A 576,716-nucleotide genomic window follows, 5' to 3' on the forward strand; every position below is an offset into this window, starting at 1 on the left:
GACTGAAAAATGGCAGGGAATCTTAAAATATACCATAATTAATACGCAACAGACTAGATTTCCTCTGTGAAGAAAGACTAGAAGAAATGGGTATAAGCCAATATGGCTTCATGAGGGACAGCTCAAAGATCAGAAGTTAAAAACAAATTTGTACTGGAAAAAGTAAGAAGCAACAGAATAAGAATACACAGAGAAAAGGGAAAAGATAAGCAAAAACTCAGAATAACCTCCCTAATCCTGCTTTAGGATCCACAAATCTTTGTAGCATCCTAGTGAAGTAATGCAGAATTGAGCACTAAATTGATGCTAGCCAAAGGGGTAGCTGGAATAAGAAGGGTTTTTACAAATATATCAAAGGAAAAAAGAAGTGCTAAAGCAATATTAGATACATTAATAAGTAATGACAGAGATATAATTAACAATGAGTTTTAAAAAAGGTGAGATGTTGAACTCTGTTTTAAAATCTGTCTTCAACAAGAAAAATAAAGAAAATAAGCTTGGATAAATAGGAAGTAAAAGCAGCTATCAGGAAACAGCTGGTAAAGGAATACACAGATATAAGTAATCTTGCCAATATGATATGCATATTAAGATATTAAGGGAATTAGCTGTTGAATTTTCCAATTATTTTGAAAAAAGTCATAGAAAGCTGGGAAAACACTGGAAGACTAAAGAAAAGCAAATGTAGCACTAATCATAAAAAGAAAGAATAATGAAGCTGGTAGTTACTGGGTGTAATTCTAATTTCTATCTGAAGGTGCTCTAATTACAGTATCTAATTCTATCTATCTAGTAAAAATGTTGTGGATTTTTTTTTTACTGTTTTTAAACACGTCCAAATTTTGAAATTATGATGAAGTCAAAAAACCTGAAAAATGTTGGTGAAAGTTTTCATCAAAAAATTATTTGGTTCAAAAATGGATTTAAAAAATTGTAAAAAACCTTAAAATTTGGAAAACTTCCAGCAACTCTACTTCTGTCGCTAGTAAAATAACAGAACAAATATTAAGATCAAATAATCACTGCCAAGGAAAGGGAACCAATAATGAATTTTGCAAACAAGCTTAATGATTTTATTTTATATAAAATAAACAAAATGGATAAATAAGACATAGTAGATGCAATATTTATGGATTATAGTGAAGTATTTGAGACAGTACCTCATTAACACTGCTCATAAAATTAATTCAGATTAGTGTGGAAGAGAACAATGTTATACAGAATGAAAGTTTATAATGGAAAAATGAATAATGTACCAACTTAGTGTCTAATAGTGTACTCTAAGGGATTGATGTTGGGTGTGGTAATATTTAAAATATTCATTAATGATCTAGCAGATGGAGTAAAAGGTATGCTAATTAAATATGCATATGATATTTAAACTACGAGATGTTCCAAATACTAGCAATGACAGAAAAAATATAGCAACTAGAAATATGAACAGATAACAAAATTATCTGTGGGGAAATAATCCAAACCATAGATATCCAATGGAAGGGAACAAAATGGGAAAGCAGTAATGCTAAGAGAGAGCTAGGAATCCTATTGGACAGCAAATTAGAAAGGAGCTAACTCTGCAATATGGAGGCAATCAAGTCCAGTGCTATTTTGTCCCATGTATTTTGAACAATCCATTATGGATCAGAGTAAAAGCTGTTCATTTGACTGCACGTGGGATATTGTGATTATTTCTGGGTAACCCACATGTATAGGATAGTTAGTGACTAAACGTTTGAACTAAATTCCATTGCAGCCAATGGAAAGATCCCCCTTCATTTCAATGGGATTTTGTATCAACCCCTAATTGAGAAGAATACATGCTTTCAAAGAGGTTTCAGAGTGGCAGCCATATTAGTCTGTATTCGCAAAAAGAAAAGGAGTACTTGTGGCACCTTAGAGACTAACCAATTTATTTGAGCATAAGCTTTCATGAGCTACAGCATCCGATGAAGTGAGCTGTAGCTCACGAAAGCTTATGCTCAAATAAATTGGTTAGTCTCTAAGGTGCCACAAGTACTCCTTTTCTTTTAAAGAGAAGATCAAGTATGCAGATACCTTGAAACAATAGCTGAGAGGTGTAAAGTGCTTCCAATCATCTGAGGGTATGTCTACACTACGAAATCAGGTCGAATTTATAGAAGTCGGTTTTTTAGAAATTGGTTTTATATATTCGAATGTGTGTGTGTGTCCACAGAAATTGCTCTAAGTGCATTAAGTGCATTAACTCGGCGGAGTGCTTCCACAGTACCGAGGCTAGCGTCGACTTCTGGAGTGTTGCACTGTGGGTGGCTATCCCACAGTTCCCGCAGTCTCCGCTGCCCATTGGAATTCTGGGTTGAGATCCCAATGCCTGATGGGGCTAAAACATTGTCGCGGGTGGTTCTGGGTACGTATCGTCAGGCCCCCGTTCCCTCCCTCCCTCCGTGAAAGCAAGGGCAGACAATCGTTTCGCGCCTTTTTTCCTGAGTTACCTGTGCAGACGCCATACCACAGCAAGCATGGAGCCCGCTCAGGTAACCGTCACCCTATGTCTCCTGGGTGCTGGCAGACGCGGTACTGCATTGCTACACAGTAGCAGCAACCCATTGCCTTGTGGCAGCAGACAGTACAGTACGACTGGTAGCCGTCCTCGTCATGTCCGAGGTGCTCCTGGCCACGTCGGCTGGGAGCGCCTGGGCAGATATGGGTGCAGGGACTAAATTTGGAGTGACTCGACCAGGTCATTCTTTTTAGTCCTGCAGTCAGTCCTATTGAACCGTCTTATGGTGAGCAGGCAGGCAATACGGACTGCTAGCAGTCCTATTGCATCATCTTCTGCCGGGCAGCCATGAGATGTGGATGGCATGCAGTCCTTCTGCACCGTCTGCTGCCAGCCAAAGATGTAAAAGATAGATGGAGTGGATCAAAACAAGAAATAGACCAGATTTGTTTTGTACTCATTTGCTTCCCCCTCCCCCGTCTAGGGGACTCATTCCTCTAGGTCACACTGCAGTCACTCACAGAGAAGGTGCAGCAAGGTAAATCTAGCCATGTATCAATCAGAGGCCAGGCTAACCTCATTGTTCCAATAAGAACAATAACTTAGGTGCACTGGGTTCTTACTGGAACCCTCTGTGAAGTCCTGCCTGAAATACTCCTTCATGTAAAGCCACCCCCTTTGTTGATTTTAGCTCCCTGAAGCCAACCCTGTAAGCCATGTCGTGAGTTGCCCCTCCCTCCGTCAGAGCAACGGCAGACAATCGTTCCGCGCCTTTTTTCTGTGCGGATGCCATACCAAGGCAAGTATGGAGGCCGCTCAGCTCACTTTGGCAATTAGGAGCACATTAAACACCACACGCATTATCCAGCAGTATATGCAGCACCAGAACCTGGCAAAGCGATACCGGGCGAGGAGGCGACGTCAGCGCGGTCACGTGAGTGATCAGGACATGGACACAGATTTCTCTGAAAGCATGGGCCCTGCCAATGCATGCATCATGGTGCTAATAGGGCAGGTTCATGCTGTGGAATGCCGATTCTGGGCTCGGGAAACAAGCACAGACTGGTGGGACCGCATAGTGTTGCAGGTCTGGGACGATTCCCACTGGCTGCGAAACTTTCGCATGCGCACGGGTACTTTCATGGAACTTTGTGACTTGCTTTCCCCTGCCCTGAAGCGCATGAATACCAAGATGAGAGCAGCCCTCACAGTTAAGAAGCGAGTGACGATAGCCCTGTGGAAGCTTGCAACGCCAGACAGCTACTGGTCAGTTGGGAATCAATTTGGAGTGGGCAAATCTACTGTTGGAGCTGCTGTTATGCAAGTAGCCCACGCAATCAAAGATCTGCTATCAAGGGTAGTGACCCTGGGAAATGTGCAGGTCATAGTGGATGGCTTTGCTGCAATGGGATTCCCTAACTGTGGTGGGGCTATAGACGGAACCCATAACCCTATCTTGGCACCGGAGCACCAAGCCGCTGAGTACATAAACTGCAAGGGGTACTTTTCAATAGTTCTGCAAGCTCTGGTGGATCACAAGGGACGTTTCACCAACATCAACGTGGGATGGCCGGGAAAGGTACATGACGCTCGCATCTTCAGGAACTCTGGTCTGTTTCAAAAGCTGCAGGAAGGAACTTTATTCCCAGACCAGAAAATAACTGTTGGGGATGTTGAAATGCCTATATGTATTCTTGGGGACCCAGCCTACCCCTTAATGCCATGGCTCATGAAGCCGTACACAGGCAGCCTGGACAGTAGTCAGAGAGCTGTTCAACTACAGGCTGAGCAAGTGCAGAATGGTGGTAGAATGTGCATTTGGACATTTAAAGGCGCGCTGGCGCAGTTTACTGACTCGCTTAGACCTCAGTGAAACCAATATTCCCACTGTTATTACTGCTTGCTGTGTGCTCCACAATATCTGTGAGAGTAAGGGGGAGACGTTTATGGCAGGGTGGGAGGTTGAGGCAAATCGCCTGGCTGCTGGTTACGCGCAGCCAGACACCAGGGCAGTTAAAAGAGCACAGGAGGGCGCGGTATGCATCAGAGAAGCTTTGAAAACCAGTTTCATGACTGGCCAGGCTACGGTGTGAAAGTTCTGTTTGTTTCTCCTTGATGAAACCCCCCGCCCCTTGGTTCACTCTACTTCCCTGCAAGCTAACCACCCTCTCCTCCTCCCTTTAATCATTGCTTGCAGAGGCAATAAAGTCATTGTTGCTTCACATTCATGCATTCTTTATTCATTCATCACACAAATAGGGGGATGATTACCAAGGTAGCCCAGGAGCGGTGGTGGAGGAGGGAAGGAAAATGCCACACAGCACTTTAAGCACAGCACTTTAAAAGTTTACAACTTTAAAATTTATTGAATGACAGCCTTCTTTTTTTTGGGCAATCCTCTGTGGCGGAATGGCTGGTTGGCCGGTGGCTCCCATGCCACATTCTTGGGCGTCTGGGTGTGGAGGCTATGGAACTTGAGGAGGAGAGCGGTTGGTTACACAGGTGCTGCAGTGGCAGTCTGTGCTCCAGCTGCCTTTGCTGCAGCTCAACCATACACTGGAGCATACTGGTTTGGTCCTCCAGCAGCCTCAGCATTGAATCCTGCCTCCTCTCATCACACTGCCGCCACATTTGAGCTTCAGCCCTGTCTTCAGCCCGCCACTTACTCTCTTCAGCCCGCCACCTCTCCTCCCGGTCATTTTGTGCTTTCCTGCACTCTGACATTATTTGCCTCCACACATTCGTCTGTGCTCTGTCAGTGTGGGAGGACAGCATGGGCTCAGAGAACATTTCATCACGAGTGCATTTTTTTTTCTTTCTAATCTTCACTAGCGTCTGGGAAGGAGAAGATCCTGTGATCATTGAAACACATGCAGCTGGTGGGGAAAAAAAAAAGGAACAGCGGTATTTAAAAAGACACATTTTATAAAACAGTGGCTACACTCTTTCAGGGTAAACCTTGCTGTTAACATTACATACATAGTACATGTGCTTTCGTTACAAGGTCGCATTTTGCCTCCCCCTACCGCGTGGCTACCCCCTCAATCCTCTCCCCTCCCCGTGGCTAACAGCAGGGAACATTTCTGTTCAGCCACAGGTAAACAGCCTAGCAGGAACGGGCTCCTCTGAGTGTCCCCTGAAGAAAAGCACCCTATTTCAACCAGGTGACCATGAATGACATCTCACTCTCCTGAGAATAACACAGAGATAAAGAACGGATGTTGTTTGAACGCCAGCAAACATACACTGCAATGCTTTGTTGTACAATGATTCCCGAGTAAGTGTTACTGGCATGGAGTGGTAAATGTCCTACCATGGAGGACGCAATAAGGCTCCCCTCCCCAGAAACCTTTTGCAAAGGCTTTGGGAGTACATCCAGGAGAGCCGCGAATGCCAGGGCAAAGTAATCCTTTCACATGCTTGCTTTTAAACCATGTATAGTATTTAAAAAGGTACACTCACCAGAGGTCCCTTCTCCGCCTGCCGGGTCCAGGAAGCAGCCTTGGATGGGTTCGGGGGGTACTTGCTCCAGGTCCAGGGTGAGAAACAGTTCCTGGCTGTCGGGAAAACCAGTTTCTCAGCTCATAGCAAGCAAGCGATCTACAACCTCCTCCTCATCATCATCATCTTCTTCTTCGTCCCCAAAACCTGCTTCCGTGTTCCCTCCATCTCCACTGAAGGAGTCAAACAACACGGTTGGGGTAGTGGTGGCTGAACCCCCTAAAATGGCATGCAGCTCATCATAGAAGCAGCATGTTTGGGGCTCTGACCCGGAGCGGCTGTTCGCCTCTCTGGTTTTCTGGTAGGCTTGCCTCAGCTCCTTAAGTTTCACGCGGCACTGCTTTGGGTCCCTGTTATGGCCTCTGTCCTTCATGCCCTGGGAGATTTTGACAAAGGTTTTGGCATTTCGAAAACTGGAACGGAGTTCTGATAGCACGGATTCCTCTCCCCATACAGCGATCAGATCCCATACCTCCCGTTCGGTCCATGCTGGAGCTCTTTTGCGATTCTGGGACTCCATCATGATCACCTGTGCTGATGGGCTCTGCATGGTCACCTGCAGCTTGCCAAACAGGAAATGAGATTAAAAAGTTCGCGGTTCTTTTCCTGTCTACCTGGCCAGTGCATCTGAGTTGAGAGTGCTGTCCAGAGCGGTCACAATGGAGCACTCTGGGATAGCTCCCAGAGGCCAATACCATCGAATTGTGTCCATAGTACCCCAAATTCGACCCGGCAAGGCCGATTTAAGCGCTAATCCACTTGTCAGGGGTGGAGTAAGGAAATCGATTTTAAGAGCCCTTTAAGTCAAAATAAAGGGCTTCATCGTGTGGACGGGTGCAGGTTTACATTGATTTAACACTACTAAATTCGACCTAAAGTCCTAGTGTAGACCAGGGCTCAGTTATTACCTGTAAAACCCACTAAAACTTTCTCAACGAAGGCCTTTGTGGCTATACGTAGAGTTGTGATCCCGTCTGAACACAGACAGGGTTTGCCCAGGCTTGAATTTACAAGTGTGTTAGTTAACTCAAATTAATTGACAATCAATGATTGAAGGCTGGATCACCAGCTCTGGTCTAGACAGACAGCGGGGGGAGCCGCAGGGACGTGTGCCTTCGCTGCCACTCCATCGTGAGTGACTCTTTTACTGTGGTATTAATAAGTAACAAAGCCCTCTCCAAGCCAAACAGAGTCCTTTGCCCGGATGGTGGGGGCAGAGTCCACCCTCTGGACCCACCTGCCTAAACATACAGGGGGCAGGAGAGGGAATGTGGCCAAATCTTGCCATTTTAACACTACAGTATTTAGTACATTTTTAGTCACAAGTACTAACCACGCATGCGCTGCTCCCCCGCCGATCGACCCTCCCGTCAGGCGCTCTCCGGTTGAGGCGGGACACGACTTTTTAATTGGTTTGGCGCGTTATACGTCACTCCCCTGCTCTTCCAATCGGCGTCAGGGTGCTTTGCACTCCCCTCCTCGCCCCGGTCGCGAAGACCGCGTCTTCCTCACCTGCGGGGCGCGCCGGAGGTCGCTGTGGTTGTTGACGATCCGGGCTGTTGAGACGCGCTCCCCTCGCGCCGCCGGCTCTCGGGCGCGCGCCGCCAAACCACCTAAGAAGTCACGCGCCAGCCGGGGAGCATTGGAAGAAAGTTACCTGCCAAGGGCGGAGCCGGAGCGGAGTCGCGGCCGGGCCGGGCCGGGAGAAACGGGTGCTGCGTGCGGGGCCGTCCGGGGCTGGAGGTGAGACCGCTGGAGCCGCGGGTCTGCAGCCGGAGCGTGGGCGAGCGGCAACTCCGCCGCTCCAGGCGGGGGGTCCCGGGGCCAGGCTGCGGCTCCCGGAGCTGCGGGGTGGGGCAGCGCGGCGGAAGGACGGGGCGGCGGCGGCGGCAGGGATCAGCCCTGGCGCGGGGGGTCGGTCCGCCTGCCCCGGGGACTCGCCCTGTGGCTTTGCGCGCCCGCCCGCGGGGAGAGGGGACCTGCCGAGCGCAGCCGCCTGCCCCCGCTCTGCCCTGCGGTGGGGGCTGTGTCGGGGTGGGGGGACTTTACAGTGACATGGCCCTGGCTGTCTTGGTGCTCACCAGCCTCGCGGAGCCTGAGCGCACCTCCCCACCTGTTTCCTAACCCCCTTTGGCTTCAGGCTTCCTCCCACCCGTCCCCTTCTCCCAGCGCGGCGTGATCAGTTGTTAAAATGCCTTTTACTAAAGTCGGTAGTGCCACCCTGGCTCTAAAGAGATGCGAACGTCTCGGGGTAACTATTTGCCTCTCTCCTCCGGGCGATGCTTCTGCTTATTATTTGGTTTTCAAGTGGCCGTTTTGTTAAACGGCATATATGGCGGAAGGGGGGGGGGGGATAGTGTGGTTACATTGGTGGTGCAACGAGGGATTAAATGCTACTCTGCCCTCTAAATTGAGAACAGTGGTGTGTTTACATTAAAACGTATTTCAAAAAAGATATTAATACTTTACATGTTACTACAACTCCTATAAACAAACTTATTGATTTAGTCCCTTCCTAATCGACTGTAGTATTAAATCAATGCAAGCTCATATTTATGTATAATGCAAAGGTTTTATCGAGGCATGTGACAGCTGGGTTAAACATTAAGTAGTATCTTATGGACCTGTTGTAAACATTCTTTGAAAACAGGAAATGCAAGTACAGGTATAATGGAGTGGATTTCCATTGCTTGAAATTTGATCACTTGTAGCATAATATACAGCTCCTAGATAGATAGCTTCTGAAACATTCTTCATATAAAATATCTATGTGTGAACTGCACACTCAGGGCCTGAAATGTAGAAGTTATGTAAATTTATTCCTTAATTGGACATATTTGGTTTTCTGTGCACTTTCATTGTCTGACAAGCTTTTCAGACCTTTAAGAACAAACATGGAGAAATGTAGTTGTATTGTCCATTCTCTCTGTAAACCATCTTTTTCCTGGTGTGCTTCATAAAAGAAAACATGCAGCATCTGCTAAATATATTTACTTGCATCCTAATCCTATAAAGACTTACGCATTTACTTAACTTTGAAGTCAATGGGACCATTCAGAGTGCCAAAAATTAAGCATAAATCTTTTCCATGATTAGGTCCCCAGAGGCTACTTTGGATTATGTATTGAAATTACTGTACATTTGTGAATCTAAACATGGTTGACTCATTTCTGTTTTACTATCCTATTCTTATGGAATGAAGGCATAATTTGAGGTATTAAGAGGGTGAGAGTTCATACTATATTTTGAAAAGTAGAGTTTTGCAGCTTGATTAACCAAAGTGGTGCTGTTTGTTACCAATAAAGGTTTTTATAACAAAAGTAAACAATATTATTATTAAAGTCACAACATTTGTATCAACTATTTTTGTTTATAAATGTGTATTGTAGATAATAAAAACCCTTCTAAGGATATACTTCACTGAATCAGAGTCATACACAGTTTTTCAACATGTATGAAATATATCAACATTTTTAACAGAATTCTGTAGAAAGCCTCCTCAGAAGGGGGGTGGGTGGGTGTGTACGTATAGAAACACACACAGTGTATGTGTGTGTATATATATAAAGTCAGTATTAATAAATACAAAGACTGCATTAGTATTCATATAAAGCATCTCAAGCTTCACAACAACTGATGATACCTGCTGCAGAAGAATCTTTTGCAATGTTACTTATGGAAATGATAAATTGTTTGTACTAATGTCTGATTGAGGAAAACGTAGTTCAACTAATCTTGCAAAAATCTCTTTTTCCCCTTAGAATCTCAAAATACATTACAAAGTACATATCACAGTGAAATATACAAATCTCTGTGGCTTGGAGAATAGTAGCTGAACAACTAGTACATAATAGTATGGGGAGTGGAACTTTTAGCCTTAGACACTGAAGCCTGTTCTTACAGATATTTGTCAATGTGCCCTCTATTTTTTTATGTATAGTAAATGTATTAACTAATGATGCTTTAACAGAAATTGTTAAGGTATAGCTAAGTAGCACCTGCCTTCTAAAGGTTGTATGGCACCATGAGCAGATAACACATTTCTCAAGAGTCCTCCTACTAAACATGATTAAACAGCTTCATTTGATTAAATATTTAGCAACTTTTACATAAAAGTAATGTTTTAAAAATATCTCTTCAGAGAGGAAATGGATCATGCATCTGTGCATGTACAGTAGAGGTCAGTGATTTCCATCCAAATATATTAGAGCAAACTTCATTTATAGATATGAGATCAATAATGTCACTTTAAATTAGATTGTGTTGATAGTGCAGCATTGTTCCAGTGATGCCATCTCAGTCTAAGAAACTCTTGATGTACTCATTTCAGGGTTATTTTATTACTTGTAGTAGTGCCTAGAGGGTCCTAGATCGGGATTTCATTGAGCAAGGCATTGTACAAACATGTAATAAAAAGAGGATTCCCTGCTCCAAAGAATATGATGACAGACAACAGGTGGATATCACAAACAGCCAGGGGTACCACAAAATAACAGTGACGCTATCCTGATTAGTGTAATAAGCAGCAAACTGGTTAGTCATGCCAAATGTTTGTGAGCATAAGTGAGTTTTAAGGAGGCTACGGCAGTGGCTTTGAGGATTACTACAGGGAACTGCCTGTGTATATGGGGTGGCATGGGAGAATGCAGAAGGTGCTTGTTGGAAAACTTCACTAAAGGAGAACAAAGGCTGGTATTGTGGAACAGAGGGCTGTTTTGGTGGCTCTGTACAATATAAATAATATGTACAGCAGGGAAAAGCGATGTATGGTTTTACAGTGAAGACAAGTAGTTTGTACTTGATGTAGTAGAGATGGGGATTCAGTGGAAATGCATGAAGTGTGTGGGGGGGGTGCAATTTTTTGCAGCTGTTTGAATGGATGGGGAGCAAGGTGGCATTTGTGAGGATCAAAAGGGGGATGTTATAGTACTGAAGCTGTAAAATGAGAATCTGGACCAGAGTTCTAGCTGTATGGACAGAGAGGAAAGGCTGCATCTTAAATATGTTGTGCAGGAAGAAGTGGCAAGACTTAGATACCTTCCACATGTTGAGAAAATGGTCCGAGTCAAAGATGGATTCCCAGATTACAGACTTGAGGGATGATGATGGTGTAAGTGGGGAGTGCTTGTAGGGGGAAGATAAAGAGCTCCGTTTTGGTTGTGTTGAGTGTAATCTGATGGCCTGTGACATACCCTTGTGGATGCCCAACCAATATTTTAGATAAGCTTGTGAATCATTTAGTGTAAAGATTATAGTTATAAAGGCATGTCTTCGAATGAGATCTGCAAAAGAGGTTGTGGTATGAAAAGAGGAGGGGGCCAAGAATTGAGCCTGTTAAACCTGCACTGAAAGCTGGAATGGGGATGAGAAGGATCCTGAAACCAAAATGCTGAATGATTAGAGAGGCAGGAAGATAGAATAAGAGCCCAGGCAGGAAAAAATTTCAAATGGGAGCATGATTAACTGTGTTGAATACACAAGGAAGGCAAAGAATACCAGTTCTGAGACTTGAACAGAAAGAGGTTGTTAAGAGACTTTGGTGAAAGCTGTTGTACTAAACTGTATGCTGATACTTTTATTTAAGTGGAAATTTGTCTCTTTATGACAAAATCCAAAGATGACCTGTTGCTTTGGGGAAATTTTGCTCAGCATTGCAATGATGGGTATTTCTAAAGTGGAGTCCTCATGAAATGTGTTAGGCTACTTTTGGCACCTTAGAGACTAACCAATTTATTTGAGCATGAGCTTTCGTGAGCTACAGCTCACTTCATCAGATGTTTACCGTGGAAACTGCAGCAGACTTTATATACACACAGAAATCATGAAACAATACCTCCTCCCACCCCACTGTCCTGCTGGTAATAGCTTATCTAAAGTGATCAACAGGTGGGACATTTCCAGCACAAATCCAGGTTTTCTCACCCTCCACCCCCCCACACAAATTCACTCTCCTGCTGGTGCTAGCCCATCCAAAGTGACAACTCTTTACATAATCAAGTCGGGCTATTTCCTGCATAGATCAAGGTTTTCTCACATCCCCCCCACCCCCATACACACACAAACTCACTCTCCTGCTGGTAATAGCTCATCTAAACTGACCATTCTCCAGGTTTAAATCCAAGTTAAACCAGAACATCTGGGGGGGGGGGGTAGGAAAAAACAAGAGGAAACAGGCTACCTTGCATAATGACTTAGCCACTCCCAGTCTCTATTTAAGCCTAAATTAATAGTATCCAATTTGCAAATGAATTCCAATTCAGCAGTTTCTCGCTGGAGTCTGGATTTGAAGTTTTTTTGTTTTAAGATAGCGACCTTCATGTCTGTGATTGCGTGACCAGAGAGATTGAAGTGTTCTCCGACTGGTTTATGAATGTTATAATTCTTGACATCTGATTTGTGTCCATTTATTCTTTTACGTAGAGACTGTCCAGTTTGACCAATGTACATGGCAGAGGGGCATTGCTGGCACATGATGGCATAGATCACATTGGTGGATGTGCAGGTGAACGAGCCTCTGATAGTGTGGCTGATGTTATTAGGCCCTGTGATGGTGTCCCCTGAATAGATATGTGGGCACAATTGGCAACGGGCTTTGTTGCAAGGATAAGTTCCTGGGTTAGTGGTTCTGTTGTGTGGTATGTGGTTGTTGGTGAGTATTTGCTTCAGGTTGCGGGGCTGTCTGTAGGCAAGGACTGGCCTGTCTCCCAAGACTTGTGAGAGTGTTGGGTCATCCTTTAGGATAGGTTGTAGATCCTTAATAATGCGTTGGAGGGGTTTTAGTTGGGGGCTGAAGGTGACGGCTAGTGGCGTTCTGTTATTTTCTTTGTTAGGCCTGTCCTGTAGTAGGTAACTTCTGGGAACTCTTCTGGCTCTATCAATCTGTTTCTTTACTTCTGCAGGTGGGTATTGTAGTTGTAAGAAAGCTTGACAGAGATCTTGTAGGTGTTTGTCTCTGTCTGAGGGGTTGGAGCAAATGCGGTTGTATCGCAGAGCTTGGCTGTAGACGATGGATCGTGTGGTGTGGTCAGGGTGAAAGCTGGAGGCATGCAGGTAGGAATAGCGGTCAGTAGGTTTACGGTATAGGGTGGTGTTTATGTGGCCATTGTTTATTAGCACTGTAGTGTCCAGGAAGTGGATCTCTTGTGTGGACTGGACCAGGCTGAGGTTGGTGGTGGGATGGAAATTGTTGAAATCATGGTGGAATTCCTCAAGGGCTTCTTTTCCATGGGTCCAGATGATGAAGATGTCATCAATATAGCGCAAGTAGAGTAGGGGCTTTAGGGGACGAGAGCTGAGGAAGCGTTGTTCTAAATCAGCCATAAAAATGTTGGCATACTGTGGGGCCATGCGGGTACCCATAGCAGTGCCGCTGATCTGAAGGTATACATTGTCCCCAAATGTGAAATAGTTATGGGTAAGGACAAAGTCACAAAGTTCAGCCATGGCCCCACAGTATGCCAACATTTTTATGGCTGATTTAGAACAACGCTTCCTCAGCTCTCGTCCCCTAAAGCCCCTACTCTACTTGCGCTATATTGATGACATCTTCATCATCTGGACCCATGGAAAAGAAGCCCTTGAGGAATTCCACCATGATTTCAACAATTTCCATCCCACCACCAACCTCAGCCTGGTCCAGTCCACACAAGAGATCCACTTCCTGGACACTACAGTGCTAATAAACAATGGCCACATAAACACCACCCTATACCGTAAACCTACTGACCGCTATTCCTACCTGCATGCCTCCAGCTTTCACCCTGACCACACCACACGATCCATCGTCTACAGCCAAGCTCTGCGATACAACCGCATTTGCTCCAACCCCTCAGACAGAGACAAACACCTACAAGATCTCTGTCAAGCTTTCTTACAACTACAATACCCACCTGCAGAAGTAAAGAAACAGATTGATAGAGCCAGAAGAGTTCCCAGAAGTTACCTACTACAGGACAGGCCTAACAAAGAAAATAACAGAACGCCACTAGCCGTCACCTTCAGCCCCCAACTAAAACCCCTCCAACGCATTATTAAGGATCTACAACCTATCCTAAAGGATGACCCAACACTCTCACAAGTCTTGGGAGACAGGCCAGTCCTTGCCTACAGACAGCCCCGCAACCTGAAGCAAATACTCACCAACAACCACATACCACACAACAGAACCACTAACCCAGGAACTTATCCTTGCAACAAAGCCCGTTGCCAATTGTGCCCACATATCTATTCAGGGGACACCATCACAGGGCCTAATAACATCAGCCACACTATCAGAGGCTCGTTCACCTGCACATCCACCAATGTGATCTATGCCATCATGTGCCAGCAATGCCCCTCTGCCATGTACATTGGTCAAACTGGACAGTCTCTACGTAAAAGAATAAATGGACACAAATCAGATGTCAAGAATTATAACATTCATAAACCAGTCGGAGAACACTTCAATCTCTCTGGTCACGCAATCACAGACATGAAGGTCGCTATCTTAAAACAAAAAAACTTCAAATCCAGACTCCAGCGAGAAACTGCTGAATTGGAATTCATTTGCAAATTGGATACTATTAATTTAGGCTTAAATAGAGACTGGGAGTGGCTAAGTCATTATGCAAGGTAGCCTGTTTCCTCTTGTTTTTTCCTACCCCCCCCCCCCCAGATGTTCTGGTTTAACTTGGATTTAAACCTGGAGAATGGTCAGTTTAGATGAGCTATTACCAGCAGGAGAGTGAGTTTGTGTGTGTATGGGGGTGGGGGGGATGTGAGAAAACCTTGATCTATGCAGGAAATAGCCCGACTTGATTATGTAAAGAGTTGTCACTTTGGATGGGCTAGCACCAGCAGGAGAGTGAATTTGTGTGGGGGGGTGGAGGGTGAGAAAACCTGGATTTGTGCTGGAAATGTCCCACCTGTTGATCACTTTAGATAAGCTATTACCAGCAGGACAGTGGGGTGGGAGGAGGTATTGTTTCATGATTTCTGTGTGTATATAAAGTCTGCTGCAGTTTCCACGGTAAACATCTGATGAAGTGAGCTGTAGCTCACGAAAGCTCATGCTCAAATAAATTGGTTAGTCTCTAAGGTGCCACAAGTACTCCTTTTCTTTTTGCGAATACAGACTAACACGGCTGTTCCTCTGAAACCTGTCATTATGCAAGGCACTGCATTTAGCCGTATGGAGTGGAAATCTATCAACTGCATGAAGAAACTTGTACAGATACAGACAGACATCATCTTCCTTTCCAAATGCAAACAGATGGACATCGTACCAAAAGGACTGAAGGTCAAAAATCCATTACAATCTACATACCACACAGACTATGCTGACAGCTTGTGCCTCACGCTCTCAAAGAAACTGCGGAATCACCTGATCAAGATCCTCTACAGCAAACAGGGAAAGATTAAGAATGAGCTCTCAAAAATGGATACTCTCATAAAGAACCAACCTTCCACACAAACTTCCTCGTGGCTGGATTTTACTAAAACTAGACAAGCCATTTACAACGCACACTTTGCTTCTCTACAAAAGAAAAAAGACACTAAACTTTCTAAACTACTACATGCTACAAGGGGCCACAGCAATGGTTCCCTCACCCCACCTAGCAATATTGTTAACCTATCCAACTATACTCTCAGCCCAGCAGAAGCAGCTGTTCTATCTCGGGGCCTCTCCTTCTGCCCCTCCACCCCCACGAACATGATACAGTTCTGTGGTGACCTAGAATCCTATTTTCGACGTCTCCGTCTCAAGGAATATTTCCAAAATACCTCTGAACAACATACTAATCCACAGAGGTCTCCCTGCCAACACTACAGAAAGAGGGATTCTAGATGGACTCCTCCTGAAGGTCGAAACAGCAGACTGGACTTCTACATAGAGTGCTTCCGCCGACGTGCACGGGCTGAAATTGTGGAAAAGCAGCATCACTTGCCCCATAACCTCAGCCATGCGGAACGCAATGCCATCCACAGCCTCAGAAACAACTCTGACATCATAATCAAAAAGGCTGACAAAGGAGGTGCTGTTGTCATCATGAATAGGTCGGAATATGAACAAGAGGCTGCTCGGCAGCTCTCCAACACGAGTTTCTACAAGCCATTACCCTATGATCCCACTGAGAGTTACCAAAAGCAACTACAGCATTTGCTCAAGAAACTTCCTGAAAAAGCACAAGATCAAATCCGCACAGACACACCCCTGGAACCCCGACCTGGGATATTCTATCTACTACCCAAGATCCATAAACCTGGAAATCCTGGGCGCCCCATCATCTCAGGCATTGGCACCCTGACAGCAGGATTGTCTGGCTATGTAGACTCCCTCCTCAGGCCCTACGCTACCAGCACTCCCAGCTACCTTCGAGACACCACTGACTTCCTGAGGAAACTTCAATCCATCGGTGATCTTCCTGATAACACCATCCTGGCTACTATGGATGTAGAAGCCCTCTACACCAACATTCCACACAAAGATGGACTACAAGCCGTCAAGAACACTATCCCCGATAATGTCACGGCTAACCTGGTGGCTGAACTTTGTGACTTTGTCCTTACCCATAACTATTTCACATTTGGGGACAATGTATACCTTCAGATCAGCGGCACTGCTATGGGTACCCGCATGGCCCCACAGTATGCCAACATTTTTATGGCTGATTTAGAACAACGCTTCCTCAGCTCTCGTCCCCTAAAGCCCCTACTCTACTTGCGCTATATTGATGACATCTTCATCATCTGGACCCATGGAAAAGAAGCCCTTGAGGAATTCCACCATGATTTCAACAATTTCCATCCCACCACCAACCTCAGCCTGGTCCAGTCCACACAAGAGATCCACTTCCTGGACACTACAGTGCTAATAAACAATGGCCACATAAACACCACCCTATACCGTAAACCTACTGACCGCTATTCCTACCTGCATGCCTCCAGCTTTCACCCTGACCACACCACACGATCCATCGTCTACAGCCAAGCTCTGCGATACAACCGCATTTGCTCCAACCCCTCAGACAGAGACAAACACCTACAAGATCTCTGTCAAGCTTTCTTACAACTACAATACCCACCTGCAGAAGTAAAGAAACAGATTGATAGAGCCAGAAGAGTTCCCAGAAGTTACCTACTACAGGACAGGCCTAACAAAGAAAATAACAGAACGCCACTAGCCGTCACCTTCAGCCCCCAACTAAAACCCCTCCAACGCATTATTAAGGATCTACAACCTATCCTAAAGGATGACCCAACACTCTCACAAGTCTTGGGAGACAGGCCAGTCCTTGCCTACAGACAGCCCCGCAACCTGAAGCAAATACTCACCAACAACCACATACCACACAACAGAACCACTAACCCAGGAACTTATCCTTGCAACAAAGCCCGTTGCCAATTGTGCCCACATATCTATTCAGGGGACACCATCACAGGGCCTAATAACATCAGCCACACTATCAGAGGCTCGTTCACCTGCACATCCACCAATGTGATCTATGCCATCATGTGCCAGCAATGCCCCTCTGCCATGTACATTGGTCAAACTGGACAGTCTCTACGTAAAAGAATAAATGGACACAAATCAGATGTCAAGAATTATAACATTCATAAACCAGTCGGAGAACACTTCAATCTCTCTGGTCACGCAATCACAGACATGAAGGTCGCTATCTTAAAACAAAAAAACTTCAAATCCAGACTCCAGCGAGAAACTGCTGAATTGGAATTCATTTGCAAATTGGATACTATTAATTTAGGCTTAAATAGAGACTGGGAGTGGCTAAGTCATTATGCAAGGTAGCCTGTTTCCTCTTGTTTTTTCCTACCCCCCCCCCCCCAGATGTTCTGGTTTAACTTGGATTTAAACCTGGAGAATGGTCAGTTTAGATGAGCTATTACCAGCAGGAGAGTGAGTTTGTGTGTGTATGGGGGTGGGGGGGATGTGAGAAAACCTTGATCTATGCAGGAAATAGCCCGACTTGATTATGTAAAGAGTTGTCACTTTGGATGGGCTAGCACCAGCAGGAGAGTGAATTTGTGTGGGGGGGTGGAGGGTGAGAAAACCTGGATTTGTGCTGGAAATGTCCCACCTGTTGATCACTTTAGATAAGCTATTACCAGCAGGACAGTGGGGTGGGAGGAGGTATTGTTTCATGATTTCTGTGTGTATATAAAGTCTGCTGCAGTTTCCACGGTAAACATCTGATGAAGTGAGCTGTAGCTCACGAAAGCTCATGCTCAAATAAATTGGTTAGTCTCTAAGGTGCCACAAGTACTCCTTTTCTTTTTGCGAATACAGACTAACACGGCTGTTCCTCTGAAACCTGTCATTAGGCTACTTTGTAAACCAAAAACTTATTCTTCATTTCTGTTCAAAGTAAACAAATGGAAAATTGGTGTTACATTATCAGTTTAGGGTAGAACATTGGAACTTCTATGGGAGAATAACTGTACTTTAAATAGATTAAATATGCTATTGATTTCCTATTTCAGTGGTAGTTTTGTTTTGCATAGGCAGGGACTTGGGGAACGGAATTGGTATTCTAAGCCAATATTTTGCTCAAAAGCTTAAAAGTATGTGGTTTCCTATTCAAAGCTAACATAAGAGTGACAACTTTTGTAGGGTATGTCTATACAGCAGCTGGGAGATGGGATTCGCAACTCAGGTACGTATACATGCACTAACTGTTTGAGCTAGTGCTTAAGAATAGTTGTGTGGTGGCAGCAGCAAGGGCGGGAGCTTGGATTAGCCGCCAGTATACAATCAATCATCCCACCTGACCCCCAGGGTATACACTCAGGTGGCTAGCCAAGCTACCATCCATGCTGCCTCAGCCACACCATTATTCTTAGGTGCTAGTTTGAGCCAAGTTAGTAAGCGTATGTCTACTTGAGTTGGAAAACCCATCTCCCTGCTCTAGACATACCCTTAGGCCTGGGCTACACTGGGGGTGGGTTTTGAACTAAGATACGCAACTTCAGCTACACTATTCGCATAGCTGAAGTCAAAGTATATTAGACTTACCTGGCCGTCCTCACAGCGGCAAGTTGACTGCGGCGGCTCCCCTGTCGACTCCACTTACACCTCCTGCCATGGTGGAGTACAGGCGTCGATTCGGGGATGGATTTATCATGTCTAGACGAGGTCCGGCAGGTGACTGCACTAAAGTAGAATATTTGGATATTATTACTGTTACAAAACAGACCAGTTGTTATGACAAACTTAATGTAGTTCAGAGCAGACTGGATCTGCACTTGAAATGAAACTTAAATCTTTTGGTCACTGTTCTCAATTGACTTTTGAGTTACGATCCTATTGAGATGAATGAGGTTCACACCTCCAGAGTAAATGGTTTGTCTCATTCTGTAGTTTCAAGAAGAGGCATCACTCAGTTCTTTCACATTTGGAAAGAGATTAGATTGGGGCCTTGAGACACTACACTACAGTAGGAAGACCAAATAACCAGGACTAGAATTTATTTATTTATTTATTTATTTATTTAAATATCCACTTAAATGCTGCAGAGAACACTGAAATTCAGCCTGTCTTGATTGCAGGATTTGTCATTTGCTTCTAGCAGAAAAAGTGACCATATCTGTAATGACAGGTTTCAGAGTAACAGCCGTGTTAGTCTGTATTCGCAAAAAGAAAAGAAGTACTTGGGGCACCTTAGAGACTAACCAATTTATCTGAGCATAAGCTTTTGTGATCTACAGCTCACTTCATATCTGTAATGATCTCATTAAATCACTAGCCAAAATTCCAGTCTGATTTCCCCACTCCAAATTAAACCCATTTAATTTCTTTCCTCTTCTGCTCTTTCCCTAACAATGCATTTGGTTATTGCCGCTTCTTATTTCTTCTCATTTTAGATCTTAAAACATGGACTTATTGAACTGAATCAGTTTAGCAGCTGATATAGTGCACCCTCTTGTGTTGACACTCATTTTTTTTCTGTCTTTTCTATTTAGCTTAAGTTGATAAAAGTTAAATTGATACTAGTCACTGTTAAACTGAAATGAGTGCACAAGTGGGTGTATTGAATTAATGAAATCTGTTTCTAAATTAATTTAGTTAGTGGCACAACTTTTCTGTTATAGACAAGAGGCTTCATTGTGACCTCATCACAAGCTTCCTCCACCTATGCTCACCTGCATTTCTGGAGTGCAGTGCATTGATGCATCACAAAATTCTGGACACTGCAAAGGAAAGTGCTAGCACTAATCAGATGACTTACCCTTTGCTATGTGTGACCGTAGCACTACCACTAGGATGGTCCAGTGCTTGGAAAAGATTAGCTTGTGGATGAAGAATAGTTAATAGAAGCTGAACCCAAGCAACATACAGGGTATTCTCTAAAAAGGTGATTAATGTTTAACTCAATTAATGCTTAACACAATATTAACAAGGGTGAAGGCTCTTGGGCCAGAATAGGGGAACAGGTTAAAGAATATGTAAATTAGATTAGATTGACCCTAGAGTATTTAAGGAACTAGACAAAGCAACCATTAGTGTTTATCTTCTAGAACTCGTGGAGGATAGGTGAGGTTCCAGAGGACTGGAGTGAGCAAAAAGCATAGCTCTTAGTCCTCTTCAAGAAGAGGACTAAAAAGGAACTGGGCAATTATAGACCAGTTAGACTAACTTTGATTCCCGGAGAAATACTGGAACAAAATTATAAAAGTTTGTTCAAACCTGGATGATGATAAGGTCATAAGTATTAGCCAGCATTGATTTGGTCGGGAACAAATCCTGCCAAAGCATCCTATAGTGCATTTGCAGGTGGGGGCGGAGCAGTAAACATGACCTATCTGGTCTTTAGTAAAGCTTTTGACACAGTCCCATAAGCAGACTAGGGAAATACCTCATTTACACCATTACTATAAAGTGGGTACACAACTGATTGAAAGACTATACACAAAGAGTAGTTATTAATATTTCTCTTTCAAACTCTGAGGGCATGTCAACTGAGGTCCCAGAGCGGCCTGCCTTGGGTCTGGTACTATTTGGGTGATGGAGTGGAGAGTATGCATATAAAATTTGCAGGGGACACCGATGTGGGAGGGGTTGAATGCTGTTTGGAGGACAGGATTAGAATTCAAAATGGTCTTGATAAATTGGAGAATTGGCCTGAAATAAATAAGATTAAATTCAGTAGACCAAGTGCAAAGTACTACACTTAAGAAGGAAAAATCAAACGCACAATTACAAAATGAGAAATACCTGGCTGGACAGTACTACTGCTGAAAAAAATCAGGAGGTTGTAGTGGAATGTTCTGTTGTGCCGAGAAAAAAAGAGAGAGAAAGAAAGAGGACCAATGTTATTCTGTATTCACAGGAATGTTGCATGTAAAACACAGGGAGATACATTGCTGTTGTCTACTGAGCATTGCTGAGGCTTCAGATGGAGACGGTTTTTAAGAACAGGTTAAACTAATACCTGTCAGGAATGGTCTAGGTATACTTAACTCTGCCTGCTCAAGGGGAGATGGATTAGAACAGTAGTTCCCAACCAGGGATGTGGGGCCCCCTAGGGGGCCTCAAAGTTTCAGGGAGGCCTCCAAGCAGGGCCAGCATTAGACTTGCTGGGGCCCAGGGCAGAAAGCTGAAGCCCCACCGCATGAGGCTGAAGCCCAGGTCCCTGAGTGCTACATTGCTGCTATTCTATTCTAATGGGATAAGAAAAGCATTCTGAAGAGTTTGCAGCTGCAATGCAGTCTCCATTGGTTGAAGGTACTTGCTCACAATTTGTCAAATTAGTTTGTAGTTCAGGAGTACTCCTGGATTCCTCACTGATGCAAAGCTGTCACCTAGCAACATCCTACCACCTTTGGTTGGCTAGAAGATTCCATCCCTTCCTGGAGAACGATGACCTGGCCTCAGTTGTTCATGCCTTCATCATCTTGACTGTAGTACAGCAATGTAGCATATCTTTGCATGGACCTTTCAGTGCTTAGGAAACTCAGCTGGTACAGAATGCTGCAGCATTGTCTCCTCAGGATTACTGGCTTACTGCAAACACATCAGTCCGGTTCTCCAATCCAAACACTGGCTTACTGTAGAATATCAGGTCAAGTACAAGGTTTTGGTCCTTTTTCTTTAAGGTGCTCAGTTACATGGGCTCAGGGTATCTGAAAGACTGCCAAAAGCTCTGGAATGAAGACTGTGGTTGACAACTTTGCTCCTCTGGCATAGTGCAACTTTCTACAGTAAGAGTGAACTCATCTCTGCAGGAGACAGAGCTTTCTCAGAGGCTGGCCAATGACTCTGGAATCAATGCCCGCAGGAATTAAGAACCATCACAGACTACACCACCTTCGGAAGTGCAAGGCTCTTTTCCTTGACCTTGCCTTCTCTAACAAGCATAGTAACATGTCTTTCTCTCTCTTTCTCTCTGTCTCTCTATATAAATAAAATCCCCCCACCCCCTACTTCACTGCGTGTATGCTGTGGAAAGGATGAGAGAACAAATGTGACAGATGGTAGTCATGTTGCTTAATGTCTTCCTCACAATAGTGGTTGCACACAGTATAAGATTTATAGATTCTAAGAGCAGAAAGAACTGCTGTGATCATCTAGTCTGACCCCCTGTATAACAGAAGTCATAGAGCTTCCCCAAAATAATTCCTAAAGGGTATCTTTCAGGAAAACATATAATCTTGATTTAAAAATTCAGTGATGGAGAATTCACCATGTCCCTAGGTAGATTGTTCCAGCAACTAATTACCTTCTCTGTCAAAAGTGTATACCATATTTCCAGTCTGAATTTGTCTGACTTTAACTTCCAGTTGTTGGAGTGTGGTGTTCAGTCTAGCAGAGACAGGAAGAGCACATTATTAAATATCTGTTCTCGTATAGATTCTTAGACTATCATCAAGTCACCCTTAACCTCTTGGATACCCAAAGAGCACAGTCTGTTCAGTTTATGTGTACATTGCAATAAAACATGTAGCTGACCCATGTCCGCTGACTTAGACATGTGGGGCTATAAAATTGCAGTGTAGATGTCTGGGCTCTAGCCCACACCTCAATGTCTAAACTGAAATGTTATAGCCCCGCAAGTCTGAGTCAGATGACATGACCAACCACAGGTGTTTCATTGCAGAGTAGACATACCCTTTGAGGCATGTTTTCTGAACCTCATCAACATCCTTCTTGAATTGGAACGTGGTATTCTAGCAGTGGGCACACCAGTGCCAAATACAGAGGTAAATCTCTCTACTCCAATTCGAGATTCCCCTGTTTATGCATACTAGGATCACATTAGCTGTTTTGTCCACAGAATAACATTGGGAGCTCATGTTCAGCTGATTATCCACCATGACCCCCAAATTTTTGTCAGTCACTGCTTTCTGGGATAGAGCCTCCCATACTATAAGTTATGGCCTACATTCTTTGTTCGTAGCTATATCCATTTAGCCATATTAAAATGCATATTGTTTGCTTCTGACAAGTTTACCAAGTGATGTCACTGATTCAGAACGATCTGCTTGTTCCCTCTCTTATTTACTGTTCCCTTAATGGTTATCATATGCAGACCTTATTAGTGATGATTTTGTTTTCTTCTAGGTCATTGATAAAAATGTGAAACTGCATAGGGCCAAGAACGGATCCATGTGGGACCCCATTGGAAACGCACCTATTCAATGACTGTCCCTATTTAGTTACATTTTGAGGCCTATCTGATAGCCAGTTTTTAATCTATTAGTGTGTGCCATGTTAATTTTATGTTCTAGTTTTTTAATCAAAATGTTGTGTAGTACCAAGTCGAATGCCTTACAGAAGTCTGTGAGTTAATACTGTTACCTTTATCAACCAAATTTGTAATCTCATCAACAGACAATATCAAGTTAGTTTGACATCTGTTTTCCTAAACCCCATGTTGATTGCCATTAATTATTTGTCCCTTCTTTAATTCTTTATTAATAGAGTCCATATCAGCTGCTCCGTTAACTCGCTCAATCAATGGTCAAGCTGGTATGGTCGTCCTTTTTTATTCTTTTAAAAAATTGGCATAACAATAGCTTTCTTCCCATCTTGGAATTTTACCAGGGCTCCAAGAGTTATTGAAAATCAACATTGATAGTCCAGGGAGCTTCTGAGCCAGCTCTTCAAAAACTCTTGGATGCAAGTTTTTTGGACCTGCTGATTTAAAAATGTCTGACTTTAGTGGTTTCTGTTGTGTTTAACATATTCTTTTCATTCCACTGGTATCTCTGGATTGTCACCATACGATACTGTCATCTGTCTTCCCTCAAATACAGAATGAAAATATTTTATTGAATACTTCTGTATTTTTATTTTATTTATTATTAATTGTACCATTTTCCATCTAGTAATGAACAATTATCGTTGTCCGAATCTTTTTTGTTCCTAATATATTTTTAAAATTGCTTTTTAGTGTCCTTTATCTCTGCTAGCCATAGATTTTTCTGTCCCTTTGCTTCGCTTACCGGTTTTCTTCAGTTCCTAACTTCTGATTTATATTCACTAATATAAATTTCCCCTTTCTTCCATTTGTTATACTTACTTGTTTTTTTACAGCTGCCTTTACTTCCCTCTAAACCAAGTCCTGTGTAACCAGAATTTATATAATATAGAATAATAACAATGGGGTGTTATTGTGGACAGGAAAGAGGTGACTCTAGCCGCTCCACACCACTGATGACTGGTGTCATTGGTCAGATTGTTAAGTGGGAATAGAACTAAGGCTTCCTTCTCAGGGCATTCAAGTTCTTCCTGTCACTTGTGTTGAGCTGGTTCTCGGTGACTCTAGCATGCTAGCGAAGGTGAGAGAGGTAGGGTAATAGATTCAAAATTCTACTAGACCTCTATCTAGCTGGTGATGGGCTTGTATGCTCAATTGGAGGGAGGTGCAGCTCCAAGTGAACAGACTTTTTTGCCTGGGGAAGAATTGTGGGAGCATCTTTTAAGGTGCATGATCGTGAGGATTGCACAGTCAGTTAAGTCTTATGGCATTCTGTTCTTGGACCTCTAAAATGTTTGATATGCAGTTAAATATCAACTTGTTTGGCTTCTTTCTTAGGTTGACACAAACAACTTAAAGAATTAATATAACAGATGCCAATTTGCCATTTGTATTCGGAGAAACAGTAATTTGAGCATATTGTTATATAAATGTGGTGGTTTAAGAGACAGTTCTCCAGATTTATCATTGCAGTGTTACAGTTACAGGTTTATAAATTTTGTGTGACCTAGGAATCTTATTTAGATTCCCTCTTGGAGGTAGTAGTACTAGTAATTTAGATGTGAACATAGTATCACTATGTCTCATGGGTCAATCCCTGACTTTGCAGAAAAAACTTACTGAAACAGGACAGTAAATTTACTTTGGAATTTCATTAGAGCATTGTGAAATGTAACATGCATCTCATTGATGTGATTATTTTGGTCAAATTCATTTTATTTCTGTGGAGTCTTAGATAAAAGAGTGAGAATTGTGAATTGCCATGACAGTGAGTGTAGAATTTGTTTTGATGCAGCTCTTGCAGTGAGTCTTTGTAGTTGTTGGATCAAATTTAGGGAAAAGGAATACATACATCGTGGAAGATTTTTGTTTCTAGGCTATCTGTAAAACGCTATACACAAATCTATAAGGTTTTCGGAATTAAACACTCCTTTATTTTGAAAATTCTTTGGCATAACTTTGTTTTAGAAACAATGTATGTACTTGTTTCATTCCAGTCCAATCACAAGCTAGGTATATTTTTCTAGTATGCACACACAAATCTTATACCCAGAAATATTCAAAGACTTTTGATAGTTGTGAGGGGGAAAAGGAAGAATGTTGTTTAGATTTACACTAACTGAAAAGACTGTAGTTTTATTTCAGCTTTTCCTTCAATAAGGGTAGTTCTGGATTCTGATCTGAATTCCCTGGCACTGTTGCATCAGCTCTCTACCGTACAGAGGCAGCAGTGCTATGGGAATAGTGTCAGTCTCTCTCTCTCTCTCTGGGCTGAGGTATTGGTGCGCCACGGGTCTTCTGTAGCACTGCTGCTTCAGTATGCTAGGAAAGCCCTTGAAGTGCTGATTCCTTGAGTAGTGACATTGGCCTCTGCAGCACTGCTCTCCTTGCATCCTCTCTGAACTCCTCCTTAGTGCAGTGTTCCATTATTATCTATTTATGTTTCACAGTAAAGCTTCCAACTGTAACAACAATACTTTGCATATCTGTTGTCACTTCTGCTTGCCTTGACTTCAGAAGTCCTTTTTCATGTTGATCAGTACTATGCAGTTACCTTCACCTCTGTCTTCCTTTGCTTAAATTGCATTTGCTCCTTTTTGGAAGAATGGCAGTTACGTAACGAAGGACACTTTCGCTATAAGACTCTCCCCTTAGAATTTTCTCACGTTCAGGTGTTTTGTTTTAATAATTTTAAGGTTCTATAAGATGTTTTCTTAAACTGGTTTGCATTCACAATTTTTATTAAATTGGAGCTTTTTTTCTTCTGGGTATATTTAAATAATCTTAAGGAAAATGAAATCATCACATTTTGGTAATAACCTATTGCCATGGACTTTGAGGTCATTTTTAAATAGAGATTTAAATTTTATATTGAAATCTCTTAAATTCTTTGCTCAATGCAGTTGTAGATCATGCTTCTTGTTTCCTGCATTTTTAAGATACAGTAAAATCAGTAAACCAAAATCATGGGGTTATGCACTAGTCAACACAGACTTTTGGTGAAGTTCCAGTTATTGATTCTTACTAACACGGAGTTCCAATATGCCCTTTAAAGATGAGGCATCCAGATGAGAGGAAATCTAGGAATAAAAAGGGAGATAATTTTAGGGGTGCAAAGTTTTTTCTCATTAGGGATGTTTTTGAAAGGCAAATATTTTTGGTTCTATATGCAGTCTCGTTTTCTTTACAGTTTAAAAGATGTTGAATTGTTTAGCCATAAAAATGTTTGTTGGGACTACATAGTTGGATGAAACAATTATCTGTTCTTTACAGCATTCTAAACAAAAATTGTAATCCTTAATTGGCACTTAAATGACGTTTAAGGTTGCCACAGTATGGGGGAAAAGATGATTATAGGGATGAAGTTGCGCTTTCAAAACCGTTAGTATATTATTTTTAGTAGCTTATTTATGTGCACTTTAAGATCTGGGGTGAAATTCTGGCTTCCTGGCCTCACTGCCATCAAGAACTTTTATCCCTGGTTCCTTTTCTCTTTTCTATACACATGACTTTTAATTCTTCTTGCCTAGCAGCTAATCCTTGGGTTTGTTTTGGGCTGTTCTCTGAAATAAGTTATAGTATGCCAGTGACTTTTGTGATGCAGACCTAAATGGATAATCCAGTATTTTGAGTTTAAAATGTTGGCTCTGAATATGTAACGATGATAACCTTCTTGCTGTCATATAATGCATATACAAGAGTAACAACTTCGTGGCTGTACGTTGAGAAGCCAGAACTGATGCAAAGATTCACGAGGTGTGACAACAGAGTACTCAGGTGGCCAGTTCAGTTGATACTGGTACAAAATGTAGGAGAATTCAGCTAACCCAATTGCCATATTATTAAAGAAATGTTTTTCAAAACATTCATAGACAATTCTATGAAATAATGAGAATACAGTATAACCTGGTATCAAGTAAATCCATCCCTATCATCTGTTTCGATTTTTTAAAAAAAAAAACAAATATTTATCAGTAGATATTTCACACAAAGAAACATTAGGATTATCAAATCAAAACCTTTACTGAGTAGTGATGTCAGGGTTCCCTCCCCACTCTGAACTCTAGGGTACAGATGTGGGGACCCACATGAAAGACCCCCTCAGCTTATTTCTATCAGCTTAGGTTAAAAACTTCCCCCAAGGCACAAATTCTTCCTTGTCCGTGGACGGTATCACTGCCACCACAAAGATTTAGGAAAAGGACCACTTGGAGTTCCTGTTTCCCAAAAATATCCCCCCAAACTCCTTCACTCCCTTTCCTGGGGAGGCTTGAGAGTAAACAAGGTGAGCACAGACTAGACCCTTGAGTTTTTAGGACAGTAAAAACCCCAATCAGATTCTTAAAAACAGAACTTTATAATAAAGAAAAAAAGTAAAAGAATCACCTCTGTAAAATTAGGGTGGAAGGTAATTTTACAGGGTAATAAGATTTAAAACACAGAGGATTCCCCTCTTAGCATAAGGGAAATTCCTCTTAGCATAGGGGAAATTCACAAGCTAAAACAAAAGATACTCTAATGCATTTCCTTGCTATTACTTACAGAAATAGTATCATTCAGTAGGAGCTGGATTACTTGCTTGGTCTCTCTCTTTGTCTTGGAGAGAACAACAAAGAGCACAAAAAAATTTCCCCTTCCCCGATTTGAAAGTATCTTCTTTTCCCATTGGTCCTTCTGGTCAGGTGCCAACTAGGTTAATGGAACTGATTTAACCCTTCACAGGTAAAGGAGGGATTTTATGCTACCCTTAGCTGTATGCTTATGACAGCCCCCCCGCCCCACCCAAATCATAGATGGTGTTGGACACCCTGCTCCACACTGGCTGTGACTTCTTCCTGGAGCTCTAGGAGAAAACAGAATTAGTAAGACACATGCACCTCTAGATATACTACTGATTATATAAAAACTAACAATATTTTCCACATTTCAAGGACGATTTTAACCAGTTGATTCTGGGAAACTGTCACGGGAGAGGGCATCAGCCACTTTGTTAGACGCTCCTGAAATGTCTTGTATTTCAAAATCAAAATTTTGGAGAGCTAAACTCCACCGAAGAAGTTTTTTGTTACTCTCCTTGACGGAATGAAGCCACTTTAGTGCAGCATGGTCGGTTTGCAGGTGGAAACACTGTCCCCAAACGTACGGGCGTAGCTTTTCCAGCGTGTACACAATGGCGTAACATTCCTTTTCACTGATTGACCAGTGGCTTTCCTTCTCAGACAGTTTTTTGCTGAGAAACGCGACAGGATGGAATTCTTGATCCGGTCCTTCCTGCATTAAAACTGCTCCCACACCATGCTCGGACGCATCTGTGGTTACTAGGAAAAGTTTGTCAAAGTCTGGGGCCCTTAGCACAGGGTCAGACATGAGTGTCGCTTTAAGCTGGTTCAAGGCCTTCTGACACTCTTCAGTCCACTGAACTGCATTTGGCTGTTTCTTTTTGGTTAGGTCTGTCAGTGGGGCAGCGATTTGGCTGTATTGCGGTACAAATCGCCTATAATAACCAGCCAAGCCTAAGAAGGATTGGACCTGTTTCTTTGACTTTAGGACAGGCCACTTTTGGATAGCATTCACTTTAGCCAGTAGGGGGTTGATAATTCCTTGACCCACCTGGTGTTCGAGATAAGTCACTCTGTTTAGGCCTATTTGACACTTCTTAGCCTTAACAGTTAGTCCTGCCTCTCTTATGCGCTCAAAGACTTTTTGTAGATGCTCCAGGTGTTCTGCCCATGAATCAAAATAGATGGCCACATCAAGGTAGGCGACTGCAGATTCTCCCAATCCTGCTAGGAGACCATCTACAAATTTTTGGAAGGTGGCGAGTGCATTTCGTAGCCTGAAAGGGAGCACATTAAATTCATACAGCCCTACATGGGTGATGAAGGCTGACCTTTCCTTGGAGGATTCATCCAGTGGTACTTTCCAGTACCTCTTGGTTAAGTCTAAGATAGAGATGAACTGGGCACATCCCCATTTCTCCAATAGCTTATTTGTGCGTGGCATTGGATAGTTGTCTGGGCGAGTTACAGCATTTAGCTTACGGTAGTCCACGCAAAAGCGTATCTCCCCATCTGGTTTGGGAACTAGAACCACTGGAGATGCCCATGCACTTCCAGAGGGGTGGATTACACCCATCTGTAACATATCCTGGATCTCCCGTTCTACAGCAGCTTTGGCTTGAGGAGACACCCGGTAAGGTTGGGCTCTAATTGGGCAAGTATTACCTGTGTCAATGGAGTGGTATGCCCGTTTGGTCTGTCCTAGGATGGCTGAGAACACTGGCACGAAGCTAGTGCACAGCTCCTTGATCTGCTGTCGCTCCATATGTCAGAGGGTCATTGAGAGGTTCAACTCTTCCATGCCACCGTCACTTTTTCCTATGTAGTAGACGCCTTCAGATCACTCAGCGTCCTCACCTCCCTGGGCTGTAAACTGACAAACCTTTAATTCTCTGGAATAAGAGGGCTTTAGAGAATTAACATGGTACACTTCAGGCTTTAGGTTTGAGGTGGGGGATGCTATGAGAGAGTTAACAGCACGCAGGCGCTCTTGGACCGTGAATGGCCTTTCCCACAATGCTTCCATCGTATTGGCCTGGAGTGCCTTCAAGACCATGACCTGGTCCGTACTTTGAAGGAATGTTCTCTGGCATGTTTATCATACTAGGCTTTTTGCTCTTCCTGGGCATGATTTAGGTTTTTCTCTAGCAAGGGCTAAAGAGGTTCGGAGGGTGCTTTGTAGGTTGTTTACAAAGTTCAGAATGTTAGTTCCTGGAGAAGGCGTAAACCCCTCCCATTGCTGCTTCACCAACTGTAATGGCCCCTTAACCTTGCGGCCATACACAAGTTCAAATGGTGCAAACCCTAAACTGGGATGTGGTACAGCTCTGTAGGCAAAGAGCAACTGCTGCAACACTAGGTCCCAATCACTGGAGTGCTCACTTACGTGTTATGACCCCCCATGATCCATTAAACTTTTCCACCAGGCCATTTGTTTGATGGTGGTAAGGAGTAACAACAAGTGGTTCACCCCATGAGCTTCCCAAAGGCTTTTCATGGTTCCTGCCAGGAAATTAGTTCCCAAATCCGTAAGGATGTTGGAGGGCCAACATACCCTGGCAAAAATGTCTGTTGTTGCCTGGCACACACTTTTAGTCCTGGTGTTGCTTAGAGCTACTGCTTCCGGCCATCGAGTGGCAAAATCCATGAAAGTCAGTATGTACTGCTTTTCTCTGGGTGTCTTTTTTGGAAAAGGACCCAGAGTATCCACAGCTACTTGCTGAAATGGAACCTCAATTATGGGGAGTGTCTGGAGAGGGGCTTTGACTTGGTCTCGGGGTTTTCCCACATTTTGGCACACCTCACCAGACTGGACATAGGTAGAAACGTCCTTGCCCATTCCCTCCCAGTGAAAGGATTTCCCCAAACAGTCTTTGGTCCTGTTCACCCCAGCATGGCCACTAGGATGATCGTGGGCTAAGCTCAAGAGCTTTACTTAGTACTTAGTTGGAACTACCAACTGTCTTTGAGGATGCCAGTCTTCCTGGTGCCCACCAGAAAGAGTTTCCTTGTATAAAAGTCCTCTTTCTATAACAAACTGCGATTGATTAGACGAGCTGAGAGGCAGTGGGTTGTTCCGTGCTGCCATCCAAGCTCCCTGGAGGCTTTCATCTGCTTCCTGCTCGGCTTCCTCACTGGATTGAGGATTTGGGCTTGGTCCCTCTGAAAGCAATGTAGGTGATGGGACAGTTTCTGTTGACTGTGAACCACTGTCCGCTGGTGCACTATGTTGTGTTTCAGGCTCCGGTTGAGCCTCTTGCGCAGGTTTAGCTGCTGCTGCCAGTGCGGTCTTGGTGGTGCCCTCTGGTATTGGAGTTGCCGATGGGGTTGCAAGCGCTGGATTCAGTGCTGGCAATGGTTCTGCTGCTGGTTGCTCTGCCAGTTCCAGTTCTGGGACTGGCTCTGGCTGGGTCTATGCGACTGGATCCACTACTGCTGTTGCAGACGTTGGCATGGGGTCCGGTTCCAACACCTCAGTCTGGGTTTGTGGTAACACAGACTGGGCCCTTGTAGAAGGCTCAGGAACAGAGCGAGGTGTGAAGGTTTGCTTAGCCTGGCTGAGAGTGACCATTCCCACCCTCTTGGCTAGCTTCACATGGTTGGCCAACTCTTCCCCCAGCAGCATGGGAATGGGATAATCATCATAAACTGCAAAAGTCCACATTCCTGACCCGCCCTTGTACTGGACAGGCAACTTGGCTATAGGCAAGTCAAAAGAGGTTGACTTGAAGGGTTGAATCGTCACTTGGGCCTCTGGGTTGATTAATTTGGGGTCCACTAGGGATTGGTGGATAGCTGACACCTGTGCTCCAGTGTCCCTCCACGCGATAACCACCTTCCCGCCCACACTCAGTTTCCCTTCACTCTGAGGATATCTGGGAGGCATCTGGGTCTGAGGACCTTTGGTGTGACCCCGGTGCAATGAACTGCAATCCATTGGGGTTCTTGGGGCAGTTGGCCTTTACATGCCCCAGCTCGTTACATTTAAAACATCGCCCAGCTGACTGGTCACTGGGGCGAGGTGGGTTGCTGGAGAATGGTGTGGTGGGATGATAAGGTATCTGAGGTTTTCCTTGGGGTGTAGGTGGGGCCTGGGGCTGCCCCCGGTAGTATGGGGTGGTCTTGGGGTGCCCCTTCTGCTATCCCCGCGAACTGCGACCAGGGTTGTTCCTCTCTGCTACCTCCATCCGTTTTGTTCCCATTTGCCCTGCCTCTCTGGCAGTCTGGGACTGCTCGTATCGATCAGCATAAGAAGCAAGACTTTCTGCTGAGTCCATTTTCTTATCCCATAAACACTGTTTTACATCATCATTGGTCATAGTCAGGAACTGCTCATGGACAACCAAATCCCACATTCCTTCAAAGCTAGTTACACCCCTTCCTTTGACCCATTTATCTAACAAATCCTTCATCTGGTTTACATAAGCCACATTACTTAGTCCAGCCCCTCTCTTAAGGGCTCTAAATTTTACTCTGTAAGTTTCAGGTGTAATTTGAAATTGCTTCAAAACCAAATCCTTAAATTTACCATAGTCAGAAGCATCCTCAATAGGCATCTTGTTGAATATGTCCAGAGCTCTTCCAGTCAATTTTGCTACCAATGTGGTCATCTTGTGATCTTCAGGAATTGCATGGAGGGTACACAGCCTCTCAAAGGTGATGAAATATTCAGCACTATCACTGGATTCATCATACTGTGGACATAGTCGCTCCCATGTGTGGATTTTTGGGGAGGTGGAGCCAGCGGCTGAAGGGTTCTGTCATTTCCACGCCATCACCTCCAGTTCATGTTTCCTCTCTTTTTCTCTCTCCTTCTCAGCATGCTGCCTCTCTCTTTCCCTCTCCTCCGTAGCAGCTTTTCTCTGGCCACTTGTGCATCAATCACCATCTGTTCTAATTCCAGTTGTCTTTCATGTACATTCTTTCTTCCTTCAGCTTCCAATTTGGCTAAATCTAGTTTCTTTTGGACATCACTTTCTGTCATCCTAGCCTCCCTGCGCTTAATCTAGCCTAACCTGAGAGCTGGAAAGAAAAAGAGAAGAAAAAAACCAAAACAAAACCCAGCTTGTGAATTATCTTGCTGTAGCTTAACTACTTCGCCCTGAGGTACAGAAGAAGAAGGAAAAAAAAAAAAAAAAAACCTCCAGCTGCTCTCAGCTAAAAACAAAAGTGTCCTTTAAAAACAAAACAAAAAAACCTCCCTGACTTCAAGCATCCAAAAGAAAAAATATTTTCTTTTTAAAATCCTAAGGTCTGTGCTTCTGGTTCAAAATGATCCCACTGTGCTGCCACCATGTCAGGGTCCCCATGTCTGTACCCTAGAGTTCAGAGTGGGGAGGGAACCCTGACATGATGATGTACAGCTTATCAAAGGCAACCCAATATTAATTCAACTTTGAGGTCCTAAGTGAGAAAAAACAGATTTCATGCAACTGTGCTGTATGGTTTCAGAAGTCAACACCCAAACTAATCTGATTATGGTCTTAATAGAACAAACAATATCTGGACTATGATGAATACCGAACCACATCAAATTGACCTTTTCCATCTTAACACTTTTTCCATTTAATAGTGTTTAACTCCTCTCTCTATGAAACTCCATTTACCTTTAATTGTTACCTGGTTTTATTCTCTTAACATACTGTTCTAAAGGATGTACTTTAAAACTTTTTTTTTCTCTGTTACAGATTTACTGGGAAAATAACGAAATAAAATACGGAGTTTTCTCTACTGGAATATATTTCATGGACCAGTGGGGAGAGACCCTATGCTGTTAGAAGGAAAAGGAAGACTTAAGGAAATGAGAGAACAGCAATATAAAACCAGACAAGAATTTTCTATTTTTGTAATATATTAAGGCCATAGTGTTTAAGAATTCTCTTCCAACTCGTGTTTTCCAGTAATACTTTGAAACAAAGACATCCCTAGAAGGAAAGGTCAGATACTGCGTGGCATGCTCAGCAAGAACTTTCATTCTAACAAAGGTGGACCTTCAAAATATTTTAATCTTAACAGGACATCATCAGTTTTATGGATTTTTCATTCTTTTTTAGTCTCCAAAGCTCCAAAACTTTTTGTGGGATTACAAGTTCAGTTGACAGACTGTTCCTGATAAATAGCCAATAGCTGCAGAAGACAAACTCTTTACGTGGATGCCATTGTGCTATCTGAACAGAATGCCATGACTTTAAGGCACTTCTCATAAGTCGTCCTTCTTTGCCTTGCACTCATCATATCCTTAAAAATATTAAAAGTGCAACTAGCTTGATTTTATATACATTTTAAAAAAATAATGGCGTGGGCGAAGTTCTTGCGGAAACCTGCGGGTAACCTTGGAAAAGTGTATCAGCCTGGAAGTATGTTGTCCTTGGCCCCTACCAAAGGCTTGTTAAATGAGCCAGGACAAAACAGTTGCTTTCTTAACAGTGCTGTACAGGTAAGAAAAGATTGTCACCACTTTTACACGTGTTTTTTTTTTTTTTGGTAAACAAGTTGATGTTTACAGAAAATTGTATTATGAATACATATCTGTTCTTTTTGAAAGGCTCTTAAAGCTTTTATGTAATGTATATGTTTCTTGCACTGTAGAAGTACAGTAAGTTTTTCATTTATGGTTTTGACTGTGATCATGCTTTTCTTAATCTGTTGATAATGATCCATACTGAATTTATGTTGGGCAGGATATGTTTGTAGTCATATTAATTCACAAAGTGTACCAGACAACTTTCTTAATTGGACCAGGGTTTTTCTTTTTTACCTAAACTACTGTCACTTGAGAATTTAGTGTATAAATCTATGCTGCTTAATCCAAATTGTTTTTGTTGGTACCTTGGAATGAATTCTGTTTTATCCTTTTTTTGGTCAAAGACCTGATTCTAATCTCAGGCATGTGTATATAGCAACAAATCTATGTAGTATCTATGATCAGAAACTTGTTCCATGTTCCCTTCTTATCAAGGAAATAAAACATAGATTTGCTTTTGCTGTATAAAAGCATATATATTAAAAATATATTTAAAAATTTTCTTACATGTGTATGTCTTGCTACATACTGCATGTTTTTTAGAACTGTAGTTCATCTATCAACATGTTCTAAATACCATCGTAGGTTTCAAAATTTACCATAAATAAAGCTTAAAGGCATTCTCCTGGTGATAAACTTCCTTTCAGAGGGCAGCTATTTTGTGCCTAAATATAGAGCTATTTTTTATGTTCTGTAGGTCAGTCCCACAAATGCATATTATTCTCCTAACTGTGATGCCAGCCCAATAAAAAGCCCTTGTTAGCGTGGGAGAAAACCTAGTTCCACAATATATGATAATCTTTCCCATGTTGCCAGTGGGCAGAATACCAACAAAAATCAGTCTGAGTAGTGTTGGATCTCAAAAGGTTTTGATGTCAAACAAAATTTTTAGTGAAATTCAATTTTTAACATGCATATTGCTGTGTTTTCTGTTTGTCCTTCGTTATCCTGCTGTAGGGCATCTTTCCTATTCTTGATATTTACGCTATCTTTAAAAAGGATGAAAGGGAACATCGGTCTCTTGTTGTACTACACTTTAGTGAGATCTATTGTAAAACAGTTTTATGTAAAAAGCTAAACAATACAAACAATGTGTAGCCTTCTAGATCATACCAGCGTAACTACATTGCAGTACTCTTTAGATTATGGTGGCAATTTTGTCCTTTGACAAAGAGTTTGCAGCATCAATGGATCTATGCCAGCTGTCAAAATGTTACTATTTTTAAATTGTCTGGCTGTATTTTTATTTAAACCAACATGGAATGATATGGATACAGCAGAATGAATATGCTGCTTTACATTCATTTTAACGGGAACAACCTGACCTGTGTTCAGTTTAGTTTTGCTTTTCCCTTAGGGTGCCCTAAAATTAAACCCAAAGTCCATTTTTAGTTATAGTTTTAGACAGTCCTACCACCCACCAATCAACAGATGTTAACAGAGGATTTGGAGGAGAGATAATAGACAACAATGTCCTTTTATAAGGAGGAGTGTGTTGTTTTTTCTGTCCCTTTCCCCTTCCTCCCACCTATAAAAGTATTTTGTACTCTGACTTTTTCAAATGTACTTTATTCATTTTAGCATCTATCTTTATTTCTTGTAGTAATTATTATGCTAATATTGTACATGCCACATAAAGTTAAAAAAAATAGTCTAATAAATATGGTTAAATGAATCTTACATTTTTAGGTAAGAAGTCCTTGGACTAGGATCCTTATTTTCTGTTCCACTTTATTTTTCTTGTAGGTTTTATGGCAGCTTGACATATTCCGACGGAGTTTAAGAGGCCTAACTGGACATATCTGTCAGGGAGATGCTTGCATATTTTGTGCTTTAAAGGTAAATACTGAATATTTCAAATGGAAGTTAAATCAAATTGTACTTCCAGTTTTTCTATCTATTTCATGAAATGAGGAGACTAATTTTCATCAGAATAAAGTAGTACTTTTCAGACACTAACCATTGGTACACGTGTTCAGTCTGCTGTGGAGAGAGACCTTACTAATGAGGAGTTGATCTCTAGATGTATGTAAATTGCAGCCAATGTTTCAAAATTTTGTTCACATCTATGTAGCAGAGGCACATTTATATTTTAAACAAAATGTGAATTCCAACTTTGTCCCTTGCATAGATGACTTAAACTGTTTGAAAGTTAATAATTAGCATGATACAGTTTGCCGTTTTGGAATCTTGTGCTTTAAGTTTTAAGTTGACCATATCTTATCAAAAGGTAACCCTGTTTTATAAGTTCTAAGACGTTTGTAACTGAATAATTGACTTTAAGTGTATTTGGGTTATTTTTCCCCGTTTGAAAGCAGTGAGCAGTTATCGTAGTTACTGGATAATTAAAATAAAGCTCGTAAGTGCTATATGTTTGTACATCAGCATCAAATCTAAATATTTCAACTATTGTCTGACACATTTACATCTAAAACTGCATCAAAATTTCCTTGAAGTTCATAAACAAATGTTCTGTTCTAGTCCATGTTTTTATGCTGCCTTCTTTATTGTAGTATTTGATTGCCTATGTTTAACATTGGGGGAAATAGCCAAATAAGTAAGATTAAGGGGAAACCTCACACGCTTTGCGTGTATTTTTATTCCTGTGTGTGTTCTTGGCTAACTGAAATTCCACAGTAAACACGTTTGAGATTCTAATATGATCATGTGGAATGGGTAGTGATATGTAGAATTTAAGAGTAGCTGATACAACATGGAATATGGGGAAAAATACATTCAATGAAGAGATACTTTTCTGCCTGTGGTACATTTACTTTGTATGTAAGTACAGCCCTGCTTTTTGGGAGTACATCTATCTGTTGTACTGCCTGAATTTGTGGTCCGAGGTGTGTGTACAGCACACAGATAAGGAGCAGAACAGCTTGGTTGTCAGCTGCATTTCCTTTGGGCTGTGTGGGTTTCAAAGTGCCTCTGAACAAGTAGTATTACATGCTGTGCAGCACAACTGGACTAGAATGGTGCAAGTGAAGACTGAATGAAAGGGAGTTGAAAGGAAATCGGGCAACAAGATTTGGATTTTGAGGTACAGGGGGTGATTAAAATAAAATAAAATGGGAGGGTTAAAAATAAGAGAATAGGAAGAACACTTTGTCCTACATGTGGGGGTTTGGGGAGAAATTCCCAAAGGTTTTCTGTATTTCTTCTGTTCAGAATTTATTCAGTTGTTCTTTTGTAAAGGCTTGAAGGTAGACCTAAAAATCTTTGTTTTGGTTCATGAGTGTGACTGTCTATACAACCCTGCCTACTGCTTGTGTTTCTTGGAAGTGGCAAGGCATTTAAATTATTAAAAGTCCTGTTCTCATACAGGATCTCAAGATTCTTAAGTTTAATACTCTGATGAATCCAAAAACTGAACCAGCGGGCAGAGCAGAGAGGTGGCACATGATAAATATTTACAAATCAAAGTGAACTGAATGTTTGATTTTATAAATGTTAACCTCCATTTTCTGGAGGCCTTGCTTGTAATTTTTATCAAAGTAATAACATCGTAACTGGTGTTTTGGGGGGCAGGGGAGAAGTTAAATATTGTACTGCCATTTTGATATTAACTGGAATATGGTTTGTAGCATCACCTTTTTTCATGAACATCCAAGACTAGCTTAACTGTTGTATCTGAAGATCTGTTGGACAGAGCATCCAAAGAAGTGGAGAATTTAGAGTTGATATGACTTTCCTTATAAGACTAAGAATTTGAAACCTAAAACTAATTCCTAGAAATGGACTTCACCTACCACCTTAGTTTTTGCCTGTTGTTTAATGTCTCAAATTATTTCAACTACTTAACTTCATGTCCCCTCAATTTTTTAGCTTTGAATAACTAGACCAGTACATACAAATACCTCTGCTGGGCTAAAGTTATTTGGTCTTTATGTAACCTTCAATAAGTTGTTCCATAGTTATTTCAAGCACGCACCCACAGTATACTTAACTCTAGCGTCAGCTGACCCAGCTTCTTATAACTTTCACTGGTTCTGCAGTTAACTGACATAATTATAGTATTTTTTAGTATCCCTATACAAACTTCTTGTTAAAAAAACAAAACAAATGGGGTGCTGATCGTAGCCATCCCTAACGGAGGAAGTGTATAATTTCTAAACAAGTATTTTGCATATTTCTTTACCATTTTAGAGAGAGGTGTATCTTTATAATCTACCTATTTACATTATTTTTTACAAAATCAGTCATTCATTAAATAATGCTCAGGTTACTCTAACATTTCATCCATGTGGAATGCACACCAGCTGTAAAGCTAAACTGATAGATAACGCATGGCTTGCTAACTATTTTAGTGACTAAGATATAAAGTAAGCTTATAAATATGGACACTATAAAAGCCGTGAATAAGTATTAATCACAGTTCTATACATTTTTATGATTTTAATAGGCCAAGTGTAAAATCTGCTTGCCTGCTCTATAATGATATGGCTCAGCTTAGTCAGAGTAAAGTGTATAATAGACCACATCTCAGCAAAAACACAGAAATGAGATTGATTTGGAAGGAAACGATTGATCAATTTCAAAATGTACAATTACTACATTGTATGTTTTTATATCCATTTAACATTGGATAGGTAAAGAAAGCTAATGGGATTTTTTTACTTAAACAGAATTTTGTATTAAATGCAGTGGCATAATTTCCTTTCAGCAGTAACATTTATTTATGAATTGTTGGCCTGTGCTGATATAATATGAAAAAGAAATGTCAGTGAAGTTATCAATCATTTCACTTACTTCCAGACAATATTTGCACAGTTTCAACACAGTCGAGAAAAGGCACTACCATCAGATAATATGAGGCATGCCTTGGCTGAAAGCTTTAAAGATGAACAGCGTTTTCAGCTTGGCTTAATGGATGATGCAGCGGAATGCTTTGTAAGTATTTACAATGGTGTTAATTTGTTTCTTGTTAAGAGTTTTTCTTGGGGTTTTTTTGTGTTTTGTTACGTTGCCAAATTGGCTCCTTGCATTAAACTCTGACAGTTTACTCTTGCAGAGTAGTGGAATAGGTCCTGAAGGATTTATTATATTTATTAAGGCCCTTGTACAACACAGTGTTTCATTATTTTTTACCAAGTGGATATTATGCATTTACCAGTGATTTTTTCTCCTCTCCAGTTGAAAGTACCATCTTGTACAAAAATTTTCAAAATAAGCTGTTCAGTACAGAAAGAGCATTGAACCCAGTCAGCAGTTCTAAGACTTGAACTGTGCTCTTCAGATTACCCAACTGAGTTGCTATTTTAATGTAATGAAATACAGTATACTCTTGATCAATGAGATGTGCTTAACACAGTGAAAGAAACTCACATTTTCATTAGATTAAATAAGTGTGACATAGCCATTTCTGTTTGTATTTCATGTACTAAAACATAGCTCACACATCTAAGAAATATTTCGCTGGACATGTAGACTAGTCAGTTGCCTGGTGTTTAGCTCATTTAATGTGAGGGTTGTCCACAAAAGGTAATTGCTTCAAATATTATATAACATGAAATGGTGCCTGCTGATCATAGATTTGAGGTATGATTTGAGGTATGTCTGTCTTAAATGCTCATGTAGGCAAATCTTATCTGAAATCCTCCTATTGTTTAGCACCAGAGTGTTACTAGAACCAATGGTGGGAATGCTAATGTAGACAAAGATAGACTTCTTTTACCATGCTGTCATGTAAAGTTGCTCATTGCATTGGTGGGAGATCCCTGAAAAAATGTTAATGTAGAGAGAGTCTTAAATTTTCATACAGATCCTGTCATCCCTGATGGGGCACACTATTGTACCAGTAGCTTCAAATTGTTTCTAATGGCTTGTAGACTCCAATGAATAACTTGTATCTTTATTGTATTTCAACTCTTGTTTTCCATGCACAAATTTGGGATGGCTGACACACTTTCTCTCCTTTTTTTGTAAATTGATCTAGATTGTAAGCTCCTTAGTGAAAATAAATCACCTTGTGTCCATGTAGTGCTACATGACTGTTAAGTAAACATTCCGTCTGTCCCAATATGGTTAAGATTTTCAGAGCAGCTTTATAAAAAATTACTGCTTGCTTCATTTAAGTTATTACTACTCTCCTTCATATTTCATAATGAAACTGATGGGACAAGACCTTTTGAAACGTAAGCCAAGTTCTTTACTGGTGTAAATTGGCACATCTCCATTGAATTCTGAGGACTTGGCCCTGTTTCTCATACTCTGAAAAGCAATGAAAAGATTGCTTAGAAAAACTTGCTTGTTTGTAATGCACCGATTTGATACCTGATTGCATGGAAGTGATCTAGTAACTAATTACAGTAATTGGTTACTGAGGTGCTGTTTGTATCGATTAACAAGATTGATATCAAGCTTAATAGTATTTCATTTTGATTCATGTTATAGCCTACTATAATTAGATTAATTTTCTGCAAGGAGCAGTCCCAGTCTGCAACTGGGCCACTGTTCCTCTTGGTTCTTCTAGCTTGATTAGCTCCACCCGCTAGCTGTTCGACAACTTGTGCCGACCTAGCACTGACCCTTCTTGCTGCAGTTTGTGGTGTATCCTCAGTTTTTAGATCGGGATGGGCAAACTTTTTGGCCCAAGGGCCAAACTGTAAAACTGTATGGAGGGCCTCTGCAGCCTGGACCCCACCCCTGTCCGCCCTCTCCCACTTCCCGCCGGCTGACTGCGTCCCCTCAGAACCCGTGACCCATCCAAACCCTCCCCCCCCCGTCCCCTGACTGCCCCGACCCCTATCCACACCTCCACCCCCTGACAGGCCCCCCGGGACTCCCATGCCTATCCAACCCCCCAGTTCCCCATACCCTGACTGCCCCCGACCAATCCAACCCCCCTGCTCCCTGTCCCGATTGCCCCCTGGGACCTCCTGCCCCTTATCTATCCCCTGCTCCCCGCCACCTTACCATGCTGCTCACAGCAGCAGTACTGGCTTATTGGAAAGCCTGGGAGGTGGGTGGGAGGGCGCAAGCTGCGCCGCTCGCACGGCGGCGTGGCTGTGGGGGAGGAGGGACAGCAGGGGAGGAACTGGGGGCTAGCCTCCCTGGCCGGGAGCTCAAGGGCCAGGCAGGACAGTCCCATGGGCCGAATGTGGCCCTTGGACCGTAGTTTGCCCACCTCTGTTCTAGATACTCTGGACAGCTTCAGTACCACAAACAGCAGAGTACGTTTCTATGTGGTTCCAGTAGGGTTCCCCCCCTCCACGGTCACCATAGTGTCTGAGCACAAAGTGTTTCTGCTCCTGGATTTGCACTACTATTTTCATGTACAGGGAACGGGTACAAAGCCTTGCCTACAGCCTCAGTCTTTTCTGGGCAGAAGGAGATGGGTGAATAGATTAATTTGCAAGTTTTTAGGAGAGAAGCCAAGTCCACAAAGTTTCCTGATCACACCACACAGGGAATCCAGTGTCTCTTGGATGTGTACCAGTGCTGCTAGAAGAATTCACACCTGCCACCCAAGATAGGAAAGGGGAGACTTAACACTATCATCATCTAGCTTGGCACACTATACTGGCTTACTTTTGTTTCTGGGAGCCTTTGTTTGGATCTTTGGAAGAGAAACTTATAACAGGATCTCTTGGGAAGTCAACAGGGACCAGCAAAAGCCTGGTGAGGGAAGGAGCAAGAGGTAGATTTCTTCAGTTCCAGAGGCCAGTTCTCAGTATGAATGTGCCACAGAGCTCCTTCCTATGTTCAGAACCAGAGTTCTTTTGCCAGCAATATTACTTGGAGGAAGCCAGAGCACTAGACTTTCAACTCTTCCATAGAGCATTTCCAGGTCTTTAACCTCAACACCCTTCTTTGCTCTTGAATCAGGGAAGGGACTTCTCTTCAAGAAAACATTCAGCGTCTTCCATCCACTGTCTCAAAGTCCTTGAATGAACTGCCCTCCATCAGAGTAAAGACGGGAATACCTGGCAGGCACACCCAGTACAAAGCCCCTTGGTAGCGCTTCCCTCAGGATGATGACCGCTCCTAACAGTGCTCGGCGGGGGGGTGGGGGGAAGAGACTTAAATGATACCCTGTGATGCAGACACTTCAAGCAGAGGAAAATACAGAGCTCTCCCCTCCATCCTGTAAACAGAGTAAAAGAGGGAAAAAATATGATGTGAGGCCACTCTGACCCCACTACACACTTCTCCAGGTCTCTGCCTCAGTTCTAGCTCCTCCCATGCTGGATGAGGCCATGCATTCAAAGGGACGGGGTCATGTTTCTTGGGGTTTCCCTGGCTTCTCACGGCAGGGTGAAGGTCCCACACAGGACCTGAGCTTAGTTTTTAGATCTGACATAGATTAACTCCTTTCTTTCTCACAAGACTATCTGGACTGTCATAGCAGTGGTGGAGACAAGAAACTTCTTTGCATTCATAGACATCAGCTATCATCTGTCATTGCGTCTCTGTTCCATCTTTGTATTTCTCACTGATCCATGATGATTATGCCATTGAGCCTTGCTTCAACTACCGAGTAGGTGACAATGGTTTAAATGCAGATTCACCAAACTGGTGAACTACATTAGTAGGGGGTTGCTTTCATTTCTCTGGAGTCAATTGGAAATTCTTGGGATAGAGAAGACAAAGGCAGTTGGCCCAAGGGATTATAAAGGGGATGGTAATCAGTTGTTTTCCATGTCCACTGAAGGTAGGACAAGAAGTCATGGGCTTAATCTGCAGCAAGGGAGATTTAGATTAGCTATTAGGAAAAGTTTTCTAACTACAGTATAAGGGTAGTTAAGCTCTGGAATAGGCTTCCAGGGATAGAGATGGAGTCCCCATTGTTCAATGCTTTTAGAAACAAGTTGGACAAACACCAATCAGGGTGGTTTAGGTTTACTTGGTCCTTGTCACAGCTGACTTGATGATTTCTCAAGGTCCCTTCCAGTCCTACATTTCTATGATTGTGGGACACTTTTGGTGGACTTCTGGGACCCCAGTCGAGGGGGCTTCATCTACACTGCATAGCAATAGAGTTTGAATCCCGGATCCCAGCTTGACTCTGGCTCAGACCTACCACCTCTGCAGGGCCCTAGGACTCTTGAGCTGAGTCTGAGCAATTTGTGTGTAGATGGAATGGAGGTTTGGGCTCAAGCCTGAGTCTGAGCCCGGGCTTATGTTGCAGTGTAGGCATACCCTTAAGGTACTTCTTGCAGAAAGGAGAACTTTGGTCCCAGCTTATAAATTGACTTTTTACAAAGGAGACCAAAGTCTGGAAGGCCACTCAGGTAACACTAATTTTATTTTGCAGTTCTGTTTTCTTAATGCTAGAAACTTTGATTGGGTATAGGCTGTCATGAACCAGGATAGTGATCAATGCAAATTGCCTGCCAACATTTAGGAGGTAAATTTGCTGGAGCTAACAGGAGCGGTGGCCGGAATAATACACTACTGGTAATGTTCACAGAAAGTGAATTGATAAGAGATAAAAATCCAGCTATTTACAACGTCGTCATTTCATTTAGGAAAATATACTTGAGAGAATTCATTTCCACCTTGTGCCAAGCTGTGAAACAGACATGTGCACTTCTAAATCTTGCATCACTCATCAGAAGTTTGCTATGACACTATATGAACAGGTAAGATCTTTGTGTTACAACTTTATCTGTTTTATTTCCAATTTTATGAATTTGTGAAAATAAAAACATCCTCTTTACTTGTAGTGTGTATGCCGAAGTTGTGGGGCATCATCAGATCCCTTGCCTTTTACAGAATTTGTGCGCTACATTTCTACAACAGCCCTGTGGTAAGTTCCTTTTCTCCTCATTCCCCTGTCCAACTCCTCCCTCCCCTGCAAAATTCAAAATTCCATGCAAATTAGTCCTATAAATGTTCATATTTTGTATGTTTTTTCTTTGCTGAAATTGACATATGATAAATGATCCAAAAAAAAAAATGTTAAATAGCAAATAAGAGGGTGGAGAGGACTTGATCGAGGTATTCAGAATCAAGGATATGGTGCAAAACTAGCTTTCCCTTCTGTTTAACCTGTCACTGAACAAGGAAGTGCTCTAAATTGACTGCTCTTTAATTTGAAGTAATAAAAAAATACTTCATGCAGTGCTTATTTCACCTGTGTCATTGACTGCTGCAGGAGGATCAAACACCTACTGGAGCTAGCCTTCTGAGAAGGATGGAAAATTTATGGTCACTAAAATACGAGTAGTAATGCAAAAAATCCCTCTCCCCTACTGCCCACTACTGTATCTTTTTCAGATTCCTTATTTATATTTGTATAAACACTTCTGTATATTTCTTGGAACAGCAGACAAGCTGGTCTACTACTGGCAGTAATATGGATATATGCTGGGGTAAAAGGCAGGAAGGTGGCATGAGAGAAATATGTTTCAATAGTTGAAGAGTGAGATGAGCAGTGACCAGACAAGGTTTTAGTTGTGATAATGGAGAGGAAATGATGGATTTTTGAGAAGTTATAGATTGGAAAAGTAACAGGATTTAGTAGTGTGAAAGAAAAGAGTGAAAAATGACAAGGTTATGAGCCCAGGTGACAAGAAAGATGGTGGAATCTTAAATTAAATTGTGATTTTTTTTTTTTATGGTTTGCATGCCAATTCAAATGCTTGTCTTAAATTTTCTCTTATTAGAAAAACTCTTGAATATTCCTAAAATAGTTAAAGGTGACATGCAAAGGATTCTTAATTTTTGTTGTTGCTTTTCCTTGAGGTATGAGAGGTTTTTTTAATCTAATGTCATCAGGTCCGGTCTCCTCTGGTTTTGCAGGAGTATCTCCAGTGTGTCTGTGTGTTTTGTGAACTTTGTGCGTTACCTGAAAGTGGAGCTGTTTATATAGAGAGGGTCATGTGGAGGTTTTTATAATATAAGAAATCCCTCCACAAACACTGGAAATAAACTCTTCAGGCCTTCTTTATATATCCATAAAACAGCATAGAGAAGGGCACATAATATTTTTTTAAAATGTTCTCTTGGTGTACTGGGAACTCTTGTATGGAAGTGAGATGAAAACTGATGGGCAAACTCCCTGCCTGATGGACTTTATCTTCCTTTCATGGTTTTTGAAGGCATCCTTCAAAAAGTGGAAGTTTAAATCCTAGTGAGGAAAACAGAAAGAAGCATAAACTCTCTCTGACAAATGAAGAGTAAAACTATAACTAGGAAGGCCAAAAAAGAATTTGAAGAACAGGTAGCCAAAGACTCAAAGTAATAACAAAACATTTTTTTGAGTACATCAGAAGCAGGAAGCCTGCTAAACAACCAGTGGGGATGATCAAAAGAGCATTCAAGGACGATAAGGGCATTGCAGAGAAAGTAAATGAATTCTTTGCATTGGTCTTCATGGTTGAGGATGTGAGGGAGAGTCACAAACCTGAGCCATTCTTTTTAGGTAACACATCTGAGGAACTGTCCCAGATTGAGGTGTCATTAGATGAGATTTTGGAACAAATTGATAAACTAAACAGTAATAAGTCACAAGGACCAGATGGTATGCACTCGAGATCTGAAGGAACTCAAATGTGAAATTGCAGGACTACTAACTGTAGTTTGTAGCCTATCATTTAAATCAGCTTCTGTATCAAATGACTGGAGGATAGTTTACGTGACACCAATTTTTATAAAGGGCTCCAGAGGTGACCCCAGCAATTACAGGCCAGTAAGCCTGACTTAAGTACCAGGCAAATGGTTGAAACTATAATAAAGAACAAAATTGTCAGACCCATAGATGAACATAATTTGTTGGGGAAGAGTCAACATGGTTTTTGTAAAGGGAACTCATGCCTCACCAATCTACTAGAATTGTTTGAGGGGGGGGTCAACAAGCATGTGGACAAGGGGGACCCAGTGGATATAGTGTATTTAGATTTTCAGAAAGCCTTTGACAGGGTCCCTGACCAAAGGCTCTTAAGCAAAGTAAGCAGTCATTGGATAAGAGGGAAGGTCCTCTTATGGATTGGTAACTGGTTAAAAGATAGGAAACAAAGGGTTAGAAATAAATGGTCAGTTTTCAGAATGGAGAGAGGTAAATAGCAGTGTTCCCACAGTGGCAATCAAAAAAGCTAACACAGAATGTTGGGAGTCATTAAGAAAGGGATAGATAATAAGACAGAAAATATATTGCCTCTATATAAATTCTATATAAATTCATCTTTAATATTGATTGCAGATGTGGTCGCCCCATCTCAAAGATATATTGGAATTGGAAAAGGTTCGGAAAAGGGCAACAAAAATGATTGGGGGTATGGAATGGCTGCCATATGAGGAGAAATTAATAAGACTGGGACGTTTCAGCTTGGATAGATATGATGTCTATAAAATCATGACGGGTGTGGAAAAAGTAAATAAGGAAGTTTTTTTTACTCCTCATAAAACAAACTAGGGGTCACCAAATGAAATTAATAGGCAGCAGTTTAAAACAAACAAAAGGAAGTATTTTTTCACACAACACAGTCAATCTGTGGAACTCCTTGCCAGAGGATGTTGTGAAGGCCAAGATTATAACGGTTCAAAAAAGAACTAGATAAGCCATTGGTGGACCTATCCTCCATGAATTTATTAGCCAGGATGGGCAGGGATGGTGTCCCTAGCCTCTGTTTGCTAGAAGCTGGGAATGGGTGACAGGGTATGGATCACTTGATGAGTACCTGTTCTGTTTGTTCCCTCTGAAGCACCTGGCATTGGCCACTGTCAGATGACATTTGGTCTGACCCAGTATTTCTGTTCCTATGGTTGAAAACAATTACTATACATTAGAGTTAACCTCTAATGAGTCACCTCTTGCTTCCATCAATTGTAAACTTTTTCAAGCTGATTATTTCAGTAAGAGGTTAAAGTTAACTTATTCCATACAAAAATTCTGCTGTTCAGCAGACTCTTTACTAAGATCAACTAATTTTATGGCATAGTTCCTAGTGGACTACCCTCTCACTTGAAACATAATCGGGTCAGGTTTAAGACACACTGCAGTGCAATTGTAGGGAAACGTGTGCTTGTCTGCAGTCCACATTATAACCCTCCTATCTTGACAGAGGGCTTCGGGGCTGATTAATCTACAATTTCAGGAGAAATAAATTCACTAAAGAAAAAATATTGGCAAATAATTGCATTAATTCTTAGGTATACGTTGCCACACTAAATTTTTGAAGCATTACTGAGGTAGTTTAAATCTGTTTACTATTAAGGTGAATGATTTCTAATGAAATGTGTTTTTATTTCATGTTTACAGCAATGAAGTTGACAGAATGATGGAAAGGCATGAGCGTCTCAAGCCAGAAATGTTTGCAGAATTGCTACAGGCAGCAAATACTACTGATGACTTCAGGAAGTGCCCTGTAAGTAGACAGAATAAACAATTCTTACATTTCTGTGGTTTAGACACAGGAAATAATTTCCTAGGATTCAGATTCAGTAATATTTTGAACTGCATTTGAGTGCAGCTCAACTTTAAACATGCAAACGCTTTATCTACTCTTTGAGCGACAGTTTCAGTACTTACCTATGCATGCAGCTATCATCTGTGTATGAGGGTTTGCACATACAAAATTGTTGACACACAAATGGCCATTGTGAAAATGAGGTACTTAAGTCCATGTTTTGTTAGTTGAAGCTCTTCACTTACTTACATGGCTGTACTTGATGAACCTGAATGATAAATGCTGACTAAATGCAGTTTCCTTTAGGCTGGTTTTTGGTAGTGGTATGGCTTGATAAAACAGACTGTCTTCCATTTGGTTCATCTCAAGTCTCCTCTTTCTTGCTTATGCCTGCCTTCCTCTCACTCTGTCTCTCTCTCTCATATAATTGTCTGCCTTTGTGTTCTAGTACTGTTTGTTTCAGGGCCATAGAGAAATATTCCAGAAAAATACTAAACAGTGATCAAAGAGAAGAAAATAATAATAAAGTCAGTGTCCTCCATCTCATAAGTTTGCCATAAGCGGTTGGGGGGAATGAAGCCTAGCTAACATTGAAGATGACATGATCAGGATGTGTGTCCAATATTTTATAACAGTATGCGATTACATGTCTTCATGGTTGCTACTGACAATTTAGAGGTAATAAATTTAAACTTGAGGCTAGGAAAGAAGTGTGGAACTTCTTTATTTTTACTCTGGTCATCCAATAACTTTCTCATTTTCTAAGTTGTTGGCATGTTCACTCTTTTGTGTGTCACTTTTTTTTCTTCTAGAGTAACTGTGGTCAAAAAATAAAAATCCGTCGTGTTCTCATGAACTGCCCTGAGATTGTGACAATTGGTTTAGTCTGGGATTCGGAACATTCTGACCTGACAGAAGATGTCATGCGGAATCTGGCAACACAACTTTATCTTCCTGGGGTATCTGAATTAAAACTAATCTATCTTGTTTTTAAAATTTCAGTCCCAACAGCTGATGCATCATGTTCATGCCTTTCCTCGTATCTTTTTTTTTTCCTCTTAAAATAAGTTGATATATACCTAACTTCGGAATTACAATTAACATTTTAAAAAATAGATCAGGGAGTATATTTTGTGTGAACTAATATTATATTAATCTTCACAACACATCTGTGGTAAAGTGATGATAACCCCATTTTATGGTTGGGGAACTGAAGCATCGAGAGTAATGGCAAAATTGTCAAGTGTCTGCTAACTTGAGATGGCTAGGGCCTGATTTTCAGACTTCATAGCATTTTTATAGTGTTTTATATGTTCAAGGCACAGGTCTAATCGACATTGAGTACCCAGAAAATGAACACCTAGTGAGTGGCCACTTGTAGAAAACTTGGTTTAAGTGATTCCAAAGTATCAGTTCTCTATGGTGACATTCAACTGCTTTAACCATGAGACCATCCTTTCTTTTCCTGCAGTCCTCACCTCATTCACTGTATACCTTCAAATTTCTGCAGCAAATGAAGCAAAAGTCCTAAAAACATACTTGTCCATCACACAATGGATTAGTTCTCTGAGCATCAGTCATCTTGTACACAGAATGAGGCAGGGATACTTTAGAAATTACATGCTCATGTAACTCCTGTCATAATGCAGATAGACACACAAGAAGACATGCATGCAGCCTTGACTTAATCTAACTTTACAATCTCAGACATGCTTTTTCTTTAATCTATACATAATCATTTTTACAGCTGTTCTATAGGGTTACAGATGAACAGGCCAAAAATAGTGAACTTTTTCTTGTGGGTATGATTTGCTACACGAGTCGACATTACTGTGCCTTTGCCTTTCATACGAAGAGTTGCAAGTGGGTGCTGTTCGATGATGCAAATGTGAAAGAGGTAGGCTTTGTATTATTGCTGCTAGATTTAATGACCTTTATTTTTTTAATGGTACGTTGCGCCCCAAATATTTTTTCTGCATTAAAACAGAACTTAGTCTTTTGACACCAGACTTAAAATGCAAACAAATGTCCTCATTTTCATGAAAAGTAGTTTGACAAGTCAGTTTTAAGTGTTATAAAAAAAAATGAACTTCACTGTTCTTAAAATGTGCAATAATTGGATAGTAGATGTTAGTGCGATTTTTCTTAAAAATATAGGTTTAATAAGTAATGAATATGATAAACTCTGGCTGGTATCTGTAATGTGTTGATGTTTACTATGCTGACTCATATGCAAATGTTTGCTTTTCTGCCCTAACTTGCATACATTTAAAATGAATAGTACAGCTGCAGTTGTTCTGTGTTTTCAGGATCAGACATTCAATTCATGTAAAATGTCTTTGTTTTATAAAGATATGCTGAAATTTGGGTTTAAGTACCAATTAGTTTTATATTTGCAAAAATATGGGCATTTTCTTATTAGGTTGGAACAAAATGGAAAGATGTGGTCTCCAAGTGCATTCGATGTCACTTTCAGCCATTGCTGCTATTTTATGCTAACCCAGATGGTACAGCTGTATCAACGGAAGATGCTCCTAAGCATATCATTCACTGGTCTCATTACAAAGCAGCTGCAGGACATGGAGATGACTTGGGTAATAAAAGTTTTGACTAATACCATTTTTAATAGAATATGACCAATATCTGGGGGGTAATTGATTAGCTGTCCTGATCTTAAGTGCCTTTATCAATAATTATCTAAATGTCCTGATAGCATTTGGTGTGTGTATACTTAACATTAGAACTATCAAAAATAATGTTTTGTTGCAAATGTAAAAATGTAGATTGACACACAGTTAAAGGATTCCTAACTAGAAACGTTCTTTAACTGTAAAAATTCACATGGCTAAAAAACTAAAATTACACATTGGAAGAATATAGTAAAACTTACTTCTCTAAGTTGGTACAGTCAACCTGCAGAACTCCTTGCTGGAGGATGTTGTGAAGGCCAAGACTATAATGGGGTTTAAAAAAGAACTAGATAACCTCATGGAGGATAGGTCCATCAATGGCTATCATCCAGGATGGGCAGGGATGTAAAACCATGCTCTGAAGTGTCCCTAGCCTTTGTATGGCAGAAGCTGGGAATGGGCGACAGGGGATGGATCACTTGATGATTACCTGTTCTGTTCATTCCCTCTGAAGCACCTGGCATTGGCCACTGTCGGAAGACAGGATACTAGTCTAGATGGCCATTGGTCTGACCCAGTATGGCTGCTGTTATGGTCTTACGTTGACCTAAGTGATCTCACTTAACCGAGAAAGAGAGAACTTTGATTTTTCTATTGTGTGGGGTTCTGTTTTGTTTGTGACTAAATAGTATAACTAATTGTATTTATTTGGTAAACAGTATTGAATATGTAGTCATGGCATGTTTGTCTGCATGAGAGTAGATGGGTGACGGTATATTTGTATTGGTTTTTTTGATACCCCCAAAATAGGATAAAACTGAAAAAATGTTTTGAGGAAAAACTGTGAGCAAGTGATAACAGTTCATAACCTTGAAGCCTTGAGGTTGCAGGAAACATCTTATTTAGGGATTCATTATGGAAGGGCAGTGTAGTCTCTGTGCCTGGTCAGAATCTAGCCCTTCAACTCTGTAGTGTTTGGCTGTTGTTTTCTAGTGGTCCTATCTGTGTTATAAAATTTGAAAGTGATGACGAAAGGAAAATTGGATTTGGCCTGTTCCCATTCACTTTGTGCACTGTTGCCTGATGGTGGCCATCTCAAGGAAGAAAATCAGAATTGAATGCCATCCCCATATTTATTTTTGGCAAATTGCATAATATGTAACATATTACAAAAATCTTCTTGTATGCCACAAACTATTAAGTAAACTATTAAGTAAAACTTAGTGATCCAAAACTAAACTTTCTAATTCTTGGAATTAAAAATAAATGTGGTAAAGATCTAAATGAGCAAGAATTTCATTTCTGAAGATTAATTATGTTTAATGTTGTAGGATTTGAGAAGTCATCCGTTCCAAAGTCAGATCTCACAAAAGAGAATGGATTTGGAGAATGTGCTAGTCAGAAGGGCATTAAAAAATTTCAGACAGACAATTCAGCATTCAGTAGAAGCCCTATTCAAGCAAGTGGTGGTAGGGGGCCAGGTAAGTACCTTCTTAAATATGTAGTTTGCTAACTTTTGTCACAGCACTGTTACTTTAGATCCATTTTCTTAAGCTGCAAAGCTTGTTCTGAAATAGTTACATCATTGATACTGAACTTTCAGTCCACCTACCATGGAGAATGATTAAATGACGTGAAAAACTATATTTGAACTTAGCCACCATATGACTATACATACACATAAGTCTCCACTGCCCTCCTGCCCCACTAAAAATCCACTATTGTAATAATATTGGGATGTAGTTATTTAATATAATTCTTTGCTTTTTATTTGATCTTTCCTTGTCATATGTTTGGAAAGCATAAGTGGCAATAGTCACTTCCTTTTTATGGTGGGTTTCTGCTATATTTGTTAAAACATCAGTCCATTTTTGTGTAAATCAGATTTTCAAGTTGACAAACTACAAAATACTCCTATCAGGATATCACAGTTGAGTGATGCTGATGCAGGAAGGGCACAACTTGCCCTCACTTCCACACCCCCGCCCCCCTTTATTGGGTTGCCAATGTGGTTTACACCTTAAAGACCAGTAAGAGAGAAGGAATGAAGGACCTAACCAAGAGAAACTGGTTCTGCTTAATTAAGAGATTTATTTCTTTTCTCTGTTAATTACCCCACCTGTCTCCTAGTGTCTAGATGTTAGCTAAAATTACTTTTTTCTTACGATTTGAAACCAGACTTGATGGCTAAAGTACTTTTTTCTTTCATTGTAAATTTTTAAGACGTTCAACTTGCTATTAACTCACTTGGAACCCAGGGTGACCCAAAATTGGAGACTGCTCACTGACTGGGAAATATCAATTTAAATAAAACAGATTCAAGATTATTTACTTGAAACTCTACTATATTCTCAAAAACAAAGCTTTGCTTTTGATGCAGTAATAAGTATTAACTCTCTGCTTTGTTTTAGTATGAGCCCTAAAGGTTGATTTTCATTCAGATCAAATACAGTAACTTCTCTCTTAACGTTGTAGTTATATTCCTGAAAAATGCAACTTAAAGCAAAACGATGTTAAGCGAATCCAATTTCCCCATAAGAATTAATGTAAATAGGCAGGGTTAGGTTCCAGGGAAATTTTTTTTCACCAGACAAAGGCTATATTATACTCTGTGTGTATGTGTATATTGTATATAATATAAAGTTTTAAACAAACTATTTAATACTGGTACACAGCAATGATGATTCTGAAGCTTGGTTGAGGTGGTGAAGTCAGAGGGTGGGATATTTCCCAGGGAATGCCTTACTGCTAAATGATAAACTAGCAATCAGCTGAGCCCTCAAGGGTTAACTCGTTAAGGAAGCCTCACACTCTACAAGGCAGCATGAATGGAGGAAGGGGAGGCAGCATGGCAGACAAAGACAGAGAGACACACTGTGAGAGAGAGAGATGGATGTGCATTGCCCCTTTAAGTATGCTGACCCCACTCTAAATAGATCAGCAAGTTGAGACAGAAGCTGTTGCCAGGAAGCTACCACCGTCCTGAGCCCTGTCGTATCTTCTCACCCCCCCCAACCCCGCTCTATGGAAATGGGGTAAACGTGGCGCAGGGGGGAGAGGGACTCCCTGACATTAGCCCCCACCTTCCCCCCTGCACAGCAAGCAGGAGGCTCCGGGGAGCAGCTCCAAGGCAGAGGGCAGGAGCAGCACATGGCAGTCGGGGGAGGGACAGCTGAACCGCTGGCAATAGATAGCCTGCTGGGTGGCTGCCGCACAGGGAACTTAAGGGAGCTGATAGGGGGCTGCCGGTCCACCCTGGTTCCAAGCCCCCACCAGCTAGCTCCAACGGGCTTCTCTTCCTGCAAGCAGTGGACAAAGCAAGTGGCTGTCAAACGACATTATAAGGGAGCGTTGCACAACTTTAAACAAGCATGTTCTCTGATCAGCAAAGTAACAATGAAACAACGTTAATCAGGACGACTTTAAGTGAGGAGTTACTGTATGTTCAATAGCTAAAATTAAATCTTGATTATATGAAGCGCAGTTAATGTACCTATTTTGTCAAATTTATAACTTTATATTTGTAAGGATCCCTTTAAGGTAAGTTTTATATATTATTGTATTAACCTTAATGGATTTTGCTATGTGCAGACTGTCTGGGATTTTTAAAATCTGAGGTAGATAAAAGGTGGTTATGTGGTCTTTTTTTTTTAAGTAATTCTATTAACATTAACTTGAAAGTGAAGGTATAGTAAGCATAATTATACATGCTTTTTGCCATGGCTATTTAGATAAGATGCAATAATATTTTTGCAGTTAAGTTAGGGCACAGTGATCAGAAGGACAAATTAAAGGACATCTCCAAAGAGTGTGCCCAGAAGGCAGTTGATATGAGAAACTTTTCATCCTACCTAAGAAAAGCTGCAGATAGAGGACCAAGAAGAGACTCTGGGAGACAAAGAGGTACATTTAAAAATCAAACTTTAGAAACAAATGGCTAAAATAACATTTTTAATCTAGACAAATTGATATGTGCTAAATTTGCTACTTGAGTTAAAGAAAAAAAATCCCAAGATTAAAGTCTCCACTCTTACAGATGTTTTTAAAATTTGTGCCATTCGAGGTGGTTTTGTTTTTTTCTTTAAATTGTGATGGCATAGCAGGAATAAATAGCTGTCTTATGCACAACGTCAGACAGGGAAGATTTTTATTAAAAGAATGTACTTGAAGGAGAACTTCAATACAGCTCTTTCTCTCTCTTTCTCTCTTTCATTTTACAAGATCTAATAGGGGAAGACCGCTCTCATTTTAAGTCCGGATCACCTCCTGCTGGAAATGGATTTACACACTACACTGATCAGCGCCTATATGGTAGCCAGGGAAGAAGACCTTACAACCATGAAAGAGTACCAAACCAACCCAGGCCTGCTGCCCAGGTCTTAGGGTCAAATAAAAGAGACATTTTTCCTGCTGGGGAGAAAATGATGAGCAGGGCTAGAGCTGACAGTGCCACTGGCTATGATACAGACAGCAGCCAAGATTCTAGGGACAAAGGAAGTATCAGCAGAAGCAGAAACAGAGGTTGGAAACCTATGCGAGAGACACTAAATGTGGACAGCATTTTCCGTGAGACTGAGAAGAAGCAGCATAGCCCACAGCATAAGGCAAGTCCAAGCAGTAAACCTAAACATGAAAAGGAGCAGAGCTTTAACAATTGGCCAAAAGAGAACCAAACCCAGAAAGGGTTAATGACTATTTATGAAGACGAAACAAAACAGGAGACAGGAAGTCGGAGTTCCTTGGATTCAGAAGGAAAAGGAAATACTGAGAAAATTAAAGGATTTACAGAGAGAAAAATCCATGCTGACAGTTGGCAGATGCAAAGGACTGAGTCTGGATATGAAAGTAGTGATCATATCAGCAATGAATCTGCCAATCTGGATTCGCCTATTGTTGAAGGAACTAGCCCACTGGACATCAAGGGTATTAAAGAAACTCTTTCCTGCAGGTAATGCTAACAAATACTCTAAATAAGAGTCTTAACCAAGTGTGAATTGTTTTAGTGCCATATGGTGTTTTCTGGATTGTGGGTAAAGTTAACTGTCTGAAACGTTCCATCTTTTATTGTAGGAAACAGTTGTGGAAAACTAGGAAAGGCTGGAATTGGGCCCTAGAGAATGGGGGAGGTTGTGTAGGAAACCAGTGCAAAGTCAAATAAACTCTTAGACTAATTATGAATTCTGTATAATCACCATGGCCCAACATTTTCACCATTCAAAACTCTCATTAATTCTTATGAGACTTGGACCAATTCTGCAGCCCTTACATGTACCTTAGCGAGTAGAATTTATGAGAAGGCTGATGGACAAATCGGTGAGAATGGTGTGAAAGCACTGTTGCATGTAATCTAGAATGAAACATTTAATTTATATAGAACTTTAGATGTACATCTTGCAGTTCAGTGGGTAAAGTGCGCCAAATAAATCTGTGCCTCAAAGAGCTTATAACACACCAGTTCAACAAATCCTAAGCACTGTTTGTTAAACTTCTTGCAAACTGTAATATACTGAAACAATGAACATTAGATGATATAAACCTTCAACAGCTTATTTTCATGGCTCTCTAATACTGAAGACCTTGAGTAGTGGGTTCTACCTGCTAGGAATCCAAATTTTCTCTTCCTCTGAACCATGGTGGGGTTTTTTAAAAGCACCAAGCTCTGCCACTTAAAATGGTCCTTACTTTCCTAGCCAATGACTATTTTTGGTAGTAGAAATACTGCAGATAAATAACTGAATTTCAGTGGCAAGTTGCTTATACCATTTTTTATATGTACTTTTCCAATGCTATGTCTACACTGTGTGCCTTACAGTGGCACAGCTGTGCTGTTAGAGCAGTGCCGCTGTAAGATACGCTGTATAGCCACTCTTTGTTGGCAGGAGAGAGCTCTCCTGCCAACAAAATAAAACCACCCCCAATGAGGGGCGGTAACTTTGTTGGTGGGAAAGTGTTTCCTGCTGACAAAGCACTGCCCACAACGGTGCTTTTTATTGGTAAAACTTCTGTCAGTCGGAAGTGTTTTTTCACACCCCGACAGACACAAGTTTTACTTTTATGACCCATTACACAAAGTAAAACTATTTCCCCATGCTTATTTTTCCCCCTACTGTTACTCACACCTTCTTGTCAACTGTTGGAAATGGGCAATCCTGATTATCACTACAAAACGTTTTTTTCTCTCCTACTGATCACTCTTGTTATAGTGGGTATGGCAACACCCATTTTTTCATGGTGTGTGTGTGTAGGTGTGTATATATATCTTCCTACTGTATTTTCCACTGCATGCATCTGATGAAGTGGGTTTTAGCCCACAAAAGCTTATGCTCAAATTAATGTTAGTCTCTAAGATGCCACAAGTACTCCTCGTTCAGTTTTAATATTGATACAAACAAGATGTTAATGAGTAAATGCATGTCTAGACTAGGAAAATAGGTTGTGTTTAAAATGTGTTATGCCTAGTGTAAACAGGTTTTATGCTTTTAAAAAATATTTTAGCTGGTTAGTGGTCAGCACAAGGCTCTGCTGTGTTAACCCCCAAACATTTTAGGGTTTAAACTTGTAACACTTTGATATATTTTCAGTTGTTTGTATCTAGGTGGATGTGATGGTAAATATCTGTCAAAATATAACTCTTTTGGAATGAAAAATCATAAAATCCATTTCTCCTGTGTCAAGAATGACAAAAATTAAGCCATACTTATTTTAATGGTTTTTCTGGAATAGTTTTATGTAAAAGTGACATGGAACATTCACTTGGGCCCATATTTCATTCAAGGAAAATGACATGCAATATTTCCCCAGATTATGGTCCCATTAATTGTTCACTCTGCACAATCAACCCCCTTCTTCCCCAAGAGGTAAACAGATGGGTCTTACAGCATGACCTGAAAATTTCCATATTCTGAAATAAGGAAGGAAGCAAATTCCAAAGCCAAGTACCCTTGCTGAAAATTTCTGCCAGAAGTAGTATTTTGAGGATGAGTTTTACCAAAGTTTTTGTGTGGCAACTGCCATGGTAAATCTATCCATTGTTTACCACAGCATAAGCACAGATCTAATAATGTAAATCTGAAAAGTGCATAATAAAACAGTCTATAGCCCAACATAAGACCATTCTTCTCTTCACTGAGATCTCTCTTCAAAACAGACTTTTTCTTTAAAGATTTCTAAAGAAGAACATTACAGTAGGTGGTAATATTTAAACATAAATTAAGCAAACTTCCAGTTTAATTGCTTTGAGTTTTGATGTTATCTGGTCCACAGATTCTGTCTGATCCATTATTTTCCCTTATATTGGTTAAAAGTCCTTTGGGGCAGAGCTGTTTTTTCCTTCTATAGCTTGTACAGCGCTGAAAAGAGTTTTAGATTATTAGTCTGTTGAGCAATTGACAATTGTGGGAGAGAGGGAGGAAGAGTAACTCTTCTACTCTTTGTAGCTGGATGTTCATGTACTTTTACAAGATTCATCTTTGAAGCTGAATCAATAGTATGTATTATTGCAATCTTTCAGGATGCTCAAATCAAAATGAAGTGCTATTTTTCCATTAAGGCTTACATAGGGGAAGGGGGTGGGAATGTAATTCTGGCTCTGTAACACCACATTTGATTGTATTTGACCAATTTGCTTGTTTCAGACAATCTAACTTTGACATGGTAATGTTTTTCTGCCTTGAAGGTATTAAACTAAGTTTTAGTGCATAAGGAAGGTTCTAACTGCATGGTAAAATTAAAAAAACTTTGAAGAAAATGGCAATAACATAAAATTGTGTAAATACAATGAGTCATCCTTGTGGCACCTTAGAGATCAACACATTTATTTGGGCATAAGCTTTCGTGGGCTAAAACCCACCGGACTCCTCGCTTTTGCTGATACAGACTAACACAGCTACTACTCTATAAAATTTTGTGTGTCTGTGTGCTTGTGTATGTATGTTTGTATATAATATAAAAACTTTCTGGAGAGGAGGAATTGAAAAGTTAAATATTTAAAACCACATTTTTTTGCATGTGCCCATTTGGAAATTTCATCAATATTTGGAGTTGAGAGCTTGTCCTTTCTTTAAAAGGTGTCTTTTTCTCACTCTGGTAACTGAGAGGAAGATTTTTAAAGGCAAAATGGGAATTGGGCACCTAACTCCCATTTATGCTTTGGAATATTTATCATTTAAGGGGGAAATTTTCAAAACTATATCCTGCCTTTTCCCAGGCCTTCATTAAGGACAAGTTTCAAGTAATTTTTGTTCCCAACTAATGTAAGTTGTCAGTCACCTTTCACATCCAGCACATCGTTTTTCAATCACTGATAACTTTGAGAACCAACTATAGATATTCTGCTCACCTGCAGAGTATACTGCTTAAACCGTAAGACTTGTAAATTTTGTAAGGAGAGGATTAGGTCCTAAATTAATGTTTTTATAGCCAAATTAATGTTTTATACTATAATACATGCACTTCTTTGTGTGTACACTTACATATACGGGCAACTGTAATTGTGCACTAATATTTAAATTTTAAACTACAAGGTCTGTTTTATTTTTCAGTGACCAGAATCTGTCGATCAAATATGCTGAAAGTGTGTTGCAGTCTACCTCCCAGCAGAACAGAAATTATTTTGATGGTGAGAATTTTAACTTGCATATTTACTACAAAGTTTTCTAAAGAAACTCTAGATGTGCTGTTGTCCAAAATTGCTATTTTAACAATTACTAAATTTTAATACTGTGTAAAAAGTTGAAAGGTTCCAGATAGACTTTGCATAGTTACTGATAGTTCAAATTTGCAGAGTTGACAACCCAATAAAAGTGAACTTCTCCTTCTCTTACTATGCCAACTGTTGCTGCTTAATATTAGATGACCAAGTCTTAGATTTGCATTGGCAAAATGGGCAAGTTCACGTGAAGTTAATTTGTATTGGGGTGAATCTGAACAGAATCTATATAGTACTGGGAATATGTCCCACTGGGCCACCATTTTCCCATGGAGAGATGCATTGCTTCCATTCTGTACATATCCTATGTGTTTGTAGCCTTCTCCTGTCTTCCTGGTGGCAAGCTGGCTCTCTTTCTCCACAATGAATACTGATATTTTGATTTATTCTTCAAATACTGTTCCATTACTCAGTGTTCTGACTAATCTTAATAATTTTGAGTTTTTCACATCACAACTTGGTAACCCAGGCTAAACTGATGCTGTTTGGTATTTCGGTAACCATGTTACATGTTCTAGGAACACTTACAACTTTTAATAAATCTGTATGAGAGAGCTCCTTTATTAGGCAGCCTCATTTGTTAAGAAACCACACCAAGTGATTTTAAAAACAACCAACCAACCACTCAAGTGTGTTGGAACAGTAGTTCTTGTCTTCTCCATACTGTTTACCCTTTGCTGCAACAGAGAAAAGCTTGGGAGACCCTATGACCCCAATCTGGTCATGAGGCTCATCAGACTGTCACGTACCCATGTATTAGAAGATCCTCTCTGTTAGTTAACTGATATTTGTTGAATCCTTGAATTATCACTTAAATCATGTTTCATTGTAAAGCTGAGTTGACTGTTACCTAATTCAGATTGCAGTGCGCTAGTGCAATTTTTTGGTTACCCATGTCTTTCAGCATGCTGAATTAGACTGCCTTTGTTTCTACAGTTTACTTAGCTCTCATACAGTGCTTTCCATTGGTAGATCTCCAAGCACTTTTTTTATAGATGGGGGAAACTGAGGTACAGAGAGTGGAAGTGACTTGTAGAAGGTCACCCTGCAGACCAGTGGCAGAGCTGGAAATAGATCCCAGGTCTCCTGAGTCTCAGTGCAGTGCTCTAAGCACTAGGTCACACAAACAACTTATCCTTCCTTATGTATGCTATACATAGGCATGGCAGAATTCAACTTTTTTTAATAATTTTGAGCTTTTCACTTTTTATAGATTTAAATGTTCATAATTTTGGGAAATCATGCGGTGGGAGGGAGGGGAGACAATGTGGAGGTTGAACAGTAATTATCCAATGACATTAGACATAGAGATTCAAAAAGTTAAAGCTTCATAGCTGTTAGAACAAATTGTCAACATCACATATCAAAATATTCAAACGAAATATCCTTAAATCAAACTCTTACGTTCTCAAACAGCGTCTTTCTTTCTTTGCCTAGCTGTAAATTTCAGTTATTATTGATGGAAATATTTGGCAGGGGGGGGAGAGGGGTTATGTTTCCTGGGGTTACCCAGGGTTGTGAGGAACCTTGCTACTGCCTGCCCTTAGCAAGACGACACCTTGTCTGTGCCTGCTGTGGATCAGTTTCCCAATACCACCAGCCTCTGGCAATACAAGAACTGCTTTCCAGGCCTTACTCTTTCTTTACAGGTTAATGATAGGCACAGTCCAACCCACAAGTCTTCCAAGTATCTGCCTGGAGTGCCTAGCCCCTGATCCACTGGACGCTCACAGAATTCCCAGACCCAAAGGAACAGTACATCACAGTTTACCAGTGATATCATAGAAGACAGCTCCACTTAACACACAGCACTTTGCTTTGTTTGTAAAGAAAGCAAGTTTATGCAACATAGAACTGAGTCAAATGATAGCATGCAGAAACACTGGAAGTCAAGGATTACATATAAAGTAAAATCATAACATGCATAGTAGAGGCTAAACTTAACTAAAAAGATATATTCATAAGACAAAACAAAAGCTCACCTAAAATCCTTCCATGGTATTACAGCCAGGCTTGGCTGTGATCTTCCTTTACGAAACAAGCATGCTGTTGTGCCTTCTCAGTGGAAAAATTCAGAGGGGTGTTTTTCCTGTCCCTAAAGTTATAGTTCATTGTCTGCACTTGCAGACAGGATAACCTTCATTGCATGTACTTTTTTTTTTCTCCTCTGGAACCTTCGCAATCACTTGATTAGCATTCTGCTCAGATTGTAAGTGGGTTGTCCATTGTGAACCTTACGTTACGCAATTTATGTGTAGACAGATGGATAAACATAAACCTCTCTCACCCCTTTACTGGTGACCAGCCCCAAATCAGAGAACTTAAGAACATAATTTTCAGTATCATATATGCATAACTCCTTGCATGCTATCCATGTACATGCTGTCCATCATTTCACAATCATTGAGGACTCGTAGGACACTAGCTTTCATTAGAAACTTTACATAATATACTTTGGTGAACTAGCAAAGTAAATGCCAGAGCCAAGGGATCCCTGTAGCCCTTATGCACTCCTGTTGTCCCTGCCAGTTGGCACCAAGAGTTCTCTGGGTCACAAAGGTGAAATCAACATTTACCAATAAAAATTTAGTCCTTCCAAACCTAGCCTATATACCCTTATTTGAAATAGTCCCAGAGTTCCATCTCCTCTGTCTGCCTTTCAAAACTTTTTCTCTACCACTTGTTAAATTGAAATCTCCATTTTTACTGCTCGCCAACAATCGACAGCCATTATAAGTATCTTTCTATTATGAGGATGAGAATGTATAACATTTTTTTTGTTAAGCCTTTTTAAATTCCTTGGGTGCCCTTCAGGAATTTTCTTCTCCAGAACTATAGATCTTCTGCTGGGTATAAACTCAGTACTAAGTCAGATCTTAAATAGCTGTACACGTCAGTCAGAAGCTTTTCGTTTTCATCCTATATGTAGCAATATTAGGAGGAAATACTTACAATAAGGAAATCAACTTCCTTTACATATTAAAATGTCTGGATTTTTATAAGGTTGGTAAGTGCCTCAGCATATAAATATTACAGGAAATAGTATGAGGTCAGCCAAAATCATGACCTCATGTCTGTGAAAGTTACATTTTCTGTAATTGTACAAAGCAATCTGTCAGCTGTTGGCAATGAACATTAGGCCACTTGCTAAGAAGACATTTGATTTTATAATTACCTAACTTTTTTTTACTCCTCTGTTGGACTCATGTAGTTTGGTTTTTTGGGGTTTTTTTTAACCTTAAATCCAAATCTACAGTATATTTTCTCTGCCATTATTCTAATTCTTTATTGGATATACAGGACTACTTTTTCAATCTGGTTTCCTTGTCACATGAAGTGAATAACTTAAATTGCCAGATATTGTGTGGATTACCTAGAATATATTTGCCCTTTACGTTTATGCTACTACAAATTGTTGTTGTTTTGTCTTTGTGTATCAGTGGGAGAATGGACACTGGTCTTCACCGGCAGTAGGAATAAGTTAGTGGCAATGTATCAAAGGATACCTTCAGTACCTAATGCAAATTAGATATAACCAAACAATATTTGAAATTTTCAGTTGCTGAGGTATTCAGAGGTTACTGAATAAACTGTTCAAATACTACATTTAAAAATATTATTTGTATGGCAAATATTTCCTCAAAAATGCATAAGTTCCAAATGATGCTGATGTTTTGTATACAGAATCCTAAATATTCCACTTCAGTAACTAAATATTTACTGTTAAACTATTCAGAATCTATGTACTCTTCCAGATCAAAATGGGTATTTACAAGTTGCAACAAATTTTTTTCCTTTTTAAAGCAAGTGTAATTAGTGTAAATTGTAAGTAATGGGTATAGTGCATTCTAACAGTTCACTTGGGGGAGTAATGTTGGGATAAAGGGCAGTTAAAGGAACAAATCAGGTTGGCATATGCTCAGATACATAGGTGTAACCACAAACCTTATTGGAGGCAGAGGGAAATAGAGATGCTTTTGTCTGTTTAAAGAAACTTGTAAATTTTAAGTTTGCATTGGGCCAAAGATTCTATTTTGATTTGTCTAAAATATACAAAAAAGATGTCTGTCTGGCACTTCATGTGCCTTTCAATTAAGTTAAGGAAATAAGTAGTCAAACTAAACCAACCAAAGTCCCCGACCAGCTATTGTACTAACCTCTTAGGGATGGGGTGTACAAGAAATATTACTGTAGAAAGTTACACATACCCCGAACAGAAAAACGGAATTCAATCTAGTTCAGATTCCAGCTCTCACTGGCTACTTGTTTGATTAGGTTTTGTCTTGTTTCCCCTTTCCCCTCCTCTCCATCTTTATCATGGAATTAACTTTGTTTTAATTCTGCTATCAATTACTGTACAGTTAGAAAGTGCTGAGTACTTTTGAAAATCCCACCCTTGACTCAGCTGTTCACTCTGATCAGTTTTGATACAACACTTGCATAGTCATTCATATTTATTAGTGAATTTAGTGTTCAAGAAAGCTGCCAGCTTGACTGCACAAGAGACTGAACTCCTTTTATTTTAGAAGGGAGAGATGGCATAAGCAGTGGCAATGCAAGCTTTCCAGCTGTCCCTGCCAGTGTTTCTCAAACTTCTAAGCTGAAGAGACCTCCTTCGTGGGTGAGAGGAAAGTTTACTTTCATCTCCCATCTTTTTGCCTACAGACAGCCTGTTACTTAAGCCTATTTAATGGAATTTCTTGCAATGTGGACACCTGTCCATGCTAATTAATGGAGAGAGCACTTATTAATTGATTCATGATGACTCCCTCTCTGACATAATGCGGTAGGTCTACATATTGTATTGGGATTTTTCTCTGCCTGCTTTATCACATTTTTGTTGAATCATATGTTATCATAATAATTTATTTCCAAACTGAATATGGTTATTCTCCATTGACCTTAGATCCATTCTGTATCTTCTGACAGAGGCAGTAAAATTTCAATAAATGTGTCTCAAACTTCATACTTATCTACTAAGCAAGAGGATTATAAGCAAAATTTATAAATATCAATTACAGTATTTCAATCAAATAATTTATTTTGCCATGGTCATGTATGAATGACTCATTAAAACAACTCTTGTTATATATCTTTTCACCCTGATGAATGGGATGGAAAAGGTGAACTGGAAATCAGTCTCTATATATAAAGTTAACTATCCATTTAAATGCAGTGATGTGGAAATATTCAGACACTTCTCTCTTTGGCCTTTGTTAGTCATCAATATGTAGAGATTTTAGGACTTTAGAGAATTGATAAAGGGTTATGGAATATTTTGTGAGTATTGTGGATGTTTGTAGCTAGTGAAGCTCCATAATAACTAAAGCCTTTCTCATCATAAAGGTTTTAGTGACGTGTAGAAGGAGTTGAGTCTTCACCTGAATCCTGGTGGCTAAGTGTTCACAAAACAACTGCAGATGCTAGGGACTGAAGGAGAGTGGAATTACCCTGTCACCCTTTAGGCTGCTCTCCTTAGAATGGGGTTTTGAGGCTGTAACAGGGTTCACTACTCTCTGCTGGCGTGCCTCCTCATGGCTCACCTGGGGAATAGCTCACCACTGGTTACCAATAGCTCCCCTTCCTGCGGTCACTCAGCTGTTGTCGCAGTCTTACAGGACTCAGGGTAGCCGTTGTCTTTGGGACTCTGGCTGCTCCCTCTTCATGACTTGGCCCTCTAACTGGATCACAATACCTTCTCTTCTGAGGTCTGTCAAAATCCCTCCAGACTAACTGTCGCCCTGCCCTTCCTGGCAGTCCTCCATTCTATGTCTAAGGCGGTGCAGCTTCCCCAGTAGCTGGTAGGAGAATCCAGGCCCACCCTGTACTCCATGTTCCCACACAGGGACCCTGTGCTCTGCAGCTATGGTCTACTTACTCCAAGACCTGATTGCTATTTTCCTGGGCTCTGTCCTACTTCCTCCTCCTATTCTTTGGCACCTCTGGGCATCTGAGCTTCCTCTGCTCCCCATGGCTACTTCCCCATCTACATAGCACCTTCTTATTCAAGGATCTTGAAGGGAAATGCTGCACATTCTGCAAATGAGTGAAGTGAGTTAAGGGTAAAACTGATAATACAGATCTTTAGTCCTCGGCTCCCAGTTCTCTTCTCTTTAGGAATTAACAACTAATTCCTTGCATTACTAAAGCCTGCAGTGCTTTTTAAATAAAATGTTAGCTCTGTCATACTGCTAATACAGTGTCTCATCTGTTGTAAACACAATTGTTTTAACAGCATCAGACAACCAACTGTTCGTTTGAAATCTTTTTGAATTAATAACGGGGGAAAAAAACAATGAATTCAAACACAAGGCTCAAATTGTTTCAGTTCATTTGAGGATAGGTGTCACGTCACATCTCTACCTGAGTAAAAACGGGGGAAGAAAGAGACGTAGTGTAAGGATACTTTTTACTCAGGAGAAATGTGATGTCTCATTCCCCTAGTGAAAATTCAAAGCATAAATTTACAAAGGAAAAAATAGGAATATGTCTTTTAAATTTTGTCCAAATGAACTTCACATATTATTCTTTGCTTCTTTAACAAAATCCAGTCACTGCCTTTAAAGGCACAGTAAACGTATATGACAGTCTCTCTTGTTTTATATTCACAGATCTGTGTACTGAAGTGTACAGCTATTTAATTTGCATAATGTGAACCATGAACTATAACAAGAATATTTGTTTAGAGTGGCTTTAGTTGTGACTTACTCCATATTTAATTGTCTAAAGTCTTCCTTCTAGTCAAATATAGTTAGAGGATAAAATGTCTTGTGATGACAAATGTGATTCTTTTAAAAGCCTGTTTTTATAACAATTACATCAGTGCAAGTAAGTGTGAAATGACATCCCAGTCTCTAATTTTAAATAACAAGAACACAAGATTTTAATCTATCCCTTAAACTAAATCTTTCTCCCCACGCCCCACACAAAAAAAATCTGGTAATATTTACAAGAAACACCAATTTAAATCCAGTTTTTAAAGTTATTGCAAGACACCCCTTCACACACATCTGATCCATTGTTCTGTCTACATGTGTGCTTTAATTTCTTATTTTGGTCTTGACCCTTCTTTCAGCCAGGTTGCTATTTGAAACCCACGCGCAAAGTTTGCATGAACCCTAGGGACAAAACCTAGGGCCCGCTGCCACATACTGGACTTTCCTTGAAAAGGAGGAGATTAAACCATTCAGGAGTATGTAAATCGGGATGTAAAGAAGCAATGTAGTCTTCCTCTGTAGGGAGGAAAAGCTGGATGGAGTGAGGCCCAGTTCTCCCCTTTCTTCCTTCTCCTATGGGAGGCGGAGAAAAGTGGAACATGATGCTTGCCCCAGGAGAGAGAAGTGATAGAGCCTACCTCTCCTCCATCTCTTCCCCTGCCCTCCCCCAAATGAAGAGGAACTATTTTAATCTAATATGGGAAAGTTCTGGATTGTAATTATTTAGGGGGCTTTTAAAATCGCACTCTCAATAGCCAGTTTAAAACTCAGGCCCTCCATTTTTTAAAGATCTTTTTTGATTCTTTTTAACTTGGAAGGAACAATTAATAAATACCCAAATAAAATTTGTGCTTAATTTTGTAGCATGGAGGGAGAAGCTGCCCACTAGTTGGTGCCCACTGGAGAAAGTGGTGTAGGAGGGTAGAAATCATTGCTGGCAATTCTAGTTATTAAATCAATGTGTATATGCAGTGGAGGTAAGGAAATGTTTAATTTGCAGGTTTCTGAGAAGTCATGAAATGTGTGCAGATGGATTACTTGTAAAATTAAGAATACTATGCGCTTTTTAATTGGGGGTTGAGTAGAGTGAAAGCACCGTGAAACCTAACATGGATCAAGATGAAACTAATTCTGACAATCAGATTAAGCCTTATCAGATCTTTTTTTAAACAATGATTTCTGAAAGTACATAAGCAAGTGCGATGTGCATGTCCAAGTGAAGGGAGGGTATATAACAAGAGTGGATGTCTGTTAATTACAAAGGTCCTTCATTTCATTTCTGTTAAAACATCCATGACAGTAATACTATAGTCTAGTTTTTCCAAGGTTCAGTCCCAAATTTAAATCCCTCTGTAAATTCTTCAAATATAACCTTAAAAAAAAAAAAACATTTGTCACACAGAAAATACTGTCAGTCATTATACTTTGGCTTCTTACTAATAGTTCTACATTTATTCTAAAATATATATAATCAAATCTGAACTGCTGGACACATTCATTCATAAAGGAGTGAAGTTCCTTTTGTTTACTAAAATTGGGTATTGTATATTTTATTTGCAATATTTCGACAATACAATAGAAAATATTTTCTAAAGCATGTGGAAATACAATCTTCACCTTTTTGGGGTGGCGTGGTGGTGGTGGAGTTAGATTACTCGGTGGATAGAAGAATGGCTGTTGTCTTTTAAAAACAAGGCTATCTATTCAGATATTTAAGTGAGAAGGTAAATCCCAAAAATCTGACTGGCTTGTATTTGAGAAATGCCAAAATTATCTTTAATTTATTGTTTGAGTTTTTTATGATGGTGTTGAGGCTTCTGCTGTGCAGTATGGTAACATCTGCCATACTGTATTTAGGTTTGCAAAGAACCTGGAGCCAAAATTCCCTATAGATTCCCCCCCCCTCACCCCCAGCCTTTTAACCATGCATGGATCTCCATGTCAGCAGAAGAGAAAAATAGCACAGCTATTTTTAAATTAGCTGGAATTCCAAGTGCACAACCTCCCGGTGTCTGAGAGCGGCTGTGATTGAACGCCTGCCCCAGTGACATTCTAGTGATTGCTTGCAAATCGCTGCTGCCTCCTTGTGCCCAACCGAGGGACTTCACAGCTCCTGAAACAAAATTCAGTAAAATCATTAACTGAATTGTTTAGCTAGGAACCGCAGTTCACATTTGTCATTTTATGGGGAGTAAGGAGCAATTTTGTGTGTAAAACATATCTAGATAAAAATAAAAACCAAATGATTTATATGTAAGATATAAATTTAGAGTTTGCATGTTAAAAGCTTAAGTATAATTACAGAAAACCTAGTAGCAACTGTTAGGCTAAAATGTATTTGTTAGCTTATTTTTTTTACTTTAAAAAGTTAAACTTCTTCCATGCCCACATTCTAATTTTGGATCTAAACTTATTATATTTTCAGGTCAATATATTATGGGGGGGAGGAGGAATTCAAGACAAAATGTCTACTTTTTTTCTATTGAACAACATTTTAAGACATTTTTCGCAGAATGTCTTTGAGTATGAGGTTCTTAAGATAAAGCAACCTTTTTTCCTGACTTCTGCTCTTTGGACCCATGGTTCCTCCTTCAAGAAAAAAGTGCAAATGCCAGTAGCCATCTTTCAGACAGCACTCCTCTGCCAAGTATTACTATCGGACAAAAGAGGACCTCAGATCAGCTGAAGGAGAGAGAGATTCCACCATAGGCAATCCTATTCTGTTTCCTCTTCAGTCTGGGGCTTTCACCAGACAACAAATTTGATGCCACTGTCAAAAGCCTGAGAAATATTTTTAATGTCTTGGCCTCCTGATGGCAACCACCTCTTATTTTAAGAAATCTTGGCAGAAGGCTTGCTGTGGAGTCAGTGGGGATCCTGGCCGCAACACACTGACATAAACTCTGGCAGTGCTGCAGCCAGAATAGGGTTGGCTGCCCCCGGGCTACTTCCGAACTCTCCCTCTGGAGATACCTGGGTCCGGTGCGTGTCCTCTGTGAGGTCAAGCACCATGGGGTCCTCTGGGTAACTGGCAAGGAGCAGGCTGGGCAGCTCCTCCAGGCTCTGGTCGGTGTCAAGCATTGGCAGGTCAGGCCAGTCCTCAGGTCCGCCGTAGGTCACCGGGGTCTCCCAACTGGGAGCTAGGCCGGCGGTGTCTGGCCTCTCCAGCAGCTGCTTCCTGAGTGAGCTCTGGGGTTGGGCTTTTATACTTCCTGTCCTGTGCCTTGACCTCTGGGGGGCGGGCATGGGACTCGCTGGCTGTGCTCTCTCTGGTGTGGAGAAGGGCTCATCCCACTCTGGGGCGGCAGGGAACCACTCTGCCTCGCTACACTACCAATACAGGGTCCTGCCTTTTAGTCTTTCCACACCACCAAGGGTGTTCATCAAGTGCTTGGCAATTGTGGCAGCTCATCTAAAAAAGGCAGGAATCCAGTTCTGTCCATACTTTAACTAATTCAAGGAAGATGACCCCAACCAGGTGAACAACTGAATTCAGGTAACCCTAAAGCTTTTTGCCTTCCTGGATCTCAGTCAACAGAGAGAAATCCACTATGGTGAGAGTATAGCTTTCATTGGAGCAGGAGCAGTGGTCTCTAGGTCAACAGTTTACCTTCCAAAGGAAAGATTCCAAATAATAATAGATCTTACCAACCAACTTCAAGATCACCCAAGAAAATCAGTGAAAACATGCTGGACTTCTTGGACACATGGCTTCAAGCTCCTGTATGACATAGTTTGCCAGATTTCACCCATACTCTATTCAAGTGTTCAAATCAGTATATCTACAGTAGACACCATGTGCATGTGATGATCATGGTCCCACAAGAAGTAATCTCATTAAACTGGTGGAAAGACTGATCCTCTTCAGGTCTGCAAGAAAGTACTTTTCTCTACCCTCTGCTTACCAAGACTTGGGTGACATTCCTCTATTCACTAACAAATTTATTTGAGCATAAGCTTTCGTGAGCTACAGCTCACTTCATTGGATGCATTCCGATAAAGTGAGCTGTAGCTCACGAAAGCTTATGCTCAAATAAATTTGTTAGTCTCTAGGGTGCCACAAGTACTCCTTTTCTTTTTGCGAATACAGACTAATACGGCTGCTTCTCTGAGTCCTCTATTCAGTAGCCTCTTCCTCATCTTCTCGATCACCTTTGGATTTAGGGCTTTATGGTCTCCTCAAGAAGCCTGTCTCCATATAAATGTCCTAGAGCTCAGAGCCATCTGCCTGGCATGCAAATATTCCTGCCTCTTCAGGATTCGACAGTACAAGTGCCAACGGACAACTTCATACCTGTGCATGTCAACTGGCAGGGAAGAACAAGATCATCTCCATTCTGTTGGGAGGCTATGCAGCTTTGGAATTGTAGGATCTTATTCAGAATACACCTAGTGGATCAGCACCTTCCCAGCCTTTAGAACACCTTAGCTGATCAACTCAGCTGGAAGTTCTCAGACAACCAAGAGTGGTCTGTTTTAAATATTCAGTACTACAGAATAACTTTTGCAAGTGAGGATTCCTAGAAACATATGTATGCCACAGACCAGGCCAACAAGTGTCAGATATTTTGTTTCAGGGGGCGTTTCGAGCCCAGGCCCCTTGACAGATGCCCTTCTCATCTCCTGGATGCCAGGACTGATGTATGCCTTTCTGCTGATTCATTGTGATACCAAGGGTTCTGAGGAGGGCGAATCAAGACATAGGACAGAGCATTTATGATAGCCCTAGCATAGGATAGGCAGTTCCTGTATTCACAACTGATGAACCTTTCAACACAGCCTGTCCTCCCCCCTTCCCCCCCATTGGTCTACGGGCCCTGCTCAGTATTGTTGTTCAGAACAATGCTTAATCCTATACCTGAACACTGCTTCATTACATCTGACAGCTTGGATACGGCTGGCTGACATCTACCAAAAAAAGCTGTTCAACTGAAGTTCAGAACATTCTGTTCCAAAGAAGGAAACCTTCAACCAGACTACAAAGCAAAATTATTACAAGCAAAATGGAAGAGGGTTTCCATTAGGGCATCTCAGCACCAGCTGCCTCTCTTGACATCCCCAGTTTCAGCAGTATTAGATGGTTAGCTGTGAAACAATCTGAACTTTATCAGGTCCATAAGGGTCAGGGTCCGGGTCCATTTAGGAGCAATATCTGGGCATTACCCTCCTATGCAGGGCCATACTACATTTTCTCTCACTACTGTGCCAAGATTCCTTAAAGGCGTCAATACGGTATTAGCAGGATTGATTTTTCGCACCCTAACCTTTGGTACAGGGAATAGGTTGCTATTTTTCAGTTGCTTTTTTAGTGGCTGGTACATTAACTAGAAGGGTAGGGGAAACTTATGCTTTCATGTCAGGTTCCCCTTATACAGGGTTTCATAAATACAAGGTCTCTCTTAGGCATCACTGAAGTTTCAAGGTGGTCTGAGTTCCATATGACCCAATCGATTTGCTTCCTAGTTTTCTGTCTCAAACCTCATTCAACCCTGGGAGAAGCTAAACTTCACACGCAATTAGTGTAGTAAGGATAACTGTCTTCCTACATCAACAAGGCAAAATCATTCAAGAACATGCTCAATCTAGTCATGGCCTTTGCTGATAGTTAAGGGGCAATGTATACCATCACAGAGGTTATGTAAGTGGGTCTCCAGCTATATAAGAACATGTTACGGGTTAACCAAGTTAAATTCACCTTGCTACATTAGAGCTCATTCTACTGGAAATCATGCATCCTCTGTTGTCTTTTTGAAGAATGTCCCTCTTCCTGCAATCTGTGGTGCAGGTGTGGGGAGTTTGGCCTACCCTTTAGAAGACACTGCGCCTTGGTGTAGAGACTTCCAGATGGGATGCCCATTTTGGTAGGGCTGTCCTGCAGTCATTGTTTAAGTAGGAACTCTAGTATCTACCTCCAAGCAAACAGGCAACTGCTGGTTAGTTACCCAGAGTGGAATCCATGTAAACAATTGCTCAGAAGAATGGTTACTTAAAGTAATTGTGATTCTTCAAAATGTGTTGTCCATGTGGATTCAATGACTCTTCTTTCTCTGCTGCTATGGTGTCCACCTTTCTGTGATTCTATATTGGTGAAGTAACTAAGGGTAATTGGGCCTGTTCTGCCCCTTTATGCACTTGGATGGTGGGGACATGAGAACATCTAGGGCACAGGCATGGTCCCAGTGGACATTGCTGGTGAAAAGAATCTGACCTTATGCACATGGGGGACATGGATACCAGTAGCATATATAGTAAATATATCTTGAACACAGATACTGCACGATTAAATACCTGTTCTATATACTTTTCTGGGAGTTGAAGTTAACCTTTAACCTTGTGCCTCCATGGACCCACAGCATTTAGAAATCTTAGAAATGAACTGTGTCCATCACTTGCTAGGTGTTTAAGCATGTGATATTAACAGAGAAATCAGAGGTATATTTTTAGTAATTAAGCTCTTCAGTATGTAGATATTTTATTAGGTCTTTCTTATTAAAAAGCCCCTTTTTGAAGTGTAACAAATCGAACTTGTGAAAAACAGTGTAGAAGGTTTTTTACTGGAAGTGGTTTTGTTGATCCATATTCTTTTCATTGTAATGTTGAAAATAATGAACAGTATCCTGTTTAGTGGAGGTTTGTTTTGTTAGTGTAAGTAACTTGTAATGAACCCTTAAGAAAGAGGAAGCATTTTACTTATTGTAAAGTAAAACTGGGCTATTTTTTTCCAGACTTGAGGAAAAACCAAATGACTATGGAAGCTAATTACAGACCACACACTAACTTTCCTTCAGAATCTCAATTGCAGATGCACAGTCCTCCACTGAAGAGGTAATTAACTTTTGTGTTTCTTACTGTGAAACTTTTCTCTCTGAAATAGTGTCCATGTGGAGCTCCATTTGTTGACTGAAAGAGAACCTATAATGTATCCAAATGCATTTCAAACCTAGTCTTCAGACATTATTTTAATATTGTACCTAGTGTGTCAAAAATGACTTGGCTGACAAATTTGCCTTTTGAAAACGCAAGGAAACCTGACTGATGTTTATAAGGATCAGCCAACAGAGAACCAAATTTTAGGCCAGATTTTTAAAGGGATTTAGGCATCTAACAGTCTGGCCCTTTATCTGATATTTAATCATCTTAACTAGATCAGGAGTTTAAAGTGATGTCTTTTGTACATTCATACAACAAATAATGATTGGTCAAACTGTCTTCTGAAAACTGTAGTTAAAAATGGGGTAGCCAGTTACCTATCACCTAGATCTGCCTTTCTGAAGTGATGTGTACTCACAGCTCCAACTGAAGTCAGTGGGAGCTGCAGGTGCCTAGCCTCTCTGAAAATCAGGACCTGGAGTGTAAAATTGGGCAACCAAAAGTGGTGGACATTTTTTCAAATTTTTGACATACCTGACTTGTCCAAAAGTCAGTGTGGTAGGATCAGGAAAAGAATCCAGACCTGACTCCATTCCGTGCTTTAGCAAGATTCCTCTTTCCTTATTGGAGGTGAATCTATGAATCTTTTGCAGAACTTTGTTAATCCTTCAAATTTCTTATGAAAGAAAATCTGCAATGATTTGATATACCTTGGAGCTAAATGAATATTTGTTAAATAAGTCTCTGAATCCTCCAGTCAGATCAGGGTAAAGGATATTTAAATGTCTCCAAGAACACCATTATAAAAAAGATACATTCACAGTACTTAGGATTTATGGGTGTGGGGTATGCTTTAAAAAAAAAAACTGCATGTGTAAATGTTTGTGAAGAAATCTCTTGTGACTGGTTCCAAAATACCTGTGCACATTTATATTTTAGAGTAGAGATGCCACACAGGAAAATATTCCCTTCATCGACTCTACAGCCAAATTTTAAGGACCACGTTAATAGAGAAACCAAGATCGGCAAGTTAAATGAACAGAGCTCTTCAGAGTGGCTTAATCCAGGTAAACTTGAGACAATCAGTATGCCAGTTTACAGTGCTGAGAGCTCAGCCCACCCTTGTAACACTGAACTCTTAGTTGTGTGTGGAAAGAGAATGAAAAACAATGAATTTCTCTCATCTCAGCTGCAGTCTCCTCATACAAGAACTCTTGGATCAAAGTCAGAGCTCGCATCGTTAGTACAACAGAATCTGTTAGAACAGTCCCACACAGAGCTGTCTTTATCTGGTGAATGTGCTGTTCAGTCATTTGGTAGGACTAATAATCTTCAGAGTCCAGAAGTAATTTACCAAAATCTTCCACCTCCTTTACCTCCAAAGAAATATACTCTGAATGTTTTGCTGGGATCAAAAAATGAATCCACAGCTGATTTAAAATTGCCAGAAGTGTTGCAGAGTAACCCTTCAAATTTTGGAAGGCAAACAGCTATTGCTTCAAAAACTGCATCAGAAGGTGCATTTACAAATGAAGAAAGATTTAAAGAAACATTTCAAGGGAATGAGCACACCATTCACAAACTGGATTCCGCACCTAGCTCATCAGTTAATGACTGTCAGATTGTATCTGGCAGTATTTTTAATAAAGGATCTCAGCACACAGGACCAAGGGCTAGCTCTCCTGATGCAAATGATAGTGTATGTCTAACAACCTATTTTTCAGTAGATAGTTGCATGACAGATACATACAGGATGAAATACCATCAGAGACCCAAGCTGTATTTTGCCAACAGTGGTGGCTTCCACAAAGATAAGCATCTACCACCAACTGGACTAGATCTGGGCATTGTATACCATGGTACTCTTGATTCCAGTCATCCCACATCTGAACAGAGATACAAACCTAGCATAGAAGGCATACACTGCAACAGGTAAATTGTCAAATCTATGTCCTCCTTATGCATTTTGCATGGACTTCTCAATGTTTGGTGACAGGTATCCAGAGCTCAAAAGCTTGTCTCTTACCAACAGGAGTTGGTCCAATAAAAGATATTACCTCACCCACTTTGTGTCTCTAATATCCTAGGATGGACACAACTACAACACTGCATACTTAGGTGTCCTGTCAGCCATGCTTTTAAGAGAGATGACTGTTTCAATGATTCTGCAAATCTGGGTGAGCAGGGGAAAAGGTGCTAAAGTTTTGGCCCTATGTTCATGGATTTGTCTTTTTCTTTCTTGCCTTAACTATGTTTACCTCCATGTAATGATGCTGAATAAGTTTGTAAGTCTCTTACAAATGGTCCCCTTAAAAGTGTGTGCTTTTAATTAATACCAAGGTAGATCAGTCACATACAAGATTAACTTAAAATTGTTCATTTTACTGAAGAACTTAATACACTTGTGGCTTAGTGCCACAGACTGAGAAGGTGTAAATTAACCTGTAATCCTTTAAACTAGCTAGTGATATGCTAATAAGTACAGTACCATACATAGCATGGTACATACAGAACATCTGCTTTATGGAACCATTTTTCCTAATGAGTAACAATGTTCCCTATTTCTTCATCTGACTTCTGTGAAAGTCTAACTTAATTTCCTTTATCCTTAAGTGTCTTTTTTAATGCAAGTTTACCCAGAGAATTGGATTTTTAGTACTCAGAATGCTGCCTTAATGAGTGATTTTACAAATTGGTCTAGTCTACATGGACAGAAGAAAGGAATTTACAAGGGAATTAGAATTTTTTAATTATCCTAAAACTCTAGTTCCATATTTGTACACTTTTTTACCCAACTGTTTGCTCCTTTAATTTAAATTCTACTCAGTGTTCCACAAGCAAAGCTGTGATACCTTAACTTATTACTGAAATTTAATTTAGCTATGTAAGCTACAAATTAATATAGTCTGCAATGTGCTGTAGAAACAAATATATTTTAGGATATGAAGTTGTCACATGTACCTACACCAGATTAATTTAAGAAGCAGTACATTTACATTCAAGACCTTAGTCTTCAGGTCAGATTGATTTAGCAGCTGTATGCAAACTCATCCCTACTGTGTACCTACCTGTCTGTCTTTTTCCCGTTCCCTATTGAAAATACATCACTATGGTTCACATAAACCTGAGCAAATTTATGGGATCAGTCAGTCAGACTTACTGTTACAGAACTTTTTGTCCCCAGCTAGCAGTCTCCCACTCCAAAACACTTCTAGATTGTATTTTCAATGAATGGCTAAACAAATCTACATCCCCTTTGGATAAGCTTTTAATTGAATCTGCACCCTTTAGGGAGGCTCATAATTCAGCTTCACGGTAATCCATTCATGCTTTGTACCATTTGTTAGCCACTGAAATAACTAATGTAACTTGTAATGAATACTATCAAATCAGGACTGTGTAAAATGAGTAGTTGAAGCTCATGGCTTGCATAACTAATCAGTACCACCCAATTTTAAAAATAAGTGTAAAATGCCTTTTAGTTCTGAGCTTAATGCTACATATGTATGTTATACTTGTTCTATGGTCAGACAGGTTTAAATGTTTTTGTACATTATGTGAATTAGTGCTTCAGCCAAATGGTGACAATCATGTGTATTTTAAGTTATCCAAAATATAAAACAGAAGCTGTGCTTACTTTGCCAATATCCTACCATGAACTCAATATAAGATTTGTCATTTTTAATATGCTACCATGATATGCTCAAGACTAAATATCTCAAGCCAGCCTCTTTACACTTTTCAATCACCCAGTAGCATTTGAAACAATGAATTCTGGAATTGATATTGTTATATATAAAGCAAATATTTTCAACATGTATAGATATGAATGCAAATGAAATTGAACTTACTGTAAATCCTTACATTCTGGATAAGACTGGGTGGGGAGAAAGAACTTGATTTAAGAACACTTGGATGTGTGAAAGCATGGAAGATTCCCACCATTGTTGTTTTTGTTCAAAATAGCTGACATTTTTAACCCATATCAGATAGGCATTACTTAATGTACACAGCTACTTAATTAAAATGTCATCTTTTAAATACATAGTATTAGAACTTGTCAAGCTTTTCCAGAAATCTTTTATTTGAAATTGCAGTAATTTAACATATGAACAGAACAACACTGAATACTATATAAGAGCAAACTTAATATTCTTAAATGTGCATAGCAAACATTCATACTTATATACAAAGGAACAAAGTGAATTCCTAACACAAGTGAATTTGGTTTCTGGAAAGCTAGTGAGCATATTCAAGAATAGCTTCTTAAGTTCTTCTGAAATGCAACAATCTTCATTGAAGTCATTTAGATGAATTAGTCTTTCCTTGAAGCAGTCTTCCCAGGCAAAATCTTTTGTATATGACCTGTTTACCAGATAAGTTTTATGTGCACTATTTTATTGACACCTTCAGTTTTTATATTTACTCTACAGGTCCTATGTTTATTTAATATTTGTTAACTGTGTGATCTGACATTGATTTAGCTAGAGTGCCTATTTATTTTTTTATAAGTGTCCTGGTTATAGATTTGTATAAGAACAGACATTTTGTAATGTGTTAATGCATTTAACAGGTATTGTAACTAATATTTTTCAGTCTTTAGAATTTTATTTTCATGCCAAGTTACATTTTTCTGCTTGTTCAGACTATTAGATAAAAATCTAACTACTATGGTGGCTGCTACCTCTAGTCTCTGTATTATTTTAAACAGGTGATTTAAAAGTGGTGAAACAAAATGCTGGAACACCTATCTAATTTGATCAGTGATGATACATCTTCACTGAAACATATTAGCCACGAACAGTGTTTTAAAAAAAGAAGGCTTGTGTCAAGGTTCCTTCCCCACTCTGAACTCTAGGGTACAGACCTGGGGGGGGGGGGGGGGGGGGGGGCGGGACCTAAGCTTACTTTTACCAGCTTAGGTTAAAACTTCCAAGGTACAAACTATTTTACTCTTTGCCCTTGGACTTTCGCTACTAACCACCAAACATTTAACCGGTTACTGAGAGAGTTGTTTGGAAATGTCTTTCCCCCCAAAATCCTCCCAACCCTTGCACCCCACTTCCTGAGGAAGGTTTGGTAAACATCCTCACCAATTTGTATAGGTGACCACAGACCCAAACCATTGGCTCTTAACAATGAAAAAGCATTGTTTCTGAAAAGAAGAATTTTAATAGTAAAAAGAATCACCTCCATAAAATCAGGATGGTAAATACCTTACAGGGTATTCAAAATATAGAGAATCCCTCAAGTTACAAAAAGACAAAGACAGGAATATTTATTCCTTTCAGCACAGCTTATTTCCTCAGCCATTTAAAGAAATCATAATCTAATGCATATCTAGCTAGATTACTTACTGAGTTCTAAGACTCCATTCCTGTTCTGTCCCCAGCAAAATCATCATCCAGACAGACCAAGACCCTTTGTTTCTCCCTCCCCCCAGCTTTTGAAAGTATCTTGTCTCCTCATTGGTCATTTTGGTCAGGTGCCAGTGAGGTTACCCTAACTTCTTAACCCTTTATAGGTGAAAGGGTTTTTCCTCTGGCCAGGAAGGATTTTAAAGGTTTACCCTTCCCTTTATATTTGACAGCTTGCTTAACATTGCAGAGCATAAATACTGAAGTTGACCAGATCTCTCATGTTTGAACCATCTGTTTTGCTGGAGGTGCAAAAAAAAATGTTTATCTTCTGCTAGTTGCATTCAGGATCTCGCCACGTACCAGGCAACCTCCATTCTTCTAAGATTTTTATCAATGGTCCACCTTCTGCCATAAACATAGCCTCTCAAGAAGGTGGAGTACCTATGCCAACAGGAAAAGCCCCCCCAGTGGTGTAGGTGACATCTTTACCAGGGCAGCCCTTTAAATGTAGGAAAGCTTTAAGCAGCCAGGCTTGCCTTTTTACACTCCTTACTTAATTACAATGGGATTCTGATGTCGAAACCTGCATGATCTTCCAGAGGAGATTTAGTGGTTAGCACAGAGGAAGACCCCTTTAGAAAGGAACAGGACCCTGTGTACTTACAGCACTACAGGTTATTCCTCTAGGAAAGGATAGTGGTTATAATCAACCAGCACAGTAACCAGAGTCATGTTGGGTAATTTAAGACACCAATAAAACCTTACTATTATGGCCATTACCTGTCTCTGGACAGAGCTCCTATAAAAAGCCTTAGAGGGATAGAGCTGCATGGAAGTGCTGCAAAGAGGGAATTGATCTTGCCAGGCCAGAAAAGGAGGTCATACCCAATTAAACAAACAAGGAGTACTTGTAGCACCTTAGAGACTAAACAAATTTAGGCATAACCTATAAAACCTGAAACCTATAACTAATAAACTAACCCAGGAGAAACCAGGCAACATCTTCCTACACAATTCTATTTCAATCCATCTCTTCTACAGATGGGGCTATTCAGCCAGTCTGAAGTTCCATTTTTTCAATTGATCTTTATTCAAACACTAAACATTATGTAAAAGACATGAGCAATCCATCTTACTGCCATGGAAACTAGAATATCCTCAAACTTTTCAAGTAATTTAACTTGAACAATTTACATTACTTCAAGGGCAAACAGGCTATAGATGAACTGGACCCCCTCAAATCCGTACATCCATGAATGGATCAATGTGTATCACTAGCACTCAATGGCTCAACAGTTTTGAGAGTCATTTCTCATTGTCCTGTTGCATGCATCATCTTCTTCTTCCAAAGAATGTTTTCATAAATAAGGATCATCATCTTGAACAGGAGCTGCCACTATAAGGAACAGAAAAGGCAGGTTACATTTTCAGTGGTATAAGGTCAGTAGGAGGGGAAGGAAGGAAATAAGCATACGTCTACACTTAAAAAAATAGATCAACCTCACTTCATCACTCAAGGCTATGAAAAATTTTGCATCCCTGAGCACCATTGATCAGTAGGTCAACCTAATCTGTTGTGTAGATAGGGTTAGAACTATGGCCTCTTGGAGAGGTGGATTAACTACACAGAGGGAAAAACCCCTTCCCTCAATGTAGGAAGCATCTATACCCATACATTAGGTGCTGTTTTCTTCAATATACTAAAGGGAACATCAGACTTTAATTACCTTTATACCAGGACAGTGCTGTTTGAGCTATAAACTTATCAAAAAGTTTATCTACTTAAGACTTTATATTTAATACTAATATCTGTTACCAACCAGAGCAGGATCTGTCAATAGTATCACTATTTGAAATTTAAACATCTGAAATTTGCTGTGTTACCAGTGATAGCACTGTGGCTGTTTGACATGTTTGTTATAGATTTTTCCTCCTAATCTCTGCTTGGAAGTTCAAGTTTCAGAGTTAATTTCTGTCACAAATGAAGCACAACAGAAACAGAACTAGAATAGGGAGAAAAAAGTAAATGGGAAAACTGCATGGACAGAACTTTCTTTAAATTCAAAAGCTTTTAGATCTATTTTTGGTAGAAAGATTGTTTGTCAGAACTTTGGCTTATTCACCATACTTTATCTAATCAGAGCTCTAGTTGCAGATTTCCACTTTAAGACACCCAACTGAGCTTAGTCACCTCCAGTCTTACATGTGCCAGCACTCTGCTCAACACAACAATTCTCTTCGAGAAAGGGAAGACTGCTTTTAAACCATTGTGCTTCCTTGTACCTTAAGGCTACAGGAGCAGATTAGGCCCTTGGAACAAGTTAGAATAGATTCAGGACTGCTCCAACTTGTACTACTTCTAACAGTTCCTGAAGGAGCATTACCCCAAGCAGGCTGCAAACCACAGCACACTTCACCCACATCTCATTCTGTCCTACCACATTCTAGAAAAAGGGTGGGGAAGGGAAGGTAGCACAGAGCCAGGAATATACCAATGAGATCACAGGCACGAACTTTGGCCCTGTGTGTGCCAGCATTCCTTTTGCAAAGGGAGTAATGTTTTTCTATGCTTGCACATTTGGATGCCATTTGAAAAAGCCCTCCAAGGTGTATAAAATACTGCAATTATCATTCACAGAGATGCAAGATGTGACAGGACGTTCTTTTAGTCAGCAACACTGTTAAATAAGGCTTATTTGTCGTCATTTCCCACCCACAGAAATGGAGACAGAACTGACATTTCTGATCTGAACTTATACCTTCTAATGCAAGATGCAAACCATGATCAGAAGCTCTGTACTCATTTTGGATATCTTGGGCTTATGCATTTCTACATGATTCCTAAACCTAAAATAGAAATATTCAAGCAAGACACAACCACTCAGGAAAAGTATATTGGCAACGGACAGCTTTACTGTTAGTGATATTCATTATAGTGCCATTACTGATAGTTAACTTCTGCACTTACCCTTTATTGACAAAGCCACAGATATAAAGATGCTTTGTAGTTTAGCTAAGCATCCTGTCACAGATATACACAGTCAAGTCTGGAAATCTCATGAGTAATTGGTGGAAACTGCAAGGTGTTTTATTTGGAAAGAAGGGATGGATGATCGTGGGTATATGTACATACACAACCAAAAATCTATGTTAGAAGAACATAAAGGTTGAAAAGTCAAGCAGTCTAGTTAGGAAATGCCAGAATTAAGACAACTTTAATTCAGAACCCTTGTGCCTATGAATCGTATTTCTTCCCACTGAATTCCTGGCTCATTCAGTGCACAGGATGGACAGTGCTCACTTAATGAGCAACTATTTAATATTACATTCCCATTGTTCAGTGTGCAGCCCTATGCCTTATTTCCTGCACCTTAATCAAACCCTCCTCATGGGCTTTTCTTTGGCACTCCTTACAACTGGGTGGGCATTCTGGCATTTCCTAACTAGCTTGACTTTACATCCTCAATAATACTCTTAATATAGAGTGTGTCATTTCCAAGATTTTATTTAAAAAAAGCAAACAAAAATTAGTTTCCATCATGTGGCTTCACACTGACACTCAAATGGGTCATCAACAGGGTTGGGACATTTAGATTCACAGCACAGACCTCTGTCACTTGAGCTAACAGAGTAACTGACAGACTGTCATCCTCTACTTCTAAAAGCAACAGACTTTACCACTTGCATAGACGCTGACAGCAGAAGAAGGGTGACTCCACTGCAGATTTTGGAGGGGAGTGTGATCTAGTAAGCACAGACTTTTCCTTCCTTCCCCCTCATACCCAAGCTTGACCCCTTCCTGCCCTGTTCCCCTCCAACCTCTCAACCCTAGTCCCACCTGTTCCCCACCCTGGTTCTTAGTCCCATTCTCTTCACTTAGGCCCAGTCACCACTGCTCACGCCTCTCATACTGGTTACCGTGTCCAGCCACTCAATTTGACACTCCCACCAAATCCTAGCCTATGTTCCCTAATCCGTCCCCCACTGGCTCCTACCCCCGCAATTCTGGCGCATGTTCCCAAATCAGGTAGCACCCAGCTATCTGGGCACAGCGGGAGGGCACTGAGAGCCCCACAAAGAGGCAGTCTCCCAGCTCTCGGTTCTGGTGTCTGGACCCAGACCCACAACAGCGCGAGGCAGCCCAAAACTACAAGTGCAAGGAAACTCCTGTTCGGCACCAGGGTGTGGCATGCTCAGAACCTTCCCCGTCCTAAGCTGCTAACAAGCCCCTGCTAAGCGCGTACAAACTGCAGCGTTTCAGAAGTTTACAAGGCGGGTGAATTTTTACAGGAACAGCAAAAGGCAGATCCAGACACCAGGCTGCCCCGTGCTAACGTTTAAGTCCCTGCTCCAAAGCATGGCCACACCTGGGCTGCTCCAAGAACGAGCAGCCAGCACGTTCTCTAACCTGGGCAAAGCAGTCTACGGTCCCCTCGCCCAACTTACACGCGACGGCCAAGAGCGCGGGGCAACACCCGGGCCGGGCCCTGCTTCCCACACGTAAATGAAGCCCCCTGAACAATAACCACCCGGGGCTGCCCAGAAGAGCAGGGCTGCGCAGGAGGCGGGGGTGCAGCGGAGAGCCGGGGGGGGCGGGGCTACCGCAAGACACCGACGGGGGGGCCGGGGCCGGTGAGGAAGCAGGGCCGGGGGAAGAGCAGGGCCGGGTCTCGCTCACCCGCGGGCTCAGGGCAGCAGATAGACGACGACGAGCAGCGCCAGGTCGAAGAGGACGAAGAGCCACACGTCGAGCCAGTAGGACTGTCCGGAGAGCGACAGGGGGCGGCTGCAGTCGCCATTCGCCGCGGTCCGCTCCGGCTCCGCGGCCTCCATCGCTCCCCGTCCGCAGTAGCTCCGCCTCCCAGAGCGGGGCGGTGGGCGTGGCCCCACCGCTCATGCGCACCTGTTCGCTCCGGGGCAGGGGCGGCGGCTCTTTGCACCAATGAAAGCAGCCGGCGGCCGCCTGCGGGGCTGGTCACGTGACAGCGCTACAGCTGGGCCGGGGGCGAGCTGCCTCCGCATGTGACTTACGCAACCTATCTGCCCAGCCGGCTGCGCTCGCGGCCGGAACTGCCAGCGCCGTGGCCGTGGCCGGGGGAGGGGCGCTGCAGGCAGCCCGTGCGTCAGAGCTCCCCCTCGCGCGCCCTGCCGCGCCCCGCTGTAGGGGCGAAGTACACAAAGAAAGAACGCTAGGGGCAGGTCTCAGAGTAGCCGCCCTGTTAGTCTGTATTCGCAAAAAGAAAAGGAGTACTTGGGGCACCTTAGAGACTAACCCATTTATTTGAGCATGAGCTTTCCTGAGCTACAGCTCACTTCATGGGATGCATTCAGTGAAAAATACAGTGGGGATTTATAGACCTAGAAAGAAAAGGAGTTTGCTTAGGGCACCTTGGAGACTAACAAACACATTTATTTCAGCATAAACAGGGAAAGATTAAGAATGAGCTCTCAGTTAAAACCTGACTTTGTATCCATAGAGAACATGAAAGAATGGGTGTTACCATACACACTGTAAGGAGACTGGTCAGGTGAGGTGAGCTATTACCAGCAGGAGTGGGTGGAGGGGGAACTGTTGTAGGGATAATCAAGGTGGGCCATTTCCAGCAGCTGACAAGAATGTCTGAGGAACTGGGGGGAGAAATAAACATGGAGAAATAGTTTCACTTTGTGTAATGACCCATCCACTCCCAGTCTTTATTCAAGCCTAAATTAATTGTATCCAGTTTGCAAATTAATTCCAATTCAGCAGTCTCTTGGTGGAGTCTGTTTTTGAAGTTTTTTTGTTGAAGAATTGCCACTTATGGGGCAAGTGATGCTGCTTTTCCACTATTTTAGCCCATGCATGGCGGCGGAAGCACTCTATGTAGAAGTCCAGTCTGTTGTTTCAACCTTCAGGAGGAGTCTATCCAGAATCCTTCTTTTTGTAGTCTTGGTAGGAAGGTCTCTGTGGGTTAGTATGTTGTTCAGAGGTGTGTTGGAAATATTCCTTGAGGTGGAGACATCGAAAATAGGATTCTAGGTCACCACAGAACTGTATCATGTTCGTGGGGGTGGAGGGGCAGAAGGAGAGGCTCCGAGATAGCCCAGCAGAAGAATCTGTCGTAAGAGTATAGTTGGATAGATTAACAATATTGCTGGGTGGGTTAAGGGAACCACTGTTGTGGCCCCTTGTGGCAAAGTAGACAGTCTCTACATAAAAGAATAAATGGACACAAATCGGACGTCAAGAATTGTAACATTCAAAAACCAGTCAGAGACCACTTCAATCTCTTTGGTCACTCGACTACAGACCTAAAAGTGGCAATTCTTCAACAAAAAAAACTTCAAAAACAGACTCCAACAAGAGACTGCTGAATTGGAATTAATTTGCAAACTAGATACAATTAACTTAGGCTTGAATAAAGACTGGGAGTGGATGGGTCATTACACAAAGTGAAACTATTTCTCCATGTTTATTGCTCCCCCACCACCACTGTTCCTCACACGTTCTTGTCAACTGCTGGAAATGGCCCTCCTTGATTATCACGACAAAAGGTCCCTCCCTGCCCCCCCGGCTCTCCTGCTGGTAATAGCTCACCGGAAGTGATCATCACTCTCGTTACAGTGTGTATGGTAACACCCATTGTTTCATGTTCTCTATGTATATAAATCTCCCCACTGTATTTTCCACTGAATGCATCTGATGAAGCGAGCTGTAGCTCACAAAAGCTTATGCTCAAATAAATTTGTTAGTCTCTAATGTGCCACAAGTACTCCTTTTCTTTTTGCTATAGACAGGGTAAGTCAAACTCCTACACGAGCTTCCGAAAACGTCCACCCAAACAGAAACCCACAGGGCATAATGCATCCACTAGCAAGTTCTCCTATAGGAGCATGTGATTTCACAGTTGCCCGTTACGGTTGATTTTGCATGTCCCTCTGGCCACTGCCACACAGGCGAGTTGACTAGATGGATCACAGCTGTTATCTGATAAACACATTATGTTTCTATCATTATTTTTAAAATAAATTACTGCCTAAAATATGTAACATCGGTGAAACATTCCTTCTTTTGTTCCATCCATCCCAGCCTTCCAAAGGTGGCTTTAAGAACAAGGATTCCCGGCCCGTGCTTAGTTCCCATTTACACTAAATGGAAACGGTTAGCCCAAAATGTTTTTAAACATGATTTAGTTTTGTTCTAGTCTAGCCCAGGAAACTGTACAAGCACCTTTCTGGGAAGAGCCATATTATAAACAGTTGTGGCTAACAGTTTTCCTCTAGCATAAATGGAACTCTAGAGAAACAAACTTGCATAATATTTCAACTATCATACACATGTTTGTATCAACAGAGGTTCATGGAATCTGAGATGGTTTCCAATTGTCCTCATGTGGCTGAAACTCTGTGGGTCTTCAACACCATAAAGAAACCATTAGATATCTACACCTCTCCAATAAGACTACTACTCAAACTATTTGATGGCTGTAATCCAACCTATTCTACTATATGGGAATGAAGTCGGGTTCAGTTTAAAACTAGACATAAACCCTGGTTGTCACCTAGCAAACTACCCCACCACTTGGAGTGAAATATCCAAGCCTGAGGTACACTCTCACTAGATATAGACTCAGTGACCACAGATTAGAGGTTGTAAAGAGGCAGAGATGAAGCACAATAAACCCAGAGAGGAGAGCCTATGCAGCCAATGCAAGAGAGGAATTCTGAGATAAAGAAATACTTTCTACTAGAATGAAAAAGAGAATATATTCAAAATGTCAGGCATCAGAAGACTTCTAACCAAAAAGTGACAAAGAAAAATGGTGCCTGATCTTCAAAGAAAGGAGCAAGAGATGGCAGAAATGGCATCATGCTGTTTAGCAACCTGCCACCGGATTAGGAATTAGTATTGTTCTAACTCTAAAGAGTTAAGGCAACTCAGATTTACCAGAGACAGAAGGCTCAAAGTGACCTTCCCCAAATTGTGCTGAAAGCCTTTCAGAGAAATGTGCCAATAAATTTCTGAATAGTAATACTGGAACCCTCAGCAGAGAGAACTCTCAGCAATGGACCTGGAAGGCAGGTTAAATCAGTTTTGGCAGAGGCTTATAGGTGGTGTTGCTTTTTTGGGGCAAGCAGTTAGTCAATATTGGAGCCTTAATGGTTGATTCCACTGGGAGGAGAAATTGGCTACATCAGTAAGAACATAAGAACAGCCATACTGGGTCAGGCCAAAGGTCCATCCAGCCCAGTATCCTGTCTACAGACCATGGCCAATGCCAGGTGCCCCAGAGGGAGTGAACCTAACAGGTAATGATCAAGTGATCTCTCTCCTGCCATCCATCTCCACCCTCTGACAAACAGAGGCTAGGCACACCATTCCTTACCCATCCTGGCTAATAGCCATTAATGGACTTAAACAAAAACTAGATAAATTCATGGAGGTTAAATCCTGTTATAGTCCTAGCCTTCACAACCTCCTCAGGCAAGGAGTTCCACAGGTTGATTGTGCACGTAGTGAAGAAGAACTTCCTTTTATTTGTTTTAAACCTGCTGCCCCTTAATTTAATTTGGTGGCCCCTAGTTCTTATATTATGGGAACAAGTAAATAACTTTTCCTTATTCACTTTCTCCACACCACTCATGATTTTATATACCTCTATCATATCCCCCCTTAGTCTCCTCTTTTCCAAGCTGAAAAGTCCTAGCCTTTAATCTCTCCTCATATGGGACCCGTTTCAAACCCCTAATCATTTTAGTTGCCCTTCTCTGAACCTTTTCTAATCCCAGTATATCTTTTTTGAGATGAGGAGACCACATCTGTACGCATTATTCAAGATGTGGGCATACCATGGGTTTATATGAGGGCAATAAGATATTCGCCATCTTATTCTCTATGCCTTTTTTAATTATTCCTAACATCCCGTTTGCTTTTTTGACTGCCGCTGTACACTGTGTGGACGTCTTCAGAGACCTATCCACGATGACTCCAAGATCTCTCTCCTGATTAGTTTTAGCTAAATTAGCCCCCCATCATATTGTATGTATAGTTTGGGTTATTTTTTCCAATGTGCATTACTTTACATTTATCCACATGAAATTTCAGTTGCCATTTTGTTGCCCAATCACTTAGTTTTGTGAGATCTTTCTGAAGTTCTTCACAGTCTGCTTTGGTCTTAACTATCTTGAGCAGTTTAGTATCATCTGCAAACTTTGCCCCTTCACTGTTTACCCCTTTCTCCAGATCCTATTTAACTTATTCATAAATGATTGGTGCTAGGACTGACTCTTGGGGAACACCACTACTTACCCCTCTGCATTTTGAAAATTTACAATTTATTCCTACGCTTTGGTCCCTGTCTTTTAACCAGTTCTCAATCCATAAAAGGATCTTCCTTCTTATCCCATGACAACTTAATTTATGTAAGAACCTTTGGTGAGGGACCTTGTCAAAGGCTTTCTGGAAATTGAAGTACACTATGTCCACTGGATCCCCCTTGTCCACATGTTTGTTGGTTATGGGGCAACTCTGACATCATAATGAAAAAGGCTGACAAAGGAAGTGCTGTCGTCATCATGAATAGGTCGGAATATGAACAAGAGGCTGCTAGGCAGCTCTCTAACACCACTTTCTACAAGCCATTACCCTCTGATCCCACTGAGGGTTACCAAAAGAAAACTACACCATCTGCTCAAGAAACTCCCTGAAAAAGCATAAGAACAAATCTGTACAGACCCACCCCTAGAATACCCCTGGTCGGGGTTCTATCTGCTACTCAAGATCCATAAACCTGGAAATCTTGGATGCCCCATCATCTCAGGCATTGGCACCCTGACAGCAGGATTGTCTGGTTATGTAGACTCCCTCCTCAGACCCTAGGCTACCAGCACTCCCAGCTATCTTCGAGACACCACTGACTTCCTGAGGAAGCTACAATCCATCGGTGATCTTCCTGAAAACACCATCCTAGCCACTATGGATGTAGAAGCCCTCTACACCAACATTCCTCAAAAAGATGGACTACAAGCCGTCAGGAACAGTATCCCCGATAATGTCACGGCAAACCTGGTGGTTGACCTTTGTGACTTTGTCCTCATCCATAACTATTTCACATTTGGGGACAATGTATATCTTCAAATCAGCGGCACTGCTATGGGTACCCGCATGGCCGCACAGTATGCCAACATTTTTATGGATGACTTAGAACAACGCTTTCCAGCTCTCGTCCCCTAATGCCCTTACTCTACTTGCGCTACATTGATGACATCTTCATCATCTGGACCCATGGAAAAGAAGCCCTCAAGGAACTCTACCATGATTTCAATTTCCATCCCACCATCAACCTCAGCCTGGACCAGTCCACACAAGAGATCCACTTCCTGGACACTACTGTGCTAATAAGCAATGGTCACAAATACCACCCTGTACCGGAAACCTACTGACCGCTATGCCTACCTACATGCCTCCAGCTTTCATCCAGACCACACCACACGATCCGTTGTCTACAGCCAAGCTCTACGATACAACCACATTTGCTCCAACCCCTCAGACAGAGACAAACACCTACAAGATCTCTATCAAGCAGTCTTACAACTACAATACTCACCTGCTGAAGTGAAGAAACAGATTGATAGAGCCAGAAGAGTACCCAGAAGTTACCTACTACAGGACAGGCCCAACAAAGAAAATAACAGAACGCCACTAGCCATCACCTTCAGCTCCCAACTAAAGCCTCCTCTCCAACGCATCATCAAGGATCTACAACCTATCCTGAAGGACGACCCATCACTCTCACAGATCTTGGGAGACAGGCCAGTCCTTGCTTACAGACAGCCCCCCAACCTGAAGCTAATACTCACCAGCAACTACATACCACACAAAACCACTAACCCAGGAACCTATCCTTGCAACAAAGCCCGTTGCCAACTGTGATCACATATCTATTCAGCGGACACCATCATAGGGCCTAATCGCATCAGCCACGCTATCAGAGGCTCGTTCACCTGCACATCTACCAATGTGATATATGTCATCATGTGCCAGAAATGCCCCTCTTGCATGTACATTGGCCAAAATGGACACAGTCTCTACGTAAAAGAATAAATGGACACAAATCAGAAGTTAAGAATTATAACATTCAAAAACCAGTTGGAGAACACTTCAATCTCTTTGGTCACTCGATTACAGACCTAAAAGTGGCAATTCTTCAACAAAAAAACTTCAAAAACAGACTCCATCGAGAGACTGTGAATTGGAATTAATTTGCAAACTTAATTAACAAGCTTAATGGTTAAGCTTGAATTAACTTAAGCTTGAATAAAGACTGGGAATGGATGGGTCATTACACAAAGTAAAACAATTTCTCCATGTTTGTTGCCCCCCTCACTGTTCCTCAGATGTTCTTGTCAACTGCTGGAAATGGCCCACCTTGATTGTCACTACAAAAGGTTCTCCCCGACCCGCACCCCCGCTGGTAATAGCTCACCTTACCTGATCACTCTTTTTACAGTCTGTATGGTAACAGTGTTTCATGTTCTCTGTGTATATAAAATCTCCCCACTGTATTTACTACTGCATGCATCTGATGAAGTGAGCTGTAGCTCATGACAGCTTATGCTCAAATAAATTTGTTAGTCTAAGGTGCCACAAGTCCTCCTTTTCTTTTTGTATCTTGATCGTCCAGGGCCCCACTGTTTGTTTAGCATGCTTCCTGCTTCTGATATACTTAAAAAACATTTTGTTATTACCCTTTGAGTTTTTGGCTAGCTGTTCTTCAAACTCCTTTTTGGCTTTTCTTATTACATTTTGACACTTAATGTAGTGTTTATGCTCCTTTCTATTTACCTCACTAGGATTTGACTTCCACTTTTTAAAGGATACCTTTTTATCTCTTTCACTGCTTCTTTTACATGGTTATTAAGCCACGGTGGCTCTTTTTTAGTTCTTTTACTGTGTTTTTTTAATTTGGGGTATACATTTAAGTTGGGTCTCTATTATGGTGTCTTTGAAAAGTGTCCATGCAGCTGGCAGGATTTCACTCTAGTCACTGTACCTTTTAATTTCTGTTTAATTTCAGTCAGGTATTTCTTAAGTGCAAATCCATCTATTTACAAGGAATGTACACAAAAGTCCGTTTCCCTGAACACACTAGAAAACACCACAACAACAAGCAGCAGTTTCCTCACTCAGTTTGCAAGTCTGCCCCTCCAGTCATTTCTGTGCCCCATGGAGCTCTGTCTCTGTTCTTTCTCAGAGCTGTGCTCACAACTGCTTCTCTCCCTGTCCACTGGCTTTCTCCTTTAACACACACACACAGCTTGCCAAAACAAAACCCTAGCCCCTGTGTCTGCAAGCAGGGAACTTTGGAGCCCACAGGGCTGGCTTCTCTTCAGGCCTTTCCCTGTGACTTGTCACATTAGGTGGTGGCTTGTACAGTTTCCAGCTATCTTACTACCTAAAGCCACTTAATTAGTCCTTAAAACACGCGAGTGACAACTTTTGCTGGCATAAGTGCTCATGTGCACAGCACTATGTCACTTATTGAGCTGGTTTTATTATGTCAACGGGAGAGCTCTCTGCTATCAGCATAACACGGCTACATGAGCTCTCATACAGATATCCCACTGTAAGCTTGTAAGTGTAGACATGGCCTTAATAAAATTCCAGTTAAGTATGTGGAATTAATTAAGTAAAATGTGTTCTTAAACTGCAGTATCAACATGAGTAACTAAAAATTAATCTGTAGATCTACATACATAGTCTAGTTGTGGATAACACCTTTCCTGAGGTAAATCATTTTCTGAATGGGTTTTGAAATTATGGCACTCTGCTTTATTCTGCATAGCACTCCAGAACGAAACAAAGTTTCTTAGCACAACAGCTGATGTTACTTATTCTTTTGAAATTATTATTTCATGTATTGGCTTAAGTGTGTGATCAGGTTGTCCATGGCTTACAAAGGGCATAAACACCTTTCTGTGCTAATGGGGAGTCTGATTTAGAGACTGCTAGAGATTTGGGTTTTTGAAGCTGAAGGATGTGCGGTTTTTATTTGACACCACAAACATATAGCTGATGAGCAGTCCAATGGACATGCTTTACTAGAGGTGTTACATAGTCTCCAGTGAGTATTTATGATAATACCTCATATTTTGTGTCACTTACCTGAGGATTTCATGTATAAATCCACTGATACACAGTCTCCTTTCTCTGGTATTCAGTAGCAATAAAGTAGTGTCCCTAGCAATCACACCTTCACATGACAACACTTGTAGAAACACATTCCAAACAAACAAGTCAAAACAGATCCTGTAGCCTAGTGGTAGCCATGTGTCAGATACTTATGTTACAGTGCTGGGTGTGGTACAGATGCCGAAGATCAGTAGGAGAGCTCTGTGTAGCTCAGAAGTTAGTCTCTTTCACAGACAGCAGTTGGTCCAATAAAAGATATTACCTCACCTCCCTTGGGTTTCTAGATCAGTAGACTATGTGGGTTGGAGTTCTATTGCTTTTCTCCCACTTCCTTAGCCAGAAAGATCTAGGGTTGCAGAGGCAGCATGCTTAATTCAAGGGGAAAGGAAAAGGCATATCATGAGACTCAATATTTCTCTTAGTCAATGAAGCGTGTGTTCATGGGCTCAAAAAACATTTCGTTTGAATCCTTGAAAATTTGGAAGCTGCCTCATCGGTTTTGTCCTTTATAGTATAGTAGTAATATTGACAGCATGCCATGCATCACAGGTTCAGTTCCGCAACATGTTTTTTGTTATTAGGATTCCAATCCTGAAATTGGTAGGTAGGCCCCCATACCTGCATGGAGCCCCGTTGAAGTTAATAGGGTTCATACAGGCACAGGGGTCAATCTACTCACCTGAAGCTCATTGCAAGGTCAATTCTTTACCCATTCTCTCATTTTTCTTTAAAGGCCATTATCTTTCCCCAATGAGCATACAAAATTCCATCACATTCAGTTTTGGTCTTGTAGTTGGATTTGAACCAGGGGTGAAAGTTATTTACTTCTACTTACATTCAGTATCCAGCCTTACACATCTTTATTCATGTGATTAGTCCCATTTAAGTTAACATTGCCATCTTCATAATGTATGCTAGCTCCAGAAATATGTTATTGTCTGATGGGTCTGTCCACCAGCTTGGGGACAAAACAGTCAGCCAAGCCCAACTCTGTGTTAGCCTTCTACAGAGACTCTTTTATTCCTCTGCCACACAAATGTAAGAAATATGAAAAAGTAACAAAAGTGATAGTCCTGACCTGGTCCTTCACTCCCTAGTTGCTTAAGTTTTACAGTTCTTCTTTAGCCTCAGAGCAGACTAACCCTCTGTTACTGCTTAGAAAAATTCTCACTCTCTGTTGGAGAGCTGGGATCTCATTTATATCTTCCAGCTGGGAATCAGAGCCAATCACTAGCTGCTGCTTAGCTGGATCAGCTGATTTCCAACACCTATCTGCTGGGGCTTTGTGATGGGTTGGATCACGGAAACCCCCATGGGGCTGCCAACTGATGTGCCAAGACTACTTCTGCCTCTGCTAGCTTGGGACTCCAGAGCCCTGCCTGGCTGTGCCAGACATGCTTGCTGGCCACAAACACAGACCCAGGTCTGAAGCACGTCCCACAAACTGCAAGCTAAACTGAAAGCAGCGTAAGAAGTGTTCCCCTCTCTAACACTCAGATGCCCAACTCCCAGTGGGGTCAAAACCCCAAATAAATCCAGTTTACCCTGTATAAAGCTTATACAGGGTAAACTCAAATTGTTCACCCTTATAACACTAATAGAGAGATATGCACAGCTGTTCCCCCTCCCAGTATTAATACATACTCTGGGTTAAATAATAAGTAAAAAGTGATTTTATTAAATAAAGTAAGTAGGATTTAATGGTTCCAAATAGTAACAGAACAAAGTGAATTACCAAGCAAAATAAAATAGAACACTCAAGTCTATGCCTAATACGGTAAGAAAACCGAATACAGATAAAACCTTACCCTCAGAAGAGTTCCAGTAAGCTTCCTTATACAGACTAATCTCCTTCTAGTCTGGGTCCAGGAATCATTCACACCCCCTGTGGTTACAGTCCTTTGTTCCAGTTTCTTTCAGGTATCCTTTGGGGTGGAGAGGCTATCTCTTGAGCCAGCTGAAGACAAAATAGAGTGGTCTCCCAGGGGTTTAAATAGAGTTTTGGAATCACATGGGCAAGTCACATGTTCATGCATGACTCAGTTTTTACAGGCAGCAGCCATTGCCCACATGCTATCTTGAATGTCTCTGGGAAGACTTCTTATGTGGATTGGAGCCTTCCAAGAGCCATTGTTTGTTAAGTAAAAAGAAAAGGAGTACTTGTGGCACCTTAGAGACTAACCAATTTATTAGAGCATAAGCTTTCGTGAGCTACAGCTCACTTCATCAGATGCATATCGTGGAAACTGCAGCAGACTTTATATATACACAGAGAATATGAACCAATACCTCCTCCCACCCCACTGTCCTGCTGGTAATAGCTTATCTAAAGTGATCATCAGGTGGGCCATTTCCAGCACAAATCCAGGTTTTCTCACTCTCCACCCCCCCACACAAATTCACTCTCCTGCTGGTGATAGCCCATGAAGTGATCTGATGAAGTGAGCTGTAGCTCACGAAAGCTTATGCTCTAATAAATTGGTTAGTTAAAGTCTGCTGCAGTTTCCATGATATGCATCTGATGAAGTGAGCTGTAGCTCACGAAAGCTTATGCTCTAATAAATTGGTTAGTTGGATGGGCTATCACCAGCAGGAGAGTGAATTTGTGTGGGGGGGTGGAGGGTGAGAAAACCTGGATTTGTGCTGGAAATGGCCCACCTGATGATCACTTTAGATAAGCTATTACCAGCAGGACAGTGGGGTGGGAGGAGGTATTGTTTCATATTCTCTGTGTATATATAAAGTCTGCTGCAGTTTCCACGATATGCATCTGATGAAGTGAGCTGTAGCTCACGAAAGCTTATGCTCTAATAAATTGGTTAGTCTCTAAGGTGCCACAAGTACTCCTTTTCTTTTTGCGAATACAGACTAACACGGCTGTTACTCTGAAACCTGTTTGTTAAGTGTTTCTTGATTGGGCACTTAATTTGCACCTTCCTTTCTCAAGAAGCTGTCCAAATGCTTTACTAAGGCTACTTAAAAATCAAGCAAGTACACAGTCAATATTCATAACTTCGAATACAAAAATGATACATGCATACAAATAGGATGAATAGATTCAATAGATCATAACCTTTACAGAGATATATTACGTGGCATATGTAGCATAAAACATATTTCAGTTATGTCATATATACATTCATAAGTATATTTCCATAAAGCCTTATGCGGTGCAATGTCACAGGCTCTCCTTAGGCCAACGCTTGCTGTTCACTGGTTCCACAGGCCCTTAAAGAGGCAGGCTGCCCTGCTACATATATATATATATATATATATATATATATATATATATATATATTTGTATGATAAAATAAATTGATATACATAAGTATATTAAAATAAATGATATATGTAATTTTTTGAAAACAAATTTAGTTAATCCTTAATGTAGGATTGGGTGCCCCGTTCTTTATGGCACATTCAACTGGAATATTAGTTGGTGAATCAGGCTATTACTGTTTTTAAAAGTGTTTCATGATAGCATCTAACCAGTAGATGGAGCTCTTAGACTCTGTGGAAAATAATAGCTCTGGTCGGTGAAGTTACAGAAACTGCCAAAAAATTCACCTAAAGAAAAATTTTTAAATGCCCAGAAGGAAGAAAGTCCAGGAAGATTAAGAAAGAAATAGCCAGAATAATTACTGTGTAATAGCTGCTCCAAAAGCCATTAATATCACCAAAGTTTATTTGAATGTATTCTTTCTGGAAAAGATTCAAGAAGGAGCCTTGGGATTTGGAGGATCCTAGAGATTAGAAGCTGCAAGCAGTATAATACATGGCAGAGTGCTGGCTAGCCATCTGCTGCATGTACAATATCCAGGGAGTAGATGCATCTAGAGTCCAAGGTGTTCACCAGAACCCTAAGGAAATGATGTGAACCAAGGGAAGTGGGGCAGGGTTGGAATGGCTAGGAGGCAAGCAACTCAAGGACGAGTAGCACACATGTGTGGCTACCATGGTAAGTGGTAAAGGTTTGTGGATCCAGGACCAGTTTAGTGTGAATTCACCTTTTAGCTCTTTTTAAAGAGATGGATGAATCAAACTCTATATTTTTATCAGTGATCTAGAAAAAAAATCATGAAATCATTATTGATAAAGTTTGCATGACACAAAGATTGGTGAGGCGGGAGGTAATGTTGAAGACAGGTCACTGACACAGAGAAATCTTGATCTTTTGATAAACTGGGAACAAACCAGATAAGTGTGTTTTAATACAAATGCAAGCTCAAATGAATAGGAACAATGAGTGGTGAGTTATGAGATGGATGACTTAATCCTGCAAAGAAGTGACTGTGAAAAGCGTTTAGGGATCCTTGTAGATGACCAGCTGAACATAAGAATGGCCCCACTGGGTCAGACCAAGGTCCATCTAGCCCAGTATCCTGTCTTCTGACAGTGGCCAGTGCCAGGTGCTCCAGAGAGAATGAACAAAACAGGTAATCATCAAATGATCCATACCCTGTCACTCATTCCCAGCTTCTGGCAAACAGAGGCTAGGGACACCATCCCTGCCCAACCTGGCTAATAGCCATTGATGGACCTATCCTCCATGAATTTATCTAGTTGTTTTTTGAACCCTGTTATGGTCTTGGCCTTCACAACATCCTCTGGCAAGGAGTTCCACACATTAACTGTGCATTATGTGAAGAAATACTTCCTTTTATTTGTTTTAAACCTGCTGCCTATTAATTTCATTTGATGACTCCTAGTTCTTGTGTTATGAGAAGTAGTAAACAACACTTTCTTATCTACTTTCTCTACACCAGTCATGATTTAATACACCTCAATCATATCTCCCCTTAGGCATCTCTTTTCCAAGCTGAGAAGTCCCAGTCTTATTAATCTCTCCTCATACAGAAGCCGTTCCATACCCCTAATCATTTTTGTTGCCCTTTTCTGAACCTTTTCCAATTCCAATGTATCTTTTTTGAGATGGGGCGACCACATCTGCACACAGTATTCAAGATGTGGGCATACCATGGATTTATATAGAGGCAACATGATATTTTCTTTCCTATTATCTATCCCTTTCTTAACTATTCCCAGCATTCTGTCCCTTTTTTGACTGCTGCTGCACATTGCACATTTTCAGAGAACTATCCACAATGACTCCAAGATCTCTTTCTTGAGTGGTAACGGCTAATTTAGACCCCATCATTTTGTATGTATAGTTGGGATTATGCTTGCCAATGTGCATTACTTTGCATTTATCAACATTAAATTTCATCTGCCATTTTGTTGTCTAGTCACCCAGTTTTGAGAGATCCTTTTGTAGCTATTCACAGTCTGTCTGGGTCTTAACTGTCTTCAGTAATTTTGTATGTAATTTTGAACTTGAACTCTTGATGTAATGTTGTATTGAGAAAGTCTAATGCAATCTTTAAATGTATAAACAGGGGAATATCAAACAGAATTAGGGAATTCTTTTACTTACATTTGCATTTTTATATTGAATTGATTAGACTGAAATACTGGAATACCAAGTCCAGTTTGGCTGTCAACACTTTAAGATGTAGAAAAATTAGAGAGGATCCAGAGAAGAGCTACAAGAATTATTTGAGATCTGAAAAACCTGCCTAAAAATGGGGTGGAGGGTGAGAAAACCTGGATTTGTGCTGGAAATGGCCCACCTGTTGATCACTTTAGATAAGCTATTACCAGCAGGACAGTGGGGTGGGAGGTGGTATTGTTTCATGATTTCTGTGTGTATATAAAGTCTGCTGCAGTTTCCACGGTAAACATCTGATGAAGTGAGCTGTAGCTCACGAAAGCTCATGCTCAAATAAATTGGTTAGTCTCTAAGGTGCCACAAGTCCTCCTTTTCTTTTTGCGAATACAGACTAACACGGCTGTTCCTCTGAAACCTAAAAATGAGAGATTGCCTTCAATACATGTGTTGTTAAAGAGAAAAAGTTAAGAGGGTCTTGATCATGATATATAAACACCTACGCAGGGAGAAGATAGACATCTGCCACTAGGGGGCTTTTAATATACCAAACAGAAGCATAACAAGATCCAATGGATGGAAGCTGCAATTAGAAAAAATCAAATTGGAAGTTAGATGCAACCTTTTAACAATGAGAGGACACCATTGGAACTGCTTATCAAAGGCTATGGTAAATTCATAACCACTTGGAACCTTTGTGTTGATTTTAGATGTCTTTCTGAAGGCAGTGCTCTATCTCAACCACAAGTTACTGTGCTTGATAGTGTTTACTTAAATAGTGGGAAAGAATAATTTCTCCATGGCAGGAATTACTAGGTTAAATGCTATGGCCTGTGCTATACCGGAGGCCAGACTGCATGATTATAGTGTTCTCTTCTGGTCCTAAAATCTAAGAATCTATAAACATCACAAATAGTTGCCCTATTTATCCATATTCATGTTCTTTGAGCATTTAACCAGCCATCCCACATCTGCTGCTTCCAGAAGTGCTGACAGACCTGAGCTAGAGAAGTTAAGCTGTACAGCTAGCTTTACAGCCTGGCCAGCAGAAACCTCAATCCCTTTCCTCCAAGTCCTGCTGGAGGAGAGGACATATCCCAACTCTCCCCTCCACTGGCCTCAGGCAGAGGAAAACAAAGGTTGTTTTCAGTCAGATCTAATTCTTTACAGCTGTTGGAGGGTAAGGAAGATGTTTTCTGGTACATCAATTTCCTGGGGCTGTTTGGATATGTGATTCCTTAACAGCCCAAGAGAAAGAAAAGTTGACTTGTGCCAGGACACAACCTTTTCCTATAAACTTCTCTAGGGATCAACCAGTGGACATGTTTCCCCTATCCTGATTCTTTGGGGAGCCAGTCTGGTATGGCTGCTCTCCCCAGACATTAGGTTCCAGCGTTTCCTGAATGGGGACAGCCTCCCTTTCACTGAGTTCTTCTGCAGCAGGACATAGAGGTAACCTCTAGGTCTTGCAGAGGGGACCATTGTGTCTGACCTCCACCCCTTTCCTTCAGAAGTCTATATAAGGTAAAGAAATGGAGTCCAGTCCTGCAGTGGGGAGGTGGAAAGTCAGTTCAAATAATAATCATATTCAGGTGCAGGTGTTTCCAAATATCAGGACCACTAAATATGAATCTCTTTTGAAAAATGGGCTATTTGGCCACCTCCTCCATACTTGCTACTGCAGTATCTGGAATGCATGTAATAGAATCATAGAAGTGTAGGGTTGGAAGGGACCTTGAGAGGTCATCTAGTCCAGCCCCCTGTGCCGAGGCAGGACCAAGCAAATTTAGACCAGCCTGGCAGGTATTTGTCTAGCCCATTCTTAAAAACCTCCAAATGATAGGAATTCCACAACCTCTCTTGGAAGCCTATTGCAATGCTTAACAAGCCTTATTGTTGGAAAGCTTTTCCAAATATCTAACCTAAATCTCTCTTGCTGCAGATTAAGCCCCAGATAAGTTACTTCTTATCCTAGCTTCGGTGGACACAGGGAATAATTGATCTCCATTCTCTTTATAACCGCCTTTACCATATTTGAAAACCATCAGGTCCCCGCTCGGTCTTCTTTTCCTAAAACTAAATTAACATGTCCAGTTTTTTTAACCTTTCTTTGCAGGTCAGATTTTTAAAACCTTTTATCATTTTTGTTGCTCCCCTCTGGCCTCTCTCTTTCTTTATCTGGATTCACTACTCCAGGTGAGGCCTCAATGCATTTACAGATTCGCTTCTTATTGCCTCTTATGTCCCAAGGTGTAGCTCATTTTGTGCCTTAACTTTTCTGATTTTGTCCTTACATTTGTATGCTACTCTTTTCTACGTATCCTTAGCAATTCATCCATGTTTCCATTTTTTGTAGCATTCCTTTTTGTTTTTTCAGGTCACTAAGCAGCTCTCACGAGTCTTCCTATTTTTCTTTTGCAACAAGATAGTTTGCTGTTGTGGCTTTAATATTGTCTCTTTGAGAAACTGCCACCTCTCCTGAACTACTTTTTCCATTATCTTTTCTTCCCGTGGGGATCCTACCTACCTGTTCTCTGAGTTTGTTAATATCACTGAATATATCTCCATTTCCTGTGCTGTGTTGGAAAGAGACTTTGGTTGTACTCTCTTATCTTATTTAGCAAAGTTTCATGACAATCCCATTGGAAAAAATCATATGGAAAAGGCTAGTGAGCTAGAGAATATAGAAGGAAAAACACAGAAGGCCAAATTTCTTCCGAATTGGCCCATACACAGATTACATCAAATAATAGGTAGTTAGATTGGATTACAGCTCTGGTATCTACAACCTGTTCCAAAATGTTACAGTAAAAATATTAGAAAAGAAATTAGATAAGGGCATGGGCCACATATATCTCTATTAATTTAAAATTGATTATTGGATTTGCTGTCCTAGAGGTCCTTTGTTTTTGCATGACTTCACTGAAAAAACAAACAAGTAAATGTATAGTAAGGGCCTGATCCAACTCCCATTGACATCAGCAGGAGTTGGATTGATCTTTCTCGGAAATGAACTATATTATCAGAGTCACAATCTTTACATCTACAGACACACAAACTTCCGGGAGTTATGTATGTGGAAGGGCTGCAGGATCTTGGGGATTTGTTTTTTTGCAGGGGAGGTTATTTGTTTTTTGTTTGTTTAAAATTATACAACCAATGTGATTCAATATACAATACATGAAGAAACATTACAACAACAAACACCTTTTATGGTGATAAAAGCAAATTGCCACTTGAAAAATCAGTGCAGAAACAATATTTATTTTCATTTACAGAATGTAAATAGTTTCTACAGCCCTTAACAATGCCATATATCAAAACAGTTATTGATATGTAATACAAATATGTAATATTGGCAGACTGGAAGTGCAAAATGTTGGCCTGTGTTTAAATCAAGACTAATCAATCAGTAACTTGGTGCTTGTTGGGCAAGGGAAATAGTTGCCACATACAACATGATTGTTGTCGCATCAGATTTCTTTCTGAGCTTGAGGTTTAAACCCTTTTAAAGATTCTCTTGGCTTCAACTCCTTCATATATGTAAGTCTGAAAGAGATTAATGAAGAGGAAAAGACTTTCATCACTTACTGTTTCCATTGAGATTTATTTTACAGTTCCCATCAAGAGAGTGTTTATTATCCATCACAGGTTTACAGCCTAAGGGCTCAATCCAGTAACCACTACATCAGTAACCCTCACTCATGTGAGTAGTTCCATCAAAATCAAAGAGAAAGACTATAGGTCAGGACTGTGGATTTTTAAAATATTCAGACCTAGACCCGCACTCCCTTAATTAGGCCTGGTCTACACTAAGAAGTTAGCTTACCCCAGCTATGTTGCTCAGGGGTGTGAAAGATCCACAGCTCTGAGCAACATAGGTAAGCTAATTTAACTCTCAGCATAGACAATGCTAGATTGACAGAAGAATTCTTCCATCAACCTAGCTACTGCCTCTCAGAGAGGTAGGTTACCTACACTGACAGGAGAACCCCTCCTCAGGGGCAGCAGGTTTGTATACTTTTTGGTGGTGCCTGAACGGGTCCAAGTCCCCCCGATGCACGCTTGCCTTGTAAGCTGATACATATTTTAAAATAATGTTAAAATGTACTGGAAACAGTAAGAGTTTAACAGTTTCCCTATATTGCACAATGTGTGAGAGGGTGGGGGGGTGAGAGCTGGGGGATGTGGGAGAGGGCTTAGGGCTAGGGCAGAGTGTTGGGGTGCGGGGGGATTAGGGCTCTGGCTGGGGGTGAGGGCTCTGGGGTTTGGGGTGTGGGAGGAGGCTCAGGGCTAGGCCAGAGGGTTGGGATGTGGGGGGATGAGGGCTCTGGCTGGGGCTGAGGGCTCTGGGGTTTGGGGTGTGGGAGAGGCTCAGGCCTAGGGCAGAGGGTTGGGGTGCAGGGATGAGGGCTGCGGGGTGGGGCTGGGGATGAGAGGTTCACGGTGCAGGAGGGGGCTCAGGGCTGGAGTGCGGGGGCGGGTGAGGGCTCTCACTTAGGGTGCGGGTTCTGGGGTGGGGCAGGGCTGGGGATGAGGAGTTTGGGGTGCAGGCAGGCTGCCCTAGGGCTGGGGCCAGAGAGGTGGACTCCACAGGCCTCCCAGCCCTCTCCCCCCAGGCAGCACACTCACCCGACACCGGCAATGCACATGCTCCTAGGGGCTGGGCCCCTCTCAGGTCCAGGAAGCCCCCTTGCCTCCCCTGTGGTGGGTGCCAGGAGGGCAGGGAGGGCTCCCATCACATGTGCACCTCCCCCCTCTGTAGCCGCTGCCTCTCCCTTTTGTAGCCAGCAGTGACTGGCAAGGGAGCACAGTGCGGAGCAGCAGGGCAGCTGCCCAGGATGCAGGCAGGGATGCTCCAGGGGAGGTGCACGGGGGCAGCAGGTGGGGCCGGGGGAGAGACCTGGCCTCAAACATTGGTGGAGCCAGGCCCCCAGGCCCTGAATTTGTTGGAGCAGGGGCACCACAGGCCCATATAACTGCTGGGATAGGCAGTGTCTACACTGACGCATTACAGTGGCACCGCTTCTGCACTACAGGTGTGCCCCTGTAGCGTTTCAAGTGTGGACAAGCCCTTAATCCAGGCGTGAAGATTAAGGCTGGATCATTAAGGGAGGATGGAAGTTTTGTGGTTATGACACAGGAGTGGATCTCAAGATACCAGATTTCAATGTGCAGCTCTGCCATAGACATCTTGTGTGATTTGGGATGTCATTTAATATAACTGTGCCTCAACTCCCCATCTCTAAAATATGTGGATAATATACCTTTTCTACCTCATAAGGGCTTGAGAAGACATATTCATTACCAGCTGTGAGGAACTCAGATCCTATTGTGAGAATGGCCTTAACAGAACCTAACAGATTCAGGACCTTTGGTCAGAATAAGCATGGACTCAGCACTGGGCTCCTTTAGAGTTAGCTCAGGCTGCACTCAGATAATTGAAAAGAATGCAAGTGGATAGGAAAATAGAAAGATTAGTGTAAGTCAAAAAAGTTCAATATTTGAAATTCAATGATTTCTTGAATTTCAAAATTTTAAATTTTTAATAAAAAATAGGCTTTTTAAAAAATAAATTAATGATACTTACCAGTTTCATTCAGCTTTAAGAGAGGGATCAGATCTTTATAGTTTGATGCTGTGCATAAAGGAAAAAAATTGACTTAACTCACCTGAATTAATTCATCTCCTACCAGTTCTCTGAATGCTTTGAGCTCTTTCCCATTATCTTTCCGGTTGAATTTTCCCACAAGCTTATTTCCTTCCAGATTCCAAGTACCCTACAGTGTAAAAATAAAAAAATCTAAGGAATTCATGACAATGTTGATCTTATATATGTATTCTTTGGCTGTTAAAAAAGCACCAAAGTGGTAAAGCAATGAATATCAGGTTTTCGCAAAATGGCCGGTATAGTAAAGGAGTTTTACCCCCTCCACAACAACCAAAGCACTTCTAGTTTTGATTATATATATAAAGTTTATAAACACATACACACACACACATATATATATAAGCATTCTTTTAGTTTGTCACTTTGACCATGTAACCCATCTTTGCATCCCTCCACTGACTCCCCCTTCTCCTTTATATCAAATATAGCTACTTATCTTCACTTTCAAGGCCCTTCACAGTCAATGCCCATCCTATATATCATCTCGTATTCACCATTGAGCGGTCTGTGCTCACCTCTGATCAGCCCATGATGCCAGCCTCCACTGCCCACTTGTTAAATTTCCAGACAAACACTTGCATGCTTTCCCCCAGGCTATCTCACATGCTTGGGACTTGCATCCCAGAAACCACTACAAAGCTGCTTCGTTATCCACCTTCAAATCCCTACTCAGAATTGTTTTACCATGATGCATAGATAAAGCTTGACAACGGTCAGGCTGCTCGTGTGCTTAGACCACTGCTTATCATGCAGACCAGTATTGTCTCATTGTTTTCTTGTATTCCCCCACCTCTCTGTATCCATCTGTTGGCTCTTGTATTATAGTTAGAATGTAAGCCTCTTGGGATAGGGAACATCTTTTTGTTCTGTGTTTGTATAGCCGCTCACACAATTGGGCCCTGGTCCAGGACTAAGGCTCCTAGCTGCTACAGTAATACAAATAATAATAATAAATATTATAATATGTATTGGGTGACTACAATTCTCCTTCCCACAGACCTCAGGGTCCATACGCATAATTAAATGAATACATTAATCTGCCACTTTCTCTGACATAGAAAGAATAGTCCCTCACAAATAACCAATCCCATTTCATTCTCTATCACACCCTACAATGGACTCTGACCCTCCCTACTTCTCAGACAAATGTCTGAGAGAGACAGTGGGTGTTTCATTGCACTCAAAGAGCCAAAAGACCCTTGCTTCACCAGACCAGCTCAGGCAATGAATTGCAGAATTAGGGGCCTGTAAGAAGGCTCTGCCTACAAACCTATCATGTTCAAAGCTAGGGAATGAAATCCTGGCTCAATTAGAGTCAATGACAAAACTCTCCTTGACTTCAGTGGTACCAGCATTTCTCCTAGATCCTTTTTAGTCAATCCCTCTAACTGATTTCAGCTGCCACTGTAATTCATGTGGCAGAAGATTGTCTCTCAGGTAGCCAGTCCGATGTCACATTGAATTTCCTACAGTAATGTCAACACTTGGACATTGCTCAGGCAAACATGAAACCAGTGCAACTGCTAAAGGGCAAGTGTAATACACTCCTGTTAGCTCACACCACATTGATATCCTTGTTCATTGTAAGGGATTTGATTTTTATATAAAGCAAGTGAATAAATATTTCATTGCTCTGGCCTTATGCTTAAAAAGACAGATTCTGCTCTCTGCTACATGGGTTCACATTCCTAGACAGAGTACAATTTAAAATAAAATCAGAAAGATGAATAAAACATCCCAGCAATAACTTTATTAAATACAGGCTTATCATATAAAAGTGGATTTCTTACACTGAGCTCAGTTCCATCAGCCAGGGTGTATTCAAAATGGACTCCCAGCATGAATATTATTTCTATGGTTCGAAAAGTACTTGATTCCTTGATAGTGAATTTGTTTTCCTCTTGCTGAATAGTGATTTTCAAGTTGTCATGGGCTCCTAGCTTTCTCTTCATTATATTAATACCTAGAAAAACAATTGGACATCAAGCAACTTAAATTGCAGCATCAGGTTTGTATATTTTCCAATTACCTTTTTTGGGCAAGTGAATTTAATAAACTATGAGCCTTGCTGGAGCTCTTTGGTCCAGGTTCTTCACCTTCATCTTTCACTTTGTGTAGCCATTTTCACCTGTGCAAAGTTGGTGCAAGACACTGCCAAGGGAATGATTGCATTTCCCACCCACTTTGCAGAGGTTTAAATGACTACACAGGGTGCAAGGCAGTGGCAAATCAGCTCCTTTGTTGGATTGGTCATACGTGCAGAACTTAATCTCTATTTTTCTTTTTCTGTTTTATTTCCAGGTGCCTAATCTTTCAGTATGGTGCCTTGTGTTTGTGGGTGCACTTTGACTGAACCAAACTCATTTCAAACTCATTTTCCCCATTGATGATTTAGTCCTGTGGCCGAAAAAGCAGGAAAATTCCCAATCTCCCCTTCCCCCCACCCCGAGCAATTAAACTAATCAGAAATTAATTAATTAAATATCACAAGACATAAATGATTGCTTAGCTCTATATTGTCTTCCCTGTTTCTAAAACTGCACATGAAAATTCCTCTTCACCCTTCCAGACATTGAAGCCCATCAGCCATAATAGGGGACATTCTCAAAAGCAGCTTCTAAAATGGGATCCCCAGTTTTAGACACCTAAATTACACCTCAGTACCAGTCAGCATGTTGCCTACAGAACTTTACATGTCAATGAATATTTCTGCAGTAATCTACCTTGCTCTCTTTCTGAACTTTATGGAAAAGTGCTATAGAATTTAATAGGGACGGAACCAAATGCAGTCTATAGGAAATAAATAGGTTCTCTAGAAATAAGTCTAAAACCTGTATATTAAGAGAGAATGATCTTTCTATGTATTTTTAAACCCACCTTATCAAATGTAATGGAAAATCATATTCATGCTATAGAATTATACAGAACGATTATAATTCTTTTAAATTCTATAGGACTGTTCCATAAGAAAAAAGAAAAAAACTTCAGTGAAGTGGGAAAATTTTTCTCAGTTATGCCAGCGTAAATCAGGAGTAGTTCCACTGGCATTAAGAGAGTTACTCCAGAGATCAGAATCTGTCCCAAAATCTTGATGCTGTCTCTTTCTACAGTGGGGAAAAAAAGATTATTCTGGAAGAAAATATGAAGTAGTCAGCAGGTGGAGAGGTCAGCAGAGAGGCAGTTAACAGGAGGAGGACCAAGGACAGCACTAGCATTCAGTGATTGCTCTTAGACAATAATGAGGAACTGGAAAAGTAAAAGCTTACCCATCTGCTCCATGAACTTGTCATAGTTTTCACTTCTGTCTACCTTCCAGTTGCCATCAAATGCCATTTTTCTGACTGAAGCAGGAGCTTCTTTGAGACAGCTTCTAGTCAACCTGAGATGCAGCTCAGCTTTAAAAAGGGAATTTATGATCTGTCTTATCTTTGCAGGATGATGTGGCTGGCTAAAGCTCAGCTCATCATGTGACCTCTTCAAGGTCAAGTGACTGGATATTCAAGTGACCTGTCTTTTTGCCCCACCTTGTCAAACTACGAAATACTTGACTGCTCTGTCTTAAAAGATATAATAGTTACTGTGTTCATGTTACACATGGTGGTGAAAAGTAGTAATTCACTGAAGGTTTCAGAGTAACAGCCGTGTTAGTCTGTATTCGCAAAAAGAAAAGGAGGACTTGTGGCACCTTAGAGACTAACCAATTTATTTGAGCATAAGCTTTCGTGAGCTACAGCTCACTTCATTAGTCTCTAAGGTGCCACAAGTACTCCTTTTCTTAATTCACTGAAGTTACCCTACTGCTCAGGTGAATAGTGCCAGCTGGCTGAGTGGTAGCTCGCTAGATTGGACTTTGGCTGATACACTGTGTGATTGATTGCTCTCTACACGTAGAATTATAACAGTGCCAGATGTCATTGCAATAGTTCGAGCTCCTCTACCTTTGCAGATTGCAAGACAGAAGGTAAGTTTTCATTAAAAGTGTAACTTCAAAATCAATTAAGATAATTCTTTGGATTGTTATGCCAGATAATGTAGAATGGCTTTTCACTCCAGCCAGTTTCAGTGTATTTATTCAGCTAACGTACCAGAGAAGCAAAATAAAGTAGCACAACTAACATGCCCCTTCTTCTACCCTAAAAAATAAAATGTGAAACACTCTGAGTAAAGAAATGCAGAGTATGGAGCAAAATTGCATAGTCCTATATATATATATATATATATATATATATATATATATATATATATATATATGGGGCGGGGGGGGGGGAGGGGAGCTGCCTTAACAACAACATTTAAGTCTCTATAGTAATGTCTAAATGCAGGTTAACATTACATAGTGCTTATGGAAAAGTTCCAAACAAATTTGCAAAAAGCAAACTTTGCACACTCAAAAAAAGCAGGCAATTTTTTTTTTTTGGTGGAAAAATAAAAGATCATTTTGATGGTTAAAATATCAGACATTAAACATCATTTCCAGCACTGAGCACTGCATCCCTTTTGCATTAAGGGCAAAATTAAAACTGCGTCTTGCCCTGAGTAAGGTGCAGTGTGCAACCCTGGAAAGGAAGTGTGACTTGGAGAGTGACAATTCCTTCCCTGCCCATCCTGTTTGCTTGGGAGCTGGGGGTGGGTGGTGGTGGGGAGGGAAGTAATCTACTGGGCCTTAGCAGATAGAGATCACTTTTCCCCATGTTGGCTCTGTTGTGCTGCCTGGAGCACTGGGGTTAGAGGCTTACTGTGTGCTGTGTCTACAAGGCATAATCAAGCCCTCAGTGATGAATTACTCTTCTTTTGCAAGCAGATATAGTAATTCTCTTTTTTATTACACTGGAATTTTCCTTTGATCTCCAAAATTATCAGTCTCCCTATATGTCAGATACTATAGGTTAAGTTTATAGATGCTTTGTGTCTGATTATAGTTCATAGCAGTTTACTGATGGTTAATAAATTATTAACTTTATTTTCTTCATGGTTTTTACAGTGGTGAGTCTATTGCAGGAGCGGGCAAACTTTTTGGCCTGAGGGCTGAATCGGATTTCCAGATTTATATGGAGGGCCAGTTAGGGGAGGCTGTGTCTCCGCAAACAGCCAGGCGTGACCCGGCCCCCGCCTCCTATCTGACCCCCTCGCTTCTCGCCCCTTGACGGCTCCCCTGGGGCTCCTGCCCCATCCAACCTCCCATCCTCTGTCCCCTGACAGCCCCCCAGGACTCCTGCCCCATCCACCACCCCCTGCTCTCTGTCCCCTGACCACCCACCTCCCACCCCGACTGCCCCCTGCCGCCCCATCCAACCCCCCCATCCAACCCCCCCCATTCCTGACTGCTCCCCCCCGGAACCCCTGCCCCATCCAACCTCCCCGTTCCCCACCCTCTGACCGCCCTGACACCTATCCACACCCCTGACTCCTGACCACAGCCCCCGAACTCCCCTGCCCTCTAGTCACCACCACCCCCCGCCCCCTGATCACGGTGCCGGCAGCCACCAGTGCTCCAGGTGCTACAGCTGCACCGCCCAGAGCACTGGGTCAGGCCATGGCTCTGCAACTACGCTGCCTGGCCGCCCAGAGCGCTGAGTCAGGCCGTGGCTCTGCAACTACGCTGCCTGGCCGCCCAGAGCGTTGCACCGGCAGCGCAGCACACTGAGGCTGCGGGGGAGGGGGAACAGCATGGGAGGGGCCAGGGACTAGCCTCAAGGGCCAAGAGCTCAGGGGCTGGATGGGAGGGTCCCGCGGGCCGGATGTGGCCTGCGGGCCATAGTTTTCCCACCTCTGAATCTATTGCCACTGGCCTCATGCAACTTCTGAATAATGTATTTTTCCTATTCAATCCAGTAAAATAGAAAGCCTTTGCAATGCTGCTTCTGCACCTTAAATTCAAGTCCAACATAATACCAAGCACTCCTAACACTTTACAGCTGTAGAAAATTAGCTGCCTATGCTCCTCTATTGTCAGCAACTAGGAACATTTTCAATTTTGCATGGAAACAGTGGAAAGAGACCTTTGATTTACATTATTTGGAAGCATATAATGTCCAGCAAATAGGTATACTATTCCCATTTCTTTGGAGCATGCTGAAAGAAGCAACCTACTTCTTGGCTTTACCCTGCTTTGTTTGTGAAAAGCTACCCACCAATTTCAGTGTCCCAATCTCTCAGGGAAGTGAACTATGAAGCTAAAAAAAAAAAAAAAAATTATTTTGCCTTTTAGTGCTCCTTTGTGCTGGATAAAGACGGCCTCCTACACTTCTAAAAGGTTTTATAATACTTATTTTTTTTCACATCAGAGGTATCTGTCAGGTTCTCCCTTTTCCTTTTCTTGCTATAAGGAGTTGCTGGTATCTTTGGAGGACCTAAATATTGATGTCACATGAGGCTGTAACTTGAGCTGCATCTAACGGGATTTCATTTTGGCAAAAGCCTGCTCAACTCAGATCACTGAGCACTCGACAGAATTGCTCGAGGGCTACCCTACTGAATTTGCCTCAATCCCCTTTCAAAACTTCTCTTTCTCAAGTAGCCTCTGGAAAAAATCTCTTTCAGGAAATACTGAGCTGAACATGATAAAGATCATGCCATTGTTCAGTTTTTGCTTAAATACATTATTACTGCTTGACTTCCCTACCTCATTATTATTAACACCGCTCACTCTGTAAAGTATCACCTTAAACTATTCCTACTGACAAAAGGACTCTGAGTAGTGGTGGGCCAGGAAGGGTTTCTCTATCCCACAATTCTTCCGAACATTTAAAGAAAATTACTTCTGTGTTCAGGGGGCTTCCAGGTGCTAATTAAAAGGAGTCCTGGATTCACCAAAACTTCTGTGCACCCAGAACTTCTGTGTAGTCTCTTCCACCCAACAGCTCCCACTCCTGGGTAAATCTTCCTTCACACACTCATCTCACAGTTGGGCTATTGTCTTTCTTCCATTCATGGGTCTTTGGTCTTTCTCCCAGGTCAAGCTGACTAGCCAGCTCAAGTCAACTTGCCATGTGGGCAGTTATCATCTGTATTCTGTACTCTCCATTACAATTTGTTGCTTTGGCTCTCTCTCATTTCTCCATGCTGACCTCTCTTCCTGGGGATCTGAATCCCAAGCATGCTGCTTTAATCTGCCTCTGAAGATCTGGCAGATAAATGGAAAGATCTGCCACAGGACCTGTATTTGTGATCATAGAATATCAGGGTTGGAAGGGACCTCAGGAGGTCATCTAGTCCAACCCCCTGCTCAAAGCAGGACCAATCCCCAATTTTTGCCCCAGATCCCTAAATGGCCCCCTCAAGGATTGAACTCACAACCCTGGGTTTAGCAAGCCAGTGCTCAAACCACTGAGCTATCCCTCCCCCCTGATGTTCAGCAACACGTGGGAGACACACAAAAGGGGGCACCAGCTAAAGGGGGGGGCACGTGACCTCCCCACGTGACTCCTACCCGCCCTGAGCCCGGGGCCCCATGCTCTCCCCATCCCCTCCCCTCCCCATCCCACATTACCTGCCGGGGTTGGGGGGCTCTGTCCCGCTGTACTGCACTTGGCAAGCTCTGGCCCTGCCTCTTCCCTTCTGGCTCTGGCCGTGGTGGTTGCTGGTCCCTTGCCCTCCAGCATTTGGGGAGGAGCATGGGACCCTTCTGGGCCCCCACACACTTCGCCACATAGACATTCATTGTCCCTCTGAAGCCTCGTGGTCTTTTAATGATAGAACATGCTGTACTTTTCCACCCTCACAATTCACCTGTGCAGTTTTAGAATATTCATACAGTAAAATCTGATCTTGATTTTCTCACAGGTAAAAATTATGCCAGCTTTATTCATCTTAAAATCTTTTCTGCCATGGCTCTTATAATAAACACTGTTTTTCATTTGTTTGTTTTATCCCAAATGAGGCCTCGACCTGGCCTTTCTAATTAGGCCTGTAGTCATTTCCCCCCCGTGACTGAGGTGTTGTGCATGCTTTTGTTTTGCATGCCTTTTTCTTCCTCTAAGAGGTTGTCTGTGCAATTTTTGACACCACAGGTTTGCATTTGAAAACTGTGTCTTCAGTTTTTGAGGATACTATTGAAAAATCTGTCCCTTAGTATTGCTCATGGCATGACATTGTATAGCATGGAGTCCTACCTGGTTGAATTTGAGGCTTCCGGTTGAGGCCTCCTCTCCAATCTGAATCAGTTTTAAAGTGCAGAAAATAGACTACACAACATTTTAACATTGAAGTTTGATCTGTATTGCCAGGTACTGACCTCTAATTGAAGTGGGTGGAAAGAAATAATTAACCAGCACAGCCATCTAATCATGCCATCACTGATAATCAAGAACATATCACGTAAAGCTGTACTATGGAAATTGAATGACATTCCAAAGATCAGGGGGACATGCATGTGTTTACAAGAGATGTCATTCTGCTAATCCCCCTGATAGGCATGCAGCATCCCTTTCCTCCTTGCCTTGTCAGTCCTATAATTTGCCACCATAGCAGAACCCAAGCTACACAGAGAAAGTTAAGGGTGTCAGACCAAGGTCTGCAATGCCACTTTTCTAGCAAGTGGATTCTAAGAACCTATGACTATTAGAGCTACTTGGATAAACTGATGGCTGTGGACTTGCTTGGGGGCTAAACACAAGGTTCCTTCTACTGCTAACCTGGCTGGTTCTTCTGGATGTTATTCCCTTTTAGGTAGATGTTCAAGGGGAGTTGGACACGTAAGTCATTTAAGTGCTTCTGGAAAAATCCCACTTTTAATTTCAGTCTAGGAATTTATACTGCATCTTTATTTTTATGGGAGATTTGGCTATTCTTACCCAAATAGTCCGTTCCCCTGGTATCCATGTTTTGTCTGGAAGCCTCTAGGTTACTTCTTGTCCACCTACCATCTTACTTCATGAATCAAAATTAAAATTCCTGAGATGTGTTCTTACAGCACACATACAGATTTAAGAGGTGGACACAAAAGTTGGTCACTGTGAACACAGTGAGTATAAGTTCTGAAATTAAAACCCTTTGACCCGCCAGAGCATCCAGAAACTGTCACTACCTTAATCAGCACTTTGGAAGGAGAAGACTGACTGGTCAAAATTTAGCATTTCCCTTCCTTGGGGATTCTGAAATTTAAAAAAAAAAAAAAAAAAAAAAGTTCCATTTTGGAACTAAAAGTAGAAATTTCCCACAAAGGGAAATTCCCCAAAAAATTCATTTTGAAAAAAAAAATTCAAAATGTTTAGTTTCCAAAGGTTCAAAGTAAAATTCTGAAAAAAATTAGAAATGTCAAAAACTTAGAAGCCCTGGGATCCCTGGCTGAGCCAGGAGCAAAGACTTCCAAATTCAGCAGACTTAAATAGGTTTCTCCTGTACAACTTTATATAGTAGCATGAGCCTACAGCCCTACCATGTACATTCTCCCAATGAAGTAAATTAAGCTCATCCTGTTGGGACATTACATCTCTGTTCATTCCCAGCAGATATTCTATACTCTTCTGTACCTATATATAACAGTCACATCTTATATTTCTTATTAGATGCCTATAAAATTTAATCTAGCCAAATATTCCAGCCGTAGGGCATTGTACTTGGAAGTTTGTTGGAGTTCAGTTAAACCTAACCTAAACATTCAAGGTTACACATTACTAGTTATAGATAAAGGAGGAATATCCATCCAGTAATCATAATAACCTCTTGATATTGCACCTAAGGACTGAGATTTCATGGGAGCACTTTACTGATAGCATGTTAGATAGCAAGATAGTGGTTAGATTAGCCATATGTAACATGGAGGTTTTTAAAGAAAGTGCCTGTCTTCTTTCATATCTGTTAGGAACACACCCAACTAATCTGTTCATTGAAAAAAAAAAAAAAAAACCAGACTAAACTGAACACCCTGCCACCCTTCCCTCTTTTCTCCCCATCAGCAGTACACTTTCATAAGGACTGTAGAATTGGGCCTAACTGGACTGGGCAGGAGGAAACTTGCATTGCAAGAATTAGGAGCAATTCTCGGTTGAGAAGAAGGATATGTTTGATGAATGTACAGGTCTTTTACATTGATAATATAGGAAATATTTTCCCCTTGTGTTGAGAAGAATTTCCATAGTTTTCAGGCTGCGACCCTATACAACGATTCTGTAAATTATCTTCTACATGGCTATTATTCCTGCACATGGCTTATAAAAGTACTCTTCAGAGGGAAAAAGTAATGTTTTCCCTCTACTTATACTATCAAAATAGCAAATGTGAAAGCTTTTACTTTTCAACTTCCACTGGCAGCATCAATGCCAATAAGTTATATCTGGTTTCCTAAAAACAATATTTTCTGCTTTCATAGGGTTCTTTTTTTCCAGAGCCACTTCAATTTGTTTCAAATTTGGTTTGTTAAGAAGCATCATCCAGGTGAGTGGGGATAAAGAGAACATCCTTCTAGTGACCATCTACTCAACCTGTTGTGATTTATTCCCTCCAATACTGTAGGTGAGCTAGACAGGAATGACCAAGAGAAGCTAATCAGAGCAGCTGACAGTGGTATCACAGGGCTTGACTCCCATCTTTTCTGTTGTTCCGTAGCACCTGCCTCAGCAGGGCTTGGATCCTTCCCTGCCATTTGTTGGTTCCCTTCTGCAGGGGTGGCAACTCTGGAGTCCAGCCTGAGAAGGTATAAGTATGATAAGATAGTAAGATAAAAGGCTTACTGGGGGCTCCACGCCCCCAGAAGGGGCAGGGTCTCAGGCAGAAGGGGCGGGGCTGGGAGTCAGCCTCCCTCAGCCAGCCCTACCATGCTATCTGGCCTGTACTGCCTGGGTCTCCAGCAGTGATTTAAAGGGCCCACGGCTCCGCCTGCTGCTCTTTTAAATCGCCAGGCCCCAGGGCAACGGACCCTTCCCCCCCAGTCGGCAGCTCTGGCTGGGGGGTGGGCAGCAACGTTAAAGTGCTGCCATGGCAGCGTTTTAACGTGGGCTGTGTACTGGTGGCCACTTCTTACTGGTATGCCATACTGGCCCGTATCGGCCCACATTCATCTCTGTATAAGTGCCCTCTGCAGAAATACTCTGCCACATACTGCAGCTCCATTATTTCATTACCTTTTTTTCTGTTGTGGCCTTCCACTTCCTCCATGTATCAGGGATGACCACTTTATATGTGGCCCTTCACAGTCCACCACAGTCTCTTGCATTCCCCTTTTATCAGTTGTAATCACCTACAGTCTTTCACCCTCCTCTTTTATTTAGGTAATCGTGTGCCTACATTCTCCACCATGTTGTGACAGGATGCGCTACTCAGTGCTAGGATGATGTCTCCTCCTGGCCGTTCTGGGGATTAGCTTCATGAGGTCAACACCCCTCCCCACAGTTGCATGCCATCTCTCCACCTCTCTCTCTCTGGGTCTGCAGCCCCTCTCTTGCTCCAGGAGCTCCTGGTTTCTCTGTCTGACTCAGCCCTCTGGCCTGGTCACTCAGCATGTTTCCCCCTTCTGGGGTATCGAGGTCCCCTCTTAATAATGAGCTCGGGCAGTTTTCCCATTCACTGCCCAGCTGGTGGCACTTCCCCAGTGCCTGGCAGGGGAACCCAGGTCCACCCTCTAGTCCATGTTCCAGCTCAGGGACCCGCTAGTCAATAGCCAAAGTCTTCCCCCTTAGACCTTACTGCCTTTCCCTGAGTTCTTTCCTTACCTCCTGGCTCTCCCCTCACCCCAGGTTTTCCAGCCTCCCAACTCCCTCCTCCCACAGAGTAACTACAGCCTATTTCCCAGCAGCCAAGAAAGGCAGAAGCTCCCTAAAAGTGTGTGTGTGAGCGGGGAGGGCACTGGCATCCAAACCATGGCCCCACCCCCAATGCTAGCCCTTTTCTCTGAGCTCCCACCCCTGGGCTGCCCCTTCCCCTGAGGCCCAGTCCCCATGCCGCCTCTTACCCTCAAGATCCCCGCCCCCCTCCATTTGCTCCTCTCCACCCCCTTCCCCATCACTTGCCCTTAAGGCTGGTAAAAAGTAGAAGGGCATAGCACTCACACTTTAAAAAGTAATGGGGCCATGGTCCCCTGGCTCACCCTCTTCTTGCACCCCTGCCAGCAACCCCCTTCTGCTCCCAGCTCCTCGGCTTTATCCAGGCCACTTCTTTTCCTGCTCAGCTGAGCCTTTTCTCTAATTAATTCCTGCTCCCTAGCTCTTCATTCAGGTGTAGCCTGGGCAGTCAACTGGCCCACCAAGCCACCTTAACCCTTTTGGGCCTTGTGTGGGGTGGACATGCTATCACTGTGGGCTCAAGTGAAAGGGGTCTGCTAACTGAAAAGGCAAACCTTTGTGTGAAATTTCTAGTTTTGGGAACGTGATTCTTCTTCTTCTCCCCTTATATGCAAAGGTAAATTTGTGTGTAATTCTCTCTGGAGCTTGTCAACATGGCTCTTGAATGGGCTGTAAGCGTATTATGATCTGCTCCTTCTCTTCTGGCTCCCAGAGGTCAGCCTCCACAGCTCAACCATAGGAGCAGCAGCATTGACAGTAGCACACACTGACACATACACACTATTTCACTTAGTCTCACATTGTGTAAATTGTAACCACTAGGTGGAAGTTCATTAGGGAAAGGAGACTCTCTCTTCCATCCCATCTGGTGGCTATAACTCACAAAAGCTTCAGTTGTTCATAACATCAGTACTGACTCAGGAGAAAAAAATATTGGAACTGTTTGGAACATGGAATTTTTATCCCGCAGGAAAATTTGAAATTAGAGTCCATTCCAAAACAGAAGAGAAGTTTGATATATTAAAACATCTCAAACAATGGAAAATTCTGAAAAGTTTTGAATCAGAAATGTTGAAATGAAAAACTTTTACATCTTTGATCAAAACAAAAATGGTCATTCTGAATCCACATTTTGACATCAAATGCCAGAGTTTCCTTTTGAAAGGTCAGTTCAACAACAGTTTTTGTTTTGACATGTCTCACCAGAAGAAATTTTTCCTCAGAATTGGTATTTTCCCAATGAAAAATTTTGGCTTCAACAAAATCATGTGTTCTGGTGGGAAAACTTTCAACATGAAAAATTGTAACCATGTAATAATTGTAACTAGAAAATGTATACATATTTGGGCCTGGTTTCCAGCAAATTATTTGAGTTTTTGATTTTTAATACTGTACAGAGCCTATAGCAACTCTGATGTTGGGAAGTAACAAATGATGATTTTACTAGTAAGAGTCCCCCACCTCCCCTTCTTCCTGGTTTCCCCCCTATAGAATTGCTGGACCACATCTATTTATAGTGTGACATACCAGGAAGTAAGGTAGGTGCTAAGAAAGATAATAATGCTTACATATCAGTCACTGAACATCCATAATGCTCAGCAATATTAGAGGCTGTAATATGTTTAGGATCAAGTTTTTCTCAGGTTTGTGTGTGCACATATAGGTACAATTGCTTAATTTGTATGTGCAAACGGACATGTTATAGGCATAGGGTGGTACTTTCAAAAGAACTCAGTGTTGGTCTAACTCTATACCCATTGAAATCAATAGTAAAAGTCTTGTTGAAGTCAATGGGAACAGAGTTAAGGCAACTGAGGTCTTTTGAATAGCAGATCCTAATATTATTAATGGCTGATTCAAAGTATGGCAAAAAATGGTTAATATGTAGCACTAAACTGTTATAAAGATTATTAAAGCATGTAGAGATTTTAATAAACTGAGATGTTAAAGCACTGAACTCTACTGGATATAACCAGAACTGCTGAGTCATACTGCTAATATTTAAAGGTGCTTCTTCTTTGGTAAGTGGCAGGGGACTCCCATTATCACTGGGACGTTCTACGTGGCCATGGTGTGTCACATAGTGATGGCTGAAGTTCCCAAAGGTACGCTGCAGGGCTGGCCTGTGTCAGCTGACTCAGGCTCATAAGGCTCAGGCTACAGGGCTGTAGACACTTGTGCCCTGGGACCCTCCCTCCTCATGGGGTCCCAGCGCCCAAGCATCGACACCTCAATTAAACAGCCCCGTAGCCCAAGCCTCATGAGTAAGGCTAAGTTTTTGTCACAGATATTTTTAGTAAAAGCCAGGGACAGGTTCAGGGAAATAAACAAAAATTCATGGCAGCCCATAACCTGTCTCTGACTTTCACTAAAAATATCCCTGACAAAAGGGGTAGGTGGGTTCAGCACCCACTGCTGCTGGGGCTCCCAGGTCCCCCACCAATGCGGTGGGTGGGAGCTCTGGGGTCCCCCTGCCCCTGGGGCTGGGCTGCTGTGGGGTCCCCTCGACCCAGGCAGCTGGTAGCTACAGGGTTGCCCAGCCGCTGGCCATGGCTGTAGCCGGGCAGATACGGGGGGGTCCATCGGCTGCCCACTGCAGTTGTGCAGGGTCCCCCCAACCTGCCTTTCACAGCTGGGCAGCTGCAGTTCCACCAGCCCCCCGCTGTGGCTGGCCAGCTGCAGGGTCCGCCAGCAGCAGCTGGGCAGCAGCAGGGTCCCCCCACCAGGTTGGGAGCTGGGGGCTGCGAGGGCAGGGCTGGCTGGGAGCTCCAGCCCCAGGGCAGAAAATGTCACAGAGGTCAGTGGAAGTCACAGATTCCATGACATAATCGTAGCCTTATCCATCAGCCCAAGTCAGCTGACGTGAGCCAGCTGTGGATGTGCAGACATACCCTAAGTGGCTGTGCACTTGTTAGAATATAGTTACATGGTTTTAAAGTGCACATGCAAATGGGGGTTAGCTTAAGCAAACAGGCAATGGTGTGCCACGGTTGTGTGCAGACTCAGAAAATCTGGTACTTAATGACTATTTGGAGTGACTGCTGCTTGCATGCATGCTCACCCGTTTTGCCTAGAGCTGCAAAACTCCTAGAGCCAGAAATGCTGCTGCTCAAAACCTAACAAGGCAAAGAATAAGAAGTGCTGAGAGGCCTGTTGGTCTAAGTTAGCAGCCAGGGTCAGCAGTCTGCACAAGATTGTGCTGTCAGATCCAAGTGTATTTACCCTTTTTAAAAAAACTCACCAGATTAAACTCTTGTAACCTCTGTTATATGACTTGCCCTTTGGGGGCTAATTTTATTCACACAGCACCTTTCACAGCAGCTATATTTGCCAAGCCTACTTTTCTGAAAAATCAGACAACTTGTGATAGGTCCTGGTATGTGTAATTGGAGTGATTTCTAGTGGGAAATAACAGCCAGTTTCTTTTTTCTGTGGTTTTTTGTCTGTTTGTTTTTTGAAAGGAAACACTGCCTTTGGTTTTCAGTTATGACAAACCTTATGGCTAGGAAATTTCCTGACAGTAAGGCAAAAATTCTCTAATGCTCCAAAGCAGGATCTCCAGGATCAACAGAGGTTTATAAACGAATGCAGTTAATTACAATACCTAAACAATTAGAGGCAATTTCTTGGATCAGGACAATGACATTGCTTTGTAAATTTATCCACAATAAAATTAATGACCAAACAGCAAAACATAGTTGACATCTTCCTTTTTTTATTTTACAAAGCATGAAAAACAATACAAAGAAGAGAATGTGGGAATAAGTAGTTGAGTAGCAGTTTGATCATAGAATATTACCTACCTGTATATTCTTTCTTTTATCAACTATACAGTAACTAGGACAAACAATTCTGTTGTTGTCTAACTTAAGTAAGTTATGCTGAATAACTATGTAGTGTGGAAAATTGAAGAAGCAAGAACAAATCAACATTCAAAAGACTTTAATACTACTTAAAGCTGAACATAATATACATAGTAACCTCATTAGCCTAGTACAAAAATACTGTGCCCAGAAACTATATATTTGTTAAAATATTTGAAAAGGTAGAAGAATACAAATAGACATGCTCAGTGGCAAGTGACAGTTCATTACAATTCCTTTTATTAAACTATAATATAAATTTATTTTTAAACTATGTACAGTGCTTTTCACACTACATTCTTTAACAGACACATGCATGTGTCTATCATGTTCATACACAGAAGGCTCAAATTCTAACTTCAGTTACACCTTTGTGGTACCATTGAAGTCAATGGGGGCTGGCTGAATGAACTATAGACTGTGTAGGTGTTACTGAGGACAAGAATTTGGTCCAGGGTCTTTATAGGTGTAGGCAAGAATAAAGATAAATTTGTCCCGCTCTGTAACTCTCTATGGGGCCCAGTCCAGCTTCCACTGAAGTTAATGGGAATCATTCCATTGACTTCAAGTGGGCATTTGATCAGACCCAATATCATGGAATGGACAAGCTCATGGTGTGGCAGTTAGTAGAAGCCACTGTTTAGCACACTTAATTAATATACATTTACAAATGGTGCTTAGATACGAATTTCTCCATGGAAACCAACCTTCTCTGTGGAAAACAAGCCTTTCCATGCAACTTTCATTCAACTGGCAACGCTGAACATAGAAATAGCCTGATGTCATAATTTGTTGTATCTAGTAAAATGTCACTAATATCCAGACCCAACTCAGATGATCATTTCTATGAGTGTCTGAACCAAAGGCTCAGACCCATCTTTTAAAGCAATGCAGGGGTCTGGAGAGTTCTTATGAGGGAGAACAGACCTCATAAATTGTTACAGACCAGGGATATTCTAGAAATAGCAGAGTGCTTATGGAATGTAGACTGCATGTGATTACTCACATAGGGGACTATTCTACAACCCTTTCAGAGGCCAAACTCCCAGTTAAAGCTAATGAAAATTCTACCCACAGGATCAGGCCTTTAAGAGATACTCCCTTACAGCTTCATAATTTATTATAAATCATTTGCATTTGCATGAGTCAGCAGTCTCTGCTTTGATTGTTTCACAGCTGCGATGAGATCAAACCAAAACACTGGTTCAGCGCCCCACAAACTTTTAGGATCTAGATTTGACCTACCTGACTTTAGGCTTCTCTAATGGGCTGAACCAGAATACTGGCACCAAATGCCCCTGAAACTAAAGAATCTTAGATCTGGATTAGATTCCACACCTGAACATGGCATCTCAGAGCCATCCCCAAATGAAATACATTGGGCTGGATTTTCAAAAGTTCACTTTTGCATGCACTTGGGGTTGCATGTTCAGGAGGCAAAAGCAGGCTTCTGAAAAACTGAAATTTTTGTTGTAAAGAGAGAGACAGCCCTGCCACTGTTGAATGTTTCACAGAGACAAAGAACTCACAATCAATAGCCTGTCAGCATCCCCACCATCTGAAAGCAGCATGTGGTGACCCACTTAGCTTCAGCCTGCTGGGAGACATTAGAGACTGACTGGTTGATGAGATGCTATTGATTTATACTCAACAGTACAAATAGGTAGCTATTAAGAATCTTAATAGCTACTGTGTGATTTTCCTTAGCTGCTTTTACTGTATGTGAAATAATAGGAAGCCTGTTTGTTCTACAATTAATATTACAGAGATAGTAACTTGCTGAATAGATAGGTTTTATTATTCCTATCTTATTAGCTTAAGAGCCTCCCTCTTTTTTTAAGGAGAAGAGCAGGACCACTCACTCTTTAGGTGAATGTTAATATATGTGATAAGATTTTTTTCTTTTGTTTTTGTTTAAGGGGAAGAAAAGAACAAAGGCCTGTATTAAGGGGCTAAATTTTGCCCTGGGATGTGAGAACACATTTTCTATTGATTTCAATGCATGTATGCATGCACATCTGAGGGCAAAATCTGGTATCACATTAGCACTGGTCTTTCTTGGTATCTTGATTCAAAGAAATATGAAGAACACAGAGGGCCCAATCCTGCTCCTAAAGATGTCAATGTCAAAATTCCTGAAGACTCCAATGGGAGTAGGATTGGGTCAACAGAGGCTTCAATTGTATCCCAATGTACATCTTGTACAATTCCCATTGAGTCCACTGGGTGCACAGGGTATACATCAGGGCAGAATTTGGCACACAGATCATTAAGGCATTTAGACACAACTCCTGATGAAAATAATAACTGTGCAGCTAAATAAATTTGTTGGCTTTGAAAATTTCCCTGCACATACAATGTACTTCAGGCAGAGAACCATTATTGTATCTGCATGGTCACCTATGTTGCCAAAGACAAAAAATATCTGTTATCTGCACACAAACCAACCATGCTAGAGCCTTGAAACAAAAACTGCAATCAGGCAGACTGAAATACGATATAATGCCCTGATCATGCTCTCAATTTGCCTAAAATACATAAAACATAAGGCCCTAAACCAATAGTTTTAAAGAATTTGTATGTGGTTTTTTAAAATAAATAAATAAAGATGCATGTATGTTAGGACAATATTTTGACAAAAAAATTATGTAGAATAGAATTCTACATTTGTTACAACATATACTTTCCTCTATAGGGAAAGATTTTGTGGGGATGTATGTATACCTTAAATATATGCAAATACTATATAACTGTGTATATTTATCAGTGGAAGTAAAAAATGATGACTATGTGGTATTTACATGTTTGTTATGCCAAAGATATGGCTCCAGCATTCTTCTGCATTATTTAAAAATATAAATCAGGCCATGAAAAAACTATGTTATACACACACACACAGTACAGCAAATAAGATACAGAATAGTTGGGTTCTTAATATTAATGCTGTATCACTAACAGTTTTATCACTATAGTTGATTTGTTGTGTCATCCCCAGTTAAGTTTTGCTTTTGATCACACTAACAAGAATAAACCTATAAATATTTTATCCACACATATATTATATATAAAATAAATGGTTTAAATAAGAAAATAATTAAACTTCAGTAACTGCAGTATGCAAATTCCTACAATAAAAAGGAGAATACAGGAAAAAGCACATTCTGAGGTAATCTTATTTATCTAAGGAGCAATAACAAGTTTTTAAGGGTGATTACTGAGTTTGTGCCTATATATAAAATGTTACATACACACACACACATACACACACCTCATATTATGTATGCATAGATACACATAGAGTACTGCATATCATAATACCCCAAGAATTGTTCATTATTATTCATTGGACTTAGAAAAAATATTTTTTTCATAGGCAAATGTTTTCAAATTTGGCTGCAATAACAATGTACTGACATTCATAGGGGATCTTAAACTAGAGTTAAATCAGTTGCTACTAACTGGGTTGACTGAAATGCTGCAGTAAACAACAAGAACAGCCTACTCTAAACTTCCTTATTTCTAGAATCAAATAATATTTTGGAAGACTCTGGAATCAAATAATATTTTGGAAGATTCTGAAACATTTACTTAACATTTCCTCTATTATTTTTCGTATTTGAGTGCCTGTCTCTTTTGATTCCTTCTAAGACCAGAAGCAGGAGGGAAGATAAACAGAGGCTGTTTTCACAGCGTTTCCAGATGAACTGTAAGCAGATGGTACTGAAAATCTCATGGGGAAAAAAAAATTTCTTGCAGTTTCCAACTAAAATTGTGGGGACTTAAATGGTTCAGGCAAACTGAATGCACACTCTGAAATATATGAGGTCTATATATATATCACTACTATATATAGTATATATACTATATATATATATATAGTAGTATATATATATGAGGTCTATATATATAGACCTCATATATATATGATATATCACTACTGCTGGTATGTAATACAAAATATTGTTGTAGATATGAAAATCATCATCATTTACACAGCCTATGTTGTATCTGCATTTCTGAGAAGTCTTATGAGCCCCTGTCTCATTTTTAATCTACTGATCATGGCTACACATGGGAATTGTGCTCTCTTTATTCTATTTTTTTGGGGTTTGTCTTGTCCATACACTTTCTTGAATTCATGCCCAGTGGTCTATTAAAAATAATTTTTATTAGGCATTTCCTCTGTTAAAAGAATGATTTCCTCCATATCTGCTGCAAATCCACTGTCTCCGAATGCTTTTTATGCCTCATATAAAAATGTTAAGTCCCTGCAGTATTCTCACTTGCTTTTGCTTTCAGTCTTCCTTTCACTTGTTGCTTTAAGACTTCATCTGGTTAAAAACTGTACCTAGTAGAAGAAGTGCTAAAAATTATTTTTTTAATAATAAAAACATTCAGAGGCTCGTTCACCTGCACATCCACCAATGTGATATATGCCATCATGTGCCAGCAATGCCGCTCTGCCATGTACATTGGTCAAACTGGACAGTCTCTACGTAAAAGAATAAATGGACACAAATCAGATGTCAAGAATTATAACATTCATAAACCAGTCGGAGAACACTTCAATCTCTCTGGTCACGCGATCACAGACATGAAGGTCGCTATCTTAAAACAAAAAAACTTCAAATCCAGACTCCAGCGAGAAACTGCTGAATTGGAATTCATTTGCAAATTGGATACTATTAATTTAGGCTTAAATAGAGACTTGGAGTGGCTAAGTCATTATGCAAGGTAGCCTGTTTCCTCTTGTTTTTTCCTACCCCCCCCCCCAGATGTTCTGGTTTAACTTGGATTTTAACTTGAAGAGTGGTCAGTTTGGATGAGCTATTACCAGCAGGAGAGTGAGTTTGTGTGTGTATGGGGGTGGGGGGGATGTGAGAACCTGGATTTATGCAGGAAATAGCCCAGCTTAATTGTCATGCACATTGTGTAAAGAGTTATCACTTTGGATGGGCTATCACCAGCAGGAGAGTGAATTTGTGTGGGGGGGTGGAGGGTGAGAAAACCTGGATTTGTGCTGGAAATCACTTTAGATAAGCTATTACCAGCAGGACAGTGGGGTGGGAATAGGTATTGTTTCATATTCTCTGTGTATATATAAAGCCTGCTGCAGTTTCCACGATATGCATCTGAAGAAGTGAGCTGTAGCTCACGAAAGCTTATGCTCTAATAAATTGGTTAGTCTCTAAGGTGCCACAAGTCCTCCTTTTCTTTTTGCGAATACAGACTAACACGGCTGTTACTCTGAAAAAAAACATTCTAGTTTCCAAAGTTAACATCTGCAATCTCAAGCAAGCCTTCAAAGTGGTCATGGTCATTTTTTTAGTGCTACTAGTCTAGTGAATCAGATTCACTAACAATCTCCAGAAACATCCTCTTTTCTAGATCATATTCTTGAATGAGCCAGTTTTTTCATCACATGCTTTCACAATCTCATTCTCCTGTGCTTTTCCTTCTCTTGTGTCAGTTTGTTGGTTATGATGACGTTAAACTCATCTGCAGTATGAATATATTATCAGCAGCTCAATAGTGATCCTGGTTAGCTCAGTTTACTTCTCTTCACATTCATTCTCTGTTTCTCCCAGCCCTGTGTCTGACAAGTTTTTCAAGACAGTCTGTTAGCTACATTGTGAGTTGTGCTGTCGTATCATCTCACTGAGCAGCTTTCACCATCTCTGTGTAATTTCTTGGCACTTCCACGGCAAATCTCTTTTAGGTCCCTGATTGTTTAGTAAGTCACAGTATTTTTTTTAAATTCTCAAAAAGGTATGACCATTTTGTTGAGACATTCTTGTAACATCATAAGGCATCGGTATAGTATATCACACAAGTCCCTGTGCTTTGTCAACTGGGGCCCAATCCTGCATTCCCATATAAATGAAGCTCTCATTGATTTCAATGAGAGTTTTGTCTGCATAACAATTGTTGGGTTAGGCCTTTAGAGTGAATTTTAATCCCCAAGCTCCTTTTTGCCTCCAGGCTTCTTGCAAGAGAACAAACAACATTGCTTATTACTTATGGTTACATAACAAAGAATAAAAGAGGAAGAAAAGTGCCATATATGGTCATCTTTAAGGTACTGGCCACTCACGAAACACTAAACAACTATGTACATCTGTAAAGTAAAAGGCTTTCAAAGGCAGTTCAGTAACTGTACTCGTCGTACCTCTGTGTAGAACTGAGCAGAGTAAACTAACTCTGCAGTTCTATTTTTCTACTTCACCTAAATGAAATACAAGAAATATACAATCATTATACATCATTCACATAAAAATGGTCATGCTATGCTTTTAATGGCAGGGGAAATATATAATTTTAAATATAATAGTGGCAAAGAATACACCAAATCCCTACAGTGTATAGCAAAATGTAGTATCCCCAGATTACTGTAATTTCTGAGTAAACTCAAACTTGTATTTGCTAAATCAGAATCTCAGTTCCGCTTGGGCTGATTGCTTTCTCCATTAATCAGATTCTTCTCCTGTTGTTCAGCTAAGGATTGCCACTTCTGCCTATTCTTTCTACAGCCATCCAGTAAAGGGTAGCAGGCTTCTGATACATGTGTCAGGGCCTGCAAGAAATAAAACAAATCAGACTGGTAATGCATAACTAAAACCACAGTTTTCCTGCTCCTTAAGATGTGCCCATTGGAGGCACTAGACTAGAATATGTTTGAAACATAGGGCTTGTTTATACTAGAAAGTGGAGCTATGTTGGAAAACTGATTTTAGGAAAGGCTCCCTCTCACTCCAATTCCAATATGAACTTGATTATTTGACCTATGCAGACCACGCTACTTTGGCCATCTTTATTGCTGATGCAATTACTGATTTAACAGTTACCCAAGGGACATGAGGCCCCAGTGTATTCAGCACCTGATTAAGAAAGGTCTAGAGAAGAGCTGTGTTTAGTAGCCATTCTCAATTATTTTCATCTCCTAGTGTAGACCAAGCAATAGTGAGTTACTGTATTAGGCCGACATGGACTAATAAAAGTGAAGCAGAGAACAAGTTTTGGAAAGAGAATTGGAGTCAATGTTTGGGTTAGAATAGAATGGATAAATACTAGGGAAGGTGGAGAAACTTCCACTGACACAAAATGTTGATGAAAAATGTTAAATCCATGAACATTTTTGTGATTTTTTTTTCTTCCTCATTTACAGTCACACGTAATGAACACATAGCCCTTTACTCCTATAGGCTTCTGGAATTCAGTGGGACAGAAGTAATGAGTGAGAGTCCTGTGTTTGGGCCCACTGTCTGTTAAACATATTAAGTGACTACTATACGAAGCACAAGGGGTGAAGTCTGAAGTTAATGAGTATGGGATGAAATCAGTCAGGATTTCACTCATGGAATTTAATTCTCATTCAAACAATAAAAGATGGTGATGCCTGATTCTCCTTTTTCTTATGATAGTTTTACACCAGTATTACTCCACTGGGCCATATCCTGGTATAAATCAATATAGTTCCATTGCCACCAATAGAACTGGGCAACTGGCCTATTGTCTTCAATGGAGTTATTATTGATTTACATTGTTGAGAGGAAAATCAGGCCCATTAGGCACAATTCACTGGAACTATACCATTTAATTTTTTTGTATACATTTAAATGGGTTTTAAAATTCTAGAATGGTTTAATCAAATGTCAGCACTAAAGTCAGTGAAATGAGTGAAACACTTTTGCTGTTATTTATAGAGTCACAGATTTTAGGGTCTGAAAAGACCATTATGATCATCTAGTCCAGTGGTTCTCAAACTGTGGTTCAGGACCCCGTTTTAATGGGGTCGCCAGTGCTGGTGTTTAGACTTCCTGGGGCCCAGGGCAAGAGCCCGAGCCCTGCGGCCTGGGACTAAAGCCTGAGTCACACCCAGCGGGGCCGAACCCCAAAGACTTCAGCCCTGGGAAGTGGGGGGCTTGGGCTTTGGCTTCAGCCCTGAGCGGCAGGGCTCAGGTTACAGGCCCCGCACCTGGGGCTGAAGCCGTTGGGCTTGGACTTTGCCCCCCTCCCCTCCCACCTGGGGCAGTGGGGCTCTGGTGGGCTTAGGCTTCATCCCCCTTCCTGGGGTCATGTAGTAATTTCTCTTGTCAGAAGGCGGTCGTGGTGCAATGAAGTTTGAGAACCCCTGATCTAGTCTGACATTCTACATAACATGGCCCATAGAATTTCACCCAGTGATTCCTGCATCAAGCCCATTCACATGGACTTGATCGATTTTTGGTAAAATGGTAAACCAGACATTCAGTGCTGCCAGCAGCACGTGTGACAAACTCCTAGGGACGGGATGAAAGCTCACGAAAGAGCCAATGAGTGGGCAGGCCGAAGTTACAATTGTGCTTATTGTTCATTTTTACAGTGTTAGAACACTGGAGAGTGAACTGGCTCCTTGTTCTTTCCCAAGTGACATTATACGAACTGCTTTGTTGTTTCATTACGCGTTATTCATTAAAGAAAGCAGGTAGAGTCCCCACCCTTCTCCAAATAGAATAAATCTACAGTGGATCTGCTCCAAACACAGCTCTTGCGTGGGGCTTGCCTGCACTGTTAACTTGAATGACAACAACAAAGCATATGTCCTAGCCTAAGCTTTCTCCAAAGCTGGGCTGTTCCATGCATTTACCTGTAGGATCCTGGTGCTCCTTAGAGATACACCAAACCCTCTTTTAACCTGGATATAACAAGACCCACCTGGCAGCATGAATCAGCAGAAATAACTTTTCGTCCATATGGTCCTGCATTCCTATATAGGATCCTAGAAACTGCCACCCTGCTACAGAGTTTCAGTTCCTACCATATGAGGTTTAGTGGCTCAGTTGTGCATTTCAGGCACAGCCCTGCACTGAGCACAGCATGGAGCAGCACTGTCCCAAGGTTGCATTGTGTCTCCTTCAGGTACAACGTCCCAGAGCCCCTGCGAAGTGCAACATCCTCATAAAGGGTGGAGTGTGCACCCCCCTTATATCTTGATCAGTGCAGGAGATGTCGTTGCGTACATCATTTGGGTGGCGACTGCCACTAGCCAGGAGCATGCCTTGTTCTCAGGGGTGCTCAACAAATGCAATTTTGTTATGGAGCACAGGAACAAGAAGGAAGTGCCTTGTGCTCCCCATTCCCTCACACACCCACCCAAGGGATGGGCACAATCTGGCCCAATATATTTTGATAACTAGTTCACATGAGACCCAGTCCTCCTCTGGGCATTTCAGAGTGGGAGATTTCCCTAGAATTCTTGCGTTGGGGGTTGGATTGTCTTCCCTCTTTGTAAAAGGCCAGATATTCAGCCCTGTGGACCCTGAGATCTGTATGGATCACAATGCATCTGCAGAAGTACACGTCTCTTGCACAGAGGCTCTGTAGTACACAGCCACTCAATCCCCTACAGCTGCCTACCTTCCACTAGAAGGAGCTGTCTGGGGCTCTCCAATAACAATGGCCACTATATTCCCCTGATGTTGGATTTCCAAAGCATGGAATAGGAAGCTGCACACATGACTGCTGATTCTGTCCTCAGTAACTTGATCATTTGTCCTGTGGATTTCAGAGGCATTAGAGAGCATCCAGCCCCCCAGCCCTGCCTCTTCTCAACCTGCAGATGTGCAATTCATGTAAAGTGGCTTTGAAGTGGGCACAGAGAATGAGGGATGAATGTGTGAAATCATCTTGCTCCCACTTCCAATGGATAGATTTTTGGGGTTAGGTTCCCATTTGCTCCCCAATTTTCAGATCTCAATAACTGCACCCAGAATACATGATACAACCTGAGGAGGTTTTCCTCTAGTCTCAAAGATAGGAAATTAACTAAATTTTAATATACAACATAATCTGAGCAAGTACCTGGCTACGCAGCATGCGATTTGTTGCTAGAATGCAAAATGTTTCAATGGGTTCTGTCATGTTGTGTGTGTATAATCTGAAACTTGGTAAATATCCAAGTTAACATAGTAATGGTTTGCGCTTGTACTGTATCTCCCACGCCATGATTTCAAAGCACTTTACAATCCTTGATTAAGCCTCACAACACTCCTACTGTGAAGTAGATGGGTACCATCTTATAGATGGGTATAGTGAGGTTTTTCCAAAAGCACATGGCAACTTGGTGGCAGAGCCAGGAATAGAACCTGGTTATGCTTCTACGGGCACAAAGCTCTAAAGATTTAGAGCAGGTTGCACAGCGGAGCCAAGAGGCCAGTGAAGAAGCTTGGCAACGTGACCTCCAGAAGAAGAAGGGGAAATGTCCGGGTTCCAGCAACGCGGACACAGGTAACTAACCGCTTTCATGTTCTCTCCACAGGTACCATTGCGGAGAGTGGACCAGATGATACGTCTTGGGGGGAGAAAGCAGAAGGAGACTCCGCTGGTTGGAAGGCATGAGATGCACTGTCCTGAGGTTGGGGGTTCCACGACCACCACTCCCAAGAGAAGGAGGCGGGTGGTGGTGGTCGGGGACTCTCTCCTCAGGGGGAACTGAGTTATCTATCTGCTGCCCTGACCGGGAAAACCGAGAAGTCTGCTGCTTGCCAGGGGCTAAGATTCGCAATGTGACGGAGAATCTGCCGAGACTCATCAAGTCCTCAGATCGCTACCCCTTCCTGCTTCTCCACGTGGGCACCAATGATACTGCCAAGAATGACCTTGAGCGGATCACTGCAGACTACGTGGCTCTGGGAAGAAGGATAAAGGAGTTTGAGGCGCAAGTGGTGTTCTCGTCCATCCTCCCCGTGGAAGAAAAAGGCCTGGGTAGAGACCGTCGAATTGTGGAAGTCAACGAATGGCTACGCAGGTGGTGTCGGAGAGAAGGCTTTGGATTCTTTGACCATGGGATGGTGTTCCATGAAGGAGGAGTGCTGGGCAGAGACGGGCTCCACCTTACGAAGAGAGGGAAGAGCATCTTTGCGAGCAGACTGGCTAACCTAGTGAGGAGGGCTTTAAACTAGGTTCACTGGGGGAAGGAGACCAAAGCCCTGAGGTAAGTGGAAAAGCGGGATACCGGGAGGAAGCACAGGCAGGAACGTCTGTGAGGGGAGGGCTCCTGCCTCATACTGAGAATGAGGGGTGATCAGCAGGTTATCTCAAGTGCTTATATACAAATGCACAAAGCTTTGGAAACAAGCAGGGAGAACTGGAGGTCCTGGTGATGTCAAGGAATTATGACGTGATTGGAATAACAGAGACTTGGTGGGATAACTCACATGACTGGAGTACTGTCATGGATGGTTATAAACTGTTCAGGAAGGACAGGCAGGGCAGAAAAGGTGGGGGAGTAGCACTGTATGTAAGGGAGCAGTATGACTGCTCAGCGCTCCGGTACGAAACTGCAGAAAAACCTGAGTGTCTCTGGATTAAGTTTAGAAGTGTGAGCAACAAGAGTGATGTGGTGGTGGGAGTCTGCTATAGACCACCGGACCAGGGGGATGAGGTGGATGAGGCTCTCTTCCGGCAACTTGCAGAAGCTACTAGATCGCACGCCCTGGTTCTCATGGGTGACTAATTTTCCTGACATCTGCTGGGAGAGCAATACAGCGGTGCATAGACAATCCAGGAAGTTTTTGGAAAATGTAGGGGACAATTTCCTGGTGCAAGTGCTAGAGGAGCCAACTAGGGGGGGAGCTTTTCTTGACCTGCTGCTCACAAACCGGGAAGAATTAGTAGGGGAAGCAAAAGTGGATGGGAATCTGGGAGGCAGTGACCCTGAGTTGGTTGAGTTCAGGATCCTGACACAGGGAAGAAAGGTAAGCAGCAGGATACGGACCCTGGACTTCAGGAAAGCAGACTTCGACTCCGTCAGGGAACGGATGGGTAGGATCCCCTAGGGGACTAACATGAAGGGGAAAGGAGTCCAGGAGAGCTGGCTGTATTTCAAGGAATCCCTGTTGAGGTTACAGGGACAAACCATCCCGATGTGTCGAAAGAATAGTAAATATGGCAGGCGACCAGCTTGGCTTAACGGTGAAATCCTAGCGGATCTTAAACATAAAAAAGAAGCTTACAAGAAGTGGAAGGTTGGACATATGACCAGGGAAGAGTATAAAAATATTGCTCGGGCATGTAGGAATGAAATCAGGAGGGCCAAATTGCACCTGGAGCTGCAGCTAGCAAGAGATGTCAAGAGTAACAAGAAGGGTTTCTTCAGGTATGCTGGCAACTAAAGGAATTTGTGGCTGTGATTGCAGAGCCATTGGCCATTATCTTTGAAAACTCGTGGCGAATGGGGGAAGTCCCAGATGACTGGAAAAAGGCTAATGTAGTGCCAATCTTTAAAAAAGGGAAGGAGGAGGATCCTGGGAACTACAGGCCAGTCAGCCTCACCTCAGTCCCCGGAAAAATCATGGAGCAGGTCCTCAAGGAATCAATCCTGAAGCACTTACATGGGAGGAAAGTGATCAGGAACAGTCAGCATGGATTCACCAAGGGAAGGTCATGCCTGACTAATCTAATCGCCTTCTATGATGAGATTACTGGTTCTGTGGATGAAGGGAAAGCAGTGGATGTGTTGTTTCTTGACTTTAGCAAAGCTTTTGACATGGTCTCCCACAGTATTCTTGTCAGCAAGTTAAAGAAGTATGGGCTGGATGAATGCACTATAAGGTGGGTAGAAAGTTGGCTAGATTGTCGGGCTCAACGGGTAGTGATCAATGGCTCCATGTCTAGTTGGCAGCCAGTGTCAAGTGGAGTGCCCCAGGGGTCGGTCCTGGGGCCGGTTTTGTTCAATATCTTCATAAATGATCTGGAGGATGGTGTGGATTGCACTCTCAGGAAATTTGCGGATGATACTAAACTAGGAGGAGTGGTAGATACGCTGGAGGGCAGGGATAGGATACAGAGGGACCTAGACAAATTGGAGGATTGGACCAAAGGAAATTTGATGAGGTTCAATAAGGATAAGTGCAGGGTCCTGCACTTAGGACGGAAGAACCCAATGCACCGCTACAGACTAGGGACCGAATGGCTAGGCAGCAGTTCTGCGGAAAAGGACCTAGGGGTGACAGTGGACGAGAAGCTGGATATGAGTCAGCAGTGTGCCCTTGTTGCCAAGAAGGCCAATGGCATTTTGGGATGTATAAGTAGGGGCATAGCGAGCAGATGGAGGGACGTGATCGTCCCCCTCTATTTGATATTGGTGAGGCCTCATCTGGAGTACTGTGTCCAGTTTTGGGCCCCACACTACAAGAAGGATGTGGATAAATTGGAGAGAGTCCAGCGAAAGGCAACAAAAATTATTAGGGGTCTGGAACACATGACTTATGAGGAGAGGCTGAGGGAACTGGGATTGTTTAGTCTGCAGAAGAGAAGAATGAGGGGGGATTTGATAGCTGCTTTCAACTACCTGAGAGGTGGTTCCAGAGAGGATGGTTCTAGACTATTCTTAGTGGTAGAAGAGGACAGGACAAGGAGTAATGGTCTCAAGTTGCAGTGCGGGAGGTTTAGGTTGGATATTAGGAAAAACTTTTTCACTAGGAGGGTGGTGAAACACTGGAATGCGTTACCTAGGGAGGTGGTGGAATCTCCTTCCTTAGAAGTTTTTAAGGTCAGGCTTGACAAAGCCCTGGCTGGGATGATTTAATTGGGGATTGGTCCTGCTTTGAGCAGGGGGTTGGACTAGATGACCTCCTGAGGTCCCTTCCAATCCTGATATTCTATGATTCTATGAACCCAGGGATCCAACTCCTAGTCCCCAGGTCCAACAATGCCTCTCCACCTGGTTTTGCAATGATTACAACAAACCACTTCAACCAAATAAGTAAGCAGCTAGTGATAAATGTTGAAATAGTCTTTTGACCAGATTAAATATTGAATAATAAACAGTAAAGGATTTCTCATATATTATTCAACTACAGAACAGCAAACTTGGTTCTAACTTGAGCTTCTGCACTTGTTGCAGGCTACAGTACTCAGTTCTTGTTTAGTTAGTTGTACAATCCACTCTCAAATAGAGTACCTCATAGAGCTCTAAACAAATGGCATCTATGAATCCAACTTGCATGCTGGGAATTTTATTTTTCTTCTCTCTGTTCATTAGATCCTGAAAACACAAAAAGAAGTATTCAGTTTTCATGGCAAACACCCAAGGTGAGTCAGCTCTATATTAAAATAAGTTTTAAAAAAAATCCAAGAATAGTAAGAAAAGTAGCAGCACAATATGTTGTCAAGTAGATAACTTGGCTGCATGAACTACTTCTGGAGTCTTTTTCCTGGACTGGCAGTGTGCAGATCATCTGTGGAGGCTGAAGCCCACTTTAAGAGGGTGAGACGAGTTTGCACTACTCGTTAAGTGTCAGAATGATTGGGAAAAAGCTCTTTCCATACTCTGGTACCCACCACCAAAAACAACATTTAAATAGGAAAGGGAAGTCCTATTGGCAGTAATAATTTTGAAAAAGGTGCTACCACACATGGCTTTCCTACTTACTGTTGGTTCTGTGTTGAGTTCCTTTCTCTCTTTATCTCCTTGGTCAAAAAATTCTGTAGCTACAAGTTCAGCTATCTGTAAGAAATGTCACAAGCTGTTTGTTAGTTTTAAAGGCCTGGATTTACACTTTCTACCTAGGGTCAAAACAGAAAGTGTTATTGCTGGGTGTCTTCCCTGAATGGAAAAGGAATAAGGCCCTGATTCTGAAAATAATTCTGTAACCGTATGCCTGCATGAAGTCCCAGTTGGTTTAAATGAGCCTAAATGAAAAATCTCTAATATTGAGGTAGGCCCACTAAGCTGTTTCAGTCAAATAGCACGATGTCAAATGAAACATTTTTAGCAGTAAACAAACCTAGATTGTATATGTTTTAACTGTCTAGCACCAAGTTTTCGCTACACAACCAGACACAGCAAACAACTAGCATTTGTTACACATCAGTTCTGAAAAAAAAAACGAGCTTATTAGTACATGCATTTCATCTGTCTAACTCCACTGACCTGGGTGGAGTTGCATGGGTTAGAAATCAGGGCCCAATCAGACCCAGTATGTTCTAGAGGCTCTTAAGATATTACAATACATTGTACTAGTACATACCCTATTCCAAAATTTGCTCTCTATATGTCAATAAGCTCAACTCACAACAATCCAGTGAGGTAAGCATTAATTTGCTGATGGGTAAAGTGAAGCATAATAATGATAAGAGACAAATCTTTAAACTAGAGGTTACACCTAAGATTTTCAGAAGTGTCTAGTGATTTTGGGCACTTCTGTTGGTGGGTGTCCAACTTGAGATAGCTGATCTCTGGCTTTCAGAAAGTGTTGACCATCCATCCTTTGAAAATCAGGCCCCTTTAAAGTGTATTAAGTTGGAAACACACACAAAATTGAGAGACCCTAGGCACAAAAGTGCACTCACATTTACATCTGAATTTACCACAGCAGCACACGCAAACTGGAAATAGCATCTAGCCAGCCATTCACAATTGAAATGATGATAAATACACATATAAACAAAGGTCATTTACCTTCTGAGGATTGCTCCCAAAGGCTGCGCCTTCCACCAATACCTTTGCAAAGTGGAAGGTGAGGCTTAGGAAGCAGAAGCTATAAAGAATAGCAAACGCTTAAAAAATCTTAAATTAAGTTTATACCCGTTGTTGAATTGGCCATGGCTTTGTTATTGCGGACAAATCACAAGCAGTCATCAGCATTGCTCTGTAAAAACAAAGAAAAATTCATCATTTGTTGTAACATGAAACTCATGTAGCCATTCAGTCTACAAGCTAATAAATACAGTATCCAATATCAAATAAAATCAAAGCCAGGCTAACTGATAAAATTACAGTAAGATGACAAAAATATCCTTTAATGCGGGACTAGATGACTGAGGAATGGTAACGCGGTACTGTGCCTGTCTCTTATGTCATCTGATCTGAGCAAATCAGTTGAGATCAAATCCATTACCACAGGAAAGGCCCAGGTAAAAAAAGCTGGCCTCAGTCCATCTGTTAATGGACAGGTACCACATTATAAAAACGACTGTCATCATTGACAATAACTCACACCTTTGCTGGCTGCTCCAGGAGGAAGGTTGAGGACTGAATGAGCCATGGACATGGACGTTAACTGAATTAGTCTGCCTACAGAGGCAGTGCCTTCAAAACAGGGTGATAGCACACTGGTGAGGCAGCCTGGGAAATCTTGCAGTGCTGTTGGTGTGGCTGTTCTCTGTCCCTCGTGTCTCTATCCTTAAATCTCTTTCCTTTCATGGGAAATGAATTTGCCTCAAAACAAGCAGCCCTCCCTGAATCTTTCAGCTACAGATTACAACAGTTCAGTGCTTTAAGACAATGCACCTACAGCAAAAGAACAACACAGCATTCTGTCAGGAGTCCTATACCCTTTAGGAACAATAGAAAAGCTAGTGGACAGGTGCCGCACTATAAAAATCACTGTCATCACTAACAATAACTAGCAATTTTGTTGACTGTTTCAGAAGGAAGGCCACAAGAAGTCATTCATCAGAGTTCATCAGACAACCCCTGCAGCTCTCTTAACAATATTCAGATCCAGGTGTTCATTAACTGACCCACTTGACTTGTGTCAGCTTGTACTGGCCCAGATTAAACAGATTTATGTTGGCTCTACTGAAAGTAATAGCAGTGTGAAGTGGAAAACCTGATAGTTGGTAGTACAGTTTGTTTTTTAAACATCTGCCATTTACTTACAAAAATAGCTCCTTCTGCAGAGGATCTTCCCAGTTAAATTGCTTCTTTTGTAGAAGTTCAAAAAACTCTCCCCTTCTCCTTAAAACCAGTAAAAACAAGAGAAAGATTCACAATCAGTCTGACACAATCCAAACACCTTTCAGCAGCTGTTCAGCCAAATGCATCTCTAACTTACTTAAAGTACAGTGCTAAGTCTGTGGCAAGAATGGCTTGTTTTATCATTTTCAGCGTGGCCTTGTATTCTTCAATGGAAAGGTTGCTGAGAATCTGGTTTCCCTTTAAAAAAAAAACCGCAACAACAAAAAAGCAGTGTTAACAATAAAACTTGGAACATGTCACCAAATTATTACATCCCCTCCTAGATTCTAAATCACTGGGAGTTGTTTTCTTGTAATTGATGGTTTCTTCCTACTCTGCTTTCTCTTGCATTCTCCAGCCCATGGCACCTGCATAAAAACATACTATAGTATTCTTGAATAATAGCCCAAAGCTCTGTAGCAGCATCAGAGTAAATGACTGTACATTAGAATACTATAGTATTTTTATGAGGGGATATACAAGAGACAGAGCAGTCAGGGAGCAAAGACCCTTCAAAGTCTTTATTTCATCCCAAAGAATTCATTTTCCACAAGCCACATCCTGGAGCTTCTTCTTTTTTCCTCCAGTAAAGAGACTGTAACAGACAATTATATTTCTTAGGAACTTACCAACTTACCTAACATACTGTCAACAACATATAAGACTCATTCAATTACAAAACAGCATAAAAAATAAGTCATTGCAGTCACCCACTGCAAAACCAAAGCATACTGGGGATGATGTAAGGAGATCACATCTACAGTGTATCCTAGCTTCTGTCAGGTGAATCAAGGTGAATCACTTTGTACTATTAGGTAGGCCAACATTACCACGCCACTGATATGAAATGAATAGTGTAAATGTGCTATTTCTAAATTATTGTGCATGCTGAATAGCTGGTCTTCATAATTAATAAATAATGTAGCCGGAGATTAAGAATGCGGTCATTTTATTTACATATTTATTTCAATTCGGTTTGGATTCACTTCTGAATGTCAGTGTTTGGCTTCTGGGGCTTGGATCAGGCTCATCTCTAGCCAAAAGGTACTTAATTTATTTTTCAGAACTGTTGTGTGCATGTGTAAGCAGGGATATACCTTACAAGGCAAGCAACACTTCAAACAGGAGTTCATTAAAGGAGTGGCAACAAAGCTTCTCATTTTCTTTGGTCCAAGGAAGCAGATACTCAAAATGAGAGTAGCAAGGCTTCCCTTATCAGGAAACATTTGGAAAGGTTTGGTGACTCTCAGAAGTGGGGCTATGTATTTGCCTTCTTTACCCAAAAAGGAATAAAGATCATTTAGGAATGTATAATACTGGGAATCTATCCAGAAACTAAAAATATAAGTGAAATAGGCTAGGGCTTCCTTCAATGCACACACAGAAACGAGGCATTTACCGGACTATTCAGGATCATCAGGCACTGATCAAAATGGTGATGCTCCATGATTGAGTGGCAATAGAGCTGAGCCAGTGGATGTTCGCTTCTGAGGAGTAAAAATATCACTTGGAGAAAATGAGAAAGCAACTTAAAGGTACCAATCACTTAGCAACAGTAGCCAACACAACTTGTTCTCCTCCCCCCAACACTTCATTCCCCGTTGGTTCTCTTTTCCCCTTCTTCCATGTGACTAGGCAAACAGAATGGATGCATTTAGAGAGATGTAGAGGGGAGCACAAATGCAGAAACAATGTGATTACTTTTTCAAAATACTGACAGCTCCGAAGTTCTGTTTTTGATTTAAACTTGTGCCTGTAGAGGTCACTAACACACAAGCAATGAGAAAATAATACAAGATTCTTTAAGTGTCAAGAGTCTAAAAATGAAAAAGAAAAGAACACATAAAACTTCAAAAGAGTCAATTTTTTTTAAATACACCTACATTTACTTATCAGGTGACTTCTTGAATAAACAATCTAGGGAGGTGGCTTTTCTGCAACTACTGAGCTTGTAAGTAGCAAATGGCAATAGAAACTCAACCCAAAGCACACTAAAGTCAATGAAAAAGCTCCTAGTGAATTCAGTAGGCTTTGGATCAGGTCTTATAGGAGTCAGTGCCAGCCATACCCTTCTTAGCTTGCGACCCTAGTGACTGCACACCAGTCTTCTTTCTCATTCTGTTGCAAAATAAATGCTTTGATATATAATGAACAAGTTACTGAGCTATCATCATTTCTCCTGTGAGCAACAAAAAATCCAAAGAAAAATGGCATGTGAGTTGTGCAGCCCTTATTGTACCACTGATAGAACAAACAGTATGAAATTAACTGTACGGATGCAAAGTTTAATCCTATATTGTAATATAGGATATTGAGCTTATTGTGCTTACTTAATTTTGGATAAAATAGGGAAACTTCTTCTCTGAAGATTTCTCCATTTTCTCCTTCTTCTCCATTGCACAATGGTGTTGTTTGCTTTTATTACTGAGCCTGGCAAATCTCCTGTTTTTAACCATTTGACCCTCATCTCCATATCATTGCCCTGATCCCTTCAGCTAAGGACTAGTTGGGATTCCCTCTGAAGCTTGTTCCACTGCTGACCCTGTATCAGGCACTATAGTCACCTATAACCTGATCCTGCAAATCCTTACCCATGCGAATAATCCTTACTTAGACATACAGTCCTATGTGCCTACTTGCATGAGGACAATTTACTCACATGAGTAACTGGAACTGCAGGATTGTGCCCCTCTTAGGAGACCGGTGCAAAGGATTATTGGGAAAAGTGCAAGATAGTGTGTGTGCGTATCCTACGATGGCTGCCAATACATCTAGGGTGCAATTCTGCCTGCAATGAAGTCACTGGCAAAACTCCCATTGACTTCAGTGGGGTCAGGATTTCATCCTGATCGGAGATGCACATAACTAAGGAAATACACAAGTTACGTTCCCATCTACTGTACCAAACTGGGGCCAAGAGTGTTGCCTCCTCAGCACTTGCAGCCTCTGCTGTTCTGGGAAGAAAGATACCAGTGGTGGGAATAAACTCACGTTCCTAACATGATCGTTGCATGGCGTTTCCATTAGGCCCACAGGCCAGGCCAAAGGACACCATTCTTTCTGAATACAGTGATTTGATGATATAACCTTCTTTCATTGCTCTTACCTTCTTTACACACACATTTGGAAAAAACTGTGTATCTGCCAAGAGATCCTAAAACGGAGTCCATTTCCTGTAATATGTGCTAGGAGGATAATTCCCTTATTTTTTTTTTAAACCTATTGCTCAAGAAAAGAATCTTGTGCCAAGTATCACTCCCCCTCCCCCAACTGAAAAAAATAATTCATCTCTGGAAAACTCTTTTACTTTTCATTTGGTTTCTACTAGCCTGAGAGATTTAAAAACAAAATCCCTGGAACTGTTATTAATGAAAAAATGTAAAGTTGTAATCGACTCTGCTTTGTGGCATGTGTGAATGTTGGGTTTCGCTGTCTATGACTTTTTCCCAGGACATTTTTGAAGAGCAGATGACGCATATCCAGATGTTTTCCAGGAAATTTATTTTTAAATAAATAAAGGAAAAACATAGCTAACTGGTTCCAATCACTGTTTGTTTGTGGGTTACTGGATTCCCCATTTGCGGGACAAAGGATTGCCATCAGTTCAGCTTTTTAGCTTTTTTTTTGGTCTCACATTACCATACTTGGAACAATTCTAAGCCCCAATATTTGAGTGTGGATCAACAGACCTGAGAGGCAGGAATTTCCTCACTTTTTACTTATTTTCCTATATTTCCCAGTCTTTCCTTTCTCACATGCATATACTTTTCCTCCTCTATGGGCTATCTTGACAACACCTTACTGTGCCCACCAAGTATAAAGTAAGCCACTTCCTCCGAAGTCAGCTTCAACACTACTCTCCAACTCCGTCAGAAAGAGATGCTGAGAAATGCATAATGTCTCTCTTCCCCAAACCTGGTCAGAACCAGACACTGCTGCGATATCACAGTAATTCTTTTATAACTATAGTGTCTAATCAAACTATTCATTTAATCAAAGCAATACATAGAGGTCTCATCTGTCTCCCATTCAAGACAATGGCAAAACTCTCTTTGACTTCGGTGGTGCTGAATCAAGCCCTAAATGTTAGATATCGGTGGGAAAAAAATTCAAAATCACCATAAGTCACATTGGAGCATAAGTGTCATTGACTTTCAAGGAGACTTACGTTCCTAAGTGTCTAAGTCACTTTTGAAAAGTGACTCAGGCCATGTCTACACTACAGGGAATACAATGACATAGCTACAGGGGGTTAGGTCAGAGGTGTGGCGTACCATAAGGATGGTTTATGTAAGGATGGTTTCTAATTTAGAACATAATGTCAACAATATTTTATCTGTGAAGTTTCAGATTTTGAATTCTTTACAAAATGTGTCTTTTAGGGCCAGTTTTTCAAATATCTCCCAAATGGCATCTGCAAATGCTGAATGAATAACTAACTGAGTGCACAAATATGTGCAAATTCAAAATATTTGACCACAGTTTAGGTGACCTATTAAAAATATGTGCTTCACTGAAGTCAATGGGAATTGTATCTTTGACTTCAATGGAGCTTCCATGGCCTTGAAAGGAGATTGGTAAATGGAGTCTTTAATATAAAGGACATCAGTTCCAATTCAGCCCAAGGTTTAATATTACACCATAACAGCAGATGCATTATGAAGATTGACTGCTTTTCTCTGAAGCAATGAGCACAGGCTACTGATATAAAACAGGATACTGGAATAGAATGACCATTGTCCATTTTGGCAGGGCAGTTCCTATGTTTGCATGAGGTGTCTCAAGGACATGGTGAAGTAAATATTCTTTTGAATGTTGAATATTGAGAAACTGGAATCATGTACTACAACAGAAATTTGCTAATCCGCACATAAAATAGTGGTCTCTTTGACGGGATAACAAGATTTAAGTGGTGATTGCGCCTTCTTCTGGCCAACTGCACAGGGGTGAACTTCACCCAAAGTTCTTAGTTGTGGACAGTGTATGATATTTGTGTGTGCATGGTTTGGCTATGAATTACCATTATATCTGCAAAGGCAAATTGCTATTGGACTGACATTTCTGAAATTACAATTCTAGGTTTTCAATTTTGCTGATTGAATTGTCACTGACAGTTCTATAATGATTTAAAGTTGATGGGCAAATTGATAAGGACATGAATTAAGGATCAATAGTTCCATATTGATACCAAAAGCAACATCACACAGTAGTATGGAATTAGAACGCATTTAGCACTATGAGTTAAGACTTCAATTTATCACTTCTTAATAAGTTTTAATATCCTGTGTTGAGTTCATTCATTTAAACTTCCTACATACTACTAAATGACCAGCTTTGTTTTATTTTCTGTAATTTCTTATTTAGCTTCTGTTTTTATTAATTAAACATACATTTTTATGAAGTCTTACATCTGTATTTTAGCCTAAACATCCAGTATTTTACCCAGCATTCAATGAATTCATGAGAAACATGGGTAGCTGATCAGTTAAAATTACTAGTCATGGTGTGTTTATCCTAATATTCTCAGATTTATTGATTTGCAAAACTCATTAATTCACAAAGGCTCTCCCGTCATTAGTGCACATTAGCAAGATTCTACTCTGTCTAATTTTCTGGGGTTTTTTTATTAATTTCGGTGAAATAAGAAAACATATCTGTGCTCTTCCTTCCCTTCCTAACAGACTTGCTTACCTCTGTATATAAGAGTTATTCACCCCTCTGTGATCCAAATCATGGCTTAGGGCTGCTATCAGCAAAGCAAGTATCTCTAGGTCAGTCAGCTTGTTCTGTATGTAATAGGAAATACAAGAAGATGTCTGTTAGCTTTGCAATACAGATTTGCTACGAAATGTATTAGTATTGTCAATGTATACCTTCTAGAACTTTGATGGTTTTAGTCAGAATAGGACAATTAGTTTCCTCAAATGAATTAGACTTTTAAGGAATAGGTTGATGTATTAAAAATAATAGATTAGATCCTCCTCTGGTGTGAAGCATAACAATAATACCTAGTTCTTATATAGCTCCTTTTACCTGTAGATCTCCAAGTGCTTTACAAAGGAGATTGCTATCATTATCCCCATATTTTTAATATATGGGGAAACTGAGGCATAGGGAGGGGAAGTAATTTCCCCAAGGTCACCCAGCAAGCCAGTGACAATGCTGGGAATTGAACCCTTGTCTCCTGAGTACCTTATCAACTAGATCACACTGCCTCAATGGAGCTGTACCACTTTACATCATTTGAGAAATTGGTCCCATATTTTAGTCAAAACCTCATCAAAGAATTATCTTTGGAGTTTGGACTGATCAGGCAATAGTGTTATACCAATAAAATAAAAACCAGCAGGATCTTATTAAAGGGAAAAAGGCAAAATACCACATTTATTGTGGATACAGAAAGAATCATAGTAAGCAGTTAGTTATAGCTATAACATTCCATTCAATCTCATATTTATTCACACATTCATTCATACAAACACACACACAGGTTCTGCAAGGTTGTTATCATAGTTACCAGCCTTAGAGTTGCTCATGCCAAGCCACTGGCCAGGTGGCCTGGACATGAGGAGGGAGCAGGGCCTTGTCAGATGCTCATCTGATGCTCCTGGAAGTTGGTTTGCAGAATCAAACCCCAAAGTTCTCACTTTCTAGAGTCCGTTTTTATAGGAATTTCTTCCTATGCCAGTCTATGGGAATTGCTTCATCATGCTGTTGCTGAATCAATCAGAAGATAGCACATTCCTGACGGCTCCGTGCTGCTAGATGTTATCTTGTTCTTTGGTTCTCCCATTCTTGAGGCTGTTGGGTGGATTCCAGTCTGCCCTCTGCAGGTCCTCTGGTTATTTCCACTTGACGCCTTCTTCAGCTGATGGCACTGGATTCTTAGGCTGGCACCTCCCTGATCATTCAGTTATTATCCACACCAAGCATCCATCCACATACATCCTCTATCTCTATTTTAATCACAATTGTTAATACAACAAAAGGGCGGGGAGTCTCTGGGTGCTGTTTCTGTTGTTACAGAGTATTGCTTTGAGTCTCTCTCTGTGTGAATTGCTTTGAGAACAGACTGTCTTAGAATGTACTACCGCAATTAGCAGCTTGCAAGTTTCACACATAGAGGGAGAGAAACAGTACCAAAAACCAAGAGACCTCTTAATTAGTAATACCCTGGAATTTAAACTATGGGGAATCAAACTCATTTGTGCTTTTAATACAGAACTCCTTTAATATGATCCAACAATAGAGCCAGGTCAAATGTTCCGTTGATCACTGGGCCAATAAAGGGACGGTAGTTTAAGGATCACAGAAAACAAAATTAAACACAGCCTGGCTCATTTTTAATGTATATGTTTCCAGAACCCAGAGCAGAACTATCCTGCCAAGAAGTGGGGGAAGAGTAGAAGTCATAGCTACTCCTCCGTGGCCATTTCATAACTCCAACATAGTGAGAAACAGAAGCTGGTGAAAAACTACAGAATCACACAATATCTTCTGAACGTGAGAACACCACCACTGCACAACCACAAGGGCAGGAATTGAAAATTTTAATCTCTCTCCTTTCCAGCTGGTAGCTACATGGCTAACTGGCATATATACCATTTGAAGAACAAATTCGGTCAGTCAAATTCAGTGGGGCTGTTCCCACTTCTACAGATGATGAATGGGATCTGAAGTGCGGATAGCAAACAAATCAGTCTGGAAATATCTGGCTTTGTGATTATCTTAGGCAGATCTGTGTACCAGTGCTTGCTCCCCCCGGCCCCTGTTCCGTAACCAGAAAATATTGAGAGCATCTTATTCAAGGCCACTTCTGATTCCATGCCATTTCTTCTGCTTCTTGTTAATCAGGATGGAATGTATACAATGTGTACAATAATTTCTCCCAACAGAAGTTGTTGTAAGATGACACAAACAAATTAGTAACAAGGGTTCCTGAATTTTAAAAAAGGTCATATTTGATATTTATGAAGAAAAACATTGTAGTAAGGTGACTCTTTTCTGCTGCACCTTCCTGACTGATGTAAGATATAAGCATAAAACTCAAAAATGCAATTATTTAACTTCAAAGGAAAGGACAAAATCCTGTAGATGTCTGGTTTGTGCCATTTTCTTTGGAAGCATCTACAGGACCAGGCCTATAGGATTTAATTCACCATAGCTGCATACGCTGCAGCAATAATTTAACAACACAAACTTCTATGTCAGAAGGTAGAGGAAATAACCTGTGGAAATCCATTTTAGATTTGATTCTAACAGGGAGGAACTGATTGTGAATCTGAAGGCAATTTGAGTACAAATGATCATGAAATTATAGATTTCATGATTCAAAGGAAAGGAAAAAGTGAGAGGAGAAGAATAAGTACCATAATACAGACTTTAACAAACGTAGAGAACTGGATGGAAGATTTTCTTCCCATGGATCTCAGAGAAAAAGGAGCTGGCTGATTCTCAAAGAGACAATATTAAAGCCACAACAGCAAACTGTCCCGATGCAAAGGAAAGATAGGAAGAATAGTAAGAGATCAATATGGCTCCATTAGGAACTCTTTAATGACCTGAAAATCAGAAAGGAATCTTATACAGAAACATGGACAAATTGCTAAAGATGAGTACAAAAGAATAGCACAAGCAAGTAGAGCTAAGGCACAAAATGAGTTATAACTCGGAAGGACACAAAAGACAAGAAGAGGAGGTTCAGAAGAGAGGAGAATACAACAGAAGCAAGAGAAAGATGAAGGAAAGTGTAGTCCTCTACTTAACAAGGAGTGAGTGCTAAAAACAGATGACATCAAGAAGGCTGAGGTATTTAATGCCTATTTTGCTTCAGTTTTCACTAAAAAGGTAAATTGTGACCAGCTACTTAACACATTAATATTAACAAGAAGGGGGAAGGAACACAAACCATAATAGGGAAAGAACGCATTAAAGAATATTTAGATGTATTCAAGTCAGCCGGGCCTGAGGAAATTCACTAGCTGAAGCAATTTCAGAACCGTTAGTAATTATCTTTGAGAATTCATGTAGGATGGGTGATGCCCCAAATGACTGGAGATGTGCAAACACAGTACATATTTTTAAAAAGGGGAACAAATAGGACCCTGCAGAATTATAGACCAGTCAGACTAACTTTGTAACCTGGAAAGATACTGCAACAAATTATTAAACAATCAATTTGAAGCACCCAACTGATAACAGGGTGAAAAGGAATACCAGCATGATTTTGTCAAGAACAAAATAATGTCAAACAAAACTAATTTCCTTCTTTGACAGGGCTACTGCCTAGTGGATGGGGGGGGGGAAGATATAGAGGTGATATATCTTGATTTTAGTAAAGCTTTTGACACAGTCCCACGTGACGTTCTCATAAGCAAACTAAGGAAATGTGGTCTAGATGAAATTACTATAAATTGGGCCCAAAACTGGTTAAAAGACCATATTTGAAAAGTAGTTACCAATAGTTCACTGTAAAACTGGGGGACATATCTAGTAGGATTCCCAGGGGTCTGTCCTGGGTCTGGTACTATTCAATATTTTCATTACTGACTTGGATAATAGAGTGGAGAATATGCTTATAAAATTTATGGAGGACTCCTGGATTAGCATTCAAAACAACCTTGACAAGTTGGAGAATTGGTCTGAAATCAACCAGATGAAATTCAATAAAGACAATGCAAAGTACTGCACTTAGGAAGAAAATAAAATCAAATATACAACTACAATATGGGGAATAACTGACTAAGCAGTAGTACTCCTAAAAGGATTTGGGGGATTAAAATGGATCACAAATTGTATATGAATCAACAAAGTGATGCAGTTGAGAAAAAGGCTAATATTCTAGGGTGTATTAACAAAAGTATCATATGTAAGACACAGGAGGTAATTGTCCCATTCTACTCGGCACTGGTGTGGCCTCACCTGGAGTACTGTGTCCAGTTCTGGGCACCACACTCTAAGAAAGAAGTGGACAAACTGGAGAGTCCAGAAGACAGCAAAAAAACGATAAAAGTTTTAAAAAACCTGACCTATTAGGAAAGGTTAAAAAACTAAGCATATTTAGTCTGGAGAAAAGAAGACTGAGGGAGGACCTGATAAAAGTCTTCAAATATGTTAGGGGCTGTTATAAAAAGGATGGTGCTCAATTGTCCACTGAAGGTAGGATAAGACATAATCAACTTAATCTACAGCAAAAGAGATTGAGGTTAGATATTAGGAAAAGCTTTCTAATTATAAGGGTAGTTAAGTTGTGGTATAAGCTTTCAAGGGAGTTTGTGGAATCCCTGTCATTGGAGATTTTTAAGAACAGGTTACACAAATGTCTGTCAGGGATGGTCTAGATATACTTGGTCCTCTCTCAGCACAAGGGGCTGGACTAGATGACCTCTCAAGATCCCTTCCAGCCCTACATTTCTATGATTCTAAGGTCAGCTTCTGAAGTCTTCAGAGAAGATGCACTGACTTCAGTGGAGATATTCCAGACTGACATATTGAGATCAAAACTGGGCCTGTGCAAGTGTTACAGTACTTAGTTAATTAAAAGGCTCTTAGGGTGAAAACAGTCAAACATACCTGAAGTTTACCCGATTTTAAAGCAGCAAACATACATTGGGCTGTGTTAAAGGCATGTCTCCAATTGTGATATGCAACATTTTTTCGATAATTTTTCTTCACACTCAAAATCCATCTGCAAAGAACCTTTAACAAACAGCATCATTCAGTTAAATCCAAAATACATTACAACTTTAGTCTTTTCACACACAAAAATAAAATAAAGAGAATTCTAATTATTGTAGATTTAATGCAGAAAAATTACCTTTTCACTTGTTTTCAGTAAAATTTAATGTTGACACACTTTTATGTAAAAATATGGATAAGGAAAATCTGTGTAGTCTCTTAGTTTAACTTCCTCACTTCCAAAACCTAGAGTTTGCTAAACAATTTATAGGCAATTGCAGATTTGTTTTATTTATTATGTGGACAGCTGTATTCCTAAAGTTACCACTCCGTGACATGAACCAACAGCTAAATTATGGTTCCAGGTACACTAGTGTAGACCTAGAATTTAGAGTTATTCTGATTTAACTGAATGAAGAATTTGTTCACAGTATTTGTGTGCTCACCAGAACCTGTTTCATTTTGAATTAGAGGGAACCCTAAAAGTTGTCTGGAAAAGTAGATTGGAAAGTGAACATAAGCTCCTGCCTCACACCAGATGGAATCAAAGCATAAGAAGAGATAGATGGACCTTGTAAATCATGTAAGTATGATATAAAGGCTTTTAAAGCTTATCATATTGTTTGTTGTTATTATTTATGCAGATCCCCGCTAGGTGTTTTACAGAACAAAAAGACATGGATTTTACAGTAGTTTTATGAAAGTGAAAGGTAAAAAGGCCAGATCTTCACATGGTGTAAATTGGTCTAAATCTGTTGGCTTAAATGTAGCTATGCTGATTAATGCCAGCTAAGGATCTTGATATCAGTTTGTTTAAGGGAATTTTAGTGCTCTTGCAAAAGGTGTCACATTGACAGCAATGGAAAACTAATATCATCCATTTGCAAAAAAGAGCAATGAGCAACAGGCGAGAGCAATGTAAGCTGCTACCCTGCCAATATGCTTTAACCTTACTATGGAGGGATCAGGGCTGTTGGGAAAAGATAGCTCAATTTTCCACATCCATTAATGCCTCAGTGTTTCTGGTGAGGGTTCCAACACGGGTGCCAATTGTGGTGGTGCTTTTTTATGATGCAGACACACCTGCACGTTAGGAACTGGATAGAAACCAACTCATTATAACAGATGGTAAGGACTTTGGGTCTCACTTTCACCCTGGTTCTGTCTGAACTGGAAGATATGCATTAGTCAGACACAAGTAATTGGGCTCAATTCAGAGGTAACTGGGTGAAATTCTATAGTCTGTGATATATATAAGAGTCAGATTAGATGATCTAGTGGTCCCTTCTAATCTTAAATTCTAATAATCTTTAAATATATGAATCTATGAATTGATGATTGAGTTGAAAGGCTCTGTATTTCACTACCAATTGCCCCAGCTATCCAGTCTTTCATCCTAAAATTGGTCTTGGCAGTGTGTTGAGGAGTATATAAAACACAGACACACACACATTTTTGAAGTGAAGTTGTCTGATGTTTTCCCTTCACATGTAAATAGCATTCTGCAGCTTCCGTACCTCATGTTTCATTTGGAAATTCTGCACCAGGTTGAGATCTGTGAACATTCGAATTGAACACAGTGTTGTCTCCATATCGGAAAGCTCAAAGTCACTGAAGTAGAAGTCAGTCAGCTTGAGAGATTGTGCAGATGGCACAACAGCCGTCTTGGGAAAAATAAAAGAGAACAAACTGAGCAGTAGCAGTTAGAAAGTCTGGAATAATCACATCTTTTTGCATCAGGAGAACAGCAGTATTCTGATAAAGTTTACCTTTGCATTGTACTGAAAGCTGGTGACTACATTCCCTTGATTATCTGTCCCGATCCTTGTTTGTTCAATGTTAATCTTATTTGGTTCTTAGAATTAATGTAAATTTATCCATAAGCCAAAATTATTAAAAGGGTTACCTGGACCATCCTTCTATCACCTAAATTACTGAGGGCCATCATCATCATGCCATTGATTTTTAAGCAGGTTTTAGCTGCAATGTTCTAACATGCTCCACCGAAAATGTTCAGAGGCTTGTGAATTAGGGACACAAAAGGCACTTCTTTGACCATAAGATCCTGTCAAATTTCAAGTTCCTGCTCTAAACCCTGGAAGCACTAAACCTAAACAAAGAAACAGTAAGAATTGTTTTAAAGTGGATCAAACTACCAATTTTCCTCTAACCTCATTCGCAGAAATGGCTGAAATTGTACTGCTGAAATGTTAAAAAAAAGAAAAAAAAATTACAGTGAGGCTGACCCTTGGCATGGAAAATTTCAGCTCCACCCATTGCAACTTAACTTTCAAAATCTGGCACTACATTTAGCACTAACTATTCCAATGTCTCCAAACATTTTCACTTTCTTTATACAGCAGTGATATTACTATATAAGCCTCTTTGCGGCATCTTCAGGGCTTTTACATTAAGGATATTAGAAATAAATATCAAGATAAATGAAGCAGAGTGTGGCACTATGATCCAAAAGCTCATACCGTTTTTTTGTAACAAATAAAAAAAGGCAGGATTTTCCAGTGCAGTTCCCTTACAGCTGTTTCAACTATATATCTATTGATATGTTTTTTAAAAATCAGATAAAAATCAAGACAGTGAAAGATAAAAAGGAGGCCTGTGTTTTATCTTTCACCTTTATCCTTACTGAAGCCCAGGAATATTTCTATTAACTCTAGTATTGTAATCATGCTGCTCAGCTCTCTCTTGGTAGAAATGACATCCTCCTTTTACAGCCGCATTTACTTTCTTCTCACTTTTATTGGTGTGTATTACTTAAATCAGAAATGTAGAATCATGAAACTGAGGTTATGGAAACTGGCATTTAAAAAGGAATCCTACATTACTATAAACTGCTTTCCCTAATAGTTTTGTCTCTCATTTTGGTTTCACCCAGTGTCCCACATTTGGGCCTTGGTAGGTGAAGGGGCCATGCTGCCAATATTCTCCATAGGAAATAATACAACCACTTGGGAAACCTAATGGCCACTCAAAACGTAACTCCAAATGCTACAAGTTTTTCACATTGTTTCCCAGTGCAAAAACAATGATTTAGTGAACTAGGACCACTATTTTACTTAGCCTTCCTTGAATTGCCAACCTTTTCCACTTCTAAAATGTTGATAATAAATACATTGCATCACAACATTTATTACACCTCACTCAAAATAGCTAAAGGGGGGGAAAAAGTAGTTCTGTGTGTGTCACCCTGGCACCCCTTATTCATCACGGTCATGTAATTAGGATATGTTTTGCACAAAGTATGCCTTGTGAGGTATCATTCTAAAAGTTGATCTGCTAGACATTAATATCTTGTTGAATTGTAGGTCCTTTCGTCGTATGTGAAGTTAGGAAGTTAGGCTATGTATGTGTTACTGAAACATGTTGTGAGGTTGAAAACGCCCACAAGCAGCCTTTCAGGTACAACAGCAAAAAGGCCAAACAATGTTAATGGCTTATTGAGGAAATGCACAGAAGCACAAGGACTACCCCAGGAACTGTATATGATAGAAACCTCTCAGAGATAGCAATACACAATGGGAACTGTTTGACCCACGTCACAGCAAAAGAGTTTTCCAGTAAGTGAGAAGAATATATAAAAGGGGGAAATGCCATCATGATGGCACCTCACGCTCCCTACAGCACACCTGGAAACACCTGAGGAACAAAGACTGAACAGGGGGAAGTGATGGTCCCAGGCTAAAGGGATTTCTAGCCTGTGTATGAAAACCTGGCAAACCCAAGCTGCAAACCCAAGGCAGCTTGTGCCTTAAGAATCTGCTAGCCTGTTTATCGCTCAGGGTGAGAATTTGCTAATTCATCTAGTGTGTTAAGCTCAGTTTGCATTTTTGTTTATTTACTAGGTCATCTGCTTTGATCTGTTTGCTATCACTTATAATCACTTAAAATTTCTCTTTTGTAGTAATAAATTTATTTTATGTTTTAATCCAAACAGTGTGTGTTTGACTAAGGTGTCTGGGGAAAATCTTTGCTTGGTTACCACAAGTGTGCATGGTCCTCTTCATATTGAGGGAGAGGCGGACCAGGTATTAAACCCATATACTGGCCAGATTTGACCAGGGCAGGACGATACTGCTCTGGGGTCCTAGGCTAGTGGTTAGAGAGCCTGCATGTAACTGCAGCTGGGTGTGTCCCTACCTGTGTGAATGCTGGTGAAAGTGCAAGCTCGGAGGGCTTTGCAGCTTGTAACAGCAGCACAGTGTGAGAGGGATCCCAGGCTGGTGGGTCAGAGGGCTCAGTGGTACCCCAATTCCAGGTGGCACCCCAGGGGGAACCTGTCACACTGCAGTCGGTGTAATTTTGTGATTCTCAGTATGGGAGACTCTGTTCTTTTCCCCAATAAATTAACATCCCCTCGTGAGAAATTTCAACTGTTTTGAGGCATATTAAACACAGAGGATATGAGCCTGGCTGTCTTAGGGGGTGGAACTCGCAGGATTTTAATAATGCAAAGTGCAATGGCTTGCTATATCATCATCATCCTTTTAGTGGTGTATCAACTCTCTCCCTAGCTATACAAAGTGAAGCAAACACAAGGCGTTTGCAACCAGATCTTTCATGAGGTAAAAGGATGTACACAGCAGGAGCTCACCAGGACATTTTCTCATGCTTGCATTCTGACCTCTTCTATAATTTATCTCTTTCTATTCACTGATCTCCTGCCTTTGATGCCCACATGGGAAGAAAAGCAACAAACTTCTCCCCAACTGAGAGATAGAAACCACAATTTTCCAGTTATACATCAACACAACTGTGGCTTGGTTATTTCTCCTTTCGGTTCCCAGAGGCAACAGAGCTCCTTCTCCTGTGTCGCTGTTTGAAAGCCTTTTTAACTATTGTTCCTAGCCTGCTCTTTTCTAAATGTAGTATTAACCTCCCAAACAACCACTTCTTTCATCCAATATGTTCACTTTTTCCACCTCAGTAAAATTACCAAGCGGCACAGAGGGAAGGAAAGAAGAGGAGCTACCGTTACCTTTCTCTGCATAACTGTGATGCAATGAGCTGGCCTATAATTACTGTTGCTTACTGTATGTATTTTGATCGTGTCTGGAGGCCCCAATTAGGGACTCCAATCATCATCACCTGTGAAAATATTCTTTGAGGGGAGTTGAGTGAACTGACAGGCTCTGCTCTCCAGTGTGTATGGGTCACTCTCTCTATCCTGGCCCAATGTGGAGGAGAAGCCCCGGTGAGTGTATGACCCAAGGACCTCTTGATGCCAACTGGCAGAGGGATCAGGGGTACATAAGGGTTTCAGAGATTCCCTGGGTCTGGTATCTACATACTAGTCTGCCAAAGAATGCCATGTAAATTCTCTAATGAAAGCCTGTGTCATACTGATCATAGTGAGATGCATGTATGGACAATATGTGAGGAGCTATGGATAGATACTACAAATTATGCTCTCTAGGTCTGTATGTTAAGGCAGGTCACCAAAGGGTGACCCATATACTCCTGTCAGGAGTGGGGGAAGAGATGTTTATCTCTCCCTGGCTGGTCATGTGAAACTGAGTATTATATAAAGAAAAGGAGTACTTGTGGCACCTTAGAGACTAACCAATTTATTTGAGCATAAGCTTTCGTGAGCTACAGCTGTAGCTCACGAAAGCTTATGCTCAAATAAATTGGTTAGTCTCTAAGGTGCCACAAGTACTCCTTTTCTTTTTGCGAATACAGACTAACACGGCTGTTATTCTGAAACCTGAGTATTATATGGGTCCCAAGGGATCCCCATTTACAGTCTGAGCAGAATGCTAATGAGTAGATTGTGGGGGCTTTAAGAACTAACAAGAACAGCAGGGCCCATTTAGGAGAAAAGAGAACTAACTTTTGGAACTATACCTGGGATGCAGATGAATCCCCAGTATTCCTTTAGTCTGTGAGGACAAGCCACCAGCAGGCTTGATCTTATGAATCCCCAATATTCCTTCAGTCTGTGAGGACAAGCCACCAGCAGGCTTGATCTTATGAAAGAGGGATCTCAAACAACCTGATTGAAAATACTGGGAAAAGCAGTTGGGGGTAAACTATCCTGTAGAAGTTAAGATAGGCTCTAAAAAGCATGTTATTATTTTGTTTTATATATGACCCTTTGTTTCCAATATTCTTACTTTCCATCACTTGAATCTCTGTTCTTTGATGATAAACTTATTCTTATTTTCACTAAAAAATATCTAAGTGCTGTGTGTTAAGTGGAGTGATGATTTGGAGTTAAAACTAATAAGCTGGGGTACTGTTCCTTCAGGAGTGGTGAAATCTGTCAGTCTTGTGAGTATTCAGTGGAACAGAGGCTTGGCATTCCACAGGAACACTCAGAGGGTTCAGGGGTTGGTGTGTGCTTATTGTTTGTCTGCAGAGAGACAGCAGAGACTGTGGGGCTCAGAAGGGAGTACTTGTAGTGCCTGTGGCCGGGGTTGTCAGGGAGCTGATCCATGGCAGGTACAGACAGGTCTCTTTCACACCAATGTCTCTTTCACACCACCCTGGGTACCCTTGGGAAGTGTCAGAGGGGGGTGTGCACCCTCAACTCGCCCTGGCAGTGGCATGGCTCTGCGCTCCAGCCCATTGGCTCTTGCTGTGGTGGGCTCCTCCGAATGTGGGAGGGCTAACCATCTGCCCATCCCAAGGAGACAAGGAGGGGGAGTGTAGAGGAGGGGGAAAACAGTCACCAGCCCCATGTAACACCCCAAAGTGAAGATGGGATGTTGATGCCAGGGCTAAAGGGGTGAGGGACCCTGCAGGGAGTTCCTGGGGGAGCCATAAGTGCCTGGAGCAAATGAAGGATAGAAGAGGGGGTTGGTGCAGCCAGGAGGTGGTGACATTTGAGGTGATCTGTACGGTAGACGGACTTGGGTGCTGGTGGCAGCAGAAGTGCCCTGGGGGGTAAGGGGTCATGGACTGACAGGGCGCAGGAGTGAAAGGGGAGGTTGGGGGGAGCGAAGTATTATTTCGGGGATTGGGAGGTTTTAAGAGGGGCATGAGCAATGGCGGGGAGGGTCTGTGGGGCTTTAGGGAATGGAGGGAGGGCTTAGGCAGGGTCATATTTCATAAGGGTGTTGCTTGGGGCAGGTTTGTGATGTGGTGAGTTTATTGGGGAGATGAGGGTTGGTGTAGTGGGAAGGCGGATGGGTGGGGCTGTGGCAGAATAATGTGGCTTCTGGAGTTTGGGTTTATGTGCGGGGCAGGAGAGGGTTGTGGTGTTTATTTGGGGATGGGGCAGCAGGGAGCTGGATGGGTTTAAGCAGTGGTTGAGGGCTAGGTCAGGTATTGGTGGATTATTTGGAGGGGCAAGGGGCTGGGAGCACAAGAAGCCCAGTGACCACAGCTGGCTGTAGCTGGGTCTGGCTTCCCTCCTCCACAGCCCCTTCCCCTCCTCTTGACAAAGCCCTGGCTGGGATGATTTAGTTGGGGATTGGTCCTGCTTTGAGCAGGGGGGTGGACTAGGTGACCTCCTGAGGTCCCTTCCAACCCTGATATTCTACTGTTCTCTTCTCCTCCTTCTGTCTCACCACTCCTCTCTCCCCCGCAGACACCAGCCCCAGCTCTGCTGGAAGGGAAGGGACAGACTCGTCACCACCATGCCAGGAATGGGGTCTGGCTCGCAGTGCACTGGACACACTCAGGACGGACTCTGCCTGCAGCTCCGTGCCAGGGCCTTGTAGATCCACCTCACTGCCTGCCACTGGGCTCCAGGGACTCCCCTTGCTTGTCCTGCTGCTGGGCCACTGGGTAGTGGCAACATAGCTCACATTTGGTGGCTGAGTCCCTCTAGCCCTAGCTACTTGCTGCCTATTACTCCAATGGGCTAACTGCTCAGCACATGTAAATGGGTGCAAAAATGCATGTCTTCCAGCAACTAGACTCTGCTTCAGAGAAGTAACCCTATTTAGGACAGTACTCAAGCATGTGCTAAAGTACAATTCTAAAACGGGATAGACTTATGCCTGTACTTTCCCAGATCAGGACCTTAAACAGGTTAAAAGTAGAAACAGAGCTGTTCTTTCTAGCCAAAGACAGAAATACATATTCCTAATGCAGAGTATACATTCAGATTTAGGAACAAACATTTACCCTGTATTTAAGTTAAAACTGGGCCTAGGAGCACCGACTTCCAACCAACTTAAAATGATCCATTTGATCTTGAGAGTTGTTTGACCTCCAACCCTCCTAAAACAGCTGCCAGATGGCTCCAGAAAAATATGATAAACATGATAAACAGCTCAGTTTTTTGCCATTTCCAAGTGTTTTATTCTGTTGCTAAAAATGTAAACAAACTAAGAAAAATGCTTTCATGAGTGTATATCAGAAATGGGGTTTGTTGACTACAGATTTTTAAAGATTTTTTTTTAAAGGAAGAGTAAGATCAGCTTCTTACCCTGGTTTTAAGAACAAAGAGTCTACTGACATGTCAGATAATGGGCTGTAATACTATACTGGGAACTGTCTGAAAATTACTGAATGGGTATTTGGAGATCTGCAATCATTTTAGGTGAAAACATCCATCTGGCAATTGTCCTAGGTGTCAGTTTTCATTTTAGATGCATGGCAGCAATTTGCATTATAAGTGCAACTACCTTGCTCACTTGCAAACCTCAGTGAGAGTAGATGGGGTGCGGGGGAGGGGGTCACTCTTCCATGGTTTCAGTCCTCTCTGAGAGGTCTCAGAAGGTAGTTGTGGGCAGCCGTTCTTCTAAGCCTAGGATTTTCTCATGTGGTGTTTCATAGAGCTCTTATCTTGTGCCTTCTGTTGTTGAATGTGTATATTCAGTCATTGGAAGAATTAGTGATGAGGCTTGGGCTGGCAGTGTTTTCAGTATGCTGGTGACAGCCAGCTCTTTTTCTGAATTTCATCTGACTCAAATGCTGCCAAATGCCTTACCTGGGGTTTGATAGGGACATAAGCCTGAATAAGGACGAGCTGATTGAAGGTGATCTTAAATCATCTTACACAGACTCATATTGCTGGGTTTAATATGCTTCCAGACAGTATTAAGATAGAAGTGATGCTGGTGAGATGGGGTAAGCAACTGAAGGTATGGCAAAGATCTTATCTGGCCCTTTAACAGAGCGTGTGAACCCACCATTTGTTACTCAAGTTAAAGATCTGGGGCATTACTGGATCCCTAGCTGCTGTTAGATGATCATGTAGCAGCAGTGACTGGGAGAGCTTCTTTGCCTATACACACCTGGCCAGGACACTGAGATAATTTCCTTTTTGTGAACCTTGCTACCAGGATCCAGGCCATTGTCTCCTTGAGATTAGACTACTGCACTGTGCTGGACAAGGGGCTGCACTCTAAATCAACTCAGATAATGATACTAGGGCGGGAAGTGGCAGCATCTTTGGCAAATGGGCTTTCCTGCTGCATGGGGGCACCCAACCCCCAAGGCTTGAGCTTGGGTGGCTAGTCTGAGTCTCTGATGGAGTCACAACATCCACCCTGCTATTTTTAGCACGCTAGCTCGAGCCCTACTAGTCTGAGTCCGTCTACCCAGGATTGGGTGCTCACTCGCAGCTGCAATGTAGACATACCCTTGAAACCTAACGTCCTGCCATTGACCCAGCACAGGTCACAATATGAAATGTTGAAATTCAAAAAACAAACTGGAAACATTGAGAAATTATTCACAAAATATATTTCCCCATTTTTCTCCCCAGCTACAGAAATAGTCAGAATGTTTTGAACTTTGATGAAATTTCAAAATTTGAAGGAAAAAAGATTCCAATAATTTCTCCTCTTTAGGCCAATGCCAGCTTTGATCTATAAAGATCTAAAGCGTTTGGGTGAGAAACCACATCTCTCAGGGTATGGTTTCCAGTGGTACAGCAGAGACACTCAAACTGGAATCCCCCCGCACCAACCAGCTTTAAAAAAAGGAAGCTGCTGGCAGGGCCTTCTCTGTCAGGAACGCTACACTCTGGAGTCAGTCCCCATCCTTGTTCACAATAGCACAAACTGCTGGCCTTCAGCACATGCTACAAATCCGATCACTTTTCCAGGCTTTTGGAAAGGGAAGGTGAATGCGCTGTGGGCTGGAGTCTGTGGTTGGTGTGACTTATGTTTTTCCATTTGTGGTTTTGGGGAGGCTGCAGTTATTTTTGTGTGCATTTGGTTTGATTGTATTTTTAACATATGGCAGAGGCACCAGAGCCTTGGTATATAAAAACAAAACAGAAAACTCTCCCTCTTTTGTACAAATCAACATAAATAAACCAACAAACATTGGCATGCTCAGTAGTGCTCATCACATTGTGAATTATGACCAGCAGAAGGTCTATTGATTTGGCTTGGGTTCTTTCCTCTTAAAAAAATAGTAGTTCCTCCAAGAAGATGTTATAGGCAATAAAAAGAGTGATTCTTTAGAATATTATTCAAACTCTGAATGATGAAATGCAAAACAGAATGCAAGTTTTCTTTTTGATGTCATCTACCACTATCATGTGCAGTTTAATTCTTCTACTCACGTAAAGGAGGCTCACTGAAAATAAAGACCTATTTCACAAAGTAGCAAGACTGACAAAGGCCTATTGTCTCTGCAATAGGAAAGTGGAGCAGGCTAGCGACCAGAGGCCCTTCATGGTCTTACAAATCCTACAGAAGGAAAACAGTTCACTAATGATCTCTGAATCCTGAGAGAGCCACCAGATGGTTGGGAGGAAATTAGCCACTGGCAGCCTCCCCAGAAGATCTGTGGTGTAACTTGTTAAGCCACTAACGTGTTGTTATTTTACATTCTCTAGATGCACACATGAGAGACTATAACAGCGTAAGTGCCAAGCTCAGAGAAAGTGGAAAAAGCAAGCTCCCGATGTTAGCCTCAGTCTGAAGGCCAAATTTGCCCCTGACATTGTTTTAATAAACAAATCTAGAAAGCATTCCCACATTTAGCAAAATTTGCCTTTTGTCTGAAAACTCTTGACTTCAGTTACCACCATTGACCTCAAGCTTATCTTTGGTCTCAGAGAGAAGAGTCAGCAACGGAGTGAATCCAAACAAAAGTTTGACATGTACTGAGGTACTGAGTGGTAAACCAAGCCATAAACAAGGCAATAGCTGAGTTGGTAGCAATATACAGAGCACAGAAAAAGTTAGCTGAGAAGCGAACAGGAGAGTGCAGCATGGGAGCTGTTACAGTAGCAGAGTCCCTTGACACTAAGAGGTTCCAAGAAGTGAAGAGACATTCCAAAGTATGAAACACCATTTGCTATAACACTTTCGATCAGAGGCTCTCAAAGCACTTTGCAGTCATTGATGAACTAAAAAGAATGGCAAATTAAGGATCAAAATCAGTCTGATGTGGGACATGCACAACAAATGAAAGAACATAAGGGATACCCATCTTGAAATGTAACTGCCCTCTCTGATTTGGAGAAAGGATGCAGAGGCTTGAGAGGCAGATGAAGCCAAAGAGAAGAAAGTCATAAAGTAAGAAAACTGGAAAGAGACAAAAGGCATCTTCAGGAAAGATAAGGCAATTTGAGAGAATGCAGAGAATAGCAGAGGCTATGAGAAATGAAGGAAGATGGAGGAATGTGGCTTCAATGAAAACTAAAAGTTGTAAGAATAAAAGATAATGCAGAAAAGAACTGTTTTAACAGTTTTGGCTGCAGTTAGTATTCTGTCCTCAGACTAAGAACCCAACAGAGATCAGCAGCCCAATCAGTGATCAAGAGGCAAGCCCTGAATGGAAGCCACTAGAAAGAAGAGACATGTTCTCCTGGGTGGTATCTCCGTTGGGGAAAAGTGGCCCAAGGAAGTGTGGCCAAAAAAGAAAACATAATTGTTGCCTCCTAGGGACTAGGACAATAGGTATCAAAGCCAGGAGTCCTCTACCAGACACACAGATAAGATACCAGACACACAGACAGATAAGAAGGGAAAAGAGATATCTAAGGCCATCCATTTAAGTTAGAAGCATACCTAATGATAACAAACTTCAATTTTATAATGAAGAATGTGGTGACTGAGAAATTCAGGGAAGGACAAACAGTGGGCATCAGCAATATGTCCCAGAACTGGAGAGGCATGAAACATGCCTTGACCTACTAGATGCAGTGACTCATGGGGTAGTGGATGTTAACTACAGAAGTACACAATGAGAAAAGGAGGGGAATACATTAATTATAATATCCCAGGATTAGTATTTAGGTAGAGATAGAAAAACAAAATTTCTGTCCTGTGGGAATTCTGATATTTCAACATTTGTTTTCATCCCAAAGCAGATGAAAACCTGCAATATAAAACATTTTGTGGAATGAAAAGTTATCAAAAATTTTGATCCAGAAATATCTAAAATTTTCATTCTGGGATAATGTTAAACTCTGCATCTGCCTGAGCTGCCGTGGTGTCTCATGGTAGTTGTAGGTTCAGACCTCAGTGCCCCCATTCTCCCTGTGGACCAAGCTCCCTGGCTAGACTACATCTCCCATGATGCACTGCTGTCTTTTCATGTCCCATGATTAAGGCTGCATGTCTGTCACGGAGATCATGGATAACGTGACTTTCATGGAGATCATGGATAATGTGACCTCTGACTTCTGCAGCAGCCAGCAGCAGCAGTTTGGGTGTGTGGGAGGGGGCTCAGGGCTAGGGGTTCGGGTGCGGGGCGGCACTTACCTTGGGGTGGAGGGGCTCCCTGGCTCCCACTGGCATGTCCCTGAAGCTCCTAGGTGGAGGCACCAGGAGGCTCTGCACCTGCAGGCCCTGCCCCTACAGCTCCCACTGGCTGCTGTTCCCAGCCAATGGGAGCTGAGGAGCCAGCACTTGTGGCGGGAGCAGCGCATGGAGAGCCCCTGGCTGCCCCTCCCCTAGGAGCTGCAGGGACATAAGGAGCTGGATAGGGAGCCTGCCAGCCCCGCCAACCCTCCCCACCCCCAACACCAGCAGGGGTCCTGGGCTGCGTGCCACCCGCCTCCCCTCCAGCACGAGTGGGGAGCCCAGGCCATCCCCCCCGCCAGCACCTGTGGTGCCTCCAGACTGCCCCCTCAGAGCACCTGCAGCCCCCTGGCCAAGTTTTAGTTAGGGGTATACAGTAAGAGTCATGAACAGGTCATGGGCCATGAATTTTTGTTGACTGTGCGTGATCTGTCCATGACTTTTACTAAAAATACCTGTGACTAAAACGTAGCCTTACCCATGATACACCAATGAAACTCAGCAACAGATATGTTTTCATTGTAACTTAGATACCTAATTAACACAGGCACTTTTGAAAATGTTACCCTGCACATTGGACCATCCTTCGTTGCTCCATATATTAAGAATGCATTTTTTTTACTATTATTTAAAAAATGCTATTACCGCTGTTACCTGCAGCTCCCTTGTTTCCTCCTCAGCGGCTGAAGCGTGATATGAGAGGACCTATGGGATAAGGAATGAAGAAACCGAAATACAAATAAAAGCATGCACTGTAAAAGCATCTAAATCTTTTTTTTTAAAAAGAGAAATAAATTGAGATTATGCCTGCAATGCACTGACTTTAATGGAGCTCTGCATGGGCATAGGAATGCTCGTCATAGCAGCTTCTTGATATAGCCAGGCCAAGAAAATCTATACGTGACCAAAGAGCTCTGATTTTAAAAAAATATCACCAAAACTCCTTCTCTTGGGAAAGCTTTCATACCCCATTTCAAAGACAAATATATCACAGCACAGCTATGACTATGGGATGACATTGTTCCCAAAATAAGTCTCTTTCTTTCATGGGTTTATAACTCAGACGTTAAAGAAAATTCTGTCCTGGATAAAATTTGGAAGAAGAGGTTTCAGTCTAGGAGAAAATATTTTGTTTTAAATTAACAAAAAAACCCACCCCATATATAATTTTTTAATTGTGAGAATAAAAGAGAGGAGAATGCTACTGCGTTGGGTTCCTTTAAACATATGTGCAACTAAGAGTCCAGCTCTGGCTTTTTTTAAAAAAAGACATTTTTTTACAGCCTCTACAGAATTTTATTTTTTAAATGATAAACCAACAGAGTCACTAATGTGAGATGTAAATAAACCACCCAATCTTATTTTTAAAAAGCACTGAAATTACTTGACAGTACGGTTATCATCTGCCCAGCTTGAAGTGACTAACTACATGTTTACATGAGAGTTGTAATGTTTCCTTTAGAAGCTATTGGGTATATAATCCACATTTTAGAAATTTTGCAAGCACTCTTATTTACATATTGGACAGATCCAAAGTCTACAAAATTTAAGTTTCAGGCTTACAGTTATCTTCCAAGTAATTCAGCATATCATGTCAGAACCTCCTTTAACACCATGGTCATTAAACCTAACAGTAAACAATTCAAAGGCTAGGACCAGATGACATTTATGCTTAATATATTTTGACGGAGCTCAAGGAAGTTGCAGAAAGCCTAATCCTGCTGTTATTGCATATTCTGATTTGTCTAAAGGACTGAGCCAAAATCATCACAGAAAACCTCAGACAAGAGGACACCCCTAATCCCCCAAACCATTTCCTCTTTCTGTGCAATTGGACAAGCCACCTATGTTGATCACTGTAGTCAATGTGCAGCACGGTGTTTAGGGAAGGCAGCATTCATGTCTACCACTGGATCCCACGAGTACAGTTCAAATACAACAAATAAAATACTATGCATGCAAACACAGAAACAAGCAGCAAATAAGTATAGCTCCTGTTAACACAGTGGGCCAGATTCTGCTCACTTTATTCATCTGAGTAGTTTCAGGTTGTGAGAAGGAAAAGCAGAATTTGGACCAAAACTAGGTTATATACTGCACCAAATAAGGGTTGCCTAGATTTTGAGCTCACCTCTAATGTCACCATCTGCTTGGCCATGGCTCTCTCCACAGTTTCATACATCTGTGTATTCTGGATCCCCAAGCCACAAAAGATGACAAAGGCTTCCAGAAACTGTTCATCATTTCTGTTGAAAGCCTTGATTTTGCCCAAGTTTTCTTCCATCTTATTTACAAGCTGACAAACCCCTACATCAGGTCACAGGAATGAAAAGAAGTAATACAGCAATTGCTAAAATACCACACTTAGGTGAAACAAAACATAACAAGATATTAGCTCTCTGAATTCTTATAGTCTATAAAACAAATAATCAATGTATTTTTAAAGCAAATATATACAGGACACAAATCAGAATGCTATAAAAGGACTTTACTAGAATTATTTTAATACACCAAAGAATAAAAACTACACTACTATATGTTGGTCTGTGGATTTACAAGTATTCATTAAGATCTACAATGCAGATATGTAGCTCTGTATAGCCTGCATTATCTTGCAAAATTCTACAGGGCAGTTTTCTTCTTGACTTATTGTTAAAAGTACTTTAGATTGACTTAATCCCTAAAGACAATTTGTCCTTCAGAGGCTAATTAGATTTTTGTAATCATGCCAAAAGAACAGTTTTGAATGTCAGGATAGTGGCACATAAAGTTTGCACTTCCTTATTTGAAACAGTACCGGAAAGTTAAAAAAAAAAACAAAAACAGAAAATACTTCAAGTTCAGGCTCAAAGTTCAAGTGTGCTTGCTATGATCTATGGCAGTGGTGGGCATCCTGCGGCCCGTCAGGGTAATCCACTGGTGGGCCGCAAGACAGTGTTTACATTGACTGTCCACAGGCACGCAGCTCCCAGTGCCCACGGTTCGCGGTTCCTGGCCAATGAGAGCTGCAGGAAGCAGCGCGGGCTGCAGAGATGTGGTGGCTGCCACTTCCTGTAGCTCCCATTGGCTGGGAACAGCGAACCGCGGCCACTGGGAGCTGCGGGCAGCCATGACTGCAGAAAGTCAATGTAAACACTGTCTCGCGGCCCACCAGCGGATTACCCTGATGAGCTGCAGGTTGCCCACCACTGTTCGATGGAGATGTGGTCTCTCCAATACAGGGCCTGATCAAAGCCCATTTAAGTCACTGGAAAGCCTCCTGTTGACTTCAGTTGGGTTTGGATCAAGCCCTAACTGCAGATGGCTTATTATTAAAAATAAACAGCTATAGATGTTATCACCAAGTTCAACTGACTTTGTTCGGTAACATACATACAGAACTTTCTGTGTTTATGCCTCTAACATTTTTGACTATGAGGGCAAACACTTGCCTGATCAAATGTAAATAATTATGCCACTGGAAAGTTACAGATGAACAATTAAAAATTATAATGAGTTAGGAAATGCAAAAATTATGATCGAAGATATAGTTTTGTCATATTGCATATTCTGTGCTTTTTATGCCATACATTTAATAGTATAAACAATAATATATTAAATTATATATTTCACCAATACAACAGGAATACAAAACACTATTTTGGGGTGACACCCAACTAAAACTGCTATTGGAACTGTAACTTTTGCATTTTCTTGCTTCTGGAATTACACCACTATAAATGGGAGAAGAATTTGGATCCCTGACTTTTTGTTTCTTATAATGTGCAGCCTTAGGGTCACAGTCTCAACAATGCCAGAGCTGCTCTCAGCTTCTGAAAAGGGGAATTGGGGTGGGGCGGGAATTATAATGGAAACTATTTTGCAACTATATCAAGAGTGGGTGTAATCAGCACCTTTTTAAGGCCTTGTCTACACTATGGAATGTTTACAGAAAATTCCCACCATTGCTAGCAATCTACACTTAAGGTCTAAAATTACTCATTGTAGATTAAGGAAAAACAACAAGAAATATCCAAGTCTTGATGTGTCTTCTCTGTAACAGTCTATAGCAACTCTGAGAACAAAATGATTGCTGCACCTATGTATGGAATGAGTTCTTTGAAACGTAAAGGTTCTGTACACAGAACAGTTTCCAATCTACTTATAGCACAGTAAGTGTCCCTTTTTTGCCAAATTATGCCCTATTATGGGAAATTCTCCCAGACCAGATCCTGCTTTCACTGAAATCAATAAAAATGTTGTAATTGAATTATAAACTCTTCGGGGCAAAATTGTCTTCTTGTGATGTAGGAGTATGGTGCCTAGCACAGTGGCTCACTGATCCCTCATTGGGATCTTTCAGCACTACAGCTATATAGATAATACACAACAACGAATACGAATTAATTGGGAAATGGATTGGTTTCCCTCTGTGGAAGAGGAACTGATCTATCACTAGACTCTTTTGAGGGTGTGGGACAATCTCATGGATCTCACTTTCAACTCTCCGTTTAGTGCTGTTTATGACATTATAATCATTTCCATAGCAACTGTGATGTAATGAATAGGGGATTATGACTTCCAGCAGTGACTAAACCAGAAGATCAGATGAACTCTGAAAAACATAGACTTTGTTTTCATGTAAATGCCTCTATTAATAAAAACAGGGGGAGATAATTACAGTAAATATACTGCATGACATATAAGCCAAAGCATTCTCTAAATAGAATGTTTTTCAAAAGTTTTCCCACGAGGCATCAGTGGGTCCATGCATATCAGAATTAAAGGAGCCCAAATTCTTTTGGGGGGCATACTTACAAAAACCACAGAAGGTTTCTATAATGCTCTCAACACATATTTAAAGGGTATACAGGCCCAAAAGGAGACCAAACAGAAAGGTTTTCTTGCTTTGTTGAAGATGGAGAAAGCTGCTCTCCCAAAAAAATTTACTGTTCTTGTCAGAGACATTTAGCTTAAAAATAAAAATATACCTACATAATGCAGCCTGCCTGAGACTTTTAATCATGAATTTGAACAGCAAACAATAGAAAAACCTGTATGAGGAGTTAAAAGTCTGTCCCAGAGTAACAAGCACAGTGAAAAATTCCTAACTGTGTCCAAATCATTTCAATCTTCAACTCAGCTTTCTGTGGATTGTAGAGTATTCAAAACAAGAGATCATACAGTGCACTACAGTCCCATAAAAGCAGCTGGTATAAATGTAAATCCTGAGAACTAGACAAGTTAAAGATAATTCCTCTCTGAGGACCTTCTGTTTCCATCAGCTACATGGAGCTGGCGACTAAGAACAATCTGTCTCCATGAAATGAGGCCCAAAAATACATATGGAGATAGGAGCACTGACTATGAAGTATTCCCCCATTTCCCATATGTAGTCATTGGAAACCCCTTTCTACAAAACAACATACACTTAGGATTCTGCAGAATTCGACGGTGTGGGTGGCTGAGAGATAGGGAAGCTGGATGGCAACTGCTGTCAGAAACCAACACAAGACAGTTCCCTCAGGAACTGTCCCCATTATATAGTCTTGGGTAACTTCTTGATTCTGGAAAAGGCACATATACATGGTTTCTAATCCTGCAAATTTACAGAACAGGGATAACATTTTCAAAGGCTCCAAAGTGACTTTAGGGTACATTCACACTTTGAGCTGGAGGTAGAATTTCCAGCTGGGGTAGCGTATGTGCACTCACTTTGGTCAAATTAGCATGCCAAAAACAGAAGTGTAGCTGTGATGATGTGGGTGGTGGGACAAGCTAGCTGTCTACAGAATGTTCCCTATATACTTACTCCAGTGGCTAGCCCATCCTGCTACAACTACACTGTTATTTTTAGATCCCTAGTTCAATCAAAGTGAACATATGTATATCTACCTGAGCTGGAAATTACACCTCCAGCTCGAAGTGCAGATGCACTGTATGAACTGAAGTTCCACTTTCAAAAAAATGGCTTACATCTAGGAACTGAAATCCTGTTTGAGAGTCAACAGGCTTTAAGGTCCTTAGTCTCTTTTGAAATGGGACTTAGATACTTTTGAAAATGTTACCCTACAGGACCAATGACAGCATTGCCACTGTACTGTCACAGAAGCCGTAGAAGCCTAGAAAGAGCAAGGAGGGGCAGACATTATGTGTCAGTGCTCTGAGAGCCGTATAAGTAATATGCAGGCTACAGGGAAAAAGCGGTGAAAACATGAGCTGCCCTTGTAAATCTTAGTGTAAAAACTCATCAGGAAATAAGAAAGTGGCAGGAGAATCATAGAATATCAGGGTTGAAAGGGACCCCTGAAGGTCATCTAGTCCAACCCCCTGCTCGAAGCAGGACCAATTCCCAGTTAAATCATCCCAGCCAGGGCTAACATGAGACAAATGCTCATGTTTTAAATATTTTCATTTTAACCCCCAAATCAACTTTTCCTGGTGCTTGCTCCTTTACTAACACAAAGAAACATTCTGACCACCATCATGAAATGCAACAAAAATTATAAATAAAAACCCGCTTATTTTTGTTCCTATTTCATTTTTTTTAAAAAGAAAACTAACTGCTCACTTGAAGAATGGATGGTTGACCTACAGCAATAATGGAGATGCTTACACTAAATGGGAGAAACAGCAGAAAGAAGTGAGACAAAATCTGGAGCTATGAGGATCCCATGAAAGGATTATACAATTGTACTCACCAAGCAAAACAGGGTAGCAACCATCTCACTTTACAATGATTGAAACCACTGATTTCTTAAAGAAATATCTCATAACTGTATGAAATATAAAACCTGGTGTAACTTTACACAAGAGCATACATTTGTTATATTCACCCACTTGCAGATATTTTTCTGTACTTTGAGGCTGATTCACCACTTACTTACAGTTACATCAGTAAGTAAAATCCAGGGATTTCAATGGAGTTTACTCTAGATTTACACAAGTGTAATAGGGGAATAGAAGTAGATTTTCTATTTACAGCTTTGTTCAAACAACAAACAAGACCTTGTAATAAAACTTGTTATAGACTATACGAAAAGATTACATCAGTAGTACATGAAAAATGTGACAAAGTGTCATTTATTACCTTGGGCCTGTTCCACTAGCTAAAGGATATAGATGCTGAATTATTCTGACATATGGGTAACATCTAGCTGCTTGGCAGGATCTTCATGAAGTTGTACTGAGTGTGAAGCGTGACTTTTGGCACGACCTAGTCACTGGATCATTCATTAGATGCACTTTGTAGCTTTTTCTCGTTTGATTCACTTTTCTTTTTAGAAAATTTTCACACTGTAAACATATTTAAAGGCCTATGGTACGGAGACTTTAATGACAAAGAATACCTAGGGTGAGTCCTCACTCAAGCTCTGAGCCCTGTACTCTGGCTAAAGGGTCTGGAGTGGTGTAAAGGGACTCCAAACACCCAGATCTGGCATGGGGAGGATTCTCCTGATGCTGGAACTGAGGAAAACAGCTGTAAGACAGCTCTCAGAGAACTCCCTTGTAAGCCTTGTAGTAGAGAGTGTGATGGGGGCGGGGCTGGGGACAGGAGGGACACATCAGGGGCAGCATCACCACATGTAGGGCTTCAGCCCATAGGTAGGTTGTCATAACTTATATAGGCCCCCAAGGCAGTCTGCATTATATCAAGACCCACACTGTGGCTTAAAACCACCATAGCTTCTCACATCCCTTGGGCTGCAAGTTCGGTGCTGCCCCTCTTACAGGTGCCACCCAGAATCCCATCCATTATTTTTCCATGGTCATGTATGCTTTATTCAAGAATCTACACAAAGCCTTCCAAGTTACCTAAATCCCAATATGCATGGCCAGCTGTATTTTAACAGGTATGTTAGTCGAGATGAACCCCAGGCTACCCACTAGAGTCTACCTTGACCTGTTATAATAAATCTTTCTACGTCCACATTAAAGTTTTAAAATGTTAGTTGTTTTTAAAATACATCTTTACTCCTAGTCTAGACTAGGGCTATGTGAAATACCTATGGAGGAGATCCTGAGGCCCTTCCCTAGTTTTGGCTCAGCCTTTACCCAAGTGAATTCCAATCAATCAGTCCAAACTCCCATTGAGACAATGGGAATTCTTGTGTGTAAGGACTTAGTAGAAATTCATGTGTGAGCCTTAGGGTTTCACTCTTGTGGTTGACCTCTGCTTCCTGCCCTGGGTGTGGGGCTTCCTCAGAACCATTTCCAGAACTGTAATCAGGCCACTCAGACCCCTGATGAGCGTTAGAGCGAGCTCCAACTTGCACCACTGTTGCTGGATGGTTAATAGGTGCAGCTCCACTACGCTTGCTCCCTGTCCCCAAAACGCTCCCATGCCAGAAGAGTTGTTTGACAGGTGAAGATTTCAGCACTAGCACACTTACCTCTCCTGGGCATTGCCCTCCAACAGGGGGATTTTCTGCTGACTAGTTGTGATCAGTTCTGGCCTCTTTGCACCAGCTGAATGGCACAAAGGAGCTAGATGATTAGAGAGATCATCCCATAGACTGTCCTTCCTATTCCTCAATACAATATTGATTAGACTAGTATTTTTACATTATAATTTGTTACATTAATTGAGCATATGTAAATGTTAAGAAGTCCCTATCAACATGAAATCTAAACAATCAAATATAAAAGAAGAGGTGGAAGTAGTTTCAGGTGCTTCTTCTCCCCCTTAGTCTATATGCTAGATGTCTCAGGCTTTTATATTTTCTTATTTTTTAAAGAAAAGCTTTTCTCTTACCAACTGCGATGCAAAAGACCAATACAAAGAACAAGGAACTCTGACTGTCTACATGGGATACCATGAAAATAATTACCAGCAGAGTGCAGGTGCACAAAGGAAATAAACAGAAAAAGTAGAAAAAAATAATTGAGGTGTTATTGGTATTTTTTCATCTGTAGTAAGTAAAAAAATGACAGAAAGGAGTATGATGGTGCCCTGAATTAAAAGCATGACAACTATTTCATTGTGCTTAAGGATTTTCTCCTGTGATTTTAGATTTCATGTTGCTGAGATTTTACTCCAGAGTAAGGCAATTATACACAAGTATCCAAAATTATACAGAAGTATCCAGCAGTATAATATCAATACATTTTATCTCACATAAAGACAACAGTTAGATGCATGTTATTATATTTTGATTAACGACTGGGCATGCAGTGTGCAAGCAGAAATGTAAACAAATCAAAATGGTAATACCTATCACTTTATTCTTCTTCCCATTTTTTATTGGTGTACAAAGCAAACTTTTTATGTGCTGGTTTACATTTTCTGCATTTTCATTCTGTTAAGCAAATAAAGAATAGTTAAAAACTTACAGAGAGATCTATTCATGAGCCCTGATTGGCAGGCCATGCAAGGAAGGCAGATTATAAAACTGTAATTCTTACACTATAAACTCTTTGGGGGCAGGGACCATGTCTTCATTTGTGTTTGTGCATCATCTATCATAATGGGTACTAGGGAATAATAAATAAATAAATGAGTAATAACAAAGTTTCAAGATGAATTTTCAGTCATTTGGGTCCACTTTTTCATTTTATGATAGTTCCTTTCATTAGAATGAAAATGACTGTATTGTACACTCGGGACAGATTTTCAACTTAGGGTAGCTGAGGAGAAATTAGTGGGGCTCTAAGATACCTTCTCTACTTCCCCAGTTGTGAGGATTCTTAAGTAATGAAAGAAAACAGACCTAATTCTGCTCTGTTACACCTAGTACTGGAATCTCATGGGGATAACTAAGAACAAAGCATGGCCCAATGTCTGATTCCATAAAAGGGAAGGAAAAAAATATTAGCATGCTAATATTTCAGCTCAGAAGTTTCTTTGATTCTTGGCTGCCTGGGTTAGTTTTTCTTTAGCCTTACAGGCACGATCATTGCACAAATAAAGGAACATTTTGCCTACGGTATAGGAGAGCATATGCTTTGTAGAAAACTTTCAAAGGGATGATGTAATGTGTAATGCTTTATATGACTCCAGGCACTTCTATGCAATTAAGAGCCTTGATACGTGTGAAATTAACTGGAAAATAGGAGGAACACCAGCCCCCTGAAGCCAGCCAGCTCTTCACAGACCAGAGTTTGGAATACAGTGACCTATACTGTGTTGCTCTTGTCTGCAATGTGTTAATTTATGCTGGTAACAACTATTGTCTCAACTCTCCTCTCAGGTGCACAGACACATAGCTTCAAAGATTTGCTGCTGCACTTTATACACTTGCTCAGTAGTTAGTTACATAGGTATGAGGATGTCTGTCTGAATACTCAATGGTAAGCTCAATCATTATAAATACAACAATTTGCAACAGTTGCAGGGTGCTGATGAAAAGTGAGCTAATAATGCTTTGGGGGTTATCGAGAGTCCTAAAGCCCAAACTGGGATGGAGAGAAAAGAAACTGGTAGGGAACCTTGATTTCATGATTCATCTCTCATCCCCATACACCAATTCTCCATCTTTGAACATCAGCAATCAACCAAAGATTTGCTTGCTTTCCTCAAAATGACACACAGACATCAGTTATTTTCTATGCCCGTGTGGACCGAAGTGCGACCTTGCATGCTGCCCTTCTAAAGTGTTAGCCATGCACAAGGTTTCTACTTGGTTAGGTGACAAGTTTTTCCATTAACTTGAGTCAGTGGTGAAAATTATCCTATCCACTCCATGTAGATCTGTTTTTTACTCTTATTCTTCCCTCTTCATGCATGTCCTTTCCTTCTGGCCATGGTCACTCCATTTTTTCTTCCCACTTTCTCCTCTTTTGTCCCTCCCTAATATTTCCTTCTGTTCTTGCCACTCTTCTGTTTCCTCTTCTCCTGTCTCTTCCACTGATTCCCCTATTATTTAGTGTTTAAACCATTAACCTTTTTTCCAAGCTGCAACCATTATTTGTCCCAAATGTTCCTTTGCTCCTAACTCTCCAGCAATTACAGTTGAGAGAAACTGAAGGAGGGCTTTCATGAAAGCTAGTTAAGTGCTTGGAGGAGGAGGGGAACCAATGGCCCCCAAGGTAATGTTCCTATGTGGCCTAATCCAAGGCCCATGGAGTCTCTCCATTGACTTGAGTGAACTTTGAAGCACCCCACAAGGCACACAGCTTATAGGAAATAGACCAATGATCAGTTGTTTGGAGAAATGGAGGGAGGGAGAATAGACAGGAAAGGAGTATAAGATATGGACTCAATGTCATTGTGCTGAAAAAATAGATTATCCAGAATTCCTCTCCAGAAGTACTACTGTTTCTTCTTTGTCCATGTGTGCACATGTATCTAGAAGTAAACACATGTCGACATTTTTCTTCGGCATAATAAATCATTTAGAGTCCAGAGAACAATGCATTTCTGCATGAGCAGAAAATTCAAATTCTGCTGCCAAATCAAAGGGCTTGTCCTAAACAAACACCTGTTTGAAACTGGTCCCAAAATGTTTCTTTTATGTATTTTAAATTTTCTGCCAAATAGTAACCTATTTCTTTGTCTACCTAATCCAGGACATCTATTTTGTACCTCCCGCCCCCACGATGAGCTATTAAATGGGGCTAGTTGTGGGCTCTATCCTGCAAAGTGCAGAGCACTTAGCTCCCAGTGTGACTAAACCATGCACAGCTGAAAGTGGAAGCACTGCATAACTCTCCAGCAGCCCCTATTATCCAGTTATTGGAACAATCTTGTTGGACATTGTACCTTCTGCCCTGCTTGCTGCTTAACCCCAGAAGGGAGAGAGTATAGTGGAAGCCCATCTATTGACAGTAATACACTCCCTCCCCCCACCAACTCTCTCCCTCATCCACTGTCTAAGAGGCTTCCTACAAATGTATTAGCTTATAATAAACCAACCTGCCTTTGCAAAAGTGTAACAAGACGACCAGGTGACTTTCCAGGCACTGTTCTGGGAGTAAGAGGCACAGGTTTGCTTTTTGCTGATAGGGACGCCAAGGCACTAGAGCTGTTGCTTGGGCATTCACTACACTGGTCTGTTTGTTACCAATTGTCCCTTCCTTCCTAAATCTCGAGTTTCTATCCAAGTGGTCACCCTGGGACACCCTGCTACAAGCTGGCTCTTCCTGGTGCTGCTCTGTGGACTGGGAAGCATGAGGTGTTGAAGAGAAGTGCAGTTGCACCTCCCTCAGAACAGCAAACAGTTCACATCTGTATCATGGCTAACCTCTCCCACACCAAAAGTGAGAGAAAGAACTTCTGAGTCTACTCCCAAATCTTACAGCAAACTGTGGTGGCCAGTCCTCAGGATTGATGTGGAAAGCCTCCATCCTGTCTTCATTCAAACCTCCCTTAGAACATACTTTCTCTTGGCCTAGGAAATGTATTCTCTAGTAAATAAGTAAAGTTAGATTTATTTTTATACTGATTTTCTTTGTGATGAATCCATCTTCTGGCCCCCCTGGCCCCCTGTGTGTCAGAACTGTATTGTCTGTAAACTTCTTGGGCCAGGCACCGTATCTTCCTCTAAGTTTAAACAGTTCTGAGCATCGGCAGTCAATAAAAACAGCAATGACAGTAGTAATAAGGGTAGCACACACAAGACTTGGTCATATATGAAAGGTGCACAAAAAATCATCTGTGTCTTTTATTACTGGATTCCGAACCCAATTTCACTTTACTTACTGTCCATGGAAATCTTCTGTCTTTGCAGACATCTGGTATATTAAGAGGCTCCATGGTATTCTTGACATACTGAGCATACATATAATTTATTTTGTTTGCATCATAGTCCCTGATGGAACAGCAAGGACAGACAGATATTATTCATGGTATTCTTTATATGACACTGGGACATGCAATAATTCTAAGCAAATGTAAAATATATCATGTGTAAATCAAAGGGAAAGGTGTGATCAATTCCCAAGCCCAGATCCACCATCATGTCCAACCCAACACATAATCGTAGGCTGTGCTACAGTTAGGTGACTCAGACAGCCCAATTTTGCATATCCACGTCTCATTTAAATTGAGCTAACAGAGATGATGATGTCCAGCCATTCCATACTGTGCACATCACTACAAAAGACCAAACAAATAACAATATTCTGAGAGTAACATTATAACTCTTATCTCTGATGCATGTGTTTATTCTGTTTACTCAATTACAACTGAAATGCGGGAGATGTGTAGGTGTATTTAGCACTCCAGGCACGCAAGTGACTTCTATTAAAATTCATACAAGTTCTCTCTACATATTTGTGGTTCTGATAAGGACTTGTCTACATGAGAAAGCTGCACGAGTATAATTCAAGTTTAAAAATTAACTGTTTTAGTGCAAACCCCTGTGCAGACATTTTGATTTAAGTTTGGCTTATTTCAGTTTAGTTTAAACTTGTCGCTAACTGATTAAAGCTCAACTGAAATAAGCCTGATTTCAACTGAAATATAAGCATCCATACAGGGATCTGCACCAATTTAACTAAATTGGTTTAAAAACTTATTTAAGATAAACCAGTGCAACTTTCTGATGTAGATAAGCTGTAAAACGTAGTTATGTCTTGTGTAAGCATCCAGAGGAAATTATACTCTTAAATGTTAGGATAGTTAGAGATGTATTAAAAATACTAAATTTAGGAATAAATCAATGTAGTCTACAAGAATGAAGGATAAAAATGAATGACAGATGAATATATGCCATTTAGTTGTAGCCATATCAGTCCCAAGATATTAGAGACAAGATGAGTGACGTTGGTCCAATAAAAGATGTTACCTCAACCAGCTGAATGCATGTTCACAGAAATAGAGCACTTCAAAAATAATATTTATCTAGAAATCTGATACATTTGAAAATCAATAATAGATGAAATTCACATATTTCTCAACTGAGAGCAGATGGCAACATTTATGAATTTTCTGCTTTCAAGTTCATGTAAAATGTGTTCTTAGAATGAATGAACGAACAATTAATTGCATGGGGATTGCATTATTGACACAGAACATCTGTTTCTCCCAAATCGGGGCCTAAAATAACTTTACAAAATCAATCATCTCTTTTTTAATTGCTAAATACTTATGTATTTAATTACGACACTTTCATTCTTGTCCTAGCCCTTCCCCGACCGCCCATCTTCTATCGATATACCTGTTCCCATCAGGCTTCTCCATTTTCTCTTTGACTTGTGAGTAGGATTCTATTATTTTTCAGATGTAAATGCACATGTCCAAAGTATCCATGCACAACACTGGAGACAGGAAAGCATTCTTTTCTATATAACAAATTCTGTTATTTAGGGACAAACCCTGCACTTCGGAAGACTGGCCTGATTTTGGGCTCAACTCAGCTCACGGATTATGTGATGAGTATCAGAGAGTACCTTTTATAATAATTTATTCTACCTAATGCATGTCACTGTGCCTTTTATGACCCCTGAAACTGTGACTTTAGAGCATCAGCCTTCAGTGGTCTGGATGGATCATAAGACAGCCCACCATAAAGGGCGGCACATAGCTGTGCTGCCCCAGGAATATTTCAGGGAAGGAATTATGACTCAGTGGACCAAAATTCCCTCCCTGCTTCCCTTGCTCTCAGCCTGAGAGAAGACTTCACTGCTGGCCTCTACAAGCAATAAACTACTCTCAGAAGCATGCGCCGGCAAGCAGGAGAGAAGTATGAATGGAAGAAGCCAAGGCCTGCCCATTTGCCACCCACCTGCTCTAGAGAGGGAGTAAGCAAGCATTCCCTCTTTACTCTCTGGTGCTGGCATGTAGTCCAAGTCCCAAAATAGACCAAAACCTTTTGCCATCTTGAGCCAGAATCTTTGGGCTGAATTTTCAAACATATGTGCGAGAATTGCATATGTGAAACAGTCAACAGCAAAAAGAGGTCAGTTGAGCACAAAATGCTCAAACTGGATGCTGTACATTGCATATCCAATAGTGTGCCCTGTGTACAACTTAATTTCATGCTTTTGAAAAGTTAGCCCTCAGTGCTTCATAAAATAACATTTTTGTAATAAATAGAAAAAGTTAGAGAATGGATGATATTCCAGCATTTTATGTACAGATTCTCTGACTGAGGTTAAATTCAGAATCTATTTAATATGGGCACGTTAATTCAGTTATTGCCTCTGACTTTTCTTTTTATCCAGATTGAATAATTAAGTGAATGGTGTCCTGGAGTTATTGCAAAAGGGGCTTGGAAGTCAGGATGCTGGATTCTAGCCCTGATTCTGCCAATCACCACCTTGTGCCTCAGTTTCCCTACCTATAAAATGGGAATAATACTTACCCACCTTTGTAAAGTACTTTGATATCCTTTGATTAAAAGTACTGCACTAATTAAATACAGATGGCTTCTACTATGATTACTACAACTGAGCAAAGCTGTTTGCACTTCTAGTGAATGGTTCTCACGGGTAAATTCCAGACTAGAAGTTTGTGCCTACCTGAACTGAATTCCTGTGTTTTGTACATCTGCACAGACCTACAGGGTAGTCTTTTGGTACAGCTATTTGTAGGCTGCAAACTCTTTCTTAGACTGTGACCCTACAAAGATATAAGTATGTATGTAACTTTAGGCACATGAGTAGTCCCTAATTGGCTTCAAGGGACTTCAAGACTTTATTCATATGCCTAAAGTTAAACACACACTTAAGTCATTGCAGGATCAGGGCCATACTTATAAGCTTGTTGTGAAAGGGATCATATTATCTTGTGTATTTGTACAGTGCTTCCATATCTTCTGGCCCAGAACAATCTCAAACCAAGATCTGTTGACACAGTGCAGCCAAGAGGATCTGAGCACCATCATTGCCAGGAGGCGTTGGAGATGGATTGGCCATGTGCTTCGGATGGAAACTGATTCCATCACCAGAGTAGCAATAAGATGAACACCTGAAGGTAAGCAAAACCAACATGGCGAAGAGCTGTGGAAGCCAAGCTGAAAAACCTGGAGCACAGCTGGGGAACAATTGAAAGACTTGCCAGAAACAGACAGGAGTGGAGGAGCTTCGTCACTGCCCTAAACGCCAGAGGCATAATAGGAACATGATGATGATGATAGCACAGTGGGGTGTAATCTTGATTGAGGTCGCTGGGAACTATTGCAATTTTTTAATAAATAATAATAATAATAATAAAATAATAGTAATAATACATGTTTAACCAGTAGGTGCCGCTGTTATGCAAAGCCATGTAATCAGAATTAAGGCCTAACCAGAACTCCTAGGGTACTAAATTATTAAGTTTCAGAGTGGTGGCCGTGTTAGTCTGTATCAGCAAAAACAACGAGGAGTCCTTGTCGCACCTTAGAGACTAACAAAAACGATGCGGTGGAATTAAACTGATTTAATATTGGACTTTGCCCCCCAATATGAAAGTCTATATGAAAATATTTTGTTTACGTGAAGTTTTACCTGCAACATTCTAACTTTATTTTCTAGATTATTTTCAGCATTTAAAACCACACCCAAAAATTTTAGATTTTCCTAAGGTTCCGACACCTGCCCTGCTTGAAATGTAAGCTAGCAAGGCATTCCACTAAGTGGCAGGGTAGAAATATTTCTGTAAAGGCTCTATAACTGGAGAATGACATTGTATGCATGCAGGATAGGATGGTACGGTGTACTCTGGCTCACATACTGCTGCTTACTACCAATGACCCTTCTGCTGGTCTCTGCAGAGCAGGACAGGACAAGCAAAAGGTGGCATGGGAAAGCCCTGTATACTCCTCTAGGTTCCCATCCCTTCTAAATCCACAGAAAAAGGCTGCATTAATGTGCCATACTTCCCATTCTGTGCTTAGAGCCACGTTTAGGGGGCTATGGGGGCCATACTCTAGGGGCCATTGAAAGTTGGTTGTGCTGGGTGGTACAATTTTCTGTGTTGCTTTAATTTCTCTTTCTTTCGAAGAAAATACTTGTGATGTTAAAACTGTTATCAAAATCTAAAACAATTACATTTAAAATGAAGGCTAACAGGCTTTTGGGGAGATAGTTAACAGGAAAAAGGTATAGAGCACACCTTATCCAGGAGTATTTAACTTTGAAAACACTGCATGAAATGAAGAAAATTAAACAAAGCTGCCCTCAGACACAACTGTGTGACCAGCTCTGCTGAGACCAATGGGAACACTGCATGCATATCTCAGGGTAAAAGCCTCCAGCAGATAATAACGCATTGCCTAATTCTATTTATTGAAGTTATTTGTCATGAAAAGTTAGTAAAAGCAAAGACTCTTCAGTCATTTCCATTTGCCTGTAATGAACAGAAATTCATATCAAGTTATTTTACCTCTTCAGGACATCAGCTGAATCGTCTAATTCTTCAAACTCCATGTGAAACACACTAGAAAATGAATCCTATAAATACAAAAAGGATTCTTATTGGATGGAAACTAGTAATATTCGTAATTCTGATTAACAGTATCAATAGTAATAAGGAGAAAGTCAGCTGCAATTATTTACACAGAGTCTGCCTTAAGGCGGAAAAGAGAGAAATCCTTGTATTTTACACTCCCTACCCCCACCCACCCCATGACAATTCTGGCCAGAACAGGGAAATATAACCTCCCTGTGTCACTGAAATCCCTTGCATCTCCAGGGAACATTCACCCCAAGTGAGGGCAGGCATGTTCACAAATAGCTCTGGAGCTAACTGTTAGCAAAGAGTCTATTTTAACATTTACAATTCCAGACTAAGAGTGTATTTGCGATCAACCTCAGTCATGTCACTTTTCTTAGATGTAGAGAGTCCCAGGAGCAACAATAAGCCTTAAATGTATTGCTAGATCTCCTTATGGCTTCTTATCACTGTAGTATCTGAGCATTTTGCAAACACCAATGAATTTATCCTCACATACCCCTGTGAGGCAGGGAATTATCATTATCGCCATTGTATAGATGAGAAAGTGAGGCACAGAGAGGAACTGGGCCAGACCTTGGGTTTTGGCTAAATTGCACAGAGCATAGATCAGAGAGAGCGTGTGTGTGTGAGAGTGCATATGCAAATGGGAGCATAGGTCACATAAATCTCTCTTTTGCTTTCCTGTGATGCTAGTACTGCTCTGCAGGGCAGTTTCTCCTGAGCTTTATTCAAGGGATGCTCTAATTTATGTTGGGCTGCAATGGCCACAAAGGGCCCAAAGTGAAGCCAAGGTCTCATTTAGAGCAGGTGGTCTTGGCCATGTCATTCTTCCTCCGGCCAATCCCCTTTTCCCTGCTACACCAGCCACAGAGCGAGTGAGTGATGTAACAGCTCATGTCAGCTCTCTATCATGGGAGAAGTATACTACCCCTGGAGGTGATCCTCTCTGGGATGGTTCAGATGACCTTAGGGACAGATTACACCACCTGGCAGTGCAAAATGGCTGCACCAAACCACAGAATCTGACCCAGAGAGAGGTCATGCCCCGAAGAACTGACATCCAAACTGAAAGGATGTCATACAAACAGAGGTGAGGACGCATGAGAATGGGAGAAGAAAATGTTGGAGTGGATCAGTGATGGAAGGCTAGTAAAAGAAGTGTGGACAGAAGGAATCTGCTACTGTGAGCAAAAGAGTACACTGCAACCATTGTCTTTTTGTCTTCCCTCTTCTTTATAGTGGAGGCCTGATTCTCCAGTTCCTTGCACTTACGTAGTAATTTAAATTGTGCAAAGTGGGTGCAAAATGTGATCAAATCAAAATGGAGGAAGGAAATAGAGAAGCTGACCCAAGGGGCCTCTAAAGAACGAGAGCACTACTCCCTTTAAACTAAGTCACACTTGATACTCACAGTGCAATCTTCATCTACTATGAAAATGGTGCACCTCTGCACCTGCATGAAGGAAATTATAGTTGCAGCTATCTTCTTCAAAATTACTTCCAAACATTGTTGCTCTTCAAAAATCAAGCTAGCAAGATCAAGAAGCACCTAGACAAAAAGAAACCCTTTGTGAAAATTCTAATAACTATGAGTTAAACGATAATTATATTTATTACCCTCTTGGATTTTTTTCCCAGTCTGATAACTTTGGTCACCTGAATACATTTTAATTTAAGTTTTTGCAGAGCAACAGGCTATGTGGGATGTCATTAATGGCATCCATTGTGAACACCTTTTATGAGAGAGGCAAAGAGTGTAGCTAGCTAGATACAGTATCTAACTATAGCCTGATAGACTTAGGAGATGCTGCTGGGAGAATTCTCAACCAGCCAGATATGGCCAGATTATATCACCTGTTCCCCACTCACATGGCACAAAGGGTATGGAACCAGGTGTGAGAATCTAGCCCGACACGTTTATTGATCTGTAAACTCAAGGAACAAGTTTGAAATTTTACCCTACTGGAAAGCTTTGGAACAGTTTCTGCCCATTTGTTTCTACACGCCTTTTTTCATATTGTGTGTGGTGGATCCAGATTCTTTCCTCAATAAAAAGCAGTGGTATAAATAACTCTTTAACAAAGAGGATGGCTAAAAGATGCATAATTAGAAACACACAGAGAGAGATCAGCTCTGCTTCCCACTGTTACTGCAGATACAGTAAGTGGTTGTTTGTGAGTATAAGGGAGTCTAACAGGCTGAATGAAGATAACTTTCGCAGAAATGCTTGAGCTATACAAGCCTCACACTCTGGAATACATGCAGCAAGACACATTCTGACTTTATGAAGAGCCCAGGTTACTGATGAGGAAGGAATTTATAGGTATTTATGCACAGCCCTCCACAAGGTGCACAGAGTCCAGGAATAACTCTCTAGATGAAGTATTAAAGCAGCATGCTCCCAATTAAATTTTAAGCATTAATTTAAAAAAATCTGAAATGTACTCAATATTTTGCTGCCAGCCCAGTATCCCAGCTGGTACTAGGGTTTTAATAGAGGCACAGGAAGCCCCACAAGGAGACATATAAATAATTAACGTTTGCAAGGAACATCTACCATATGGTGAAAGTCAGAAGCTGTAGATAACAAGCACTAACTACTACCTGCCCATCACAAATGCCACATCCCAGGTTGGAATAAACCTGTTGGACATACCTGATTACGCCTGTTTTCAAGCAGTGATGTCTCATATAGCTGAGCATTGTAAAGAACAATTCCACAAAATGCCAGATAAGCAGCAAAATCCTGAAAAACAGATAATTAAATGTTTCTAACAAGGTTGTATTTTCACATCCAAAATGCCCACTGGATGTGTCTGAAGAACCAGGTTTTTGTTATTTTCTCTTTCCAAGCTTTCAGCTTCAATATTAATGTTTATTTATATCTTTTAATAAAAGTCCATCAAATCATCCTGGCTATGGCCAGAACTCTGGCAGTACAGTTTTGTGGTCAACCTGTAAATACACAGAAAGAAGAAACAATGGTCTTTGGTATGTGCCTTATTATCTGTGCAACTTATGCAGTAACCCTCCAATCATGGGCAGTAGGTGAACCCCTGCTTTGGGAAGGCTAGCCCACCGACTCCACCCCTTCTGTCCAAGGCCCCCCTCCCTCGCACAACAAAGCCCCCAAACCCCCCCCCCCCACCAGGAGAAGCCCTGAGGGTTCCCCCGCAACCAGAGGAGCCCGAACCTGCCCACCCCAGTCACACTGGGCTGAGCAACCGGCCCCCCCACCCCAGCTGAGCCAAGCCACCAGCCCCCAGCCCCTGAAGGCCCTCTCCTGGCTGAGCTGCTGGCCCCCACCACAGCACAGTGATCTTCCACCTTTGTGCAGCCAGTGGCCTGTGCTCCCCAATGCCATGCTGGAGCCTCCACATTTATTTGACAAATAAAATTTGCAGAATTTTGCAGAATTTTAAAATACAGTACGCAGAATTTTTATTTATTTATTTTTTGCACAGAATTTTTTTTTTTTTTTGGTGCATAATGCCCTCAGGAGTAATACTCCCAATTAAATTTAAGCATTTGGAAAAAAACAAAACAAAAAACCCTTGATATCTAAACAAAGATATACACACTGCATTTTTTTGTTTTCACTTTGTGGTAGTAATTGGTATGTTGAAGGTTATTTTTGAAGGTTATGTATATATATTATACATAACATGTTTTTTTTGGTTAGTCTTGATCTCTTATTGCCATTTCTTCAGGAATCTCCCATCTTTTTTAGAAACCAATGATTGATCTTCATGTTTTATACTGGGAGAACTGTATTGGAATAAGAAGCAGCTTTGGGGATCCAACCCAACCAAAATCTCACCATTAAAAACTGAACACACAAAATGAGCATCTAGTATATAAGGAATTAAATATTTTTCAAAGTGGAAATCGAATCTTGCTTAAGTAGCAAAGCCAAGAGCTGTTTCTCTTCAGGAAAGGGATTAATTCTGATGTCCTGCATATGTTCATTATGCATTCCATTGTTACAGGGAAGGAGTAAATTCTTACTTTGTTATTGCCAAGGCTTAAGTCAACTTCTTCGGCCTGACTTAAGCCTTTCATGGTGCACCACAGTTTGCCTGTTAAATCTGAGAGCATTCTGAAAGTGCCTGCAATGTGACAGTTCAGAATCTATGTGCTTTGTGCACTACTGATTATGTCAGACATGACTGTAATTTATCCAGTGCTTTATTTCTTTCTACAACTAGTGTACACAGAAATTGTTATGTAGTAATTTTAAAAGTTGCTTGGCAAGTTTTAGTTTTAATGTTAAGCTGCTACCGAGTGCCCACTGTGACATTTCTTTGAGATAAGGTGACTTCAACTACTAGCTGTTAAGCCTACACCCCTTTATAATACATTCAGTAAAGCATGGAAACGTGAATCCTAATAGAAGAGAGAAACCAAACTGACTCAGAAATTAAATTGATTCACATTGACATTTCTGCAATGCCTCAGTTTCATCAAACCATTTTTTACTTATTCAAAGATTAGTGCAGTTTGGATAACTTCAAAATTTCTAGCTGTCATAAAAGAAAACCACTGATACACACACACATTCTTTCTCTCTCTCTCTCTCCACATCCCTTATACCTTTTCATCTTGCTCTGTGAATATCCCACCAATTCCAGATTTCTTATTGATAGCTTGAGCCACACCAACAACCTAATGCAATGAAAATAAAGAAGAGTTCGGTAACCAGGAGGAGTCTGCCTCTGCACTGTCTGGAAAGCAATATTTACAGAAGATGACAAGCTCTGATTACAGGTACTTTTATACTCAACATTTGGCTAGTTAGAGAGTTGGGTCTATGGTTTTCATGTATTTATTTTTACAAATTACTGACTAGCTCTTTAGTATTGGATGTTCTCAACTAAAAAAACTGTACTACTGATAAAATGTTTTTACCTACTACTGTTACTGACACTAAGATTGCTATAATACAAAAAAGAGTGTAGACATTTTCCCCATATTTGCCAGTTTCTTTACTTTGTGCATTTGATGACATTTTCCATACTCAGTCACTCAGTTTCCCCAGTTGTTTGTATGGATCTTTCACACAAGAGAGTGGGACCATCTTTTTATTCTGTGTTTGTACAGCACCTAGCACAATGGGTCCTAGTCCATGACTGGGGCTCGTCTGTGCTACCACAAGACAAATGATGATAATAATAATAAATAATAAAAACATGTTTTTTTAAAAAAATGTGATTGCCACAAAAATTTGCAGTAGAATTCAGAGGCAGGAACAGTACTCAAAACTACTTTTTAACTTACCTTTGAGGCTGACTAAATATTGTGTTGATGTAGATGATTTAATTGTACTAGACTAGGCCCAGTTCAACAAGATATGTTTGCACCTGCATACCTTAAATATGTGAGTAGTCCCAGTGACTTCAGTGTGACTGCTGAGGTGCTTAAAGATAGGCACATATTGTAGTACCTTGCTGAAGCATGGCCCTAGTCCCTGTGGGACAAATCCTCCCCCTCCTCCTCTGCAGCCGTGGAAGGCCTTGAATACAATGGAATCAATGCAGATCTACTACTTGGAGTTGAGATGCTGGTGGTAAATAGCCTGTGTAGGGGGTCTCCACTTTCTGCTTGGTGAGGACCCCTTGTAGGTCAGCACACAAGGAGTTTGTTGAGATGAGCCAGAGATAGGTCTGAGGAAGAGGAGGAGTGTAGATCCATGATTACACACAACCAAGCTATTCCCAGGGAGCAGCAACAGCTACGGGCACTTCTGCAACCACAAGCCTGTAGTAGTGGCCTTGGAGTAACTCTGCTGTTTTTGTGTGGTGAAGCCCCTGTTTCCTGGGGCTGTTGGTAGAGGCTAGGATTTTGTTCTTAGAATCTGAGTGCATTTTCTCCCAATTTGTACCCAAATAATTTGCTAAAGTGGATTTTTTCTTGTCAATGATAAACAAGGAATATAAATATAATACACGTAATAGTCTTACCAGATTCACATTTATTCTTCAAACTAAGGGATTTTTTAAAAGTTAGGCTTTTCCTAAAAACATACTACGCAGGCACCATAACGGAGGTATATTTCCTCTGTTAACACTGTGAATATTGCACTCTATCCAAATAGCTCACCACCATAGTGTCTGTGCACCTCTCAATTAATGGATTACATTCTCATAGCGGCCATGGGAAGTATCCCATTTTGCAGATGGGGAACTGAGGCAGAGGATAGATAAGAGACAGGCCTAAGGTAACAGAGAAAGTCGGTGACTCATCTAGGAATTGAACCCAGGTCGCATGAGTCTATGTTTGATGCCCTTATTCACTAGAGCTCTGGACATAACAAAACATCTGTAAATTAGGATATTGGTTGTCTTCTCAAAGGCATTAGAATGAACATCCAACTGGCCTCACATAACAAAGATCCTCTACATATCATATAATCTACATATATCATGTCACTCCCCAGATAGTAAGAACTCCTTGTTGCTTTAATCAGAAAAATACTTTCTGTTGTAATCTCTGAAATGATTACAGAAATCAACAGACCAGCTGTATTTCCCGCTAGGATGAACTCTTATAAAAGCTTGTTTACCTTCAAGTTACTTTAAATTCCTAACTGAATCTTTTTTGTATACAAAACCGTTCTGGGGGAACTTCTGATTTCAAGTTTCCTGACATAACGCTCTCTCTATGGTGAGATTAAAACTTTATTTCTTAGAATACAGAAAATAATCCTCCAGAAGAGGTCAATTAAGATCTGAATTTCTCATATTTTTGGGACCTACTGGAGAGAAGAAATTCAGCCAAAAAAGTGACCTTTTGATGCAGTGTGCTTATTTAGATAAAAGGTGCAGAATGAACCTGGAAGAGCAATGTGTTTGCTCAAAACATGGTGGAAATTTACTTGCTAAGTAATTCGACAAGCCACAGCGTGCCTCCTGGGGGGGTGCTGAATGCTCTCACCTCCCACTGAGCAACTTCCAGGGCATGTTCAGACACTCTTTGACTAACAGCATTCTGTAGGCAGCACTAAAGCTGAAGAAAATCAAATTGATTTCTAAATGCTAATACAATTTTTATCTATTAATACAGGTAGCAAGTGAAGACTGCATGATGTGTTTCTCACAGTATTGGTCAATGCAGGAATATCCCACTTGAACAAACTACCTCAAAGGAAGGGTAAAATAAAAGGAACAGTAGTTTAGTTTTGCAGTCATCTGCCTCTATGGGATACTTGTTGGATTAGATCCATAATCTGGCACAGCTCTGCTGTGAGCCTGAGGCTGGCAAAGGTGGAAGGATGACACCCTCTATCCCCCATCCTGAAGCCTGTGCCAGGGGAATTCTCAGAGAGAGGCTAAATTGGGTTTTTGGCTGCTTTGAAGCAACAGACTAGCAGCAAAGCAGACACTGAAGTGGCCAGGATCTGATCTATTATTTCTTACCGTGCCCAAGAGTTCGAGGGCCTAATTTTCCAATGTAGCTGCACTTCCAGGATAACAAAATTTAATCATGGAGACCTTTTACACATGCAATTGACATATCAAGGCTCAAATTTCTGTTTGGTCTTGGGCAGGAACCCCTCTCCCACTCCCACATACACACATACTTTCGAACAGAAGATGGGGATTCAAAAGGCTGAGGGAGGGAAAATTCAACACTGTGCATTCAAAAATTTCTGACTTAATTCCATTTACCAACCTATAAATCACTTAATGGATTATACCCAAAGGAAACTCAGATACAATCCCCATCTTAAAATTTAGCAATTCACTTTGAGTTTTAATCTTCTGGCCAAGGCCCAATGCCTACCCCCAGCCCAGATTTTGTAATGGCTCCCCCTCTGGTTTTATTTGCTTCTCTTTATTTGTTCCCCACTCTGTATGTATCCTCTGATCATATAAAGCTGTTTCTCAGCCGCTGCAGCAAGCTGCACATGGGTTCTCTAATCCTTCCTATCCACCAAAAATCCATCTGGCCAGCAACTGGCTAAACTACTCACACAGATGAGGGTGGAAATGAGACCACTGCTTAGCACTGACTCCAGCTCTCTACTGAAGGGCGTGATTCTGCTGCCTGGGCAGAAATTAAATTGCAGGGCTGCTCTGAAGCTTGGTCCTCAATTTGTGACCAATTTAGAGCCCGGCCTTTCAGATGAAGGACATGGACATCCTTTTTAGAAACTGGGGTCTGTGACAGAAGCCAACAAAAACAAAGGATTTTAAACACAGATTTTCACTGGAGCAAATTTGAGGATAGAGAATATTTGTCCAAAGAAATTATTCACTTGGACAGTATTTATCTGTGCTTCCCTTGCAATTATTACAACTATCTATGTGCTGACAAAGAGTGTTTCATCCCACAAACTAGCTTAGCTTCTTCTTGAACCTACACTTATTATTGTGCTTATGAGCTCATGATCTTTTGCCACATGAAAGATGTCAGTGTCATAAGTTTAACTTAGTGATTTAATGGCAGGCTCCATTAGGAAGGAAAGATGGGTTCTGAAGATAAACAGTGGGGTTTTTCCTGATTTACCCTGTAAATGAGAGGAGAATCAAGCCCAAACACTGTTCTACTTAATGCTTCTGCCATTCCATTTAAAAAAAGTCCTTTGATTCATATTATATTTATTACTATTATGAACAATATGAATATAGATCTATGTATCTTTCCTATATCCTTTTACTCTCCCCATATTTTACATGCTACTGTAATCAATCGGTCTCTCTCATAGAGCACCTATTAGACAGATAAGGTTGGAATCTGAGTCCTTAGCTGGTATAAGTTGGCATAGATCCACTGCCTTCGAGGCAGCTATGCCAGTTGACACCAACCAAGAATTGTGACCTAAAAGGGCTGGCAAAAGTAAAATTTGCTCTGGCCTTTTCTATACAAGAACACTTTATAACTGTAAATCAACATTGAGACAGCTCTATCAGTGAGAGCAAATTTAACAAGAGTGGAAGCTGAAGAGTAGGATAAGATCCAGGAACTTTATCACTGTTTCAAATCCTATTCAGAGACATGCTAAAAGCAGCTGGGTCACATTTGCCCTACCTTTCCATTGCTACTTACAGTGGAGCTGCACTGGTGGCAAATTATGATGATGTAACTCACCAGTGTAGAAGGAGCCCAAGTTATTTAGCATGAGAATCTGAAAAGTTACATAGTGAGAAGCACTACAGTTTATTTGAAACTATGCTTTTAATTCAATTCAGAATTTTTGGCACATTTGCAGCAAGTCATGGCCATGCTCCAGAGAAACGGCATTATTTGTGACCCTAGCAGCATAAAGTCCAGTGAACGGTTAAAACAACAGTATTTTCCATCCTGCTTTTAGTACAGACAACATAAAAAGAACTTTGCTGTGCATGTGTCTGAATAATTGTGTTTAACTGTTATTCATTAAAGTTATAACTGTTAAGCAAGTACTTAAGGAGGATGGAAAAACAGTTTTCTCTTAATGGGAGAGAAGATAATTTAAAGTCTTTCACATGAGTCTTCCCAAAATATCAGTGTCACAGATCACGTCATTGTTTTGCAAGATGGGCCACTACCAGCTATTCAGAAACTGCTGAATTGGAATTCATTTGCAAATTGGATACTATTAATTTAGGCTTAAATAGAGACTGGGAGCGGCTAAGTCATTATGCAAGGTAGCCTATTTCCCCTTGTTTTTTTCTACCCCCCCACCGACGTTCTGGTTAAACTTGGATTTATGCTGGAAATGGCCAACCCCGATTATCATGCACATTGTAAGGAGAGTGGTCAGTCTCGAAGAGCTATTGCCAGCAGGAGAGTGAGTCTGTGTGTGTATGGGGGTGGGGGGGTGAGAAAACCTGTATTTGTGCTGGAAATGGCCCACCTTGATTATCATGCACATTGTAGGGAGAGTGGTCGCTTTGGATGAGCTATTACCAGCAGGAGAGTGAGTTTGTGTGTGTGGTTTTTGGAGGGGGGTGGGGGGGTGTGAGAAAACCTGGATTTGTGGTGGAAATGGCCCACCTTGATTATCATACACATTTTAAAGAGAGTGGTCACTTTGGATGGGCTATTACCAGCAGGAGAGTGAGTTTGTGTGTGTGTGTGTGGGGGGGGCGGAGGGTGAGAAAACCTGGATTTGTGCTGGAAATGGCCCAACTTGATGATCACCTTAGATAAGCTAAAAGAAAAGGAGTACTTGTGGCACCTTAGAGACTAACCAATTTATTTGAGCATGAGCTTTCGTGAGCTACAGCTCACTTCATCGGATGCATACCGTGGAAACTGCAGCAGACTTTATATACACACAGAGAATATGAAACAATACCTCCTCCCACCCCACTGTCCTGCTGGTAATAGCTTATCTAAAGTGATCATCAAGTTGGGCCATTTCCAGCACAAATCCAGGTTTTCTCACCCTCCACCCCCCCACACAAATTCACTCTCCTGCTGGTGATAGCCCATCCAAAGTGACCACTCTCCCTACAATGTGCATGATAATCAAGGTGGGCCATTTCCTGCACAAATCCAGGTTTTCTCACATCCCCCCCACCCCCATACACACACAAACTCACTCTCCTGCTGGTAATAGCTCATCCAAACTGACCACTCTCCAAGTTTAAATCCAAGTTAAACCAGAACATCTGGGTGGGGGGGGGGAGGGGTAGGAAAAAACAAGGGGAAATAGGCTATACCAGCAGGATAGTGGGGTGGGAGGAGGTATTGTTTCATGGTCTCTGTGTGTATATAATGTCTTCTGCAGTTTCCACGGTATGCATCCAATGAAGTGAGCTGTAGCTCACGAAAACTCATGCTCAAATAAATTTGTTAGTCTCTAAGGTGCCACAAGTCCTCCTTTTCTTTTTGCGAATACAGACTAACGCGGCTGTTACTCTGATACCAGCTATAGACTCAAAAATGTCCATTTTAAATAAATACTTTATTGTGAGGACCATGCGGTTCAATTCTCCATACAGCAAACTCTCATTGACTTCAATGGGAACAGGAATGTGCATATGATTTATACAAGGGGTTGCCAACCCTCCAGGATTGTTCTGGAGTCTCCAGGAATTAAAAGATTAATCTTTAATGAAAGATTATGTCATGTGATGAAATCTCCAGGAATATATCCAACCAAAATTGGCAACCCTCTTTATACACTATGAACGGTGCCTCTTATCCTATGAGCATTCACACTGCCGTACTGAGGTGCAGCTTTCCTTAAGTACAGCTGCAGCCTCTGAACAGTAAGTACATTGTCTAGCCCCCTCACATGCTCTTGAGGTAACCTATAGGCACACTGGCTGATGCTCAGGTCTTTATTCACACCACTGGCCTTGTATTTTTATTAGCTTTGAACCACAGAAGCTAAGACAATTTTAATGAGCTCACAGGCTCTCTGAGGCATCCGAAAGGTGAGCACTTTTATCCTGTGTAAACACCTTTCCTCTATGAAAGGAAAGCTTGTGGTGCTTAAAGAGCCATGAGGAAACAGTAAAAGGACTATGTTAGCATATACTAAAAAGACCATTTAGTCTCTCCTCATTAGCACTGCAGATTTCTTTTACCAAGAGAAAGATGCATACCAAGAGAACTTGCGCTCTTTTAGATCCCTGTAAAGCCCTTCATTAATAGGTGTTTAAAAAAAGAAAAAGGACTAAAATGGTTAGAAATTCATGGCTTTTCTTATGATGATAAAAATTCGATGTGGATAACCAACCTTAGCAATTTTTGGTTCAGTGACACTATAAATGTTTAAAGATGTTTTAGAGGTGTTTGCCATTTCTACATACAAGATAAACGGATTGTGACCTCACTGACAACAGTACAAATTCCAACAAACTGTACTGATTTCTGTGAGATTTGGCCCAGTGACAATAATGAGAAAAAAAAATTCAGGTGGACAAGCTATTGAGCCAAACTATGGGAAATGTTCTTACAGGCAGCCAATTAGGAAGAGACATATAAAACTCCAGAGGAACTGTTCCAGTCTCTGGAGTAATTAGGTAATTAGGACAAATGTGCTTCACATGCCAGCACACAGGTCATGAAGATTATAGGATCTGTATTTTAGAGCTTAGTATAAAACCAAAACACCTCAAAAAATTTTCTTGCAAGCAAATCATAAATGAAAATAGGTCAGATCTTCAGCTGGTGTAATTTGGTTTAGCTCCATTGACTTCAAAAGGAGCTAGGCTAGTTTACACCTGATGGAAATCTGGCCCCAAAGTGATTGTGACAATGATACTGGATATACTGCAAAAAGATCTGCTCTAGAAATTATTTTGGAAAGTTCTATGCCACCTGTTATACAAGAGGCCAGACTAGATTATCACAATGAACCCTTCTGGACTTGAAATCTATGAACCTATGAACACAAAAATGTGGGAAGCCTGCCTGAATTGCATGTATATTGGAGGAGTGGAATCCACACTGCACCAAGCAAAGGATCTACATATTTGGGTTCTATAGAATTCCTCTAATGCTCTCTGTAAGCCCTGAAGGATGCTGCAAACACTAACAATCCACACACACTCAAGCACTTTTTAGCTGATGAAGACACTGCATTGGTGTTAAAGAATCAGCAATAAGAAGAAAACATGTTTTATTAGACAATGTCTTGTTCCTTAGGCCCAATATTTTACCTTCCTTAATTCTTTAATAAGCAGGTGATGTGTGAACTGGGTTGAAAGCTGAATAGTTTAGCAACAGAACCCAAGTTAGCTATTTTTCGTTTTCTCGTTACTCTCGTAATGTGCCCACAAAAATGTCCTGTATACTTCTTGTATTCCCAGAGCCCAAGTAGTGAGGATTTAGATGGGGTTTAGAAAGAGCGGGGATGGGGGAATGACAGGCAGAAGTGGGCAGGGAAGAATTTAGGACTGGAAGTTCAGAGACACAGGGAGGGTTAAGGACTGAAATACAGGCAATCTACCTACATCAGGAGACCTCTAATTTATGACAGGCACTCTATGGTTGCCAATGGGCTGCAATGCTGAGTGTTAGTTATTTCCTTTTTCAGCCACAGCACAGCCCTTATGCTGTGGTGGTGAGGGAGGGAAGCAGAGTACTGCATGTTCCAACCTTATGCAGCTCCTATATAAGGGGAATTGTCCCCCAGGCTATTGCAGCCCCTTCACACATCACAGAGAAGTGTGCAGGAGCTAGGATCAGAATCTGGCCCAGAGAGAGAGGGAAGGGGAGTGTGAGAGGGAGTGAGTGAGTGTGTGTGTGTGTCGGGGAGGAGGGAACCTAAGGTTCTGATCCAGATATCAATGAAGTCAATGGAAATACTCCCATTGGATCACAGGCTACATGTTTTGGTAGTGTCTCTCCAGTATATAGGAGACAACCGAACAACACAAATGCAACTTCACAACTGACAGTAATTCAGCGGGCTCCCTTGTCACCAGTCACAGAAGGGAGACCAAGAAATAAATGGGAATAACCGCCCTTCATATTCATTTCCTCCCACCAAAGCATAGCTGACAGTGTGGGGAAGCTTCTATTGTTGCTACTTGTTCAGTAGATAGAAGGCTTTTGGCTCCAGGAATGTCAGTTATCCCCTTTCATAAGGCCTAAAGGGAAAGAGAGAGAGAGAGAGAGAGAGAGAAAGAGAGAGAGAGAGAATTCCTTTAATTGTCAGAGGCCACCACAGTCACTAAGTGTTTGAAATGGATTGCTGACTTCTATCTCTATCAGTGGCAGTGCACCCCCTCAGGATTTCATGGAACACAGCAGACATTTCTTCAGTGCTGATGGCTGCATTCTGAATTTTATTTTATCTGGATGGATGGCTTCTTGCTGCATTTTTGTACACTCCACTCTCAGGCCTAATTCTGTGAAAGCTACTTCAAAGAGAGTCAGTGCCCTTTTTCACAGTCACTTCCTTTTCACTGACTTTAAGAACATTCTTTTGCTTCCTGAGAAGATTTAATGATTCAATAACACCAACACCAGAAGAAAGATGATTCACTAAACCAAATAATGGTGACAGGAGGAGGAAATTCAACACTATCTGGCTTAAAAACAAGGGACCCAACTGATATGAAATTATGGCCTATGTGATTTTAGGTTTATTCTGCTTCCTCATCCCTGCAGAGGCTGAGCGTGATTCATGGCCACAAAAGTATGCAGTCCTGCTCAGATATTTATTTACAGACTCTAGCTTTTAACTAACAACACTTTCATTTCTAATGCTCTTCACCATAATGTTAGCCTTAGCTAACCGTTGGAGTGTCAAAATGTACAGGTGCTCATTAGGCAACGTCAACATCAAGGCATAAGCATAAGTCAACTATGTCTACATTGTGGGAGGAAGGTAAGAATCACCTTCCCAGGCTGACTGTCATTAGTGCCCTTGGCTAAGGCCTATAAAAATAAAAGTCAGCAAGACAGCAACAAACAACAGCAACAAAAAAGCTGTTATAAAAAGCATAGCACCCCTGATTTGTAGCAAAGCGCTTCCCAGTGACAGAAGACCAGGCAAAAATAAAAAATTAAATAAATCCAACAATTGTAGTGATCTTTTCCAGAATGAAACATTCACCTAGCAGACCAGCAGGAAGTTGAATCTTACGTACTTCTGCTCAGAGCTTGGGAGTTAATTCAGCTCAAAGCTCCCATATGGGAAAATCCTATATACAGTTAATAAGGGTGAAACCAAAATAGGATTTTATAGAAGTTACTCTAGACAGTATATAGAATTTCATATAGAATTATCTTCTTTCCAAACCAACCATAAATTTAACTTAGAATTCTATCCACAAAATTCCACACAAAAAATAATTTACTGTGCAGTTCTACAGGATGTTTCTGTAAGGAATGGTTTTATAATGGTCATGTACAAGTCTGAAAAATTACATGGAGAAGTGCTCAGAAGTGGAGATGACGATTTACAGCAATTTCTGTAGTCCATTTTCAGATCTATGAATCCATCCAAAACCAAATGAGATTGGAACCCACTCACTTCAAGCATAAAGGTGCCTGAGGCTAAATCAGTGATGCTCCTGTGTTCTTAGGCATCCATGAGTCATTTTAGAGGACCAAAAGTGTACCTCAGGGATGGAAAAAATCTTCTGAGACTCAGTTTATGCAGTCAGTAGAGATCAAGGTTCTGAGCTGCCACCATCCCAGGGCTTCTGCTGCTGTTCTCTCTTGCTGATAAATCATGAAATCTCAGGCTACAAGGTATTTGCTTGCCTGTTCCGTGCAGTTAGTTTATGATAAGCGATACTTTGCATGTATAATACATACGGTGTCTTTGATCCGAAGCTGTCAAAGCACTTTACAAATATTAATAAATTAAATAACTTACAACACCCTTCTGAAGTAAAGAAGTGTTACTATACCCATTTTACCGCTGATGATCAAAACGGAGAAGTGACTTGGTCCAAGATCACATATGAAATGTGCATTTATCCCACACTCCCGTTCCTGGAACAGAACGCTAAGAGTCTGATTCTGCCACCCTTACTCATGTTGAGTAGTACCTTAGTCCCACTGAACTAAACTTGCAGAGAAAGATACTGCTTAAAGGTTGCTGAGCATAGAGCTGAGCATCAGGCCCTCAGTCTAACAAAGCACTTAAACACATCCTGAACTTTGAGCATGTAAGTAATCTTATTGGCTTCAAAGTTAAGCATGTGTTTAAGTTATTTGCTGGATCATGGCTGATCTGGAACAACACATATACAGAGGAATACACAGGGCTTAAATTCAGCTGGAGCTGTCCAGACCAGAGCTCCGGTAAATATTTTCAACCCCCTGAAGTTTTTATAGCATGTTATAGAGGGGGTGGGGGGCCCTCCAAAAATACTCTATAAGAATTTAAGCCCTGGGAATATAGGTGTACGCTTCTCTCCTGCAGTGAGGAGTACTCTTGGTGCATTAAGAATGTTGGAAGGCTGTGTTATGGCTCTCCTAATGAAAATGAATGAGCTATCTTCTCAGCAGAAGGAAGGTACTTTTAACAATCCTGCTTTCTGAAAATGCACTGTAGCACTGAACTGGTAATAATCAAGATCTACAGCTACAGTTGTGGCCAACAAATACCACAGTTTCCCCTTATAAATAAAACAAGAAATAACCATGGTAATTATATGGTAACAGTTGGCTAATAACTTTTTACTGGTGGTCATTGTACCTTGATGATAAGAATTCAGTCAATTTTAGAGTTGTGTGTGTTTTCTCTTACTTTTCATAGTCAGTGTGGCTGATTTCATAAACTAAGAGGGTATCAGGTTATGGAGTTATCTATTGTCATTAGAGAATTGCCAGAAGAAAAAACCCAGAGGGAACAAATGGCACGTTTCAAATGGCTTAGCAGTCACTGTATGACAGTTTTAAACACAGATAAGTTTGAAATGGATTCACTCATGGCCAGTTTGTTTGTTTTTCCATTTGTAGTATAAGAGTCAGGTTTCTCATCTTTCTTCCCTCTTGATTTTTCTAAATAGTTATAAACATCAGATGGCACATTCTGGAATGCCAAAGCAAACTATGTGGCAATGTTTGTTGTGTAGGATGGGATAGAAGCTCTATTTAGTTACCAAAGATTGTGCAGCAGTGGCCTGCAGATATCAGAACTTGCTTCAAAACCCTTCCAGTGCTACTCAAAGCTTGTCCAGCTTGCATCTGTAATTCTTCATGGGGAAAATAGGAGCTTGTCACAAACAGAGCTAGCACTGTGTAAATCTCCCATTGCTCTGAGCCTGAAAAGTACAGACAGCAGTGTTTTCCAGTCCCGGGCCTGATATGCCTAGTCTCTATTGGCTCTTTCAGCTATAATTAATAAGTAGAAAAAATGCTTTATAAAAGTTTACTTTTTGTTATTAACATATTTACTTCCATTCTTTATGCGTCTGTGAAGTACTGAGGTTCTTGCTCTTGCATATGGTGCTTTTTGTTGATAAGACCACTACAGTTCTTCATTAGTCCTTCTCCATGGGTTCTGCTTCTTGAAGAACTTACTCCTCATCTTGTGTTATTTCTAAGAAGGCTCCTCAGCTCAGGTTCCACGTGGAAGTTTAGACTAATCTGAGCCTACTTTTCATCTCTTCTGGAAAAATCTTCATTCCCCAACTGACCCAGAGGTTTGATATTCAGCCATGATATTTCTGCAGATCACATACTGACTTTTTGCTTTAAACATACCAATAATATATGTATCATATGTATTTTCCAGGGGCCAAATTTCCAGGTAGAAAAGACCTGCTTCTCTTTCTAAGTATTTATTTTCAGATGTGTCTCAGAGACATATTTGGCTACATATTTGGACTGTGACTAGTGAAATTTTGCACTAAAGCAGTTTTCTTTAGCTGCTAGATACAATATCATTACAAAGGCTTGGTCTGGTTTTTGTTTTTTAGGTTGGGGAGGCATGGAGGAACCATGGTGGTTTCTTTGTTTGGGGTGGAAGATGCTTTTAATAAAAAAAAAAGCTGAAAGCAGATGGTAATTGAGGAGTTGATTCACTGAATTAAATCTCATTCCAGAAAAGTGTCAGCAGAGCATTAAAGTGAGGGTGATGAGAACCTTCTGGTAAGAGACTTTAAAATAACAAAAGAGTCCCCTAAGAGAAATTCCAAAGTTTAGATCTTCCAGTTTACAGCATATAGAAGTAACACTTCACTCCCCCCTCCTCCTTTAGCCTTTGCCAATTTGTTAATCTGTCAGTTTGTTTTCTATTTTCATAATAAATAGGTGCCTGCTTTATTTCATCTAGAACTCCTGTTGTGCTTAGAAGGGGAAACGTAGCTAAGATTTTTTTCAGGATCGGCATATTGCCAGTTACAGGTTCATTCAGCCCAACAAGTGAGTGCTGGTACATATGAGCAGAGAATACTTGTACTTAATTCTTTCTCATGTATGACCAGAGTAAGAAGTAAGAACCCATGTATTGTGGCCAGCTGAATTTTGTCATGACTTTATGATTCTAAGTTCTTGGCTTATAGCATTCTTGTGTTTTTTCCAATGCACATAAATAAAGCATGTGACCTAGACAAAACATAGACCCTCCATCTTGCATCAATCATACATCCAGCGCCACTCTCCCAGCCAGATGTCAGTGCACACAACGTTCTGCTTGCTCACTGATTGGCTCATGGCCAGTTGCAGCTACTGCCAATTAACATGGGGAGGCACTTTGAAGTGGGGGCAATGTTTGACTGTGAGAACAGTGATCATGTTCATGATCAGTGTGAGGTGGTGGGTTATAAATTTGAAACACTTTCCTTACAAGACCTGGAGCAGTGAAAAAACACTTTGAAACAGAAGTCAGATGTAGGAGATGCCACATTTAATCACTGGGTCAGCCAGGATCATCAGACCCAAATGAATGAGATAATACAAGGTAAAAATGAGAATTGGGGTTAAATATGGGAGATTGGTGTCTTACGCAACAAGACTGGGAGAGTGGAAGGGTTAGAAAAAAAGGGAAAATGGTATTTTCAAATCAGCCTTTTGAGCAATTTTTAACAGTATGAACTGATTAGACACAAACTGTGAACTCTTCTGAAAAAGGAAGACTTAGTGGACAGCAAATCCCCGTCTGAAAATTTCTGGGGCACTCCTTGGTTAGTCTATGCTGTGCCAACATCCTGAGAAGGATGGAGAACAGTATGAGGTTGAATCTTATTCCTTCCAGCTTCAAGAAGCTCTTTCAGTTATTGGCAATACATAAAAACACAATGAGCCTGATTTTCTGTTCACTAACACTAATTTTACACCAGTGTAATTGCATTGGCTTAATTGGAGTCACTCCTGAATTACACCAGTGTGAGAAGGAAACCAGGATCACTCTACTCAGATAGCTGATGGTGAATTTCCTCAGCATAATGTCACTCCTCACTTAATTTCTCATTTTCTAGTTTTCTCTTTTAGCTGTTGTTAGGTTTTAGCTGTTGCCACCCAACAGAGACCTACTTTGTTTATGCTTTGAAGTCCATGACAAAATTCCCTTGATTCTAGTTGTAGCAGGATCAGACCTTAAAGGAGTATTGCTGTGAGAAGTGACACAGGACTGGAGGGGAGAGCTGTGCAGAGAATCTGAAGACCTGATTCTGATCGCATGCACCCCAGTGTAATCAATTAAGGGTAATGTGAGCTGTGGGTGCTCAGATTCTCTGAATCACGCCATTTTTATTTAGGTACTTAAAATGTGGATACAGGTGCCTAACTTCACGTACATACTTTTGAAAATGTTGCCCTGGGTCTATGAAAGGGAACCCCCGCTTGATATCTTAAACTTGTGAGGTATTTGGTAGAACGTTATGGTCACCATTTTACATAGCGTTAAAAACTGAAAAGTGTCATCTAAAGATAAGATTTATATGCATTGTGAAAAGCCACAGTAAAACAACATTTGAGGAGTATCTTTGATTCAGAAAAGAGAGAAAAGGAAGATCATCTTTCATTCAATTTAAGAGAATCACAGGGTTCTGCAGGGAAAAGTCCCTTCTCATGGCTTATACAATGGATGAGACAATAAGTGGGACTGTAATTAGGATTTGAAGTTATTGGGCACTACTGGCATGTATTTTACACGTTTAAAGATAGTAGCACATACATGATAAGCAGCTATAGTTTGAAAGAATCTCATTTTTTTACCACTTCTTCCTGCATTTCTTCCACACACAAAACTCCTATTGATTTTACTGAAGTGAACTGGGAGTTTTGGGTGTATAAGGAAGCAGAAACCTTTTTGTAACTGGAAATAGAAACAACATTGTTTTAAAATAAAAAATTGTGTGTAAGCTCTTCTCAGCAACTCTATTTGGTTAACATCAGTGAAGCAGAAAAGGGAGTAAAATTTTACTCCATCGAATGATATGCAGGCAGGACATTTAAAAAAAAGCTTTTTTTCTACTGTGAGATAATGATTTACAGGTGAAAAGTGTTTAAACGAATTAACAGAGCTACATATACGCTATTGTATAAGATGATCAAGGTACTGCAGCTTACCTCTTCCCTGTGGTTCTTTATTGGCATACAAAGAATACTCTGAGTCTTGTATCCTGTGATTTGGTCAACTTCTGCATTGAATCGGGGATCCTGACAGGGCGGAAAAAGTTGAATTAAGTACCCACTCAAAGAATGTCTTGTTTATTTCCCCAGTTTATAGGCCCATAGAGGAATTATAGCATTTTTCTTAACTGTTACCCAGGGTCACAATGTTTCCATTGTGAGACAATAACTATGTAAATATAAGTTATTACTGACTGAGTGAATTTCTAGCAATACTGTACAAAACAAACTGCTTATAATGAATATAAACACTTGTGGATATATACAAAGGTCAGAAAATGCAGTAAGCTTAGGAAAAGCTGTTTGTCCAGGCTGGATATTCATGCATAACCATTTTTAGCACATCTTTTGTTCTGAGAGGAAATTTTCAAAACACACCAAAAGGCAGGCCGGCGTGGCTAAGTAAGTCTTATTAATAGGATTAGGATTTCCATTTGGGGGTTAAAATGAGTAACACCCCATCTGAGGAAAAAAGTCAGAGAATGGGCTTTTATGGAATATACACCAAAAACATCTGAAATGTACTTTTTTTTCTTTTCAGTGTTGAAAAGTGTTTGCAGGAGGATGCTGACAAGCTCCCATGCTTTCCTAAATCTCTCTCCTATGCTCACTGAAAAGTCAAGCCCATGAGCTTCAGAAAGCAGCTTTAATACAAAAATAACCGTTTTCTAAAAACTCACTGTTGTTCCTGCAAGACTTATTCGTAATGTACCTAAAAATAGTCATTGACAATCAGAACAAATTCTCACCACCAATTTGAGTCATTCAGTGCAATCAGCCCAATAGGGAGCTGGCAAACTGTAAGCATTATAGAATTTGTAGGAATACATACCAGGATAGGAACTGAAAAGAAAGAGCTTTTGGTTCTGGGATCCTCTGCCACCACAACTTTGGGGTAAGCTAGTGCTTGTATAGGAAGAATGGTCTTGAGTGTGAGGCATAGGGCAGGTGTCCAGAAGAAAAAGAAACACCCCATATAAAATCTGATTTGTATTGTGTATGTATAAAATCCCTATTATTATTGCAAAAAGATGGAAACACTGAAAATGACTCCACTGGCAATATAATATTTTTGCTCTCACCAAAGTTATAGCCATCTAGGCTGGGATTTTCAAAGGATCATAAGGGAGTTAGGCAACCAAATCCCACTGAAACTCAGTGAGGCACTTTTGAATCCCAGCCTTAATCCTAATTTCACATTTGGTAACATAATTATGTTAAAGTGTAGACCCACTGGCATTATAGGTCTGCGACTATGTACCACGAGTAAAAAAATCATACCCCTTGTATTTACATAAAATGCAATGAGAATTAGCACAGACTGTCAAAAAATTCCAAGTATAAATTGTGCAATGAGATTAAATTTCTTTTCCTTTTCATTTTGAGTTTGGTTTGGGGTTTTTTTGTTTGTTTGTTTTTTGTTTTATTTGTATGTATCATTCTGGAACACTGATTTTATTTTATCGTCTCACTAAAATGCACCAAATTGTACTTAAAAGGAAGATTATTAATTCACCAACATTTGATTTCAAGCTCAGTACAATGACCCCGATCTGGGAAAGCATTTACGTACGTACTTAGCATTAAGCACATGAATACTCCCACTGATCTCACGTGCTTAAAGCGAAATATATACTTAGGCCCAAATCCAGAAAATACTTATCAGAGTCTTCATGAACGATGACCATTAAAGCACATTATATCACCCTTATATGTATTGCTGCTGGAAAATATTGTTTGGCAATATCACACATCCTCAAAAAATCCACTCAGGAGGATGAAGAAATGACCAACTAGAAGTGGTAATTTTCAAGTCAAAATTCCAGTGTTTGTTCCACTTGGGAACCCTTCTCTTTCCTTATCCCTAACTCTGAATGCACAAAACCCGCTTTATCTATCAAGCAGCGTTGTTTCTTACAGGATATTCTGCAGGTTGTCAGTCTAGGCTTAAATCATTCAAGTAATAGGGATTCTACCATTTCAGTTGGGAGACTTTTCCACAGCCCAATGTATCTTATTATCAGGGTTTTTTCCTGATATTCAGCCTACATTTTCCTTTGCTCAGTTTCATCCCATTATGCCCAGTTATGCAGCCTTAGGATTCATATAGAAGTACATGTTCATATGTTAGCCTATATTTTTATTTTTAAAAATGCAAACAATTATTTGCCCCCATAATTTAGCCCACTTTAAATACCCAATTTCTTGGTACAATCAAAATCATACATTTCTAAGTGTCCTGAAATACAAACGCAAATAATTGTGGGTGGAAAAATAGAGACCTGGTTAAGGCCAGGATCAAAACTTGACCCTTACTCTCAAATGTCCATCACTTGTTTTCAAACATCCATTCCTCAAACATCATATGTAGCCAAATGTGCATATATTTTAGAGAGAGATATTTGAGGCCAGATCCTCAGTTAGTGTAAATCAATCTGGCTCCAATGAACTGCATGTATTACACTATCTGAAGATCTGGCCTCTTTTTACTTACACAAAATTTCCATATTTACCTCATATGCATTTTTGATGTTCAAAGGCTGGCCCAAAGCTGCCACATGTCCCACAATTCCCTTGTTCCATTCCAAGCGAATGCAGTTGTTTGAAGCTTCTTCCAAGGTGGAACCTTCTGCAACATCGAACAGCCTGCTGACAAGAAACTTCTCATTGGAGCTATCCTCACAGACCAGGAAAAGGGAATAACGATCAGCAGCTATGAGCTCATGGATGTGCAAGAAAATTTTGTGGCAAAGGGCTGTGACGTCCAAGTGAGTGGAAATATCTTTCACTAGTTCTAAGAGTCTTGAGCACTGATCCCCTGCATCAGTCCCAATCCTTGGAGATTGCAGAGGCATCTGTTCCTTTTTTCCAGAGCCAGAAAGGAAACTTACGGTTCCAACAGAGTCCTTGACAATGATGGGCCTTAGAGGCCTGTCAAATTCAGAAGCAGAGATTTTCCTTACTGGTGTCCCAGGGTTAGGGCTTTCAGCTCTGGTAGTCTGATGAGCAGGACAAGAGCAATCTTCACTGTGGTTTTTGGTTCCTTCCTTGCCGACTGGGATGGTATGAACTCTCTCAGCAAACCATGCATTGACCATTTCTCTGCAAAACAGAAGTGAAAGGTAATAAATACTATGAGTTAACAATCCCCAAGCAATCATAATTATTTAAAGGGACCAACCCTTTTACATAATACTACATAAAATAGTATGGGAGCCGCGATCGGCCGAACCTGCGGATGCGGCAGGTAAACAAACTGGCCCGGCCCACCAGGGGCTTTCCCAGCACAAGCGACGGAACAAGTTTGGGAACCACTGATTTAGTGAAACACCTGCTTCTCTTTAACTCGATGTTGTTCATTTCCAGCCAACACTGAGACTTAAGCACTAATATCATGTGTCTTATAAAAAAGAAATATTTCTGATCAAATAAATGACTCTGAATAAGGCAGAAAATTATTACTCATGACATAGCTTTCAGTGCATAAAAGCTGAAAATTATGACTACACTAATCTCAAATACTTCATCCTTAGTCATGTCATAGAGTTTAAGGACACAAGGACCACCAGATCATCTGATTTCCTATCACAAGCCACCACCCAGCACCCCCACACCAAACCCAGAAACTGAAATTAGACCAAAGGATTACCACCTACAGGAGACTAGACTATTATGTGCCACTGAGAGGAAATAAGAGAGACCGAGGTGTACCAATGCCCAAGGCCCCGGAAATGGCAGGGAATTAAATGAGAGCTATCCAGATAATCCTGGCAAATGATCATCTGCAGCATCGGGATATGTAAGGCAAACCCCCTCCCACACACAAAGTCACTGCCAATTGGACCTGGGGGGAAATTCCTTCCCAACCCACATATGACAACCAGATAGAGCAGGGGTGGGCAAACTTTTTGGCCCAAGGGTCACAGCGGGGTTGCGAAACTGTATGGAGGGCCAGGAAGGTTGTGCCTCCCCAAACAGCCTGGTTGTTGTATTGTAAAATACAAAGCAGTAAGGGGGCTGCTGAAAATGATTGGCAAAACAAAGCTAAGGAGATTGATTAGTCTCTAAAGTTTTTTATTTCAACTATACTTCTAAACAATAGATATTACAGTAAGCCATAACCTCAAAAAGAAGCATATCTGCCTTCCCTTGTGAAGGTGTGAGCACTGACATATGACTTGAAGTCCTGACTAGGACTAAGAACTACACAGATGTGGAGTTAAAAACTGATTCACTGAATGAGGACAGATTTAAAATATGGTGAGTCTATGTACTGAATACTTGTCCAAGAAAAGGAGCAATGTGACTGCAGACTACACATCAGTAAGGATTTCAGGGTCATATATGAGAGAATATTTTTTTCCCTCAGGGGCAGTAGTTGGTTAAAATGATCTAATAGAGCTGTTTGACCAATTTCTGCTCTTAATCACACCATAATGGAAAGCAGAATCTGATCTTTATCTGGACTCCCAATTACAGTATTTTGGTCCTGATCTTACAAAGACTTACACATGTGCTTATTATTCATACACTATGAGATAATCCTGTCAAGGTTAATGGCACTAACAGGCCATACAGTTAAGCACAATTGTAAGTCTTTTGCAGAATCAGGGCCTTAGACTGCATGCTCTTTTGGGTAGGTAAATTGGATGAAATGCTGGCCCTATTAAAATCAATGGGAGTGTTGTCACTGAGTTCAGTGGGGCAGGATTTCATCCCATATGTTTCCAGTTCTTCTGTGACGTGCCTAGCACACTTGTGTATGAAATAATAAATAATAATAATAATTACTATTACTGTGTACATCAACATCTATTACAAAGCACCCACGAATATTAAACCAGTCTGATTACTGGAAAATGATGTCAGATAATAAAATGCAATAGAATGAGCAATAAATGATTCCACTGTTGCTGTGAAAGAGAGGGTTAATTATTTAAAAAAATATTAGGAATTAAATTCAGGGTTTATTTAATATACTAATAAGTATTCTCAATTATCTGTCTTCATTACAGTGTCATCATAATTTCTCTTTGAACAAGAGATCTGGTTTCACCCAAACGGCTTATGAAATGATACTTTCATATGAAAAACTACATCAATAGGAAGAATGATTAATATATTATCATAACTCTGATTTTAACAAGGACTTCTTTATAGCTCTTAATATGCTGAGCTCCCACAGATGATGTTAAAATGTGGGAGGGGAGACTTTGTACAAAAGAAATACATGAACTCATACTTTTCAAGAGGCATGTCAGCAAACTCACACTGCAAGCTGTTTGAGTAAGGGACATAATAAGAAGCCAACATCTAATCATTCTCTTGATCAAAGGAGGGAAGGGAAATCTTTTAGAGGGAAAAAAATTACGGAAATGGCCAAAAATATCCCCTGAGGAAATAAACAGATGATTATTAAAAAATAGTTGTATAAGAAGACTCTGAACATCCCTGGATTAAAATCAGTGTTCCCGACTCTTGTGATTTCAGCATGAGACTTGCGATATTTGGTGTTTTTCTTTAAGCCTTAGCTCTGGAGATAAGCAATTAGCTGAAAACCTCTGCTTTCATTAACAAAAATAAGCTTCTAGCCCTTCTGGTTGCAAAGAAAGTTTGAAAATGTGATCTGAGTGCACCCTAAAGGCTCAGGAACTAGAAGGCAACTAAAAACCCATTTATTATTATGTTAAAAACTCATGATTTTTAAGCCACTCTCAGATTGTGTGGAACCTGACTAAAAAAATACTGTAAAATCAGATGTAAATGCATTTATACAAGCAAAGAACAAGATGGAATAGCCTTCCTAACCTGCTCATTAATCAGCCAAATGTACTCACATACTTATCATTTGTAAGTCTATGATACATTTGTACCCACCTGCTGAATGACCACAGTTTGTTAGAGGAAATAATAAAATGATCCAATGAAGTGAGCTGCAGCTCATGAAAGCTTATGTTCAAATACATTTGTTAGTCTCTAAGGTGCCACAAGTACTCCTTTTCTTTTTGCGAATACAGACTAACTGCTACTCTGAAACCAGTTTATTAGAGGAGGCACACTGAGCTGATTCTCTACTGCTTTGCATCTGTGTGATCATTTACATGTGATGAAAGGAAGAGTAAAATGCTATCATTCTGACCTGGTAGTGTTTCACATTCAATTTGCACAGGTGTAAATGGCCGTATAAAATGTAAAGGCAGTGGAGAACCAGGTGCACAGTGTACTGGTTACAGCATGGACTTGGTTTTTCAGATAAAAGCCCTGCCACTTTATTTGTTTGTAAAGTGCCATAGCACAGGTTTACCAATGTAATAACAACAAACAAACAAACAAACAACAAAAGCCTCTAAATCCAGCTCTGACTCCATGGCCCTAGAGTGATTCAATCTTTCCATTTCATCCTGTCCATCTATAAAGTAGGGATTTCAAAACTTATCTTCCTGCCTCACAGTGGTGGTGGGGGGATTTAGAACCTGACTGTGTAAGACTTTTCTCATCCAAGTAGTCACACTGCCTTTGAATAAGGACCTTCTCCTTATTGGAAAGAGAGTTTGCACTATTAGACTTTATGTTTTCCCCCCAAATGTCTCTTTGATGGTGGTCCAGTAACCTGCTAGCAGGTTAGTATGTGGGTTTTTTACGAAATTGTGTAGATTAAGACGAGAGAAAAATCCTATGGCTATAACTCTCCTAAAATATATTCTTATACTTTAAACTGATTAGGCATTTGCAGAATTTAGGCAACAGTAAAGTTGTTTAAAATCAGCTGGAATAACAACAATTTTATTGACCTGTTCTGAGTAACACTTCTTATAAGGAAATTATTCATCTCCGTTTTCTCACACAGCTATATGCATGGGTTGAAGAACTAATATTTTATTTTGGATGAAATGCAAAACATAGTTGTTTTAATCTATTTTAAAAATCAATCAGAGGACTTGTTTTTGCTTTTTCAGTACCATTTTCCATTTAACCATGCTTGACAAGTATAACACTTATTTTCTCAGTATACAATAAGCCATATAAGTAAGGTCTATCAGTACCAGACACCTATTGAACTACAAGAGAGATTAGTGGAAATAAATGAGAAAGCACTATTTATGAGACAAATGTGATGTGAAAAGGACTAAATTAAGGGTCAATCTTGCAAACACTCCTAATTCACACAAGTAGTCTTCAATGGGCATAGATATTTGCAGAATTTGGCCCTAAGAACCTTAGGGCCAGAAAACTGCCATGAGGGAGCAGTTGCAGCAGTGACAGTAGAGATTAGGTCTGTATAAAACAGGAGCAAATACTAATACCAGGTGCTGCAAGAAGCCTGCTCACTAGAGACCCTTTCAATACTGTAACATGCTCTCACCCCAGCGTAGCCCTTTAAACATTGCTTGGTGTGCAGCTACAGCCGCACTTGCTCCTTACTGACTTCCTGAATCCTTTTCTTCCAGTAAGCCTGCACTGTGGCAACCATAATTGAGGCCAGAGTTCATGAATGGGAGTAGGTGATGGCTATTTTTAAAGTCATTTGCATTTTGTCACATCCACACCTCCCTCTCATTATAAGATGTTGAATGTCAGAGTATGGTGAGAACCGAATTTGCCAGGTGACATCTTCCAGCAGAAAACATTTTGAGAGGATTTTTTTTTGGAGTGGGGGTGGGGTTGAGGGGGAATGAGGGTTATTACTTTTGAAAATGGAGAATAAACTATTTGGGGGAAAACATATCCTTCTGTATAAGGATGTTCCCTTGTACAGAGCTACATAACCCCAGCTCTCGTTATTTATTATTTGTATTACAGCAGCACCTAGAGATCTCATCTGAAATAAGGGCCCTGTTGTGTTAGGTGTTGTACAATAATGAGAAACAGTCCCTGTGCCAAAGAGCTTACAAGTTAAATAGACAAGGACAGAAAGTGGGTGGAAGGGGAAACAGAGGCACAGAGGAGAAGTGACTTGCCCCAGGTCACACAGCAGGCCAGGGGGAGATCTGGGAGTAGAGCTGAGCTCTCCCAACTCCTGGTCAAGTATTCAATCCCACAGACAATACTGCTCCCCACTAACTGCTCTTATGCAACTAATTCACTGTGTGACCTTAGATAAGTGACTTCACCACTGTGCATTTCATTTTACCCATCTGCAAAACAGATATTATCTTTAACTACCCCAAAAAAACCCTATGGTGATATTTATTGAGTTACGGAGAAATTAGAATCGCCTTCCTCACATTAGCGGTGATACTACCTGTGTCAATAAGAGTTGCAAAGTAATTGCCTTAACATAGAATCATAGAATATCGGGGTTGGAAGGGACCTCAGGAGGTCATCTAGTCCAACCCCCTGCTCAAAAGCAGGACCAATCCCCGATTAAATCATCCCAGCCAGGGGATCTGTAAAGAACTTTGAGATCCTTGGAAGAAAGGCACTCATGACTGAATTCATCTAGTATAGAATGCCAACATTCAGTTGCATTAATTCTTAGGGCCTGATCCTACTGCTGTTGAAGTCAACAGTTTTTCAAGATAGGCCCAATAATTAGTCTTTATCGATGTGCTTTTCTCAGAATAACCACTAGATGGCAACAATTTTCTTTTCAGTTTTTTGATGTAAATTAGATGTGGAAATCATTTCAAGGATCACCATCAACTTGAAATCTAGTTGATTTTTAACAAAACAGTTTAAGGTAGTTTCTGGTTCTAAACCTGCCCCGTGTTCCCTTGCCAAGAGTTGAGGTTTTCCCATTTTCATACATTTTAAAAATGTTTTCCTCTCCCCTCTTGCTTTGTGAAGACCTACACAAGTAGGAGAAATTGTATGACTACATAGTGGAAATAATGAAAAACAACAATATACAAAGTGCTGTCAAATGCACATAACTGAAATCACATAGAAAGTTATTTTGTTCTCATCCCTTGATGTGTTATTTGTAACAACAGTAAGCAAACTTTTTTTTTTAAGATAGAAGTTTGATTTTAAAGATTGTAGTGTCCATTTATGGGCCCAGCTCAACAAAGTTCCTATGCACATGCTTAACTTTAAACATGTGAGTAGTGAATGGGACAACTCATGGTCTTCAAATTAAACATGTTCTTTGCCAAGTATAAATGTAAATTAAGAACTCTGGCTCCTGATTCAGATACAGTATTCTTGTTAGAGCTGAAATTAATGATTTTTCAGTGTTATACAATTTAAATCTTGCCTGATGCTGGTGTTTTTTTTCTTAAATAGGACATATAATTTGATTAGTTGGTTGAAGTGAGGATACCAAAAAGTGCATGTCCTTATGATAATTTATTATTCTTGGCTATTTACAAGTCAACTTTTACAACTAAACTGTAGGCCTAACTTTTTTTTTTCCCCCTCAAAAACGCTGGCCCTAGAAGGGATTTTCCATTCACAATACAAAAAAGGCACAGCAAAATTACAGCGATACAAAGGTCAAGGTTTTAAATAATAAAACGGGATCTTTTATTTTTCCTGATAATATGTTTGTTTCTTGTCCCAGCCTCAGAATAACTACAGCCCCATTCACTCTCCTATGAAGTCAATAGCAGTTTTGCCATTGAGTCTAGTGGAAAAAGGTTTAAGCCCTAAAGGTGAAATTCACCCCTATGTACTACCAAAGTCCCACTTAAATTCCCAAAATAGGACTTAAGTAGGATTTAAGTGGAGCAGAGGCTTTGGGCTGGCCCTCTGTACAGCAGTGAATTCACCCTTAGCCCATAAATAAATGGGAAAATATATTTTTTTACTAAGTAAACATATTTTGTGGTTGGTGTCAGGCCTAATGTGAAATGACAACCATTGAATTACTCACAAGGGCCATTTGAACAAGGGTTTTTTCTGGCACCCTGTAAATAGAGTCTTTTGCAGCTAATGCTGTTTTTTGAGCAATTCATATAAATCACAAATTATTCCATGTAAATTTATTTATGTTTCTTGGACAGTAAAGAAGAGGGAGACTTACATTGTGTGACTTTGGTAATTATACTTGTCTCTGACAAAGCAAAATACCTTTTCTTTAATATAATGTTCAAAATGAAAATAGATTGCACAGTATTAGTCTGATTCAGGAAACACTGTAGGAGGTTGAGCAGCATTGTTTGCAGTACTTGACCTGGATCTTACATTCTCCACACAATTCACCTTTAGACAAACATTCAAAAACATGCAAATACACTATGAAAACACGAACATGCACTCTTTGGCCTGAAGACATTCTGAGCAACAGTTTAAATTTCACCCCTGTTCAGAAGGCCAGCACAATGTCTATGCCCCACTTAAATCCCACTTAAGCCTCAAAGTCAGACCTACGTGAGATTTAAGTAGTATATAGCCTTGTGCTAGCCTGCTGCACAGGGGGTGAACTTCATTCACGATCAGTAGCTGCAATCTGGGAGGATTCTTCAATAGAAGCCAGTAGTCAAAACTTTTGTGAATTCCTATGGCTACGAAATACTAACCCAATGGTAAAGATTCTCTGACTATCCATCACACCTTCCCACCTCCTTCAAATGGAATTTATACTCCCCTCCTCACACTTTATTTTCTTGTACCAAAAAGTTAGGGTCTAATCCTCTCGCCCTGATGCACACAAAGCTCCCAGCAAAGTCCAAGAGGAAACTGCCTGCACCTGCACTGCTTAATCATGCTCTCTCCCTCTCCCCCCGCATTTTGTATAAAAGGTGGAGGGGGAGGGTAGTCTGTTGACCCTGCTTTCTCTGAATTCATAGGAAGTTTTGCAGCTGCATTGATCTTCTGCTTTTCAGACCCCTTTCTTTCAAATAAGTAGGCATAAGTGTAACTTACTTGCCTATATGTGTAACTTGACTCATATGAGTAACTTTCCACACATGCCTAAGCATTTGTTGGATTTGGGTCTTAAATTTTTGCAGTGGTCTTAATGCACAGTGTATACATTTCTTTGGGGAGCTGAGGTTCCTGAGAAAAGTGTTTAAGAATGTGTGGACTACTTAGAGGAAAAGGATTTTAAGCAAACTAGTTTTTAAAAGAAACACTTTTCATGTTTTTTACAGAAAAGACCCCTATCCTCCTCCACTCCTTTCTCAGGCAAAACTCTGTGAATACATACAACGTGAACAAAATGTGCAAACGGGAAAAAATATACTATGGTCAGAATGGTGTAACATGACTAATGTCAACAAGGTTACACCAGGGATTGATTTGACTCAGTCCTGTAAAAATGTTCTATATTTTTAGGATTCATTTTTTTCACAGGGGATTACCAAAGTATTTTCAAATCTGATCATTCAAAAATAACTCTCCAAAACACATATTCAGAATCTGTTTGACAGTCTGAACTTCTGTACACTTATTATAAAAATGCATAAACTTCCTCTTATATAGAAACAAACTAAGCATAGGCATATTACTATGAATAAAACTATGAGACAACACCCAAGGTTTATAACTAACATAAGCTTACAAAGCTAAAACACCAAACAGATGGCTCAAGAGGAAAGGCATTTTCCAATATCTCCCTGAACATGGAAACTGAAGACCTCGGAACTGAGAAACCAGCCCAAATGAAATACTTGGAGCTGTCATTAAGAGAAATAAACTATGCTTGCCCTTTCACATATCACTGATATATTCAACCTGTGTTACAATAACCCAAGATAGCTATAGCAAGGGGTCTTACTTCCATTAGGACAAAAGCAATGCTTAACTTAATATTTTTGATCTATCATGCCATACATTTAGGAAGCCAGAAAAAAATACCTCTATGGAACAATGAAGTTGCCTATAGCTGGAACACAATTTTCCCCTGAGCTGAGTGAATCAGCAGTGAACAGTGAATTTGTCTGTGAGCGCGAAAGGTACTAAGAGAAAGTCACATGAGTATTTTTAAGAGGAACAATAAAGGAAACCAGAAATATTGTATACAGTATACTGGTTTCTTGAAGAGAGTTTTAAGTAAGGGTGAAGCTTGGCGGATGAAAGTGGTGTGACAAACTGCCTGGATAACATTTTTCCAAAAGTAATACAAAAAGTATACCATCAGTAAATTGATAGTGATAATAGACTCACCCCTAACTGTAACAGAAGTTAGTGGGTACAAGGAATGCAAGGTTAGTCCAATACAGTATACCAATCAAACTTGTACACCATTCAGTACACCATGCTTAATAACATTAGAAGAATGATTTTTAACATCAATTATGAAAAAGCTACAATAATATTATGGGTAATCAAAAGATAGATTCTAAAACAAAGTCCATTTGCTGTACCAGAATGAGAAGAATTAAATTTAATTTGAAAACCATTTCCTCCGCTTTCTGAAAAAGCTACTCTTACAAATAAAATTTGAAAATTTTGAAAGGGGAAAAAACATCACAAAGGAAGATTAATTTTAGTACGGGAATTCTTAAAAAAATAAATAGCTTAATTTTAGTAGGAACTAAGGAAACAGGAATGTGAAGAAGTGGTACAACAAACCAACAGATGTACAGTATGAACTATTACCACTAAAAATTTTGTATCTGAGTAAGCCAAAATTAAACAGGCTAAATAAACTGAGCCATATTTGCTCCGGTGTAACTTCATTAAGAGTGCCAGGGACAAATTTGAACCATCGTTCTGCATCTTGATCAGAGCTATCATAAAAATTCACATTTAATATTTATTTATACACTTCCTGTATATTTCTAGTGCCTTGTGCAAAACAAAGTAATAAAATACCTGTGGGTACTTGATACTGTAAACCATTATCAAGTGATTAGTCCTTATTCCCATGTAGTCAATAGAAAGGATTATGTGGGTAAAAGTTTCAAATTTGGATAAGTTTTTGTAGGATCAGGCCCAGGTTGTACACTTTCATATCAAAATATAACATATTGCATCACAATTCATTCATCCACCTAATCAGTATTGTGGAACTGTGGAACAGAAGTAATACGGCCTACACTGAGCACCTCCTGAAAAGTGCTGAGCAGCCTACTGGAGTTTGCTCAGCACCTTGCAGGATTAGATCATAGCTTATAGCCATAACTGATATAAGGTTTAAACTATTGATATACAATTAAATTTTATAAAAATGATAACAATGCTATGCAAATTTAGCACACAAGTGGTCCAGTCTTGCAGCCCATACTGACATGGGCCCAGAATACTGACTAGCAAAGCTTCCATAGCTGTGTAGCTTACAAATAATTATAAATTAACTGAAATATATAATTTATTTTAAAGTGTTGCTTTCTAGGAAATGTGGTCTTTCCATAAACCATACACAGAAATCCATTAATGACAATGTGATCTATACAAAAGAGACAAATATTGCCTGATTTTACAGAATATGTATGATACTGTGGCTCTAAATTTATAAAATACTTGAGATAAAACCACCTAAACTAATCTTTTCTTTCTTTCATCATGTGAGTACTCCTACTGAAGTCAGTGGGATTACTCTATGAGTAAGGAATTGCACAAATTAATCCATGAAGTGAGAGAGGACTATTTTGTATAATTGATTTTAATATTGCAAAGATACTTGCTCAATAAGATCCCGATCCAAAGCCCATTGAAATCAATGGAAAGAGTTACACTAACTGGGTTTTGAATCACACACTCAGTGTTTATTCTCGATTTTGATTCTTAACCTTGCAACAAACGATGGAGCTCAATTCTGTTTCTGCTCATTTGTATTCATATTTGAAAATGTAACAGAAAAGCTCTTCAGCAAAATAAAGGTAATTATACATAGCAATATGAATTCAGACTAACAGGTGATGTGCCTGTTTCATGAGTTACCAAATTGATTCAAGGTGTGTGTATAGATATAGATATAAACTGATGAAACAAACTAAAAAGTGCAGAACTAAATTAGATTTTAAAAGTACAAGTTAAATCTCAGAGAAATCCCATTTACCAGACAGAACAAGTACAACGTTAAGCAATTGAAACATGAAAAGTAAACTGCAATCACCTCAGTTCAATGTAATTATTACTGTAGCACATATTATGCAATTTAAAAAACAAACAAACATGGAATCAAGTTCAGGGTTTTCTATCAAGCCATATTCCAGAATAATTCCACAATGTAGACAATTATATCTTTTACTAAATACACTGTAATTTTCACTCCATGCATCTGAAGAAGTGGGTTTTTTTACCCACGAAAGCTTATGCCCAAATAAATCTGTTAGTCTTTAAGGTGCCACCGGACTCCTTGTTGTTTTTACTAAATACACTGATTGCTTCAAACTCTTAAAGGTTTATGAAGTGTAATTTGAGAGTATACAAAGAAAACCAGACAGGCCATCAAATAATTGAAAACTTGCCTTTTCTTTGTTATAGATGCCTACTTATAAAGTAAGTTCAAAACCGAAAAAATAAACAAGCTGCTACACTTAAGTCAGACTGGTAGACAGTTCTGAAAATAATGTGACATCTCCATCGCTATAAAAAAAACAACAGGATAGTTGCCAAACAAGCATTTGAAGCTGACAGTTTTCTGTAGAAATCTTATAAAAATGTAAAGGTATTTCAGTTAGTCAAAGGTACCTGATTAATTTGTATTTTGTGAACCCCTGCCTTTTCAGACCTTTACAAAAATACAACTGTTTCTGCATGTTAAAAAAAGACCAGCCAACCTACTCCATGGGGAAAACAAATCGACATAATGGTTATTATTAATTAGCATTTGTATTTGTTCAGTGCTACTTCCAGTTTCCAATGGAAGTGTGGCAAGCTGACCTGATTAAATGCTACTTCTCAAAGCTGGTTAAAATGCTACCACCCCATTTTCCATGGATAAACAAACTATCCTTCACTCATATACCATACACCAGTATTCCATAAAAATATAAAGGTTAACCACACATGCCAGTTATCCCCATCCAGCTCTTACTTTTCTTAAAGCTATTTAACTTATTTTTAGGGTTTGGTTTTTTTAAAGATAGCATATTTGGATTGCTGTTTTCCAGAGAGATGAATCTGACAGCCTGTCTGATATGAAAGCAGCAGGAGGGGAGAAGGGACCTTGCACAGATGGTCACAGAGAAGCAGGTGACTGACCCCTGAAGCCTTCTTGCTCGCTGCAAGTCAATAATTAATGGGGATCTCGCTTCTTACCGCCCCATCCCATGCAGAGAGGGGCAGCAGCAAAACTCATTCAGAACCCATCCATCCCTGTTAAGTGACTTGGGAGGCAAGTAAATCAGCAGCGATAGCAGATGGTGCAAGCAGCTCAGGAACAAGAGTGAATCCGCAGAGATGGTGCGTGCACTCAAAGGACCGAATTACACAACTTACTAACCAGCCCTGCACTCCGATATGCCGTGGGAGCTGCAGACCGCCTGCACTCTGCATCCCCACGGCTTTGTTTATAGGAAAATATTCAAAATGGAAACCCGACTCCCCTTCTAAAAATAGTTGCATTTACTCCCTTTCAACCAGCAATCCCACCGCTGAGGGGTCAGTGACAATGATAAGCAGATATACCTCGTCTTATCTCCAAACGGCAGCATGACAAGCCAGAGGGGCGTCAGCTCAGACGAGCGCCTCTGATCTCTACATTCAATCTTTGCAAAATAAATAAATAAAATCCAAGCCACCCGCCACTAACAGTTCATAGGAAAACTTCTTAGCACTGGCGCTGTCCCCAAGCTCCTTCTTGCGGTGTGCAGCGCTGCCCCCTGGCGGGGAATATCCCTGCCGAGGGCTCCCTAAGTGTCTACGCCGCCTCACTGGGAACTTCTCTCCATCGCCTGCACCCGGCTGTGCTCCTCCAAGAGACACCCCGAATCAGTCCCCCCCCCCGGACGCTTCCCCACGCGGAGCTCGTCCACGTGGAGACACCCGCTCCCTGACACCATCCAGCACCACCCAGCCCCCCACCGCCTTCCTTACCTGCTGCGGATCTCCCCAGCCCCTTCCATCCCCACCGCTGCCCGTGCTCACCCGGCAGAACCCCGGCTCCGGCCGCACCCCCCTCCCCCTCGAGTCCAGTCGTTGCTCCCCTCCCCAAATGCTGGGGTGCAACCCCCCTTCCTCCAGCTACACAGCGCCACTCCCTTTAGCCCCTATCCCCCCCCCCCCCCCGCAACTGCAGAAGCACCCCCAGGTCCCGTCCCCGGCTCCCCACTCCCAGCCAGACTCCCCTCACTGGAGAGGCACCCCCCGCGCCAGCTCGCTCCCCAAACGCAGCGCCCAGACAGCTCACGGCCAGCCCTTTCAGGCGCCTCAACCCACTTGGCACGGCCACCCGCTCAGCCCCTCTCCCGCCTCGCCCTGCTGTGCGCGGCAGACACGCGGCCGCCGCCCGCTGCGGAGATGTCAACCCCGGCCCGCCGTGCGGAGCCCGGAGAGCCGCGCCTCGTGTGGCCATTAACAAGTGACACCCTCCCCCAACAACAACAACAAAAAAGCGAGGTTAGATGTTAGCAGGGGCCCCGGCCGATTTCTGTGGAGCGGGGGGAGGGGATGTCCCCCGCGGCTACTGTGCAAAGGGAGCGATGTGGGTTTGCAGAGCGATCCCTAGACCCAGGTCAGGCCTCGGGTTCCCAGAACCGTCAGTCTGCCCTTGCACTGCACGCCAAGTCCCCGCTGCCTCAGTGCCTCGCAGCGCCCGGGGACAGCGCGCAGCGTGGGGGCGCCGAGAGCCACCCAACCTCACTGCAAACCCCGCACAGCCTCCCCTCCCCCCAGCACCCAGGCGCGGCGCGGCGCGGCTCGGCTCGGCTGGGGGGGGGGGGGCAGGCCGGGCAGGCAGAGCCCGCTGCGGAGCAAAACCCCGGGAAGCGCTTGCCTGTGAACTTGGGTGGCAGCGGAACAGAGCGGCTGTGTGTCGGTTTCAGTTTTGGCAGCTGTTGGGAGGGGAGCGGTGGAGGGGAAGGTGCTTGTTAAAAAAAAACCAACAACAAAAAACAAAAAGCAGCGCCGGGGAAATCCGAGGGCTCGGGTGCGGGGAAGGGGGCTCTGCCCCCTCGCCTCGCCCCCCGCTGCTCTTACCGGGTAGCTTTCCGAACAAAGTAAGAGCGGGTGAAGTCCCAGTGATCATCCAGCCAGGCTTCTACCGCTTCCTGCTGCGGCAGGGGGTGGCAGCTGCGCTCCATGCTCCGAGCCGCTCGCGGCCGTCCCCGCGCCCTGGCCCGCCGCCTCTCGGACTGCCGCCGCCGCCGCGCTCGGCTTGTTGTTGTTGATTTCGCCTCGTCCCCTACGCCCTCTTGTCTAATCAGAGACAGGAGCGCTCAGGAGACCCTCCTCCTCCTCCTCTGCGCGGAGCTTGGACCCTGGCGCTCAGCCAGCGCCCCACCCCGCGCTCTGCCTCTCTCCTGCTCCCAGGTGTTTGCCCGGGGCAGGCGGCGGGCGGGCAGCCAGCCAGCTCCGCCGCCACTCCAGCTCCGGTCCTGTCCCGCAGCGCCAGCACCCCCAGGAGCTGCTGGCCGCAAAATCTCTCGCTGCGGCTGCAGGCGAGCCCCGGCTAGCGCAGCCCTTGCTGCTCCTCGGGCAGGGGAGCGGAGCGCGCTGATTGCCCTGCTTCAAACGGGGGCAAAGGCGAGAGGGACCTGGCTTTACAGCAGCACTCTGCTAGGGGAGCGCCCAGGAGCGAGCCACATGGGGCACAACGTCCCCCCAGCTGCAGCCCAGGGCAGTGCCAGGAGAGCCCTTGATTAAGTGACTGAAGGAAAAAAATGAGACATTTGTTTGCGTGCCACACGCTGGAGCTGCTCCTTGTTTGGAAGGTGAAGCCTGGTGGAGCAGATGCCCCAGGAGGAGGCCCTAGAAAGAGAGAAAAGTAAGTTGAAAAAACAGAACCGCGAACCCTGAGTGTGCTTTCAGGGCCTTGGGTTTTCCACAGTATTGTTTTTTAAAGAGTAGCATGTTTCATCCCTTGTATAAAAGGTGGCAGATTGAAACCCCTTTCCAGAACATCTCACTGGAACACAGGTCTAGGCACAGAGCATTAAAGCCCCCATTTTCCATCTTGCCTTCCTCAGGGTAGGTTCCTCAGTCCATATGTGGATATCAAAACAGCAGTAGCCTGGTTTTCAAAGGTGCGGAGCACTCACAGCTCCTATTTTCTCTAACTTTAGGTGCCCAGGTTTGAAAATTGTGGGCTAAGTGCCTGACCCCTAGTATGACCCAAGCAGAAGAATCACACAGCCCTTGAATCCCAGATTCTCTATTTAGAGAGCCCTCATAATATCAAAGGTTAGAACTTTGAACAGGGATAAATAAATGTGAGATTTAGGGGTTTTAAATTTGTGACAGACTCAGGAATGAGAAGCATCAAATATTGTAGCACAGGAGACTGGAGATGAAGCACAATTATTAACATGCGTAGTTGCCTGTCCTCCGTTTCAATTTCTGATGGCAACATCTCACATATAGCAGCAGGTTTCTATGGAAAGGGGGAAACAGGAGTTTAAAATGAGTGGCCTACTTTGTAATCAAGTAGGATTGAGAGATATTCATACAGGGTGTAAATCATCTCATTCCAGAAGGCCAATACAATATTTTCAGCTGCACATAAACTTGTGATGAAGGCTGGAAGACTGTGGGTTGAGCAGATACCCATGCACACCTCTGCAGTTCTTGTATGCTATTTAGGGGGACTCCACTGCAGTTCCAAACAGGTTGATGCAGAGTTTGGGAGTGTGGGCTGAGGTAGTGGTGACTGGCCCTGCTCATAAAATAGCTTTACAATATGCAGCCTGAGGGAACAGATACTCTATACTCCTCAGGTAATGGGTGCAGAAAATCCAAATGTTTGGGCTTTGTGTATGATTCATGAATTTCACATAACTGTAATAAAGTGGTGCACGCAGAAAGGGAAACAACATGAACTTCCCTAATTTGTTTTATAATAGTCTTGGAAGGCATGTCTACAGCTGTGGAAAAAGGGAACTAGGAAAATCAGAAATAAGCCAATGTGTCTAAATGGGAAGATTCAAGAGGCTATTTGACCTAAACAGAAATCCTTCAAAATTTGGAAATCTGACCCTAGTGAAGCCAATAAATAGGAGCATAAATTACAGCAGGCAATAAGTAGGAGGGAAATTAGAAGGGCCAGAATGGACTGAGCAAATTAATGGTGTAAAATGAACAAGTGATTCTTTACGTACATCAGAAGCAGGAAGCCTGGGACAGAAACAACAGATCTGCTTTGTTATCAGGGGGTTAAAGGAAGCAATTAAGTAAAATAAGAACATTGCTAAAAAGCTAAAAGATAACTTTGCATCAGTCTTCACTACCAAGGATGCAAGGAGAAACTTACCCAACACTTGCTTTCTTCTGATAATAAAGATGACGTACTCTCAGAGATTCAGGTGTTGGAGGAAGAGGCACTGAAACGAATGACTAATTTAAAAGTAGTAAGTTACCAGGCCCATGTGTCATATTCCCAAGAGTTCTGAAGGTGCTAAGGTATGAAGTTGCTGAGTGTTGCTAACAAAAGTATGTAATCTTATTAAAAAAAGCCACTAGTCCAAAGGATTGGAAGGAATCAAATAAGCAGGGACATGAAAAAAATAATAAAATAATGAACAGTATGGAAAACATAGGTCAGGAACTTCTGAGCTGTCTCTCATAATACAAGAACAATTAAAAGGTAGCAAATTCAAAACTGATAAAAGGAAATACTTTTTCACACAACTCACAATTCGACTGTGGAATTCATCACCAAAGGAAATCATTGAGGCATAAAACGTAATGTGATTCAAAAAGGGAGTAGACAGTTATACGGGTAACAAATATATCCAGAGTTGTCATAGTAAACACTAACAAATTTTGGAAGGAATCTAATGCTTCTAAATTTAAGCCAATCTCTAGCTATTAGACTAGGTTGAGACCTAATGAGGGGGCAGATTATCTCACATCTGTCTACTGTGAGGTTCTTACACTTGCTTGAGAAGCATCTGGCACTGGCTACTGCCAGAGACAGGACACTGGACTAGTTTGACATTGGGTCTGGTCCGCTATGGAAATTCTTATGTTCCTACGATATCTGCACATATGTTTCCAGTCTGTCATCTGATAAGAAATAGGAGCCTTCACTTATATTTAAGTTGTTTAAATATTTTGGATTATTGCACAGAACAAACTGAAAAATACATGAAAATATTGATATTCTTTTATCTTCTCTATATTTTTTTCCTTCAGTTTTCTTCCCACTGTACAAATAATGATTTTTAAAAATTCTTTTTCACAAATTTTGCTGATTTTAGAATCTAGGGGAAATATCCCTCTGAAGGCTACTACAGTGTCAGGTCTTCACAGTGACCTATGGTTGTTTTTTTTTGTTTGTTTGTTTGTTTTGTTTTTGGCTGAGCCAAATCCAGGGTGATATATCAGAACATATATGATAACATGATTGTGGTGTGTTTGTATTAGCTGGTTTGCTTTATTTATATATATGTGTTTGGGTGGACTATCAAGTTAGTATTACAAAAGAAATATAGTGCCATTGTAAATAATCATAGACAACACACAAACACAGAGGGAGTGTCACAGGTCTCCTATGGATGTTTCACTCTCTAATATGAAATGTTCCTTACAATCTGCCTCTAAATCAAAAGGCCTCTCAGTGTGTTGTGTACGTCAGTTGCAACACATGCTATCCCACATCTCAGATTATTATTAGTAGAAGTAGCACTGATAGTAATAACATTTATATTATAGTAGCTCCCCACAAAGGTCCCAATTGAGAATGGGTCACCATGGTTCTGGGCACTGTGGAAATTTAGAGCTAAAGCATGGCCCAGCTTGCACAGCCACACAGGAGCAATGGGGTATAAACTGATCACACTACCTACACCAGGTAGGAGAGCATACATTGCATTTTCCCATACACAAAGCAAGGAGAAATCCCGGAGGCAGATTCTGGTTCCGGCTTGTCACAAAGCTATGATTTAGCCCATAGATAAGAGACAATGTAGCTAGTACAGGAGATTATCTTCCTGCAGTCACAGTGGTAAGACATTAGTGGCTGAGAAGCATGCTATCCAAACAGAGATTAGAATACCCTTTTCCACAACAAGTACAAATGGAACTGCTAGGGGGTAGGGAATGAGATTGTCACTGCATATTTCCATGAATATACTATTTGTACTATCCTGAACATGCTATTTTCATTTTTAAGGTGACAAGTGGATATAAAAGCCAAACACAACAAAGATGTGAAGGCTAAAAGTGGAAAAAGCCTTCCAAAACTCTGGCTTGCAAAGCATACAGGAAAGAACTGTGCATCTCAGCTCACACCGAGGCTTTTCAGTTTGTTCCCAGAGCTCAGATGACAGCACTAATAGCTGTGAGCTTGGAAAGGATTCTAAGTAATGATCTATGAACAAGTAAACCCTATTCAAGTTCAAAAGCTACTTGTGGCAAAGCAGGATATTTGCGTGTTCAGTGTCACAGTTTCAGGGTAACTGCACCTATATTCATCCTTCATGGTCTACTCCAGGAGTACCCTAGTCAGGTCTTGGGACTAGGGCTGTCGCCTATCTCTGGGCAGGGGCCCATATCCCACTCCCTTCTGACCAGGGGTTTAAAGACTGCACAGCTCCCTGCCTTATACTGACCAGCAAACCAGCCTGCCAATGGCCAGTGCCTGTGTGTTGTCTTCTCTCCAAGGGCTATGAAGTGTGTATTGCCAGCAGTTACAAGTTACCAGGCAGCTCATTCTAAACAAACACATTTATGCTTAAGGTAAAAGTATTACAGAAAAAACACAATAAAAATAAACAGATTTAAACACACACAAACATACCAGGAGTCACCCACCTATCAGTCTTTTGCAGTCCAAGTAGACCAAAGTCTTTCCGACCCTTCTACAATGTTTGGGAGGGTCTCCCCTTGGACAGAAGGGCCTGTCTGTTTGCTGGATCAGGAAGAAGGTCATGATTTAGTTCAAGTTTATCTTTTCATACCAAAAGCCCTTTCTTTATTTCTTAGTCTCTGGGAAATGCATCCTGAACCAGTCTATGTAAACCACCCCAGGGGGTGAAACATCTCTGAAGTTATTTACAATCTCTAAGGTAATCACCCTCTACTGTTTTAGCTCCCAGAGGAGCTATTACCAGCAGGAGAGTGAGTTTGGGGGGGGGGGGGGGGGAGGGTGAGAAAACCTGGATTTGTGCTGGAAATGGCCCAACTTGATTATCATACACATTGTAAGGAGAGTGATCACTTTAGATAAGCTATTACCAGCAGGAGAGTGGGGTGGGAGGAGGTATTGTTTCATGGTCTCTATGTATATAATGTCTTGTGCAGTTTCCACAGTATGCATCCGATGAAGTGAGCTGTAGCTCACGAAAGCTTATGCTCAAATAAATTGGTTAGTCTCTAAGGTGCCACAAGTACTCCTTTTCTTTTTAGAGGAGCTGTGGTAACCATATTCCATGGAGTAGAACACAATCATACATAAACTATTCATAACTGTAATACTATGGTCCCCAAAGGCATTACGTGGGGGTTGCAATATCTGTCACATTCAGTATAAGAGCCAGAATGCTCTTCCAGCATAAAGTTATTGTACAAAAGTGTTAATGCTTGATTTCTGAAGACATAGTAGGGTTTGGGAGTGCTTTGAGATGTACTGAATTCTTGCTTAGTATGCTTTGAAAACAACACAAAGCAAGGAGACAATTAGAAGATAAGAATATGATTTTGCCTGATCTGACATATAAATTATAGAGAGTGTGATAACACATCTTTGTCAGTAACAACAAATAGAAAAGTATATAGTTTAGAGACTGATCTATTCATGTGCTATGTTATGCATAAAGAGAGTCTATGTTTATTCATTCTCCTTTGAAATAATAAGTCATTCCTACATGTTTCCCCATAAAAGGGAATAAGCATTTTCTTCTGTGTATTTTAGTCTTTCGCTTTAGCTACAGACATGGCAAGTCATCCAGTGACCTCACTTTCTGAAAATCTGCTTCTCAAAACCTGTGATTGCCACCTGAAATGTAGCACAGGCAGCTATAGGTGTTTAAGGGGTATACTGTCAGCAAACTTAGTTCTCTGTGTGTAGTGCCTACAGGATTCTTTTCCCATTGTGGAAAATTTCCATCTAAAATCCTTGTACTGAGGTGATCTGTACACTTGTCAACGTCACTGCCAAAATGAAATTCTGCTTCCATCTATAGTACAGCATGCAGTCATTTATCAACATTTAAACAGTGCTGTTCTCTGATCTTGGCACATAAAGACCCGCTGCTAAAACACTTAGTTGCCCCTCTTCACCATTCTCCATTACTGATATTGTTCTTCCCACAGAGACATATCCTCAACCCCTAGCTAAGCCCACTTTGCATTGCTCCACTGGTGCATATTACAGACTTAAAACTACTTTAATCATGCAGAGCAGGGGAATGCTGCTCAGCTGTATAAAGCCAATGTAGCCCACTTTATGTCACTTATAATCTCCCTATCCACATCAAGGGTGTTCCAGAGCAAGGAGGGGCATGTGAGGGGCACAAGGGGAGAGAGCTGGAACACAATGCATTCTGACAGTCATGGGTGGTGGAATCCTAAGGGATTCTGCCAGTGCTGTAAGTCAGAGCAACTGTATGGCTGTTCCAGCTTGGATGGGGGGCTGATTCCCTGTCTGTCCCCAGCATCAGTGGAGAAGTAAAAGTGGCTTAGCCTGGTCTACACTGGGAGGGGATGGAGGGGAATCGATCTAAGTTACGCAACTTCAGCTACATGAATAACATAGCTGAAATCAATGTACTTAGATCGACTTACCGTGGTGTCTTCACCGCGGTGAGTCAACTGCCACTGCTCCCCCATCGACTCTGCCTGAGCCTCTTGCGGCACTGGAGAACCGATGGGAGAGCGCTCGGGGGTCGATTGATCATGTCTAGACTAGACACAATAAATCGATCCCCGCTGGCTCGGTGGCTGCCCGCCAATCCAGCAGGTAGTGAAGACATACCTTTATTTAGTCACCTTTGCTTCCCTTCCATAATAAATAATAATTAATATTAGTGGGACAGAATGGGGATAAAGAAAGATCTGCAGTCTCTAGGGCTGATCATCTAGCATCTTTCAGGTGCACACGACTCACTAAAAATAATTTATTTTTTAAAAAAGCTGCAAGGAATGGAATTTAAGACTATGGAACTAAAGGCTACAGTCTCACTACATCCACACAACTGGAAAATATTAGAGCAGAACTATCATAGTTCTCATATGATAAGTCACATCAAATTGATTCTCTTAAAAATCAGGCAAGAATTAAAAACTCAGAAACGTCCTTAAGTTTTTGATAATCTGAACTGTTCAGGCTTCATTTTTTGTGTGTTATTTTATTTTTGGTGCATCAGTCAAGTTGCTTGGACACAGACCCACATTCCTTGAATTCTGCAAGGAGTTTGTCTTCAATGAAGGACTTTTATTCTACTAACCTAAAAACTATTTTAATGTGTATGATGAAGTTTTTATTTCTAACCCAATTTCAAATGTGTAAAGGAGATGCACCTAGAAACAGATAAAACATGTAAAAGTTCATTTTGAGATGCACAAAATATTCAGCATAGTGTACCAGCAAACATGAAAGTAGCTCCCTACTGTTGAAACCCTTTATTATATATATATGTTTCTTACCCACACATATTCAAATGAAAGAAACAGAATACCAGTGCCATGAGAGAAAAGAGACTGGTTTAGAGATTGTGTCATTATTTGTGTGTTTCTGTTTATAAAGTCATAAACAGAGTTGTTTTACAGAAGTAAATCCATTTCATTGATAGCAATGGTGTTAGTGGACTCCTTCCACAGATGCCCTGGAGCAGAGTTTGGCAGGGCTGGGAATTGGGGGAAGCAAGGTAGATTTTCACCACCTTTCTGCCATCCTCTGACCCGGAGGCTGGCCAGCGATTGGTTTGCTTTGACTCCCAGCACAACTAAAAGTAACCTTAGGGCTGTTCCAAACGATCAGAGGGACTGGGATGAAATGGGTGCAGCAAGCTATGCTGGCTCTACGCTAGCCAGAGATTTTCCACACGTTAGGGGAATCCCTAGCAGGCTACTTATTTCCAGACTCTTTGCATTTCTGGAGTGATAAAAAGGGGCCAAAGGGAGGGCCAGAATCTAACTCCTTGCAATTAAGGAACATGTTTTTAATTTTATAATCTCATGAGAATTTCTTGCAAGTTTATTCCTCCAACCCCTTCCTAATAATTACTGGAAAAATGCTTCCCAAATAAAACACAACTTCACAGAGCTGCTACCGCGCTACCTGCACTGCTTTCTCCTTTGGGATAGCATTGCATATATCTTACAGGAAGCCATACAAAGTAGTAGCTTCCTCCTGTTTTGATTTGAACATAATACAGTATTTTTCTTCCATCAAAGCAGTAGCCAACATTTTTCTCACCCTCAGGAAATTAGCAGCTTCTCCAATTGTTTGTAATATACAGATTATCAACTGGATCATAATTGCTTCTCCTATTTCACTGTCTGGAAAGAATAACTTAGACCAGCCATTCTCAAACTGTGGGTCAGGACCCCAAAGTGGGTCACGACCCCATTTTAATGGGGTCTCCAGGGGCCAAAACCTAAGCCCCACAGTCTGGGGCCAAAGCCTGAGGGCTTCAGCCTCGGGCAGTGGGGCTTATATTACAGGCTCCCTGCTTGGTGCTGAAGCCCTTAGGCTTCAGCTTTCCCTCCTCCCCGGGCAGTGGGGCTTTGGCTTTGACACCCCCCACCCCCAGGGTCATGCAGCAATTTTTGTTGTCAGAAGGGAGTTGCTGTGCAATGAAGTCTGAGAGCCCCTGGCTTAGACTTTGGGCTCAAAGTTTAACTTATTAGTTGATGTCTACTGTTTAGTTTTTATCTCTTCTGCTTTCCACTGAAAATCTTAGGAAAAATATTTTCTCCCATAGGAGCTGAAGATCTTGTTGTGTTGTTTAAAGCAAGACTGTAAATTCATTGGGGCATGGAACAGCTCTAATCCTCTGATCTTTGTAAACTCATGAAGGATGAGGCTAGTAAAGGAATTTCAGCAATATTTCCAACCCAGTATAGAATATGCAGTGGAAACGTGGCCAGACACAGATAAAGCATTTAAAAGTGACTTTGGGACTAAATTCAGACTTGATGTAGCTGAGCACAACTCCCTGGAAGAACTGGGGTCTGAATTAAGCTCCTTGTTTATATAGAGCTCCATGCATTTATGTTATGGGACTGTCAAAGGGCAACATACTGCCCTTGGTTCACTTGGGAGTTCTGAATGGTGTGTGTAGGGGGCAGGTTGTAGATGTAGTCCCCAGGAAGAATTCTAGATTAGTGAGCTAGAATTCTTCCTGGGGAATGTATGCCAGAATCAGCGGGGCCTGCTGGGCTGTTGTAGAGGGGCATGGGGGAAGGACTTCCTCTTCTCACTGCCTTTGAACAAGCAGCTCCTTACAGAGGTGCCAGGAGGCAGTACTCACTGCACTCCCCAGTGAGATTCTGGCCAGCCCAAAGTTGGCACATGATGTATGTGGCTCCTTGCATCAAATTCACACAGAAGCTTAGCATATGTGATAACAATAATATGTGGGTTTTTCTCAGAAACTTTTGTAATTACTTGATTTGCCTTGTATAATTGATTTGAAGTCATTTAATGTAGACATAACAAGGCTGTCAAACTGGTGATCAGAAATCACTCAGGAGTGCACCCACTAATGCATTGCCAACCTTTTCTCAGCTTCCTTTTTGCTGTGCAGATGCATGCTCAGCTCCATGCAATTCCCCATCATTCATATGGCTCCAACTGTGGGAGAATTCTTAATTCACACAATCAAGATGAGATCTGGCATGTTGCTGACCCCTTGGAGGACTTTTCAGGTTTTTTTTTTTTAATATAAGGCTTGACATTATGTCTGGAATAGCTCCTGATTTTGTGGCAACACTGTCATAGATTCAGTCCTTTACTCTGGGAACCCAATAAGAACTTATGCCTTCCACACTACTGAACCAGTGCAATGAGGCAAATAACCCAGCCACTCCATGATGCACAGGAGTTCTGGCAAGAGAGATTGTTCTTTATCTCCTGGTCCTAGACGTGGGTCAGAGATACAAAAGGTTAATATCCTTGTCAAAAGGCTATAGTCAGCATGCACTGACTCCCCTGGGTACTGTTGCAATTTAGATCATGTTGAATATGGAATCAGGATTGCGCTGGATATAAATAAGGGGTGAAATACTGAGTCCATTGAAATCAATGGAAAAACTCCCATGGACTCAGTGAGGTAGAATTTCACTCAAGATGTGTATGTGGAGGAATGGAGACATGGACTGTACACTCCTAGTTGTCACCTACCACCTCACACTGGAATCCATATGGTGTATCAAACAATTAAAACTCATACTTGATGTGGAACCACATCCTGAAAGAAGTCTTTCCTGAACCCCATTTCTGACATTCAAACAACCCCCAACCTCATCAAGATCATCATCAGAAGCAAGCTCCCCCCAGACCAGAACACACCAACTTAAAGTGACACCAGACCCTGCATTTATCTGCATGATTTGCATGTTATCTCTACTACTACCATGATCAGTACCCCCTACCACACATCTGTCAAGATCCATGGGTGGTACAAATGCCTATCACAACATGTGGTATACATCATCCAGTGCACTAAATGCCCCAGTAACAACTGTGTAGGTGAAATGAGACAATCACTATGTTCCTGAATGAACTGTCACAGAAAAATGATAAAAGACAAAGTCCCCATATCATCTATGGATGAACACTTCTCACAAAATTATCTCGCCACATCTGACCTGTCAGTTATCATCCTCAAAGGAAACCTAAACAGTACTTTCAAAAGATGAGCCTGGGAGCTTAAATTAATAACTTTGTTAGACACTAAAAATCATGGACTCAATAAACAAACTGGATTGTGGCTCATTACAAAAATCTATAACCCATTAGCCTCTTTTGTCCTATGGTGTTAACTGCCCACTTCACCTTGAGTACAGTACGTGTTCACGCCTTTTGTTAACCAATGGTCCATCTTGTATTTAGCTGAAACACCCTGAGGTCTGGTCTACACTTGAAAATTAGGGGTATGAAAAATCCACATCTCTGAGCAGCATAGTTAATTCGACCTAAGTCCCCATATAGACAGCACTAGGTTGGTGAAAGAATTCTTCCATCGACCTAGCTACCACCTCTCGGGGAGGTGGATTACCTACACCAAGAGGAGAATCCTTCCAGTCAGTGTATGTAGTGTCTATACTAAAGTGCTATAGTGAGCTGCAGTGGCGCAGCTATGCTGCTGTAGCATTTTAAGTGTAGACATACACTGAGTGCCTTACCCAGACCTAAAGAAGAGGGCTGCATAAACTCAAAAGCTTATCTTCCACCAACAGAAGTTGGTCCAATAAAATATATTACCTCACCCACCTTGTCTCTCTAATATCCTGGGACCAACTTGGCTATAACAAGGATACAAAGTTTGTTTTGCAAGACCTATTTTCTATATAACCATGTTGATTGGCATTAATTATGCTACCATCCTTTAATTCTTTGTGGATTGCATCCCGTATCACCCTTCCCATCATTTTGCCAGAGACATATGTCAGTTAATCGGCTTGAAGTTACCTGAGTCATGCCATTTACTCCTTTTTATGTACTGACATTAGCTTTTTATCCAGTCCTGTGGAACTTCTCCAGTATTCTAAGATTCTGCTCAGAGCAATGTTTCTCTGACTCTGAGCCTTCTGTTCCCTTTAATTTTTATTGTACTTAAGCTTGGGCTAATAAACAGATAATTAATCCACCCATTGGCACTTTTGGGACTTGCAACGAACTTTCAAATCTACACTTTGGTGGATTACCTGAGATGTATTTTGGTGCTATCAGGCGAGGGAAGCATTTCGAGGCTGCACTATCTCTAGCTTAAAATTAATTTGAAATCTTCATAATACGAGACATGAGGTGCCTAAATGTTTGTATAAATTTGGTTTGATTTCTTCCCCTCTTACCATGTGGAGTGAAGTGCTACCTAATGATTGCATTGTAAAATAAACATGTATTATAAAGCATATTGCTGTACACTCTTCAACTTGCCTGGAGGATTTGTAGATGTCATCCTACTCACAGTATTATACTGTAGTCCACCACTGATAGCTAAAACAGACACTTAGTCAGTGTCCCAGTTTTTAAACAATTCTGAATCTAAACGTATACCCTTTGACTGACTTTATTTACTTATGGCAGCATTTCTCAAACTGGGGTCCGCGGACCCCAGGGGGTCAGCCGGCCCTGTTGATCAGCTCCTCCTTCTTCCTCCCTCAACTCCTTTCCCCCCTCCCAGTGCCTCCTGCACACCAAGGAACAGCTGTTCAGTGGTGTGCAGGAGGAACTGGGAGGGAGGGAGAGGAGCTGAGGGACAGAGAGGGAGGAGTTGATCAGTGGGGCCAGCGGACCCCCTGGAGTACCCTCGGTTTGCCAGCGTGCAGGAGGCGCTGGGAGGGAGGGGGTGGAACGGGGATGGGGTGTGCTCAGGGAGGGCATGGAAAGAGGTGGGGAAGAGGAGGGACGGGGTGGAGCCAGGGCTGGAAGAGGTGGGGTGGGGGTGGGGCCTTGGGGGAAGTGGGGATGGGATCTGGGGCTGAGCTGCAGGTTTGGGGGTCCACAAAAAATTTTAAAGCAAAATGGGCGTCCTCAGGTTGCTAACGTTTAAGAATTGCTGACTTATGGGATTACTGTGGTACTCAGAACTCAGACTTGATCTTGTCCAGATTCCTAAGTAATCAATTATTGAACATTTTCTATAGCTATATCTAATAGACAGTTTTGAATGATGAAATGTTCCCTTTACCAAACCTGCACCATTCTTAAATTTTAAAAAGGTTTCAGTTTATTTGGCTAAACCATTGGGAGTACATATACTTCAGTAAAATGACATTCAGGTTTGGTAAGGTCATTAAGTAGTGCTGCTTCAGTGTGGGTCACTGATTCTGGTAAAACAATAATTGTTATTAATTATTACAATTCTGTGTAAAGGCTCCATTCAGGGACCCATTATGCTGGAAGCTGCACCATGAAATACCTCATGCTGATCTGGGCACATCATCAAATACTCAAGCACCTTCTTAATCAAAGTGGAAAAAAACCACATGGAGCTTAAAATTAAACACACAGTACACCACACAAATGCAATGCAGTGGAGATGAAAATTGTTATCACATTAGTTTACAGCATGGAGTGACAGACTCAGATAAGTAAGTAATATACTAATTATACTAATCTGTGATTCTGAAAGGTCAGTGAAAACGCTTCCAGTTTACCAATCTCTCAGCAACGGAAATAAAACAGTAAACAAAGTGAACAGCCAGATTACTTAATCACAATGTTATGATGGATAAATTAAAAGAATGGCTGGTTTTGAACTTAAATCTCCACTATTCTGAAGAAGTATAGGAAAAATGTTTTAGAAATTAGTTTGCAGCTAATACGAGCCACAGCACTGCTAACTGTATATATTGGGGTTGTATTTCATTTAATTATACTCAACAAAAAAATTTACAAGAACAGTTAAGATTGAAAGAGGTTGTTACCTACTAATATGTGTCTATTTCTGGATCCTATTTGATTTTTTTGGAAGGGTATGGCATACTCTGTTCAGGATCCTTACATTTTCCCCTTCAGCTTTCATGTCCCATCCCTAAAGACTTCTGTGGTGTAGACATTTGTTCAGCCAAGGGAGTCTGAATGGAACTATTCAGAGCCCACCATTGCTGTTATTAGATCAACTGCAAGCTGATGAGAGGTGTTCCCCACTGTGGCTGTGAATTCTGCCGCCTCAGTTTTTTCCCCCAGTTTTAGCTGACCTAGGGAGTGGGAATCTAGAGCCTGAATGGTTCAAGCAGAGGTATTCAATTTTTTTTTCAGTCAAGGTCCAAATTTCTTGGTCAATGTACGTCAAGGTTCAGACTCCAGAGAAAATAATAATAAAATAATAACAATGATAATAATAAGTAATAAAAAGATTTTTAGGTCCATTCAAAAGTGTTTGGAGGTCCATATTTGGCCCACGATCTGGCTGACTGTCCCTGGTTCAGGGCATCATAGTGGGCTACAGAGCCTTTCACTATTAGGTTACTAATTAAAACCACTCCAGATGGGGCAAAAGTTGCTGGCATTTTGATTTTGGAGAGGGTTAGTGAGGTGACTCTTTGGCCCCTCCTATTAAATAATTTGGGCCACCACCAGCCTCCCTTGCTGCACTTTGCTGAGGTGCTTGTGCTGGGATCCATGCATAGTTACTGACATTTAGAAATATTTTTCAAAGAATAATTCTCCAATTAAGGCAGAGTTTTGGGGGCAAAAGGGCTCCAGTTGTGCGAAGTTTTCTAAATATGTTTGTAATTTTAGGTCATATTCTTTGGAATAAATTCGGTAAGTGCGGAACACCTGCAGTTCCTGCTGACTTTGGCCCTCTTGAATTATTCTGAAGTTATTTAGGTATAGAATCTAGAGGAACTGGCAATATTACAGTGCAAGTGCTCAAGATAGCCATCCCCTAGCTGTAACAGAGATGTAAGATGTCTGCCAGGGAAATACAATAAAATAAAGACATAGAGATACATTACATTAATTTACCTAAAGGTTGTGTGTCTTTCCATGCTTAGTCTCTTCATCCATTCTTTGATTTCCTACTTACCTTCCATCTCTGACCCATTCTAGATTGTTAGCTCTTTGGGGCAGGGACCGTTTCTTGATGTGTGTTTCTACAGTGTATAGCACAATGAATGCTGTTATAATATATATACTTTCAAATTGCTAGAGAAAATGATTTTCACTGGGAGTTAGGCACCTAAATATAATTTGTGCCTATGAAAAGCTCTTATGTTAAGCATGTTTATCATAACAATATCTCTATGAGAAAGGTAAGTAAGTAGTTATTATTAGTGCTATTTTACAGATGGGTGAATTAAAGCAGAAATGTTAAGTGATTAGACCAAGGCTACAGAAAGAATCTCTGTCAGAGGTGGAATTATAACACAGAAGTCACTTGCTGCCAGTCCTGCTTAATACCCTACACCGGAGCAGGACTGATTTCAAGTCTAGTGTAGGGCATATGTAGTGATGGTGATGCCTTTTGGCAATCTGTACCAAATGTCAGGTTACAGGATAATCCTTCTACACTATATCCTATGTCCCATCTCACTTCAATCGGAGCATTACACAAGACTTTTAAGTACACCTTTCCAGTTAACCGCAAGCACTAATACAAGGAAGAGACTGTACCAATGGCTTAATATACTTAGTCTCCATCTAAAATCTGAGTCGTCTGTATTAGACTGATGTATGCTGTAAACATTTTTATGTGAACGTCTGGTTATTTAGAGGATGAAATAGTGGTCAGCTCAAATTAGGTCAACTTGATTCACTAGAAATCAAATTCAGACCTATGCAACTGTCAGTAGCTTGAAGAGAAACAATAGGGGTGAGGTAATACCTTTTATTGGACCAACTTCAGAAGTTGGTCCAATAAAAATATTACCTCTCCCATTTTGTCTCTCTAATATTCTGGCACCAACATGGCTACAACACTACATACAACAATGGTAGCTTGAAGGAACAATTAACATGTACCCAATATAGATGAAACAATTGATTATCTATAAAATGGTACGTGGGATTCAAGGGAACTTATGACCAGTGCTGCTGTTTAGGGCCTGATCTTGTCAGATGCAAAGCATGATCAGCTCCCACTGATTGCACTGGAAATTGAGAGAACTCAACACCTTTCAGAATTGTCTCAATGATACTTGGATCTATAAGAAAATAAATTAGCCATCTCTTACAATGGTGGAATTAACTATGTTTTAATAGAGATAACTACAAATTTTCTTCCTAGCACATTACTAGCCGCACCTCACCTGGTGTAAATCACCATTGCTTCATTAACTACAATGAAGCTATAGTGATTTGCACCAGCTAAAAATCTGGCCCTGCTTCTTAACATTAGCATATAATATATTATTTAACATAAAACACTTCCTCACTGTGAAGTATTACAACTGATTTGAAATCTGGCACAAAGATGTATTTGTTAAGTGAAATATTCTAATGGTTTATGTATTATAACAACTTGTTTTATACGTTGATCAGATGGGACTCTCAGGGGAGTGCTAAAAACTGAAAACATTTCCTTTTTAAATATAATTTTGTCAGTGCTGCAACTTTATCAGATGGGCACAGGTTTAACAGTCGCTAGCAATAAATGGCTTAAAAGGGCACAGTTTGCATTGCTGCATTAAAGCAAACCAATAATGCCTGCAAGAAATATAGCTGAATCTAGTGTAGAAAAACATGTGGAGAGCTGTTATGTCAGAGTCCTGTGAAGAAGCCTTTCATTTGGGCTGAAAATGCTTTTGATGAATAGGTCAGCATAGAATCTGACACAGGAAGCAATTGATAGTAAAATGTTATTTAGCATGAACAGCACACATCCACAAGAAGCAAAGCTCAGAAGGGCAAAGTCCGTTCAAGAATAAAGCAGAAATGAAGTTTCCTAGAAGCTATTGTTAGACCGATAAGAACAAATTACATTAACAATTGATATTTATATAGGGCCAAATCCTCAAAGGTATTTAGGCTGCTAATTCCCATTGATTTAAAATCAATGGGAATTAGACACCTAGATACCTTTGAGGACTGGGCATTAGTGTCCACAGGACACCAAAAGACGCCCCAGACTGTGGACCAGATCCTGCCAGATGTTAAGGGCTTTCTGGGAAATACTGAGCTCCCTCAGATCCCCTTCACTTCAGCGGGGGTTGAGGGCATCCAGGTCCCCAGTATACAGAAATCATTCACTGACATGCGACACGAAGTCACCTTTTACAAGAAAATAGAGCTGCCATTCTGCAGCAGAAACACGGTACAATAGGTTTTTAGGAAGGGGAGAGAAGTACTGCAGTTGGGTCTATGGATGGAGTTTTGTGCTTTGAATGCTACATTCCAGGAGTCGCGTTTTCATACCCGTTGCAAAATGAATATGGGGACAAGTTTTTTGTGTTTTTTTTAAGTCCCATATCTACACAGAAGCATGTACTTGTATGTGCAGGTTGGATAAATGTGCATGGAAAGGGTTTGTTGTATGGCTAAAACAAAACAAAACAAACCAACAAAATGGACCCAGTGCATAGTCACCAAAAACTGAAAGACCATAATTCTGGTATTAATCCGGAGTAATTCCACTGAAATCAATGGATTTACACACGTGTATAAGTAGTGGAACTGTCTCTTACCATGTGCATGTACAGTGCCTAGCACACTGGGGCTCCAATCTCAGATGACGCCTCTAGCCGCTACTGTGCTACAAATAGTAAATCATGACAGTGCTAATAGTATGAGCTGAATCAGACCCAAGGAGAGTAAATCAGTCAGAAAGAACTGGATACACTCGGACCGTGATACGACAAGAAGCACATATTTTCATTGAAGCTGGTATTTTGAATCAGTTAGGAATATCAAAGAGACTCTTCAGAAGCCTGGAATTCCCCCCCAGCTGAGCCAAAGATGCTGGCTATGTCAGACAATTGTTTGTGGAAAACTCTGCAGAATTTTCTTCCCTTTTAGCCAGAAATGTGGTTGGAAAAAAAAAAAGTATTTATTTTTTGTTTTAACTAAATCTTAAGGAAGAAGGAGGCTGAGAGTCCCTTGCAGACAGGAGTGCTTGTTGTGCCTAACTTGGTCCAGTAGTTTCATGAGCAGAATGAAAAAATAAAATGTGACACACTGTGTCACAATTCACAGAATGAGCTGATGTCAGCATAGTATTTACAAACCTAAGACCCAACTAATCAGTTCTCCAGCCACTGAACAGCTGAGTAACTCACACACTGTAGTTCTCTCCACCCTTTCGTTTAGGGCAAGGGGTGTCTGAGGTAGAGGGTGGGCTAAAGGGGCGGGTTTTATTTGTGGTGGTTGTGAGATTTTTTTTGTGGTACTTTGAAAAATATATTAAAAAGTACCACAAAAAAAAACTATAGCTCCAGATGGATATGTCTATGTGTTTAATTAAGATTTTATGGCATCTAGAGCTCCAGATGGACACTTTACATTCATATACATTGATATAAATGAATGATTAAGAGCATATTTAGAAGAAGGGTTGGAAACAGATTTTAGGCAAATTTACAATATGGGATGGAAATATGCAATGCCCAGGACTTTTTTGGTAACTTTCCAAAAGCTACTTAGTTTGCATTTAAGTTTATTCGTTTTTTTAAAAATAGGTTAACACCACCAAAATACTTGATTGAACTCATCTCTTTCTTGACAACTGGATATAAATCGCTTGGCAGTAAAAATCTGCAATTGGATCAGGTTTGTCCTTACATGACTACCATAAGCTGCACTATAGGCCGGCCTGGGCCACATTTCTTCCTCAGGCATTGCTTGAAGCACCCACGGGCACTAGATAAACCAGCAAGCAGTCACTAGAGCACATTCTTTTAGTGCAATGAAAGCCTAACGAGTGGCTGAAAACTTGGCCAAACTATTTCTCTAACGTACTTTTATGGTCTCCATAACTGTATATTTGAGTGCCTAGCAAACATCCATGAATTTATCTTCTCATACTCCTGTGAGGAGATAAATATTATCCTCAGTTTATATATAGGGAAAACTGATGCACAGAGAAATCTAATTTGCTCAAGCTCATATCAGAAGTCCCTAGCAGAGCCAGGAAATGTACCTGAATTTCTTGCATCTTACAGTGTGCCTTAGCACAAAACAATGCTAATCTGAACCTCTTGGCTTGGCAAAATGAGCTGAAAAATCTCACGAGAACAGAATTTTTCCCCTTACCTTTCCAGTACTTGCTGCTTCCAAAAATATCACAAGAGCAGCCTGGCTGGAAGCACAAGCGCAGAAGGATCTGAAAATGAAAAATGGCAAAAGAAAGAAAAAACAACCAGACTTTGTTGAAAGTTCTGAAAAGGAACAGTCTGAATTTTTGCATGAAGGTGAAAGATGCTCTCTTATTTTAGTCAGTCCATTTTGTTGTCCATCCCTAGCTTAAATGAGTCATAAACCTTCATGTTACCTTGAGTCATGACACTTTTAAAGTGACTGAATCAAATTCTCCTCTTAGTTGCAAACCTGCAGCCCTATTGATGGCTGCAGTTAAACTAACTGAGAGTGGATAATTTATCTGAAAGGAGTATTACTATTTACACACACAAAATGATCAGGAAATGGAATTAAAGAATATTTCAGAAACCAAAAGAAAAAGGTTGGAGGACGAGGGAAAGTAAAGAAAAAGAGCAGTTTTTTGACCTGTCAGTAAAGTTGAAGTGAAAGCTACAAGAAAGCTGAATTGTCCTCACTCCTTATTTTAGAATTTGGAATGGGCGCAGATATAGTTCTACTGAGCTCTCAGCTGAAATACAGTGCTGTTTTTTCTTTACTAGCAGCACTAAATCGCTATGTCTTTGCCTGGGGGGTTAGCTGTTTCTCACTGAAAGTGGTTCAAGGCATTAGGACAGTTGGATTCCTTTCTGTCACCGCAGGGAAACTTCAGATCACAGCAGCCTCTCCTACACAAAAATAAAGCTTTTATTTGAGCTTCTCAGGATTCCTGCTGCTTTTGAAGAGCTGTGCTAGTGAATGGAGCAGTACAATAGTTCCTGGAAGACGCTGATACTCTAGTGAAAAGAAATAGGAGTAAAATGCTTTTTTCCATCAAGGGGAAGTTCAGTGGTTCTCTCCCTCTGCTAACACGGTTCTCAACTACTTTACACCTGCCACTCCAAAATCATTCACTTCTTTCTCCCATAGCCCCATATCTTAGAATCCAGATAGCTCACTGGCGTCCCTGTTCCCCAGCTTGGTCCCCTCCGGAAAGAAGTAGCCAAATTTTTCTTCCTGGCCAGCACTCTTATCATGTAACTCCCACCCCTCAATGCCCTTACTAAATTAAGATTAAAGTTCTTGTCTACCTCTTCAAGGTTTTGCACTACCCCACCCCATTACATCTCTATTGTTGCTTCACCTCACCACATCCCTTTGCTTTACCAGTGGTGCCAGCTTCAATATCTCCTTCACTTCCTTTTCCTATTCTATTCATTTATTTACTCCTGAGACCTGAAAAAGTCTTGTATTCCTGTATACCAGGTCCTAACTTCTCTCGTTCAAATTCCGCTTGAAAAAATACTTCTTCCATTAGTCTCACAAACACTAACATCAATATATTGCCATCAGCATCCTAATACTAACGCTAGTACTTATCACCAGTCTCTTGAACTCAGTGTGTTCTTGTCAGATATTGTAAGATCTTTGGGGCTGGGACGGTGCCTTTTTGTTATATACAAGTAGTGTTTCTGTTCACTGCCTGAATGACTTGACCTTTAAAACAAATCTCTGATTCTGCTGGAACAAATTTCGTTAACCAAGAAAGAAATTTGGAGATGAATATCTGCGATGAGCCTGCTATGAGTGGCTGGCTCATTACAGACGCAGCCTTGCCTCTCCTGGAATTGACACCTCCTCATTTATTATTGGGAGTGGACAAAATCCACCCTGATCGAATTGGCCCTGTCGACACTGGTTCTCCACTTGTGAGGTAACTCCCTTTTCTTCACGTGTCAATATATGTATGTCTGCATCTGTAATTTTCACTCCCTGCATCTGAAGAAGTGGGGTTTTTACCCACGAAAGCTTATGCTCAAAAAAATCTGTTAGTCTTTAAGGTGCCACTGGACTCCTTGTTGTTGCTATGAGCCTGAAATTCACTTTACACTTCCATTTGTGCCAACAAAATTTTGCTCACACAAACATCCATGAAAGTGAAATAAAAAAAGAGCCGCAAACTCAAATGCAAAAGCCTTAGATATAGTCACAAATAATTCTCATTATTTTCCCTTCTTTGTTGCTGTCTAAAAAGGCAATTGGGTTTCAGGTTAACCTGGACTTAGCCCAAAAATGGAAAGAAAACTATTGCTGAAGTTTTATTCCTCAGTAGGGTAGATTAATTACCAAGCTCTGTATAACAAAATGAAACAAAACTTTTTAAAGAAAACAATTCAGGAAAAGAACATCTCTAAAATAAACAATAATGTTCGCTTCTGGAAAATACATAATTGGTCACAGACAAGCTAGTTGCAGTGCAGATCATATTGCTTATACATCAGTAGCAGAGCAGAATAGAAATACTTTATCTGCATGAGTACTCCTAGATTAATACGCAGGGGTAGTTAGATAATCTGAAAAAGTGTATGATTGTATATTCAGTACCCAAAGAAATTATTCAAAAATCAATACTTGGGGCTGTACCTGCTGTTTTGTTAATTTTCACCAGCACTGCCCTTCTATGATGGAGGAGAAATAACTCAAGCAGTATGAGCAAATATATAAAAAGAGAGGAGTGGCAAGAAAAAAATGCTTTTGAATTGTGCCATGGCCTTTCTCGAATAGTATCTCCTGGATCTTCCTTCCAATTCATCCTGTCAAACAGGATGACAGGTAGTGTGTTCCTCAGACACATCAGCAGAGTCATTCATACAGCTGAGCTATCTGGAATGCAGATGCATTCTTGCATCTGCTTTCTAGCCAGCTGCCAGAGTTTTTGAGGGACCATTATTGACAGACATTTGACATAGAGAGATGAAATAGAAGTTCAGTTCAAAGGGATCCAGAGCTAATAAATACAGTTGTCTTGTAGTCTTCTGAATCAGACTCATGGGGACCTGGTGATAGTATCCATGTGGCTGTTAGAAAGTAATTTGTCTATTTTGCGCTCTCTGGTGTAACTAGAAGACCTTTCATGAGAGACGCCAGGGCTGGAAATTGGAAACAAGAGGAAAAGCAGTAGATCAGCATCAAGCCTGCTACTTTATTTGTGTATGAATTTTTGGTGCTTGTGAAGGGTGCTGGTTTGACAAGGCTAGAGAATGAAGCACTCTACTTACCCTCAGACCAGATACGGCAAGTTGTGTGGGTCCCTCTCCACAGTGCACTGTAGTATCAGTGGGTATGTCTACACTGCAAACAAACCACCTGAACAACCTGCGGCAGTGAGTCTCGGCACCTGGATCAACTGATTTGGGTGCATAGAGCTTGTGCTACAGGGCTAAAAATAGAAGTGTGGACATTCTGCTTGGGCTGGTGCTCTGGTTCAGAAACCTGGAGGTGGGGAGTAGGTCTCGGAGCCCATCTACACTCTTACTTTTAGCCCCATAGCATGAGCCCCATTAGCCTGTGTTAGTTGAATCGGGCTCTGAGACTCACTGCCACAGGGATTTTTTGCAATGTAGGTGTATCCAACATGCCGCAACAAAGGCTTGGATGTACTAATTATATTAGTGAAAGGAGAGTTCAATGTCAAGGCCTATCGAAATCCTTGGTGTCCCTAAGGACTGTCAACAAGTTTGCCAATTAATGACATTTATGGTAGTAGCTTTTTTATGTGGCACTTATCCACTGGAGAGTGAACAGTGATCACAAAACTTATTTCCCATATGCTACCAAACAGCCTTCAGATGGTAACAAGTTTTAATTACTATCAACCTGGATTCACGCTGGAAACACAGAGGCACCAAAGAGATGGTGCTGTTCCCACTGTTGCATGATCTCCCATGAGCCATGGACAATGGGCAACATCCATATTCTTTGTAGTGGATCATTCTATAGCATCTGATACTGCCAATCATGAGTTCCTGCTGGGGCATATCAGAGACCAAGCAGTGGGTATCAGTGGCACACTAGAATCGCTGAAACCGTTCCATTCTTAATAATGCCAGTGGCTTGTAGTGGGCAACTGTACCTCCATCTCTAGAGCTCTCACCTGTGGAGTTCCACAGATTACTATCCTCTCCACCATCCTATTCAACATGTATATGAAAGCACTAGGAGAGACACAGTGGAGTTACTTTGGATTCATGCCAGTGTGAAAGCAAAATTAAGTTCAAAGACTTTTCTGATTATTCTGAGAGACTAAACTTGACTTCTGTTGAAGTCAGTGGCAAAACTCCTATCGATTGTGCCTTAAGTGTACATTTACAGGAGGAAGAAGCAGTGGTATGCTGCAAATATTTTAAAAAGACGATCCACATTTGTTTTCCTTTTCACCCTGTGTTACACAACATGCAGAGAGGCATGTGTGTGCTGGCAGAGGAGAGGAGGCTGGGGAATCTATTCATTGCCCCCTTTTAAACAAACACTTTCTCATAACCATAACCAAGAAAGGAAGCAAAAGTCCTCAGCAAAGTTATATTAAGTGCATTAGCTACATGTTTATACTTTGTTTCTGAAAAATATTCTAGCTGTATTGATAACATGGCAGTATTCAGCTTTGCAGTTTGCCACAGGAGAGGGCCTAGTGAGTATTTTTAATCTTCTATGGAAACCTAATTTTGTTTTGAAAATACCTGCCACTTGGTATGTTCCAAAGCAAAAATAGTGCTCTTCAAAGCAGGAATCCTGCAGATTAATTTTATCTGGTAGGAATGGTCTAACAGTGCTGAGTCTGACACCTTCATAGGAAACCCTGCCTTCCATTTGGTGGTGGGACTTTAAGAAGGGGTTCTTGCAAACCCATGGAATACACCTCTAGGAAGAAGACTTGCCATTTTACCCATAAAGGAATCTTAGGGTTATATATAAGATACATGACTAGATACTAACCTGCTTATGTAATGCTCAGTTGCATACCATTGGTAGCTAAGATGCGATAGCTTTGCATTTTAAACATATTGGGTCAAACTGTGATCACATTTAGGTGAATGTAAATCTGCAAGTTACTCTAGCTACCCACCAGTGTAACTGTGATAAGAATCTACCCCAGTGTTTTAGTTAAATCACATGACTCAGTATTTCCAGTGCTATACACAAAGTTCTCTCACACTGGGAATTTAAACCAGATGTTCTGTTGGTATGACTGAGAATAGAATTTGGTCCTAAGAGAGCAAAAATATTTGTTGTTAGTTTACTATTTGCATTTTATTCAGCTTGAGCATCTTGTATCACAGTGCCCTTTTATTTCAAATAAACTACTTTCACTTGTTAAGAATGAATGGCAGCTTCTAGATGCAAACTTCAAAACAAAAGGAAAAAAACATAACCAAGAGCAATATTTCTTTAAAAAAAACCAAAAACCGCTGAAAGATTTGAATGAAAGATTTTGCCTTCTATCAAGACCTCATAATCCTTATTATCACAATAATAGACCTCCCTGCCACAAAGCAGCTAAGTCACATATTGACTGCCATGCCTTGCAAAAATTTTAATGTGACATGGTTTTCTATAGGTATTAAGCAAGCCCCTTCTCTCAGGAAATGCTCCACATCTCTTGCAGAGTTGGAACATAAAATGTATGCTTTTTAATACTATTGGCTGCCTTGTGGTAAATGAGCTCAATAGAACTGAACTGATAAAGCAAAGAACCAAAAGTCAGTTGGGTAATTTGTAGTGAGAAATGACCCTCTAAAGTTTCGGAGCTTGGACTCTGATAAACACATCAGCGTCTGGGTACTTATCTGAACTTTATAAAGTCCTAAACCTCCTAGGTCTGCAAAATTGGGTTGGCAATATCACAAGAGCAAGCTTGTATATGTCAAAATCTGGTGTCTGATCTTGTTCTTATTGAAGCCAATGGGAGTTTTGTCATTTTCAAAAATCTTAATTAGAATCCTGCTTTTAGTTGTCATTTAGGCTAGCTGTCCCACCTTGTGAACAGCACACATCATACTTAAGAATAACGGCTGGATATGATGCCTAATTTCCTTGCTATCAACTAACTTTTCTAAAGCTATTATATACCACATCCTGGATTAGGAAAAGAAATGGCGTCAAAAACACCAGGACTAATTACTGCAATCAACTTTACAGTCATCCTTTCAATTACTGTCCAGTGACAGCTAAAGGAACTGGACCCTGTAATCATCTGCACACAGTGGGTCAAATTCTACTCTCCGTTAACCTGGTATAAATTTGGAGTAATTGCTTTGATTTTATCAGGGTTACCCCAGAATTATACCAGTATAGCAGAACACAGAAATTGGCTCATAATGCCTATTTGACTTCATTGGGTATTCTGCACCTAGATCGTGCCAAGATCAATACCCTCAATAAGTGACAACTCTGGCTGATAATGCCACTCTTTTTATTTCACATTGAAAAATTTACTGAAATATTATTTTTGTTTTTCTTTATACAAAGATTCAGCTTTCAGAAAAAGAATTTTGTGGGCTTTGTCTACACTGGCAGGGTGCAGGACTTGTTCAGCTTTTACTCTAATACCAGGGGAGCTCCACTGGCTACTAGCTCTAGTGGAAGAGCTAGTATACAAGACACGACATCTGTGTCATCTTGCTCTGCCCTGACCAGGTCTAGAAGACATATTGGTTAAAAGACTGGCTGTACCCAGGGGACTTGGTCTCCTGTAACCCTCTGAAATTGCTACCATGTGTGGAGGTGCAGTACTGTTGGAAATATGTTGGGGGAGGGAGGAAGAAAAAAATTAGTGTACACACAGTCTTTATGTATGATCAAATAAAGTACATGGATATGCTGTGGGATGGGTACATTTGTCTTGTGTTTTAAGGGCCTGATTTTCTTTACACTGATGGCTACACCAGTAACTCCGTGAACTTAATCCAGATTTACACTGGTGAGACAGGAGAGCCAAACCCTTTTAGTTCAAAAATAACAGATATAAAAAGGAAAACAAAAAAGGGCCTTGACAATTATTCCTTGGCAGGTTCCAACTTCCCCCTAGAAGTAAACACTTTTACAAAATTAGGCAGATGTCTCTGCACATCCATAGCCAGGGAAGTCACAGATGGACTCAAAATATGAGAGAAAAACAACAGGCAGTTACTTTAGAAAGGAAAACATTATTTTGATATTTTGTGGCTGTTACTTTTTTGTGCACACACACTCACTCACACAAAGTCAGATTATAGGGTGAAGGGTAGGTAACAGCTAGGAAACACTGAAAAAGCACTTCACCCTACACTATTCCAGCTGCCAGCACTCTTCTCGTAGTCAAGGTCTGTATGGAAATGTCAGTCTGAGAACACAGAAAGCAAATATCATGCACCAGCAAAGGCCATGCACGACTTGGAAGTGAAGCCAGATTTGACAATTGTTGTTCTCTGATATCCATTGTAAAAGAGTGATCATGCGTAGCCAGACCTTTGGGGTGCATGAAGACTTCATCCTGGATATGGGGGATCATTCTCACTTAGAAACCACATTCCTGTGTGTCTGAATTGTCCTGCTGATGGTAAAGAAGATTTTACATCTCACAGATCAACTTCTGGATGTGGTGCAAGGATCAGGAATATAATACTTACCAAAAGACAGGAAGCAAGAGTCAGTGCCCTGGAGCAGGGATGATATTAAGTGAGGCTAATGGCCCAAGCGAAAGCAGTATTTAACACACCCATAGACAGTTTCACACACAGGGATCTCTATACTGCAGTTCTCTCATAGCACAGAAATGGAGTTTTTAATGATGTTTCCATATGATTTGATCCCATTATTGTCTAATGTTTAAGGCAGTGGGAAGAAAGTGTGGGCTGATGACTAGAGCACATGACTAGGAGATAGGCCTTCTGATATCTAATCTTAGCACTGCTGCTGACTTGCTGGGTGAGCTTTGTCATTCATTCGTTTTGTAACTTATTATTTTTAAGCAACAACCGTCATATAAACAAGTTATAAAAAAGATAGGCCCTGCCCTAAGGAATTGATTATTTAAAATGTACAATGGGCAAGTAATTTAACCTCTATATGTGCCTCAGTTTAGTCAGCTGGAAAACAGGTATACTAATATTTACCTCCCTGTTAGACTTAAATCATTAATGTTGATAAAGTGGTTTGAGATACTTGTATGAATCATGCCATATTTTGACAATTATTATTATTAGGAAGGAATTATTAATAGGAAGATGGGCCCACCCTAATAAAGCATATCTATTCAGAAGCCCATACACAGAAGTGCAATCATCACAGACTACAAATCCCAGCATGAGATTACCCTGCTTGATCTAATTTGCCTTGGCAATAAGTTACTGTATCACTGTAGGCTGCATCCCTATGTAGGCCACACTTCACCTGCCCCCGATCTATTGGCTGGTTTTTCATCTCCTTTCAAATACGCACGTTTCTGAGTTTTAATTACCATTAGCCCATATGCTGATGATTAATCTATTCAGTCTATGAAATTATGTTGGTGACAGGAAATGGAGAAGGTTTTGCCAATTTATCTAAGCTTTTCTAGGAACATCCAGAAAACAGCAAGCTGCCAAATGAGAGCTGTACTCCCACTTCCACAGTCTGTAACAGTGTATTGCCTGCATTTACAATCCAGATTTGATGATTCAACAGCAGAAGGGCAGAATAAGGCTACCTTCTGCACGCAAATCACAGTGGACGAAGTTCTCTCTCTCTCTCTCTTTCTTTTCTTTTTTTTTTTTTTGGGGGGGGGAATGCCGTATTTTGTAAGCAACTTCAGAAAATTCTATGGTTTCATCAGTGTAAGGGAGATCAGTGAGAAAGAGACTGAGGATTCTGGTTTGAATCAGTTACAGACAATGGAGGAAGAAAGGTTATTGTTACTTCACTCCGGTCCTCCATTAGAGGCTATTAAATGTGGTCTCTGTAATGTGCCTAAAGCCAGTTTTTCCACTGAAACAGAAAAACTCACCCGTATATCAAAAGGCTTCATATGCTGCAAAATATTATGCAAACTTCAGGCTCAGTTTAACTCTTCAAGGATCAGACTGCCAACTCTGGTCTTGTCTGTTATTAAAAGAAAAGAATTCTAATTCTTTCCAAGAATTCCATCAGGAATTACTTTCAGACAAAATTGTCTTCTCTGTAAACAAACAAACTTGGGCTAAGGAAGAAAAAAAATCTTCCTTAGAAAACTCCACTTCTACAGTCTTAACATATGATTACACAGCAGTCCTTTTATACTGATGAATGCATTTAAGTATATTCTTTTGCAAGACAAAACAGAGCAGTCATTGTTTAGCTTTGATTATATCAACTCTAGCCAAAAAAAAGGCATTTTGTCAGTACTTAACAGTCTAGGGCCCTGATCAGGATTGGGAGGTTACTGGGAATTAGTTAGTGAGGTCAATTTTGCCAAGTGATGATCTCTTAAACTTAAACACTGGTCAGAGTATGGCATTCTAAAGTGTGAGGTAGTTTTCCTCCCTCTAAAGAAGGTGGTGGTGATCTCAGCTAGTAGTGGTTCCGAGGTCTTCTTGACTCTTTCTGGAGCCAAGAACAGCATGTATCTGAATTGCAGGTGGTGGCTTGGTTTTCCTATAGTGCTTCTAGGATGTTGTCCTGCTGTGTGAAGGGGCTATAAGGGAAGGCACCATGTCATCAGGCCTTTATCTGTTGAATGGTTCTTGGTGTTCTGAAAGGCCATCTCAGATTAAAATGATTTCCTCTGAGAAGTGGGTTGAGAATTCACAGTAGGATGTCCTGGGTTCTGGAGTTGAATGGAGGCATCGGGGCTAACAATGTATTTAATGGTCCAGAATAGTTCAGTGGAGATGTTCTAGTGAGCTGCTATGGTGAAGGAGAAGAGGAAATTTCTTTGCTTATTCCACAGCCAGGACATCACTGATGCTTGGGTTTTCTTCCTTTCTGCTTCTGTCACAGGTCACCAGAGAACCTGTGGGGTGATGGAGAGGGAGGGGGTTCTTGAGTCCCAGAGAGTTAATGGCTGTGGCTAATGATTAACCAAATCATTACTAAATTTACTAGATTTACTAAATATTCTATTCCAAAGCTTTTTGGAAGGGTGGAGTTATCTGCAAGGATGTTTTGAACTTCCAGCAGCAGTCCACTATGGTTGCTTCTTCTTACTTAAAGACCAGGAAGGTTTTAATTTCTGTTTAGAGGAAGTGGTGATTACTCAATCACAGGGGGCTTCTCTGGAGCCACAAGCAGTCCAGAAATCAGTTCCAGGACATGAATAGCTGTATGGGGGGGTTCACTGAGATCATCTTCAGAAAGCATAGAGAAGAGGTTTGGGGCCATTGCATCAGAGAAGTTATCACCATGCTTCTCAGGAAAATAAGAATTGGGAACTTCATCACTATATCAGACATCTCAGTCAACTCTTCTAGGAAACCAGTGGTTTTCAGAGGTATGCAGATTAGCAGCAAGCATTGTCTCTGCATTCACAAAGTAGTGAGATACTTTCAAAGGACAAACATTGAGAGTTGAGTGTGCTTAACATCTTGTGGGTTGGGCCCTGTCAAAGTTCCTTCCCCACTCTGAACTCTAGGGTACAGATGTGGGGACCTGCATGAAAAACCCCCTAAGCTTATTTTTACCAGTTTAGGTTAAAACTTCCCCAAGGTACAAACTATTTTACCTTTTGCCCCCAGACTTTATTGCTGCCACCACCAAGCGTCTAACAAATATATAACAGGGAAAGAGCCCGCTTGGAAACATCTTTCCCCCCCAAAATTCTCCCAAACCCTACACCCCCTTTCCTGGGGAAGGCTTGATAAAAATCCTCACCAATTTGCATAGGTGAACACAGACCCAAACCCTTGGATCTTAAGAACAATGAAAAAGCAATCAGGTTCTTAAAAGAACAATTTTAATTGAAGTAAAAGAATCCCCTCTGTAAAATCAGGATGGTAAATACCTTACAGGGTAATCAGATTCAAAATATAGAGAATCCCTCTAGGCAAAACCTTAAGTTACAAAAAGATACAAAAACAGGAATATACATTCCATTCAGCACAACTTATTTTATCAGGCATTTAAACAAAACAGAATCTAACACATATCTACCTAGATTGCTTATTAGCCCTTTACAGGAGTTCTGACCTGCATTCCTGCTCTGGTCCCGGCAAAAGCAACACACAGACAGAGAGAACCCTTTGTTTCCCACCCCCCTCCAGCTTTGAAAGTATCTTGTCTCCTCATTGGTCATTTTGGTCAGGTGCCAACGAGGTTATCTTTAACTTCTTAACCCTTTACAGGTGAAAGGGTTTTTTCCTCTGGCCAGGAGGATTTAAAGGTGGTTAGCCTTCCCTTTATATTTATGACAGGCCCTTTAGGAGGTTTATAGATCCTGATATGGGACATATTCTCAACTGCAGTCAAGTTATGTTTGGTACAACTAGTGTAAAGAGGGGAAGCTGGGATAAAATTACATCTGTGATCTTCCAGTCTGGGGCCTGGGTTGGGGCTGGTTTTGTTCCCATTGTCATTTAGAGCATCCTCAGTGCTTCTCTAAATTACACGCTGCTGCCTATTAGCCCTGAAGGGCCATTCTAGTTGCCAGGGATTGCTGGGGCATAAGGATGGCATGGTCACCTACCCAATCTCCTAGGAACACCCTTCCATCCATGGGTGGGGTATCTATGCCTCCCAGGTATTTCCCTTACACACGCTGGGTCGGAACAGTGCAAAGCAGTTGGCGTAGACTCTCGGATCAGATCTATAACATCTGCATGTGTAGACTAATGAGGCTGTCTATACTACAGCTGATACAAAAGCACAGCTGCAGCTGTGCCACTATAGTACTGTAACATAGACACTTGCTACAGTGACAGAAGGTGTTTTTCCATTTCTGTAATTAATCCAGTCCTCCAAGAGGCAGTAGCTTGGTCGATGGATGAATACCTCCATCACCTTAGTGCTGTCTACACTGAGGCTTAGGTCAGCTTAACTATGTCGCTCAGGTGTGTGAATTTCCACCACAGCCCCCACCCCGCAACATAACTAGGTGTCAACCAGGCCTAGATCACAACATGGAATCCATACTATACATTTTTGGGGAATCATCACAAATCATTGTTCTGAATTGGTAAGTCTTTTACTAGCAACTTTGTCTTAAAGAAAGCATAAGTACTTTTCTGGGAGCGATAGATAGAATCTTCAAATGCTGCTTTAGTGGGAAAAGAAATTATGATCTGAGATGCAGTTAAGATTACACTGGCAGTGTACTGGTCTGAGAGTCAGGAGACATGGGTTCTGTTTCCAGCTATGCCACTGCCCTGTTGTGTGACACTTTGCCTCTTCATGCCTCTGTTTCCCCTCTTACAATTTGTCTTTCTTGTAAATTTAGACTGTTAGCTCTTCAGGGAATAGATTATCTTTTAGAACGAGTTTCACAATTCCGAGCATAATGGGACCTCGATATTGGTTGGGGGCTACTGTAATATAAATAGTAGTCCAATGAGTTTGTGAGTTTTGAAGCTGGAATTTTAGACTGCGCTGTGCATGGAAACAGAGGTGCAGCGTTCATATGCTTGGATGATCATATTTTCATGCTTTCTAATCTTTGTCTTTTTTTTAAGTGTAACCTTAACTTTGAATTTCCAGGAATTCCAAACATTGTGTTTTATTCCTTAAAGGAGAGAGAGAGAGAGAAAGAGTATGCATGTGTACACATGTATATAGGCAGAGGCAGACAGACTTTCCTACAAACTATACTGAAATTTATAACTTGTATAAAGAAACAGAAGATATTCCCACCCACTTATTGAGTTCATCAAACTCTAGAAACATATCTGCTTTGAATTCTAGGATCCCATGGAAACATATTTGTGACATTCTGGATTTGTCTAACCTGTTTTCCTTCTCTGCCAGTTCCCCCCTTAAATCTCAGAAGAGTTGTGTTTATTCTTTTGTTCATTTGTCGTACTTTAGCATTTTTTTCTACCACTAGTTCCTGAGTTTGATTTTCGAATTGGATGCCCTTCTGTGGGCCCTCAGTGCATCTATTGCCTGAGAGCTGCCTTTGCAAAGCATAACAGAAGTTGTTTTGATTAACTTTCTTCAATGTACACTGTATCAGTGAATTTACAAATAGTTCCACCACATCAGTGGTTCCCAAACTTGTTCCGCCGCTTGTGCAGGGAAAGCCCCTGGCGGGCTGGGCCGGTTTGTTTACCTGCCGCATCCACAGGTTTGGCTACCTGCAGACGCGGCAGGTAAACAAACCAGCCCGGCCCGCCAGGGGCTTTCCCTGCACAAGTGGCGGAACAAGTTTGGGAACCACTGCTTTACATGATAGATTTTCTAGCACATTCAAAGTAACCATTTGCTTCTTTAGAAGAGGGCACATGCTCTGCTGCTATCCGTTTAATCAAGTGACTGAAGGAACAACCTTAATTGAAAGCCACAAGAGGAACAATTAAGTAGACAGACAAATTTGAAGTTGTTTAAAATTGACTATTGCCCCTACAGTGCTGCACAGCACCATTTTATTTTCCAGCAAGCATTAGAAATATTAATGAGAAGTCACTATGAATTATAAACAGTGCAAAATTGCTCAATGGTCATTTCCACTTGGAAAAAACTCCAGCTTTTTAGATTAGATTTACTAAAAAGATCCTGGGCCAGGTACTTCACCTGTGTTCCAGACCCTTTGTTTCGGCACCAAAAAAGATAGAAACCTTTGTCAAGCAGAGAGCTCGTTCATGATTCTCAGAGAGAATGTGCTGAAAAAAATGCTTTGAAAGATGAATAGAAATAGTTGCTGGTAAAGCAGAAGGCAATATAGCTGCACCTAGCCATTCATCTTGGGGAAAGAAGCTGGCCCCCTCCCTCCCAGAAACATCCTTGTTATTGTTAAAATTAATAAAAGGAATAAACTAATTGGTTAATAGCAAACAGGAGGAATAGAGGTACTTTTTTCCCCCCATAGACAGTTTGGAATATGCCCCAAAGAAGTTGGTAAGTGAAAATGATGTAAAGTCTGAGAAGACAGCAGCTGAGAGAGAAGCTATTCTAATAAAAATTGTTGTGGTCAAAGGCCCTTTAATTGTAGCTGATCAATGTGTGCAGAAAGGCAAAACCAGCAGGGTTAAATACATTTCATTTTCTCTTTGAAGCAACATTTGATGTCACTGGAGCTTCACTTGCTCCAGTCTGTAGGCATATAGTGATACAAAACCAGATTGTGCCTACAGCTATTGGGTGACGGATGTTCTCTTCCACTTGAGATTCTGCAATTGGATGTAGTGCAGTTACTGCCTAGTTCTGCAAGATGCTGGGCAGCCTCAATTCCCATTGACATTAAGGAGAACTGAGGGATCTCAGCACACCTACATCCCAGAATGTGCACAGCACTTTGTTCTATTGGGCCTTTATTCCTTTGACTGTTTAACCCTGACCCTGAAAAGTTCTGGGAGTTGAAGGTGTCCACCCGGCCCCTTTCAGGATCAGCCCCCAGTGAACAGCTTTAAGGATCTGATCAAGTGCCTTCTCCTCTTTTCAGCCAATCAACCAAATACCTTGATATTTTATGCATTACATTACCTTAATAAAATAATTCTTTGACTAAATGATTAGTTTGACAGGATTATTCTAGCACATTGGTGTATACATTGCACTGTACAACTCGAGGTTATATATAAAGCTAAAACAATATTTGTTTTTAAAATAAAATCTTATAAAAAATCCCCTCTGTAAGGATAAGTATTGAGTTACTAGCAAGGAAATGACTATGCTCATGCAGTGATGTAATGTTAGTATGGAACTGAGTTTGAAAATTGTGTTTAAACTCTAACTACTGTGTTTTAAATGCCCACTACAAGCCAGAAGCATTCAGAGGCTGAACAGGCTCACTCTGAGTTGAGTAGAGTTTATAGGTGCTGTGCCTTGTCTCCGGTCAATCTGCCTCCTAAGTACTTACTAAACATTACTATCCCTAACAATACGGAATAGATTTTTTTTTTCCCTTTAGGAGAGGCTCATTTTTAGCACAATGGCCAGTGATTGTTAATTTGTTACTATAACTTTGCAGAGAGGGTGGCAAACATGCTGAACTCAAAACCATATTAGAAGAGCTGTCTTAAGAATTGACTCAGGGGAAATATTTGCACAGTGAGGGCTCATGGAAATATAACCTTGCTGCAGAATGTTCAAATAAATTAGAGAGAATGTCAGGCACTGGAGATTACAGGCTATTTAGTATAAACAAACAATACACTTACAGATAAATTTTCAGAAGGGTTCACTCATTTTGTTGTCCTCAGGTTTTGGGGACCCAACTTGAGACACCTTGTATCTGATTCTCAGAGGCAGTGAAGATCTGCATCTCTGGAGGATATGAGTAGGAGCTATGGGTCTCCAGGACCACTGAGAATCAGGTATAAGATGACACAAATTGGACACGCAAAGATAGAAGCATAAAAGCCTTATGCAAATTTTTGCCATTGTGTTTATCTGCGATATATTGCAAAAAACTTTCCCAAGGACTTTCAAGCTCCAAGGCACATTCCAGAATGCTACAGTGGACACAATTATTATTTAAAAGTAGTGAGAGAAAAAAAGTGATCCAATGATTTCAGCATAGGCCTGCATGCCAGGAAAGCCAGAACTCTAATATGTCTCGGACACTGATTTTCTCTGTGGTTGAGGCAAGCTCCTCATACACTCTGTTTCTACTTACCCATTTGTAAAATAGCTTCCTTACAGGAGTATTGTGAGGCTCAATTAGCATTTGCAAAGGGCTCAGTGTTATTGTGAATGAAGAGAAGCTGAAAATACTCCATCAGGTAAAGCGGGTATTTCCAGTGCCTTTGCACGATCAGATCTGCAGCATATGTAGAGGTAAGGTTAGCTAGCTATCCATTTGCCTATTGTCCCCTCCTTTGAGGTGACTGTTACACAATAGTAAGTCTGCTTTTATTTTTTTTTCTGGTAACAAAATAGAGTCAGAGTTTGGGGTGTCACAGGCGTTGGTGCTGGAACAAACTGATAATTAAAAAAGCAGAGACAAGGTAGGTGAGGTAATATCTCTTATTGGACCATAAAAATATTACCTCACCCACCTTGTCTCTATCCTGGGACTGACACAGCTACAACTACACTGCATACAATAATTTAAAAGCAGTAAGTCACTGCCTGGAAGGATGTTAACAGGCCCTTCATTTTGAATGGTCCCTTGAAATGTGTGTTAACTATTTATGCTTAACAATCTGTTCCACATTGTGTTTAGCTGTGACACCCTGAATACATTTTCCAGACCAAACATTTTCCAGAGCAAAAGAGCTCTGTGTAAGCTCGAAAGCTTGCTTCCCTCATCAACAGAAGTTGGTCCAACAAAAGATATTACCTCACCCACGTTGCCTCTAATATCCTGGGACCAAGACAACTACAACAACACTGCATACCAGCCCAGATGTCATTCACCCAGGAATTCTGAAGGAACTCAAGTTTGAGCTGCTAACAAAAATATGCAACTGCTTATTAAAAACAGCCATTAGTTCAGCTATTTGGAGGATATTTAAGAGTTTAGGGGCATCTTACTCCAATAACTCTTACACCTGTACCTGGCAAATAGGTTGCAGCAAAAATTAGAAATATGACAATAAAACCTGGAAGATCATGAGATAATAGGGTTTAACCAGTATTGTTTCTGAAAAAGAAAAGTGTCTCTCATATTCAAAGAATTCAGTCAATAAAATAATAGATACATTATTATCAACCAGTTATCCTTTATTTAGACTTCCAAAAGGCCTTTGACAACATCCAGTACAAGAGGCTACTAAAGAAGTTAAGTAGTTGTGGGATAAGATGCAAAGTATTATCATGGATCAAAAAATGGTTAGGAGACAGAAAGCAAAATAAGATTAAATGTTCAGTTTTCAGCATGGCAAAAGGTCAACAGCAAGGTGTCTCAAAGTTATGTACGAGGTCCTATGTTGATTAATATATTTATTAATCATCTTAAAAGGGAGAGTAGTGAGGTAGCAAAACATATAGATGATGCAAAGTTTTTTAGGTTTGTCAAGACTAGACAGGACTATGAGGAATTTCTGAGAAACTTAACGTAGCTAATAGAATCAGCAACATGATGGCAAATGAAGTTCAATGTCAACAAATACAAAGTAATGCACATGGAGGGGAAAAAATGTAAACTACTTCTACTGCTTAAAGGGCTCTAAATTAACTTTGTGAACACAGGCAAGGGAGCTGGGCATCATAGTAGAAAGCTAATGAAAACCTCTGTTCAATGTGCAGCTGCAATAAAAGAAAACTAACAAGCTGTTAGCATGCATAAGGAATGGGATGGAGAATAAGATGGAGTGTCTGCCAGGACTCTGAGGGACATGTTTTCAAATCTGGCTTCTCAGGGTATATTGACACTGGAGCTGGAAAGTGTAATTTCCAGCTTGAGCAGACATTCCCATAGTAGCTCTGATCCAGGTAGCATGCTAAAAATAGAAGTGTAGCTGCTGCAGCATGAGCCGTAGGAGGAGCTAGCCTCCCAAGTACATTCCTAAGGTCTCAGACATGATTGTTAACCAGTCCCACCGCTCTCACTGCTGAGGGTATACTTCTATTTTTAGCACACTAACTTGATCAGAGCTAGTGCAGGTATATCTACTTGAGCTGAATATTATACAGAATCACAGAATATCAGGGTTGGAAGGGACCTCAGGAGGTCATCTAGTCCAACCCCCTGCTCAAAGCAGGACCAATCCCCAATTTTTGCCCCAGATCCCTAAATGGCCCCCTCAAGGTTTGAACTCACAACCCTGGGTTTAGCAGGCCAATGCTCAAACCACTGAGCTATCCTCCAGATGCAGTACAGACACCCCCTTAAACTGTACTTGTGAAGTGTTTGTGGGCACAGATCGTGGTTTGTAGAGAATGAGCTACACATTCTATAACTCATAAGAGCAGTAAGGGCAATTTAGATTATTGTTTTTATTTTTTAAAATCTACTATATGATTTTTTAATCAGCAAAGGGAATCTGAGAGAAGAGAAGAAAGGGAGTATCTTTTGAGCTGCCATATTACATTATACATGCTTCAGTGAAGCAAGAGCAAGCAAATTTTAATGCAATTGCAAGTCATGTTTACATTAGTCTTTTCCTTAAATTATGCACCATGGTGGTGTCCTTGAACTATTGCATTTCTTGTTTAAATGAATGCAGTGACATCTTGTGGGTCTTTTCCCAAGATTCAGCTCGTGGCACAAATTTATTTGGTCAAAACTACCTGTGAAAACATAAAACACCAAATCATCTTCCTTGAGTACAGAAAACATTGCAATTGTTTTTGCTAGATAGTACATACAGTATTCTTGGAGCTGGGCAAAATTTTGAGAGCACTCCCACAAACCAGATGAAATTCAGGGTTGTCACCATACCCAAATCTTTCAGTAAACCCAGACTGTTTCATCTAAGATTGGACTGAGCCATGGGTGAAAATGGGTTGCGTTTCAGGCACATTTACAGTTCAGAGACCTAGGTTACCAGAGAGAGATTTATTCAGTACTGAGGCTAAACAAAATTCTTGGCTATATTTGCAGCATTGTGCTCTGAGTTTATGGATTAATTCAAACCACTCACTATGCAAATAATGCAACCATTTGCTATCTATGCCTATAAAGCCTTTATACCACAATATACCATCATGTACTTTCTCAAATTAATTAGTTCTACATCACTGTGAGTTCAATGACTTACAATTTACACTAGAGTAAGAAAGAAGAAAATCAGGTTCATATATGGGTAAGATCTCCAGATGGTGTAATTCTGTATAATTCCATCAAAGACTTTTTCTACAGGACACACCAGTGTGAATTCCTTTCATCCAATCTAATACATACAGTGAAGTCAAGGAAATATACCAGACTTAAAACACCTACTCTGTGGCCTGGCATGCAGCTGCCCTAGAACAATGAAAAAAAATATCTGCCTGTATTTTAATTATCCAGAGACACTTAATTGAAAGAAGACAGACAGTATTTGGCTAAATTGAAACTTGGTGTGATGAGTCATCCCTGAGTCTGAGGAGTTATCCCTGAGCCAGAGAGCATGATGAGTCAGAAGCAAATACCTCAGGTCTTGTAATAGGTCCCAGCCCATTCAACCAGGGTTCAGCTAATCCACAGACAAGGACCCATCCAAATGATCCCAAAGCGGGTACATAGGCTCCTAAGGGAATCAGTCTCTCTTATTGTGGTGTTTAGATGTTGCTGGTAATTATTAGAATTGGGAGCATTGGCTGTTGGGAGTCTGAAAGGACTGGAAACAGGAAGAAGGGGGGAGGAGTTGAGAGAAAGCTACAGAGGGTGCAGCAGCAGCCTGGTAAAGAGGTTTCCACTTTGAAAATAAAGTCCTGTTGAAGCTTGTTAGTACCTTTCCTGGTTGATACAACACTTATCCACTCAACATCACTGTCTGGCTGGAAGCATTCCCATTACCTAGTAGTTCTGACCAGGGCCGGCTCCAGGCACCAGCAAAGGAAGCAGGTGCCTGGGGTGGCCAATAGAAAGGGGCAGCACTCCGTCCACTATTGGGGCAGCACGTCCGGGTCTTTGGCGGTAATTTGGCGGCGGGTCCTTCATTCCCTCCCTTCCTCTTCGGCGGCAGCTCAATCGGGTTTTTCCCCCCCCTTCACTGCTTTGGGTGGCAAAAAAGCTGGAGCCGGCCATGTTCTGACAGATTTCCCCTGCTCCCACTATAGCCAATGCTCATTTCCACATTAACTAGTCTCTGCTCCAGCTTGCATCTGCTCCTGCCTCAGCTGGCTGCCTGGCAATTCTGACACCTGAGGCCTCTGTACTAACCTTAAAGCTACAGTATCATTGGTGTAAGTCAGGAATCAACATCCAGCTCGCTTTAAAAAAGAAAGTTTTAATCTGACCCAGTCTGGTAAATTTACTGAATTAATTCCTAATCTTCAACCTGCTGGGGCGAAGAGTGGGTGGAGAATTTCTGTTAAAGAAGAGGGTGGTGAACATAAGAATGGTCATAGTGGGTCAGACCAAAAGTCCATCTATTCCAGTATCCTGTCTTCTGACAGGTTTCAGAGTAGCAGCCATGTTAGTCTGTATTGGCAAAAAGAAAAGGAGTACTTGTGGCACCTTAGAGACTAACACGTTTATTTGAGCATAAGCTTTTGTGAGCTACTGAATGCATCCGATGAAGTGAGCTGTAGCTCACAAAAGCTTATGCTCAAATAAATGTGTTAGTCTCTAAGGAGCCACAAGTACTCCTTTCCTTTTTGTCTTCTGACAGTGACCAATGCCAGGTGCCCTAGGAACTTGTGATATGCCCTCCAGGACCTCTGATAAAGAAGAAACTTCCTGATTCCCCAGAGAGCTCAAATTATTGTCACAGCATTCTCTTCCAGCATGAAGGAGGTCACACTCCACAGTCCACACCACATGGTACTGAAAAGTGAACAATAAATAGCACACATCCTTTCAATCTGTCCTTGGCTGGCTCCCTGTTCCCCGTGAGGGCCTGCTGGGTGTCTCCTGCAGCTGTAGATTTGATAGTATTTTTTGAACTGGCTCTGTAACACCTTTCCATCAGTAAAATCAGTTAAAGAGAAGCATCTTGCATTCTATCAGAGAGAGCTCCTCTCTCAAAACTGGTATTATGTCATTCAGATTTTAGATGGGGAGAGGGAGTAATTGCTTCTTAAACTATTTTTAAAACTCTAACACAGCATTTCTCAAACTGGGGTCTGTAGTCCACTGCCCTCCCAGTGCCTCCTGCACGCTGTGGAACACCTGTTCCCTGGCTTGCGGAAGGGATGAGGAGGAGCAGGGACAGGATGCACTCAGGGGAAGGGGAGGAAAAGAAGGAGCAGGGTTGGAGCCTTAGGGGAAGGGATGGAGTGGGGGCCTGGTCTGGAGCTGAGCGGAGGCCTTGAGGGGGTCTGTGAAAATTTTTAAATCAAAATGGGGGTCCTCAAGTTGCTAAAGTTTGAGAACTGCTGCTCTAATCTATCAATGCTAACAGATTTATATGCCTTTATAACCTTAATTACTACCCCACTTCTTTGTGCCCTGCTCCACACAGGCAAGCAGAGAACAGGTAGGTCATGGATACATCCCTTTTTTGTTTTAAAAGGTCTATTTGTACCTTTCTGTTTCTTTTTGCTGTATATCTTTGTGTGAAAAGGATGATAAATCCTTTAAATATTCACTGGTCTCCTTCAAATCCCATGTTTAGCTCCCTCTTTCATTTCTAATAATTGACATGCTGATTAAAAGGCCTCACTTTTCTACTTAAGAGATTAGAACACTGGGCTTTCATCTTTGCTCCTAGAAAGAACTTTGTTAATATAGAAGCTGCCATAATAACATTGGTAGCCTGTTTCCTCTTGTTTTTTCCTACCCCCCCCCCCCCAGATGTTCTGGTTTAACTTGGATTTAAACCTGGAGAATGGTCAGTTTAGATCAGCTATTACCAGCAGGAGAGTGAGTTTGTGTGTGTATGGGGGTGGGGGGGATGTGAGAAAACCTTGATCTATGCAGGAAATAGCCCGACTTGATTATGTAAAGAGTTGTCACTTTGGATGGGCTAGCACCAGCAGGAGAGTGAATTTGTGTGGGGGGGTGGAGGGTGAGAAAACCTGGATTTGTGCTGGAAATGGCCCACCTGTTGATCACTTTAGATAAGCTATTACCAGCAGGACAGTGGGGTGGGAGGAGGTATTGTTTCATGATTTCTGTGTGTATATAAAGTCTGCTGCAGTTTCCACGGTAAACATCTGATGAAGTGAGCTGTAGCTCACGAAAGCTCATGCTCAAATAAATTGGTTAGTCTCTAAGGTGCCACAAGTACTCCTTTTCTTTTTGCATAATAACATTGTTGGCAAAAGGGGGGTGCCACCTTGGAGTCCAGTGTGGTAGAGCTCTGGGGTTCCACTCCATTTGGAGACAGGTGAAGCTAGCAAAACCTGAGGGTGCACCTGTGAGGGGCTGGAAGGGGATATCATGCACTGCCCTGTAATCATGTCAGGATGGTGGGAAGGGGTGTTGTAGCCTGGTGATCCAGTCTAAAGTGGGGTGAATGTAGAGTTCCACACTGGAAAGAGTTCAGGTCAAGGCCTGTCACTTGATGCCTGGGGAAGAGATCATAAGAGCAGCTCCCCATTGATCCATCACCGCTCTTATACATAAAATAATATTAATCTTAGACTGGTTTTAACCAAAATACAAATGCTTTGAAGTCACTAGTTGAAAAAGAAGAAATATGAGTCAACAATTTTATGAAACATGCTGTAATTTTCCTTTTATTTTCAAACTTGCCATAATGTGAATGTCTCTCTAAAAAGGTTTTGCCAGATATTTTCTATATATTGGTTTTAAAAAAAATCTATTAAAGAGTGCCTACATGAAGATCAAGGCACAATTTTATAAAATAAATACAGAAGTACAAATAGATCCAATGTCCTCAATACTCTATCCAGTCCACCGAAAGAAGACCCCCACAGTTCACTCACCCTGAGTTAGGGAAAAGGAAAAACCATAATAAAAGAGCCCCAAAAGTCCTTTACAGTACACTAGAGGGTAACTTCTTCCAAATTTGGTGATCAGTCTAACATGTGAGTAAATAGTCGCCTCCCCACCCTGACGCCAATATACAGTACTTTTGGTGTCCCAGAGCTACTGAAATGTTCCAGCTAATTGTAGATTTATCATATGGTGATAAGAAAAGGAGTATTTGTGGCACCTTAGAGACTAACCAATTTATTTGAGCATAAGCTTTCATGAGCTACAGCTCACTTCATCGGATGCATACTGTGGAAAGTGTAGAAGATCTTTTTATGTACACACAAAGCATGAAAAAATACCTCCTCCCACCCCACTCTCCTGCTGGTAATAGCTTATCTAAAGTGATCACTCTCCTTACAATGTGTATGATAATCAAGTTGGGCCATTTCCAGCACATAGTTACAGATGCTTTTTAACTCTGACAGCAGTTAAGAAAACATGTTCAGAGTTCATTCATCCCTAGTACAGATTATTGTCTAGATTCCAAGGCCTGTTTATACTGTACCTAATCAAAATTTAAAAGAGCAAATTCTTTTGTTTTACAGCTAGAGAGAGAGAGAGAGAGAGAGAGAAGTCTGTTAAATTCTGACATTTAATATTAAAACTGGAATATGTAAGCATTAAAAATGTAAATTCTGACCTTAATCTTCACTATAAAATAGACACGTGGGTTTATTAATTACAATACTTTGGAAAAAAAGTGAAGTCAGCCATCCAGGAATTAGGAAAAAGACTACAGCGTGGATCTGCACTCAGCGACACTAGTGTAAATCTGCAGTAATTCCGTTAACTTTAATGGAGGGAGAGTACGTAACAGAACAGCTCTTTAACAATGAAGTACAATAATGTCTCACCTGTGCTTTGTAAACACTGCTGGCTGCCCAGTCACTTCAGAAAAGTATTTTAAAGCCCAAGTGGCAGATCCTCAGCTAGTATACATTTTTATAGCTCAATTGACATTATGGCCACTCTGAAAATTTGCACCAATAGAGGATCTGCTCAGGTTTTAATCCACAAGGTCCTTAATGTATTGAGACATGACTATCTTCCCACACACAATACCCCAAGACAACTGTGCACCATATAGATTTTGCAGCTGGATAGAGCCAGGTTTCAGCTATCAGGGACTGAGAATTGAGCATTCTAAGCTGCAGTACTCCAGCTGTGCAATGTAGCTTGCCCAAAAAATCAAGCTAAGCCCAAACCAAACAGCCTTTATATCATAGTGTAGAATACTCCTTTTCTATATAGTGTCATGAAATGGGACATGGGTGGTCATAGCCAGTATCAGGCACCAAGCAGGGCTGGGGCAGACTTGGAATAAAGCAGGCACAGGAGAGATCATAGCTACAGGAACATATACTGAGCAGCCAGAGATCAGTTGATGCTGCTTGGTTTAAGAGCAGGTTTGCTGACTTCCTCAGGTAGTCATGTAGAGTGGTCAATCAGGTGGCCCTGCTGTGTCTCAGCTGTGCTTACAGGCTGCTCCAAGATGGGGCAGACACAGCTGCAAGGCCTTTTTCCTGACAATAGCCTTCCAAGAGAATAATAGGGTGATAACAGCCAATATGGATTTGTCAAGAACAAATCCTGCCCAACTAACCTAATCTCCTTTGACAGGATTACTTACCAAATGGACAGGGAAAAGAAATAGACTGATTTATCTTGATTTTAGTATAGTTTTTGACACTGTCCCACATGACATTCTTATAAGCAAACTAGGGAAATGTGGTCTAGATGAAATTACTGTAAAGTGGGTGCACATTTGGTTGACAAAATGTACTAAAGAGTAGTTATCAATGGTCAAATTGGATGGACATATCTAAGAGGTCCCACAGGGGGCTGTTGCTATTCAATATTTTAATTAATGACTTTGCTAATGGGGTGGAGAGTATGCTTATACAATTTGCAGATGACACCCAGCTGGGAGGGGTTGCAAGCACTTTGGAGGACAGGATCACAATTCAAAATGACTTTGATAAATTGGAGAATTGGTCTGAAAGCAACAAGATGAAATTCAATAAAGGCAAGTGCAAAGTACTACACTTACAAAGGAAAAATCAAATGTACAGCTACAAGCTGGGGAATAACTGGTTGGGGGTAGTACTACTGAAGAGGGTCTGGGTGTTAGATCACAAATTGAATAATGTAGCTGTAGATGTAGTTGTAGTTGTAAAACAGGCTAATATCATTCTGTGGTGAATTAATAAAGGTGTCATATCTAAGGCACGGCAGGTAATTGTTCCACTCTACTCAGCACAGGGGAGGCCTCAGCTAGAATATCGTGTCCAGTTTTGGGTTCCACACTATAAGAAAGATGTGGACAAATTAGAGTCTGGAGGAGACCAACAAAAATGTAAAAGGCTTAGAAAACCTGACCGATGAGGAAAGGACAAAAAAAAGGGGGTATGTTTGGTCTTGAGAAAAGATGGTTGAGGGGGAATATAACGATAGTCTTCCAACATGTTAAGGGCTGTTTTAAAGAGGATAGCAATAAATTGTTCTCCATGTCCACTGTTGGTAGGACAAGAAGTAATTGGCTTAATCTGCAGCAAAGGAGGTTTAGGTTAGATATGAAGAAAAACTTTTGAACTATAGGGATAATTAAGCATTAAAATAGATGACCAAGAGATGTTGTGGAATCCCAGTCTCTGTAGGTTTTTAACCACAGATTAGACAAACACCTTTCAGGGATGGTCATACTTGGTTCTGCCTCCGCATGGGGTGGCTGGACTAGATGACCTCTCAACATGCCTACCAGCCCTACAATTCTATGATTCCCCAAGAATCACTGTGCTCTCTCTCTCTCAAAACTAACAAAACAAAACAAAAACCCTACACACCATCCTACATATTTAGACCTAAATTGGGTCCCCTGTTTTGTACTATCCTGAAATATGAAATAGGTGGAAAGCCACCTTACCCAACTGGTTTGGGACTGCTACCTACTGGTCATGCTGTAAATGTGTGCCAGAGATGATTCTGGGAGGAAAGCGGCATAAGCTGAATTGCCACTGCACTCCAGCAATCCCTGACTGTGGAACAGCCTCTTGGGAATTGTTGCAGCCAGGTGTTATTTACAGCAGCCCTTAGGTTTCAGAGGAACAGCCGTGTTAGTCTGTATTCGCAAAAAGAAAAGGAGTACTTGTGGCACCTTAGAGACTAACCAATTTATTTGAGCATGAGCTTTCGTGAGCTACAGCTCTGTAGCTCACGAAAGCTCATGCTCAAATAAATTGGTTAGTCTCTAAGGTGCCACAAGTACTCCTTTTCTTTTAGCAGCCCTTAGGCTACTCTATATTATTCCAGAGGCCAGTTTGTCCCCGCAAGAAGTCCCAGAAGTGAGGGAGAGCAAAGATATCTTAAAGCTACCCTTTGCAAGCTCCTTTATCTGAAGAAAGAGACGAAAAACACTATGTTTGTTTGGTTTGGTTTGGTTTGTTCTGGGCATCTTGTAATCCAGAGCTGGGCCAAACTGTAAGCATAAATCCAGATAAGATGAGAAACAAATGTTTGCTGAGACTTGATCAGCCTCCTAGGCCTGTAAGCTATGTTCTATTCGGGGAACCTGAAAAGGACATAGACCTAGCTGACAGTCCAGTGGTAATCCAGCAGGTCACTAATACTAACCAGGAATCAATGGCAGTAGAAGAGAATCATGCCCAAAGCCAGGATTCATCAGGAGGAATCAAATGAATCCAACAGGTAGGACTTGTACACATAGAAATACAACAGATAATGGTCTCATTGTTGATCAGTTTTCTTGGTAACTGTGTTCTACGAGATGTGTGACGAAGTTCATACTGTTCTACATACATATTCTACATGTTTTTTATTAATGTTGCATTTTGTATTTCAGTGATACATCTAAATACAATAATCCCTATAGATATAAATTGTAAACTCATTTTCGTTCTGTGGTCCCCTGAATTTTGAAACTGAGATTTGTTGCTTAAACTATGAAACGGTGCTGTTTTTATGAATTTCCCTTTTTCTCTGGGGAACAGTTGCTTTAAAGAAGTGAATGCATTCTCCCAACAAAGTCACATTTTCTTTTTCTTTTAAACAATGCTGTATTTTTATATAAGCAATAAGCATGCCAGACACTTGATGAAAAATGTGATGTGCACAGCACGCTTGATTTATTTCTTAACATAAGTTGAAAAAACACTGGTTTAAAGGAATTAAGTTATGACATAAAACAGAATATTTATGTCAAGAGAAGAATAAGGGAACCATTTTTCAATTAAAAACAAGGAACATGGGTATGTTACACAGACCATGCAAATTTACACAAATTGTATAAACATATGAAACGGTCTAATTATGCTTTCATGACAAAGTACAGGGCATTATGATGTCAGGACAGATTACATTAAAAATATGGAACTCATGTTACATTATGAAAGAGCCTTCCTACAAAAGTCAGTAAGAATCAAAGAAAATTTTGTTCACAATGGGCCTTATCCTGAAAGTTGCTGAGTGCCTTTTATAGCATAATGGGTAATAGAAGCTGCTGAGCACCTCATGGGCAGCACTCAGGATCTTGTATGATAAATCCTACTAGGGTTGAGATTAGTTACCTTATAATTTCAGCACACACCAAGATAAATTTTTATATAGTGTAAAACAATGCATAGAGTTTGCTACATTGCAAAACAGTTCCAAGGGAATTGTGCTGGGATAAGATCAATATCTAAGGCAATTAGTCCATAGCAATGCATGATAGTTAAACATTACATTTTGTTTTCCCATAAATTCTATTCAAACATATATTCTACCTGGCAGGCTTGGCAGAGCAGTCAGAGTCTACATTTTTGTGTCATTGAAACCAGAAGTTGCTTATAATGTAACTATCCAAACATTAAGCTTATTATTACTGCTATACGTTCCATTCCAGGACTCTGTGTAACAAAAATACCATAATTTCCTCCAGTGGTATTTAATAAGGCTCATTCACATTGTATCAATGACAAGGCACTCAGGTTTTGGCATTTTTACATAAATGGCCTCCTCCACTACAATTTTTTTTGCCTGGACACCAGCCAGCCCCTATGTAGCTGGTTGACATTTTATGTTGTTTTCTTTTAGACAAATTTAATATAGTCAAACCAAACCAAACACTCTGATATTTTTTCACAACATTAACATTTTTGGCAAACTCTTTGCCCACATTTCATATCTAGGATGTCATATGCATTGCATCTTAACAGACATTTTGGACTCTACCCCATGTTAGCTTGGCATGGTTTGACCTTGCGTAAGAGTTTACTCCATTTAAGTGTTCCTTACAGTATCTATGAATGGAGCTTGGGGTGGGGGGGGAAGAGGGAATTTAGCCAAAAACAAAATGGCAATGAATATTTTTGAAACATTTCACAAATTTACCTTCCTCTCCCTTTTCCAACCAGCTGTGCATATGCATTAAGAGGCACCCACCATTTCCACTGTTGGTTGATTAGGAAGGTTTCTTTCTTAAGCTTCCCTAGCAACTTTTATAATGTTTTCCACTTCAAGCTGAGCTCTGCAAATTGTTCAAAGCCATAGAGTTCGTAAATGTTTGCACTGAGATTTTCCAGGCAGTGTAGGGGATTTAGCCATACATTGTCCATTAATCTGAATGGAAGTTGTGTGACAGCATCTCCTGAACTGCACTGAGGTGTGATCCTGCAAGGCACTGAGCATTGTGAACCCAAGCACGGGATTTACTTTAAGCATGTTTGAAGTCACAGGAGCTACTCTTGTGCTTAAAGTTAAGTTCATGCTTAAGTGCTTTGCTGGATCAGGGCCAAAATGCTCAGTAATTTGCAGGCTTGAACTCTGAATCCCTTTGATCTTCACTGAAAAGTTGACCTTCAAGTAAAATGGAAATTCCACAACAAGAAGAAAAAGGAAGCAAAACTTAAGAGTGATGTCTACTTCCTGAGCAAATGCAAGAAACAAAACATCAAGCCTTATCAATCCTTCCCCAGGAAAGGGGGTGTAGGGCTTGGGGGGATATTTTGGGGGAAGACGTCTCCAAGTGGGCTCTTTCCCTGTTCTTTGTTTAACACGCTTGGTGGTGGCAGCATATGGTTCAAGGACAAGGCAAAGTCTGTACCTTGGGGAAGTTTTTAACCTAAGTTGGTAAGAATAAGCTTAGGGAGTCTTTCTTGCAGGTCCCCACATCTGTACCCTAGAGTTCAAAGTGGAGAAGGAACCTTGACAGAATCTGATAGAACTGAAGGGCTCTCAGGCCATTGTATACACAGGCCTTGAAAGGCAATTGCTTGCTTTCAGTCCTAGGAATAGGTCTTGAGCTGGTGTAAACTGGCATAGCTCCATTGACTTCAATGGAGCTATACTAATTTACACCACTTCATGATTTACCCCATTGTGTCTATAATGGACACATTTTCACTTTTAATTTCATCATGCTTAACTAATACCTTTCTTGCCCAAGATAGGTGTAAATTAATGGAGTCTTGCAGTGTCTACCATTTTCCATCAGATCTCACAAGCCAGTGATACCCTTTATACTGCAAGGTGATGGAGCAGGCAGTATGCCCACTGCCACCCTTCCCTGGATGTCCTACCAGAGAAGAGCAACTTTAATCTGAAAGAGTACCTGAGCAGTACTTTAATATGGATTTGTTCTTGCCATATCCCCTCCACAACTAACTTTAAGGGTTGTGCAAGGAGTCCACATACGTCCTCTGCTTACCTCTGCAAAAACCTTCTCAATCAACTTTCCTCCACTGGGATCCCTGCATCTATGGTGGCAAATCCCAAGGCTAAATCCAGCCTCACTTTTTATTTCTAGCAATCTTTTGGTTAATTGTGATTTGTTTAGTACGGTCAAATATCTGTGCTGCTCTATTTCAATGTTAATATAGACTCATAGATATTAAGGTCAGAAGGAACCATAATGATCATCTAGTCTGACCTCCTGCACAATGCAGGCCACAGAATCTCACCCACCCACTCCTGCGATAAACTTCTTGCCCATGTCTGAGCTATTGAAGTCCTCAAATCATGGTTTAAAGACTTCAAGGTGCAGAGAATCCTCCAGCAAGTGACCCGTGCCCCATGCTACAGAGGAAGGCGAAAAACCTCCAGGGCCTCTTCCAATCTGCTCTGGAGGAAAATTCTTTCCCAACCCCAAATATGGCGATCAGCTGAACCCTGAGCATGTGGGCAAGATTCACCAGCCAGATACCCAGAAAAGAATTCTCTGTAGTAACTCAGATCCCACCCCATCTAACATCCCATCACAGGCCATTGGGCCTATTTACCACGAATAGTTAAAAATCAATTAATTGCCAAAATCATGTTATCTCATCATACCATCTCCTCCATAAACTTATTGAGTTTAATCTTGAAGCCAGATAGGTCTTTTGCCCCCACTGCTTCCCTTGGAAGGCTATTCCAGAACTTCACTCCTCTGATGGTTAGAAACCTTTGTCTAATTTCAAGTCTAAACTTCCTGATGGCGAGTTTATATCCATTTGTTCTTGTGTCCACATTGGTACTGAGCTTAAATAATTCCTCTCCCTCTCCAGTATCTATCCCTCTGATATATTTATAGAGAGCAATCATATCTCCCTTCAACCTTCTTTTAGTTAGGCTAAACAAGCCAAGCTCCTTTGTCTCCTTTCATAAGACAGATTTTCCATTCCTCGGATCATCCTAGTAGCCCTTTTCTGTACCTGTTCCAGTTTGAATTCATCCTTCTTAAACATGGGAGATCAGAACTGCACACAGTATTCCAGGTGAGGTCTCACCAGTGCCTTGTATAATGTACTAACACCTCCTTATCTCTACTGAAAATACCTCGCCTGATGCATCCCAAGACCGCATTAGCTTTTTTCACAGCCGTATCACATTTGCGGCTCATAGTCATCCTGTGGTCAACCAATATTCCAAGGTCCTTCTCCTCCTCCGTTACTTCTAATTGATGCGCCCCCAGCTTATAACTAAAATTCTTGTTATTAATCCCTAAATGCATGACCTTACCCTTCTCACTATTAAATTTCATCCTATTACTATTACTCCAGTTTACAAGGTCATCCAGATCCTCCTGTATGATATCCCAGTCCTTCTCTAAATTGGCAATACCTCCCAGCTTAGTATCATCCGCAAACTTTATCAGCACACTCCCACTTTTTGTGCCGAGGTCAATAATAAAAAGATTAAATAAGATTGGTCCCAAAACCGATCCCTGAGGAACTCCACTGGTAACCTCCCTCCAGTCTGACAGTTCACCTTTCAGTATGACCCGCTGTAGTCTCCCTTTTAACCAATTCCTTATCCACCTTTCAGTTTTCATATTGATCCCCAACTTTTCAAATTTAACTAATAATTCCTTATGTGGCACCATATCAAATGCCTTACTGAAATAGAGGTAAATTAGATCCACTGCGTTTCCTTTGTCTAAAAAATCTGTTACTTTCTCAAAGAAGGAGATCAGGTTGGTTTGGCACGATCTACCTTTTGTAAAACCATGTTGTATTTTGTCCCATTTACCATTGACCTCAATGTCCTTAACTACTTTCTCCTTCAAAATTTTTTCCAAGACCTTGCATACTACACATGTCAAACTAACAGGCCTGTAGTTACCTGGATCACTTTTTTTTCCTTTCTTAAAAATAGGAACTATGTTAGTAATTCTCCAGTCATACGGTACAACCCCTGAGTTTACAGATTCATTAAAAATTCTTGCTAATGGGCTTGCAATTTCATGTGCCAATTCCTTTAATATTCTTGGATTAAGATTATCTGGTCTCCCCCGATTTAGTCCCATTAAGCTGTTCGAGTTTCGCTTCTACCTCAGATATGGTAATATCTACCTCCATATCCTCATTCCCATTTGTCATGCTACCATTATCCCTAAGATCCTCATTAGCCTTATTAAAGACTGAGGCAAAGTGTTTGTTTCGATATTGGGCCATGCCTAGTTTATCCTTAACTTCCACTCCATCCTCAGTGTTTAGTGGTCCCACTTCTTCTTTCTTTGTTTTCTTCTTATTTATATGGCTATAGAACCTTTTACTATTGGTTTTAATTCCCTTTGCAAGGTCCGACTCTACTTGACTTTTAGCCTGTCTCACTTTATCCCTACATGTTCTGGCCTCAATAAGGTAGCTTTCCTTGCTGATCCCTCCCATCTTCCACTCCCTGTATGCTTTCTCTTAATCACCTCTCTGAGATGCTTGCTCATCCAGCTTGGTCTACAACTCCTGCCTATGAATTTTTTCCCCTTTCTTGGGATGCAGGCTTCCGATAGCTTCTGCAGCTTTGACTTGAAGTAATCCCAGGCCTCCTCTGCCTTTAGATCCATAAGTTCTTCAGTCCAATCCACTTCCCTAGTTACAAATGGAAGTTTGGTTTGGTTATAATATACTCTGAGAGCCTAAGGGCCTAAAAGCATAACCCAGATATAAAAACTGAATCTTTTGAGGTTCACATATTCCTGGTTTCCGTAGGCATAGTTTGACTTTTATATTTGGGGGGTTCAGCTCCAGTCAGGCCAGTGGGACGGCATGTGGGGGGCAAATTCCACACTTGCCCGAGGCTTGCAATTTGTGGGGGCAACCACCCCCCCAACCCCTCCCAACTATACCTATGCATGGTTTCAGATAATGGAATATGTGTAAGGATGCACAGCTTGATATAATGAGAAATCTCATCCTTTGTTTTGGAGTTAAAAATGAGGACTGGTAATGTGTTTTCACTAAAGCAACACTGTCTAATACCAATGCAGAAATATACTAAGCCTTAGCTTCAAATCTTCTCAAGTAACAGGTCCTAAAGAAATGGATATGTGGTCTTCAACTTTATTACCCTATTATTGCAAGTGTATTTTGAAATACATAGAATGCATGATATGAGTAGAGCTGAACAAATAAACAATGAGAAGAAACATTCACAAACTTTTCAGCAAATGTATTTGCAGCCCTTTGTGTGTGTGTGTGTGTGTGTATAATATCTGGAGGGTAAAGCATGGGCTTGTAACAGATTAGTTCAATTATCAAATGAAATTTATTTCATGATGAAATAAACTCTATTTCAGTCAGCAATGGAAATAGTTTCTAAAGGTCATCCAATCAGGGAATAGAAACAATATCATTAGGTGAGGCAACAGCTGAAATATAGAATTGTGAATACTGTATAGGGTACTCAAATACAACAAAAGTCTCACAAATACTGCACAGGTTGGCATATTGCTTTTCATACAAAAAACTGTTGAACAACTTCATATGGTGCAAAAAATTAGTTACAATTATTTTCTGTCCAAAGACAATTCACCAACAGGAAAACAAGCTGAATTCATGGTGGGTCAAATTCTGATATACTTATTCATGTTGAATGAATGGTTCCATACTTCACAAATAGTCCCACTGAAGTCAATTGAACTAATTACAAAATAAGGTGCTACCCTGGATAAATAAAATATCAGAATCTGGCCCTGAATATTTTTTCCCTGTGCATTGTTCGCCCAGAAGTGCAAAAAGTTCAAGAAAAAAAATGTATGTTGCCTGTTCCCCTGTTCTGTCTTGAAAAAAATCACCAGTGCCTGTCTTTTCCACCAAAAGGAATGCAGAATTCTGTCTACTTGTAAGTTTGTAATTCATGCCTTATGTCAGGGCTACCAAACCAGTAAAAATATTGGAATGTTTAAAAAAATCATTATGTATTTCAGGAAAACATTTTTATCAGGAATGTTTCTGGAACAAATCTTCAGCTTTAGCTATTTCAAGTTCACGTATCAGTGATGGAATGCCTACTGGCACCAGGATGTACAATGGCATGGTCCCATAGGATGATGCTTTCCTTCAGTGTTTTTAAGGTGTCTCTTTCAGATTCTTCTTGTAACAGCACATCATTTCACAGCTCATTACTTAATGGAAACTAAACAAAGCTTATTCCAAAAAAAGAAAATGTTGATATCTGTCACCCCACCGTGAACTTATTTTTTTTTAAGCGCATAACTCGTTCTTGTGGAAAAGGTCTTCAGTCTTGTGGAGAGTTTGTATGCCTCCAAAAAAACAGTGCCTCCCCAGTTATCCATCCTGCACACCCCGTAGCTCAGAACTCTAAGAAAGAGTGTCAGTGCAAAGAGACTTTTTTTTTCTGCAGCTGTGGGATGGAGACCTATGTAGATGGTTTTCAGCAGTTTGGCTAAATAGTGATTTCTCAGTGGATATACAGAAGATAATATTTTAGAAGTTCTGTTCACCCTTTGCAACAAAGGACAGGTGACAGCTATCAATCTTAATAATCCAGAGCTGAATGGTACATCTTGCTCTCAGGGATTTCCCTACACACCCCCTAGGGCAGTACAGAAGCAGGGCTGGGTGCAGGGCAGGAACAGAAGAAACAAGGAATCACAGGAGCAGGCACAGTGGTGTGTATGAGCATTGAGAAGCTAGCATGGAGCTGCTGCTGCTGCTGGCTTAAGAGCCAGCCTGCTAGCCTTTGCAGCCAATCAGGTGGTGTGGCTAATAAAGCAGTCTGCTGCAGGCCAGCTGTACTAATGAGACGGCCTGGAGATTAACTCTGCTCCAGGCCCTGATTCGTGACAATACCCCTCTTCTTGAGGGTGCCATCTAGGGGCCTCAGAACCTGGTTTCTCAGGCTAAGCATGATGAAAGGCGCTCAGGAAATCTGGGGCATTGAAGCGTTCTGGTTCCCATGAAATCTCCTCTGGGCTATATCCACCTAGTCAATTAGATATTGCAGTTTTCCTCAGAGCTGAAGTCTAGAATCTGCTGAACCAAATGTATTCTTCTTGGCCTTGAATGATTACAGGCAGAGGAGGGGGAGTAGTACAGAATGGGAAGGGGTTGTTGAATAATCGTTAGAAGAAGACATGAAAGACTGGGTGAATCTTGAGGGACTCTGGTAGCTGTAACTGGAATATAACCTGAATATAATCTGAAAAGGCACCAGGTACTTATGGTCCAGCTTCACTGAGGGGCTAGTTGATCACAGATTCTGGGTGGACAACCACACCTTATCCCCTACCCGGAAGTCAGGTATTTGGCTGGCAGGATCAGTGGGCATACTATTTGAAGGTTGCCTTAGTGACTTCTTAACTGCCTCTGACCTTCTTGGTGTATATGCTTGAGGTGGGCTGTGAGTTCCGTAACAGCGAGGATCGATGATTAGGAGGGAATCTCTGGATGAGCACAAAAATGGAAACCATAGTTAGCAAAAAAGAGAGTCTGCTTAGTGGAGATGTGTGTGACATTGTTGTAAGCAAACTCCTCATGAGGCGTCAGGGACAGCCCATCATCTTGATGATAGTTTTTTAGGAAACAATGTAAGTATTGTTCAAGGACTTGATTGATCTGCTCCGCCTGCCTATTGGTGCTGGGGTGATAGGCTGTTAGGTTAGGGCCTCAATATTCAGATGGCATAGAAATTCTTGCCAGAAGCAGGAAATAAACTGGGATCCTCGGTCAGATATCATGCCAGAAGGCAAGCCGTGGAGACAAAAGATGTTGCATAACACTTTCAAAAGATGAGCCGGCGAGCTTAAATTCATAACTTTGCTAGACATTAAAAATCATGGACTGAATAGAGACATTGGGTTTATGGCTTATTACTACTATCTGTAACCCACTAACAACCCTGCGCCCCAGCTGCTTCCCCCCACTCCTTCTTTCCTCCCTATGACTGGAGGTGTGTTAACAGGCCACTTCACCTTGAATGGTCTCTTGAAATGTGTGTTAACTACTTACCTTAAACAATCTGTTCTAACTCTGTATTTAGCTGTGGAACTTTGAATTAGTTTTCCAGAACTGAAGAAGAGCTTGCTCAAAAGCTTGTCTCTCTAAGGCCTTGTCTACATTGCCACTTTACAGCGCTGCAACTTTCTCGCTCAGGGGTGTGAACACCACCTTCCCCCCCCCCCCCCCCAGTGCTGCAAGTTTCAGCGTTGTAAGGTGGCAGTGTAGACAGTGCACCAGTGCTGGGAGCTACTCCCCTCGTAGGTGTGGTTTTTTGTTTTTTTTACAGTGTTTTTGAAAGCTCTCTTCCAGCGCTGGTGCCACGACTACACAACCACGGCAGTGCTTTAACATTGCTAGTGAAGACATACCCTAAGCAACAGAAATTGGTCCAGTAAAAGTTATTACCTCCCCCACTTTGTCTCCATAAAATAAAGAAACCTTTGTATGGGAGAGGTGCTTTGATGTGGTTTCAAAACAGAGTGATCAAAGCCTAGTACAGAAGTTCTCAAACTGTGGTCCGCGAGCTCCATTCAGGTGGTCCACGGATAGTTCCCTCTAAGGGGTGCAGCTGGGTGGCCACCCACGAGAGAATGAGGGCCCAACCATACAGGTGTGGCTCTACTAATTAGATGCCTGGACCCTGGAGAAGACGCACATGTAAGGTGAGGTGGTGGCCTTGGGGGGAATAGGAGGTAGGTGGGAGGGGACAGTGGGGTGAGAAGAGGGGGGTGCGAGGAATTTGGGATGTGCAGGGCTGCGCTGGCCAGAGAAAGAGGCGACTTTCCTCAGCTGCAGGGCTGCGGCTCCCAGGGAGAGACCCCCCTCTTTCCCAGTCCAAGCTCAGGGGCTGCCACGGCATGGGAGAGAAAGCACATACATTGTATTAGAAAGGTAAGACTTACTGATATTAAAATATAAGTTGTGTGCTTTTATTTGTATAACAAATTTTTTTAAATTATTGGTTTTTTTTTCATATAGTGCTTTTATCCAAAGTGCTTTACAATAGTTAGCTAATGGTACAAACAACATTTGGAAAGATTATTAAGTGATCCGCCAAGACCCTCAGCAATTTTTAAGTGGCCCACGAAAGAAAAGTTTGAGAACCACTAATCTAGAACATACCCTTTTGTCATTGGCTTGGTACAATCTCATGTGGCCTCATTGCTCCATTGTCCTGACTGTATCTACTTATTCCCACTGGTAGAAAGAGCTTCGATATGTGGAAAGTAAACTATTCCCAAAATCAATTAAATTCATGTTCAGCTGTTCCTGAAATTCATTTTTCCTATTTCTTCTTTCATGTAAGACCATGTAAATCAGAGGGGTAGCCGTGTTAGTCTGTATCCACAAAAACAATGAGGAGTCTGGTGGCACCATAAGCTTTTGTGGGTAAAAAGCCACTTCTTCAGATGCATGGAGTGAAAATTACAGATACATTTATGCCTGTATCTGTAATTTTCACTCCATGCATCTGAAGAAGTGGGTTTTTTACCCACGAAAGCTTATGCCCAAATAAATATGTTAGTCTTTAAGGTGCCACCGGACTCCTTGTTGTTTTAATGTAAACCAGGAGTAACTCCTGAAAGTAATGGAGTGACTGCATAAATAAAACTGAATAATTCAAGGTGTAAATGAGACCTTTCTTGCCATTAGGTTTTGTTTTTCTTTGCAGTTATTAATATTTTATTTATATATTCATTACCACCAGCGTGTAGAATATATAGGGGAATACTGCTTGATTCTGATCTTACTCATATCAGTTTCATATGCATGACTTCCTTGACTTCAAAGGAGAAACCCATGATTTATTTTAATCCCACACAGATATAAGGCACATGATCCCTACTCCAAACAACCTACACTCTGAAGTAGACAAATGAATCGATGCAGATATTTAATGCAACAGAGCCGCCAATCCAAAGGCCACTAAAGTCAATGGGAGTCCTGCACTGGTCTTTGGATCAAGCTGCAAATGGCTAGATGATTTTATCTCCCTCTCTCTCTCCCTTAGTTTTTCTTTAGCACCTATCTCCATAGAATTTAAGTGCTAAGTTCTGCTTGAAGGAATGTAAATAATCTATACTATTTTCTTTTATAATACTTCTTTCATTGGTTTAACATTTACAGACTTCTCATTTGGGAAACTTAAACCTTGTGAATTCATTTTAGGTAGTTCATAATTTACTAGATGAGTAGGAGGTAAACTAATGTTGTTCTTGGCCATATAGAATGATAAGCATAAAAAAAGTTACGTGAATAAAGCCCTAAGCATTCAGCACATGCGCGTTCGCACACACACACAGAATTAATCATGAACTAGAAAGATCTGAGCTCTTTTCCATAAATCTGCCTGCAATATGATTTATGAAGGACTTAGTGTTGCTCATACCATGTTGTCATTGGAAATATCCTATGAGTGAAGGGCCAGGAATAAACTGTTTAAAGCTGGATTGCTCTTTTTTTATAATTTAAACTGATGCTTCATTTTGTTTTTTAATTCATATTCCTTCCATATTTCTTCCACTGGCTTCCTTATCCCTCTTGTTGGTTCTTTGGTGCTGTTGCCAATTTGCTGCACCAAAACAAATATCAGCATGAAAGGTCTTTGCCAGCTGGACTATTTGTAAAGCACCATTGCGAGGTCACTTCTATTCTATTCTCTTAAAAAAAAAAAAAGTCCATATCAGGAGACACTTCACTAAATATCAAAGCCAACCTTTTTCGACTGAGCTGGAAATATATGGTAAATTATAAAAAAAAAAAATCTTTTCTGCTGAGAATTCTAACCTATCTGGCAACACCAAGACTATAGCCATCTGTTAAGTGCAACAGAACTAAGTTGCCCACTTGTTTACTCACTCTGCTAGAACTTAACTTATTATTAACGGATTGCTTTGTTCATACCTTTCAGTAATTGAAGCCTGAAACCTTGGAAGCTGTATTGAACTAAGTGTATGTCATGGTTTGTTTGTTTTTCACCTGGCAGCTGATAAGAATTGGATTTATTATTTCATGTTAAACGCTCACTTCTCTATGCTCACTGATTTAATGTCTCAGGTATATGGAATGCTGAGACGTGAATGCACAGAAGAAAACGTCATTAGCCAGATGGCCCTTAACAAGTGTTCTATTCTGTAATTCTTTCCCAAGTTCTTCCCCTTACATAGCTGGCTTAAATTATTGTATGATGGTGGGAAATCATAAGATAATTTATAATTTATGATATAGGAATGTCACAATGAGGTTATAAACTTTTGAGTATTATAGTAAAATATTTCTGCTTTGTCTAAACTGGGATTTAAGAATGATGATCAGCCATAAGCCACATCAGCTAATCTTTCCGTAGTCACAAAGAGATTCAGTTAGTTTTTGCAAAGTTAGATCATTAGCAAAAATCTAGTGAAAACAATCACATGACACTAATGAAATGATTTTTCCAGTCCACCTAGAGGAAAGCCATTCTTCGTGGACTTTCTGAAGATATTTTCAGACCTTTGTATTGGCTCTGTACCATTTGCTAACACCAGTTCTGTCAACCATAATAGTATAAAAATCTATTATTATAAAATATAAATATATTTTTAAAAATTATTATAAAATCTATAGCAATAACGTGTAACACAAGAAATGGACATTTCTTTACAGTGTTTTTTCTTCTGATAAATCTATTACCTTATCAACTTTTAAAGTTAGGGTGTTGAACGACCCAAGATAGCTTTGGATATTGGTGATCAAACCAATAGGAATGTGAGCTTAGAGCAAGAAATGTATTGTCCCTCAACTACTATAGTTCAAGCCACTAAATGATTCAGCTTAGCAGGATGTGGGAAAATGCAAACTGTTTTACATGAATCTTTCTAGGGAAATAAACTATTTTAAAAAATCTAAGAAAAATGCCTATAAACCACAAAGAAGCACAAATGGTTCTTTTTGCAAACTGAGCTCACCATTTGAAGTTCAAAATCCTGCACTTACAACAACCCATTATGCTTCTCAGACAGGACACAGTGCTATTAGTATCTCATTTTTCCATCCTCTGTCTAAACATTCCAGTCACTAATGCTTTTAAAATTAACAAACAATTTGCACTTCCCTAATGCACTTGCTGTTTTGTTAGTACATTGCCTAGCACCACCAAAAATGTGGCCCCTTGATCATTAAGTCTTTTGAGTCTTCTTTTAGGAATTCCACCAGGGTCCATCATCAGTCAGGTATCAAGTGAAGCATGTATAAATCAAACCTCTGTAGGTGATTATCTCTTGCTGATGGGTTCTTTTTGCTTTTCCCATCATTGACCCTGCCCCCCCCCCCCAATACATTTTTCTTCAGTCTTAAAGAAAATACTCATGAAGATACCTGATATGGAAATGGAAACAATGAGACACAGACACCATAATATGGTCAAATGCAGATTGTGACTCTATTTAAAACTATTATGTGACTGAAGTAACCACCCGAATCTACCCAGCAGGCTTGTTCCTGTGCAGATCTCAACTAGCACCAATGGACCCAGTGGTCTATAAACCTGAGGGTTGGTGTGAAGTCCATGCCTCCCTACATCCTCAAGCCTGTCAAGGGGCTTTGACTGAAGGCTAGAGTCTTAACCCACTTCTCTCCTCTGCACTGGAAGTAGGAGAGCTAAGATGAGGGGAGCCAAAAGCTGTAAGAGACACAGAGGCATCTTCACTCACCATGAATTGCTGTGCCCAGCACCAGTTCCCAGGCAATTCACTGGATTACTGAGACATCACGTCAAACCCTTTCTAACCCATCAACCACACAGGAACCTGCCAAAGCTGTGACAGTTTGATTTTAAACCTCCCCACGCCAGATCTCCCTGATGGAAGGTGAAAAAATCCACACAGCAGTTTGTCAATTTTTCAATGTGGGAAAGATCTCTTCCGGATTCCCAAACTGATGATCAGCCTAGCCCCTGGCATCACCAGAGCTCTGGCAGCTAGATTGAGGGGGAGAAGGACTGAAATATGGAGGCCACAATGGCGACCTCCTAGGCACTGAACTGAATATATATTACATCAAAGGAGCTATGCCAGTGGTTCCCAAACTGTGAGGTGCGCTCCACAGGGGAGCATGGAGGAATATTTGGGTTGGTGTTCAGCAGGGCCCAGTCCAGCCCCCTCAGGGGGTGGGGAGAGAGTGCCATGCTTCCAGCCCCACTCTGCCCCAGACCAGCTCTTTCCCCAGCCTTGCTTATCCCCTAGTCCTGCTCCACCTCCAGGCCCAGGTCCACCTCCAGGCCAGATCCGCCCCCAGTCCCACTCTACCCCTAACCCTGCTCTGCCTCCAGTCCTAGCTCCACTCCACCTTTTCCCTTATTCCCTCGCCACTCTGCCTCTAGCCCCAGCTCCTCCCGCATCCCCAGTTCCGCCCCCACCTCTGCCTTCAACCCAAGCTCAGCTTCTGAGGAAGCCATGCAATAATGGAGGCATGGGCAGATTTTGTTAATGGTAAGGGGAGGCATGATTGGAAAAGTTTGCATACCACTGAGTGATGCCAATTTCTACCCTACATGACTAAACATATAAAATGGGGTCTGATTCTCTACTTCCTTTGATCTTGGTGGCCATTTACATCCGTGCAAAGTGGATATGAAATGCTACCAAATCAGAATGATTGTATTTTATACCACTTTGCATTTACTTTGCACAGGTGTCAACAATTATATAAGGTGCGAGGAACTAAAGGCTCATGATAGATAGAAATTGAATGTATCATGAATGTACCACACACCATGCATTTCACGTTAATATAAGTGTACATATATCAGCACATTGATATAGGCAGATATTGAGGCAGATCCTCTGCTAGCGTAAATCAGTGTAACTTCATTGACTTCAGTGGATCTGTGCTAATATTAACAGCTGATGATCTGGCTTGTGATCAATTAATATATCATAGGCCTGATTCACCACTGTGTTACTCCAGTTTTATGCTGGCATGTCACCACTGAAATCAATGGAAGTAAGCTGGTGTAGAACTGTTGGTCCTGGTGAATCAGACCCATTATGTACAATAAAGAAACCTGTCTGGAGCTCCCCTTCTATAGCTTTGAACCTCCTCCTAACAATTGCTGCCAGGACTGAAAACCCACCCCTAAGCAAAGTTAAATTACACTTCTCTCCCTGCTAAGTGCAGAGAGTTAAAGGCACAGAACCACAGTCGCTCATGTATGCATATGTAGCTCTCAGAAGAGGTAACATATGATATAAATAATTATATATATGCAGGCCACAATGATCGTTTCTGCCTCTTTGATGAAAAGAAGTGATGGGGTCAAACTATTATTGTAATTGTCTCTCTTAATACTAGTCATTTTTTCCGTTGTTAATTCCTCCCAGACTTTATTAGTTTATAATTCCAGTTTAGGCCACTGAAGAGATCACCAGTCAACAGCTACAACCATCCAGGCTTTCAGAAGAAGAAACTGAAGAAGTGAATGTATTTATTTTTTATTGGAGTTGAATTTCATGCATGAATTTCACTGCTGGAATTTAGAACAGTAAGTTCAGCCAAGAAGGCCTTGTGTTAGATTCATAGATATTAAGGTCAGAAGGGACCATTATGATCATCCAGTCTGACCTCTTGCACAATGCAGGCCACAGAATCTCACCCACCAACTCCTGCGAAAAACCTCTCACCTATGTCTGCACTCTTGAAGTCCTCAAATCGTGGTTTAAAGACTTCAAGGAGCAGAGAATCCTCCAGCAAGTGACCCGTGCCCCATGCTACAGAGGAAGGTGAAAAACCTCCAGGGCCTCTTCCAATCTGCTCTGGAGGAAAATTCCTTCCTGACCCCAAATATGGCGATCTGTGACTGTTGCTCTCTAAAAAAAAATTGAATGTGGGGACAGTCCCTCTAGGGATTGTGTGTTGTGGGGAGTTAAAGTCAGGTAGTGACTTCCAGAGTTTTGTTAGCCCTTTCAATGCACAGCGTCCAAAAAAGCACAGATAGTTCAGATAAGCACTGTATGACTATCCAAACGTAAAGAAACAGAACTGAATCACCAAGTTTTTTTTTTGGTTCCCCTAATAGATTTACAAGTTGGTGCTACCTGGGAATCTTTGGGCAACATCCTATTTAGAGACAGCTTTGCTGGTATATCATATCTTCCTGCATCTCACTCTCTTCCCTTTTTATTGCTACAGGCATATGCATGAATTCAGGATTTTTCCTTCTCCTCCAGGTTATTGGCCATCTTGAGTCACAATCCTTTGTTTGTGATAAAATCACGCAGTCTCCAACAGTGTGGATTTGTACTGACAACCTACTCAAAGAACTCAGGTGGTAGGAAATTAAGTCTTCATTACAGTAAATGCTGCAACGAGCTATCAGTGGTGCCCTTTCGGGAGAAAAGTAAAAATATTGCTCTTTTCTGGCGGAATCCAGCTAAGAATAAGAGGTAAAACATTGTCCTCATCTCATATGCTGCCTAGCATACTGGTCTCAAATTTAGCAAAGAAATGGGACTTCATGCCTTGAAAGCCATGGCTATGTGATCAGAGAGTCTTAGAGTGCGCCATCATGCAAACATACAAACAAATCAAAGTGATTGAAATATGCATGTAGCTAATGAAAAATTAACTATGAATGCCTTTTCTTTTTTCTTTGACCACTGGATGCTGCCCCAGGCTTTGGCCCATGCATCCCACATAGCAACAACTGTGATATTCCACAAAATGGACTGGGGTTTACATTTACAGAAGGCAAACTATATAACAGGAACTATGGAGGACAAATTCAGAAAATATATGGCATACAGTATGAACAATTTTTCTTTAAATAAAATGTTTGTCCAAGTTTCTTTGAGGTGTGAGAAGCTCTTTAAAAACTAATTTCCTTTTCAATATCATTGTTTGATTTTTCATTTTTAGCTAGTAGATTTCATAGACCAGATCTTCACCTGATGTAAGTTGGCATAGCTCTACTGAAGTCAGTTGAGGACCTAGCCCAGTAACATCAAGTAATACAGGATTAGATTAGATTAGTTGTGGCTTCAGTCTCCACAGGCTAGAGCAAACTTTGATTCTGGGTTCAGTTCGTATAGATTTGCACTGTCAGGTCAAAACTGTAAATCTCTACGCAGCAACCCTTGGGAATGGGTAACTTACTACACGGCGCAAGTTTTCATGAAAGGTTTGTAACAAATCCTGAATCAAGAAAGTGTCACCTCATTTCTGGATTTGTTAGGAAAGTTCCACAGATTTGTTCTGTGAGTTCTGGATTTGTTTGCAAAGTTCTGCAGCCCCAAACCTGCTGCCGTTGGAGTCAGTGGAAAAGCTGCTGTTGGTTTCAGGGATGCAAGGTAAAGCCCTATGAGGTCTTTGAAAGCATCATTAATTCTTTCCTGTAGTCATTCTGTTTAAAGTTCTGGCTATCTGTCATCTTATTGTTAACTACTTTCTAGACACTTGTTTTCATCTTTTTGTGAAGTTAAAGTGTTTTCCATACCTGTTTTTGCTTCCTTTTTCTCTTGTTTTCCCTAGCTAGAGTTACCCTAGCAACACTAAAAACACACATCTCCCTGGAAATGCATCTCTGTGGGCTAAAGCACTTAAGTCATGACCTTTTTGCTACAGCTTGTCCTGAGATTAATTAGGAAAATCATAAGAAAAACCCTTGTGAAGACAAACAAAGTTTAGCACATTCTTTGCCCCACTGAAAACTTAGCAAAAATTTCATGCTTGTATCTTCTACCTTATTTCAAGCTTCCTACACTCCTCCTGGCACTTCCTTCTTCTTTACTTATGTAGGCCTAACTGCTGGGGCTACTTCCGCCCAATTAGCCCCTTTGCTGTATCTCCACTCAGTTAATTGGCCTCCTCTGCCAACTGCCTGTCTTTCAGTCAGAACTCAATTAATATAACCTGGTGGGGATCTGAGTGACACGGTGCTGAGTTAGCTCCCATTTAAATTTCAGAGCCTTCTTACAAATGGTCAGTCTATCTGGGTACTGTGCTGCCATGGCCCACTTGCCATTGGATCTGAGCTCCTTACAAGTATCTGTGCATTTATCCTCCCAGCATCCCTGTGATGTAAAGAAACATAATTATCCCTGTTTTAAAGCTGGGGAACTGAGGCACAGAGAGATTTATGGCCTGATTTTCAGAGGTGCTGAACAAATCCCAGTTCCCACTGAAGACAATAGGATCTGCATGCATACTGCACCTGTGAAAATCGGGCCATTTATAACTTGCCTAAAGTTACACACAAAGTCTGTGGATGAACTAGGAATTGAATCTGGATCTTCTGAGTCTCAGCCCAGTGCTTTAATCCCAAGCTTTTTCCTAGAACTATGCCATGGAAAACAGCTACAAGAATAATGAGAAAAAATGTGAATATTTTATTTGATATTTTTTACAATTCATTTAATTCACATCTATCTACCTAGATATGTGTGTGTGTTTGTGTGCAAAAATGAAGTATTTACCCACCTGTTTAATCTGAGTGAATAATGAAAACCCTCATTGAATAATTTATTTACATATTTTCAATTAACTTTATCATGGGATCAATAGGACATTTAGCACTGGTTAGTACTCTCACACAGTTCTTTGCAGAATTGTCCCCTGGGACTGAGGTCTCCCTGAATCTGAGATGCCCATTGAATAATCGTAAAATGAGGCAATCTCTCCCACCGCCTTCCCCCCCTCCCAGCCTTCATGATTTCACTTAACTGTTTTGGTATGTGCAGGGTCTGCTGAAAATGAAGGATAAGGTGTGACAGCAGGAAGGGGGCTTTCCAGCTGCTGAGCAGCACAATCTCTATATTGCACTTGTAAAGACTAGTTCCAAGTTCAGATCCTGCACATACCATGAGTAGAATGAGGTGGAATTGACTTCAGCAATAGTTCTAGCTGAGTAAGGATTGAGTAAAAAGTGAATAAGGTGTTGGACCTCAGATGTGAATGTGGCCTACCCAAAACTCAAGAGCCAAACATCCTTGAGGTATGGGAACATTCTGATTTGAATGTAGATCTGACTTGTGTATCCTGGGTCCATGACAACTGGTTAGTTTATTAGTTTATTTGTGCACTGTGGGCTCAGTACTCCAACGTGAAAAGCAACTCCTGGAGGGGCTGAATGCCAATAACTCCCATTAACATCAATGGGAATTGTTTTCACACAAGGTAGTCATGAGCCCAGGGTGATGAATTACCATGAAGGCCTGCCAGAAGTAGGAACAACTAGAAATTCTGAAAAAATGTTTATTCTTACAAAATTCCTAGATCAGTTTTAGAGGCTTAAGTGGTTGGATATCTGGATAAAGTTTGGACAAAGGTCCAACCATGTGTGTCCTGCAGTGAGCCCAAACTTCATCATAGCCTAGAATTTCAGCTGATGTAAATCAGTGAAGTGTTAACATTAACGGAGTTACAGGGATTATATCAGATGAGGAGCTGACCCCATATCTTTTAAGTTTGCTTCTTGTAGTTTAATTTGTGAACAGTGTTCATCACACAGCAATGTGCACTTTTGATGAACTACGAAGAGCCTTCCTTTCTTCCTGAGAAACCGGACCCAATTTTTACGTAACTAAATAGACTATAATTAAAATCACTGAGGACTGATTACATTGCAATGGCATGAAAGACATGTTAATATAATACAGAAGGGAACAGTTGTGCATGTTTTTACTGTAATCTTTCACTTTCAGTGCAGGGTACCCAGGTAATGTGTCAGCATAGGCTTTGTATTATGTCAGTAATAGCAAACTGGATCATCTGTTATTACTTTCGTATTGTATCTGATTCATCGGGTGAATTAGAAAGTGAAATAGCTTCTTTCTATAAAGCCTGTATAACCTTACTGGAACAATGAACAGCTGTATGAAATTGCATGTCCTTATAAATACAGTGCCAAATTTATCCCTGGTGAAAGCCCATAGAAGTCAACAGAGTTGAAAGGCTCTTACCAAAAGCAGAAAACTCTCATTTCAATGCCCAAAGCTGGTTTTGCTGCTAAACTGGCTAATTCTAGGTCTGGGGCCAATTCATTATTTTATTTTGAAGAAGGCACTTAATTATTTCTTTTGCGAAAAGCTGTACTCCCCTGGCAAAAATAGCAAAATTTTGTCCTGAGTAAACTCTATAGAGACTCAGGTCAGCTTCCATTTACCATGCTTCTAAGAGTCTAAGGAAAATTTAGCCATTGTGCACAGACTTAGATATTTCAAGTATTCTTGTTAATAATTTCAGATTCCATTAATTTTATTTGCGTTTAGCTTCTGTAAAGCAAAAGTCAAGTCTATATGTATACATTTCCTACAATAGTTTCTCTGACTCCTTTAAAAATGATCAGTGAAGCTATGTCTGGGGTGAATTTGACCAAGTGTTGTCTATCTTTGACAATTATCTACCAAGTCTATGTTAAATGTATTATCAGAACTCCTGCATTTTATCAAACAGCCACAGGCTCCCGCCTGAAATAACTCATCTGTAATGTTGTTACCACTGAGTAGGAATTTTTGGAAAGCCAACAATCAATCAAAGATTTGTCATTTCACTCTTTTTTTTTTTATACTGATAGCAAATAAGCTGCAGATGGACCTCTTCACACTTTCCCATCACCTCCAGAGGGTCTGACACAGCCCTGTGATGTCCTCACAGAACAGCAGCTGTAGATTTCTCTGTTCTTGAGCAGAGATACAGAAATTGAAAGCATTTATTAAATTGCCCAAAGCCCGGTTGACCAGAGCAGCAGGGAGAACATCAGGATGTTTGAAATGGAATTCAGCACTGCCTTATTGTTCACGTTTAGTCCCATCATAAGAGACACTTGTACAGGAAAAAGAATATTGATATGTCTACTGAACCACCAGGAGGTGAGGAAAAAGATCTTAGATATTGAATATTTTCATGGGTTAAATTGCAATAAGGATATTTTATTCTGATTTTTGTGGCTGAAGTACTGTTTAAGTGGAGAACATGCACTTACAGAGTGTGATAGGAGAAGTTAAATCAAACATGTATCCCTAATTGTCAGTTTTATCTGTATTTCTATTGCAGTAGTGGCTAGAGACCAGGGCCCTATTGTGTTGCTAGGTATTGTACAAACATATAATGTGAGAGACAATAGATGGATACAAGAAAGAGAAGGGGGAGCACAAAGTAACAATTCTGATCAACACAATAAGCAGCAGTCACCACACACTAGGTGCCAACAATTGTTGGGCTTTTTGTAGACATCATGGCAGAGATGAGCTTTAAGGAGATATTTGAAGGAGGACACTGTGGTTGCTTTGCAAATTTTTGCAGGGTGTTCCTTGCCATAACGTCAAGTGACTGCAATTGGAAGTATATCTTCTCAGAAAAGTCCCATCTTCCTCACAGTATAGATGGCAGAACTGTGTCTCTTTTCAACTTTAGCCATCTTATTAGATACCTATGTCTTTGGCACCCTACCACATATATAAAATGGTCAACGTTTAAACAAGTAGATCTTGATGAGCAATACATATCAGCTAAAACAGTGGCACAAAGTGCAACATTGGACTACTTTGTCATTTCTAGGATGGCTCACATTTTAACAGTCCATTTAAAAGAAAATGTTAAGGCACATATTGTTAGGTGCTGGAAAGGTTCTGAAAATACCATAGGAGGTCACTAATTCATGCCCTTCACTAATCTGCACAACCTATCATATGCACACATAAAATGTTGGTCTTTTCTTAATTAACAGCAGTTACTGTATTGATATCTCGTATTAATAAGCCTTTACTACTTTTTACAACTGATACTACAAAACACTTACTGGAGTACAAGGAAGTAATGTAAAGAAACTACACCTGTCAAACAAAAGAACAAAGTACATTTTGTGATGCAGTACCCTGGATTTTTTAAAATTGTTGTTTGATTTACTTGCCAAGTCACAAAAATCACAATTTCACAATCATAGAATCATAGAATAACAGAGTTGGAAGGGACTTCTGGAGGCCATCTAGTCCAACCCCCTGCCCAGAGCAGGACCAATCCCAACTAAATCATCCCAGCCAGGGCTTTGTCAAGCCTGACCTTAAAAACTTCTAAGGAAGGGGATTCCACCACCTCCCTAGGTAACGCATTCCGCTGTTTCACCACCCTCCTAGTGAAAAAGTTTTTCCTAATATCCAACCTAAACCTCCCCCACTGCAACTTGAGACCATTACTCCTTGTCCTGTCCTCTTCTACCACTAAGAATAGTCTAGATCCATCCTCTTTGGATCCACCTTTCAGGTAGTTAAAAGCAGCTATCAAATCCCCCCTCATTCTTCTCTTCCGTAGACTAAACAATCCTAGTTCCCTCAGCCTCTCCTCATAACTCATGTGTTCCAGTCCCCTAATCATTTTTGTTGCCCTTTGCTGGACTCTCTCCAATTTCTCCACATCCTTCTTGTAGTGTGGGGCCCAAAACTGGACACAGTACTCCAAATGAGGCCTCACCAATGTTGAATAGAGGGGAATGATCACGTCCCTCGATCTGCTGGCAATGCCCCTACTTATACACCCCAAAATGCCATTGGCCTTCTTGGCAACAAGGGTACACTGTTGACTCATATCCAGCTTCTCGTCCACTGTCACCCCTAGGTCCTTCTCTGCAGAACTGGTGCCTAGCCATTCAGTCCCTAGTCTGTAGCGGTGCATTGGATTCTTCCGTCCTAAGTGCAGGACTCTGCACTTATCCTTGTTGAACCTCATCAGATTTCTTTTGGCCCAATCCTCCAATTTGTCTAGGTCCCTCTGTATCCTATCCCTACCCTCCAGCGTATCTACCACTCCTCCCAGTTTAGTGTCATCCGCAAACTTGCTGAGGGTGCAATCCACACCATCCTCCAGATCATTAATGAAGATACTGAACAAAACCGGCCCCAGGACCGACCCTTGGGGCACTCCGCTAGATACCGGCTGCCAACTAGACATGGAGCCATTGATCACTACCCATTGAGTCCGACAATCTAGCCAACTTTGTGCCCACCTTGTAGTGCATCCATCCAGCCCATACTTCTTTAACTTGCTGACAAGAATACTGTGGGAGACCGTGTCAAAAGCTTTGCTAAAGTCGAGGAATAACACGTCCACTGCTTTCCCTTCAACCACAGAACCAGTTATCTCATCATAGAAGGCAATTAAATTAGTCAGGCATGACTTTCCCTTGGTGAATCCATGCTGACTGTTCCTGATCACTTTCCTCTCGTCTAAGTGCTTCAGAATTGATTCCTTGAGGACCTGCTCCATGATTTTTCCAGGGACTGAGGTGAGGCTGACCGGCCTGTAGTTCCCAGGATCATCTTTCTTCCCTTTTTTAAAGATGGGCGCTACATTAGCCTTTTTCCAATATTCCGGGACTTCCCCCGATCGCCATGAGTTTTCAAAGATAATGGCCAATGGCTCTGCAATCACATCCGCCAATTCCTTTAGCACTCTCGGATGCAACGCATCCGGCCCCATGGACTTGTGCACGTCCAGTTTTTCTAAATAGTCCCGAACCACTTCTTTCTTCACAGAGGGCTGGCCACCTCCTTCTCATGCTGTGCTGCCCAGTGCAGTAGTCTGGGAGCTGACCTTGTTCGTGAAGACAGAGGCAAAAAAAGCATTGAGTACGTTATCTTTTTCCCCTCCTCTGTCACTGGGTTGCCTCCCTCATTTAGTAAGGGGCCCACACTTTCCTTGGCTTTCTTCTTATTGCCAACATTCCTGAAGAAACCCTTCTGTTTCTCTTAACATCCCTCACTAGCTGCAACTCCAGGTGTGATTTAGCCTTCCTGATTCCATTCCTACATGCCCGAGCAATATTTATATACTCATCCCTGGTCATTTGTCCAATCTTCCACTTCTTGTAAGCCTCTTTTTTGTGTTTAAGATCAGCAAGGATTTCACTGTTAAGCCAAGCTGGTCGTCTGCCATATTTACTATTCTTTCTACACATCAGGATGGTTTGTCCCTGTAACCTCAATAAGGATTCTTTAAAATACAGCCAGCTCTCCTGGACTCCTTTCCCCCTCATGTTATTCTCCCAGGGGATCTTGCCCATCAGTTCCCTGAGGGTGTCAAAGTCTGCTTTTCTGAAGTCCAGGGTCCGTATTCTGCTGCTTTCCTTTCTTCCTTTTGTCAGGATCCTGAACTCGACCATCTCATGGTCACTGCCTCCCAGGTTCCCATCCACTTTTGCTTCCCCTACTAATTCTTCCCAGTTTGTGAGCAGCAGGTCAAGAAGAGCTCCCCCCCAGTTGGTTCCTCCAGCACGTGCACCAGGAAATTGTCCCCTACAGTTTCCAAAAACTTCCTGGATTGTCTGTGCACTGCTGTATTGCTCTCCCAGCAGATACCAGGATGATTGAAGTCGCCTATGAGAACCAGGGCGTGCAATCTAGTAGCTTCTGCGACTTGCTGGAAGAAAGCCTCGTCCACCTCATCCCCCTGGTCCGGTGGTCTATAGCAGACTCCCACCACGACATCACCCTTGTTGCTCAGGCTTATAAACTTAACCCAGAGACTCTCAGGTTTTTCTGCAGTTTCATACTTGAGCTCTGAGCAATCATACTGCTCCCTTACATACAGTGCAACTCCCCCACCTTTTCTGGCCTCCCTATCCTTCCTGAACAGTTTATACCCAATGGCGCTCTCAGTCCGTGGTATGAATTAGTGAGCGTCTACTGCAAATAAATAACGAGGAACTTGATCTGCCACAGATAGTTGGCCAGGCCTGATCCCCACTGACGGCTTCTGTGCAAAACAGACTTCAGTTGGTTTAAGTGACCAGTTGAAGATTCTCCCACCATGGAAGTCTTCCAATGATATAGAGCCAACATAATGCCAGCCAAGCTCTCAGCCCTGGAGGAGGCATTGTTGCCTTGGCTGCGGGGGGAGTGGGAATGGGAATGCCCAGAACAGTGCAAGGGGACAGACAACGGTGGAACAATCCTTTGATGATCATTGCAGCTGCATGTAATTTAGAGCAGTCCTAAAGCTGATATGAGCCTGAGATAGACTGAACTGATTTCTGTAGTCATCTCCATGTGAGTGAGGTGGATCCATTCTGATATGGCTGCATTTTATACCCATTTTGCACAGATGTAAATCAATATGTAATGTGGAATGGAAGATGCATTCACAGTGGAGAATCAGGCCCTTAAGATAGGAGAAAAACCTTTGGCAGATTTTTTTTTGCCAACTATTATTCTTAGGAGTTTAAGGGTTAATCCTGTAAAACACTTGTACCCAAAGCTCCCATAAACGTCAGTGAGAGCATTAAGTGCACAAACAATACAGGAATGGATGCTTCACATAGTAATTCATATAGTGGTCAACTGGTGTTAATTTTCCCTGGGCATTACCAATCTATAAACATCAGTATTAAATCACCTTGTCCCAACCACTTACACAGTATTCAAAGACCTCAGATTACTCTATTTCTGTCTGTAGCGGAGTGCACTAGTAGGTAGACTTTGAGTGGTGTCAAATATGTGGTTAGCCAGATATTAGTCCAAGGCCTTTTAAAGAACTGTATTATCACATATTTTAAATAGGGCACTGTAACAGAGTGTACTGAGTCAACTCAAATCCCCAACCATGGGCATTAATTGGGACCTGATTGAAAGGCAGTTAGCAGAGGGTACCAGTTAACTGAGTAGAGACACAACTGAGGAGCTAAGTGGGTGAAAGTAACCCCACCCCCAAGAAGCTGGGAGTATGAGAGCACACAGGAAGGCAGTGTTGGGGGGAGGGAACTGGGAGTGGAATCAACCAACTGGTCTGTTGAAAGGACAGAAAAAGCACGGTGGTGGTGAAGAGCACCTGGAGTTCTGGTGGTCACCACTGAAGCTGGAAAAGACTCTCGGGAAATCACCCTATGATAGGCACAACTCTGCCTTTATTTACTATTGCAAATGTTTTGTTTCTATATTAATATTTAGCAGGGAACAATAAGAGGTTTTAAAGATGTTACCAATCTGAGCTGCCATGAAATGTTGCTAAATGCAAGCAGCCTAATCCTTTCGAGATAGCAGGCTTCCTGCTAGTCACATAATGGGCTTGCTCTTTAGGACCATAATGTGCTGCTGCTATAGATACCAGTACAGTTGTTGAAGGCAGATGTATAAGTACAGATGTGCATTCAATTTTTGCCAAATTGGTCTTTTTTTAAAAAAATAAAAGTTGTGAGACAGAGGAAAGCATATTCATTATGGCTAGATAGGGAGAAAGAGACGTGTGGCATGTAACTTCAAGTCAGAAGTGGGAGGCTGGGGGAAGGTGATTTGGCAGGCAAGGCCAATCACAAGCTTGTTTTCCCGCACATTCTGCTTACCCTATTCTCCACTTATCTTGCATGGAACTCCCCAACAGATATCTTCTGTCCCATATACATGACATCCTGCCCATGAATAATGACTTGCCTCAGACCCCTGTAGTTTCAAGATAGAACATTACCTTTTTTGTCCGATATTTTAAGGTCACTGAACCACACAACATTTATTTGCTGCTCTAATGTTTTTCTGACTTCAGAATTACCCATTGACTTTTCTCAGTCTTGTAAGACAAGTGAATGTGGAGAACTTGCAACGAGTTTGGCAGGCTTGCTTGCTTCGTGGTTTTTTCTGATTCTGTCCAATTATAGTCTAATTATATCAGTGCATGCAGATTAATACTGTCATATGAAAAGCCTGGGAGAATGGAGAAGAACTCATATAGTAGAACAAAACCACAACGCTAACTATGACCCTGAGAATCTCCCACAATGTAAAGAAGTGCACTTCAAACAAGTCACAGGAGGAGGTGAAAATGAAATAGGAGGGGAGCAATGATGCTATAATGCAAGGTGCACTGTAAAATGGCTAGACTAGATGACCTGAAAGGTCTCCTTGGCTCTAGGGCTAATCTCTATTATATTGGTGTAAATTAGGAGTAACAACATTGACATTGGTGACTTTGGTGAAACATGCTGGATTTACAGTGGTGTGAGTGATGTTAAAATCTGGTAGGTAAATTCTGTGGGCTCAGTTCTGCTCAAAATGAGTATAGGTGGTAGAATCAGGCCTTATACATTCATTCTTCCTTATGGGCACCTGTGAAATTCACATAGTTAAAAAGCAAACTGTAAATATCAGTTTTATAGCTGTTTAAACAGCTGATCATATACCCTGAACTATTCAACAGGGTCATTGCTGGTGTGCGGGAGGGAGTAGGTATTGTCGCAAAATGGAGAGATGTTGGGCGTTTGTAGGATAAGATTTTATGAAATTATGTTCTCACCTATTAATGTTAAACAGAATTCTTCAGATTCATGGGCAGAGAATTAAGATCATTGTAAAACATAAATACATTTGTTCTTAACATTTTCCATTTATTTTCTTCCTGCACTTTAATTTTTAAAGTGACCATGCCATGCCTTCTGCAGAAATGAATATCAAGTTCCCAGAAAGTAAATGAGTGTGAATTTGTTTTTAATAATATGATGCATTTTTTAAAGATTAAATATATGCACCAGATGATAATTCAGATACAGACATACTTTCAGGTTGTTGTGGTTAGAAAGGTTTGGTTTTTCTTTTTCTGACTTACAACACACGCTAATTCCCAAGAGGCCCGCTTCCCAAATAAACATGAATGATCTTAACTTCAAGTATTCTAGGGTTTTAATTGTATCACACCACACAACCAGAAAGAAAAAACTGAGCACACTGGCTAGAAATAGGAACAGCCTGGTCCCAAGAAGTGCAAACTTCTTTCAAGAGGCATTTTGAGCCTGACCTACAACACTCCTGCATTTCCAGGAGGGATTCTCTCTTACATGCAGTCTGCCTGGCAATTATGAGAAATTGTGCTAAAATCTGTCAGGGTTTCCTTATGAGGTTGAGGCCCTTGAACTTGTTTCACTTATGAATGTTTTCATATTGTTTCTAGAATCTAGAAATTGTTCTAAAATGTGGTACTGTACATATAAGACACATGTAACCATCAGAAAACTAGATTGTAGCTTATTCGCCTCTTTGTTTTATATCTTACCTCCTTTGGGTTTTAAAATAGTGGGAGAGGTTATTTTCAGTCACATTCTGGAGGCAGCAGAAAGATAAGGAGGCTTTTGTGGATGCTCACATACAGTGCCACAGTAAGGGTCTTGGAATAAAAACCAGCATGTAGTAGAGTAACACAGAGAAACCCCAAACCATATCTATACTCCTGTTAGGAGTAGTGAATATACTTAGCCACTAGATGGCAATGTGATGTGGCATTGTAACTGGAGATTTGGGAGTGATGTGAGGAGACATTGGAGGTATTATTCGTGAGTCAGAAATGAGAAGCAATGTTCTAATTACTTAGTACAGGGAGACATAGATAGTGAACAATCTGATGCCCAGCACCTTGGCAATGATTATAGCCATCCTTATTAAGAATCTATTTAGATGAATCTTCCCCCATGTCCGTTTCTAATCATTGACACCAACAGATGTCATGTGTAGTGTCCGTTTCGAATCTGATATATCCTCTGTCAAGGAATGGTATGCTGCCTTAGCAGTGGATGGGCCCAATGGTTTAATACAGCAGCGGCATTTAAAATAAGCCAGTTGGTTTAGACAACAAGATTTGAAATGAGCTAAACCCAGTACTTGTATTCGACATACTATACGAAGTAAAAGGAAGGACATGGGAATACTCAGTAACACAGTGAAGCGCTGCCAATATCTTAACAAGGGGCTACCCCAAAATATTCCCCATTAGCCTGTTCCCAACCTAGTGAACCAGGGGTGTGAGCTCACAGAGACAAGGGATGATGAGAATTCTGTTATTTTTTTCCTATTTAAACAATAAACCTTTCTCATAATCAAGGAGGTAGCAACATTCACCCAGTAAGCTCGTATTAAGTTGCATCGTGCTGGAAATATATTGAGTGCATTTAATAATAGAGCACATCATCCTAAAGAAGGCTAGGAATTAAAATTTGTAGGAATCTCCAGAGGTTTCCTAGCACAGATTTCCCGTACCCCCCAAAAACCTCCCTGTCATTTAGTGCAATCGAGTCTATTCCAAAAGCAAAATATATGCTCTAGAGTCTTATGAGATCAAAGAATAAAGCATCTCTAAAAGAGCTGATTTAAACTAGAGATGGGCCTTAATCAAAGCCATGGATCTGAACACCCCTGAACTTTATCTAATGTACATGTTTCCCTCTGTAATATATCTAAGTATTTCTAAGATACCTATCATTTTGGTATCAAAGCCCCTAAACTTGGGACGGAGATTTCAGATTCTGAATCAAGATCCAGATTTGAATTGTGCACTTGACCCCAATTTTTCTATAATGGGCCAAAGAAAAGCTCAGAATCTAAAGACCCCAGAATTCTGGCAGGTTTGAAATGTGGATCAAGATCCATATGTTGTGAATCTAAGTCTTCAACGAGCCTTAGAAACGTATTAATGAAAATCCCTTTGTGAACCCATCTGGCATGTTAGATCCTTCAAATCTTTTCTTAAAAGAACTTCTAGAAGGCCTATAACTCTAGTCTTCCTTGCACAGTAACAGTATCATTAACAAAACTTAAAAAATTATGAAGACCTCAAGATGTGTGCATTACTAACCAGAGCAATTGCATGACCTCATCCTCGCCTCTTGACTCTCTGGCTGAGACAGGTTTTTGGATAACTTAGGCTTGGCCTACACTAGCAATATATGTCAATATAACTATGTTACCCAAGGGTGTCATTATACTGACCTAACTCCCGATGTAGACAGTAGGCTTCTCCTGTTGACATAGCTACTGGCTCTTGGGAAGGTGGATTACATAGGCAGAGGGGAGAAGCCTTCTCATCAGTGCAGGTAGCATCTTCACTGAAATGCTACCACAGTGCCACTGCACCGCTGCAGCCTTTTAAATGTAGACAAGCCCTCAGTTATTTAGTGCTGGAGTGGGAACTCCATGCTCACCTTCAGTAGTGCCTTACTATTCAGCTAGTCCCAATCAAACCAAAGGGACTGCATTCCTAGTAAAGTACTACTCCCGGTGAGCAAGGGGTTCTCAATCACGTCCTTAACAAACAACAAGAAATCATTTAAAAAAAAAACACAGTACCGATACTGCTGCAGTCGAGCCTGTAGGCTGTATATTCTGTCTCGGTCTTTCAGAGTTCCCAGTGTGTCAGAATCTGAGTCAACAGGAAATGCGGGACTGCATAGTGTCCTCCTGCAGGCTGTATGAAAACTTACCGCTGAAGTGTAATGCTTTATAACATGTATTTATATTACATCCAAAAAAGAAAAGAGTTAAAAAAAGGTTATGGTTGCAAAGTCAAGCACTCAAAAGTTAGGATACACCAGAATTTCAGTTGCCTGTGGCACCTGAATTTGTCCCCCTAGTTCTTATGATAGTCTTTAATTCCATGATCTCATCCTTATTTTTTCCACAGCATCTCTGCTTCATTCAGTGCATGTGACGGGTTCCTTCAACCACAGAAACCTGTACTGTGGCTCTAAATTCCTCCGCACACCAGCATCATCCCTGTCTTGCTCAGCTTCAGCTTCAACCAGCACAGTACATGCAGAAGAAGACGGTCCCCTCCAAAGAGGTTAAAATTCCAACAGGTAAAGAGAATAAAACAAAACAACCCTACGGGACAGGGAAACAGAGACCAGTGAAGGGCAAGGTAATAGCGAAATAATTGTATTTCATATAAGAAGCAGCAGTCATTTGTATACTCACTGGCTAATGTAGGTAGTTCAATGTAAACCACAATATGTTGCAAAGTAAATATATAATAATAAGTGATACGATCATCTGGTTTTGTAGCTAAGATGACATCAACATTGTTCTGTTTTAACCCTGTATTACCTTCATTAGGGATAAAATAACCAATCCTGTGGGGTTTCTTCCAGTCCCAAAAGAGGTTCTTTTGGATTCTCATTAGTTATTGGAACATAAGCAAAATGTAAGATTACAAAATTTCATACACATGTCTAAAACCCAGCCATCAGGCATCTGTCTTCTCATTCAGCTGTTGTTTGGAACATATGTACTGAGGAGAACTGAACTTAAACAGAGCATCTGGAACTCATTGAAATGCTGGTGATTTTTTTACTACCAAGTCTTCCAACAGGGTTGATAGAGACACAAGCAGGACAAGACACTTGCACAAGATCACAGAGTGAATTTGTAGCTGAGCCCAAATTTGAGCTGCATTCTGTCATTTGCCTTTAACACTAAATGCAAAAGCTTCCAATATCCACTTTATAGTGATTTAAATAATCTGCAATTTAACTTCTAGAAATATTAAAATCTCTATTTTTTTCATTGTTGAGACCCTTTTCCATTTTTAACAATGTCAGTATTTTTCACTTCTGTTTATATAATTACACTGATGCTATTGTTTAAAAATCGTTCTTCTAATCTGTTTTCTTGTTCGGGACCACATAAAGGGAAAATGCTCATGAATTCATGGCAACCCAGGCCAGAACTCTTTTGGTTCCTGGCTCTTTGTTGTCACTGCTAGACCACTGTGCCCCCACATTGTTTAGGAACACACTGTACTCCAGTCATAGACCACAGTGCTGCGATTTATAATGTGTGGGCAGATTCCTGCATCCATAAACAGTCTCGTTAACTTCAGTGGGTTTCTGCCTGGATGCTGGGTGGCTTGCATGTTATAAATTGCAGGACTGGAGCACTAGATTGGAGAAGGCTGTTAAGAATACAGTGGATATGGGAAAAGGTTCACAGAAGGTCAACAAAGATGATCAGGGTATGTAGCAGTTCCCATTTGAGGAGAGACTAAAAGGATTAGGGCTATTCAGCTTAGAAAAGAGATGAGGAGGGATATGACAGAGGGATATATCAAGGAGGGATATGATAGAGGTCTATAAAATCATGAATGGTGTGGAAAAAGTGAAGAGATAAGTGTTACTTACCCTTTCCCACAATTCAAAAACCTGTGGGTCATGAAATTAATAGGCAGCAGCTTTAATACAAACAAAAGGAAGTATTTTTACACACAATGCACAGTTGACCTGTGGAACTCATTGCCATGTGATGAGATGGCCTAAAGTATAACTGGGTTCAAAAAAGAACTAGATAAGTTCATGGAGGATAGGTCCATGAAGGGCTATTAGCTAAGATGGTCAGGGATGTAACCCCATGCTTTGGGTGATCCTAAAACACTGACTGCCAGAAGCCAGGAAGTATGCAGAGAAGAAGAGTTCTGTGTAAGCCAAGAGGGCAAGATGAGAGTGAATTTGTCTGAAATTACCCCGTTCCGTACACTTCCCCTAAAGCTCTGGTATTGCCCACTGTTGGAAACAGGACACTGGACTAGATGGATCATTGATGTGATCCAGCATGTCAGTTATGTTCTTAAACAGAACCTTCTGTCTATTAAAGGTAATTAATGTTGACAGGCTGTTCATTATTAATTAATGCAAGTAGACTAGCAATGGAAAGACTGCAGCTGGGGTGACAATATCCTGTCTGTTACAGCATTTGTGTGTTGTACCTTTCACTTCCTGTGCGCCAGCTGACAAATGGTTATTCCCAGTTGAAAGGGGCTTTGCTTCTAAAACCAAAATTAGGGAACTACGGGGACTCCCAGATTCTAATAATTGTCTGCTTTATTAGTCTTTGCTTCCAATTTCCCCTCCTTCCAGGACAATATTACAATTCTTCCCATACATTTCTTATGCTCCCTTAATATCAAACTCTGCCACAGCATATAGTGTAATTGGGGGTTTGAGTGGGGAGGGGAAATAATCAAATTCTCTTTGTTTCAGGAAAAATAGGGAATTGCAAATGCAAAACTTCACTGTTACATTTCAACTGCAGACCTCTGTGGTTTTTCTAAGGAAACTTGTATTTAAGCAAGGTGCTTAATGTTTAAAAAAAAAAAAAATCCCCTTTAGAGTATGTCAACGTACAATTAAAAACCAACAGCTGGCGCATGCCAGCTGACTTGGGCTCATGCTGTGGGGCTGTTTCATTGCAGTGCAGACTTCACCTGAGCCCTGAGATCCTCACACCTTGCAGGGTCCTGGAGCCTGCACTTCAGCCTGGGGGTGCTGAAAGCCAGTGGTCACTACCCCAAACTTTTTATCTCACCACCCCTTACTTCTGTCCATGCCCCCCACCCCAGCCCCCAGAGCTGAGGCCAGCAGCAGCGCTGAGGCTGGGGGAGGGGGATGCAGACAGGGGTAGGGGGCCAAGGCTGGGACCCCGCGTGTCCCTGGTGTGGGGCCAGCAGCAGCTGGGATCTGAGCCCCCAGGCATGGGGCCAGGAACAGAGCCCCGGACACGGGTCCAGCAGCCATGAGTCGGGACCCCAGGTGCAGGGCCAGCAGCACCAGGATCCTGGGCACGGCATAGCAGGTGGGACCCCGCACAAAAACCAGGAATGCTTCAGGACCCCCCTGCATCCCTAGTTCCCGCACCTATGACTGCAATGAGACAGCCCTATAGTCCAAGCCCGGTGAGCCCAAGTCAGCTGGCACAGATGGGCCAGTGACAGCTTTTTAATAGCAGAATAGACATACCCTCACTTGCTTAAAAATCTGAATGTTTTCTGGCTCATGCCTGTGAGACTCTATTTGCAAAAACCAAAGCCATTTTGGTCATCTGTAGATAATATACTCTGGGATGGTATATGGCCCACCCAGCTCATTTCAGTAGGAAAGAAGTGCTTCAAGGGCAGAAAGAAAGATATTTATACTAAGGTTATTCTGAATACAATAAAACTTGTTATGAGAAATGTAAAGAGGGCTCTTGAGACAGTAAATAGCAGTATAATAAATCATACTCCGTAGGGTAACAGGGCTTTAGATTACCTGCTCATGTACTGAATGACTCTGTATTGGATTAGCTCTCTCTGGTTAATACACTGATGATTACAGCTATATAATTGGAAAGTGGAAAAGCCTGGCAAAATTCAGGTACTGTCTGGTTCATACTTTCTCTGTAGTTTTTAATTCTGAGATATCTTCATAGAAATATACAGGTAATTCCGATTCATGTAATTTGCACCACAGACTGGAAATAGTGGGCCACCTTTCAGCTTCAAATCCTGGAAGCTTTCAGGGGCCAAATTGGCTCCCAGTGCAAGTTAGAGAGCTCTGTCTTGTGCCAGAGGATAGGGCTTCCAAGGAGTCACTCCAGCAATTGGGATCATTGGAACACATTGTATTCTGTTCTTGCTCCTGCTATACCTTGGAACTCCCCGTGCGATGCAGAGATGTGCCGTAAGTGACATAGGATTGCAGTGGCGCATCAAAGCGGGATCTAGCCCACTGATAGTTGGTGATAAACCCTGAAGGTCAGATTGTGTAAGGAATGGTACCACCCAGAAGCAGCTGAGAGTTGCAGTTCCTCTCCTCCTTTGTCCAGGAGGGACATAGATTAACTGCAACTCTGAAATGCAGCCGATGAAGTGAGCTGTAGCTCACGAAAGCTTATGCTCAAATAAATTTGTTAGTCTCTAGGGTGCCACAAGTCCTCCTTTTCTTTTTCTGAAAAAAATGCAGTTTATTCCCTCCTCTACATCCAGCTAGCAATGTTGGCTGGTGCATGGGGGCCAGAGTCAAAATTTCACCCAGGGTGTGTGTCTACCGTACAAGCAGTACAGTGGCACGACTGCAGCTATGCCTCTGTAGCATTGTAGTGTAGACATTTGCTACAGTAACAGAAGGGTTGTTTCTGTCACTGTAGTAAATCCGCCTCTTCGAGAGGTGGTAGCTGAGTCAACAGAAGAAATCTTTTGTTGACCAAGCTGCATCTACAGTGCAGATTAGGTCAACCTAAAGGTTGCACAGGGCATGAAAGCTTTTGCAGCCCTCAGCTGTGGGGCCTGGTCTACACCTAAAACTTAGGTAGACCTAGCTACATTTTCCACCAACCTGTCCTCTGGAGGGAGCATCTGGTATGCAGACTCTGACCCAAGATCCTACTAGCCCTAGTGCATTTACACAGTGGGGCTGAAGGGACCTTATTCCTCTTAATACCATGTGTGGCTATGTTAGGGTTAGAAGCATTGAGCTTGATATAGAAATCACTGGGTGAAATTCCATGGCCTATGTTAGGTCAGACTAGATGATCCTAATGGTCCCTTCAGGCCTTAAAATCTCTTAATCTAGCCCTGAGAGGAAAAAACAGTTCTTGTATGGTTCTTGTAGTAGATGCTTTTGAATAACTCCGAACACACACTGTAGCAGATGGCACCAAATCTACATGTATCTGTACCGAAAATTAAAATATATGTACTGTTAAAAAGATATACTATGAATGTTAAAAGATGTGGATATTGGCAAATAAGGATGTGCAGATTGGACCCCTGTGTGCTGGGAGCAATGTGGCTCCTTACTCTTATTTCCTTGGTTTCATAATGGGATGGAATGGAATGTTGATATTTTATCATGTGAAGTCACCAGTTACACTAGGGGGAAAAAGGAAAATACATTCAGTGCACAGTGTTCAACCTCAGATGTTCTGAAAATGGAGTCACTTGCATATGAAAAAAATGAATTTTGAAGCTATTTATAATACAGCTGCCACAAGTGACATGTCCTTCCACTCTCTCTCTCTCATCAGTCTTTCAAAATAACTACCTGATAGTGTACATCCATAGCTTTGAATCTCTACAGTACATTGTAAAAGCATTTGAAAAGTAGCCAGTAAAGTCTGTTATGTGTGCTAGCCAAATGCATGGAAGCAGTAATTGGAGCAGAAGAAATGTCTTCTATTAGTCATCTCTTCACACTTGGCTCTTTTCCAAAACTTCCCCAAAGAACAGATCATTTAGCCACTCACATGGGAAAAAGACATATCTGAGGGTGCATGGGAAAAGGGCAGCCATACCTAAGTTCTGCCTGACCTTTGGACTCTATTGCCCTGCGTGAAAGGAATTATTTATGCTCTCAATCACTACCCCAGCAAAGCTTGGATTGCGTGAATGATCCAAGTATCTGAGGAAGGGCCATTGAAACAGATGATAGTCTTAGGACTGGATTTTTAGAAGAGCTTAGTTCCCATTTAGGCATCAAAATAAGTGGCCAGATTTTCAGAAGGGCTCTGCATATTGGTTGCTAAGGTCTTTGAAAATCTGGCTATAAGTATCACAAAAGACGCAGCTGGAGCCTGAACACTTTTGAAAATCTGCCCGTTATTTATGTGTCTAAATGAGAGCTAAGCTCTTTGAAAATTCTAGACCTTAAAGACAGTACTCTACTTTTGTCTGATGAGTGGAATGCCCATGTATGTCAAAAGAAGTTCTGAGCAAAGATTAGACTGTGGTCTTATGTCTGTAGAAAGCATGAGTTAGTTAAATGCTGCACAATTATAAATTCAAATAAAGGATTCTAATATTCTTTACTTTGGCTCTAAATGGGGGAGAGAATATGGTGTTTTCTATCGAATTCCTAAGGAGCATCTAGCACTGAGTTGCCAAAGGAGCTGTTTCTCATATAAGGTACATGTATAAATTGTACAAAAACAAAAGGGATACGTGATTAGCTGCTTTCCCAGAGGTGGGTGGCTGAGATGCATTCTTTTATAATGAATGACACTCTAAAAACAAACAAAGAAACAAAAAATCATACATACTATAAAATACTGGAAATTTTAAATTAGAACGTAACTTTTTGTAATTCACAACTTATATAATTCAGTATCATTTTTACCCCTACTGTATCACAAATATTATACATTTATATTCCCTTAAAGAGGGAAATAAAAACGTAAACATAACTATGACATTCTTGTTGCCGTCTTATGGCCATATATAGTTCTGCCCTATATTCATGGGCACAGCTCCCATTGTTCTCAGTAGAAGCTCCATTGTGGATCAAAAGCTGTATGTGGCTCTTAATGTGTTCTCTTTGGATAACATGCCAAAACACATACATTATATAGGTCTGTATGTAACTGTTTTAAAAGTTCTGTAACCAAATGTACATCAACAGCTAAATGCTGCAGTATGTGTCCAACAATAATACTTTGGTAGGAGTATAATGGCATTAGTATAAGACCAACAAAAAGTATAGGGGAGAAACTGCACCAATAGAAAAATGACTACTGAACTTAACTTGCTTGAATGTCTTTTTATGTTGTTCGGTAGCTGGTTATTACACTGATGGTGAGATTTTTCTATCATACAACTTTAAATACCATTTTTCTAATGTTGTGTCACACTATTGTGGTTCTTGCAGGAGGAATATGGTTTTAATATTGAATAACTGAGACAGGAGTACTGAAAAGTACAGTAAATCCAGCATAATACACTTACCCCAAAATCCACATTCCAAAAAATCTGGAAAAGCAGAGCATTCTCATCTGCGTTATTTACACATGAAAACAGCTGAAAGTAATAGCTTTTCACATGACAAGAAGAAAACAGCTCACCAAATGAGCATAGATGAATAAGAGTAAAGTCTCATGGGCGCTTACCAATATATAACGTACCCTAAGCACTACGTATCACCTTGTATTTGGCCCACCGAGTCTGACTGCAAGGAAATCTAGGAATCCTAAGCAGCTGTACCTTGCATATGCAAGGCCCTCTTTCTTTTGTGTTTGTCTTTGAGTCCAAGGATTATGGGTGTGATTCGATTCTCAGGATGAAAAGCAATGCCTTTTGTTTAGCATAGTAATATTTATCTCTAAGTCCCAAAGCTATTCAACCAAACCAAAACAGCGATGAAACAACAGTTCAGAGATTCCATTTAGATAAGGGCCAAAAAGGGCACATGCATGCCTGTCCTATTTACTGAAACCTTTTGTCTGCAAAACTAGGCTAAAAGTCTCACAAGAACATACTTTTCCCCAAAATTTCTGGTACTGCCTGTTTCTGGATAGGCTGAAAATACCACAGGAAGGAGCCTTCCTTCATAGAGTATTTTGCTTCTGGTTCCCCAAAATGCAATAGTGCATGTGAAATGAAGGAGATAAAATTAATCAAACTTTGCAAAGGTGCAGAAAAGTGGGTTCAGATATGAAGCATGGGAGAATGATGGAGTCTGTACTTTTATTTTTATTAAATTGGTGCTCTTGAAAGGTGCTGTAATGATGACTCAAGAGACTGAAGTCTTTTACCTCTAACCCCTAGTAAATAAAGCACAAAGATCAGCAGCAATGCAAGCCTCTCTACGCTGCCTTGGCAATATATTTCAGCCTGAAACAAGAAAGGACCAATGAGGATCCCATGCCCCAAAAACCCCTGGACAATGCTGAGACTCTGAATGGAAACACCAATTTGTACATATTACAGTGGTGGGTTTTGTGAGATGGATGGAGAGGAGCTCATTTGATTGGACAACATAAAGGCAATAGGCCAGAGATCGGCAACGTTTGGCATGCTGCCCGCCAGGGTAAGCCCTCTGGCTGGTGGGGCTGGTTTGTTTACCTGCCACGTCCCCAGGTTTGGCTGATAGCAGCTCTCACTGGCCGCGGTTCACTGCTCTAGGCCAATGGGGGCTGCTGGAAGCGGCGACATCCATCTGTCCATGCTGCTTATCAAACGCTGGCAGGTCGCATGCTAAACATTGCCGATCCCTGCAATAGGCTATATATGTATATTTCATTCAAATTCTCTCAGCCATTCAATGGCAGAAGTGTCAATTCTTATTTGATCAGAACCAGTTCATCAACAACTAACTAATAAAAACTGTGCTTATTACATGAATTATTTCTCCTTTTTTTTAAAAAAAAAAGAAGAGGAAGAAAAGAAATAATCAGGGACCTGATTCTGCCCTTCTTACTCATGATGGCAAATATCTTATTCTGTGAGAAGTCCTGCGAACTTCCATGATCTGCTTGTGTGAGTTTCTTCAGGGCATGACAGTGTTTATACAATACTTCAGCAAAGCTACTTAATGCTCCTACTAACTCCTGTTAATTAATTAACTCTTGTACATATGTGCTCTGAGAGGAGAATGGCCCTCGACTACACTGTACTGTGGAACCAGAAGGATTTGCTGTATAGTTTTTTTTCCGTATTCATGGATTTTAAAAATCAACAAAAATTAAATCACAGTGAATATTTCCAGTTGTACTTCTCTGGTCAGCTGCCTGGGAGTGGCATGCCAGTGTTGCACTGCACCTCCAAAGCAAGTCCAGCAACAAAGCTTCCTCAGAGGTGCTGAATGGTTCTGCACTAAGAGGCAGCAACAGTTCCCTAACAAGGATGGCTGTTAGCAGTGCTGGTTCCCAACTGGGCCACATACTGATCCTCTTACTACCACTGAGGAGTCCCTTCCTCCTTGAATAGTTCCATTGATATCAAGGAGGAAGGGACTACTCAGCATGTGTAAAGGTAGCAAAATCTGGCACTAACAACTAACCTATGTTTAGGCAGTGGCAGTGCGCTTCCTGCACAAGGCCCTTTGTCTGTCTTGTCTATTCATATTACAGTGCAGCTGATGACACCAGCAGGCAGCTGGCAAGTAGCAGTGTGCCTCTGTCACAGCAGGGGCCAGCTGACCACTTGGAAATAATTAATTGAGAATATTCAGCTGTCCTTTTTCTTCTCTCCAACCATGTTGATGAATCTGCAGAAACTGTAATGAAGAATAATCTGGGCCTAAGTTATATGTATCCTAAATAAAAGCATTAGGAAATGACTGTGTGAGTAAACAGGAACAGCAGGTTTCATTAGTGGCTTATGAAAACACTGAAAGCTGGAAGTGACGATTAACAGAAACCCACAGCTTGTTAAGTCCACAGTAAAAGGTTACAATTCATAGAGCACCATCTGGTACGGAAAATGTGCTTAAAATGAAATCATTACTTTTACATTACTTTACTAAATACTTTTATTAATAATTTTCTAATTGAACCTCACTAGCAGCTACAACAGAGAAGTGAAACAACATTTCTTAAAATCTCAAACTTGACACAATTCAAGCTTTCCCTCCCCTTGGCTTGGGGTTCCTACCAGGAAACTGTTTCATGGACTAAAGATCTTTCTCTCTCTGATTCTGGATGATAGGCTTTATCCTCACCACTATATCCTGCCACAAACAGCAGTTCAACTCCAGCTTGACAAAGGGTAGCAAGAAGGATTAGCAGTTAGAAAATAGCTGAAGAGTTTGTTTTAGGAGATACCAGCAACTGCCCTCAAGAATCCTTGTTTACAATATCCCTGTCATTTATTGAGGACAAATCTATATGTCAAATCTATATGTTTTTAGGATTGAAAAGGACTGGTCAATTTCTGAAAACAAGAGGTGGACAGAATGTCCAAGGCTGCAGGACCAGGCAACAACGGAAAACATCCAACAAAGAAGAAGGGGTGGGGAAGACAGAGAGGAGAGACTGGAGTAGGTACTCAGAAATTATATGATGAGTGCAGTATAAATGCCTAGATAAAAAGATATAGACTAGTGAGGTTGGAATGAGTAGAGGGATAGGGAGAGCTAAGATCATACATGAACATTGAAGGCATGGCTATTGAAGTCCTTAGATACAGATGAGGAGTCTTTCAGGACAGGAATTATCTGTGGATATGTTTGTGCATCAGAAAGTGTGCGATGGTGATCCGAACAGACTGGAATTTCAACATGAGACACAAAAGAGGGTTTGGCATTAAGGATGAAATCAAGATTCCAGACCTGAGAGGTGAAAGTTAGGTCAAGAGTTGAGGAAAGCAATGGATAAGTATGAGTTACATATTTAGGTGTGACTGAGGGTAGAAGGCTGGCTGTCTTGGTCACATCCAATTAAAGGAAATTAAGGTAGAGGCAAATGCTGACATGTTTGTGTTGGAGAGCAAGCTGGGGGAGGATTTTAATGAGGGACAGAGTTGAGTGTCTGTTTAAAAGGTCGTTGAGACTGAAGAGTGAAAAGCAAGCATAAGAAGCCAGAAAAAGAAAGCAAAGGGGATTGAGAATAGAGTTTTGGGGACCTCTAGAGGAATGATCCGAGACAATCTATTAGAGAGAGACAGACAAAATTAGAGACATATGGACAAAACAAGCTGAGGAGGGAGCCAAAAACATCAGCATAGCTCTTGGAAAAATTCAAGAAAACCTGACTTAAAGTGGGATTTTCAAAAGCTCAGGAAGGCGAGATTTACAAAGGTATTGAAGTGCTGTGTTGGGGCTTGCTCCCATGACCTGTTAGACAAGGGGTTATGAGCAAATTAGTGCACCTGAGATTGCCTCCAGGCCAGAACGGATGGAGGTAAGTAAGGAACATTAGGCACCTGGCTTTCTAAGTAAGCCAAGGGAATTCTGATGGGGAGACTATAGAAAAGGCAGGACTGTCTTATTAAGAGAAACCCACAGAGAGTAGGTTGGATTCTGGTAGGAGGGGAAGTGGAAGCCCTTAGATAGGGCTGAAACAGGCAGATGTCAGGTACGAGAATGTATGGGGAATAGGTTAGGCTCCTGTGGGGCAACCCCTGAGGAAGGGTCAGTAGCTGTGCCTCAGTGAAGCCAGGGAGAAAAGAGAAATTAGTTCAGCAGAGAGAGGTGAAGCTAGAAGCCTGAGACCCAAAGGGAGGCGATGTTAAAGGAAGACTGTGGGGAAGCAACACAAGGGGCTTTAGAGGCAGGAAGCAGCCCAGAGAAACCACAGCATGTCTGAAGGAGAAGACCGAGCTGTGGGTAGTGAGTGGGCCTGGGTTCCCCTATTAGGCCTGGAGGAAGGGGCATGCAGGCCCAGCACAAGGAATAATGAGCCCAGGGTAGGACTGAAGAGAAATTCAAAGGATGAGCTAAGAAATAGCCAAAGGAGGACTGAAGGTCCTCTTGTGTTGGGAGGCTTTGTGAACTTTTAGTTGCACCTTTTTGTTGCAATGCTCTGGAAAGGGGACTGAACTTTATGTGACTCGCTTAGAGGACTGAGGCACAGAAGACCTGGTGAGAGGCAGATGCCTGCAGGAGGTGCTGGAGATGAGGACCTCTTACAGCATTGCACCCTGACACAATCTGGGATGCTGTGGTGAGTACATTATCTTACAGGTGCCTAAAGATGCAGTTAAGCACCTAAGTGAGATAGGTGCCCCACTTCCACTGACTACTTTTAAAAATTCCACCAGGCACCTATTGGCATCTTTAGACACCTAACTGCCTTTGAAAATATGGAGTTCAAGTCCCCTTGACCTTTTCCAATGGGACTAGTGCTCCTAAGTCACTTAGGCTCTCTTCAAAATTCCAGCCTTAAACAATAATTAGGCTTTGTCATGAAATTATCCTCTTTAAGGGCCTGAGGCAGTTCTTCAAGTACTTATCAGTATAGGCCAACAGCAGGTCTGACTTGCATATTTTAAATTATGCTTAAAGCACAGTGCTAGTCTGAGTAGTGACAATGTACAAATGTCACCTTCTTAGTAATTTGGGTCCTGTGTATATTCAGTCTTACGTGCTGGCTTCAGTGACAAAAATAAGATTTTAAGGTTTTTTCCACTGTTGTTCTTGTAGAGCCAACACTGGTGGAAAAGAAAAAAAAATGGGGGGGGAGAGGAGCTGGATTCTGTTCCATCGTGTACAGCAATGGAATTATTTACTACATTCCAAGCAGTTATTGCAATGTGAACACCTAAAGCAAAGGGCCTGCACAGGTGTCACTAAGGGTATATCCACACTTCAATTAGACACCCAAGGCTGGCCCATGCCAGCTGACTCAAGCTAAGGGACTGTTTGATTGTGGTGTAGACATTCAGGCTCGGGCTGCAACTTGAGCTCTGGGAACCTCTCACTTTGCAGCGTCGTGGTGGGGTTGCATAGATGTCACTGAGGACCTAATGGGGCCTGCAGAACCTTTAATGCTAAACTTAGCACCAGGAGTTATGCTTAAAAATGGATAGCTTTATTCAATATTCAGGCCTTTACACAGGCTATATACAAGTGACTGAGTATTAAATTAAACTTTTGGAAGCAATTATGATAAACTTCCATAATACAGAAGAAACTAAATTGAAGCTACTAGTATTATGCAGATGGGAGAACCCTGCTTATTTAGCAAGTCACAGCATTTAAATGAGATTACTGCACATGTCACTGACAAGCAGCAACATGAGGAAAAATGTAACTGCAAAAAGTAATTGTCTGTTTTAAAATCAGACTTGTTGTCAACCATTCAGTATTCATTTATTGCTATGAATTCCTTAAAAATGAGTAATGGGCTGAAGAATACAACTCAGTTGGCAAGCAGTAAGAAATAGTTGACCTAGTACAGTGTTCGCTAAGCCAAATGACCACTGCAATGTGGAACTATATATTAATCAGCTGCTACAGAAATTTAAGACTTGCCTTGGCATGATATGTTGACACGAGTGCACACAATTCATGCTGTTATTCAGCTGGATTGTTATGTGCAGTACAAAGTTTTGCATATCCACAATACTGATTTCATATGAGAGTTAATCATTTCTATGCACAGAGTCTCCTCTGTGAAGGAACTATTGTCTGCTTGTCATTTAAAGTAAGAGATCTTTCCAACAATACAAGAGATCAAATTTTATATCGTAATTTTCCATAATCTCCATTCTTTACAATGGCTGTCTACAAAGAGGTGTCTTGAGTTGAAATTGGCACTATCAATCATACAGTCACTCATGGTGTTGGCCCTGAGTACATGTAAGATGTTGTCCGTGGGCCATTTTTTCTCTCTATTTGTCCAGCACTGTTTACAGTTAGTGCTGGACAAAAATTGCTGAACATTCTTTTTGCAAAGCATTGCATGGAACTCTTGAGATTTCTGAACATTTTTGACTAGCTCTATTTTCCACCATTGAGTAGCTGACTGTGCTTTTGATGGTGGGTCTTACATTGTCGCGTTTGCTCTCACATTACATTAAAGCTTGTTTGTGAACAATCTTTTTCAAACTTCCCTTTGCACTCTGTAGTTATTACCTTCCCTTCAAATCCTTTCGTTTTCTTTTAAAAAATTATCTTCCCATATATTGATTTTTTTTTGGATAGGGTGGTATTTTATTCAGTATGGTAGTTACTGAAATGACGTGTTTCTCTGTTGTAAGCAATCTCAGGTTCTTTTTATAAAAACTGACAAAATATCACACAATAATACCCTTTTCATAGGTATCTTATCCATCCCATAGAATACTATTAAATTCTACAAGAGAATGGGAAAACTATAGAAAAACTATAAACTTCTGTTGATTTCTATAGGGCTTTTCCATAAGGAAAACCTTTTTAGGGATTCAGAGATGTTTGGTTAACTTCTGTCCCTTTCCCCCTGCCCTTTTCCCTGGAGCTTTAACATTTTCTGGTTTCAGTAAGGACAGGAAGTAAAACTGCCAAAATACTATGAGAGAGGCTATTCTCATGAGAGTAACAATGCAATTTAATAGAACCAAAAGGCTTGGCTAGTTCCGAAAAGCTTAAAATACGCATCTAAATGTTAAGTTGCATGTTAAAATGAACTTCTGATCTTCTTGAGATTTGTCAGTCATTAAACACAATAGTTGTCAGATAAAACTTCTGAAATCCTATACTGTAAGTGATCAATATAATTATCTGATCCATTATAAATTAAAACTTTGTTCACATTGAAAATATTAATATCCATGCAGCTAACTTTTACTCTATGCCTGTGTAATTCCACTGAAGTCAATGGGACTGTGGAAGTGAAGCTGAGTTGGGCACATAATCTATAAAAACAACACTATCCTGTTTTTTATTACAGAATTCACTTTTTACAATTGAATTCAATGGGACTTAGTGCACAAAGAGCCAGTTGCAAGATCAGAGCCTAAAGTGATGAAGTTTTTCACTTGATCAGAAACTCTCAATCTGCAATGAAAATAACACATTTTAAAATTTATCAAACCTCTTTAATTGCACAAATGCCTGCTGTGTCTTTGGCTGACATCCTTTGTTCTGTTTAAGAATGCTTCAGCATAGTAGAAGACCAGGCTGAATACAGAATTTGGAAGGACAAATTCTCTAATGAGTCTCATGCAGTTCAAATTTGCTAAATTTGGTGACTGGGCAACAAAGTGGCAGATGAAATTCAATGTTGATAAATACAAAGTAATGCACATTGGAAAACATAATCCCAACTATACATATAAAACAGAGGTGGACAAACTATGGCCCGTGGGCCACATCCGGCCCACAGGACCGTCCTGCCCGGCCCTTGAGCTCCTGGTCCCTGCTGTTCCCCCTCCCACGAAGCCACGCCACCACGTGGGCAGCGGGGCTGTGAGCTCCTGCTGCTCTGAGCGGCATGGTAAGGGGGCAGCGGCAGCACATGTGCGCGTGCGGCAGTGGGGGGGTTGGGTAGCGGGTCCCGGGGGCAGTCAGGGGACAGGGAGCAGGGGGCGGTTGAATGGGGCAGAGGTTCTTGGGCGGTCAGGGGTTGGGGAACAGGGGGGTTGGATAAGGTGTGGGAATCCCAGAGGGGCTGGCAGGGGGCAGAGGGGTGGATAGGTCGGGGCAGTCAGGGTACAGGGAGCAGGGGGGATTGGACAGGGAGTGGGATCCTGGAGGGGGCGTGGTTTGGGGCAGGGGGTCCCAGAAGGGGGCAGACAGGGGACGGGAAGTGGGAGGGGGCGAATAGGGGGTGGGAGCCGGGCTGTTTGGGGGGCACAGCCTTCCCTACCCAGTCCTCCATACAGTTTCTCACCCTGATGGGGTCCTCGGGCCAAAAAGTTTGCCCACCCCGATATAAAATGATGGGGTCTAAATTAGCTGCTACCACTCAAGAAAGATTTTGGAGTCATTGTGGATAGTTCTCTGAAAACATCTGCTCTATGTGCAGCGGCAGTCAAAATGCGAAGACAATGTTAGGAACCATTAGGAAAGGGATAGAGAGTAAGAATGAAAATATAATAATGCCCCTATATAAATCTGTGGTACACCCACACCTGGAGTACTGCATGCAGTTCTGGTCCCCATCTCAAAATAAAAAGGATATTTGAATTGGAAAAGGTACAGAGAAGGGCAGGAAAAATGATTAGGGATATGGAACTGCTTCCCTATCAGGAAAGATTAAAAAGACTGGGATGTTCATCTTGGAAAAGACACAACTAAAGCGGGGATATGATAGAAGTCAATAAAATCATGAATGGGGTGGAGAAAGTGAATAAGGAAGTGTTATTAACCCCTTCACCTAATACAAGAACCAGGGTCACCCAATGAAATTAATAGGGAGCAGGTTTAAAACAAACAGAAGGAAGTTTGTTTCACACAACACACAGTCAACCTGTGGCACTCGTTGCCAAAGGATGTTGTGAAGGTCAAAAATGTAACTGGGTTCAAAAAAGAATTAGATGAGTTCATGGAGGAGAGGTCCATCAATGGTTATTAGCCAAGATGGTCAGAAATGCAACCCATGCTCTGGGTGTCCTTAAACCTCTGGCTGCAAGAAGCTGGGACTGGGCAGCATGGGATAAATCACTCAATAATTGCCTTGTTCTGCTCATTCCCTCTGACGCATCTGGCACTGGCCACTGTCAGAAGACAGGATACCTAGATAAAAGGACCATTGGTCTGACCCAATGGCAAGTATGGCCATTCTTGTATTCTTGTAAGAAATTCAGTGGTTAGGAATCTCATTTGCTTACTGTGCAAAATATAAAAGCTATAGAAACCTGTGTGGCATAACAAAATGTTGCTATCTGATGGTTTTCCCCATCTGTAGCCATGTTTCTCCATGAGGAAAAATACTTAAATAACTTAATTATCTTTTTCCATGTCAGAAAAAAAATTTTTTAGCAGATGCTGATTGATTCCATTCTTCTGCGCAATTGGGTTTATGATACTGTGAGTAAAAGTATAGCACTTCCAAGTTATTAAATGCTTGAGATAGAAACTGAGTGTGAATAAAGGATTTTATTACTTTCAGTAAGACATCTTGGCCCAAAATTCACTTGCTTGCTTTTGCATAGATATAAATGACTTGTTACCTAAATGTAGATATAATATCTGTCAGGTAGTATAAAACAGATCAAATAATACTTACTTTTGTCCTTCAGATATTTTTTGTACTCCATCACTGAGCTTTCCTTCTTTCTCCTTTATTGCCTTCTAAAATGCAGGCTAAAAGCAAAAATCACTTTGTTTTTCTTGATGTTTTTATTGCACATGAATAAATTGAGCTGTTAGCTCTGTTTTCAAAAATGAAGGAGCAGGGTTTCTCAAAGATCTTTTATAGAGTTTAAAGGCTACCACTGAAGAATGTAAAAAGGCTCAAGGGCCAAATTCTTTTGAAGCCCTGCCTATGCTTAGAAGGGTTTGCTAGCATAACTACAATGGTACCACTATACTGGCAAACATCCCAGTCTAGATGCAACTTAATACTGGCAAGAGTTCTTCTGCCTATATAGCTTAAATCAGTCCTCTGAATGGAATAAGCTGTACTAGCAAAAGGACTTCATCTCTGTATAACAGTATCTGCCCTAGGGCTTTTGCTGGCATGGGGCTGGGTGGATGGGGGAGAGATAGCTGGACAGCTGACATAGCTATGGTAGCAAACATAAGTGTAGACCAAGCTTCAGTTATACGGATGTAACTTTGAAGTAATTCCCCATAGGTCTGTTTCTGACATGTGATCAATGATTTTGTCTTAAAATTCTAGGGTGTGCCTATAGTCCTGTCTAGTACAATGGTTTTGTCAGATGGTATTCTGAAGTTTTTTTTCAAAAAATTGTTTTCCAAAAAATTGCTAACATTTTTATTTTTCTCGGTAGTTTTTTCCCTATTCTTATTTTTCCTTCCTTCTCCTCCACCACCACCTGTCTTTTAAGATAATCTTCAAAAGGAAAGGGGGGAAAGAAAATTTAAATATTTAAAAATAACAAATTCAAAAATGAAAATGGGTCAGCTTTAAACCCTGTGAATTAAAATTTTGACACTTGTCTTCAAGTATTTTCATGGAATACCTCTTCTATTTTTCCATAAACTCTTGCAACTGATATATAATTACAAGGTAAATTCCATACATAATTCCATCTTCATTCAGATTTCTTGGTACTTGTATACTATAAATAGTACCTGATAAAATAAAAAATTACCTTCATTCAAAAGGAATAATTTAATCATGCAGTTGTTGCTAGTATTTAAGTCAGAGACTCCAACCTGTGGAACCAGCAGCAAGGATTGTTGCACCTCTGGGGATGAAATAGAAGGGGGCCCACCTGGACCCATTACCCCTTGGACCCAGAACTGTGTGGGGAAGACACTCTGGAGGGCAATAGAACCCTGATAATGCCTCTGCCCCGTGGCCCTAGGGGCAAGTTGCAGAGAAGAGCTAGCTAGATAGTCCAACCAGTATGACCAGAATCAGCCAAACCTGTCGAATGTCCTCAGGCAATGTCCTCAGGCTTTATCTGCCTCTGTGCTGACTGGCTGTTTGTTCCAATCCTCTTCTCTTTTCACCTCAGCTTTGCTCCATGCCTTCCCATCTTACCTTTTTCTCCCTTCAGCTAAACCCCTCCTTAGAAACCCTCTTCCCAAAAGTGGAACTAACATGTTTGCCACCATCATTTAGTGCTCTGTTTGTGTGTTACTCCCCTTTCCCCCCACCCTGTGTCTGTCTTGTCTATTTAGACTGTAAGATCTTTGGGGTAGGGGTAATCTAGACAGCACCCAGTGAAATGGGGTCCCACTCTTGGTTAGCCCTTAAGCACTACTGTCATAAAGATGGTTAATAATCATCCATACAAGTTCTCTTGCAATTTCAAAGAAGTCTTAGAAAGTGCTGCTTAATACCTGGGAAGGAGATAAATACGGTCTGGTTCCAATTATGTTAATGAATCACACTTAGACCATAATAGTCTAATGTTACTTTAAAGTTCCTCAAAAAAAAAAAAAAATCCCCATAGATACAAGTAGCCTTGGGGCTCCACAGAGCCTGTGGCCTTCACCCTCCTGATCTGAGGAACCTAAAAATGGAAAAGAGAATCTGACCTCTTACTATCTGTGGAATAAAGAAGTTATTATCCAAAGCTGTGTAAAACAATCTTCTGAAACCACTCTGGTGTTCAAACTTAAGTATAGTAACTTGCTGAATATTGATAAATTATTCCATAATCCTGACTTTTCTCATAATTCTGGTACATAGCATTGTATGTTGCACAATATGTTGTTTTCATCATAGATGGCTAATCTGGATGCTGTTAGGATGTTTAATATAACACAGGATGACACATGATGTGAGTAAAGGATGCATCTTACAATAACAGTTTTTATACTGGTTCCTCACTCAATGTGCAGTTTCAACTTTAAAAAAATATCCTAACCGCACACTTTGAGAAGATGATTTATGTGAGGCTACTTGTGGCTGTTTGTTGTATAATAGATTCCCACAGCAGTTAAAAAAGTCACTTTAAAACTCAAGGTATGCACCAAGCTTTGGTTATTTCTTTAGATGATCTTCTTACCTTTTTTTAAAATTTAAAGTTAAAACTTGCACAAAACATCCTGCTTCTAATATCACACAAGATTAAAATCAAAAGAATGGGGAAAAAAGTGGTGTCCTAGAATAGGAAGGTGGTTTCTGTAATAACAATAGTTAGTATTTTGAATGACCCACCCATCTAACTTTCTACCAGTTTGTATCACTAAAATACTGTATCATCTTCAGAGCTGGATTCTAAACAGTAAAGGAGGGAGGATACGGCATTCAAGATATTAAACAATATTATTAGGTAGCTCTGGAAAAGCCTGGGCTGATCACCTACCACTGCAGTACCAATGTGGCAATCCTGAGCGAGGAGTAGAAGGTCACACTGAAAACAGTAATATGGGGTACTCTAAAAGGAAAAATCTTCAACTTCATGCACACGCACATCTATCTACCTGCACATATAGATAGGTACTGTAGTATGTAGGGCCCCCATCTTGCAATGAGGGGAGAACCTGGAGGCTGTAAGGAGCCCCATAAGCTTCAAGGAGACTTTGCAGGGACACAGGACCCAAATCAAATAATTTACAGGCTTGGGCTCTGAACCTAGGTCATGATGCACCTTGCATGCAAAACAAGGGCGGGAATACCATACACAACCCTGGACAAAAGCATTAATAATTTAGTCATATTTCCCATTTTAGTTCAAAATGTTTTCAGGTGGAAAAATTTCTAACCAGCTACAAAAAGCACACCCTCCCATCCCACCCCCACCCCCCCAAAAAAGCAAAATTTTGCATAGCTTTTTTTCCTCCACCATTTAAAATGCGGGGGGGGGGGAGAGAAATTTTCCATCCACCTCCACTAGTATAGTCCCTACATTCTGAAATGAAACGTCCCATTAAATTTGTATATAGTCAACTTTGCTGTTATAGGTTCAGCCCTTTTCATTCCTTGAGTGTAGGGGGATTTTTATTACATGTATTATTAAATCTTCTTTTCTTTGACAATGTGATTTTTTTTTTTTGCACTATGCCCATACACTCATTGCTCATAATCTCTCATCCCTAGTATCAAATGGCTTTTCTAGGCTTGTCAGAATGGCTTGATTACATAGGCAGGGCTAATAGCAACGTGTTGGTGCTGGCATAGTAAAGTTACCCTTATGGTGCAAACGTAATATGTTTTATCCTAATCTGGGCTACGAATTTTATACATCAGTATATAGAAAGTCTTCTAAACCACAGCCCTTGACTCAGTACCACCCACTCCTTTAATAGGATTGTGCAATGATCCCAAGGCACCTACTGTGAGAGAGTGAGGTATACTGTAAAGATGGCAGAGTGGGACTGGACATAGGCATTGGTAATACGTGTAGAGAAACTACTGTTCACCTAATGAATAATAGCAAAATCATTTATTTTTTCCTTTGCTTGCCTCTACTGCACTATTCACAGTAAAGTTGTAGCCCAATAGGGTATACCCTCTTCCCCATACACACACTGCTGATGGATGAGATAGGGATGTAATGGGAGCAGGAGATTCTGCTTTTGTCACTTATTCATGCTTTTGCCTTTCCTTTCAAAGAGCAAAACCTTGGGTCCTTTGGTCATAAGGCCATAAGCTAAACACAAAAATACAGGGTTAAATTGAAAGGAAGCAAGTCAGTGGCTGAGAGGGAGAGGGCTGAGAACCCAGAAGCGATGAGGTGACTCAAATGAACAAAGCCCCCAAGGAGAGTTTTAGAAAGGAGGGAGAAGAGAGGTCAAGGTTGGTAGACTGGAGTGACCCAATGGTGAAGCAGGTAAGTATGAAATTGAGTGTGTGTTACAGGCTGTAGTGAGTACAAGGAAAGCCTGAAACCTTGAAGGGAAATCTCTGATTAGACTGCTTAGGAAGCCTGTGAATGTAACAGACAATATGAGTATGATGATCACAAATGCCAACTGTTTTCATCTCAGAAAACAATCGATATCTAAACAATTCAAGAACAACATTTCTCTCTAGTCTGTAGAGCTCTTTCATGGAATCCATAGGAAAGAGAAAATGGCAAATTTTCTGTCAGATTTTTTATTTGGGTAGAAGGTTGCCATAAAGATTGCCTTTTCTCAGAAAAGCGATTGCATAAGAATGGCATCTTGCCCTACAGAGCTAGTTTCTAGGTGTATTAAAAGTCATGTCTGCTCAGTGATTAAAATAACTGTCCTGCTTTTTACTCCTGTTAGCCCTACAAAGCCAACACAACTAAGAAATAAGGAGATTAATGTTATTCTAATCTTCTAGGTCTTCAACAGAATGAAATTCCAACTAGTTCTACCTGTGCAAAGCCATTGAAGGAGAGGTGTAATGGACCTGTATTTCAGGGGATGAGTGAACCATAAATTGCAGCTTGACCCTCGGAGCCCTGACTGGATTTTTAAGGCTGGAATTAAAAACCAACCAACCAACCCTTCAACCTGTACATTGATCATATATAACAGAAAAAGTACAGCTAGGAGAAATACATGTGGAGCCCCACAGTGACATTCTTACAAACAGACTTTTGAGAGCTGGCCCACCCTTTGAGATCTTATAGTAAATGTCACTGTCTGAATTAACTGTACTCCTAGCAGTTACAAATCCAATGACTCTAAGAAGATGAAATTAGACTTCCACCTAAATATGAATTGGGGGTTGGGGAAGGGATAGCCCACCAACTAACAAACAACTTTCTAAACCATAAACAGGCTTCAAATAAATTTAACAGCAGTTTACCTGATTGTGCTAGCTTTTCAATGTGGGAGCTTGCCAAGAGTTATATATTGTTTTACTCTGAAATGCAGCTTCTACATATGCTGAGATTTTATAAAACTTAACTAGTATTTATATTAGTCTTCTATTATGAAACTACTATTAAAATAATCCTTGAGATTATCAAAATTGCTTGCAGGCTAAATGAGACCTCATTGGCGCTGACTATAGGAGAAAGTCTGGAGACCTCATTTTTTCCTGCTGTAGTGCCAAATCTATTTAAAAGCTGCACCTGAGAGTAACACTTTTTAATAGGCAATGCTTCTTTGGCCTCACTTTAAGAAAGATAAACTCCTATTCCCAAAGTGATTATTATTTTAATTGAAAATGAATGTTTGACTTGCACAACTGCACATTCTAACAGGAAGGCAGAGTTGGAACTTGGTTTTTGTGGTCTGTATTTGAAACAAAAGCACAAACAAAAGATGAGGGGAGAAATAAGACTTGTTTCAAAGGATGCATTCAGTTATGTTTTTTCAGCCAGATTATGATTTTGACTGAAGGGAGATAGAATAGATTCTTACCATATGTTGATTTAAATATCTTGAGGCATTTTTGTGAAGGTTTTCTGTATTTGAATTAAATTAAATTTTTAAAAATGCATTCCTAACTACAGTTGTATGCACAGTTAGGTGTACTTTGAAATGAATCCTTGAAATATAATTAATTCAAATAATGTGCCTCATGATCTATCAGTTAACCAGAGGCAATAGAAAACATTTGTAAAAACAGATGGTAACATTACAATTTGTTGTCAATGGATAGGCTGAGTTCAAGGTCCAGTTCTTGGTGAGTGAACCAAGAAAGGTTTGGAGATTTGGTTCAATTTAGATAAGCATCCAAACCATCATACATTGATCCAAACTTACCTTTGGGATCTGGAAATTGGGCGGGAAATCTCTTATTATCAGGCTTTCTCATGAGACTTCCAGAATGTTTTGGTTATGGTCATGCAGAAAACACAATAGGAACAGTCACTTCAGAACTTCCACCTTCAGCCAAAAAAACCAAGAAGTGCTGAGATGCACAAAAATTAAGATTTAGCAGCTAAACACTTTTTCAAGATTGAAAAAGTTCAGATTTGGTTCAGTCTAACTTTTAAGTGAATATTTAGGTCACTTAATTTTTCTGCACAGTGGCTCATCCCCATTACTCTTCATCCATTGCATAAATATTCCCATTAAATGAGTGAGCAGCTGAAAGAATCTCTTTTTTTATTTTAATGAATTGCAGCATGTTATACCAATCTAAGTTTTGCAGAGCAATCAAGTACAAATATAAAAACTGTGATCCATGGAGGTGAAGTGTCTGAAATCACTGAGGGCATGATTCATTAAAAAAAATTGCAGAGGTGTTATTTTGTGAGTGTTGTGAATATTCAGGTGTCTTGTGCTGATCTAATTAATCAAGAAGCCATCAATGTGATTCACGAAGTTTGCAATATGCAAGCAAATTTCACTCTTCCTCTGAACCTGAAATACAGTCATAGAAAATACTAGAGACCTTTTTCACCCTTAAGGTGGGCTTCTGATCAGACCACTGCTTACTATAAAATACCAATTAAAATATACCAATTAAGGTCATATTCTGATGGTCTTGCTCATAATGAGTAACATCCTACTCCACACCAACCCATACAGATTTCAATAGGATGAACGGAAGACTATTACTTAGTATGAGTGACTGCATAGGTTAAGCCCTGGATCATCACGGTTGTGTAAGAACATGTTCCCATGGTTTCAGTCAAGGGTCTGAAGTGGCATAGATTTAGGGTCAAGGAATAAGAAAAGAAAGAATACACTATTTATTACCAAGCCTCATGAATATTTGAACACCCTCTTATTGTTGTTTATGCGGAGCATGTTGAAATTGACTAATGGAATCAGATTTCAGAGTGGTAGCTGTATTAATCTGTATTAGCAAAAACAGCGAGGAGTCCTTGTGGCATCTTAGAGACTAACAAATTTATTTGGCCATAAGATTTCATGGGCTAAAACCCACTTCATCAGATGCATGGAGTGAAAAATACAGTAAGCAGTATATATATCACAGCACATGAAAAGATGGGAGTTGCCTTACCAAGTGTGGGGGGGGGGTCAGTGCTAACAAGGCAAATTCAATTAAGGTGGAAGTGGCCTATTCTCAACAGTTGACAAGAAGGGGTGAATATTAAGGGAGGTAACATTACTTTTAAAAGGCCAATGCAATCAAGGTGGATGTTGCCTATTTCCAACACATTGGGTAGGAATTTATCCATGCAACTCTCATGCACACAAATTAACCCTTTCATTGCTGACATACAATTGCATTTATACTTATGGAACCATTGTTTCAAATTAATAGATTACTGAAACACAGCAGGTTCATCTAGCCTTACTGGTCAAGAGCACCTCCTGAACAGATCTGGAAAATTTTTCAGCAATGGCACAGTTCAAAGGAAAGCAATAGAAGTTAATGTACCATATACCACTATTTCTCTAAAGTGGAACTTAATCAAAGGGTGTCAAATAATAGTTTGCAATACTGTCACTTCCTCTATGAGAAGTATCAGGGAATGGAATGGAAAGTCAAAGTTGCAAAGGAAGAGGACATATAATTGGGCCATTTTAGGATTTTGTTACAATGTCAAACAGGACATTCTAATAGAGTCTATCTATCACAACTGAATATATTGAATTATGAGGCTCCTATTACAGGTTCTAGCTAAGTTCAGCTCAGGGTAGGACCTGATGGGCAACAAGAGTGGCTTTAACCCATATCTGAACAGCCTGTATTCTGGGGCTGGTCATTCACATTTTAGAGCAGTCTAAAGGCTGTTCTAAACTGCAGCCCCAAGGAGCTGTTGCAGCTGCCAAGAATACCCAAACAGTCTGGCCATACCCCTTTCCCTGGCCATGACCCTAGCATGGGGCTGCAAGGGAGGGTCACGTTACATTAGCACTAGACCTCCCAGGGAAGCCCTTCGTAGTAGGGGCATTTCCTAGGGGCCAAATCTGGCCACTCTCTTTTATTAATGTCTGGTGTACAAGAGCTGCTTTAGACTCATGAACTGGGCCCTTAAAGTTTGCACAACTCTTTGAACATGCAAAGCATTGTATACTTGTGAAATATTATTTCACATCAAGTTTCTGAAAAGCCTTTTAAAAAAATACAATAGTAATTTACTACCTTGAGCATCTACCACAGGTGACGCCAGTAATGTTATCAAAGATGTGGGAGACAATAATTAAAAGGAGGGATTTTAAGATCCCTCTGATAAATAACAGGTGGCTATTGGGGCTGCCTCAAGAGGACAGATGTTGCTTGGAAGGAGCACACTTGTAAATTTCTGTTGACAGTACCTAAGATTAATTATGACTGGTGTATATTAGTTTACCTACATATCCCTAGAGGCCAAACTCCAGCTTGGAAAAAACTGATATGCAGATTTAAATCAAGTGGCTTAGGGTTCTTGCTGCGGGGTTTATTTGTATGGCTTTTCTATTAAACACTTTCAGTGACTAATGTAACATTGACCAATAGCATCCGATGATTTAAACTAAATGGAGGGTGTTTAAATGAATTACACATACAGTATTGCTGCAAAATGCTTCCTATCTTATTTTAAATTAGAGGAAACCTATAAACTAAATGGGATTTTGAGAGCTGATTAAAATGGCTGGCTAACGAATAGGGCACTGATTTTTTTTTCAGAAATACTGCACAGATCAATGGAGATTACACATTAAAAAATGCTATCTAGCTAAACTTTTTTTTCTTTTTCTTTTAATTTTATAACAATCTTGTCCAGTCTTGGTCCAGGACATTTCCCAGGCCTTAATGACCAACAACAGCCCATCAACTCCTCCCAGTTAGTAATTAGTCTTTAGGAAGCACCCTGAGCCAACATCATTATATTAGTCAAAATTAGCAATTTGCCTGCTTTACCCTCTAGCCAAATTTGTTCTCATTTACAATGGCTCTGATCTCATTTTGGAGTCAATAAATTTTGTAGGAGATGAAGAAAGAATAAAGATATCCTGCAACTTGTTATTAAAGCTGATCAAATGGTCAGATATCTCAAGATCTAATAAAAGAACATCTTGGTGAACTCAACGATTTATAGTAAACATTACTGATCTAAGGTCCCACCTACTTAAGACAGTTGATCCCTAATTCTCTTTCTTATACACCATCAATTCATTAAACTATAGCAAGTATATCTCTTGCCTTGAGAATATGACTTGTTTTGTTGTTAGATGTAATATTTATGAATTGCCTCTGTCACTTTAAGTTGCTAGATGTCGTGATGTACTAAACATACTCTACAGATTTTGCTTTAACATCTCTAGCAAACCACATTCTATTTTCCCTCTTTAAAAATGCAGGCTTGCTTGTGAAAGCCGTATCAGTCCTCTGACAAGCCTCTACAGTTACCTTCTCTTGCATGCTCATCCTCACCATTACCTTACAGGGAGTTTTCTTGCTGTACCTTCTAACTTATCCTCGTAACCCAGATCAAACCCTACTCCAGAGTCCAGTTTTTTCACTGAAATGTCACATGACTTTAGAAACACAGCTGTGTTCATTAACCACATTATCCGTAGCCATCTATCTCTTCATTTACTTGTAGATTACTGTATATTCAGAGTACTGTTCACTTACTGTATTGATCAAGCTAGACTAAATATATATTTATATCCAATCTGTTTGCTTTTTTCTTACCTCTGTATTCACAACATCTTGCTGAGATGTCCTACACAGGTTCCTTATCCTGAATACTGGGGGCTTTTTATTGTTTGCTTTGTTAATTTCCTTGTCTTTCAAGCAATCCAGCTTTGGTACAATCACTGTTTAGAAGGCTGGTCTATGCCTCTGCGCTGCTAGGATTTTTCTTTAATCAACATATGGGCTATAATATAGTGGTTGTTTTGAATCTGATGTCATGGGAAAAAGTGTTGCTTCAGGCAACGTGGAAATTTGCCCAGATACTTTCAAGTTGTTTCTTCCTTGAATATAATATAATCTATTTGAGACTTTTAACTTGCCTTCTAATGGTTATTCATACTCACCCATGACCACTTTCCAGTCCAAATATAGCACTACTAGAGTTAACAAACCCAAGATATCGTTCTGCTTATAGAGTGTTTAACAATCCAAACCAAATCCTTTCTAAAACGCCATGGTCCAACTTGTCATAAAATTTGAGAGGTTTATTAGGACTCTGTCTTCAAACATTTTAAAATGACTCCTTGTGTTTTTAAAGTTAGAAAAATCATGCAGAAATGACATGTTTTTCAGCTGTTTGTTGTATTTTACTCCTATTGAACTCTTCTTAGGATGAAGCAAAGTGATCAAGCATGCACAACCGAGGCTCCTATTGACCAGTGATGATTTTAGATGTGTAAGAAATTCAGGGCTGAGCCCCTTTTCAGTCAGTTAGGACTGCAGTAGCATCTTAGAAAATATCCAGTACCTACTTTAAAATAATAGCTGAAATAATGGCATAAGCCTGAGTAGTGAACACAAAGAAAATCAGCTAATCTATCCGATGTAACTCAACTGACTAAATACTGCTGATTTATACCAGCTGTGTCCCTGGAGCTTAAATTTTAGTGAAGTTAATATGCAGGGCCAGTGAGCAATCCCACCAAACATTAATATCCTATTAAGATGCATAAAAGATACTAGTTTAGTATGAAACACATCTGAGACTGGTTATCCCTCTTTTTCTGTCTCTTTTTTAGTAATATTTTGCTGTTGCTTTAATTGCTTTAAGAAAACAAAAATCTATGATATGCAAAAGAAAGTTTGTCTGGATTTCTAGTCCTACACATATTGCATTAATAAAATATAAGATGCTGAGGAGCCTGAGTGCATCAACAGTACATTTGGAACATTCAGCAAACATATGACAATTTCTACTACGCACATGCAAACTGGGATTCTTCCATAGTTTATAACTCAGCCCAATCAGGATGGATTTTCATGGCGACAGCAAAAGACATCTTTTTGACCTTCAGACTGTCTCTCTGCCAAATTATAAGCTACAGCTATACACCATTAAAACACTCAAGCTCTTCAAAAAACAGATGGAAAAAAACATTAACATTGGCAAAGCATCTTATAGGAAGTAGGTTCTTCCTTAAAAATAGCTGAACTATTTTCTCTCATTTGAAAAATATATATATATATATCCAGCCTGAGGGAGAGACCAAGGACAGCAAATTTCAACCTAAATGGTTAAAGTTTGATAAGCTATAGGCAATTTGAAAATGAAGGTTTATAATGTTAGGCATAATGTTGTTAGGCAACCTTTTTTACGCTCAGCAGCACAATCAGCTCTCCCAGTAATAAGGGTGAAAACAACGTGGAGGTTCTGGTTAGGGTTTGTTAGCATACAGCTAACATTACCTGGAAACAAACTCAGAAAGTTGTTCTAAAAGGTTTTCTGTGTCTGAATGAGATAGGTTGTTTTAATACTTTCTGAATATCTATCTACGTTAGTACAGTACATTGTACCATGCATGCCATTTATTTAGAGAGCACTAGTTTCTTTCATTGCTATACAGGTTAATTACTGTTGGTTTGAGATTTTACAATTTTTTCAGCTGTGAAAAGGACAAGGAAGCTGACTCAGTGCTTTTAGTTTAGTCCATCTCATGGTTCTGTTGTTGCACATCTCAGTGTGAAGCTAGGTTTTGTCTTGCTATTGTGAAAGTATATAAAACTTTCATTTAAATTGTTGACATAGGTGAAGGAAGAGAAACATTTATATTACGAATGGCTACATCTTGCAAGCGCTAAATATTGGTCTCTGGTGCACTTTGATCTGGATTGTCTGCTTGCTTAATGTGACTGATATAAGATGATTTTGGTCATACTCTGTAAGGTGACCTTGGTGCTTTTCAGCAGTACACTGAGTGAGGGCTAGCCCAATGTGATCTGACTTTGCTATCCACCGTGATTTTTATGACTGTCAGGAGCAGTGCAATCAATATATATAATGTGGGTGGCTGAAGCGTCACAATCAGGGAGATCACTGTTTGCTTTAAGTTAGCTATTGAAGAACTGATGAAGAAAGTAAAAATGTAAATAATGAAAAAGGGCCTGTCAAGGTTCCTTCCCTACTCTGAACGCTAGGGTACAGATGTGGGGACCTGCATGAAAAACCTCCTAAGCTTCTCTTTACCAGCTTAGGTCAAAACTTCCCCAAGGTACAAAATATTCCACCCTTTGTCCTTGGATTGGCCGCTACTACCACCAAATAAATACTGGTCTTTCCCCCCAAAATACTTCCCAAAACCTTGCACCCCACTTTCTGGACAAGGTTTGGTAAAGAGCCTCACCAATTTGCATAGGTGACCACAGACCCAAACCCTTGGATCTGAGAACAATGAAAAAGCATTCAGTTTTCTTACAAGAAGACTTTTAATAGAAATAGAAGTAAATAGAAATAAAGAAATCCCCCCTGTAAAATCAGGATGGTAGATACCTTACAGGGTAATTAGATTCAAAAACATAGAGAATCCCTCTAGGCAAAACCTTAAGTTACAAAAAAGATACACAGACAGAAATAGTTATTCTATTCAGCACAATTCTTTTCTCAGCCATTTAAAGAAATCATAATCTAACACATACCTAGCTAGATTACTTACTAAAAGTTCTAAGACTCCATTCCTGGTCTATCCCCGGCAGAAAACCGCATATAGACAGACAGAGACCCTTTGTTTCTCTCCCTCCTCCCAGCTTTTGAAAGTATCTTGTCTCCTCATTGGTCATTTTGGTCAGGTGCCAGTGAGGTTACCTTTAGCTTCTTAACCCTTTACAGGTGAGAGGAGCTTTCCCCTGGCCAGGAGGGATTTCAAAGGTGTTTACCCTTCCCTTTATATTTATGACAGGGCCAAAATATGCAGGCCTTCCTCAGGTAAAGCTCCCAGTGAACGCAGGGAGAGCCTATGAATGCAATATTTCACCAAAAGAGACTAAAAAACATATCCACCTAGTAAAATCTACAGGATTTCAGCATTATCTGAAGTACTTTGGACTAGACTGCAGCAGGAAAATATATAAAAAACAATAGGACTTAGAAAAAACACCTCTGATCCCCTGTTTAAAGGAAGGTTTCAGAGTAACAGCCGTGTTAGTCTGTATTCGCAAAAAGAAAAGGAGTAATTGTGGCACCTTAGAGACTAACCAATTTATTTGACATAAGCTTTCGTGAGCTTAGTGAGCTGTAGCTCACGAAAGCTTATGCTCAAATAAATTGGTTAGTCTCTAAGGTGCCACAAGTACTCCTTTTCTTTTTGTTTAAAGGAATAACCCTGAATGCAGACCTCAGTTTGATGAACATTTGGGGTATTTCCTTGCCATCCTGCATCACTTCTTGTATTTCTAATAGACCTATCACCATTTTACCTAGGCACCTTGGGCTGGATTCACTGCCCTGATCTGCTCAGGCAGTGTGAGGGGAATCTAAGCAACCCACATCTCCCCAGCTGGTGATTTCCCCCAGTTTGGAGGAGTCTTCTGCAAGCAGGGAGCTGATGCAGCTGGTTCCTTCAGCATCACACTGTGTAGGGAGTCCACAGGGATGGGAAGAGAGCCTGGCCAGAGTGTTGCTGGGGTAGCCAGAACACTGCACAGACAGTCCCTTGGAGATAGTTGACAGCTGGCATGAGGTAGAGCAGCTCCCGTACTGCTTTAACCTATGTTGTGGCTGAGAAGGAGCTGAGCAGGGAATGGGGTAGCTATAACGGGCACCCTCCTCTGCTGCATTAAACAGATCTGGGTGACAGCAGATAATCTGACCTTATGAGGCACACATGGTAATGAGAATTGTGTGTGTGTTCTCATGCTCATGCTCATTTTAGGGATCTTATATTGGGATTTATTCATTAATTATTTTAGCACTAGAGTTTTTAAAATAGCATAAAATCTATCCAAGATATTTTTGCTATTCCTAATTCCTCGTGTTGCACATCGCTATGGAGGATCAAATCTAACGTTTTTAGTGGTGCGATAGCTACTTGTATAAATAAGCTCCCAGAATGTTCTCTTGTGCCTCCAGAACAGATTAGCCAGTCAGGATAAATTTTTCAAAAGTGCCTAAGTGATTTAGGTGCCTAAATCCTGTTATACTGATTTGTACTGGTGACTACATAGATCAACCCTCTTTTTTGAGACAGGACATGAACTTACTCTTCAATTAACATAACTGCCTGGATAAGTTAATCACAAGCCCTCCCACCTAAGACACAAGGGGTTGTGAGCCCTCCTTGGAGTTTTGTACTGAGTGGGTGCAGGAGTTTTGCTGAATATACTGCTTACGTAAGAGGTGTGTGTGTGAGAAAGAGGGAGATAGGGTCAAAACACACACAGCTACAGAGATTCGGGGCCAGAGCAAGAAAGCCAAGCAGCTGCCTGGTGTGACTCTGAAGAAGCCTAGAGGGAGGTTTGGGTCAAGGCTTCTGGCTGAACAAAGCTTGGGCCTGTAAGCTAAGAAACTGCTCCTTTTGGTTTTGATTCCTCCTGCAGTCAGAGAAACAGGACTTTGCACATTCCTTGTAAATAAACAAGACTGCGGCAACAAAAACACCAGATTATCCTCATTTTCTACTCCCAGCTGGGACATCCCTAGGGCCCGAACTCTGACTAGCCAGTTGGGTCAAAATGGGGTAACAATCCCATTTTCAAAAGTGACTTAAGTACATAGGGGCCAGATTTTGAAAGAGTCATATAGATTGCTACTGGGATTTTTCATTGGGAATTAGGTGTCTAGGCACCTAGTGATATTTTCAGAATTGCTTATCTGCATCTTTAGGGGCCTAAATACCTTTAAAATTATGGCCCCTTGTGCCTTAGTCGCATTGAAAGTGCCAAAGTCACTGTTTAAAAAAAAAAAAAAAAGCATCTCGGTTCCTAAGTAATTTAGGTACATTTGAAAATTCTTTCCAGATGAATGTCAAGATACGCTATCGGCATTAGTCAGTAATCCAAGACAGAAAATATAGTTTATGGAATAGCTAGTGAAGGGTGATCCTAAAAAAGGCTGTAGGTTTAGTTAAGATAACTTTTGGATAATTATCTGCTTTTTTGAGACTTACCCAAGCCTCTGCTTTGGGAAATCGGGCAAGAACAGGCTTTCCTGTAAGACTTCCAGTATTTCCTGGTTACAGCCAGGAAAGGAATAGTGCAAGAGCAGCCTCTCTCAAGATATTTCAGTTTCTGGTTCCAGCAAAACACAAGAAGTACAAAGCGTAGGGGTGCAAATTATGTGTGTGTGTGTGTGTGTTCCTTTTTTAACATACCTCTAATATGAGGTTGGTTCAGTTCTAGTTATGGGTGAAGGTTAATTTGAATAAATTTTGGCAAATTGTTTGAGTGAAAAAAGAAAAATATTGGAAATGTCAAAATAGGAAACTTTGTCTTTTCCCTTGGCATTTTCAGTGCCGGAGATCCTGGTCACTGAAACCAACAGGTGTCACCTGAAGGGACCACTGTTTCTTTCTCTTTAACCAGAAACAGAGGTAATGTGCTAGGTGACATTTCCAAGGCTTAAAGGACTATAAAGCTAAGAAGGTTCCTAATGCAGGAAATTGTAGGAGTAAGAAAGCAGCCAGATGGCAGTGACTGGAGATACTGCAACTCCCTTCTTCTGTGCTACTGCTGCTCCCTGCTGCAGGAGATCGGGTTTTAAAAACTAGACATGATAAGATTTAGGATGTTACTTTATCTTTGTATCTGCTGTGTTCACAGATCCACAAAATATTAATTTAAAAAAACAAGCTTTTTCCATCTTATCCCTCAATATGTGTTGACATTCAAAAGCAAAAGCCAATGAACTTTTCCCCACTCCCTATGATGCATTGGCCCATTTGCTGGGGTCCCCCTCTGATAACTGTGAGCCTTTTTTTCTCCAGTTGAAACTTCTTGATTTTATGGAGACAAGTTTATGTGCCGCTATTTAGATACATTATAAAAAAAATCTCCTCAGAAAATCTTTCAAAGCTTTCAAAGATCAGATATGAAGCTAAACAACATCTGGTTTGCAGCTTAGTTTGGATTCATCAGTTCCATCCATAAACATTTCTAATACCTGCAGAACTCCACTTCTACAGTTTATTTCCAGAAGCAGTTGAATGATCCTTTTACAAGGATATAGCTGACTGAGAATAAGCAAAACCTAGGTATGTTAAATTGCTGTAATTCTCAGCAATCAAAGAAAACAGAAGTAAAACATGATGACAATACGCATTCATTTTACTGCAAAGATTACAAATATTTGTTTTGTCTGATAATATCTTATTAACTCCAATCAAAAATCTCCTCTGCCCACCCCCATCTCTAACAACAAAGCTACTCAAATGTATCAGGACTTAGTATTCATATTTTTCTCGTTATGTTCAACATAAGCTTCAAAAGAGAGCATTTTTCTTTTTCCTTTGATTTATGTTAATTTTAATAAGAAACCAAAGCTGCAGACATGAAACTCATATGAGCAATCTCTGAAAAATGCTGTTTGAAAAGACATAGGAATTGCAAATGGGTTCCTGTTGCTAATCCATACATATTGTTTTGCCTATTCTCAGTCAGCTAATTCACACATGCTGTTGCCAGGTTTGAAATGCAGATGATCAGTTCATATTTGAAAGCATATCAAGTTTCCACCTCATTCCACTAACAGATGGCAAAATAACAGGAAAGGCAAGTCTCAGTTTTCAAGGTTCTAGCCTTTTCACTGCCTTAGTCACACAATGGATGGCAAAGCTCATTGTACCACTGAATGGTGAAAACATTGTAGAAGTTTTGGTGGTAGGATCTGGATGCAGTGATGTGCTGGAAGTGGCTATTGGAGGCAGTCCCCAGGAATTCTTTGTTAAAACTCTACCACAAAGTTCAGAATAATTTCCTATCCTATGGAGTCACCTCTCTGAGTACTGTTAAACCGTCTCTGTCAGAGACTCAGAACAATACTTCTGAAGGGCAACATATTTTGCTTTTGGAATAGACTGTATTGCACTAAATTGCAGGTATATTTAAAACAATATAAAACCCAAAGGAGGAAATTTCTCCCTCCACCCCCACCCAAGGTCTTCACTCTCAAACCTCATTTCAATTATGCAAGGTGAATACCATGCTACGTTGTCCATATGCTAAATATATATTGTTGGAACCAAACACAATATTTCCAGCAAAGTGCACGTAATAAGCTTCCTTGGCTGGTAGTGTTTTTATTATTATTATTTAATTTGTTTTTATGGTAATGCTAGGAGTCCTAGTCATGGTCCACAACCACAGTCTCTGCCCCAAAGAACGTATAATCTAAGTACAAGACAAGAGACAATAGATGGATACAGACACCCAGGGGAGTACAAGAAAACAATGAGACAGTATTGGTCAGCATGATATCCAGTGGTCTCTCCACTGGATAGCAGCCTAGCCATTGTCAAGTTTTAGGCAGGCATCATGACAAAGTGGAGCTATGAAAAGGTATCTGAAGGTGTATAATGAGGAAGCTTTGCAGATGTTTATGGGGCAGCATAGAAGGCATGAAGGTATGTGTCTGAAGATTTAACAAGTGGGCACTGGAAGCTGGCATCATTGGAGCCTGTTCAGAGGTGAGCATCCACAGCTTGATAGCTAAAGTGAGATGACTGATAGGATGGGGACTGGCTGAAGGGCCTTAAAAGTCAAGACAAGCATCTTATGTTTAAAGCAGTAGAAAAAAGAGAGCCCGTGGATGGATTCAAAGAGAGGGGTGACATGATCAGAACAAAGGGCCAGGAAAATGATCTTTGCAGCAGCATTCTGAATGGCTATGAATAGGACAAGATTGCATTTGTCAAGGCCAGAGCACAAGATGTTGCTGTAATTGAGATACGAGATTGTGAGAGCTTGTCACAGAGTTTTGGCAGTCTGGCTAGTTAGGAAAGGCTGTATCTTAGATGTTATGCAGAAAAAAAATTGGCAAGATGTAGATATAGCCTAGATTTGTGGACCTAGAAAGAGTGTCAAATTGAAGATTATGCCCAGATTAGTGACTGTCAGGATAGTGGTGCTGTCCGCAATGATTGAGAAAGGAGGTAGTGGGCAAGACTTGCGGGTTGCGGGGAAGGAGCTCTGTTTTAGCCACATTTAGCTTAAGCTGGCTGCTAGACATGGACAAGGAGATGTCAGAGAGAGAGGCTGAGCTTTTAGTTTGGACAGAAGGAGACAGATGTGGAGTAGAGAGGTAGATCTTTGAGTCATCAGCATAGAGATGGTAGTTGAATATGTGTTGGCTGCTTACACAGTGGTAAGGGGTAGAGGGAGAAGAAAAGGGGACCAAGGACAGGTTCATGATTTGTGATCAAGTCTGAATTAAGGTGAATGCTGGCAGAATAGGAGCAATGGAATAAAGAGGAATTTGACTTATTAGGAGGCTTTTTCTCATTGACGCTATTAGTGTGGAGTAGCCAATTTCTGACAAGACAGATGGGGAAAAGCTCAGAAAACTAGCTGAGGGAAATGCAAGTTTTGTGTCACAACTAGAGGGGCTAACCAGTGTTGAAATTATAAATGAAATGTCCCGGAAGATGAGGATACATGGAGAAGAGGGCCAAGGATGGACTCCTGAGGCACTCCATGATGGAAAGAACCAGGGAGAAATGCATAGATTCCATTGGAAGTTAAAAAGAAGCAGTTCAACTATGCAATGTTTGTTCAAGTATATGACTGACATCTTAGCACATACCCAACCACATCCAGCTACACTGAACAAATTCCACTTGCTAGAAGTATCTGGTATGTTACTCATATAAATGCTGCGTAACAGTTGTCATAATTTATAACAAAACTTCAAACAACTCATCTCTTGTTATTTATTGTTTCAGTCAGTTTAGCTGGAGACAGTAAAGAGACACCTTTCATGAGTTTCATAGGCTGCCTTCTAAATCAGAAACATTAGAACCTTAAACAAAAATTAAAACTTAGATTTTGCATGATACTGCAATTTTTGTCAGAGATTTTCCTAGGCTGATGTAGGTTGTCTACACAAGGAGTATTGTATGAAAATATAATATCAGCATTCAATCGCTTTTGATTTTCACTAGTGAAAAGCTACTTACATAGCTGGGCATATTGAAGAGGTTTTTCGCAGAGGGTTAATTTTTGCATGTAGTAAAATGAAGCAGTTTCCATTAAATCACATTTTGAATCTGTGGGCTGTTTCTTCAATAAGTAGCACTGGTTGAATAATATTTGAATAATATTTGTTGAATAATATTTGTTGAATAATTTGACAGACTTCACTATATTTTTCACTATATTTTATACATCCCACGCTTTCTCCCTATCATTCACCCATGTTGTAGAACTGGACAAATGATCTGTGAATATACATTTTGTGAATTTTTTTCAAATAAAATATTTTTGACAATTTTGCCCAGCTGTATCAAAGTAGGAAATTTGTTATCTGAATTGTAGATTTGACTTTATATCTCTATGCTTCCCCCTTAGTACTAATTTTTAGACTTGATTGTATGGCCTGAATGACAAATGACCAGGTGGGTTTATTATTGGACTGAGGCTAGGGGCTGAAAGAAACTAGCATAAATAGAATGAAAACAACTTAGGCAGTGCATGAGGCAGTATGTGTCCGTTATAATTAACAGATCTCAGGTACAGTCAGAAATGTGTGAATGATATCTCAGCACCAGTTCCTTCATGGGAAATTGGGGCTAGATTAGGAAAATTTCAGTTGGTGTCTGTCCTCAGAACTCAAAGTTAAAAAGTTACCAACACATGGTAATTCCCTCATGATATAGGTTGTTCCACCCTGCAGACACTTGGAATTAAAATAGAACAAAAGTTTTTGTGATAACATATTATCTGACAGTAGGCTTTTCCCACTGGATTGGAGTGCACTTTTGTAGCAAATGTTTTAGTGGAGAAGTTATTTACCATAGCTTTGGTTAGGCAGATGGGCATTTGAGACCACTGTCTACTAATTTATTAAAACATACCTGTCTCTACTCTTACCTTGTCTTCTTAGTCACCTGTTCTGTGTTAACAAAATCCTAGATCATTAGCTCTCTGGAACAAGGATGGTTTTTGTGCGTGCTTGGTGCCTGGTAAAATGGGGGGCTTACACCCTTTGTGAGGTTCTTAGGAGCTACCACAACAGAAAATAATATAAATGTTTTTTCCACAGTAATATACTAGATTGAATATATACATTTTCATGCATTCAAATGTAACACTGGGGTCTTCCTAAAACCTGATGGTATGATATAGCTTTGGGCCAATTCTCCTATCAGGCTGAACGTGCTTGGCACAAGTCTGGAGTAGGTATTGGCCCTCCTCAAACATTGGGCAGCTGGCCAGTCTTCAGCATAGAGCAGCCTGAAGTGTGATTTGGAAGCTTTCATCATGGCCCTAACTCTTTCATTTACTACATTTTAAAAAAACGCAATCCATGGGGGGACCCAGATTCTCTGGTACGACCAAGCTGCACTCGGCATAAGAGTGAATGCAGGGGAGGAGTAAAGTTGACACTAATCCATTTTTGCAACTTCTGTTACTTGAGGTTAGTCCTATGCTGGCTTGGTATGGGAAGATGGGGTTGAGCATCTCCAAGTGGCCAATTAAGCCCAGTTTAATGGTATTTTGTGCTGCTAGGGTGTCTCAAAACAGAATTACTGTACTGGAGAATCTAGTCTTATGTGTTTCTCATCAATTGCATTGCAGCCCTGCAACTAACTCATCTGTAATGCAACTTGGTCACTAGTTTTGTCTTGATTACTCATGTCCCTGGATAAAGGAGCAGCTGTGTACAAATGTATCTTTCATAGTTTCCTTCATTGTTTGAATATCACCTTCCCTTGGTAGAAGAATGTAGCCTGTAACTGAATCTCTCAAATAAACAACCACAGGAGTTCTGCTGATGGTCAGGGGGAAGGAATCACAAAATAGTCTAGATTCATTTTGGCAGTTCACAAAATCTTTTAAGATTGCTGAAGCTAACAAAACCTCAAATTCCACAGCATTCATCCAGGTCTAGTAGTAAGTCTGTGCTATAATAATTATACCTAGTATAGACCAAGTAGGAATTTGTTCCCTTATGTTACTTCCAACAAGGTAAACACAATCCATCCAAAGTGTACAAATTGTAACGTATGTATTCCCAGTTATAGCATAAATACCTTTGACAGTTTTCATCCTTGCAACAGTGTGTTTATAAAAGTATATTATTATCGCATATCTATGCCACAAAGTCAAAGATAAGCAAAGTTGTTGTTTTTTTCAAACTCTTTTGCAAACCAAGATTTTTTTTCTCATTCATAAGTACAACCCTTGATATTTTTTTCTTTTAAAGATATTTTGGTTTGTAATATCAAAAATATTTCCTTGAAACATTTGCAGATTCGTGAATAAATAGGATTTTCTAAAATTAAAAAATCTTTCATGAAAAGCTTCACTTAAAAAAAATAATGTGGTTAATGCAAGAAAATTAGGTACTGAAGAGTCAAAAAAGGGAAAGGTTTCAGAGTAACAGCCGTGTTAGTCTGTATTCGCAAAAAGAAAAGGAGTACTTGTGGCACTTTAGAGACTAACCAATTTATTTGAGCATAAGCTTTTGTGAGCTACAGCTCACTTCATCAGATGCATACTGTGGAAACTGCAGAAGACATTATATACACAGAGACCATGAAACAATACCTCCTCCCACCCCACTCTCCTGCTGGTAATAGCTTATCTAAAGTGATCACTTTCCTTACAATGTGTATGATAATCAAGTTGGGCCATTTCCAGCACAAATCCAGGTTTTCTCACCCTCCGCCCCCCCACACACAAACTCACTCTCCTGCTGCTAATAGCCCATCCAAAGTGACCACTCTCTTTACAATGTGTATGAAAATCAAGGTGGGCCATTTCCAGCACAAATCCAGGTTATCATGCACATTGTAGGGAGAGTGGTCACTTTGGATAAGCTATTACCAGCAGGAGAGTGAGTTTGTGTGTGTGTGTTTTTGGAAAGGGGGGCGGGTGAGAAAACCTGGATTTGTGCTGGAAATGGCCCACCTTGATTATCATACACATTGTAAAGAGAGTGGTCACTTTGGATGGGCTACTAGCAGCAGGAGAGTGAGTTTGTGTGTGGGGGGGCGGAGGGTGAGAAAACTTGGATTTGTGCTGGAAATGGCCCAACTTGATTATCATACACATTGTAAGGAGAGTGATCACTTTAGATAAGCTATTACCAGCAGGAGAGTGGGGTGGGAGGAGGTATTGTTTCATGGTCTCTGTGTATATAATGTCTTCTGCAGTTTCCACAGTATGCATCCGATGAAGTGAGCTGTAGCTCACGAAAGCTTATGCTCAAATAAATTGGTTATAAATTGGTAAATAGGTGCCACAAGTACTCCTTTTCTTTTTGAAAAAAGGGAAAAGCGCTTTTGGTCATAATATGACTTGTTTGTGATTTGATTTGTTTGTGAAAAGCCTGGTTGGGATGAAATGAGATGGTTAATAATTGTCTGTGAAATATCCATTAATATGATGCGATTTCAAGTGTAGAAGGGATTTTGATATCTGGTGGTGCTTCAATTCCCATGGCAATACACTTTAGGAGTTCTCATGGATACATGTTTATGGCCAAATCCTAGTCCCTTTAAAGCAAATGGAAAAAACTCACAGTGACTTCAGTGGAATCAGGATTGGGTCCCAATTAATAATCATAATAATATTCACACACATTGGGCCCAATGAAAAACAGGGTGTATGGGGGAAATCAGGAACTTCCAGACCCTCCAACATATCCAGAGAAACCTCCCTGAGACACAAGGCCCTGCAGGATTCCCTCCAATAGACTTGCCATAGATGGAGTGCAACTGCAGCAGGCCAGAGGAGAGTCCATGGACCAGACTTGAGAAAGCCCCACATATTTTTAATATGATCTTTTTGGTGAGTTGAATAATCAACTGTACATTGCATTACATTCAAATTCATTTTTTTTTAAAATACTAGCTGCAAGGCATATGAGACACTGGTATGATGTATTTAAGAACTCTACATCAACAGCTTTAGGCTGGTAATTCCATCAAAGTCAATTAGGGTTATGTAGAGTATTTCTGTGTTTTATAGAATGAGAGAAATCCTGGCCCCATTGAAGTCAATTGCAAAACTCTCATTTATTTCAGTGGGATCAGAATTTTACCCCATAAATCTGCTTTTTTTAGTCATTCCAAACAAAAAACATTATGGAAAAGTCTTAGAATTTAATGAGAATGAAACAAATAGGATTGTATAGATATGTAATAGTCCCTAGTACTTCATAAACCTATCAAGTTTAATAAAGAGTGGTGCCATTTCTATAGTTTTTTCTTAAGTCTTATAAGAATCCTATTGCAGGGATACATTTTTTTTTATTAAGAATGACTCACTAGAAAGACTATATATTATCTATTAAACTCTATGGACGTTTTTCATAAGATTGCTCATTTTGTCAATGTTATTTATGTCCCCATATTGCAGTATCACGCAGAAGCCCTAATCAGGACCATACAAATATAAAAATAACAGTCCCTGACGCACAGAGCTTGAAATCCAAATGCAGACAAGTGAGTGTAGAACACAGTGGAGTTGGGGAGGATGACCAGGATGACATAATAGGTAATATATGCAGCCTTCCCGTGGTCGAGACTTTCAAAAGTGTTCAGTGTTACAGTTGGGGCTCAGCTGCTCCCATTGTTTTCTATTGGAGTTGCTAGACACCGAGGATTTTTTGAAAAGCTGGACACTTTATGTAGGTGCCTAAATTGAAGCTGATGGATATTAGGCTTTTGAAAAGGTGGCTGTAAGTATACAATTAAAAGGCCACATACTGTTCTAAAATAAATGATCACAGATACCATTGGTTTGGTAATAAAACACCATATCACATCTTTGCATAACTTGAAGGACAGAGATGATTGTACAACCATGAGTTTTATTAGATAGAAGCGGTCCTACTATTCTCATAAGGTTTGAGACATGAGCAGAGCTCTTCTAACCAGTATACCGTCTGGAAAGCAGGAAGAGAGTGGTTCCTGAAAACCCTATACCTTTTTTGTTATGTCTAGCATTACACTGGCAGAAACTTCCTTTATTTTAATGACCAAAATTAAATGATCAAAACCAGCTCCAGATTTGTTAAATTCCCATTGTGAATTTGATCACATTCAGACCTATCATCTTCACGTAATGTCATCTGTGGTGGGCACAGGTACAGTGCTGCAAGATGTGGAGCCATTTGCATGGCTGTCAAATAGTAATAAATTTACTATTTAATTACAGTCAAATTAAAAAGGAAAAGAAAAACGTGTTAAGAATGGTCTTTCATTGCAATTCCGCCCCTCCCCTTAATATTTTAATTTGGTTTGCAAAATCTTAATGCTGCCATACATAATTTCAGCCTTATTTTTTGTGCTACTCGTTAAATTTTGGTAAAAAGAGTAGGAACATAAGAGGCATCAGAACACAGTCTGATCCAAAACCCAGTTAAGTCAATGGGACTTTTGACTTTAATGGGCATGGGAGTAAGCCTAGTTATCATAAAACAGGAGCCAAAAAGTCATTTGTGCAAGGGTATGCACAAAGAAGCTGCATCCCAGAACTGCTCCTTCGTTCTTATAAGACCGAATGTATCTGTCTGCATATAGGAACAGTGGCATGGAGTAGAAGGGAAACTGTTAAATTGTTTGCTCAGTGCAGGATAAACATTAATAACAATCTCAACAATTTTATTTTCTTTGCTTCTGGTACAAACATTCAAACCATATAGTACTTATTACTATGGTCAATCATTGCTCAATGCACTACAGAAAGTGAAAGATAAAGCCAACCCACAAATGTAAACAGAGCATGTTGGCATTAAGAAAAAGTATGAGTTAAAAGAAAGTGTCAAGTGATTATTTATTTAAAAGTGGCATCACAAGTTTAACATAACAGTAATCCAGTATTCACAAGAAAGCACTATCCTGTGCAGGGCCCTCAAATGAGATGCCAGTTCTCAGTGTTAGGCTGCTCTAAAGGAAAGCACTATCTAGAGTTCCAAGGCCATTTCATGCAATTTTAGCTTGTTAAATAAAAAAACAACCCCAAAACATTGTTGCACCAGAATGTTGTTTTGCTAACAGATGTTTTGTTCCTTTAACAAAGGAAGTTTGGCTGTTTTCTTTAATTTTATGTTGACTTGATTCAGAGTGCATCCATCTAACAGTTCACTTTCACATCACTTTTCTATTCCGTTAGCATTTGAATAGGAACTGCATTATTCTAATTTGTTTGTTTGGCCTTTAAAAGTTTCCACTGTACTTCTGTATATATTTTGGTTTGATAAGGGAAGACTTTTGCTTTCAGTAGGCTTATGATGTTAGTGAGTGTCTATTTCAGTCGTCACTTTTATATACTTTCTCAATATGCATGGCATGGCTTCAGTAGGTAAAGATAAGGGTTTCATATTTAACATCCCCAAACTCCCCACTGAAAGCGCAAAAAAAAAAAATTAATCTAATTGAAGTATGTTATGGAGCCTAGATCCAAGAAACTGAAATTCTGAGGTGTTGTAAAAGATGTTTTTTCCCTTTCTGCATTGAATATCTACTTAATACAGTTGATGAAATCAATGGCATACCTTGTACATACAATAGGACACTTGAAAAAGAATTGTACGGTATTCTTTCATTAAGTCTTACCAAATACAAAGCCAAATTTTAAACCTTATTGCCTACATCTATATTAAGTGGCCTGATTTTCAGTTATGTTGAACATCCACAACTCCTTTTGGCTTTAATGGCCACTGCCCAGGTGCTCACAACATCTGGAAATCAGGTGCCTAAAACTTGATTTTCATACCCTAACTTTAGACACACAAGTTTGGAAATTTTGGCCTACAGTTTTTCAGTTTCAGTAGAGACCATCTTCACACAAATGCAAAATTTAACTTCTCTGAAGTAATCTCTTCTGAAAGCACAGGTTTAATTAGAAAAGTGACGATAAAGATCTTGTTTCTTTCGGAATGACTTTCATATGAAAATTTGTTCATTCTACCAGTCAAAAGGTGGTATTTCTAACTTTCAGCATTAAATTCAAGTCTGGGAATCTGAAAATCAAGCTGTGTTCTTTTGGTCCCTTACAAATAATGAATATTTTGCAATCCAGATGAACATTTGTTTTGCAGATGATGCAGCAGATAATTCAGTGTACGCTCTCATAGCTGTATCGGTTCTGCAGTGACAACACGGCTTTTGTCAGTAACAGACACAAAGGAAGGAAATGTTTTATGTGGCATAGGAAGATACCATTTCTGATCACTTTTTAATTATAACTGCACATTCAAATGAAATACTATCTGTTTGTTCTTCTCAGTTGGCTTCAACCTCAAGCTGACCCCTATGAGACCAATTCTCTTCTCAGAGCAGACACAGTTGTGGTTGTTGCAAAGGCTCCTGAGCACAGGCATTCTCAAATATTGTTATAATATATATGGACCACATCTTAAAAGAGAAATTATCTTCTTCCATTCACAACTGTGAACCTTCCCAAATGCAAAAATAGCAATTGCTTACAAGGAAAGGTATCACTGGGAAAGTATTTGTACTATAGACTTTAATACATTATGTGTTTTGTGCTTCGGGGGATGAGGGGCAGGGGTGGAGAAGCTAATCACAGCATCTCCTTTTGCTGTTCATTTAATTTCCCCTTCCATTAGTTCTGTGTCTGTTAGCTGGGAAAATGAGGAGCCAGCCAGTACCATGTGATCCTCAAAAATTTTTGAAGCCACCAGCAAGTGCTCTGAGACACAGAGCCAGAAGAGTACTCAGAAATCACCTACTGCAGGACAGGCCCAACAAAGAAAATAACAGAATGCCACTAGCTGTCACCTTCAGCCCCCAACTAAAACCTCTCCAGTGCATCATCAAAGATCTACAACCTATCCTGAAAAATGATCCCTCACTCTCACAGATCTTGGGAGACAGACCCATCCTTGCTTACAGACAGCCCTCCAACCTGAAGCAAATACTCTCCAGCAACCACACACCACACAACAGAACCACTAACCCAGGAACCTGTCCTTGCAACAAAGCCCAATGCCAACTCTGTCCACATATTTATTCAAGTGACACCATCAGAGGACCTAATCACATTAGCCACAGCATCAGGGGCTTGTTCACCTGCACATCTACCAATGTGATAATGCCATCATGTGCCAGCAATACCCCTCTGCCATGTACATTGGTCAAACTGGACAGTCTCTACATAAAAGAATAAATGGACACAAATCTGACATCAGGAATCATAACATTCAAAAACCGGTAGGAGAACACTTCAACCTCTCTGGCCACTCAGTAACAGGTTTAAGGGTGGCAATTTTGCAACAGAAAAGCTTTAAAAACAGACTCCAGTGAGAAACTGCTGACCCTGAATTAGTATGCAAACTAGATACCATTAACTTGGGTTTGAATAGAGACTGGGACTGGGTCGTTACACATATTGAATCTATTTTCCTATGTTAAGTATCCTCACACCTTCTTGTCAACTGTCTAAATGGGCCATCTTGATTATCACTACAAAAGTTTTTTTCTCCTGCTGATAATGGCTCATCTTAATTAATTAGCCTCTTACTCCACCTTTTCATGTTCTCTGTATGTATGTATAAATATATCTTCTTACTATATGTTCCATTCTATGCATCCGATGAAGTGGTCTGTAGCCCACGGAAGCTTATGCTCAAATAAATTTGTTAGTCTCTAAGGTGCCACAAGTACTCCTTTTCTTTTTGCGGATACAGACTTACACGGCTGCTACTCTGAAACAAATAGTCCAGAGGACACAGCCTAGGCTAATGCAGAGTTTAGAGCTATTGGGGGTGTGTTTTTGTGTTTGTGTTCCTTTACTGAAATTTTTGCCCTGTGAAGTTCCAGTTTCAACCGATTCATCTGGACCTTTACAAGAATTCATTCCTGAAGTCACATTTCTGTATCAAATTTTGCATCTAGAAGATGCAATGGCAATTTGTACTAAATAGTAATTTTTAAAAGTGTGTTTTTGGTTTTTTGGGTTTTTTTTCTGAGAGACTGCTAGATGTGATAAGTCACAGCAACCTTCAGCATCCCTCTCACACCACTTGACTCTTCCAACTGTCCATGCGAGAAACTGGCCCTTGACATAATGGGAGCATTGGACAATCAGCCTGTAATGGTAGACTAGCATTCAAAGTGGCAGAAGTTACATTCTCTGGAAAGTTTACCACAGAAATAGCGATTAAGTTCATGTCATCAGTCTTCAACCAAGAAGGATTTCCTAAAGAATTGGTAACTGACAATGGAATGCAATTGACCTCTGCTGAAATGCAACACTACTTCAGAAGCAATGACATCAAGCACAAAACAGGTTCTTTATACCATCTGAGAGCTAATGGTATAGTTGAGAGAATGCACAGACTGGTGAAAAAATTTGCAACTTATCAGTTTGTAAGTGAGACCATGGAAAGAACCCTTATTTGAAACACTGCTTATAGAACAACTCCACACTCAACAATAGGAGTGTCACCCTTCGAACTGTTAAGAGGACACAAGGCCAATAGATGACTTACTACCTGTCAAGGGCTTACACTTTCTGCTTTTTCAACCAAACCTTCCAATGGAAGTATTTGTGAATGTGTTAGAAACAAACAGAAATACACAGTATGTAAATCATAAGAAAGGTGTTGAACTGCACAAGTTTCAAACTGGAGATTTTGTTCATGTGAAACTGACATACAGAGTCAAAAAATTCATAATAACTTGCAAAATACCATCATGAAAAGCTGGAGATGGTAGTTCTGCTTATTTGTAACCCATGTTTTATTGTAGGAAATGGTTTCAAAAATCATCTGACTAGATTATTTCTTTCAAAATTCTCACACAATCCTGTTGTATTTAGCATGGCAATTAGAGCTATTCACAGCAGCAAAATAATCATTGAAATCATTCTTCAGAATGGGTCACTTTTAATTTTGTGTTATTTTCATTATATTCCATTTCCTATATTGGGATCTGATTACCATCCACTTCCTTTCAAGCATATAACCGCAGACTGTCTTACAACAGACTGAGAAAAGACTTAAAGACTTTTTTATCTACAATAGCTCCTAGCTTGTTTGTATCTCTACAATTAGCAGATAGTCACGCTTTTTATTTTTAGCTTCCACCTCATTATTTGACATTTCTTTGTAAAGAACAGCATATGACATCTATGAGCTCAGATAACTTAAAATATACCTAAATATTTCAGTATCTGACTATTTGCCATCATTGTTTTTGTAACTATTTCTCTCAAGCATCATCTGAAGGTCTGAAAATGCTGCATTGAGTACTACAAATATCCCAGATAACAAAGTTGCTGTGAATGCAACATGGATGTTTGTTTATTTCAATTAATTGAAAGAATTCAAGAATTTGATTCTGTGTTGAGATCCTCTTTGGTGTATGTCCCATAAAAATTCATTAAATTCTCAGCTTTGTGTAATTGCTAACTTATAGCAGCAAATAATTTGGCCCAAATTCTGGTTCTCTATATAGAGAGATTTTTTTTTAAAGAAGACAAGACCCACAAAAACATATTTTGGAGATTAGTGGCCTTTATCAAGGAAAGAAAAGGTACTAAAAATTGAGGGCATGTGGTTTTATTTGTAGCACCTTCAGTATAGTTCTAGAAACACCTCATAATATTTTCTTACTATTTCTCCCTTTTGCAGTGTTTGCAAACTCAGTCATCTATTCTGCATGCATCAGGAAAGCATTGCTCTCTTTTGTAATACAATCCTCCTGGCTTCCAACATGCTGGAGAGACACTTCAAAGCAAGAGGTAAGAGATCTACGTGGCCAAGAATGCATAATATACCAGATAGAATAAGGGATTATACTTCAAGAGAAAAATAAATGATTTTACAACCATTGGGCTGTCTCAAAGTCCATCAGACTATTTGTGGGAGTAAGGCGAGTACAATCTGGCCTACTGTTTCTCAATTTTTAGATCAAGGTTTTCAAATGGGACTAGTGATTTCACGTGTCCATGAAGGAGGCAGGGGAAATAGCATCTTCTGCATTCTAGACTCTTGCACCTCATGCAGGGCTGGGCACAGTCTGGCCCAAAGTCTATCTCGCAGTTCTTTATCTTTTGAGCAGGCCTGTCTTTGTGACATCTATCTATTATTGCAAACTTTTTCCTTGGTTATTTAATTTCCAGCCATTCAGTGTTAATTATCTGCTACATAATTTTTCTTTTGTTCTTTGAACTCCTTGGGTGAAGGGCTCTTCAGAAATCCAAAATATTTATTATTATTGTTGGTAAGAGTTCTGGACAAAGTCCCTTTTAACAGGAAGTTATTTTATGACTGTCTTCTGAGCAACTCTAATTGAATTACATTTTCTCCCTCTTCAAAGATATTTTCGAGATCTTTGGTCATATTTAATCTCTGAATGTTTTTGCTAGGTTGACAGTAGTCATTTATTTGCCATTTTTAATTATTGGAACTTCCTATATCTGGTGATAAAGTCCACAGAACTGGTCATCCCAGGAGTCTTTTCTCCTTCTCCAGGACCTCATCTAGTCATGCAAAGACGTCAAGACATTTTCTGGCCAAACAAGGTTCTTTGCTAGTAATTCTGTTATTGCAAAGACTTTTCTTCTGATGTTTGGGGAGCAAAGATCCACTACTCTGACTTGAAACCAGCTGCCTGTTTTTTTTCTGGTCTTTATCATTCTCCCTGAGTTTTCATTTAACAGGAGTTACTTTCTTGTACCTTCTGAAAGTAATAACTAAGAATTATTGTTTGGAACTAGCCTTGTAGTAGTAACATGATTGACAAATATCAAATACTTAGCGGTTTGGAGTAGATCAAATATACTGTGGGCCAGATCCTCAGCTAGTGTAAAATGAACATGGCTTCATTTAAGTTGTTATGACCTAGTCTGATGCCACTCAGTATGCTCACCAATCTGGTGCACGTGAACCCAATTGTTGGGTCCCATCTGCTCCCATGTCAACTGAGTTTGGGTAGAGTCTAATCACTGTTTCTAATCTTGGACCATAGGACGCACTCAAAATCAATGTCTTAAATCTCACAGGCTCCCCCAATCACTTACACAAATGTTTCCAGAGCTCCAGCCTGAGCAGCTGTAATGAATACATCATAATAGGCTGCCCTTTGGCAAGATTAGACGTGTCAGCACATAATACAAAATGGAGTTCATAATTTCATACAGGCATATCCCACTTTGTCAAAGAAGTCATCAGAGCTATGCTGATTTCCTCAGCTGAGGATCTGGCATGGTATCTTTAGTAGCATGTTTACTTGTGAGAGATATTCCTTTCAGTTCCAGTCCAACAGGTAACAGAGGAACTCTTTCGAACAGAAAGAAAAGTCTCATGCAGTGTTGCAGTTTCATGATATTACCCTCCAGGACTGAAATCTATCCTCATTGTTTCACCTACTTAAGTGAGAAAGTGCTTCAAAATTCCTAACGACTGCAACCCATTGCTGTTTCACTATGTACACAAAAGATTCAACAAAACCAAGCTCAAACTGCAATCCAGTTTTTAATATGACTGTGAAAAATCAGCTGAGAAACAAGTGAGATGAAGTACAGCAAATACTTTGCTACTGTACGTAATAAAGGGGTGCATAGCAACTCTGGGATTCCACTGACCATTGGCCTCAAAAATGCAGGGGAAAAGAGATAAGCAGTTTGAAAAGCAAAAACACTCCCAAAATGTATCTCTCAGGGAAAAAGGGCCTTTTGTCAAAATTGAAGGAATTTAAGTGAATAAAATGGAAATTACTAAAAACAAGAAAGAGTTGCCTTTGTAAAAACATGTAAAAGATAAAGGCAAATGCCCAATGACTTCAATGGGTCAGGATTTCACCCATAATTCCTGTCAATAACTTTGTAATTACACGGTGAGATTCTGTGCAGCACTCCAAGGGTACTGGAATGAAAGACTTATGGCACAGCCACGGCTGGCCCACGACACCTGCCTCAGGCTCGTGAGGCACCCAGCTAAAAATTGCAGTGGAAAGCTTTGGGCTTGAGCAGCAGCCTGGACTTAGGGACCTTTCCCCCTCGCAGGGTCCCAGAATTTGGGCTCCAGCCCAAACCTGAACCCGAACATCTACACAGGAATTTTACAGCCTGCAGTCCGAGCCCCAGTCAGCTGATCTGGGCCAGCATAGGTGTATAATTGCTGTGCAGACATACCCTAGAAGTCACGTCATAGGACTCACAGCTCGGGGGTAGGGAGGTTATGATAGCTTTTAACCATCTTTGTGCCCTCCTGATTCTGGGCTCCTCCGGGGGGCTGGACAGGCACCTGGCATAACCTAGACAAATCTGGAGCCTTGCCTTATTTACCCTGGGGCTGCCCTATGAGTCACAGCACTACACATAATCTCCTCAGCACCATGTGCAGTGGCCCTGCCCCCAACTTGCTCAGCTGCTCCTTCTGTCTACAACCTAGCCCCTGGCTCACCCACTACACCAAACCTTGCCAATGGAGTTCTTGGAAGGCAGACTTACAGAAGACTTCTGCACTGCCTGCACCAGGGAATTTCTCTCTGGTCAGATATTGAGCTTTTAGAGCCCCTTTATGCCACAGTGGCCATGGTACAGAGGCTAAGCGAGGGTAAGGATCTTACCTACTAAAGCCCATATAATAGCCTGATAAATTAGTACACATCTAATTAGCTTCTTGAATTTATCTTTTATCTCATAGCACATCAGCTCTTTTCATCATCATCATCACTCCCATAAACACATTGGTCATTGGGCCACCACCACTGATAAGCAATCAACCAATTGTCTCCACCCCAATGATTGTGTGTCAGTGCTTGAGTCTCCGCGAAGTCCATTCCTGTCCACTCTTTTATGTTGTCAGTCCATCTCTTCTTCTGTCTACCTCTTCTTCTCTTCCCCTGCACTGTCCCTTGGAGGATGATCTTGGATAGGCCAGATGAACTTGTTACATGGCTGTACCACTTCAGCTTGCACTTCTTCACAGTCGCCAGGAGGTCTTCATATGACCCAGCGCATTAGGTGATGATGTTGCAGATCTCTTCATTAGTGATGTAGTCAAATAGGAGATGCCCAGGATTTTACGGAAGTATCTCACCTCTACTACCTCTATTTTCCATTCAAGTTCTGCCATAAGGGTCCATGTCTCGCAGGCATACAGAAAAATAGAGATGACTAATGCATGCAGCAGTTTCAGTTTGGATTCCAGGGAGATGTCCTTATTCCTCCAAATTGGCTTTCGCTTTGCCACTGCTGCTGCTGTTTGTGCAGTTCTTGTCCGAATTTCTGCCTTGGATCCTTCATCAGTGATGATTGCCCAAATACTTGAACTGTTTCACTGTCTCCAGCTCTTGTCCACTGACAGTGATATATGAGCTGATCCCATCATGTTTGTTTGTCATCAGCTTGGTTTTCTCTGCACTGATTTCAATGCTGTATTTTGCGGAGGTTTCATCCAATCATTTCACAAGTTTGGCAAGTTCATCTTTGCTGCCTGCCAGGCCATCAATGTAATCAGCGAACCGAAGATTTGAGATTGTTCGCCCCCTCAATGCTGACTGTGCATATGTGATCTTCCAGGGCATCAGTCATTATGCACTCCAAGTAAATGTTGAACAGTGTGGGTGAAAGAAGGCAGCCTTGCCGGACTCAACAGTGGTGTGAAACCACTCTCCTATTGTGCCATTGATGAGAATTGCACTGCTGCCCTTGGCATATAGTTGTTTAATGGTACGAATAAGCTTGTGACCAACATTGTAATTCTTCATGATTGCCCAGAGAGCTCCTTTAGCAAGGCCAAAAATTAAAAAGGCAGACACCATAAAAGTGCCATATGACACCCTAGGTCTTTCATTGTGAGAGTGTTCCTGCAAAATGCAGAGTGTCAATGGGAGTTGAAGTGAGTCAGCACTTCACAGGATTGGGCCCTATATGAGCTTCCATGAACTTCTTCCTCATGCTCACATTATCTTTGAATTGGTCTTGGTACAGGAAGATTTGATAGACATTCCAAAGCAAATACAGCTTCTTCCCAGCTGAAGCCATGTCAGAGCATCATAGACAAGTAGGGCTGGAAGGGACCTGAAGAGGTCATCGAGTCCATCCATTCCCCGCCCCCAACACACACTTGCTGAGGCAGGATTAAGAATACCTAGACCACCCCTGACAGGTCACCTTACAAATCTTTAGTGATGGGGATTCCACAGCCTAGTTATTTAAGTACTTTATCCTTTTAGTTAGAATTTTTTCCCTAATATTGAACCTAAATCTCCCTTGTTGCAGATTACGTTGATTACTTCTTGTCCTGTCTTCAGTGGACATGGAGAACAGTTGATCACCATCCTCTTTATAACAGCCCTTAACATATTTGAAGACTACTATCAGGTATCCCCAAAGTTGTCTTTTCTTATGATGTATTTAATATTGCACTGACAATACTTTGCAGCAGTTGGCCTTGCTCTTTAATCCGGATCTGTCTTTAAATCTGTAGTGAATGCAACTTCACTCTTTAGCAGGACTAGAGATTCTAAACACAGTAATTTGGGGACCTACAAAAAGGAAACCAGTGTCTCGCCTATCTGTTACCCCCTCTGGAAACCCTACACTCCTGAAGTTGTTTCTTTTACTCCTCTTCTCTGTCTCCACACTTCCTTTTTGTAGTTCAGCCTTTATTAAGCTTTTTTTTACTTTTGCTTTATTCACTACAATTTTTTCTGTCTTACTCCCTGGTCCACACACCACGTTCGTATAAAAGTCACGCTCACTTTGGTCTTGCTGCCACACCTATCTGAAATACTTCATCTCCAAGAGGCATGCAGGCACAGAGCAACAGCTGATCCTGCATAGCATTAACTCCCACATGGACATTCAGCACGAGTGAAATCGCGACCCCACTGAAGTTAATGGCAGAATTCCCAGTGACTTCAGTGGGACCAGCATTTCACTCTAGTTATGTGGAGAAGCATTCCACAGAGTGCATCGCCAAACATATCCCTTTCAGTCCCAGCATGGTTCCTTCCAACCAGCAGAGCTCAAACCCCACAAAATGTGACAGAGAGGCCTGGACAGGGGGATTCCATGGAATTACTGTTCCCCTCTTGTGTGCCCTCTGACCCAGTTATGTCTGTTTCTTCCTCCCCTTTCCTCAGGAGGACTGGAGGGAAGAATCCAGCTTTTTGATACGGGGTACTGTACAATTAAAATTCAGGAAAACAATCACACAGGAACATATACAATAAAAAATATAAACCAGACCTGACCCAAACCCAAATGTTTCAGACAGATTTAGAACTGAATGTGTCTCTGATAAAATGTTATTTATTTCAGAGCTACTATGAAATGTTTTTCTTATTTTTATGAGAGCTCTGGACAGAGAACACTTTACTGAAAATTGCTTTACAAATGGCATTTGATTAGATCATTAAATTCTGTTTAATGATCTTTAAACATCTTTGTTGATTATTTAATGCCTGCATAAGATTGCTCTAGGAACAGAAGTTAATTGGCAGTTCTTAATTATACAGTATTCCTGGCCAACATGCAACCCAGGAAACAGTCATGATGGAAGATTGCAAAATATGATTTTAGTAGTGGCATGGCATTGAGAAGTGAGCTCTAGTTTTGGAATCAGGTGGTCCTAAGTTCTATTCCTGGTTTTACCGCTGATGGACTCACAGTGGGATCTTGGACAAGTCACTTCACATCTCTCTTTTAGTTTTCCTATATTTAAAATGGGGATACAGACAGAATGGATACAGATAGTAACAGATGGACCTGGTAGATTGTGTTTGATTCCAGGTTAGATATGTTAAAGTTTGAGGTTTGAGATGGAGAATTAGGGTTGGGGTCCAACTTCTATGGGACTGATGTCTCAAAAGTTGCTCTCATAAAATTTTGCCCCAAATGATGGAATTCAAGTGACCTCAAGCAATTTCCAAAAAATGTGAAGGGAAAATAGGAGAAGAAAATAGACAAGACAATCAGCAGGACCAAAAGAATATTTTCTTGTGCCTCTGCTGCTGAAAATGAGACTCAGAAGGCTGCCAACCGCAGAAGATACAGTGTGGATGGGGGAGGTTTGAATTCTACAAAGACTCAACAAGAAGCAAGCAGACCAGATAGCTACCTGTGAAGATTGGGGAGGGGACCAGCTCTCTGCCCCCATGAGGATTTTGAAGGCTCTGCCAAGCTCAGAAGATGGATCAGTTATTAGCAATCAGTTAATATTAATATTATCAGCCATATTATTGTAAAGATGTTTCACTCTGGAACTGATTCCATTTGGTTCGAAAGGAACACAGAGCCCAAGCACAGAATCAATCATTCACTGAAGCTGGGGTTTGAACACAGGAGGACAAACTCTTCGACATCATCCGTTCTAGCTTCCGTGGTCTTCTGAGCTTCCCATTAGCATTTTGGACCAATTCTTTAACAATCTCAGAATCTTGGGTTCTTAACTATGTGGAAACCATAATGTTTAAAAATAGTGGGCCCTGGATAAGATGCATGGCCATTTGGATCCTAAATCTCTCTTTGAATTAAGTCTTATTCATACCTCTTTAAACTGCTTGGTCCAGCCAGCCCTAGGTGTTACCCCACACTAAGTCTTCTGACTTTCTTTTTCAGATCCTTATCAAAATAATCTTTCATTCCCCTTCTCTCAATCTCAGTGTATTTGTAGCTATATGGGTACAACTTCATCCTTTAAACAAAATTATTAACACTGTAAAGTGAATTTGTAGACAGAGACATTCATTAAGGGCCCAGCACACAAAGGAAGATTAAAGAGATTATGGGCCTAATTCAGCAAATCGGCAGCAGGGAAGCATAAAGTATGTGCGTGGGGTGCTGCTTGTGCCAGACAAGCTTATTGCATCTCAAGGGAGATTCACTCCTTCAGAGTTAAGGTAATATTTCCATCTTTGCCATGTGCTAGGCTTCCACCATGGACAGTAGGTGACAGCTTTAACTTCCACTGGGGATCTGCAGGAACCCTGCAGGCATAAAACACCGAAGAGAGCTGCTGAATCTGCACACTGTTCAGCCGAACTACCTGTGCCCCATTTTCCACACGTGCTGCCCACTTAAACCTCTGTGTTTCTGTAAGTGGATTTGCATCTGCTTTTCATTGTAGCAACCTTGAGTAGTTTCCAACATCCGGGACTTCCACCATTGTTTACCATGGTTCTACCAAGCACAAATCCTTTTACCTGTATTTATGCTAATTCTAGTTCTTTATATATATCTAGCATGTGTCATTTGATGGTAGATATCTTTCAGAAGGCATGCCAAAAAACAGGGAAAGATTTAGAGAGGAGGAAGATAAATTACAGGAACATGAAAAACAAATAAACAGACGCCTAGAGTCATTAAGATAGATTAAACTTGTGGGAATGGCAGTTTATAGTACACACTAGAATTTTTTAATAAGATGGCAGTGGTAAAGTTCTGAAGGAAATATTTCACACCTCACGAGCAACAGATGTAGAACCTGTGAAGTGGAAGTAAGCAGCTTTGTTTAAGAGAGCTTGAGGAAAGAACTGGAAAAATACAGCTTGCTTTTGTAAGTGAAAGACGGTCTTAGGGACTAATTAGGGCCCAACATGGGAGACCAATTAGACATTGGCAGGTAGCATTGTTTCCCAAAGGGCAGGTCGGTTTGACAAACCTGATTAACGTAATTGAGGATGTAAGAATAAGATGCAATCTACCTGGAATTCAAGAAGTTTTTAAAAAAAGCACTCAGTGAAGTTTTGCCCTGATGCCTGATATACCAGATCAGTAAGAGATGACATGCTTCTTTTGTAGACTGAGAACTGTATTACTAAAAGTGGACTGAAACAAATAATAAAAGGATTAAGCCTAGGACAAAAGGAGATAACAACAAAAATGCCATGCGAGAAGCTATGTTGCACCCAGTTTTGTGTGACCTGTATGTACACTTACAAGAGTGGAACAGTGTCTAAATTTGCAGATTATATAAAACTAGGGAGAGCCGTCTATCTGGGTAAAAGCCAGATCAGGTTTGGGGACCAAGATTCTGCCTCCTTTGCCCAGACCTTGCTCCACCAAAACTCTCCCTCACAAGCCCAGCCCCCACCTCTTTAAAACAAAAAAGCAACACCCCAGGGGTACATTTGTGTTACATTAGAATTTCTGGGAAGGGAAATGCAGCACCCTTTATCCCCTATTCCACCTGGTTCTTTGGTGTGTCATCTAGTACAGGACACTGATCTCCTCCAGTCCACAGAGATGTTTGTGTTTACTATATGCTGCCACAAAGAGATCAGCATACAACGCCTCCTAAGGCAGCTGCCACCTCCACTGGACTCTATTTAATAGTCACTTTTTATAACTTCTTATATCAAGACAACATTTCTGTTCATTTGAACAAAATTTAAGAAAACTTCCTTGTATTGTAAGTCTACAGGAATGCTGGTATATGTATGAAACTGAAATGCTAGATAATATAAATCTATTAAGACAATGTTACAATGTATTGGCAAACTGTCATCAGTGGAATGTCACAGGCAGTGACACTGGTTATGGAAATGGGCAACATTAAAAATATAAAGAAAATTAAATGTAAATAACCATAGTATGTTGTGGCAGAATTAAGATTGAGACACAAGTTAATTATAAAAAAAGAAATTCCGAATTAAAGGTACTGTATCACTACCTCCTTTAGATAGCTGTTGTAACACATATGGTCCTTTATTGGGAACAGTGAGTGATTGCACATACCATATGTGCTGCAATATCTAAACACAGTGCAGCTGGAGGTTTACATTTCCTTACTTTTACTGGTGTTTGTCTCAGCCAAACTGATATTATTTTTAATTAGTGCTGGATGAAGACTGCAAAAAAATATTCACAAACTTTTGTTCCAGTAAAAGCCACAAATTTACTTTGGCAGGATTCGTGACTCCTCCTACTTACTTTCAACAAACATTCTTACCAATGGATTTTTGTTTGTAGAAAGAGAAAGTAATGCTAATACGAGTGCATGTATGTATTTATAAGAGTATTCATGCTGCAAAAGTTTGTGTGGTCACCTTGAAACCTCTTTGTGGGTTTGGTAGTCATTCAATTACACAGCAAACAGAATACCATGACCAGTCACACAGTGCAAATTATGAAAAGCAAACAAAGTAACAGTGGCTGTGAATAGTTCATGAGCCATTCACAGTCTGAAATACATTTGGATAAATCATCTGCCAAATGATTTTGAATAACCAAAACATCAATTAACCCAGATATTTGTTCACAGATAATTCAGTAACAGAAAAGTGAGGATAAATTTTAATATGGTTTTCTAGATTTAGAAATATATGAAGAAAAATGAACTGTTTCAACTAAATATCAATGTCAGTGTAAAACACAGTATTGTGATTAAAAGAGGCTTCTCATAGATTCATAGAATTTAAGGCCAGAAGAGACCGTTAGATCATCTGGTCTGATCTCCTGTATATTAGATGCCATTAAATTTCATCTGTATTAAGCCCAGTACCTTCTGTTTGACTAAAGCATAACTTCAAGGCTGGTGGCTGCGTGCAAGGAGTGTGGGGAAGGAGGGTGAGTCCTCAGGGTCTAGCCTCCCCCAGCCACTGGTTCACCTGCCACCCAGTTTTACCCTATACTATACAGATTTCATGGGGAGACCAGCGTTTCTCAAATTGGGGGTCCTGACCCAAAAGGGAGCGGCAAAGTTATTTTTGGGGGATCATGGTATTGCCACCCTCTTGGCTGGGAACCCAGGTCTGAAGGCAGCGCCCCGGCAGCAGCAGCAGTACAGAAGTAAGGGTAGCAGTACTGCAATTCCCCTACAATAACCTTGTGACACCCCCACAACCAAGGCCGGCTCTAGGATTTTTGCCGCCCCAAACAAAAAACATTTTGGCCCCCCCCCACTTTTTTTCTTGCCCCCCCACCCCTGGTTCTGCCCCAACACTGCCCCTTCCCAACCGCTTCCCCAAATCCCCGGTCCCGCCTCCTCCCCCAGGCGTGCCGCATTCCCCCCCACATTGCTTCCTGCAGCTCCCCCCCCCCCCCCCGCAGCCTCCTGCCCTAGCTCACCTCCACTCTGCCTGCTCCCCTGAAAACGCCGCCGCTCTGCTTCTCCCCACTCCCTCTCAGGCAAGGGAGAGGCAGCGCATTCAGGGGAGCAGGCGAAGCGGAGGTGAGTGGGGCGGGGGGGAGCACAGGAAGTAATGAGGGGGGTAGAGGAACCGCTCCCCGCCCCAGCTCGACGTCCGCTCCATCACCGCCGCCTCTCCCGAGCACGCCACCGCTTGGCTTCTCCTCCCTCCCTCCCAGGCTTGCTCGCGCGTGCCAAGCCTGGGAGGGAGTGGGGAGAAGCAGAGCGGCGGTGGCGCGCTCAGGGGAGCAGGCGGAGGCGGAGCGGAGGCGAGCTGGAGCGGCGGGAGCACATTTCTAGGGGTGGCATGGAAATGTACCACCATCAGCACCTGCTTGTTTTGCTGGTGCCTGGAGCCAACTCCTTTTTGGGACAGGACCCCTACAATTACAATACCGTGAAATTTTAGATGTAAATAGCTGAAATCATGAAATTTATCATTTTTAAAATCCTATGACCGTGAAATTAAGCAAAATGGACCGTGAATTTGGTAGAGCCCTATATATACAGTACACAGCTCCTAGCACAAACACACACATATATATCCTCATACAGCCTGTCAGATGCAGAGAAAAAATATTTTAAGATCAGAATATATTTCTGTAGAATACCTGCATCAGGATTATTTCTTGCTGAACTGAGATTGCTCACTGATGGGAAGATTACTTTTCATTACCAAAATTTTACCAAATCATTTTTGTTGCATAATGTATGTATCTTATCATAAATGTGATATATTGTACATATTTTGTTGGCATCCCTCACCTCCACCACTTTGTAGGTCATCTATTCTGGGTACTTGGGGAAAAATGGGAAAACCAACAGAGATGTGCTTATTATCACTCTGACTATTTTGTTTGTATGTTGTATACTGTTTCCTCTCCCTTGCTCTGTCTTTTGTCATCTTAGATTTATAATCTCCCTGGTCAGGGACTGACTCTTATTTAACAGTACAGTGCCTAGCACAGTAAAAATTATTAATAATAAAGTGTAGAAGCAGGGCTAGCCAATAGGCAGACCATAGGCCAAATCTGGACTGCCAGATGCTTTTGAATGAACTGTGAAATATTTTTATTTATTATTATCATTATTGTTGTTATTTTTGTATTATTTTCTCTGGAGTCTGGACCTTGAGTATTCCTTGACCAAGAAATTTGGACCTTGACAAAAAAAATTGATTACCTCTTGGGTAGAGCATCCTTCAGTAGATAATGATTCTTTGGCTGGGCTTCCACTCCTTTATCCCATCCCTTTCTGCACTCCTTCTCTGACTTTCTCCCCAGTCTTCCACATGAGGGATCTGTGGCAATTTTCTGTTTAGGGCCTTTTGTGCCCATGGTTGGAGAAGTGGCAAGATTTGATGCTAAAGCAGTATAGAGAATTTTCAAATATATTTCTTGGTGAGGAGTGTTCCTTACCTTATACATTTTAGTCTTCTAGACTTTGCAAAGAGGTTCAATTTTCTTGAAATAGCCATATATGAATATGCTGTATCTCTGTCCTAATCAGGCAGTTGTCACAAACTAGCAGATAAAATAAAACCTTCTAACCAAAACCTTCCCTGAATAAATTAACAGGCAAAAAGTGCTTATATGTCCTTTTGTTATGCACTGTTACAGCACTCAGCATCATGGCTTTATTTAGTACTCATGGGCACATCTTGCATATAAATTAGTGGAAGGCTATTTCCTCCTTCTTACCTTTTAATTCCCTTCTATGATCATTATTTCAGTTAAAAAAATGAACTTTTAAAAGGACTTTTGACAGGGAAGTTTATTGATGACAAATGGATGCATGAAAAAAGAATGATGTGTCTTTTGTACTTAAAACAAAGAAAAGGTTATGGGATTATTTTTAGGGTGCAAACACCTTGTATCTCAATCACAGACTCTTAGGAGAGAATGTAAAGACCAGGATTACAAAGAATTAATTTCTTATTGGAGTCTCTGTACTGTAAGGGATAAATTGGTCTTGAAATGAAAATAAATTATAGTTGCAAGCTATTTTGTACTTTCTGTTCTGACTCTTTTGTGGCTGCCCCTCCTGCAATATTGTTATGAGTAGTTCATGCGGAGATCTATTTATTAACATCCTTCTGTTAACTAAACGGCATAATTAGTTGCATTTATAACTTGAAGGTCCAATTAAAAAGACAGTCTAGTGGAAGGCAGGATTTCCAATTATTAAGTGTGAAAAAGACAGCTACTCTGCTCCCAGTGTCTTTCATCTCAGCCATATTTCAATCACTCTTTTCTTTCTCAAATAAAAGTGCAGCTTTTCATTTCCATGGGCAGAAGAAGAGATCATGGAGACATGTGGAGTCCACAAATAAATTTGTCTATTTTTCCCCATTTTTATTTTTAAAAGCTGAAGTTATATTTGTGTTACAATCTATGCTCCACTGTAATTAGATATGACACAAGAGGAAGTGACATTTCATTGTTATTATAATATATAAACTTTTTTCTATTTCAGGATCGTTATTCAAGTCTTTGCAAGTGTTTCTGAAGTAAATTTAGATTAATTTACATTTCAGTTCTTATAGTCATCTCACTGATGGAAGCTTTTAAATAGACTTCACCACTGTTTTAGCTGTAAATGTCAGGACTTTATTAACAGATGTAAATGTTAATGTCCACTATAGAACTTTAAAAAGTTTAGTTCTAATTTACGTGAATAATAATTATGAATAGCAGGAGATCAAGTGTAACTAAGTCAGGAAGACAAAAATTTGAAAAGGCAAGGCAATAATTTGTTCTAGGTCAGTAGTCACAAAACCTTCTGTATAATCAAGTTTCTAAAAAAAAAAAAGAAAGAAAGAAAGAAAAAACCATATCAGCTTGAAATAGAACCAGTTGAAAAATACAACAAAATATTAGCAAAAACATTTTTGAAATTTTTCACAAAACTATTCAATTGAAATTTCAATTTTGAAAAATGTTGACCAAACTATAAGCTGGTTTAAAAAAACAAAAAAACAGAGAAAAAGACCATGAAATTTTGAATATTTTTTACCAGCTTTACTTTTTTTATAAAAAAAAGTCTGAGAGAAAAATTAAATCCTCAAAAAGAATGTGCTTTTCTGGATAAACTATACAAACTTCACAATTTGTGGAGGGAGAACACCAGTGTTTAGTTACCAGGAAGTCTTAGGAGACTGGATGCTTGAAACAGGGTTGTATTGTATTAATATAATGAACATATACATAAGACCAAAGACTGAGCCGCACACATGCAAAATTTTCATTATCTACAATGGAATCAGGATTTAGCTCTGGACCTTGATATGCTAAACTATACAATGTGAACAGAAAAACCAGGATCTCTCTGAAGTTCCAATCTGTATAACCAAGGATGCTCTTGGCCTCATCGCCTCAGCTCTCATGAAGTACAAAAACAGCAATGAAATTTAAGTACAGTTTATTGCCAGTTAATTTTTTTTTATTTTTAAAGTGAATTACTTACAACTTTCAAAGTCACTTTTCATTATTTAAGATTAAATATATAAACTAATCAGTTTTTGAGTTATTACAGAGCATGAAAGCACTGATTTTGTAAAAGGTTTTTTTTATATTTGAATAGCTAAAAACAACTCAACATTTTCTTTTAAGACTTTTGAAAATTCACCTTTGAGCTGAGGTAGAGTTTGAAAAATTTTAGCTCCAAAAGAAAACATTTCCAGAAAATTATTAGGAAGTGAACAAGGTTGAAATCAATTGATCTGGAGGATCTGGCTCTCAAAATTGAATGATTCTTTTAGGTATGTTTGGTGATTCTGAACTCGGAAGACAATTGGTGAGATTATTTGTGACTTCAGGAAGCTGGGGTTTGTTCCACATTTTATTTAAACTAAGTGTAAATTACACTTTTGAACAAAAAAACCAATGCCTTTTTGGAGGGGGAGCAGGGGGGAATTGTATATAGTTTTGTTTGTTACATTAAAAAAGACTTTATAAAGGGCTTTATAAAGCAGTGAGCAAGCGACCAGGGAGCTTTGCAACCAGGAGCCACCAACAGGGAGTTTTGAGAGGGAGTTCTCCAGGTGAAGGAGGAGCAAATACAGGACCCTTGGGGAAGTGGCTGTCTGTAGTGTGTGTTTGTGTTTGGGGGTTATGTGCTGTGTGCTGAGCTTGTGTTTGTTTGTTTGTTTTGTTTGTTTGAAGGACCGTGTGCTGAGGGAAGCTGTGAGTTTCTAAACAAGGTTTGAAATCTAGAAGCCTCTGTTCACTGGCTGAGCCTTAGTCAGGGGGCGGGTCTATCAAGGATGCCAGGGCTTTATGAAGCAGTGAGCAAGTGACCAGGGAGCTTTGCAAACAGGGGCCATTAACAGGGAGTTTTGAGAGGGAGTTTGGAAGGGGAGTGGAAAGGGGGCAAGGTACACTTGCCATTCTTTAAAACCTTTACACTAAACTATAATCAACACTTCTTGATTTAAACAAAAACCCTATCATTAACCTAGGTAACTGTAGGAGAAAATGCAGGCAGAAGCCCAGCAGCAGAGTGGGGGCTAGCCTGTTGATTGCACTCAGTGTAGCACGTATGATTACTTGTCCTGTGGACGGGTGGTGTACGTGTGCATTCGGTGCAAGGAGCTCCTGGCCCTCAGAGACCATGTACAGGCTTTGGAGGCCAAGGTGGCGGAACTGGAGGAGCTAAGGGAGGCAGAGAGGTATGTTGATGAGGCTTTCTGGGACACTGTAAATTTGTCCTACCTCCGGTCAGACAGCCCCTGTGCTGTTCAGGAGGATGAAAGGCCCAGAGAAGGAGAGCAGTCAACAGGAACAGAGAGAAACCTTCCCATAGTTGGGACCCTCCTTCCAGATGATGTTGGGGTATCCTCTCGCACTGAGGTTACCTCTTCGGGGGAGGGAACTCCAGTCATTAGGAAAAGGCAGGTGTTAGTAATGGGAGATTCGATCATTAGAAACATAGATAGCTGGGTTTGTGATGACCAGGAGAACTGCATGGTGACTTGCCTACCTGGTGCGAAGGTTGTGGATCTCTCGGGGCATCTAGATAGACTTATGCGTAGTGCTGGGGAGGAGCCGGTGGTTGTGGTACATGTAGGTACCAATGACGTAGGGAAGGGTAGGAGAGACGTCCTGGAGGCCAAATTTAGGCTGCTAGGAAAGAGACTGAAATCCAGGACCTCTATGGTGGCATTCTCAGAAATGTTACCAGTTCCACGTGCAGGGCCAGGTAGGCAGGCAGAGCTTCAGAGTCTCAGTGCGTGGATGAGACGATGGTGTAGAGAGGAGGGGTTTAGATTTATTAGGAACTGGGGAAACTTTTGGGATAGAGTGGAGCCTATACAGGAAGGATGGGCTCCACCTAAACCAAAGTGGATCCAGACGGCTGGCACTTAACATTAAAAAGGTTGCAGAGCAGTTTTTAAACTAAGAGATTGGGGGAAAGCCGATTGCTGCAGAGGCACACGTGGATTGGACAGAGACTTCTTTTAGAGGAGAGTCTATTGATAGAGATTCTCTAGCTTTTAGTCAGGAGGAGGGGATGAAAGAGGACAAAGTTTGGGCCAGATCAGACAAGAAACATTCACATAAAGAATCTGACACATCAGAAAAGGGCAGACAAATAAACAGTGACAAGTTTTTACAGTGCTTGTATACAAATGCTAGAAGTCTAAATAATAAGATGGGTGAACTAGAGTGCCTCATGTTAAAGGAGGATATTGATATAATAGGCATCACAGAAACCTGGTGGAGTGAGGACAATCAATGGGACACAATCATTCTGGGGTACAAAATATATTGGAAGGACAGAACAGGTTGTGCGGGGGTGGGGAGTGGCACAACATGTGAAAGAAAATGTGGATTCATTTAAGATTTTTATTTCATTTGATTCTATGTGTTCCATAGAATAGTAATTCCATGCTCTAAGAAGACTATAACAGTAGGGATCTATTATTGACCACCTGACCAGGACAGTGATAGTGATGATGAAATGCTGAGGGAGATTAGAGAGGCTATCAAAATAAAGAACTCAATAATAGTGTGGGATTTCAATTATCCCCATACTGACTGGGTACATGTCACCTCAGGATGAAATGCAGAGACAAAATTTCTCGATACTTTAAATGACTGCTTCTTGGAGCAGCTGGTACAGGAACCCACAAGGGGAGAGGCAACTCTCGATCTAGTCCTGAGTGGAGCGCAGGATCTGGTCCAAGAGGTAACTATAACAGGACCTCTTGGAAATAGTGACCATAATAAAATAACATTTAACATTCCTGTGGTGGGAAGAACACCTCAACAGCCCAACACTGTGGCATTTAATTTCAGAAAGGGGAACTATGCAAAAATGAGGAGGTTAGTTAAACAGAAATTACAGTGACGAGAGTGAAATCCCTGCAAGCTGCATGGACACTTTTCAAAAACACCATAACAGAGGCTCAACTTAAATGTATACCGCAAATGAAAAAACACAGTAAAAGAACTAAAAAAAGACACACCATGGCTTAACAACCATGTAAAAGAAGCAGTGAGAGATAAAAAGGCATCTTTTAAAAAGTGGAAGTCAAATCCTAGTGAGGTAAATAGAAAGGAGCATAAACACTGCCAAATTAAATGTAAACATTTAATAAGAAAAGCCAAAAAGGAGTTTGAAGAACAGCCAGCCAAAAACTCAAAAGGTAATAACAAAATGTTTTTTAAGTACATCAGAAGCAGAAAACCTGCTAAATAACCAGTGGGGCCCCTGGATGATTGAGATACAAAAGGAGCACTTAAAGACGATAAAGTCATCGCTGAGAAACTAAATGAATTCCTTGCTTCAGTCTTCACGGCTGAGGATGTTAGGGAGATTCCCAAACCTGAGCCATCTTTTGTAGGTGACAAATCTGAGGAATTGTCACAGATTAAAGTGTCACTAGAGGAGGTTTTGGAATTAATTGAGAAACTTAACAGTAACAAGTCACCGGGACCAGATGGCATTCACCCAAGAGTTCTGAAAGAACTCAAATTTGAAATTGAGGAACTATATACAAATATAGTTTGTAACCTGAACTTTAAATCAGCTACTGTACCCAATGACTGGAAGATAGCTAATGTAATGCCAGTATTTAAGAAGGGCTCTAGAGGTGATTCTGGCAATTATAGACCGGTAAGTCTACCATCAGTACCGGGCAAATTAGTTGAAACAATAGTAAAGAATAAAATTGTCAGACACATGGAAGAACATAAATTGTTGCACAAAAGTCAACATGGTTTCTGTAAAGGGAAATCATGTCTTACTAATCTATTAGAGTTCTTTGAGGGGGTCAACAAACGTGGACAAGAGGGATCCAGTGGACATAGTGTACTTAGATTTCCAGAAAGCCTTTGACAAGGTCCCTCACCAAAGACTCTTATGTGAATTAACTTGTCATGGGATAAGAGGGAAGATCCTTTCATGGATTGAGAACTGGTTAAAAGACGGGGAACAAAGGGTAGGAATAAATGGTAAATTTTCAGAATGGAGAGGGGTAAGTAGTGGTGTGCCCCAAGGGTCAGTCCTAGGACCAATCCTATTCAACCTATTCATAAATGATCTGGAGAAAGGGGTAAACAGCGAGGTGGCAAAGTTGCAGATAATACTAAACTGCTCAAGATAGTTAAGACCAAAGCAGACTGTGAAGAACTTCAAAAAGTTATCTTTGAAAACTCATGGTGATCGGGGGAGGTCCCGGACAACTGGGAAAAGGCTAATGTAGTGCCCATCTTTAAAAAACGGAAGAAGGAGGATCCGGGGAACTACAGGCCAGTCAGCCTCACCTCAGTCCCTGGAAAAATTATGGAGCAGGTCCTCAAGGAATCAATTCTGAAGCACTTAGAGGAGAGGAAAGTGATCAGGAACCGTCAGCATGGATTCACCAAGGGCAAGTCATGCCTGACTAATCTAATTGCCTTCCATGACGAGATAACTGGCTCTGTGGATGAGGGGAAAGCAGTGGATGTGTTATTTCTTGACTATAGCAAAGCTTTTGACATGGTCTCCCACAGTATTCTTGCCAGCAAGTTAAAGAAGTATGGGCTGGATGAATGGACTATAAGGTGGATAAAAAGCTGGCTAGATTCTCAGGCTCAATGGGTAGTGATCAATGGCTCCATGTCTAGTTGGCAGCCAGTAACAAGTGGAGTGCCTCAAGGGTCAGTCCTGGGGCCGGTTTTGTTCAATATCTTCATTAATGATCTGGCGTGGATTGCACCCTCAGCAAGTTTGCAGATGACACTAAACTGGGAGGAGAGATAGATACGCTGGAGGGTAGGGATAGGATACAGAGGGACCTAGACAGATTAGAGGATTGGGCCAAAAGAAATCTGATGAGGTTCAACAAGGACAAGTGCAGAGTGCTGCACTTAGGATGGAAGAATCCCATGCACCGCTACAGACTAGAGACCGAATGGCTAGGCAGCAGTTCTGCAGAAAAGGACCTAGGGGTTACAGTGGACGAGAAGCTGGATAGGAGTCAACAGTGTGCCCTTGTTGCCAAGAAGGCTAATGGCATTTTGGGATGTATATGTAGGGGCATTGCCAGCAGGTGGAGGGACGTGATCGTTCCCCTCTATTCGACATTGGCAAGGCCTCATCTGTGTCCAGTTTTGGGGCCCACACTACAAGAAGGATGTGAAAAAATTGGAAAACATCCAGCGGAGGGCAACAAAAATGATTAGGGGACTGGAACACATGACTTATGAGGAGAGGCTGAGGGAACTGGGATTGTTTAGTCTGTGGAAGAGAAGAATGAGGGGGGATTTTATAGCTGCTTTCAACTACCTGAAAGGGGGTTCCAAAGAGGATGGATCTAGACTGTTCTCAGTAGTAGCAGATGACAGAATGAGGAGTAATGGTCTCAAGTTGCAGTGGGGGAGGTTTAGGTTGGATATAAGGAAAAACTTTTTCACTAGGAGGGTGGTGAAGCACTGGAATGCGTTACCTAGGGAGGTGGTGGAATCTCCTTCCTTTGAAGTTTTTAAGGTCAGGCTTGACAAAGCCCTGGCTGGGATGATTTAGTTGGGGATTGGTCCTGCTTTGAGCAGGGGGTTGGACTAGATGACCTCCTGAGGTCCCTTCCAACCCTGATATTCTATGATTCTAAAAAGATCTCACAAAATTAAGTGATTGGGCAAAAAAATGGCAAATGAAATTTAATGTGGATAAATGTAAAGTAATGCACATTTGAAAAAATAACCCCAATTATACATACAATATGATGGGGGCTAATTTAGCTACAACTAAGCAGGAGAAAGATCTTGGAGTCATCGTAGATAGTTCTCTGAAGATGTCCACGCAGTGTGCAGCAGCAGTGAAAAAAGCGAACGGGATGTTAGGAATCATTAAAAAGGGGATAGAGAATAAGACGGAGAATATCTTATTGCCCTTATATAGATCCATGGTACGCCCACATCTTGAATACTGCATACAGATGTGGTCCCCTCATCTCAAAAAAGATATACTGGCATTAGAAAAGGTTCAGAAAAGGGCAACTAAAATGATTAGGGGTTTGGAACGGGTCCCATCTGAGGAGAGATTAAAGAGGCTAGGACTTTTCATCTTGGAAAAGAGGAGAATAAGGGGGGATATGATAGAGGTATATAAAATCATGAGTGGTGTGGAGAAAGTGAATAAGGAAAAGTTATTTACTTGTTCCCATAATATAAGAACTAGGGGCCACCAAATGAAATTAATGGGTAGCAAGTTTAAAACAAATAAAAGGAAGTTCTTCTTCACTCAGCACACAGTCAATCTGTGGAACTCCTTGCCTGAGGAGGTTGTGAAGGCTAGGACTATAACAGGGTTTAAAAGAGAACTGGATAAATTCATGGAGGTTAAGTCCATTAATGGCTATTAGCCAGGATGGGTAAGGAATGGTGTGCCTAGTCTCTGTTTGTCAGAGGGTGGAGATGGATGGCAGAAGAGAGATCACTAGATCATTACCTGTTAGGTTCACTCCCTCTGGGACACCTGGCATTGGCCACTCTCAGCAGACAGGATACTCGGCTGGATGGACCTTTGGTCTGACCCAGTATGGCCATTCTTATGTTCTTAAGACAAAATTGCAGTTCACCTTAAAACTTTTAAACAGATTACACAATCTATTCAGTTTATGTTGCTCTCCTGCCAAAAGGGTGTGCAAGTTGATTGAGGAGTTTCGGTGGTTTGTTTGTTTGTCTGTTTTTTCTCAGGGGGGTTTGTTCACTTGTGATTGAGTCTACAAATTTTCAAAAGATGAAATATTTCAGTCGAACAACATCTGAAATCATAGGCAGGTGAATGCCCATCTTCCCCTGGTTTGAGGATCACTGGACCATAGGAGGGAGGGAGACATCCAGACATTTAAAGTGAAGCAAGTGTGCATGCCCAGAAACAAAAACTTAGGTGCTGAGGGAACTTTTACCCTAAATATTTAGGACCCAAGTGAGTTTAGGCACCTACAGAATTCTGTGGCCTAAAACTGGGATTTAGGCACCTAAACTTCAGATTTAGGCATCTAAATCTGGGGTTTAGGTTATTAAATACCTTTGTTAATCCCATTGTCAGATACTATAGTGATGAGGGTAATATAAGAACCTATATAGAATAGAATGAAGGCATTTTACCTTCCTTTCCTTTCTTTGTACTTACTAACATTGCCATTCACATGTTGTCAAAGTTAAATGCTGTCAATATTTCCATTATAAATCCTAAAATTTGGGTGGATATTTAATAATAAAATACATTGCACTCGCATAGTTATATAATTGCATCCAAACTTAATTATAAACCAAAGTATTTATGAATATTAATTATGAAGCATCACAGCGACTCTAAGAAGAGGTATTTAGGCTGATGTTTGACTTGCAGTTTGAAAATATGGCACATAACATTCAAAAGGTACTAGGTGCCAAAAAAGATAGTAAGAGCAGCTTCACAAACATAAAAAAGAGGGATGGTCTTTACTTTCTCCCCTTCTTTCTCTAAACTCTTACATTCCAAGGCCTCATTCCTGTGATGAAATCAACAGTGATTCTATTGGACAAAAGGGTCCAATGATGTGGATCTGATTGCAGGATCAGAGCCTGAATTTTGGAGAAGATACAATGACTAAAGGTAACAAATAATGGGGCAGGAACAAGAGAAGAGAGGGGAAGGTTTGTAAAGAAAAACGCACAATTAGTTGGGGAATGTCTTGTTTCTGTATTGTTGGTATAACCCAGGTCTCCTTATTGTACATTGTCCACAAGGTCATCCTTCCTTTCTCTCTGAGCATGAAACTCACATTTAAGAGAAATATTTAAAATGATATGAAGTCTCTTTTGCCATTTTGTGATGTCATTAACAGTAAAAGTACCAAGTGCTGACTAAAAGTCTCTCATTTCAGTCAATGAACCAAGCTCCTAACATGAAATTTGGCTATCACTAATTCCCTGTGGAAAGGAGCCAGAGATTTATTTTGTCAAGCTCTGATCTAATCTTGGGAACATTCTAATGGGGCAAATACCTTGTGATCTCAAATTGTACCCATTTTCAGATCTTTTACGAAGAAAGTTTATATTATTTGGAAGGAGGCCTATGAACTGCTCTATCAACAAACACATTCCAGTGATTTAATCAAGAAGTAGACTTGGTGGTCCAAATCTCCATTTCACAAAAACAACTATCATGTGGAGACGGACTAACATTTAATAAAAATATTAAAGCTTATCCCCAAATAAATCTGTTAGTCTTTAAGGTGCCACCGGAATCTTCTTTCTTTTTGTGGATACTGACTCATCATCAAATGGGTGTTTCTAAGGGGGTCACTGCAATGATCGTTTCTTGGACCTATATGTTTATGAATGACCTGGAAAAATGATAATATCTTCAATGATAAAATTTGTAGATCAGACAAAGATTGGGAAAGTGGTAAATAATTAAGAGGACAGGTTACTAACAAAGAGCAATTTCAATAGCTTAATAACTTGCAGTCAAGCAAACAATTGTAAGCAGAGTCAGGATGAGCCCCACCCTGACATCTGGTGGTGAGTTGTGGCAAGTTGTGGAAAAGAACTTCAGGGGCTGATCTCATTCGCATAGGCACACCCACCCCGCCTAGCATGAGCCCATAGCTGCCCAAATGGTCACTTTGGCTGCTGTGGGATCCCCAGTTTCTCTGTTATTGGGGCAGGAAGAATAAATTGTTATTACCCTGATTATGTGAATCAAGGACAGTGGAACTGTACTTGGCCTTTTGTTATGATGGAGGGACTCGCCATCAACTAAGTAGCACTTGCTAGGCAAGGGACATGGGTTCCAAAACTCAGTGAATTGAGAGAGAGGCTGGGGATAGGTATTAATACCTGGTGGTATGGGCCTTTGGTGAGGGTCCTATATGCCAATTGCACTGCCTCCTCTCTCCACTGTGAAATAGCAGAGCTAATTTTGATTCTATTAGGAGTCTAGTTACAGGCTGCTGAGCTGAATTTGCTTTGGGCCAATGGTGCACCAGCACTGAAGCTCCCCTACTACAAGCTCAAATCACAAAAGAGCTAAAACTACTGAGTGTTATGTTAAATACTGGGGGGGCTTGAAGATATATTGCGGAACAGTTTGTGGGACAGCTGGAGCGGCTCATGGGATGGCGAGCAGAGCAGCGTGGCAATTGGCTTTGGATCCTGTAAGGTGCCCCTTACTCCGCCCATCTCCAGCCAGGTTGGGATGTAAAACTCTGCAGATAAAACTTTTGAACCCTGGGATTGCACTGACCAGGGACAACTTTTGGGTTGTTGGACTTTTGGGACTTTGGGTGATTTGGGGTTGCTGGACTCAAGAACCAAAGGGAAAGGACACGGCCCAATTTGCTTGGGGTGGGTTTTTGCTCATGGGTTGTGTTATGAATCCTGTTGGTGGTGTTTCCCCAACATAATGCCACATTGTTTCTCTCTGTTATTAAAAGGCTTTTTGCTACACTCAGACTATGTGCTTGGGAGAGGGGAAGTATTGCCTCCTAGAGGCGCCCAGTGGGGATGGTATATATATATATATAGGTATATAACTCAGTGGTTTTGCATTGTGTTATTGGAATGGAACCCCTAGATACTGAACCCAGCCCTTGTTGCTGCCAATTCTGACGGGCAGAAAGGTTACACAATATATGTTTAAATATGGCCAAATATAAAGTCATATCTAGGAATAAAGAATGTAGGTCATACTTAAAGGATGGAGGTTCTTTCCTGTGACTCTGAAAAGAACTTGGGGAGGGTCAATGTAAATAATAAGTTGAACATGAGTACCCAGTGCGATGCTGGAGACAGAAGGGCTAATTTCTTTGGATGCATGAACAGGGGACTATTGAGCAGGAGTAGAAAGGTTATATTACGTCTATATTTGGCACTGGTAGAACTTCTACTGGAATGCTGTGTGCAGTTCTGGTGTCCACAATTCAAGAAGGATGTTGATAAATTGGACAGAGAAGAGCCATGACAATGATTATAGGATTACAGTGAAAGACTCAATTAGCTCAATCTGTTTAGTTTAGAAAAGGGTAGGTTAAGGGGTGGCTTGATCACATTTTATAAGTACCCACATAGGGTAATTTGATAATAGACGGGTCTTCAGTCTAGCAGAAAAAGATAAAACAAGATCCAATGGCTGAAAGTTGAAGCTAGGCAAATTCAGACTAGAAATAAGGTGTAAATTTTTAACAGTGAGAGTAATTAATTATTGGAATAATTTACCAAAAGTTGTAAATTACTGGCAATTTTTAAATGAAGTGGATTTTTTTTAAAGATATGATCTAGTTCAAACAGGAATTAATTCAGAAAGTCCTAATGCCTGTGTTACACAGGAAGTCAGACTAGATTATCTCAATCATCCCTTCTGGTTTTATAATCTATGAAATCATTTTCAGCCTTTTCTCCCTTTCTAAGAGCAGAGAACAGAACTTGCTGTTCTGTTATGTCGTCTTATTACTGGATCAGAACCCCTTTTTCTTTCCCTTTGTAATTCCTTTCAACAGCATAAAAATGCTATTAACTATACTGTTTTTCTAAGACTCTTAAATCTTCCTGTATCTCCTCACTCATTTACCCTCCATCTCATTTCACAGATCAATTGAAAACACGCTTTTTCTCCCAGTCTCATATTTCTTCATCCTCTTTTTCTCCCTTTTGCTATTAATTGTTCTTTAATTCTCTAACTCAGTGGTTTTCAACCTTTTTTCATGTGCAGACCCCTAAAATATTTCAAATGGAGGTGCAGACCCCTTAGGAAATCTTAGACATAGTCTGAGGACCCCCAGAGGTTTGGGGACCACAGGTTGAAAACCACTGTTCTATAGTAACGGCAACCTTTTGCGGACCCTTTAAACATAGTCTGTGGCAGAGGCAATGCATGGGGGGAGGCATGCAGGGTCACAGCCCCCCCCCCCGATTGCTCGGTCACATGTTGTAGCCGGACCCACCTCCCTGCGGAGCAGTTGAGTCCGCGAGTTGCACCAGGCAGGCAGAGGCAGGAGCAGAGGAACAGCTGGGAGCTGCATGGAGGGGATCTGCTTTCCAAGAAGGGGATGGCTGCGAGGGCATGGGGCATGGTGTGACTTGAGCTGTTCTGGGATTGTGCCCCCCACTGTCAGCAGGCATGGGTCATCTATGGTCTGTGCATCCCCAGTGGTCTGCAGACCACAAGTTGAAAACCACTGCTCTAACTGTATTAAATTCAGTTTGTAAAACATTTGTGGATATAATGTGAAAGGCACTACAAATAACAAATTCTCTTATTGCACTGTATTAAGTTGGTCTATATCTCTCCCATCAGTGCAAGAGACCTCTCTTACCTATCTTACGCATAAGATCATTCTTGTTAATGGAAAAAAAGTTAAGGACATTGTTGGAAAAGTGGGTGGGAAAGTAACTAATCTCAAGTTCACCCCATTAGTAAATCTGTCTATTTTAGGGTTTAATACTCCTCTCCCCCCAAATCACCATAGTATCCGATCACCTAATTGTAACAACCAATCACGTCATCCACTAATTGTCTGTTTCTTGCATGTTTAAAAGAACAAAGATATTGAAAACTGGTTCATGGATGTCATGGGCTAGAAGAGAAGTACAGAACCCTGGCCTGAAGGATTCACCTTTTTAGGGTTCAGCAGAGTGAGGCCCAGCCATGCCCTAAATTGCTGTCATTACTGTTGTTACTGTTTTTCCACTTCACAGAATGTGGTAAAAGCAGGACTACTATCCCTTCTGAGGATGTTATAGTCCTTCCACTATCCCACACTTTACAGCATGAAGCACTTACCAGTAGGTATCATTTTTTCTTCCACTCCAATTTTCTCCTGCCTATGTTTCTTTTAGAGAGACAAGGTGGCTGAGGTACTACCTTATTTTGGACCACCTTCTGTTGGCAAAAGAGACAAACTTTCGAGCTTACACCAAGCTCTTCTTTTCAAACCTCTACATTTTCTTTTCACTTTCATATCACTGGGGTGGTATATCTGAGAAGGAGGAAGTTTGAATTGTGATAGGATGAAGGACTAATATTGGGTAGATATAGTTTTCATGGCAATACTTTGGAATGATTATTTTTAGCTGTAAAAAATTTTCTTTATGCCAAGTAGTGTGCTCAAAACTTGAATATGGAATCTTGTACTAGGAATGAGGTTGAAGACCTCTTCTTGATTTTAACATGGAAATTTCAGTTTCTCATTGTCTTTCTTGCTCCTCTCCTTCCCGTACAGGCCTGAGGATGTTCCATGCAGTTGTTGTTTACCCCGCCAATTACAAACATGGGTAAACCCCCTTTGGGTCATTCTTCTCTCTCCTTGAAAAATACATATTTGTTATGGTACACTGCCCCAACCTTTAATGCCATACACCTTTCAGTGTGTTGCTTCCCTAAATGTGTCCTGCTTTCAATGCTGCCTATTCCATGGGCCTAGGAGAGGGCACCAACCTAAGTTGTTATTATCAGTGTTATTGAAATGCATGCTGAATCCTTAATTCCCACTGAGTTGAGGGCACTCAATACTTTTTTTTAGAGTAAAAGATAATCGTTTGAAAGGAAAACAAAAAAAAAAGCAAGATATATTTACGGGTTTTCACTGCAGAACAAAATCAGACCAAAGACTTTTCCTTTATTTTAAAGCTTTCCTCTGCAAACTTTCTAACCAACAACTCTACCAATTATTTCATCTTATCGCATAACTCTGCTCACCTCTATAGCAACTATTAGTTGTAACTAAGAAGGCCCTTAACTAAGGAGATTCTGTACTTTATTGAAAATAACTATGATGTGGGCTTTCTGTGTTTGACAGTTAGGAAGCACTGGGTCAGTCTTGACAAGTTTAAGACTTATTTCTTCTTGACTGCTATATTCAAAGCAATGTCAGTGCCTGAGCTGAATGTCTGTCTTCTCTTTCATTGTACTGTCTGTTTTGAGGTTGCAAGAAAATAACAGCTCTAGAAAAAATTGCATAAACATAATTAGCAAAAAGGAGGGGAATTCAATGAGCTCCTAGAAATTTCATGTGAATTCTCCCTGTATCATTCCAATTAAGTCTGAAATGTCTCCTGATTTTTTATGAATCACACGTCTAACAGATGTTCACTTAAATTTAGTTACTATCTATTATTATTATAGAACCTACAAGTCTTAATCATGGACCAGGCTCTGTACAAACACAGAATAAAAAGATGGTCCCTGCCCCAAGGAGCTTACAGTCTAGGTATAAGACAAGAGATGACCGATGTCGGGGGGGAGGGGAGGGTTTAAAGGAAACAGTGAGACAATAGAGAGTGGTCCCAGCACACCAGTAGCCTAGTTCTTGTCCAAAAAAATTTGTAGGCACCATGAAAAAGGTGCATTTTAAGGAGGCTCTTGAAGGAGGAAAATGAGGTGGCTTTGTGGATATTTATGAAGGCATGAAAGTGCTTGTTTGAACATTTTAAAAATGGATGATGGAGCTGGAATCATGGGCTGATTGAGAGCAAGAGTCAACATCTCAACATTAAATGAGAGATGATAAATAGGATGGGGATAGGCCGTGAAGGGACTTGATGAAAGTGAAGATAAGCAGCTTATGTCTGATCAGACAGAGTAGGAGAAGCCTGTGGAGTAATGGGTTCCAGAATAAAATAGGGAAAGGCCACATTTGTTTTTACGTTCAAACCTATTGCAAATCTTCATACTGGATTTGGTGCCAAGATAGTATAGTAATGGGTGTATTAGAAGTTCCTAAGTATCCTGACTCATATGCCAAAAAACAGCATGCCCTTATTACCCATTTCCCTTTGTTGATGAGGCCCAACTGGATAATATTAGTTTGAAATAATACAAACCTGCCACTTATTCAGGGAACTCATTTTCCCTAGTCTTTTTTATGCCTGGCAATGTATGCTGATGACCTTTCTGTTTTTCTGTGCAATCTTTAGCATCCCGCTGTCCTTCTGCATTTCCCACTAGAGAGAACATCATTTAAACGCTTTCATGTTTTAACATCAGTTGGATTCCTGTATCATTTTTTAAATACTTTCCCGCTTCAACACTGGAGTTACCACAGAAAGAGATGACATTTTAATAGCACTTGCAATACATTTCTCTTCTTATCAGCTCACAAATAATTTTAAAGGACCTAGTGTCCCATGTTATCTTTGCTCTTGAAGTATATCCCTGTGGAACTGATGTGTTTTCTTTTTTGTTTCTTATTTTAATTTACAGTTGTTTTCCTTAAGTAAATTTATTGCCCATGTGAAAGACGCCACATTAAAGAAAGTGAAGTTCCTTTTATCCAGTATAGATAATAGCATAGTAAAGCACAAGCCAATGAATCACAAGTTTGCATACAGCAACAGACTGATGTGTCCCCATCCTAACCTGGAGGCAGCACTGTGGTGGTGTAGTTCAGCCTCCATGCTCAGATGGCCTCTCTAGTGCGAATGCCAACAAGGATGCCAATTAGTGTGCTGTTGGTTTTTGTGATGGCGTCGCACTCTGCCAGGAACTGAGCTGAGACCTCTAAAGTCACATACATAAGCATGGGTTCAAATAGATTTTTTAGAAAAAAAAAGATTCATAGGAGATTTGCCCTCTGGTTCTCCGCCTACCCAACAAAATGTCTGTCTCCCTCAGCTCTAATTCTCTCTCTGACAACCTTCAGCCTTGCAGAGAGTGATCTCAGGGAGTAGTCAGTGATGAGGGCCATACAATATACAGAATAGAATAAATAAATTCAGAGACCTCTGTGCCCTTTGCCACTTTCTCTGCTTACCTTGACTTTGCTGTTCTCTCCAGTGCTGCTACTGTCTCTGTGGTGGGCACAAGGCAATAGCGTTAGTGGGAACAATGCTCAGAAGCACCCTCACTTGTTTCACCCAATCCTCTCCCCGCTGCCAGCCAGCATGAGTGCTGCACTTCAACTGGAGCTGGTAGTACTACCAAAGGTGCCATCTCCCAAATGGCTCTGTAGTTGCACTGCCTCAGCAAATAATTGGTTTGTCCTCGTTAACATAGGTTCACATGCAAAGTGGTGCACTAGTTGAAACTCTGCAAATGGGTCTCTAAACTTATTCATGATTTTTGACCACTGCTGAAGTGCACTGGATTCAAACGGGTGACCTAGGCGGAAAAGGCTCCATATCCAGTCCCAGTTCTGTGAGTCATCCAGTTACTTAGGAACTAGTATTCTGAGTGTGATGGGGGGGGGAAATGCTACAACAAAGTTGTTAATTGAGCTTTAGTTGCTTTGAATAGAACAGTCAGTTGATTTTGAAGTAGAACTCCTGATGAATTTTCCTATTTTCTGAGTGAAATACAGTCATTCTTATACTTTCAACTGAGTGACAGATAAAAAGCCACATTTATTAAAGTGGTGTGGAATTTACAGTCTCATGCTTGCATAACACTGCAGCTGTAGCATGATCAAGTCAGCCAACTTTAACTTCAGTGTGCATTCTGGCAAGAAAAGAAAATCTTTAAGCAGTTTTACTGTAATGTGAGCAGGGGAAAAAGGAAGACATGACAAATTTTTAGGAAAAGCAAAGTGTAGGTAGTTATAGACGGGGTTACTTAGTGTCCCTTATAGAAATATTGGGCCCAATCCTGAGAAATACTACGGGTCCTTAGTTCCAGATAAAAACAATGGGAATTGAGGGAGCTCAGCATCTTGAGGGAAAGGGGTGGAAGAAGCTCCAGGCACCCACGCTTAAAATATTGGCATTAATGTTTAATATAGTTCAAAAAGGTAACATCTGAGTTAAGAAAGGCTTGAAGAAATGGTTATGAATGATTTCTACCCCTCGTCACTAATTTTTGGCTCACTCCACGTGGTTCTGACATATCCCAGCCCTTTACACTGTGTCTACTAAATGTTGTAGTCAATTATTTTGTGTTAGATGTTAAAAGCACACAGTGTGAACATGCAGTCATATTACTTATAAATCAGTCCCATATTTGCTCAAGCCAACTTGATTCTTCAAAAACCCAACACAAGTTATTCAAAGAAGTATCACTTCATCACCGAAGACAAGATTTTAATTTGAAATCAGATAAGGAAAATGAACTGGAGTCCAGGTTTTCTTGAGGGAGCAAGATATTGGGGGAGAGGAAGACACAACACAAGATACAACTATGGTATTTCGTTCCAAGCAAATGAGAGTGTTTTAGAATTTACAAATTCATCCATAGCAAATGAATCAATAATTAAATAACAAACGGAGTGGGTGCCCTTTTTTTCAGTTAAGCTGAGCAGAAGACTACAGGGCAGACAGTCATGAATTTAAAGAGTAGGTCAGGTAGGTGGAATATTTAAAATACTAACCAAATTATAAGAATTAATAATAACTAATAAAAGGCCTGCTGGACATAACACAAACAGCAATGGATTCTATGGTTTAACTAGGTGTATTTTTTCTGCTTCATCAATACTTCAGTTGCATATAGTTATACTAGAAAACTGTGTTGTCCAAAGAAATGAATCCTGTGACTGTAGTTACTGGTGCTTTAATCCAATCCATGAACCAAGATCTTTTATATAACTGTGTATATTTGTACTCCTGCCAGTAAATCTGTTTTTTTTGGTTGTTTTTTTTTGCTTTGAAGCAAAATTTTGGCCTGTATATGTCATATTCTGATTAATAATGCCTTCCATCAGTGTAACATCTGCTTAATCTTAAATTATGTTTTCATAATGTGCTGTCTAATGTCTCCTGTATAATGCAGAATATACAACCATCTGAAACAATTAGGACAATACAATCAATGAGGCTATCCTGGCTGGCAGATGCCCACAAGACATGTATGTAGCTAATTGTTCTTAATTATTTTTAACCGTATTTTAGTGATTTATACATAAATTCTAGATCCACTAAAATCATTGGCAAAACTCTCATTGACTTCAACAGAACTAGGATTTGGCCCTAAATTTCTATTGTTATAGTGGGTATTTGTGAAAATTGCTGTGGTAACATGACAAAATCATGTGGTGGCCAGACTGTAATGTGAGTGTCTCAAAACATACCTTCAGATTTTTTTAAATAGAGGGACTCTAAATATGCTTAATGACCACAATGATACAATCACAGAGTTAAAACATAGACAGCACAGATAGTCTCTGCTTTGGAAGAAGCGATAACAAAATGTGGGAAATCATTGGCTCACATTCTCAGTTGTCATAAATTGTCTTTATTCAGAAGCAAACATGCTACTTTACACCATCTGAGAATCTCATCCATTCAATAATATTTTCAGAATGTTCCTTTGGGGTCCCGATCAGAAACTGAGACTGGCTGTGAGCAAATCATAGCTCCCCCGATCTCTGAGATGTTTTTGTTTTCCCAACTTGGAAAATTATCATATCTCCCTTTGTGGATGTTAGATATGACCACACAGACCTGACTCTGGGTCCAGAATGATTGAGAATATACCCTCTCATCCTTTCAGGCATTGTAGGGTCAAATTATTATAGATTTGATGGCTCCAGAGCTCCCACAATAGTGGCTGCGAGGCAAATGTGGTGAAATTTGACTTCCATGCAGAGGCAGTCCTATGGAGCAATACTATCCTTAAAATCAGTGACGAAACCTTGATGTGGAGGGATTGGACAGACAGAGGAATTATGACTATATTTGCAGCTAACCGACAATATATTTAAACCATTTGTAGATCTTCAGCAACAATTTTGTTCGCCCTGCTCTGGGGCATGCAAGTATCTCCTAAAAATATATTTGGATTGGGTGCATTGGGAGCTCAAGAACCTCCAGAACTTTTATTATTTTGGAGAAAACTTCCTGGAATTTCTCAGCCAGTGGTATCCTTTTATGCTTTTCTGTCCCAAAAAACTTGGCCAAAGATTGGTAATTTGAGAGTTTCTTGGAATAGAGTTTTGGATACACAACTATCTCCAACCCAATGGAATACAATTGAGTCTAATGTTAAAAAAGCAGCTATAGACCTGGGGCTGCGGCTTATTTACCAAAAGACACTTTTTTGAATATACTGATCCGCACATAGGCTAATGGTAAATAGGCCTCATAAATGCTGACCACTGTTGGAAATGTAACTCCTTTGGTGCTACATTAGCTCATATGTTTTGGGAGTACCCTGGTATCAAGATTTTCTGGTATGAGCTGGGTCAAAGGACTAATTTGATATTGGATACAAAATTGGAGCCTTCCCTCTTAAATTCCATCCTTGGATATATTCCTGATACCTGGAGATTACCTGGTAACAAGGCTGCGTGGTTCTAATGTGTAGCTTTGGTCGCTAAAAAATTAATCCTGCAAAGATGGAAAAGTCAGTCCCCATCAAATATTGATGCCTGGCTGAGTAATATGGCTGACCTCACAGCTAACAAACGACTTGCATTCTGGAGAAAGGGAATGCCTGAAAAATTCAAAGCAATTTGAGCTGCCATTTTAGAGGTCTATGATAAACCAGACCTTGAAGATAGATCTGTTGCTTCCTCTCCCTTCCCTTTATCCTAACCTTCTTTATTTATTTTGTGTATTATGATGAATCTGCCATTTTGGTATGTGTGTGGTATATTTATATTAATTTGGAAAAATAAAAATTATAAATAATAAAAAATCTGTGTGCTTTTGCTATATATTGCATTGCTACATATAGTTTCTTAAACCCTAATGAAATGCAATAGACCAAAACTATTAAGAGACAAGCTTCTGTCACCCTAATTTCAGCTTAATAAGCATAAAAAATGGAAACTAGACTTAGTTTAGGATTAAGGGGTGGGATTTATGAGGAAATTGAGATTACACTGCAGAAAAAAAGATGATTGGTTAAAATATGGGTTGAAAATAACAGTGAAAACAGTGGCTTTCGACACAGCCCAAATAAAAAGAATTTGGCTCATAATTAGAAGTAAAAGGAAATGACATTCAGAAAAGATATCAAACTTTTAAGTGGAAAAGGGAAAAAATGGAATGGTACATGAGGCAAGTCTGTATATGCAGAAGTTGCATGCACATTACTCAAGAAACAGTTGCGGTAGATGTAGAGCGGTGGCTTATGATCTTGTTTTCAATCATATATACATGGCTCCCTCTTAAATCACAGTGGTTACTGCAATGCCAGCAAAGCACTGGCCACAACAAGGACAGTCACATACAGTATCATGTGCTGCTGCATTACCCATGATACTAAAGCTGAACATTGGGATCCTGGAAATTGTCCAGGGCATCCCCGCCCTCCCACCAAGGTATGCATATTTCAGCCACAACACAAGTACTGGTGCTAGCATCAGTTTCCTGACCCTCCACAATGGTGAGGAAACACTGTGAAATATCCCTGTAATGCTGGGGATCAGCACAATGGTACTTGATTTAAGGACACGAAGCTTCAATCGCCATAAATTAGCCGTTGACAGAAAAGTGGTAAATGTAACAGATTTGGATTTTGGTACAGCATTTGATAGACATCCCTAAATCCTGATCTCAAAATAAATGTAAATTATCTTAGGTAATCATAGACTATCAGGGTTGGAAGGGACCTCAGGAGGTCATCTAGTCCAACCCCCTGCTCAAAGCAGGACCAATCCCCAATTTTTGCCCCAGATCCCAAATGGCCCCCTCAAGGATTGAGCTTAAAACCCTGGGTTTAGCAGGCCAATGCTCAAACCACCAGTTATGAACACTATCACATGGACTGAGAATAAATGGAACGACCTTAAATCACAAGTAATTACTAAAAGGCAAAAGTATTAAGTTGGAGGGACGTGTTTGGGCATGTCATCAACAGCCATGTCATGTGTCAGGAGAGGCTAGAAGACCAATTAGCAGATGTGGATAGGAAAGGTCACACAGGCCTGAACAGAGTTGTCAAGCTGAGCAAGCATGGTGACCTATTTACACTAACTCTCCAAACCTTTTCACCCATTCCTACTTATTGTAGAGCCAAGTATACATTATTTTAAAATATGTTACAAATGATGTTATAAAGCACTTGTAAATGGGGGGGGGGGGGGCATCTAAAGGGCTGCATCTCACTCACACCGATAGCCTGATGGAAAGCAATGGGACTACTTGCATGATTAGGACTAGTTAAATGGCTGAGGGTTGCAGGATGTGATTCAAAATGATTTACACATTATAACGTGCTAGAAAAAGCAAATCATATTTATTCATTGCAGACAGTACTACTTGCATCATAGCATCTTCCTTGTAACCCCGAAAGTGTTCCTCTAAGCCTGAGAGAGAGCTGAATGGACCATATCTCCAGTCTTACATTCTCTTTGCATTTTCCATTTATAATACAGTACATTCACGTTTATTGGTCCAAGTTTAAGAGACAAATCTATCACAGGAATAATAAGCTGACCAAATACACAACACAAAAAGTGATAAATTCAGACATTCCTAGTAGGAATATATTAGAATCAGCATCCTGCTCTTACAACCACTGCCAGCAGTGAGTCAGATTCTCCTACGTCTTACGCTGAGTGGCATCATCCTCTGTGAGTAGCCCCATTAAATAAAATGTTGCTGCTTTGTACTCTGCACACATCTTGGGCCTAAGCTAGCAGCTCTTAATCAAGTAAGTAGTTCCATTGAATTCAGGGTTACAGTTACTGAGCCTTTATTCAGAAGTAAATCATTTACTCATTTAGGAAACATTGTTTCACACTGTGGTGTCCTTTAGGCTTCATTTTTCCTTCAGTTTTTCCCAGGTTAATTATCATTAGCCATTAAAAATGCTAAAATATTTAAAAGGGCATCTGTTACAGTTAGAAGTTCCTTGATGTCAATTAGCAGAAGCTAAAGAAAATATTCAGAAGTGCTTCAGGAAGTCAAGTTTTCCTGTTCACTGTCTGTAAAATGATATCCCTAAAGTCTCTAGTGCTATACTCTGAAACAGAATTAATTATTTCCTTTTAGAAAGTTAGTGGCCCATGAATGGAACATGTTGAACCTCACAGAATGAGGTTAAAGAATCTACCGACTTGGAGCTCCAAATGTTACCTTGATATAGTAAGAGAGGGACTGTAAGGAAAATTTAAGAATAGAAGTACATTTTAATTTACACCCAGCAGAGTGAGATACTTAATGTGATTAAAATTCTGGGATGGAAACCAATGTTCATCTAACAGGTCTGTACTTGTCAGGAAAAGAAAGGTGCAAAAAAAAATTCCTCATTCTGTTCTAATCCTGTGTTCAGCTAAGTGAAAAGATGAAGTCAGCTGAATGAATGCTGAATAAATGAGCAATTAGTTCATGGCAAGAGGTTAACACTATAGGCTGTTGAAGTTTAAGGGGAGACTTGATGACAGTCTATAAGTACCTACATGGGGAACAAATATTTCATAATGAGCTCTACTATCTAGCAGAGGAAGATATAACACGATAAAATGGCTGGACTTTGAAGCTAGACAAATTCAGACTGGAAATAAAGTGTACATTTTTAACAGTGAGGGTAATTAATCATTGGAACAACTTACCAAGGGTTGTGGTGGATTCTCCATCACTGCAATTTTTATATAAAGATTGGATGTTTTTTCTAAAATACGTGCTGTAGGAATAATTTTGGGGAAGTTCTATGGCATGAGTTTCACAGGAAGTTAGACTCTCAGTAGTTTTCAACCTTTTTTCATTTGCAGACCCCTAAAAATTTTGAATGGAGGTGTGGACGCCTTTGGAAATCTTAGACATGGTCTTCGGATCCCCAGAGATCCATGGACCACACATTGAAAACCACTGTTTTATGGTAACACAACCTTTCGCTGATCCTTTTGACATAGCCTGCACACCCCCAGCGGTCTGCGGACCACAGGTTGAAAACCACTGGACTAGATGATCACAATGGTCCATTCTGGTCTTGGAATCTATGAACTTATAATGCTTGTTGTATTGTCTGTACGATTATCTGTGGTACTTTTTGTGAAAAGATAACAGCAATATTCATAAATTAGCAAGAAGCATTTGTAAATATGGCTGCCTCTTTACAGAAAAAGAAAAGTGATTTTGTTTGGGTATTATAGCTGCAATAGCACAAAAACTAGCATTGTAAGTGTAATACCTATAATGATATTAACTTTCAACTTGTGCTTGAAAATTATTAGATTTCAAGTTCTTGGTGTCTATTATACTGCAATGAGATAGGGTGCCCCAAAGGACTTTGATTATAATGATATGCAGTGTTATTTTAGCCATGTCAGTCCCAGGATGTTAGAGACAAGGTGGGTGAGATAATATATTTTATTGGACTAACTTCTGTTGGTGAAAGAGACACTAATAAAAGTTGGTCCAATAAGATATATTATCACCCACCTTGTCTCTTTGATTATATGATGCAGAGAGATACTTTTTTATTTTTTCCATGGTTTGTAAAGTAAATACATTCCCTAGTGGGATAATAAGTGATGAGTTACAGAGAGGCCAAGGGGAAGTTGAATTTTTGGACAGATGGTGGGATTTAGAAGTAAAAAGGGCAAGAAACTCAACATTTTTTTAATAGCAGTACCACCTAACAACTCCAATAAGAGAGCCCCATGCTGCTTGGTGCTATACAAACAAACACATAGAGTCTGCCCTGAAGAACTTATTGTTAACATAATTGTTACATTATTCCAGGCATAAACATCACTCTTTTGTGGAGTCACCAGCATGCAGGAGTACCAAACCTTGGCTGGTAGCATGCTGGGTGTCCCATGGCTGACACAGGCATTGAAGGTACTTCAGCTACTATGGCTGTGTGGTTCCCAAAATTCACTCCCCAATTGCTTCCCATATTCCTTCTCACAACATTTGGTCAGGTGTTCTTAAAATCCCAGCTCCTGGAAGCATGTGATCAGGTAATCTCAGCTTTCATTTTTTAAAATTAAGTTTCTAGCCCTCGTTGTTGTGAAGAAAAGCTTGAAAATGTGACCCAAGTGAATCTTAAAGTCTCCAAAACAGAAGGCAAATAAAAATAATTTATTATGTTGTTAAAATTTCATGATTTTTAAGCCAATTGCATGATCTTTGAAGAGGCTGACATCCTTTTGAATTGCTTGCACTATTACAATTGCCTTGCAAATCTCACAGAACTTTTTCCTCCTGACCACTTGTATCCATCCTGAGCAGGAGGGAAAGAGTAGCAGCTGAAGCATGGGTTGATGCCTGGAATGACTGGTCCTCTAGGTTTCCAGGCATGTTAAGAGCAGTATTTTAGCCTCCTCAGGCTGCACTTTCTCCCCCAACAGGAGATTACCTACTCTCACCATTTTTTTTAATCTCAACCCCCATGCTAGCTTGTGTTGTTTTTGAAGCCCCGGCTGCGGGAGTCATGTGAGTACATGAGCATTTTAGTGTTCATGTTACAAAAAACAGTGTGTTACCCATTCTAGTGAGTGCAAAGGCGGAAGATATAAGCCCACCAGGTTAAATAACAGAAGGCAGCTAGAGAGCCGCCGCCGCCACCACCCCCCATCTTGATTTTTAAGCTAATCTGGTGATTTGGGGAACCGAGGCGTGGGGCTGTATTTCTGCAGCGCAGGCAGACAGACGCCCTCCGGGCCCGCCCTACGGTGTTGACAGCGGCTCTGACCCAGCAACCCTCCCGCGCTGCCAGGCCTCCCAATGCAGCCTCAGCCGGGGCCCAGCGCCGCTCCAGCAGTACGTGGAGCCCCAGCACGAGGCGGACGGTGGAACGCGCCCTCCCCCTTCTTCGTCACCACTCCGCTCCCAAGCCCGCGAGCACAGAGGTGGAAGTCCGAGCCCAACCATAGAGACAGCGTCTAGGGATAGAGAGGCTGCTGGCGGTGGTACCCGGACGCATGCGCAGTGATGGCAGCTCCTCTGCGTGTGCGGCGCGGAGCTCGTTGGCAAAGTAGCCGCATGCGCACTGGTGGCGTCACTCCAGACTCAGGCGGAGAAGGAAATATGGCGGAGCCGGAGTGAGTGGTTAATTTCCGAGCTGGGGCTGGCGGGGAGGATTCGTTTCCATCTGCGGGGAGGGCGGCCCCTGGGATCGGGAGGCCCCGGGGCGCTACCGAGAAGCGGCCGGTGGGGGGAGGGGGTCCGTTCGCCGTTGGGGCGGCGGGAGGGGACGCACGTGCGCGCGGCGTGGTGGGTTCCCGCGGGCGGGAGCGGGGCGGGCGGTCCCGGATCTGCCCGGCGCTGAGCGCGGGCCGAGCTCGCGGGCCAGGCCCGGCGCAGCGGAGCGGGGGCCGGGAAGAAGCGCCGGTAGCCGGACTCTCCTGCCCGGGCCGGGGCTGATGCGTGACGAGTGTCGCTTGCCGTGTCCTCTTGCGTTAGACCCAAAAGGAAGATCCCCCTGGTGCCGGAGAACTTGCTGAAGAAGAGGAAGGCGTATCAGGCCCTCAAGGCCACCCAGGCAAAGCAGGCGCTGTTGGACAAGAGGAAGGTACGGGCCCTGCGTCTGCGGGCACCCTGCGCTCTCCCCGCGACAGGCCGGCGAGAGCAGCGGCTCCTTTTCTCGTGTCTCGGCAGCTTGTCCCTAAGGCGGAGGCTGCGAAAGCACATTCTGCGGGCGGGCCCCCAGGCGAGGCTTTTGTGGGATCTTGCCTAGGGAAAGGGCTCTGTGCGTTTGTGTAGCTCAGTAGAGAGAGTGTGTGTGTGTGTGGGGGGGTGTTAGATGTGGGAAGAGGCACAGTTTCTAACGCACAGGCTATGGGATTGCTGTAAGGCAGTTGGGGATGGCTGTTGTAATTGCTATATGTGTTCGTGGTCTGGGGATTTTATTTGTGGTTTACCTAATTGTAGTAACAAGCTGACTTGCCAACCCAAACCTGTCTACCCTGGATAAAGAAGTGTTGCAGCAAATATGTTTGGTTCCACATTGTGGTTTATGGACTAGTTAGTTGTAGTCTGTAGAGAGCTCACAGGTTGCACAGAAGCCCCACCCCTCAAAGGGACTTATGCACCTCCCTTTGACCGAGATTTAAGAGCCTATCTCTGGTCAGGATTCACAATCATGACCCCTCTCCTGGAGTTTAATGCCCAAGCAATCATTTTTCAAGAAAAAATAGAGGAGGAAGTGATGCTATCTTTCTCTTCCCCATCCCCATGTCCAGTAGTTAGAGCACTTGTCCAGGATGTGGGAAATTCAGGATCAGTACCTCAATCTGCCTGATTCAGATCTCTCACCTTCGAGGTGAGTGGCATAATCTTCATCTAGTGGGTTTTGTAGAGTGGCTATCTCAGGGCATGGCTACACTGGAAACTTCAAAGCGCTGTCGTGGGAGCGCTCCTGTGGCAGTGCTTTGAAGTGGGAGTGTGGTCGCGCGTGGGCACTGGGAGATCCACCTCCACAAGGGGATTGGCTCAGAGCACTGGGAGCACAGCTCCCAGCGCTTGGAGCCTGTTTAGACTAGCGCTTTAAAGCACTCTGACTTGCTGCACTCAGGGGGGTGATTTTTCACACCCCTGAGCCAGCAAGTTAGAGCGCTATAAAATGTAAATGTAGCCAAGCCCTCAGTCTCTCCTGTTGAAGTTGTTGTTACTTTGTATGAAATAATTATTCATTGGGACAGAGAATGTTTGATTGATTAGAGCAGTGGTTTTCAAACTTTTTTTCTTGTGACCCAGTTGGAGAAAATTGTTGATGCCCGCAACCCAAAGGAGCTCAGGGCTGGGGCAGAGGGTTGGGGCGTGGGCTTACCTTGAGTGGCTCCTGGTCAGCAGTGCAGCAGGGGTATTAAGGCAGGCTTCCTGCCTGTCTTGGCACCGTGGACTGCGCTGCGCCCCGGAAGCGGCCAGCAGCAGGTCCGGCTCCTAGGCAGAGGTGTGCAAGCAGCTCTGCGTGGCTCTCACCTGCAGGCACCACCCCTCCCCAGCGCCAATGGGAGTGTGGAGCCAGTGCTCGGGGAAGGGGCAGCATGCACATCCCCATGTCCACTCCGCCTAGGAGCCAGACCTGCTCTGGCTGCTTCTGGGATGCAGCACCGTGTCAGAACAGGTAGGAACTAGCCTGCCTTAGCCGGTCAGCACCGCCAGTGGGACTTTTAATGGCCCCGTTGGCGGTGCTGACTGAAGAGCTGCTGTGTTTCAATGCCTTCCATTCTGTGACCCAGTACTGGGTCACGACCCGCAGTTTGAAAACCCCTGGATTAGAGCACTCACTTGTGAGGGGGGCATGCTCCGTAGCAGGGATTTGAACCTAGGTCTGCCACACTTCATATGAGTGTCCTGACCACAGGGCTCAAGGTCATCGGGGACCACCACATCTTCTATCTCCATTTTTGGTGTGTAGTCTATCCCCCAAAATCAAAACCAAGCATTTTGGACATTTCCAGTATGTGTCTGTTTTTTCTTTTGACTGAAATAACTTGCCAAAATCAGCACAAATTTGTGAAATGTTTTGGTCAATCCAAATATATATTTTTCAATGGAAAAAAGTTTTTGGCTGAAACATTTTGCCTAGATTTAGTCATTGCACTCATATGTGGCTTAAATTGGGGTATCTAGATTATTGCTGACCTATGGCTTTGTCTTGCAGTATATTTAGCTGTGGAGCCTTGCTTTGGGCTGCACAGGGAGGGCTCCATTTAGTTTCTCACTCTGTTCAGGTATATGTTCTGCACTTCTCCACATACGTTTTCCTAATTTGCTCAGGTAAAAGGTTCAGGTTCATGAGCTAGTGGCTCGTGAGTTGAAGCTAATGACTGAGGTCTGTACTGTGCCACACAGCACCGCAAGATTGTTTCTTGAGTTTGACCTCATGCGCTTCAGAATTTTTTGACATCAGGCCCTAAATCTCATTTTCTTCCTCTGACCACATGTACCTTTCATATACACCTTCTGAGAGAGATGATCATCTCTCATCTTTCTGTATTTAGCACCAGAAGGGGAAGCAGATACAATTCAAACGTATTGAGACGTTTGTTCGAGATTCACGACGCAAACACAGAGATGAGGTCCGGCTGAAGCGCATGGAACAGAAGCCTGGCCAAATGGTGCTACCTCAGGGACACAAGCTGGCCTTTGTTGTGCGGATTGCAGAGTAAGGAACTTCTTCTTTTGTACCATCTCCATCCTTTTGCTGGTTTCCTTTGTACTTGCCCAGGCTCATTTCCTGATCTACACTTGCTGCAGTGAAAAGGAAAAGGCGGGGGTTATCAAGATGTAGCATCCTACAAGTGATCATGGGGTGATGCCTGGGTGGGAGAAGTACACTTACCACTGTGGTATCTGTAATTCAGGATTAAAGGAGTGAGTCAAAGGGTGCAGAGAGGGATACAGATGCTGCGGTTGAGGAAGATTTTCAGTGGCACATTCATTAAACTGACTCCAGCCTCACTGAAGATGCTGCGCACTGTGGAGCCCTATGTAGCATGGGGGTGAGTACTCCTCTGATTTTTATAATACAGTGGTAAACTAAATATTCATTGTGGCTTTTTTATGTAGTTATTTTCCTCTTGGTTAGTTAGCTCTTTCAATTCAGTTCACAACTTGGTGTCTTGATATCTAAAAATGTGCTTCAAATACTAGCACTCTTTATTCTGTGACATGACAGTGAGGTAGGAGATCCCCTTGGTTAACTCTGTGCTGCACTGTTAATACCTCCCGCAGTAACAACCAGGTTTTTGATTTTGTACAGACATCCCAATCTGAAATCTGTACGAGAGCTCATTCTGAAACGAGGTCAAGCAAAGATCAACAAGAAGAGGGTCCCTTTGATAGACAACACTCTGATAGAGGAGCATCTAGGTGAGGAAGAAAACCTTAAGGCAGTGAACTGAGGGAAGGGGGGACGAGTGTTCCCTCTAATTTTTCCCACCCATGTTTAGAATGAATTTTGTTATGTGCACCAATATGGAGGTGATGTGTGACACATGACCTTCATATTGGTGTACGTAACAAAATTCATGTGGTGAGGTGGGGCCGAGGGGTTTAGAGTGTGGGAGGGGGCTCAGGGCTGGGGAAGAGGGTTGGGTGTGAGGGCTCTGGCTGGGGGTGCGGGCTCTGGGGTGGGGCAAGGGATGAGGGGTTTGGGGTGCAGGAGAGTGCTCTGGGGCTACGGCAGGGAGAGAAGACTCCCCTCAGTACTCTCTCTCCCCGCAGCAGCTCTGGGGCTGCAAGGTAGGTGCCCCTTCCTCAGCCCCAGCAGGTTCGGGCTGCCCCAGCTGCGGTAGGTTGGGGGCCCGGGGAGGGGTGCCCCTCCCCCAGCTGGTCCCCAGCCGTGGCAGGTTCATTGAGCTCCTGCGCGGTGCTAAATAGGTTGTTGTGCAGCTTACAGGGAACTTACGTGGGGTCTGTAACTTAAATGGTTTGTGATATATGGGGAGACTGCGACTCATAGAAAGAAGATGGAAATGTGAGGGTTGTCTGGTGAGGTGCAGAAGGATTTTATAGTTGTGCATCTCCTTATTTATTTTATTTATTTATGTATGCCCTTCCTCCCCTAGGAAAGTTTAATGTAATTTGCCTGGAAGATCTTATTCATGAAATTTATTCAGCTGGGCAGCATTTCACAGAAATCACTAACTTCTTATGGCCATTTCATCTCTCTGTTGCTCGCCATGCTGCACGTAACAAAGTAGGTCTCCTCAAGGAGATAGGTGAACCTGGGTACCGAGGCGAGGGAATCAACAAGCTCATACGTCAGCTGAACTAGTCAGGTGAGGAGTGGTTATTTCCTTCATGTACCATGCTGTTGATTGCTGTGGGTTCTGCAAATTATTCATACCATCTATTTCTTAAAAATATCCTGTACTGGCTTCAGACTTGACTGTTGATTGTACAGAAATGACTGTCAGAGCAGTGGGAAATTGGAGATCTTGGAGTGAAAAGCTAGCAGCTTGTCAATGTGGAGATATTTAGATTGCAAGCGAAGCACTTACAACTCTTCATAGAATATCAGGGTTTGAAGGGACCTCGGGAGGTCATCAAGTCCAACCCCCTGCTCAAAGCAGGACCAATCCCCAACTAAATCATCCTAGCCAGGGCTTTGTCAAGCCTGACCTTAAAAATCTCTAAAGAAGGAGATTCCTCTTTGGGTACCCTATAAATAAGACAGCACTGGGTTGATATTTCTTAGATTTGCCACTGTATTTTCTTTTAGACATCAGCAGTCTCACTGAACTCTTCCTTAGAAGCCAGACACTTTTTGTACTTGTCACGTTCTTAACAAAGCTGATATATCTCTTTTCCTCCTTGTCCTCTAGGGTCCATATGAGGATTTTAGGTTTTTGTCTCCTGCTCCATGCTGTACGTTTATTCTTGCAGACTGTTCGATCTGAGCAATGTGACATTACATCTCCTGTCTACTAACTACTTCTGTCTTCAAGGAGAAGTCATGCATGAGGGAGATGGATTTAGTACTGTTCCTTCTCTGGGAAGAAGTCACATTGCTATCAAATGTGAGCAAGAAGTGACTTGAACTTCCAGGGAGCAGAGCTTCCCTGTACATCTGATGAAACAGACATCACTAAACCAAATTTTTACTATTGTTGGTTTTACACCATCTTCCTTTTGAAGGATCTGTCCTTGGAACGAACTTGTACCTGCAAACAAGGGGTTTGGAAGATGGGGGTTCCCCCACCATTATTTAATCCTTCATTGTAGCTGACTGTGCCTGGGGATCTTGATTCAGCACTCCCAAACAGAATCCGTTTGTCTCTAGTGATGCTGCACTTTCCTCCAGCTACAAATTTCCCTTAGTATCACAGTTGCCTGGTAAGATGTTTATCCTTCCTGATGCACAGTTAAGGCTGAGGAGTGTATTTTAAATACATCCCTTAGTCACTGTTCCTGGGCAAGCTGCTAGCAGTAAACAAACTAATAGATGTTCTAGAATTTCTGAAATATCCAGACTATGTTTAGCCCACTGCAAAAGTGGTGATCCTCTGCTGCTATATCATAGGATGCCTTTTAGATTCTCATAAATCAGCCTTTTCAGGGACTCCCCATTTCCCTTAAAGGAAAACTTATTTGACCTTTACCTCATTGATTAAAGCTGTAAAGAAGTCCTTTCTTACTCCGTGACTTTCAAATAAATTGTTATCAAACTCTGCTGTTGATTGAGGTTAGGGTATGTGTAATAAATCAAGTAGGAGAGAGGAATTCAGGAGGGTAGTTTTCTTTGGTAAAACCGAGCTGCTGTCTGTACTGAACATGAGAATTGAGTATCCCTAAACCTAACGAGTAGTGGCAGAAGAAATTGGAAAGCAGTGCTCTGATTGCAGTATGAAACTAAGTGGGATTACACTCATTAGAGAGGAGTACCTATGCTGATTTGCAGTCATTTGCAAAGGAAGTGCTTCTGAGCATGGCTTGCTGCTGCAATTGCCAATCTGAACCATTTGGAAGGGGAGCGAATGGTGCTCTTAGAGTGTGTGAAAAGAGGAAGGAAGAGACCACTGCGCATCAGTAAAAATGACTTTTTCACATAACTTGGGGAACAAATGTTAGGGCATAGATAGATTTGTCATAGGCTGAAAACAGTGATATTGGTAGTACATCTGTTTTCAATTCCTCTCAAAGTGGATGTGTTCATTTTTTCTCCATCTAATAGAAAACGATTCTTGTACAGATCTTATTGAAGATTTGTATTGGACAGTAAGTGTCACTCAACTCTTGGGTTTGACTTAAGTCTTGCAAGATCTTAGGGAACAGTATGGGTTAGCGTACACTAGACTCAGAATAAGGAGAATTGTGTTTTCTCCCATCTCTGACTGACTTTGTGGTCTTGGGTAAATTGGTTCCTCTCCGTGCTTCAGTTTCCCAATCTGTAAAATGAGAGCAATTATATCTGAGATCTATGGATAAAAACACTGGAATATTGCTATGGATGCATAAGAACAAGTGAAGAAATTTTTTACCTTTTTTATGGTATGCTTTATTTCCTCTACTTGATGCAATGCAAATTTCCTGTAATGCAAATTTCCTCTACTTGAAGTCTTAAAGGTGACCTGTAAAGCTCTTGAATTTTTCTGTTACTGTCATATAGCATGTAACTCCTTTTTTTTTTTAAAGACAAACTTCTTTCTGTCTTATTTCTTCTTCCACACATGACATAGGCCTTAGCCACTTGTAACTTCATTTTCTGTTGAATAGTTCCATCAGAAACCTCATGGATGTGTTAAATTAGTAAGCTATAATGTTAACTGCTTTAAACATGTCCACATGGAGAATTTGCACAGGTTTAACTTAAATTAGTTTTTAAACTGATGCAAATCCCTGGGTGGATGTTCTTTCACATTGAGTGGTCTATCAGTTTAGGATAAAACAAAATAAACCTGGTTTAAATCAAAATAAGTGTTCATACAGCCTTTTTGCACTGATTTATCTACATTGGTTTAAAATTATATCAGTTAAAGCATTGCAGCTTTCTAGTGTAGACATGCCCTTAGTCTCAGGCTTTTTGGCTCCCACCCTTGGGTCGAAGGCAGTAATGTATTAAAGAGTGAGACAGGACAATGGTTTTTGCATCTGAGTATGCAGAGAGCAATGATGGAAAGCAGGGAGCTGAGCCTAAGAACCTCTGTTTTGGGATTCCCTAGGGCAAGTATTGAAGCTACTTTATTTTTAAATCATGAAAGCAGGGTGTTTGACAAATATCAAGCAGAAGTGGATCTTCCTAAACCATGGGTATTGTGAACAAATGCAGATAACCTCTTAAAGGTGATCGGGATTCTCCTTGGACTATAAGGTTTTCAGTAAAATTCTTAGTCTAGAGCAGTGAATACTTATACCACACACATAGAGAACGCCAACAGAGACACCAAGCGATAATCTGATTTTTTAGATCATATGTAATTAACAAAATATCTAACCCAGCATTCAGATTTTACTCTATTTCAATACAGCTTGATCCTTCATATTCTCAGCCACAGGTCAACCAATGGGACTCTGATTCAATCAGTGGGTCATTGCAGATTAACATCATATGTTCTTTAGGGTGCAGTGTATACACAAAGTCGGATCCAGTCACAGCATAAATGTACTGATGAATTCAAAACCTAAACTTCATGCAAACAAGTATGCCAAAGCCTTATAAAAGAGAAAGAGGTTCCCCAAGTCAGAATTATTTTAGTGGTAACTATTGAAGTGGTCTCATTCTGTAGACAAATTAATTAGATATCAGTAGACAGAGTATCTATTAACTTTCAAACCAGGCTGGCAGTAGTTGGAAGACCCATAACAAAGTATCAGGCTAAAATAAAACATCTTGAGCATAAATTCTCAATCTGGCTAATTTCCTAGTAGAAAAATGTTTTCATTTACGTGTATATATTGAAACATAACTGGATTCGTAGTGACTCAGTCACTTTATGTGAAGGAGAAAGAGAACCATCGTGAAAAAGAACTGCCGCAGCATCTAAAGAATGCAAAGAGCAATTGTCAGCTGAGATAAGCTGAGCAAATTGAGTTTGGGTGTGCATGTGTGTGGGGTTGGGCCCTTATTTTTTGTCTCAAGTGATAGAGCTTCTTTGCCTACAGACTGTGGGGTCCAGGTTTGAATCTTCCTGCAGTTACAGGGCACAGGAGATACACTCCTCAAGCATGACCAGCAGCTGCCATAACCATCATGGATGAAAAGGATGTTGTCCATACTTGGTTAGACCAATGGCCCATCTAGCCCAATATCCTGTCTTCCAACAGTGCCAGCACAAGATGTTTCAGAGGGAATGAATGGAGCATGGCAATTATCAAGTGATCCATCCCCTGTCATCCACTCCCAGTGTCTAGCAGTCAAAGGTTTAGGGACATCCAGAGCTCAAGGTCACATCCCTGACCATCTTGGCTAATAGCCATCGATGGGGGGCCCATCCTCCATGAATTTATCTAATTCTTTTTTAAACCCAGCTATATTTTTAGGCATCACAATATCCCCTGGCAATGAGTTCCACAGGTTGGTTGTGTGTTGTGTGAAGAAGTACTTCCTTGTTTGTTTTTAAATCTGCTGCCTATTAATTTCATTGGGTGAGCCCTGGTTCTTGTGTTATGTGAAGAGGTAAATAACACTGCCTTATTTACTTTCTCCACACCATTCATGATTTTATAGGTCTCTTATCATATCCCCCGATAGTTATCTCTAAGATGAATAGTCCCAGTCTTTTTAATCTCACCTCATACGGAAGTTGTTCCATACCCCTAATCATTTTGTTGCCCTTCTCTATACTTTTCCCAATTCAAATACATTTTTTTGAGAGGGGGTGACCAGAAATGCACACAGTATTCAAGGTGTGGATGTACTATGGCTTTATATATAGTGGCCTTTATTTTTTGTCTTCTCTATCCCTTTCATAATGGTTTCTAATGTTCTGTTAGCTGTTGTGACTGCTGCTGCAAATGAGCAGATGTTTTCAGAGAACTATCCGCAATGACTCCAGGATCTTTCTTGAGTAGTAACAGCTAATTTATTTTATATGCATCATTTAACATGCATAGTTTTTATGTTTTCCAGTGTGCTTTACTTTGCACTTATCAACATAGAATTCCATCAGCCATTTTGTTGCCCACTCACCCAGTTTTGTGAGAGCCCTTTGTAAATCTTTGCCGTCAACTTTTGTCTTATCTTGAGTAATTTCGTATTGTCTGCAAATGTGATCACCTCACTGTTCACCCCCTTTTCCAGAACATTTATGAATATGTTGAACAGCACTAGTCCAGTACAGATACTTAGGGGACCCTGCTATTTACCTCTCTCCATTGTGAAAACTATTTATTTATTCCTCCCCTTTGTTTTCCTATCTTTTAATTAGATGAGATTAATCCATGAAAAGACCTTCCTCCTTATCCCATGACTGCTGACTTTTTTTAAGAGCCTTTGGTGTGGGGCCTTGTCAAAGGCTTTCTGAAAGTCTGAGTACACTGTCATCTGGATCACCCATGTCCACATTCTTGTTGACACCCTAAAAGAATTCTAATAAACTGGCAAGGCACAATTTCCCTTTACAAAAGCTGTCAACTCTTCCCTGATGTATCATGTTCATCCATGTTTCTGATAATTCTATTCTTTACTATAATTTCAACCAGTTTGCCTGGTACTGAAGTTAGGCTTACTGGCCTGTAATTGTCAGGATTGCTTCTGGAGTCTTTTTTAAAAATGGTGTCACCTTAGCTATTTTCCACTCCTCTAGTACAGAGGGTGATTTAAGCAGTAGGTTACATGCCACAGATGATAGTTCTTCAGTTTCACTTTTGAGTTCCTTCAGAACTCTTGGGTGAATACCATCTGGTTCCAGTGACTTATTACTGTCTTATCAATTTGTTCCAAAACCTCTGATATTGACACATCAGACTACGACAGTTCCTCAGACTTGTCACCCAAAAAGGATGTTTCAGGTATATCAATCTTCACTGCAGAGGATGTGAGGGAGACTGATGCAAAGTATTCATTTAGCTTCTCCACAATGATCTTTTCTTCCTTGAGTGATCCTTTAGCATAAGGGTAAGCAAATTATGGTCTGCGGGCCATTTTAAGCCAGTCTGCAAGCTCCCACTGGGGCGCCGGGTCGGGGGCTGCACCATACGGCTCATCCCCGCTCCAGCCAGGGCGCCGGGTCGGGGGCTGCACCCCGGGGCTCCCGGAAGCAGCCACATGGCGCCACTCTGGCACTAGCAGGGTCAGGGGCCACTCCAAGCTTAAGAGCCGGAGAAGGGACATGCCACTGCTGGGAGCCGCTTGAGGTAAATGCCGCTGAGAGCCTGAGCCCCTCCCCATGCCCCAACTCCCTGGCCCCTTCCCACTCTCCAACCCCTCAATCTCAGCCCGGAGCACCCTCCTGAAACCCAAAACTCTCATCCCCAGCCCCACCCCAGAGCCTGCACCCCCAGCTGGAACCTGGACCACTTCCCCACCCCCAGCCCTGATCCCTCTCCCGCCCTCTGAACCCCTCAGTCCCAGCCCAGAGCACCCTCCTACACCCCAAACTCCTCATCCCCAGCCCAGAGTCCGAACCCCCAACCAGAGCTCACACCTCCTCCCTCACCCCAACCCCAATTTTGTGAGCATTCATGGCCCACCATACAATTTCTATTTCTCGATGTGGCCCTCGGGCCAAAAAGTTTGCCCACCACTGCTTTAGCACCTCAAGCTCCAGTGGTCGTTTGTCAGACTTCCTGCTTCTGATGTACTTAACTTTTTTTTGCTGTTAGCTTTTGTGTATCTTGCTAATTGTTTTTCAAATTCTTTTTTTGGCATGCCTAATTATATTTTTGCCTTGATTTGCCATTATTTATGCTCCTGTGTCTTTTCCTCAGTAGGATTTGGCTTCTGATTTTCAAAGGATATCTTTTCCCCCTTTTACTCTTTAGCCATGATGTCATTTTTTTGGTCCTCTTACTGTTTTGTTTTTATTATTTTTTATTATTATTTTGGGTATATGTTTATTTTGAAGTGCTATTATGGCGTTTTCAAGTAGTTTCCATGCAGCTTGCAAGCATTTCACTCTTGTGACTTTTCCTTTTAATTTCCATTTAACTGGCCGCCTCATTTTTGTGTAGTTCCCATTGTTGATGTTAAATGCTACTGTGGTGGGTTTCTTTAATATTCTCTCCCTCCCTCCCGCCCAAGGATTAAATTTACTTACGTTATGGTTGCTATTACTGAGCTATAATCACCTAGGATAGCCAGGTGTCCAGTTCTTGACCAGAAAGTTCTGTTGAAAAGGGGACCTGACTGTCCAGTCAGTAGTACTGACTGGACACCCAAAGTTTGGTTACTGGAGGCAGGGAGGTGTCTGGTCCTCAGCTGCACCAGCCCCCACTCAGCTAGCGTCTCCTACCTGTATCTGGGGGGGCTACAGCTCCTGACTGTGCAGGCGAGTCATGATCTGGGCTGAAAGGGGTTGCAGGAAGAAGCAGCGAGAGACATGATGGAGGGGTGGGGGGGGAAGAAGGGCGAGGAGCAAATGCCGGGGGCAGGGCCTCAGGGGAAGAGGTTGGGTGAGGAGGTTCTGGCACCCCTGCTGGAGTGTCCAATTTTTAAATACTACAAAGTCGGCAACCCTATCATTTCTTGGACCAGATTCTGTGAACCATTTAAAACTAAATCAAGAATTGCCCCTCCTTTTGTGAATTCCAGGACTACCTGTTCCAAGAAGCTGTCATTAATGGTGTTGAAGTTCTATCTGTGTATCCCATCCTGGTTTTCTAGTTTTGTAGGCTCTGTAATCTTCCTGAGTATTCCACAGTCGCCATCACCATCCTGATCAGGTAGTCGATAGTATACTCCTACTGTTACTCTTATTATTCAAACATGGAATTTCTTTCCATAGAGATTCTGTGCTACAGTTTGATTCACTTAAGATGTTTTCTGTGACTCTATGCTTTCTTTCACTTCTAGTGCCACACCCCCATCAGTACAACTTACTCAGTCTTTCCTATATATTTTGTACATTAGTATTACAGTATCCCATTGATTATCATCATTTCAAGTTGCTGTAATGTCTATTATTATATCAGTTTCCTCATTAGTACCAGGCACTCTCGTTCACCCTTCTTAGTATTTAGATTTCTAGCTTGTGCAAGCACTTGTAAATTATTGCATTTATATGAACAATATCCCTTGGAAAAATTCAATTTTCCACAGCATTGTTTCCCCATGATCTTTTTTGAAAAATTACTTAAGTGGTGATACATGAAGAAACAATGCCCAAATGATTTTAAATAGGAATTACCAGTGGACGGATCGGGTACAGTTTGTTTGTTCTAATGTTCTGTCTCAAAGTGGCTGTCACTAGATGCCCCAGAAATCACCCATTGATTAACCTTTTCTAGCTGCTCTTTCTGTCCAGCTCCCAGTAAGTGTTAAACGTACCTCCTGAAGTATGAGTAAGTATATTCCTAATTTTCTGTATTCCTACAATAATTTTTGTCATCATATACCATGTAATTCTTTTTCTAAATTCTAAACTTTTGGCATCAATAATACCTTGTGGTAATAAGTTCTACAAGATAATTATTCTCTCCTGTAAAGAGAGTTTCATTTTATCAGTTGTTTTGTGTTGTCTTTTAATTTGTGGATATCTCCTTATATTATGAAAGAGGCTAAACAGGAATGCCCTCTATACCTTCTCTATGTCCATCATTATCTGCATACCTCTATTATGGTCTCTCTCTAACCTAAACAGTCCGAGTCTTTCAATCTCTCCCCTCTGGAAATCTTTCCATGACTGATAATCTTTTTTGCTCGTTAGAACTCTATTTAAGATATAATTCAGCACTTAAAAGTCCACAGTTAACATTTTCTGAAGAGGCAGAAATTTTGAATATCTACATGAAATAGCTGATAAGTGAATAATGTAAAACTGGAAAAGCAAAAACTGTTTACCCATTGCAGCCACCCAGATTTCCTCGGGAATTCCCTTCTGTTAAACTTTACAGTTTTGATGACCTCTAGTGGAAAATAAACAAGTGGCAGTGCTGTGTGGTTTTTGTTTTTTTTTTTCCCCCCATGTAATAATAAAACTACATACAAGGAATATAAAAGAACCCTATTTTAATGCAGTAGGGTTACAAACACAAAGCCAAAAGGCAGGGAAAGCAAGGATTTGCTGCAGCATCCCTAACTCAGCCACACAGCACATGGAACCAACATGAGGTTTTAAGAGGCTTATTTAGAGAGAGATACCAGCAGAAATTTAAGTAGTGTAATCTTACAATGAAAGTAGTGTTTTCACTGCTTGGGATCTTTAAAGCTAGGACTACACAGAATAGAAAATGTAGTATGTGTAACACAAAAAATACTAAGGAATAGCATGGCTCTGTATGGGGAGGGGTTAATAGGTAACCTGATAGGTTTTTTCCATCTCTAACTTCTAGTAATATTATAAAAATCAGTTTTTGTTTGACAAAAGTCCCAAAACTTCACCAGAAAAATATTTTAAAATTTTTCTCAATGCCAGAGCTCAGAATCACCTCAACTGTGTGCATACCTTGTTTTCATTTCATATTTCTAGTTATACTTAGCAGAACCATTTTAAACCTGAGCTGGCCTTCTGAATGTTGTTTCAACAGCAGTATAAGAGTGATTGATTAAAATTTGGATTCATACTAAATTTTGAGTTATTCCTTTCAGCAGAATTTTATAAAATATACACTGGCAGTGAGCATTTGCTGTCAGATACAGTGAACCAGGCAAAGGCGGTTTCAGCTGTACTTACATTGAACCAAATTGGCTTATCAGTGTGCCGAGGCCTATTGGTTATAGACAATGAAAGATTAAATAAAAGAGGCAAGGACCTTTTCTGTTGTAACTAGGAACAGACAGTTACTCAGGTCCAGATTTTTAAAGGTATTTAAATGCCTAAAGATGCCCACAGGCTTTTGAAACTTCCACCTGATGCCTGACTGGCTTTAGGTACCCAAGTACCTTTAAAAACTTGGCCCAGGGCATTGATAGCCAAGTCAGTGTGATATGTCAAGATGCTCCAAATTGGACCTGCAGTCTACATTACCATAAGCACTACTGAAGAAAATGCTTTGCTAAAAACCCTTACCTTTTTCAAGATTCTTCATTATTTTTAGTACTTATGTGCATAGTATGGTGGTGTAGAAATGCTGGAAAAAGAAAAGCCCATGACTGTATAGGCAGAAGCACACTCGTATACCCGTGCACACAAAACCCACCTCTATTAGAACGTTAAGGTGACAAAGTCACATACTCAAAAGCTAAGAAATGCCAGAATTAAGGTTGCGTGTGCCTTCATTTGGGTCCTATATATGCATGCATCTGAAAACCTTTAATTACATGATCACAAACTTTTTTTCTACAGGATCTCTCCCTCATTCTCTGTTAAATTGCCACCTAACCCTAGAGAAACCTAAAGTATCTCGATGCCTAAATTTCTTGCTCGCGACAGGCATACTGCTGCTTCAGCCTGAGGCCAGTGCCTATCACAAACACAAAAGCTGCAGCGGGATCCTCAAACCAGGTAAAGATAGGCGTTGCCCGCGCATCTTGCTTGCAGGGGCCGATCCAGTAGGTCACCTTAAAACATGCCTTCCTCCACATGAAAAGGAGTAAGAGAAGGCAGCCCCCCTTATAATTCTTTTAGCCTAATCATTACGGCACTCACATGGGAGATCCTGGTTCAGTTGCCCTTGTTGCCTGATGAGAAGGGATTTGAACATGGCTTTCCCACCTAACAGGTGAATGCCTTAACCATTGGATTCAGAGTAACAGCCGTGTTAGTCTGTATTCGCAAAAAGAAAAGGAGGACTTGTGGCACCTTAGAGACTAACTAATAAATTGGTTAGTCTCTAAGGTGCCACAAGTCCTCCTTTTCTTTTAACCATTGGACTACAGGATGATTTTCTCTCTCTAGCTCAATGCATATTTAGTAATTTATACACACTGGGCCAGCTACATTGGGAAAGGCTGAGAGAGGGTCCCCCCCAAAAAAAAATATACCATAGTTCAGTAGTTAGGGTACTCACCTCAGAGTTGGGGAGCACAAGTTCAACTTCCTTCTCATCAGGCACAGGGGGCAGTTGAACCAGGGTGTCTCACATCAGTGCCCTAACTACTGGACTATAAGGGAGGTAGATTATCTTTCCCTCCCCTGCCAGCTATTTTGTGCAGTTAGTTGTGCTCTGAAAATACCTGCCAGATCAGGCACTATAGCAGAGATGGGTGTATGGGGATAAGAACGCTTATCTTCATTTCATGGCACTTAAGTCCTTTTGTAGATTTCAGCCTCAGCTACTATAGTGATGAGCATCCTATAAAAGCCTATGTGGAAATTAACAATTCTGTCCCCAGAGCAGGGTTTGAATAGTATGCAATAAGTAAGGCATGGGGCCACTCATTGAACTATAAAGGAGAAAACAAAATAGTGAATAGCTACTTAAGTGCATACTGTCCAGACTGCTTAAGGCCAAAAGTGTCCAATAATTTTGGATGCCGAAGACCTGATTTTTCAGAGTACTTAGCATTATTTGGCAATTAATATGTTCAAAGCACGTCTCCTATTTACGTCAGTTAGCAGCTGTGGGTGCTTAGCACTTCTGCAACTCAGACCCCAGGATCTCAAGTTGGACCCTAGAAAAAGAGGTGCACACATACTGACAGAGTTTGGTGTAAGTGACTTACCTAGCATCACATAGGAACTCTGTAGCAGAATCCAGTTCTCTCGGGCAGCATTCAACTACCTTAACCATGAAACCATCCTTTCTCCTACAATCCCCTACCTCATTCACTATGAACCTTCCAATTTCTGCAACAAATGAGGCATGTGGTCCTAAAGACAAGTCTCCTTCACTACGTAGCCCTGATTCATAGCCAGAGCAGCTCCATTCTGTGTACCGAATGAGATGAGGGAGCTGTGGGGGAAAAATATGTGATCATATAATTAGACTGTAGCATAATGTGCATGCACAAGGTGTGAAAATAGAGTGCACAGGCAACCTTAATTTTGGCAACTCCTAATGTTTGATCCCTTGACTTTGTAACCTATAATGTTTGTTTAATGTACTTTATGTGGTATAATTTCCTAGCTGTTTAAAAAAAAAACAACCTGAAGAAAACAGGAATTACTTCATGTGGCATCACATTAACATCCATCTGTGGCACCAGCATGTTGGAACCAATAGATCCACTGTACAACTCATAGCAATCATAGGTAGGCTGCCAACATTAGAGGGATGAGAGCCATTTTGTCAGTAGACTTCACAGACATGTTGATTGCACAGGAATGGTGAGACTTCTAGAACTTGGCTTCCATTCCAGGCTCTATAGGGGAGTGTGCTCTAATACAGCTGTTCTCAAGCAGGGGGCCAAAGCGCACCCTGGGGGGCTGTGAGCAGGTGTCAAGGGGTCCACCAAGCAGGGCCAGCATTAGATTCACTGCTGCGTTGCTGTGCCTAGGGCAAAGCCGAAGTGCTGCTGCTCCAAGTCCCGCTACCTGGGACTGAAGCTGAAACCTGAGCAACTTAACTTTGTGGGGCCCCTGCCAATTGCCCTGCCTCCTACCCCAAATGCTGGCCTTGGCATTTATATGCAGAAAAAGCTGTTGTGGCACAGGTGGCCCATGGACATTTTATAGCATGTTGGGGGAGGCCTCAGAAGGAAAAAAGGCTGAGAACCCCTGCTTTAATGGGCACAAACTATTCTGCCTGTTCCCCTCAGTCTTGACCTTTTCTTCCCCATCCTCTCAACTTCTGTCCCACCTCATCCCCACTCCTTCTGAGTCTCCTTGCTCAGCCTGCCCCAGCTCCCCCTCTTCAATGCTCATCAACTCCTTCCCCCAATCTACTCCTTTCCCCAGAGCTGATCATCCCATCTCCACTGTATTCAACTTCTGCACTGAGAGAAAAGGAGACAGTCTCCCTGTTTTCATAGGCTGCTGGCCTGCAGATACCAGGAGCTGCAATTGCAGGAAATGTCCCGCTGTCCCCCCACCCCTAGCCAGAGCACGCTCAGGTACCGTGTAGGGATGGCACTTGCACAGTCTAGTCATATGTAGGGAGCTAAGGGGAGCTCAATGCATACAAAACCCACATTTTTAGCTGTGAACTAAGATTTTTCCAAAGGCTTATAATTTGGACAAATAGGAGCAGATTTTCATAGGAATAGCCAAAAAAAAAAAAAAAAAAAAAAAAGCTTGAGCTTTTTTTTAACCTTGGTTAAAGTGAAAGTCAGCTATAAAGAATAAGGTCATTAAAGTTTCAACAAAATCATTTTAAGATTATATTTTTAATATGGTGTAAAAACAAAAACATTTTCCCCTAACTCCGTTCTCAGAAACTGGACTGTTGTCAGAAACTTTCTAAAAAAGTTCAGCCCACTGTGAAATTTCATTTCAAACCACTGAAGCTTGAGAAAGTTATGAGCGACTAAAGCAGTGTTTCTCAAATGCAGCCACCCGAGGCTTTTCTTGTGACCACCTCCTTCTGGGCTGTGGTTGTGGGTGGGGGAGAAGAAGAAGGCCCTCTCCCAGGGTCACCAGTGGGGATTTGGTCCTGCCCCCCCTCTGGAAACACAAACGCTGGAGGTGCAGGCAGCTGGTGAATGCCCCACTTTCCTGAGGGTGGGTGGGAAGCCTTCAGCCATGGGACTTTGGGTTCCATCCAGGCGATAGCTGGCTCTTATCCCAGGCTCACCACCCACACCATCATCCCCGGGCCCCACAGCCGCCCTCCCCATCCAGGTCTTAATTTGCCCCAGGACTTTTCACACCAGACGACTTACTAGCTAGCAATTTTTTTTTTTAAAGCAACCAAAAAAGCAAAGAAACAACAAAAAAATTTTTGTTGTGAGAACCCCTGGACTAAAGATAACATCTTATAAGAGTCAGGCAACTTTTATGGGCAGAGCTACCAGCTCTGCCTATAATGTATTTTGGCAATACACAGCTTATAAAAAAACCCCAAACTTACTTTTTCTGCAAACAGGTAAGTAAGAATGACTGCATAAGGTTTTTCCATTCTAAATTTCATCATTCACACTCACTTTTTGGACTGAAACCTCTTTAGCTAAAGTTTTGGGTTTTTTTTAAATGAAGAGTTAAATCTAAGTTTTTAACAGCAAGAGATTTTTTTCTTCAAAAGAGCCTTATTGCCAAAATGACTTGAAGGTATATTAGAATAAATCTGATAACTACCATCAGAAGAGGTATTTAGCCTTCCTCTTAAATTCTCATTTGATCAGATTATTGTCTTGAAATTAGCACTCTACTCCCCTACAGTATGTGTGATAATGAAGGGGGGAGGTAGCTCCCTTTGATAGACACCCAGCCAGCCAGTTAGCTGTAAAATCCCTGTTGGTAGCTGTTCTTGACTTGCTTTACCTGTAAAAAGTTAAACGGTCCCGGTGGTAAAGAGAAAAAAAGGAGTGGGCACCTGACCAAGAGCCAATTAGAAGGCTAGAACTTTTAAAACTGGGAAAAACTTTCCCTTTGTCTGTTGTTCTCTGGGCTACAGGGACAGAGCAACAATGCTATAAGCAGAAATGCTGTGTAAGGTTTGAACCACGTATGAAGAAGAAATTATTTGGATAGGGAATGTTTAGGTAGATACAATCAGGTTTATTTCTTATTTTGGCTTGTGGATCTCCTCTGTGCTAACTCCTGATGGTTTTGTTTGCTTGTAACCTTTAAGCTGAACCCCCAAGAAAGCTCGTTTGGGTGCTTAATTTTTGAAATTGCTCTTTTAAAATCTAGCAAAAGCCTAAGTAAATGTAATTTTTTCCTTGTTGTTTTTAATAAAATTTACTTTAAGAACAGGATTGTATTTTTGGTGTCTTAAGAGGTTTGTGCTTGTTTGATTAGCTGGTAGCACAACAACTTTCCTTTGTTTTCTTTCCCAGCTCTTCCCTGGAGGGAGGGGTGAAAGGGCTTGAGGGTACCCCAAAGGGAAGAATTTCCAAGTGCTCCTTCCTGGGTCAAACGGTTGGGGTTTTTTGCATTTGGGTGGTGGCAGCATTTACCAAGCCAAAGTCAGAGAAAAGCTGTAACCCTGGGAGTTTAATACAAACCTGGAATGGCAAGTATTAATTTTTAGAACATTTGCAGGCCCCCCCACTCTCTGTACTTAAAGTGACAGAGTGGGGATTCGGCTGTGACAGTATGTTTGAGTGTTCTTAAGATTGTAATATGCACAGATAAAGAAAGTTGGATCTGATCTTAAAATTCTGGAGGTGTGCATCTTAAAAGCTGTCCATGCAACTTTGTCATTTTCTAAGTCTGCTTAAAAGGGATACTGAGTTGAAATAGAAGCAGTTTCAGGTACTATTTTTGCCTTTAAGGACCCTCACTCAATGTTCTTTTATATAAAGACCTACACAGAGCAGTGGATTTTATACACCAAGTACCACTAAATCATTTTTTTTTTTATCTTGTGCACAAATCCTGTAAGCCCATGCAGGAGTGAGACTTCATTCTAATCTTCAGAGTTAGAAAACTAACACCAGGTGAAACAAGTAACAGAAACTGCAATAGTGACGTTAAGCCTTCGTGAGGGAATAGTGTTTGACTTGCACAAATTTAAGGACATTGTCTAAGACGCATGAAACGTGTAGTTCCCAGATACTGCATAAATGTAAAAAAGTTTTCATTAAAGATTTTAGAGCTTTATTCTATAAAACATGAATACAAAATAAGACAAATATTAACATGAAGACATTACCCACAGAGTAAAACAATAGAGATTTTGGGTTTAGGCTAGAGTACAATCAATCATTCATATCCAGACCTTTCATTACACAGTGGAGAGGACTGATTTTATAATTTCTGTCCTGGAGCAGAGAGGTAGGAGGAACAGATGAGACTTCAGTGAATTAATTCCAGGATCATCTTCATTAACACCACTATCCACCTAAATTGCTATCAAGAACAACCCCTATTTGTCAGAACCATTTTTCTCAAGCAACAGTATATTTTTAGAAGTCTGTTAGTGTGCACCTATTATTATGAGATCATATTGAAGATTAGGTAACAGCTGCCATTCAAAAAGTATTCCAGGGCAATCAAAAGTGCATTATCTCTAAGCAGCCTTTCTAAGCCAGGTTTTAGAGGGGTTAAGTGTTTGATATTGCTCTTGGTGCTCCAATCTAGAATGGATTTGGCATACTGTTCAGTATAAGACACTGCCATATTCTTAAGTAAATCCTTTGTCTCTCATTAGAGGGATGACAATAGGTCAACAAGGCCTCAGCACAGCATACGGTGTAATGTGAACAAGAGAACTGCTTTGTTTTGCTATTATTTTGATCCAAAGTTGAGTAAAAGATACAGAAAAACACCCACACCACAAACATTGTTCAGGATGAAACTACAGTTCATAGCATCAGATTTACAAGGCGGCAGTTTCTGGACACACACCACATTATTCATTCCATCAAGGAAAGGAATCCTTTTTGTAGGCCACCATACTATTTACTTTGTGAATGGTGGTAGTGAAGGAACGAAGACGGACCTCTTCAGAGTTGGCAATAAACTGTGGTCCTGACTCTTCCCATTTTTCTGGCACTGCCAAATCTTTGTCTGTGTAAATGAGTAGGTCAAAGGCACCTGTAGGCAAAAGAGTTATCAATAGTTATGTATACCTTTCAGATGGGTTATGCATTTTCAGAGATTCCAAACCACTGACCAAAAGCCCCCTGCAAAACCCAGCTCATATATATGCTACACATAGCTAAACATGATGTGTATGTGAGGCTGTTGGATCATATTCAAGTAGTTCTGTATTAAAATCACAAATGAGTTTGATTCCCCATAGTTTAAATTCCAGGGTATTACTAATTAAGGAGGTCTCTTGGTTTTTGGTACTGTTTCTCTCCCTCTGTGTGTGAAACTTGCAAGTTACTAATTGTGTTAGTACATTCTAAGACAGTCTGTTCTCAAAGCAATTCTTTGTAACAACCACACACAGAGAGAGACTCAAAGCAATACTCTGTAACAACAGAAACAGCACCCAGAGACTCCCCGCCCTTTTGTTGTATTCATCTTGCTTTGTTAACAATTGTGATTAAAATAGAGAGAGGATGTATGTGGATGGATGCTTGGTGTGGATAACAACTGAATGATCAGGGAGGTGCCAGCCTAAGAATCCAGTGTCCATCGGCTGAAGAAGGCGTCAAGTGGAAATAACCAGAGGACCCCCGAAGGGCAGACTGGAATCCACCCAACAGCCTCAAGAATGGGAGAACCAAAGAACAAGATAACATCTTGGAGCCGTCAGGAATGTGCTATCTGCTGATTGATTCAGCAACAGCATGATGAAGCAATTCCCATAGACTGCCATAGGAAGAAATTCCTATAAAAATAGACTCTAAAAAGTGAGAACTTTGGGGTCTGATTCTGCAAACCAACTTCCAGGTAGGGCTGGTAACTATGATAACAATCTTGCAGAACGTGTGTGTGTGTGTGTGTATATGAAATTGAATTGAATATTATAGCTATAACTAACTACTTACTATGATTATTTCTGTATTCACAATAAATGGGGCATTTTGCCTTTTCCCCTTTAATAAGATCCTGCTGGTTTTTATTTTATTGGTATAACAAGGCTAAGTTAAAAACAGTGAGCTTTTTATGTTTGAAACATACATATATTCAGACTAACAATTTTCAATCTTCTTCTTAGCCCCTAAAAAGATCACCGAAAAACACAACCTGTGATATCAAATCTGCAAGTCAGTGCTTACCTTTCAGTTTTTACTTCATTTATGCAGTTCAGTAGTTCTATTGTATAAACAAAACATCTTGTGCAAAAGTTACTTGTACGTTTGCAGTACCAGGGCCTAAATATCCATTTGAGCCATGACTGTATTTGAGCATAGCTGTGAACTAACTTTTATAGACTAGTAATTTGCTATTAAGTTATTCTATAGTAATTTATTGGAGAACGTTTTTGCTATACATAGTAGGCAAACTTTTTTTGCCAAATATGTATGCCTAAACTCAGAGTTGAATTTTAAATTCAGTAGCAGGGTTCATCTCTTTTTTGAAGAGGGTCACTTCACCAGAAATAGCTTTTCAAATACTTCAGTGAGAGGAAGAGAAAACATGTTTAGAACTATTAGGACATTTAAATAAATGCTTTTCAATTGAAGTGAGATCGCAAACCAGGCATAGCATATAGTTCTAGATGTACAGTATTCACATTTAACTGTGCTTTCTTTGCAAAAGCACACAACTCGCATATAGAATGTTATATAATTGCAGAATAGACATTAGGTCAGGTGTCATACTTAAATCCTTCATTTTGCATTAGATTGTCATTTAAATCTACATAAGCAGTATACAGCTTATAATTAGAAAGGTGGTAGTCTCATTTTGATAAAATTTCAGTTCAGGTTTAAGGTGTTTTCTTCTACACAAAGTGTTTCATTAGTCACACAAAAGTTTGGAATACTCACAGGATGTTTCCAACAAAGGCAGAAATGTTACTGTGGCAGTTATTTGTCTGATAACAGATCGAATTTCCTCCTGGATAGCTTTCTGAGATTTCTCTCTTGGTACGCTACAAGAGAGTAATACATTGTCAATATAGGGGGGGAAAAATGAAGCTTTTGTTATAATGAGAAGTTTCTCCAAATCTAGCTCTCTCTCCATTGTTTAAAAGTGGGTTTCAGAGTAACAGCCGTGTTAGTCTGTATTCCCAAAAAGAAAAGGAGTGCTTGTGGCACCTTAGAGACTAACCAATTTATCTGAGCATAAGCTTTCGTGAGCTACAGCCTGTAGCTCACGAAAGCTTATGCTCAGATAAATTGGTTAGTCTCTAAGGTGCCACAAGTACTCCTTTTCTTTTTGTTTAAAAGCGGTTATTATTCTTGCCATACAATAAAGGGACAGATTGTGCAATTGAGACTTGCATTTCTTGGGTGAGGGACAATTATTATATAGTACAATACAAGATGGATGGTCAAGGTTTGGAAAATATAACCAAAATGATAGTTTAAAATTTCAGTTCATTGTTCTTCCATGAAGCCTCTCAATGTTTAAGGATACCAGCCTCTGTCTCGATTTCCCTGTGATCTGGAGTTTATGGGGTATTACTGTTACCAAAGCAACTGCTTCTGAATATGAGAAATCAAGAAGCAGAACAGTGATGAAAAAACAAACACGTAAGTACCACCATGGAGGTCTATAATGGCTGCTGAAGTAGACTATATCTTTATGTAAGGAGTGAAGGAGAAAAAAAAAGGGAAAATTTTACCTTTTCTATGCAGCTCCTTTTAAAGTAAATGGGAGTTACATATTCATCTGAGATCAAAAAAGTTTTCCATTTGATTTACAGTGAAGCACACCAGTAGACCGAAAGCTACAAAATGCTGTCAAAGATGACCTGAGCTGGTGTGTTTTCCCACTACAGCTGGGAATTTTTTTTTTTTTTAAAAAAGATTGACCCAGATTATTCTTTTTGCAGCACAGTTTATAAATACAAAACAGAGGGCCTTTAATACTAGCACCTAATCAACTACTAGCAGTAGTCAACAGGAAGGGTTTATAACAGTGTAATTTTGACTACATTACCTCTCATCCTTTGCAGTCTTGTCACATTCAATGTCAAACTGCCACCTTTCAAGAACATCACTGCTTTCAATACTAGAGATTACCACCACCAGCCTCTGTACTAAACACTTGCATAACCAGTCTGAAAGAAGCAAGAGAAAAATAACTTCCCCAAGTCAGAAAATATAGATAATGTAGTAGAGTGAGCCTTCATTAACCCCATTTACTAGCTGCACTAGTAATATTACGGTTTATGGAAAAGCAGTTAGAATGCTACGCAGTCTTCAGTTTGACTATATTAAGTTAGTGACAAGTTTCAAGGTGTACATTCTCTCCAATTCTAATAGCTAATCCAGAAATATAAAACCAATATGATCCAGAGAAGTTGGCTATGTAAATAGGCATGCTGAACAGACATGTTAAGACTAATGTAACCTCTCAGCAATTAATAAATTCACATTTGAGCTCTGAATGGTGAAGAGATCGAATACACGGCTCTGCCTCAGAAGACTGGTTAGAATGTATAGGTGTTTACTAAAATAAGGCGCTCCCCAATATAAACAAATAGAATAGGTAAATATAAATAAAACAGATAGTCTGTCTTGTCTCATAAGTGAAACATCAGTTCATATGCAAGCCACTCTCTAAAACCCATCATGATTCTAAAGAATTATGCCAGGTGAGGAAAACATGGGAGTTCAAAGCTCATAACATCGGGTGAACTACCACCTAGGTGCATTTGATCTGCTGTACCTTTTAGCTGTTCTACCACGTTGTTCAGGTAGTTTTTAAGTTCAGGATCTGTAGTGACGAGCAGAGTGAGCCCGTATTTCTGGACGCGCGTGAAGGTCTCCGAGGGATAGATCCCACGCTGATATAAAATGCTGTTGATGCCATAAGCTGAAAGGCAGGTAGAGTCGGCCCAGTCACTGGGCTCTCCCAGACGCCACCCGCACGCGCAGCCCCACGCTCGGCGGCCCCTTCCCTCCGCCGCGTTACCGGGATGGGAAGGGAACAAAACGCCGCACCACGAGTAGCTGGGCAGAGACGCAGCTCCCGGGACTCCCCGAGCGGTGTCCGGGTCACCGCGCTGCCTCGGGCTCCGGGCTCCCTCCCGGGGGCAGCGCGCACCGCGGTGTGCTGCAGGGACCCCCCCGCCCGCGCCCGGGCTCCTCGCCCCCTCGCCCCCGCCCCGGAGCCGCGGCCCCCGCTCACTCACAGAAGAACTCGGCGACGATCTCGGCGCTGCCCCGCAGGGTGATGCCCTGCTCCCGGCTCAGCTGCTTGGCCATGGCGCGGCGGCGGCGCGGACAGACGACGTCCGCACAGGCCCAGTCCCCGGCCCCGCCGCCGGCCCGTTCAAATCAGGCGCCGCCCCCTGCGCCGCGGCCACAAAGGCGCCTCATAGGCTCTCGCCCACCCTAGGTCCTGTAGGCGTCACGCTGACGCATGCGCGTTGCCCGCTGACACTAACAGTTCCAGCACGCGCCGCCTCTCCCGGAACCTCCACCCTTGCGCAGGCGCAGTAACTTTTTCTGCCTCGGCGGGCCAGCCGAAGTTGTCAGTGTTGCCTGGCGGGGATTGGGGAGCTGCACGTTCTATCTATTGCGGGGGCGGCTCCTCTGAACGCGCAGACCGGAGGGGGGACGCTGCAGCGCGTGCCCCCTCCGCGCCTTCAGCGTGGCGTGCGCGAGACAGCGTCGCGTCGAGCTACGGAGGGCGGCGGGGAGGCTTGAAATGGCAAACGCGCTGGGACGCTGCGCTGGCTGGCAGCCGCCGCGCGCGCACGGGGAGAAGGGCTGCGAGTGACTGCAAAGAGGGGGTGGGCATCCCATGTTTCCAAAAGCAAACGTTAGGTGCAAGCAAGGCGGGAAGGGGGGCTGCCGCGTCAGCTGCGGGGAGGGCGGTCGGACACTGGGGCGTCTTTATCCTCCCTCACACGTGGTTGAAGAGTTTTAATACTCTGGAAGGGGGAGAGTCGTTCGGTTAACATTACACATCCCTGTTTTCAGTATAGCCAGAATACATCCACGTCATCTCCTTTTTTTGTCTGCAAGACTCTGAATTTGTTTCTATACATGAGAAGTAAAAGCACAGCAGTTCAAAGGACAGGAAAACTAAGGAACATGTTTTCAATCCTGTTGAAATACATTCCCGTGCCCCGCATGGGAAAAATAGGTTTTGAAAAAGATGACCTGAATAAATATGATTGTAAGATCCAGAATCAGCATCTACTGGCACAGTTAGAGAACCTCTGGGAAATGTTCATACTTACTTTCATTAGAGACTCACACAAGTCCAACAGATATCTCTCCCACTATGCATGTCATCAGAAGCGCCAGTGAAGGGAGTTTGCACTGTGCTGCTCAGCCCTACCTCTCTCAAATCACTTATTAAGAGACTGCCACCTAGTCTTATCTGAATAATTTGCTTTAAAGTGAAGCCCAAGTGAGACTTGCTAGGTTTTAAGAAAGATTTGTGTCTGTGTGTTTGTTTTAGAGCATACAAAGGAATGTTTACATTCTTAATCTATATTCAGTTTACAAAATTTCAGTGTAAAAAGGGCTTTTAAAATGGTAAATAATTTTTCAGTTTAATCATGCTTTTCAAAATATGGATAACAAAGCTGTTAATAATTCACTAACTTTTCAGTGTTACATATATGTGCTCTCCAGTATACCATACTTCTATCATAGTATGTCTCAGATATTGAATCACTTGCTGCTTGAGACCCAGGGGGCTTTTCTAGCTTCCTGCTGAGACCTCTGGGAGTCCTACTAGGAGTGGTTCTGAATATATGGATGTCTAAAAGGAAGGTGAATGAGTACCAATGCTGGAGCTTTTGCTGGGTCACTTGGATCAGAAGGAGCCCACTGTGACACTGCACCCCATATTCCTCACAGTGATATGGTATAATTACGATGCGTTTTGTACAAGACAGGCCATGTGAGGTGTCACTGGAAAGGTTATGATTTGCTGAATATGATTATCCTATTTGTATGCTGTTAGGATATAGATATTCAGGCCTGTCTGTAAAGGCCTATACTCTAGGAATTTAGGTATATTCTTATCACTTGGCTAGTTAGAGGTATAAAAGAAAGAATCAAAATCACTGTCTGCCAGTGTAAGGTCCTTCTCTTACTGTGACAGTCTGAGGCCCTGTTCTTAGGCTAAGATCTTTGGCTAAGCAACAGAGGCAGCCATAAACTGGGAAGCGACCGGTCACATCCTCACATTCCAAACTAGTCACATTGAAAGAGGGTGCTTTTGGGCTGTTAGGAAGACACTCCTGTCCTGATAATGCCTATCACCTCCAGAGAAAGGGAAGTGCCTAGAAGATGTAAAAAGAAACTTAGTTTGAAAGCATCGTGTCTAGCAAGAACTCACTTATCAATAGCTGGGATGTGAAATCCTCATTTCTTTGATGTTCTATCACTGTAGTCCCCATTTCCCTATTGTTTGTCTGTATAATCTCTGTCTGGTTCTGTGATTGTTTCTGTCTGCTGTATAATTAATTTTTCTGGGTGTAAACTAATTAAGGTGGTGGGGTATAATTGGTTAAATAATCATGTTACAATATGTTAGGATTGGTTAGTTAAATTTCAGTAAAATGATTGGTTAAGGTATAGCTAGGCTGAACTCAAGTTTTACAGGAAGTGAGTGTGTGTGTGTGTGCGGGAAATGGGAACAGGGAATGGGGGTGGGGAAATTGGAATCATGTTTTGCTAAAGGGGGAAATGGGAACAGGGAATGGGGGTGGGGAAATTGGAATCATGTTTGGCTAAGGGCAGGAATGAGAACAGGGACACAGGTGTAAGGCTCTGTGGTGTCAGAGCTGGGAAGGGAGACACTAAGGAAGGAAACTGGAATCATGCTTGCTGGAAGTTCACCCCAATAAACATTGAATTGTTTGCACCTTTGGACTTCGGGTATTGTTGCTCTCTGTTCATGCGAAAAGGACCAGGGAAGTAAGTGGGTGAAGGAATAGGCCCCCTAACATATGCATATATCATTTTTGTATCTGAAGTTATGAATATTGACTAGGGAATCTGTATTTCAAATGGCCTTACTCTGGAAAACACCCACAGTCGGCCTTTTAGGTACAACAATGAAGAAGCCAGACAGGGCTGATGGCCCAACAGCAAAGACAATGGACTGTGGAATAGCTTAACCTTCCTGTGGGTGTTTTGGCCAGCCTGTAAGCAATGGCTGCTATACACTGCAATGGCATGTGACCAGCTCACATGTTTCTGGATTGGACTCCATCTTGGGGTGTCAGTATTTTTCCACAAACTGGTCTGGGAACCAAGTTTTGAAACAAAGGGTTCCCACCATATTGCTAAAGCTATATAAGGCAGGGAATGACATCATCTGTTGTTCTTCACTCCCCCACACAAGAAGACTCCTGAAAATACCTGAGAAACCAAGACTGAACTGCGGGAAGTGTTGAACCCAGGTTAAAAGAATTTCTAGCCTGTGTGTGACGGATGTGAGGATTCCAAGCTGGAAAGCCAGTGCAGCTTGTCCCTTAAGAATCTTTAGCCTGCTTGTATAATCAACCAGGGTGAGAATTTGCTAATTCATATCCTGTATTTTTAGTATCTTAGGTGTAGTTTGCGTTTTTGTTTATTTGCTAGGTAATCTGTTTTGTTCTGTTTGCTGTCACTTATAATCACTTAAAGTCTATCTTTTGTAGTTAATAAATTTATTTTAAGTTTAATCTAAACCAGTGAGTTTGGAGTGAAGTGCGTAGGAATTGTAGCTTAAAGGACAAAGGCTGTTGCTTAGTCCTCTCCGCATTGACGGGGAGGCGAACTCGATAATAAATTCATACTGGTTGGGGTTTGGACCAGGGTAGGACATTACAACTCTGGTGTCCTAGGCTGGGAAGCTGGTGGTTATTTTGGCTGTAGCCTCTCTATTGTTGGTTCACATGCAGTGGCTGATCAGAGAGCCTGCATGTAACTGCCTCTGGGTATGTCCCTACCTGTGAATGCTGGTGGAGGTGTATGACTGGGAGCATGTCTGCTGCTTGTCACAGCAGCACAGTGTGAGAGGGAGCCCAGGCTGGTTGGTCAGAGGGCTCAGTGATACCCCAGTTTCAGGTGGCACCCCGGGGGGGAACATGTCACATCCACTATTGTGGCAGTTTGGATGGAATGTGTCTCCACAGTACATGCTTTCTCCACTGCTGATTCACCTGATTACTGGTGCCTGTCAGGTCTGCCAGTTTGGCTACTGAAACAAAAGATCACAGCAACAATGCTTTAATCTGCTGATGCCAGCTTTGTATCAAAGTGTGCCTGACAGTAAATTTATGTGTGCAGTAATATCTAGATCGATACAGTTGGGTTAGAAACTGTCTTTTACAAATTGGCCCCGTGCCTTTTTTCTTTCTTCCTCTAGTTCTCAGGCATCATCATGTTCTCTATTATAGCCCCTGGCCTTGGTTCCCTCCAGCTGGCTTTCACATATTTTAAATGGATCCTCTGGCTGTATAGTTTAGGAATAAAGGGAAAAAGCAAATGCACTGTATGGACCAGTTGGACTAGGAGAAATGACCTTTCTGTTATTAAGCTTTCCATATTTCTGCTCTAGTTGATTGGGTACGCTTTAACACGGAAAAACATTTGGTCCAACTGGAACAAATTATATGTCTAGAAACAACAATCAGTAAGTTGCCTTCAATCACTAAAGCTGTCTGACTGCTTGGTTTCTTTAATCACCCTAAAGCAAAAGCAAAATCACAAGTGTGGGATAAGACGTCATGTCATACAAACTTAGCTCCTTTACATCCCCAATGACTCCCATGGCAATTAACTGAATTTTGGTGATGAAGAAATCCCTCTCATGTTGTCTCAATACAACTGCCTTGAGACTCTATTATTTATATGACCTTTTTGGTGTATTTACTAACTGATTTAAACCTTCTGTTATCACAATCCCATGCAGCTCAAATCGTATTTTCTTGATTTGTCTCAAAGATTAATTTAACTGCTGATCCACGGCAGGTCATAAGAGACACTTAATCTACTATGGATACCTAAACCCCACTCATTAAAGGAGTAAACTGTGTTCAGTGGATCTGATATACAGTATTTCGCAGTATCCTTCAGAGCTTGCCTATGCCTTAGTGCAGTTCATACTATTTCTATTTCCATGCTCCTCTCACCGTGCTATCTATGCTTTTTGCAGTTTAGATTTTGCTGTCTTTTAGTCCATTATATTTGCTTTTCAATCAACACATTAGTATTTTGTTTGTATGTCTTATTTGACATGAAAATGTAATCTAACTATAATAAATTGCCTATGTATAATACTTTTCCCCTTTATTTTTTTGGTGTTGGAAGTCTTTTAATTTTATTGCTTTTTAATCCTTTTTAATTTGTAGTATTCTTCAATGTCTGATTACTCTCAATTTTGAAAAGTTTAATATTTTAAAGGTCAGTGAAATACAGTTCTTTATACATAGCTGCATGCCCTTTATCTTTCTATCTTGTGTTGTTTATGCCTGCAAATACACAAAACTGAGTACATGTGGCACCTTAGAGACTAACCAATTTATTTGAGCATAAGCTTTCGTGAGCTACAGCTCACTTCTGTAGCTCACGAAAGCTTATGCTCAAATAAATTGGTTAGTCTCTAAGGTGCCACAAGTACTCCTTTTCTTTTTGCGAATACAGACTAACACGGCTGTTACTCTGAAACAAAACTGAGTGTTTCAGAGGTGTGCTCATCTTCATTTCTGTCTGTTTCTGGTGTGGCTCTTGTTCCTTTTTTAAACTTGAGAATTTGTTTTTGAGTGGGTTTAGCTGCTTGCCAGAGATTTCTCCCTCCCACTTGTTTTTCTTTATCGTCCTCTGGTTGTCTTCTTTTATGCTCCTTGTTATAAGTCCTGAGATCCACATTATTTTCTACCATTCCTTTAGATTTCTCACTAGGTAGCCTTTATTGAGGAGAGTTTTGAAAAGGAAACCTTATTTATATTTTATTTAGTTTTCTCATAATTCTTCAATCATTGCTCCATTTCTTTCATAACACTATGGCTGAGAGATCTTGAAATATTTTGATTCTGTGGCCCTGGAAGGAGAGATCCTTTATCGTCCTTGGCTTTTCTCATAATTACTACTTCTGTTGGAAATGGTATAATATTACAATTATGTCCCTTGGGCAGTTGCCAACTCTAGGGAGAAGGAAAAAAGGTCTCCATGCACCATATCCATCACCACTTCTGCAAAATAATTCCTAAAAGATCTTTGGCTTTAGCAGAACAGGATTTCCTGTTTTCTAAATGTTCTGGAACTCTTTGTGGTCTGTTACTCCATGTCTCATTACTGAATATGATTACCAAGACTTTGCACTTGCTGTTTCACCCACGTCTACAGGTTCAGCGTCACATCAGAGTTTGCTCCAGCTTCAGATGTACTTCTCCTTTCTTCCTGATCAGCTGCTTTACTTTATAGCCAGTAATTAGGTGTGTGTATCTGTTCTTATGTTTGAAATTCCAACAAAAGTTCATTAGTATCAGCCTTGGTGGCTAACATACTTTTTTTCCTTTTCCATCTAATTTGGTTTAGCTAGTGCATAGTAGCTCTGTGTCAACCCAAAAGGCTTCAGCAGGAGCTGAAAAGATGGATCTGGTTCCAAGGATAAATGGTCTGTACTATGAAACTTCTCTTCCCTAGAAAAACCCTTGCATCTTACTGGCCAACTGCAGCTCTTAGGCTTTGTAAATCCAGCTGGAAAAGCAAGTCTTCTCATTGGCAGGACAGCCTTATTGCTGCTTCTTTCCCTGTAGTTCTCATGGCTTTTAGCTCCAATTCTTTCCGGACTTAGAAGAGAGAGATCCTCCCTCTATTGAGGCAGCCAGCAGTCTAAAACTTGCTTTTCTTCCTTTTATTTCTTGTTTCCGTCCTGAAGTCTCCTTAAGATTTTACAGTGCTGCCCACCACCAGAGTCTCGAAATATCTTCCAAGCTCAACATTTATGGCAGGTGTTGAAGATGCTCTGTCTGCAGGTTAGACCTTTAATCCCTCCCTGCTTTGACTGGAGTTTACTCACCACATCACAGATGCCAGCTTGACTCCTTCACTGGGCTGAGATAGTTCCTCCTGGCATGGCAAACTTCTCACTTCTTTTGACAAAATGATTATTTTTTTCTTAGGTGTGACTGTTAGACTTCCACTAGGCAACTTTAGGGGGTGTTGAGGTGCAAGTTTGGGTAGCTGATGGAAGCAGAATTTGTTTCTGCCTTCCTGAGTACGGAGTAGGCTGCCATTCCTGCTGGGTAACATCACTATTCCACTCATTTAATATCTTTTTTAATATTTAGCAATTTAAATAATTGTTACTATACATGAGCTCTCTGTTCACCTCTGACTCCACATTTTTCGTCCAGAGGTTCTTCTGATTTTAATATTGGCTTCTTCTGCCACTGACCCTTCTCTTATCCAGGTATGCCTCTTCCAGATCTGGATCTACAGCAGGGGTGGACAAACTTTTTGGCCTGAGGTGTTCCTGAGGGGTTCCAAAACCATATGGAGGGCCCCGTAGGGAAGGCTGTGCCTCCCCAAACAGCCTGGCCCCTGCCCCCGTCCGCCCCCTCCCACTTCCTACCCCCTAACTGTAGGAGCAGGATTTTATAATTGTACTATAAGAATAGAGGTACTAATCATAGAATCATAGAATATCAGGGTTGGAAGGGACCTCAGGAGGTCATCTAGTCCAAACCCCTGCTCAAAGCAGGACCGATCCCCAATTAAATCATCCCAGCCAGGGCTTTGTCAAGCCAACCTTAAAAACTTCTATGGAAGGAGATTCTACCGCCTCCCTAGGTAACGCATTCCAGTGTTTCACCACTCTCCTAGTGAAAAAGTTTTTCCTAATATCCAACCTAAATCTCCCCCACTGCAACTTGAGACCATTACTTCTTGTTCTGTCATCTGCTACCACTGAGAACAGTCTAGATCCATCCTCTTTGGAACCCCCTTTCAGGTAGTTGAAAGCAGCTATCAAATCCCCCCCTCATTCTTCTCTTCCGTAGACTAAACATCCCTAGTTCCCTCAGCCTCTCCTCATAACTCATGTGTTCCAGTCCCCCAATCATTTTTGTTGCCTTCCGCTGGAATCTCTCCAATTTCTCCACATCCTTCTTGTAGTGTGGCGCCCAAAACTGGACTCAGTACTCCAGATGAGGCCTCACCAGTGTCGAATAGAGGGGAAAGATCACGTCCCTCGATATGCTGGCAGTGCCCCTACTTATACATCCCAAAATGCCATTGGCCTTCTTGGCAACAAGGGCACACTGTTGACTCATTGAACAAAACCGGCCCCAGGACCAACCCTTGGGGCACTCCACTTGATACCAGCTGCCAACTAGACATGGAGCCATTGGTCACTACCCGTTGAGCCCGACAATCTAGCCAGCTTTCTATCCACCTTATAGTCCATTCATCCAGCCCATACTTCTTTAACTTGCTGGCAAGAATACTGTGGGAGACCGTGTCAAAAGCTTTGCTAAAGTCAAGGAACAACACGTCCACTGCTTTCCCTTCATCCACAGAGCCAGTTATCTCGTCATAGAAGGCAATTAGATTAGTCAGGCATGACTTGCCCTTGGTGAATCCATGCTGATTGTTCCTGATCACTTTCCTCTCATGTAAGTGCTTCAGAATTGATTCTTTGAGGATCTGCTGCATGATTTTTCCAGGGACTGAGGTGAGGCTGACTGGCCTGTAGTTCCCAGGATCCTCCTTCTTCCCTTTTTTAAAGATGGGCACTACATTAGCCTTTTTCCAGTTGTCCGGGACCTCCCTCGATCGCCATGAGTTTTCAAAGATAATGGCCAATGGCTCTGCAATCACATCCGCCAACTCCTTTAGCACTCTCTGATGCAACGCATCCGGCCCCATGGACTTGTGCACATCCAGCTTTTCTAAATGTATGTCTCGATTTCATTTTACTAGCCACCCTTTTTGAATAGCAGAAAGGAATGACCCTCTGGGACATTGGTAGGAATGCATCTGACAGACTGCCAGTGTCTGTACTGATGTTAAGGCAGGGACAGACCAGAACAATCCTTATGACTGATTATGGTCACCCTTTTGTTTTAGGATAAGTTATAATGTCTACTATGGTTTCCTATATGTATTACAAATTAGGCACTCTAGTTAAATGTACATTTCATTGTTTTTAAGGTTTAGTAAGTACAAGACAGGATCTTGTATTGCGTCTATGTTAAGGAGATTCAAAATAAACTGACACTGTTTGTATTCTCAAAGGTCTCTTTAAAAAGACTGTGTGTGTGAATGAGGAATGTATGCATCAGGAAAAGATAAGTTGTGAAGGCCATTGTTACAGCCAGATGGTCAAGGAAAAAGGAGTAAAGAGACTTAAGAACACCAGAAAATCATCAACGCACATCCATAGTGAAGGAAGGGCAAATTGACTAGACTGAGGTGAAGGCTGGCATCCCTAAAGACAGGACAATTGATTAAATCGGAACCAGGGCAGGATAACCCTATCGGAGGTGTATTGGAATGTTTACATCAGAAGATAACACCAATTAAGAAGTAACCTGTCACAAACTGACACAGCAAAATCCATAGACTTCAACAGAGAAAAGGAACTATAAGAATAGGGTGCTTTGCCATGGGATTTTGGGTTCGTCTTGCCACTACTCCAGGAGCATTGGATCGCGACTGACAAAGCCCGGCTCCCCTCTGTGACTAATCTGGCTGGCCACTAGATTGATCCAGGCTCCAGACCCGGTAACGATAAAAACATCAACTGGCAGGACTGTGTGCATGTGTGTGTGACTGAAAAGCATATGCTAACTGTTGTATTTTCAATAAATATGGCGTATTTGCCTTCTCTCTTATGAAAGATCCCGTGTGCTCTGTATAGCATAACATAACTGCCCCCCCTCAGAACCCTTGACCCATCCAACCCCCCCTGCTCCCTGTCCCCTGACAGGCCCCCTGGGACTCACATGTCTATCCAACCTCCCCGTTCCCCATCCCCTGACCTCCTTCCCAACCCCAGAACCTCTGGCCCATCCAACTGCCCCCTGCTCTCTGTCCACTGACTGCCCCCCGGAACTCCCTGTCCCTTATCCAACTCCCCTGATCCCTGCCCCGTTACCATGCTGCTCAGAGCAGCATGTCTGGCAGCTGCGTGGCCCAGCCGGAGCCAGCCATGGTGCCACACTGCCCGGCAGCAGCTCGCAGCCCTGCCTCCTAGAGCGCTGGTGGCACGGCAAGCTGAGGCTGCGGGGGATGTGGGACAGCAGGGGTGGGGCAGGGGGCTAGCCTCCCCAGTCAGGAGCTCAAGGGCCGGGCAGGATGGTCCCGCGGGCCATAGTTTGCCCACCTCTGATCTACAGCACAGATGGGTGACCATATTTCTGTAAACGGAAAACGGGACACTGGTAAGAGATGGTGAGTGCTCAGAGGAGCTTACTTACAGTATGCAAAAAAGATATATTTCATGGTTTTATTTTACTTAAAACTCAGTAGTTACTGTCATTGTTTCTTGTCTTGTCATTCTTCAGGGTGTGAAGGTGCTTGATACCAGTTGTATTTCTCTGATGATGCTTTTTTCATCAGATTTGCTTGTCTTTCAGCACCTTGTCGTAGAATTCAGTACAGTCTAGAGAAAAGTTAACTCACACACACAAGACAGCCTTCATGGTGGAGACATTCAGATGTGATTTTTCAGGAGACCATACACAATTCGTAATTGAAAAGACACGTTCAACAGTTACAGTCTTACCCGGCAGGTACAGCACAGATTCCACAGGCTTGGCTAGATCTGTGTATTGTACTGCATTACGGTCCATCTCTCAAACTCTTCTGCCACCTTTCAGTGACGGGCATTCTCTGATGGTTCCAGTCTGAAAGACAACTGGAGACAATTGATTTTGCACTAGACCACTCGTCAAAGAGACTATTCTCATCCAACATATTTAAAGTGGGAATTCTGGTGTGGCATGCAGCGAGGCTGTCTTGCATTTGCTCCCACTGCAGCATATTGCTCAGCAGAGCCCACTCAGACTTTTTGGTGCACTCAAAGGCAGGGTCTCCAGTGCTCTAAGTAGGACAGGCATGCTGTGTAAAAATTGTCTACTACATCGTAAAATTCCTTTTCTTTCTTTTGCCTGCATTCTACAAGATTCTGGTGCAGTAGGTTCTTCACTTCTGTTGTGACAAATCTTTCTCCAAGCCTCTCCGATAAGTTAACATTCAGGGAACATATTTGCAGTGCAACTTCTGTCACTGACAAATCGTTTTCTCTGTCATTATGTTTTGAAACATGGCAGTTTGTTTGGTGGCAAATAGAAGACACAGTTGAGTGGCAGTATCATCAAAGAGCTTCTTTAGCAGGGTTAGGCATTTATCTTCAGAAAGAAAATATGCTTTAAGCCCATTGAAAATCAACAAAATCCTGTGTATTGCTGGTCCCAATGAGAGGACTCATGTATACCTGCTCTAGTAATTTGGTATCCTCAATTTCAACAAATCGATAGAAATCTTTCAGCTCTTCAACACTCACTGTGTAGATATGAAGGTATTTGTAAATCTTTACAGCAAAGCTCTCCACATCTAAAGGAAGACAGTCGACTGCAGTTCAGAGGCAGTTACGCACAATATGTGCACCGCCTCCAATACCGAAGATCTCTTTTCCTAAGTTGGCCTGGAGCTTTCGCCTCAAATTGTTTTCCCCACAATGTGTGGCACCCCTAAAGTTAGTATTAATGTTGTCTGCACAAATTCCAACATAAGAGAGTACTTCTCAATCGCTTGCTGGCTGAATGCACAAGGCAAATCTGATGTTTCTCTGGGTAGAGACGAAAAGTCAATAATTTTTGTGCAAGCTCCACTCAGTGGGAGAAAATACCATATAAGAACAGGAAATAGTTTTTTGCTTCTTTTTGTTCGATGCATCCACACTAAGCATAATAAAGGAACACTTGTCCAACTCAAGCTGCACTTCTTCAATGGATAAAGGGGTAAGACATTGCAAACGATTGCCTCAGGTTTTGTGCGAGCAGATGAAAACTCTAGGTTGGTACAGTTTCCTAATTAATTGTAATGTACAGTCACTAGACCGGAAACTCTGTCTGTACTGCACGGAGTGGTAAGCAAACACTCCCTCACTGGCAAAAACTTTTTCAGCTTCTGTGTCTTTGCTTCAGAAAAAATCCTGAAGCACTTGGTGTTAAACACTTACTTTTATCTGCATCTCTGTGTTTCTTGCTTTGAAGGTTCTGGGTAATGTCATTTTGACTGCTGTGGGCAATTGAGAAATGTGCTCCACACGCCTCACATACAACTTTGCTGTTGTCCAATGTTGAAGTGTCTTTTTTTAAAAACTTGAATGGTTTTTGGAGGTCTTCATTACAATGACACAGACATTTCCTAGACATTTTTATAGCAAAAAATGATCCCACACAAACTATTGATTCTTCTCAGGACACAGGTATGCACAGCCCCACCCCCCGCCGCCCCCCACGCACACAAAAGGAGCAAAAGCGTCACGTGAGTGGTGGCAGCACTGCCTTCACAGCTGGGCAAGGGAGAGCATCAGCTGCTTGCAGGGGTGCCTAGCTCTGAAGACAGTGCCCCCGCCAGCAGCAGCACAGAAGTAATGGTAGCATGGTGGTGTTGCCACCCTTACTTCAAACACAACCAGCTCTTGACAAGAGAGAATGTGTGTGAATGAACTGTTTATGGTCCTTATAGGGATTTTTGGGATACATGATGTCAGTCCGCCTCTAGCGGAACCCTGCTCCTGACAGCCCCTGTTTTGCTGAACCAATTCCTTGCTGTGGGCCAAGTTAATCTCCAAGTAGAAGGGTTTACACCAGAGATCTCCATGGCCTGGTAAATCTGCTACTGAATCACTAGGGTAGAATTTATTTGCAAATGTCCCTTCAAAAGGCATTCTCTGAACACTGGCTCAGCCCAGCATCTGAACACAGCACTCTGCCTCTACAGCAGGCAGCCTTTTTGGCTCAGGGGGACTCTTAGCTACCACAAAATGTGCAATTAAAAACCCTTCCTATTTCAGACTGTCTCATCACTCAGGCTCCCACTCTAGGCAAACATTGAAGCTGTGAAGAGACCATCACGCTGCTTTCAGCTGCAGCTGCAACTCAGCTAACCAACAAAAATCAGCATTTACAAATTAGAGCACTGCCACTAACCCCCATCGAATGACCTACGTACGCCATCCTTCAACCCTGCTGATGCTGACAATCCATGTAGCCATGTTTTGTGCCCACCAATAAATGGGGATCCTACCTTCTTGTTGCTGACCTTGCACTGAGCTGATAGGAAAATTAATTTAGTGCTTCTATACAGCCTCCTGAGCAACTTGACCATTCTATATTGAGCCTCACAGTAAGGAAGGCTCAGACTCTGATGCAGCGCAGAGGTAAGGGTGGGAATACCATGTCACCCTTACTTCTCTGCTCTGCCTTGCAGCCGGCAAGTGGGGGTCAGCTCTGAAAGCAGCGATGCCTGCCAGCAGCAAATTCCTCAGCTGCTGCTGGCGGGCATCGTTGCCTTCAGACCTGACCCCCTGCCCCTGGCAGCAGCCACAGCTCCCCGCTTTGTCACCGTACACATTGTGCATCCTGCTCAAAGACCCGTGACTGCAGTCACTGAACTCAGAGAAGGGTGCACCATTCTAATGTGGGCAGCACACTCATTTGACCAGAACACCAGGCTGCTTGGGAAGGGATTTTATATCTTTGAGGCACAATCCTTTAAGTAAACTCCTCACTATCCTGTGGTGCAAGCAGTGGACAGCTGTCCCAGGTTGACCCAGACATAAGAACTACCTGTAGTGTCCAGCTGGAGAGCGGTGGCTGTTGCCTGGGGGGACATCTCTGAAGACAGCGCTGCCTGCACAAATCAGGGACAAATGCCCAGTTTTAGTGAAAAAGTAGGGATGGCCAGAACAGAGCTGAAAAATGGGACATATGGTCACCCTAAGCATAGAAGGTTTAGCTATTGTGCATTGAGGTGCTTCTGCATATTATGAAAATACTTAAAATAGGTCAGGAGTTGTCAGTGTGCAATAGAAATAAAATGTGAAAAATGCATGAAATTGACTTTCTTTTTAGTAAATGTATTGTTTCTCAGGAAGTAGGTGGGATCAGTATTAAATCACTTTTGGCTAGAGCAAAGCACAATAAGTGTGATAGTCCACCAATGTGTGGGCATTTCTGTGTTACAAGTGAAGGTCCTGTACTGAGCCATCACAGGTTACATAAATAATTGAGAGAACATTTTACTTTTGAATTAAGTGCTAAGGAAGTTATTGTTTTTGTGAAATTCTGAACTTCTTGATATATATTATGGTACTGTTTGACTTAATTCAGTTTCTTTCTTGTTGATGTAGTTGTTTTTAAAAGGTTCCCTTTGTAGTTTTGTATCTCTGTGGTATTGGATTTACAGGATAAATACTGGCACTTAATATCAACAATCAAAATAGTTTAAACAATTATTTCTGTTTTGGTTGGCTAAAGCCATCTTTAATAATAATGTAAATCATGGACTAGTATTCTAACTCATTTAATCCTGTGCTCTTTCACCTATCATTTTAAATCTCCAAAGATTAACTATATGCTTCAGACAAGTACTGTAAAATCGTACGGGGAAAAAAGGGAACTTGAAGTAATTGTTGAGAGCTATTGGGACCCTTGACTTCTTTCTTCCTCTCCCAATAACTCTGATGAGAGGAATCAGACATGATTATTTGAAGTTCAGTTTTTTTCTTGACAAAGCTCCTCCAAAACTTGAATAGTCAGCCATGAAAATTGGAAAAAAATTGTCTGCAAATTTAAGTCAATTTCTTTTTAGTGGAGTTTTAAAATTAAAAATAAAAATGTATAAACCTGTAGGATTTTTTTGTGAGATTTACTTTTTGTTTTGAATAATGTAAGTAGTACTGCATGTGTTTTGTAAACTGTACTTATTCAGATGACTGTTTCTTTCTTGGAAGAAGAAATTGATTTGGGGCTTGCCATAGCCCCATCAAAGTCAATGGAAAAACACTCAGTGACTTGAATGGAGCAGATCAAGTCCTTACTTCATATAAAATAATTTTCTTACTAATTTTGAAAAAAAGAGTAATTATTAATATGGAACAACGATTGGCTAATTTCTTTACAAAGACCCTAACTATTTTCAAATGATATTTATGCAAATGAATTAGGAGGGATTTTTATGCTAGTTTTGCATCTGGACTACCAGAAGATGGCACTGTTTACATATGAAATCTGTGCCCTTTCATTTAGCTCATAAAATATATTTATTTCACTTATCTTCATGGGCTTTAAAAATATTTAATTAAAACCCAGTTCTAGGTAAATTTTTGCCAATTTTATAAACATGATAAGAATGTCAAGGAGACATTTAACTTAAAATTGGAAACTAAAAATTTATCCCAAGGGAAATAATCTACTTTTAGATTTAATAGCTGTTTAACTGTTTTTATTTCATACCCAGCATCTAACCATTACTTTTTTCCACAAGCAAATATTTTTCAGTAGTATAAATTGTTGTTATTCTAATTTCCATAACACTTATAAAATAGTTATGAAGTTCTTTCCTCCTGCATTCAAATTCACTTGATTTTGTAAAATGAATTTACTGCTTCAGATAGGGGTCAACACTCTATCCATTTAACAAGTACCGCACGAACTTCGCTCACAGTCTGTCTTTTTTGGTAAGGGCAAGAGCCTACCTAGATCAGTGTACAAGCCCATTCTTTCTGTGGTCTCCCTTGAGATCACTGACAAGAATGCAAGTGTCATGTGTGATGCTGGCTTTTACAATTTTATAAACTTTTAAAAGTATTCCAAAACTCCAAGTGTTGACCTTTGGGTAAATGATTTTCACTATACACATTATAGAAAAGTATTGTGCAAATTTCATGTAGTGCACAGAAAAAAATATGGCAGAGTTTTGCAAATGGAGGATGAAGTGGCATAAATTGTATCAAAATGCCTGTTATATTATTGCAGGTTTATTCAATCGTTAGCATAAGATCTTTGTTGATGGGTCACCATTTCCTGTTTAGTTTGTAATTCATAGAAGTATGAATTATATGGTATAAAATAAATGCTGCCTATATTATTTAAATAATATTTCTTTCAGCACTTCCTTGTGTTTTAAAGAGAAGGATAAGGGGAAAGGTAGTTCTTTTTTTGATGGATGAAAATATAGAGCAGTTTAACGATGCTAAAATATGCTGTTCCATGTTAGCCTAATAACGGTTAGTTAATGAACTGTATGCAAAAAATGTCAGATTTTTATTTTTAACCTTGGTTTCTATCACACTAAAACCAATTTAAATGTTGACAATTCTGAGGAGAATTGTCAGCTAGTACAGGAATCACATTTCTGTCTGGAAAAGGAAAACATTAACAGGCTTTTCTAAATTGACAACATTGCAGTGTTATATGACGTCATGTCACAGTGGTAATGGGTAATGTTACACCCATTAGACAAAGGTTCTTTAATAACCTCAATTAAACAACTGAAAAGGTGGTAATTTGGGTGCTAATCTGCTTCATGTTAACTCCCGAGGGAATCTCAGGTTAGAAGTTTCCTTATTTTTATATTAAAATAAAATTGGGCTGCTCTGAAATCATTTACATGAGATAATTTGGTGTATTTCAATCTATCATTTAATTGAGAATAGCTCAGACCTTTTCAAAAGAATGCTGGAAATCGAAATGTCCAGACAGACCATTTGAAATGGTTAGCATGTCTGTTCTGTTATTAAATACCAACGGAGTGGGAAGGAGATGAGAGGCTATCCAGTGTGCTACGTATGTTTTGATTAATATATTGCCTTTTGGGTGAGACATTTTCTGATGCTTAACATTTTATTGCCACTTAAATTTTAATCTGTAAATTCTGATACATAATCATGATGGGATTGTTGAAGTAAGATGCAAAAAGAAAAGGAGTACTTGTGGCACCTTAGAGACTAACCAATTTATTTGAGTATAAGCTTTCCTGAGCTACAGCTCACTTCATCGGATGCATACTGTGGAAAGTACAGAAGATGTTTTTATACACACAAACCATGAAAAAATGGGTGATTATCACTACAAAAGGTTTTCTCTTCCCCCACCCCACTCTCCTGCTGGTAATAGCTTATGTAAAGTGATCACTCTCCTTACAATGTGTATGATAATCAAGGTGGGCCATTTGAGAGTCATCACTTTAGATAAGCTATTACCAACAGGAGAGTGGGTTTGTGTGTGTGTTGGGGGTGGGGGGGGAGAAAACCTGGATTTGTGCTGGAAATGGCCCACCTTGGTTATCATACACATTGTAAGGAGAGTGATCACTTTACATAAGCTATTACCAGCAGGAGAGTGGGGTGGGGGAAGAGAAAACCTTTTGTAGTGATAATAACCCATTTTTTCATGGTTTGTGTGTATAAAAACATCTTCTGTACTTTCCACAGTATGCATCCGATGAAGTGAGCTGTAGCTCAGGAAAGCTTATGCTCAAATAAATTGGTTAGTCTCTAAGGTGCCACAAGCACTCCTTTTCTTTTTGCAAATACAGACTATCACGGCTGTTACTCTGAAACCTGAAGTAAGGTGATCCTTGATCCTTCCCCAGTCATTGGTAATACTCTGTGTGATGCTGGCAGATCAGGTGCCAGCTCATGCCAAGGCCCCTAGGCCTCAACTGAACATTGACCAATCCATAGCTGGAAACCACTTTGGCTCACCTGTGTGTTAGCATTGTTAAAATAGATGTTAGGTTTATAAGAATGTGTTTAGAGTTTAGACTTTATGAAATTCTTGTAGGATGCTTCATGTAGTAATCTCATTTATAACATCTGTACCCCATGCTCTAAGTTTATATTGCGTGTTTGCATTGTCAAACTCTGTAATTGTGTATGTCATCAAACAGGTCATCAGATGTAAAATGCGGTCTTTCTACAGAAGGTGTTAGGTCCTGCCCACCAAGAAGGCCCACTGAAAGCAAATAAGCCATTGTGAAATATCAAAGACCAAAAGGAGATGTGCATGTGGTCTTGTCCCATCATTTTGAACCATGGGGAAAGGAAATAAAAATCCCAGACAGGAAGAAACTAGATCTCTGTGCTGCTTGGAGTTTGGGGTGGCAAAATTTCTAAGCATAAGCAAGGGATCCCCAGTTGCTTAGCCTGGGTTATCTCTAGGGGACTATGGAGCTTGCATATTACAGCAGCTTCTATTACCTTTTGGAACCTAAGATCATAACTTATTTGTGTCTGTATGTTTACTTGCTTTAACCATGTAAATAACTCTAATTTCTTTTTTTTTAGTTAATTTATTATAGGATTGGCTTCAAGAGTTGTCTTTGTTGTGTAGGGTTTAAGTTGCAATTGACCTTGGGGAAGTGACTGGTCCTTTGGGACTAGGAGTAACCTAAATATTGTTGTGATTTTTGCTGTAAGGAACTATCTATCACAAAGGCAAGCTTGTCTGGGTGGCAAGATAGGAGTGCCAAGGGGTCCGTCTGTGACTCCATGTTAAGGCTGTTGCAGTGCTTGAGGAGTTCACACTTGATACTTGGTTGGTGAAATCTAAGTGTAGAACTCACAGCCAGTTTGGGGTTTGTGCCCTGCTTCTTAACAGTATGCCCTGGGGTTGGTACTCACACTCCTGAGCCACTTCAGACAGCTTGACACTCCCAGTGACTCTAAAAGGAATAAGATTGGAACTTACATGAGATAGCTGCATCTAGATAATGTATGGTGACTGGTGATATATAAATAACTAGCATGTAGATGGATGGGAGGTACAAAATACATCACAAAAAAATCTGGAAGCAAAAAGTGGGTGTATCATCACAGTTCTCACCTGCAAAGCAAAGTGTTAGAGAAAGAAAGAGAAAAGAAAACTTTTTGCTGCAAACACAATCTCAGAATGTTTGTTCTTTTCCCTAGAGCTTTGACACCAGGTCTGTGCTAGCGTACAGGAAAACCACGCTGGGTATTGTCATGCAAATAAGTACAAAAGTCTTTTGTTTTGAATTGTTATAGCCTGCATCTTATTAACCAGAATAGATTTTCCCAGGCTGGATCTACAGTCATTCACACATCATGTGCCCTGTTCTCAGAATAATACACCCTTAACATATAGAATCAAACTGAGAAAACAATGGAAGAGTAATATGTAGATATGTCCATTTCAGTGTGGAAAGAGCAGTAAGTTTGGGGAGCATAATTTATTCAGGAACTGAATCCCTTTTCATATTCTAGACATGATTTGAGTTGGAGAGTGATTAATACAATAAACTTCTATTGTTGTAAAATGCTGGGAAATGCCAGCTAGAGTTCTAAATGGGGTATGCTGCAAAAGCTATAATTCTATGATATAGGGGAAATACCAGGGAACTTTTTATGAAAGAAAGCGATCTTTTTTTCTATCCTGTTTTCTCTGTACATGTGGCCCTCTTCTAAATATTTTATAACTACTCTGGAAGTAATGTATTACTTGGGCTAATTTCAAAGCAACCTCCTGAACAACAACAAGGAATGAGACACAGACACTCCGTATAAGTTAAAGCTAATGGATGCAACATTATTAACATGTTAATGACAACAAACAGATGTGCTTTAGCAACCATAATCCTACCCCTATTGTAACAGAACTGGGATTGCAGACAATGGCCCTGAAGGCCCCATGGCTTCACCTCCATGTATTAACTGTTCTATAATCTCCCTCCACAGCTGAGATCCTTACTACCCTTTTTTGTGCGACGGTTAAGGATACAGGTGAGGGGTTCCTCAATTTATGACAGACAGGGAAGCTGTCTCCTTGCTGTGCAAATTCAATTGGTCAAGGCCAATGCCTCCTGGTCCCTACTAAACCACCATTCCAAGGCAGGGTCCTGCTGATTAGACACCAGCAACTAAAATGAATGGTTCCATTCCATCTTCTGGATAGTCAAAAACTGTTGCACCTATGAGGCAAATCCCCTGGAACATTCGCAAGATCACAGCCAAATCCTGTTTAGAGTGAATGACCAGATTAAATCCGTACAAAATCCTAGATTGTTTTCACACAAATGGATGAGACAACAACCTGGGCTGTGCCAGAATGAATGGTTAGAGAATGCAGGCATGAGTTTATCCCAGAGATGCCATGGCAGGAGAATTGCATGGCTTTGCACTCAGAGTCCAACCAAACAGTGTGCTTGTTGTCCAATGGATTATGCTGTGGTTGCATGTCCATACTCACAGGTTTGGGATGTGGGCTCATTCTTCTTTGTAAGGATGACAGAGACAAATGTTATCACCTCAGTAACAAATATAGCTGCTATAACTAATCTAAACCAGAGGTAGGAGTATGGAGTTCACATCCGACTAAAAACAGTTTGATTGCCATGAGTTTTCTGATTGACTCAATTGTGCATCAAGTCCCAGGACTGGTTAGCCTGCCAGTATTCTTTGCTCATCCTCAGTGTCTTGGGGAATACAGACTGACCATAAGGGCCTGGTGCAATTTAACACAACCACCTTTCCTGATCTTATGCATTCTGTCTATATCAGCGTGTGTGTTACGCTTGCATTATGACCAGCACTCAGTACCCACTGTGACGCTGGCCAGGGTCTGGCATCCAGTCTGTCCTCATGGTAATTTGAGGAGCTTTGCAGGCATTTTTCTACTTAATTTGCCTTCCTACCCTGTTTACTGCTCCCAATCTCTGTGTACGATGTGGATCTCTTTGCTCGTTATGTGGCTGGGTGAGCAGGAGAGATGGCAAGATTGGAGTGGCCATTTCTTTTTGTGTTGCTCAGGCCAGAAGTTCTGGGACTATGAACTGAGTTGCACTGATGTAACTCTGGCAGAGACAGACTTTGGGATCATGGGAAATAATTGACCATCTTGACCGGTATTCTCCATCTTCCATCTTGCCCTGTCCCTCTCAATGCAGTTTTGCTGCACCAGGGAATCTAGCCCTATATAACTAGCAACTTCTTAGTTTTACAGGAATACTTTATCATATTTTTCTGCTGTGTTGATTAATAGTGGATGAAAGCTTAGGGAACATGTGGGTTATGTGGATTGTTTGACAGGAAGTGCATGTGTTTGAAAATATGGGCAAGAAATATCTGGTTTACATCAGTAACTTGAAAGTGAGAAAGGATGCTGTCTTTGTGTAAGGAAAACTCCAATGGGCTGAATGAGTAGGTGTGCTGTGGAGGGGATGGGGCACAAATCAAGCTCACAAAACTCAGTTACAATCTTAACTATGGAGTGGCTACAATTGCATCATAATTCATCCTTCAACTCACAGGTAAAGTGAAGAACAAATCTTTTAAAGTTCCTATATTTTTTTAATTAGCGCTTTTTAAAATGGCACTCTACAAGTAATAAATAATACTTAGTGCTATGTTCAGAATTTTCTTGGAGTTTAGCTCTTGACACATTTCCAGTTTTTCATGCTGTAAGAAAACTTGGGAAGGCTCTCTTAGATTTTCTTTTTCCTTTGAAGACCAAAAAAGGCAATTAAAGATAATCAGCTGGAATCCTTTGCAAGGTAGCCAAGAAAAACAAGTGAAGAAAGGGTTTACTAGGACAATTTGATTACCACCACTTCATTGTTAGATCATAACTGGCCTTGGAGAACAGTCTACTGAAACTTGTTGCATAATAGTCAGTGCTGCCAATATTGTTAGGAGGGAAAATTCTTTAATCTTGTCTAATCTTTTGAAAGTTCATACTTGTTACCAGCAACTTCTCTCTGCAATGATGGCATCATCCAAGCCTCCTGATGAGATGTTGCCAGAAGGAAAAAATTGAAACCAGATGGGTCGGTAATGTGAGAAGCAGTTTGACATTAATTGTTCCTCCATTTCTCCCCTTCTTTGAAATCTAATTTGAGTAAAAATATGGCATTATTTGTCTTGGTGAGCTTTTTTTTTTTTTTTTTTTTTTTTTAAATAGCTAAGCTGGTGGGCAAATGGAACCACTCTTTTCAAGGGTAAATATTTACACCAAGCTCTTCAAGGTTAAGATCACTCTTAATACCAAGGAAAATTGGTCTATCTAAAGCAATATTGTACCTCATTTGTAGTTAGTCTGACTGATTTGTCACAACTTTGACATGATTAGTTCTTTTAAGTCTCTTAAATATATTAAAGTCAGTTTCAGAAGGGAAAAGGGAGGTGGGGGTGGGGAGGGGGACTGACAAAACAAAACAGCAGCCTGAGGCAATGACATATAGATTAGCTGTTTCTCTGATCTTAGAATGCATTGTAGAACAGAACAAAAAGGGATCATAAATTGACCCATGTGGTATTGCTGTTACTGAAATTGTTGCCGAAATGCTATGTAACTGCAACGTGACAGTCTACTGTAGAATGACAAATAAAGCTTACAGACTATCTGCTTAACAAGAGAAAATAATTCAGTAAGCACTATGTATCCCATTTAGGGGTTGTCTCATTGTTGATTTGTGCTTTCTCCCACCACCCCTGACTGTCTGTTGCATCCATCTGTTGTCTCACTTTATATTTTCATTGTAAGTTTTTGGGAGCAGGGACCATCTATTTATTATTTGTTTGTATAGTGCCTAGTAAAGTGGAGCCCTGATCAATGACTACAGCTACTGTAATACAAATAAGAGGGAAGTGCCTTAAAATTGGACGAAATGTATCTTCTAGTGAATAGATCAGGGAAATGGGAATCAGTACTTTTGTGTTGTGTTCCCATCTCTGGGAGTGACTTGTAATATGAATTTGGGCTAATTACTTAACCTTGTCATGTGACCCATCTCTCATGTGACCCATCTGAGCCTTCACCTACCATCAGCCCCATCCTTCCCTGGGGACTACATTTTCCATAATTCCCCTTTCCTTCAAAAGCCAAGTCCCAGTGACTATTGACAGTAGTGCCTCCCTTAAATTTAGTGCTTGCAGAATTTAGTATCAATAAAGTGGCTGTATTTGAAACATCTAGCTCCTGAAACACGGAGATAAGGCATGGTAGAGTTTCACTCAGTGCTGCAACTACTTAGCAGTATTCTTGATCCTTTCTAAAGGAGCTGCAATGTATTCCGCCGCTGGTAGGTTTTCCTTCATGTGCCTGTGAGTCTTGAACGTAAGATGAATCCAAAGTTATTATGTCCCATTGTAAATTAAACTATTTTTCGTTTAATCTCTTTTTAACCTGTGCTTTTCTATAAGTAGCTGATAGTGTGTTTTATGCAATATTTTCACAACAGTCCTTAAAACTAGGAAAATCAGCCACTTTTTTCAGAATGACATATGGGGCAGAAAATGACAAGAGCATGCCACTTTAGCAGCAGTAGGAATGCTTAGGGGTGTTTTGTAATTGGAAACTCACCTTTTTTTTTTTTTTTACTTGAATCATTTCCAGAAATGCTTTAAGACAATAATTCAATGTTTGCCAAGTAAAATCTTAAATGCTTGAAATGTTGGTAGCTGATAGTAACTGATGGGGCCCCTAGTATATTTTTAGGACTCCTAAACTCTTCAAAAGCTGTGAGCAACTTTTTCCCTTCTAAAATATTACCAATTTGCTGACCTTCCTCTGCTGAGTGTCTCAATTCTTACAGTGAATGCATGTCTCTGATTGCTGCTATGTAACTGTTTTACATTAGATTAATGATGTTTAGACTTCATCTCTGTAGCAGCCTTAATTTTAGTTTATCCTTTTGCGTGTTTTGACATATCACATTGCATATAGATTTAAAAGAAATAATAGCTCTTTGTGATCTTCAGGTTTCTACAGATTCCCCCAGCTGAATGATTGTGTGTTATCATGACCAGACAAATACCATAATTATCAATGAAAGGGCAAATGAAAATTTAGCCAAGGTTCCACAGATATGGAATGTACATAGCTTGAGACCAGAGTTCCATCTCCAATGAAAACTGAGTTGATATTTCAGTAAAATATTGTAACGCACCAAGTACACTAATTCACTAGTCAGGATGTAAAAATGGCTGATGGCAGCAAAATTGGATCCAAAATTATCTAGATTAACCAAAAAGATGAAGGAAAGAAACCTCACAGGCCACGCTTGGTAAAAATTCTACAGGACTATACAAAAGAGCATAACCAAAGCAATACCGATCCTGTTTCAAATGGTTTATTAGAGAAAATAAAAAAAATGTGACTCCCCCCCTAAAATATGTGATAAACCAAATGAATTTGATATAAGGGGAGATTATCTCCGTATGGGTGTGTGTTCTAATGATTAAAACAGGACTGGGATTCAGGAATCCCAGGATCTATTCCCACTCATTTCTCTGAGTTGCTGTGTGTGTCACTTACCCCATCTGTGCCTCAGTTTCATTATCTATAACATAGGGTGTTATCAGTTAGAATTACAATGATTAACTTATGTTTGTAAAGAACTTTGTATCCTTGGATATGTTCTGCCAGTTGCCAGACAGTGGCAGTGGGAATATACCCATGACAGCCAGCCCCAGCTGAGAGAGTTCTCATGTTGTCTCTGGCTAGCGACATCTGAGCACTCAACCTACAGAGTCCCACTAGCATCACAAAAATACTTAAACATGAATTTGTGGTGGTATGCAATTGTTTTACTAGGCAAAAAATAATTAATGGCAGAATCTCCTTCCTTCTACATTGAATAACTGGTTTTCTTGTACAGAAGAAATTGTTGCTTTTGAAGATCTCATGCATAGGTGGCTTAATGATGCACTTAAATGACTGGGATAGTTTAAAAACATTTTGAAAAATGGGTGACTGCAATATATTTCATAAACAGCTCCTTGCCCAAATACAAATACAAATAAACAGCTCCTTGCCCAAATACAAATATTGTCTATTGATGAAAACAACTACACACTGATCTGAAATAAAATATTGACTGATGTATTATCTCTGAGCTTCTTATTTGAAATATTCCTATTGGGTCAATAATTATTGACATTCACCTCAACAAAAGTCAATATATTTTTAGTTTTTTTTATCAATAAGGTAGCCAGCACTTCACACCTCCCTTGCCCCTCTGTTTTTCTTTTTCCCAACTGCAGATCCTCTCTCATTCTCTTTGAGTGAACAGGACATAAGCTGTGGCTGCAGGAGTATAAATATATAGAATGTCTTATTTCCATTCAAGATTTATAGTAGAAAGTGTCTGTCTTTCACTGCATTAAAGTGAGATTTCATGGATTCTGTCTTTTCTCCTGTCTGGAGAGAGTACCATTATTAATTTTTTTTTGTTTCATGAATTAGCTTGAAAATTAATAGTTACATTAGATTAATTTAATTATTAAACAGGTCAACTTTGCTGCCTTCAGAATGTGATATCCTGTTACAATTGGACTCATTTTTGTAAAGTGAAATAATTATGTCCAGAAAAAATATGTCTTCTCCATCAAACTCTCTGTTCTGTTTGACACACAAATTCCTCATTTTGTGGGGAAAGTTCTTTAATCTAGAAATCATGTTTGGTAATTTATTGTCTGCTGTTACTGATATTGCCATGATACTGTGAAAACTAATTTTTTTCCCTCAATGGACATTTTTGTGTTTCAAATAAGAAAATGTCAATTAAACTGAAAACATGTCTAAATCAGGGATATATTAAAATTTTCAACAGCTTGCGGACAGATTTTATAAATCACCAAATTTGTCCATATCTGAGTAAAGTGAAAAACAGAATTGTCCTGAGTTAATATAAAGAACCAATAAGAGGAATAAGATATATAAAACTTAGGTGTGATGGAATGAAACACAACCATTATCAAGTCAAGGTTTAAGTATTATTCATTTGAATTCACCATGATGTATTTTGCATATACTAATTCCACTTCAGACAATTTTCTATTTGCTTTGATGGATTTTCCTGTGATATTTGTTGCAGGTAATAGAAGAGTAAATGATACATATTCATAATACATTTCCTTCTCACACTTTGAAGGAAATGCAAAGTTTGAGTGAGCAATTGTATTACCAGCATTCGTTTATATCTATAAGTAAGTACATTTGGTCCTTGTGATTGTTTCTCTTTCCTTCTCAAGGCCAAATTTGATCATCCTAGTGATGGAGTTTTGTGCAGGGGATCTACGGTGGTTTGGGCTTGGGACATGAATCCCCTCTATCTCCCTGGGAGTTTGGCGTGCACAGAACGTGCAGCCCCACCTGTAGATTACAAGCTGTACTAAGAGCTGGGGTCTCTGCACTTCTCTTACAGAACTGCAGGGAGGGACAGTGAAGCCTGTGGATCTACAAAGAGGTTGAGTTTACTGGCTATTTCCATGCTCTTCTCACAACACCCCTGTAAGCTGCTGCAGAGAGAGGCTCTGCAGCATGCAGTGAGTGTGGATATTCTCACTCAGCCTCTCTGCAGGCCCCCCACAGTGGAAGTACAGTGGTTCTGTTGCTTTGTCATGCTTGACATGACAAACCCCACATGGGAATCTCCTCAGGAATGCTGACTAATATCCCAACGGGAACTCTCAGCAAGGAAGGCTCAGCTAACCTGTGAAACCAATATATTTACTCCAGATTTACACGATGTAAAGGACAACAAACTTTGCCATAAAAGCCAGGTGTCTTTCTACAACTCACAAGTAGCGACAAGAATTGTAGAGGATATTTGTAATCTGATGCTTCTCTTACTTTTATTAATTTATCAAAAATGGACTCTCTGGTTACGCACATTTATTTTGCAATAATTATTCTGATGCTTATATTATTCCTGCTTACAAATAATTTTTTTGTAGCCTTTTTTTTTTAATAAACCAGACCAACATATCAGTTTGTTTATTTACAATAAATACTGTAAAAGCAGCATAATGTATTTCCTGCAGAGAGCAGATTTCTCTTTCCCCTTTCATGTTCAGGTATGATATGGCTTCTCAATGTATTTAATTATACAGCTGATCAGCTCGTTGGTAAATCTATTTGCCTATTAATGCCTAAAATAACAAGATATCCATTCAATTAGGAAGAGCCCTGGGCTTACTTTCTGTTAATACTGAGCACAAGCTTATAGAACAAACACTGATACCTCCAACTAACGTATGTTAATGAAATTACCTGAGTGCACATAGTATACTAGTAGGTATAAAAAGGTCAGAATTTATTGGTGGTGGGCAAAGAGGGAGCAGAAACAGACTTCTTCCATTTTGGTGAATTCAAGTAATATACAGAGCCCAGAGCTGGAAAGCACTGGCATATCCTGCTAAAAATCAAAGATCTGGGATAAGCAGTACATTGTTTCTTGTTTTATATACAGCATTATACAAAAAAGGGATGGGGGGCATGAATTGGAGAAACTCTTGACCCACCTAGAAAAGAGGGCAGGGACCATCTTTTTGTTTGGTGTTTGTGCAAACAATGGGGTCTTGGGCCATGACTGTGGATCCTAGGCACTATGGTAATACAAATAATAATTGCGAAAGATCCTTTGGTGTATAATAGCAAATTCTAGAGAAGGTTAGCAGGAAACTATGAAAACCTTGCAGCAGCCGTGTTACCAGAACATTAATATTCATTTTAAATGAAATACTGGGATTTTTTCATTTTTTGAGGCATAGTTTTATATTTATATTCATTTTTACGAGCTTGACTCAGCAAACTCATTATTTCACGAGCACTGTGCAAGAAAACTCAGGTGATGGTTTTACCTTTTATGTGCCTTTCCATTCTTCATCCATATAACAGGGCTGCCGTTTTTCTATGCTTACTATATATTCCATGAACTTCATGCCACTAAATTTAATTAAATATATTTTTCACCTACACTTGCATGAAATTAACACTTCCTCCCCTGAAGTGACAATTTTATGGAGACATTCTTGTGTCCCACGAAATTAAAAAAAAAATCACATCCACTGGGCATTTATTTGCACATCCAAAAGTGATAGGCTGTGTTGCATGCCATTTTCCCCAGCACACCTGCTGATCTTACCATTGCTAATTAAAGACTGCATTTAAAGCATTATAAACACTTTGTGGCTGCACTTGATGAAGACAATTACAATGCACCCACTTCAAAAAGAAACATTAATTCCATGGTTGTCTGAGGGCAGTCAATGTACTGTCCAGCATATATATGAAGGTAGTAGTACTTTTATGACCCTATTGGAAGAACTTGAGGTAGGTATTATTAAAACAGAGAGGTAGGTTACAGGATCAAGAGCTTGATCAAAAGCCAATGTAGTATTTATTGTCAGTTTCATATTTTCAAGGGAATATATAATACTGTAATGAGAAGACATCATCAATATCCACAATACGTGCTTGTCTGTCTAGTGGTATTCTGAGAAATGTTAGCTGGCAGCAGCTATCTCATCAAGGACAAGATGAATGAAACCAAAATATTATGAAAATGGGATGTGAAGGTCTGTGAATGTTTCTGTTCTTATTAAACTGAAGCATTGTGGTTCTGTTACCGACCAATATTTTTATTCTTCAGGATGAAATTGAGGAACAGTTTGAAGTGAAATGTAATCCTGCTGAGAATGGTAAAACCACTACAGAGAATATGAAGTAGGTGGGGAAATCTCTGGTGAAATAAGTTATAGACATGCATGACATTGTGACATTCCCCAGGGTACAATCTGCACTGTTGAACTGTGCTGTCTGCTGAACACTGTACCCTGAGGTGCCTTTTACATTGCTTTGCTGCCAGAACAGCCACTCCTGGTCTGCTCATGCAGTTATCAGCCAGTAAATTCACTCCCAGCTAAATACATGAATGCTCTCCCAGCCACTCATGAACTACATACAGGGCAACACTCGCAAATTCTTCAGTCCCAGCCTTGTTCCCAAGAAATGTGCATCTTGCACTGCTCAGTATTCTCCTGGGTAGCGCAAGCTCATAGTAAGTCCATCATGGCAACACTGGGTAATGATTATGCATCCACCTTCTTATCCTAAGTTGGAATTTCCAAACACTGCCGTCCAAACGCACTGATTTAGATAAAACAATAAAACATGTTTATTAACTACAGAAAAGTAGATTTTAAGTGATTACTAGCAATAAGACATAAAAGTCAGAACTGGTTACAAAAGAAATAAGAAGATAAAACCACAAGCTAATACCTACATGAACTTAAAAGCAAGACATCTCTCTCACCATAAGCTGTACCAGTTCACTTGCTGAATTTCCTTTCAGCCAGGGACCCCTCCCTCAGTGTTCTTCAGGTATTCATTGATGCCGCAAGCAGAGAGACTGGAAGAGGAGATGGGTGATATGGAGGTCACTGTCTCTTATTTTTATACCCTTCTCCTCTCTTTGAGGATTAGCTCCCCACCGGGGCGTAGACAAATAGCTACCTGTGTATGTGACATTTGGACTGTGTCTAGGATGAAATGTAAATTTCTTGTTTATACCTTGTCCCCTGCTGGTGAATGGCCAGTTAAGCAGGTAATGGCTCTTTAGCACCTTGCTGGCATGCTAGTGTGCCGTCGTCTTTAAGAAAATGATTTGTGGGTGTTACCCAGAACTACAGCGTATTTCAGTAACAGTCGCACTGTAAAATGTTATAATTTTACATGCAGTGTTGTTACATACCTTTTAAGAGGATAGTAATATTCAGCAGACTATGAGTTTTCAAATGATACCTCACAAGGCATACGTTGTACAAAATATATCTTAACCAGATAAAGGTGGTGAACATGGGGTACAGCACGTCACAGATGTGTTTTGTGCCAACCTAGCTAACAATAGCAGAAGTATTGTAATGCCACATTCACAACCAGATAAGTCAGGAATGATCAAAACCTTTGGTATAGCTACAAATAGCTTAGGTTCATGAGACCTGTTGGAGAGTCCATACAAGTTTGATAGACTAGGAATTAAAGCTACTTGAAAATTTTCTGTCAAATGTGTTTTGGCAGAAAATGGCTTTTTGACTAAATGAATTTTTTTGTGAAAAAAATTCTGGCTTTGTTGAAACTGACAAAACAGATTTCAGAGTAGCAGCCGTGTTTAGTCTGTATTCGCAAAAAGAAAAGGAGTACTTGTGACACCTTAGAGACTAACACATTTATTTGAGCATAAGCTTTCGTGAGCTACAGCTCACTTCATCGGGGTGTTTTTTTTTTAATTTCAGCAAACCAGAAATGTTTGTTTTTTTTGTTTTGTTGACAGAATCAGAAACATTTGGAAGAAACATTTTGACTAAAATGAAAATGGTTTTTGGCCAAGTTTTTCCAAGGGGAAAAAAATCATTTCCCAAGCTACTCTATAAGCTCTCAGCAGGCTTGTGCTGAGTATATCCTGCCAAATAATCACATCCTAATAAGTGTCCGAGCTAGGAGTGGTCTTAAGAACAGGCAAGCTGAGCAAGGCCACTTATTTTATTCAGCTGTGTGTGTGTTTTTTGGCTAACCAGCTGCCTGTATGAGCTGAAAAGGCAGCAGCTGACTTGGGGAATGAGAGAGAGGCTGTAGGCAGGGTTGGTTCTGAGGCTGCAGAATCTGTGGTTACAAGAGATCCTGATTTGGGATGTATCATATGACAACGATAAAGAATTAGAAGAAATCAACTCTCTATAACATTGAACAAGGACCGGGATTAGGATTAGGATCAAGAAAGCAGCATTATCCTTACAGCTACTCTCTTTGTGTGTTTCACTGGAGAAATTCTGCCTGCATCTTTCTCTAGCCCCCATGATGCCTGGTTTGCTGCTACAATTTTAAAGAAACAGTACCTTAAAGTTAATTGAGAAATACCAATTCTTTAAGAATTTTTGAATTTTTAAAAAATTTCTTCTAAACATTTTTGGTTTTGATGAAAAGCCAAGATTGAAATCCACCAAGTTTTTCAGTTTTCAAAAAACTTTTTTAGTATTCAGTGAAAAACTTCAGATGTTGGTTTTTCATTGAAAATATAGAAAGCTTTGAAAATTTTCCACAAAAAAATTCATTTTGGTAAAAAAAAGTCCTGTTTATTAGAGGAAAAAAGGTTTTGCTGAACAAGAATGTTGACCAGCTCTGTTGTGTACATATCCTATCAGGAAATGGTTCCAGAGAGAGGAGAAGAGACTGTTTCTCACATGGGCAGCTCAGCTTTAGTCCATTCCAGACTAAACTAGGTGAGTGTATGGGACATGTATGGTGTATACCCACCTCTCCTGAGTTTGCCTCCTTTTTTCCAGAATCTAAGCTGTCATACTGAAAATGTGCCATAATGGCCAGTAATGTACATAGGTGCTGGAACTAAGGGTGCTGTGGGTGTGGCAGTATCCCCTGGCTTGAAGTGATTTCCATTAGATACAGGGTTTACAGTTTGGCTCAATGTCTCTCAACACCTCCACTATAAAAACTGTTCCAGCATCTATGGTAATGTATTTACTGTCCAGCTTTGATTTGGGATGTAGAGAAAATTTTAAAAATAATTTCATATAATAAAGGGTGGGATTGGCACTCAGAAAGAAAAATAAATATTTCATTAGTCAGAATGGAAAGAAGCCAGTCAACTACTCTTCCAGCAAGGCCCCTGGATTCCAGATAGTGAAATGGAGGAGCTAATAACTTTTCCGTGCTGGCATTTATCTTGTTATAAACCAGATACTCCGGGTATTTATATTACATTAATAGTGTAATCAAAGTAGTGTGGTTAAATTGTTTGGGAATCTACAGTTATTGTATTGTTGTTTTTTGGTTGATGGCCACTTCATTCTCTGTTGTGGTATTTCTTGTGAGTCGTTTTCCTCCTCTTGGCAATTTTGATCTATATCCAGAGTTGCTATATCACTCCTTTAATCCTCAAAGAAACATCTCTGCTTCTGAATGTATTAGAGGTAGACAGAATAATGAGGGCATTTTGCACACATGTGGCTTGGCCTGATTCCATGAGATCAGAAAAACATGCCTCCTCCTCCACTCCTTTGACTGGCTAAATATTTAAGTTAAGTTCTGTAATGTCATATGTTCAGTATATTTTATTTACTGGGCAAAATTAATCTCTAATGTTGCCAGTGGGTTTACCTCAGGGATAAATTTGACCACCTTCCTTGTCACTCTGTGAAAAATTAAATTCTTATAGTAACTATTTCAAACAACTTGGGTGAGACTTCCCTGAATTCCCCTTAACTATGTTTTTTTTCCCTCTGGGAGCATATTATTCAGTATAAAACTTGTCTGCTCCTAATTAACTTCCAAAGTGCCTTATTTTACACACAAATATTTTCAGGGGGAGATTTTCCAGACTTCCCTGTTTAGATTTTTAAAAATTTCTGTATGCAGAAATGCAGCTGATGACTCATATTGAACTATTCAATTTGTTTGCTGTGTTTGTTCCTTCACTGAAACATACACACTTTCATAGTGGTACCACCAGCGGAGCGAAACTTTTGAGTCAAGAAGTGATGGCTGTGATGCAGTCATGACCATAACAGAAACCTGGTGGGTGATGAAAATTAATGGGGATGAACACTGAGTAATACAGACCCCTTTGAGGTACACTGACACCTTGAATTTTTTGTAGTAATTGTTAAAAAATAGCATACATAGTATTGCTGAATTTTTAAAATGTTTGTTTCTACTCCCCGTTTATGTGCAGAAGGCTCTTTTGGGCAGGTGGAGAGAGCAACAAAACCAAACATGCTAGAGCTCACATCTCCTCCTCCCCTTTCTTTCTGTGCTCACACCATCCTGTTTGCTGCCTCACTTCCGTGTCACTTTCAGCTCTGCCATGGCTGTCACTGGTGAGTGTCCTTTTACAGAGGCTGGGGAAGGGAATGCACAGTCAACAGAACAGTCTAATGCACAAAATAACAACTGAAATGGAGACAGAAGAGCAGAAATATTTCACTAATCTTTGTTACATTAATCTTACGGGTTACTTGTAATAGGAGCAAGTATAACATTTTCCAGAAGGAAATACAGTTTTTCCAGGCAAGTGGCCGTTTAAAAGAAAGAGCAATGAAATGTGTCACTGGGACAAAGAAATACTAACTGCAAATAGAATTAGGCAGCATACAGGAACCAAAGCTGGAGATGAATCTCTATGGATGGAAATTGGAAGTAGTAATAGAAATAAGATTATCAGATCATACGATAAGTAAAACGAAAAGAACCTGTGAAAGAGATGCTATTGAAATCACAGTGTTTAGTGCCTCAGATATAAATCTGACAATGAAATAAAAGGAAAAAAATCTTGTTGCATCCCATTTCCCTGCCCTTTAGGTCTTCATGGTTTCTATTTAAAGACAGGGCCTAACCACACACATGTAAGGAACTTTGCTCTGCCTCCCTTCTGCTTTGCCACTGGTCAGTGGAGAGAGGAATTATTGGGCAGAAGAATTTGAAATGGGATTCTGAGAAGATGCTGTTGCGTAAGGCATTTCTGGGACTCCAAGCCTACATACCCACTGGGGAACAGCATGTGTACCTGATGGGAGGAGAGGAATTGTTCAAGCTAGCTATCCCCTGGAAAGAATGAAATCATGGCACATCCAGCTCCCTTCACCCGCCTAGAATCCAGGGGAAATGCAGTGGCTCTTGTCTTTTCTGGCTCTCCACAGAAGGAATATGGATGAGGAATATGGTTAGGAGCACAAGCGTTGTTCCTCTACACAGCCCCACACTGTATGTGCTTGTGCACACTCATACACATACTTTGGCTTTCTATAAGCTTGCTTCTTTCATACACATTCACTTGTCCTCATTCTTTGCTCTGTGCCATTTTTCATCATTCAAGATGATAAATGTCACTTCACTGCATGCTGTAAACAGCTATGTTTGTATTCAGTACTCAGAAGAATAGAAAGAACGTTCTGCAAGGGACAAGCGGACAACAGGATGATGAGCTGCCTTCCTGGAGCCAGAACAGGAGATGCCACTCTAAGATTGGTTAGGCTTCTGAAGATGATGGGCAAGGACCCATTGGTGATGGTTCATATTGACACTAATGATTTGATCCCAGTCTATAAGTACCTACATGGGAAACAAATATTTGATAATGGGGTCATCATCTATCTAGTAGAAGAAGGTATAACATGATCCAATGGCAGGAAGTTGAAGCTAGACTAATTCAGATTGGAAATAAGTGTAAATATTTATAGTGAGAGTTTAATCACTGGAACAGTTTACCATGGGTTGTTATGCATTCCCCATCACTGGCAATTTTAAAATCAAGATTGGATGCTTTTCTAAAAGATATGCTCTAGGAATTACTTTGGGGAAGTTCTATGGCCTGTGTTATGCAGGTGGTCAGACTGGATGACCACAGTAGTCTCCTCTGGCTTTGGAATCTATAAATGAAAACATCCAAACGTTATAATATATGAATTTCCCTCATCCTTTTTGATCTGCTTTAACCATTGGTGCTGAGCCAGTAAACTCATAGACATTTCTGTTTTATGTCTGAAGAAGCTTGAAGTGCTGATGCAATGACAACGTTGAGGGATGTCACTTGATGTCAGACCAGGAAGTTTGATGGTCTGAGCCATCAATTCAAAGAACTCATGGAAGTCTGGGCCCTCGGCCTGTCATGTAAGCCCAAAAATATAAAGGACCTAAGTTGAAAAAGGGATAATAGATTTGATTATCAGACACTCTTGTTCAATAAAACATCACATGTAATATTTCACAGTGGCCATAACTCATTTTTTAAAGTTAGCATTTTAAAATTTCAAGCAAAAATACATTCTGTTGAAAATGATGAGCCATAACCTGAAACACCAAGTCATTTAGGAGTAGAAGGAGTAGAACTAAGATTTTTGAGTGAGCTTGTAAACATCTTCAATAGAGAGCTGAAAATATTCTCTCTGATTTCACTTTGTAGTAACCCTCATTTCTGGAATTATATAAGAAACAGCAGTACGCCTGTAATTTGCATGTCCCTTGTGTATTACTATAGCAAATTGGATACCGTATATTTAAAATAAAATTACTCATTCTTGTGCAGCTCCTAGAATATAGCAGTACAGGTTAGAACATCTTTCCCTTCCAAACAAAGCCACTGAATCTGTTGCTTAATTCATTATTTGTCATGCCCCAAGTGTGCACTTGGTATCTGAGAAACCTTCTGCATATTAATGCTGCTTTTTTTTCTTCTTTAGCAAGTCTGACAAAGCAAAGATACTGAAATGAAACACACTATATAGTGTCTTTGTACAGAGATGGCATCATTTTCTTTTCAGCTGACGTAACTTGTGCCACATTAACTTAACTGCATCTCAGTCACTCTTGAATTTGTATAGCTCTTATATACTTAAAGTTATGGCTACTTTTGTGCTTATTGTGGGGGAAAAGTGTATAGTAAAGTTCAAAGCACATACTATACTGCACTTTATCTAATGACATCTTCCTTTTTTGTATTATAGGAAGTACCATGCAGAAAAGCTACACAAACCATTACTGCTGAAACAAAATTGATCTTACACTACCACTGAGTAAATTAAATAATGTTGATTTCAGTAGAACAACAATGATTGTACATGTGACATTGATAACAATACATCATGAATTCATTATGAACAGGGCTACTTCAGTAAATACCAGATGAATTTATGATGACTGGATTCTTAAAATGCTACTAGGTTTACTACAGGTTTTCTGTTTCCATGTGTAATTACTACCAGGACTATCACTATTACCTACTAATTTAATAAATGAAACCAAACAGAAAATTAAAAACAGTGTACCTGAGTCTTGCTACAAAAATATTGAACGTTTTAAATATCTGTGTTGATGATGCCTAAAGGCAAGAATTATGCTTAGTCAAGATTTGTGTTTTCAGTTTATTTTCTTCATCATGAATCTATTTAGCCAAAGTAGTCTAAGGAATTTTTGGTTAGCTTGGTTACTATAGATTTTATTGAAAAATGATTGATTCATTGTTTACAATTACACAAATAGCGAAATAGGCTTCAAAATATTATTTACAAGAGGGCTATGAAAATAAAACTTTTTCTTCAAAAATAATTCTTAGATATTAATCATAGGAGGAAAATTAAAGGCAACTTTTCAGCAAAGTAGCAAATATTTCATTTAAAGTGGACATGTTTGCACATAAAACCACAGAAACTTATACAAAAATCTCACACTGTGCCACATTAAATAAGAGAAAAATGTATGTATGTATTTATTTAAAAGAAAAGGACCCTGACTACTTTAGGTTCAGTTTGGGATACCATTTAGCTCTCTGGTCCGTGATTCTGATTTCCTACCAGATTTGTACCAGTGTAATATCAGAGATTTCAGTTAAATTACCTCTGATTGACACACGTGTAGGATCAGAATCAGACTCCCACATTTGGCACATATTTAAGTTTACAAAATTGACTGTTAGCCTTTTCATCAGTCTGTCACATATGGTTGTTTGTTTCTCTTGCACACATTGCTAAATAGCACATATGCTTAATAGTCCAAATTGTTTTTTCTTTACACACTACATTAGAAAATAATGATGAGGACATGCTGAAGATCATCTCCAATAACTATTTAATGTATAGGTTATTATATGATGATTTCACTCAGATCAAGGTTATGTGGGGATTTATTTATTTTAATTTCAAGAACCAAAAAAGGGGGACACAGCTGAGAGGAAGCTAAGGGGTGAATTGATTAGACTGATGCAGCTCAAATTTGCTTCTCCTTTTTTTTTGTGGTGTTTTCTCTCTCTCTCTCTTTTTACTTGGCATGCTTAGTGATGAATGGTCGTGGTGTAATACCTCCTTACAATTAAATTGATAAAGCACACATAGTTATTAGGGTCATTAAATTGTAGGTAGGGTTGTTATATGATTGACAAATCTGTTGAAGGCTACATATGAAAGCTACTTAGGGCAGAGACTGTCTCTTTACTCATTATTTGTTCAGCACTAATACAATAAGCCCTGATCCTTACTGAGGCCTCTACCCACTACAGTATTCTAAATAATATTAATAGAGTTTCATGAGGCCAAATACTGGCCCTAAATGTCTCCACAATATATAATCTACATGACGCATCCAGGATCCACAACTACAATGACCTAAGGGTATAATTCCCCTTCTCAGGGGATCTGTATAGTCCTTATGCAATTATCCATTTCCTACCTTCTGTTCCAATCCAACCTGAGTGCTGTTGGGCTGATGTCAAACAGGCACTGGGCACATTCATTGCTTTCTTGTGGGGAGGATGACCCATTTAGTGAGGAAAACTTAAAAAGGTCTCACATGTGAAAAATCACACTCTGGTGATGACTTGGAGAGAACCTAGGGCATCACTGGGCCAACCATCTTCCCCACCCCCACACCTGACATGGAGCATAAGATCTCATTTGCCCCAAAAGATAAACAGTTACTTTGGGATTCATAAATGGAAGGAAACCACTACAGTGTCCCTGGCTCTTTCTACAGGCACAACAGGATTTTCAGAGGGGTGCTTGCGGGAACAGAGTTAATTTACATAGCCCAGTAACTCCATGGCTTTTGAATATAGAATGAACACAGAAACGCCCTGATTTTCTTCTGTACCTGGGCCCAACCATTTCTGGATTGGTCAGCCCACTGTTGGAACCAGGCTATACAGTGGATAAGAAGCTGCCACACATCTTACTGCCATGTTGGAGAGAAAATCAGGATTCAGCCCAGGGTGACCAATTGCAAAAGTGGAGATACTTTGTCAGAGCTATGTAATTAATTTAAATGTACCCTGTACATGAATGTTGTTTTAAATGTAATTGCTGGCACTTCATGTGAGAAAATCATAAAATATATTGTGACGGGGCAAGGCCAGATGTCTATAGAAAAGTAGTGGGAGATAGATATATTAGCTCCAGGCTAAACAAATCCCTGGTACCAGGTTAAGTGAAATGGAAGCTGCTCCAGGTCAATTAAGACACCTGGGGCCAATTAAGAACTTTCCAGAAGGCAGGGAGAATGCTAGGTTGATTGGGACACCTGAAGCCAATCAGGGGCTGGCTGAAACTAGTTAAAAGCCTCCCAGTTAGTCAGGTGGGTGTGCGTGTCAGGAGCTGTGGGAGGAAGTTGCACTGTTGGAGAGGCTGAGTTGTACACACCATATCAGGCACAAGGAAGTAAGGGTGAAGGGTAAGGGTGAAGTGGAGCTTGAGGAAATGAGGGCTGCTCTGGGGGGAAGTAGCCCAGGGAATTGTACATGTCATGTTTCTAAAAGCTCAGCTACCATAGCTGATACTAATTAGGGCCTGGGCTGGAGCCCGGAGTAGAGGGTGGGCCCGGGCTCCCCCCAAACCTTTGCCCCCTGATTAATCACTGAGACTGGGAGACAACAGAGACTGTGCAAGGAAGGATAACTTCTCCTCACCTCCCTTTCTGGCTTATGATGAAAATGGCTCAGTAGACTGTGACCTTTGTCTCTAGACAAAGAAGGATTACGTGGCGGGTCACAGTGAGCCTCTGAGGCTAGCGAAATCTGCCAGGAAACGCGGGACCCACAGTGGCAAGGACAGAGCTTTGTCACAATATTTACAAAAATAAATCAGTCCTGCAGGAAACATTAGCTGCTTACCAAAATCTAAGTATATTTCGGTAGACACTATGTACTTTGACATGGGCAGAGAGTTTTCCCTCACCTTATTATATACTATATCTGTGCAAGTTTTTACACCTTATTCAATAATAAAGCAGCAGCCACCATCTTCTGAGTCACAGGCCCTGTCTAGACTAGCATTTTAAATGGCATTTTGAACATGATAGCTAACACAAAACAACACTTAGTTCTTCCTGTAGACAGAGTTTAGCACCGTTAAAGTGGATTATGCTCACCCTACGACTCCTTTCTATTTTTCTAGTGTAGACATGCCCAGAAACTGTGTGGTTTTTAATCAGGCTGAAAGAAAGATAGTGAAGAGGCATGGAGGGGATAGAAAAACAAGCAAATAGAGGAATGAAAAGGGGAGTTTGAAAGAGGAAAAGGGAATAAAGATGAGAAAATTGCTGGGTAAAAGAGTAAAATGACAGCCAAGTTTAAAGGAATTAAATTATATTTTATTTGTTCAAGTTTCTAAATTTATTGGGCCAAATTCAGATCTGATATAATTGGGAGCAAGTCCAAATATACTAATAAAGTTAGACCTGATTACACTGGGGTTGAATTTAGCTCATTGAGTAAAATGTTCAGAAATTTAGTAGCTTAAGTCCCATTTTTCAGAAGTGACTTAGGCATCACATAGGCACTTTTGAAAATGTTATCCTAAGTCTCATTTTCAAGTGACATAGGCACTAAGGCCCAACTCCTCACAAGTATTTGGACTCCTAATTTCCACTGAAACTGTTTCAGTGAAAGTTAAGAGCTTAAGTAACTGAGGATCTGGGCCTAAGTCCAGAGAACCTTGTTCCTGAAATTTGAAACAATCTTAGAATGAGACCTTTGCTATGTAATTTTTGTTGTTTTTTGTGGAGATGCTCAGATATCATGATTAAGGATTCATTCGTAAGAACTGAAATAGATATGGGATTATAGACTGCACAAGTTCCAGTGTATGAGACAAAACTGTTAGAAACTTTCTGTGATGGGATGAAGCTCTTGTAGAGCCCAGAGTGAGGGAGAATAGAGCTGATTGACTAGCTGGGCTGCCAATCACTTGGAGAGCTCAGGATTGGACTTCCCTTCGTCCCAAGGGTTCTGGGTAAGGAAGCCCTCTATAAAACTCCCTGGCTTCCACTTGAGGATTACAGTGTGGGCAGAGGAGTTATTTAGAGGAATTTAGGCCTGTCGGAGTTATGTAATGGAAGGTATTCCTTGTTGTTTCTTCTTCTTTTTGATTTCTTTAAAATATATCAGGATGTTGTTCTTTATAAAAGTTCTCTGAAGTGGATTTTGTTGCTTATTGGACAACTTTGCTGCTGTTCTGTGCCATGTCCTCCTTGCTTCGTTCTGAAAAAAAAAAAAAAAAAAAATGAAATATCAAATATGGCATTTTAAAAGAATGCTACCTAGTGATATTCTAAACTTACGATTTTTCAGTCAAAGCCGCATGTCCACTGACTCTTCATGTTAATGTGCTATGGTGCTGAGCAGAGTGTAAATCCATAGAATGAATAGCCTTAAGAACAGATACAAAAGTCAGGGTAAAAAGGTTAGACTAGGGAAAAAAAGGAAATCTGTCTGTGTTTGATCTTTTTCCAGATTGGAGGAATGAGCTATGATTTAATTGTGTTAAATGCCTTGATCCTTCAGTTATGTATCTCCTATTCCGCCAGCAACATCTGTGTAAAGATTCCACATGATGATCAGTAGGTAAACCTCTGCTGTAGCTCAAAAATGTTCCTATAGTACTACAGATGTAAGGGTCAAACTTGAGGGCATGTCAAAGAATAGACTTTTACAACCTATAGAAATTGACTCATTTTCTTTAATTGTGTGCTCCCTGTAAAACCAGTTCAAAATAATATCTAACCTATTATTGACACATTATCCAGCAGGGAATTAGCCAGTTTTGACTGTTACAAGCAACAACTGATTCCCCCCGGCCTTCGGGGCCTCCTGTTGTAACAAGGAAAATGTTGCTAATAAACGCTTTCTTCAAAGTGACTCTTCCAGTTGAATCGGAGGGAATCCAGTCACTCATTTGATGGAGCTTTAACCAAAAACGTGTTGGACAAATTAAATATGGTTTAGCCTCCTGTTCTGGATTACATCAAGAACCTATAAATGCAAAATGTTTAGTCACAGAAGACCATGCTCTGTAATTAATTATTGTAACTCTCCTCACAAATCAAAAGCAGCCTGGAGTGCAGAGTTCAATATGTCAAGACATGGGTACTAAAGTTTTTAAAAGGGGGGGAAGAAAGAAAAGAGGGCACGAGGGAAAGGTAAATACATATAGGCTGGAACTAGGAGGACTGAACTCTTCAGATTGCTAGGAGTGAGCCAAGAGCCACATTGCTTTAGGGTACTGGCTGAAACTGTGATAGGCCTTTTGTCATTCTACTGGTTTCATAAATAAAGAGTCGCAGACTCACTGGTTTGTAAAATAATGATAGCTTGGAAGAGTTGTGCTGTTAGAGCCATTTCCTTCTTTTGTCCATCATGAAATATTTATGGTTGTGTTTGAAATACCCAATTCACTTTGACAATAGAAAATGGCAAGTCTGATGCCATACGTTGATATACTCATACATGGTGATGCAGGTATGAAGCATAAAGGCAGTTTTCCATATCCTTGAATGATTTGACTTTCTGCATGAGCAGGAAACTCCATCAAGCCCAAGATGGAAAAGAATGTCACCAACCTCTGTGAACTCTGTGGGGCCTTCATCACAACCCTTATGAACATTTGAAGTTTTCTGGTATTCTAGAGAGGCCTCACAAACCATGGCCCAAATGAGAACATGCAGAGAGAGGGGGAAAAATCTTTCTTCTTCACTGCTCCTCATTCATCTCTCCTATTTACCTAGCTTCTTTCAGTCTGACTGTATCCCATCTGGTATGTTTGACTACTTTGCCCCTGTGGCTGCCTTGAGATTGTAGACAGTTTCTGGGGAACTTCAGCTTCAGCTACCTAATATTTGAACTTGCAGAGTCCTAATATTCATAGACCAAAGGGAGTTCTTTAAAGATGTACACTTTACCAGAGATATCTTTCAAGTATATTGGATTTAAATCTAACTTAATGTGCATTTTAAGTATATTATATAGTTCAAGTAGCAACTGATAATTATCAAGTATATTTGTGTTAACTAGGACTTGTTCCTTCCTTACCCATGGTCTGCTCAAATTTGACCTTGCACATGGGTCAATTGAGAGGATTAGTGAGGAGACACAAATGCAGTGTGTTGAGTATATCAGCCATCTCTATTTCATCGGGTCAACCCAGTGCTGTCAAATTCCTTAAACAGTGACTGATTGAGATTAGGGCATGAATGAGTGTACCTAGTTGAGATACAGTCTAGGAAAGACTGATGGTGGTTGGTTGAGGGAAACAAATGCAGAATGTTGTAGTCCACTTGCTGATATGGGTTATCTTGCTGTAGGCAGCTGTCAGTGTTTCATGATCTGCTCTGGCTGCCAATTTTTGTGTGAAGTTTAAGGTGTTAGTTTTGACCTATAAAGCCCCAAGTAGCTTACAACCTGCAAATTTGGCAGACTGCCTCTCTTCCTGTCTGATACTGCAGATGTTCAAGCTGGAGCACTTTTTGCTTAATAGGTAGGATTTCCTGGCAGGTCATTTTCCGTGGGAAATCTGCTTTCCAACTTGCTCCGGCTGTGGTTGGAAACACCCCAGATTTGTTGACTGTAAGGCATGCTTCAAGACCTATCTATTCTCATATTCCTGAATTGGGGAAGATGGGTTGCGGAGGGGGGAATAGTGAATGTTAGCAAGTACTGGGATGTGTGGGTATTTTTCTCTCTCTCTTGTTTCATCATTAAATTGCTGAATCTGTAATTTTATAAGAACTGTATTTCTAAAATATTTGTTAAGTGCACCTAGAACATGAGAATAGGCACTCTTCCATTGTTCTAGAAGTGGAAACAAATAAAAACAAGAGTGAAGGAGCAGAATGATTATTTTGCTATTGGATGATAGTTTATATGTATTCTAGCACCTTTCATTCTTCATGATACCAAAGTGCTTAAAAGCTGTGGGGCAGATGCTCAGGTGAACTGCAGCTCTTTTGTGCTGCTCGAGGTAGCTTGACTTGCCCAGCTGAGAACTTCCTTGGCACATACAGCTCATGTACCCTCAGCCCTCTGCTTGGCCCTAGTGCAGAGAATGTGGCTGAGACTTATGTGCTCCACCTATGCTTGACTGGTGGGAGTTAGAACAGCCCCTAAAGGTCAGCCTAGAGAATCTTTGCCTGTACCAGTATACAAGCAGAACTGCCAAAATGCAGCCACCTGTGTGTGGGAGCTAATTAATGCACCAGGTACTGCACAGCAGTGGTGAGAAGAGTAGTTTTGCCCCAGAACATCAGAAGAAAAAACTCTCATTGGAAGACTTTCCATGAGACTTTCATTTTTTCATCTGTGATTTTTCTCATTCACCCCTTCTTTGGGCTCCATTCTATAACTTTAGAAAGGCATTATTTCCTTCTAGGAAATAAACTGGACTCTTCCCTTCTTACTCAAACTAGAACCACGTACTGCCATGGCACAGTTTTTCACTTTACTGCATCAAGGGGCCTATAAAGGTAGAACTAAATTACATTCGGCAGGTTGAAAGTCTCAGGCTTTGCATAATTTCTAGTGGTAGTGAGTTCCACAGCTGAGGACTCTCCGCTGAGAATGCTTTGTCCCTAACCCCCACCGCCGTGATTATCTGACCTGGACTCAGTCAACAACAACATCTGTACTGAGTGGAGCTGTCGAACTGGAGTTCGGAGAAGCAATTGCAGTCTCTTCAGTAGCCAAACGTTAGCCGGTTAGTACTTTCTTGACAAGAACCGGAACCTTTAAATGGTTCCAGAATTGCATCAGTAGCTTTTGTAGAGGATGGAGCACTATTGTGTTGTGCTCTCCCATCTCGTTACTCCACAGAGCAGGCGCACAGCTACTTAATCAATTGTAATTTCTAAATGATCTTCTAAGACAGTCCAAGGCCGGGCAAACTTCTCTTGCATAACAAACAGCACCTCCTCAAAGTCTCTGCTGAAAGAAGCATAGTATTAGTGTACCTTGGAAGGACGAAATGCTGAGGTGACTGTTGGGTGTTGGACCTGTGGTTTCAGAGAATGTACGCTGTTCAGACATGACTAAGCCATCTCCTCCAGCAATAATTTTGGTAGGTGTCAGCAAACACTTCTCTACTTGATGCAAACATTTTCATAATTTATTGCCTCTAACCTTTTGTATCTTAGTAAAAACATGCACATTTCAGTTTCATGATTTTGCTAGTAGACTTCTAGTAATTCTTCCCTGGCACTGATTATATAATAATGATGATTTTAAAAGAGAAAGCTATTGAATTTGAAGTTAATAGTACATTTGTAGCCATAAAAATGTGCCATTGAGGGTGTGCTACTGAAAAATATAGTAAAAGTTTTAATACCTGAAACTGAACACCTATTATAGGTTGAAACCTGAACTTTGGAGGCTATAAACTTTGGCTTCATCTATAAATTTTAAGTACATTTATTACTGCAAAGAAAGCCATCAAATTAAATGAAGCACAGTACCAACAGCTTGATATTCCACAAATCTGTTTTGATGTATACCAAGTAGAAGCAGGAACAGGCTCTTTAGAATCAGAACATTATGTCCTTGGTTAATCACCTTAATTAATGTATTTAGAAGGGACTAATGTGGCAGAATTCATGTTTATATTATGCTACAAAAGGATAGCAGGTTATACCAGAGTCACCAAGCAAATCCCACTCTCATGTTCACTTTCTATCAGAACTAGCGTCATGCAAAGAATCACAAGAGAATCTGAAACTCAGTGAATCTTAGTAGGTTTCACATTTTGTTATAAACTTGATGCTGAAATCATGTTGGTCAAAAGAATCATTATGGTTGATAAGCCATTCAAGCTTATCGGAGCCACTGATTTTGCATCCAAGTCATGAAAAAGTTGTGGTTTTACTTGGTAGCGATGTGAAAGATAGGTGAGACTTGGCAGTTTTGCTTAAGGTTTTGCTATGAGAATTTGACCCGTGCATTTCAACCGTGCATTTCAATTGAAGCTCAGGAGATGCAAAAATCTCAAGAATATGAAACAGAAGAAAGTGTTCACACAAACCCTGCAAAGGAAAACTGCCAAGTTTGACATGGCTTTACTGCATCCTCTAAATATTGTCTGTGAGCTCACTGTCACCTTCTGCCTCAAAGTCTTTGTAGGGAAAGAGCACTAAGTTGAGTTTTCCAGGAGGTGTCTAGAAGTACCAGGATCAGCTGTAGATAGAACCAATGAGTACTGATCCTCTCTACTGGCTAGAAGGCTGCAGAGCAGGCATAAGTCAATCAGGGCCCAGTAGGTAGGATAAAAATGGCTGACTGCTTCTTAAAGGGGTTAATTCTGTATGAAACTGGGACAGGGAGGAAAGATCTTTTATCTGTCTTAACCTAAGAATCCTAACCTGGCCAGGGTCTAACTCTGGCTGCACTTTTTTGTTTGAATCAGTGGGAGAGTTTTATTTGTTTTGTGGGTTGTAAGGCCCAGATGGGCCATGCTGAGTTGATTATTTGGATTCCTGAAAGATTAGGTGAGCATTGTGAGATGTTCCACTGGCTAAGGTGAGCCCATGACAATTATATTTAAACTTGACATGGTTCTTAGGATTTAATAAGATAAGGGTTCCTTTTTGCTCCAAAATACAACTCTAGGGTGGGACAAAATTTTTGGTTATCTTTTTATAGAAAGAGGGCCTCAGTATTAGCTGCAGGATTGATGTCAGGCAGGAACCTAGGGAATGGCAGACCGATTATCCTACAGGGAGGGCCAAAGAGACTCTGGAAATTATGGTCTTTCCTTCAGACTTGAGTCTTCTGACTCTGAACTGCAGGGACTATTTGTTCAGTTTCTAGGTGATATTTTTAATCTTTTTTTAATGAATAAAGTTGTAGTCAGATACCTAAAAGCATCTGAGTGCTTTAAAAAGTGTAATAACCAGATAGAGAAGCATCATAAATCTACCTAATAGGTTTTCTGTTGTTTGTGTGACCAGGATTATCAACATAGGCCTAACTTTCAAAAAAAGGGTAGTGTTTTGGGGGCTTGCATTTTAGGTGTCCAACTTGGGACATCTTATTGGGCTTGATATTTTTTTAAGAGGACAAATACCCACCACTTCTGAAAATCAAAATCCTTCAAGGCGACTTTCCAAAAGGCCCTCATTCACTAGTCAGTTTTGAAAAGTTAGCTGTGCATTTGTATGCTACCGTTTATCTGATTCAGGGTGGTATATGTTGCAGTTTACTTTATTGCCCTGTAGCTTACTGAATAGGTGAGTTTTAGAAACTACTGCATTGTAATAGTGATAGAATCTGATGCATTAGAATTCTCAAGGTGAAAACTTCTTATGAGCAGCTTGATATATTACACTTGGATGTATCGATTATAGCAGAATCTGAAGCAGCAGTAAACTTGGAAAAAGAAATTATATAAATATGGAGGCAATTAACTTTATTGTTATGTCATACATTTACCATTATGAATTCACTGCTTTATAGAATCAGCAGAGGATCTGAGATTGCAACCCCTTGATTCTGCACTAATATTTGTATGTCTCTTTATGTGAGAAAAATACATGCCAGGGAAGCATTAACTCACTTATAGCTTTGTGGTCTCCAAGTTTTGTCAGATCTTCCTGTCTGTAAGGCAGTACCACCTCTAGCAAGGTGCAGAGGCCTGGCCCCGTGAGTCTGTGAAGAGGAAGACCCAAAGGTGAAAAATGGCCCCAAAATAATGGATCCCAGGCCAGATGTCTTGCCCTCAGGCACCTCTCCAGTTCCCCTTTCCCCCCTTCCTCCAGATGCTGGGGTCTGTCTGGTGCTGTTGCTGCCTTAGTAGTTCTGTGACATACACTCATGTCTCCTTTGATGGGGACACATGACTTGTAAGGAGGCAGTAAATGCTACATAGAGCAGAATGAATATCTGGATATCTTTTAGCTATTAGTTTGCCATGGGCTCATGCCATACAGAGCTTCTATTCCTTTGCTTCTCCCTACCTCTACTGGTCCACTCTCCATTTTCCCCACATGGCATAAATTATGCTGTAGAATTTGTATATAGAAATTATTGTGGCTATGGTTTTTGGAGTCATTTATATCCATATGCTTCCTTCCTCTGAAGGCAGTTGGGGGGAGTAAAATATAGCCCTTTGTAATGAACATCAATTACATGTAGGATAAAAGGTCTGAACCTCTTTCCAAGTATAAATGGTACTGCTTTTATGGACAAATAGATTTTAACAACTGGTACTGTTTTGCCCAGTTGTAATTAATCATGATTTTTACTTTTTTTTTTTTTTGAATAAAAGAAATGACATGTTTAAAAAACATATGGGTCAGGATCCAATGCTGCATTTCTGAAAAAGGAAAAAATCAAATATCTAAAAGGCTACAGGCCATATCCTCAGCTGGTGAAAACTGACATAGGTCCATTATAGGCAATGGAACTAGTTTGTTTTATACTACCTTAGAATCTAGCCTTATATATCTAGCAAATATGCCCCTTTTAGGACTAGATTTGTGGGGATAAGTGGCAGGCATGTTCTACAAACCCAAATTTAATCCATAAGAGGAAAAACATGTTTCTTCTGCATTTCTTGTATGTCCTTTGTGAATTATCTACTCACTCTGGAAACTGTTATGTTTCACAAAGGCTTTTGAGAAAGAAAAATGGACTTACAGCTGCCTAAAAGAACTATTACGGTTTATGAACTGTTTATACATTTTGAGACAGCTGGCAACATTGCTGGTTAAAACCAAAAGTGAGAGGCTGAGAGCTAAATGTTGGCTTAAGTATATTGATGTTTTCATACCATGTCCAAGATACATTTTGTTCCAGGATCATCGTATTGGCCTACTTGTGTTTACTGTCCACCACAGTATATTAACAATATCACAATAAAGCAATAGAAATGTAAATTCATAACAAAATATACGTTATTGGCATAGAATTATTTGGTGGTGGTGTGTTCCTGGCGTGTATAATTGCTGTTACAAACAGTGCCTCAAATGAATGAGAACCAAAATGTTGGAATGAGTAGCAAGGAATCAATCCAATTTTAACTTTGTTTCAATGCAATCTTCTGCTTTTATTCCCAATGGTTACCTAATGGCTTACACTTCCTTTCTGAATACTTGATCTACATTTACTTTACTCATTGCACCAGAACTCTGTATCAAATGGCAATTGAGTGGATGAAAAATGATTTTGTTCACATTGGAGAATAAGTAAAATTACTTACATACCTCAGAACAATAAAGGAGTGTGTTAACCTCGCTGGGCTTGACTGTTATTCCCAGGAGGCTAGGTATTCCCTTCAGCAAGGGATGAATATAAGAGGTGCATGTTGAAGTCTCATCCATCCCATGGACCTAGTTATTAATAGCAGGATCAGTGGGGAATGAGAAAGTTAGGTTTTCAGTATTTGAAGAAATGACTTGAAAGCTATTGTACAGTGGTTAGACTAAACATTGCCTTTTTAGCATTCAGAACTATGATGAACATGTGCTGTTTTGCTACTGTAATCATGATGCTGAGTTTTAAAAAACCAGCCTTCTCTAACCATAACCATTTTCAGACTCATGTTAAGTGCAGGTATTTTAGAGATAACTGGGCAAGTGTGATATTTTGATACATGTCAGCAATTTCCACATTCCACATGATCTTTGCCTATCACTAATGTCAGTTCTGATGGTATACTCACTATTTATCCTGCTCTCTGGTACTCATTTCGTTAGTAGGTTCTGTTGAGGTTACAACATATGACTTCTATGGGTTTCTGGTACTGCTGGCTTCCACCTGTGTTTTATCTGGAGTCATAACTGACCGGCTTAGTTCTAAGGGCTTGTCTACACTTAAAAAGGTGCAGTGGCATCGATACAGCTGTGGCATTTCAGTGACAATGCGACCTACACCAACAGGAGAGGTTCTTCCATCCATGCAGGTAATCCCCCTCCCCGAGTGGCAGTAGCTATATCAGTGGCAGAAGCTGTCTATACCGGGGGTTGGGACGGTATAAAGATGTCACACCCTTGAGCGATGCAGTTATACTGACTTAAGTTGCTAGTGTAGGACCAAGCCTCAATCTCTGTTTTCTATGGGTAAGAGTTCTAAGGAAATTCTCTCTTCTCTTTTCTTCCAGCCTTGTTAACTTGTAAGATAGTTGAATATTGCCCTTTACCAGGTCTTTCTCTTTGATTTATGGGACTTACATCTTTCCATTCCCAGTGTAGCCTATTTGACTCTTATGCATAACCTCATTTACATTGTTCTTACTGATTTCTGGCTGAGGAAGCTCTTCTTTTCCCCAGTGGAGCACCATGGTCCTGGTGTACTGTGCATCTTTTTTTCTATTGGCTTGCTTGGTCAGATCTAAGAGATTCTTGTCCCAAGGGTGTTCTGAATGACTAGCAAACAACCCATCTGTCCACTGGACTCCTTCTGACTGGCAAAGAATTGCTTTGCTTAAATGCATCTGGGCCTCCTCCATCTGCATAAGATTATTCCTATTAAAGTCTCAGCTATTTTCCATTAACAAAAATAGAATGTGAAAGGAAGTGAAATTTGGATTGTATTTACTGTTGCTAACAGTTGTGTTGTTACAAATGTCATAGAATAATATTGCAGGAAAACACAATAGGTGGTAGGCTGGCTATATGTTTTAACTTTAGTCCATAAAGTCTAAATTATGTGACCCTATATTGTCAGATTCAAAACAGTTGTGTGGAACTTATTTACAGCACCAAAAATGTTTATGGAAAAAGAAAAACAAATCATACTGGGAGCCTACATTGTCCATTATAAGTAGCAATATTTTTTCTTTAAATGTTTACCAGCACCAACATGGCTAGTACTTAAAAGTCCGTGGTGATGAATTCTTAGCGGGCCTGTGTTAAATGCTGCAATCAGTCAGCTTTCTAGTTTGGACATATATAGTCATGTAAACAAAATAAAGCATAAGGGATGTGATCTCTGACCTCTTCATGGTGTTAAGTACTATTCAGTGTAAGGGTAGAACAGGCTGACTCTTTGTGACTGAGAAGAGGAAAGGAAAGAAGTTGGGGGGCAGGGATGAGCTGCCAGGGAGAAGGAAGGCAGCAGAGAGGATGCAGATGTTAGCTGAGAGTAGAGCACAGTGGGGCAGAGATCTTCAGGTTTCGAAGTCTTCCTTGGATGAGGAATGCAGCATGTTTATTTGCATTACAATAGCGTATAAAGCCCCAGCCCCATTGTGCTGGGCACTGCACAAACAGTGGGTGTGGAGGAAACAGAGGCACAGAAATGAAGTGACTTACCCAGTGTTTTTCAGCAGGTCAGTGGCAGAGTTGGGACTAAAACTAGCTCTCCTGACTCCCATTCTGGTGGCCTAGGCACTGCGTCTCCACATATTACTCTTAATGCACAGAAGGTAGGCAGGAGATTAGCTGTGAGGTTGACTCACACATCAGAACTACTGTAATGTACAGAAAGGTGTGCCTTACACGTGCATGCCCAGCCCTGTGCCCCACCAAGGGAGAAGGGCCACCAAAGCAAATGCCATCAAGTGTAGAGCATCTTTACCAGGGACAATATATAAAATGAAATTAATGAGGCAACTACCTCCCAACCATGTTCTGGGTTTTTTTACGTAGCAGCCAGATACAAAAAGTAGAGCTGGGATGAGGTGAAAAGATTTTGGCTTTTGACTCCTGGTCTACAGGCCTATCTTATACTCGCCACGTTTTCCTTGCTCAAATGTGACCCCTGGACTAAAATAAGTCTTTTCTTTTTTACATAATTCTTGCCTTGTTTCTAGTTCTACAAGGGTGATATAATTTTTAAATGACGTGCAAATGTTAGCATTAAAACTGAGGTAGATGTAAAAGCACACAAGAAACAAGCCTCAACACTGAAGAGCTGCATATAAAACTATTTTGTGGGAAACATGAAAAGGTTGAAGGTTCGGTTCCTATAAGCATCCAAAAATCTTCCTTTGTGGGTTCCATTAATCTTTACTGGTTTCCCTTTTATAGTATGTTACCATGAGGATTATTGTAATGGTCCCTTCTAGTTTAAACCGTATGAATAACAGCAAAAATCTAATTTTGAACTGATGAGGCATTTTGAGATGAGGGCTTATGCTTTATCAAGCTTATTGAGCGAACCGCATGGGATTTCACATCAACAACTTCAGCACTGGGATGCACTTGATTATAGAGCACAAGTGTTACATAGAGATGAAGAAGATGTATCAGAATACAGCTGTGTATGTCTTGAAAGCAACTGATGGATGATGTGAAGGATTGCACTGGAATGCCTTCCAGTGTGCAGCACTGAGGTCATAGATATAAGTAATTCTATTATTGTCTTAACTAGCTAGAAACTCAGAAAATAGGCTAATGTTATAACATTAACCTAACTCCGCTTGAAATTGAATCTGATCAAAAACAAGTACAGTAGAATTCTGTGGAAGGAGACTCACAGATTAGGACTTTCATGTTTTAAGATTTTATATTATGTGAACTTTCCATATTGCTCATATTAGTAAGAGTATCAGTGTCCAATCCAGTTTCTGAAAACTGCTCCGTTTCTGCTCTTTTAAAAGAAGAGTATGAAATAGACTTTGGTCTTGTTATAATTCTCATACTAACTGCTTCAATAATTCTATAGCAAGATATTTAAGGTGTCACCTGAGATCCCATATGCGGCTTGCTCTTTGGTTGAATATTATGCTTTCTTTGGTAAAAGAATACCTTTGACATTGGAAGAAAGATCAATAAAACCCTTCGTTAGTTTGGGTGATTAATCTATGTACTTTGTGGTTGAACATCTGGGGCAACATTTACAATGAGAAGGCTATAAATTTTACTTTTTATTAGCCAACGCTGTTACAAACAGTTTCTCATCTGAAGATCTCCCCTGCTTAGTTCAGAGGCAAACAAATTTTGGCAAGACTTGGTATCTCACATCTCCCCAGGTTTTTTATTTTTTTACATAAGTTTCTGCAAAAAAAAAAAAATCAGCCATTACTAACTTCCATCCTATTATATAATTTCCCATGTGGCTCATTGTAACTTGCTTCCCATGTCTGCACTTCCTTTTTCCATTTTCTTGTCTGCTAGTGACTGTCATGATAGAACTTCTTACAACATAACACAATGTGTTACAAAATTCTCCTTTTTTAATGGTAAATTTCATGTTTGCTGGTTTAATGCAGAATGCAGTGTTAGTTGGACAAATGTGCAACATTCAGTTAGTCCCAAATGACCTCTGTCCATATTTTTACTAGCCACCAGTTTGTTTCATTTTATTAGTTTAAGGAATTACAATTCTTGTACAATTTCAACAAATGTTCACTCTTCTTTTAAAAAGGAAGCCTCTCATACTTTCTGGCTGGTTGATGGTCTTGAGTGGGTAAGCTACTCTGCTATACTCCACAGGTCTGTGCTGTTAAGATGATTTTAATGTATTGTTTGTCTGTACCAGAAGTCCCCATCTTGCCTTTCTTGGGTCTAATTCTGATCTCTCTCCAGCTTTACTTTAATTCCATTAGGTTCATGCCTCCTGATTTAGCCTGATCTCAGGGCCTGATTCCACAAGGTGCTTAAGGATATGCCAACTTTAAGCACATGCTTTTATCTTTTACTGAATTGGGGCCTAACTGAGAGCAGAATTGGCCTAGAATGTGTTGCTTTCCAGATGGAAGAACTGTGAGGAATATTCAGGCAAAGAAATGCCCACTTGAGAAGTGGAATAGATTTTCATTACGATAAGACTCAGTCACTCAGTATAGCATCTCCTGGTGTATGTTAACTTGTTTGGGTATGGCTGTCCTTCCTGTAAAGAGCTCCTTTTTTTAAAACCTCAGTTTTCTCTGAAAACCATCTGGGGCTTCTCTGACCAACACTTTGGGTATGTCTACACTACGAAATTAGGTCGATATTATAGAAGTCGATTTTTAGAAATCAATTTTATACAGTCGATTACGTATGTTCACACTAAGCGCATTAAGTTGTCAGAGTGCATCCTCATTACTGTGGCGAGCATCGACTTACGGAGCAGTGCACTGTGGGTAGCTATCCCACAGTTCCTGCAGTCTCCGTCGCCCATTGGAATTCTGGGTTAAGCTCCCAATGCCTGTTGGGGCAAAAACATTGTGGCGGGTGGTTTTGGGTACATGTCGTCAGTTGCCCCTCCCTCCGTGAAAGCAACGGCAGACAATCTTTTCACACCTTTTTTCCATGCAGACGCCGTACTGCTTTCAGCGGACAGTGCAGTAGGTCTGCTAACCGTCGTCATCCACCACTTCCGCTGCAATTCTGCTCTGTTGCTATTGTCTCAATAGTGAATTTCTCCATGTTGTCTGTCATGGACTCCCGGGTACGTGTGTTCTTCCTCCCGAAATGTGCGCGGTGCTAACCGCCGTCATCCACTGCTTCCGCTGCAACTCTGCTCTCCTGCTTTCATGAATCCACATTGCAGGTCCTCTCGTCATTCTCTAGAAATATCTGTTCTTGTGGCATCCATCGTCAGCCACCTCTTCCGCTGCAACCCTGCTGTCCTGCAGACACCATACCATGGCAAGCATGGAGCCTGCTCAGATCACCATGGCAGTTATGAGCATTGTAAACACCTCGCGCATTATTCTGCAGTATGTGCAGAATCAGCACCTGCAAAAGCATGCGAGGAGGCAACGGCAGCGTGGTGACGAGAGTGATGAGGACATGGTCACAGACTTCTCTCAAAGTACGGGCCCTGGCAATTTGGACATGCTGGTGTTAATGGGGCAGGTTCATGCCGTGGAACGCTGACTCTGGGACCGGGAAACAAGCACAGACTGGTGGGACCACATACTGTTGCAGTTCTGGGATGATTCCCAGTGGCTGCGAAACTTTCGCATGTGTAAGGGCACTTTCATGAAACTTTGTGACTTCCTTTCCCCTGCCCTGAAGTGCAAGAATACCAAGATGAGAGCAGCCTTCACAGTTCAGAAGCAAGTGACGATAGCTCTCTGGAAGCTTGCAATGCCAGACAGCTACCAGTCAGTCGGTAATCAATTTGGAGTCGGCAAATCTACTGTGGGGGCTGCTGTGATCCAAGTAGCCAACGCAATCACTGAGCTGCTGTTATCAAGGGCAATGACTCTGGGAAATGTGCAGGTCATAGTGGATGGCTTTGCTGCAATGGGGTTCCCTAACTGTGGTGGGGCGATAGATGGAATACATATCCCTATCTTGGCACTGGATCACCTTGGCAGCCAATACTTAAACCGCAAAGGGTACTTTTCAATGGTGCTGCAAGCACTGGTGGATCACAAGGGACATCTCACCGACATCAACGTGGGATGGCTGGGAAAGGTACATGACACTCGCATCTTCAGGAACTCTGGTGTGTTTGAACAGCTGCAGGAAGGGACTTACTTCCCAGACCAGAAAATAACCGTTGGGGATGTTGAAATGCCTGTAGTTATCCTTGGGGACCCAGTCTACCCCTTAATGCCATGGCTCATGAAGCCATACACAGGCACCCTGGACAGTAGTCAGGAGCTGTTCAACTGTAGGCTGAGCAAGTGCAGAATGGTGGTAGAATGTGCATCTGGACATTAAAAGCGCGCTGGCGCAGTTTACTGACTCAGACCTCGTCTAAACCAATATTCCCATTGTTCTTACTGCTTGCTGTGTGCTCCACAATATCTGTGAGAATAAGGCGGGGGAGACATTTATGGCAGGGTGGGAGGTTGAGGCAAATCGCCTGGCCACTGATTATGCAAAGCCAGACACCAGGGCGATTAGAAGAGCACAGCAGGGTGCTCTGCGCTGCGCTGCGCATCAGAGAAGCTTTGAAAACCAGTTTAATGACTGGCCAGGCTACGGTGTGACAGTTCTGTTTGTTTCTCCTTGATGAAAACCCACCCCTTTGGTTCACTCTACTTCCCTGTAAGCGAACCACCCTCCTCCCTTCGATCACTGCTTGCAGAGGCAATAAAGTAATTGTTTCAAAATCATGCATTCTTTATTAATTCATCACACAAATAGGGGGATAACTGCCAAGGTAGCCCGGGAGGGGTGGGGAGTAGGGAAGCACCAGGTGGAGTGGGGGAGGAGTGAAGGACAAGGCCACACTGCACTTCAAAACTTATTGAATGCCAGCCTTCTGTTGCTTGGGCAGTCCTCTGGAGTGGATTGGTTGGGTGCCCGGAGGGCCCCTCCTCCCCCGCATTCTCGGGCATCTGGGTCAGGAGGCTATGGAATTTGGGGAGGAGGGTGGGCGGTTACACAGGGGCTGCAGCGGTGGTCTGTACTCCTGCCTTTCCTGCAGCTCCACCAGATGCTGGAGCATATCAGTTTGATTCCCCAGTAGCCTCAGCTTTGCATCCTGCCTCCTCTCACCACACTGCCGTCACCTCTCCTGTTGCTCCAGCCATCTATCCTCTCGCGCATCTCTCCTGTCTTCGCGTTCATTTTGTGCTTTCCTGGACTCTGACATTGTCTGCCTCCACGCATTTGGCTGGGCTCTTTGAGTCCAGAAGGACTGCATGAGCTCAGAGAACATTTCATCACGAGTGCATTTTTTTCACCTTCTTATCTGCACTAGCCTCTGTGACGGAGATGGTAGTGGCAGTGTTGAAACATTTGCAGCTGCGGGAGGGAATAAAGGGAGAGTAGTATTTAAAAAGACACATTTTAGAGAACAATGGGTAGACTCTTTCACGGTGAACCAAGCCATTAACATTACATAGCACATGTGCTTTCAGTACAAGGTCGCATTTTGCCTCTTATATTGAGGGCCTGCCAGTTTGGTGTGAGAGATCACACATGCAGGGCCAGGCAACAGGTTTCGGCTTGCAGGCAGCCATGGTAAGCCAGTCTTTCGGCTTCTTCAGCCTTCATAACATGTAGGAATGATTTCAAACAGCAGCACCCTCCTTTCCCATACCAAGCACCTGTTGAGTTGGCCATTTAAAAGGAGGGGCTGCGGTTTTTGGGTTAACGTGCAGCACAAACCCAACTAAACCCCCCACCCCCAATTCTCTGGGATGATCGCTTCACCCCTCCTCCAACCGCGTGACTAGTATCAGGGAAGATCGCTGCCAGCCAAACATGAACAGCTCAGCTTGAACGCCCCCTCCCACACCATGTGGCTAAAAGTGGGGATGATTTCTTTTCAGCCACTGGCAAACAGCCCAGCAGGAACGGCCACTTCTGAATGTCCCCTTAATAACATCCCTGGGGGATTTCCACTCCATCCCCAGACACGTTAACAGACTTTTCCAGTAGCTGTACTGGCCGTGAATGCATCCCAAGTCTTCAGGGCAAATTAATCATTAAACACGCTTGCTTTTAAACCACGTATTATATTTACAAAGGTACACTCACCAGAGGTGCCTTCCCCAGCTTCATGGTCCAGGAGCCCGCCTTGGGAGGGTATTGGCTCCGGGGCGATAAACAGTTCCTGGCAGTTGGGGAGAATGGTTTCTCTGTTTGCCTGTTTTGTGCTATCCTCCTCATCATTATCTTCTTCATCCCCAAAATCCTCATCCCTGTTGCGTGAGACTCCCCCCTTGCAGGTGTCCACGGACAGGAGTGGGGTCATGGTCGGGGCACTCCCTAGAATTGCATGCAGCTCATCATAGAAGTGGCATGTCTGGGGCTCTGACCTGGAGTAGCCATTTGCCTCTTTGGTTTTTTGGTAGGCTTGCCTGAGCTCCTTAATTTTCATGCGGCACTGCTGCTGATCCCTGTTATAGCCTCTGTCCATCATGCCCTTAGAGATTTTTTCAAATATATTGGTATTTCGTCTTTTGGAATGGAGTTCTGACAGCATGGATTCTTCTCCCCATACAGCGATCAGATCCAGTACCTCCAGTTCGGTCCATGCTGGATCTCTTTTGTGATTCTGGGACTGCATGGTCACATGTGCTGATTAGCTCTGCATGGTCACTTCTGCTGATGAGCTCGCCATGGTGGCCAAACAGGAAATGAAGTTCACCAAGTTCCCAGGGCTTTTCCTGTGTGCCTGGCTAGTGCATCCGAGTTGAGAGTGCTGTCCAGAGCGGTCACAATGGAGCACTCTGGGATAGCTCCCAGAGGCCAATACTGTCAAATTGCGTCCGCATTACGCCAAATTCGACCCGGCGATGTCGATTTCAGTGCTAATCCCCTCATCAGGGAGGAGTACAGAAATCGATTTTAAGAGCCCTTTAAGTCAACAAAAATGGCTTCGTCGTGTGGACAGGTTCAGGGTTAAATCAATCTAATGCTGCTAAATTTTACCTAAACTCGTAGTGTAGACCAGGGCTAAATTCAAAATAAGAGAAGTTCGCCAGTCATGTTGAAGGCCCAGTTGCCTCCCTGTGCCCTCTCTCCTCCACTTCTCTCTGTCTTAGGTCAGCCACACACTCACATTTACCAGAATGGTGCTAATGGTCTCCTTTGATGGAGCCACAATGAACAGCTCACCCAGTGATGTAGTTTGGAACAATACCTCGGATTTTAAATGGTCTTTTGTACAGACCACCCCAGGGAACACGACTGTAAATATGCCGCTAAGATCCCAATAGTCCTACAGTCTACATCAGTAAAAACAGATACAAAAAGCATGGCCTCGTTCTTCATTGCCCTATAACTGCATGTGTTGTCTATACTGTATTCAAACTCTAAATGTTTAAGAATGCTTTTGTCTGGGATTTTCAAAATTCATTTCTGCATCCTGAATGTATATTGGACTGCCATCATTCTATGCACATTTTAGAGTGGTGCAAAGTTGAAAACACCAGTTGGTTCAAAACAAAGTCTAACAATGAATGCAGAATTCCAGTTTTCCAGGGGCGTTTCTAGTGTAGTTTGACTGTGCCTTTTGTTTTATAACGATCTCTTTTATGTGAAAAGAAGGACACTAGCTGCTCCCACGTGCATTAATTCAGAGAATAAGAATGTCTGAAATGTATTGCATCACGAGCAGCCCAGACTGAGAAATTTTTCACTAATGAAAATGGAATCACAACATTTTCAACTCTCTCATCCTTGGAGGATAATATTAAAAGTGTGAGTTGTCACATCCCAGCCAGAAAGCCATTTTGTTGTCAGTGCTGGGTGAAAAATAAAGATTTAAAACCTGGGACCAAATCCCCAGGTGATGTAAATAGTCATAGTTCCATTGACTCCAGTGGAATGTTGATTTACACCAGCTGAGGATTTGGCCCTAGAAATACATTTGAGGATCTCTAAGTGTCACGTTCAGGCAGTTTCACAGAAAAGCCTATGAAAATAGTGACAGTATAGTATAGACATAACAACATGGTTTGGAACCTGTCTGTTTGAGGGATTGCTTCTCTCTTCAATGACATTGCCATCAGTGAAGGTGCTTGAGACACAGACCTTCCATTTAAATGGCTGGGGGCTGCTGGCAGAGCATTCTCTAAGAGTTCCTCAGCTCTGGAATTAAGTCTCCTGTCCTTGATCCAAATGCACTGAATCTGTTGATCTTCAGTTCATTTTACAAAGGCCAACACTGCAGTCATTGGGAGAAGGTTTAAGTGTGTGGTGATGAGAGGGGAAGTGTTTAGGGAAGTTGAGAGATGGGAACTTTGTTTTTTGGGTGAGGTTTTATTGGTTTTGTTACAGATTATTCTGTTTCTAGGCTCTTGCTGATTAACTCTTCTTCTTCTATGGCTCTTTCAATATTTTTAAGGATTCTTAAAGCCTGAGACTGTCACCTCTCTCTATTTGTTGAACACAAATAAACACTTTACAACTCTGCAGTGTAGTTGAAATGAGTACAATTTAATTGACTGTAGTGGAGTTAGGTCCACTAACACCAGGGTCATATTTTCCAGTATTTGTATCTCTGGAACCGTTCAACCAACCAGCTACATTTGGTTCCAGGTACTCAGGGCCGGCTCTACAGTTTTTGCCGCCCCAAGCAGTGAAAAAAACTGCCGCCGCGGACAGCAAAAGGGAGAAGCAGCCACCGAATTGCCGCCGCGGCCAGTAGGACAGAGAAGCTGCTGCCGAATTGCTGTCACGGAAACACTGCTGCCCCTTTCTTACTGCTGCCCCAAGCACCTGCTTGGAACACTGGTGCCTAGAGCTGGCTCTGCAGGTACTGTATCAAGCTCAACTATATATCAGTCAATGGGATTGCATCTGTTAACACTGGGATTAAGTTTGGCCTGGAGAGAAGATGCAGATGATGCATAGACCAGTTCCAGATCAAACCCAAGCCGGAATATCTTCCTAGGTCTATCATAGAACTTGACATTAAACAAGTCTCTCAAATCATTGGGAGTGTTATTTGCCTTCAGTGTTAATTGCCTTTCATTTCTGGCATCATTTTTTCCCACTTTTTAGACAGCTGGTTCACTAAGACCTCAAACAAACTCTGACTTTTTGGAAGTGATTTGTAGCAGGCAGCTTGCATCTCAAGGCCACTTTCAGAAAAGGGAGATTGATTTCTTTCCTTGAACCAAACTGTCTTTCAGGTGCAGTTAGCTGCTTGGTTTGCAAGCCCAGGCTGAGTTTCATACTTGTGATAATGTTATCTCTAAGGGAGCAGCCATCCCTTACAGTTCAGGTTTAGCATTACTGCTTTTCAGAGAGCTGCAATCACTGACAACTGCCCTTGTAGTATTGTAGGGACTGATGCATCCCAGAAGGCACAGTACACATAGAGAAGTTTGTTTTCCCTATAGTAGCCATTTCGATGGCTCTTTTTCCTAGTGTGATCTCTATTTTTAAAAATATATAACATATGGCTAGACTCCAGTATTCTTGTTCTCATCTGTCTCCTTGTATATGTGAAATGTCTTTTAAAACAGATGATATATATTAATATGACAGAATATATATAGTGGCTCTGCTGGTTTTTATTTCAGAAGTTTGTGCTATACACAATGCGTGTTTACAGTACAAGAGAGGAATTTGTGTATGTAGGAACCAAACACTGAAAACCTTAAAATTATGAAAATAATTGTAGTTTATTTCAGATAATGCTGTACATTTTAAGAAATACTTATTAGTATCACAAATAAGAGGTCTGGTTTATATATATTATGAACTCCAAAATAACCTTCAGTTAATTGGGTGTGAAAGAAATACAGGATTGGGCCCAAACTCTGCTTACTTGTGTTGTGGACTTTGATTGAAGAACTGGATTCTATCCACAGCTCTGCTAGTTACTAGCCTGCTAGGTGACTTTGGGCAAGTCACTTCGCCTCTCTGTGATTCCATTTCTCATTTGTAAAACAGGGGATAACATCCTTTGTAAAGAAGTTTGAGATCTACTGACAAGTAGCTCTTATATAGTGTTTTTTATTACTTGCTCCTGGGGCATTGCAACTGTGCACTACCCTTTGCTCCAGGGGAAAAGTAATCTGTGCCAGTTCTCCCCCTCTGCACTGCTGGCTGGAGCTCTGGTGTAGGGAGATGTGGATGGCTATCCCCCTCCAACTCATCAGCATGGGGTTGGGGAATTGCAGCCCTATAGAAGCTGCTCTCTCCCTCCCCGCCCCGGTACTCAACCTGGGGTACAAGTATCCAGCACAGGTGAGTGACAATACACCTTACTTCCCTGAGCTGGCACGAAGTTACAGTCTCACCCTTAGTGCTGTACAAGATACAAAGATATTCCTTGCCTTGAAGAGCTTACAGTCTGAATAATCAGACCTAGAGTGCCACTTCAATGGGTGGAAATGGACTGCAGGGGAATAGATAACATTCAGAGGGATAGGGGAGCAAAAGCCACCAGGATACAAGGTTACCCGTCCTGTCCCAGGCCCCTCCTCTCCTTGGCTTTCCTATTGGCCAGGTAGAGGGAGACGGAAGTGGATTGGCTCCTTGCTCCCTCCTCATTAATTTAAACCCTTGCCTTTGCCTCTTGGAGCCTCGTTCCTGGCCACTGGATCTCTTGACCTTTTATCTGCACTGGATACTGGCTACAATTAGAAGAGACAGGAAGCATGCACAGTTAAAGGGATATTGCAGCAAAAGGATTCACTATTTGTTTAGAGAACAGCTATGATATATAGTAGAAGACTCAAGGTTTACTCTCACTACTTTTTTTTTCCAAATGTTCTGAAAGAGATTAAAGTAACAAAAGGTTTGCAGAAGTGATTTCCTCCGCCCCTCTCCCCTTCTGACGGCATCACTATAGTTCAAGGGAATTTCTGTAGGGATTTTCAGTCAGTTTGGAGATAGTGAAGCCAACTGAAACAATTACTCTCAAAGTAAACAAAGATAGTCTCGCTACTTCTCTATGCAAGGTAGAATACAGGGAATCCTTTAGCCAGGGATTATCATTTGACATATTTGGGGCCATTTCTTGATCATAAACCTTGAAGCTTGATTACACTACAGACTATATTTGATGGTCTATTTGTTTAATAAATTCTTCTATGATTTGTCTGGACAAATTCCCAGCTGATTCATAGCACCTTTTGGAACTGATCCAGCAACAAACCACAAACAGCTTTGTGATTTCCACCAAATGTAAGATTACTCCTTATGTTGTAACTAATGCTCTCTGTGTGGAAGAAGAATAATAGAGATGTTGGATCATATTAAAGAAGTACTGTATTAAAATCACAAATGAGTTTGATTCCCCATAGTTTAATTTCCAGGGTATTACTAATTAAGAAGTCTCTTGGTTTTTGGTACTGTTTCTCTCCCTCTATGTGTGAAACTTGCAAGCTGCTAATTGCATTAGTACATTCTAAGACAGAGTCTGTTCTCAAAGCAATTCACACAGAGAGAGACTCAAAGCAATACTCTGTAACAACAGAAACAGCGCCCAGAGACTCCCCGCCCTTTTGTTGTATTAACAATTGTGATTAAAATAGAGATAGAGGATAGATGCTTGGTGTGGATAATAACTGTATGATCAGGGAGGTGCCAGCCTAAGAATCCAGTGTCCATCGGCTGAAGAAGGCGTCAAGTGGAAATAACCAGAGGACCCCCGGAGGGCAGACTGGAATCCACCCAACAGCCTCAAGGATGGGAGAACCAAAGAACAAGATAACATCTAGCAGCACGGAGCCGTCAGGAATGTACCATCTGCTGATTGATTCAGCAACAGCATGATGAAGCAGTTCCCATAGACTGGCATAGGAAGAAATTCCTATAAAAACGGATTCTAGAAAGTGAGAACTTTGGGGTCTGATTCTGCAAACCAACTTCCAGGAGCATCAGATGAGCATATAACAAGGCCCTGCTCCCTCCTCATGTCCAGGCCACCTGGCCAGTGGCTTGGCATGAGCAACTCTAAGGCTGGTAACTATGATAACAACCTTGCAGAACCTGTGTGTGTGTTTGTATGAATGAATGTGTGAATAAATATGAGATTGAACGGAATGTTATAGCTATAACTAACTGCTTACTATGATTCTTTCTGTATTCACGATAAGTGTGGTATTTTGCCTTTTCCCTTTAATAAGATCCTGCTGGTTTTTATTTTATTGGTATAACAGAGAAAGAAGAATCTACTTTCTAAAAAGACACACAAAAAATGATTCTTATGACAGTTCTCAAGTATTCAAAAGCCTAATGATTAAAAAAATGGATCCCAATGCAACTGCCACTATTTTTTAGTTGGTGTCGTTGTTTAATGCATTCATATTTGCTTCATCTCCAATGTTTTTCTCTTCTGATGAGACAAGTCTAAGTACTTGTGGTGCAGTGTGGTAACAGTATGCTACTTTCAGTGGAGTGTCCTCTTTTGTCATGTGAATTAGTCTCTAGTAGGATGGGATAACCCTCCCCTTCTATTAGAATCCTCGGAAGCCAGGAGGCGAAGACTCAGAGTGAGAGCCATGAGTTAATTCTCTTAAAGTAAAAGATGGGCATTTTTTGTTCAGTCATAAGTGAGCTATTATAAACCTAGGAAGCTTTCTTTCTGTAAACTCAGAGTAATTCCCTACTGAAAAAACTAACATCCTCGAGTACTAATCAGTGTAATGGTGTTTGGGGTGGTAGAGCCAGAGCTGGTTTTCATGAAGAAATCTGGGTGGTGTCATCAGATGACATATCATACTAAAGATAAAAATGACATCACACCATGCTATATTAGGGAGTATAAAATGTATGTTATGAGCCCAATCCAACTCTGAGTAAAGTAAATAGACTCCCATTGACTTTGAGAGTTGGATCAGGCCTTGTGAAAAGATAATCTGATTTATTGTCACAGCTGTACATACCAGCAAATGATGTGCTATCAGTCTGAATGACTTCTTTTGAATTAAGACAAACAGAGAGAACAAATAAAACTATTGTGTGTGACAGGAAAAAAAACCCAGAAGCATTTGTTATTCACTCTCTAACAGTTACATCTGGATAGAAAATGGAGGAAAACACTTTTCTTGGCAAAAATCTATTTGCATATCATCAAATTTTAATCTTTGTCAAAATTTTGAGAGTATCTCTCTAGTAACAGCCATCTGAAATTGATTCAGAGCCTTTCTCCCTCTCCCCCCATAGGCAGTGTTATATACTTAAAGATCCAGCACACAGCATCTCCTCTTTGGATTTGTATTTGGATTGTTTCATACACCATAACACATGTTCCACAGTCTGTGACAACCAACCAGGTTGGACTATGACTCTGCAAAATATTTTCAAAAAACTCTGCCCATTCTCACACCGTCTTGAGTAGAAGTCACAAACTTTTCCATCAAACATGTTGCCCTCCTTGAGCAAATAGGGGACAACTTTAAAGTCGGCATTGAAATTATGTTAAACATGACAGATTTACATGAAGCCAGGTGATGTTTTAACTGCATTGGGCTTTGGGATTTGAGATGATGTGGCCTTAAAGCCCTTGGGCATTGGGAATGAAGTAAAAAAGAAATTTTAAAAATTATTTCATTTAGAAACTGTTTCCTGTACATAGGTATTAACATAGATAAAGGGAAATGTCTGAAGAATACTCTCAATGACTACAATGCAAAGAAATTTAAATAAAATAGAGAAGTGCTGAAAATGGTCATTAGATGAAGTTAAAGTATGTGATACAAATTTGACAAAGGGCAGGAAAAAGATAAAGTGCATAGACTACAAGCTCTGTGGGGCAGAGACCACTTGTTTGTTCTGTTTTTGTATAGCACCTAGCACAATGGGGCCCTGATCCATGATTAGGGCTCCTAAGTGCTACTGTAATGCAAGTAATAATTTTATTGTTATCTAACCCAACTGTACCTTCCTTCTCATCTGATAACCTGGAGAGTGAAGAATAAGGTGTGATTTGTTTTTGTTTTTTAAACTTTGAGTTTTCTGGCATTAGCCTCCCTATTATTTAGGTGTTTTTTAGAAGTGTAGGGTTGGGTGTAAGCCACATGACTCCTGTTTACTTTAATAAGAGCCACAAAGGTAAAAGCCTGAGCATTACATCGAAAATTTGTCTCCAGATTACACAACAGTTAGATTTATTGTTCCCCAAATAGAAAAGACCAGCAATATTTTTGTTAGATCTGACTTTGGCTTTGCATCTGATCTTACACCAGTGATCCCAGAGTATAATTCCATGAAATCAATGGAATTACTCTAGTGCAAAAATGGTGAGATCAGAAACTGCCTGTTCCCCCTTCAATCAAATCCAGTGCCTGAACATGCGGAGGAAGTATTTTAAAATTCTATTTCTTTTTTTCTTTGTGTGTTAATACAATCCTGATACAAGCTTCTTTTAACAGAAACATGCTCATTTATACACTTCTGCCAATGACTTTTGAAACAAAATTCTTAGCTGTCTTTATTCTGCTGCTTGGAGGTTTGGAGTGTATTAACTTTATGAACTTGATGGAAATTATTGCATTTTAGAGGGATTATCCAATTATCTACTGCAGGTCTAATACAATAAATCTTAATACTCAAGCCAACCATTAATCAGCAAACCCTAGTAGCAATGACAAGCCTGTACTTTCAGATGTCCAGAAGGCTCAACACAATATCCATATCCCTTCCCTTGACTTCATTTCTTTGATCATAGCTGCAAATGACCAATTCTTGTTATTGTTCCAGCATAATAATTGAAAATTTATTTACTATCTTCTTAGAATGCCTTCACCTTCTTAATGTAGATAAACCCCTAACTGGTCATCACTGATTTGTGTAACAGGGTGAATTCTTTTTCCCTCTGATGTGAAATTATTGTGTGTAGATTTTGGTCCTAGGCAAATTTCCTTAATATTTTCTCCTACTTACTTTATCCAAATACTATACACTTTGATCTTTTTAGTTTCTCCTGGATGGCTGTCAGGATTCTGTATCACCACAAATGAAACAAGGTGTGACAGAGATACCATACAGTATCTCTCTTGACCTTTTGCTGCAGAAAATTTGTGTAGATTGAAAAGAATAAATGTAATAATATTCAGTGTGAAATGTTGCTGGTTGTCATGTATTTCACAATCTTACCTTCATTTTCACAGCCCTTTTAAAGTACTGTTGTAAAATGTTGCTGCAAATTGTTTCCTTTCTGGGAAACTGTCTTTCCATTAGTGGTAAAAATTTGCAAAGCTCCACTTAGTGATTTCCTACATATACACAAACCTAGTGGAAAGCTCCAATCTTGTAAGGTTTTTTAATGTACAAAAGTTTTCCACTTCATTTTTAAGCACAAATTTTACAATTTACTGTTTGGTTAATTATGATGTTTGCATAGTAAATGTGTTTTATCTAGGGGAGAATGAAATATCTAGAAAAGCAAGAATAGGAAAATTTCCTTTTGAACTAAAGCTACATACTGAGGTTTTCTGGTCATATTTCTTCCTAATGTGTGACCATAGTTGGATGATTTTGCACAGTTAAGAACATGGCTGACAGTTCCTCCTCAGTGTGTGGGTGGAGAATAGTTACATGGCACATCAGAACCTGTACAAAACCAAAAAGGCAATCTTATAGATTTGGAAAGATCCTAAAACATATCGCTGCATGCAGTTGAATGTTAACAGTAACAAAATTCTAAACAAAAAATTTTGTAAGGATGTAAATGGAAAGTTTTTAGGTGATGAGAACATGATTTTAAAATTATTCAAGGTGCAATATTATATTGGAAGAAATGAGGGAAATGTTCCTTGATTGTTTCATTTCTGGGTCCTTCAGTGTTTTCCCTTTTATTCACATTCCAGTAGATGGTGCCAGTGTCACAATTAACATGTCCATTTTCAGTCGGTTTGGAAGCCCTTTTATTTTGGAGTGGGCAGGTGGTGGTAAAATTGAATCCAGAGCTTCCAGAACTGTCAGTGAACATGTATCCATGAGCAAGAAAGAGTTCTGTGCCAGAAATATCTCTTTGCAGTTTTGAGGGTATTGGGCTTTAACTGCTTTCTAAGTCACTCTAACTCAGTAGAAGCTTAGATCAGAGCAGAAATAGCTGATATGAAAGGATTTAGGAATGTGCAGGCGATGTAGTGTACATGATCACAGAACATTCTAAAAAAAGAAACACTGGCAACTTCTTGTCTTATATCTTGCGGGCTTAATGTCTATAAAAAATTAAAAGAAACTGAAGTGCTAATATTATCCAACGTTCCCCCTTTACTATTATGAACTTGTTACAATTTTAGGGAGGGTTGGTGAGGCATTGATTCAGCTTACCGTTTATATCAGCTTTTAGCTAGGTAGGCGCTACTGTTGGAATGAGAAGGAAAATCAGATGCTGCCTTGCGTAGGAAGTTAATGTTGAGTGATGTTTTCATAATTGCAGCAATAATGGCGTAAGACTTTCAAAGCTATTAGCATTATTGTGTTTCAGATTTTACTCATCTCTGTTCCATTTTATTGAAGTATTACCTCTAAGTTGGAGAAAAGAGGGGGATCAAAAGCTCTATTCATTGAGATAAAGCGGTAAGGAAAGTAGTAAGGAAAACACCTTTTTATTTGGCTTCACTCTGTCATATGTAGTGATATCACAGCTACCTAGATATTGAATTTGCTGGGCAGTGGAATGTTATAGGTATGTCTAATTGCACACCTTCTAACTAAATGAGATTTTGGACAATATAAATAAAAATAAGCTTGGGGTGGCTAAGGTAGGAATGATTTTAAATTTTAATGTAAGAAAACCGATCAAAGGATTTGAAAGTTAGAAAATAGATAAATCTAAAGTGAGAGTTGTGAAAATATTTTTGAAAATGTACTATCTTTTTATTTTCTTTGAAAAGAAATTCTGCAAATGTTCACTGAAATAAAAATTGAATTTGGCTAACTATGCTTTTTTTGTTCACTTTCTGCCAGTATTCCAGTAAACAAGTTCACTGACAAATATTTGGAAAAAACAGTGACGGTTAAGCATCTATTAGAAAATAATAGTGGAAAACAAATGTTGAACTTGTAAATGTCATTATCTGCGGCTGAAAACCAATTTCTGAGAGTTCCCCATCATCTAACCAGCAAATAAAATCATTCTCATGGGAGCTATATTAATTAAAATTAATGATATTTATAGTAATTATATTTATATTAATTATATAATTAATTTTATAATTATATTAATTAAAACAGACCAGGCACAGCTTGGATTTTGACTATCAGCATCTCTCACAAGAAACTGCTTGTGAACCAATGATTAAGTACCAAAGTGTTGCTGACCAATCAGTAATTACTGACCAATAATTAATTACCAAAGTTATTCAGAGAATAATTAAGAATTTTTAGTAATGTTGAGGAAATCTTATGAAAACAGTCCCCAAGGGGTGGAGTCCACAAATGCCATTCCAGTGCAGTGAGCGTCTCTTCTAAACTGCTGTTTCAAATACTCCCCAGAACAACAGGGCAAAGAGACAGAGAGCTGGCTAAAAGGACGAGCTAGGAATCCTCCTTGCACAGGGATGTGTTAGAGCCAGTAAAGCCAGCTCTATGGCACATGCTTCTGGCCTTCGCTGCGAGTGTGCTTGGAGCTTGCTATTCTCCTTAGATCTTGGGCTTGAAGAACAGCCTGTAGCCTCAGGGCTGCTCTGGGGTCTGAGTAAACCTCCAGCTGCCCCAGAATCTAGAGGTGGAAAACCATGGTGGAAAATCACCAAAGACAGTACTCCACCCAGAGTGCTAAGCAGAGCTTTGGCATCCTCTGGCCTACTAAGTCTGTTACTATCTGATGGCTGTTTGATTATCCAGTTAAGTGAGTAGGTGGTCCCAGTCCTTTTTCTAATGGATAGCTAGTGCCCATCACAAACCTCAATTGATATTAATAGAGATGCCTTTCTTAATGTTCTCAAAGGAGAGACCAATCACTGATGGGAATTGGAAAGCAAATTCACTGCCTATTCCTAGAGGTGGACCCATCACGTGAAGATTGGTGGGGGAATTGTCTCCTGAGGTCTCTTCCAACCCTTATCGTCCATGATTCTATTAAATGCCTCTTGATTGCCGTTGTTGTACCTGTTCTGTAGCGAAAAAACAAGTCGAATTTTCTGAAGGTGGCAGCCCAATGATCTTCATGAGCAATAAAGAAAACACTCTAAAAATTAAGGGATAAAATAATAAATAGGATGAACCTTTAGTGTCAGGGCCAAATTCGCTTGAGGGTCTGTGCTAACAGAAGCTGGACAGTTGTCTGGCAGACTGTGGTGGGGCAGCTGCCCCACACAGGGAAGAAGGGTTAAAGCAGGCCAGAGGGAGCCTGCACAGAACCTTCCAATTAGAGGAGGACTCACTAAGCGAGCCAACTGGGAGGTGGCTTGTTGCAGCGGCCAATCATGGCCAGTGGGGTCATATATAAAGGGCTGCTCAGCAGAGCACAGGGAGTCTCTCCCTGGCCTGCTAGGGAGAAGGACTGGCTGCCTAGGAATACCATGGCTAGAGCAGTGCTGGGCAGGGAGCAGAGCAGAGCAGAAGGGGCTTCTGGCTGAATGCTGCCAGACTGAGGGCCTGGAGGAAGGGCAGATAATGTGCTAGGGCACTTCCACTAGCCCTGAGGGAAGTGGCCAACACAGTATGCAATTTGCCCTTGGAGGGACTAGACTGGTGATTGCAGCAGGCCACCAAGGTGAGTGGTGGGACTATAGACTGACAGTTCCCTTGAAAGGTGGGAAGACAGTGGAGCGGGGCACTGTTGGAGGGCTGTGCCCAGAAGAGGATCCCGTGGTCCGGGGAGCGACATGAGTCACAGAGTGGTGGAGACAGCAAAACGGGAGTAACGGTGAGCAAGACACCATCAGAGGAGGGCGCCCTATGGAAGGACTTGAACTAATTTCAGAACGGCCTGCAGGAGGCACCACAGTGGTGAGTCTTGCACCGCTACACAGACCATCTGGTGATGGAAAGTCTGAAAATGTGCTGCTGGCCAAAATGGAAGGCCCAGCCAAATAAAGTCTTGATGCACCCTTCTCCACATCTCTGTGGAGATTAAAGTTGTCATTTAATTGTAGAGTCTGCTGAGTAAGGTGGCAGTGGAAACCTGCCCTTAAATTAATATCATAACTGCTAATTTATGTTCAGATGTACTCATGCCTCAAAGTTTGTGTCAAATCTCTGTCTATACAAATAGGTTAATCCACTTCACTACAAGGACATTGGGACCACTTCTGCAAATTTACTTTACCACATAGAACTTCCTACTCCTCATCCACAGCATTGTCTTTGCTACTGGTCTAGTTTTGGAATTTCTTCTGATGCTTGATTTGCTGGTCTCACTAAATAGCATAGAGCTCAGTATTGCTCCTGAATGCTCTGTTATACCAAAGACCTGCACCAGAATAACATGTTTAGCTTCTTAATCAATTACACAGGTACAGATGCAGCAACAACTCTTTGCTCACTTTGGGCCAGTCCTGCTCCATTTGTAGTCAATAGGAGTTTTGCTGTTTGCTTAGTAGGAGCAGGTTCAGACCCTATGTTTGATTCAATTATGTTACTAACCTTAAGCCAAAAGGATTAAAGATAAATACAGAACCAATCAAAGGAAACTCAAACAGCAGCCTACTTTGTATTCCAAGTGAGTGAGGTCAGTGCTCCTCTTGTGGAGGGGTGTAAACATGTGGTACCCCTCCTTTATCCTGTGATTTTCTTTCCAGGTGGAGAAAGTCAGTCTGTTAGCTAGGTCAACAGCATTGCTTTGAGCATGTTGACTTTCTGCAATGTTTCTGATTGCTGTTTGTTTATTTGTATAACCTTGGAACTGCAACCTTTTGCTTTCCAAGAGTGGTGTGATGCTGAGCTGAGTTAATGGAAAGCAGGACAAGGGGAGGGAAGTGGGAGCTGTACCATGCTTTGAACATTTAGGGGCTGGATCTTTGGCCCTAATAGAGTCCCTTTTATGCCACTCTGATGGCACATCTGCCTTAACTTTGTGTGGCCCAAGAATCTCTTGATGGCAGAGGGCACAGGTGTTAGGATATAGATATTCAGGCCTGTCTGTAAAGGCCTATACTCTAAGAATTTAGGTGAATTCTTATCACTTGGCTAGTTATAGAGGTATAAAAGAAAGAATCAAAATCACTGTCTGCCGGTGTAAGAGCCTTCTCTTACTGTGACAGTCTGAGGCCCTGTGCTTAGGCTAAGGCCTTTGGCTAAGCAACAGAGGCAGCCATAAGCTGGGAAGCGAACAGTCACATCCTCACATTCCAACTTAGTCACATTGAAATAAGGTGCTATTGGGCTGTTAGGCATTATCAGGACAGGATTGTATTTCTATCGCCTCCAGAGAAAGGGAAGTGCCTAGAAGTTGTAAAAGGAAACTTAGTTTGATAGCATCCTGTCTGGCAAGAACTCACTTACCAATAGCTGGGATGTGAAATCCTCGCTTCTATATTGTTTTGTCATTATAGGTCCCACTTTGCTATTGTTTATTTGCATGGTCTCTGTCTGGTTCTGTGATTGATTCTGTCTGCTGTATAATTAATTTTGCTGGGTGTAAACTATTTAAGGTGGTGGGATATAATTGGTTACATAATCATGTTACATTATGTTAGGATTGGTTAGTTAAATTTCAGGAAAATGATTGGTTAAGGTATAGCTAAGCAGAACTCAAGTTTTAGTATATAGTTTGCAGTCAACAGGAAGTGGGTGGGGGGGAAATGGGAACAGGGAATGGGGGTAGGGAAATTGGAATCATGTTTAGCTAAGGGCAGGAATGGAACAGGGACACAGGTAAGGCTCTGTGGTGTCAGAGCTGGGAAGGGGGACACTAAGGAAGGAAACTGGAATCATGCTTGCTGAAAGTTCACCCCAATAAACATCGAATTGTTTGCACCTTTGGACTTTGGGTATTGTTGCTCTCTGTTCATGCGAGAAGGACCAGGGAAGTAAGTGGGTGAAGGAATAAGCCCCCTAACAACAGGGATACATAAAGGTACCAGGGATCCCCTGGGTTCACCATGTAGCGTTTCTACTGAAAGAAGGTGTTGCACTGATGGTCATAATCACTGTGAGATGTATGTACAGAAAATATGTGATGAGTTATGTATATATGCTGAAAATTATGTTTGCTTGGCCTGGTTGCTTACAGGCAGGTCACTCAAAGGTAAACACTTCCCGAGACAAACTTCTGCAGACAGGAGATGGGAGACACTTATCTCTCTGCTGAACCATTGTGTATTGTCTTGCAGCAGAAGTCTGTTGGTACACTCAGTCAAATGCTAATGAAGGGCTTGCATAGATTTCAGAAGGAACTTAACAAGAAGTGGTAAACAGTGGTGGGGGGCCCCTGTTTTCAGGTGAATATCAAAGGTCTGGTCTCATATATCTGGAGGTATAGAGAGACACCCTGGAATCCTTCAATCTAGGAAGGCAAGTTGCCAGCAGGCTTGATTTTAGAAAAGGAGGATATCAAACATTCTAGTTGAAAATACTGAGAAAAGGACTTGGGGTAACTGTCCTGTAGGAGATAAGGGACTGTCTTGTGAGTTAAGTTCACGCTCTGGAAAATGTTATGTTTTTTTAAATATGTAACCACTTGCTTTCAATATGCTTATTTACTATCATTTGAATCTCTGTTTTTTGACAATAAATATGTTTTCAGTATGAATATATCTAAGTGCTGTGTGTTAAGCGGAGTGGTGGGCTTGAGCTGAATCTTGTAAGCTGGTGTGTATACTGTTCCTTTGGGAGCTGTGAATCTGAGTTCTTTGGCTGCTCAGTGGAACAAGGGCTGGGCACTCCAGAGGGACGCTCAGGAGGGCTTGGGGGTTTATGTGTGCCTATCGCTAACCGGTACAGAGAGCAAGGCCTGGAAGGTAGTGCCTGAGACTGGTGGACTCAGGGAGCTGATACACAGGAGCTATAGACAAGATTTCCTCATACTAAAGGCAGGTGGTAGCAAGGTGCCTTATGAGCCTGGGTACCCCTGGGAAATGTCACACCTGGTAGCTGAGGATTCCCCCATTGTGGTATGGTCCCTACTTCAGGAGGTGCAAGAAGCAGGTAGTGTAGAGCATAGATGCCAACTCCCTGGGTGCTCTGGGACTGGAGCACCCATGGAAAAAACTCTGGCAACCCCACGGCTCAGCTCCTCCCCCTCCCTCCCACCACCTCCCTCCTGCCACGATCAGCTGTTCAGCGGCATGCAAGAGGTGCTGGGGGGATAGGGAGAGGAGATGGGCGGGGTGGAGAGAGGCAGGGTGGGGGTGAGGGCTTGGGGGAAGGGGTGGGGAGTGGGGGGGCTGGGCAGAACAGAGGTTGAGCACCCCCTCTCCCTGGGAACTGGGGAAGTCGGCGCCTGTGGTATAGAGCTGGCATACTTGAAGTACAGGCAACATCAAAGGTATGCCGTGGAGAGGGCTTGAGGCCAAAATACTGCTGCATTCTGGCATTCCTCAACTGGTACAAATTAGAGAAATTCTGACACTTCTCTAACTTGTGCTGGTTGAACTGACCCTGACCAGCCCCAGGATCAGTCAGGTATAAAGCTGGCATTAAGCCACATATCTACCACATATTTCGAGTACTGGACGGAACACAGCTGAGCTGGACTCAGGGCTCACAAGCTTTATTTTATTTATGTTTTGACTCTTCACAAATTAACCCAAACAAGTCTGCAGGCCAGGTGGGTAAAGCATATGCTTTGGTTAATCATGAGAGCACAGCTATCTTCCTTAAAACGCTGGACTAGGGCAGAAACTCTAGAGTTGGGAGCCAAGGCAACTTATTAATGTCCACAGAAGAAATGATTGCTATTTGTATGTATTAAATCAGGTAAAGGCCTGGTAAAAGGTAAGTCATCATGCATCTCATGGTGAAGATACTTACAAAACAGAACTGTTTAAATTTATGCTGTACTTCAATGTGATCAGAGAAGCCTCTAAGGTTAGTTTCCTCCAGCAAAATAAAAACCACACAGTATGGCAAGCTCAGAAATTTTGTTTTAATAATCATCTCTAGATAAACATTCACCATTCAAAGATAAATTCAAAAGGAGATCTGGATTATTCCTCAACCTCCAGTTTGTCTAGTACAGGCAGTAAATATCACCGTCGCACAGAGGACTAACTTGTTTTTAATGTATCAAGATACAGGTTTCAGTTTGAAAAATCCACTGACAAGATGGTTTATTTGAGCAATACTTGTAACTGTAGGTTAGGTCACCCATCTTTACAAAACTGCAGTTGCACAGTTGATTTTATCAGTGGCTAGTCTGAGTGTGATCCAGGTCAGTAGCAATTAAAAATTGCTGCCATCTGCTGGCTGCCTATGGGGCTGATCCAAAGCCCTTGGCAGTCTGAAGACTTTCTATTGACTTTAATTGGCATTTGATCAGGTTTCTAAGGGTCAGATTTACAAAGGTATTTAGGTGCCTAAAGATGCCGATATCCACGTAGTGGGATTTACAAAAGCACAAGTGAGTTAGGCACTTAACTCCCATTCACCTAAATGAATGAATTGGTGGGTTGAATTTAGAACCAGACTTTGCCTTTAAGGCCCAGGTCTTCACTGGGACACAGCAACGCCACCTATCTGTGAGTTCCCTGGCATGTGAGTGGACAAATTGCAACATTTTTTAATAATGCCCAACTCTTGTATGGTTTCAGAGTAGCAGCCATGTTAGTCTGTATTTGCAAAAAGAAAAGGAGTACTTGTGGCACCTTAGAGACTAACCAATTTATTTGAGCATAAGCTTTCGTGAGCTACAGCTCACTTGGTATTTCCATCACTAGATCTGACAGTGCTTTACAAGCGAGGTCATTATCATTATCCCCACTTTACAAATGGGGAAACTGATGTACAGAAAGGTGAAGTGACTTGCTCAAGGTCACCCACAGGCCAGTAGCTCCCCTCTCCGGTTAGCTCTGCAGGCTGGTGCAGAGGCTATAGACCCACCCATTTCTGCCCGCTCTGTGTGATTGTCACGGCTCTTTACACAGAATTTACAGGGTTGAAGAAGGGCCACCTGACAAACCTGAGGTAGGTCCAAAGCTGTGGTAGAAACAGAACCCAAGCCTGATAAGTTACAATGGACCCCCACACTTCCCTCTTGCTCTGGTGCTTTGTCTGATTTTAAGCCTAGTCCCCTCTATGCTCCACCCCAGAATGGTCCCCCAAGCAAGACACTGTTATAAATCAATGATTTTATTGAATTCCCATGAACCGCTAGTAAGCATTTGGTAGAAGCTAGGTGCTGGAACTAGAGGTGTGGGGGGTGCTGCGACACATACTGCTTGATGTGGTTTCCGTTGTATATTAGGTTTACAGTTTGGTTCAATGGTTCTCAGCACCCCCACTATAAAAATTGTTTCAGCACCCCTGTGCTGGTTGAGAATATAGTCTGTTTCCAGTCTAATTGCCTCCCACTCCTCCATAGTTCAGCAAACTTCTGGAATAGAAGAAGCTGCAGGTGTTTCTTTAGGGTCAATGGCAACACAAATGTGCTGGGTCCACCTCCATAGCTGACCAAACCCTCCATTCAGCAATATATAGAGGGGTGACCAACAGCAGAAATATCTCTCCACAGGACTCTAAAGCCATCTCCATTTTCTGTTTTGACATGTGACCATGGTTCATGGAATCCGACCCATTGCCTTTTGATTTACAGTTGCTTTCTAAAAGGTTTCAATTTTGCATGCTATGTACCACTTTTAATAAACGTAATACGTGCCTTGACTTGTGTATGACCCTTCCTAAGTATGATGGACATAAGAGATTTTCAGGTTCAGGATTGGGTTCAGATTCAGCACATAAATTTGAATAGTGTAATTGTCTGGTGCCATCAGACTGCAAACACTTTCTGTCCCTACCCCTGGTCCATAAATATCTGAATTCCAAAGAATACACATGAAGGATGAGGAAAGTGCATTCTTATGTGCTTATAAAGTACTGGTAGTTCTAAAAGCAGCAGAACTCACAGCACATAAAATGGGTAGATGTGACACGCTGTATCTCGGGGGAACCCCCTGAACCCCCATGTTCATCCTTATAAAATGATTGTATGGTATCCAATGCAAAGTTTGTCATGTTGGGTGTCATCAGAAGGCTCATGATGCACTGCACATTGTTGTTATAGTAATGTTATATGTTGTAATTTCATGTGTATAGTTATGAGGCTGAAAATGCATCCTCATGGCTTAAAACAAGCCTAGGCAAAAACTTTTCAGGAGCAGAGGGGCAGTTCACACCTCATCAGGGATTGTATGGGTCAAACCCAGCCCAGCCTCACAGAAACAAAGGACGCTGGCCTAGGTCAGTTTGGGACTACGATGAAGTAATGCTCACCTGACTCTGAAGGGGGGCAAACCCAAGCAGGAAGAAAGGACATGATAAAAGGGAGAGACATTTGCCAGGCTCTCTCTCTTCCATCTCCATCTACAGACACAACCACCAAGCAACTGAAGCACTGATCAAAGAGGAGAGTCTGGCTAAAGGGCAACCAGCCAGCCAGTGGTGAGAAACATATAAGTTTGTAAGGGCACTGAAAATGTTTAGATCAGCTTAGAATGCATTTTGCTTTTATTTCATTTGACCAAATCTCACTTGTTGTGCTTTGACTTATAATCACTTAATCTATCTTTTGTAGTTAATAAATTTTTGTTTATTCTACCTGAAGCTGTGCATTTGGTTTGAAGGGTGTCAGAGACTCCCCTTGAGATAACAAGCTGGTACAATTTCATTGTTAAATTGACAAACTTATATAAGCTTGCAGCTTCTAGCGGGTATAACTGGACCCTGCAAGACTGAGGTTCCTAGGGTTGTGTCTGGGACCAGAGATATTGGGTTGTGTCATTCCGTTGCACAATCCAAGCAGTGGCTGGCCAAAAGTGCTCACTCACCTAGCTGGGAGCAGCTTATATGCTAGAGGCTGTGCAGGAACAACCCAGGAGCAGGGGTTCTCACAGCAAAGCAGGGTAAGGCTGGCTCCCAGAGTCGAGGATGGGAGTGACCTAGCAGATCACTGGTCCAGATAACACCAGGGGAACGTCACAGTAGATAAATGTCTTTATGGCTTTGCTCATACATGGAACAACAAAACACAAAATAACCAAAGACATTTGCCTCTGCACAGTGATTCAATGGTCCCTCCTCCACCCCACTCCAAACCTTCCCGTTAGTGCTCTGTAACAGATGGTAAGTGCACTTAGCACCAGTGACCGTGAACAGTGAAAAGAAAGAATGTGATAATTCCTACCCCTTTCACCCCAAAGCAAATTTTGATAAGGTCTCTAAAACAGATTGAGTGCTCCCAATAACAGTCTTGTAAACAAATGTGGACATGACACAAAAGCATTGTACAATGATTGCAATGCAACTTGGCCACCACCCTTCACAGCACAAACCCAACCTCTAAGGTGTTAAACCAGTGGAGGTGCCCTGTTAGAAATATTTGTAATGAGTGAATAGTCACAGAAATGAATGGCTAATGGCTGCTGGGCTACAGAGGAACAAAACCCTCACAAAGCTATGTATCCCGTGTTCCCTTGTGCTTTTCTAGCACCTGCACAGGGTGTGGAGATGTCCCTTGGCACTGGCAGATGTCACCCTCTGCTTCCCTGATGTTCCAGGAAGTGTGCACATGTGGCATCCCTGATTTCCCTGTCCTGCTGAGACCCATGACTAGTGTGCACTTGGGTGAGATCCCGCTGTCTATATGGCGTTTGTAAACCAGACCTGTCCTGTGCTCACTCTGGATGGAAGCACTCCTCTTTACCCTCATAAAAGTTATGCAGTGCACAGCAGGTGATGATTTTGTGACTGGCATTGACCACATGGGGATCCAGGGTAAGTAAGCAGTGCCAACCAGCTTTCCATCTACCAAATGCACACTTCATGACTATTCTGCACCTACTGAGTTTGTAACTGAATTCCCTTTTTCCAGGATCATTGGATGTCAGGACATAGTTTCATGAGCCAAGTTAGGAATGGATGCATGAGGTCCCCCAAAATAACTTTGGTATAGATGCACCATAGAGCACCATGTCATTTCTGGGTTCATAAAGTCCCTTCTTCCTCCCTCAAATACAATCCCAATCTCCTCAGCACACTAGCATCATGAACCTTTGTAGTGTTTCCCACAGCCTGGATTGTCATTCAAACTCATGCCCAGCAGTCTTTGGCATGTCGGAATGTTCTGCACAGGAGCAGAAACAGATCATCATCCAGTTACTCCATGTCTTCCACCCAATTTGGCAGAAGGACAAAGTGAGCAGGAACTGCCATGAGTGAATGTCTGAAAGTGGAGGACTGTACCAACAACATTAAGCAAGGTGGTTCCTAGAGTGTCTCCTGTGACACACAGAATGCTGGGATACTGCCCCTGACATGGTAGCACTAATATTACCTAATAATCTCCTGCACAGCAGTTGGCCCAGGTCTGGGGGAAACAGTCAACAACCCAAATATGCACGCCTGTGTAGACAAGGTCTTAATGAGTATGAACACATGCAGAGTCCTCTGTAGGTAGGATGGGAAAGAGTGTCACTAGTTATGATTCAATTGTAACAAAGTGCCTGGGGTTATTCTACCAGACACCATGTGTTGATCCAAGATCTGAAATGGCATGTGATGTGAAACTTACAGCTGCTGGATCCTGGTTTTGATTTGTTGTTTGGGAGCTCAGAATAAAGGGGATAACTATAATTGCTTGGCCAGGGATCGTTGCTATCTCACCAGAAGCATGTCTGGAGGATTTGCCTCCTTTTCTAGGCAATTTAAGTAGCTCTTTAATATACCAGGATAGTCCTGAGGGCAAATGCTAGTCAAGGACGGTGGTGGTGAAATGGAGCAGTGTTTCCAGGATTAAATCCCACCCATACATATTTCTCATTTGCCCTGAAATGTTATTCCCAAATGGGGACAGTCTGGCCATTTGCAAGGACAAAATTTGTTCATAATTTGCTGCCATGTATATTTATTACTACTTGTTTGTTTATATAACCTTGTTTTGTGTACATAGAAGTCTAGCCCTTACTTTCCTATAATAATGTGCATTTGAGTGGAGTTAATATAAAGCAGATCGGGGTAAATGTGTAGGAGACTGTGAATGTTAATATCAGTGGCACTTGCTTTCATTCACTTGGAAGTCCCTAATGTGTTAGGCTACACAGAACTAATATTTCAGATCAGAGATGACCAAATATGCACCCTTTTAGTCAAAACTACACACATCCTACAGAACAATGATTCAGTGGAAGAGGCTAGGAATCAGTGAAAAATTATCCACTCTGACAAACAGATGAGAAGAAGAACTTGTGGTTTTGTGGAGTATATGTGATTGTTCAAAACCCTACATTCCTTAGCTATCATTATAAAACCTTAATGTTGGAGCGCTGTTTCAAAAGATACAGTATGCAGATGTTCAACGTTGGCTCAATTTTTTCCACATAACAAAATAACTCTCTCTATATTTGCTATTATCCTTGATAAAAATGAAAACCAAAACATTTAAGGGTTGCATATCCTTAGAAAAGACGTTTTGATTATTAGTTGTTTTTCTTCATTTGCTTCTGCCTTTTCTGCCTGAATGTACACAATGGGCAGGGACAAACTCATTCTAATTTTGAATCCATTTAACTATCATGGGTATGAAATTTTGCCCCATACTTATTGGATTAGAAGGAAATGTGGTGTGTGTGTATGTGTGTGTGGAGGGGAAGTATTCAAAACAGAGAGGTGAGAAAAATGGAGCTGAGTGAAAAACACTGGAGAAAAAAAAGAAATAGAAGGGAATGATAGAAATAGCTTAAAGGAAAATTCATGTATGTATGTGTATGTATGTATATATAAATAGCACTTATAGATCTATAGACCATCTTCTTATGCTGGTTCAGCATTTGGGCAGCTTCTTCTATCTCAAATTTTTGGGGGTCAAACATAGGGGCTGTAGCACCCATGGGAAAAAATGGTGGGTGCTGAGCACCTACCGGCAGCCCCACTACCAGAACCTCTGCCTCCCTGACTGCCGCCGGGCCCTGCCAATCAGCACCTCCCCCACCCTCCCGGTGCCTATTGCCTGCCGCGGATCAACTGTTTCGCAGCATCAGGAGGCGTTGAGGATGAAGGGGGAGGAGTGAGGGTGAAGCCCGCTTGGGGGAGGGGGCGGAACTGGATAGGGAAGAGGAGGGGCAGGGGTGGGAAGAAGCAGGGCAGGAATGGGGCCTTGGGGGAAGGGGTGGAATGGGGGTGGGGCCTGGGCAGAGCTGTTGGGGGGAAGCACCCCCCTAGCAGATTAGAAACTTGGTGCCTGTCCTGACTTTTGAAAATTGTGGCTATTAGTTTTAATAATTTAGGGCTATACTGAGAATTTTAAAGTTACAATGGCACTGACCTGCATGCAGAGATGCACACTTGCCAGAGGCATTCTGTCTGTGGAAGACAGAGGTGAGTGAAAGCCTCCAGCTGTGAGAGGGAAGCACACTCTGAGGTGGCAACTACTGCATCCTTTACATGTGTTCAGTATGGACTGGTATTCAACAGCTAGTGGACGTGGAAGAGGAAAGGCCACTGCTCACCCCGCTAACTCTGGTCTCCCTGTGTGGCCTCTAGTTCTGCAGAGGGCACTAACCCTCTTCACCTTGCAGGCAGAGCCCACAAGCACTGAGATTCTGGCAGTCCTATGTGCAGGGGAGAGGTCAGGATCCCTATACCCACTTTTTCTTTCAAGAAGAATGTTGATAAATTGGAGAGGGTTCAGAGAAGAACCACAAGAATGATTAAAGGATTAGAAAATGTGTCTTATATAGATTGAGCTCCTTGAGTCTGTCTGTCTAGCTTAACAATGAGAAGGTTAAGGGATAACTTGGTTACAGTCTATAGGTATCTACCTGGAGAACAAGTATTTAATAGAGAGCTCTTCAATTTAGCAGAGGAAGGCATAAAATGATCCAATGGCTGGAAGTTGAGGATAGACAAATTCAGACTGGAAACGAGGTCTACATTTTTGACAGTGAGGGTTTAACCATTGGAACAATTTACCAAGGGTTGTGGTAGATTCTCCATCACTGACCATTTTAAAGTCAAGATTGGGTGTTTTTCTAAAAGATACGCTCTAGGAATTATTTTGTGGAAATCCTAAGGCCTGAGTTATACAGCCTTGGAATCTATGAATCCCCTTCTCTTTTGAACACTAGTGCAGACTTTGTCCTTTATGTGGCTGAAGGGACTTGAATCTGTGGAGAAATAAGAGGAAACAATTTTCCAGAATAGCCATTTAGCATTTAGTAAGAAGATGGCCATCCCTGCCTGTGTGATTTATAACGGTAGTTCCATTAGCATTCCCATTGGAGTCAAGGGACTTGTCATGAGTAGGATTTGATCCAAAACAGGATTAGCTGAAAAAGCATTATGTTTCACCAAAAGGGATTGAGGGGTAATAGAAAAGGGTGATTAGAAAAGCCTCACACTGTGTTGTTATTATTGACGTGTGTATGGATTTATTGAAGTGGCTGCAGTGTGCTGCTTGCTGTGCAACATACAAAAGAAGACATGGTCCTTGCCCCAAGGAGTTTACAATCTCAAGAGCAGGCAAAATTTGGACACTTGAATAACCTGGGAGGTCTGAAGGGCAGTGTTTAATTTAGGGCATGATCCTGGCCCATTGTGAGCTTTCCCCTTGGCTTTAACAGGACCTAGATTGCCCCTTTAGAATATCTCTTGTTTTGTTTTTGTATGAGTTAGTGATAGTGTTTTTGCTGACAAGGGTTAGCATACGTAGACCTCACAGAAAGCATTCTAAGGAGAGATTTGAAAGAAAATTGAATATGTGGGTGGCTAGTACAGAGTGGGAATTCCAAGCTTAGCAGGTAAATATAAATAAAAGTGACTTTTGTTATTTCCTTTTCTCAACAATAAAGCAGGGGCACAGTTAGTGAAAATAAAACCAAATAGTAAATGAAAAAAGGAGCACTTCAATATAATGTTGACAACTGAAAAAAATTAAAAAGGACAATTTAATATGAGGGTTTGCATGAAATTATTTTTCATTAAACAATCAAAGCTTGTAGTAATGCAAATGAAATCCATTTTTAGCTGCAGGAAATTTCTACAATTTCAGAGGAATAAAAAGAAAAATGAGAATAATATCATGATGGTAATTTCCAGTAATTATAGAAAGGCATAATTGCACAACACAAGTCCTAATCAAAGCTCAGAAGAGTACTTTGGCAATCATTAGAATTTCAGAGCTATTAGCATTTACCTTTGTCATTGGGCACCACACAACAAGCATTATGAATTTCATGTCAATCTCTAGCATAATTTCCCAGATCAAATATCAGTTTATACCAGCTAACCACACAGATTAGTTTATCTACATGGATTTTTGTAATGTATTTTTGAAAAGAACAAGCTTTGTTCAGTGAATACACTTGGATAAGTAATTTGTCCTTGAACGTAGGTTGCTTTGGAAGGTATCGGGCTCTGTCCTGCAAGTCCTATATGTGCAGATCTTCCGTTGACTTCAGTTAGACTTCCATGCATGGAGAGTTAACAGGATCAGGCCCTTCATATTAGTTGTCTATTTGGATCAGGCCCTTTTGATGTTGTCTGTTTTCCCCTGCAAACAAGGAAAGACAATTTGTGTGTAATTTTCTAGACTCAGTTGTCCAGCATACCCAATTTGTATGCTCCTATGCTAATTTAGTAATAATCTAAGTGGTGTTAAAAAGTGCAGGTAACTGCTCACACTAGCTGTGTATTATATTGCCTGTTTTCACATGCATTCACAGTAACTGCATGCATCAGTAAGGTGTGCAACTGTGTATAGACAACTTAGAAAATCAGACCCTTTAGGTCAAATTCATAGTCGCCTAATCTGTTTATAATTCATTACTGTATCCTGATGATACACTAGCTCAAGGAGAGGGAGCTAGGTGGCTCTATTTATTACTCTGTTTATACAGGGTGGAGATACAGCACCTTTATTTCTGTTTTATGGGTAAAGTATAGTGAGTTTTGATGGCTTCAAATAGAAAAACTGGTCAGTTAGTTCAGCTGACAATGCATTAAGCTTGAATTTCTAGAGCTAGAGACCTGGACGTGATTAGTCCCAGACATGATTAGTCCTTGGAAATTAAATGCTTTTCCCCACCCCTCTCCAGTTAAAATAATGTAATGAGTAGGACTGGGGAGGGGCCAGTCTTTGCCCAAATGAAAAGTGGCATCACTAAGATTAGTAGCTGAAAAATAACTAAATTGCATGATTATCTCAAAAATTATTACAAATATTTTCAGTGAACAAAGTTTTACCATACTCATCAGAAGAAAAGTCAGGTGATTAAATGTAATTTGCATAGTAAACAGTATTGAGGTTAAAATTATCTGTTATAAAATAAAACAATCAGTTCCATAAATGTATTTACCAAACATATATGGACCTTCTTAGTTTTTTCCAGCTTCCCATATATATATTTCATCAAGTTTTAAACTTAATATCTCTTACTAACAGTTTATTTTTTAATAAATTCTAATATGTACTAGTCTTTAGACATATTTGTTATTAGGACTTTACAAGACACTGGCTATCAGATAGGAAACTTATTGGTTTGGTCTTTGGAGTCCATCAAATTAAGATGTAATTTACCATGTTGGATCTGGGAGCCTTTCCCCAATATTGGAGGTAGCTGGGATTGAATAATTTTGCTTTTTCTCAACTGACTCACTGCACTTTTCTATGCATTGTTCACAGGATTGTTTTTCTTATAGCAACTTACTTTTTAAACACACCATTCTGACACCTTGACAGTTCATGCATTAAGTCAAACTTTATAACTACTGGCAGGCAGTTATTAGATGTATTGCACTTAATTAACTTTGCACCTAATTACAAGCAATGCTGGCCGATTACCAAGGGCATAAATATATTAGTGCCCCAACTGTCAAATCATGAAAATGGCTGTTTGAACAAGTCAAGCAAAAGCAATTACTGCATTGTGTGTAGTGAAATCTAGCAGAGAGCACTGAGAGGGATGAACTGTTTACTATTTGCAAGAATTTAATTCTACTCTTTTCATTTCAGATGACCCAGGGAGCACAAGACGTGAGACAAAATTTTGTTTTATCCTTATAAACACATATATACTGTTTCCTGGTTATGGAAGGGAAAATAAGTATAGGATGAGTGCTGACATACTTCTTCTAGTTGTTTAAGAGTAACTTTAATTAGACAACATTCCTGTGTGCCTGGAATGCCCTATATAACTGATAACGTTTTAGGATTCCAGTTTTGTTTATGAAATGTTTAACATCAAGTGTATTTTACTCAGCTCATAAGCCAAACTCTGCTCAAAATTATACTTATGCAACTACTGTGGACTTTTCAGTTGCATGGGTTCAACTCCCATAAAGTAGGACTTGGGCTTGTATAACTAGATGGGTATGAAGAAGAGAATAGATTTTTATGAACTCATTTGACATTCTATAGAATTTTGCCTTTGTAATATCACAGGAAGAAAATATCTAATCTATACTACATGAATCCTAAGGAGTACAAAATTTGTGCTTACTGAAAGGAGAAGAGGAATTTATAGAGGTTCTTTTCATTTGGTAGGCCACTATATATATATAAAAAAAAAAAAGTAGATCACCAAGATAGTCTAAGTATGATATTCCCACGTGCATCTGATTTCTATTTCATATAGGTAGGTGTACATTCTCCTCTCAATAGGTATGTGAAACTTCTGTTTACAAATAACTAATGCTTGTTACACATGTATCAAGAAGGGAATATTCCCAGTTATTCTGTGGCAAGTCATCCAAGAAAGCTTGGTTGTGGAGAAATACTGAGAATTGTAGTCTCATGATTTCCTACACTGTGTGGCATTGGGATGTCTTAGTGTCTAAAAGAAATTTCTTTACCATTTTAAGCAGCAGAGAGGCCAGTGTAGCAGGGAAATCTTTTGTAACAAAGGGAGAATTTTCATCTTCCAACAAAACTCAAACCTAATTTATTCTTCTGTGCACAAGAAGACCTGCAGACAAAACTTCTTTGACTGTTCTAAGACTCTCCTGTATACTTCCTTAACCAAGGCTGCTGACAGACAGCATCCTTTGCTTTGTTCTAGACATTTAAGATCCAGCATCCAGGTCGCATTGAACCAGTGTCCTACATTGGCCAAAAAAAAAAAAAAAAAAAAAAAAAGTCACCAGAACTTGACTTTGCCAAAGGCAAACGTTAAAAAAACAGAGTGAGTTTTAATGTGGCACTAAATTAGTAGCTTTAGGGCTTGTCTGCTGTTTACAAGCTATGAATAAAGGGAACTGTGACTATACATGTAAACCTTTCCCAGCCCAGATTAGCCATTCACTGTTGCTCACTTCTAAATAGGCTGTCTGTGTTGTTCTGATAACTCATGGAATAAGTAGGTGGCCCTTTAACAAAAGTTTTTGAATGCTTTTGAGATTGTGTTTGCATGGGAAAGTCAATTAACTTCTCTGTATGCAACAGTGTAAAGCAGAAACGGGGAGATAATGTGTTTTCAAATACATTACCTCACTGCTGAATATAACTGCTTCGTGCATTAAGATCTTGGGTGGTCAGCAATTTTGCCCAATGTAAAATTAGGGACATAATGGCAGAAAAAATAAACCTGAGCAGGAAAAATGTCCTGATGGCATGATTTAAGGAAAAAAGCACTGTCATTCAACTGGACTTTGGAAAAGCATTCTGGCTTCTTAACCATGTCTTATTGCAGTAGTCCTGAGCTCAGCCCAAGGGAGAAGTTAACCCCCTGGTATTGACTCACAGAAAGCTCCATGCATACTTGTCTGACTGAAATTAAGATGAATCCATAGATCTTAACCTTTCAGTTCAAGATATATGCCATTAGCCTATAAATTGTATGGCATGGACCCAAACTGAGTGATACAATGAAGTGTATTACAGTAGGAAAACATGAAGTAATGTGGAATTTTGAGTCCTTTGATTATGTAAAAAGTGTAATCCCAGTTTCATGATTCAGTACACTGTATCTCAGGGGTTCTCAAACTTTTTCTTTTTGAGGCCCCCCAAACATGCTATAAAAACTCCGTGGTCCACTTGTGCCACAATAACCGGTTTTCTGCTTATAAAAGCCAGGGCTCAAATTAAGGGGTAGCAAGCAGGGCAATTGCCTAGGGCCCCATGCCACAGGGCCCCCCCGCAAAGCTAAGTTGCTCAGGCTTTGGCTTCAGCCCCCGGTGGTGGGGGTTTTAGCTCCATGCAGTGGGGCTTCAGCTTTCTGCCCTGGACTCCAGTGAGTCTAACACTAGCCCTGCTTGGCAGACCCCCTGAAACCTGTTTGAGGCCCCCCAGGGGGCCCCGGATCCCTGGTTGAGAACCACTGCTGTCTCTGACAACTTGCAGTAATAACTCCAGGTTTATGTAGAACGGGTAAATTTGGTTATTAAATAAACAAGGGACCTTGCATTTGGGCATAGTAGAGAGACAGATGAGACAATAATGACAAGTTACTGTAACAGTCTGTTAAAAATGTAAATGTACCCCAGGTGCTACCGAATATTGTCATATGGGCTGCTCTTCATTTTTGTTCACTTGCCCTAGGTACATGTTTTGACTCAAGAGATACTAGTTACAATATCTAAACGGATCACTTTGCTAAATGTTCCTTCTTGCAATTCTGATGTAACAGGAAAATTGCATTGCACTCTGTCATATGGAAGGCCTGCCTCCAAGACTTATTTTTTCCTGTTCTCCTGAACATAGTTGTTACTGAGCATCGCGGTAGAGGGGCAGATAGCAGGAAGTGAAGTATAGTGAAGGTTTCTACCATTGGTATAGGACAGCGGTGCTCAAATTGTGGGTCGGGACCCCAAAGTAGGTCCCGACCCCTTTTTAATGGGGTCGCCAGGGCTGGCATTAGATTTACTGGGGCCTGGGCCAAAGCCTGAGCCCTGACACCTAGGGCTAAAGCTGAAGTCTGAGGACTTCAGCTCTGGGTGGCGGGGCTCAGGTTACAGGCCCGCCACCTGGGGCTGAAGCCCTTGGGGTTTGGCTTTGCCCCTCCCACTACCCCCACATGGCAGCAGGGATAGGGTAGGCTCAGGCTTCATTCCCCGCTCCTGGCGTCCTGTAGTAATTTTTGTTGTCAGAAGGGGGTCATGGTACAATGAAGTTTGAGAACCCCCGGATAGGACTTCACTAAACTCTCTTGGAGCCCTGAAGTTTTTCCACATTCATAACATTTTCCATCATGGAGGAATGAAAAACTAAAATCGGGCTATTAGCTGTACTTATTGGGACAACTTCATCATGACTTTTAAAGGTTCAAAACCATAGCTTTCTGGTAAAAGAGTGGGCCTTCTAAGATCTAAGAAGACAATGATATATGTATTAAATCCTTTTTGGAAGCCTCCAAAATAAAATTGGAAACTCCAGACATACACAAAAATCAATAGATATGTGGAAACACTCTGCCTAGACCTCGCTAATCCTTTTTTGTTACTGCAAGCACATACTTGATAGTTTGATTTTTTTATTCTTTCCATCTGAGCGCATTGTACTATAGGAAACTAATTGACTTTGACTCCATTGCTTCTGTTCCCAGTGGGATAATGCCAGTAATAATTCTTTTATTGATTGTTTAGAGCAATTAGTGGAAAACAAATTTCCCCACAGAACAGATAATTTAGTTCTGTTACTGTTTAACATTAAAGCTAAACAACTTGTTATCTTAATTTTTAATAGGAAACACATTCCATCTGTTTATTATCTGAAGCAAGACAGGTTACCTCATCATTAATGTCATTGGTAATTAGCATTCTTGAGCTGCCACCATCTGCACCATGGGTTGGCAGTCTGTCAGCAGCTTGGAGTGCCAATTCTGATCGTGACTTTCTGTGCCAAACAATGGGCAGACCATATGTGATCCTGAAATTTGTAAACAGTAGTAAGCTAATGTCTAGGCATTAGCAATTTTGTTGTATGTTTCACTACTACCTTGGAAGGACATGAGACTTTAAACCTCCAGGGCAAGACCCACTCACTGGGTCACCAGTACTAGACCCACAATGTCACTCTCAATTAATCAGGTTTCTGGTGGTCACAGAATGGCTTTTGTTTTTGTTCTGGAAGAGGTTTGGGACTGAGTATTACTTGGAGAGACTGGGGCTTATTATCTCACATTCCATCAGCATCACTGCAGACCAAGATAACCAGCAGATAAACTATGACATAGCTCACAAAGGCCTTGTTAATTGGATACCCTTCTTAGAGGTCATATAGTAGATAAACAATTTCTTATTCGGCCTCTAAATTTCAAAGGATGGATTCAATTTTTCTATTACACTGAATGTGATTTTCTTTAAAAAAAAATGGCCTGAGAAAAGTAGTTCTGTAATCTGTAGGCACTGATCATGATATTTTATTGGATTTTCTTTTATTCTTGATTTGAGAAAACAGGTCAGATTTGTGTATGCTTGTACTATTGACTTTTGGTGGAGAACTAAAAAAAAAAACAATACCACACACACAAAAGCTCAAGACCCAGGCTAGGTAATAAAAATAGGTTCTGAAGGGTCAGAAATTCCTATTTGCAGCAGTGTGAAAGCTTATTTAGGGAGTGTTTTTTAAAAAGCGGAGGGCTGACTTTCATACTCAAATTTACATACACAGATTGATAGAGCCAGAAGAGTTCCCAGAAGTCACCTACTACAGGACAGGCCTAACAAAGAAAATAACAGAACGCCACTAACCGTCACCTTCAGCCCCCAACTAAAACCCCTCCAACGCATTATCAAGGATCTACAACCTATCCTGAAGGATGACCCAACACTCTCACAAATCTTGGGAGACAGGCCAGTCCTTGCCTGCAGAGAGCCCCCCAACCTGAAGCAAATACTCACCAGCAACCACATACCACACAACAGAACCACTAACCCAGGAACCTGTCCTTGCAACAAAGCCTGTTGCCAACTGTGCCCACATATCTATTCAGGGGACACCATCACAGGGCCTAATAACATCAGCCACACTATCAGAGGCTCGTTCACCTGCACATCCACCAATGTGATATATGCCATCATGTGCCAGCAATGCCCTTCTGCCATGTACATTGGTCAAACTGGACAGTCTCTACGTAAAAGAATAAATGGACACAAATCAGATGTCAAGAATTATAACATTCATAAACCAGTCGGAGAACACTTCAATCTCTCTGGTCACGCAATTACAGACATGAAGGTCGCTATCTTAAAACAAAAAAACTTCAAATCCAGACTCCAGCGAGAGACTGCTGAATTGGAATTCATTTGCAGATTGGATACTATTAATTTAGGCTTAAATAGAGACTGGGAGTGGCTAAGTCATTATGCAAGGTAGCCTATTTCCCCTTATTTTTTCCTACCCCTTCCCACCCCTCCAGACGTTCTGGTTAAACTTGGATTTATGCTGGAAATGGCCCACCTTGATTATCATACACATTGTAAAGAGAGTGGTCACTTTGGATGGGCTATTACCAGCAGGAGAGTGAGTTTATGTGTGGGGGGGTGGAGGGTGAGAAAACCTGGATTTGTGCTGGAAATGGCCCAACTTGATTATCATACACATTGTAAGGAGAGTGATCACTTTAGATAAGCTATTACCAGCAGGAGAGTGGGGTGGGAGGAGGTATTGTTTCATGGTCTCTGTGTATATAATGTCTTCTGCAGTTTCCACAGTATGCATCCGATGAAGTGAACTGTAGCTCATGAAAGCTTATGCTCAAATAAATTGGTTAGTCTCTAAGGTGCCACAAGTACTCCTTTTCTTTTTGCGAATACAGACTAACATGGCTGTTACTCTGAAACACACACAGTTGTTATAAATCACCTGATTTCACATACAAATGGCTAGCAAAGTGCCTAACTAGCCATTTTCACCTGACCAATGCATCCAATCATGTCACCAATGTGTAAAAATATAGATGCAAAATTGAACAGGTCCTTTAGCATGTGATTTTGAAGTCTCCATAAAACTGTGGCCTGGTTGGTGCCATATAGGTCTTTAAGTACATACGGCAGATGAAGCTGCCTTTTGGTGTCTTTTGCTTGCTTATAGGCAATCTTTTTCACTGCTACCAAGGCAAAAAGCAGTTTCTATGTGCTCAGGAATAGAGAATCCCTTGGACATTATAAAGATATTCTTCATAATTATATAGTAGTCCAGGACTGTCTAGATAGCTGGAGATCTTCAGGTGTATAAAGCCATGGTAAGTGCTGGAGTAATGCCACTGCTTTTTAAAAATGAGAATGCAAAGAAGCCATTGATAATTCTTGCTGTCAATCCTTAAGGGAAATGGGACAGAAACCATTTGTTAAACCATTTCTTCCATATGTATTCCTGTATATTTGGAAAGAGATTACAATATTGCCCATAATGTGCTAATGTAAATACACAATAATAACTTCTAGCCCAATCCTGCATAATACTTGTTGACTTGAGCAACGTTACACATGGGACTGATTCAAAGCTCATTGAAATTGATGGAAATACTCACAGTGACTTCAATGGGTTTGGGACCCAGCCCATATGTGTAACTGTTGACAGGAGCAACTTTATTCACATCTGCAAATTTTCTGCAGGTATGGACCCTTACAGACAGAAACAGTCCCTCCTGAGGAGCTTAGAATCCAGGTTATATATGACATGATAAATGGAGAGTTGGCATCAAGCACGTGGTAAGAGCAAGAGGGAGACATATAAAGTTATGAAGATTTCTTATTTTCATATGCATCATTTTAGTTCCACTTTTTTATAATACAGTATATGTACATACAGGTAAAGTATATTAGATAACATATTTCAAATATATATTAAGTGGATGCAGGAGTGCAGATCTACACTGGAGAGACAGTCAAAAGAAGTTATTTTAGAGAAAGGATTGGAAGGAGGAAAAGGAGGTTTTAACATCACTGTAGGGATGTTTAAATACTTTACTGTAAAGCCTTGGCAGCTTTCCCATGTGTAAAATTCAAAACCATCAAAATAAATAACAGTAGATATAAAACTGAATATAATGGCAATACTGTAAATCTAAGCAGGGGATTATTGTATCATTGGGCCATTTAAATTAAGTTAACATCCCTTGGCTTAGTTTAAGAGTCTTAACTATTTCTAGGTCAATTATCTCAGACAACAAAGCCTGTCTTTGCAGAAGAAGCCTGTCTTTGCATTCAGAGCCCAAGCACTAATTCACCAATATTTAGATATATGAATGTTTTGTTATGGAACAGTGAATGAAATTCCTATGTGCCTCATTAGTATGTACTGTGTTGTACTATACATGCGTTCATTCTCTTTAATTTCTATTTCCAGTTCAATTAATACACATGCATCAAGGGACCTCATTTAATAAAAACATTAAATTATATCCCTTCCTTCCCCCTCCCCTCCCACATATTTTGAGGGAGTGATACAGAGGCTGGGTGAATGATGTTATAGGCGAACATGTAATACCATAACTCTGGCAAATTCCATTTAGCTCAAGGTAGGGTGACCAGATATCCTGATTTTATAGGGACAGTCTCTATATTTGGGGATTTTCTTTCATAGGCTCCTATTATCCCCCCACTCCTGTCCTGATTTTTCACACTTGCTATCTGGTCACCCTAGCTCAAGGAGTTAAGATAGTACTGAAAGGGTCTTCTCCAATGCCCAATGAAGTCAATGGAAAGACTCCCGTTGACTTTAGGGGACATCGAACTGAGCCCTAACAAAGGCTGAGATGGAGTGGGAGGACAGTTTCAAAAACTTGGCAAGAATTCCTTACAGGACAAATTTGCAAGGCAGATCATAGTTGTCCCTCCTCCAGCGGAAGCTCTTCTGGGTAGTCAATAAAGGTAGTGCCAAATCTTTTGAATCAGATTTCTAAAGCTCTGAATTGCTTCTGAATGGTCTCCTAGACAGCAGTTTGGCCTGTCTGTTTTCAGGTGTCCTCAGCATCTGCTGCCCTCTGCTTGAACTACACCTGTAAACTTCATATGCACAGTGTGACAGGTTGTACCCCCCAGTCTGGGATGCCACCTGATGTGCTGGGGTACCACTGCGTCTGCCCATTTAACCAGCCTGGGCTTCCTCACCCTGTCTTTGCTGTGCCAGGCCCTCAAGCCTTTGCTAGCACACACCCACCAATAAGGCCACACCCAGCTGCAGATACAGATTAAAGTCAGCTCTGTGTGAGAGGGTTCAGCTCGGAGATTCGCCCAACACTCATGTGCATACCTCCTTTGGGGTATAAACCCAAAATAATATTGTCTTGCACTGTATAGAAAGATCTGCACAGCACAAGCTAATAAAAATTTGCCTTCGCCCTCTCCCTCAATGTGGAGAGAGATATGCACAACTTTCTGCCCCCATCCCTCCCCGATATGAATTGCACGAACTGGCTTTTGAAATGAACAAGAAATAAGTTTAACTACAAAAGGTAAATGTTAAGTGATTATAAGGGATAGCAAACAGAACAAAGCCGATTACTGAGCAAATAAAACACGCAAACTAGTCTTAATACACTCAAGAAACAGGTTCCAAAATGTAATATCTCACCCTCAATGTTGTTTTAGGCAAGTTGCAGTTTCTATCACATAGAGTTCCAGTTATTTCTCTTTACAGATTGGACCCTGTCTCAGCCTGGACTCAACCCTGCTTTTCCCTACAGGTGTTTTTAGCAGTCTTCCTTCCTGGGCCGGCAATGGAAGAGAGACCAGGCCTTAAAAAGGATTTACCTAAGGCGAGAATCCTTTCTTTGATCCCCATCCCCCTACAGTGGAAAAGTACCAGCAAGTTAAGACATTGTCCAGTATCAGGTGACACAATCACCTGACCCTGCAGTATCAATACAGCTTCCCAGTAAACTTCTCAGGAAGGAGTGAGATTAGCATTTTCAAAGTTCTATTGTTCTCCTTAATGTCTCGTCCAGGCTCTTTGTCTACTCTCTAGTGGGCGTTTCCCAGGTGAAAACACAGTTGTAATTTTTACATAGTTAATATTCCTAACCCAGATACAGAAATGATACATGCATGTAAATTGGATAAACACATTCAGCAAATCATAACCTTTCCAATGATAGGATAAAACATATCCTATGTTTTATGTTTTGCATAAAACAAATCTTAGTTATGCCATATTCATGTCATAACAATATTTCTATGAGGAATATGGAGTGTAACATCACACAGAGATCTTAATGAAAATAATTATGTTCACTTCTACTTAGAATGTGGAATTCTGAGACTGTGTAAACATATCAACTCCCGGGAATAAATGTCAAGATTTTAATGGCACCAGGACCAGCTCTTCCATTCAAATAGAACAGTCAGATACTTAAGGCAAGAAAATATTCAATACTTTTTTTTCTTTGGCTGACTGTGGACTAGTTGGGTCAAATGCCTGCCAGTTTACCTGGAGCCGAAGAATTCCCTAGAGCCAGACCTGAGTGATATCTTTTTGTGCAGTACTTTTATACATAAAGAAATTTTAAAAGTTGAAATAATTAACACTTCATATCTTCAGACTGGGATTTTCAAGGAGCCAAAGGGTAGGTACTCAGTTCACATAAGCTCATTTGAAAATATCAGTATAAGGCCCCAGTCCTGCTAAGTTTTACACACATGCTTATCTTTATTCTATCAGAGTCAGTTTGGAAATACATATAGTGTGAAGTTCAGCATGCTTGTAAGTCTATGCGGGATCAAGGCCTAAGTAAATATCAGTAACTATGGGTATAAGATCTAAGTTACGCTTGTTTTGTAGTATCTTCAGAACCATCAGATATGTGTTTGGCTTCATTCGGTGTTTCTAAAACTAGTTGTAATGTTTTTGTTACAGATTTGCTTTTACAGTTCAACTCACAATTTGTTTGCAATAGTATTTGTAAAATTAATTGTTCTTCAAAAATTTAATCTTCACCCTCCTTTTTCACTCAAGCTGCTTTTCCCATGATTTTTTAAAATTGTGCTGGTTTGCAGGCAGCAGCATGCTGTCATTTTTAATCACAACACAAGTTTCCTCCTGCTGTTCCTTTCACTCAGAAGAAAATTAATCCATTATCTCGCCGATGGTCTTTGTTTTTATAAATTTAATTTTCATTAAAGGCTGAGATCAGAAAAACAGAGTGATTTGTGACATGTTTCAGTTAGAAAAAATATAACACAACAGGTAGTTATATTTCCTGTTTGTAAATAATACACTTCAGAAAAGATTAATTGTTAATAGACAAGTCCAATTTGAAAAAGGACGTCTTAAATTCTATTTTTTTTTCTCTCCATGGTTATCTCCCATATGCTTATTATACTAGTCAAACAAAAAATGTTGGAAAGTCTCATGAAAGCTAAGCTCCCATAAACATTCTACTGTTTTAACAAAATTACTTAAATGATAATTAGTATTTTTTTTCTAATGAAGCAAGCAAAGCCTAAAACAGTATTGGGACTCAGCCAAACCCCCTGAAGCAGGTTAGACAAACATCTGTCAGGGTTGATCTAGATGATACTTATTCCTGCCATGAGGGCAGGGGACTGGACTAGATGATCTGTCAAGGTCCCTTCCAGTTCTGTGATTCTATGATAAGTCAATAAGAATCTTTCAATTAAATTTAATGAATTTTGGATTGCCAAATCAGGGCATAATTATGAGCAATTCCTATGCAGGAAGACAGGAAGTCCTACTAAAGTCAGTGGGACTACTCACATGAGTAAGTGCTCAGCAATGAGTAAGAGTTATACAATTGGACCCTGGATGAATAGTAAATAAAAGAAGATGATAAAAAAATCAAGGATACTTTACTTGTCAGGTGTGGGTTGTTTTACACACTGCATTGATTAGGATATTGTGAAATGTTGTTGTACATAAAAGTATTAAAGCCTCATTAATGAGAAACCTCCCTGCAGCATTCGTGTATTGAATCTCAGTTGAAAGTAGGGTGAGCATTTTTGTGTGTCAGGGTTAATGCATTTGCAGATGAGCAAAGTGAGAATTAGTAAGGATCTTCAGGAGAAAGTTTTCAAGCCAGTTTCATTTGTTTTGCAATGTGATTTCATTCATAATGATTGTAACATGCTGAACTTCTCCAACTGAAGCAGCACTTCTGAATGATCAAGCTATTTTCTTTTGATTCCCCCTCCTACTTCCCATGTATTTAACATAATATACCCAGGAAACGGTATAATGTGTGATATAATTTTGTTGAAGGGTTATACTGACCCTACCATTCAAGCGTTGCAGCCTTAATATAGAATTTGAACATTGCATGCCCAAATGTATAAAGAGCAATCTCCTGTCTTTGTGTATGTGCAAACACCATCACAGCACCAGATGTTAAGAGGAATTTCTGTGGGCAGGAGGCTTATTTGCCAGGTTCAGGAGTACTGAAACTTTTGGAATCATTTTAGCTGACAATCTCTCTCACCCTCAGTAATTTTGGATGGATTCCTTAGCCTCGATGGAATATGAGATGAAACGTCCTGCATTAGCTCGGAATGCAATGCTCATAACGAACATCATTCAATTAAATTAATAATGGTAAATCAGTCACCAGCACCAAACTTGCTTCCCCCACTCTCTTCTTGGCTCTTCAGTACTCCATACTTCCATATTGCAGCTGTACACATTATAGCGTCAACACACTTTTTTTTTTTCCTTTTTTTGAGACGTGCTGGCATTGACGCTTTCAATCTGTAAAGCTTTCCAGAGTGTTTCAAAATAACCCTTTTCTGGCAGTGCTATGAGTGCGGAATTGATAGTTGGTATCCAATCTGAGTTACTGTAGGTCACATTTCATGGTGCGTAATTTTTTATAAAGATTGTCATAATGGGATGGAAGCACTAAAACAATTGCTTCAAATACCATAGGCCATCTCTAAATGGAAGGAAAGAGGTTATGATTTTGAATTCCTTCTCCATCATAATTGCCTGGGACAGAGCCAAATATATGTGTTGGAGGCAGGCTGTGAGCTGCGGGAAAGAGATTGTCAATGGATCTGGTCATAGTTCTATTGAAGTGTATCAGAGTCAGTGTAGTTGTATTTGCTTACTGAATTTAGCCCACAATGGATTTTCTCTATAGACTGCTAGGTTTTGCTCCTTCCCCTATGTCAGGGGACACCCTCTGTCCAAGAGGGAGTAAGTAGTGCCCACAGCACAAGGGAAGGCTCTGGGTAGGTAATTGTGGGGTGAAGGGGAGTCTCCATTGTTCTCCAAAGAGGAGTGTGAAGTGTCAGTGACTAGCTATGATCAGAGCAGATCAAGGCTTAATTCTATTGTCAAAGCTCAGCCCACAGAATACTGCAAAGTCTTTAATGTAGAGTTGTGGTCTGAAGGAAACTATGAGCCCTAGATGTGGACACTTGGATCAAAATCAAATATTGTGGGTTAGGTAGTCTCAGCAGAACTCCCCCCGCCCCCCACACACACCCGCCCCCATATTGAAAGTGACGGCACCTGCAATCTGCTCCATTTCATGCAAATCAGAGGCTCCTAATCATATCTGCAATTTGAATCAGTCTGAATGTCTGTGTTCCATAGTAAAATAGACTCTTCCTTGGGCAAACAGAGCTACAGTCAGAATTAAATAGAAAGGCATCAGATTTGTTGTTGTTCAGCTCATTTTGAGGTTCTAGGTTGGAAAGGAGAATGGCTCCTCATCTCTGCTATGGTTGTATCAAGGCATTAAGACCTAGACTTTCAACTATGCCTTACGATGGCCTCTTAGTTTGTGTGGCCAATGTTCTGGATATCAGCTTTGGGTATGAGGATTTGTGAACCTTGAAGCATCTAAATGCTCTCACAAAACAGCACATGTTTATGTATTTGTTTTCAAAATGCTGGCCCTAACAATGGACTATTTTCACTTCTGAATTTGTGCGTTGAGACGATTGGTATTTTTTTATTTGATATGGGAAAAGAGGATGCATTTTTAAAACTGGGCACATAAATTGCATGTGCAAATAGGCAATTTAAATTGCCTAAAAGAGCCTTCATGTTTAAAATATAGCGAGTGATTATTTTTATATTCAGCTATGCTCACATTTTGTGGATAATATTTCACTTCTTTTGTTGTACAGTTTCAGTTGGATGTAAAAGAAATGCTGGTAAAAGTAGCTGATGAAAACCATGCAAAAAAACTTCCATGTCAGCTAATGTTCTTTCTGTAATGTATATGTTTGTAATAACAGCTCCTAGTCCTACAGAGACCCAAATAACAAAGAAAGTTGGTCAAGCAGAAAAGAAGTTATTGGAAACTTGAGTGCTGTTGACTCCCATGATATGCAAACTACGCATCTGCATAAAATAAAACCTTGTCCAGCTTATTCTTTTGCTAAAATTGTTCCCTTTCATCCATTTAGTTGTTTCTTGATCTTGGCTTTTCTCTAATTAATTTTTTGTGGCTAGATTGGTCTCCCTAATTTCATAAGGAGGCAGAGTTAATTATCAGTTCTAAAAGTTAACAAGGTAGAATGTCAAACTGGAAGCACTCCAGTCATGGACTGGAATGACACGTCACCACCAGCATCTTTGTAAGGAGTTACTCTCCCACATTGAGAGAATAAGCTTCAGTAGTTGGTTGATATATCATTTCTGAGTTGAGGTGGAGTAGTCCTAGGTGGGGAAATGCCACAGATGACTTTAGGTACTGGCTGCCTCGTGGGGCACCACCTGCTAGGAAAGTAAAGACACCATGATTTCCCCCCTGCAGTTCATTAGGATGGTGACTAGCTGGGCAGTGTACTGCTCCAAGAATAATCAATAGCAAAGGACTGCAGGTACAGATTCTGAGCATGGTTCTGGCCAACTGTATTTGAAGGAAGATTTTATTTAATCATATAATCTTCAATATTTGCTCCAGCACATTGAGACAAATATACAGTACCTCTTAGTGTATTCTGTGAGTTTGATTTATATTCTCATAATTTGAGTTTTTTTACCCACAGAAACCACTTGGCTAAGAATAAATATGTATCTTCCTTTCAAAATATTGAGAGATGACTACATTGAAATAAATGAAACATTAGAAAGTCTGGATGTCTTTAATGTGCTAGCACTAAATTTCTGTTCTGTTCATTTTGAATGAAACAGAAACAAGGAAATTTAAATTAATTGCCTATGCCATAACTGTAAACTCACCAAGTCTCTACCATCAAGGGAGCTGAACATTCACTCATATTAGAAATCTTACTAAGTTTGTTAATCATGTAAAGTTATTTTAAAAGCAAAGGGACTCTATGGAATCTATTTGTAATGACAGTGTGACATCCAAAATGTTGAGGGTTTGGGGTTTTTTGTTTTGTTTTGTTTTTGTTGTTTTGTTGTGTAGTGTTGCTGTAGCAGGGTTGGTCCCAGGATATTATAGACACAAGGTGGGTAGATAATATCTTTTATGGGACCAACTTCTGTTGGTGAGAGACACAAGCTTTTGAGTTACACAGAACTGTTCTTCACGTCTAGGAAAGGTACTCAGAGTGTCACAGCTAAACACAAGATCAAACAGATAGTTTAAACTTTAGTATAGGTAGTTAGCACATGTTAGAATATGTGCTAACTACTTATGCTAAACTAGTTCAATCTTGGGGCTTGTCTACACGACCACTTACAGAGCTGAAACTTTCCTCTCTCAGGAGTGTGAACAATGCAAGTTTCAGCACTGTAAAGTGGCAGTGAAGATAGTGCTAGAGCGCTGGGAGCTATTCCCCTCACGGAGGTGGTATTCTTACAGTGCTGGGAAAGCTCTCTCCTGGGGCTGGAGCCGCGACTACACAGCCATGTTAAAGGGCTGCCGTGGCAGCGCTTTAACATCAGCTGTGTAGACATACCTTTGTATTTAGCTGTGACACGCTGAGTTGTTTTTTATTGTAGTAGTTGTGAGCACTATAAACATTGCTGGAGCTTTAACAGTTAAAAAACAAAACCTTTTTATTAAGTGAAAATAACTCAGGTGACTTTTATTATGTAACATGGTGGCTTGGCTCTTCAGGGCTGGGGCTAACCAACCCTGATTACAGAATGAGTCACACCTTGGGAAGAGCAGGGCAATTGCCCAATAAAGAGCAGCAGGAGCCCGCAATGGGGAGGAGAAGCCCAGGAAGTGTAGAGACACTGCAAAGAGTATGAAGGGCCCTAGGAATGAAGCCCCTGAGACCCAAGGAGCTGTGATAGAAAGAGCCCAGGGAGCAGGAGGCTCCTGTAGGGAAACCTGATGGGAGTTTGGGCCTAGATATTTGGGGGCCTAAAGGCTAGTGCCAGAAGTATAAGCACAGGCTATGAAGAACTGGCAGAATGGACTGAGACAGAAGAAGAGCGTCGGCTGTGACAGAAGACACCAGAGTTAGGTATGGACTTGTGTGCAGTGATGGACTTTCTTTTGGAACCCTGAGGACTTTTAAGAACTATTTCTGTTCTTAAACAGGCCCCAGGCAGGGAGTGGTATTATCAATGTGAAAGCTTGCATGTAGTTCTTAAGAGGCCTGCAAGAGGGGACACACAGGTAGGGTGCTGTAAAGTGACCCAGGCCATCAGGATACACTCAGTAAACGGCAACCCTGCTACAGTCCTGCTTGGAGGACATTTGTCCACATCAAAACACTATGTGTTAAGATGAATAGCAATCCCAGTTCAGGAGAGACATTTCAGTGTCTTAGGGAGCCTAAAGTCTTGTCTACATGAGCTTCTGTGCACTGTTACAGATTAGACATGCCCGTTGAGTAGCTCATTGGCTAATCTATGTGGGAAATCTGCACAGCCCTGTGCCTGGCTCTCCCATTGCTATTAGTTCTTCATTTTTCATGACCACCACTACTGACATAACATGTAAAACAGTGGTAGTTTCCCCCTTCTCCCCCACTTTACTTTGAGGCAAATTTCAAACCAACAAGACTTTTTTATTTCATCCTGTTGTGCAAATGCTCAGCATACTCACTTAAAAAAAAAAGCTCTTTACTGGGTTTCTAAATGTTTGGATGCCAAATAACAAAGAAATATTAAGCCTGTTCAACACTCACCCAAATTTTTTTAGCAAGGGGAAAACGCAAAGTACATAGCCACTAATGCTCTGAAAAAAAATCACTAAACAGATATGACAGGTTTCAGAGTAGCAGCCGTGTTAGTCTATATCTGCAAAAAGAAAAGGAGTACTTTGTGGCATCTTAGAGACTAACAAATTTATTTGAGCATAAGCTTTCGTGAGCTACAGCTCACTTCACTGAATTTAGCTGTATGGATTGGAAATCTATCAACTTCATGAAAAAACTCGTACAGATACAGACAGACATCATCTTTCTTTCCAAATGCAAGCAGATGGACCACATACCAAAAGGACTGAAAGTAAAAAATCCATTACAATTTACATACCACACAGACTATGCTAGCAGCTTGTGCCACACACTCTCAAAGAAACTGCGGAACCACCTGACCAACATCCTATACAGCAAACAGGGAAAGATTAAGAATGAGCTCTCAAAACTGGATACTCTCATAAAAAACCAGCCTTCCACACAAATTTCCTCATGGCTGGACTTTACAAAAACTAGACAAGCCATTTACAACACACACTTTGCTTCTCTACAAAAGAGTTCAATGTCCTTTTTATCTAAACGACTACATGCCACAAGGGGCCACAACAATGGTTCCCTTAACCCATCCAGCAATATTTTAATCTATCCAGCTATACTCTTAGCCCAGAAGAAGAATCTGTCCTATTTTGGGGCCTCTCCTTCTGCCCCTCCACCCCCACGAACATGATACAGTTCTGTGGTGACCTAGAATCCTATTTTTGACATCTCCAACTCAAGGAATATTTCCAACACACCTCTGAACAACATACTAACCCACAGAGACCTTCCTACCAAGACTACAAAAAGAAGGATTCTGCGTGGACTCCTCCTGAAGGTCGAAACAACAGACTGGACTTCTACATAGAATGCTTCCCCTGACGTGCACGGGCTGAAATTGTGGAAAAGCAGCATCACTTGCCCCATAACCTCAGCCATGCAGAACACAATGCCATCCACAGCCTCAGAAACAACTCTGACATCATAATAAAAAAGGCTGACAAAGGAGATGCTGTCGTCATCATGAATAGGTCAGAATATGAACAAGAGGCTGCTAGGCAGCTCTCTAACACCACATTCTACAAGCCATTACCCTCTGATCCCACTGAGAGTTACCAAAAGAAACTACACCATCTGCTCAGGAAACTTTCTGAAAAAGCACAAGAACAAATCTGCACAGACACACCCCTAGAACCCCAATCAAGGATATTCTATCTGCTACCCAAGATCCATAAACCTGGAAATCCTGGATGCCCCATCATCTCAGGCATTGGCAACCTGACAGCTGGATTGTTTGGCTATGTAGACTCCCACCTCAGGCCCTACACTACGAGCACTCCAAGCTATCTTTGAGACACCACTGACTTCCTGAGGAAACTACAATGCATCGGTGATCTTCCTGAAAACACCATCCTAGCCACCCTCTACACCAACATTTCACACAAAGATGGACTACAAGCCATCAGGAACAGTATCCCCGATAATGTCACGGCAAACCTGGTGGCTGAACTTTGTGACTTTGTCCTCACCCATAACTATTTCACATTTGGGGACAATGTATACCTTCAAATCAGCGGCACTGCTATGGGTACTTGCATGGCCCCACGATATGCCAACATTTTAATGGCTTACTTAGAACAACGCTTCCTCAGCTCTCGTCCCCTAATGCCCCTACTCTACTTGCGGTACATTGATGACATTTTCATTATCTGGACGCATGGAAAAGAAGCCCTTGAGGAATTCCACCATGATTTCAACAATTTCCATCCCACCATCAACTTCAGCCTAGACCAATCCACACAAGCGGTCCATTTCCTGGACAATACTGTGCTAATAAGCGATGGTCACATAAACACCACCTATACCGGAAACCTACTGACCGCTATACTTACCTACATGCCTCCAGCTTCCATCCAGGACACACCACACAATCCATTGTCTACAGCCAAGCTCTAAGATACAACCACATTTGCTCCAACCCCTCAGACAGAGACAAACACCTACAAGATCTCTATCAAGCATTCTTACAACTACAATACCCACCTGCAAAAGTGAAGAAACAGATTGATAGAGCCAGAAGAGTACCCAGAAGTTACCTACTACAGGACAGGCCCAACAAAGAAAATAACAGAACGCCACTAGCCATCACCTTCAGCCCCCAACTAAAACTTTACTCGTGCATCATCAAAGATCTACAACCTATCCTGAAAAATTATCCCTCACTCTCACAGATCTTGGGAAACAGACCAGTCCTCGCTTACAGACAGCCCCCGCAACCTGAAGCAAATACTCTCCAGCAACCACACACCACAAAAACACTAACCCAGGAAGCTATCCTTGCAACAAAGCCCATTGCCAACTGTGTCCACATATCTATTCAGGGGACACCATCATAGGGCCTAATCACATCAGCCACACTATCAGAGGCTCGTTCACCTGCACATCTACCAATGTGATATATGCCATCATGTGCCAGCAATGCCCCTCTGCCATGTACATTGGCCAAAATGGACAGTCTCTATGTAAAAGAATAAATGGACACAAATCAGACATCAAGAATTATAAGGTTCAAAAACCAGTTGGAGAACACTTCAATCTCTTTGGTCACTCAACTACAGACCTAAAAGTGGCAATTCTTCAACAAAAAAACTTCAAAAATAGACTCCAAGGAGAGACTGCTGAATTGGAATTAATTCGCAAACTGGTCAACATTAACTTAAGCTTGAATAAGGACTGGGAGTGGATGTGTCATTACACAAAGTAAAACTATTTTCCCATGTTTATTCCCCCACACCCCACTGTTCCTCACACATTCTTGTCAACTGGTGGAAACGGCCCACCTTGATTATCACTACAAAAGGTTTTTGCCCCCCGCTCTCCTGCTGGTAATAGCTCACTTTACCTGATCACTCTCGTTACAGTGTGTATGGTAACACCCATTGTTTCATGTTCTCTGTGTATATAAATCTCCACACTGTATTTTCTACTGCATGCATCCGATGAAGTGAACTGTAGCTCACGAAAGCTTATGTTCAAATAAATTTGTTAGTCTCTAAGGTGCCACAAGTACTCCTTTTCTTTAAACAGATATGATCAGCTACCTCTTATGGGTACCCATGATTATTTCCACTTGATGACATGTTTGAAAGACATTTACTATAAAAAATCAAAGACCACTGAAAGAATGAAGCACTTTAAGTTAATCTAGTCAAAAAGACTTTTTGCTTTAGACATTATATATGGATAGCATTGCTGAGAGCAGACAGAGCATAGGCTTTCTTAAATGATAGATTCAGTATACATTCCCTCACAATTTTGCCCACCCCCCCACAGACAATATTTTAAATAGCTAGAATATGCTACATGTTCTGATTGAGAAAAATGCCCTGACACAAAATCAACGTCTTTCAATTTTGTGTCTAGCATTATTGATCTAAAAACTGCTACAAACCCTGCTGCACACCTCAATTCAAAATATTAGATACTAGAGGTCATGTCAGGGCTGTACATCGATGTAATATGAATGGTATCATCTGAACATGCTGGCCACTGTGGACATATCTTTAGATAATTAATAACACTGTTTTTGCATATAGGATAAATGTACGTAAAATCAATAGGAGTAGTTGTGGCACCTTAGAGACTAACCAATTTATTTGAGCATAAGCTTTCGTGAGCTACAACTCACTTCATCAGATGCATACTGTGGAAAGTACAGAAGATGTTTTTATACACACAAACCATGAAAAAATGGGTGATTATCACTACAAAAGGTTTTCTCTCCCCCTACCCCACTCTCCTGCTGGTAATAGCTTATGTAAAGTGATCACTCTCCTTACAATGTGTATGAGGTTGATGGTGGGATAGAAATTGTTGAAATCATGGTGGAATTCCTCAAGGGCTTCTTTTCCATGGGTCCAGATGATGAAGATGTCATCAATATAGCGCAAGTAGAGTAGGGGCGTTAGGCCTGAGGAGGGAGTCTACATAGCCAGACAATCCTGCTGTTAGGGTGCCAATGCCTGAGATGATGGGGGTATATTGATGACATCTTCATCATCTGGACCCATGGAAAAGAAGCCCTTGCGGAATTCCACCATGATTTCAACAATTTCCATCCCACCATCAACCTCAGCCTGGTCCAGTCCACACAAGCGGTCCATTTCCTGGACACTACTGTGCTAATAAGCGATGGTCACATAAACACCACCCTATACCGGAAACCTACTGACCGCTATTCCTACCTACATGCCTCCAGCTTTCACCCTGACCACACCACACGATCCATTGTCTATAGCCAAGCTCTGCGATACAACCGCATTTGCTCCAACCCCTCAGACAGAGACAAACACCTACAAGATCTCTATCAAGCATTCTTACAACTACAATACCCACCTGCAGAAGTGAAGAAACAGATTGATAGAGCCAGAAGAGTACCCAGAAGTCACCTACTACAGGACAGGCCTAACAAAGAAAATAACAGAACGCCACTAGCCGTCACCTTCAGCCCCCAACTAAAACCCCTCCAACGCATTATCAAGGATCTACAACCTATCCTGAAGGATGACCCAACACTCTCACAAATCTTGGGAGACAGGCCAGTCCTTGCCTGCAGACAGCCCCCCAACCTGAAGCAAATACTCACCAGCAACCACATACCACACAACAGAACCACTAACCCAGGAACCTGTCCTTGCAACAAAGCCTGTTGCCAACTGTGCCCACATATCTATTCAGGGGACACCATCACAGGGCCTAATAACATCAGCCACACTATCAGAGGCTCGTTCACCTGCACATCTACCAATGTAATATATGCCATCATGTGCCAGCAATGCCCCTCTGCCATGTACATTGGCCAAAATGGACAGTCTCTACGTAAAAGAATAAATGGACACAAATCAGATGTCAAGAATTATAACATTCATAAACCAGTCTGAGAGCACTTCAATCTCTCTGGTCACGCGATTACAGACATGAAAGTTGCGATATTACAACAGAAAAACTTCAAATCCAGACTCCAGCGAGAGACTGCTGAATTGGAATTCATTTGCAAATTGGATACTATTAATTTAGGCTTGAATAGAGACTGGGAGTGGCTAAGTCATTATGCAAGGTAACCTATTTCCCCTTTTTTTTTCCTACCCCCCCCAAGACGATCTTGTTAAACCCTGGATTTGTGCTGGAAATGGCCCACCTTGATTATCATACACATTGTAAGGAGAGTGATCACTTTACATAAGCTATTACCAGCAGGAGAGTGGGGTGGGGGGAGAGACAACCTTTTGTAGTGATAATCACCCATTTTTTCATGGTTTGTGTGTATAAAAACGCCTTTTGTACTTTCCACAGTATGCATCCGATGAAGTGAGCTGTAGCTCATGAAAGCTTATGCTCAGATAAATTGGTTAGTCTCTAAGGTGCCACAGGTACTCCTTTTCTTTTTGCAAATACAGACTAACACGGCTGTTACTCTGAAACCTGTAAAATCAATATTTCACTGTTCTACAATATCAAGGGGCAAGTTTCAATTTTAAATGCATAAACTGCTGAAAACTAAGTCCTTTTTCACTTACTATTTCAGTATGTCTCTGAGGTAACCAGCTACAATAGCACACTATATCCTTTCAGACTTGCACAGAAACCTACAGTACATCAGAGTTATGATCACAGGTGGTTTGCAGTCAGTGAGGCAAGAAATTCAAGATAAAAGTATGATAGTTTATTTTACATTCCCTTAATAACTGTATAATTCATAGAAACCTGTAATAGGCTGTTTTAAATAGGAATCATAGGAATCATAGGATATCAGGGTTGGAAGGGACCTCAGGAGGTCTGTTTACATTCTCATTATTATTCTCTATTGATATAATCTGTGCCAGAAAGGTTCAAAATAAAAAAGCATATTTGGTGTTTGTAATGGAGATTTAGCAATGAAACCATAAAGCCATTGGGATGTGATGTGGGGGAACTGTTGAAGTGGACAGTAGTCCAAATACAGCCAAAGGAAAAACATCTAAAAGTCAAACTGCTGCCACCACCATGCTTTTCCCCCTTGGGGCCTAATATCCTGTCAGCTTCATTTTTAAAACAATGTTGGTGTCCCTACAGAGAAGTAGCTGCAGCAAATATGGAAGAAAAGTCAAGCCAAGTTCAGAGATAGTTTAAATAGATATAACTTCACTGAAGTCAACAGTTGAACCTCCTCTTTGATGTAAACATTTTTCTTGGTGATTTAATTGTTGTCCTCTCTTCTCCCATATCATCTAGCTGGAGCCTGGACAATACATGGTTGGCTTTGCCTGGCAGCCTCTAAATCTCCTAAAAAGTTGGGTTTTCACTTTCTTCAGTACACATGCTCTAGCTAGGTGCTGTCTGAGTCTGGAAATGAAGGCTTCCTAGAATGGCTTTTCTGACCAGGTCTTTGAAAACTGACCACATCTCCTCATAAGAAATTGGAATACACCTTATAGCCTTTCTGAACCTGCTTCTCACCACCTCACCCATTATTGCTTTGCACATGCACAATCTAAGTGGCCAGGCCCCCAGACCCATGAGTGCCTGGACCCATCCCACCTCCACAAATGCTGCTTTCTCCTTCATCTGGATGTCATACCACTTCATTCACTGCTGCTTTTCCTCCCTCCCCTCAAGTTCCCAGACCATTTCCTAACCCTACCACTCTGTGCCCCTTATCAGGGTATCCCCTCCTCCTTTCCCTCTTGTACCCACTGTTTTACTTCTCCCCTACTTCTGGCAAGTGCTTAAAGTGATCATGACAAATCCTGTGTGTTGACCTTAATGATGTAATTGAGGAATGAGAGCCTTGATTCAACAGTGTCTTAGCAGAGGTTTGCTAAGACAATATGAGAGCACTAGAAACATAATGTGAAAGAGCCAATTTCCCAACACTCCTGAGTTTTGATTATTTACTTAGCACATCTCAGTAATACCTGAAGCTTATACTCTGGAGTTTTGTTTTGTTTTCAAATGGAATCTAGAAATACATCTTAACTATTCAATGCTAAAGCCTCAAGGGACTAAAAATAGGGACACCAATGTACACAACTGGCATGAAAAGAATGTTAATCATTTGGTATCATCTTGATATTCCATTAAAATAAATGAAGCAATTACTCAAAAATAAGCATCTAATCACTGTAGAACAAAAGGAATGTCATAGTTGTCGCTATTTATTTTATGATTTGTCAACATAAAAAAACGGGAGTGCAGAAGGGGGAAGGGTAGTTGCAAAGCATACACTCTATGGGTGGTGCACAAAGTCAAATTGTAATGACTTGAACTGGGTTAACTTTATTGGAGTTGCTAAATTTAGTGCCTTAGTGTATTCAATAGCCAAAATGGATTACACTGAATCCTATCATCTACTGTAAATTACCTCATTGTTATAAGGAACAGGTTCAGAAATATTATAAAAGCTCACTTAGAATCATAGACTTTAAGGTCAGAAGGGACCATTATGATCGTCTAGTCTGACATCCTGCACAATGCAGGCCACAGAATCTCACCCACCCACTGCTGTAACAAACCCCTAACCTATGTCTGAGTTACTGAAGTCCTCAAATCATGGTTTAAAGACTTCAAGGTGCAGAGAATCCCCCAGCAAGTGACTCGTGCCCTACGCTGCAGAGGAAGGCAAAAAAACCCCAAAAAAAACCCAGGGCCTCTGCCAATCTGTCCTGGAGGAAAATTCATTGTCATCTGATTTTCCTCCAGTTTTATGTTAAAGATCTATTATTGTCAGAGCTATGGTTATCAATGCAGAGCAGGTTAAAATCCAGATATAGATTGGTTAAGTAGGTAGCAAGCAAGCGGAGACTTCTACTTTTCTATTAAACTCTGTTCATTTTGGTACTTATCCTCTGACCCACCCCCACTTTGTCTGATTTCCAGTTGCATCCTTCTGGTAGCTAGACTGTAAATTCTCTGTAGGACAGACAGGCTTGTCTGTACAGTGCCCCGCACAATGGGCCTCTGATTCTTAGCTGAGGTGCCTAGGTGCCATCATAATATAAATAATAATGAAAGTACCTAACAATTTGGTGTCACTGTACTTTTTTCATCAGCAGAATATGTGTCTGCCTTATTGCCCTAAGAGTTAGGGTAGTATAGGAATATCTGTTGGGATTCACTAAATAATAGTATGAGAAAGATACAAAATAAATTCAGTACAGGATATAGAACTACAATAAAACTAGATGTCCTTACATGTCAGTCAACTTACCATTTCCCACTTCATGGCAAATGAGTCTACTGAAGGGGAAGAAGTTAATCTTCATCCAGGACATTTATGAAATAATCAAAGAACTCCCTGTGCAGCTCTCTAACTCTTACTAATTCTTATCAAAAATCTAAGCAGTAACGATGTAGGTGCAGATAATTTTTTGGAGTCTGACTAGCTCTGTAGGCTCTATGACTGTACCTGGCTCCTGTGTGGGGAGTGGACTACAAAGTTTTTTGCTCCATGTTGCCTCCTCCCCCAAGAAAAGTCTGGGGATGGGAGGAAGGAGAAAATCACATTAAAAAAAAAAGAAGAAGAAGAAATATTTTTAAAAGCTGTAGAAAACAGATGTACACGTTTTGTTTTTAAAAAATGTGGAAAAAAGGAAGAACTGGCAAATGGCTCAGTTTCAACCCTAGGAAACAACTTTGAAATTTGTCATGAAATTGTTTTATATCTTTTCTACCAGTTCTAATCTCAAACCTTTGGGCTTTTGGCAGATTTGCAGTGGAGCCTGTGCTTGGCCCTTTTTTGGTCCTTTACATGACTAGCCCAAGCTGAGTTGTAGCATACCAATAACCAAACAGCAGAGAACATTTATGCAGTGTTGCTCTTTGTGTAACTTGGAAGTCAGTACTGCTCACTTTACAAAGTACAGTGATTTGAAGATGATAAAGCACTCTTATTGCAAAGGCTGAATATTATTTATTTATGTGTAACTTATTGTATTGCTGTTTTGGTCTCTCTTCGACAAACACTTTTCAGAAGTCTGTTTTTTAAGTCTTAGACCCAGGCACACACATTTGGACAATAAATACAGAGTCAGCTGGGCTGCTTATTGTTGTTTCAGCTTTCTCAGCAGGGAAGCCTGACCTCACATTTATATTGCCAGTCCTTTGTCTATGGTGTGTGTATTTCTTCATGTTTTTCCCCCGCCTTCTTTCTAATGATAGTTAAATGTATTAAGTAACATGGTTTTGTCATAAAGGTAAAATTTAGAAGTTTAAATAGACAGAAATCAACACTGCCATTTAAGAAACTAATGAATGTAACTGTTAATATTCAAAAACTTAAATAGGCTCCAAAATAGTAGAGTATGTTGTTGTAGTCAGAACTATACTTGCACTGTTTTTTGGCCCTTCGATGACTAGCTCAAGCTGAGTTCTAGCATACCAATAACCAAACAGAAAAGAACATTTATGCAGTTTTGCTCCTTCTATAACTTGGAAGTCACTAATGCTCAGTTGACAAAGTATAGTGATTTGAAGCTAATAAAGCACTGTCATTAAGGCTACATATTTATTTACAGATAACTTCTTATATTGTTCCCCATAACTATTCTTTCCTTTATGGACAGGCAACATAGCTGGACTGATGTAAATGTGGCTAAACTATTGCCTATTGTTTATAACCTATGGTAGTACAAGTTACGCAGATGTGGGAATTGAAAGACTCAACCTACAAAGAATGAAGCACTTCTTATTTGCTATCAACTCTTTGTTGACTGCAGTGTGTAGATTGTCCTGTAACACACACAGTGTTTTTCATGTTCCAAGACTAGCTGACTAGTGGCTTCATTTCTTCTTTGCCCTACTTCATCCCCTTTGGGGTGTCTTGGGCTCTACTGTGCTAGGAAGGAGCAGTTCCTGGGGTTTGGGTAGCATGGGGAAATTGTTACTGGCTCATATATAGAGGAAACAAAAGTGGGAAAGCTTTTGTTCCATTTTCTGGACACAATCTGGAGAAAGGAAGTTTGATGCGAAAGTTATTTTAGGAGAGCTCAGACTGTCACTTTGCCATCTGCCAGATGGTCATTTTACACACAAAGAAAAGGAGTACTTGTGGCACCTTAGAGACTAACCAATTTATTTGAGCATAAGCTTTTGTGAGCTATAGCTCACTTCATCGGATGCATACCGTGGAAACTGCAGCAGACTTTATATACACACAGAGAATATGAAACAATACCTCCTCCCACCCCACTGTCCTGCTGGTAATAGCTTATCTAAAGTGATCATCAGGTGGGCCATTTCCAGCACAAATCCAGGTTTTCTCACCCTCCACCCCCCCCCCCCACAAATTCACTCTCCTGCTGGTGATAGCCCATCCAAAGTGACAACTCTTTACACAATGTGCATGACAATCAAGTTGGGCTATTTCCTGCACAAATCCAGGTTTTCTCACATCCCCCCCCACCCCCATACACACACAAACTCACTCTCCTGCTGGTAATAGCTCATCCGGCTATTTCCTGCACAAATCCAGGTTTTCTCACATCCCCCCACCCCCATACATACACAAACTCACTCTCCTGCTGGTAATAGCTCATCCAACTGATTTGGATGAGCTATTACCAGCAGGAGAGTGAGTTTGTGTGTGTATGGGGGTGGGGGGGATGTGAGAAAGCCCAACTTGATTGTCATGCACATTGTGTAAAGAGTTGTCACTTTGGATGGGCGATCACCAGCAGGAGAGTGAATTTGTGTGGGGGGGTGGAGGGTGAGAAAACCTGGATTTGTGCTGGAAATGGCCCACCTGATGATCACTTTAGATAAGCTATTACCAGCAGGACAGTGGGGTGGGAGGAGGTATTGTTTCATATTCTCTGTGTATATATAAAGTCTGCTGCAGTTTCCACGGTATGCATCCGATGAAGTGAGCTGTAGCTCACGAAAGCTTATGCTCAAATAAATTGGTTAGTCTCTAAGGTGCCACAAGTACTCCTTTTCTTTTTGCGAATACAGACTAACACGGCTGTTACTCTGAAACCTGTCATTTTACATACACTCTCTCCTGGCCTTGTTCTCATTTAAAAGAATCAATATTTGCCAACAGACACCACACAGTTACTGCAATTATCTCCTGTTCTAACTATAGACGGGAACTATGCACTTACAGATACGACTGTGAGTTACTGTTGGCAAAAACTGGATTTTTAACAGGAACCGTGCCCCATCATTCTAGCTACATTTAAATCAACGGGACAAATTCTCCCTTCAATGATAGCCATTCCCAAAACGACTTCAATGGGTTGTCTGGGAATGCTCTCATGAAGGCAGAATTTAGCTCAATATATTTTGTAGTGAAATGTGTGAACGAGTAGTATTTAGAATACACTTTAAATGGTTCTGTGATCAATATTTTCCCCACATTAGGGGGGATTATCAGATATATATTAAAATGTATATGTATTGGGGTCATTTATGAAATTGTCTGTTACCTGAAAACATTTGTTTAATATGTGAATTAGACACAGTTCTGTTCAAATTAAATGTCTGCTTGTTTTAATGTAATTGCTGTAGAATAAAGATTACTTTTGTCCCAAACCAGGATATTGATTAGAATAACTTTAGTGTTCCCAGCTTTAAAACAGCCTTGCTCAACCCTTCCTTCTCCAACAGAGGAAACACATTACAGTCTGTTAGGGCCCTCAATGTAGCTTTCACAGTATCAGCAAAGATAAACAAGACCCAATGACTTCATACACTGCAGAACAGTTTCCAGTGAAACTACAGCAATATTAAAATGTAAAAACTCCCTTAGGCAATTATTAAAAACACACACACTTATGTTGTAAAAATGACATACTGGATACATTATGAAGCAGAGCAATAATAAGTTGCCTTACAGTATCAGGTACTCAGTGGTAGCGAGTATGGCAATGATTTGGGAAGTTGAAGGATGACATAGTTATGAATTAATTTCATTTTTATAGAAGCTTAATTGACCACTATGAGGCTAACTTTTCTTTAACACTGAAAAGACAGGTGATTCCACATAGACAACCTCAAGATCAAAACATCAATTCATAATACTTTCCGCCTGCCACAGAATACTTTGGCTCCAATCCTGCAAAAACTTTCACGCATGCTTATCTTCATGCACTGTGTAGTCCCATTAAAGACAATGTAAATCTGCAAATCCATTATAAAAGACACATATGCAAAATGTAAATGTATCTCTCACAGGCCTTTCCAAGAACGAACATTCTTGTGTAAGAAGCATACCGTGTTTTTTCTCTAGGGCCTGGTCCAATGGTCAATGGAAAAGCTCCAGTTGACTTCAGTGAACTTTGGATCAGGCCCTTAATACAAAAACTTAGGTCAGACACTAATCTCAGTTGCTTTAATATAACTTCAGTGGAAATTTTGAATTTAGTGGAGCTCTTTCATATTTACTTAGTATTATTGAGACCAGAGTCTGACATGCTATGTTTTTCATGACATGCAGGAAGATATATTTAACTGGGAATTGGTCCTGCTTCGAGCAGGGGGTTGGACTAGATGACCTTCAGGGGTCCCTTCCAACCCTGATATTCTATGATTCTATATATATTTTCCAGTAGATATCATGAGGCCAGCTATTTTTCCAAACAAATACCTAAGTATCAAATTACCTTTAAAAGTATGTCCACACTGCAGATGGGAGTGAGCCTCCAGCCCAAGTGGACAGATTCATGCTAGCAGGGCTCATGCTAGTGCACTAAAAATAATAGTATGGATGTTGCAGTTTGCGGGGTAGTGTGGGCTCTCGAGTCCACCTGAAACCCCTGGGTCTGAGCTCAGGTGGCTAGCCCAAGTCTCTGCTGGAATAGCAACTTCAATGCTCCTATTGTTAGTGTGCTAGGTTGAGTTGAGCTAGCATGAGTCTGTCTATCTGGGCTGGAAGGCACGCTCCCAGCTGCAGTGTACACATAGCCTGCATTTTTATTTGCTGGTTTCATGTCTTGATTACTGTTTGTTTAACTGTTGCTTCCAGTTACTTAAAAGATGCATGCTGGTTTTTTGTACAGCTGTTCATTCTTGTAAGAAGAGCAAAACAGAACCAGTTCACCTGCCTTACCTTGGCACTTTATATTTTCCAGCTTCTCAGACATACAAAAAGATAGGGCCCAGATCTACAAAGGGACTAAGGCAGTGCAACTCCTAACTTTTAGGCACCTTGAAAATCCCAGAAATCCACAAACCCTGGGTTAGGCACCTCAATTCCCTATTACAATGAAAGGAGAGTGAAAGATACTTAAGAATGGGATCCAGAAAAGCCATGCTATGCTAACCAATGGGAGATGACAATGAGAGGGGTGTGTCCTAAGCCTGCCTATTCCTGTGTACCATCTCTTCTAGTAGGCTAAAGGTTAGGTTCTCTTACATTCTGGGTGGGTACTCCAGTTCAATTTCCCCCCTCTGTCTGATGAGGAGAAGGGATTTGAACAGGGTTTTTCTATCTCTCAGGTGTGTGTGGAGTTAGGTAGAGCACTCCTACCAGATTGGGCCCTGCAGGCAAGACAGATGGGAGAACGCCTATCTTCACCTGGTTCGAGGATTGTACTGGGGCTTCAGCATAAGATGGGACCTGTCTGAGGTAGCAGTGTGCATATCCAGAGGCAGAAACTTAGTTCGTTTGGGGACTTTTACAGCATAAATTTAGGTGCTGAGTGAATTTAGGTGTCTACAGGATTAGGCAGCACTGGCAGCCAAGCAGAAATTGCAGTAACACCTACATCGCTTTATGGATCTGGGGCTAGATCCCTGCTTTGAAAAGCCCACAGTCTAAAGCCACAGTCCTGCAAAGTGCTTGATTTTTGTGAAGGTCAGTTGATTTCACTGGGACTACTCATGTTAGTAAAGGCAAGCACCTGCATAAGCCTTTGCAGCAGCAAGGCCTAATAAAGACAACTACAGGGGGAAAGGGAAAAAATATGAAGTTTTTATTACAAATACCAAAGTCCCATTCATTGTATCTTAAGCCCATTTCTAACTGTCCTTTTGTATTGTTTTCTTGCTTTTAATCATTGCCTATTGGTGATATAACCCTGACTTATTTTTGGAAGGTTTTTTTTATCTTTTTTTATTTACTTTCCAAATATTGCCTAGTTTTGACACTGACTTCAGTGGGATGATTCAAGTGCATAAAGTTAAGCATGTGTAGAATATTTTCAGGGTCAGTGTATTAGATATTTGATAGCAGGACAGCAGACCTTCCTATGCTGTAGCAGTGTAAAGGGGTTTTTAAAGTTGGCATGGCTCTTTTAAATAAGCGAAGGAGAATTGGCTCCATCTGTATTCAAAGTACCCATTGTAGAGAACAAGGGCCTAATAACATTAGATAGATAGTACCATGATGTTTTCAGTAAAAATGTACTGAATTTACCTTAAGTCCCGCTTTCAAACATGGATGCATATTATAGCCAGTCGGAGGAGCACATTATTTACTTCCTTTTAGTTGTTATCATGCTACAAATTTAGGTAGATTATATTTGATCTGATCTGGAGGGGGCAGAGGTGAGATTATTATTATTTTTTTTGACATATTCAAAAAAATACAAAATGTAATTGTTTCCATTTCTTCATGCTGTACTGTGTTAGATTGTTTTGTGCTGTAATGTACCTGGGGGGCTGATGTGATAATCCATCCCAGTATAACTTAATGCAAAGCTTTATAGCTGCTCACTCTCATTCGTAGGACTGAGCAAGCAAGTTTAAGTTTTCAGCGAGGTGAAGCTGTGCAGGCATGAGGTCACTGCTCTGCCTGATGACTGCAGACAGTGCAGCACACAGGAGCACCAGCATGGGGTTCTGTGATAATTTTGGTTTAAGAATTTGACTTGCTGCTATTTTTTTAGTTAAATATTAGAATTCTTAAACTCTTAAATTTAGGATCAACATTGATCTAATTTCACATCAAATACCATATACTTCTGTAATAAAACTAACATTTTTATATAAAACACAATGAATTTCTTTACAGTATTATGTTAGACTGGCTCATTAGGACCTTTCCCTGAGATTTTGGAAATAATGTTTCTTTAGACAGCAGAATGGTTTGATTTTACCACTTCATTCTGTTGCTTGATTGTTAGTTGCTAATTGTTTAGAGGATTTTTCTGATTGTCAGTTGCAGTGGCCACAATACCACCAGTGCAGAGTGGTAAATTGAAAAGCTTTAGATTTTAATCTCCTCTATTCCTAAACACTTGTCCCCAAAGTTAAGAGGTCATATTTTGATGTATGACATAAATTGACATAAAAAGTATATTTTAAATTAAGATAAATTGACTTCAAGCAACTCTGGACAGTGATGGGTCTCAAATTGTCGTCTTTGCAACGACAATAATTATTACTTTTTATTACTATTACTATAATTTCATTATTTGTATTATAGTAGCACCTGGAGGCACCAACTGAGATCATGCCCCCATTTTGCTAAGCATTGTTCAAACACATAGTGAGTTGCAATCACTGCCTCAAAATGCTTACAGTCTAATCAGACAAGACAGGCAAAGGATTAGAGGAGAAACAGGCACATAGAAGTGAAGTGACTTGCCCAATGTCACATACCAGGTCAGTGGCTGAGTCAAGAACAGAACTCAGGTCTCTTGACTCCCAGTCCAATGTTCTGTACACTAGATGACATTGTCTCCTGTAAGCTACTTATATAGTGCCAAACTAGTTTTGCTGTGAATCAATGTCACTATCACAGATACAGACCCATCAAGTCCACAAGTTCTGAGATTTTGGGAGGCAGGCCTGAGAAATTTCCTAAAAGCCAGATCCTCAGCTGTTTTAAATTGGCCTAGCTTCAGTAAAGTCCTCTGGCTCTCAGTCCCAAATCAAAAGGCAGGAAGTAGTGACCACCTCTTATGTTTAAGAGAACAGCTCCTGATGTTCAGTCACACAGCTTTCTCAATAGCCAACAATATCACTGACTTGGCTGCTCTCTCCTGAGGGAGTGAAGGACTTGATGAGAGTGTGTTGCACTCAAATATACAGTTCTGTACTATAGGTGGAGAATTATTGTGAGCACGGATTGCAAGTGGATGAAGTGAAGAATTGCGTAAAACCACATAGTTAAAAGGGAGTCTGGGCATGAGGATGAAGGAAAAGAAATAGAGGGCTCAGTGTGGAAGCAGGGAAATAGAAAATGCTGCTAGAAAGAGCTGAAACAAGCTACTTGTGTTGTGAGGGCCTAGAGTGATTATTTCTGTAATGGAATCGGCAGGCCCTTCTTCAACAAAGTGAAAAACTTGATATGTTTACATACCCTTCCCTATAGGAATTCCTTGAAAATTTTGTTTAACATACGAGGTATGGTATAAGAGAACTTCCATAGTTTATTTTTAACTGGTGACTTCTGCATTTCAAAGTAGGCCTTCTGCTTGACCTTTACATTTTCTTCATGGGCCAAGAGAATGAAGCCTGTGGGGAAAATAGCCAACATGGTACAACTGCTTTGAAGAAGACATGAACTGCTATTGAGCATAAGAAGAGTAAACACCTGGGAAACTTTTGAGTTGTAGCTGCTTACTCACTTGTAGAAGACATGAAAAAAGCAGTTAAGTTTTTTTACTGGGTAGAGAAGTGATCTTTATACCCATTTTTCCTAAACTGTATTAATAATAAGCACCTCGAACAGGAGAGGTACATACATTTAAAAGGCAACTGTAAGTCTCCAGGTCCCAGAAGCAGGGAAGGAGTGAAAATCAGAGGTTAGTGCTTCAGAATGGAAACAAGTGTATCTCTTTTCTTTGTGGGGAAACTTGATTTGAAACTCCCAAGGATGATTACAAATATGCCAAATCAAGAGAAAAGCAACAAAAGCTCCCCCCTCGCCCCACTCTGTTCTTTTGTTTCTTTGCAAAAAGGGCAGAAATACATGATTTAAAACCAACAATATTTTTTTAAGATGGAAATATATAAGAAGCAGGATCTCACCTTTTTTGACCCTGTAGGCTAATACTGTACTCTAGCAGACCATCAAGTCTACTAATGTTAAATCTCCTGTATTTTGGGTACTTGTCTCTTTTCTGATTGTGGCCATTTTTAATGCCCTCTCTCTGTGACAGAAAAAGTGACTTAAATATATTGCCCCTTGTGAGTACAACTGAAAGAACATCAGTGTCATTTATTGAGCAAGGGCGTAGATATAGTCCTTTGTCTTTGGGGCTTAGCATGAGGGGAGCCATTTTGAGATGCTCGCTTCAATCCCTCTTCTTTTGCGTAGGGACAGTGACTGTGCAGAGATTCATGTGCTCCAGTTAGAAAAGGGCTTGGGAAGTCTCATTTACATCTGCCCTGAATGGCCACACTCCCCACTTTCATATTGCTGCTGAACCTGAATTGCTTCAGAACTGGCTCTGTGAAGAGCCATAAGACACAAGAAGACAGAGGTTATGGCAGCTCTTGCTCCCTGAGCAACTGTGATTGAGGATTGAGGATTTGGCAGATTATGTTGAATAATTAATCTGGTTTTGTGTTGGATACAAGATGTGAGACACTTCTTTTAATTATGTGGTGGAATAATGGAATCACTACCAAACCATATCTATAATAAAACCTTGATGTGCCTGCATTTCCCAAACGGTAATAGAATTGACTAATAAATTGAGCATAAGTGAATTTGCCAATTAAACAAACCAAAAGGACAAATACCTGTGCTACTTTGAGACACCTTCATGCAAAAGCATTGCCTGTCCCTGTTTTTACATAGCCACCCTATACAACTTTTAAAGCTATAACTCAGTAGAAGACATGAATGATCTAGCAGAGTTTTTCAATGAGTCTTTTTGCTTACTGCATATTTTAAAATGAACCTTTTCTACACAATTACAGTAAATCCTATGAGTGAAAGCCTGAGGGTAGCTTTCCAAAGTAGCATATATAGGATTTATCTACTGAATATTACTGATGTTAATGGGTGTCAAGTCGTGAAATCTTCATGTACTGCTTTTAAACTGTACCCCTGTGTGTCTAATAAATTAGTTTTGTTTCCTTCTCCACAGTTTTTGTGAGGAGGAGTGCAGCTACAAAAACATTTCCTTCTCTAAAACAAAAGCAGTATCTCCACATTCCCTCCAAATGGAATATTTCTTTTCTGTGCCTGGAAAGTATGCCAGGATTCCAGCTGATAAGAATTGGATTTCAGTGAAGTCAGAGGGGACTGTGAAATCATTGAAGGAACAGATCTCTTATAAACTTCATAACACAAATTAAGCAAAGGCTCTTATCTGTCAGATACTAATTGGCAGGGGCCTACTGTTTCATATATCAGATTTCCCCCTGTTGCTCAGAGCATCTTTAGTAAAATAATTCCATGCCAGAAATAATTTAGCCTCATATATGTATATTGCTATATATATATCACACATACTTCCCTCCCTACACACTGCTTGAGTTTGTGAGCACCAGTAAAGATTTAAGGTGGAATCAAAGGGTATGTCTACACTACGAAATTAGGTCGAATTTATAGAAGTCGGTTTTTTAGAAATCGGTTTTATATATTCGAGTGTGTGTGTCCCCACAGAAAATGCTTTAAGTGCATTAAGTGCATTAACTCGGCGGAGCGCTTCCACAGTACCGAGGCAAGCGTCGACTTCCGGAGCGTTGCACTGTGGGTAGCTATCCCACAGTTCCCGCAGTCTCCGCTTCCCATTGGAATTCTGGGTTGAGATCCCAATGCCTGATGGGGCTAAAACATTGTCGCGGGTGGTTCTGGGTACATATCGTCAGGCCCCCGTTCCCTCCCTCCCCCCGTGAAAGCAAGGGCAGACAATCATTTCGCGCCTTTTTTCCTGAGTTACCTGTGCAGACGCCATAGCACGGCAAGCATGGAGCCCGCTCAGGTAACCATCACCCTATGTCTCCTGGGTGCTGGCAGACGCGGTACGGCTTTGCTGCACAGTAGCAGCAACCCATTGCCTTCTGGCAGCAGACGGTGCAATACGACTGGTAGTCGTCCTCGTCGTGTCCAAGGTGCTCCTGGCCACGTCGGCTGGGAGCGCCTGGGCAAACATGGGCACAGGGACTAAATTTAGAGTGACTTGACCAGGTCATTCTCTTTAGTCCTGCAGTACTATTGAACCGTCTTATGGTGAGCGGGCAGGCGATACGGACTGCTAGCAGTCGTACTGTACCATCTTCTGCCAGGCAGGCAAGAGATGAGGATTGCTAGCAGTCGTATTGTACCATCTTCTGCCAAGCAGCCATGAGATGTGGATGGCATGCAGTCCTTCTGCACTGTCTGCTGCCAGCCAAAGATGTAAAAGATAGATGGAGTGGGTCAGAACAAGAAATAGACCAGATTTGTTTTGTACTCATTTTCCTCCTCCCCTGTCTAGATCACACTGCAGTCACTCACAGAGAAGGTGCAGCGAGGTAAATCTAGCCATGTATCAATCAGAGGCCAGGCTAACCTCCTTGTTCCAATAACAACGATAACTTAGGTGCACCATTTCTTATTGGAACCCTCCGTGCAGTCCTGCCTGAAATACTCCTTGATGTACAGGCACACCCTTTGTTGATTTTAGCTCCCTGAAGCCAACCCTGTAAGCCGTGTCGTCAGTCGCCCCTCCCTCCGTCAGAGCAACGGCAGACAATCGTTCTGCGCCTTTTTTCTGTGCGGACGCCATACCAAGGCAAGCATGGAGGCCGCTGAGCTCATTTTGGCAATTAGGAGCACATTAAACACCACACGCATTATCCAGCAGTATATGCAGCACCAGAACATGGCAACGCAATACCGGGCGAGGAGGCGACGTCAGCGCGGTCCTGTGAGTGATCAGGACATGGACACAGATTTCTCTGAAAGCATGGGCCCTGCCAATGCATGCATCATGGTGCTAATGGGGCAGGTTCATGCTGTGGAACGCCGATTCTGGGCTCGGGAAACAAGCACAGACTGGTGGGACCGCATAGTGTTGCAGGTCTGGGACGATTCCCAGTGGCTGCGAAACTTTCGCATGCGTAAGGGCACTTTCATGGAACTTTGTGACTTGCTTTCCCCTGCCCTGAAGCGCATGAATACCAGGATGAGAGCAGCCCTCACAGTTGAGAAGTGAGTGGCGATAGCCCTGTGGAAGCTTGCAACGCCAGACAGCTACCGGTCAGTTGGGAATCAATTTGGAGTGGGCAAATCTACTGTGGGGGCTGCTGTTATGCAAGTAGCTCACGCAATCAAAGATCTGCTGATATCAAGGGTAGTGACCCTGGGAAATGTGCAGGTCATAGTGGATGGCTTTGCTGCAATGGGATTCCCTAACTGTGGTGGGGCTATAGACGGAACCCATATCCCTATCTTGGCACCGGAGCACCAAGCCGCCGAGTACATAAACCGCAAGGGGTACTTTTCGATAGTGCTGCAAGCTCTGGTGGATCACAAGGGACGTTTCACCAACATCAACGTGGGATGGCCGGGAAAGGTCCATGATGCTCGCATCTTCAGGAACTCTGGTCTGTTTCAAAAGCTGCAGGAAGGGACTTTATTCCCAGACCAGAAAATAACTGTTGGGGATGTTGAAATGCCTATATGTATCCTTGGGGACCCAGCCTACCCCTTAATGCCATGGCTCATGAAGCCGTACACAGGCAGCCTGGACAGTAGTCAGGAGCTGTTCAACTACAGGCTGAGCAAGTGCAGAATGGTGGTAGAATGTGCATTTGGACGTTTAAAGGCGCGCTGGCGCAGTTTACTGACTCGCTTAGACCTCAGCGAAACCAATATTCCCACTGTTATTACTGCTTGCTGTGTGCTCCACAATATCTGTGAGAGTAAGGGGGAGACGTTTATGGCGGGGTGGGAGGCTGAGGCAAATCGCCTAGCTGCTGGTTACGCGCAGCCAGACACCAGGGCGGTTAGAAGAGCACAGGAGGGCGCGGTATGCATCAGAGAAGCTTTGAAAACCAGTTTCATGACTGGCCAGGCTACGGTGTGAAAGTTCTGTTTGTTTCTCCTTGATGAAACCCCCCGCCCCTTGGTTCACTCTACTTCCCTGTAAGCTAACCACCCTCCCCTCCTCCCTTTAATCACCGCTTGCAGAGGCAATAAAGTCATTGCTGCTTCACAGTCATGCATTCGTTATTCATTCATCACACAAATAGGGAGATGACTACCAAGGTAGCCCAGGAGGGGTGGTGGAGGAGGGAAGGAAAATGCCACACAGCACTTTAAAAGTTTACAACTTTAAAATGTATTGAATGCCAGCCTTCTTTTTTTTTGGGCAGTCCTCTGTGGTGGAGTGGCTGGTTGGCCGGAGGCCCCCCCACCGCGTTCTTGGGCGTCTGGGTGTGGAGGCTATGGAACTTGGGGAGGAGGGCGGTTGGTTACAGAGGGGCAGCAGTGGCAGTCTGTGCTCCAGCTGCCTTTGCTGCAGCTCAACCATACACTGGAGCATACTGGTTTGGTCCTCCAGCAGCCTCAGCATTGAATCCTGCCTCCTCTCATCACGCTGCCGCCACATTTGAGCTTCAGCCCTGTCTTCAGCCCGCCACTTACTCTCTTCAGCCTGCCACTTACTCTCTTCAGCCCTCCACCTCTCCTCCCGGTCATTTTGTGCTTTCCTGCACTCTGACATTATTTGCCTCCACGCATTTGTCTGTGCTGTGTCAGTGTGGGAGGACAGCATGAGCTCGGAGAACATTTCATCGCGAGTGCGTTTTTTTTTCTTTCTAAGCTTCACTAGCCTCTGGGAAGGAGAAGATCCTGTGATCATTGAAACACATGCAGCTGGTGGAGAAAAAAAAAGGGACAGCGGTATTTAAAAAGACACATTTTATAAAACAGTCGCTACACTCTTTCAGGGTAAACCTTGCTGTTAACATTACATACATAGCACATGTGCTTTCGTTACAAGGTCGCATTTTGCCTCCTCCCACCGCGTGACTACCCCCTCAACCTTCCCCCCTCCCTGTGGCTAACAGCGGGGAACATTTCTGTTTCGCCACAGGCAAACAGCCCAGCAGGAATGGGCTCCTCTGAGTGTCCCCTGAAGAAAAGCACTCTATTTCAACCAGGTGACCATGAATTATATCTCACTCTCCTGAGGATAACACAGAGAGATAAAGAACGGATTTTGGTTGAATGCCAGCAAACATACACTGCAATGCTTTGTTCTACAGTAATTCCCGAGTACGTGTTACTGGCCTGGAGGGGTAAAGTGTCCTACCATGAAGGACGAAATAAGGCTGCCCTCCCCAGAAACCTTTTGCAAAGGCTTTAGGACTACATCTAGGAGAACCGCAAATGCCAGGGCAAAGTAATCCTTTCACATGCTTGCTTTTAAACCATGTATAGCATTTTAAAAGGTACACTCACCAGAGGTCCCTTCTCCACCTGCTGGGTCCAGGAGGCAGCCTTGGGTGGGTTCGGGGGGTACTGGCTCCAGGTCTAGGGTGAGAAACAGTTCCTGGCTGTCGGGAAAACTGGTTTCTCCGCTTGCTTGCTGTGAGCTATCTACAACCTCCTCCTCATCATCATCTTCTTCATCCCCAAAACCTGCTTCCGTATTGCCTCCATCTCCATTGAAGGAGTCAAACAACACGGCTGGGGTAGTGGTGGCTGAACCCCCTAAAATGGCATGCAGCTCATCATAGAAGCGGCATGTTTGGGGCTCTGACCCAGAGCGGCTGTTCGCCTCTCTGGTTTTCTGGTAGGCTTGCCTCAGCTCCTTCAGTTTCATGCGGCACTGCTTCGGGTCCCTGTTTTGGCCTCTGTCCTTCATGCCCTGGGAGATTTTCACAAAGGTTTTGGCATTTCGAAAACTGGAACGGAGTTCTGATAGCACGGATTCCTCTCCCCAAACAGCGATCAGATCCCGTACCTCCCGTTCGGTCCATGCTGGAGCTCTTTTGCGATTCTGGGACTCCATCATGGTCACCTGTGCTGATGAGCTCTGCATGGTCACCTGCAGCTTGCCATGCTGGCCAAACAGGAAATGAGATTCAAAAGTTTGCGGTTCTTTTCCTGTCTACCTGGCCAGTGCATCTGAGTTCATAGAATCATAGAATCATAGAATATCAGGGTTGGAAGGGACCCCAGAAGGTCATCTAGTCCAACCCCCTGCTCAAAGCAGGACCAATTCCCAGTTAAATCATCCCAGCCAGGGCTTTGTCAAGCCTGACCTTAAAAACCTCCAAGGAAGGAGATTCTACCACCTCCCTAGGTAACGCATTCCAGTGTTTCACCACCCTCTTAGTGAAAAAGTTTTTCCTAATATCCAATCTAAACCTCCCCCACTGCAACTTGAGACCATTACTCCTCGTTCTGTCATCTGCTACCATTGAGAACAGTCTAGAGCCATCCTCTTTGGAACCCCCTTTCAGGTAGTTGAAAGCAGCTATCAAATCCCCCCTCATTCTTCTCTTCTGCAGGCTAAACAATCCCAGCTCCCTCAGCCTCTCCTCATAACTCATGTGTTCCAGTCCCCTAATCATTTTTGTTGCCCTTCGCTGGACTCTCTCCAATTTATCCACATCCTTCTTGAAGTGTGGGGCCCAAAACTGGACACAGTACTCCAGATGAGGCCTCACCAATGTCGAATAGAGGGGAACGATCACGTCCCTCGATCTGCTCGCTATGCCCCTACTTATACATCCCAAAATGCCATTGGCCTTCTTGGCAACAAGGGCACACTGCTGACTCATATCCAGCTTCTCGTCCACTGTCACCCCTAGGTCCTTTTCCGCAGAACTGCTGCCTAGCCATTCGGTCCCTAGTCTGTAGCTGTGCATTGGGTTCTTCCGTCCTAAGTGCAGGACCCTGCACTTATCCTTATTGAACCTCATCAGATTCCTTTTGGCCCAATCTTCCAATTGGTCTAGGTCCTTCTGTATCCTATCCCTCCCCTCCAGCGTATCTACCACTCCTCCCAGTTTAGTATCATCCGCAAATTTGCTGAGAGTGCAATCCACACCATCCTCCAGATCATTTATGAAGATATTGAATAAAACCGGCCCCAGGACCGACCCTTGGGGCACTCCACTTGATACCGGCTGCCAACTAGACATGGAGCCATTGATCACTACCCGTTGAGCCCGACAATCTAGCCAGCTTTCTACCCACCTTATAGTGCATTCATCCAGCCCATACTTCCTTAACTTGGTGACAAGAATACTATGGGAGACCGTGTCAAAAGCTTTGCTAAAGTCAAGAAACAATACATCCACTGCTTTCCCTTCATCCACAGAACCAGTAATCTCATCATAAAAGGTGATTAGATTAGTCAGGCATGACCTTCCCTTGGTGAATCCATGCTGGCTGTTACTGATCACTTTCCTCTCATGCAAGTGCTTCAGGATTGATTCTTTGAGGACCTGCTCCATGATTTTTCCAGGAACTGAGGTGAGGCTGACTGGCCTGTAGTTCCCAGGATCTTCCTTCTTCCCTTTTTTAAAGATTGGCACTACATTAGCCTTTTTCCAGTCATCCGGGACTTCCCCGGTTCGCCACGAGTTTTCAAAGATAATGGCCAGTGGCTCTGCAATCACAGCCGCCAATTCCTTCAGCACTCTCGGATGCAACTCGTCCGGCCCCATGGACTTGTGCATGTCCAGCTTTTCTAAATAGTCCCTAACCGCCTCTATCTCCACAGAGGGCTGGCCATCTCTTCCGCATTTTGTGATGCCCAGCGCAGCAGTCTGAGAGCTGACCTTGTTAGTGAAAACAGAGGCAAAAAAAGCATTGAGTACATTAGCTTTTTCCACATCCTCTGTCACTAGGTTGCCTCCCTCATTCAGTAAGGGGCCCACACATTCCTTGGCTTTCTTCTTGTTGCCAACATACCTGAAGAAACCCTTCTTGTTACTCTTGACATCTCTGGCTAGCTGCAGCTCCAGGTGCGATTTGGCCCTCCTGATAACATTCCTACATGCCCGAGCAATATTTTTATACTCTTCCCTGGTCATATGTCCAACCTTCCACTTCTTGTAAGCTTCTTTTTTATGTTTAAGATCCGCTAGGATTTCACCATTAAGCCAAGTTGGTCGCCTGCCATATTTACTATTCTTTCGACTCATCGGGATGGTTTGTCCCTGTAACCTCAACAGGGATTCCTTGAAATACAGCCAGCTCTCCTGGACTCCTTTCCCCTTCAAGTTAGTCCCCCAGGGGATCCTGGCCATCCGTTCCCTGAGGGAGTCGAAGTCTGCTTTCCTGAAGTCCAGGGTCCGTATCCTGCTGCTTACCTTTGTTCCCTGCGTCAGGATCCTGAACTCAACCAACTCATGGTCACTGCCTCCCAGATTCCCATCCACTTTTGCTTCCCCCACTAATTCTACCCGGTTTGTGAGCAGCAGGTCAAGAAAAGCACCCCCCCTAGTTGGCTCCTCTAGCACTTGCGCCAGGAAATTGTCCCCTACGCTTTCCAAAAACTTCCTGGATTGTCTATGCACCGCTGTATTGCTCTCCCAGCAGATATCAGGAAAATTAAAGTCACCCATGAGAATCAGGGCATGCGATCTAGTAGCTTCCGTGAGCTGCCGGAAGAAAGCCTCATCCACCTCATCCCCCTGGTCCGGTGGTCTATAGCAGACTCCCACCACTACATCACTCTTGTTGCACACACTTCTAAACTTAATCCAGAGACACTCAGGTTTTTCTGCAGTTTCGTACCGGAGCTCTGAGCAGTCATACTGCTCCCTTACATACAGTGCTACTCCCCCACCTTTTCTGCCCTGCCTGTCCTTCCTGAACAGTTTATAACCATCCATGACAGTACTCCAGTCATACGAGTTATCCCACCAAGTCTCTGTTATTCCGATCACGTCATAGTTCCTTGACATCACCAGGACCTCCAGTTCTCCCTGCTTGTTTCCAAGGCTTTGTGCATTTGTATATAAGCACTTGAGATAACCTGTTGATCGCCCCTCATTGCCAGTATGAGGCAGGAGCCCTCCCCTCACAGACATTGCTGCCTGTGCTTCCTCCCGGTATCCCGCTTTCCCACTTACCTCAGGGCTTTGGTCTCCTTGCCCCGGTGAACCTAGTTTAAAGCCCTCCTCACTAGGTTAGCCAGCCTGCTGGCAAAGATGCTCTTCCCTCTCTTCGTAAGATGGAGCCCGTCTCTACCCAGCACTCCTCCTTCATGGAACACCATCCCATGGTCAAAGAAACCAAAGCCTTCTCTCCGACACCATCTGCGTAGCCATTCGTTGACTTCCACGATTCGACGCTCCCTACCTAGGCCTTTTCCTTCCACGGGGAGGATGGACGAGAACACCACTTGCGCCTCCAACTCCTTTATTCTTCTTCCTAGAGCCACATAGTCCGCAGTGATCCGCTCAAGGTCATTCTTGGCAGTATCATTGGTGCCCACGTGGAGAAGCAGGAAGGGGTAGCGATCCGAGGGCTTGATGAGTCTCGGCAGTCTCTCCGTCACATCACGAATCTTAGCCCCTGGCAAGCAGCAGACTTCTCGATTTTCCCGGTCAGGGCGGCAGATAGATGACTCAGTCCCCCGGAGGAGAGAGTCCCCGACCACCACCACCCGCCTTCTCCTCTTGGGGGTGGTGGTCGTGGAACCCCCAACCTCAGGACAGCGCATCTCATGCCTTCCAACCAGCGGAGTCTCCTTCTGCTTTCTTGCCCCAGACATATCATCTGGTCCACTCTCCGCAACGATACCTGTGGAGAGAACATGAAAGCGGTTAGTTACCTGTGTCTGTGTTACTGGAACCCGGACATTCCGCTTACCTCTTCTGGAGGTCACATGTTGCTAAGCTTCTTCACTGGTCTCTTGGCTCCTCTGTGCAACCTGCTCTATATCTGTAGAGCTTTGTGCCCCTAGAAGCCTATCCTGAGTTTCGTCCAGGAAATCCTCAGTTTCCCGTATGCAACGCAGGGTTGTTATCTATTGCTCCAGACCTTCAATCTTCTCTTCCAATATGGAGACCAGCTTGCACTTTGTACAGACAAAGTCGCTTCTGTCCTGTGGAAGAAAGACAAACATGGCACATCCAGTGCAGGTCACAACAGCTGAACCCCCCCCTTCCATATCACCTTCCTACTATGAGCTTCCTCAGAGCAGTTTGCAAGACGTAAGCCTCACTGGGCTCCCTCCAGGCGAACTCCCAGGCAAACTCCTGCTGTGTGCTGCTCTGCTGTCCCCGCTGCTCAGCTGGTTCTCCACCGCTCAGCTGGTTCGCGAAGCTCTGGCTATTTTTAAACAGCCAGGCTTCCCTGTCGCAAACAAACAGACACCCTACTGCCCGCCCCCTGCAGGCTAGCAGCCAATCAGACACTCACTCAGGCTCTCACACTGCCCCCCCAGCAAACACACGCTCGGATACTTCCTCAGCAAGCAAACAAACACAGACTCGGATACTTACCAGTCCCAGGCAAACTCCTGCTGTGTGCTGCTCTGCTGTCCCCGCTGCTCAGCTGGTTCTCCGCCACTCAGCTGGTTCGCGAAGCTCTGGCTATTTTTAAACAGCCAGGCTTCCCTGTCGCAAACAAACAGACAGTTGAGAGTGCTGTCCAGAGCAGTCAGAATGGAGCACTCTGGGATAGCTCCCGGAGGCCAATACCATCGAATTGTGTCCACAGTACCCCAAATTCGAGCCGGGAACGTCGATTTAAGCGCTAATCCACTTGTCAGGGGTGGAGTAAGGAAATCGATTTTAAGAGCCCTTTAAGTCGAAATAAAGGGCTTCACTGTGTGGACGGGTGCAGGTTTAAATCGATTTAACGCTGCTAAATTCGACCTAAAGTCCTAGTGTAGACCAGGGCAAAGATTTTGCATCTACAGCTAAAGTAAATATTGTATGTAAAGACAGACAGCAGAGACATTCATCTTCATCAAGACACATGTCTGAAAAGGTTCTGTTAAGTGTTATACTATTTTGAGAGTCAGTTTAATGACTGCATTCTATAAAAGTTAAAGCAATTATATGGTAATGCATAACGAACAGTATGACTTCCAAATGTTCATATGTATTGCACATTGGGTTTCAGATGTTTTAAAAAATCTCCAGGGCTTGAATCTGCACTTGTGAAGATCCACATGTTGCAACCTCAGAATGTCAAAATCTCAGCTGGTTCCTATACATGATCAGAGCAGTGGAACCTATGCCATATTCGGCTCTTTACTTTTAGTAGATCTGGTTAAAGTAGTTTATTATATGTGCACTTCCGTGAAACTTAGTGTTTAATCCATATGACATTCTATGGACCCCTTTTTTTTTTTTTTTTTACCTTGTAGTGTACCACATTCTGGCTCCATTTCCTCACTTGATGTAGCAAAGACTAGCATGTGAATGGGGAATAACAGGACCTGAAATTAATCTATATTATTCTTCTCAAATTACTGCAATAAGCATCAGAAAAAGCAGGAGAGCAAGGGTCTTGTTACTAAGCCACTAGACTGGGAAACAACAGAGCTGGTTCCAATTCCAGCTCTGTCACACCTAGTGATCCCAAATGAAATCAGGTCCCCATTGTACTAGGCACTGTACAAACTCATCGCAAGAGACAGTACATATCTCAAGGAATTTACAGTTTAAGTACTCAAGACAGATAAAGGGAATGTCTTTATCCCTTTTTATAGGAGGAGATAGAATTGAGGGAGAAAGATTAAGCCCCAGATCCACAAAGTTACTTAGACCTATAGCTCTTGTTGATTTCAGTGGAAGTTAGAAACCTACATATCTTGAGGAGCTGGGCCTAAATGACTTGTTCAAGATCATGCAGGAAGTCTGTGGCAGAGATGGAAATGGACCCGAGCTCTGTTGTTTCCCAGTCCAGTGGCTCAGTAACAAGAACAGCATTCCTCTCCTGCTTTTTCTGCTGCTTATAGCAGTAATTTGAGAAGGCCTGTTTCCTGATCGTTTGATAGGGAGAGACATGTTTTTGTTACAAAATTGAAATGTCACCCTACAGCTTTGCTACAAACAAGATGTCAGCACCATGGCAAAGTTGAAATGCAGCTATTGTCACAGTTTTGCAAATGAAATGAGTTATGTTCTTAAGCCCTGGTCTACACTTCGAGTATAGGTTGAATTTAGCAGCGTTTGATCAATTTAATCCTGCACCTGTCCACATGACCGAGCCTGTTTTGTTGACTTACTGGGCTCTTAAAATTGATTTCTGTACTCCTCCCCGACGAGGGGATTAGCACTTAAATTGACATCACCGGGTCGAATTTGGGGTAGTGTGGACGCAATTTGATGGTATTGGCCTCTGGGACCTATCCCAGAGTGCTCCATTGTGACTGCTCTGGACAGCGCTCTCAGCTCGGATGCACTGGCCAGATAGACAGGAAAAGCCCTGCAAACTTTTGAATTTCATTTCCTGTTTGGCCAGCGTGGATCAGCAGAGGCGACCATGGAGTCCCAGAATTGCAAAAGAGCTCCAGCATGGACCAAACGGGAGGTACTGGATCTGATCGCTGCATGGGGAGAGGAATCCGTGCTATCCAAACCTTGTTCCAAAAGATGAAATGCCAAAATATTTGAAAAAATCTCCAAGGACATGAAGAACAGAGGTTACAACAGGGAACCGCAGCAGTGCCGTGTGAAACTTAAGGAGCTCAGGCAAGCCTACCAAAGAGGCAAACGCCTGCTCGGGGTCAGACCCCCAGACATGCTGCTTCTATGATGAGCTGCATGCAATTGTAGGAGGTGCCCCTACAACTACCCCACCCCTGTTCGTGGACTCCTGCAATGAAGTCTCACGCAACAGGGATGAGGATTTTGGGGACGAGGAAGATGATAGCGCACACCAGGCAAGTGGATAAACCGCTCTCCCCGACAGCCAGGAACTGTTGATCACCCTGGAGACAGTACTCTCCCAACCCGGGCTCCTGGACCTTGAAGGTGGAGAAGGCACCTCTGGTGAGTGTACCTTTGTAAATATAATACACGGTTTAAAAGCAAGCATGTTTAATGATTAATTTGCCCTGAAGACTTAGGATGCATTCTTGGCCAGTACAGCTACTGGAAAAGTCTGTTAACGTGTCTGGGGATGGAGCGGAAATCCTCCAGGGACATCTCAATGAAGCTCTCCTGGAGGTACTCCCAAAGCCTTTGCAAAAGGTTTCTGGGGAGAGCAGCCTTATTGCATCCTCCATGGTAGGACACTTTACCATGCCAGGCCAGTAGCACGTAATCTGAAATCATTGCATAAGAAAGCACGGCAGTGTATGATCCCGGTGTTTGCTGGCATTCAAGCAACATCTGTTCTTTATCTCTCTGTGTTATCCTCAGGACAGTGATATCATTTATGGCCACCTGATTGAAATAGGGGAATTTTATTAAGGGGACATTCAGAGGTGGCCATTCCTGCTGGGCTGTTTGGCTGTGGCTGAAAAGAAATCATCCCTGCTGTTAGCCATGTGGTGGGGGGAGGGGTGAAGCGATCATCCCAGAGAATTGGGTGTGTGGGTGGGTTAGTTGGGTTTGTGCTGCGCATTAACCCAAAAACATCGGCCCCTCCTTTTAAAAGGACAATGTGTCTTTTTTTAAATACTACTCTCCCTTTTTTTCCTCCCACATCTTCAAATGTTTCAACGCTGCCACTATCATGTCCTTCCTAGAGGCTAGCGCAGATAAGAAGGCGAAAAAAATACACTCATGATTAAATGTTCTCTGAGCTCATGCAGTCCTCCCGCACTGAAAGAACCCAGCAGAATGCATAGAGGCAGACAATGGCAGAGTCCAGGAAAGCACAAAATGAACGTGAGGACAGATGGCTGGAGCAACAGGAGAGGTGGCAGCAGCTTGATGAGAGGAGGCAGGATGCAATGCTGAAGCTAATGGGAGGATCAAACTGATACGCTCCGGCATATGGTTGAGGTGCAGAAAAGGCACAGACAGCCACTGCAGCCCCTATGTAACCAACCATCCTCCTCCCCAAGTTCCATAGCCTCCTCACCCAGATGCCCAAGAACGTGGGGCGGGGGTGTGGTTCCGGGCACCCAACCACTCCACCCCAGAGGACTGCCCAAGCAACAGAAGGCTGGCATTCAATAAGTTTTGAAGTGCAGTGTGGCATTGTTCTCCCCTCCTCCCCCACCCCACCCAGTGCTTCCCTCCTTCCCACCCCTCCCGGGCTACCTTGGCAGTTATCACCCTATTTGTGTGATGAATTAATAAAGAATGCATGATTTTGAAATAACAATGACTTTATTGCCTCTGCAAGTGGTGATTGAAGGGGGGAGGGGAGGGCGGTTGGCTTACAGGGAAGTAAAGTGAACCAAGGGGGCGGGTTTTCATCAAGGAGAAACAAACAGAACTGTCACACCGTAGCCTGGCCAGCCATGAAACTGGTTTTTAAACCTTCTCTGATGCACAGTGCGCCCTGCTAACTGCCCTGGTGTCTGGCTGCATGTAATCAGCAGCCAGGCAATTTGCCTCAAGCTCCCACCCTGCCATAAACGTCTCCCCCTTACTCTCACAGATATTATGGAGCACACAGCAAGCAGAAAGAACAATGGGAATATTGGTTTCGCTGAGGTCTAAACAAGTCATTAAACTGCACCAGCACGCTTTTAAATGTCCAAATGCACATTCTACCACCATTCTGCACTTGCTCAGCCTATGGTTGAACAGCTCCTGACTACTGTCCAGGGTGCCTATGTATGGCTTCATGAGCCATGGCATTAAGGGGTAGGCTGGGTCCCCAAGGATACCTATAGTCATTTCAACATCCCCAACTGTTATTTTCTGGTCTGGAAAGTAAGTCCCTTGCTGCAGCAGTTCATACAGACCAGAGTTCCTGAAGATGCGAGCGTCATGTATCTTTCCCGGCCATCCCACGCTGATGATGGTGAAATGTCCTTTGTGATCTACCAGAGCTTGCAGCAGCATTGAAAAGTACCCCCTGCAGTTTATGTACTGGCTGCCTTGGTGCTCCAGACCCAAGATAGGGATATGCGTTCCATCTATCGCCTCACCACAGTTAGAGAATCCCATTGCAGAAAAGCCATCCACTATGACCTGCACATTTCCCAGAGTCACTACCTTTGATAGCAGCAGCTCAGTGATTGCACTGGCTACTTGGATCACAGCAAGCCCCACAGCAGATTTGCCCACTCCAAATTGATTCCCAACTGACTTGTAGCTGTCTGGCATTGCAAGCTTCCAGAGGGCCATCGCTGCTCGCTTCTGAACTGTGAGGGCTGCTCTCATCTTGGTATTCTTGCGCTTCAGGGCAGGGGAAAGCAAGTCACAAAGTTCCATGAAAGTGCCCTTACGCATGCGAAAGTTTCACAGCCACTGGGAATCATCCCAGACCTGCAACAGTATGCGGTCCCACCAGTCTGTGCTTGTTTCCCAGTCCCAGAATCAGCGTTCCATGGCACCATTACCACCAGGATGTCCAAATTGCCAGGGCCCGTGCTTAGCGAGAAGTCTGGGTCTGGGTCCATGTCCTCACCACTCTCATCACCATGCTGCTGTCGCCTCCTCACATGCTTTTGCAGGTTCTGATTCTGCATATACTGCATGATAATGCGCGAGGTGTTTACAGTGCTCATAACTGCCATGGTGATATGAGCGGGCTCCATGCTTGCTGTGGTATGGCGTCAGCAGGAGAGCAGAGTTGCAGGGGAAGTGGTGGTTGGATGACCAATTTTGCAGACCTACTGCGCCGTCTGCTGCCAGGACACAACAGCTGAGTGGCTGCACACTTGCCATGGTATGGCGAGACAAGAGCAGGAGAGCAGAGTTGCAGCGGAAGCGGCCGATGATGATGGTCATATAGAGGACCTGCGAGACCACCAGGAGAGCAGAGTGGCAGTGGAAGCGGTGGTCAGAAGACCAGTTTTTCTGACCTACTGCACCGTCTGCTGCCAGAGCAGGAGAGCAGAGTGGTAGCGGAAGCGGTCGTTCAATGACGACGGTTAGCAGTCCAACTGCACCGTCTGCTGAAAGCAGTATGGCGCCCGCACAGAGAAAAGGTTTGAAAAGATTGTCTGCCGTTGCTTTCATGGAGGGAGGGGCGACTGACGACATGTACCCCAAACCACCCGCGACAATGTTTTTGCCCCCTCAGGCATTGGGAGCTCAACCCAGAATTCTAATGGGCAGCAGAGACTGCGAGAACTGTGAGATAGTTACCCACAGTGCAACGCTCCGAAAGTTGATGCTAGCCTCTGTACTGTGGACGCACTCCGCCGACTTAATGCGCTTAGTGGGGACACACACAATCGACTGTATAAAATTGCTTTGTAAAAAATCGACTTCTATAAATTCGACCTAATTTTGTAGTGTAGACTAAGTGTTTTCCAGCTGTAAGATGCAGAGGTGAGACATGACAGCTGGGAATGAGTCCTCACTTGTATTGCATAAACTGCTTTCTATATTTCTAATCACTCTGAATAACTGCTCCCCACAAAGCCCCCCAACACCATACTTAACATCAGCACAGTTAACTAGCTCTTGCTGAGAAACTATAATTTTATTGAAGATATGTTATCCCTCTCCCTGCTCCACCTTACTGTCTTGTTGCCTCCTTGTTACATCTTGGTTAATGTTAGTTGGTAGGGTTCTAGAGACAGGGATCATGTCATCTTTCTGGTTTGGGAGCCTCCTACCCCCTTTAAGTGCCATTAAAAATCAGTAATAAATTAATAACAAAATGTATCTCAGGTAATTTGCAAATAGAAGGGCAAAACTCACCCCCCCAAACCCCCACCAAAAACTATGAATAGTTTATCTGATTCTACTCAAATATCTCTAATCCATGCCCTTTCCACTTTGAACATCAGCCTTGATAAATATTGGTACCAGTATGAGCTATTGCTCCTTGGAGAACTCTGGGCACAAGCAGGATAGATTGGTTACAAATAATATTATACAGCTTATTTGTGATATGGTAACGTGCTGATAATATACATGTTTTGGACTAGAATGTGTTCAACATGTTTTTCAAGTGTATATAGGGGTTGGGAACCTCCGTCCATTACTGATTTGTTTTATTAATTAGTCTCTAAATAGGTCAGTTCTCTCTTATGGATATAATCCTTGTTCTTTTTACTGTGGTGTTTAAATGTAACTATACACTGCGTTTCTAGAAACACACACACCAGTGAAATTACCATTCCAGAGCTGGCAGGCATGCAGAATTAATACTGTCTGGACAGTGCTATTAGCCATGGCATAGCAGTAGTGTTCATGCACATTCACTCTGAATCAGCTGAGCTATTTTACCCCAATTGTCTTCAATTAGCATTTTTTCCCTGGGCTTCAAGACAGCATTTCCATTTCCCACACATCTTCTACATCTTACTCTCCATCTGCCTGCTTCTGCTGATATCAACAGCTGCCAGTATCTCTGTGCCATGCATAGTAGAGATCTTTCATTTCAGAGTCTATCACGATGTTATAGGCAATCTGCTGTGTGGTGTGTCTCTGGGAGCCATAAATGAAGGTGCTTTTACAGTACGCAGTTTTAGTTTTTAAGTTTTTATGAACATTGCTTTGTATCAGTCTTTCATAATACTGAAGCTACACCCACTACTTGCTGCTTGCACTGCAAGTGTACGTAGATTTGAAAGGAGAATAGTAAGCAGCTTATATTTCTTTGCATTGGAATAATTTTGCAGCATCTTTTTCCCATGTGCATTTTTATTTATTTTTTTACTCCAAAGGGGAAAACCAGGCCACAGAAAAGCATGCCTCTGTGTCTGTTCTTCTCCCCCTCTCATTATGCACAGACTCTGGACCGGATATGAAAAAAACCCATCTTTTTTTAACATAGCTTTCTTTCTGATAAAGGACACTTGCTTTATCTTCGTTGTCTCTGATACCTGTCCGGGTGGCAGCTAAAGACCTGATGTCATTTAATGAGTTGCCTTTAACTATGGCCTGTGACTGCAAGCTAATGTTCCTTCTCTCCATAAAACAGGACCTAATGTCTAAGAGTGTGTGAGAGAGAGATCCATGAATACATAGAGGCTATCACTTTTGTCTATACAATTACTGCCCAGTCTCCAACTCATTACTTTGCTGTGAAACACCAAGAGCATGAAAAGCGTTTTACCAAACCAAATTCAGCTCTGTTCAAGTCTGTCCTCACACAGATTCATCCTGCAACTACAAGACCTCTTCTCGTAAAACTCCTATTGATTTCAATGGAAGGCTTGAGATCAGTCCTCTGACCTCAGTTCAGGAAACTACTTATGTATGTGCTCGAGTGATTTCTTGAATAGGGACGCTTTCCTATGGGAATAGGAAATATGAAAAGTTGGGGCCTCTCTGAATGATAAATACATGAATAAGACAGTCCCATACTGAACTGAAAGTAGGTAGGTTAGCAAGAGAGTTCCAGGCAAAGACTTATTAAAGGTAAAGGGGAGTGGAGGAGGAGCCCAGCTAGACCAATTAGTCTTCTGGATGCTTGCCTTCTTCTCCACATTGGTCCCTAATAGATGTTTCAAGTTGCAGTGGGGGAGGTTTAGATTGGATATTAGGAAAAACTTTTTCACTAAGAGGGTGGTGAAACACTGGAATGCGTTACCTAGGGAGGTGGTAGAATCTCCTTCCTTAGAGGTTTTTAAGGTCAGGCTTGACAAAGCCCTGGCTGGGATGATTTAACTGGGAATTGGTCCTGCTTTGAGCAGGGGGTTGGACTAGATGACCTTCTGGGGTCCCTTCCAACCCTGATATTCTATGATTCTATGATTCTATGTGCCTTTTTACATGGGAAATGTGCTTTCAAGCTGTAAAGTTTGAAGGCCTTACTGAACCACATGCATTCATCTTCATTTTGCTAAGCGCAATAGTTTTGCATATAAAGTTCATATGAAGGTTACTATATTTCTTTAGTGCCTGTTGAGACCAGCTCTTTTCTGCTATAGCGAATCAAATAATTAAGGGCATTGCAATGCTCAAATTTATTTGAAAGTTGTTTGCTTGGGAATATACCATAGTCTAAGAAATACTAAGTAAATGCTTTGAGGCCATATGAGTAGCATATTTGAAATTTTTAAAAAATATTAAAATAATATCTATATATACTATTTTTGAGATAAACCTATTCTATATGGCCACATAAGGGTGTGAAGTAGTTTTTGTTTTCATCCTTTGCCTGTAGTCTGCTAGTACAGGCTGCTTTTTGTTAGTTTAGTAATTGTGGGAGGGAAAGGCCAAACACTGCGAGATTAATTTACAAATGAGCTAAGAAGAATTAGTCACAGGAGACCAACTTCAGGGTGTCTGGCAGACATCAGCATTCTATTTCATTGTAACTAAAATATTTCACATGGATTCATAAAACACTTTTTGCTGGGTTTCCTTTTAAGTTTCACAGTTCTTTCTTTTAAAACTTGTGGTGGATCAGAATTAATGGATGTAATTTCCTTTGTTAATGTCCTCATAATACACTGTTTTAGACTAGAGGAGATGTCTTTTTAAAGGCTGGAAGCTCTCTTTACACTATCAAGGTAAAACATTTAAAAATCATTTTTTTTATTTCAGGTATCTAAATTAGGTTTTAAAACCCTGGGTTTAAAACCTGAAGAAAACTATTTTAAAAACCATATCGACAATGTAGTTATTATTAATATGTATACTATTATATAGTTGTGTCCATGATTGTGTTATATATGGAATTACAAAAGATACAGTAGCTACGAGAATCTCGCAGAAACAGATCATAATGGCCTGTTTAATATTTTCTTGGTCGTTCCATACTGTTGAAAAATGACTCTTCATTTTTGACAAGGTGCAGGCAAATAATTACCGTAGCTCATTCAGATAAGGGAGTCCGTAGGTAGGTATTTTTCAGTGTCTTGTGGAAGTATAATCTCTTTGCTCATATCGTGTTTCTATGCTATTTGAGTTTTTTGGATGTTCAACAGGATAGCACAAGGTGTCACCAATGTTCCCAGTATGCTCTGGCACTTCCTGGACAAATACATGGGAGACATTCAGTTGAAGTACTTGTATTCCTAGACAGCTTGACTGTGTTTTCCTTACTTTAGGAGAATACAAAATTATGCTTCAGCAGGTCTTAAATCCACCTAGAATATGGCTTGAAAATGTCTCCAGAGAAGCACAGGTTTTTCCTATCTTCTTTGTGATAGTTAGTGCATATTGTGAGTGTTAATGGGATCCAGACAAGATCCATGGCCTGAAAGCCATCTGGCAATTCCATAGCCTATGTCCTAAAAGTATGAACAAATTAAATTACTTCTTAGATTTCATAGGTGAAGGAAGGAAGGAAAGGCCTGAGAGGGAAACCCCATTAGTAAATTTATCATTCATGTATCCCTTTTGCATATGGATTATCTGTCCTTGGATTATCAAATTTGCAAGGAATGTTCTACTTATCACTGTCACTTTTACCAACTAGGTGAGAGCTGTCTCCACAAAAGATCAAAGGACTTCTCACAACAAATTTTTTGGTGGCCTCAAAGTGTGACTACCAACTCTTGCTGGTGGCTGCTCTGACAATTTTTCTTAAAATACTTAATTAAGTCTAGGAAAAACAAATAAATATGCACATATACATGTCGAAATCATTGTAATTTATTCATAAAGGGTTTTTTTTTTGGCAAACTCAATAATAAAAATAATGTACAGTTGTCTCTATTCTTTATTGGGCCTACACAGAATAGAAGCACAAATAAGGTGCTTTGCATGTTCTTGTCTGTTGTTTGTTTGTTTGTTGTTTTTTTTGCTTTTTTGGTTGCTTTTTTAAAGACTTGCCAGCTAGTAAGTCTCCTGCTGTGAAAAGTGATATTTGTATGTTTGTTACTATCACTTTTCCCAGAAGCAGACTTGCTAGCTAGCTAGTTAGCTGGGAGGCAGTGAAAAGTGATATTTACAAATATCACTTTTCACAGCAAATTTACTCAGCCCTGGCAAGCTGGAGGACAAATTAAGCCCTGGATAGGAAGATGGATAGGGAGGCAGTGGGGGCTACGGACAATGGAGGGGTGGTGAGCCTGGGGCTGGCACCTGCCGTTATATGGCTGGGACCAGAGACCAAAGTCCCACGGCCGGAGTCTGCTGCCCCCCACCTGCCACCCCAGGGCTTGATGCTGGAAGCCTGAGCCCTACTGCCCTTGGAAGGTGGGGAACTCACATGGGCTGCCTGCTCCTCTGGCATTTGTGGCTCCAGAGGTGGGCAGGGCCCAACCTGTGCTGGCACCAATCACCGCCCAGGAGGCTGTGGCCGCAAGAAAAGGCCCTGGTGGCTGCATGCAGCCATGGTGGCCGCATTTGAGAAATGCTGAGATTGTCAAGCTGATTTCATAGTGATTACGGTAGGAATTCTGTGTCCCACACTGTAAAAGAACTCTACAGTTAGGGGAGCTAGGATTGACTGTGTCCAATGCACACTTAATTAAAATGTGTTAACATTTTTTTCCCTGTTCTAGAAAAGGTCTTAAAGTTATAGGTGTGGCTTGATGATCAGACCAATATGTTTGAAAAAGACTAGCTCCCCCTAAAACTGCAACTTCAAATTTCCTCAAGGTCACATCAGCACTTCATGTTTCTGCTAAAGATGAATGAGTGCCATGCAGTTTACTGTGTCCCTGTGTCTTTCTGATGATACCTTAAAAATCTGTCTACTCAGTATGGCATTTTTCTTACAACAGTCGGGGTTTGTGCTGGTGACCTTGACCAACATCTTTCCTCCTTCCACTGTTATATAATGGTCTGTGTTCTGGTTGGTTGCTGCATGCCATTCCAGAGGTGGCTGCATTTATTGCTGTACGATTGTATGTATTTGTAATATAATTCGGTACCCTTTGTGATGTATGGTGCTATATAAAGGTAAGATATCTGTTGGCATTTTCTGAAGAGCTCAGACATAGTCTTCAAGACCAGTGCTAAGTGCTTTTGAAAATTCCACCCATTGTTATTGTTTTTCAGTATAAACTGAAAACTAATCTTCTTTCCTTTGCTTACATCATTCCAATTTTTTCACATGGTTTTCTCGTTAATGATCCGTTGGGGATAGGGGAGGGGAAGGGATTCCCTCTCCATTTTCTAAATGCAAAAATGCCAGTAGACTCTTTTCTTGGTAGATTTAGTATACTGTGAGTGTCAGGGAATGGAAATATCCTTTGTATTTTGTATCTATAGAATTTTAGCTTTTGGCATGTACTCAAAGACTTACTCAGTTTATTTTAAGGTACAGCACTGTGTACGTAGGTCTGCTGGAACTTTTTTTAATGCTATCTATTTTATGATTTTTTTTTTACTTCATTTGCAAAACAAAACATCTTTTTATGTGTCAGTACAAATGATTTTAAATGCGTGGAAAGTGAAGTATCCAAAGAGGTACAAACATTTTTTTTCAGTGACTTTTTATTGAATCGTATGTTTCAAGGAACAGCAGGTTGTTTGTGCTGTTTCGGATGGTACCGCATGCGGCAGAATACTTCCCATTCACGTATTCTGCTTTGCAAAGGCACCATGCTGTGGGAGCCTGTTTTAAGAGGGAGGTCCGTGGGGGTATGAAAAGTTCTGTTGCAACACCTATGACAGAGCCCAATGTGTTCAGAGCACAGCTCTGATTTAAATTTTTTCTTTATTACGCTCAAGTATTCAGCACACGTTCCCACCTATTTAAATAAAAGGCTCCATCAGACCGTAAGTACCAAATAGGCAATAGTAGATAAACTCTAATCAATTCAAGCTCTCCCTTGTGAGGCATTGTGCCACTGGTTATTCACTGCACCTGTTATGATGATGTACATTTTACTATAAGGCAATAGCTAGAGAGTGTGATCTTTTGCAAATATTTTCAAAACTAGATTTAACAACAGTAAAGCCCCAGATGAACAGGTGACTTTCATTTTCTTGCAAGGTATTTTAATAAAACCAGAATATCCACATTAGTTTTCTGAAACTTGCCATGCTTTTCTCCTCCCCTACCGTGTTGCTATTTTAATCTCTGATGTATCAAGAATTTGTCCCAGATTAAAAGATTTAGAATGTACAAAGTGAATAACCTCATTTTGATGCATGAGGATTTATACATCATTATTTCTTTACCTATACGTTTTATATCTCAAGTTTCTGGAATTTTGAGACCAAGATGTATTGGCTTTTGGGGGTATTGGTGTTTCTGAATCTGCACAGAGACATTTAGGGGAAAGCTGGGTGCCAGAGAACCATTAGCCTGGATCGCATAAAGGCCCACAGATTCACAGCACACAAACAAATATAGCAAAGACGGGACTAAACAAAACAGCATCAAAGAAGCCTTTCTGTGAGAGTATGGACAATGCTATAAAACTAACCTTGTGTTAACCCGCTGAAGAAAAGAGAACAAGGATTCTGAGTGCCAAAATATAGAGAGACGTATGAAAGGGGGAAAACATATACAAAGTAGACAGACTGAATAAAACAATCTTTAAACCACACAAGTCATGGTAATTAAAATAAGTCAGGCTGGCTGCAAAAAGCAGGCTGTAACTAATTTTAAAAGGGATAGAGAGGACCTGAAAAGAAAACAGATTGGCAGCTCCATATTTTTTTTATCTAATCAAGGCAACAAAACTTAAGAAAGAGGAAAAGGGAGGGGGAAGCCACTCCTGATTTATCAAAATTTTCTCCCAACTTGAAAACATTAGAATACACAAAGGCATATAGTCACACATTTTTGATGTGTGTGGATTTACACATCGTTATCAGTGTTAATAGAGAGTTACATGCATACAGAGTTTACTCCTATAAACAAGAGAATAATGGAAAGCATTAAGGTCTAGAAAATGGTGTGAAGTGTAATAAAAACATGTATTGGAGTAAAACTACTGTATGTGGATCCCTGTCCTAACACACACCGTGTTTAAACTGTTAAATTCTTAGCATCCATGTCTTCTGCGTACACTGTCTAAATAAAAGCCCCTGCATGTGTTGTATGGTGTGAAGAGAATACAAGACTTTTCTTTAAAACCATCCCTTCATAGAGACCACCTGCCAGTACCTATTAAAATAACATTTTAAAAAGGGTTTCAAACATTTGCTGTGACTGTAAATGTGCCAGGTTATAAAGGAGGCTGGACTGCAATTCTTGGGGAGTTGGTAGAGGGAGGATTAGAGTTTTTAAAATAGGTTTGGATGCAAGCTTATTACAAGAAGTTTAAAAAAATATTTTACTCTGTTCCTTCAGTAGTTTCCTTATCTGAATGATCAGAAACATTAGCATTCTGCTGTTGTTTATTAATCTGAACTGTTAGGAGAATTATATGACTCAAATGGTAAGGACAAAAAAAAATGGGGCTTGGTCTGTGTTTAACAGCAAATAGCCCCTCCCTACCCCTACTTTTTGCAGTATTACATAATGCCTAAAGAATTTTCAGCAGTAGCTGAAGCTCAGGCATTGACATCCAGTGAGGTAAGATCAGAATTTTCACATCCCCTCACGAAAAGAAGGCGAAAAAAAGGGGGGGGGGGTTTGCAGATTGTTGAGACTTTGTGCACCATTCACTTTTTTCAAGTTGCAAGAACATTTTCAGTTTCTCTGTGTAAATAGAAATTTCCCCCTAGCTCTCCCAACCAGTAACCAAGGGTAAAACCCTGGCCCCCTTGAAGTCAATGGGAGTTTTGCCATTGTCTTCACTAGGCCCAGTGCTGTACCCCTAGTCTGGTGACAAAACTTGTCACAATGAAAGTTGGCTAGTCAGGGAGAAGAGCTCCCGCGGACATAGCACTGTTTACACAGGGGGTTAGGTCTGTATAACTATGTCACTCAGTGGTGTGGATTTTCACACACCTGATTGATGTATTTATACTGATCTATAAAGGTCTATGGGGCAGACCAGACCTCTGAGTACCTTCCCCAGTCCAGAGTAACAGCCGTGTAAGTCTGTATCTGCAAAAAGAAAAGGAGTACTTGTGGCATCTTAGAGACTGACAAATTTATTTGAGCATAAGCTTTCGTGAACTACAGCTCACTTCATCGGATGCATGCAGTGGAAAATATTTGCCACTGCATGCATCTGATGAAGTGAGCTGTAGCTCATGAAAGCTTATGCTCAAATAAATTTGTTAGTCTCTAGGGTGCCACAAGTACTCCTTTTCTTTTTCCCAGTCCAGAAGAAGAGTTTTGCATAAACTTGAAAGCTTGTCTCTCCCACCAACAGAATTTGGTCCAATAAAAGATATTACCTCACCTACCTAATCTGTCTAATATCCTGGGACCAGCACAGATACAACACTGCAAACACTAGTGAGACAAAGCCATATGTGTAGTGTGCCCACTAATTAAGAGCTAGAAAAACTGCTGGATTGTAGAAGGTTCCAGAGGCCTTTAAATATTTTCTAGACTTGGAGATTAGGGGGTGGAAAATACGTAATTTTAATGAAGATCTCAGTTGCTGTGCTTGGCAGAGCAGTATCCCTTTTCTTCAACAGTCATTCTGTCCAGGTTTCTTTCTTTCTGTCTGTCTCTCTTTGTAATGAAGAAATGGATTTTGACAAATCACATGGCTTTGTAAATACATTGTGTGGCAGGGTGAGTCCTTTCAGTAATGTGCTCTATTGTAATAGTAACTGTTGCTCTTATAATACCTTTCATCCTAAAATCTCAAAACGTTTTACAAACATGAATATACCCTAAGAGGTAGACAAGTAGTTTGGATAAGCTTATAAAGAAGGAAAGGGCCCAATCCTTCAGCCTGAAAAGCAAGCAAAGCTCTCATTAAAGTCAAGCATCTCAGTCAGCTAGTCAGTGGTAAAAATGGGTAATAGAACCCATGAGTCCTGACTTCCAGACCCATTGCAAACTCTAGACATCACTGCCTTTTCGTTGTCATTGGTTACTTGTTCTCAAAGGGTAGTGGAACCACTGAAGCTAAAATTATAAAGGATATTTTCCCGTTGTATTATATTTACTTACTATGAATATAAAATTAGCTAAGAGAATGCTTCGGGGCCTCTTTCCATAACCTCTTCTATTGATCTGTGCTAAGTTGATTTTGAAAGGAAAGTGGTAACAATGTGTGTTCTCTGTATAGAGATGTTGTGACGGCACCGCAGGGGTTAACCCTTCCTAGCAGAGGAAGCCACGCCCTGGAAGCTCTGCTGGGCATGCGCCATCTGGAGAACAGATATAAAAGCCTGCAGAGCTGCTCAGTCTGGGCTGACTGCTGGAGGGGAAGGAGGTATGCTACCAGCTCCTGAGGAGGAACAGCCCCATGGGAATCCTATGGACTCTAGCCACTAGGCTGCACTACCTCACCTGTGAGGGGGATTGTATGGCCTTGGCCATTAGGCTGCACTACTCCCATGCGGGGAGTGAGTTATATGGACCCTGGCCATTGCGCCACACTGCCCTGACCCTTGGGGTGAGTTATCTGGACTCTGGCCACTAGGCTGCACTACCCAGCTTATGAGGGGGATTGTATGGACTCTGGCCATTAGGTGGAGCTGCTCCAATGTGGGGAGCAATTTATATGGACCCTGGCCATTGGGCCATACCGCCCAGACATCTGGGGCGAGTTACTTGGACTCTGGCCGCTAGGCCCACTACCCCCACCAAGGGGTGATTGGGTGGAAGGAGGCCATTAGGCCGTAACCAGCCACCCCCAGAGAGACGGGTGCATGAACTTGGGAGTGGCTAGGTTCTGACATCCCTTCCTACTCCTGCCACAAAGGGGTGATGTGGTGCCAGGCCTGCCACAGATGTCAATGTCAAACCTTTATCGTTCAGGCTTTTCCTGCCTTTGGGGTTGTGTGTATGGTTGTTCATAGATAGGGATACCATTATGTCATACCAGTGTCATGGAACCCTTGAATTTTGTAACTTATATGGATCCTGCTGCCACAAACTAACAGTTTGTCCATTTGTTTTGATCAGCTGCTGCACACTAATAGGTAGTTTGCTTTGATCTAGTCCTCTTTGAAACAGGACTACATCAAAGTGAACGAACACTGTTAATGTGGAGCAGCAGGGACCACCGGAACAGTTTGTTAGTTTGTTCGGTCTAGTTCCCTTTCAGAGAGGACTGGATCAAAGTGACCTAACAAGCAGGATTTACAAGGTTGCTGTGACCATAGTGTGAAAATATTTATTTTCACTTCTGAAAGTTCTGTGAATTTTGCATAATTTTACTGTGACAAAATCTTTTCCAGTCATACTCCTTGATCAGAACATGGCAGGACTAGAAGTAGGCCAATGATTAACTTTTCAGCTGGCCCACAATTTTAGGTGTGGTTAATCCCAACTATGAAGATCTTAAATGAATAAGAAGGAAAGCCAACATTTTCAGTACTGCGTTTCTGATGTTATGCCCACAAATCCTTATTTGAGTTCCTAAATAGGTTGTTTTTTTAAAAAAAGTGAGCACCTAGTGTTATGTTCCTGACATACACAAAGAGAATTTAGAGTATTTTATGTTTTTATTTTTCTGGAAGATTGAAATGTAGCACTACTTTATTTCTTAGAATTCAGAATGATAATACATATGAACCGAAAAACAGACAAAATAGGCTTCTCCCTAAAATAGAGCAGTATAACTCCTCACCTTATTTTAGGCTGGCTGGCTACAGACTGACTGCTGCTAGATCCAGATCACATGCCTCCCAACAGAACCTCCCATCCTGTAAGTAGGACTAGGAAACCCTGAAAATTTAAAGTGACAGCTTACAGTTGTAACATAGCCTTTAATACCCCATACCTACCACCTCCTATTGACATCAGTGGGAGCTACTGAGAACTTTTGCATATGTCAGAGATGGAGACAGGGACAGAGACTGCAAAGAGCAGGTAAAACTGAAGGGACAACTCCAGATGCAGAGTAAATGTTAGTGTGTGGGTGTAGGATTGGTCCAGGCACTATAATTAAAATATAGAACAGGACTTTTGAAGACTAGCCACACAGCCAGGGCTGGACTCAAAGAGCTCAGTGTACTTAATTTATTGGTGTGGCATTAACATGAGGCCAACCTGAGCCATAGGACTGATTTAAGCATGTTCAGTTTTAAGTCTGGTAATTACTGAATTTCTATTGCATGTGGATAAAAGGGGACCTGTCAGGCAGTTACACAGTTTGGACCATGGGAATTTGGACCATGATGTTTTTACTATGTCTATTTAAGAGTATTGCCTTCTATTAAACTAGAAATTGTTGGTTCTAATATTTGATGGTATTTGCTGCTTAAGATCATTGGGGGGTGGATGCGTGTCCTGGAAGCATGATGGTCTTTGAACACACTCTCCATAATGAAATGTTGTGGAGTAGTTTCTGAACATATGGGTAAATAGTACAATATTAACCTTTCAACAGATTGGTTAGCAAGAGCTTCTTTTAATCTAAGCCATATTCATGGGTTGTCCTTAATTTAATGAAATTCCTCCAGTTTTTCCTCATTACTTTCAATTGTGGAATTACATTAAACATTTTCATTTCTTGGGGTTCTCTTAAAATAAAGGAAACTTGTGAAATTGTCAGCTCATGTGCCATGTTTTACCCTGAGCTACATGCTGTCTGATGCACTGTGAATTTGAGGCCTCTGATCTTTCATAACCATTTCCATTCTTACCTACACATTTGAAAATTCCTCACCTGTGGTCCCTATACATGTGATTATTATGACTTGGGCAATTTTCATATTCTCTGGTTGTAAAGATGTAAGTAAATCATTTCTAATGTTTCCTTATCCTTTGTGCTGAATTTTCCATTTTTTATTATGTTTTGTTTTTTCTTTTACCATTTGTCTGACAGGCACATATAATATTATAAGCTGATCTAGATGCTTTGATTTTGGGGTTTCATGCTCCAATTTATTTTATATTTAACATTTTTTAACCAGCTGTAATGTTTCCTTTTTAAATATTTTTTTCTTTTTATTTTTAACAGATAAAGGAACCCTGCCCTTAGTTAGCCTAATGTATGATGTTGATGTAAGCTTGAAATATATATATATATATATATATATATATATATATATATATATATATATATATATTATGTAACTGTCACCCATGTGCTGCCATTCATAGCTCTGAAAAGGCTAAATATTTAAAGCAATCAGAAGTCAATGAAAAAGTAAATTACAATGGGGGAAAATTATCAAGGGGCTAAGGAAGTTAAGCATGTCTTACTGAAAAACATTGGAATGTATGCTCCTGAATCCCTTCAGCCCTTTTGAAAATCTTCCCCCAACATTCACAAGTGTATTTAAATGCCCATATCCATGAATTTTTAAGCTTCTAAAATAAACCACTGTTCAGATATATTTTAAATGGCTGAAAAAAAACATGAGGAACCTTATTGTTATTGTAAAAGAACCTTAGATATTTTAAGATTCTTGACATATGAACAATTCTGAACATACACTTCTGAAAATCTATTTCCCTTCCCCTCTCCCGTCAGAAGAATGAAGGAACAATCTTCTACAGCTTCCTCAACTTTCTTGGTAATGCAACACTTCCTTAATTTGCATAAAGAAAAGGAGTACTATTGGCATCTTAGAGACTAACCAATTTATTTGAGCATAAGCTTCGTGAGCTACAGCTCACTTCCACTGATGCATTCAGTGGAAAATACAGTGAGGAGATTTATATACACACAACATGAAAAAATGGGTGGTGTTATACACACTGTAAGGAGAGTGATCACTTAAGATGAGCTATTACCAGCAGGAGAGCGGGTGGGGAGAAACTTTTGTAGTGATCAAGGTGGGCCATTTCCAGCAGTTAACAGGAATGTCTGAGGAGCAGTGGAGGGTGGGGGTATGGGAATAAACATGAGGAAATAGTTTTACTTTGTGTAATGACACATCCACTCTGTCTCTATTCAAGCCTAAGTTAATTGTATCCTGTTTGCAAATTAATTCCAATTCAGCAGTCTCTCATTGGAGTCTGTTTTTGAAGTCTTTTTGTTGTAATATTGCAACCTTTAGGTCTGAAATCGAGTGACCAGAGATTGAAGTGTTCTCCGACTGGTTTATGAATGTTATAATTCTTGACATCTGATTTGTGTCCATTTAGTCTTTTACGTAGAGACTGTCCAGTTTGACAAATGTACATGGCAGAGGGGCATTGCTGGCACATGATGACATATATCACATTGGTGAATGTGCAGGTGAATGAGCCTCTGATAGTGTGGCTGATGTGATTAGGCCATATGATGGTGTCCCCTGAATAGATATGTGGACACAGTTGGCAACGTGCTTTGTTGCAAGGATAGGTTCCTGGGTTAGTGGTTCTGTTGTGTGGTGTGTGGTTGCTAGTGAGTATTTGCTTCAGGTTGGGGGGGCTGTCTGTAGGCAAGGACTGGCCTGTCTCCCAAGATCTGAGAGTGATGGGTCATCCTTCAGGATAGGTTGTAGATCTTTGATGCGTTGGAGAGGTTTTAGTTGGGGGCTGAAGGTGATGGCTAGTGGCGTTCTGTTATTTTCTTTGTTAGGCCTGTCCTGTAGTAGGTGACTTCTGGGAACTCTTCTGGCTCTATCAATTTGTTTTTTCACTTCAGCAGGTGGGTATTATAGTTCTAAGAATGCTTGATAGAGATCTTGTAGGTGTTTGCCTCTGTCTGAGGGGTTGGAGCAAATGCAGTTGTATCGAAGAGCTTGGCTGTAGACAATGGATTGTGTGGTGTGGTCTGGGTGAAAGCTGGAGGCATGTAGGTAGGAATAGCAGTCAGTAGGTTTCCAGTATAGGGTGGTGGTTTTGTGACCATCGCTTCTTAGCACTGTAGTGTCCAGGAAGTGATCTCTTGTGTGGACTGGACCAGGCTGAGGTTGATGGTGGGATGGAAATTGTTGAAATCATGGTGGAATTCCTCAAGGGCTTCTTTTCCATGCGTCCAGATGATGATGTCGTCAATGTAGCGTGAGTAGGGGCATTAGGGGACGAGAGCTGAGGAAGCGTTGTTCTAAGTCAGCCATAAAAATGTAGGCATACTGTGGGGCCATGCGGGTACCCATAGCAGTGCCGCTGATTTGAAGGTATACGTTGTCCCCAAATGTGAAATAGTTATGGGTGAGGACAAAGTCACAAAGTTCAGCCACCAGGTTTGCCGTGACATTATCGGGGATACTGTTCCTGACAGCTTGTAGTCCATTTTTGTGTGGAATGTTGGTGTAGAGGGGTTCTACATCCATAGTGGCCAGGATGGTGTTATCAGGAAGATCACTGATGGATTGTAGTTTCCTCAGGAAGTCAGTGGTGTCTTGAAGATAGCTGGGAGTGCTGGTAGCGTAGGGCCTGAAGAGGGAGTCTACATAGCCAGACAATCCTGCTGTCCGGGTGCCAATGCCTGAGATGATGGGGTGTCCAGGATTTCCAGTTTTATGGATCAGGGGTAGCAGCTAGAATGCCCCAGGTCAGGGTTCCAGGGCTGTCTGTGCTGATTTGTTCTTGTGCTTTTTCAGGGAGTTTCTTGAGCAAATGCTGTAGTTTCTTTTTTCATGTTCTGTGCATCTCCTCACTGTATTTTCCACTGAATGCATCCGATGAGGTGAGCTGTAGCTCACGAAAGCTTATGCTCAAATAAATTGGTTAGTCTCTAAGATGCCACTAGTACTCCTTTTCTTTTTGCGAATACAGACTAATGCGGCTGCTACTCTGAAACCAGTCATTAGTTTGCATAGTTCTTATATTGGTCAAAGCAGGGGATTTGAAATCTTGCGTGACCAATGTGGTAGACTTTTTTTATCCAGATTGCCATTATCTCCAAAATCATTTTTTGGTTTTCCATCTTATCCTGTCCAGAATATCTGTCAATGTTTCCTAGGAGAATTATTTTTACCCTTTAATTTTTGTTTCCTTTCCATTTCTCTTGGCCATCTACTCTGGTGTCCAAGCTCCATCTGATTTTCTCCTCACAGACACAATGTCTTTCCTCATCTACATGCTCAACCTCTGCCTCCTGCCCTGTTGTGTCTATTGTCTGATTGTTATCAGTTCCATATCCTGGCTTTTTGAAATTCCAGACAGTGTGTAGATAGAGCCACATTAGTTATACTAATTACATCATATCTCTCTCTGAATCCATAGCCTGCAATCTTGCTTAGTGTGCCCTTAGCTACCAAATAAATGCATTTCAATTTACTTCACTTTTTTCTTACAGTATGTCTACACTGCAATACAAACAAAAAAGATGCTCTTGCTCAGGTTAGCAGCTCAAGTTAACGTCTATAAGGGAGGCTGGGTTTGAATTTGACCTGCTAACCTGAGTTACAAGCTGAATTGCCACGTCTTTACTGGAATTTTAACCAGCATTAGTTAGCTAATTTGAATTAAGAGCACATACTTTTAGACACAACCTTTCCAAGCTTCTGCTCTGCCCTTCCCTCCATTCCATCCACTGTGGTTTTGTTATGTGGCTGTTACTTGTCAAAAGTATTTCACTAGGGACAGGGCCAGCTCTACCGTTTTTGCTGCCCCAAGCAACGTGCCGAATTGCCGCCACCATGAGTGGCTGAAGATAGAAGCTGGCGCTGATTTGCCACTGCCGTGGAAACGCCCTAAGGGCACACGGACTGCCGCCCTTTGCAGATTGCTGCCCCAAGCACCTGCTTGGAACGCTGGTGCCTGGAGCCAGCCCTGACTAGGGATAAGTGGGTGATAGTGTTGTAACGTCGATGATCATCCCAGGCTACTGACGTCACATAACTAGAAATGGGCTTGAACTGAATTCTTAATTTTATTAAGATGATACAGAGTTTAAGCATAGAAATTTCTGGTTATCAGGGAATAAGGTACAGATTATCAAGGGGTGCAAAATTCGCTTTAGGAACAGGTGGCGTAAGGAATACATAATCTGCAATCTCCCTGATTGGGGGCAAAAGTTTAACGGGTCAAAGTACAGACATTGAGATATGGGGGTAGAGTGTAATGAGTGGATACCATGATGAGGATGGGTTTACCCTCGTTTGGTACTACACTCACATCCACCCCGCCCACCTTTGAACTTTGGGAGAAATTTGCCTCCAGATTTGATAGTGAACATCTGAGTTTAGGTTTCTCTCTGTAATGGGCTGAAAAAGGATTAAATCCAAACACTGTCAGATTTATGGGAAATTAAAAATCTAGTTCAGCCACAAGAAGATCTCCATGATGTTGCTGAGAGGAGGCATTTAATACATTTTTTTTCTTACCAGGATTTATGGATAATATCTCCTGGGTTGGCCTTCGGCACAAGCATAAGACCATCCATGACTTCATGTCAAGAGAAGCTCCTCAATGATTTTTTTTTTTGGTTTGGTGGCTGTACCAAAAAGAGTTGATTTAGAACCAAAGCTGATTTTTTTTTGTATCACTGGAACAAAAAACCCCCATCATTCAAGTCAAATAATTTGACAATTTTTTAGAAGAAAAAGTTGATTCAAATCCTGTTTACAACAGATTTCAGGAGCATTCTCTTGTTCATACCAGCAGGATCTCAAATTGTGATGTACATGACATAGTACTATCTTAAAGTGCACAATGGCACCTTTCGTGTGCACCAGCAGGGTCTATATAGATCTGTTACTATGCAACATATTAGCGTACTTCAGAAATCACACTCTTGTAGTGCACATTACTCCACCCTGTAGACGAGCTCTTAGTCTGGGGGTTTGGAGGAGAGGAGAGACAATTTGTGGGGCTTGCTTTGAGTGCATGTGCCTCGTGACTGAATGCATTAGAGAAATTTAAATTTCTCTTAAATTTTTGACAGGCCGTGTGTACAAAAAATTTCTTTACAAGGGAACATTGTCCTTGAGTGGAAAAGACAGTATGGAAAAACTGGTAGCAACATTAAGAGACAAATGATATGTGATATCTGTAACATCATTTGAAATGTGGTTACCAATGTCTAGGACTCCAGCCATGTGGTCAGTTTACAGATCTCGACTTCTACAGCTGATTAATAGCTTCTCCCAAAATATTGGGTGAGTTTAACTTTACTGTCTTGAAAATCTCTTTATAGAATAAGAAAAGAGTAGGAAAGGAAATTAGTGTTAATTTTCTTCTAAGTAATATAACATATACAGTGGATGGATGGCAGCTTGATCTTGTGTTTAAAGCCCAGAAAAGGGAATTAGGAAGTCTGGATCCTATTCTTTGGAAGAGACATGGTTAGAATGTGCTGCAGTCTGGATCTCCTCCATCAGTAGATGGTCCCTGGGGAGGGGGAGTATTGCAGCTAGTGTAGATTAGAGCAGCCTTTGGTTTCTCTCCAGTGTACTGAGATAGGGTAAAGAATTAGGGAGCTATAACCAGTTTCCTAATGGTCCCACCACCTCATTCTGCTTTGCCACAGTGTAAACTCAGAAAAAACTCAGTCTGGACCCAGAGTTTGACTTGGGCAAGTCACCTAACCACTTGGTGTCTGTTTCCTTATCTCTCCAATAGAAATATTTATCTCATGGGTTTATTTTGAAACTTAATTCATTAATACTTTTAAAATGCTTTGAAATATTGGATGGAAGACACTGTTGTATGTTTGTGCAGTTTAGACATAACTGTTTTGTTAATAAATTAGCCTATTTTAAACCAACAATAAATAGCTAGTTAGAAGTTGCTCTTTAATTAAGGATCCGAAATTTTTTACTGACACTACTGGAGATTCTTCAGAGTGATTTAAGACTGCGCCTTGCTTGCGGTAGATGGTCTTCAATACAAGTCTCACAGTACCCTTAAACCATGATCCATGAGACCATCTCCTCCCTTGTACCATTTCCTTTGAGCTGGAATCCTGCAGCAGAGGATAGTTCAGTACTACATGCCCCATTAAAGGAGCTTATACAGCATCCTGGTTCTCTAGCTTGGGGTGGGGTAGGAGACAATCTGGTACCTAAAAAGTACTTCAGAAGACCAGGAAGGGGAATACTGATGGCCTGGAAATGATTTATAATATTATTTGAATGATACAGCAGAACCTTTCAGTGAGTGTAAAACAAAGAGTTGCCAGTACCATATTACACAGCTTTCCAAACCACTAAACCTGCTCCTTGGCCCACGCTTCTCTCCCTTCCAAGCCCTCATAAAAATTTATTACAGATGGGTATTGAGAAACTACAGAAAAATCATTCAGCGCTCTAACAGCATCATTGCCTTAAGATGGGCTCACAGGTACTTTTTTTTTCCGTCAGGAAAGTCTCTCTCCAACATGCTTTAATTCTCTCTTCCAAACTGCAAAGAGAATTTTATTGCTCTTCCTGGGATAAACAAGGGATAAAGTATCAAAAAGCTTATGAGCAGGATAGACTTCAGTCATTCTTGCAGTTACAGGCACAGTTTCAGCTGCTGTGCAAAGAGCTTTGATGCTATTCTTAGCCCAAGTATTATATGGCTCATGGGGTTTTAGGGTAACTAACTGCCCAATTTATCAGAAGAGGACAGTTGTGTGTAATTTGGCTTCACTTCTGCTATGTATCTATCATTCCATCAGGGGCATATAAAAGTCCAAATGAAAGCAGACGGGGGAGACAGAGTGATTTGAGCTTGGAATTGAGGGCCGCAGTAAAGGGGCGATATACATATACACCAGAGACCAGATCTTGGCTGGTATTCTGTTCTTTTGAGTCCCTCTGTCAGCACAAAGGAGATAGAGAGCTGGCTTAAAGGGCCAGTTGGAGATTTCTCTTACATAGGAGAATCACCAGGTGGCATTAATTTGGCATAGCTGCTTATGCACTACTCACTCCTACTATCTAGCATAATGGATGCATCAGGGCATCAGAATGCTACATTATATCTGTCTGGTGTCAATGGAATATCCTGCAGGGGGCATTAAAGCAGGCAGAGGTTAGAGCACTGGAGACTGAGCTAGTCATAGAGTCACAAAGTTTAAGGCAAGATGAGACCACCAGGTCGTGTAGTCTGACCTGTCTATCATGGGCCACCAACACCATACACTAAACCCCACAACTGAAATTAGACCAAAGTATTCCAGCCTACAGGAGACTAATCTATTATATGCCACAGGTAGAGAATAGGAGGGGCCCGTCAGTGGCAGGGAACCGATTAAGTGAAATATACGCAGATACTCCTGGCAAGTGACTTGCATTCCATACTTCAGAGGAAGGCAACTCCCCCTGCTCTCACCCATAATCACTGCCAGTCTCACCTGGGGGAAAATTCCTTCTCCACCTCACATTTGGCAATCAGTTAGACCCTATCATGTGAAAACACTTGAAAGAGGATGGTTTTTGCTGCCTCAGAGCACCAGCCCACCCTGACCAGTGTCTCCTCTCCAGCCACAGCTATCTCTAGATGCTTCAGAGGGGGGGAGGGAGACAAAAAAACAAATGTAACAAAACACCCCAAAGAGAATACATTGGGGGGTGGAGGGGAATTCCTTCCTGCTCTCTGCAGGTAACCAATCAAAGTCCTGAAGCCAGATTTTAGGAACATCAGACATGAACCAGAAGTGACCTCCAGGTCTGCTGTGCCCTTCCTACACACATCATCACAAGCACCAATCTCTGACTGCTCCCAGGATTAGCCTGGGTTGAATGGTGGCAGAAAGTCACCTATACTACCCCATCTCATATGTGCCAAGCTCAAGTGTTTCTGAGGATCTGGCTCTAGACAGCAATAACAATGACATACTATATTGTAATATTTATTGCTGAATAATGCACAGACAACACAGCATTTATAAAAAAAAAATAGGCTCAAGTAATACATCTTAGCACTGATGATGTGGGGAAGACAGCAGTTTAACTCTTTGAAGATTTCAGCTATGTAGTCTAAATCCAAATATTTACTTGGGCCCTGATTCATGTACATTCTTGACTTTAAGTACATGAACAGTATCTGCTTCAATGGGCCTGCTCCTGAACAAAGTTGTGCACAGGCTTAAGTTCTTGGCTTAACTGGGGCCTTGGCAAGCTGGCTAAGTGTCAAAATATACATACCTAGCACCAGAGATAAAAGTTAGTACACAAGTAATAGATAATGCCCTATGATAAGTTAGTTTGTGATGAACAATCTTCACACTTCCAAGAGGCCTATATTTTAGTTATTCCTGCAATACCTGGAGCTCTTTATTTTAGGAATTTAGTAGATTACTTACCCCATTTTATGCATCCTTTTTCAAAAAGGAAGAACATAACATTTTAAATCCACTTTACAGTTGATTTTAATGCACTGAAAATATCTTTATGGGGAACTCGTTCCTCAGTGAAATGCTGGATCTCTTGCCTCAAACAACAGCATCTGACTACTGAATTTAGCATTTATTGGGAGCAATTGGAATTGTGCTGAAATCTGAAACCACTCACCCACTACTTTCAGAGTAACAGCCGTGTTAGTCTGTATTCGCAAAAAGAAAAGGAGTACTTGTGGCACCTTAGAGACTAACCAATTTATTTGAGCATGAGCTTTCGTGAGCTACAGCTCACTTCATCGGATGCATACCGTGGAAACTGCAGAAGACATTATATACACACAGAGACCATGAAACAATACCTCCTCCCACCCCACTGTCCTGCTGGTAATAGCTTATCTAAAGTGATCATCAAGTAGGGCCATTTCCAACTTGATGGCCCAACTTGATGATCACTTTAGATAAGCTATTACCAGCAGGACAGTGGGGTGGGAGGAGGTATTGTTTCATGGTCTCTGTGTGTATATAATGTCTTCTGCAGTTTCCACGGTATGCATCCGATGAAGTGAGCTGTAGCTCACGAAAGCTCATGCTCAAATAAATTGGTTAGTCTCTAAGGTGCCACAAGTATTCCTTTTCTTTTCACCCACTACTGAGTCACAGTGATTATATGTCCATTCAAGTCATCATTGCTTTTTTCCAAGTATGTAGTGTTATGGCAGGTCTATCTGTATACATAACATTTATTGCATTGGTAATAACTATCCTTTGTCACAAAAATATATGCAATTTAAATTTATCCTATTTATTGTTGTTAGTGGTTTAAATAATATTTATTAAGCTCAATAAAATCCAAATGGAAAACAAGAACTGTCTAACTCTAAAACTCATGCAACAAATACGTACAAGCACTTTGAGACTTGATTGGTGTTTGGTAATGACCAGCATGTTGAATAAATTAACCCCCTTCCCCTCAAATCTCACTTAATTGTATTGAAAGGCAGAAAATCTTCTTATTAAAAAAACAAACAATGAGACAAGTGTATGAGTTTAGTATGATTCGGTTACTAATGCCCTAAACCAAGATTAGATTGGTTGAGATAATTTTTGTATGATTTGAACGTTACTGTCAAAATGTGTAATTTAGTAAGATGTTACATGTGTAAAAAGAACAACCTTTTAAAATCGGTTATCTCAAGAAACTACTACTTGCTCTGTTGTTCATACCACAAGGAGAATTCTATCTTACACTGAACATTAAGAGTTTTCTACATCCCTGGTGATGGTAAATTAAATCTGTCTCTAGATAGCCACTTCAGACTGGCTGCATACTTTTGTATGTTTTGACACTTTTCAGTTGTTAAAACTTTATAAAGCCTCAAAACATATCTAAATGGATGGTAACTGTGACTACCACTTATAAAACCAGGATAATCTAGCACAATACACAGACTATGGTAAGTGTTTTCCTTTCTACAAGTTCTGAATAGGAGACTATCTCAGAACACAGAATCAGCCAATTCAGACACGCCAATTGTGCCTGGACAAAACTGTTATACACACCCAGACCTTCTGCAAAACAAAACAAACCTCAACCTTTCACCACCTTTATGCCTAAATATGGTTTCTCAAGGGTGGTCTTAACAGCCAACAAGGTGATATTTGTCCCTACATCTTTGCTCACAAAATGAGAGTTTGGCTTCCATAGTCTTTTTGGCAGGTTTGAGATACATAACCCATTTCCTTCTGCTGTGAGGACTATAGTATCTTGGCAGTTTTATTTGGGTCTCATATTTTCTGATCTGTCATGATAAACTATGAACAAACAACTTGCTGTACCAAAAGGTAACCACCCCACATCCCCGCTACACACCCAACCCTGCATGACAACAATGTTCTATCATTCTGTCCCCACTGGAGACCACTTCTCTCTCTCCACTCTGTGTATATAAAGAGGGAAATATGAATAAGGAACATGAGCAAAGCAGAATATCTGGTTGAGATAAGAGTTTCCTTCAGATTGTTATTTTTAACTTAACAGTCTTTGCTCACTTTGGATGAAGTCCATTAAGCACAGCTGGCAGCAATATACAGTGTGGGTTATATAGCTTTGCTGTGATGGACATGCAAATACATATTTTTTGTGTATACAAATGTACAAATATCTCAGCAGGATGATTGGGTAACGGAGCCAAGAAATCAAAAACTTGGCAACTGTACCCGTGGCTAAATCTGTGGCTTCACTCCACACTCCAGCTGTAATGGGTACTTTAATTCATCTGAACTTAAGTCTGATGCCTATTTATAATTAGGGACATGTTCACAGAGCAGGCATTTGAGTTCACCAACAACTCCCAATTACTTCCACATTAACCACATTTCACAGACTTCCAACTTGTGAACTATCTGCTAAAAATAATTGCACTAGAAGTTATAGTTACATAATTCATTGACTTTTCTCACCTTGTGATCCTTTGCGGAGACCTTTGAGCTGCTACTTTGGCACACAATGTAACAGGCATGCTATTCCACTGTATACCTGCTATTTGTTGCAACTACATTTTTAAATTAATCCTGTCAGACAATAGTGTCTGTTAGCACTTTGTTGCATTGGCGGGTTTTTTTGTTTTGTGTTTTTTAATTTTCTGCTTTGCAAAAGATGTATTGCTTGGTATTTTTCTAGCAGATTCTTATTTCATTCTATCCTGCTCTGTTAAGTCTGGTTGAGGGTGCTGATAATTACTAATAATTGTTGAGCTTTTTTTCTTTTTTGAATCATGGTTAGAAATTGGCCTAACAATTATTTAATTAAGCTGTGAAGATTGCTATGAATTGCAAAATTAAACCAACGCTATGCCATAAAGCTATTTCCAACTATCAGACTTGATTTAAAAACCGAGGGGAAAAAAGTTGGTCAGCAAAAAACAAATTCATCCTGGAATTTTTTGACTAGCTGTAGCTTATCTATACAATGCCCATTCTATTGAATGGGGAAGTTAACATCCAGGCTTATGCCAAACCAGAAAAGTTATGATTTTTCTTATTTGTTTAAAGAATGTTAAAGATACATGTCGTTTCTTTGTCTGAGCTCCATTTTGTAGCAGAAGTGACTGAGCCCATTTGAATAGTTAGTGTTGCATGTAAATGTGCTGAACAAGAACCAGATCATTCACAAAAGAACAGTAGGCCCTCAATAGACTAGGCACAAGATCAGAATATTAACTATGAATCCTGCCTAGGTAAAAATGCCTTTTGCTTGGTCATGGTGTATAAGAGGGTTTCATGCTTCTCTTTCTGGTTTCTCTGGTGCCACAATCGCCCCAGGAATCTTATTTCATTCAAATGCCTGCTTCTTAATGAGCTGATCTTTAGAGAAATAACTTTTTGATGCATAGCCTGTTGCACCTTCATCACTTACTTTCCTTTCAGGATAGTTCCTGGGGTATATGGCTTACTACACAGTATATTCAGACCAGGTGCAGTTGCAAGAATATTTACAGTCAGCATTAGGAATGTTTTATTAAGTCACAATTTTGCATTCCAAAGAATCTAAAAGTGGAATATACCCATCAACAAAGTTAGAGTTAGCAAAACACTAAACAGTGAGGTTAGTGTTATTTGATAAATGTCAGTGTCATTAGACAATGACATTTTACATATAAGTATGTTTGTTTGTTTTTTTTAAAAAGGAAAGGAACAAGATGGGATAAGGCATAATATGGTGGTGACTATATTTAACATTTCTTTAAGTCTTTTTGATTTGTACCTCTGAGATTACTTTAAGAAGATTATATCATGTGGCTAAACGCAGTACACAATTTCCTTTCCACATACATCTGGCATGGAGTTTACTTATGGAATCATATCCGTACAGTTAACCTGATAAGTGTGGAAATACTCAGAATGCTCCTTTGGAGAATTAGAGGTGCTTTTATAGCTTGTCTCCCTCTTGTAATTCATTTATGGTTTGTATGTTTAACTGTTTCTTAATCCATAAAGCCCATGGAAAGGCTATAGGCATCTTATCTACAATGTCAAAAAGCTTTATACACTCACAAAAAAGATTATTATCTAGATTTCAACAATTAACTGATCTAGTTTTAAACCTCTAGTCTTCCACTAGAAAGTTTTGGGTCTGAATGTTTTCTGAAGGAAAAAATAATGCAGAACTGAGTGTTGGAAGTATGAAGCCAGAACATGTATACTAAGTAGTGAAAGGCACAAAGGAGCGGGGGGGGGGGGGGACCAGGAGTACTTGTGGCACCTTAGAGACTAAATTTATTAGAGCATAAGCTTTTGTGGGCTACAGCCCACTTCATCAGATGCATTGAATAGAACATATAGGAAGAAGATAGATACACATACAGAGAAGGTGGAATTTGCCATACAAACTGTAAGAGGCTAATTAAGATGAGCTATTATCAGCAGGAGAAAAAAAAACATTTGTAGTGATAATCAAGATGGCCCATTTAGACAGTTGACAAGAAGGTGTGAGGGTACTTAGCATGTGGAAATAGATTCAATATGTGTAATGACCCAGCCACTCCCAGTCTCTATTCAAACCCAAGTTAATGGTATCTAGTTTGCATATTAATTCAAGCTCAGCAGTTTCTCATTGGAGTCTGTTTTTGAAGCTTTTCTGTCACAGAATTGCCATCCTTAAGTCTTTTACTGAGTGGCCAGAGAGGTTGAGATATTTTCCTCCTGGTTTTTGAGTGTTATGATTCCTGATGGCAGATTTGTGTCCATTTATTCTTTTGCATAGAGACTGTCTGGTTTGGCCAATGTACATGGCAGAGGGACACTGCTGGCACATGATGGCATATATCACATTGGTAGATGTGCAGGTGAATGAGCCCTTGATGGCGTGGCTAATATGATTAGGTCCTATGATGGTGTCACATGAATAAATATGTGGACAGAGTTGGCATCGGGCTTTGTTGCAAGGATAGGTTCCTGGATTAGTGTTTTTGGTTTGTGGTTGCTAGAGAGTATTTGCTTCAGGTTGGGGGCTGTCTGTAAGCAAGGACTAATCTGTCTCCCAAGATCTGTGAGTGAGGGATCATTTTTCAGGATAGGTTGTAGATCTTTGATGCGCTGGAGAGGTTTTAGTTAGGGGCTGAAGGTGACGGCTAGTGGCGTTCTGTTATTTTCTTTGTTGGGCCTGTCCTGTAGTAGGTGACTTCTGGGTACTCTTCTGGCTCTATCAATCTGTTTTTTCACTTCAGCAGATGAGTATTAGTTGTAAGAATGCTTGATAGAGATCTTGTAGGTGTTTGCCTCTGTCAGAGGGATTGGAGCAAATGCAGTTGTATCGTAGAGCTTGGCTGTAGACAGTGGATTGTGTGGTGTGTCCTGGATGGAAGCTGGAGGCATGTAGGTAAGTATAGCGGTCAGTAGGTTTCTGGTATAGGGTGATGGTTATGTGACCATCGCTTATTAGCACCGTAGTGTCCTGGAAATGGACCACTTGTGTGGATTGGTCTAGGGTGAAGTTGATGGTGGGATGGAAATTGTTGAAATCCTGGTGGAATTCCTCAAGGGCTTCTTTTCCATGCGTCCAGATGATGAAGATGTCATTAATGTAGCACAAGTAGAGTAGGGGCGTTAGGGGACGAGAGCTGAGGAAGCGTTGTTCTAAGTCAGCCATAAAAAAGCTGGCATACTGTGGTGCCATGCGGGTACCCATAGCAGTGTCACTGACTTGAAGGTATATGTTGTCCCCAAATGTGAAATAGTTGTGGTTGAGGACAAAGTCACAAAGTTCAACCACCAGGTTTGCCGTGACAATATTGGGGATACTGTTCCTGATAGCTTGTAGTTAATCTTTGTGTGGAATATTGTGGAATATTGTGTAGAGGGCTTCTACATCCATAGGGGCCAGGATGGTGTTATCAGGATGGATTGTAGTTTCCTCAGGAAGTCAGTGGTGTCTCGAAGGTAGCTGGGAGTGCTGATAGTGTAGGGCCTGAGGGGGGAGTCCACATAGCCAGACAATCCTGCTGTTAGGGAGCCAATGGCTGAGATGATGGGGCATCCAGGATTTCCAGGTTTATGGATCTTGGGTAGCAAATAGAATACCCGTGGTCAGGGTTCTAGGCATGTGTCTGCACAGATCTGTTCCTGTGCTTTTTCAGGGAGTTTCTTGAGAAGAGTGTAGTTTCTTTTGGTAATCCTCAGTGGGATCAGAGGATAATGGCCTGTAGAATGTGGAGTTAGAGAGCTGCCTAGCGGCCTCTTGTTCATATTTAAACTTATTCATGATGACGACAGCAGCTCCTTTGTCAGCCTTTTTGATTATGATGTCAGAGTTGTTCCTGAGGCTGTTGATGGTGTTGTGTTCAGCATGGCTGAGGTTATGGGGCGAGTGATTCTGCTTTTCCACAATTTCAGCCCGTACACGTCGACGGAAGCAATCTATGTAGAAGTCCAGCCTGTTGTTTCGACCTTCAGGAGGAGTCCATGCAGAATCCTTCATTTTGCAATGTTGCAAGGAAGGATTCTGTGGGTTAGTATGTTGTTCAGAGGTGTGTTGGAAATATTCTCCTGGTTGGTTTTTTTTTGTGGATACAGACTAACACGGCGGCTACTCTGAAACAAAGAGTGGTAATTCTTGGGTTTATTTAAATATTATTGTTCACTACTGTTATTTCGTCATGCCAGTACATAATGAGATGCCATTCATTTTGGGAGGTAGTGTAGTGATTTGAGGGAATGTGTGGTTTTTTTTCCCCAAGGTTCGTTCAAGCATTAGTGGAGGTTAGGAACCATGCAAGATTATAAAGCTAGTTCCTGACCTCCGTAATAAAGTTTAAATTCAAACTATCTCCATTGGCCTCAATGAAATATTACACTGTATGAAATTAGAGTAACAGATTGGAATCTTGTGTATGGAATGCAAAGCCTCACTGTATCCAGCATTGGTAAAAACAAAATGAAAGGCCACAGGCTTGGCTTGACAAAGAACATGAATACAGACTAGGGGAAATTGCAGATGTCAATCCACAAATGCCAATCCATGACTTTAGATTCTACATCAGTAATCATAGGCGGTAATGCCTTTCTTTCAGAAGATATGAAAAGAGCTTAGATTAATGACAGAGTGGATTTCTGTTGTTCCAACCCTCATACTGTAGAAATTATAAGACAGGACAGTGGCGAGGGATGGTTACTTGAATTACAATTACTCAGTAACTTTCTTCCCTTTTTTCCTCCCCTTTAAAATTGGGACCATTTGGACAAACAGTAAATCCTATTGCTTCTGTCTTTTGCGGATGTTTCCTGATTTATTTCTATGTAATCTGAAAAATGTAACTTTGGTAAAAACTTATTTTACAAGTTCTCAGGAAAGATGCCAGTTGTTTTACATGCTTAAATTTAAATTACTTGATTTGGCTTTCTCGTATTGTTTCAGATGAGCAAATGGAGACAAGCTATGGTGTCAACCTTTTCAGATTGAGTCAAAGAGCCCTTCATTCCCCTCTGCTGCCTTTCCAATCTTTGCCTTCCAGAAGTCCTCCTATTGCCAATCCTTCATCCACCTTTGCAGAAGGGCTTTAGGGCCCAGAGAGTTTGTGCTAGCACTTGATCTCCCCCCTTTTCCCCCACCCACTTTTAATTCTTTTGTGATCTAGTGTGCACCAAGGAACAACTTAGTTTCTATTGCACGTTTAGAGCATATGAAAATTCCAAATAGAAGTGCTGGAGCATTATATAGATTCAGCTGGACACTGCAAAACTTATATGTACATATAAGTAAGATCATCCAGGTGTGGAACTGGGTTGTCATCTGGGGCTGAAAAAGGGCTTACCTGAAGATATTCTGCTATTTAGCTCACTCCAGTGTAGGCATTCTGTCATTAGCAGGGATGACGGTACAATGGCTTCTCAACAATGGTGAGACCGTCATTGCCATAAGTAGTCTTCTCCTCACAGCAGATGTAGGGAGAGAACTTTGTGAGATATGGGTCCCTCATAAGTTACAGAGTTTGGATACAGTCCAGATAACAATTTGTTGTGGATGCTTATCCATACCGAACCTTTGACTATTTGAGATTTTCTGCATTTTTTCATCCAGTGGGAGTTTAGAAGTCCAGAATGGAGCAGCAGAGGATAAAGGAGAGTTCATCCATGAAACAGTCATCCATATTTGCTGGGGCAATTTTGTATAAGCAATGAAGTGAATGCAGAAACTAAAGCTGGGAGAACATTTGCTATTGTACTAGTCAAAAATAAAAAATCCAGAAACACCACACAGGTTTTACTGTTATGGCTTATTTGCTATATATTTAGTTTTTAAATAAAAGGGAATAGAACCAATATAAAGTCTGGGAGGAAAAACCTCACAGGAGGTTGGAAATATAAGGTCAATCTCCAGGGAACTGTCAACAAGTCATACTGTGTGAATGGACCACAAGGAATAAGTGAAAATGTGATTGTGAGAGGCTTGATGACAATTCTAGGCTGAATTCTGCTCTCACTTACACTGGTACAAATTCTGAGCAACTTCACCGGCTCATTAGATCACTCTATTCACAATAAGAGAACTGGAACAGTGTTTAGCCCCCTGTATCAAAACACATACATCCCCAAGGTGCATATGTGCATCTGTTTTTATGTTTAAGTGTTTTCTTATATAGTTTAACATTTTCTTGCTTGTAGCCTCAGGGATATTTAAGCAAGATGAGCCTTTTTACTGTAAAAAAGGAAGAGTTAACAAGGGGCTATGAGGTGTTATGGCAAGGGTGATGAAGTGTATTTATTGGAACTCTGCACAATAGTTTGCACACCCAGTGAAAGAGGCAGAATTCATGTTTCACCAGTTTCTTGTGGAAGGGGAAAAAATGAAGCTTTTCTTAACAGTGATTCATCAATCTGTATGTATGTGCGCACAGGAAGTCATGAGACACAATCTTTGACATGTTAAAGATTCTGAACTTGGCCAGTGTTCCAAATCCCCTGCTGAACACTGATGGAAATCTACTGCTGGCAAACCTTTGGCTGTCACAAATTTAAGCGATTACACTCAGTCATATTTATATTCCACTAATGGTAGATCAGTCTTAATAAAGCCAAACTCCTCTACTAGTTTCAGTTACAAAGAGAATTATGTGGTATAATGACATCAACTACTAGACAGCATGCACTTAGCTTTCTCACCAGTGGGAGGGCATGGACAAATTCTTCACAGCCACTTTTATAAATTATAGATGTATTAGCCCCTCTTCCTGCCAAAAATATACTAGGAATTTGGCTTTCAGGTTCTCCAAATTTGGCTCAGACAAGCCATTTCGCTCTGAAATCTCAGTAAGTAGCATTGTGCTGATTCATTATTTAATCATCCACATTACCCCAACAAGATTATTAAGAATAAACCACATCCAAAACGCCCATGTGAGAAGAAAGACTTGCCATCTCCAGACACAGTGTCTTGATTACAGATAACAGCCAGATTTTTATGTAGGAGTTTCAAGGTGAGGCAGACAAAATAGTATTTCTCCTGTCTTCCGCTTCCTATGATCAGCTAGTCTTTAGAGTCTATTGCTTCCTGGAGTAAAACAGAAAATAGTCTGCATGTGTGTATATGTGTACATAATAAGAGGCTGGGCAAGTTTCTGAGGAAGAGAGTGATTCCTACAGGAATATTTTTTTATCAAAAGTTTTGTTAAAAGGAATATTTATCAAAACTAACATAGTTGGGGGGGGGGAAGACTTTTTAAGATATGGGATGGCAATCCAAAGAGTAACTTTATAGCTCCATGATAGTGTAATACTTACTTGTGTTGTTTCATAGACCCTTTCTGCTCTTTAAATATGATCATGTTAAAATATTTCCTTTCAGGAGATTCTAGGAAGTGTTGTCAGTCTGACAACATCTGAGATTTGCACTGGTTGTGACCAAAGTGTGTACAGATCCTTCATTAGGTCATGAATTCTGAAGAACGTCATTGAAATGGAAAGATTCAGTATTTGGGCACGTGCACAAACAACAAATGCTTTCAAAGGTATAAAGGCACTTAATGATCTTTACAGGCTTAAATATTATATGTTACGTCAAAAGCCATCATTAAGGGTGTGATTTTTTTTATAGAGCTAAGTGTTTAACATGGTGTCTATACTTCTATTCTCAGCTGGTGTAAATTGACGTAGCTCTCTTGACATCCGTTCCATATAACTTGAGTATGTAATCCCGTTTTCATTACTATATTTCCATATCTGTTACCACAGAGGTGTATTTCCTTATCTTCTTCCTATGATCAAGGTGCTGCTCAAAATGTCAATACATGGTTTGCTATGGTGTTTGTCTAAATATTAATATGCCATAGAGGGGATGACTTAGTTATACTTAAGCTGACTGATAATTTCTCACTTACAACTTTATTCTTTTTGGCAGGGATTGTCTTTGTTCTGTGTTTGTACAGTGCCTAGCACAATAGGGACCTTGTGACAGGGTGCGACAGACCTTCTTGGCCCCTGCTGGAGGCATCCCGCCCCAGAAAAGGAGCAGTGAAGGTGGGTCCTCCAGGCTTGCCTAAAGAGGCTGCACAGAAGCAGCCAATCTGAGCCCAGCAGGCTCAGATAAAAGGCACTGCAGGACCTTAGTGGGTCAGTTCCTGACTGGGATCTCCCTGGCCACAGGAGCTCAACTGCCTGCATTTGCTTAAGCTGAAAGAAAGGACCTGAGAACTTTAACCTGTTGGAAGCGGGAAGTAGCAGCAATGAACTGAATAGAGCAGTATGTGGCTGCTGTTTAGACAGTTCCTGGGTCAGAACCCAGAGTAATTGGCAGGCCCAGGTTTTCCCACTGGTCACTGACAAAGTGGTGTAAACCCTGAAAAGGCTTGTTGGAAAGCCCAAGAAAAGGGCTGAACTTAAAGGGCCCAGAGCCAGGGTTAAAGACCCAGTTGAGACCAACAGTTTTTATTGGACTCTTTGCTACCCTGGAAGGGGTTCATTTTGACTTTGACCCAGCTGGAGGGCCAAGCCACCAAAGACCAGCTATGTGAGGTTGACTATCTATAGGAGGTGCCAGGAGTGGAGAAAGGACTGCAGAAGTGAGTGCTCCCTGTTATAGTCCTGGTCCATTACCAGAGCTCCTAGGTGCTACTACTAAATACAAACAAAGAGTTCAATAGTGTGACCAGCAAGTGATTCATTGTAGCTAAAGAGTGGCTGGAAACGGCAGCATTTCAAGTGACCAGTACATTGGGCTTCCAAAGATTTAATCAGCCGTCGAAAATCCATGTAATCCAAGAACAAAATTATTAAAATCTGACCATCACTAGTTGTCTAATTTTTATGGTGATGAATTTAGCAACAGGATAGTGTGGTGGCCAAATAACATCTCCCTGCAAAACTCTGTACTTTTACTAGTTCTGGTTTTGCTACTGAGTCTGTGGCTAAAAGTAATTTGCTACTGTGCTTAAGCTTTCACCTCTCCTGAGTTATAGTCCTAACCCACACGAGTGAACAATGAGCATAAATATTGTGTGCTATTTCTCACCAATTTGTATATAATATATTGCACAGCCTTTCAAAAATCCTACTATAATTTATTATACAAATATTTTCTAGTCTTTCCCCCAAAGTGTGAGGTCCATAGTGTGAAATGCATGTAGAATATATAGCAGACGGCTGTGAATAATGAGGTTCTAATTCTATTGAGGGGCTCTGGTGATGTCATACAAAACATGAAAACAAAGTGTTTTGAGTGGTTTTTGAAGTTACGAGAACCTCTTGATGGGAGGTATAGTCCTATGTTTCCAAATGTATTTGTTATTAATCTGTCAAATACATGGGCCTGATTTATAAAATCTTGTTGCATGGCATCTGGAAAGTTTTTTTTCCTCCCCCTCATAGCTGTACATTATTTTTGAGAGAGTCCTTTTCACCTTTTATAAATGTTTCCCTGTCCTCATTCATTCTGAAGTCAAAATGATTTGACATTTTGACAGCTGAAATTTTTTTCTGGGAGAGAGGCCACTTAACAAAATTCAGATTCATCTACTACTCCATTCTTAATCATTTTATTAGGTCGTATATGAGAAAAAGAGCCTTGCATACATAATGATCAAGGTAAGTTGGAGCACAGACTCCAGGAAACAAAAGTGCTAATTTATCTAGGTCTGAGAAGAACAATTTTAAAATTTGAGCTTGTGGGGTTTGGTGGTAAGAGGTAGTTCTACAATGCTTCTCACCAGTTTAACATGCTTGGTATGGAGAGATAGCACCCTTCTCCAGTGTTGTGTTTAATAAAGATGCAGCCTGCCACTTAATTTCATCCCTGTGTCTGTTTGTTTGTCCTGTGTATCCTGATCAAGGATTTTTTGTAGTAACGAATCTAGACTGTAAAACTCTCTCCATTTTGAAAATGGCTGCCCCATACACCCATTTGAATGGAAGATGGTAGCCTTTTCTGTGCCCATGATAGAAAAGCCAGCAGTCACTTTCAAAGTTGCCAAAGAAACAGTTTTAAAAAATAAATCACATCACCAAGCCAATGAAACTTGTTCAATTTCCAACAAGCTCTGAAGCTGAAGAGGAGCTCCCTTGACTTCTGTGCAGCTTCTGTCTGTGTGCACCTCACTGTAAGATCAGGGCCTATGTTGGTAACATACATGTTGATGGGGTCAAGAAATTCCATAATCTTAGACATCTTCCAGACTCACTTAGAGTCAGTTCTGCATTAGACCTTAAGTTTCCGTGCCTTAAAAAAACAAAGTGCTTTATGACCAGAGCTTTTCTTTTCATTTTTGTCAAGCAGAAACACGATCTTTGTAGCACCACATCTGAGTAAATTAAAAATTCTTTCCTTACATTTTGGAGAGAGAAGACACTTCAAAAAAATTGTTATTGTACTGTACCTTAAATATTTTACCCTGAAAGTGATGGTATAAAGAATGTAACTATGGTAAATAGGGAAACACAGGCCTCAATATTTTAAGGAAAAGGAGTATGGTATTTGAAAGAATTGTACTCCCCAATGATAGAGCAATTACTTTTTTGCTTTTAGTTGTAATGCTTTCTCTCATTATCAGTGGCTGCTAAATAAGTCCCCATCATTTTTCAAGGGTGTAACTTGCAGCAAGACAGTAACAATTACATATTGTTTTAAAATAAGATGCCATTTTCCTTTCTGGCAGACTGCAATGGGTTTTAATGTGTAACAGTTGTTTAATGGAGCACACAGATGCTTCCTTGACAATTGCAAAGGAAGAATAGAAAGGAAAACAAAAAGATAAAGAAAATATGAATAGCAAATGGGAAAATCAACTTCCATGACAATTAGTCATATCAATCCTTGTGATGTACGAGGTATCTTATGTATATTTTCATCTCCTCTGCTGGATAAAATATCTGATAGTAGAACTATCAGAGACCGATATCAGAGAGCAATACAGCGGTGCATAGACAATCCAGGAAGTTTTTGGAAAGCGTAGGGGACAATTTCCTGGCGCAAGTGCTAGAGGAGCCAACTAGGGGGGGCGCTTTTCTTGACCTGCTGCTCACAAACCGGGTAGAATTAGTGGGGGAAGCAAAAGTGGATGGGAATCTGGGAGGCAGTGACCATGAGTTGGTTGAGTTCAGGATCCTGACGCAGGGAAGAAAGGTAAGCAGCAGGATACAGACCCTGGACTTCAGGAAAGCAGACTTCGACTCCTTCAGGGAACGGATGGCCAGGATCCCCTGGGGGACTAACTTGAAGGGGAAAGGAGTCCAGGAGAGCTGGCTGTATTTCAAGGAATCCCTGTTGAGGTTACAGGGACAAACCATCCCGATGAGTCGAAAGAATAGTAAATATGGCAGGCGACCAGCTTGGCTTAATGGTGAAATCCTAGCGGATCTTAAACATAAAAAAGAAGCTTACAAGAAGTGGAAGGTTGGACATATGACCAGGGAAGAGTATAAAAATATTGCTCGGGCATGTAGGAATGTTATCAGGAGGGCCAAATCGCACCTGGAGCTGCAGCTAGCCAGAGATGTCAAGAGTAACAAGAAGGGTTTCTTCAGGTATGTTGGCAACAAGAAGAAAGCCAAGGAATGTGTGGGCCCCTTACTGAATGAGGGAGGCAACCTAGTGACAGAGGATGTGGAAAAAGCTAATGTACTCAATGCTTTTTTTGCCTCTGTTTTCACTAACAAGGTCAGCTCCCAGACTGCTGCACTGGGCATCACAAAATGCGGAAGAGATGGCCAGCCCTCTGTGGAGATAGAGGCGGTTAGGGACTATTTAGAAAAGCTGGACGTGCACAAGTCCATGGGGCCGGACGAGTTGCATCCGAGAGTGCTGAAGGAATTGGCGGCTGTGATTGCAGAGCCACTGGCCATTATCTTTGAAAACTCGTGGCGAACCGGGGAAGTCCCGGATGACTGGAAAAAGGCTAATGTAGTGCCAATCTTTAAAAAAGGGAAGAAGGAAGATCCTGGGAACTACAGGCCAGTCAGCCTCACCTCAGTCCCTGGAAAAATCATGGAGCAGGTCCTCAAAGAATCAATCCTGAAGCACTTGCATGAGAGGAAAGTGATCAGGAACAGCCAGCATGGATTCACCAAGGGAAGGTCATGCCTGACTAATCTAATCGCCTTTTATGATGAGATTACTGGTTCTGTGGATGAAGGGAAAGCAGTGGATGTATTGTTTCTTGACTTTAGCAAAGCTTTTGACACGGTCTCCCATAGTATTCTTGTCAGCAAGTTAAGGAAGTATGGGCTGGATGGATGCACTATAAGGTGGGTAGAAAGCTGGCTAAATTGTCGGGCTCAACGGGTAGTGATCAATGGCTCCATGTCTAGTTGGCAGCCGGTATCAAGTGGAGTGCCCCAAGGGTCGGTCCTGGGGCCGGTTTTATTCAATATCTTCATAAATGATCTGGAGGATGGTGTGGATTGCACTCTCAGCAAATTTGCGGATGATACTAAACTGGGAGGAGTGGTAGATACGCTGGAGGGGAGGGATAGGATACAGAAGGACCTAGACCAATTGGAAGATTGGGCCAAAAGGAATCTGATGAGGTTCAATAAGGATAAGTGCAGGGTCCTGCACTTAGGACGGAAGAACCCAATGCACAGCTACAGACTAGGGACCGAACGGCTAGGCAGCAGTTCTGCGGAAAAGGACCTAGGGGTGACAGTGGACGAGAAGCTGGATATGAGTCAGCAGTGTGCCCTTGTTGCCAAGAAGGCCAATGGCATTTTGGGATGTATAAGTAGGGGCATAGCGAGCAGATCGAGGGACGTGATCGTTCCCCTCTATTCGACATTGGTGAGGCCTCATCTGGAGTACTGTGTCCAGTTTTGGGCCCCACACTTCAAGAAGGATGTGGATAAATTGGAGAGAGTCCAGCGAAGGGCAACAAAAATGATTAGGGGACTGGAACACATGAGATATGAGGAGAGGCTGAGGGAGCTGGGATTGTTTAGCCTGCAGAAGAGAAGAATGAGGGGGGATTTGATAGCTGCTTTCAACTACATGAAAGGGGGTTCCAAAGAGGATGGCTCTAGACTGTTCTCAATGGTAGCAGATGACAGAATGAGGAGTAATGGTCTCAAGTTGCAGTGAGGGAGGTTTAGATTGGATATTAGGAAAAACTTTTTCACTAAGAGGGTGGTGAAACACTGGAATGCGTTACCTAGGGAGGTGGTAGAATCTCCTTCCTTAGAGGTTTTTAAGGTCAGGCTTGACAAAGCCCTGGCTGGGATGATTTAACTGGGAATTGGTCCTGCTTTGAGCAGGGGGTTGGACTAGATGACCTTCTGGGGTCCCTTCCAACCCTGATATTCTATGATTCTATGAACTGTTCACAGTGGGATAGGTCATCACATCACATCCTATTGTGCTGAATCTAGGACTTGATTTTTCAAAACATGTGGCAGTACAAGAAAGCTTTTATATTTGCTACCTAACCCCTCAAACCTGATGGAGGTCATAGTGTGTTTGTTTTGTATTCTTCTTCTTACTGACAGAGCAGTATAGATTTTAATTTTGATTACACATGAGGTCACTATGCTAGCAAAGGCTAGCTATCCATTCATAGTGAATGAGTGTACGAGTATCAGTAGACAATACTTCACTTCCCTAGCAAAGAAGAAATGTGTAAAAACTTGCCAAAAGGTTCAACGATATAAACAAATCTTTGTTGCAGGGCTGGTGTCAGCAATCTAAGTTAGGACGGGTATTGTGACCAGGAAGTCATAACAGGCTACAACTGGTTGGGTGAACCTCTACATCAGCAGCAATTCTCGAGTCTCTGATGCTCTCAGCATATCAGGACCAAATATGTCTTTCAAGAGATGCTTAAGCTAAAGGTAATGCTACGCAGCTGGACCAGGTAGGTTGCTTCCCCTTATTTTTTGGGGGAAATTCAATTTTATTCTTTGATTTATCTATCTATATACACACACACTTTGCAGAGGTTTATTATTTTCACTGTTGAGAAAAATAGCATCATGATCTTAGTACTCATGAATTGTAGTTTAGCTTATTTGTTTACCACCACCACTTTGCACTTAGATACAAAGATGGCAGGCACCTTAAACACCAAGGTAAGGGAGAACTTAGAAATAGGGTAAAGATGGATTCTTTATCTGAGATGGTCTAAATGCAACATCTTTGGGGGGGTAAATATTATTATTTCTAATTTATGGATGTGTCAAATGCAGAACTGAGGGGTAAGTTGCCCAAGGTCACAGAATGACAGATTATGAACAGAACTCGGATCTCTGGACTTCCGTTCCCATGTTCTAACCACCAGACATCCCTCCTTCCTGGTCATGAAATAAACACTAGTAAATCATTCTAAGGAAGATACCTAAACACGATTGTTGTGCAAATGGCAAGTGTCTAGTAAAAAGAAGAAAATCTTATTTAACAAGTTTTTCAAACTCTGAGGTTGTGCTTTAGTTTAGATCATGGCATGTGATGTCCCTCTCTGATCCCATCCCAGGAGCTGAGACAAACTGAAAAGCAGTGATATTCTGATATGGAAAACCGAACATCTGCTTAAGGGCCAGGACAGTAGCTATTCCTTGTGGCCTCTTTAGCCCTTCACTACAATTGGTGAAGGATGATTGACACTCTTTATAAAAAGACATAAATTTCAGTATTAAAAAAGGAAGCACTCTCTAGTAGTTACAGCACAGAAACAAAGGAGAATGGATTTGACTTTCATAAATAGTTTTAATTTGAATCAAGGGCTGTACTGTCCAGTATTTGCAAATATCGATGCAGCCAAGAAATATTACACTTGCAATTCTGTTACCCACATGCTTTCCAAAAGTTTGCAAGTTGACCCCCGGCTTTTTAATGAACAACTATATCCATTCAGAACTTTTGTAGCTCTTTAAAATGACTATTCTCAAAAAAGAAGGCAACATGAGTTAACTTCAGTTCAGCAAGAGAATGGGACATCATATCCTGACCTTGGAGCACATGGTTTGAGGTGAGAGCCATTTTTTTTTCAGCCCTCACATAAACAATTCAGTGGCACAAAAAGTAATACACAGCTATCATTTTGTTATAGATGATAGACGGAAGAACTGGGTGGTTTTAGAAGTACTTTCTTGGATCAATCAATAACTCTTGCTAATATCCTACTCAGAATCATCGAAGGAAAAGTGACTCCCAAAAGAGCTACAGATCAGGAAATACTTCATTATTACCACCAGAAACCATGAATGAACCCATTGGAAAAGGAAAAACAAACAAATATTGTTACATAAAACAGAAATGTGTCCAGATCAAATTCCACAACAGGTGCACATTTCTTTCTGCAGGTAGTTAGTGTAAAAATCAAAGCTTTTTTTTTCATGTTCCATTTTATAATTAATCATGTTAGACCTGAATTTTAGTAAATAAATGCAAAAATGTCTCAGCTGAGAGAGAATTGCTTGTTTAAAATCAAAGCCTAAGGAGTATGAATTTTAAGAAGATGAATATCTCCTATTTTACAGGTGTGTTGTGAAGCTAAAATTTATCATGTTTGTAAAGTGTTTTGAGATTCTTGCAATGAAGGCATCCATTTAACTATTTAAGTCTAACGAATTTTTAATTACATTGTGTGAGAAGCTTTATAGAATACTATGGGCCAGATTTACTGGTGTCCTCTGTTTGCTTCGTACTGCTTTGGTGATGCAAAGCAGCCAGAGACCCTTTTTAAGCTGGGTGTACAGCTGCTTCAGGTCACCAGAGGATACCAGTGAATATAGTCTGTTTCTATGAAGTTGATTTCATGGTAAGTGCTTGTATAAAAAAAAACAAAGTAACTGCAGTGTAGTTTTCAATGTAAGCTGAGTATATGCTTCTAAGGAGAAAGTCAACCTGATATTCACATTTAAGTTTACATTTTGAATCCCTATGTGTGAGTGGGATAAATTAAACAAAAGTGCCCATTCCTACTAATTAAAGACCCATACTCTGGTAATGTTGCCTATTAAATATAGCTCACCACTTTTACTGGAGTTTCCTTTTTTCTATTTTCAGGTTATGTGATTCTTTGAGCCAAACATTCATTTTAGGAAGGAGGAGACTGCAGCTCTGGAAAATGCTGGGACTGGGATTTTTAAAGGAGCCCAAGAGAGAAAGGTGCCAAAATCCATTAGGCACCTTTGAATTTCCCAGCCTCAGTGCATTGAAAAATATGATATTATGTGGAAGGCACGTACTGGATTGGGACAGTTACATGGAAGATAAAATCCTGGCCCCATTGACTTCAATGAAACCAGGATTTCATCTAAGATGCACAAAGTGGGCCTGTCAGCTCAGACATATGCATGTTTTGCATGCATGCCCAACTGCATGTCTGCAGTGTGGACACAGGTACTTTCCCAGTGCAATTTACATACCAGGTCTTCTGGGTTTGATCGAAAGCTCAAGGAATTCTTTTAATTGATTTCAGTGGATGTTGGATCAGGTTCCTAAACCCCCACATCTAGTCTTCCTTCTAATGCAGAATTTCTACGTTGGTTTATTTTCTAGGGTTTTGTTTAGTCCAATATTAAATTTCTCAAGGCACAGGGCTTCTAGTACCCACTTATCTGTGGAGGCTGTTCCCCAGTCCAATAGATTTCACTATAGCAATTTATCCTCCAGATATTCGGCCAAAATTTTTCTTTTCTTAATTGCATTCTGGTATTTCCTCTGACCTCCATACGTCATTTTTGCTCTTTCCTTTGGTGTTTAAAAAGTATTTTTCCCCAATTAAAGCCGAACAATTATCAACTAGAGACTTGTGTTATTACTTTATTGGAGAGAGCTAATCTTGAACAGGTATAGGTAATTATGGACTATACTTAGGGGTCCACTAAGACTTTCTGCTTGATTAAATATCCCTGTGGGGAAGATAATTGCTATTATACATTAAAGTAACAAGAGCAGTGTAGAGGAATGGCTCCTTCAGCAGCTTACAAAGCAGTGCTGATGAGCTCTGAAAGGAGCCCCATGCAATCCCCCTTGGCTGGACAACTAATTGCTGGGTTCTACCTACCTAAAATATTCAACCCTGTCCTAGCCACATGAAATACGCTCCTAAGGGGATGACACACATATAGTCTTACTCCCTGCCTACTGTAACTTCAGTATAACAGTACACTGCAAGTACAAAATATAATGCAAGTGACCCATTCTAAGGCTACATTGATACACTTGGGGTTGATATTCCCAGCTCGTGTACACATACTGAGCTAGAAGACTGAAAGTAGTAGTGTAGTCTCGGTAGCATGGGCAGTGGTGAGCAGAGGCACAGGTTGGCACCCCACATATGCACCCACAGGCTCCAGGCAGGTTTGTACTTGCGGTGACTAGCCCATGCTGCCACTCGCCCTTGCCAATGCTACCCCAGCCACGCTTCTTCTTTTTTAGCATGCTATGTCTACATGAGCTGGGAGCCACACCCGACCTCCAAGTGTAGACATAGCCTAAAATCGTAATCAATAAGCGTGAGTCTCTTTTCACATTGGTTAAATCTGGAGTAATTTCACTGAAGTCAGCAGAGTAAAACTGATGTAAAAACTGGTTTAAATAAGAGGAGAATCAACACTTGGATATTTAGTTCTTTTTTTGCACTGAGGCTGCTTAAAATCAAACTGAGCTTGTGTTAATACGATTCATTCCAGCTGTTTTGGGTTACACACCCCAAAAGCTTGCCTCCCATAGTTAATTTTAGCTCTAGGCGCTTTAAAGTTAATAGATTGATTTGACCAAAGGATCTATTTGAGGTCTACATTGCAAAAAAAAAAGTGAACTGTTAAATGTGCTGGTGCCAAGCTATAAATAGATTTATACAATGTAATAAATCAATATTTCTGCCTTTACTTGAAGAGATTTGGCCAATTAAGTTGACTGTACAGATCACAATGATGGAACCTGCGGAGCTTACTAGCAAACCAATAGTAAAGGACATGACCATATTACCTTTTTAAGCTTGAGTTTGACACCACTTAACTTGGCCAATCTGCCTGCAACTTGGAGTGTATGTTCTTCTGCCAGAAGAAAATATTTTTGGAAATAGTACTGGAAAGATTGATGGGGGTCATAGCGAGGATTCATGAGATATGATACTTTGTGTTTCACTGTTTGAAAATTCTTGTAATGTTTGTCTTTGGAAAAGCTACTCAAATATAGTATTAGGCTGGAAACACCAGAGTTGTTTTATTTGGTCAGTATACAGTAATGATGAAGACTGGTGCCTTTAACTATTTGTGGAAAAGTTAGGAGGCTAATCTTAGAGGTGCTGAAGCAGTAATCAGTGTAAGGATGTGCTTAACTTTACATTTAGTGCCAGTTACATATAACTCTTTGCTGGATTGGGGTCAGGTTATTAAATCTGGGTATTGTGAACCTAAATTTGCTTTGATGCAGACATGGTGTATGAATGAGAGAAAGGTAATGAATACAGAGTAAAATTAAAATATGCTCAAACCATTAGCAAGTATCAACATGCAGAGTTATTTATACTGCACCATTAATGTGCAAGGTGCTTTCCAGAAATAAAATAAAAGGAGTAAAATTCTCATGGACTGCACACCCTGATAACTGGGTCACTTTTTTATTTAGGAATCTAAATATGAATTTAGAAGTTTATCTTTAGGCACCCTATGTTTTAAACTTTTGCCCCAATGTCTCTGTCTACATGGTCCTGCTTTGAGCAGGGGGTTGGACTAGATGGCCTCCTGAGGTCCCTTCCAACCCTGATAGTCTATGATTCTATGTTCCAAACGCTTTACAATCTAAGGTGCAGGAGCAAAACAAAAACACAACCACAAACAAACAGAGGTCTGTATTAATTTTTTTTGTTTTGCGGATTTTCTCTGTTCTCTCCCCTCCCCATACACCTCAAAGAGTTGGTTATTTCTTTCACATGACAAAAGAAGGTCTCGTCTACCCTATCTTTCTTGGCAGACTCTATGGACAAATGGAGAACTAGTTGAATTATGGCATCACCACTGTTAAGAAAATAAAACATCATTAAATGAGAAGGTTGAGATGGTTTAAAATTATTTTATCTTGATAGATGTTAAAACCAGACAAAAAATAAATAGATCTATGCTAAGATTCAACACCACCACTAATCCCACCCCCCAGATGGGAAAGCTAAAAATGCACCTCTGAGAACGCCAGCCACTCCTCCAATAATACAAGGTGGCCCAGAACTGACATTATTGATATTTGTAAAATAAAAATGAAGCAATTTTTTTCAGAAGGAAAATAGAAAAGTTTTCTGGCCTTCTATTTAGACCATACTTCATAAAATAGTACAAATTCACTTTTTTTTTCCTTTAAGGGTACAGTTGGTTGTTGATCAAAGTATCTCACTTTCTTTTTAAATAGCTGTTAAGAATGAACATTTTGATGCTTTGCACACTAACTCTTTTGATACTTCAATGCATCATAATACCAACATCTTTAGAAAGCTTTTTCATCTAGAGCAGATTTAGGATGGAATGCACTTTCATTTAATATCCATTGTACCTCACTGACATATTTTAAGACAAAATCCCTAGATTACTTATGCTTTTCTGAAGAACATTCTTATTTTTAGTATGTTTAGTATATTACTTGTTAAACATAGTGGCAATTTCCTAATACAAGTGCCTAAACTACACCAGAAAAACCATACACCCACTGCATTTTCAAAACACAGATTGTGTGGGCAAACAACCCTTTGTGTGTGCAAATAGGACACCCCTATTGTAGGGATCCCTCTGAATACACAACTACACATTTTTGATGTGAAAACATGCATTTTCAATTCACAGTAGATTCTCACACGTTTATTACTGACAGTAATATGTTGGCCGGCTTCTGCTCACCAATAAACCAATGTAAATTTGGAGCACCTCCAAATAAGCCAGTGGAGTTACACCAGAATAAGAGCAGAATCAGGCTCAAAAAAATCAAAGGTTCTTTCACAAATCCCTGCAAACATGTTTCACTGTCTGTTATTTCAGTAACACCTTGGACCCACAATTTCAGTTGGAGCCTCTATGTGCTAGACACTAGGCAAACACAGAGTAAGAGTTTCTGCTCTGAAGATCAGTCTAAATGGACAATAAAGGAAGTATTGTTGCTTTCATTTTAAAGATGGGAACTGATGCACAGAAAGATGAAGTGCATCTCACAGGAAGTTTGTGGCTGAGCTGGGAATTGAGCCTTGCTCTCCCAGTCTAGTGCCTTAATTGCAAGCTTCATCAGTGTTTTAAATACTTTCCCATGACCGTAGTCTCAATGCCAATTTTTCTGTATGTAAGTGGACAGGAACAGGTTAAATTATCAGGTATTTCTCCCTGGTACCTACCAGGAGTAAGTCTTTTTTTTTTTTTTCTTTTTTTTTAAAGGTCCAATTCTGCAACACTTGCATTTATGGGTAGTCAAATTGCAATCCCTGGACTATTCTCATGACTACTCGTGTGAGTAAGAGCTGTGTGCTCTGACCCTAATTATTAGAATATAAATTTCACTTCGCTGACTATTTGGCAACTGAAATAAATTTCAGTTTTGTATCGTCGTGGCCTTTCATTCAGTCAGTTTCCTTAATTACAGCTTTTTCCCTATTCATTGGAGTGTTATGGAAAATATAAAGCAAAGTAATGAAAAAAATCACTAGAGATGATGTTATGGAGAATCAGCTGAGTTCTGGTGCACTAAACCTGTGAAAATCCTTCATATTTTATGTTTATATAAAACATGTCATTGGCTATTAAATCTTAAGCTAACATTGCTGGAAAGGTGCTGAATTCATACAATCACGTGCATAGTTGTAGATCGACATCTGGCAAACCTGTTGTATAAAAACTCTTTAAAATGTGAACAAAAATGTAAAGTCTTTTTTGGGGGGAGGGAAAAAACTGTATTTTTTTTAAAGGGGGAGAGGTACGGCTTTCAGAGAACTAACTGGGGGATTTTAAGTGTTTTTCAAAGTCCTTTTCAAATCAGGTAAAATAAAGCACTCTTTTTTTTGTCTTGGACTTTTGTGAGATGGCCTGTGCATATTTCATGTACCTGGCACAAGGGAACAGATTTTCAAAGGTGCCTAAAGGTACAGATAGGTGCCTAGTGGGATTTTGAAATCAGTGGGACTTAAACTTCTACTTAAGTGCTTTTGAAAATCCTATTAGGCAACTGTTTGCATCTTTAGGTACCTAAATACCTTTGAAAATCTAGTCCAAAATCCCTAGAGAACATAAGTTTTTATGTTGTCAGATATAAAATAAGTTGAACAATTTCACAAGACAGAGTGGTGCACTTTTCATGGCCTTAATTCAGCTAAACATATCAATGATCTCACAGGGGTATAGTGCAGTTTAACTAATCCACTTTTACTTGATATTTTTAGTGAATTTGGATTAATTTGCCTGAGTGTCCCCATGTAGACAAGCCCTTGGTCACACTTAGTTGGTATAACTTGTGTTTTCTTTCAGTCTTGACACCACATATTTTACTCACTCAAATGTCCTCAAAGTTACTGAGCTTTTGTAGTCTTATTTACATTTACTTACTTAGATTCCTTTTAAACTTAATTTGACCAAATTCAGAGGTGATGGGCCAGAAACTCATATAGAGCTATGCTGATTTACAGCAGCTGAGGACCTGGCATGATGTGTGTAACTTACACATCATACCTTAGTACAGCTGCTTGTCTGTTTTACATAGAGAAATACGCACACAATCACAACTGTTCTTATAAATTTATCCAGTATCATTGAAATGTTTATACAAGCATGCATCCCTAACACTTGACATCTTACAGGAGCATTTTCACTTGTTTCTAAAATATTTGTCTTGTTTAATTAAACTTCTAGTAAAGCAACGATGCCTTTGAGAACTAGAGATGCTTAATTTCCAAATAGGCTGTTTATGGTAAAATTTTTCATTGTGCAATTTCATCTGCTAATTATTTGTCAAAACTCATGTTTGTCCTACCTAATCCATTTCTAACCTGTTTCTAGTAGTGAAAACTTTATAAACAATAATTATTACTCCTAGGGGAATTCTGGATCATTCTGTCCAATGAAGAATTTTGCAGAAATGAATGTTGTGCCCGCAGTATTTCCTTCTTTCCCCACAGAAATGGGCTGCAGGGATGTTGGCCACCACCAGGGCTGCTAGACCTCGCAGAGCCTAGCTCACAAATAGAAGACAAGGCTGGGGAAGGGGGAGGCAACTGGAGGGTTCCTAGCTCGCCCTGAAGAAAGGAGATGGCAGTGCACAGCAAATTCCATGTAAGCCTGTGACCCAGCATCAGACTGTTTCTCCCTCTGGATCCCTGCACTCTTGGGGGTAAGGGCGTGAGTGTCTGGGCTGGGGGAACACTATTCTGCTGCCCATCCACAACCCCAAGACATTTTCCTGGAAATTTCTTTGTTATGGACTTGATTCAAGTAGCCAAGTTATTACAATGCATGTCTTTGGACGCATCCCTGTGGAACACGGTCCAGGTGCATCCAAATCTCTTGGGTATATTTTCATTTACTTATTTATTTTAAGCTTCTGATATTTGAACAATTACATCAGGCAAAAATAACCTGGATTTCTTTCTCCTTAGGGCTCAAAATTAAAAAATCCCCATAGTAGTTAAGGGAGGGACAATAGCAGCTTCCTGTCCCCAGGATCGAATTCTTTGCTGTTTCCTCTACCAACCCAAAGACAAGGTTTTGAAAAAACCTTTTTATTGTGAGGGTGTGATGGGCTGGACCCCCTGGGATGTCACCTGGTGTGCTGGGTCGCCACTGAGGCAGGCTGTTCTGCTAGCCTGGGCCCCCTTTTACCTGGTCTTGCTGGACTAGGCTCCCCAGCCTTTTCCAGCCAAGCACACAGGCAGAGCCACACCCAGCTGCACAGAGAGACAGAGCCACTCTGAGAAGGCTCAGCTTAAGAGCACCCAGATGTGCACCCCGCTTCCCCCCCCCCAGACTACAAACCCAAAATTATACAAAATTCACCTCATCCCTCAATGTGGAGGAGGGTATGCACTACTTTTTGCCACCCCTCCCCATTAGAAATAACAAACTGGGTTATATTGAAACCAGAAATAAATGTATTAACTATAACAGGTGTATTTTAAGTAGTTAAGGAGGTAGCAGACAGAACAAGGCAGATTACTAAGAAAATAGAGCATGCAAACAAAACTTAACACGCTAAAACTGGTTACATGTAAGTTCTTACCCTAAATGTGGTTCTAATAATCTTCTTCACAGGCCAGATGCCATTCTAGCCTGGGTCCAGTTCTTTCCCCTCCAGTTCAGTCTTAGTTGTTTCCAGCAGTCATTTTGCGTAGGGTAGCAGGGAGAACTGATGACCTGGATTACCTCACTCCCCCCCTCCCCAGCCCTTAAATAGGATTTGCATAAACCAGGAGGCCTTCTTTTTCTAGTTTGACCTCCCACACCAGCTTTCTTGTGGAAAAGTACAGAACTCAAGATGGGTTCCAGTATCAGGTGACATGGACACATGTCTCTGTAGGGCCCCTGTAGCCATTCTTCACAGGCTGACCCACACATTCCCCGGGAAGACTAAGCTCTTTTACAGTCCATTGTCTCTTGCTGATGGGCCATCAGCACTGTCGGGCCTTTCCATTGTGTACCTGAAGTGATAGCAGGGAGCATCACCCAGCATAACATAGTTGAAATATAGATACATAATGTTTTTCTCTCATAATCTTTACCCAGTTTACCTATTTTCACTTGAAAATGTTTTTCTTTTTTTGTCACTGTTATTGGAAGCCAGTAAATTATGATGAAAAGGGCTGATTATGTGGAAGTAAAGTGACATTGGGTTGTCAAAACAAAATATCCTCCCCACAAATCACAGTTTTGGACTCCAGCCTGAATTTGGATTGCAATGCAATAGGGACACCTAAGCTGTATTTCAGGGAGACTTTGTGCTGCCAACCTATGAATTTCCCTGGGTAAGAAATACATTAGCTTTGATATACTGTATGTGGCTGTAATAAAAACCAATACTGAGCAAGCAGTTTCCTTGTGAAACCATTTTGATGTGAAGTACAACAAAAATGTTGATAATTTTAGAAAGGTTGCTATTATTGAGCTAAACATTCAGAGCTAAACTGAAATGATCACTTTTGAGGATGAGAGTTGCATTCGCAGTAGAGCTCCTTACTTGAATAGATTAGCTAGCTTGGATAAAGTGTAAACCTATCTAAACCTCAAGCTAAACTTTTTGCTAGTTTCTAAAAAGCTTAGTGATGTATCTCCTCCCATTCGCACCTAACCGGCTTCCTTCCTTTCCTCCAATCCA

The 576,716-nt window shown here is 41.1% G+C and overlaps 6 protein-coding genes and 3 long non-coding RNA genes across 20 annotated transcripts; 4 read left to right on the forward strand and 5 right to left on the reverse strand.

Annotated features, from left to right (window-relative positions):
- Window positions 1-4,741: 4,741 nt before the first annotated feature.
- On the reverse strand, window positions 4,742-7,754 carry LOC140910337 (uncharacterized). Of its 2 annotated transcripts, none has more exons than XR_012158542.2 (3): window positions 7,314-7,754; window positions 5,942-6,536; window positions 4,742-5,355 (listed from the first exon to the last, which is right to left on the reverse strand). It is a non-coding gene; the product is annotated as an uncharacterized LOC140910337 (long non-coding RNA). The 2 variants fall into 2 exon arrangements; XR_012158541.2 differs by having other exon boundaries at window positions 5,942-6,542.
- Window positions 7,441-77,668, forward strand: USP53 (ubiquitin specific peptidase 53). 3 transcript variants are annotated; one of them, XM_073340994.2, is made up of 16 exons: window positions 7,441-7,723; window positions 33,923-34,671; window positions 36,505-36,597; window positions 39,517-39,651; window positions 44,232-44,345; window positions 44,430-44,512; window positions 47,966-48,071; window positions 48,926-49,072; window positions 49,861-50,010; window positions 50,536-50,707; window positions 52,075-52,224; window positions 54,500-54,646; window positions 54,965-55,691; window positions 59,284-59,360; window positions 72,892-72,991; window positions 73,976-77,668. In XM_073340994.2, exons 2-16 carry the CDS (start codon window positions 34,528-34,530, stop codon window positions 74,970-74,972), a joined length of 3,342 nt encoding a protein of 1,113 aa, XP_073197095.1. In that variant the 5' UTR covers window positions 7,441-7,723; window positions 33,923-34,527; the 3' UTR covers window positions 74,973-77,668. The 3 variants fall into 3 exon arrangements, with proteins under 3 accessions (XP_073197095.1, XP_073197097.1, XP_073197096.1); XM_073340996.2 differs by lacking the exon at window positions 48,926-49,072; XM_073340995.2 differs by lacking the exon at window positions 44,232-44,345.
- Window positions 77,094-83,525, reverse strand: LOC140910335 (uncharacterized). The gene is made up of 2 exons (XR_012158539.2): window positions 83,075-83,525; window positions 77,094-79,792 (listed from the first exon to the last, which is right to left on the reverse strand). It is a non-coding gene; the product is annotated as an uncharacterized LOC140910335 (long non-coding RNA).
- A 16,862-nt stretch (window positions 83,526-100,387) lies between these two features.
- FABP2 (fatty acid binding protein 2) lies at window positions 100,388-106,084 on the reverse strand. Its single transcript, XM_073340057.1, has 4 exons — window positions 105,951-106,084; window positions 104,475-104,647; window positions 102,686-102,793; window positions 100,388-100,562 (listed from the first exon to the last, which is right to left on the reverse strand). Exons 1-4 carry the CDS (start codon window positions 106,015-106,017, stop codon window positions 100,512-100,514), a joined length of 399 nt encoding a protein of 132 aa, XP_073196158.1. The 5' UTR covers window positions 106,018-106,084; the 3' UTR covers window positions 100,388-100,511.
- Window positions 106,085-118,096: 12,012 nt separating this feature from the next.
- On the reverse strand, window positions 118,097-213,010 carry PDE5A (phosphodiesterase 5A). 6 transcript variants are annotated; one of them, XM_073341002.2, is made up of 21 exons: window positions 212,589-213,010; window positions 198,134-198,722; window positions 195,558-195,647; window positions 180,234-180,305; window positions 178,297-178,386; window positions 177,052-177,189; window positions 175,569-175,636; window positions 170,961-171,069; window positions 167,535-167,619; window positions 160,473-160,648; window positions 158,996-159,046; window positions 147,182-147,328; window positions 145,560-145,685; window positions 140,679-140,773; window positions 136,387-136,474; window positions 135,085-135,185; window positions 134,910-134,987; window positions 133,833-133,896; window positions 132,678-132,752; window positions 132,207-132,290; window positions 118,097-124,838 (listed from the first exon to the last, which is right to left on the reverse strand). In XM_073341002.2, exons 1-21 carry the CDS (start codon window positions 212,690-212,692, stop codon window positions 124,701-124,703), a joined length of 2,568 nt encoding a protein of 855 aa, XP_073197103.1. In that variant the 5' UTR covers window positions 212,693-213,010; the 3' UTR covers window positions 118,097-124,700. The 6 variants fall into 6 exon arrangements, with proteins under 6 accessions (XP_073197103.1, XP_073197102.1, XP_073197105.1 ...); XM_073341001.2 differs by having other exon boundaries at window positions 158,987-159,046; XM_073341004.1 differs by lacking the exon at window positions 212,589-213,010 and adding an exon at window positions 211,080-211,360 and having other exon boundaries at window positions 158,987-159,046.
- On the forward strand, window positions 212,517-369,923 carry LOC144930488 (uncharacterized). Of its 4 annotated transcripts, none has more exons than XM_078852474.1 (6): window positions 212,517-213,375; window positions 287,959-288,133; window positions 334,357-334,466; window positions 338,955-339,056; window positions 364,981-365,056; window positions 369,869-369,923. In XM_078852474.1, exons 2-6 carry the CDS (start codon window positions 288,088-288,090, stop codon window positions 369,874-369,876), a joined length of 342 nt encoding a protein of 113 aa, XP_078708600.1. In that variant the 5' UTR covers window positions 212,517-213,375; window positions 287,959-288,087; the 3' UTR covers window positions 369,877-369,923. The 4 variants fall into 4 exon arrangements, 3 of the variants coding, with proteins under 3 accessions (XP_078708600.1, XP_078708599.1, XP_078708598.1); XM_078852473.1 differs by lacking the exon at window positions 369,869-369,923 and adding an exon at window positions 365,701-366,793; XM_078852472.1 differs by lacking the exon at window positions 369,869-369,923 and adding an exon at window positions 365,923-366,793.
- A 2,097-nt stretch (window positions 369,924-372,020) lies between these two features.
- On the forward strand, window positions 372,021-387,355 carry RPL7L1 (ribosomal protein L7 like 1). Its single transcript, XM_073341008.1, has 7 exons — window positions 372,021-372,145; window positions 372,507-372,615; window positions 375,050-375,213; window positions 375,413-375,550; window positions 375,811-375,920; window positions 376,619-376,831; window positions 377,378-387,355. The coding sequence occupies exons 1-6, from the start codon at window positions 372,036-372,038 to the stop codon at window positions 376,825-376,827; spliced, it is 840 nt and encodes a 279-aa protein (XP_073197109.1). The 5' UTR covers window positions 372,021-372,035; the 3' UTR covers window positions 376,828-376,831; window positions 377,378-387,355.
- A 4,875-nt stretch (window positions 387,356-392,230) lies between these two features.
- On the reverse strand, window positions 392,231-397,841 carry MAD2L1 (mitotic arrest deficient 2 like 1). Its single transcript, XM_073341009.1, has 5 exons — window positions 397,335-397,841; window positions 396,869-397,015; window positions 396,137-396,257; window positions 395,020-395,123; window positions 392,231-393,169 (listed from the first exon to the last, which is right to left on the reverse strand). The coding sequence occupies exons 1-5, from the start codon at window positions 397,405-397,407 to the stop codon at window positions 392,997-392,999; spliced, it is 618 nt and encodes a 205-aa protein (XP_073197110.1). The 5' UTR covers window positions 397,408-397,841; the 3' UTR covers window positions 392,231-392,996.
- Window positions 397,842-428,025: 30,184 nt separating this feature from the next.
- LOC140909956 (uncharacterized) lies at window positions 428,026-432,719 on the forward strand. The gene is made up of 3 exons (XR_012158388.1): window positions 428,026-428,194; window positions 429,664-429,808; window positions 432,431-432,719. It is a non-coding gene; the product is annotated as an uncharacterized LOC140909956 (long non-coding RNA).
- The last annotated feature ends 143,997 nt before the right edge of the window (window positions 432,720-576,716 follow it).

This window comes from Lepidochelys kempii, chromosome 4, assembly GCF_965140285.1.
Source record: "Lepidochelys kempii isolate rLepKem1 chromosome 4, rLepKem1.hap1, whole genome shotgun sequence".
Classification (NCBI taxonomy): Eukaryota; Metazoa; Chordata; order Testudines; family Cheloniidae; genus Lepidochelys; species Lepidochelys kempii.

Bases quoted from the DNA above. Each gene is read 5' to 3' on its own strand.
- USP53 (XM_073340994.2), top strand. From the start codon at position 34,528: ATGGCGTGGGCGAAGTTCTTGCGGAAACCTGCGGGTAACCTTGGAAAA. The intron at 48,072-48,925 runs GTAAGTAGACAG...TTTTTCTTCTAG, and splicing joins ATGACTTCAGGAAGTGCCCT to AGTAACTGTGGTCAAAAAAT. The intron at 72,992-73,975 runs GTAATTAACTTT...TTTATATTTTAG, and splicing joins CACAGTCCTCCACTGAAGAG to AGTAGAGATGCCACACAGGA.
- FABP2 (XM_073340057.1), bottom strand. From the start codon at position 106,017: ATGGCATTTGATGGCAACTGGAAGGTAGACAGAAGTGAAAACTATGAC. The intron at 104,648-105,950 runs GTAAGCTTTTAC...TTGTTTTTCTAG, and splicing joins CAAGTTCATGGAGCAGATGG to GTATTAATATAATGAAGAGA. The intron at 100,563-102,685 runs GTGAGTTAAGTC...AATCTCTTTCAG, and splicing joins TAGGAGATGAATTAATTCAG to ACTTACATATATGAAGGAGT.
- PDE5A (XM_073341001.2), bottom strand. From the start codon at position 212,692: ATGGAGCGCAGCTGCCACCCCCTGCCGCAGCAGGAAGCGGTAGAAGCC. The intron at 180,306-195,557 runs GTAAGCTGCAGT...TCATTGCATTAG, and splicing joins TAAAGAACCACAGGGAAGAG to GTTGTTGGTGTGGCTCAAGC. The intron at 134,988-135,084 runs GTAAGTTAGAGA...ACTGGTTTTAAG, and splicing joins GACTTAGCACTGTACTTTAA to GAGAAGGGGAGAGTTTTTTG.
- LOC144930488 (XM_078852472.1), top strand. From the start codon at position 288,088: ATGCAGAAGAAGACGGTCCCCTCCAAAGAGGTTAAAATTCCAACAG. The intron at 288,134-334,356 runs GTAAAGAGAATA...TCCCTTTTGCAG, and splicing joins AGAGGTTAAAATTCCAACAG to TGTTTGCAAACTCAGTCATC. The intron at 339,057-364,980 runs GTATCCCCAAAG...TGTATAATGCAG, and splicing joins TATTTGAAGACTACTATCAG to AATATACAACCATCTGAAAC.
- RPL7L1 (XM_073341008.1), top strand. From the start codon at position 372,036: ATGGCAGCTCCTCTGCGTGTGCGGCGCGGAGCTCGTTGGCAAAGTAGC. The intron at 375,214-375,412 runs GTAAGGAACTTC...TCTGTAATTCAG, and splicing joins TTTGTTGTGCGGATTGCAGA to GATTAAAGGAGTGAGTCAAA. The intron at 375,551-375,810 runs GTGAGTACTCCT...GATTTTGTACAG, and splicing joins GAGCCCTATGTAGCATGGGG to ACATCCCAATCTGAAATCTG.
- MAD2L1 (XM_073341009.1), bottom strand. From the start codon at position 397,407: ATGGCCAAGCAGCTGAGCCGGGAGCAGGGCATCACCCTGCGGGGCAGC. The intron at 397,016-397,334 runs GTGAGTGAGCGG...CCTGCCTTTCAG, and splicing joins GATCGTCGCCGAGTTCTTCT to CTTATGGCATCAACAGCATT. The intron at 396,258-396,868 runs GTACAGCAGATC...TGCTTCTTTCAG, and splicing joins CGTGGTAGAACAGCTAAAAG to ACTGGTTATGCAAGTGTTTA.